The following is a 418,231-nucleotide window of genomic DNA, read 5'->3' as shown; positions in this document are numbered from 1 at the left end:
TAATCGTAAAATAACTTTTGATTATATAGAAAAAAAAGTTTGCAGCGGCTTAAAAGACTTTTCTTAAAGTAAATAAATAAATTTAATTATTTCTATTATTTGTATATAATAAGCCTTATTATATACTATTAATAATAAAAACTTTTTTAAATAATGTTTAAAGATAAAGTGCAAAAGATAGTTTTGTTTTGCGATAATGCAAACTTAATAGACAAAAAGAAAATGTAGATTAGAATAGCAAATAAAATATTGAAAAATGTATAGTTTAAGCCAAAGAATATCTAATAACTGCCGAATAATAGAAATTTTTCACGAAAAAAAGAATTTTTAATTACCAAAATAATTTTTTCTTTTACTAATTTTTTTGTTTTTTTTATAAAAAATAATAATTTATAAAAATATTATCTAAATATAGCAGAAAACTTGAGAAAAATAATTTAATTATTTGTATAATTGTTTTGCTAATGAAAATATAAATATTAAATTTATAAATCTATGTAAAAAAAAAATTTCTCACATTAAAAATTATAAATCATTCCTCGTATAAAAATGATTTTCATGGAAATCAACATTTTCATGTATAAAAGAAATATGTATATAAATTATACTGGATTTTTAACAAACGAAAAGTATTTTACATTTTTTTTTTCAACAAGAAAAAAATTGTATGAAAATAACTTATTAAATTATTAACAAATAAAAATAATGATTAAAAATTCAATAATCTTTTAATATCATTTTTTTATTTTATGAAATTTAATAATTAGTCATTATTAAATGCAGTCGGGTTTTAGTAATATTTTTTTTAAATATTGTTATAAAAAGTTTAAAACTTAGTAACTAAAATATATATAATCTATATAAAATTATGTTACACTTTTAATATATTATAAAACTAATATTATATATTATTATTAAAAAAAAGTACTTGTGCGCAGCTTCCGAGGCACTTGACGGTATTTGTAGAATTAAAGCACCACAATAATAATATTATTATATGAAAACTGCTCCCAGGGGAGAAATTTATCTTTAACGTTTCATTTTATCAAGAATTGGTACAACCATATCGAATGATGGTCGTTTACCTGGATCTTCATTCATACAAATTCTTATCAATTTTGCTAGATGAGGAGAAATTCCAGGTGGAATACTAACACGTAAATCTTCTAGTGCAATCTGGAAAATTTGTTTTTTTTTTCAGTGTAAATTAGTAATTAAATTATAAATATGCATTTTTTACCTTCATTCCACATTCCATTGGAGAAAGATCAGCAAATGGCACCTCTCTTGTTGCCAATTCCCATAATAATACAGCAAAACTCCACATATCACTTGCCTCAAGATTTATATCATTTGGATTTTTACTCAATGATTCAGGTGACATCCAAGCTGGTTCATAAATACGACCAATTTCTTGAAAAGAGAATTTAAAGTCTGCCATATTTACACGAGCTGTTAAATCTTCGTCAATCTATTAAAAAAAGAAATAATAGTAAACTTAATAATTTTAACTAATTAAATCTTTACAAAAAAAAAAATGTCTTAGTTACCATTATGTGTTTACTATTCAAATAAAATCGACATCGATTTTGTCTTTCTAAACCATGAAGAAATGCCATTGCACGTGCAACATCAAGTGCCAATCTTAATGCTCTTGCTGTATCAACAACAACACCTGTTCCACCATGTAAAAGACGATGTAAACTACCACGTGGCATATATTGTGATACTGTCGCTAATCTTGGTGGATGATTAACGCATGCTAATACCGGCAATACATTTGGATGTGAAAATATTCTCAATTTTGGAAATTCATCATTAAAATCTCTCGATATACGTGCAGAGCATTCACGTAAATTTAAAAATTTTACAACAATATCATTATTTTGCCAACGACCACGCCATGTTTCACCGCTGGGTGTATTTGATAATTCCGTGTGAAGCGATAAATCAGACATACTAATTCCCTTGTGTCTCGATAAAGTAGCATCGCCTAAAAATTATTATATACAATTTAAAAACAAATTTTAATTAAATTAGAAAATTATTTTACTTACGACTTCTTGTTTTCAGACCAAGCCAACTTTGATCTTTAAATTGAATTTTTTTCAAATCCTGACCAAATTCAACAGCTAAATCTAAAAAATAAAGGAAAAAATTAATTTTAAACGAAGAAAAGAAATGAAAAATATATTTCATATTTACCATGTAATCTTTTGGCCATGGGACCTCTTGCCTTATCCAAAGGTGTATCACCATCTTTATTGGCAATTGAAACTAAAGCTCCAGCTGCTACCAATTCTTCTGCAATTCCCTGATCTCCCCAAAAGCAAGCATAATGCAACGCTGTGTTACCATGTTCATTAGTCACATTAACATCTGCCCGATTTTTTAACAACTGAAAATAAAAAAAATATACAATTTTTTTTATAAAAATTTGTTTCTTTAAATTTTTCAAAAAATTATAAAATACAATTAAAATTATTTTAAAATAAACCCCTTACCAATTGTACAATATCTCTGTGTCCATGCGCTGATGCAAGATGTAATGGTGTATCATCTCCTCTATTTGTAGCATTAATACGCGCTCCTCGACAAACAAGTAATTCTGCCAGCTTTGCGTGACCTTCTTTACTACACCAATGAAGAGGACTAAATCCATGATCATCTCTAAATCAAAATATTTAATTTTTTTTTTTTAAATAAATTTAAAAAAAGAAAAACAAATTACTGAATTAAAATTACCCTTGATTCATATCATGTTCAGTATCATCTAACCAAACACGAATTTGCATTGCATTTCCCTCTCGACACCATTGAAATATATCTTCCATTTTGATGAAATTGAGACGAAGGTTATAAATAAAAAAAAACACCTTTGTCTCCAATATACACTTTAGCACAATCAATAATTTAAACAATCACTCACAGTAAAATTTATTCCCGTTTCTCAGATTTACTTTTAGATATATGTTACATTTGTTTTAAAATTAATTCTACGGATTGTGTAATATGTGTGGGAGCAATGGGAGCCTCCCTTTAACACATTGCGCCATAATAACACACATATACATGCATATTGTCATACATATATATACTTTCATAAAACAGTTTGTAATCCGCGAGCCTTATAAGTATACACGTTTTTAATTATGTAAAAACAATTTATTTTGCTTTCAAAGTATATTTATATTTCAAAATCTGTCATATTTTAATATGACAGTTTAATGTTTAATGTTTATATAAATAAAATAAATTTTTAAATTCTACCAAATATTAAATATACACGTTTGTTGTCAAAATTCACGTAAATATTACCTAATAAATAAACAAATTAAACATTGTTTGTTTATTTATTATTTGACATTTGACAGCATAACCTATAACAAACAGAGTTGCCAACTTGACAATGACCACCAAATGCAACTGCGCCTTGCACTCTCTCATTGGTAGAAAAAGGCCTCTTTTATTTAAAATACTTTATTATAAAAAGTAGTCCAACAATTTATTTAAGTTTTAATAATAATATTTTTATTATTTCAATATTGTAATTATTTTAAATTTTATTTTAAATTTTCCCATTTCAAATCAATTTGTGTTACGTAACATCCGTAAGATTTGGACAAAAAAGCCGACTCAACCCTGTTTAGTCCCATTCATTAAAGGCTGATACACAATAATTTTGTGAGAGTGAGTCATAAAAGAGAAAAGGAAGCAAATATAATTTGTCTTTTTCTAACTAATACATAGCGTTCAAGAAGACTTTCACGAAATCATTTTGCGTTGGCCCTTAACTTTCATATAACAATTTATTAGTCTAACTTTTTCTAATCAATACGTTAAGAAAAAGACAGAGTATCATTTTATGTATCCAAAAAATTTTTTGAAGGAACAAGAATTTCATTCTATACATTTCTATGTAAAATGGTTGCCGTGTTTTGGCAAAGTATTGTGGGAAATTTTGTGTGTTTTATGACTTTATTTAAAGAAATTAAAACTAATGGAATTTGAGTGATTTTGATGGTTTTTTTTAATTAGACAGATTTTTAAAATATAATTCAAATGATATATTTGTGATGTTGCAATTCAATTTTTATAAATTGTTTTGTTGTTATCCAATTTGTCAATACAGCTTAAATTGTCAACAAGTTTCTTTTAACATAAACCGGTTGGATCTTTACATTTAATGTTAACGATATGAATTGTTATCATCTGGATTCATAATTAAGTATTAAAAATATAAAATGACGTCCTAAATTGAATTCAATGTCTTTAAGTGACATGTGATAAAATTTTTGTGGTAATTTTTTTTTTTTTTTTTTTTGCTAAAAGAAGTGAAAAGGAATTTTACAAAAAGGAAACGATTGAATTATATGAATTACTGAAATGGAGAAACAGCAGGAAAGACTACCTCCCTTTTCATCTGGTATGTATATTATATTTTTTTCTCTACTGAAATATTTAGTATATATGTATATATACCTAATTCTTCCCAAATAGGCAAATGACCGTTTCACTATATTTTGACTAGATAATATGATTTTTTTTAAAACAATATTGCAAAGGTTTTACTTACAATAATTAACGTTCTATTGTCGTAACAATTGAAGAAAAAATTTTAAATTATTATTTTTGTAAAATATTATTTTCTGTAAACGTAGGCAAATTTTTTTGTAAATTGAATTTCTTTTTCTTTAATTTTTTTATTTTTCTAGTAGTAACTAAGTATTTATTATTGCTTTCATTAGTAAAGTATTTTAAAATTATTAAATTCAATTTTTTAACATTATATTATTTTTCCGTTTTTTAATGAATAAAATAAACTCAACTTTGTAAACAATAAAAAATTAAACATTAAAAGAAACAAAATTTTCTAAACATTAATTTTTAAACATTTAAAAAGAAAGAAAATGTATATATTTTTTATAACAAGAATGTAATAACGCTAACATATGGACAAATCTCAGGAATCTTTAATATTTACTTAAAATTTTTTTCTTTTTTATTTGTATGCAATATTGCATCTAAAAAAAAATTATACTTAATTTTACACTGTAGTAAAAGAACTTTTTTTATGCCCTCTATCTTAAGATATCAATTTTGAAAATTGCAAGAATTATGATTATGTGAAATTTTTATTTTCTTTTATTAATGTTAAAATTGATTGTTATTCTTTTATTTTTTTAATTTTTTTTTCATTTGCTTTTTTTTATTATTTATTCGCTCATTTTGTAAATTTCTTATTGGTTATTTCGAAATAATTGTCATAAAATACGAAACGTTAACAATTTTTTATTTAACATGATAATTGATTTTTATATTTATTTACATTTTAATAAATTTTGTTTTTTTGCAGATGAATTTCCAAATAGCGGAGAAGACAGTGAGGAAGACGAAGTAATAGATTACAGTGATAATTCAATTATGAATGAAAATTCAATGAATTTAAATATTCAAGGGACTACGGATACAGACATCAAATATACCAAAGATAATTCTGTACTTGTGATGTCTGAAACAATGAATGATAAACATGCATTAATTCCTGATTCTAACATTCATAATCAACCTCATCATCCACTTGTACCAATCATCAGTGTTACACCTCATTCACCTGGTGTTGTGTCCAAATATTATCCAGTATTGGGTAAGCAAATTTCTGAATTTTTTTTTTTTTTACATATAAGTATAAACTTATTACGAAATTATTGACTTTAAAAATCACCAATTTTCAAAAAAAACATGACTTTTTGAACAGTTAATTTTTAATTATACTTTCCTTGTAAAAAAATAAATATTTACCGATGCTTGTAATTTTTAATTTACCATTTAAGTACTAATTAAAAACAAAGTAGTTAAAAATCGGATTTATTGATTTAAAAAGCAAAATCATTTTTATCAGATCGACTTCTTTGAACATCTAATCTAATCTAATCTTATAAATTTTTTGTCCTGGAAGCAAATCTGATGTTAAAATTGCTCAAACATGACGGATTTTTTTTTTGGTATTTTTATCTTGAATGAAGAAAATTCTTATTTTTTCAACCTGTTATTTAACAGAATTTACATTTCAGCAAATTTTCTTTTAAGCGGATTTTTGTGACCAAATTTACTTAGAGTCTAGAAATGATGGAATTTTAAAATTAAAAAATTTATAGAGAACCTTTTTATAATAATTCGTGATTTAAGTAAAAATATATATTTTTTTTTGTTGTAGAAGAAAATTTACAACATCTTCATGAAATCTATGACAGTGTTCAGCGTATACGAATGCAAGATCCTGTTTTGGGCTCATTGGGATATAATAATCGTTTTTTGCATGATGAGCAAATACAAAGACTCAGTTGGTCTTGTCCTTCTCTTCAAAATTTAATGTCACTAGATCCAGCAGCAAGACTTCAACATCAAGATTGTGGATCTGAACCAGATCTTCTTACAAATTGTTCTAATAACAGTTCACCAACTTATTTTTCAGGTTCAGGCCCTAATAATGCTCAAATAAATCAATGTATAGATAGACGAAGAAGTTGGACTGATTTAGAAACTACAAAACAAAGTTATCGTAGACGCTCTGCACAGAATTTTCTTCAAGCACAGAATATGGTGAGTTTTCAAAAATCTAGGTAATCAAAAAATTATTATTTTTTTTTTTTATAAAACAGTAATGTCTGAAGAGAAACATTGCACATTGAAAACTAATTTTTGATAATTTAATATTATTGCAGTTTTTTTTATTAAAGAAAATCTTTCAGAAACAACGCAGTATAAGTTTAAATAGTCTCGATGGTGAAATTGATTTAGTATTGGGTGCTAAGCCTCGAAAACAATCTACTTGCGACAAGGAACGTCCCTCTAGATCTCCAGCAAGTACTCACTCACTGAATGAGGCCGATTTTATTCAGGTAAATTATTATTATTTATTAAAAAATTAAAAATAATTCAACTTTGATTTTTTAATAAAATTTGTATGTATTTTTATTTTTAAATGAAAAAAATATTTTTATTTTGCAGAGTGGTTTTAGTAAAAGAACATCAAAAGGTGAAAATCAAGAATTACCTGATAGAATTTCATTAATACCAGGAGTAGTTGGATCGCGACTTACTCTTCAAAAGTCAGTTTCAACACCTTCAATTGTCACACCACCAGGTCCAATTCATCCGACTGATTCTGGAACATTAACAGCTTCGTCAATTAATACGTAAGTTATTAAAAAAATCAATAATATGTATGTTAATTTAGATTCAAAGTGCTTTTCTTTGTTTTATATAAATATGCGGTAAAAATATTTTTTTTTTTTGAATGTTAAAAATATTTTAAATTTGACATACGCCATCACTGGAACATAATGTGAAAAATGTCTGAAATGCGTGGATTTTTAATCTTCTTCTTTAATTTCGTCATTTTTTATCTTAGAGTAGAATGCTTTACTCATTCTTTAAAATAACATGTCTTTCTAATTTTTAATTTATCATCTAAATTTCTATTAACAGATTTTCAAACAAATCCTTGCTTTGGTTATAGTTATACTTTTATTTAGATGTAGAAAAATTTCGATTTTATTTCTATAAAACTTTGTTCCTTATGACTGAGTAGTTAGATTTTCAATTGATAAAAATTTAGGAGGATCTAAAATCGATTTTCAATACGAAAACAAGGAATTGATTTTACTTGAGGAAATTTTTGGTGGTCCTGTTAAAAATTTGTTTACATCATTTTAGTTATTGTGTAGAAAGTTAGATTTTCGTTTAGTTTTTTTTCTGGATTGTTTTCGTAGATTTTTTTTTATTATTCTAAAATCTTGATTATAAAGAATTTGGTTTTAGAGAATCTCATGGTGATGGGGCAGTGTTCGATGTAAGGAAGGAGTTCTTGTGCACCAAGCCAAATCTATTTCTTCGACGCAGTAGTGCTACTATTGAACGGTTCGTGTTAATTATTTTCAATGTATTTTTTTTACATTTAATAATTATCAAAAATTAGTTCAAATGATTTTTTCAATTGTTACTAATTTTCTTTTATTCTTCTTAGAAGAAAAAAGAAACAAATTTTAGTTTCATCATTTCATTGAAATTGATAATTTTCATTGAACATTAATTTGGGATTTATGCTAATTGCAAAAAAATAAAAGATTTTGACTATAAATTCTGAGGTTTATATTTTGGTTAAGTGAATTTTTTTAACAATTAAAAAAAGTCCCGAATTTAGTGGATCATTGAAAATTATTTATATTTATATAAAAGAATGCCTCGTTCTTCGCTGTTTGTTTCTTATTCGACGTTAAGGTTATTTGTCCTTTTGTAGAGAGATACTGTGTGCCTGAGTAAGCATTCTCTATAGTCAAGATTTCAGTGTTAATATTTTGATAATATTTTAAGAATTGTTTTTAGTATTTAAATATTCTTCAACTTAGTATTGCTTTCATTTCTCAATTATCATTAAAATATCAACTTTATTTCTCTTTAGATTTATTGATAATTTTCATCTTTTTCGCGTATGTTTAAATTTTTGTTTGAAAGTATCATTAATAGTAATTTTATAGCTTTCTAGTGAGACTAGAATTTTGTTCCTTTGAATTATTATTATTATCTGAATGTTAAAATTTTTAACTATTTTACATTTCTAAAAGCGTTTTTTTTTCTCATTAGAAGAGAGGGAGTTAATTTCGAAATCCGAAGTCGATTTAAGGTTTGAATCGTTCAATTCAACGTTGTTATTTAGATCCGAAGGTACAAAGATTAAATTATCAGATATTATTTTCCAAAAAAAAAGTAGGATTTGAAAAAAATTTAGAAAAACGTAGGATGATGATAATTTATAGAAGATATTTCCCTTGGTGATAGCAGCTCTTGACAATTTTGATTAGAAACAAGTTATATGCAAGAATTATTAAAAATCAATAACGTTCCTTTGATGACTAAAAATTATATACTATAAAAAGGAAACAATTTTTTTATTAATTATTTTTTAATTTTTTTAATACTTTTTCTAATTGAATATTAAATATTTTATGAGATGAGTTGTTATTTTATTTTTGCATTTGATTGTTTGCTACTATTTTGCACGACAGCAATCGGCATGAGAGACATGAGAAAGGTAGCGGCAGTGAAACTGAAACTGAAGATCTTCACATTCCCCGTAGACATGAATCCCATGAAGATTTAATAGGAGGAGGTGTGCGAAATGTCCAAACATCTCTTGATGAACTCTCAACTGAGTGAGTAAATTATGCTTGAAAACGGTAAAAATCTTAACAATCTATAAGAAGACATTCTCTATTGTAATATACAATAATTTAGAGTAAGGGATTTTCGACACTAACTGCTTATCCTTAATGATAGCATAATTTATTTTGTTAAAAAAAAAAAATTAAACAAAAAATTCAGTTTCTTATTGAGTGTCTATCACTTAGTACGAATATTAGCTAGACTTTTGTTTGAAAATTCAAATGTATTCCAATCAACTGGTTTTTCTTTTTAGGCAAAAAAAAAAAAATTTTTGATTAGGTTCGCAGGATCAAAAAAATCTTCCAAAGATTTCAACTATTTCTTTAACCAAATTAGGCTTAGACAGCAAAATTAATACTAACAAAATATTGCCTTTGCCCCTTCTACTTTGGAAATTCTTCAATTTAAAAATGATTCTCGAAAGATTGTGGAAAACTATATTTTTTGTGAAGTAACATAGTTTCAACAAAAAAAAAAAAATGTAGCAGGGACCATTATTTTTAAGTTAGCCAATTTCGTTCCAAATGAATTAATAGTAATTAGTAATTTTTGATGAATATTAGTAAAAATAATTATTTATAATAATTGAAAAGTTGAATCAGCACTGTTGAATTAATCAAAAGTAACTGTGATTTCAAATTTAGGTTGAAAATAAATTTTAATTATTAAAAAAGAGATTTTTAATATGAAAGTTGAAATTATTATCATTTAACAGAAAATTCTCATTGTCTGTTGTGTTCATGTTTTTCCTCTATTTTTTCTGTGTTTTATTATTTCAACTTGTAAACTATAAGTGAAAATTCTAGAATTTTTTTTTCTAATTCCATGCTATTTCCAGATTTTCAGTACCTGCTTTTAAAATTCCATGCTATTTAAGTTTACTCATACCTGCTTTATAAAATTTCATATATTTTCCAGCTAGTATTTAAATAAGTGCATCTTTTGAAAAAATTTGAGTGCTTCTAAGGGAATCTGGATATTTTTGAAGATATTTAATCATTTTTTAGTTTTCTAAATTTTTGAAGAAAATTGAGTCCTTTTTTTATTTATTTCAATATAATTTGTAATTAATTTAAACAAATTAAATTAAATTCATTTATTAAATTAAATTAAATAAATTTAATTTCAACAAATTAAACACTTTTGAAATTAATTTTTATCAATTTATTTCCAATTTTGGAAAAAGTTTTTTTTTTATTTTTCTTTTTATGGATAAACATTTTTATTGTCAAAAATGGAATATACAATAGAGAATGTCCTCTGGTTATTTAAAAAATTTAAAAATTACGATTAAAAATGCCAGAAGATAGCTTGCCATTTTTCAAGAAATATGTAAAGATTTTGTAACATTTTGAAAGCATGCTTTACTTTTTTTTTTTCTTTGTAGCTAGTTTATAAAAGCAAATTTTTCATAAAAAATATTGTGCTATCTGCAAGTTTATCGTTGCTTGACAGAAATCTTTTTTTTTTTCAACGTCAATCCACACGATCATAATATTTTTAATGGACAATGGTTTGTATAAAAAATTTTCTAAACTTCTCTATAATTTATATTGTTTCGTATTTTTATACTCCATTTCAATGGGAATAAAACAATTTCCGCATTTTTATTTCTTTAATAATTTTTATTGGAGAATTTTTTATGATAATAAAATTAAATCAAGTGTAAAATAAAATAAATTATTTAAATATTAATTATTTTATCATTAGATAAATTGACAATTAGCGGAAATAATATTTTTGGGAAATAATTTGCCTCACAAAAAAAATTAAAGTAATAATTTTTTATTTCAGTGGAACAGCTTATGATGATCAGCATTCTGAAAAAACTAGAAGAAAACGTGGTTCACTATTCTTTCGTAAGAAAAAGGTAAATAATAAACAATTTTTTTATATAATTTTTAAAAAAATAATTTAACTGAGAATTTTTATTTTTCATTACAGGATAAAAATGTAAAGAAATCCACTTTGCAACATAATCATCAATGGATGACTTTAATTGCAGGCTCTCAGGCAAATACAGTTTGCGATTCCTGCATGAAGCTTCTTTCAAGTAAATTCATTCTACAATGTGAAAGTAATTATTATTTTATAAATATAAATAAAATAATTTTTTTTATTTTATAAATTAAATAATAATAATAATTAAATTAATATTAATAATGTATTAAAGATTGTGGATCAATGGTTCATCAAAATCAGACTTGTAAAGATCAATTACAATTGGATTGCATTAAATCAAAACATCAGCCTGGAAAAGGTGTCACAAAATCGTTGTCAAGCGTATCTTCAATTACAAATAATAATATAACAAAACGTGTTTCTACAGTGTCTTTGCCACTATCATCATCAATTGGAAGCGGAAGGTAATTAAAATTATTTTATTTACAACTAATTGCATTGATTCTTTGTTTTTATATGGTTTACAAAATCGCACGCTGTTAGCATATTCAGACTAAAGCTCGGAGTGAAATTTATTTGAATATGTATTTATTTTTTTTTTTTTTCAATGACTGACAATAATATGGGTAATAGAAAATTGCAAAGTACAAAGAAGCAGAGAAAGAGAAAAAGCATTTCTCCGAGTCTTTGGCTGATTTAAAAAGCTTTTTATTTACAAGTAAAATTGTAAATTACCTTGACATTGTTAGAGCAATGAGCCTTGGCATTTTTAACATCTGCCTTTTGTTATAGCAAATTTTTTATCAATGGCGCTTATAATATTTTTTTTTTTTAGAAAATGCTACACATATAAAGGTCATTGTTTTTTTTTTTTGGAAAATTCTGATTAGCAGAATTGCGCACAAGGAAAGAATTTTATTTTGGAAAATTGTCAGTATTTGCTACACATAATTAGAATTATTTTCATGTAGCTTCTTCCGTTATATCTGCGCTCATACGAATATATAAATATCCCGTGAATTAAAAAGAAAATTAGAGGAATCCAAATTAATTTCAAAATATAATATATAAATATCAGGACTACTATCGGTTTCCTTTGATAAAAATAAAATTGCGCTAATTTAGTTTCTGCTTTTTCCTTCCCTCTTGCATTCCTTGTGCAACAACAACATTGATTGTTCGTCAATAAAATGGAAAATTATCAGCAAGAAAGCAGTTTCAAGCTACAGTCCTTGGCGGCGTGTTGCCACCAAGCTAGGAGTCAAGTAAGTCTCTGATGTGATGTGCCTCTCTTCTGTCAAGACATTTCTTTATTGTTTAATTTTTTATTTCGCTATTAGTATCGAATTAATAGCTGAAATCATAAAAAAAAACAACCAAAAATTGCTTTTTATTTTCTTCAAATGTTTATTACCTTCCTTACGTATTTAATATTTTACATTTTACTCTATTATACCTTTAGACCCAAAATGATTGAACGTGTTTTTAATAAATTCTTGAATGCAGAGATTTAAAAAAAAATCGGTGCCTACAAAATAATAGTGATTTCAAAATAATAAATTTATTAGAAATAACGAATACTTTATTAAAACTAAATTCAATCATTAAAGCACCAAATATAACATTTTTCAATCTACTATACTTCGAATTTTCCGAAATAACAATTCTATTAAATTAAAATAGAAACACTTTTTTTTCAATTCATTGAAATTGATTTCAGAAACTTTTAAATAAAATATTACGATAATTGCTGTATAAGACAGATTATTAAAAATTAAAATTTAGAATAGTTATCTTTTTCAAATACTATATATGTGTGTACTATGTAGAATTGTATATTAGGTGTCATATATTTTTTTTTCTCTAAAAAAGAAACTGCAAGCAAGCCTAAAACACACGATTTCAGTTTGGTTCTATATGTCTTGAAGAGTTGCGTTTACGAAGATTGATCTAAAATTTTGTATTTTTTTTTTTTTTTTAGAAAGAATGCAATTATTTATTTTCAAAATCTCAATCTCTTGATAAAATGCTTCATGCAATTCCAATTGTATTCAACATTCGATAACGACGCTGAAACGAAAATCCTAGAAAACGTTTGCTAATTAAATTCACATACAAGTTTAGGTTGAAAAAAATATTAGTCCTGAGGAAGAAAAAAAAGGCCAATGTACAACTTGTCTCAATTTAATTAATCTATATATGACCTTTCAGATTTGATGTATATACAACACTGTATTTTGAAATTTAATTTCGCTTTGTTATGAATTTTTTGTGTTTTCGAATTTTTCAAATATTCCAATTTTTTTTTCTTTCAAAATGTTTTGACATTTTGTGCATGTATGTTTTTTTTTATATTTATATCAATAAATGAGAGCGATTTATATAATAAAATAATTCCAAATTCGAACGAGAAATAAAGAATTAGAATTCAAGAAAAAGATTAGATATTAAGGCAAAATATTCGACAATAATTCATGAAATATTCGTAACGGAAGTCAGTTGAAAATTTTTTCTTATATCGTTTTCACTCACAGTTTTAGCCTAAAAAAAAACCTAAAAGCTACAATTTTAATAGAATAGATTATGGATAATGTATTTCTGATTTAGTATTTATTTTTATTGAATAGAATCCTAATAAATCACAATAAAAAAAAATTATTTGCAAATTATTTGCAAACATCCCATTAGAATCACAATAGAGCCTATTAGAAAATCGCCAAAATTTTTTTTGAATGTAAATCCTATTTGAAACCTAATCATAAGGATTATAGATTTCATAAATAAAAATGGAATCCAATTAGAAGCCTGATCCTTTTTATTGAAATCTCATTTATCACATTAGGATTTAGTGATTTTCTATTAATTTCTATTAGGCATTTTTATTCAGGTGGATATATTATCTGGTGGAAATAAAATAAAAGTGATTTTAATATTACGAAGTTTATATACAAAATATTTTATACAAATTTAATTTTAAAAAAACGGAAAAAAATGGATAACAAAAATTAAAATAGTTTCTACTACTTTTCAAAATAAATCCTAAACCGGAATTTCTGGCAAATTTTATTTTTGAACTTTACTATTTCAGGAGTAATTTTTTTTTCTATTTTCGGACCAAAATTCCAGGTTTTATTTTGTAAATAGTAAAAATTACATTATAATTTTTTTTTCCGTACACTTTTTAGTTAAAATAGGCTTTTTGATGTTTGCATGAATACACATTAATCAAAATTGTATTGTATTCTTGCGATTTTAATTAATGGTTTAAGTAAGTAATGTTTCAATTTACATTATTCTATTTATTATTATTCTGATTACTTTTATTATATATTTCTGTTTATTTTTTAAATAAAAATATAATAACAGAAATTTTTATAATGTAATGTATCAACATAAAAATTCTCATTTCAATTTTATTAGATAAAAAATTATTATTAATTAGATAATTAATTCCATAAACTGAATTTTAAATATCAAAAATTCTATTTAGTTTTAAATTATTTCTCTTAATGTGTAGTTAGTAGCTTCCTTTAAATGTTAATATTTTCATTGAATTTTATAGTGTGGCTTTTTCAAAAATCAAACTTTTGAATAAAATAAAAATTATTTTATTTTTTTATGATATTTTATATAATTATTTAATTATAACTAATAAAAAAGACAAATAATTACCATAAAAAAAAGAAATTTATTCAAATTTTATTGTTTAATATTCAGCCAAGTAAAATATTTAATTAATTTATAATAGAGATAATTTTACAATAAAATTTATGTTCTGTAGAAAAATATATATAAAAAAAATATAAAAAAATATAAAAATAATATAAAACAATTTATATATAATTAAAATACAAAAATAATTTTTTTAATTAATGCCTATAATTTTCAATGAATATATTTATCATTTTAAAAGTTTAAAAAGAGGTACTTGTCTGAATACACCGAGGCCTGAATCCTCGCAGTAAGTTTCACCAATAAAATTCCAAATAACATTGTATCCTCGAGTCTTAATGTTATAAATTGTAAATATTTGTTCTAAAATGTAAAATCTTGACCTTTTGTGAAAACTCAATTAAATCAATTTTATGTTTCATATTCATCGTATTAAAAATTTTATATATTTTTTTTTTTAGCCAAACTATTAATGAAGAAAAGGATGGTGATAATGCTGCTCATCGTGATAGTTCCAGGTGAGTTTAATTTACATTTTTTTTTGAATATGAAAATTTTATGCAAAATTATAAATTATTTATTATTATTTACAGTGCCTACGAAGAATTTGATTTTGGTGATGATGCACATCAATTTTCAGCTGATAGTTTGGAAGATTTTGATCCTGAATTAGGTTTAGGTAAAGAGGAACCAGATTCATGGAGTGCAGCTGTAGGACGACATATAACATTACGACAAAGTGGTAATTCAGAACGTGAAGTGAAAAGACAAGAGCATTTATATGAATTTGTACTTACTGAAAAACATCATTGTTTGGTGCTTCTTGCAATGGATAAAATATTTGTCGATGGTCTTCGTCATCATTTTCAAATGACAACACCAGCTATTGATCGCATGTTTCCAAGATTACGTGATCTCATTGATATTCATATACGTTTTTTGATGAAATTACGTAGACGACAAAATATTAATGTTGTTGTATCAACAATTGCTGATATTCTCATTGAACAATTTTCCGGTGAAAATGCTGTTCGTATGAAAAATGCTTATGGAGATTTCTGCAGTCGTCACAGAGATGCTGTTGAAGCCTACAAATATTATCTGAGGGAGGATACACGTTTTGCTCGATTTGTTCGTCATTGTCAGGTAAAAAATTAATTTTACCATTCCTTTTATTTTTAGTCGAAAAAAAGTATTTTTATTAATTAATATTACACCTTTTTTCAGACTAATCCTTTACTTAAGAAAAAAGGCATTCCTGAATGTATTCTTTTTGTAACACAACGACTTACAAAATATCCATTACTAGTTGAACCTTTAATTAAGACTGGTGTTTCTCAAGAAGAAGTAGATAATTTAAAGAAAGCCTTGAGTTTAGTTAAAGAAATATTAGCTGATGTAGATGCCTGTGTCGCTAATAAGGAACGTGAGGATAGAAAATTAGAAATTTATAATAGGTACATAAATTATTTTATTTCTCAATAATTTTCCAAATGAAAAATGAAAAAATATTTATTTTTTTTTTTAAACTTTTACAGGATTGATGCCAAATCATATGCCGTTTATCGTGAGCATAAATTTAAAAAATCTGATATATTGTCATCAAATCGAAATTTAAAATTTGAAGGTACATCATATTTAATGCAGGGAAGAGGAAAAATGGCTCAAGTTGTTGTTGTCGTACTTTCTGATGTTCTATTTTTCTTAGCTGAAACAAGAGATCAAAAATATGCATTTTTTGTACCTGATAATAAAGCAGGTGTTGTTTCATTACAAAGATTACTTGTTCGCGAAAAAGCTGGACAAGATTCAAGAGGAATTTATCTTATAAGTAGCAATCCATCAGAACCTGAAATGTTTGAATTAAAAGTACAAAAGCCAAAGGATAAACAAGTTTGGATACAAGCAATTAGAGCTGCTGTGGAAACATGTCCTCAAGATCAAGATAATAGAACAGATATTTTAGTTGAAAATTATAATTGTAATGAAATGAAAATTGTACGTTCTTCTTCAATATCACTATTACCATTTGAGGAAAGACGATTTACTAAAAATGTGGAATCTGATATTAAAAAAATTATTGGTAAGTGTTTATATATTTTTTTTCAATAATGATTATGAAAATTAAAATAAATAATTCTGTTTAGATGAATTACGAAAGAAGGATACAGAACAAGCTTTATTATTAGAAGAAAAAATGGGACTTCAAATGCAATTATTGCATACTACAAATGTTTATAGTGGAAATAATTTCGATGGAAGTAAAATGGAAAAATATAAAGAAATTCCAGATTATACAAGATTTGTTCGCAATGAAGAAGTTAATTCAATTCATCTTTGGAAAGAAGTAAATTTAATTTTTTTAATAGATGTAATTTAATGGAAAAATGAAAAACATTTTTTTTAGGTCGTGATAGCAGTACAGGAAGCAACACGACTTGCTAGTTCTTTATCGTTCGCAGCAGGTGGAGCAACACTTTCAAGAAGTCTAAGCTCTGCTGGAGAACGTCATAGCGAGGCTTATGTTCCACCTTCATTATGTGTACCACGAAGAGCTGAAACTTTTGCTGGCTTTGATCACAATAAGGTTTATAAATTAAAAATTATTATTCTTTAACTATTAATCTTTAACTAATTTAATTTTTCGTTTTGTTTTTAATTTAGGATCGCTCACCATGGAGAGATACGGCAACATTACAATCAGTTCTTATGCCCTCAAAGGAAAATGAATTATTACCGAAAAAAGTTGATATAAAAGGAACCGATGAAACAGAAGGAAATAAAGTTCAACAAGAAATAGCCGTTCAATTATCGCATTATGTTTATACACTTCTTTGCATTATTAGCAATCAAATGACAACAATTGAAAGTTTACACGCTCAATTAGCTGCATATGGAGGTGTAAATAAACCATCAAATAGTAGACCGAATCCAAATAGACAACTTGAGGAGTTGCGAAATTTACAAGATCAATTGAGTCAAGAGAAATCGATGTTCCGCACAGCGACGCAACAAGAAAAAAGAATGCTAGATGAAGAACGTGCAGAATTAACAAGATTACGAGCACAATTGGTTGATGAACAACGTGACGTTACACAACAACGTGATCAATTGTATAGACGTCTTGAAGCACTTGAAAGACAAGGTGTTTCATTGGTTACACCATCGGCGGCAGGTTCTGCTCCCGTACATGTTTCACATCCAATACAAGGAGATCAGGTGCAATGCAGAAAGCCATCGCAAACAGACGATAGAAGAATTCCATTGAATTTGGTGAGTGCAACAAATCAGACAAAGGTACAAAAAAGTCTGCCACCTGTTAAACAACAACTGCCACTTAAGCTCGCCAGTGGAAGCAACAATAACAATACCAGGTAATTTTCCAATTAAAATATTCATGAGGAATTTTATTTTTAATTTATAAAATTTAATTCGAAATCATTTCAGAATCAGTTTGAAATTTTTAATGGGAAAGTAAAGTTTATTTCTATATTGTAAATATTTTTTGATTTTATAGGTAAAGTTTCGTAGATGAAAAATTGGAAGAACTGAAAAGAATAAAAGAGGGACAACCTTACATAATTTATTTGAAAAAAATGAAATTTACAAAAATTGAAAAGTAATTGAAAATTGCAAATTTAGTATAGTAATCAAAATTATCTCGTCACTTTAAAATTTAATATTAGAATATTTCTCTCTTCGCTGCAAAACGATTCTTAATAATAATAAAAAAAAATTTACAATGTTGATGGATTAAACATATATAAGAGAAAGAAACTAAAAAAAATATATATAACCTAAATTAGTGGTTTAAAGAAACGAAAAAGAGAAAAATTATTTAAAATTATTTAATGTAAAACGCGATTCTATTAGGAATTATAATGCTGAAGATTCTTTGCAAATTTTAGAAATTCGGACTAGCAAAATGACGAAAGCAATCGTGTAATTATCATGAAATTTGCAAGAAGTTTCAGTGTAATTGTAGATTTCTAATTTTTCTGTTATAAATTACGCATTTTAAATATTTTTAATTGACTACTCTAAAAATGCAAATATAAGTTTCACTTTTATAAAGTTGGACCTCTGAAATCACATTATTTGTATTTTTAGATAGAAGACTTAAAACATAATTTATATAATTTCTTTATTAATTTGAGGAATGTCTTAAATAAGTGGGACATTATTTGAAATTTTTTTTGGTCATAATCATCGCTTTGAATAATATTTTTTCTCTTGATGCCAGAAAAGATTCTAGTTAAAATTTTTCTATTTAGAAATTGTTTATAAAAAAAAAAAAAATTTATGGCCTACCATCAAAAATGTGTCCCACTAATTGTAACATTCCATTTTTAATTTTCTTTTGTACTTTATGAAGCTTTTAAGCAAAATAGATTACAATAATAATGAGAAAAGGATATAAATTGGATATCCACCATGGAAAATTCTATAAAAAAAAAAAAAATGAATAACACTACCTAACGTGTTACTGTTTCTTTATAATTATATAAATGTTCTGTTCCATGGACAATTTTCTATCCAACTATTAGTTTAACAAAACTGTTAAATCTATAATATTATAAAAAAAAGTTCTACAACAATGTGATGTAACTGTTATATCCCGATATGGTGTGAATTGAAATAAATTGAAAATATTCCATAAAAAGGACAAAAAATAATATTCATTCGGTTTTTTATTTTAGCTCTTATTTTAAATAATTTACTAATTTCAATAAATAAATAAATGAATATATAATTAATTTAGACTCATTTCATTAAATAAATATTCAATAAATAAAATGCTATCAATAAAAACGTGGAGATACAAATTGAATTTAATTCACACTATCGGGATAGTAATATGTATAAGACTCATGTATAAATTTCGATATGTTCATTCTCTGTTGCAATTCTGTAATCATTTTACTTTGACAACATAGATAATAGCAATTAGTAATATTTCTGTAATAATGAAACAGAATTGCCATATGACAAGAATGTAACTCTCGCTCTGTACAATGTTCAACAATAATTATCAACTTTTTATATTAATGGATGTTATTTCTTACAGGTTTAAAAAAAAAATTATATTACTTTTTTTTTTAATTTGAAAAAAATAACTTGTATTTTATCTTTATGCAGTACTTAATTCAGTTGTACAGGAAAAAAACAGAACAGTTTGCAAAAAAAAAATTTTTTCTAAAAATCAGAGTTAATCGTAGTTCTGTTTAGTAAATTTAGAAATATTGCTAGGTCTGATCATGCGTTCGATTCCTTCTTGATGTCAAGAAATTTAATTCATACGATAGAGTTAACTCTATATTTGTAAATCTGTAATAATTGTACATAAATAGCATTTGTAAATAATAATGAGGGAAAAACAAAAATTTTGCGTAAGAATTTTTGCACGATGGAGACATATATTTTTTAAAAAAAAGACTGTATTTTAAAAAATAATATACTGATTTTTAGCGTTGACAAATATAAATTTTTTATCTTTTTTTTTTATGAATTGACAAGGCGTTGGTGATAATTGTTAATTGTAACAGGAAGTGTCTCCTTATTAAAATTTTAATATTGCAATTTAACAAGTATTATTTAAATTAATAGAACATCTGATTTTGATGATGTATCTCTTTTAAAATATTTTAATAAAATTATATTAATTTTTATGAATTAAATTACTTTTTTATATTTTTTAATTAATGAATTAATAATATTAATTCATTCATTAATTAATCATATCAATTCTAAAAATTAAGAGAAATCTATTTAGATCAAAAATGTTTTAGTAAAGTGTTTGATTGTTTTTCGTTAGCGGATAAATTCTGATCTGCCTTCGAAAGAAAGCGATTTTTTTTTAGTATTATTACTTAAAAACTTTTTATTTAAAAAAAGATAGTGCAATCAAAATTTTTGAATGAAAAAAAGTATAACGGGTAAGATTGCATATAATTAAAAAATAGAAAATACGTAATACAAATGCTATATATAAAAGTCTCTGGGTGATTGGAGATTTTAAATTTTGTTATGAGTATACTTGTTGACTAAAATTAACACTATCTTATGAATTAAATTATTGTTATGTATGATTAAAAATCAATCATACGAAACTACGCTTTTATAACCAAACGCATTACTCCTTTGAAAAAAGAAACTTAAATGTAACATACGAAATATGGTAAAATTTCGAATTTTTCTGAACTTAAAATTTTCTTTCGTCTTTAATCGAAAAGTTCATTTCATTTTAAATAAAAATACACGATTCATCTAGAATCTAATTATCTAAATATAAAAAAAAGCTGTTGCTAATTTATTATCTAAATTAGTAAATAATTACTTGTTTTAAATATTATAAATTACTTTTTTAGAAAACGATAATTAATAATTTAATTTTTATGAGTTAAATTGTTACATTACGTATTAATAAAAAAAAAGTATTTATCAAAAAATAATATTGGCAAATATAATTTTTATCACTCTCTGTATATTGAAGTAATTAGATTCTAAAAGAATAGAATAATAAAATCTTGAAATTTTGCTAATAATACGTAATTAAAAATTGCATTTATTGTACGATATTTGTCAAACGAGTTGCAAATAAAGTAATGTAAATTATTCATCTATAAAAATATTTAAAAAAAATAAATTAATAATTTTCTCAATTTATCGTGATGACAATAAAATTATTTATATTATATGATATATATATATAATACAATATATTTGTCAAGAATGAAAGTTAATGAAAAATGTGAATCTCAATGTTATTAGTTGTTAAAAACTTGTTATTGTATTAATTCTGGGCATGAATGTGAAGAAATGATGCATTTAATTGTTATAAGGTGAAAGTTATTCAATGTACAATTCACCTTTAAGGTAACTATATAGTATTATTGCACTATGTACCCATTGCATTTAAAAACAAGTTATTTTAAACCAAATTACTTTTAGTTACTAAGATAAAGTTGATTTAAAAAAAAAAATAATTTTTCTTGTAATATTGATACCTTAAAGTGAAATATTTTTCTTTGAATAAAAAACACACTAAAACTAATATTAAATTTTGCAGTTTATTAAATTAAAAAAAATAATAATAATAAGTTAGAATGCTTGTAATGTAAAAATTTTTATATTTAAAACTTTAAATCCTACAATTTGATCATAGTGTATGCTATTTAATTATATAATTATATAATTTTAGACATTTCTCAAATATTTGAAATATGCACGCAACTAAATATTTTTAATTGAATCACATTTTGTTTCTTATAAATCGCTACACTAATGAATTAAAATCTCTTATTTATATTATTTTTTTTTGTAAAATAAAATATAACAATTTTTCACCTATATAAATATTGTAAAAAATATTTAAATTCTACATTAAAAATTTAATTTACATACTAAAATTAAATAGATTTTAGATTTTAAAATAAATTCGATTTGGATGTATAGATTTGCGATATCTCTGAAAAGTGTGTTTATCTCTAGATAAAAATAGAGGTTCTTTATTAAATTTCAAATAAGCGATTGGCTGATACGACGGATCAATTTTTGTAAAAAAAAAATTTAGAATTTTAAAGACTAGACATGATCAATTTGCCAACAATCGTTAGCTGTTCTATTAGGTGGTTTTTCTCTTATATCATTCATAAATGTTAATATTTGTTGAAAATATTCTGCCCTACGCCATGTTTCATTATGTGAGCCTGCCGGTATTGGAATTAATTTTTTACAAGGACTTCTGCAGGCTTTATATAATTTTTTCATCATTTTCGGTGGTACTAATTTATCAGCTAGTCCAGAAATAAATAATGTTGGTATTACAAGTGTTCTCATTTTTTGTAGAGACAAATACTGTAAAAAAAAAAAAAAATGTAAAATTTTACATATTCTATCAAAATTGTATTGTAATTTTTTAAAATTTAGATTCTTACTTTATTTTTGTAAAATGTTAATGGAAGGTATCGTAATTTCGGTCCAATAAGAATGGTAGACATATCGGGAATACTGGTAAATGTGTTTTCTAAAATAAGAAACCAAATTCGTTGTGCATACTCGGGTTTACTAGCTAAATCTATAGCGACGGCTCCACCTAAAATATAGAAAAAAAAATTTAATAATAATTAGTGAATATTAAAATAAAATTTAAACAATACCTAAAGATCTTCCGAAGACAATTATTTCATTAGAATTAATGTCACTACGAGTTGCTAGATACTCGATTCCCGCTCGAGCATCCATATACAATCCTTCTTCAGACGGTGATCCTTGAGATAATCCAAAACCCCTATATTCTAACATTAGAATATTACACTCAAGTTTTTCATAGAGGCCAACTACATTTTGAAGCCTAAAGACAATGAAATTAAATATAATAAATTAATATTTATACTAGCAATATTAAACGCGCGCAAGCGCGCCAAATTGAGTATTCAATTGATTGTTATAAAGAAATTAAAGATTAATATTATCAATAATAATTTAAATTTATTAGAATATTATTTCATATTAAATGATAATAATGAAAATTATTATTATATGTGACCTGGACAGTTAAAAGGGACCTTTTGTCCGAAAAAATTAATTTTTTATTGATTGGTGATTCTGATAGAAAAAAGTTTTCTCTATCAGAATCACCAAACAATAAAAAATCGATTTTTTCGGACAAAAGGTCCCATTTAACTGTCCAGGTCACATATGTTATTAAATTATATATAAAATTGAATTATTTTCCAAATTTTCAATTTAAAATTCAATTATTTACCAAGTTTTCAATTTAAAATTAAATAAAATTCAATTATTACCCGAAATTTTAATCCAAAATCAACTTAAATTAAATTATTATCCAAAATTTCAATTAAAATTTTATTATTTTCCAAAATTTCGAGTCAAAATTAATTATTATCAAAATTTTCAATCAGCAATCAACTAAAATTAATTATTTTCAAATTTTCAATCAACAATCAACTAAAATTAAATTATTTTCAAATTTTCAATTTAAAATTCAATTATTTACCAAGTTTTCAATTTAAAATAAAATAAAATTCAACTATTTTTTAAAATTTCTATTCAAAATTAATTATCGAAATTTTCAATTAAAAATGAACTTAAATTAAATTATTATCCAAAATTTCAATTAAAATTTTATTATTTTCCAAAATTTCGAGTCAAAATTAATTATTATCAAAATTTTCAATCAGCAATCAACTAAAATTAATTATTTTCAAATTTTCAATCAACCATCAACTAAAATTAAATTATTTCCAAATTTTCAATTTAAAATTCAATTATTTACCAAGTTTTCAATTTAAAATAAAATAAAATTTAATTATTTTTTAAAATTTCTATTCAAAATTAATTATCGAAACAATGCCAAAAAAACATTGAAAAATTTTAACCAACACAAAATAATGTCAAACAATACATTTAAAAAAAACAAAAGACCTATAACAAATACTAACTTCAGGTGTGGACAGAATGAACGAAAGATATTCACGATTATTATATGTAAAGATTTAAGTTTAAATTTAAAAAAAAAAATAAAAACCTGTGTCCCATATTTCCGGCATTTCCATGAAGAAAAAGTATTGTTGGTGCTCTTTTAATTTTATCCTCTTTTTGAGGAATAAAAAACATGTGTAACATTATACCGTCTTTTGATCGAATGAATAAACTTTGATAAGGCAAATTACACGTTGATGGAGCAGGAACATAAACTCGTGAATGTTTTGGAATTTCTGGATAATATAAAAGTTCATCTTCCATATGATAAAGTACTCCTGTAAAAGAAATTTTTTTCTTTTATGAAAGAAAAACGATTTCGACAAAGTGTTTTTTTATTTTAGTTAGAATTTAATTTACCAGTTGTGGCAAAGCAAAGGAGAAAAAATGTAAATATTCCTCCATAGAGCCAATACAAAATTATACAACCAAAAAGATAAATGCCAGAAAGTGCCCAACATCTTACGGCAAAGCCACTTAATGCTCGAATAGGACGGCTACGAGTCAAATTTAGACGAATAGTCATTATTGACTTTTGATTATACAAATCATTCAATTTGAATTAATTTCAAATGTCAATAATTTTAATCAAGAAAATATATCTCTTGACATTGTTATACACTTTTATAATATTGATATTTTGTTTTAGGCACACATTTTAATTTTATTGAAACACAACTTATGGGCTATATATCACTGATTAAACAAACAAATAATTTTTTTTAAGTCTTAATTCAAGTTAGAATTATTTGATTAGAATCGTGTAAAGTTAAATGATAATTAGGTAAATAAATCATTTTTATGTTTTGTCACTGTATAAAATTTTTATTTTTTATATTATTTTTTTTTTGTTTGTAAATTTCAAACATTAGCAGACTATACAGACCGCTCGAGCAACTACCATAGCAAAGTGAGGCAGGTGGGGTAAATGAAATTTCGAGAATTTGTAAAGCCGTTTCTACAATAGTTTCGCTCAAGATGTGAATGCTCCTTAAATTATCCATCAAAAATGTAACATTTGGGACGTTCCACTTTATGTTCTCACTCTGTCGTTTTTTATAAGAAACCAACTTTTCTTAAGAATGAGTTACCATTATATGTACATTACTTCGTGGTTGTTAGTATCAATCTTCTCTTTTTTCTATTTTTTTCTCATTGTATTGACTGCAATTAGGTGACTGACAAGTAGTGGTAGAGAATAGAATCTAGAAACGTCAAGTGTTCCGTCTAACCAACAAAAACACGTCAAGTTTTGAAAAAAATTGTGATTTTTTAAAAGTGTTTATTAAATTATTCGGTGAAAATTCTTTTAGCGAATGATTTTATTTATTGTAATCAATAATAAATAAAAGTTTTATAAGAAAGATACCGCTTAAAATAGTTAAAATGTCTTGATATCTCTGATATCGATTGAGTACGTGATTGGTTAAATTAGAATCCATGCAAGTATGGCCGCCCTGCCATCACCCACTCAGGTATATTTTTTTATTTTATTTTTCTTAAATCTGGACAATATTATATTTTTAAATAACATTTAAAATAGATTATATTAATAATATATTGTCTTTCTATTTTTTTTCCTTAACAACTATTCAAAATTTTATTAAATTTTACAAAAGTTATTTCATTTTGAGACTTGTCGAGAAATGAAAATTTTCTCGAAAAAATCGAAGTAGTAATTCTTTATTTATTATTAAATTTATTCATTTAGACAATTATTCATTTTTTTATTTTAATTGATTTATTTCTTAAAAATAAAGTGGAAGTGAAAAGTGGGCGTTTAACATTTAGTTAGTTTTATCAATATCTTCGCTTTTTATCTGTATATTTTTTTAATGAGTTTATCCTATTTAAGGAACAATTGAGAAATTAATAAGATAATTTTTTTGACTGTTTCAGGTAGCTGGAAGCCATCCAGATATTTATGAGGCCTATTACAAACAGGTATGTAATACACATGTGTGTGTTTTTTTTTCTCACCTTTAGCTAGTTATTATTTCAATCAATAACTGTCATCTGGCCTATTTTTTTAGTAAGTCTTTATTAAATTTTAACGTTTAAAAATATACAATGAAAAAGGATACGAGTTAAATTGAAAATCCATTATAATTGGAGATTGAAAATTATATTAAAACTCCATTTTGCTTTTTTTTAATCATATAAAAATGAAATTAAAATTTTATTTAAGTTTCGGTATTTAAAATTATTTTCATAAAATATATAAATTCAATGTTGACAGTAGAATTAAAAAGAGGAACTGTCACTGAATTTAAATTTCAAATTTAATAAGCTTTACAAATCTTTTAGAATTTCAACTCTTACTATCGAATTTTAATTTAACAAAATTTCAATTTAATTTTTCTTTTCGAGCCAATTTTAAATTTAATTGAATTTTCTTTTTTAAAAAAATGTTTATTTAACCAAATTTGCAATTAATAGAATTAAATTAAAAATTTTACAATCGATAATATTATTTATATTTAATATTAACTATATTATTTATTTATAACATATATAACATTTAAATGTAATTGTGAAGGTTGATCAAAATGGAGTCGGAAGAATTGAGGCAATGGATGCTGCGAGGTTTCTTATGAAATCCAAATTAAGTGATGTTATTCTCAGTAAAATATGGGATATGGCAGATCCTCAATCACGAGGATATTTGGATAAACCTGGATTTTTTGTTGCCCTTAAACTTTGTGCATTGGCACAACAAGCATATGAATTAAATATGATTAATATAAATTTGGAAATTCTTCCTCCAAAAATGGTAAATTTTTTGAATTAACAGATTTTTGTTTATATATTTAAAAAAAAATATATAAAATTTTGTTTCTAAATTTAAAAAAAATTTTAAGGGTGATCTTCCCAAAATTCAACCAATTCCACAAAAGCCTGTGGTAACAACACAGCCTTTAATAACAGCTGTTAGCAGTGGCGATTGGACTATTAAATCAACAGAAAGAGTTAAATATGATCAACTTTTCGATAGTCTACAACCAACGAATGGCTATATTCCTGGCAATAAAGTTAAAGGTGTTTTAATGGACAGCAAATTGCCACTTGAAACACTTGGAAAAATTTGGGATCTCGCTGATATGGATAAAGATGGCATGCTCGATAGGCATGAATTTACTGTGGTATGTAGAAAATATAGAAAATTAGAAAAATATTTATAACAGTTTCTAAATAGTAAAAAAAAAAAAAAATATCTTGGAAGCAATTTTTACTTAATTTTTAACATATAAAAATTCACGCAGGCAATGCATTTGGTATACAAAGCATTGGAAAAATATGCGATTCCACACGTTTTGCCACCAGAATTAATGCCACCAGGAAAAAGGAAAGATGTTTCTGAATCAAAATCGCCTGCCTTACCAGTAGTTGGAGCTCCTCCACCAATTCCTCCACTTCCAAATGTATCTTCTGTTAATAGTCTTGCGGGTTTGGATATTAAGGTTATTATAATTATGTAACTAATATTACTATAATTTACAATAATTTCAAATTTCAATTTTTTTCAAATTCTCTAAACATTGAAAAATTTGAATATAAAATTAGTTAATTTTAAAATTAAATTCCATAGCCCGTTGTTCAAAAGTGGGTTGTATCTGCTGAAGATCAAACAGCAGCCGATAAATTATTTTTGCAAGCGGATATGGATATGGATGGTTTTGTCTCTGGAGGAGAGATTAAAGATATCTTTCTTCAAAGTGGACTTCCTTCCCACAAACTCGCACATATTTGGTACAATTTTTTTTAAAAATATATTTTGTATAAATTTTTTTTTTTATAAAAATAATTTTATTTAGTTAAATTATAAATTAAAATATGTTAATGAATGCAAAATTTCTTGATAGGACTTTATGCGACATCTGTCAGAGTGGTAAATTAAATAAGGAACAATTTGCTCTGGCTATGTGGCTGATTAAACAAAAACTCCATGGAGTTGAACCACCAAATGTTCTTCCTCTAGAAATGGTACCTCCATCTTTAAGGAAACCTATGGAGAGTATTGTGGTAAGTTGATAAAATTCTTTTCTTTTATCATTATTTTAAAATCTTACCATTTGCATCTCTGTTATATAACTTTAACGTCTGTTCTTTTTTTTTTTTAATAATCTGAATAATTAAATAAATTATTTGCGATTACGAAAAATTTTCCAGAATACTTTTAGAAAAGTCGCCATAATAGCAACTCCACCAATTATTATAATATGATAATCAAATTTTATTTCTATATTATTTGTAACTTCAAGTTTAATAATTCCAGTTAGTTGATTGTCTTGCCAACAGCTAATAATAGATAAAATTTGATAATTTGAATTATTTTTTATTTCTCTAATGTTAAAATTTCTTTTAATTTTACCTATAAATATTTTTATCGCTGAGTTGTAAATTTTTAAATACTATTTCTTGCTTTGAATTTATTTTTATTCTTCCTGTAGATTGTTCTTCTATTATTTCGGGAATTAAAATTTTTTCTCCAACTTTCCACGTAAAAGGGGAATTTGAATTTAGATTTCTAAATATTTTATTATTATTTTATTATTATTATTATTATTATTTATATATTTTTTATATTTTATTATTATTAATTTATATAATTAGAAAAAAAATTGTTTAATACCCAGGACATTGTAATAAATAATTCTTGTTATTTTTTTCATAAAGAGTTATTCTGGGTACTGAGGGTATATTGTCAGGTATTTTTTGTAAAAACGAATATATACCGGCACTATTGTTTGCTTCTTCAAGAATTTTTCCATATTTATCACGCACTTGAAAAACTTTATTCTTTTTACAATTTTTCTGTAAATAATATTTATTGAAGATTATTGAACTTTCAATCTATTTTTTTTTTTTTTTAATTAAAAAACATTTTTTAAATTCATCTTATAACAAAATTTTACCTTACAATACTGTTGCATTATTTCACTTTTTCTATTTTTTACATCTGATATATTTTGAATTTTTAGAGGTGTATTATCTGATCTACATGGTATTTTATTTCCAAACATATTTAGAAATTTATTTAACAAAAATTGTAATTCTTTTTTTTGTGTCTTCTCTTCTTGATTAATTTGTTTTTTAATTACTAAAAATTTGTAATTAATTTGGAAATTAAATAATAAACAAAAGTAAGATTTTTAAAAATATACCATTGGTATTTTTGATAAATGAAGAATTCAATTGTGAAATAGTACAATAGCCGTATCTAATTTTTTTCCCCACTTTATCACAGGTTGAACATTCAGACCAATCAGTCCATGATGAATATATTTTTAAATTATATTCTGATATAATTTTAAATTCTTGAGTTGTTATATTTGTCATTTGTTTATTTGAGGGTTTTAAATTTTTATTTGAAAGAACATCTATAGTTAATTCTGATCCATTATCAACGTGCAAATAATATGGACTTGAAATAGTATCTCCCAATCGACACCAATATTTACCTGCTTGATTTAACTAAATTATAATTATGTTTTTTTTAAAAATATTTTCTTTGCATAATAGTAAAAATTAATTTTGAAAATAATTTACATACTTGAATTTTGTAAATAGATAAACTTCCGTTTTGTGAAATTAACACGTGCTCTGATTCATAAACTTCCGTAATTGATGAATTATTATTATTATTTATACTTTTAAAATACCATTTTAGATCTTTTATCGTATGCATTTTTTGTGGTGATAGGCAAATCTGGCATTTTAAACTTAAGATGCAAAGATTATATATTTTTATAATAATAATGAATATTAAAAAATAATAACGAATAATAATAAATAATAAAGAACATATTTTTTATTCCTTAGATTTTTATTTGTCATTGTTTCTATTTTAGTTTTATTATTCTAAGAATTTTTATTTCTCACATTACTAATGTTTCTTTAAAAGCCATTAATGAAATCGCAGATAAAGTTTTTGATCCAATTTTTAAGTGTTGCTCATCTAAACATTGATAGTATTTATTCCAATTATTCATGTGTAATTTCTTTAAAGTTTTATTTATTCTTGGATATTCTATCATGATTGAATCACTTATTGTATTCACAGAATTGATGCATAATTTTATTTCTATTATAATTGTGATGAACATGAACCAAAATTTTATTTTTAACATTCTTTATCTTTTTTTTTCTAGTTTTGCTAGAAAATATAATGATAATAATTCCTGTAAGCTCTTTTGATTATTTTTGAATAATAAATTCAACTGTCACGAAAAACAAAAGCAAATCTTCATTCTTTCATTAAGAAAAAAAAAGAATAATTTTTCGTCTACAATTAATTTTTTTTTGTTAATTTTATAATTTGAAAAATTCTAACTGTTGGATTTTTTTTTTTGCAGGAAAATAATAATATATCCGGATATTCAAATCCGGAATTGGATATGATTAGTAAGGACATTGCTGAACTTGTTCGTGAACGGCAAATAATGGAACAAGATATTGCACAAAAGGAAGCTGATATAAAAATAAAGAATGGTGAAATCAAAAGTTTACAAAGTGAACTTGATACTTTAGCGGCGACTTTAAAACAGTTAGAAAATCAAAGAGGAGAAGCTCAAAAAAGATTAAATGATCTGAAGGCGCAGGTAAAGTAAAAATAATTTAATTTTTGTTTTTTTAATGTGCATATTAGTTGTGCAGCTTGGCTTTTGCATTGAAATATTAGCCAATATTATAAAAATCCTATTGTTTTATTTTTATTTATTAAAATTATTGAGTTTTATTTAATTTTGATTTAGTAGGTACTTTTTAATTTGTATGTTCTTTTTTTTCGCACCATTTTATTTCTTTTTGTTTGTTATATTTGATTTGTAGAAAGCAGATGTAGATAAAGAGTTGAGTGAAATCGAAATCGAGATACAAGATGAGCAGCAAAAGGTATTGAAATATTTTTGATTTTTGAACATTTTATTATTTTTTTTTAAATTATTTTTTTACAATGTTGAGCAAAGTAACATCGCTAATGCACTTATTGCTTTTATTTGTACAAAAAGAGGTTTAAAAAAAAGTTTTTAATTTGCTAATTTTTAAAAGATCTTATAAATACTTCAATTTTCTCTTTTCTAGTTATTGTTATCTAAATTCATCAAAGGAAATATTTATTATTAAATTGACATATTTTTATAAATTAATAATATTCCGCCATTAATTTCTCTAAAGGTGGACAAATTGAGACAACAAGCGGAAGATCAAGAAACAGTGTTACGATCACAAGAGGAAGAATTAAATTCTAAACGTCAAGAATTAGAAGGACTGAAACATGAAGAACAACAATTGGAATTACAACAAACAAAAAGTAGGGACCAATTAAATGAATTGACAAAGAAACTTCAGGAAGCACAACTTCAAATAAGTCAAGCTAAAGTGAAAATAACTCATCTTGAAGAACAACAAAGACAAATGAGTGATGCAATTGCACTTTATGATTCTGCACTTGCCACTGGTGATGCAAATGTTGTACCAGACACAAGTCTTCATTATAAACCAGAAATAGAAGATTTAATAAGGTTAGTATTCTCATTTTTTTTCAAATTAGGAAAAAATTTATTCCTGTGGAGATTTTTTAAATATTTACAATATTTTGATAAATGAAATGAGATTTAATTAATCGTATTTTTTAATAGAACTGAACAAGATAATTTTGCACAATTAAATGGAGTAAAAACTGAAGGACAATCGTTCTCAAATGTTAATGGTATTGGAGGCGCGTTTAATGAAGATCCTTTCTCGTCGAATAGAGCTAAGGATGCTTTTGGAGATAATGATCTCTTTGATAATCCTCCGTCAGCTCATGGAGCCACTGTAAGTGACTTTTGTTAAATTTTATTATATAAATTTTCTATTTAAAATTCTTTGAAGCTGTTTTTGCATCTTTAAATTGATTTTTTTTTCTTGTGTTTAGGGTGGATTTACCAATGATCCCTTCATGGCTTTTAATAAACAAGGTTCAACGAAGCAAGAGCCTTTTGATCTCTTTGGAGATAAAGTAAAACCAGTTGGTGTAAGTAAAATGAATATTAAATTAATATTTCACTAGAAATTTTTCAATTAAATTAATAAAAAATTAAATTTTTTATAATTTGTCCTTTCAGATATCTAAAGATCCATTTGGTGATGATCCATTTGCTAATCTTCATGCACCAACACGTTCAGAAAGTCCTAGTCCTGCTCTTCCACCGAAAAAAGCAAAACAACCACCTCCAAGACCTGCTCCACCACGTTCTAATCAAGGAAACACTGGAGTTATTGGTCCATTGCGAGCTGCACCTGCGCCACCAATTCCTTCACCATCACCTGATTTATTTGCAAATTCAAGTCATGATCCATTTGCAAGTCAAGATACCAAGAATGGAAACAATTTTAATGCTGGATTTGCTGATTTTGCAAATTTTGATTCCAAGGTAAGATGATCTTAATATTATTTAATTAAATGTAATTATGTTCTTTTTTTTTGTAATTTACGTGGCTTTATTTATTTATTTTTTTATTATGCTTTTTATAATGACAATGTGATGTTATTTAAAAATTGAAAAGTAAACTCTTAATATTGCGAATAATAAATTAAATAAATAATAATTATTAAACACAAATAATTGTTTACTTTTCAATTAATGTTCAGTATTGTTGTTAAGAGATTAGATACATTTGTTATATGATTTGTAATTTAAAAGATGTAGTTATTTTAGTAATTCTAGCAAACGTTTCGAATTTATATATTCAATAAGATTTATTCAATATTATTTTAAAGTATTCTAAAATTATTTTTTCAATCACTTTCTATCCAATTTTTTTTTATTTATCTTAATCGATTGAAATAGATAAAAATTAATTGTTCTGATTGCAATTGATTTGTTTTGTAAATTAATTTCTAAATAGTTCAAAGTAATGTTGAAATTTTTTTTTTGATTCATTAATATAAAACTTTTGCCTGCGATACACGCAATGAATTTTACAATTGTGTGTTCAGATTGCATGCTCACTAATTGAAATGTCACAATTAAATGTAGTATTATGTGTTACACATTTGTGAAATAGCACTATATGTATTGAAAATTAGTAAGCATTTTATTTCGAGAAAAAAAACAGTAATTTTTTTTTAATCATCTTATAACACTCTACCCAATCTCTTAACACATATTTTTGAGTGTATGAATTTCCCATAAAAATAAATGGTTAGAATTTTTTATTTTCAAGAATTTTATTAGACATATTATTATTTTTTTTTGATAAATTTTCATTTTTCGATTTTTTTTAAAATAAAAAGTTGTGTTAAAAGAAATTCTTTCAAAAATGCAATATATAAAAATGTTTTTGAGTAAAAATTCGTTTGAAAAAAAAAAAATTCTATCAAATTCTAATTCGAAAAATGAAAATTTGTCTAAAAAATAATTATGTATTAAAATTCTTCAAAATGAAAATTCTAACTAATAATTTTTGTGGTTAATTCTTGCAATAATTTCATTTATTCATGCATATTATTATTATTATTATTATTATTATTAATTTTAATTTTACTATTATTACAGTATTATTATTACTATTATTATTGTTATTATTTCTTTGATTTATTATTATTATTATTTCAGTATACGATTTTTTTTACACTTTGGTTTTATTATTAACTTAATTTAATGCATTGGAATATTTGTATTTGTAAAAAAAAAAATTAAGCCGAATCTCAAATAAAAATAAAAAATTTCTGGAATACATTTGACGATAAATTTTATAATTTACCGAAATTACTACAACATTAAAAAACATGAAATTTAATTTTTATTTAATTTCTACTTCTTTCTTCCAATGTTTTAAATAAGTAAATAATTTTAAATAAATTATACATCAAGACAAAATATTTTGAGAATTTGTCGACTTTACAAGTATAAGATATAAAAAATATATTATTAAAATAAATAAATTTAAATTATTTAAAATTTAAATTAACTAAGTTTCAGTTATATTTGCTTATTTAATAATAATTGCCGGTAAAAAATATATTTGCATATTGATGTATAATTTTAATTTCAATTCCATCGATTTTAAATGACATTATTTTTTTTTTTTATAATTTGTTATCAGTATTCATTGTTTTACATTTAGGTAGATGCAGTACGATTTTCAATTTTCCCACTGATTTGACTTGTGGAGCATGCAGTCAACATTTTGAATTGATTTCTTAGTGTGTTTGGTATTTTTCCGTAATTTATGTTTCATTGTTTACACCTTGTTAGCTTTGCAATAAAATTCAGTATACAAGATGTTCAAAAAAAAAGAAAAATTTCAAATCCTCTGAATATTAATTATAATAATTTAAAACAATTTTATTCTAAAGAATTAAGAAATTTTTTTTGAACTCTGTAATTGAATTTTAATTCAATATAAACATGATTCGATGTCGTTCTAAAAATAATACAAAATTATTAAAAATAAAAAAATTTGCAAAAAAAAATAATAAATAAAAGATGCATAACAATTAAAACGAAAATAATTGGATTTTAAAATTAATTGAAAATAGTAATTGATTTTTAAAAAGGATTTTGGTTTTTTGAAAAATATTTATTTGAATTGAAATAAAAATGATGAACGACTCTGATGATTGTTAATAAGTAGGTACATAGATAAATTTACAGCATTTAACAGATCAGTAAGCAGACCTGAGGACGAGATCATAATAAGCGGTTATTTGCCGCGTTTCTCTTAAATTTACAGTAAACAAAAATACTGACTCGTGACAAAAAAAAAAAAAAATACTGCTTCAGCCGGAACCTGTTTCAAACCGAATAGAACAACAGAGAATAGTGAGCAGACCACGCACCACACCAACTCCAAAACTGCCGGACTTCACCGAGGATCCATTTAAAGACTATCGCTATGAAGATCCATTCAATATTGATCCTTTTAGCGACGAATTCCATCAGACCGAAGATTCCAATGCCAATAAAACATCATCCACCAACAATGCAAGTAGATTAGATGCATTTGGTTTTGATGAAAATTCATTTAGTTCAAATAATTCATTTGTTAAAGCTTTTGATTCTGACTTTTCAAAAACATTACCCCTTTTAAAAAACAAAAACGATTCTCCTAAATTCAATGTTGATTTTAATAAAGCATTCTCCAATAATAATAAACATCAAGGTTCAAATACAATGCGAACAAAGTCAAATGCATTTGGTTCTAAAAATGATAAATCAGATAAGAGATCTCCATTTAAAGATAAATCAATGTTTGGTGATAAGAGAAATAAAAATAATTCTCATAAAAGCAGTGATAAAAGGGGTTTAAATGTAATGGAGGAAGAACAATTAGCATGGGCTTCTAGAGAAAGTTTAAAAGATGAGAATGAGAGGCGTAGACTTCAAGATCAAGAGGAAAAAGAATTGGCATTAGCTTTAGAGAGAAGTAAACTTGAAGCTGGAAAGTCCGGGAACAATTAAAAAAAAAATTTTTTTCGCATCCCCGAATACATCATAGATGATGTATTTTTACATATAGACCATCATTTTTTGTGCTTCATTTAAAAAAAACAAAACAAATGCTTTAATTAAACTGCCGTGGTACAAGTGCTACTGTGACTTAGTTAGCTCTCATTAGTTTTATTGCTTTATAAATAATTTAAAAGTGCAAGCACATTGAACATAGATTTAAAAATAAAAAATATATATATATACTCAGTACACAAGCTCTACATAAAAAAAGAGTTGTACATGCCATGTAAAACTGTATAATCCAATCGATAATTTTATTTTCAAGTTAAACGAAACTTAAACCTCAATTCTTTATATGAATTCTTAGGAAAAAAAGTTTTGGAAAATAATTTCCAAAGACGTTGAAATCCATTTTTAAAACAATGGTTTATATATATATATATATATTAAGATAGTTATTAAAAACACTGTTAATTATTTAACATTAAACATTATATTTTAAGACAAATTCCAGTTTAAAAAGTAAATATTAATCATTTTCATTAAAAATATTCATTCCTATAATTCAAATGTTTTTTGAATAAAAAAAAATAACTTTAAATGTTGTACAAATTATGAAATGATAACATTAGTTTTATTTTATTTTCTGAACTGGAATTCATCTTTATTCGTGATTTCTAGATTATATAGAATTTTATTTTGTTTAAAAAAAAAAAAGAAGAAGAAGCTTAAAGAGCTGTTAAAAATTATTTTTTTTTCCTTTTATTTTTTCATTTTATAATTTCATAATAATAAACATTTCATAATTATTCTAAAATTTCGAAAATAAAAAATCGAATTATCTTTTTTCTGTATACAAAATTGTAGATGCTGTAAGTTAATCAACAACATTGCATGTCTTAGTCAATCTAATGTAACAAATAAACAAAAAGAGAGTATAATGTTCATTATTAGTAATTATTTAGTTTTTTCAACGATTAGACAATAAAAGTTGACGATTGTATGTACCTAAAATGACTCCTACACTATCGTGAAGATTATTGTTACATGTAAGATTCACTATATATGTAAACGTTAAAGAATTATTCTAAGGCTTTATACATACTGTGTAATTGATAAATCTTATTCGATAGACAGATAAACTTGTTCTTAATGATGTTGTAAACTATTGACTATTAATAGTACTTGTTTATTCATCCTTGTGTGATTAGTTCATTTTTACCAACATTATTTATCATTAACATACAGCGAAACTTTTTTTTTTTCTTTTTTTCGTACAAAAAAAATATTAATTTGAGAATTTTTGTGGCTTTTAGTTCATTAAAATTCTCAACCAATTAAAAGGTAATGGAAAATAATTTCGATTAATTTCTATTGTTTTTTTTAAGTAATAGAGAATATTATTTTGCATCTCGATTCTATTTTCTGCTACAACTATTTTATGAAAACCTTTTCTTTTTTTTGGGGGGACGTCTAAAAAAAACTAATATTTTTGTTTAAATTAAATTTTTATTTTAAAATGGAAAATTTAAAAAAAATTTAAACATTTACTTACTATTTATAAATATAATAAAATTTACATATTATTTTTTATCTGCTGGCGGCAATCGCTTTTTACGAAAAATATTGCTGAATCGTCTTGGCGATCCCATGGAATTCTGAAAAAAAATAGTAAAATTAATTAAATTAAATTAATTAAATCATCAAAATTATATTTAATTTTAGAAAATAATTTATTTTAAATTAAAATCTTACTTCATCTTGCTGTCTCGAGTTACTAAAAAGATCTTTTAATCGGCGTGGAGTACCAGTATTTCGTTTATCAACTGCATTTCGTTCTTTTAAAATTCGTGACGGAGATTTTGCTTCACTGCCCTGAAATTAAATTAAAAATTTTCAATTTTAATTAGAAATTAACTAGTTTCTATCGAATAAAGGAAAATATCTTGCGTAACTCAATTTTAAACTTTGTTACAATTTTAATTTAATTTTACAAATCGTTGAATTTTCATAAAATTTGATATCAAGGATTAGATACCTGGGGTCGATGATTAGGAATTTTAATTTTAAAAAATATAAATTTTTGAAAATAGATTAGAATTAAAATATTAATAAATATTTTACTAAATAAAAATTTTATCTTTATTCAGTAAAGAAAGGTTTATTAGTCCGGCAAATAATTATTTGAATTAAAAAAAAAAAATGTTTAAAAGCGTTACAAGTTCATGCCAAGCTTCAGTTTTAAAACAAATAATTTAATTCACCTGTAACGATAATCGTCTACCGTTTTTACTTGGTGTGGGAGGTCCAGGTTTTTTATAGGATGTCTAAAAGAAGCCACAATATAAATTATCAAATAATTATGGATTCTGTTAAAAAAAGGACAAATCCAAAAATTACCTGTGTTCTTTCTCTTCTTTTTCCTTTTTGATTTGGAAGTAAACTTTGACTAAGACTATCGTTAAAAACATCTTCTGCACCATTCTGTAATATAAATTTTAATTTTCAAGCAATTCGAAAGGGAATTTCATTTCTTTATCACCTAAGATATACAAATTTAATAATGTAAAAAAACTTACTTTTATATCCTCTTCTGTTAATCCCAGAGGTTGAAATTGCGTTTCAGCAGGATAGGAAGACTTTAAATGAGGTTTACAGAGAGAATTTCTCATTTGCAAAACTGAGAGTCGATTAAAATCTGAATTAATGGAACTAGTACGTCCTTCCTTCATATCAGCTGAAAAATATTTTTAAAAAAATTATTAAAATAACTCACATGAAAAGTTGTGCATTATTTAATTTATTTCAATTGTTAAATAAATTATATAATCAATTTTTCCTTCTATATTTTGAATATCTAGAATTTTAATCTAAATAAAATGTACCTACCTAGATAAACATTGTTAAAAATTTCTCCCTCTTCATCCTCGGCATTAAATGCATTTCCCATTACTTGTAAACCTTGAAAACTTCGTCTTCTTGTAAATGATTCCTCTTCAATAATTTGAAAAGTTTGTAGACCCTTTCGAACGTCCATCATTGGGAAATCCCTTCTATCTAAACTAAAAAGAAAAAAAAATAATTTCATTTATTTCCAATATTCGACTTTTATAGTAAAAATCATTAGGGGAAAAAAAAGTACCTTGCAGTTTTGTTCAATGAAGTTAACACTTGCTTTTGATGCAAATCTTTAATATCATTGTTAAATTTCAAACTCATTTCCTTCATTTGTTTGAAAGCGCCTTCTTTCTCTTGTTTTTCAGCCAAAAGTTTATCACAAACCTCCCAATGTCGAGTTGTTAATTCAGTTACATGTTCTTTATATTTATTTATTTCTTCCGTATGTTTTCGACATTGTTGTTCTATTTTTCCTTGTAAACTTTTAACTTTCTCTTGAATTGTTTGTTCTTGCTTCATGGACAATTTCTGCATTTGCTCATTATAAGCATGTTTCTGAAAAAAAATATAATTATTTGTTATTTTTTTAATAATTAAAAAAAAAATTATGTTTCCATACAAACAATAAAATCTGATTTCAATTTTTAATTTCTTTAAATTTTTTTTAACGAAAACGATTGATATTTTAAAGAAAAGTTCTAATTACAATTTTTTAAAATAAATATTAATACCATTTTTTCTTTAAGTTTCTCTAATTTGACCTCGTACTCGTCATGAATCTCTTTTAAACGACTGTCCATTTTAGAAACAGAAATTTGAACCTCATCACCTTTATCTGATATTTTACTTCTCAATGAATCAATTTCTGCCTTTAGACAACGATTTTCCTCCCCTAAATGTGCGGTTTCCATTTTTAAATTACTATTCTCCTCCTCAGAGCACTTGAATTTTTCCAAATATTCTTTTTCCAATTCCGAACTTCCACTTTGAATACTCTTTAAATTTGTTAATTCACTTCTCAATTCATCCATATTTCTTTCTAATTTCGCATTTCTTATTCGAATATTATCCAATTTTTCTTTAATATCTTTCTTTTCTTTATTAACATTTTGCATTTGTAATTCCATTTTTTTGAAATTTTCCGCTGAATATTTAACATGATTAGCATCAGGATTATTATTGTATTTATTGACCATTGCAAAAAATGATTCAACTCTTTTTTCCATTGTTTCCATTTCATTGATTGATGCTTCAGTTTTTTTAATTTCAGATAATAAAATTTCTTTTTCATTATTTAATTGTAATTCATTGTTTTCATTGTTTTTAATTTTATTCTCAATCCATAAAAATTTCATTACCGAAACATCAGTTAATGATGTTAATGATTGTAAATTATTTTGTGCGTATGTTGATAAAATATTTTGTAAAATTGTTTTTTCTTTATGAAGATTTTTTAATTCATCACAATCTGATTGATGTTTAAAGAATGTATCATAAAATTTATTTAAACTCATATTCCAATTTTCATCAAGTTTTGATAATTTTCCATGAAAATTTTGTTGAATTTTTATTGCCTTCAATAATATTTCGTGAATAATAATTTTTTCTTCAATTAATTTATCAATATAAACTTTGTGTTCTTCTTTCTCGACATTTAATTCTTTTATTTTATTTTCTAAAGTGATATTTTGTTTTTGAATTTCTGAAAATTTATCAATTAATTGTTGTTTGTTCATGATACATTCTTCCAAATTTTTGTATTGTTTGTCAGAATTTTCTAATAATTGATTTTCAATAAAAGACATATTTTGTAATTCTTCAAAGTTGGGTTCAGTTTGTAAAGAAATTTCCTCATTTGTATCAATAATTTCTATTTCATCTTTTTTAATTGAACTTTCGCCAATAGTAGATTCATAATCGATTTTAAGTTTCTTTATCAAATCATCTTTGAATTTATTTCGATCAATTAATCGAGAAATTTTGCATTGTGTTTTATCTAATTTATTACTCAAGAATGTGTTACGTTCTTTTAATTCCAAAATTTCAGAATTAAGAATTTCCAATTCCTTTTCTACTTCATGTAATTTAATTTGATTTGATGAATTTTCTTTTTGTAGTTCTGCTTTCTCTTGATTAATATCTATCATGGAATTTTCAACCTGAGACAATTTTTCGTTGCATAGTTGTAAATTGGATTTTAAAGAATTATTTATTTCCAATAATTCTTGTAACGATTCTTCCAAGTTTTTAATAATTTTATTTTTTGTAAATGATTCTTCAGAATTATCTTCTGTAATTTTATCCTGAGATGAGTTTTTGTAAATTTTAACAAAATTCGAAATAACTGCATTTAATTCACATTCAAAGGTGATTTTTTCATTTTTCAATATATTTAATTCTTCTTCTAAAACTTTTATGAATGTATCTTTTTCAATTAGTTTCTGTTTAATATTATCAAAATTCTCGGTTAGTGTTTTTAATTCTTCAATAAGTAATAATTTTTCTTCTTTTATATTGGAAAGTTTTGCATCAAAAGATTGATTATTTTCTTTTAAATTTTCTTCGAGTGAAATATTCGTTTTTGTAATTAAAGATAATTCCTCGTTTAAATGAACATTATCACTTTGTAATTTTTTAATATTTTCTTCTAAAATATCAATTGAATTTTTCTTATCTATTAATTCGATTTGATTCTGTGTGAAAAGATTTTCGGTAGAATTTAATTTTTCTTCTAGAGAAATTTCTTTTAGCATTAATTTTTTAATCTCGTCTATTAAAGTATTTAGAAATTTAATTTTCAAAGTTAATTCCTCATTAGGATGCAATGTTTCATCAATTAATTTATCATTTTCACGTAGTTCTAATAAATTTTTAAATTCATTTAAATTCTTTGTAATTTCATCCAAAGGCAACGTAGATTTATTAGTGTCAGTTAATATAATTTGTAATTTAGAAACTTCATCTAGTATCAAATTTCTGTATTTTATTGAGACTTCAAGCTTTAGAATTTTATTGTTATTCTCCTCAAGGGTGTTTTTGAGTTTAATTACTTCAGAATTTGTTTCATTTATCGTAACTTCAAGATTCAATTTCTCAGTTTCGTGTTTTTTAATTTGCTCATTAAGATCCAAAATTACAGTATTAAATTGTAATAACTGCTCTTCCTTTTCATTGGCTTCATAATTTAATTTTTTAATTGTACCTTCAAATTCTTTATTTAAAACTTCCAATTTAGAAACAAATTTATCTTTTTCTTCAATTTCAACTCGAAATTCGGAAACTGACGTCTCAAAATCTGTACATTTTTTAATTTCTTGATTTAAAGAATCTTCTAAAGACATTAATTTATTGTTTAAATTAATTTCGTTAATATTATATTTTTCTAATTTTTCATTCAATTGATGAATTTCATCTTGTAAGTTTGTATTTTCTTTATTTAGATTTTCAATTTTTTCGCAGGACAATTGCAAATCTGATTTTACTGTATAAAAATTCTCCTCTACAACTTTCAGTAATTCTATTTGTTGACAATAATCATTGTTAGAATTTTTCAAAATATTTATTTCAGAATTTGCTTTCTCTATTGTATCCTCCAAATTTATTTTCTCGACATTCTTGTTTTCAATTTGATCGTTTAGTTTTAAATTTTCAGATTCTAATTGCAACAAATTCTGTTCCTTTTCTTCGATTTCTCGATTCAAAGTTTTAATTATATTTTCAAAATCTGTATTTGAATCTTCTAATTTAGAAATTAATTTAATTTTTTCCTCAATTTCACCTCGAAGTTCAGAATTTGATAATTCAAATTCGGCAATCCTTTGAATTTCTTGATTTAATGTATCTTCAATGGCTAATAATTTATTTTTCAAAATATTTTCATTGACATCACATTTTTCTAATTGATTTTTCATTAGCTGAGTTTCTTCCAATAAATGCTTATTTTCTTCACTTTGTTTTTCTATTTTTTCACAGGAAAGTTGAAATTCTAATTTAACTGTTTCAAAATTCTTTTCCATTATTTTCAATTCTTCGATTTGTAAATGAAGATCTTTATTTGAGTCTTTTAATACAACTATTTCAAAATTAGCTTCCTTTATCGTATCCTCCAGATTTATTTTCTCAACGTCCTTGTTTTTAATTTGATCGTTTAGTTTTAAAATTTCAGATTCTAATTGCAATAATTTCTGTTCCTTTTCTTCCGTCTCACAATTTAGATTTTTAATTGTATTTTCAAACATTTTATTTAAATCTTCTAATTTAGAAATCAATTTACTTTTTTCCTCAATTTCACCTCGAAGTTCAGAATTTGACAATTCGAACTCAATACACTTTTTAATTTCTTGATTTAAAGAATCTTCTAGAGACATTAGTTTATTGTTTAAATTGTTTTCATTTACATCACACGTTTCTAATTGATTTTTCATTAGTTGAATTTCTTCTTGTAACTTTTGTTTTTCTTCGTTTAGATTCTCAATTTTTTCGCAGGAAACTTGAAACTCCAATTTAACTCCATGAAATTCTTGTTCCATTATTTTCATTAATTCCATTTGATGACAATAATTATTATTAGAATTTTTCAAAATATTTATTTCAAAATTAGCTTGCTTTATTGTATCCTCCAAATTTATTTTCTCGATATCCTTGTTTTTAATTTGATCGTTAAGTTTCAAAACTTCGGATTCTAATTGCAAGTACTGTTGATTGTTTTCTTCGATTTCTCGATTTAGATTTTTAATTATATTTTCAAAATCTGTATTTGAATCTTTCAAAGTAGAAATCGATTTATCTTTTTCTGCAATTTTCACCCAAAGTTCAGAAACTATTACCTCGAACTCGGCACTTCTTTTAATTTCTTGATTTAATGAATCTTCCGTGACTTGCAATTTATTGTTTAAATTTATTTCGTTAAGACAATAATTTTCTAATTGACTTTTTATTAATTGATTTTCTTCCAGAATTTTCGTATTTTCTTCGCTTAGATTTTCTAACTTTTCGCAGGAAAATTGAAATTCTTTTTTAACTCTCTGATATTCTTGCTCCATTATTTTCATTAATTCCATTTGTTGACAATAATCATTATTAGAATTTTTCAAAATATTTATTTCAGAATTAGCTTCCTTTATCGTATCCTCCAGATTTATTTTCTCGATGTTCTTGTTTTTAATTTGATCGTTTAATTTCAAAATTTCAGATTCTAATTGCAACAAATTCTGTTGCTTTTCTTCGGCTTCGCTATTTAAATTTTTAATTGTATCTTCAAAATCAGTATTTGAGTTTTCCAACTTAGAAATCGATTTATCTTTTTCTGCAATTTGTTCCCGATGTTCAGAAACTAACGTCTCAAAATTAGAACTTCTTTTAATTTCTTGATTTAAAGATTCTTCGGTAGATAATAATTTATTGTTTAAATTTATTTCATTAAGACAATAAATTTCCAATTGATTTTTCATTAACTGAGTTTCTTCCAATAAATGCTTATTTTCTTCACTTTGTTTTTCTATTTTTTCACAAGAAAGACGAAAATCTAATTTAACTGTTTCAAAATTCTTCTCTATTATTTTCAATTCTTCAATTTGTAGATGAAGATCTTTATTTGAGTCTTTTAATACAACTATTTCAGAATTAGCTTCCTTTATCGTATCCTCCAGATTTATTTTCTCGATGTCCTTGTTTTTAATTTGATCGGTTAATTTTAAAATTTCGGATTCTAATTGCAAAAATTGTTTATTCTTTTCTTCCGCTTCGCAATTTAAATTTTTAATTGTACCTTCAAAACTAGTATTTAAATTCTCCAATTTTGATATTAATTTACCTTTTTCTGCAATTTGTTCTCGAAATTCAGAAACTGATAACTCAAATTCAGCAATTCTTTTAAGTTCTTGATTTAAAGATTCTTCCATGGCTGATAATTTACTATTTAAAATGTTTTCATTGACACTATAGTTTTCTAATTGATTTTTCATTTCTTGAGTTTCATCTAATAAATTATTATTTTCTTCACTGAGTTTTTTAACATTTTCATTAGAAAGTTGAAATTCTTTATTAACTTCTTGGTATTTCTCTTCAATTATTTTCAATTGTTCAATTTGCTGATGAAGATTTTGATTTTGATTTTTTAATTTTTCACATTCATTATCAAGTGATTTTGAAAATTTAGTGACAGAATCGAGTTCAATTTTTATTTTAATTGTTTCTTCTTTTGCTTCTTGTAACTGAATTTCAATAACTGAACTAAGAGCTTCACTGGAATTTAAAAAAGAAGGAGCATTAGCAATGTTAATATTGTCATATTCAAAGCTCTCTTCATTAAATGATTGTCTATTAATTTCTTTAACGTGACATCGTAGTTCTTCGTTTTCTTTTTTTAATTCAAATAAAATTTTATCACTTTGCTCAACTTTAGTACATAAAGATTCGAAATTTTTTTTATAACTTTCATTTTCTTCCAAAATCTCTCTGGTTTGATTTTCAATTATAAACAATTTCTTTGTTAAATCTTCTTTTTCATCTTGAAGCTTATCATTTTCTTTTTGAATATCAAGAATATATTTTTCTAAATTTTTTATTTCATCCCTATAAACAAAATGTATTATATTAGAAAAATTTTTTTTAAAAGTAAAATTGTTTTTTTGATCTAATACTTACTTATAAACGTCTGGTTTTAATGTATATGTTTTCTTGCACGATTTTGGAGTCAATGGTTTTGTTAATTCATCTTTTAAAAATTTAATCTCCTTCTCTTTATTTTGTAAAGTTTCTTGAAGAATTAAATTTTTCTCCTGTTGAATTCTTAAGTCTTCATTGATATCACTTTTTTCACAACGTTCCATTTCTAGTTCTGCTTTTAATTTTCGTAATTCAAAAGCTTTTTGTGATACTTCATGATATTTTTGAACTGAACGAACTGCAGGTGAACTAAAAAAATCTTTAAGTGGTTTCCCTTTTGGTGTCATAAAAAGTGTTTTTGGACATGTAGTGTTATCAGCATCATTAAGTTCAGAAATCGTTGATTCCAATAATTCTTTTGTTATATTATTTCCATAGGAAAGTGTATTTTCAAGGAACATTTTAATTTTAACTTGAATTTCATTATCAAGTTTTGCACACATTTGTTTGTGAAAAATTGGTTCTTGTGATGTTCGTAATAATAAAAGAGAAGTAATAAGTAAATTGTCGGAGAACAATTCTTTGTCGTTCCATTGAAATTTAAAAAAGGGATATTCATCTGTAAAAATAAATTTAAATCATTTTATTTCACACTAAAAATTTAGATTTCTTCCTTAATAAAGTTTAAATCTACTATAATTAAAGAAAAAAAAAAAACCTTGAAATTTAATTACCGTGTATAAAATGTAAAAGTAATTCTTTTTCTGTTCTATTATTTTCCTGATCTTTCCACAAACTGAAACATAAATTTATCTAAATTAGTTTTTTTAAAAAAGTTTTTATATTAAATCTCCAAACTTTTTTTTTTCCATACGAAAAAATTTTGATATTATTTAAAATAAACACCAAAATATATTTATTATATAAGTTCAAAAATATATTCACCTTATTGACGTAACAATTTTATTAAAAATGTTTTTTTCACGCAATTCTTTAAGATCTTTGACAGGGGAGTCCAATAATTCTAGACAATTCACCTATAAATAAATAATAAATAAATAATAAATAAATAATTAGTAAAAATAATTTTTTATGAACGGATTTTTCAAGCAAAGTAAAAAAAAATTAATTTATGTTATTTATTTACAAAAATATCAAGTTTAAAAAACTGATTATTTATTTTAAAAATTAATAAATTTTAAATTGTTAAAAATAAAAATTTGATTTTTAAATCAATTATCGAACTAATTGAAAACAAGTTTTAGAAGTTACAAAAAGCAGCTTCTGGACCATGTAAATGCAACAATAATTAAAGTAAGTACTTTAATAATACTAAGTACTTGTAAACAATAGGAAATTATTGGATGTAAATAAAAATAAACTCCTAACCATAAAATAAAATTATGAAAATCAATAAGCTTGTAAAAAAATACTTGAAAAATAATATAATAAAAATTGGGTTAATTTTTCTTTTATAAATTTATACTATTGCCAAGATGTTTGTGACAAAACTTACCCATTCTAAAATAACTTGAGACCATGACATGATGTAAAGAAAATAAATATATTGACACTAACACAAAATAAATAAGCAATACATATCACATATTCATAAATGTACGCTTCACTTAAAATGCAATTTTTAATTTATATTCAATATTTAATACACAACTGCTTATGCATCATAAAAACAAATACAATCGTCTGCAACCGTTAAAGCATCAAAATTCAAAATTACGGCATAGTTTAAGGGTGACAGTCACACCGTTTTCCAAGCGTAATCAACTGGCCATAGAATATAAAAAACAATATGGAACGTCCGAAATATAACAATTTGATGTATTGAAGAGTGGGGGCTCCTCCAATCACGTTCGTGAACTATTGTGTATAGGGCTTAATCTCCTACATGTAAGTTACCGAACCCTGATAAACATTTCATATTTCCGATCTTCTACTTTCGAATATTAATATCACGTGGTTAGTTGTGTATATTGGTTATAATTGCACGTGCAATTTATATAAGTTTATTTTTAATTTTACGTGAATTTTAATAATATAAATGTTTTAACGTGTCTTATTAATCTAAGGATTTAATAAGTGGTGAGTACATTTTTTAAATGATGTGATTTTTCAAAACGTTAAATTTTGCGATAAAATAATTGAAACATAACCTACAATTTTCTTTCCGAAAAAACGAATTCGTAACTGCATAAAAACGGAATGCAGCGTTAAAACAAATTGTCCCCGAATCGGTATTTACCTTTTACCCAACTTTTACCTAAAAATATATGTTTTTAACCTAAATGTCATAAAAAGTTTCCCAGTAAAATTAATAGTAGTGTATTGACACTATGAATATTTTTATATTTAATTGTACTTTTAATATACTGTGGTACATTAATTTTAAGATAAAATAAGTTTAGGTAATTTACTTATTTATTAATAATTTAAATATAAATTAACAGTAATTTAAGTAGATTTAAACGATAGTTTTATTTTATTATTATCGCATCTACCTATTTATTTTTTTTCAATTATTTTATTTTAAGGAACAATTTAACATTGAAAGGAATTAAATAAATTTAAGTAAAATTTAATTAGTATAAGAGATCTCATTCTTTTATTTATTGAATATATACATTTTTATTTTAATATTTTTTTTTTAAATCATTGACAAATGAGTTTGACATATATACCAAATTTTAGTATCAAGGTATATTATATTTATGCCATTCATAATATTAAATTTTAAATTATGAGCAAACTCTGGCTCCTGTAACAGAAAAAAAATTATTAGTAAATAACAATTTTTCTACAAAGTATAAAATGCAAAAATTTCACAAATTTTATTTTTTTGAAGAATAATTTTTAGAATATTAAAGACTTACTTATTACTGTTATACACTGATTACTGCAACATTGACTATTTAGAGTACAACCTGATCCTCGACCTCTACATTGACCGACAATTTCAGGTATGAGTAAACTCACACACAAAAGTGCAAAAATGACAATTACTGAAAGATGCATTTTTTTCAATTGATAAAATTTCTTACAAATTAACGTTATTATATACTGAATAAGTGCGCTGTAAATCTGTTTATATTTTAATAGGGAAATTTTTTTTTTTGAATAATAAGACCATCAAAATTTAAATTTAATAATATGTGGCATAATAATAATGTTTGTGGATTAAACAAGTTTTTTTTTATCGATGTAAATACAAATAAAAAACGTATTATCAGCAAACAGTGAGAAATAAGGAAATATTTTTTTAATTCAATTTTTAGGTACAACAATGATTTTAATAAATATTGTTTTTTTTTTAGTTAAATAAAAGAGGAATTTTTTGGGGAAAGTTTACAAATTACGTCACGCTTATCAAATTATAAATAGATTGCGTAATGTTTGATAAAAAATAAAAAAAAAACAGATTGTAACGTCATTTTTGTAAACATTCCCTCGGTGTGACGACATATTACAAATAAGCGAATCTAATAAAATCGCGTCGCGTTTTAATTATTTATTTTACATAATTAACATTGTTTTATCAATCACAATGTTTGGATTATTCATTAATCCCGTTTGGTCTGTTTAGAACTAATTTTATTTTCATGATGCAAATCCAAATATTTTTCGATTAGAAATTTTTCTAGTAAATTTATTTAAAAAAAAAAATAAATAAGGCGCAAATCACTCTAAATAGGGCAAAAAATTGAAAATTCTTTCAATCGATTTTTGAAAAAATTTTCTATAATTTTAATCTTTGGTTTCGGTTTAAAATTTTTTGTAATTAGATCTGAATTTTTTTTTGCAAATCACGGTTGCTTGATTAATTAATTATAATTACAATTTTGTAATTATAATGTTTATTTTTTATAGTTCTGGTGCTTTTATATAAAAAAAAGTATTTGTACTTTTTTTGAACGATAAAATGGAACAAATTATTGTGCCACGAATTGGTCCATCAATATTAAATGCAGATCTTTCTGAATTGCATATGGAATCACAACGATTATTAGATAATGGTGCTGATTATCTTCATTTAGACGTTATGGATGGACATTTTGTTCCAAATATTAGTTTTGGCCATCCAGTTGTTAAGTGTTTACGTAATAAAATTAAGGATGCATTTTTTGAAACTCATATGATGGTTTCAAAACCCGAACAGGTAATTGTATTTTTTCTATATATTTTTTTTTATTTATTTAATCTAAATATCCAATTCAGTGGATAGAACCAATGGCTGATGCAGGTGTAAATCAATATACATTCCATATTGAACCGGTAGACAATGTTTCTTCAATTTGCAGAAAAATTAGAGATGCTGGAATGAAGGTACATAATAAATTTTTTAAAATGTAAAATAAATCGAAAATTTTAGTTTAACAGGGTGTCTACTAGTCCTGGAAGTCCTGGAAATGTCCTGGAATTTGAAAAAATGTCCTGGAATTTTAATTTTTGTCCTTGAATTTTTTATATTTTGCTTTTAAATTTTCAAAAATTTCTAAAAAAATTCACGAAGCTGAAGTACACAACGTTTATGATAAACGATTTTTAAAGAAATAATTTTTTAAAATGTAAAATTCTATAATGTTTTGCCTAAAAAATATTTTTTTATAATTTGTTAATTAATGAAAACTACAAGAAATATTTTTTAGGCGAAAAATTATAGAATTTTTCATTTTAAAAAATTAATTCTTTAAAATCGTTTATCATAAACGTTGCGTACTTCAGCTCGGAAAAATTCATTAAATAAGTAAAATGAAAATTTACTTAATTAATTAATTTTTTAATAATTTTTGAAAACAATAGTTAAACTAAAATTTTTTTATATTCCTGAAAGTCATCCAATTTAATGTCCTGGAAAAATAAGAAATTTGTCCTGGAAAAGTCCTGGAATTTTTAATTCAGATTTTTAGTAGACACCCTGATTTAAAAAATCTATAATAATTGTAGATAAATAAATTTTATTTTAATATTTCTCAATTAGGTTGGTATTGCTTTAAAACCAGGAACTCTTGTGGACGTAGTAGAAAAATATGTAGATGAAGTTGACGTTATTCTTGTAATGACAGTAGAACCAGGATTTGGAGGACAAAAATTTATGGAGCCAATGATGAAAAAAGTTGAATGGATAAGAAAAAATTTTCCCACAATGAACATTGAAGTTGATGGTGGTGTTGGACCAAGTAACATTAACGTTTGTGCGAAGGTAATAAATAATATTTTTTTTATTTTTAACATTTTTTGAAATAAAAAGTAAATGTTGACACTGGAAATAATTTATTTGATTCAAATAATCGTTTGATTATTATCAAATAAATATTTATTTGTATAAAAAAATTTTCTGAATTCACTTTAATTTCTCCTTTAAAGGCTGGAGCAAATATGATAGTATCTGGAACTGCAGTGATTAAATCCAATGATCAGGCTAAAGTTATAAAAAGTTTAAGAGATGCCGTCAATGATGAGCTGGGAAAAAAATGAAATTGAGAAAATTAAATATATTTTAAAATACTGTATAAAATACACGTAAATTCATAAAAAGAATTAAAAATATTTTTTTGGGATAAATATTAATTTTTTAATTCTAAATTCCTAAATTCCAGTAAAGGCTAATTTTTATTTTTTTTACACGATTTATAATGACGTTTCATTACATGATTACTGATAAATTTAGTAGAGCATTTTTCACAAGCCACGCCTCTACAGATTTTAAAATGATTTTTATACGTTGCATTTTTTATCTTCTTCTCACAAGTTGGACACAATGTTTTATAAATATCTAAAATTTGATAAACCTTCTTCTGTTTTATTCCAGAACATCGAACATCATTTCGATTTCTTATTGGTTGTTTTGTTTGATAATTTTCTTCTTCAATTTCATAATTTACTTCTTCATTAAAAAATTGTGATTTTTTTGATGCTTCATTTAAAATTTCACTCTCCATTGTTTTTTGCATTAATTTTTTTATTTTTAACGCACCACTTCCTGGAGAAAGAAAAAAGGAAATTAAATTGCAAAACATAAAATTTGAAAAATAGAAAAACTTACCTTTATTGTAAAAATTGTTGTCTTCATTATTATTTATATTTGCAATCGATTGTGTAATAATCCAAACTTCACGTTCAATTTCAGCAGAGGACATATTTGCAGCTTGATGATTGTTGAAACGTTTATGATACATGTCAAACCATTGTTGAGTGTAGAAAATCTTTGGATTTATTGTCAAACCATGTTTTCGTTCAAGATGAACAAGTAAATGAACAGATTTAAATGTATCATTGTAATCACAAAAATGACAAGAGTACATTGTATTTGTCACTTCATTTTTTCGACGTAAAATTTCTTCACGTTGTTGTATTTCATCAACGACACGTTGCATCATTTCACCTGTGAAAATTTTTCATCAGTATAAAAGAGAAAAAGAATTTTTAACAAAGAAAAAAAACTTGCCCATATATTGTTTCCAATTTTCTGGAACAATATCCTTATTGTAAAATGTTTCTTTAAATTCTCTTTGCCAAATTTCGTCGTTAAAAATTTTCAACGGTACATGCAATTGATGATAAACAATGAGATGACGTCGTAGACTTTCAATTTTCAGATACATACCACTATTTCGATAACGACACAAATAGCATAATTGTTTTTCTCTATGTTTTGCTCGTAAATGTTTACGAAATTCAATTAAACTAGTTGTTTCAAATTTACATTTATCATTACATTGATAAATTTTTTCTTGTGACAAATGATGAGCAACAAAATGATATCGCAATTCAGCTGGATTAAAATTTTTCCCACTAGAACATATGGAGCATTTTAATTGACGTGTACACGATTTTACAATACGAAAATTTGAAAACATTTTTTCAACATCCACTGGAGCAATTACACTATCATTTGTAGAGCAACAATTAATTTTAAATGATTCAAGTATTTGATCAAATATACCAGAATAATTAATTGACTCTGATAAATTAACGCCCAGATCTATTGTTTGAAAATAAACATTTTCACGTAATAAAACACATGTACCTGGTTGTTGAATAAAAATATCATGCTTAATACCATTGTCTTTTAACCACGATGGTAAAATAATAAAACGACCATGTCTCAATGGCATTGAACAATTTATTGAAATTGTATCATCGTGAAAATTGCGATTATTTTTGAATATTTCACCAAAAAGATTTGTTAATCGTTGAACGTGTGCACGTTTAATAATTAGCCAAAGACGTGGTGCACCACCATAAAGAATATTAATAAGTGCATTAAAATTTGTTACAATTTGAATGGGATCTATTTTTTCTTCATTACCAATAATAAATTGAGAATAATTGATACCGGCCATTACTAAAGTTTGTGAGGAAAGATATTTTGGATGTATCATTGAACCAGAATCACCAGTTATTTTTGTCAATAATCCTATTTCATCATAGGAATTCTTATGTAGATAAATAGGCATAATTGTTTGAAATTCAGCATCATTTCGATTAAAAATATCAAGTAATAAATTTTCATAAATTTCAAAAAATTCCTGACGACACGCAATAACGTGATTGATATCATTACATGATTTTAAAATTGGCCAAATATTATTTAATTTCTTTTCTTTCAATTGCTCATTGTATTTATTTAACAATGATGATGATGATGTGGTTTGTTGTAATAGTATTTGCAAATATTTGCCAAATTGTTTTTGTTGTTTTAAAAAATTGTGATTTTCGTTAATATTTATTAAATTTTCATCGATATTGTAGATTTGAAAAATGTCCATTTTATTGTAAAGTGACGAGCATTTATATTTAATAATTTGCAAATTAATTTCTCGATTAATAATTCCGTCGAATAATTCATTTAATGTGATATTTATTCGTTTTAAATCTTGTAAATTAATATACATGGTTTCAATTATAAAAGCATCCATATCATTTATAGAAACATTCATATTGCTCTTGGTACAATTTAAAAATGTAGAAATTGCTTCGTCAAGTTGAATTGATTGAATTGTTTCACAACACACTAGACTCGAACGTGTCGAACGTATGGATTTTGGTTTTGACTCTTTTGTTTTTAATTTCAATAAATAGTCGATCCATTCTATATAATTTTCTTCACAATCTGATAAAAATGAAGAATTTTCTCTCGACATGATTTTTATTTATACAATAAATAATCTAGAGAAAATGTGAATTTAAAACGATATAATAAAATAACATTCTCGAGTGACAATAATGCGGGTACTATTTTCTGGTTGTAAAAACAAATATATTTTTTCTTATTTTCACGCCTAAAAAAATATAAAATTTTTTTTGATAAAATTTTTAAATTTTGGAATTTTAGATGTTAATTGCAAAAGGTCATTTGTGTTTAAAAAATTATTTAACACTTTATATAGAGCGTCATTGAACGTTTAGCATCTTCTCGTCTGACGTCAATATTATGTATAAAAACATTAAGAGTTCGCTTGTGTCGTTAAAGTATATTGTTTAAAAGTCACCTGAAGAACAACTATAATAGAAAAAACCAAAAATTGTGCTTCACATTTTTTTTTCAACTATAAAATGATGGTGAGAAAAATTTTAATATGAAAATTATTCTATAATTTTATAAAATATTTTTTTTTGCCTCAGAAAAAAATATTCGATTTAAATAATCGATTACTTGACATCAAATAAATTTTTATTTGATAATAGCCAATCGATTATTTGAAAAGAATATTTTTTTTTTCAATAAACCCATTTTAATTTTTGAAAAATGTTTCATTTAAACAGAATAATAAATAATTCTCAATATTCTTTTGTTGCAGATTAATAAAATTGTAGCTTTAGCAATTTTCTTTCTAACAATGATTGAAATATATGCCAATCCTTTGGAAAGAAAAATTATTTCTGAAACAAAAGCTGCAAGTCCTTTAGAAATAATTCAAAATAAAACAAAAGAAACGCCATTATTGTGTTTATTGGAATGTGAAAATAATATTAATAAACGGCATACAATTATTAGTAAAAGAAATCATATTTTTTCAACATCTGACAATGGAAAATTTATAAAAAGATCTTTAAAAGAATATAAAGATCTTGATACTGCTGCTGGTACAAATATTCTTCGTCCTCTTTTTGTATATCGTCAACAAGTTGAATATAGAAAGCGTATAAAAAAAAATAACAATCGAGGTATTTAGTGAAAAAAAAAATTTATAATAATTTAATTTAATTGCCCTATAACAATATGTTACACGTGTATGTCATTTACGTGTTTTTACATTGTAGGGCAATAAAACTAGAACAATATTTTTACTAATAAAAACTAACGCAAAAATTTTTTGTACTCGAACTAAAAATTATTAATTAACACTGAAAAAAAAAATTTTTTGATTCAAATAATCGGTTATCAAATAAATATTTACTTGAACCAAATAATATTTATTTGAACCAAATAATATTTGATTCAAATAAAAATTATTTGGTTCAAGTAAATATTTTTTTCAAATAAATATTTATTCGGTTAAAATAAATATTTATTTGGTTCAAGTAACCGATTATTTGAATGAAATAATTTTTTTCTTTCAGTGTAGAATTAATTTAGAAAAATGAAGATCAAATTTTTCTAATTTATAATTGTAGTTATCCGATTGTAATTAAATAAAAGGGGGGGATAAATTTAAACGCTTAAAAGGCGAGGCAAAAAAATTAATTGCAAACAACGCTACTAAGAACAAGAAGAGAGTAGTAACGTTACAAAACAAAAGAACTTGGTTTTTTTTTTTTGTAACAAAAAGAAGATTAATAATTAATTAAAAAATTATTTAGTTATCAATTAAGGTTAATAATAACCACTTACAAGTCATTTTGTATAAACTCTGTTAAAATTCTATTTTTTTACTTGCATGTGTAAAATAATTTGTAATTTTTAATAAAAAAAAGAAATTGTTTCTTAAACACTATCATTCTTGATATGTATTTTTTAAAAAAAAGTACCTTTAAAAAAAACTATCGCAAATGATAAAATATGAAAACATAATTATTATGAAATCGTACACATAATGACATCATAAATATAGGGAACTAAAAGAAAAATTATGTAAATTCTGACGCATGATAATATTATTATTATAATGATGATGATGACTTGCCCAAGACGACATATATTTCCAAAACTCTAAATTATGCTATTAACGCTTATAATAAAAATAATATAGAGTATACGTGTCAACCTAGTAGTTATTTACAACGCAGTTCTTTCAGTTCAATTTTCTATCTATACGACACACGTGGTTAATAAGAAAATCAAACATTTTCGTATCGGTGACCTGTTTTTTTTTGACACAATGTGTGTAAGTGTTTTTTTCCCTTATTTTTAATGAATACGAAGAGTTTTAAAAATTTAACTATTAATGTGATATTTTTTACATTTATTATTAATTAATTAATTTGCAATCTGTTGTAAATTAATTAATTAATAAAATACGTTATAAAATATTACTAAAAAAAATTAATTTTTTAATTTATTAATTTTTTAATTAATTAATTTTCAATTAATTAATAATTTTAAAAAATACAGTATCTGAATTTCAATATTTGCAACATTGTCACAATATTCTAATATTGCCAGGAATAAATTTAATATTAGTAATTTTGTAGCAATTTCAAAATAATGTGAGTGATTACTGATAATATCATGAAATTGGTTTATCCCCTTAAACAAATATATTTGAAAATAAAATATGTGTCAAATGAAAACGCATACGTGTCAATAGAATCAAATATACAACGCAGTTCTTTCAGTTCAGTTTTTCTATCCATAAGGAATATCTGTTCAATAAAAATTTTTTTTCTAATTTTTTTTTTTTTGTGTAGACGATAAGTATAGTGTTTCTTATAAATGGAATCCATTGTTCGGAGTTCAATTTTTTTCATCAAATCTCTTTCAAATTTTTATTAATTACAATTTGTTTCATCTATTTAATTTTCATGATATAAATAAATTTATTTATTTATTATTATATTATGTAATTTTAGAACGTATAGGTAATTAAATTAATTTTTTTATTAAAACCGATCTTTGTCTTTGACAAGGAAAATATTTTTCTTGATTTGAAAATAATAATTGATTTTCCACAATAAATTTTTTTTTTTCTTTTTAAATATTGAATTAACTTTTTAGTCTCTGAATATTCTTATTTTTAAAAATTGTTTCCTTTTTTGATTTTACATTAACAAAAAAAAAAAAAAAAAAAAAAAAAAACTCTTTTTATAAGTACTACCTCTTTAACTCCATCATTTCATTTGCGCAGGTTCAACATGAAATAAGATTTATATCTTTTATATTCTTCATATATGTAACGTGTCTTGAAGTTTAATAAGTTTTCATCAATTTTTAAAATTAATATTAATTGAAAATTAAAAAAAAAACAAAGAAACAATTTTTAAAATATTAAATTCGTATTTTTAGTAAATTTTTATAATACATAAACCTTCCGAGTATACGAATCAGCTTGGGTCGATAGAGCTGCCTCATCTACAATCTTCTCTCGACCTCTCTTTCTCACACGCATTTACGGTTTAGTTTTTTCTCTCCGTTTTTATAATATATCAATTTTCTTATCCTTTAACGACATATATATCCATATCTCTCTCTATATATAATTATCAGTATTTAGCTCAAGTTCTTTCAGTGATTTATTGATGAAAAAAAATTCAGAAATTTTTTGTGATTTTTTTTTTAAATTTACTTTTTGTATATATAATTTCAAATTAATAAAACTGTAAAGTGTTAGAAATAAAGTGTTTTATGTATTTCTATGAATAAATAGAAATGACAAAGTCTAGAAATTTTTTTTTTATAAAGTGATTATTAATTTTTTGCCAAAAAAAATTGTTACAAATCTTCTAATTGGATATTTTAAAGAGATGCACTTTAAAAAACAGTGAATGACCTCTGATGACCTTTATCCCTTAGGTAAATATTAGAATATGTAAATTAATTTTAGTAGGTTATGTGCAAAAAAATTTTATCGCAAAAAAATTAAATTTTTTATTTTATAGTCGTTAAAAATTTTGCAGTTGGTTTATTTTACCTGAATTCTAAAATTATTTGAGAAATTGTTGAATTTTTTTTTAGCGAAAAAAATGAGATTTGATTCAAAAAAATTTTAATTTTACAGGTCTGAACAATTATACAAGGTCATGTTATCATCAAACACCATCGTAATTTTTCAAATACTAAATATTCATCAAGAGAAGTATCATAGAACAATTCTCCTATTGGGAGGATAAAATGAGTAAAAGTGTTGAATTTCTATCAATGGCTGAGGACAACGAACAAGCATGTAAGTTTTCTTTTTTAATTTTTTTTCAAAAAAAAATAAAAAAATAATTGCAAATTTTAACAAGAATTCTTTTTTAAGGTGAACCAAATATAGAAGATAAATCTAGACTTAATTTTAATGGAAGTAGACAAATATCAAAGAGTGCAACCGAATTGAGAAATAATGAATCAGATAGTTCAAATAAATCGCCAATTCACCGAATACAAAATGAAAAAGAAATAACGACAAGTCATCAACATCGACATGCATCAGTGGCTCAAAAAACTCATATCTTTTTTGCCACCCTGAAAAATCGTTGGACACGAAGTAAAAGTAAAGAAAGAAAAAAATCGAAAGAATCATCAATTTTTCTTAGTCAAGATTCAAAAAATATTGGCGTCGAATCTGATTATGCTGCTGATTATTCATCGGAACATAGTCATAGTTCTTCTGCCACTCAAAGTCCAGCTAAACATTATTTACATCATCCAGGTAATTTTTCTTTTTTTTTCTTTTTACAAATTCTTGAGAAAAAAATTATAATTGATATTTTATTTTTAGAATCACCTCTTACAAATCGCAAAAAGGATCAAACAAATCTTAAAGAAGATGGATTAGATGATTGCACAGAAGCATCTTGTAAACAAAGACAAAAGGATGAGGGTTTTGAAGATGGAAAAACAAATGGAATTGTTGATATTAATTTATCGGAACAAACTCGACGAAGGGAATTAGCATTGAGGCAACATGCATTTTTTCAATTACGACTTCATATAAAAAGAGGCGCCAATCTCGTTGCAATGGATAGATGTGGTAAATTTTTCTTAAAAATTTATTTCACTGAGTAAATTATCGTGCGTACATGCATTGTATTTGCATGTTTGGAGTGTTACTAAAAAAAAGCGAATGTGTTCCTTAGGTGTTTATTGGAATACTAAAATATTAAAAAGAATATAAAGCGATTTTAAAAAAAAATTACAATTTATTTGAATTGTATTTGATATCGGTTAGGCTAGGTACAAGCTTGCAAATTCGGATTTTATTTAGAATCAAAATCTTGCTCAAAGGGAATTCAAACTATCGCAATAACTAAATTTATCTTTTTAGTTTTTGTCTTTGGAAATGATATTAAATTCCCAAATTCTAAAACACTGGAAAAATAGCAAAAAAAAGGATAATTTTTGTCAAAAAAAATTTTATATACCCGATAAAAATTTTTTACTTTCTAGATTTCAATAATGATACTGAGATAACCTATCTACTGTGAAACAAATTTTTCATGAACTTCCGTGAAATCTTTTTTTGTGCAAGGTATGCTCTTAACTTTTGTGCAATAAATTTGAGCTCTCTTGCTTTTATTTAGCCTTAAATTTACAGTAATATTTAGTTCGCAACACTTTGATTCACAATGCGCAGTTCATCTGAGCTTCTTTAAACGCTGTTAATCACTGGTAAAATCATTCTATATCCATTTATTAGATAGACTAAAAATTAAATTATATAAAAAGAAAATATTAATAAGCATGGTATTATCCAGCAAAAAATTTTTCGTCTTTCTCAAAAATCTAATAATAATTGATAGCACGTAAAATTGCAGCTGGCTTGTTTAAAAAATTCCGCCTTTTGGCAAATTTAATATAATACCATAAGCTTGTCATGAAATTTTGTCACAAGCTTGCGTTTAGAGGTTTAAAAATTCAAAAAGCATGAAAAATATTTGATTTTTTTTTTCTATAAATTGAAAAAGGAAACGATAGGTCAGAAAACGAAAATAATTTTACCTAGGAACATTTGCAAAAAAATAATAGGGAATTCGAAACGAAAAAATTGTTAAAGAACAAAATTTTAGTTTTTGTTCATAGACGAGAGAAAAATAAGGTTAAATTTTAAAAAATTTCTGCATGACTCCTCTAATTTTAGGAAAAATATTTTCTGAGACAATATTAACTGAAATATTCATAATTGAGTAATTTTTGTAGCAAACTTTATTTTTCTCTCATAGACACAAAAAAAACAAATATTTAACGATTATCAAATTTTCAGGTGCTAGTGATCCGTATGTTAAGATAAAATCTGCTGGACGACTTTTGCACAAGACACGAACAGTTCACAGGGATTTAAATCCAACATGGGATGAAAGTATTACCTTACCAATAGAGGATCCATTTCAAACAATTAATATTAAGGTGCGTTACTATAAAAATTAAAAAATTATAAAATAAAAAAAAAATTATAAATTATAAAATTAACGAAATTGATTTAATAATTTAGGTTTTTGATTACGATTGGGGTCTCCAAGATGATTTTATGGGTGCAGCAATATTAGATTTAACACAATTAGATTTATGCCAATCCCAAGATATAATATTGGAGCTAAAGGATCCCGCAAGACCGCAACAGTATTTAGGTGAAATTTTTTTAACAGCTTCACTTTGGCCGAAAAATCAACAAGAAAAAGAGCAGGTATTTATTTATATATAAAAAATTTATAATTTTTATTTATTTACAAATAAAAATCCTTTCTTTAGTATTTTCAGAAGAGTAACAGACTGGCAGACGTAAATCGCAAACTAAAATCCCAAATATGGAGTTCAGTGGTGACAATTGTTTTAGTTGAAGCGAAAAATTTATTACCAATGGACGTTGATGGTTTATCAGATCCATTCGTAAAATTTCGGTAATTTTTCTATTTTTGCAAAAAACAAAAATTAAGGCAATTTTTTTTTGAAAAATAATTTTTTCTAGATTGGGTGCAGAAAAATATAAATCGAAAGTGGTTAATAAAAATTTAAATCCAGTATGGTTGGAACAATTTGATCTTCATCTTTATGATGATCCACACATAGGTCAAGAATTAGAAGTGACAGTTTGGGATCGTGATAAAAGTCATCAAGATGATTTAATGGGAAAATGTATAATAAATTTAGATACCTTGGAACGTGAAACAACACATAGATTATGGCGTGAACTTGAAGATGGAGCTGGAAGTATTTTTTTGTTATTAACAATTAGTGGTACAACTGCTAGTGAAACAATTAGTGATTTAGCTGCTCATGAAGAAACACCACGAGAAAGAGCACAACTTTTATTAAAATATTCATTAATGAATACATTACGAAGACCAAAAGATGTTGGACATTTAATTGTCAAGGTATTTTAATAATTTTAAAGTAAAGAAATCACTTAGAGGAAGGTGAATTAATTTTTTAATTTACAGGTTTATAGAGCACATGGCCTTGCAGCTGCTGATTTAGGTGGTAAAAGTGATCCATTTTGTGTTTTAGAATTAGTCAACGCTAGATTGCAAACACAAACGGAATACAAAACACTAACACCAAATTGGCAGAAAATTTTTACATTGTAATTATGGAATTTTTTTTTAAATAGAATTTTGTTTAAACAAATTGTTTGAACAATTTTTTTTTTTCAGCAATGTGAAAGATATTAATTCTGTATTGGAAGTAACTGTATACGATGAGGATAGGGATCATAAAGTTGAATTTCTCGGTAAAGTAGCAATTCCGCTATTAAAAATAAAAAATGGTGAAAAAAGATGGTACGCTTTGAAGGATAAAAAATTAAGAGGTCGAGCTAAGGGAAATTCACCTCAAATTCTGTTAGAAATGACGGTAATATGGAATATAATAAGAGCTTATATAAGAACTATTAATCCCAAGGAAAAAAAATATATGGAACCGGAAATGAAATTTAAAAGACAAGTTTTTTTACGAAATGTTCTTAGGCTCAAGGCTATTATTGTTATTTTCATCGATTTGGGAAAATACATTCAGTAAGTTATATATTCTTTGACAATTTTCTCAAAATTTGTGAAATAATTTTGAATTTAATTTTTAGGAGCTGTTTTGAGTGGGAAAATAAAATGAGAAGTGCCATTGCTCTTATTCTCTTTGTACTTGGCTGTTACTATTTTCAACCGTACATGGTACCCACTGCAGCGTTACTTATTCTCTTAAAATATTATGTGGTAAGTTTAAAGGAAAAATTTTTCATTTCCCAACGGAGTTTGTAAGGAAGATGTTTTATTTTACTTAAGCAAAAGGCGAAAAAAATTTGTTTTGTTACTTTTTTTTTTGGTAACATTTATTTCTAATGATGAAAATTTAAGAACCAGTCTAACAAGCAGCGCCACAAATTCTATTTTTTATCACTTAAAAAAAAAAGTGCCGCATTATTTTCTTTTTTTTTTACTTAGTATCCATTGCTGCGGCGCTGCTTGGCTTGGCGTTTTCTTTTTTACTCATTTCTCTTGTTTTATTTCGTCGCTGGCAAAAGAGAGAGATTATTGCTTGAATCGCTTCGCTCTGCGGACAGGTTGCTGTACTGACAGGAGCACCCGTTTCTCATCAGGTGGGGCACAACTTAGCAAATTCGAATGAATCGGTAACGGATGATGGTCCTCCTACTCCAGGTGATGACGACGATGACGACGACGACAAGGATAAGGTTTGTAGAAAATTATTAGTAATTTTTTTTTTCCCCCAACAAATTTTATTTTTCTTTTTTTTAGGAGGAAAAAAGAAGTCTCAAAGAACGTCTTCAGGCTATACAGGAAGTAACACAAACTGTGCAAAATTCAATTGGCTATTTAGCTAGCCTTTGTGAAAGAGTCAAAAATCTATTCAACTTCACAGTTCCCTATTTGAGTTATCTCGCTATAATAATGACAATTTTTGGAGTAATTGTACTTTATTTAATACCAGTGAGATTTCTAATTTTGGCATTGGGTGTGAATAAATTTTCAAGAAAGATCTTTCGACCACATACGGTGCCTAACAATGAAGTTCTTGATCTTATATGCAGAGTTCCAGATGATGAGGAAATTCTTAATTACAGGTTTGTATTTTCCGTCATAGAATAATTAATATAATTTTCCAAAAAAAGAAAGAATTATTTATTCTATTTATTTGAATTCAGAGAATTAAAGCCTTTACCTACTGCCGACTGTGATAAAAGTGGTACATCAGGAACATCTCAAGGTAGCTTATCAAGGAGAGAATTAAGACGAAGACAAAAAATGGCGTAACAGATTATCCCGCGGCAAGAAGTCGCGGGTCTACGGCCGTCCGATCTCTTTAAAACTGTTTTGATGCGTAAAAAACTTTTAAGAAACAGAAAAAATTCTAATGAAAAATTGGAAATTTTAGAAATTGACTGATCCAAAAAAAAAAAAAAATCTTAGATTTTTCTAATTAAAATTAATATTTTTGTTTAATAGATACCCTTATTATTAAATTTGAAAAAAAAAGAAAATTTTAGGGTAGAAATAATTGTTCCCAATCGTTAAAAAAAATTGATTTTGATGTAAAGTTTTTTAAACTTATTCCGCTGTGTGTGATATTGATATTTTTATTCCTTTTTTTAATCTACAATCACAATATTTGTCTTTCCATTCGCTTCCTTGAATACACAGAACTTCCAAATAAATAGTCAAATCTTTAATCTATTTAAAAAAATTTTCCAAGCGCACCTAAAATATTATAAAAATCTCTACCGCAGGTTAGTGAATTTCAATCTGTTGTTAATTAAAAACTTTTTATATTTATAAGACTAAAAATATTGAATTTCAATCATTAAATAGCACAGAAAAGTATTTAAAATGTCAATTTCTACTTTTTTACATTCCATAAATCATTTTTTTGTTAGGGTTTACTTGCTCGCTAGTTAAAAAAAAAAAAAAAAAATTTCAACCCAAAAGAGCCTAAAGTTGGAAACAATTGTTTCAATTCAAAATATCTCTTTCCATAAAAATAAATGTGTTTGCATAAAGAGCGCTTTATCTTTAAACTTTTGAAACTATAATAGTTAGATTCTACAAAGCAATAACTTTTTAGAAAGTAAAGCATTTCTAATTCACCTATCTTCTCTAATACACTAACATATAGAGTGTAATAATCATATCTGCAAAAAATGAGCTGGCTTACACTAATTTTCTTAATTAATGAAAATTAATTAAAAAGAAGAACGTTCAATAAAACAAAAAAAAAAATCTATGTAAATCAGCTCAATGTCAAGTTTCTGCTAGAATCGAAATAGCTTTTTAGATATATAATAGCATATGCCACAATATATCAAACATCTAAAAAGCTAAAGGCAGATACCTTTAATTAATTTTTTTTCATTCGTTATTTTAAAAATACACATAAAAAAAAAGTTAGTCTTTTTTTAATAGTTTCTTTAGTACAAAAAAATACAATTAAAAGAATTATAAAGAATAATACTGGTTGTGTCTAGTACATTAATTAATTATTAATTTGTTAATAATGTAAAATAATAAAATTTTTCACATACCTCAAAAAAAAAATGTGTGTGAATTACGAAAACTAGCGCCAAATCACTCAAAATGTCAATAAATTTCAAATTAAAATAATTTCATTGTAAAATTTTCAAGTTTTAGAATAATTATTCATATTCTTTAGCTCCAAAAAAAAAAAAAAAATGTTAGAACAACGATCACAGACCACGTAACATTAACAAAAAAAAAACCTACTTATCAATTGTTAATATAATATAGGATTTATATAAATTTTGTCAAATAGCGAAACACTTTTATCACTCGATGTATAATTGTTTCAATGTTTGGCGCACTATTGTAAAAAATAACTTGTTTGTATATTACCATTATTTCTATAAAATACTCTCGCAGCATTTAAAACAACAAAAATATTGTTTCAATATTTCTGGAAATTTAATTGCTGTATGGGTTTTTTTTTACTTTAAAAATATTTAATAATGTTATCTAATTTACCGATATTAATATCTATATTTATATAGTGCAGTTTTTAAAAGTACGAGGTCAATTAATTTTATAACTTCAAAAAAAAATGTTATTCATATAAAAGTTACGAAAAAGTTCTTCGTTACAAATAGAAAAACTGGTTAAAAGCTGCCGTTACGTTTGTTCAAAGAAATAATGCAACATTTTTCATAAGGTAAATTAGAGTTATTTAATAATTAAAAATTGTTAAAAAAAATGTCATTTTGATTGTTTACTAGATGTAAGTCAATGTCCAAAAGCATAAAGCCTCAACAAAACAAAAAATTTTGTCTTCATCAAACATTAATTAATTCAATGTCAACACGAACAATTATTATAGTTATTATACATTCATTGTTTCTAATGACTAATGTAATAATTTGTATAAAAACCTATTTCCTATTTATTTTTTTAAACATTTCTGAATCGTAAATATTTAACATTTAAAAATCTGTCATTGTTTTAAACTTCTTGAAGTTTCTTTTTGATAAATATATAATTGCTTATGGTTAATAAAACAGTCTACCAATTTTTTTTATCTAGAAAATTAATCACCAAACTAAATTTATTATTTATTAAAAAACAAACAGTTGAATCAAATTCAATTTGTATTCAGGGATGGGTAGGTAGCATACTTCATGACCTTAAGGCCGACGCACAATAGTTACGCGAACGAATACATGAGATAGAAAAAGATAGAGATATTTTTTTTCTTTTCATGTGAATTCACCTTTACGATTTTCATTTTGCAATTTCACTGTGCATCAACCCATAAAATATCATCCACCCTCACACGAACAATAACAATATTTTATTTTTTTTAATTTATTCGATAAATTTTTATAGTTTTAGAAATAAAAGTGAGTGAAAAGTAGTTTTCAATGACAGTAATAATCCAGAAATATCAGTTTGGTCGTGCAAAACTTACATTATTCCTATTTTGACGTGTGTTATTTACATTTGATTAAGTGTATATTGTTTTATAATAGTTTATATTATTTTTTTAAATCTTAATTATAGAAAAAAGTAGTTCTACTTTATATTTGTGAACGCTAACGGACTGTATAATGTCAAAATTAAAAAGATTTAACTCATATAACATGTTATTGTGTTAAAGAGGTTAGTTGAGGTTAGGTTTTGTTAATATCTTGATATATATTTTACATCGCGTTTAATATTATTGTAAAAAAAAGTAATGTTACATATTTTGAACATGTGAGAGAATTCACTTGTGTATAGTAAATTCTAACCTAAAAAACGATTATTTATTATATTGAGGGCAATGTTCCTACAATTTTTTAATGAAATTTGATAATCACGTTATTTTACAATTTAAATTGATAAATTCATTACCTTTTTTACAGTGATATGCTCTTTTATTTTATGTAAATTTTTTTTATAATTTATTTATTTTTATTTATATATTGTATATTTATTATTAATTTTAATTATTTTCTATATTAATTTTTAATTTTTTCTTGTTTTTTCAGTTATTTTTTAACAATTCTTGTAGAATAATTAATATCAATAATTTTACAGGAGATAGTTAGGGATAATTAAAAAAAAAAAAAAAAAAAAATGGAGCGTGGCAAGACAGGAACCGGACGAGGAGCGAAAAATAAAATCGCTCAACTTCCATCGGATTTATTTGCTCTTGGCTCCAAAGGCGGTCGAAATGAAAGTTCTGACTCCAAAAGACCTGGTGTTATTCATGGAAAATCCGTTCCAAGTAGTTCAAGTTCCAGTAAGATTCTTGAATTTATTATTAATTATAAATTTTTTTAAAAAGAAAATTCTATTTGTAAAATAAAAATTTCGTTACATTAACTATAATTTATATTAAAACTAAAATTTCAATAATAATAATTATTATTATTAATAAGCAAGGGTTAATAATAATTGTTATTGAAAGATAAATGAATAAAAAATATTTTATTTACCAAAAAAAAGGTTCAGATCGTAAAAAAGAAGCACCATCAGGCTCCTTACAATCAATGATACCAGCAAAAAAGGCAAAATTATCAACACACGTTACACATTCACGACCACCAACTTCAAGTGCAGAAGCATGGGAGGTTGTTGCAATTGAATGTGATCCACCGGATTTAGTGCCAATGGTACTTGAAGCAAATGACAATGATGAAGGCGACAAAGTTATTGGCTTAATTTGCGGTGCAATTAGAACTTTAAAAAATCAACGATGGAAACCAGATACATTACTCTATATGGGATTGATGTATTTAGCAAAAATACGTTCCTCCATTTTTTCCAACGATTGTATATTACACGCACTATCGTCATTATTAAAACGAGATCAAAGTCTTAATTTTAAAAGTAAAGGCAATCCACTTGTTTCTGTGCTTGCTGCCAATTTATTAATGCGTGGATTTTATGATAAAAAAAATTGGCCCGAAGTCTTTGTGAAGGTAAATATTCACTTTTTTTTTCAAATCACAGAAAATTAATTAAATTAAATTTTCAGCTCTACATTGATGATGCACTTGGCGATCGAGTTTGGATAGACAATGAAGAATGTAAAGGATTTGTTGATAATATTTTAACTGGTTTTAATACGAGAATTCCACCAAAAAGTGCATTGCAACTTGAATTAAATTTATTAAATCCAAGAGATAGTCACAGTCCAACTGCAACTGAGGATGACGATAATGGAATATCGTCCCTTCATTTACCGGGTGATAAAGAGAAAAATGAATTTTCAGTAAGTCCAAGATATGCTCATTGTATTGATAATATTGAACAAATTGTTCTCGATGTTGTTAAAGAACAATTAAATCGTCGACAATTAGATTCAATAACAAGAAATTTTCTCAAACTACTCTCATCAACTTGTGGTTTTGTTGAAATTCGTAATATTGTTGTCTCAAGACTCGAAATGTGGATGCATAATCCAAAAATATTGAAACCAGCACAAGAATTATTGGTTTATGTTTGTTACAATTGTATTTCACATACGCAACGTGATGTTGAAATTATTAGTCAACTGGTAAAAATGAGACTGAAAAGTAAAAGTGTAATTAATCTTTATCTAAATGGTGTGAAAGAAATGATTGGTTTACATCCAGAGAATTTATCAACAATAATGAAACACACAATTTATAATGAATTATCAACATCAAGAAATCCAAATAATATGCCAGTTTTGGGTGTAATGTTTCAATCGACGCCAGAAGCATCGGCAAAATTACTTGCCGAAATATTTCAAGATTTATTAATGAATCGTGATGATTATTTACGTCCATTACGATCATTATTGAGAGAAATAATGCGTGTATGTCGACAAGATTTAAATCTTATTCCATTTGCCAAACAACTTATGATTGAGAGACAGGATTTGGTACAGCAAATAAGAGTTTTTGAATTTAAAGATCGTGTTTTTATGTCAATAATGGATTTACTTTGTGTTTGTATGCTATTGGGAATTAGTCCTCAAGTAAAAGAAGTTGCCGTTCAAGTTCAAAGGGGCGATAAAAAAGATATTGCAGTACTTCATCAATTTCATAAACTTGTTGCAACTATTCAACATGAGGCTGTTGTTTGGCTTCACACAACAGCGCCAAAAATGTTTGGAATTGGTAAAGAAAGTTTATTGCATTCTCTTCAAAAAATTTTACTACTTGAATCTCCCGAACAATATTATAAATTGGACAACTGGCCACCAGAAACGGACAGAATATTTTATATGAGACTCGTTTCTGAGATTCCTCTAATGCAGTGTACTTTATTGAAACTTTTATTAATTGGACTCTCAAAAGTAAGTTTTAGAAAAATTTTCAAATTCTTTTTTTATTTTTAAATAATTTAATAAATTATTTAATTTAAATAATTGTCATAGGAGAATGGAAACATTCATATGGAGACATTGGATTTGGTTGATCAACTTGTTCGCCGAGCAGCTGCAAATTCAAACGAAAGTCTTCCAACTTTAGAAGCAGATAATATTAATATTATTGATTTGATTTTTAATCACTGTACATATCAAGCACCAGAATCGATCAGTATTCCCGTTGGGTATGTGTTTTTTTGAAAATTATTAAAAGTAATTTTTTCTTTTTTTTAATTTTTTTTTTTTGAAAATAGATATCAGCCACCATCATTAGCGATATCAAATCTTTACTGGAAAGGATGGACAATTCTTTTAATACTCGCAGCTCATAATCCTCAATCAATTGGAGGAGAAGCATGGAACGAATATCCGATTCTTCGTATTTTAATGGAAATGTGCATTACTAAGTGAGTATATTTTATTTAAATTTAATAAATATTATATAAAATTAATAAATTACTAGCAATATTAAACGCGCGCAAGCGCGCCAATTGAGTATTTAATTGTTTGTTATAAAGAAATTAAAGATTAATATTATCAATAATAATTTAAATTTATTAGAATATTATTTCATATTAAATGATAATAATGAAAATTATTATTATATGTTATTAAATTATATATAAAATTGAATTATTTTCCAAATTTTCAATTTAAAATTCAATTATTTACCAAGTTTTCAATTTAAAATTAAATAAAATTCAAATATTACCCGAAATTTTAATTCAACATCAACTTAAATTAAATTATTATCCAAAATTTCAATTAAAATTCAATTATTTTCCAAAATTTCGAGTCAAAATTAATTATTATCAAAATTTTCAATCAACAATCAACTAAAATTAATTATTATCAAAATTTTCAATCAACTAAGATTAAATTATTTTCAATTTAAAATTCAATTATTTACCAAGTTTTCAATTTAAAATGAAATAAAATTCAATTATTTTTTAAAATTTTTATTCAAAATTAATTATCGAAATTTTCAATTAAAAATGAACTTAACTTAAATTATTATCGAAAATTTCAATTAAAATTCAATTATTACCTGAAATTTTAATCCAAAATCAACTTAAATTAAATTATTATCCAAAATTTCAATTAAAATTCAATTATTTTCCAAAATTTCGAGTCAAAATTAATTATTATCAAAATTTTCAATCAACAATCAACTAAAATTAATTATTATCAAAATTTTCAATCAACTAAGATTAAATTATTTTCAATTTAAAATTCAATTATTTACCAAGTTTTCAATTTAAAATAAAATAAAATTCAATTAGTTTTTAAAATTTCTATTCAAAATTAATTATCGAAATTTTAATTCAACATCAACTTAAATTAAATTATTATCCAAAATTTCAATTAAAATTTAATTATTTTCCAAAATTTCGAGTCAAAATTAATTATTATCAAAATTTTCAATCAGCAATCAACTAAAATTAATTATTTTCAAATTTTCAATCAACAATCAACTAAAATTAAATTATTTTCAAATTTTCAATTTAAAATTCAATTATTTACCAAGTTTTCAATTTAAAATAAAATAAAATTCAATTATTTTTTAAAATTTCTTATCAAAATTAATTATCGAAATTTTCAATTAAAAATGAACTTAAATTAAATTATTATCCAAAATTTCAATTAAAATTTTATTATTTTCCAAAATTTCGAGTCAAAATTAATTATTATCAAAATTTTCAATCAGCAATCAACTAAAATTAATTATTTTCAAATTTTCAATCAACAATAAACTAAAATTAAATTATTTTCAAATTTTCAATTTAAAATTCAATTATTTACCAAGTTTTCAATTTAAAATAAAATAAAATTCAATTATTTTTTAAAATTTCGATTCAAAATTAATTATCGAAACAATGCCAAAAAAACATTGAAAAATTTTAACCAACACAAAATAATGTGAAACAATACATTTAAAAAAAAAACAAAAGACCTATAACAAATACTAACTTCAGGTGTGGACAGAATGAACGAAAGATATTCACGATTATTATATGTAATTTTTACAGTCACTTTTCGTATCCACCACCAACAATGGCTCTACCGGAAGTAATAGAGCAAGAACGATCAAAAGAATTGCAAGTGGAAGCACTGGAGAAGCAAGAAATTCTTGAATATGAAGCACATTTGGCAGCGGCAACAAATAGAATGCAAATATCGGAACAAACAAGTTTACTTCTTCCACAATTAATAACAATGGATCCAAAAGGTATTGCAAGAAAGCCACCACCAATTGTTCTTGAACAAATTCAAACATTAAACACAACACATCGTCTTGGACATTTATTGTGTCGTTCAAGAAAGCCAGATTTTCTTTTGGATATTATTCAACGACAACAGCAAAGTTCTTCTCAAAGTATGCCATGGCTTGCTGATTTAGTTCAAAATAGTGAAGGTTCATTAAGTCAATTACCAGTTCAATGTCTTTGTGAATTTCTTTTATCATCGAGTACACAAAATGTGGAAAAACAAGCACGACAACAACAATTACTTGCACATCTTCAAACACTTTTAACTGATGTTAATGAAGATCAACAACATGCTTACGAAGTTTTGGAATACTTTCTAAGAAGATTGAGCAGTCAACAAACCAGTAGTCGAATTCAAGCGATTACTGGCTTAAAAATGGTATTGGACTCGATTCCATTGGATGAGGAGCAAATGGACATTGACGGAAGATCCGATAATGAAGTTTGGCTTCTCAGAAAATTGCCATCGATTCCACATTTTACGGCAGTTCGATCTCTTGTATCAACAGCATTACGAGGTGCATGTCAAGTGGAAAATAATCCTGAACTTGTGAGAGTTTACATTCTCTATTTAGCGGGACATACCGTTGAAGATGAACTTCCTGAATTAATAAATTTAGCGAATGAAATTTCTCAACTTGTTGTTGAACGAAGTACAATTGTTGCTGCAATTCTTCCACAATTTGATAATGATAACGCTCAAACCAGGCAAACGCTTCACGCATTTATGGATATATTTTGTAATTATTTACAAAAAGCTAGAGAACCAAGAGGTGAGGATTCACGTGGTTTTACCTGGTGTGAGAGTCAAGATTTAATTTTAGTTCAATGGAACAATCGTGAACAATGTACAATGCATATTCTTGTTGTTCATGCAATGATTATTCTTTTGACCTACGATTCGACTGATGAGGATTTATTATTTGCTGAACTATTGGAAACTTGGTTTCCACTTAATGAAGAACCACCGCGAGCATTTCTTGTTGATACAAGTGAAGAGGCATTATTAATTCCCGATTGGTTAAAATTAAGAATGATTAGAAGCAATATTCCAAGATTGGTGAATGCTGCACTTGAGGAATTGGAACCACAACAACTTGTATTATTTATTCAAAGTTTTGGAATTCCCGTCACTGCAATGACAAGATTATTGCATATTTTAGATCAAACTGTGCAAGTTAATCCTGATTCTGTTGGTGAAGTTGTTCTTGATAAAATTTACATGGCACAGTTAGTGAATATTCTTCATAAACGTGGGGCTTCTGGTGGTCTTGTTTTTATGCAAGTTTTAGAATTACAAGTGCCAGAACTTCCGGAAGAACATTCACTTTCGGTGGGAAAACTTGTGGAGCCATTGCCTCCAAGTGCAATGATTCAAAAGCAATCTGTCATTCAATGCTCTGTTAAGACTGATGTTCCTCATCTAATTAATAGGTAAGAATAATTATTTATGAGACACATAATTAAATTCTAAAAATTTTTCGTATTTTCTTCTTTCCGACAGAATTTTTATTGAACCCGTACCATCGAATCAAAAAATGGATGCATTTAGAAGATTGCACAAAACACTTGTTAAAGATTTACAAAAATCAGCTAAAGAAAGTGGATCAGTTATTTTAGCGATACAACATATTCTCAGTGTTTTGAGTTCAATGCAAGTGAAACAATTTTTATCATCTTTGGTTAATTTACCAAAATTTTCTTGCACTTTAATGAGAGTTTTATTATTGCCATTAAAAAAACCATCGACAATGAAACAAATTGTTGATCTTGCAAGGACAATGTGTTTAAATTTAATTTCATTAATTGGAGATGTAAAAGCGCCAATTCTTTTGATATTACGTGATTTTGCTAATCTTCAATTGTCAAAAGTACCAAATAAAAAAGAATTAATCACATTGACACAAACAAGAGATCCTGCTTCTATTTTGGAAAATACCGATGATCTTAATTTAGAGGAAGTTGGACGTAAATTATTGGATGTTTGTTTAAGGCAACAGAAAAATGATGCATTAGTTGAGGCAATGGTAAAACTTTTGATATCAGATAGTAATGAAAAAAATGTTAAACCACGAACGGGATTATTGCTTGATTGGTTGGCGTCAGTTGAACCTGAATTAATAGGAACTTGTCGTAATTTACAAATGACACTTCTTTTTGGAAAAATTAATATTAATATTAAAATAAATGAAAATATTGTTAATGTTCATTCATGTAGGCCATATTTATTGACACTTCTCACGCATAGAGCAAGTTGGACAACATTGTATAAATGCGTGAGTCATCTTTTGGAAAAATGTGACAAAGCGTGAGTAAAGAAAATTTTAACTTTGGAATTTTTTTTAAATATTTTAATTATCAATTTGAATTTTTAGATATGATCCAACTGCTGTATTAGATTTTCTCTGGGCATTGACTTGTAATCCAAAATTATGGCGTGGTCGTGATAAATTCACTCCTAAGCATTATATACCTGAAAATGTTTTATTATTGACGGAACAACAACTTTTGAATCTTGTGGCATATCTCGTTGAAGAGGGTGTTAATATTTGTAATCAAGGAAATAGAAATTCAGCACTTAATCAAATGGAATCGAGACTCACTTTACTTTTACATTGTGTTTCAACTGAGGACCAACTCACTTGCAGTGTTGTCAATTATTTGGCAGAACAAATGATGGCAACTGACAAAATGTATGTATTAATTGCTATAGTTAAAAATCTAATTAAATTAATTTTATTTACTTTACAGAGAACATTCCGATATGGCGCATCAATTTTTACTTCATTTATATATGAAAATTCCAAAAGTCATTTGTTTCCTTGATACATATCAAACAAAGAAATTTGTCGATGGAGCAAGAATAACAGAGTGGACTGGTTCAGTTTTGGATTGTATGAGTCATTCTCTTTTAACAGCATTGGCAGCGACGCCACGACAAAAATCATGGAATTCAAAATCACAAGAATTTGAACTTTGTTCAAGAAAAATGGCAACTGTTCATCCTATTCTTGTATTACGACAACTTCCAATGTTGGCATCTTCACTCACTGGCAGAACATATTTGTCCTTTTCACAATTTAGATCTGGTCATCATTTAAATCTCTTTAATCAAGTTATGGGTTTATTGGAATTATTGCAACCACATTTATTTAATGAAGATCATAGACCTGCTTTGGAAAATACATTGGAAAATTATTTTCAATGTTTCCAGGTAAATTATTTTCTTTTTATTATTAGTTGATTAATATAGGATTTAAGCAATTATATATTTTTTAAAATATAATTTATATTTTCAATTTTTTTAAAAACTAATTCTAATAGGAATATCCGAGATTAAAATATTTATTGTGCAAATAATAATTAGTTTTTAATTTTCAGAATTACATGCCAGTTAAAGATTTAGATCAGTTGTTTAATCGATTTGTAACTTTGCTGCAAGCTTACATTTCTCAAGGTGGTCAAAGAGCGTTGAAATATCTTCAAAAACATGCACATGTTCTCTAGTAAGTTTAATTAATTTAATTGTTATTAAGTATCTAAATAATAAATTATTTTATAACATTTTATTATAATTACAACTACTGTAATTTTTGTAATTTACAAAAAAAAAATCGTTGATTTCAGCGAATTACAAAGTCGTCCTGGATTAAATAGTTTACGGACTTTAATGTCAGGAATTCCAGTTCCAAGAGAAGGCGAAGATGACGACGATGCTTTGGTTATAGTTGCACCTGTTCTTCCTCCTCCTGAGCCACTGTTTACACAACAGTTTTCAGCTTCGCTACCGACACTTAAGAAACTTTATGGGGATGGTAATTAATTTCATTTATTTTGAAAATTGAAATAATTAATTACGGTAATTTAGAAATAAAAGTTTTACTTAATTTTTAAATTTCTTTACAATTTTAGTTTTATTAATTAAATGACGAAATTTAAAAATATTTCAGATGTACTTGACGTTCTTCATGAAATTGAAAGTTCATCTTCTCGTAAACCAGCGATTTTAGAGCCAATAATTGACAATATTGCAGATCTGTTGGTTTCGCCGCAAGGCAACATCAGAGCGATGGCACATAATTTAATAGCAAAAGTTCTGAAACATCGGCCTAGTCCAAATTTAAATATACTGGCTGCCTTTCAAAGGTGCTTGGACAGTCCTCGAGCAGATGTGCTCATGTCGGCTTTAGATAGGTTACCAGATATTGTCTTGTGTATGCAAGGTAAGAAAATTAATATTACAAATTAATCCTTTTTTTAACAACTATTTTTTTTACACATTTTGTTAAATAAAAATTGTTTGAAAAGCAAATTTTGATAAATGGAAATTAAAGAAATTTTAAAAATGTTGAAAATGAACAATATTTTGATAATTAATTATTACTACTATATTTTAATTATTATTTATTTTTTCAGAACACGCACTACCTCTAATGCAAAAAGTTTTTGAACTTGGTGTAAATTCCAATGTAAATACTGTTCCTTATATTAATAAGAGCATAGCTCTTTTGAATACGCAACAAGGCTGTTAATTGTAAAGGTAAAAATTATGTTTTCATAAAAGATTATTTAAAATAAAATTCAGTGACTGATATATACGTTAACAATTAAATTTTAAATTACATTCTTTTTTTTTCCTTCCATATAGATTGATTTTTCTTTATTGAGTTTTTAAATCCTATTTTTTTCAATTCATTAAAAACTGAGAGTTAATATCTCATCAAAAAAAAAATTTAATTTGTTTCCAAATTATTTTTCTTTTAAATATTATTCCTTTATTATTAACATTGTAAGATATTTTCTATTTATGTAATTTTGTAATCAATTCTGAGATTGTAGGATTTATTGAATAAATAAATTATAAAATTGGAAGGTCATTTAATAAAATCAAAACTTTGAAAATACAAAATTTAATACATTTGTGCGATTCATACAAATATATGTAAAAATGCTTTCAATTACATTCTTAAAATAAAAATAATACATACTTTTGTTCTTTCTTCGCAATTTACAATTTACATTATTTTTAATCTAAATTTATCTCATTATAATTTATAAAATTAAAATAATTTAACCATCACTATTGGACATTAAAAAAAACCAAAATTTAATAAAAAATATTTAAAAAGTTGAATTATTTTTTTTACATTAATAAAGAAGTTTTTTGATTTTTTCTTGTACAATTGTAATAGTTATTAATATTTATTTGATATCTTGTTTTTTTAGTTTTTCGAAACTTAATTTATTAAAAAAAAATTGTATTTTACAAAAGTATTTCAAATGCTTTCGTTATTTATTAAAACTATCGAAATGCTTCAAAAGGTACTTCATTTAATGTATAAGCTTGCATGAAATTTTTAATAGTTACTCTAATATTCCAATTATTTTTTTCTAAATTTTTTACACAATATTCACGATTCATTCCCGTTAATTCATGTAAAAAACGTAAAAGTTGCTCTTTTTCTGTACTACTCAATGGTACCGTTTCATAACGTGGTGGTAATTTAATTTCACGATATTCATTATTTTGAAGTACTTTTGAATCGGGTAAAACACTTTCAATATGATATTGATCATTACAAATACAAAATTCATTATCCTCTTTGGAAATAATAATAAATGTTCGTGTAAACGCTAATGGCGGATATGGACAATCACGAAATAAAAAATGTCCCTGAATAGCAATTGAAAAACAATTATTCGATTGATAAATTAAATCAATATGAAATGTTTTAACATTATGACTTGTCTTTGGTTGTCGTATAAGAGTACAAATAATATCCTCTGGACCGTGTAATAAAAATTCATGACATTTCGCATAATCGACAAATTTTAATAAATTTCGATTCACTGCAAATGACTTAATCATTTGCATATGATTAAAATTTGTTATTGATCCCAATGTCATTGATAGCATTGCGCCCGTATCATAAAGTCCATTTAATACTGATCGATCATTTTGATCATATAAACTAAAATAATGTTTTACAAATTGTTTAACTAGAAGAAGTTTTGTCCCATCACCCAAAAAATGTTTTTGTATCGTTGGTACAAATTTTTTCTCCACACCAATCATCACACCGTCAAGTACTTGAAGATGTGGAAATACTGTTTTTGCTGCTTTTACATAATCATCAGGTCGACTATATTTTGTACAAACTGGATTTCCATCCATCCACAATTCAAGAATATTAAATTCCGAAAAATAAGCCAATTGACGAAAATCCGTTAATTTATTATTACGAAAATCAATTTTTGTCAAATGAAAATTAAAGAATTTCTCTTGTGGTAAAAAAATCATAAATTCATTTGATCTCATTGATAATTCACGAACGGGAAGTTTCATTTCACGTGAATTACTTAATAATGCACTTCTAAGACAACGTAGAGCAAGATTTAAACATTTTGGAGTTGAAATTGAACAATAAACCGATCCAAGTTGTTTGTCATTACGAAAATTATCAAAATTTAATAATTTTCGATTAGCATCATATCTTTGTTGACCGACACGACAAATAATATTTTGTGGATTTAAAATTAATTCATTCACTGATTGATATCCAAGAATAATGTCTATTCGTAAATATTCACCTGTTGTTAAAACAGGTATTTGTAAATTATATTTTACAAGACTGTCAATCAATTGTACACCGCATTTTGTTAGAAATGAAATTTTTGTTTTTGTTTCTTCATTATAATAAACTGGAATAAGAACTTCCAATGAACCGGCCGATATTATTGAATCAAGAATATCAGATTTCGAAGATATTCCTGAATGAAAAATAATGAATTTATGCCAGATATCCTTTCGATTTGCGAGGGCAATTACATCGGAAGATGTAAATGAAGGATTCAAATATGTCAATCTTATTGGTTCAATGATTATTTTTGAATTTTGTAATTGATTATTACTTACGGAATTCGTTACAGTTGTCGACATAATTTAAAAATTTTTTTTAAATTTTTTAAAAAATGTTTATTTAATAATTAACTCTTCTTTTTCTTCTTTAGCATCGAAAAAAAAGTGAGGTTAGGATACTTTCAATCATGTTTTTTGATTAAACACAGGCTGGAAAATAGTTTTCTTTGTTAATAATGATGAAAATTAAACATTAAATTATTCTAAGAGGTTTTTTTTACCTTTTTCATACAATTTAACAGTTATTTTATTAATTTTCCAAATTTTTGTTTCACACTTCCAATTTTGTTGCTGTTTACCACACAGGATAGCCAACACTAAAAAAAAACTTACAAAAAAAAAATTTTAATTGTCCAATTATAATTCAAATTTTTGAAAATAATTTAAATAAAAAGGATATTAATAAAAAATAAAAAATAACAAATATCATTTTACAAAATTTATTTATATATTACAATCTCAAATCGATTTTTACTTGTGGAAAAACATGAAAAAACTTTATAATTATTATATAATAGAGAAATTAGTTTTATTTAATAAAAGCTTCTTTTGGAACACATCCATTTTTATATAAATATATAAAATCTTGAATTGCTTTACGAATATCCCATCCAATATCTTCTAAATGTCTTTGACAATATTTCACATTCATTGTAGTAACATCACAAAACATATCGATGAGTTCTTCTTTTTCTTTTTCACTGAGACACGTTGTTTGAATATCAAAAATTTCTTCAACCTCATTAAATTGACCATAATTTGGCAAAACACTTCCCGGTTGTAAATAATAAATATGTAATTGATCATTTAAAATATTATATTCATTTTCATCACCAGGAACAATGGTAAATGTTCTATTAAAACCATGTAATAAATCAACATTTTTAAATAAGCCCTCGACGCAAATTATAAAAAAATTCGAATCTTCATACATTAAATCAATGGAAAATGTTTTTCTCAAATGTTGTGATGGCGGATAACTTGATATTGTATCAATTATATAATCGTGTCCTTGTATTAGTCGTTTTCTGCATGCATCAATATTTGATAATTTTAATAAATTACGATTATCATCGATAAAATTGTTATATTCTTTATTTTCAGCCAATGAAAATGGAATGTCAATAGTCATTGAAAAAATTGCATCCTCATGATAAATACCACGTAAAATATTTCTATTTCTTTGATCGTATAATGTAAAAAAATGTGTTATAAATTGTTCCACAATTAATTTTGTCTTTGAATTTTTCATATATGATAAATATAAAATTGGTGCTGTTGGTAAATTTGTTTGTATCATTATTCCATCTAATTTCACCAAATTTGGACAATATTTTTTTATTGCCTCAATATATTTTTCTGAATTTGAATAATTTTCACATAATGGATTTCCATCTAACCATAATTCAGTGAGTGGAATATTTTTTAATGGCGCAAGTGCATCGATCATTAGGAAAAAATTATTTCTCAAATCAAGTGAATTTAATGAATTTAAATTTACACTTTCCATTGGTGTTAAATTAGTTAATTCATTTTCACGTAAACTAAGACCAGTTATTTGTGGTAATGATGATTTTATAAGTTTCAAAACATGTGAAAATGTGCGAATTTGTGTTAATGGACAATAAACAGTTTTTGATAATTCCATATCTTTATGAAATGAATCAAGATAAACGGATTTTCTTGATGAATCATGACGTTTTGTTAATAAAGAAACTAAAAGTGGTTGAATATTAATTTTAATATCATGAATCGATGCAAATCCTAATGTTATTGTTAATATTAATGGTTGTCCTTGTAAATCATTCACTATTAAACTAGTTTGACACATTTTTTCAAGTGCCGCACAACAATTTCTAGCAAGAAAAAATGAATCATCACCAAGAATTTGATATCTCACGGGAATTAAATCAGCAGGATAAACGGCATTTAAAATACTTTTAAGAATAAATTCAGCTTCAAATTTACCACCGCGTGTTATTTGTATTTTATGCCAAATATCATTACGACCCATTAATGAACGTTCATGAAACATTCCCGTGCTATTAATTACTTTTAATGCTGTTGATGAATCCAATAATTTCGGTGTAATTGGTGAATGCATTTGTTGTTGTTGTTGTTGTTGAACTTTCTTTTGTTGTTGTGCTTTTAATTGTGCTTCACGTTCAATTCTTAATTGATGCTCCTGTTGAACTTTTAATTGTTGTTGTTGTTGAATTTTCTTCTGTTGTTGTTCAATAATATTTTGCTTTTCACGAATTTTTATTAACTGCTGAGCTTGCATAATTGCTGGAATTTTACCTTTAGAATTCATTTTTCAAATTTCTATTCCAACAATTGTATTACACAAACATTATTCGCTTTGTTTCATTTGAGGTTAGATTCGTTTAAAACTCCACGAATTATATTTAATTATCATCACTGAACACTGAATTAAGTATTTATAAACTTTTTATATTTAAATAATAATAGAAGAAGTTATTTGTCTTTGCTATTGTGTATAAATTGCTCTGTCAGTAGCAGACGATGTAGAAAACAAAACATTATGGTACTTTGACAATTGTACGACGTATGGGTTAATTCACAATGTAAAACGTCCCAAATGTGTCTTGAACTCACCTTTACATTATTTGTTTGTGTAAAATTATTTTTCGATTTAAAACAATTTAAAAGCAAAATTATGTTAAAATAACACAAAAAAATGACTGAATTTTTAAAAGAACCTATATTATTTGCAGGTGAAATTGATGAAGATATTAATCTCTCGTTACCTGCAACTTCAGCCGAAGAATACATCAATCAAGTAATGTACGATTCATTTTTTTTGTTCTTTAAAACAAAAATATAAACTGACAATTGTTTTTTTGTTTTAATTATTAAGAAAATTAAAATTAAAATCTAGAAAATAATTTTAAATAATTCTTAACGTTATTTAGAAGTAAAAATAAATATATTAATAGGTTAGAATTGTTAGGTTAATAGGTTAGAATATTTTCTTGTATAGCGTGATAATTGAAATTTATTTATTAGAGTTGAAGCACGAAGATGTGAAAGTGTTGTTGTGTCTGAAATCGATGAGACAAAATTGAAGAAACCGACAGTAAATATAAAAACAGTAAGTTAATTTAGAAAAGAAATTTGTTTTTTCAAAAACTTAATTTCAAAATTAAAAGTTAGCAGGATGTACTGAAGCTCCGGCATTCTTAGGACCGTCATTAGAATGGCAAAAATGTCAAGTAGATGATTTTTCAAAAATCAGACTTTATATCGCAAGGATAAGAGACGAAATTCAGACTTGTAAACGAAAATGGAAACCTCCAGCAATGAAATTGGTAAAACATTCTATTTTTATATAAATTAACAATAGTTATAGTAGATTCTATTTTTTTTCTTTCTATTTTAGCCGAATGTTGGAGAAGAAAAAGAATGGATTAAATTTCTATGTGATAATAATGATGAAGGACGTGAAATTCTTTTGCCAACTTTAAATGTTGTCCTAGCAATAAATCAACCAACAATTGAAAATGTTTTGGAATATCTTGTTGATTTAGTTGTCGAAGAAAAAATAATTCAATTTAATGTTGGACGATGGATTTATGTTTTTCTAGTTGCTCTCGAATTACCAGTGAATCCCGATATATGTTCTTGTTTACGTTCCCTAGCTAGAATTTGTTCTATAATTAGAGCAAATAAGGTAAATCATTAAAAAAAATTTTAAAGAAATTATTTTTTAAATAATAAAATAAAAAAAAGAAATTCATAATATTTTATTTCATTTCAGAAAACGCCCGATGAGTCTGAAGTGAATACTTTAAATTTAATGATTTGTTTGGTGGCAAGATATTTTCGACAATTGGATTTAGCAGATCAGTGATTTATTTATTGTCGTGTAAAAGCTTATGTTATTTCTATTTTGTACAATAAAATATAAATCTATTTCTACTTTTTTTTTGTTGAAAATTTGTTACTGCACTTAATGTCTAAACACAGACAATTAACTTAATGATACATATTTTAAATGAAATTATTTTTGTGATTTCAAAGAAAATTTTTTATCGCTAAATTAACTCGATTGGAAAAAATGACAATATCGAAGTATAGTAACAAGTTGGAGGGGGAAAAAAATGATTTATTTGATGATCATACTTTATTTTATGTCCTGATCTTGCATTAGTGCTGTTGCAAGTCTTTCCAAATCATCGTAACTGCAATTCTTCACTTTTGTTTTTAAATCTTTTATTATATCGTCTGCTATCGATTCCGATTCCGATTCTGTATAATAACGTCGGAGAACCCTTGTCATTTCGGTTTTTAAAAGTTGCATACTTTTTAAAAGTTCTGGCACTGGATAACTTTTCTTTATTATTAAATTCAATTTACTGCCATCTTTAATTCCAGGGTAAAAACTCAGTGGATTATCGTCTGAAATAGTTTTTTTTTTTTGTATTAATGAATTTTAATTAATTCAGTGATATTTCGAATACAAAAAAAATAGTAAATTAGAAAAATACCATCTAATGTTTTGCCAGTGAGAAGTAATTTTTGTTGAGGCACATCGATTCCCAAAAGAGCGCTAACTTTGTGCTTTAGTTCCAAAACAGTCTCAGAAGGCAAAATCTACATTGTAATTAATAAAATTAATTATTATAATTTGGTTTAATTTTTTTGCCATAAAATATTTTTATTCTAATCAATAAATTCCAATTGCGGAATTTTGTTATTTTACAAAATATAATAAAAAGATAATGAAACTTCACTTAAAATGAAATTAACAATTAGAAATTGAAATTAATTTTTCAAAATATGTAAATTAAATCTATTGATCACTTACGTCAACCACGCACTGTTTTCCTTGAAGAATTTTTACCGTGACTTTCATGTTGTCGATTATATTCACGTACAAGAATTATAATAAAATTTTGAAAATCACCGTTATTTAGTAAGCGATAATTCTGATGAAAACAATAAGATTTTAATCATTTTATAGTTAAAAGAAAATCTAAGGTTAAAATGGTTTTGACAGTTTGACAGCTATACTAAACATATATATGTAGAATATACTCTTGTTATTTGAAATAAAAAATAAATAGAAAGTATAAAAGAAATCTTTATCACAAATGCTTTTTTATAAACGATTTAAATTTCATTAGGAAAATTTTGGAATAATTTTTATAAAAATGTATACGGAAAATTAATTTTGGAGCACAAAGTTAATAAATTAAAATGGTTTAGATGATTAAGTCACATTCATTTTTAAAAGGTTGCCACCTGTGAACTGCTCAGAAGGTTAAAAGAATTTATCTGATTGGTGGAATCTTACATTGTCCAATTCGATTTATTTTGGACAAGTTGAAGCTTTTGAATATTTTTAAAAAATTAAAATGAAAGAAAACAAAAATTTATTATTCTTTATAAACAAATTTTTTTTTGAGGAAAAAGTAGACTGATTTAGTTTTAAATACCGGTTTAATTGAATTGTATCGAATAATTATAAATAATGATTTTGCTGATGCAGTTTTTTTTTTAAACTGCAAAAATGTTGGTCGTTTATTGTTTTATAATTATAGATACGAAGAAACGAATTTTTTTTTCTACACAAATGTAATTAAATATTGCAATACACAATAAATACGATGTAAGTACTTAATTTTTGCCAATTTATTAATCTTGGGGTATTTGTTTTGAAATATTTAAATAATTTATTTCTTCATTAGAAAATTAATTTTCAATTACACAAATATTAAACAAAATGAAAGTGATTCAATTGAATCATAAAACGAAAATGTCTTTATCGAATACTGCAATAAGAAATTAATATTGTCAACGTGACAGTATAAATTTATCACAGATTTTCAACATGTCCAGGAGCTTTAATTTAACTAGGATTAAAATACATCTATATACATTTGTATTTAGAGAAAAAAATGTGTTGTAAAATGAAATTATTTTTGAACACACATCTCTCTGTTTTTTTCTGAATTAGTAACTTTCTCAAACCAACTGTTTTTTTTTAATATTTTGTAGATAAATAGGAATTAAATTAGAAATGAAAGCTCAAGAGTATAAAAATGTAATTCCCGTGAAATAAAAATGAACGTAGATCTTAAACACCATAATACACAAAATTGATAAGAACGTGGGTATTATAAATCTATTAGAATACATCGCACTTAACGAATTTATTAGTAATTTGATTTCATAAATTTAATAAACTGAATTAAAATTATTTAATCGATTAAAATTAAGAAATCAAATTGAGTTTAAAGAAAATTCTATCTACGTGAATGTTGTTTAAGAAAGATACCAAGTATATAATTTATGAATATAACGAACACTTGCAAGTTGACTATAAAAAGCATTTCCACCTCAATACTGTCGAAAGTTTTTTTTTTCAAAAATCGTCGATTGACCTAATCGAAAAAACACAAATGTGTTTTAAAAATATTCATTTTTAAAAAAAAAATTTTTTCCGTTTGGTGAATATTTTTTCGAGATAGAAAATCCAGTTCAGTTTCTAAATGTTATTTCACTACACTTTCAAGTTTTAAACACGTATTAGCGTTTTCAGATTTGAAAATTGCATTATAAAAAACGATTTAACAAAATTTGACACTTTTTTCAGTACACACAGATTTTTTCTTTTTTGGAAGTGAATAATAAATAATATTAAATTTTACCCAACAATTCACATTTTAAATATATATACTGTTTCGAAAAAACAAAAATGTCCTGATTTGTCGAATTGCATTCACTGGCGATGAAAATGCAAAATATCAATCAAATCCTCTTGAAAGTAATTGCTGGATAAAATAATTCTTTGAATATTAATATATTGTCCTTTAACATAGATAATTATTCGACGGCAATTTCATTGGACCACGACAAGTGCTAGACGGTGAATTATCATCATCGGAATTATCGTGTCGACTTATCGAAAAACTAGTTCTCTTTCTATCATCCTGATATCGCGATTCATTTAACAATGATTTTGTATCATTTTCAACAATATCCTGTAAATGTTTTCTAAGTGTTGACAATTCCTGTTTATCCTCCTGAAATGTACGTATCGATGTTGATTTCTCATAAAAAAGAATATAAGGCGTATCAGGTGGTTCGAGTCTTTTAAAATCATCAATTGTCGTACATGAAACATAATTGTCATTAAAACGATACCACTTTTGTTTTGAGTCACATGCATAGGTAAAATAATGTCCATAATCAACACTATAACCCGAATGAACAACAGCGGCATATAAACGATATGTTTCAGGCATTGAATCTAAAACTGGTAATTGAATTATTTCATCGTATGCAACTTTATGTCGTAATTTTGCCCTTAAACGACTATCTGAATCGTAGCGAAAATGTTTTAATGTTAAAATAAGATGTGCAGGCGCTTGAAGAATTTTTATTATCCTCTGTGCATCGCATAGATTCATACATTTGTCACAACGATATTTATTGTCACCGGTCAATTTTTCTGGCGCAAGATAACAATTAATGAGACTCTGAACACTGACCTCGTCATTTTCTGATATCTCTTCGGGGAAGCACAATTGTAGATCGCGAAATTTGTCAGTATTGTCAGAACTATTATCACATTGTTGACAGTGATAGGTAATTTTTGATTCGCCACCAAATACACGATGAACAAGAATTGAGGGTGATGTCGTTACGTCTTCGCCTCCAACCGATTGAATTCCACTGTCTGTCGAGTCCGAATGACTGTCACTCAAATGTTGTGTTTGCGCCAAATCTTCACCTTTGAAAAACATACAAAAATTATTTTCTTATCCAGATCTTAAAAAGTTATTTAAACAATAAACTAGTTTCAATTTTTTTTTTTTTGAATTTAATTTCGTATTTAATTATATGAAACAATTTTTTTTTTTAATTATTAATAATAATTAGAAAATAATGTTTTAATCAATTAAAAAAAATTGGAATAAAAATTATGGAATTTTGTTTGTTTGAATCAATACGAAAGGAAAAAAAATTGTTTAATAGTTTTTTTTTGGAAATTATTTTACCTTGTGTAAAATCAGCCAACGACTGTGTTTTTCTTTGTAAAGCAGCACCTTCGGTTAAATCCTCCTCTGTTGGCCAACGAACATTGAACCCTGGTTCATCGCCCATAATATCGTCCATAGGTTCATCGGAACTTGGCTTTAAATCGACCATCGTTTCTGCATTACCACTAATTGCAATTGCCGATTTCTCTTGCTCATAAAGTACATCTAATAAGTGGCTGAAATCAAATAATCAACAATAAAGAAAACATTTTTTTTATTCTATGAGTAATTTTCAAATTATTAATTTAATTTAAATCAAATCAAATATAAATATTCAAAAAAAAGTGATTTACAAATTTTTATTGAATAACAAATTTATGTTTTATAATGTATTTAAAATGTAAATTTAAAAATGTTTTACAAATTCCAACATAAGAATTAATAATTTTGTCATCTGCTAAAAACACATTTTTAATTAATTTTAATTTTAGATTTTAATCTCTTTCTGCAAAATTTTGAATTATATTTTGAATATTGTTTTGAAATTCGTTATAAGAAAATATTTTGATATTCTACTATAATATACAAAAATTCGTAATACTTTTTCTAATTTAAAAAATTAATTTGATCTTAGACAAACAAATTCATAAATTTCAACTAGAAAACATAATTTAATTTTCTCATATTTTACAGAAAACAAGTGAAACCTTGTTTTTGATATTTTAAAAATAAACGCAAAACAAAAAAAAATTTCATGTTTACGAATTTTCCATTTGCAATATTGGAACATTTCCAAAATGTGGAAAATCCTTTGTTTTTCTTTTTTTTTTTAAAAAAAAGCTGCAGAATTATTTTTGTTAGAATTTTTTTAACAGAATTTTATTAGCTAAAAATTTACTATTAACAAAAATTTTAGAAACTTTTTTAACTGTTGATTAAAAAAAAATAAATTCCTTGAGTAAAAATATCTGAAATTAAATACAAATTTAATTAATTTTGATGAAATATTGTGAAATTCATACCAAAGAAATTCAGAACTATCTTGTTGTTGTCCTGGCATAAAATAAGCGGGTCTTGATACTTGAAAAATTTCATTTGGCGATAAAGAATTTCTTTTTGAATGCATCAATAATGCAAACAAATTTTGTAATTTACTAAGCAAAACTTGACTACCAAGATCATTGACTTTATAATTCAAGACCTCATAACGAAATTGTCTAGTCATAGCTAATGCTTGTAAAACACTATTCATATAACAAGTATTTCCCAAATTAGCGAGGCCAACTTTACTGTCAACATTTCGTATACTATCAATACTGACAATATTAATTCTACTTCTTTCCGGTAAATAACTTAATTGAAATTTATTATCCCTCTCATTATTCCAAAATGGTTCCTCCAATATTTTTTCAACAACATCATGTCGTGGACTTATGGGAAAATTATGTTCAATTTCATCACGTTCTTTTACATCAAATCTTATTAATAATGCTTGAATTACATCAATCATTGTTTGTAAACATTCATTAGCGTAATCTTCATTTTGAGCTTTTAAACATTTTAAAACTGATTTTTTTTGAATAGTCTCGACAAATTTAAAAAATACATCTGGATTATTTTGCATTTTTAACATATAGAGAAATATTTTTCCCACCGATTGACTTTGATTTTCAAAGAGAAATGCTGTTGGCATATTTTTTAAATTTAACGTACCCTCTGCAACTTTCATTAATATATCATATTTTCCATTTCTTTCTAAACCATTGATAAAAGTCATAAGCCATTCGGATAGTAGTTCAATATCTTTAGATATAAGGGACCATTGGAAAATAACAATTAATGCTTGCATTAAATCAGAATCCTTATACGGTGTATCGAGATGTGAATCAACACCTTCTTTAATATGTAATTTATCAACGAGTAAAAGAATAATACACAATGCAGTACCTGGCACTTTTTCACGTTGAGTATCTGATATAATTTTATAAAGTTTTTGCAAACAAAATGAAAGATGATTTTTGTCAATTAAATTATGAAGATAATCATGAATTTTTCGTATGCATGATTGATAATTTTTAATATCCTCAGCTTTAATAGGCGTATGACATCGAGCAAGACAATTAACAACAGCTTTCCATAGTTTCATATCTTTTGTATCGCCATAAAGAAATAATCTCTTATATTCATTGACAACATTAAGAATCAACATTAAAATTGAAATGTCATCTAAATTTGTATTAATGAGAATATTTGATAAATCATGACCAAGGCATAGATCAGGTTCATTGTGTAAATATTTAGCGAACCAATTTAAAAGTTTTGGTAATTGTTCCATATTATGTACACGTCCATGAAGAAGTTCTTTAAGGGAATCAATCAAAATTTCCATATAATTGCAATGTGTTTTGTCAAGCATGAAATTTGTCTCAAGTTTGACGAGATTTTTCCATCCTTCAATTATTTGTTCATTATCACCCGATGTAATAAATTGCAAAAGAGCTTGAAACTCGTTTAAACTATCATGATTTAACTCCATTGTGACGAGCACTTAATTTAATATGAACACTGGTTAAAACACTATTTTTTTTTTAACCTCTAACGATGAGAAATAAAAATGATTTTCTGATAACCGGAACAAAGTGACATATTCGCGTAGACACTAGAGCAACATGATTAGATGTTATATTATTTGCACTCATTTGACGACGAATGACGACAAAGAACAACAAAACGTGACAAAGAGAGTACCTTAGTCATGCAAAAAAAAAAAAAATACAAATTGCACCACGAAAAGCTTCTTCACGAGCGCCGCCACTTGTCACTAAATCCGGGAAAACTTGGAAAATTCACTGGATTTTTAATTGATGGCAATTTGACGTTTTCCTTGGATTCACCTCTCACATTACATATGTATAGTAAAGCACTTTATACACTACATAAAGTGTAGTGAAAATAAAAAAAGAAGTCAAGACTTGAATTTTAAATTTTCCGCTCACTTTAACTTAATAACTTTTTTTTTGTGGGAAAAAATATGCTGATAATTGTAGTACTAATGACATTTTTCGTTGATATTTTACTTTTTAATTCACACGAAAAAAAATTAGAAAAAATTGTATTGTAATAAACGACTTGAGAGAAATGAAAGTGGAAAGTGACGTTCTCTGATTGGCCAAGGATTTCCTGTCGATAAAGAAGAATTATTTATTATCGATTCAAACGAGTTCAACTGGCGCGAAATTTTAAATTTCTAAAAAAGACTTTTTTTAATAATCTAGTTTTTGAAATTACTTTTTTTTACCACTGATGGGGCATAAAATGTTTAATTACTTTCTTCAAATATTATCACTTTTAAAAAAATAAAATAGTCTAAAAAAACATTTTTAGATTTCTTTTTTCTTAAAAAAAAAAAAAATTGGCTTTTAAATCAACGAGAAAGGGAAAAAAATTATTTCATTTACTTTTAGAAAATTTAAATAGGCTATATTTATTTACAAAGTAACATTTTGTTATCTGTATTTATATAAACTTTTTGTTTTTTTTTTTGTATTAGATTAACATAATTACTGCACTAATAAACATTACGAATAAAAACTGTCACGGTGATCTCGATGGGTTTTCGAACAATGTGCTCGTCGTTCTGTAAATGCTGCCATTCGAGAAGAGGAAATTGTAGCACCTTTAGAAACCTGACAGAAAACAAAATTTTATGTTACAAAAAAAAAAAAATTCTACAAGTTTTCAAAATTATTTAGAATTTTTATTTAGAATTAAAATTAAAATACCTTGAACCATGGTGAAGCTAGAGATGTTTCTGCACTCGCTCGTTCTTCACCCCTTAAGCATAATAATCTACCAAGTAAATCCTTCGCCTCATTGGAAATTGTCTCAAAATACTCGTCAGGAAAACAAAAATCACATTTTAAAATATTTGCAGTTGTTTCTTCCACTGAATCGTCGAGAAAGGGTGAAAGACCACTGTGAAAAAAATAATCACAATTTAAAAAAAAAAAATGGAATTATTCACTTGAAATATTATTTAAATTTTTATATATTTACAATTAAAATTCCTACGAGGAAGCAAAATTAGAAATTTATGCTAACTTTTTATTGAAAAATATTATAATTTTGAATTGCAAACTAATTGGGGAAAAAAAATTTACCTAAGAAGTACGTAAATAAATACTCCGGCAGCCCACATATCGGTATAAAGTCCAGTGGGTCTACCTAAAACAGATTCTGGTGCTGCAAATTCTAAATCAGCTGGTGGCACAACCTCATCAACTGGTCCTCTAACAGATTCCCCTAAATCAATGAGCTTTACAATTCCAGTCTCTTGATCAACCAGAACATTTTCCGGTTTCAAATCTAAATGAGAATTATTGCGACGATGTAACCATTGCAACGCTGAGAGAAGCTGATTTGCAAATTTACTCGCCATACTCTCGGTGAATTCAGTCTTTTTACTCAAATATGAAAAGAGCGTTGGTCCTCGAACTCTGAAACAATTTAGAAATTTACAAAACGTAAAATTAAAAAAAAATGATTAATTTTAATTTAATTACTAAACAAAAGAAACTCACAATTCTAGAACGATTGTATCGATTCCAGGCTGAGGGGCATTTTCAAAAAGCGCAAAAGCTCGTACAATATTTCCATGATGAGTGGAAGCGAGTAAATCATATTCGGCGCGTGTCAACGAACGCGATTGTTTTCTTCTTGGAGTTTGTTTGAGAGCAACTTCCTGTCCCGTTCCACGATCACGAGCTCGTCGTACAATTGCAAATCTTCCCTTGCCAAGTTCATCTAATTCCAAATATCTAGCAACAAATTGTTCAGCCTCCCAAGCTGTTCCATCGCCAAGCGTAAGATTAACAATTGGCGATGCCGATGTTGTTATTCCATTTTTACCCACCACTCGAAAACTATACGAAGTTCCAGGTAATAAATCCAACATCACCGGAGGACTCTCAACCTCCTCAATTGCCAACGTCCAATTAAACGAGGGCAAAGATCTATATTCAACGCTACATTTTCCCACTTCTCGATCCTCCCAATCAATCTCAATTCTCGTTGAGTCCAAAACTCGTGCCCATGTTGTTCCACTTCCTCCTGATGAAAAAAAATAAAAGAAAAATGAAAAATAGATTTTTTTTTTTGCCAAACAATAAAATATACTAACCAGTGATTCGAAGAGCAATTGAACTGGAACAAGATCCATTTTCACATTGAATATTGCACTGATAAACGCCAGAGTCAGATGGCCGGCATCTTGAAATTTCTAAATAATAAAATCCAGCGCTATGTCCCAATCGAAGACGATCGTCCTGTTCAAAACATAATTCCTCGCCCTCTCGTTTCCATGAGACAATTGCATTTTCAACAGCACCCGAAATTTGAACAGCGAGTCTTGCAATTTCACCGGCATTTGCTTTTATTGGCGATGGTGCACTCGATATGCATGGTGGTGTTTTGCCAATATTACCTTTTGTTTCAATGAGGGAATTTTTATCGGAATTTTGTTTTCTCGGTCGAAATGACCAGGCACGACTCATTGATGAATTTGGAATGAGACTAGCTGGAATCCATGATTCTTCCTTTGCACCTTCAGTGGGCGAAACAACGAGACCATTACCATCGAGTCGTGTCACGATAAATTCTTCACCAGCGCGAAGTGCACCCCAATCAGCTGCTAATCGTACTCGTGCACCTGGTGCGACCTGTGAAAATTTATTTTTAAAAAATTCTATAAGATTATTTAAATACAGAAAAAAAGTATAGTTGTTTGTATTTTTATTCAATGTAGTCTAATTTTATTTTCTCTTTTTTAATTATAGGGTAATTAGAATTGTAAGAAATTATCATAGAATTTTTAGTTGATTATTTTATTTGTTTTATCAAATTTTAATTAAGATATTATCAATTCTTGAATTGGTAAAATTTTCTAAAAATTAAATTCTTTTTTAATAGACGAATAAAATTGACTCTGACAAAAATTTTTATCATTTTTTTTCATTTTTATTTTTTTTTTATCATTTTTTTAATTAATTAAAATTTTTAAATAGTATTTTTTAATTAATTAATTATAATTATTTTAATTCACAAACTTTTAATTTCGTTTTTGATTTCAAATTCCAAATAGAGTTAAGTTAAAAAAAAAACAAAGTTAAAAATTCAATTGCTTTATTTTAATTAAATTTAAAACACAATTCAATTATAAACACTGAAAAAAAATTTTTTTTATCTGTTTCTAATAATCAGTTACTTGACTATTATCAAAATAAATATTTACCGAATTTTTATTTCAATTCAATAATTAATAATTTCTATATTTGAAACAAATATTTAATTAACTCAATAATTTATTTAATTGAAGAATTTTTTTTGAAGAAAATATAATTATTTAAATAATAGTCAAGATTAAAATTTTTTTTCAGTTAGATTTTGAATTCCTCTTTAGATTTTTGTGATTTTGATTCCTGTTTGGAAAAAAATATTTTTTTGGTTGAAATAAATGAAAATCGTAAATGTTACCTGAAAGTAAAGACCCATTTGACCCTTCCCTGATGAACGAGGAAAACATGCTTCTTCTCATGCGTTGACATCGCATGCTATCACCAACACCTGATTATTTTTTTCTTAAAAGTAGAGATAGTGGTAGTATTCAAAGCACAAGAGTAGAGCAATAGTAGAAGTAGTAATAATAATAGTAATAGTAGAAATAGTAGTAATCCAAGAAGTAATTCTCTTTTTTTTAAATAACAGCAGTTTTTTTTTTTAATTATAATACTATTAATAGTGAAAATAATGAAAGTAGAAGATGAACCTCCACCGAAACGTGCTAGTTAGTGTTGACTAATAAAAACTCGTCCTCCTAAATTTTTTCTGCAAAGCGCAGGCCATTTTTTTTTTTTTTTTAGTGAGCAAAAAATGATTACAAGATAATTCTCTCGCCACTCCATTTATCGTGTCGATAATAGAGATACGCGGGTTTATTGTCGCAACAACAGAAGGCAATGCAATAGAGAGCAGTTAGCGACAGGCATCAAGAAGTGGAAGCAGAAGAGTTTCCTTGCTGTAATCAAGAATAATTTGAGAAATCCACGCAGGGGAATTTTTTTTTTTTTTTTGTTTCAAACTCTCACCGGAACGGACGTTGATCGAACTGGTGAACGTGCTCGTAGTGTATTTCTGAATCCCTCCAGGAAGTTAAGTTTGCTTTTGGTTGGACTTGGCGTTCTTGGTGATTCAAAGTTGTCGAGACCACCGGTTCGTGATCGTTGCATTACTTGGGCCTTTCGTTGATTGTCCCTCTCCTTGTTAGCCGCTCCAGACACCGTCAATGTCGGTGGTACTGATGTGACCGCACGGGTCAATGGTTCTGGTGTTGCGCTGCGGCTGTACGCCAGCAAATAATAAATGAATGCCTAACACAGTACCACTTTGGAAAGAGAGAGAAAAAAAAACCCTCTCTCTCTCTCTTTCTCTCGTACATTCAAGTTTCAATTGATCAAAAAAATTATTAAAAAATCTCAAAAAAATAATATTAATTTCCATGCAAAATATCTCAACCTGCATGTACGAGTTCTTTTTTTTAGTAATTTTTCCAAATTCTCATATTCTATTTTGTTAAGGATCAATTAACTGTAAAAATTTAAATTTAAAATTCTATTCTAATTTAAAAATTACTATTTTAATTAACTTTTCCATTTAGGAAAATTAAAAAAGAAACAGTTAAATGGTCCAAAATTCAAAATGAATATTTGAAGAAATATTTGTTAGTAAGTTTTTTTGAAGCAAAAAACGGGGTGAAAAAAAAACTACAGGACAAAACGTAGTACTGTGTTTTTGGTAAATAATAAAAAAAGAAGCAAGTGCAAATATGGAGGAGAATAAAAAAAAAAAGTGATTGGTGCTAAAGGGGGTTAAGGAATGATGCATCACAATCACAGTCTTGGTCAATTTACGATTTATTCTAAACAAAGTGTTAGCTTACGAGTCCATTATATTTTTTTTTTTTTTGTTTTTTTTTTCATCCGAGAGTAATACGTAATTTTTATGTACATTACACTGCCGACATACCGCTTCAGTGTCGCGTTTATAAACGTTATTAAAATTATTATAAATATAATATCGTACATTTTCATCGTCACAGTACTAGGATAACACGTGCATTTCTCAACCGAGTTATGCGCTTCCATTTATATATATATATATATATATATAATATATAATTTATTTATATATCAATTACATTTCTATATGCGTACATACACGTTATGTATATATGCACATTGGAACGGATTACCACGCGTTAAAGGCTCTGGGAGCTAAAGTGAATTTATTTCGTAAAGAGAATTTAACGACGAAGAAGATATTGAATTCGGAAGAAGCCAAGAGCACGTAGGCAATTATCAATGTTATTATTATTAGTAATTTTGTTTTTTTTTTTCTAAGAGGAAGGATTCTGGGGTAACGAGAATCCGATTGTGTGTGGGGGGGGGGGGATGGGATGCCGCCGTCTATAGCTTACAGCGTTTGGTATTTTTATATAAAATATACAAAAATATGTCAGAACGACTATTCACATATTATCGAGTGTTAGAGACTAGAGTCAGTGAGTTTCATTATTTAGGGTAGATAGACGCTTACAGTGGGTCTTTGGTAAGTTCCTTTTGGTAGGCAATCGGCGACTGTATCGCCTTAAGGAAGTCACGTTGGGTCTGCAAAATGGCATTGATTGTGTCCACCCATTCTTGTTTGCTTGGCCCAGTCTCTTCCGCTACAATGCACACAAATCCCAAACCTGGCTTTCTTGGATCCGTCGAGCGGATCACAAATTTTTCAGGATCATCCACTGTTTCTTCTAAACTCAATTTATTTACCTGTACAAATTAAATATAATTCAAAATTTCAAATACATTTTTTTTTATTCAATCAATATTTCGAAAGAAAATTCGTATTATTTTACAATTTAAAAATCTAATTTGAATTTTATATCTAATTGTTTGCATTTCGTAAATAATTTGCAATGAGAAAGTTAGTTTCTTCAAATCTGTTTTTATAAATTAATTAATAATAATAGTAAATATTCGTCAAAACAAAGTTTTCTCTTCGAAGAAAAATTAAAGAACTCATTACAAAAAAAAGTGGTATTAAGTTTAAAAAAAAAAAAACTTGTTCACATACCTGAATGTGAGCTTTGTAGTAGTAGCCAGGATTAGTAAACTGAGCTTTCTTGCCAACTGCCTCGCTAAAGATTATGTTCTGCTCAAAAAGAAATACCTGCCACTCTCTTCCGCGAGACGGCATCGCCGACAGCTCAGCAACCATTAATGGACCGTGGAGTAAAAGTTTACCCTGTGCTGTTATTTTACCCTAAAAAAAAAATAGGATAATTATTTTTCTTTCTAAATTAATGAATAAATAAATTAAATAAGAATAAATTTTATAAAACTTTAAAATAAATTGAAAAATAAAATTCCTACATCAAAATTTTGTAATCTTCCAACATCCATCATATCGTTAGCAGCTTTAGGAATGATTCGCATAACGTGTGTCGCTGCTCTAAGTCCCTCAATTTCCGATAAACGTCTCGTTCCTTCCGTTAAACGAAGCGCCTCACGTAGTAAAAGTTGATATTTTGTAATCCTCTGTACTGGTTTGATTAATAAATCACAAAGCTTAAGCCGATGACCAAGCTTTTGTCTGAGTTCCTAAAAACAAGGAGAGAAAATAAATTTAAGTGTCACAAAAAAAAAAAAAATTACTATAAATAACGAATTTCAAAGGAAAATTTACTTCAAAGTATTCGTCGATGTGCTCAGAAACGATGTACTCGGACTTTGGTTTGTTTTGACAGTACACAACGTACATGTGCAACTTCCTCTCGTAACGTTTGAATAGGGGACCAAGTTCTTCTGGCCTTTCAAGACAGTGTTCCAAAGCTTTCAAAAAACAACTGTAAAACAAAGATATGTCAATATTTATTTGATTTCATTCTTTATTCACGTTCAATTTTTATCTAAATTGAAACAATTTATCTACAAAAATTGTAACGAATTTTTAATTCTTTAAAAAATTACTCAATTTTAAAAAACTAAATTCGTAACAATGTAAATTTAAAATTCTACAACTACAATCGCCTAATAATTATTTAAATGCTAAAAAATTAATTAATTATAAATTTAATTAAACGTAATTATTCGATTTATTTAAAAACTTGAGACTCACTCTCGATGAAATTCATAAATCGCTTCAATATTTCCAAAGACCATTTTGTCCTTGCCACCTTTAAGATCATCGGGAAGGGGAATGTCAGTTTCTGGATCTTGCATGAGAGCAATATAGCCTTCGACGATTTGCCGCAAATCGTTAACATAATCCCTCTCTGTATCAGCCAATTCTCTAATGACGAATTGTCTCTTTGCCAAAATTGTACATTCAGGATCATCACTTCCTTCAGTTAACGAGACACTACCTGCCATTCCTCCGCTGTAACCACCATCGGTTGACGTTGCTGCGTTTGATGATAATGTCGGCGATCCAGTCGATGTCGACGATCTAATTGGAGTTCGAATTTGCGAGCTGTGTTGTCTTTCTCGATTTTCTGTATGTTGCTCCTATGATTTAAAAAATATTTTCAATATTTCATCTTTTGATCGATACAAATTTTTTTTTTCTTATTTCAACTCTTATGGTTATTTTAATATTATTTAATTAATTATTAATTAAAAATAAATAATTTTCCAAAGGAATAAAATTTATGTTTTTTTTTTAGTATTTTTTTAAACTTGGAACAATTCTCTTTAAATTAGAATTATCTTTTTTGAACAATATGGAAAAATAACGGAGGAACAAATTTAATAAAAAAATCTCTTATTCAAATTACAATGTTGTAATTAAAAATTTCAGTTTATTTATAATGAAAGAGCCATTTTCATTGTTTAACTTTCAATTAAAATTCTATTTTTCTATAAAATAATTCATTTTGCATAAGAAAATACAGGAAAAAAAAAATTTTTTTTTTTATACAAAGACGGAAAAGTGAGAAAAATATGAAAAGACTGTGAAACCTTTAAAGAAACATCTTGTATTATGCATTTTTCCCTCCAGCAAAAAAGATTCATATCAACAAAACAAGTTTTATATTTATTTTGCCATTTAAATATATAAGTATAAGTCAAGTATTTTTTATTATTTTTGAAAATTGTTGCAGAAAAAAATTGATTTTTAAAATAAAACAATTTTGTTTAGAGAAACATTTGGAAATTTTTTAAAAACTACAAAAAAAATTAAATCTGTAATATAAAAATACTGTTTTTAAAGAAGCGATATTCGAATAGAATATCTTAAATTAAACTTTTTATTACCAAATTATTCCAAGTAGTAAATTTAATAAAAGCTTATTTAGGACAAAAATTTAATTTCCTGTAAGAAATTATTATTTAACCACAAGAGTAGAATAATCTAATTTATAATTTTTTTTTTTCTAAAAATAAAATCTAAAAATGAGGTTAAAAGAGATGAAAATGAAACGATTAATGTAAAAAATGAAAATTATTTTTTTAAGCGTATTTCTTAAAATTTTGAAATACATTATATCTTTTTAACATCTTAAATTTTCACGATCAAAACCTCATGCTCAGAACAGTTTTGCCATCATCATGATAATCAAATTCATTTTATATTCAAGCGATATCATTCTTCTAATGAAAAACCGTACACGTAAGTCGCCTTGCTTATTGTAATTAAAATATCGCGTGCAATAAAGTTGCCTTACGAATAAGTTTATGCAAGCGCCACTTGAATGCAACTTGCTCATTTGCATGCAAACCTTCAATCGTTGTTGAAAATTCACTCTCGCACCACTACTGAGAATTGACTTACATCTTAAATTAACGTTTAAAAGCAGATTAAAAAAATAATAATAATTTTTTTGGCACAGAAATAATTTTTCAAAAAAAAAAATTACCATTCGTTCCTTAACGATTTGTTCAATTTCGGCGATATCCGCCGGCGTGGCACCGTCTAAAGATTTTATGGTGCGCTCCGTATTCTGTAAATATTACAAATTATATATTCGACTTCAAAAAAAAAAAAAAAAATTATTTTTAAACCACCTTATCTTCTCCGGCTATTTTCGATTTTTTTTCAAATAAAAATTCTTTTTTTTTGGTAATACAAAAAAAAAGGAGTGAAAAATTAATTTCACTAAACACGATTTGTTAAGAAATATTTAAAAATTGAAATTCTGATTTAATGCAGAAATACTTTTTTTAAAGGAATTATTAAGTGTATGACGAAAAATCAAAATGATTGTAAGATAAGAGATAAAAAGAGGATAAACATGAAAGCTATTTTCAATGTAAATTTATCAGCTCTTTATACATTCTCCTTTCCTTTCTCGTACCTAGAATCTGAATAAGTTCTTTGTGTACCTAAAGCTAAAGTTTGCAATGTTCACAAAACCCAAAAAAAATTATTATATTTGAAAATATCAATGATATATTTTTTAAAAGTAGAAAAAGAAACGAAAAATTTTGTTTAAATTTTTGCATATTATTAAAATAAATATTTCAACTATATAGTTAAAATTTCAAATTGGTATTGATTTTCAAAAATTGAGATTTAAAAATATTTATTTACTTTTCGTTTTTACTTGCTTCTAAACTGATGAAGTTTTTAGTGTTCAAAATTTCGAATTTTCTGAATTGTTTACTTTTGAAAAATAGTTTAAGAAACAAAAGACAAGTAAATATTTATTTAAATTCAGTTTGACAATTTTTTTTTCATTTTTTTAAAAGAGATACAACCTCTTTCAAAAATATGTGAATTTTATTTTTTTTAAGTCGAGTAATAAAAATAATTTTGATAAATTGAGGCTTCAGATAAAAAAAATATAAATTTTCTAATTTTTTGTTGAAAATAAAATTTGATTATTCAGATAGGTAAAAAAATCTTTCGTTTTTTGAACATTGCAAAGTTCAGCTGAAATTGTATGAATTCGTAAACTATATAGATACGTTGGATAATAGTGAAACTACGAGGAAAATTGTTTTTGAAAAAAAATTTTTCCTAAAAACTCACTAAGGAAGTGCCTCGTTTTCCAGGCAATTCGTCGGGGGCAGTTGAACCTGGAGGGCCGTTTCCAGTTGCCACGAGAATTGGTTCTGTAATTGGTTTCATAGGAGGTGGCAATTCAAGATCATCCTCAGCGTCTTCACCGCCGTTTTGCTCGAGGAATGCCGGTGTTTCACCGTCCTCGTAGCCCAATTCCTCTTCCTCTTCACCCTCAGACGTTGCTCGAGCAGCCGATTTATCTCCACTTGGAAGCTTGAATCTTTTATCCGAACTAGTTTTCTTGAGCAAAGGAGGTGGCGGAGGTGGAGGCGGTGGTCTATCCGCCGTTGACGACGACTTTTCAACTTTTCCTTGACTGAGTTTACGTAATGGAGGCGGAAGCCATTTTCTCCTGTAAAAAACAAAAAATTAATAACTTTTTCTTGAAAAAAAAAAATTATCGAAAATAATTTAAAAAAATTAAATTTGTTTTAAAAAACGTATGCTAATAAAATAAAGTGAATTAGCAATGTATAATAATAAAATTTATATTTACTTGTAAATAAAAAGAAAAATAAGAAATATTATATAAATAAATATTGGAAAGCGTAAAAACCATAGGTGAAATACACGTGTCATTTCTCTTTTTTCTTTTACTATTAAAACATAAATAGTTTTCTGACTTATAAGTTTGTATAAAAATACTTTGATATAAAAATAATCGTGTAATTAAAAAATTTATAAGTTTTCATTTGACGTCAGTGAAAAGAAAATTAAATCGATATTAACTCGAATTGATTAAAAATAACGACAGCCACTTCTTTCGAGATTTAAAATTCATCAATAAATATTAAAAGAAAAAAAATTATAAAATATTAATTTTAAAAATTTTTTAGGAATTTTATATTGGAAAACAACAAAAAATATTAATAGATTAATCTGAAAAATACCTTAATTTCATTGCAAATTCCATATGGATAAATAAAAATTTGCCAATAGAGATAATTAAAAAAAAAAGAAATTTAAATTCGATTATCACTTTTTTTTTCTCAATATTGAAAATTATTAAAAGAGTGTTACTAGAACGTTAAAAAAAACACGTGTGTCGCCTTTCGCATACGAAAAAAATGATGGGGCCCCCCAATGAGTATAGTAGAGTGGGAGCAAACTTTTTTTTATGGACTCTAAACTTGTATGATTTGCCTATCGACAAAAGTAATGTAGAAGAGCGAGGACGCAATATAATTTCCTAGAATCAACTAGTCATGATTAACGGTTTCTTTTTTAAAAACATATGTCTCGAAATTTTAAACTATTTTTTCAAACAAAAAAAATAAATTTTCTGTTACATAAAATAATTGTTATCATAACTAAAATTGAAATAATTCCAAATTATGAACAATGAAAAGTTTTATTTTGACCTTTTGGAGAATAAAATTCAAATATCAGGTTTAAAGAAGAATTAATTATTAGAGAAACCGTCAAAGAAAATTAAATTATCTTTTCTTATTTTCCAAGATACCTTGAAATTACCGCCTACATTATGAAAAATCTGATTAGCTTGAGGGTTTTTTTTTCTCTCTCTGTAAATATATAATATTATTTTTTAATGAAAATTAAATTGACTCAACATTTTATTCTCGTTTTTTATGTACCAAACTTGTCCTGACGAAAGGTTAATTAAGAAAAATTGTTGAGACGTGAAATAATGTAAATCTTCGAAAAGGTTGAGTTACCCCAGGTAAATTGAATTATTAAATTAAATTATTTTAATTAAAGCTCATTCTTGTGGTATTATTTTTTTTTCTCCTTTCTCCTTTATAGTTTGTTTAATTAAATTTTCTTATAATCCGATTCTACTTTATCGTTAAAATTAAAAACTTGTGGAAAGTAATTTTTAATTCTATAGTGCTGCGTTAAAAAAAAAAAAAATTCTTACACATTTACAATTTTAAAAAAAAAATTTAAAAATCTTTTGCAAAGATGAATAAAATGTTTTGTTGTGAGAGTTAAATATTTTTTTTGATAAATATTATTACTAGATTTAATTAAACATAAAAAAGAGAAAAATTCCTATTATTTCTTAATAAGAATTCTTTTTCATAAAGAACTCTATTTTCTGAAACGTATTTATAACTCCGTCAATAATCCTTACAATGAGGGGTTACTAACAATCTCATTCAGCCTTCCTTGAAAAAAAAAAAAAAAAGATACAATAGACTTCGCTCTGTCTCGTTTATTTAAACAAAGCAGCATTCCCCATTTCCCAATAATAAAAAAAAATATATAAAAATAAAACAATCCCGTCGTTGAAAAGGAGGCCAAACTTACGAATTGAAACCCCGTCTCTTGTTTCCTGGTGAGCTTGTGTTGGCTGGTCCACTTCCGTCACTTCCAATGATTTCTGGAACAGACAGAACAAGAACATTACCTTCTTGACTGACAAGTCATCAATTTGCTTATTTGAAAATTTCAAGTCTCTCTTTGAGCAAAAAAAAAAAAAAAAAAAATTTTTGGCAATTTTTCAAAAAAAAAAAAAATCTTTCACTTGGCTATTTTATTTTTCATCATGAGATTTTTAAACAAAAAAAAAACCTGTCTTTTTTGAAAAAAGGAAACTTATTTTATTTTGAAACTAAAAATTTTGAAATAGAAAAAAAAATTGAATCATTTGCGAAATAATAAAATAAATTATTAGGGCAGTCCACTCGGAAATAGACAAAGATGCGCGTCTCTTCTAGTATCTTTTTCTCTCGAATTCTCGATCTTTGATTCGATTCCAACATCAGCAATATACAATAATACTAAGGCTAAGGCTGCTATTAGAGCGAGAGTCTCGGGGATGCTTCTGACGTCAGGGAATGGTAGGCTCTTATTTTTAGATAGTACGCGGGTACTAAAGGCTAAAAAGGAGGTGAGAGGTCGTCCAGGTGTGAAAATCATCCTTAAAAATCCCTTGCCATTCTCATTAACTCGTATTAATATTAAACTTTTAAATTGTCATTATTTTCTAATTAATTAATTCAATTTCAAAATAATATAATTAAATAAAAAAAAATAATTTCGGTCTATCATAATATATAATTGTATAACACAGAAACTCGATACATTTTACTCTTTATGTCACGTAAGCTAATAAATTATTTATGATTAAAAAATAAATCTAAAAAAAAAAATTCTCAACATAATTTCAATAAAATGCTAAAAATACTTTTACAACAAAAAAAAAAAATCTTTATATAAAATAATAAAGGTGAAAAATACAAATAAGCAAAAAAAAAAAATAATTTTAATATATTTTCCTCGAAAAGAAAAAATTAAAAAATATTTATTAAATAAAATATTTAGAGGATTTGAAAAAAAATAAAAATAAGTAAATAATTTTAGAAAAGAATAATAAAAAGAGAAGCTTATAAAACTGACCTCACGATGATTCTAAATTTGAGTGGTAGGAAATAGAAAAAAGAGTTGGAAGTGATTCAAACGATTTTTGAGATACACTTTTGTTAAAGAAATAATAATATTAAAACTTTAAAAGATCATCCTTACGATGTGAATTAATAAAATTCAATTCATATTTGGAAATAGAAAATAGAAAAATGAACCTATCATACAAAAAAGAAAAATCGAAAAATACCAAAATTTAATTACAAAAAAGGAATAAAAAAAAAATTTGAAGAAAAAATAACTTCAATTTAATTTATCGTGGCAAAATGAAACTATATTTTTCATGTGCGTGTCAATGCAATTAATAACGATGGCAACGCGTTACCATACAAGGCGATCAAACTAAAGGTCGAGATTGCGAATGTTAGTCACTTTCACACACACACACAATTTAAACGAATGGTCAACTACATATTATAATAAATATGTAACTGATAGAGAATTTTTTTTTTTGGAAATATAATTTCAAAAACGATTTATTTTTTAATCGAAATATTTGCAATATTCCCTGTTGGTTTGAAAATTGACTTATATTTCAACTTAATTAATCTTATTACTTTGTTATCATTTTAATGGAGCTCATTTTTACATGACCTACTAAAACCTCTTGAAAATGTACTAATTAAATAAAGAACCTCTATCATTATTAAACCAATTATACGAAGAGCTTTCTCTTATTTGGAAAAACTAAAAAAAAAAAGAAAAAAAAACTGAGAGATAAAAAATGAAGAGCTGTCACATTAAAAAATTACAAACTTGAAAAATAAAGACTATTTTTCATTTTCCTTTCTAAAATTTAACATACACTGCCCTACGCAATGGAAAAATGTTTTCAAAACTAAAATTCTTCATAAAAAAAAGAAAATATGCAACTTTCGTTAATTTTTGCAACTTGAAACGAAAATTAAAAAGAAAATTTTTTTTTTACCAAATTGAGACGAAAAAGTTTAAAAATAAGAATTACTCTGAACAGAAATATACTTTATTAAAGAGATTTAAAACAGTCTTGAAATTAAGATTCAAAACACGTGCCATTGGGAGAGGAAGTAAGAGCTCTCTTTCTCATTTTTAAAGAACTGTACCTTGAATTTTCATATTTAAAAAAGAATTTATTTTTTAAAAGTAATTTTAACCTTGGCAAATAATAAAAAAAAAATTTTAATATTTCCATTTGTTTTTATATTTCTCAAAAAAGCGAACTAAATCCGATAAAATACTACAATTATTGACAATAAAATTATCACCTTAGAAAAAAAATTATTCCCACGAGAATGTATTTTTACTCAATGAAAACAAAAGATAAGAAAATTGACTTTATTGAGAAGATCTAAATTTAAAAAAAAAAAATTTCAAATCTTATCTCAAATTTGTTAGCAAACATAAAGAATCGAAAAAAAAGTTAATAAACTTTTTGTGATATTCGATTTGAAATATATATTATTATAATTGAGAATAATATTGAAATTTTCAATTTTTTCTTTTTTCTCTTAATGTGACATCCGTTGAAAAATACTTATTCTTTGAAAAGGAACAAAATGAAAATTCTGAAGCGGAAAAGGTTTCATCCCTGCGGGAAATCAAATCCTACTTTGTCTTTGACAACTGAAACCAGTCGGCGAAAAAGGACTTAAGTTACATTTTCAAACCACGTAACATAAATCTTTGTTCCTGGCTTGGATTTAAATTGTTGTATCAAAATGAGAATATACGTGACACTTGCAGTTTGTAATCTTATCTAATTTGTCGTATCACGACATTAGACAAGTATATGAGTCAAGTTTACCTCATTTCCTCTATTTTTTTTTTTTTCTTGAACCCTATCTCTGAATTTTATATCCCAATAATTAAAAATGTAGAATTTTAAATTACGATTTAAAATCAAATTTGCGAAAAATTAATTTCACTATTTAAATGGCTGCTCGCAAGATGACTCTTTTTTAGTTTCGCGAGCACAAAAAATTAAATTTCCAGAATCTGCAAAAAAAGAAAGAAAATTTTTCAACAAAAAATTAATTATAAATTAAAAATATAGAAATAAATATAAAAAAAATATATAAAAGAAAAATTATAAATAATAAAAATAAATTAAAAATATCAAATGTAATTTTGATATCGATTCAAAATTTTTCAAATATTCAACACTTTTCGTTGAATTCGTCTTTATGTGTGAATTTAAACAAAAAATATTATTTCTAAAATAATATTCTACCCACGTTGATGAATATCGATATAAAAAAAAAGATTTTTAGAGAAATAGAATAAATTTTTTGTTTGGGCGTTTTAAAAGCAATTTCTCATTATCACGCTATTATTAGTGTCTATTATTTGCGGTTGTTTACTGTCGCTCTATTTCCGGATGTCAGGGACTAAATTCGAATCACTTTCTCGCAGTGTCATTTGTCCATCTTTACTGTTTTTTTTCCCCATCGTCATCAAAATCCTATATCCATAAATGTGTGTGTTTTTTTTTTTCCTTTTTTCAACAATTTTACCATGAAAATGCATTTCACGTGATGTTACATTGTGCCAATGTAATGGTTATAAGAGCTAACGCAGCGGAACTATTAAAAGCGCGCTAACAATTTCAAAGACACTTCTTATTTCGCATTTGGCATCCGAGCTTCGAATATAATAAAGGGCAGAGAACCAGGAAATTCAATTCATCTGTAAAATTCGAAAATAAAAATGAGAATACAGTTATAAATGTGAAAAAAGAATATTCTTACATTAATCTAATTAAATTTTAATTAAATAGTAAAAAAAAAAATGTAATTGTTAGAATATATTCACGAAAATTCCATCAAGTTAATTAAATTGTTTCTTTGAATTTCTCTCGAGGGATCATAAATATTACTTCAACGAGCGTAATAAAAGTCAAAACAAGTCTTTAAAAAATTAAATAAATAATTTTTGGTGTTTTTTTTTCGAATTTTGTCACTTTTTCAAATTCGTATTTTATTTTTTTAAATTGAGATAGATTCTTCATTTTTTCTCCTTTTCTAGAACAAAGGTATATTTTTTAATTTCCGGAATGAAGAATCGGAAATTAAAAATCGTAGTTGGTGGTATTAATTATTCTATTTTATTCTACTGTGTTATCATTTTTTTAAAAAATAGAATACAGAAAAAAAATTAGTTCCAATGAGAAAATAAATGAATCAGAAAAAAAGGTGAATTTTTTTTTTTTGAAAATAATTCCGAGAAAAAAAAAACCTGCTATTGAAGGCAAAGGAAAGAAGATTAAAGCTAGAGAAAGAAATGAAAAAATAATTCTGAATGCATCAAGTTTTGAAGGAATTGGATTTGAAAATTATATCGCGTCTCAGTTCATCATTGTTAGTGAAATAAAGAAAAACGTCAAGAAGCTTTGATGAATCGCGTTGAAAGCGATAAAACTGATTTTTTTGAAATCGAATCACAATACCTGAATCTCGAGGAAGGGAACGATTTCTTCTCGAAGAGGACGAAAATCGTGTACCTAAACGTGCCTGAGGCATAATAATGCACAATAATAATTTATTCACTTTCACCCTTTCACTCCAAAAATTTTTTATAAAATTCACTTAGTCTTCCATTTGAATGTCAAAAATCAATTCTAATTAACACAACTCACAGGAATAATGAAATTAATTTTTCTCAATTTTATTCTATATAATTAAAATTCGAGTAATTATTTTTCGATAACTTTACATTTCCAATTATTGCTCAAATTTCCAAAACGATAAACATTAGTAATACAATTTTTTTTTTTTAATTTAAACACTGAAAAAAAAATTATTTTAAAATTTTTTAATTTTCTAAATTAATAATAAATATTTGTATAAATTTTTAAATAATTACATTTAGATTAATAATTTTTGATTTTCTTGTAAAGGATTTTTTTCAGATTTTACTGATTTCCATTTGTCAAATGTCTTTTTGGAATAATATAAGAAAGCTGAGATATTATTTTTGATTTGTCACATTTCCGAAAATTCGATCGTATATTCGTTTTTTTGGCTGAGTGTCACAAAGATTCGAGCTCGACCGCGATAAAATCTCAACTGTTAATATGAAGTGCGAAAACGTCGTCGGCGCCCTCAGACGTCTTCGAGGTGAAGAGAGAAAAAAGAAAAAAAAAAGATAGAAGTGCGTCGCACGGTTATAAATATTATTAAATAATTCAAGTACCCGCTGAACATCTGACGCATACCGGAAGAGGATGTCTGTTTTTTTTTTATCACATACTAGAAACTCCAAGTATATATATAATTGTAAAATCCATCTTTTGTTCAGAAAAAATAAATCTACAACAAAAAATTAAAATTTAATAGAAAAAAAAATTATAATTGGAATTAATATCGAATTTCTCGTCAAAAATTAGAAAATTTTTTTTTTTTTTTTTTAATAGAAATTTTGAGAATATTTTAATTTTCATGTTTTAAAAAATATTTAATTATTAATTTAAAAGACGACAAAGAAATATAGTCAAATCCCTGAGCACTTTTATTCAAACTTTTTAATCAAGATAATTAATTTAAAGAAGTTCATTTGACAAATTTGCAAGTTTTCAAAAGCAGAAGAAATCTAAATTTAAAATTGGAACTGCAATGAAATATTTAACAACAATCACGTTCTATTATTTATTTATTCAAAATTGAAATTTGAAACTTAGACTTGTGAATTAATTCAGAGTTATGAATAATACCAAATTACTTGTAAAAAAAATTTTCAAAAATTGAATTTTTATCTTCTTTTTCTTAGGTTTTCTATTAATGAAATCAATAATTTATTATTATTATTATTATTATTATTAATTAAAAAGAAATTTAATTTTGAAAAAAAATTCTTGAACAATTTCAAAAGAGGAAAGTTCATTAAATAAATTTGCAACATTTTTAAAATGCAAAATGAAATCAGGAATTTCAGAGAAAATCGGAATTAAAATAGAATCTATAAAAAGATTTTGTTTTAGTACTCAACAATGGAACTGAGTCATTTGTATTAATTGAGATTTATTATACAAGAAGAAAAAAAAATTAATTAAATTTCCCTGAATGAAATTTCGATAAAACTATTTTATTCAAACATTTTTTTTTTTTTTTGAGCACTTAATAAAAGCAGCATGTAATGAAGACAAGGGAAATATTGTAAAGGCGAAACGCATAATCCCTGAGCTTTCAAGAGCTTCAGCCGCTACACTGAATTCCCTAAACTAATTATGTTGAAAAGTTGGAGTGAATCGAATAAAGTACGAAAGAGCTACGAGAGGTTCACGAGAGAGTCATAAAAATTGTGCAGCGAACGTATTTTCTCTTTAGTAACAAAAAAAAAAAAAAAAAATACATTCTAAAATCGATGAGACCTAATTTTTGCATTTGCTTGATAAAAAATGATAGATTATTGAATTTTTAGTTACATCTTTATATGGTGCATTCTTCCTCAAAAGATTCCTCAAAAATTAATTTAATTGTTGCCCAATAAACTGAAAATTTTTTTTCAATTCAAATAATATTTATTTTTATCAAATAATTATCCAAAAAAAATATTTATTTGATAATAGCAAAGATTATTTGAACCAAATAATAAATTTTCTTTTCAGTGTAGGAGTATTAAAATATTAATTCATTTCAAAAAAAGTTTGTTGAAAATTGTAAAAGTTTTTTAACATTTTAAGTGACAATCACATTTTTAAATTAGTACCTACTTTTAATATACAAAAAATAAAACAATTTTTTTCGGTGTCTTTTTTTTTATATGAAACTGGAATTGAACGGAAATGAGAAAAAGTTATGCGCGGTGCATTTGTTTCGTTTATTTTCGTTTTTGCGTATGAAACTTTTTTAACCTGCGAGTTTTTATTAGAAAAAAATTTTTATTTAAATGAATCGTTAAAAGTTTTTCAGTTGACTGAGATAAATTGTAATTGTTTATGAATATTTTATGATATTACTTTATAAGAATATATATATTTTTTTTTTAATTTAAATTCGGGGAAAAAAAATTTCTTTAATTTACTTTTAAATGTAAATTATCATTTTTGAAAAATTTTCGATAATTTTGAAAAATAAAAAATATCAATTAACAATGTGTAATGAAATTGATCAATGAGAGTTATTAATAATAATTGTAAAGAGAAACATTGGAAATAATTGATGTACATTTGATGAATTTATTTGATAATTAATTCCAGCCGATGATAGTAACCGCAAATTAGATCTGAAGAGTAATAACAACATCCAATCAAGAATTTCCAGTGCTAACGGATCAATTTGCAAAGGGGTGAATTTGTCGAGTATTTGAATTAATTCAACGACTAATTGAGTCGTGTTACGGAAGTTCTTGAACTCATTTTCCTTTGCTTATTAGGTTCGAGTTCGAATTTCTTAGTTAACTGAGTTCAGAAGTGGAAAATTCATTCTACATTGTGTTCTCAATCTTGAAAATGATTCAAATTTGGAAAATATTTATTTTTTTAGACTTCAATTCAATTTGAATTTATTTTATCCTAAGAAAACCAAGACAATGTAAAATAAAAATAAAGTATTTTAATATTTATCAATTCATTAAAAAAAAAAAGAAATTTGATCATTTACTGCTTAATGAGAAGATTGATTTTCATTTTCTAATTAAAACTTTAGATATAAACGATAAAGAGTTTTCAGTTTGTATAACTATCGACTTCCAAAAAGCTTTTGCTTGTACTAAATTTAAATTATTCGAAATTTAAATTTACATTAAAAATTTACCTTTAGATTAAATTAAATTCAAACATAATTTGACTAAAAATTTTTCAAACTTTGCAATTTAAAAAACGCAGGTAAAAAAATGTTTCATATACGAAAACGAAAACAAGTGTACGAAATAAAAAAAAAAACGAGAAATAAAAATATAAAATAAATAATAAAGATAAACAAATGTAATTTAAAAAAATAAAATAAAAAATGAAATAAAAAAATAGTACAACTACAAAAAATTAATAGAACTCTCCATAAAGATAAAAAAAAAGAATAAAATAAAAAGTACAGGTAAATAAAAAACAATATTTAAATTGAGTCAAAATTAAATCCAAAAAAAAAAAAAAAAAAATTTTCCCGATTTTTAATTTTTTTTCTCGTCTTTGAATCAAATCGTATATAATAAAAACAAATCGCTTGTGACTTGAAGTAAAACAAATTAAAAAAACTTTTTTCAAAAAACAGAAATTTGTCTTTAAAATGGAAATGAAAAAAAGTTAATTCAAAAAAGGAAAAATAAATGAAAAAGACAAAAAAAAATAGACGAAAAAAAGATGAATACATTATCAAAGATTTCCATGACCATTGACCATATTTTATAATTATAATGTTTAATAATTTAAATTTAAATAATTTAAATTTAAAAGCAATTTAAAATTATATTTTATAATATATGTCAAGAATTATTCATAAACAATTAGAAACTATTTTTATCCACTGAAAAGCCTCTTAACGATCCATTTCATTCGAAAAATAAAATTTCCCAATATATTTAAAAACAAAGGTAAAAAAAAAACGAGAGTTTCATGAAAAAACGACAAGACAAACGAACGTTTTTTTTTCATTTCCATCCGATTTCAGTTTCCCGCAAAAAAAAGGTAGAAAAAAACCATTCACTCAAATAAAAAAAAAAAAAAAAAAGAGTTACTCGCCAGGATTAAATAAAGATAAAATTTTACAAAAAAGAGAAAAAAAAAATTGTGAAAACAAATCAGAATGATTGGTACGTGAAAGAGAGTGAGGGCAATGTTTTTATAAGAGTGAGGATTTTGTTATTTGTCGCGATAAAGTTATTCCTGTTGACGGGCGATGACCCATAAATATTCAAAGAAAGTACAAAGGTGAATAGTTGTTAAAGTATTTTTCAAAGCACACCATCGATACTCATCGTATATCAATTTGCAGGTGACAAAGGTCATAGCCACCAATGATTGTATGTGGTGGACACTAGAAATAGGTGTGTATGTGTCAAAGGTGTGTCAAGTGTCGTGCGTACCGAGAGCGAATTGCCATAGGTCGCGCAATGGCCGGACGACCGTTCGGAGGCTGCGAACTGGTCAAGGACACACGTTCCTACTGCTGGTGCGTATTGATCGAGTGCAGACTTGGGGCACACGTACGAGAACCAATTGCCGGATCCTGCCGTATCCGGTAGCGCAAGTGCCGACGTTTTTCTTTTTTTTTTTTTTTTCACCCTCTGAAGATTTTTCGCCATTTTTCCAAAGGTGGGATTTTATTTTTCTCTTCTCAAAATTCAAAAATATCGAGAAGGAGTTTAATTTTAAAATCCTCTCTTCCCTCCTACATAATTAACACGGTTGCCACGCTATCTGGAAATTCGGGAAAACTCACGAAATCCTATAAATCCTGCAAAGTTCAATTTTCCTTCAAATCCTGGAAAAAACAACTTTATAAAATATAAACCAAAATTATTTTTACTAAATTTTAAATTTTCTTGAAAAGTCAAAAAAAAAAATTGTGGCAACCCTATAATATTTTTGGAGTTAGTAGACATTTTCGAAAAAATCAAATAACAAAAAATGGCACAGTTTATAAAAACTAGCCTTTGAAAATGAGAAAAAAAAACAAATTAGCCTTGGGCGAAAAATGAAAGCCCTTTCTTATATCCTCAAAAGAATTGTCTACAACTTTTTCAAGGTTTTAAATATCATTGCTTAAATTACTTGACACTGCAAAAACTTAGAAGTGTTAACATTTTTTTTTTTTAAATGCTAAAACTTAGTTTAACATTTTTATGACTTCAATTTATAACTCTTTAAGTTTTAACGAGATATGAAAACTGAATCCCAATTCCGAGAGTTAAAAATTTTTAAAATTTTATTTTACCTAGTATCTTGTTAGTTAATAATAATAATAATTTATATTGTCAAATTAATTAGTTATTGAATAAGAAATAAAAAAAAAAAATTTACTTGAATTGCAATGAGATTGAATATCAACGTTTTCGAATTTCAAACATCTGGAGTTCATATTTCTATGTTCAATCGATCGTTCCGAAAATTGGAGTATCTACTTTGATAATTTAATGCAAATATGATTTTATGTTATATGATCGACAAATATCATACGATATTCAAGACATCGAGAAGCTTGGTATAAAATATAAGAGAGAGAGAGAGAGAGATCCGAAAACCCCTCTTTGATTATAAAGTTGGAAAAAAAGGAGAAGAAAACAAAAAGGTATAAAGACGCTTTATGTGAGAAAGAGGATAAAAGCTCGAGATTGCTTTTTCCGTAATCCATCAGAGAAAATCGTATTGTCGGTATAGTATCGCAGTAATACTGTTATCAGCTCTTTCTTCTAGTTTCAAATACCCATTTATAGAATAGCCGTCACTGTCTACATTTTACTCGTCGATTGTGTTTAATCTAATTTTCTCTCCTCCATTTCTGTTATCACTAAATGTCGAAGGATAAAAATCATCAAAATTAACAACAAACATATGCCTATAACAATTAATTTTTTTTACAATTTTCATTTAATAAAAAATTATCTAAAATTCAGTCGATTTTTTATTATTTTGAATTATATTATTTAGTCAATTTAATCTAATTTCTATATTACAGAATTAATTTTCCTTTTGTTCATCGAATTTGTCACAATTATTTTATTTACTCGAAATTTTCATTTTTTCATTCATTTCGAATATTTTTTACAAAATTATTAAATTCTTTTCATAGACAAATTTTCATTTGTTCTACAAAAAAAAATTCTTTTATGTAAAATAAATAAATTCTTACAAATTGAAATAAAAAATCTGTAAAATGAAATTTTTTCATTAACAAATTCTCTAATATTGTATTAAATGGAATTTCTGTAATTCGAAAAAATTAAAATAAAATCGTCTAAATTAATAAAATTCTGTTTAATAAAAATTCGAATATTTTACAGCTTATTCATTAATCTGAAAAATGTAAAACAATCGTATCGAGAATCTCAATTATAAGTAGAACTAATTAAACTTTTAATTATCTATCACATTCGTTTTTTCAACGAATCGATATTGGACAAATATTTTCAAAAATTTTAAAATATGATATTAAATTTGCAAATTTCATACTTTTTATAATTATTTGAAATAAATATTTTCACATACAAAACTAAATAATAAGATAAAAGATAATTTATTTAAATTTTATTTGACTCATTTTGAAATAAATTTCACTTGTCCTAATTCTCACTTGCCATAAACTCTACATTGTCGACGTTTGTCTTATGCACTAGGTTCGCGTGTATAAGACAAGTGCAGATAATGTGAGGTTTATGGCAAGTGAGAATTAGCGCAAGTAAAATTTATGTCAAATTAAAGTTTCATGTAAAATAAAATTTATCACGAATTTTACGCCAAATGTAATTAATATCAAATTAAATTCAAAAAATTCTGCTTCAAAATTTAGAACATTTTTTTTTCCAAACTTTAAATTTTTAAAAGAATGGAGTTTTTTTTCCTTTCTTCCGCGTAGGAAAAAAAAGAAAGAAATAAAAACCTCATGCATTATTTAACAGTCTTATCTTTGTTGTTTTTTTTTCTTTTTTCTTTCTTTCTTCAGTTGGCAAATAAACGAAAAGAAAATGTAAAAAAAAAAAAAAAAAATCAATACTCACCGGCATCTTCAGCAGTAACGGAGGTTTGTTGAGCGATTTGAACGCTGGTCTGCGCGGGCGGTGGTTTCCTGGACGGCGATGTTTTACAAGACGCTGTGGGCGGTTGTTTAAGGGCGCTAGTTGGTACAAGACCTTCAGCAGGAGGTTCAACTTGACCTGGTGTTGAAGCCAATCTCACGAGGGTCCATTCAGCTCCAATGCTGCCTGTACTTCCGCTTCCGTTTTCGAGGACCTCGACTTGTTGACCTTTTGTGACAGTCAACTCCCGGGTACCAGGTGTCGCCGAATGATCTGCGACAACCCATGTCATTTCTGCTACTCCAGTCTGAAAAAAAAAAAATTCAATTTCTCATATTATACTCAAAATCTTTCGTTATAGTTTGAAAATTCCATGAAAATCATTGTGTTATAATAATTTTAAAGAATTTTTATTCGAATTTTATTTTAGGAAAATTTTCATTTTTCAAATTAACAAATAAATTTTATCTAATCAAACTTTAATTTAATAGAATTTTCAATTTAAATTTTGAAAAAATAAAAATTCGGTGCGAATTCCTAAAAAAAAAAATAAAAGTCGTCGTAAAAATACCCTCCAATTTGTACAACTTTTAGTGGCAATTTCACCAAATGTCAAAAATATTTTCAATAGATAAAGTTCGAAACTAGAAAAAAATAAAACCCACGTAAAATTTTTTCAAGTGTTTTTAAATGTTTTCTTTTCGAAAAATAAAAAAAAATCCCTATATTTTAATTATTAATTTCCTACAAAAAAAAGGAAGGAAAGTTTATCCTTTTATATTGTGATTAATGAACTCAGAACATGACCGAGTTTAACATATTTAAAAGTTAGATTTTAAAAAAAAAATATGTCAGCAACCCTTAGAAATTCAATGAATTGACCCCAAATTTAAATAGTTTGTTTCCAATTTTGTAAATCAGTTTAATTAAAACTGTCGGAATAAACTAACTTTTTTTTTCATCAAGTTTTTAATTAATTTTATTTTAAATTTTGAAAAAAATGATTCTCTCGAATCAAAGAAAAATTAATTTTATTTAATAACTAATATTAATTTTTATTATTAAAAAAATTTAATTTTTTCTACTCTGAATTTGTAAACTGGTACTTTGTCTAATGAATAATAAAGATATGTCATCTGAACATGAAAATAGAAGTCTTTTCTCACTTGAATACCCTTCTTTTTCTATTGTATCAGTTAATCTCTCATCTGAATGTTATGTTCCGTTTTCTTTTCAATTTGAAATATTTATGAAGGTGAAAAGGTGATCTAATTTTAAAATATCATCGCAGAAAAAGTATAAGGAAATATCTATAATTTTTTTTTCTTTTACAAGTATTTTTATAACATCAATGTGGAAAAGCATACACACACTCTCTCTCTCTCTCTCTTTACAATTTATTCGCGAATTATTATCGAAATATTTGAAAATTTTTCAATAAAGAAAATAAAAGAAAAAGAAAAACGAGTACCAGTGTGTTCAATTTCACACTCGAAGCACCAGGAGAAAAATTGAGCACACTTGACAAAACTTAAGTATTACGCGTTAAGGGGTTAATAGACTGGAAGTACCAAATATTGATTAAAATTTTGATACAGCGAGACTGTTGAAATACGGTTTTTTTTTTCGCTGAATTTGAAATTTCAAGACGAGCCTTTTATTAATTCTCATAGAGAATATTACTTACACGTCACTCACATCTTTAACTGACTTTCTATTAATTACTTTTTCCCCTGCAGAAACAAAAAGAGGGATTTAAAAAGATAATAGAGAATAAATGGAAAATCTTTTGAATTTGACTTTTCATTGTATTAAAAAAATATTTTAAAAATTTGTAATTTTTTATATATTTATCTAATTTTAATTTAGTCAAAAATAATATTTCATTAATTTGTTTTTCGAAAATATTAAATTGATAAATAATTATTATTATTTAAAGTAAAATAAATTTATTTAGTTCTGAGGCAAAAAATAATTATTTGTTTCAAATAATCAGTTACTTGACTATTATTATCAAATAAATATTTCCTTGCGGCAGAATAATTTTAGTTAATTAAATTTTATTTCTTTCAAATAGAGAAATTATTTGTTTAAATATTTGATTCAAATAAAAATTATTTGATATAAATAAAAATTATTTTTTACAAATTAAAGATTATTTGTTGCAAATAAAAATTATTTGTTACAAATAAAAAACTAGTTAAAATAAAAAATAAAAAAAAGAGTACAAATATCAAAAAAAAAAAATGGGAATATAAAATATGTTGAAAGTTTTTAAGGTAGAAAAAGACCCTCTAAGAAAAAAAAAACCATCATCTGTCGATTAATCAACGAGTTACCTATCGATCTTAATAATTCAGTGGAACAAATAAACGAGAGCTAATCAGACTGAATAAGGAGAGAAAGAGAGAGAGAGCGAATTACAGAAGATAAATGATTATTAGCATAAAGCATTTACTCGAGGGAAATGGAAAATAAAAAAAACAGATATATTACCCGTCGGAAGATTGGAAAAAACATGTGAAACAAGAAATTGTGACAAACGAATATTGTATACAACTCGCGGAGACTCACATTCCATTCGACAAATGGAAGTGAACTGTTAAACTTTGTTTGTTTAACAGCTTTTATAATGGTACGAGCCACTGATTTTGCCTGTTGGTGGCGCCCGAAATGCATCACAATCAATCATAAAATACCAAAGAAAAGAGGAGAGAGAGAGAGAGAAAAAAAAAAGGGATATCGACGTATCCAGAGGCCTCGAAATAAGGGAATTGAATGTGGAAGCATGCATCCGAGGCTGAGCGAACAACACAACAACTGCGGTCGATATAGAGAGCAGGCCAGGCAACTATGGTGTTACCACGAGCGAGAGATAGTCTCTTTGAATTTGCAGACCGTCGGAGCGAGTAATACGTTACTTTTGCCCCTTTTGGCTCTCTGGCGATCTCGAAACCTTCATTTCAATAGAGCCCGAAAGCCACCACAGAATACATATAAAACAAGCAACGACCACACACGAACCCTTATATCATTTTGCTTTTCGAAAATCGGCCAAGATCGAGAGGACATCGATCCATCGACGTCCTTCGATTGAGAACAGCATTCAGAATAGAAAATTCACATTCTAAAACTCCCCTTGTCTCCTATGGCTTCTTGACATACAAAAAACTTCCCAACTTAAGGTCAATTGTTTAGAATCTAAAAAAAAGAACACACAATTAATTTTATTTTCATTACTCAATAAAAAAATAAATAATTCAAATAATCTCTAATTTTCCAAATCTTTTTTTTTTTCTTTTGATTCAAATGAAAACTATTTTTATTAAATAAATATTTATTTGATAATAAAGTACCACAATTGAAAAATAATTGTATTTTTAAAAAAATGACAAAAATTCTACATGAATTTATTTTTTAATGGATTAATATTAAATTAATTAATTAACATATTTCTTCGAATTTGACAAAATTTCCTTTGACATAAATTAACTGAATTATTATTGAACTGAATTATCATCTAATTGAATTTGTGTTTGACCAAATTTTCAAGACAATATTGTGATTAATTAATTTTGAAATTTGTAATAAAATATAGATAATTTAGAAATTATATTTTCAAAAAAATTGAAATTAAATAAATTTAAATAAAAATAAGGAAACAATGTTTTTTTTTAAAAAATTTTTAAAAAATATAGTTGAGCTTGATGGATTGGATTCAAAGACATATATGATTTTATATCATCCTGAGAGACTTACAAATAAAAAAAAAAATCATCCCTGTAGCTCTCATGGGATTCGAGATATTTATGAGAATTGTAATGTTATATACACGATATAAACACAACTTTCTAGAAAATATTATTTTTTGATTCAAAAATCGAAATTAAATTTTTTTTACTACATAAAAATGTTTAAGAAAAAAAATTAAAACTATTATTGCCAAAATTAATGTATTTTAAAAAATTTCAACTTTTAGTTTAGATAATTTTCCAAAAAGAAATGTTTCAATTTTTTCAAAATTTCCATAATAAAATGAAAACTTAAATGCTTTTTTAATTTTTTTTAAAGAACACGTGTATTATAAATAGCTATATTACTTTCTTAACACTTGAGTATTACTTTTACTTTCTCATAATCTGGAATCCCAAAAGGTAAATATTTTTTAATGTTCCATTTTATCCTCTTTTTTTATTGAAACTTAAATAATAAATTTTTATCTTCCATATAATAGATTATTCGCAATTTATTTAAGTTTAATTGTCTCAAAAATGGTTTAAATAACAAAAATAGAGAATTAAAAAATAAATTTTTCTTTGAATCTAATTTAAAAAATTATGACAAAAAATTGTTTTGGAAAACCAAACATTAATGTAATATTAGAATAATAATTTATTATAATAATAATAAAAATTCAATATTTTTTAATTCATTATAAACGATTTGTTTCAATTTTACGAAATAAAAAAAAAAAAAAATAAATAAATATAAAATTAACATTAACAAAATAAAAATGTTAATAATTCATTTTTTTCACTATTAAAAATTACGAATTATAAATTCGTAATTTTATAAATTACAAATTATAAATTCGTAATTTTATAAATTACAAATTATAAATTCATAATTTTATAAATTACAAATTATAAATTCGTAATTTTATAAACTACTTTCAAGAATAAATATTTTTTGATTGAAAAAAAAAATAATAATAATCAATAAATTGACCACTCATAGAGGAAAATTGTTCAACATTAAAAAATCAACAAGGTTGACTGTCAATAAAATTTACTATGGCATTCGAATTAATCTAATCTCGATTCGAATAATGGTCTCTTTGTATTCGTGTACCTCTTTCTCTTCAAAATAAATGCTTTATGTAAGAATGTAAGCGATGCAAATGATTCATAATCGAACCAAAAAAAATGTAAAAGTGAATGATTTATAGAAGAAGTAAAAAAAAAAAAAAAGAGGGAAACGATGGTCCAAAATTGGAACCTATTATGAAATAACGAGGGTGCGAGATATTGGGGAGGTTAAAATGAGGAAAAGAAATGAATACATAGAGAGTTAGGGTTCTCCGCAGATTCTAAACCGATGAACCAAAGTCAAAAGCAAAAAAAGGACACACTTAAGATGACCTTCGAAGTTATTTCTTTTTATTTCATTACTTGTAGCCACCAAACTTAAGGATACTTCTGAAATTATTATTAAAAAAAAAAAAAAAAAAAAAAAATATCTAGAGAAATGTCCCTTGAGATTCTCTCAAAATTTAGTTCTTGATTTTACTTTTTATAAAGCTCTATTAATTTTTTTTTAGTATTTTTTTTTTGGTAATTTTATTTTTTTAAGTTTTTTTTTTGTTTAGTATTTTTTTGTTAAATATTTTTATTCGTTAACTAAAACTAAAATTTTCTTAAACTTGATATAATTATTCAGTTTTATTTTGTCTTTTCAATTTTGGAATTTTTTTTCTCAATTTTATTACTAGAATTTTATTTTACGAAATTCTATTTTTTTTCGTATCAAGCTTAATTTATTATTATTTTTTTTTTTTAATTAATAAGTGAAAAATATTCCAATTATTTGTTTCAAGTTTTTCAATTTTTTTTTTCAAGTTCAATAATTTAGTTTTTTTTTGCAAAAATTGTATTATTAATTTTTTTTCAATTCGTTCAATCGATTTTATATCATTTTTACAGCGACAATCTCATAATGGTACAATGACACACATTTAGCAAAAATTTTCTCAAGTTTTTTCTGAAATGTCAATTGATTCTTATCGCGGTTGTTTGAACCGCGTGTGACAAATTACACCTGCGGTGAATGTAGGCGATACATAATATATTAATTAAAGTTCTCTTTCCGTGAAAAGGTCGATATATTATAAAGCAAGAGAGAAAAAAGAATTATATAAAAAAAAACAAACAAAAATGATAAAATTTTGCAAATTTTTAAAAATTCGATTAAAAATTGTATCTTAAAATTGTCAATAACAAAATCATACAATTATTTTTTTACTTTTAATTTTTGAAATCCTAAATAATTTAATTTCAATGACTTCATGATACTCTAGATTCGGAATATTTTAAAACATTTATTATTATTAATTATTAATTATAGTTATAGTTATAATTATAATTATAATAATAGAATTTATAATACTTCAAAATACTGGAATACTAATTACTGATTAATAATTAATAATTACTAATTTTATAATAATTCAAAAAAATAAGAATTGATTAATAATTAATTCAGAAGATACAGAGTAATTTTTATGTTCCGGACCCTCTAAAAATTTTTTTTTTTTTTTAATTTAATCACAATTTCAAGAGTTTATCGAGAAAAAAAGAGCCCTAGGCAATGACTTCCCTGGAAGCGACAAACCATCAGAATTTTGAAATGAAAAGAAAAATTAGACTTATTAAGACAAGATATGAATATAAAGAAGATGATTTGAAAGGCAACTAATTTCTCCTATTCATCCGTTAATATTTACAAAGAGTTCTCTCAGCTGTTGGGTCGATCGATAGAGGATAATCATCTGCATTTTGGATCCTGGGCAATATTCCCAGGCATCGACCTGACTATAATAAAAGTGAACAATGATGATGATGATAATGATGATGAAAGAGAGGAGCACCTGGTACCTGGGTGAGGGAGGGTTGTCGGCGTAGGTGTCGAGCGTGAAATGATCCCGGAGTATCGATGGTGTGTTGCCGGGCCAGCCCAGGATGTGGCGGTGCCACCGAGCCCTGTCGGAACCATGGCAAGGATATTTTTCGTTTCGCTTTTTGGACGATCGTCGCCGACTTCTCGGACGGTGAAGTCATCTCCGGCGACGTTGATTTACATCAATGAACGGCCAGGACGATGACATCCAATTTTCGAGACGTTCATTTTTTTTTTTTTTTTTTTTTTTAAATCACAACACTATTTTAATATCAATTTCTAATTATTCAATGATCGTTGTCCTTGGTCAATGTTCTTGTCTTGAACCTGGAGTTCAGACTCGACAAAATCAATTCTCTCTCTGGACTCGCCACCGGCGACGGCGAGACTGCGGCTCTCAAATCGAGGACTCGCATCCAGCGTCCTCGTCCCCACCGCTCCTCTGCAACGAGGACGACGTTGGGATCGGCGCTGGTAATACGGAGAAGTCGTTGCGGTGCGTGCACTCCACTCACAGGGAGGAAACACGACGCCTGCGCTTCTCAAAATTCGCAGGGATGTTTTTTTTCTTCTTTTTTCCTTCAAGGGTAGAAGACGCTTGATCCTGTTCTTATATATATATCTCTCTCTCTTTTTTTTTCCTCTAAGACGACATAACAAATGATATCCAGAAAAAATAAAAGAACATCTTTTTTTTTTTCGCCGACCTTTTCAAAAGCTCGAGGAGAAGGAAATAATTAGTGACAATAAATCAATCTGCAAAATAAATTAACAGTAAATTAAATGAAAAAAAAGCTATTTATCGAGTACATCGTTTTATCTATTTACAAGTATGTTAAACGAGTATTTTAAAAGAAATTCAAATTCCACTTGACCCATTTTAAATGGACCAATTTCAAAATGAGTTTAAAATTCAATTCCTCGAAAAATTGGAATAATTCGAAATATTCTAAATAGAGAAAAATATCGAGGAAAGAAAATTCGAATATTCAATATCTTGAAATAGTCCTTTTTATGAGTCAATTCAATCGAATTTTGATAAAAAAAAAAATTATCTGCGTTTACAAAAGGGACAAGCTGCAAACGATCGATTTTGAACCAGACTGGTAAGGTATCGTAATCCAAAGCACGTGCCCCCATCTAACTTGTTATCTACTCGACAGGAATGTCTGATATCGAGTTTCAACGTGAACAATCTACGACTTTAATCATCCTGTAGAGACTAGGATTTTTTTTTTTTTTTCAAATAAAAGACGGTCCAATCTGCAATGCGGAACAATAAAAGTACCTTTCGAAAAAAAAACTTGCACTACTTTCGTAACTGACAATTTACAAACACGAAAAATTCTATCAATAGATCAATTAATTCACTAATTAATCAAATTTAATTCAATCAGTCAATCGATCTGATCATTAAATCAATAAAGCGAGAATTTTTGGAAATTAATATTCAAAAAGGATTAAAAAGCGAGTCTCAATTTAACGAAATTTGACGTAAACTCGCACTAAAATTAAACCATTGTCAATAAACGTGAATAGTTTTTCATCGAAAGACATATTCTGTGATTTGAAATCCTGAAACAACAAACAAATCATCTGCGAATGCAATTCTATTGAATATATAACGAAGCTTTGGATCAATTAATCCATTAACGCCAACCACTCTTATTTCTATTGCATACGCATAAATTGAGCAAAACTTTCCGCTATTTACACTTCAAGTATTTCAAACATACAAAAATATAGTAAATTAAATTATATATTGAAGTAAAATTCAATTATTAATTAAAACCATAAAGAAAAAATAATTAAATTAATTAATTAATAATAATTAATTAAATAATAAAATAAAATCGTACCTTGTCGGAATCGGTGGTGTTCGTTGATCCAAAAGATGCCAAGGAATTTCTATCGAGATTCTCAACACTGTCGTCAAGCGATGCACATTCCTCTAGATCTCTGCTGGATCGTTGACTGGAACTCTTTTTAGCGGGGCTCTTCGGCATGCTGAGACTGAAGTACGTCTCCTGAATAACCTCGCGAAGTCTCTTGACCCACAGTTGTTTTGCCTCCAGTGAATTGGCCCTCAGGACCACGCGAGTATCGCTCGTCGGTGCTCGTCCTGTCCAGACGGCGAATTTACACTCATCGCCTTCTATGTGTTCAGTGACACCCAACTCCGATGTCATTAGTCTACTTTTATAAATATATTTCACCTGTTGACACAAAAAAAAAGAAATAATAAAACACTCCTTTAGCAAGCAATTCAATGTTTAAGAAATACAATTTTAATTACATCATTAATTTAATATAATTAATTAAAGGTTCGTTTATTTTTTAAATTAAATTATTAATTAATTATAAATTTTACGGTTTTTCAATTAAAATTAGTAAATTTAAAAAGAGTACAAACCTTGCCGGCAGAATCTTTCACTTCTTTGCTAAATAGAAGATAAAGCTCAAAGAGAAAAATGTGTCGATCTCTGCCCTTTCTGATTAGTTGCTTAGGATCCCAAACTGTGAATGCGTCTTGAAGGACTACGTCTCCGAGAGTATCTAATCTGACGTCGCATCCCTCTAGTAGGCTTAAATGTAAGGCATCGTTTGCTTTTTTAGGCACATTCAGCATCACTTCGAGGCCATCTTTGATTTCTCCTTGACCTTCTTGGCAACAGGCCTGAAGAATATAGTTTTTAATTTCCAAAATCAGATAAATAAAATTATAAATCATAATTGAATTTTCAATTTAGAATTTGAAAATTTGGAAAATTACCTGAAGGTCTTTTAAAAGTAATTGATATTTTGTAATCCTCTGCACTGGTTTGATTAAGTACGCAGCAATTGGATGTTCTACTTTGTATTTTCGTTGCAAATCTTCAAACCAATTGCCGCCATGTGCAACCAATAATTGATTGCTTTCGGGTTTATTTTTGCAGTACATCACGTACATGTCAAACTTTGCAGCCTAAAAATGTCATTATTATTAGTACAATATTAAAAAAAAAATCAATTTTGTTTATAATTATATATTTTTCAATAATCAAAGAAAAATTATTTTTGAAAAATATTATTTACCCAAGTAACGAAACAGTGCCCAACGTCCTCGGGCATAGTTTCATATTTTTCAAGTTCTCTCAAAAATATATCACAGTGAAAACGGTGAATCTCTTCCATATTACTGAAAATAATAGACTCCCGTCCTTGCAGGCCATGCGGAACATTTCCTTTTCCATTTCTAGTTTCCTCCAAAAAGCATCGTATACAAGTCTCTAAATCTTTCACATAAGTACGCTCCGTTTGTAAGAGTTCGGCCATTATAAATCTAGAGAAACAATTACATTTATTAAACGAAATCTCTATCGAGAAACCAATAACAAAATAAATATAAATAAAAATACAAGGAGATAAAAATAAATAATAGCAATAATAGATAAATATAATAAAAAAAAACAATAAACTAAGGTAAAAAAAAAAATTAAATTAAAAAGATAAAAAATAATTACTCTTTTCGTCGAGCTGATCTCCTTTTTTCCTCATTCAGTTCCTTTAAATCTTTTCCTTTGATTTTTTCCTCTAACAATGGATCAGAATTTCTGTCAATAGACAAATCTTTATGACTCTCATCAGATTGAATTCCCAAATCGTCTTCAATCTGAGTTTTATAACAATCCATTCGCATGCTAAAATCCCTAAATATTTGATCAACTTCCGCGACAGATTGCTTGATAGCGGCAGTGTGAATATGACCTTCCTCAACAAAATTATCCACGAATTGAATCAATAGCTTCACTCTTTCCCTCTTTTCCTGAAACAATGAAAAAAAAAAAATACCAATGTAAAATCACAAACGATTCTGAATTGTGTGTGCCACTTGGCAAACTGTCTATTCTATTTTACGTGTTGTGCCAGATAATGACGCCATCAATTTTCTTTACAAAATTCACAAAATATGCTAATTTTCCCATTAAATTATTTAGCAATTTAATTACATTTACTTATTAGAAATCTTAATTTGTGGATTTAATTTTTAAATATTTAAGATTTTTTTCAAATTATTTCATAATGATTTGAATTAATAAAAGATCACTGAGTGCTAATTTAAAAATGAAATATTCTACCTTAACTTCCCCTTTGAATTTGTTGTGCTCGTGAAGTAGCTGTTCATTCTCGACACGATTTTTGCCAACATTGGAGTGCGATGCAAGATAGACTTCTCCCTTATCCCTGATCCATTCAAGAGTTTGCTTCACGCTTTGCTCCAAAAGCACGTACTGATGGCATTGGTCCAAGCGCTTTTTCCTTTGCGTCCAATATTCAAGAACTTTATTCTCTTTACTCAGCAATTCTTCCAGAATACCTGAAATTCAGTGACACGTTTATGTCAACAGGTCGTCAATTTAATAAACAAAACAAAAAAAAAAAATTGTACAATTTTCTTTCATCGCATAACAATTTTATCAAACAAATAAATATATTAAGAAAATTTTTTTAATTTTTAAATATTTTTTACTAATTTTGAAAACTAATTCACTAAATATAATAACTAATTCTTAATTTAGAAAAATACGTACTTTTAACTTTGCTCTCAGAACCAGTCGCTTGATAACTATATAGTTGAAGACTTCGATTTGTGTACTTAAGAAAAGTTTCAGCATTGCGACGAAGTAAAGTGCAAGCTTTCAAGAATCCTTCTTTTTGCTCTTGATGTTTTGTAACAAATGTGGTTACTTGAACACTTTTCTCACCGCCAGAACACCAATCCTCGTCTCTTCTATATTCCCTTTCCAAACTATCTAATACAGATCGCACCTGTTCTGTTGTTTTATAAAAACTTATACTCGCTGCGACAAGTTTATGTCTTTCCTCTGCGCAAGTAACGAGCTGTTGCCATCTTTTAGTCACGTCTTCGGCAACTTCTCGAATACTTTTTGGATCGTAATGATTTGCGCTGAGTAAGGCATCCGCCCTGTGCTTCACCTAGGTAATAATACATTTTTTTAAAATCATTTCGAGGTGGATAAAAAATTTTCGACTTAAAAGAAAATCAAAAAGCAATTAAGTGAAAAAAAATAAAATTAATACGGACCTGAACAGCAGAGGTGTGAGTTTTCTCAATAGCCACTTGAAATTGTTCGTGCTCGAGTCTGAGTTGTTCTGCATCTTGAAGATTTTCCGGTACTCTCAAAGAAGCAAGAAGCATTGCCTCGCCATTTCGAATCCAATTGGCAACATGCAAAGCGTCCGCTTGTAATTGCACCAATTGAGCAGTTTGTTCCAATCGAACACGCCGCATTTCAGCAAGATCCTCGGCATCCATTTCACGTTCATTGAGAAATTCGAGAAGAACTTGAACCCTCGCCGCAGCTGTATGCTGTCCATCGGCCATGATGCAAACACCCGCTTGATCCAACACCTGAGCTAGTTCCTGTCCCTGTTGTAACACTTGAAACGCTGTATTTTGCATATGTGCCACTCCATCATTATGAACACGCAACAATTGCTCCGGTGAACCCTCCCTTGGTGGTCCATGAAGTTCCTGAGTCCACATCTCGAGTTGACCACTCGCTTCCAATGCGTCCCTCTCAAACACCCGAAGACGAAGACAAAGATCTAATCTCAATTTTTTCGTTGCCCACAATTCCTCCAATTCTTGACGTAATCCTGAAAGTCTATCCAATGCAGTCTCCACAGCAGTTACAGAGCCTGTTGTATCAGGTGCTTCATTTGAATCGCGTAACTCCTGAAGGAGTGCTTCACCCTGAGCTATTGTTGAAGTACAAGCTTCAAGACACGAGGCTCTATGCTGCGCACACTGATCCAATAATCTCTCAGCAGTATCCAAACTTTCAGCAACTTCATCCTGTTGTAATTCTTGTCGCAATTCGTCAACCCAACCAGCGAGCTACATTTGTTTTTTAAAAATATCAATTATATTAAATAAATTTGAAAAATAATATTCTTTACATACCTCTTTCTCATGCGTATAAAATACAACAGCTAAATCTAATCTTCTTCGTCGTTGTTCAACTCTTGCTGCAAAACTACTGACGTGATCTTCAAGTTCTTGAGCAACTGCATAAATTTCATCCGGAGCACATTCTCCAGTATGTGCAAGTTCCTCAGCGGCAGTTAACAATTTCGTCGCATTCGTATAAGTATTCTGCAAAGAAAAAGGTCCAATTAAATAATAATATATAAAATAAAATAATTTATAATAATTTGTATGTCAATACGAATTTCTAAAGAATCAAAAATTTACCTGAGCAACATTTTCAAAGTGTTCATGGCTCTTTTGATAAACTCTTGCTTTTTGAAGATTTCGTCCAACACCTGTATTTTTTCTAATGAAAACTTCACCATGATTTGTTAACCAGTCCAAAACTTGTTTAACGTCTTCTTGAAAAAGTCTATTAAATAATTAATTAACAAGATTATTATTTTGAAAAAAATTTCAGTGAAATAAGAAATGTCAAAGTCCATGTAAAATCATCTCAAAAATTTTTACGATGCAATTGGATTTAAAATTTTGTTGCAATTAGTCGTTAACTAATGCAATAAAAAAAAATAATAATTAGATATAAAAATATTTAATTCGGTATCATTTTTCACTAAAAATATTTTGACTTTTCTTATTCACATTTTGAAAGCATTGTATATTTATTTATTCAATATACGAACTATAAAAAGAAAGCAATTGAATATTAGATTCAAATATTTGGACATATGGAAAATTGGATAAACTTGGAAATTGAATACACAATAAAAAAATGTAAATTACTTTTAGAAATATTAAATTTAAGTTTTAGTGTTATTTTTTTGGAAAAATAGTGATAAATCGAAAATAGGTGAAATAGAAAGTGAAAGTGTAAAAAAAAGTATGCAAAATTGGATGAAAAAAGTGAAATGAGTACCAAAATTAAAAAGCAAATAAATGATAAAAATAAGCGGTGCCGGAATAAAAAAAAAGAATACTAATTGCATTATGGAAAATTTTCGTGATGATTTCAAATAGACGTGACCAGCTACGAGATTACTTAGTAGAATCTTGCCTTAAAGCAAGACGTTGATGAAGTTTTATTTTGCGAGCATGCCAACGAGCCTCAAGTGCTCGGTGATGACCCAAGATTTGATGAATCACGGCAAGAACGTGAGATGCTCCCTCACTGTAATCGGCAGCGGGATTTCCACTCATTCCACCTCGGCCATCCATTCCATGACCATCCTGATTCTATTCAAAATTTCAATATCAAGGAGCATTAGAATAATTTGAACTTTATTCACATTTTATAATAAAAAAAAAAAAAACAAATCCAGACAACTCCATGCACTACATTCCAAATAAAATGGTAACACCATTATTTTATAAAAATAATTTTACTTACTAATGTGCATACTGTGCAATAAAATAAGTGATACCCTATTAAGATTCTATTCTCTGGAAAATATTAATCACAGGTAAAAATACAGAAAATTTGTACCAATTATTTTAAAGGGCAAAAAACATTATTTGAAAATTATTTTTTTTTTAATTTAGAAATATAAAAACATTTTTATTATAAAGAGTTTCTATTAAAAAAATTCAAATTGAAAAGTTTTTTTAATTTTACAAATAAACAATTTTACTTTTTGCCCTTAAATAATTTTTTCTTTTCAATTATTCTTTTGATTTTAAAACTTAATTTCACTCTTTCTAGTGTAAACCATCTACAGTAAATGTTATTTATAAATTAACTAAAATATTTTGTAATTTCAATGGAAATTGTTTTTTTTCTTATTAGAAAAGATTAATTAGTGCAGATGAAAGGAACATGCGAAAGAACTAAATTAGTGAAACAACTAAATTTTCATGCAGAAATGGATAGACGTACATGTTTTCTTGTAGCATGGTCAATCCCCTGAGGTTGATTACAGACTTGAACAAGATGATCCAGTTGGTAAAGAAGCTTCTTACTGGTGCTATGAACCTAAACAATTCCACCCAGATGCATATGATTGATTAATTTTTTTTTTTTCACATTATACAATGAGGCCTACACCATCGCCTTAACAATACAATCAAGCGATTTGTTATTACACTGGTTGAACTGCACCATTAGATGAAAATAGATATTAATAATTAATTAATAATGATTAAGATGTAGTAAACGTTAGCGTTTATTCCCCCATAACTCTAAAGAAAAATTATTTTTTTTTAGAGTGAGTTATCTTGCCCAGTAGCAGAGTGATAGTAATTCCAGTAGCCCAGACACCAAGTTAGCGTTAAGAATCCATCAGCTAAAAAAAAATCTATTATAAAAATTGTTCTCGTACATAATCATCGTGAAAGACATCGGAGCCTGCAAGACCGACTGTGCTTGCGCTATGACATACTTGTAGCATTGAACCCAGTCCACTCAAAAGTGCTTGGTAGGCATTGTAGACCTATTAAAAGGCATATTTTTTTGCTAACAATACATTTCTTGTAATAAAAACATTTTTTTTGTTTTGTTTGAAAAAGAAATTAAAGCAGTTTTAAAAAAAACGTCTATCCCTCGCCATAATGATTTGAACAGTATCCAATATCCTCTCTGCTTTACAATGAAAGCTCGAAACACTTCTATGTGACAAAAGCTGAGATTGGCTAAGATTAAAGTGAGAAGAAAACTATTTCAATAAAAAAACTGGATTTTTATTAACAAATTTAGTTCTTTGATATTTAACGAAAACACTTTTTTTTTCCTAATTTCTCTGATTTGTGGCAATACTAATTTTTGTTTTGAAATAGAGAAAAATTTCTAATATAAATAGAAATTTGAAAAATTACTCACCTCAGTGTAAGCTTGACACATTGCCTCATAGAGAGTCTGATGCTGTCGAATATGAGATTCAAGAACTGGTATTTCATTTGGCAAATTTGGAGTGTCACATGCTTTACTCCAACCGGTGACACTGTCAACGTACTGTTCTGCCTTGTGATGAAAAACAACACTCAATCCAAGAACGGCAGTTCTTTCATCGAGTCCAGCGGCAAATTCTTTCCATGCACGATCCAATCTACCAGCGACGGCACGTACGTGACCAGCAGCATAATGCTGAGTCTCTAAAAGTCTACCGGCCATTGTCAAGATTTTATTGATATTGACATAGACATTCATTGAACTCATGGTAAAATGTTTATGTTCTTCTTGGAGATTTTTAGCAAGCTGATAAGATCTACCAATTTCAACGTAATTGCCAAGAAAACTCTCTCTATTGTGGCAAATCCAATCAAACATTTTTTCACAGTCCTGTTCAAATAAACGAAGTTGAAAGCACTGATCCAATTTTATTTTTTTAATGTGCCACAATTTCAAGAGGTGTTGCTGCGCCGCGTGCACCGAATTTAGATGTTGAATCACCATTGATGCTAAGGCTCGACCATCCGAATCAGAACCACCTGTGGCTCCTGATTCTATGCTTCCGCCTTCGCCACCGTTTCCCGTTACACCTAAAAGTCATTAAATTTCTTTCAAATGCAAAAGTCATTTTTATTTTAGATTATGTAAAAAATAATATCAGATTAATTTAAAGTATTTTAAATATAAAGAAAAAGTTTAACCATTATTAAATCGTTGTAATAATCTTTGTCCAACGACTTCCACCTCTTCAACTGGAACTTTCATTATTTTTTTCTTCATCTCGTTGTGTAGATCGATACCATGCTTTGCACCACCGACATCATCGGCAAAATCATTACGGCTGAGATCTTCTTGTAAATCATCTAATCTATCTAAAAGATCAGCAGCCTGCCATGTAAAATCTTCTACGGCAAGTCTAGTGTCTATCCACTGAGCGTGATCATATTGTAAGGAACCATCTAAATCCGCAGTGAGTTGAGAGGGATCTATTACTTTGGCTAATGCCTCTAAACTAATTGTATTAATCTGAAAAACAAAAATATTTATATTATTTTACATTAAAATATTAATTTAGAATAAAATATAATTATTATTATTAATTAGAAATATTTATATTTATAGTAAAATATTATTTAAGAATAAAATTAGAAATACTCTGCTAAGAATTTAAAATATTATCAGGATTGCCACAAAAAAATTAATTTTTTCCCTAATTTTCAGACGAAATTTTGTCTTATTCAGTAAAAAAAATATTCTTTTGTTTAAAGTTTTATTTCTCCCTGACATGTGGCAATCCTAATTATATTATCAATTTTTTTTTTTTAAATCTAAAACTTTTTTTCAAATCAATTAAAAACGGACAGAATGTTTTATGGAATAAATTTGGAATTATGGAAGAAAATGTGAATTTTTTTTTTCTCAAAGTAGTTTACAATAAATTTTGACTATTTCTGGTGAAGAATTTTTTTTTATTTCGATATTTTATTATTCCGTTTTATGATAATGCTTACTTCTAAAAAGTAGGTTGAAAAAATTGTAAAATATTGACTTTTTATTTTCTTTTTAGATTTCCGACTTTTAGTAAGAATTTCAATTTAAGTTGTTTAAAAACTTAATAGTTTGAATTTTGATATTTACAAAAAAAGGAATATCTAATGTGATTTTATTATTTTTATTTCGATTTTTAATAGATAGTTTTTTGAATTTTATTATTCCCTTTTTTAAATTTTTGCTATTGTTTGTAATTTTAAAAAAATATTATCTAAAAATAAAAAAGTATCGAGTTTTTTAATTAAAGTTATTTACCTTTTTTAGAACTAATTTTTCTGTTCAGGATATTAAATTAAAAAATTAATTTATAATTTTAATTTCTATAAACAATTTTTAAATACAAACTCAAATAATTTTTTATAATTTTCTTTCTACTATGAAAATTTCTAAGTAATTTTGGAATATTTTAATTTTTTTGATATCTAGAAGAGATATTCTAAGAGAACCGAAATATTTTCAATTTTTTTCCTGTATTTTGATTCTCAAAGATTTAAAATTAAAAATTTATAAAGTGCGCTTTTTTAAAATAATGAATTTGAGTGAAGCTTTAACAAGTTGGATTTCCTATTTGCTTTGACAATAAAAATTGTTTAACAAGAATAGAGGAAATGGATGAAAAATTCATCGAGTCTGTGCAGTCTGGCTTAAGAGAGGAAAGGCAATACGTCAAGTGAATATGGACTTCAATAAAGGATTATTGATAGTTAAAGGTCATCTTTTGTGACAACTAGCGGTTACTAATGATCACAGGTAAAAGCGGCTACCACACAAACTTGAAGCTTTAACATCTCCAGTACAATGGGTTAGGCTTGCATTTTGTGCTCCAATGGATGCAATAAGCCATACAGACTTGATGTCAAAGTAGGCCAGAGAGGCTATTCAGTAGACGTGCACTATTACTCTAACAAGTCTTTGCATTCAACCCCCCTTGTCCCTTCTCCTCATCCCCTAACACATCTATTGATTGCTCTATTTTACCTCAAAGTTGTACTTCTTCTGTTTGGCCAGCGAAGTCCTCTGCTTCTGCCAGAAATTTTCTGGCTTGATGATAAATGCAACGTGGACCGATCGATGAAAGTGTTCGTGTAATACCTAAATCAGTGAATACTTGAATTATTTACTAAACGACTTGCACTTGAAACAAGTCACGTCTTAAATCCAAGATAAAATCGTGTCTTTCATGTTAAAAAAGAATTTCATTTTTTTGGCATAAACAAAATTTTATTTGGTATTTTTTATTTTCAATTTGGTAAAATTTAATTTTAAAAAATCGCACTATAATAATTTAGAAAATTAAATTGAAATACTATAAATACTTGTAAATGTTATTTTAAAAAATTAATTAGTTATCTTATTTATGTATAAAAAAATTTGAATAATATCAAATATTGTATAATCAAATAATTAAAAATATTTCAATTACTTTATATTTCAATGAAAGATATTTAATATGATTTAAATTTTTTAATATTTGTTGCTTTAAAAAAATATTTAAAAATATTTTACAACAATGTTTCAAGATAATATAAGAACACTTTTAGAATCTAGAATATTCATCCACTTTCGAAATATAGTTCAGAACATTTCAAGAGTTTTAAAATTTCAAAACACACTTCAAGATAATTTTAAGTATTTTAAGAAGCATTTAAATATACCATAAGATACTTTTTAATATTTCAATATAATTCTATTTCAAATTAATTAAATTTGAACGATTAAATTATAAATACAATTTTTTTTTTAAACTTCTATTTTATAAAAATATCAAATAAAAGTTTAAGAAAATAAAATAGTATTAAAAAAAAAAAAGAGGAAATTAAAATTCTCATTTGGTTAGATAGGAAAAATAGAGAAATATACAAACCTTGAGAATTGGTTTCACAGAATCCCAAGTAGCACCTCGCATATCCACTACGACTGTAAAACGTAATCCTCTTGTTTCATCGTTTGGAATGGTTAGAAGATACTGTAAAAGACGTCGATAGTCCTCAGGTTTTGCACGTTCACGTCTTGGTGTTGTTGGAAACACCAAAACAGGACCTCCTCGACGATCTCGACTTCCAGGAAGTATAGCAAGGCGTTCTTGAAGAAGAGGAAGAACCTCGGCGGCCCTTGTACCATCCATTTTTTTTTTTGATTATAGTCTGTACTTATTCTAATCTGAAATAATTATTTCATTTATCATCACGGTACAAAATTCATTTTCATTAATTAATCACAAATATAATTATGATTAAATATAATTATTAATTACAAAAAAATACAAAAATTAATATTAAAAAAAGATTTTAATTAACAAAAAAACAAATTAGTAAACCTAATTTAAAATCTACTATTGTAAAATAAGATTTTAATTGTAAAGAAACAAAAAAAAGTTTTCTTTATAAAAAAATCGCATTCAATTGAATGCTTCGAATATATAAAGGGTATCAATTTTTAAATCAATTTCAATAATAAAGATGCAGAAAATTCCATATTGAATTATATTAAAGAGGAAATAAGATTACATCCAAATCCAATATAAAAATCTTGACTTGCTGTCATATCAAAGTATCTTTAAATATTGAATATCGGGAAATTCTATCAGCGAATTACAATGGTATTCATGAATCTTTCAGTGTATAAATGCATGCTTTGCCCGATATCGCTACAATCAAATCAAAAGAATAGTACATATACACTAATTTATTTTAAAAAACAACAAATTGTAAACAAAGGTATTATTAAAATCATGCAACATTTTTTTTTCTCAATTATTTTAAATCTAAAAAGAATTTTGTTTATCTATGTGAAAATTATAGAAATATACGAAAAATAAAATCTATTTGAAATGCTTTCTAATTTTTTACCATTTCAATGATATAACTGAAATATTTATCAATAAGAAAAAAATTTTTAAAAAAAGTGTTAGTAACACTTATTTAAGTAGAAGAAATATATTATGTAAAATGTCAAAAAGGTGTCTAGTTTTTTTTTTGCACATATTACTTAATACTTAATCGAAAGAAAAATGAATGACAGCAATGATACATCATTTATATTTTGACCTGATGACGAAAGGACGCCAATACGTAAAATAGAATAAAATTCTTAAAAATTCAGTGTAAAAACTAATCAACCCTGACACAGAAATGCATTAAAACATGAAGACACTAGTTTGTAAAAGTGAAAATTCCCACGAAAATATATTTCCTCTAACCGTGGGAAAAACGGTACTTTGACATTGCGTAAAATGTCAGAATTGCAAAGAAAATCAAGGTTGAAAAATATACAATTAGCAAATATTAAGTGAAATTGTAAAATAGAGGAAATATTTTATGACTAAATAGCGCGCGTGACACAATAATTGAGAACAAGCAACATTTTGAAACAAATCAATTTTTCTGTCTAAGTATAAATGACTGACGAGCGTGTACATGCCAACAATGTCTAAATTTCTTTTTCTTTTTTAAAAAAAAACTCGTCTACACACTCGAAAGCGACTCACGAATCGTCCTCTGGACATTGGAGAACCACTCTCTACGTTCCGGAGTCGTGGGCATTGTTGACCGGTTCGAGGAGGGGGCTTATAAATAGACGCGAGAAGCCGATTGTCAAATCCACCCCCAACGAACAACAAATATTACGAAAGTTATAGGAAAAGAAAAACTGTTTCTCTCTTACCTGAGCGTACTCGTCTCCGAGAATTTGAAATTGTCCTGCTTCCACTGCAGGTACACAGCACTTGTTTCGTCACGGCTCATATTGTCGAGCACAAAATTACGCGTTATAAAGCGAGAAAGTCGCTATCGTCCATGTTCTTCGCCATTCTTCGCATTCTGCACCGTTTTGCTGCACTTGTAAATTCACTTCCAGCCATGAAATATAACAAATATTACCCTGTAATATTTCAATAGTTTCCAGAAATATTCCCTTATTTTTGTGTAAAATTTCAAAATTACATGGTAAAATTGCAATATTTTCCAAGAAATAATTCTAAGAATGAGGAAAGTTTTGAAAAATTTTCTCAACTAGTTGTTAAGGTTAGGTTAGATAAATGTACACATGCGCAAATCACTGTCTCATGATTGGTTGATTTTTTTGTACACGAAATTTAAAGTGAAAAAAAAAAAAAAAATTAAAACAATAAGCTTAGTTGGTCACTAATTTCTTAATTATCTTTAATTTGAATAATTTTTACAAACAATGGTACTTTTTTTCTGTGCGTGCAAGATAATTTGAAAATAGAAAAAAAACAGCGGAAAAGAAAGATAATTATAATAATTTTATTTTTATAGTAGCGCCCCTGGTGAGAAAAATGAAATTTTTTTGATAAAAATGACAACCCTGACAATTGTTTAACCCCACGTTTTTTATTTATATTTAAAAGTTAAGTGGCATTAATTAAAGCTTGTTTATAATTCTTGAATTCAAAGAGAAAATTATTAGCTGCAAAAATGACAAGTACAATGACTACAAATCAATCTACTTTGCTTCCTTTGGGTAAGAAAACAGAAAAAATACTATTTTTTTTGTAAACAATTATTAAATTTATAATTGTTTTTTATTATACAAATTTTTGTCAATGTGTACTTTAACGAACATTAATTTTATTTAAATTTGTTATAATTAATAATTAAAACGTACTTAAAACATTTTTGTTTACTGTCAAACATAACCTTAAAATTTTCAAAAATGTTCAATTTTTTCCATATTATTTTATCGAAATTACTTGTTAAATTGTAAATTAGAATTCTTTTTTATTACATTTCAAATTAATTAGTTTAATATTAGTTATTTACTAAAATTTTTGTGTATTTTCCGATAAAAACTTAACTAATTTATTCAAAAGAAAATGTTTTTTGAAATACGAATTTTATTAATAGAGTATTATTTTTGAATCTAATTTTAAACTCTTGATAAGAATAAATAAATTATAAATTTAATAAATTTACCTGTTTATTTATTTATAATTTGCAGAATTGGTAGACAAATGTATTGGTTCCCGGATACATATCATTATGAAAAATGATAAAGAAATTGTTGGAACTCTTCAGGGTTTCGACGATTTTGTAAATATGCTTCTCGAGGATGTTACCGAAAGTGAAGCAACACCGGAGGGACGTAGAGTTACAAAATTGGACCAAATTCTCCTTAATGGAAACAATATTACGATGGTAATTATTCAAAATAAAAATTTCCACTTTAAAATTGTAAAAAAAAAAAAAAGTTTTACCATAAAAATTTTTCATTTCTTTTTTTTCTAGCTCGTTCCTGGTGGAGAAATGCCAGATACGTAGAAATTCTTTTCTTATTTGTAAACAAAAAAAAAAAAAAAAGACTTAATTATTTTCATTTCTTAATAAATACTTTTTTAAAAATATTATTAAATATTAGCGAAATAATTTGACCTTTAATTTGTAAATGAATAATTATCCTGTATTAACTTATTTAATTCGGTGATTATCACAATTAAAGCAGGTCTACGTCTCTTGTTTTCTGACCACATTTCAACATACAATTCTTTGTATTTTCCATTGAAACCATCGTCATATTTTCCGCTAAGCGGTCTCGCTCCACAGCCAGTAAGATATAAAATTGTATGTGTATGAAGTCCTTGAAATGGTGATTTTCTTGAAAGCATTTGCCAAGCAACAATTCCTAAGGAATAAATATCTGATGATGGGGTTGGAATTTCTCCTCGTACTACTTCGGGTGCTGTATATCCTGGAGTTCCCTAGAAATAAGGAATTAAAATAAATTACATTTATTTTTTTAACGCGAAATAGAATTTTTTTAATGTAATTTTAATTATTAATTATATGAAACGCACATGAAAAGTATATTCTACACATGATTCATTAATAAGAACAGAACTTCCAAAATCTGCGAGTTTTGCTTGTCCATCAATGCCAAGAAGAATATTTTTTGGTTTAACATCACCATGAACAATACCAGAATTATGACAAAATCTAAGAGCACTGGCAATTCCTTTCCAAATAAAAATTCTCTCCTCAGGAATAAGAGATGTTTTTTCAAGTTTTTCCTGTAGTGAATTCATGCATAATTCCATTGTTATTACAGAGAGAATATCACCTTCCTCGATTGCAAACACTTTTACAATATTTATATGCATCAATGATGCTGCATGTTTTTCTGCTTTAATAATTGAATCTCCATGTTTATTACGATCGATTAATTTTACAGCCACCTTATCTCCTATTATTAATTAATAATTAAAAATTTTTCAAACTTTATTCGAAAAATAAAATACAAAAAATTACCCTTATACGATGCTTTGTAAACTTTTCCAAAACCTCCGGTACCTAAAATAATTGGATGTTGATTTTGAAGACCTTCGTTTATTAATATTTTTCTATTTGGAGTATCGACTTTGAATGGTGAGAGAAATTTTTCTTTATTCCATTCGGGTTCATTTAGAAGATTTCGTCTCACTGGCGAGGAAACTGGAGATAATCTACATATATATTTTTTTCATTTTTACATAATTTTTTTTCATATATTTGTGTTTAATATAATTATTTATAAATTTAATTAATATTGAAGAATTATTTTAATATTTAAAAAGAAAGACACTTACTTGAGAGTGTTAATAGTTCTTGACGATGGCGACAATCGTTTTATACCTGAAGTTAAAGCTCGAGGAGATGCCATTTTTTTTGTCTTTTATAATAAAAATAATAACATCCATTGAGAATTTTCTTGAAAGTGTAAAACGATTTATTGTCAAAATTGAAAAGCACTTTGAAACGTGCGAGTGGCATAATTGTCACTACAAGACTAATTCAAATATATTGTTTATTATTTTCCATTTCACAAATCAAAATATTTAGTTCTTCAGCTTCTTTTTATTTTTCATTTTACCGCAACTGGAATTTTCGCTAATGGAAATAATAAAATTTTTAATTACATTAGAAAAATAATGTCATGTGAATTTTTAAAATAATAAATTATGTTTTATATTAAATTTTTTTTAATTATTTCAATTTTTTTAAAATATTAAAATTAAAAAAAAAATTACGTATGGGAAATGAAAATACGATTGGCAATTAAAATATATGTTTATTTCTTTGCTCTCTAATAATCCTAAAGCGTAAACGATTTTTCTAAGAGGCTCTTAATATTTATTATTTTTAATACTGTGAATTAACTAGATTATGTACAATAGTTCTATCATCTCGTAACAATAATCGTCATAGTCTCTTAATATGAGGAATCTATATATATATATATTTATATTTCACGATTTCAATAACTGTGGATTCTATAATAATAAATGATTTTTGTTTCAATTAAAATTTCTTAATTAATTGTGTGTCATAGACATTGTAGAGCCGTAACTAATATATTCAGATCTATTAGAATAAAACAGATAAGTCTCAATTATACTTCTATCACAATTATTTAGGATTTAGAACTCTTTACCAATATTTTATAACTTATTCTGCATTTTTTCTTGCACCGGTTACAATTGTACGGTTTATTTATAATATATTTAAAATATTAACATTAAAATTGATTTCTTTTTTTTTCATAACAATTTAATTAGTAAAATACTCTTGAATTTTAAAATAGAATATATCTTCTTTCTTTTGTATAATCAAGTCTCTTTACAATATAAAATTAGTTTATTATATATATATATTTCTTTTTTTCTGTTTCTTACATTCAGTAGCAATACAAGATTAAAATCAGTTATCACTTGGTCTTTTCTTTTAAATAGTAAACTCGCGATTTTATTTACCAAAAAGTAAGAGGTAGAGTTTGTCAAAAGAAAAAAGAATTTATTTTTATTATATAAGAAAATTATTAAATATAAACAATTTTTTTTTATTAATTTTCAAAATTTAGATTAACTTTTTGGTATAGAAATTTACGTAAATTATTTTTGAAAATTATATTTAGTAAATTTTGAAAATAATTTCATTAATTTACATTATGAATTGAAATATTTAAAAATGCAATGTTTCTAAATTTAATAATGGATAAAAATTTTCTTTTTTTTGTTAAAATTTAATAATCGCTACTTTCTGAGTATTTTACTGCTATAAAGTTACATTGAGTTGAGTTCTAAGTTTTTTGCTTTATTTGCAAAATAAAAATAAATTCAACTTTGAACTCTACTCCAATTCCGTTGACTTCTGAACATCAATGTGCTTCCGATATATACATAGGTATATGCGAAAAAAAAAAAAATGCACATTCCCATGGACACACATCACCTGAGCGCATTTCGATAAAAAGTACTAAATTATGAAAGTACAATATATATATAGTATATATATATATTGTTACAATTTTCTAAGTATTGCCGCGTATTAAAGTATCACGTGCGTTCTATTAGTCCCGGTAAAGTTTCGCCTAAGAAAATATTTTCTTTTTAACTTGACATTTTTTTCTTCATATTTTTGCAACAAAATTCTATTGTCATGTAAATCAATTATTTTTTTTTAGAGAGAAAATTTTAATATTAAAAAATACCTTTTTTTTAATAATTTAATGTTAAAAAACAAATGTGTTGCATAAATATCAATAAAAATGTCAAGCTGACAAATATTTTTCTTCAACTTTTAAAGTACAAGATAAGTACAGAAATTTTCTAGTATTAAGTTCGAAAATTACATTTTCTACTCGCACCAGACATTAAAAAAAGTGATCCTTCTGATTTTCATTTTTTGTTTGATTTCACGTTTAACGCCACAAAATTTGAGCACACCATCTATACAAACTGTTTATTTTTAATCATAATGCTCTGGTCTTACAGAGGTAGTATTGATAAGGTACATATGTAAAGTATGGGTGGAATCACGATTTTACAAATTCAAAATCACTTAATTGTTTAACAAAACTATTTTTGCTAAGGTCATTGAAAAGAAAATAATTTCTTTTTTTCAAAAAATAAAATTATCTATTTTATATTTCGATGATCTTTCTCAAAAATCATTTCTATTAAACAATTAAATTAATCGTGGAAGGGATTAAAACCTATTTATCTGGTTAAATTCAGAAAAATGTCGAAAAAATATCTAATCTTTCATTAAATCTACATTATATGTAAAAAAGTATGTAAACTTTGACAAAAGTTTCAAGTGCCGAGAAAAGTTCGTAATTCACTACTATTGACATATTATTTTGTTAATCTAAGTTTGGCACCATTTTTCTTTTGATATAGCATTTTTTTTTTTTTTTTTTTTTTTTTTTTTTTGTTAAAATTTTCATTGAAAAACAACTAATATTTAAAGGTTTAAAAAAGTTAATTCGATAAATGATTTCTAAAAAAAATGGATCAATAAAAAATATATCTGAAAAAAAACAAGGGATTGTATATTAAAATAAAGACGATAAAAAATCTATTTTAGAAAAATAAAAATTTGTTTTTTCGAAATTATTTAGGATTTGGATGTTAATTTTTTGAAATTATTTGTAAGAAAAAAAAAAATACCGTAATACTACATTTTTTTCTAAGATAAAATAAAAAGGAAAATTTAAATTATAAAAATATTTTTAAAAATATTTTTCACAAAGATTAAGAAATTAATTTGTGAAAAATATATTTTTTCAATGATCGAATAATTTTAAAGAGAATTTTCTGATTTAAGCTCAACACGTATATAAATAGTATTAGATTAAAAATTAACGAGATTAGTTACCGCAATTTGATAAAAATTCTTTAACTAGTTACTATACTATCGTTAATTCACGTGTGACAATTTTTTTAATTACTAAAAAATAGATTTTTTCAAAAGAATTAATTTTTAATTATAATTTATCTAAATTGAGATAGAATATCCAGCGAGGATTTTAATTTTTCTCTCACATAATTTTTAAAACTATAAACAAAATAATTAATGAAAATTGTTAAATGTTCTTTTTTTAAATGATTAAAATAATAATAATAATAATAATAATTTTCAAATATCCGCTGGATCCTCTAGGAGGTATTAAAGTTTGAAAAATCGATAGTTAAAAAAATTTAGCGAAATAAGTTTTTAGGTCATAATAATAAGATTTGAATTTTAAATCTCTGCAAAATAAAATTCAATTCCAATATCGCAAATCTAAATAAATATTGCAAAACAAACCATTCTTCTGATTATTCGCGTGAGAGTTGTTGTCTTCATTTTTCCATTTTGTATTTACAAATATAACGAAAAATTAGAAGTAAGGCACAATCTAACCAGGTAAGGGAGCTTCCTCATAAAAGTCAGGCTCGTCTTCATTGGCAGGCGCTTTACTGTCGAGAGCTCGTAATTCAGTAGCAGTGAAAAAGTGAATCATTTGTGATCGAAGTGGTACCATTAGAATGAGGAAAAATGGTAGAGCCAATGCTGCGTCGGTACTTTTTACAATCCACAATGTTGTCAAGCAAAGAATTTGTATCATTGTGAATATATGAATTTTATAGGTTTGCACACGTCTTACATAATTTGCAGTGCCATGATGCTTGACGGGCATAAAGAATAATTTGATTCGATCAAAAAGTTGAACACCATTTGTTGACGAGATGCCCATATAGAGGAAGACACCAATTAACACGGCCATTGGAACTTGACGAAGTAAAGGTGACATTAGTACGCTAACGCCAACGAGAATTGCAACAAGAAGTGCACTGACTCTTTGTTCCTTGACCTCGACCACATACGGTTTATCACCAGGTGCGTGGGTTCGTGACATCACTGTCACCGCTGAGACGTGCGTCAATGAACGAACCGAAGCAGCGGAACACCAAGGTGCACCAATAAATCCACAACCTACATTTAATAAACACACCACCACAATGTCCATGTGATAGCCGTTACCTTTTCTCAATTTTCGCTCTTTTTTGTCAATTATCAGCCTGGAAGGGAAAAATTTTATAAATACAAAAAAAATAATTTTCTAAATAAAAAAAAAAAAGTAACTCACTCTGATATTTGTGTTTCCATAAAGACGAGAATATAAACCAAAAGAGCAGGAACACAACTAGCGAGAGCAATCCAAAGTGGAATAGGTTTTTCTGTACCCGCTGGTGAGACAATCCAACTGCGTTCGGTATTTGTTGGTGTAAATCCTTCAGGTACAATTAATTTTTCAGTTTTCACACCTGACATATAATCAATAAATACAAAAAGAACAATACTGATTGGCACACCAAAATCTCCAAAAGCTCTTCTTGCACTTCTTCCTAAATAGTGACTATTTCTAAAAATTCTCAAATAATAAGCTCCTAAAAATGTTCCCAGGCACAATATTGTACACATCAATGCCGTATTCGGTTGATTAATCAATTTTTCAAATTTATCATATTTTGGAATAAAATTATAACTTTCTTCACTTTGAATCACAGTTCCCGTTTCATTTCCATAAATTGTATTGTACAATGTAATATTCTGTGAAATTGTTTCGTTGCCTTCATTAAAACAATAATCCAATAATAGAGGATTAGCGACAAAATAATCATAAATTTTTTTAAACGCCTCAACAATATAAATAATTGAAATGAGACCAGTGAAAATTTCCTCTGAAAAACGAGTGAATAGTCTCACGAGTACAGAACCTTCAACACAAGCCACGGCCAATGCAATAATTCCCATCCATGCTCCAATATAAACGCGCATTGTTAAAAATTCAAGTTCATTACTTTTACAAAAATCAAAAAGACTTTGATCAAATAAAAGTAGAGGTCCAGTTGTTCCAATAATGACAAGTGGTTGAGTTGCAACAAGTGCCATAACAATTCCAGTGAAGCAACAGGAAATTAATGTTTCAGAAATTCCAATCATATTTGATGTTTTACTGCTCATTAAACCTCCAAATGTAATGGCTGTACAGAGAGCAGCGAAATACATAAAAATTGCCGCGGCAATGCACGATGAACTCAAACCATCGGTAAAATCAGACAGATAATGAGGATAACGTCTCTTTATGTCATTTATAAGACCTCCAAAAGGCCTTTTTGTTCTTTTTAAAGGATCATCGTCATCTGGCGGTTTTTTCTCATCCTCTCCAGCCATTATTGCTGAAAAAAAATTTCAATTATTTTAATAATACAAAAGAATTTAATTTTTTAAAACAAATTAACAATTTTCATATTTAAATAAATATTTATACCTTTTTTAATAGCAACATCGCTTATTGTTGTCTTTTGTTTTTTTGCTTCGATTGCATTTGCTTTTCTTTTTCTAATTGCTTCACTTTTCGCTCGAAGTTCATCGAAAGGCAATAATGCCTGTCTCTCCCAATCTCCGGGTGGCAGTACGATGGAATCATCCAAAAACTCGTTGATCGCCGAAAGTAATTCTCGTCTTTCATTAGCTTTATAAGCAACTTTATGAAAGGACGTATTTGACATTAATGTTGATATGGAACGACCAATTTCATGATAATCAAGATCAGCATTACGAGGACCCAATAATGTAAACATAAATCTCACTGGTATATTAACTTCAGTTATATTAGGCATTAAAACACCTTCTGCCAATCTGACAAAGGCTATTGTTGGTTGATCAAGAAAATCAACAGCACCAACAAGTACAACTGTTGCCTCGGCTCCAACGGGAATTCTCTTTAAAATATAGTCATTTTGCACTTTTTTTAAATCATCATTACTACTGGTGAAGGTCAATTCTTCTTTCATATCAACTGCAGTGTGATTGTTGTCGAGGGCCGAGTTTGATACAACTTTTGACTTGGCATCGTTCAAATTCTACAAAAAAAATATTCACAAATTATAGAAAAATAAACAAAATTTAAAATAACATTTTAAATTAAAAATAAACAATTTCTTTCAAGAAATTTAAATATCCCAAAAAGCTGTGTTTTGGTGAAGCACAATTTTTACGTTTAATAAACGAAATAAAAAGAAAATTATATACTGATTGAATTTCATTAAAAAAAAACTAGGGAATATTCTGCTTTAGAATAAATTAAATTAACAAAACATTTTTTTGGTAGTTGTTAATTTTTAAAAATTAGACAATTATTTTGTAAGTCGAAATTTCGAAAATACAAATTTTTGTCAAAATGATTTGACAGATTCTTCTATAGATTTGGAATTTAGTAAATATGAAAACTCAAATAATTAAAAGAAATCAAAAATCGAAAAGAATTTATAATTAGTCAAAGTATTCAGGACTAATTTGTATGTAGAAAAATGGTTAAAAATCGTAAATTGCAAATGTAGAAAAATGTGCGATTTCTAATATCCATGCACCAAGGATTATTGAATGCTACCCTATAAATAAAAGTAGCTGATTTTGTTAGTTTTTTTTTTGTTGTCTCATAAAATATAAAAAAGAAATCGATAACGAAGATACAAAGATGAAACTGCAAACTAAAAAAAAAAATTGTCGATCTTAAAAACTTAAGGGAAAAAATTTTTTTTATATATTTTCTTTATCCCTAAAATCGAGGATAAAGTTTTTCCCCTAAATTAAAAAATAAACACATCTATATATAGTCCAATAAATGTCATACATGAAGTATTAAAAATAGAACGCGATGTAAAAACTAGCGAGATGAAAATACTAAAAAAATTGGGGGATACTTGAATGTGATTTACATTTTTAATTACATGACTGAGAACAGCTTCCCGCGTAGCATCTTCCTCCTCAACCCAGACAGACTGAAAACAATATTAGGGTATACCATCAGTCTTCAAAATTTTTTTTTTCAAAATTATTTTTTCCAGGAAAAAAAATTAATTTTTTCTATAGCTTACGAATCTTGAATCGCCTTAAATGGAAAGGAAGCTTGCGGAATTTATGGACTTTTGTTGAAAATCAGGAATTTGAAATTTTTTGCTGTGTGAAGAGATAAGTAATTTTTTAAAAATGTAAAAAATCAATTCATTTGAAATTTTTTTAAATTAATTTCTACTTTACATATTTTTTTTTGAAACTAATTTTGACTTTATTGAGAGTGATTATAATTTTTCAAATTTTTATGACTAATTTTTTATTACTGAATATTAAAGTTGTAACGCGTGCGAGGGATATTTTGGTTAATATGCTATTTAAGGAGATAATAAAAAAAAATGGATAATTTTTAATTTACCTGAAAATGCATTTAAAAATCAATTAATTATCACAGCCTTACATAATTCAACTAATTTAAAGATTTTTTCTAAAAGAAACTAATAATTATATATAATTATCTATTTATGTTCTTATTAAAAAAAAATATCGAGTAATTAAAAATAAATATTATTTTTTGAATTGAATTTAGAAACTGATTTTTAAGTTAAAACTTGAAAATAGATTTTAATTTCACGTTCTTTGTATTTACAAATATAAAATTTTTATTAAAGTTTTGGTTTAAAAGAGCTACCTTTATTTCACGACTAATTTAATTTAATGTTTCAAAATGAGATTTTGTTTTTTTCACTTTTTTAGAAAATTTTTATTAAAAACGTTCTTAAATTTTAATTTCTCGAATTTAAATTTATTTTTTTTTTCAACTATAAATTAGTTTATTAGTGACGAAATAAATATTTTTCACTATACTTTCTCTCGAGATTTGTGAAAATAATAAATCTAGTTGGGATTATTATTATTATTTTTTTATTTATATTCAAAAAGAAAATAATCACCTGTAAACTTGTGTAACTCGAATAATTCCTCTTGAATCTAAATCCCCTATCGTGTTCATTAACGTGCCTGTGCCTCAAGAGAAGAGCTCGCATCACCACAGGTCGATCCTCCGGCAAAATAAGTTCCTCAATAACCATTTGCTCAACGACTCGATAGGCCAATCCGGGTAGATCCTTTTCCTCGAGATCAAGCAAAACAACGCCAGTCTCGAGACATCGTCGTAGATTTAAAAGCGAATGAAAACTTAGTGAGGCGACATGTGGTCTACCCCATCGATCGGCACCTTCCTCAACGTCCTCCTCGTATTTAATCCATCTCGCCGTCTCTCGCCATTCACGTTCCTCACCAAATCCATGGAGTTCGTCCAATTGAACGAAAACCTCGTGCGGCGAGTGATCGTACATTTTTTTAAATGTCTCATGTGGAATTCCACCCTCTTTTCTTCGACCAATTTGCACCGTTGGATGTGCCTTGTGTCTTCTCATTCCACGGGAATCATCGCTCCTATGCGATTCAAGATCGTCGATGTCAAGTTCCTGGAGGGTTCGTGCCTCTTCCGGTTGGACACTCACCCGTCGACCCATAAGACCAGCGACGTCTGGAAGACCTGCACCCGATCGTTTTCTCCATTGTGGATCTTCTTGTAGCGAATACTTTCGTGATTTATGATGATGATGATGATGATGTCGTCTGTAAAAAGAAAATTTAAAATTAGACAAGATACTTTGAAAAAAATTTTTCTTTCTTTTTTGTTTAACACAAACAATTGACAGGAAAATTCGAAAATTGTTATAGAATTGTAAAAAAATATAACTCAAAAATAATAATTTTAGAAATTAGCAACAAATTACAAATTTTGGCAAAGTTTACCAATTTTGTCGACAGTTCTTTTTATTTGATTCATAAGCCAAATTAAGTTGATAGAAAATTTTTTTAATGAAAAAAGGCTTAATTATATGTAATTTTATATATTTGTTTTTAATTTTTTCTCTCAATCGATTTCAATAAACGTGAACTTGCACTCACTGCGTGTACTTTCAAAGCGATTTGCAACAAAGTGTGTGCTAATCATGGCTCTTTGGCACGCGACCCCGGTAATGAAATTCGTGTCTGGCTCGACTCATCAAATTCAAGTTCACGTCCCTAGACTGAAGAACTTGTCGACAAAACCCGACGTAAGCCATCGATATCAAAAGTAGAAAAAAAATATGAGTTTAAATATTGTTACTTTTACATTCGATGTTTTAATTATTTACAATGATTAAATTTTTTCTTTTAAATATTAAAAATTTGTTTTACTTCCTTATTTTTTACACCAAATTTTTTTTTCTTCAAATTGTTAGTTATTAATATGAAATTTTTTTTGAAATATTATTATTTTGAAATGTTTAGTGATTTTTCAATTATTATTTCTTGGTGGTTTTTTTTTGAGTAATTACACTAAATGAAAATAGAAAAGCGGGGATAATCCGATCGTCCGATGGTCACGACACAATCACAAACCGTCTAATGTCACCAATGCGATCCTGAGAACGATCGTAGTTGACGGACATGGATGCAAAAGATTGTCTGGCCGAACTAGATGGAAAAGCAAGTCAGTCAGGCTAAATAACACAAGTTTCCTGACAATTGGTTGACAGAGCTTGGCACCCACCTTTGAAACTCAAATACGACCCGGTCGATCCAATTAAATTCAAAACAATGACAGCAAGAGCTTTTTCACCCTTTGCCTCTCTGCTTCATTCTAATTCAACGACACGAGAGAGAGAGAGCTAAAAATCTGGCCAAAGGCCATGACACCGCATCATTTCTGCCACCATTACTTTTTTCAAGGTCTAGATTCCGAGGGGTATGTGAAAACTTTCCAAATACAATTTATCAGAATTGAAAAATTTTTATTTGGATTTTTCTCCAATTTTCATTAAAATTATTGTCTCCACGAGTGCCTCGTGCCATAATTCTGTATTGTAAGTCAGAATTTATCAAAGAATCATCTAAAATTAAAATGAAAAATTAATTTCCAAGGAAAAATTATACATTACAAATTAACGAATTAAAATAGTTGATAAATTCAAATATTTTAGAAAATGGAAAGAAAATTTGAAATACCAAATTATAAACAACAATAATTTAAAAAATTCGCCAAAAGGTGAATTAAAAAATAAATATATTTTCCAAAGAAGAATTTGAAAAATCACTTTTAGAAACGAATATTTTGAAAATGAAAAGAAAATCGATTTAAGGAAATAGAAAGTCATCATGGTAAAGAAGAAATTGGAAGAAAAATTGACAAAAAAGATAATCAATCAGAAATTCCACAAAATTTAAAAAATTCCCTCATGCTTCTTTTGAGAAATTTTGACCCTTAAGTTACAAATTGAGATTTTTTCTAAACATTTTTTCCGAACAAATAAAAAGGGCATGGAAATTTTTTTCCGAATTAATCGAAAATTTTTATCTAATATGAAGTTAGAAACTTTTCTAAATCTGTCAAGAGTTTTTTTCAATTTTTTTTTTTGAAAAATAAAATTAACAATTAAAATAATTTAGAAACATTTTATTATCTTTTGAAAATTTTCCGTCATTTTAGATTATATACGTTTAGACCTGGGTTTGAGTCTTTCGTTTTATTATTGTCTAAAATTAGATTACATATTTGTTACACAATATTTTGTATTCTATATATTTTAAATTATGGATTTACTCATTTATTTAAATAAAGAATTTGAAATGTGCGTTTGTAAATTTAAATTATTTATAAATAAAATGGAAAATTTAAAAAACAGTTTGAATATACAAATGAAAAATTGAATTGTTAATAATTTTAGAATTTTTAAATAGGTATAGATTGAAAATTTTTAGTTTTTTGCATAACTTGTCTTTTTTTTTAAAAGTGTGCCAAAAATTACGTTTTTAATATATTGTTGTCTCTCATTGTATTTTAGCTAAAAACTTGCATTTTTCATATTTTTCATATTGACGGTAATTAATTTTCAAAAGTAAATAAAAACTTAATTCTTCACAGAAAATAAAACCCCCTGGACTGTATCTGACATTGGTTTTTGTTTTTTCTTTTTTGTGAACCATTTTTTCAATAAAAAATAATTAGGTCAAAGATACACGAAAAACTGAAAATATAAAAAAAAAATCTGTTTTTTGCTGAGGCCAATCAAAATAGTGTAATTATTGGTTGGGCGTGATTAATTTTGTCTGTGTGTTTGTATTGTTAAGACAGTTTTTTTTCTTGTTTTTTTAAAATGTTAATCTTTCATTGACGTTGATTATAATAAATTATTTTGGATATTCACTGTCATTTATCAGAATTATTATTATTTTGTTTAAAATTTATTTTTATTTGATTTTGTCTGTAGTTTTTTTTTTTTGTTTGAAAATTATGTCAAATAATTAACTTGTAGCATTTACATGCGTCCCATCTAATAAGTCGTTCTCAGGATATTTTTTCAAAACACGGAAACAATTTTTTCTATATCTATGCCGTGACAATCGTAATAGGAATTTAATTCAAGGACAGGGTTTATTGATTTCCAAGTTAGAAACAATTTATAGTTTTTTAAATTGCAGGGAGAAATTCCATTAATGCTTTCTCTTTCTTTCGAGATTGGTACGAAGTCAATAAATTTTTTTCGGTTATTAAAACAAATTTCAGGAGAGTTTAAAATTTTTATATTATACACAAGTCGATCTTTTCTTCAGAAACTATAAATTGTCACTATCCTCAAAAAAAAAAAAATTTGTTTTTTTTTATCTATTTTCAATATGAAGAAATAATCCAAATTTATTTATGGATTTGTAAGAAAAATACCTTAATTTTTAGGATAAAAAAAAATCGAAACGAACATGCGTGAAACGAAAATGAATTTCGATAACGAAAAAATTATCCTTGGATAAATTATTTCAGTTTCTCTTTGTATAGAATTAAAAAAATTTTAATATAAACAGACATGAACTATAGAGAGTGAACTCTGAGAATGGAGATAAATATACTCTGCTGGGTTGCATATATATATAGCAAGCATGAAAATAAATTGATCCTATTTAAAAGTATAGTGGATTAAATAAACTTCTTCGAGTAATTCATACCTGTGTAGAAAACTGTTGCACTCGTAATTAGCCAGACTAGTAAGAACAACGAGATTTTAAATGGTTAAATATAGGAAACTACAAAATTTTTTTTTTTTTAATATTATTTCATATTAAATACTTCAAAAATAATATTGAAATCACTGAAGAGAAAAAATATCAAATATTCGCACTATTAAGTCAAAATTTTTAATTAGAAAAATGACGTTAAAATATTCTAATTAAATTTAATTAATTTATAAAAAGGAGATAAATAAGTGACGCCCTTACTTGTGTTCGCGATGTCTGCGTCCTTTTCGATCTTCCTCAGCTGGTTCCTCGTGATTTGGCGAAGTACTTTCTTCTTCTTTAATATTTTCAAATTGTACTCTTGGACTTCCAAATGGACTTTCGTTGAATCCAGAAGCGGCTCTTTCTGAAGTTGGCGCTTCACTCTCACTGCTTTGTTGTTGATCTTTTTTTTCTATTATTTTTTCCGCTACATTTGCATTTGTCTCCTTATTATTATCATCATTTTCATCTTCTTGTTGATCATCTTTGGATATTGAACTTTCGCTGTTATCCGGAACATCCAATTCTTGTAAATTACTCGTTACACTCGGATCGCTTCCTAATTGTTCCTCTTCAGGACTTGCCTCTGTAGTAGAACCTTCACTGAAACATTAATTCCAAATCTTTAATCATATTTCAATTTATTTTATCAAAACTCTTTAATTAACTTATTTCACAAAATATAAAAATCTTATGAGATTAATTTTGAATCATTTTTTTTCATTTTTATCGAGGAAAAATTGTAATGAACAAAATCCTTGAAGAATTTTCCTCAAGAAAAATGAAGAATATTTATTTTATGACAAAATAAAAATGCGATATTACTAATTTTATATAATTTATAAGAATAGAGCGAATAGAATTTAGATAATATTCTAAGGATTTTTTTTTCATTCTATTTCTTATAAAAAAAATAAATAAATAAAAGGTACAATTTTTTCTAAGATCTCCAAGAAATTCCAAAGTACTTATTTCATGCTTCTTGATTAAATAAGGTCGACAATAATTAGTAAGTAAATTTTTCAAGGACGACTATAAAAATTAACAAATCTAAGCAAATAATATCTACTAACAATGAATTAACATTTTCTAAAAATCATTACACATTCTTTGAATTCGTTAAAAAAAAACATGTAAATAACAAATTTTTTTATTTTAAAATACTCTTTTCAAGTATATATAATTAAAAAAAATAGTTTATAAGTTTAAGAATTAGAAATATAAATTAAAATTTTTAAAATAATTAATAAACATTTTTCGTGATTTAATTTTTTTTCTGATTCAATTGAAATTAAAAAATTATTAAGTTAATTAATATAAAACTTTTAGTAAAAAAAGTTTTTCAACTCAAATATTAAATACATAGTGAAATGTAATTTCCATAAACGAAAATCAATTATTCAAAAATTGAAATTTGTCGAGAATATATTTTCTAAAGGAATCTTTTAGTGAATCAGAAAAAAGTAATTTTTCAAAATGAATATCAAGCTTCCTGCTCTAGATCCACATGTTTTACAAAAGTGAAAATAGATATCCGGATAGTAAAGTGCTTCATGAAAATTCTAAGGACTTACGGTGATAAATGACGTCTCATAGATCTTGAATGAAGACTCTTCAATGGCATGTGAGGGTGAGGATAACTTCGTTTTCTGTATTCTGAAAAAAAAATACGAAACAATTTTTCAAATTTTCCCAAGACTAAATGAATTCTTTTATCAAACAAAATCAATATTCACACATCTATTGTAGTTTAATATTCTTATATAGAAGATTTAATATTTCATTTTTTAAATGAAGGTCAGAGAAAAAAAAATGATAAGAGAAAAAAAAAAAAGTAAAGAAAAACAGGAAAAAAAAATTAATTGTAACTTCATTATTGGCAAAATCATAAAATGACGAGTCGCTAGAATATTAAATCTTAATGAGAAATGAAATAAGTATAATTAAAATATAAATAAAATCTTTTTTTTCAAGCAATCCTAATGTAAGAAAAATTCTTACTCATAGGTATAGTAAAAAGTATAATAGTAGTAGAATTTCGAAAGAAGAAAACAGTGCCAAAATTTCGTCACATCATAAATATTGAACATGTCAAATGCTAAAGTTTGCGATTATGAAATAAAAATCATAATTTAGTGATAATTGTATTAAAATTTATTATTACGAAGAAATTAAAAAAATTATTAGATTTTCACTTTCTGGAGAATAAAAATTTATTTCAATGAAATTCCTCTCTAATTTGAAAATAAATTTTGATCTCCCTTTCACTATAGTTTCAACAACTCCAATTTATTACTTTTTGAAAATAATTTCTCAATTACCATAAAAGCATTCTAAAATTTTCAACAATCGATTCCTTTAAATATTAAATTAACAACGAAACTTTTTTAAATGAAACTCTACTTTTGACGTGTACTTTCAATTTTATAGAATTTTTCATTAAAAGATTTCATTTTTAAGCGCATGTCATATATATGTCATGAGAAATTTTTATGAAATTTCAATCTAGCTTTTAAAGTGACAAAGTGTTTAATTGAATTTTTTTTTAATTAAAATTTTACTAATTTAATGTTTAACAATTATTAAATGAAAATATAATAATAAATTACAATTAAACTTTTATTAAAATGGAAATTTTCTTTTTTTTAATATCTTTATCATTTAACAAATTTTTTTTCCAAAACACGACTAAAATATTTTAGTAACGAAATTTTTCATCTTTAATTAAAATTAAAACTTCTCGTCATTTTCTAAAACTTGAATTTAAAAATTAGATTGTTTTGCATTCGCTGAATATTTATAGAGTTTATTAGACAGAATTTAAATTTTGACCGAAATCTTAATTTAGCATCTAAAAAATTATTTGTTAAGTAAAAATTCGTTTTGAAAATGAAATTTTGTCAAATACTAAATACTAAAAATGAAAATTTGTCTATGAAATAATTAAATATCTAAATAATATTCTAAAAAATGAAAATTTTCACTATTTGCAAATATCAGCTTACGATTAATATCGTGATCGCCATGACGCGATGATGGAACACGATCGCGTTCACGACCAGATCCAACCGATTCAGAAGGGGATCCAAATCGGGCTACGTCGAATTTGTCTCCAGCATCCATCGCGAAGACCTTCTCCATCTCCTCATCGAGTTCTTGTACCGTTTCCGTGCCATGACCGTCAACCTGAAAAATAAAATTTTTATTACAAAAAATGAAAATCGAAAGCAAATTAATCAATAAAAAAAAAATAATTAATTCAAAATTCAATTTTTAAAAATGTATTGAAATAATTTATAATAATAATTATTATAAATTTAATAAATACATTTTTTAAATTTACTAGAAAATTTTTTAAAATATAAATCTAAATAAACAGATGATTTTTTTTTATAAAATTTCAAAATTTATAAACATTTATGAAATAAACACAATATTTCTTTTTCTTTTCAAATTGAAAAAAAAAAATTTTGCAAAAAAAAAACGCGAATTTGAAAATCCCAATTCCCGCGACACAATTCCTCTTGTTTTGTCAGGACCGCAGCATTCGCCCGACTGGGACCGGAACCGGAAAGTATCCGAAGGCCGGGTCGATGCGGGAATCAACCTTGAACTTGAGCTTTCGTGACTGACCGCGAGTTGCGTCAGGTCGAGACACAGAAGTGCAATGTGTAAAATGTAAATCAAATCTCATGACTCACATCATTTTTATTCTAATCACGAATTGACATGACTTTTTAATTATTCATTAATCTCCCTTCCAAGTCATATAAAATCAATATAGTATTCTTCCTATTAACATCCCGCTTTTATCAAAATCAGTTTCCTCGCGATAGATCATTTTTTTTTTAATCAAATTTAATTTAAAAATTAAAAATAAAAATTGTGCCATTAAAATTAATATTTAATTAATTATTATTTAATAATTAATTAAGAAATTATTAACAATATTTTTAATAAAAAAAAACTTTTTTGATATCATTATAAATAGAATATCTGGTTTTGATTTGTTCAAAGAGATGAATATTAAAAAAGAGGAGAAAAAAAACGATTTAAAAGCGGAATAATGTGTGGAGAAAAGTGAAACTCCTATGTCAAAATATAGACAAAGTAAAGCAATATATAAAGTGACATAAAAATAATAAAATACTTGGTCTGAAGTGACTTTTTCAATGGAAAATTGACTTTTAGAGCAAGTCTATGGTAAAGGTCGAGAGTTATTTCAAGACATAAAGTGCATCAAGTCATTGATTTCTCATAGGAAGCGCGTAGAGGAAATTGAATTTCATAGTTATCTTTCTCTTCCATAACTCACTTTTAAATGAATTCGTTGAATGTAAATTTATTATTGTTTCATCTATCCTATTTGAAATGTTTTCATTCCGACTATAAATAATCTTTGATATTAAAATTTTCTACTTTTAGGATTTTACATTCTATTTATTTTAATCCAATTTTTTTTTTTATTTTAAATAATTAAATTCACTTTTTAGTTCTTTGGATAAAAATAATAATTTAAATATTAAATTCCAAATAAATAATAAAAAGAAATAAAAAAATAAATTAGATTTATTTTTTTGTTTTAAAATCATAAATAACAAAATTTGTTATTTATGATTTTTTGAAACATATATTTTTTTTTAATTAATAAATTTCTATTTTTTTAAATTAATAAGTTTCTATTTTTTTTTAATTAATAAATTTCTGTTTATTTTATTTTTTCGCAAAAAATAATAAACAAAATTATTGAGGGACAAAATTTGAAGCTGGAGAATTTAATAAAAAAAAAAAGCAATTAATTATAGATGTTACATTATTACAATAAAAGAATATTTTTTTTTACCAAAAGATAAACATTCGAAATTAAATTTCTATATAGAAAGTTTTGTAGCTGCCGGAAAAGTCAACATGAAGAAATAAGGGGTTTCCGGAAGAAAACTCATTTTTATATCATTTTCCCAAAACCTAATAAATCTATTTATCAAATTTTTTTTCTAAACATAATTTCTATTAATAAAAATAATGTTTAATTTTTCTTTTGAATTTTTCAAAATAGATTTATCAAAATTTTTTGAAAAAATTCCTCAATATATAATTGCAATAAAAGATGCGGGAATAAATTCTTTTTATTATTTCAAAAAAAAGAAACACTTTCCTGGATTTTGTTTATCACAGAAAAAAAAATCGAAACTTGAATGAAAATTAATTTTTGAATGAAGAAGAAAAACACATAGAAAATTTTTTTGGACACACACCTGGTGCGTACCGAGAGATCGTCGAAGCCAAAATAGAACTTTGCCTCGTGCACGTTTCAAAAACGATTTCCTAGATGAACTAGTACCTACCTCGGGCATGGTATCCCGGGCTGGAGTGAAATTTTCAACTCAAACAAATCGGGACAAGTCGGTAGGGGTCGGAACTAATCGCGTCGACGCTACCACAGATCAGCTGCGCCTGGTCGATATTAAACCACCTCTATACCAGGGTAACTTTACCAGGTAACGAACCCTCATCCACCTTATCGGTTTTATTAAATATAATAATAATAATAATAATAATGACAGCCACTTTAATCGAATTCTATACGCTTCTTAATATTATCTCCATTATCTATTTCTTTAGTCGATGATGAAAAATTGCGTGTTTCGAAAAAAATTCCCATAAATGATTCAAATGATGAGAGGCTACAAATGAAAAATTATTTAATTACTTCAATTTATTGTATTATAATTTCACTTATTTTTAATTGTTAATTATAATATAAATAAACAATTAATATAGTATAATAATAAGAAGGATAAATTAGTTTTAATTTCTTTGAAATTTGTTACTCTCGAGGATTTTTGGAGATTACGAATTTAGTCAGATTTCAAAAATTCAAAATATAAAAATATTTTTTTTTAAATTATGATAATTTTAATTTACGGTAATATGTTAAGGCAGCTTAAAGTTGAACATGTTCAATGCAACAAGTGTCACTTGCCCCTGAAAGTATCAACTGATGAATCATAAAAATTGAATTTGATGGGAAAAAAAAAATAATGCATTCAATGAAAAAGAGGCTGGATGAAATTCGAAAAAATTGTATAGATAAAATTATATTCTACAGAAATATAGAAAATAAAAGAGAACAATAATTCTATTGTACATAAAATTATTTTAGTTTTCTATTTTTATTATTTCTATTTTTATTATTTTTATTATTATTATTATTATTATTATTATTATTATTATTGGAAATAATTTTTATATGAATGTAAACATATTTTGATGTATGAGTGAGGGAGAAAAAAGTGAGGAAAGTGGAAACTCGCGAGCTTTCAACCCTTTTGGAGCCAGCAACCACTCCCTCTTCTCGACCTCCTCTTCCCCCACACAATCAACACTTCCTACTTGGATTCTTCTAGAGACCTTGAACCTGAAAAAAGCTGCAGAGTATTTCCACGTGTGCAAGGCTTCTTCTAAATTTGTCAACTAAAGAACCAATTTTTTTTTAAATTATTTTTAAAAAAATTAATATCCTCAGATGGTGTATTTAAAAAAATAGTTTTCCTCAAAGAAAAAAATTTATAAATCACGTCAGAATTCTAACAATAAGAAAATAGCTAACAAATAATCTTTTTAAGCTGAGGTTTTTTTTTTTCACCTTCAAAATCAATCAATCAATTCTCAATAATTCTCCAGCTTCATTTTTGTTTCCCTTACCTAAATATTGTATATATACACAATATAGCCTTGATCGGAAATTTAAAATAGAATTTTTCTACTTATTCGATAATCAAAAAATTTTTATTAATAAACTCCAAATTTTTTAATATTGTAAAAATATTCCGATGATTTAGAGATAAAATAATTTAAAAATTGATAAGTGACAATTTTTTTTTTTTAGTAAATAATTACAATTTAAATTATTTATAATTGAAATTAATTATAATTATTTAGATATTTGAAATTAATTATAATTTTAACTATTTTATAATTGATATTAATTTACAATTGAAAATTTAAAATTATAAAGAAAAATATAATTTCTTTATTATCAATAAGAACGTAATAATAAAAACTGTTATTAGTTGAACGTATTACTTTAATGTAAAATCCAATAAACTAAGTAGTTAAATCAATTAATAAAATTTGTTTACCGACAAAAAAAAAAAATTATTATTGTAACTTATTTTATTAATCCCAAAATGTCCATTAAAATATTATTCATATTCACAATTAAGTCGAAACATTTATACGTAATTGTTTGCGACATTTTGGAACTCGCATAATAACACTAATCGACAATAATAAAATTACTAAGTTCCTTTATTACCATACTATTAACTCTTATTAAAAAATTAAAAATAGATAATAGACTTTAGAAATTAGTTACACAATTATTGATTAAAGCGTGCGAAAAAAAGCATAAACTAATAATAATTATAGTCTATAAACAAAATGAAAAAAAAAAAAAAATTAAAAATATTATAAGCTTTTTAAAAATAAATTTAAATTTTTAAATTGACTCAAATAATAATTATTTGATACAAATAAATATTTATTTGATAATAGTCAAGTAACCTATTTAAATCAAATAAATTATTTTTTTTGGAATTTTTTAAAAAATTTTAAAAATTAAATTTTAATATTAAAGAGGTAAACAATTTTCTCTATTACTAAAATGAAAAAACTTCACTAATAAAAAATTTTTGAATTCACCTGATTTCCCCTTGTGGCAGCAATTATGTTGGGACGAATTTTGTAACGCATGAATAAATTTAATTGAACGACAAATAAAAAAAAGAAAATCTGCAGTTGAACTTCAAACAAGGTGGACTTGCTGACTAATATATAATCCTAACTATAACAATACTAAAGCACGATTGACACCGGTCTTGTAATCGAATTTACAGGAAGGCTTCCGGCCTTGCGTAAGTGCAGTAAGGTCAGTAGTGGCCAACGACTGCATCGATTATTCCTTTTCTACTTCATTTGTAAATTACTTCGATTACGTCAAGTACTCGTTAGAGAGTTGACAATAGTAAATATATCAAGTTAAATAAACGTTAATTGTAAACAAATGTTTGCCTTCGAAACATCTCTCTGAATTTAGAAACATGGAACCTATTAACACTCCTATTTTTGATCTATACGTATATTTGGATTACAAATTGTCAATAAAAAAAAAAATATTACTGAATTTTTTTTTTATCGAGAAAATTGTTAAAATCAAATTCAAGATTTATTTATATTTCTAATTTAATTGGATGATAAAATTGTTTGGAATGCTGTATTTGATTAATATTGAAGAATTAAGTACCAACTTCCTGAATTGAAGATACAAAATTTAGCAATAAATCTTGAAGACTGACAATTATCTAAACTATTAATGCTTCTGAATTTTTAAAAAATCCCTAATAAATCTCCGAGAATCTAAATAATTTAAAATTGTTATTAATTTTAATAAAGGAATTTTCCAAACGAAATGAAAATTTACTAACGAAATTCGATCAAAAAATAATCCAAAATGAATTCCGAATAATTAGGAAATTTTTTTTTGTAAACTATTCGGATTCAGTACAAATTATTGCGTAACACGCAATAATTTGAAATCTTTATGTGAAAAATAACAAATCCATATTAATCCGAATTTATGCCGCCCAAAAAATCTAATCCAAAATGAGTTGAGAAAATTTTAATGGAATTTTTATGTTTAAACTATTTTGCAAAAAAATCTGGAATACAAAATGAGTCTGGAATTTGTATTTATATCCACAAACAGTAATCAATAATTTGAATTTAGTAGTGATGAAAAATTCGAACCAAAATCAGACCAGAATTTGAATCTGCAAACAATAGGAAAAAATGAAATAAAATAAATAATAATATATAAAATGATAAAGTAATACATTCAAAAGATGTGAGACACGACCTCGCAAACCGATTTGCTTTGATTGCTGTCGGACACGAGTCAATAGCCATTTAACATTCGGCAGACATTCAATATGAAATAACTTGTAAATATCCTATCATATAATATAGAAATCACTAGATACATTCTATTTTCAAGATTTCTGTTTTTTAATAAATATATATCGACAGTCGTGGAAATCATAAATTATTAAAAAAAAAAAAAAAAAAAAAAGGTTTAATTTTCATTAAATTTTCTCCTTTGTTTTATTATGGTGGAACGTTGGAAAAATATAAAACAAAAATTTTACATTGTTTATTAAAAATAATATTCAAATATCAAGTTGCAAAAAAAAAAAAACCAAAACCACAAACGGCAGGCTGTTGTCAGATTCGTGGTTAAGAGACTCAATTTTAATTTAAATTTCACCACTGACTTAATTAAATAAATGAATCTTAATTATTTTATCTGATTAAAAAGGAGATTTTATAAAATTATTTTTCATATTACATATACGTAAAATAAATAATAATTTTAATAATTGAAGATTATTTAAAATTTTTGGCATAATAATAATAATAATAATTTAAAAAAATATTTTTTCTTAAAACTGAGTGGACTTCAACCTTGCACTAAATTTCATCTTTTGCAACCTTTTTAGCAGATTTATCAAAAGGATTTAAATGTTTACTGAGAGTCGACTCTTTTTCCACAGTATTTGCAAGGCAAATAAAATGTGAGTCAAAATTTGTTTTTTTCTCAGTACATTTTTTTCTCCCATTTGTATTAAATTTTATAAAGAGAAACTGTTTTTTTTATCGTTACGTTTTGAAATTTGGACTTTTTGAATTTTATGCATTGGATATTTTAGGATAACTTATGGACGTTCTAAGGATATTAAGATGGTTTATGTGGAAATATTTTATAAAATATAAAAAATATACGGAATATATTTTACGGAATATTAAAAATATATGGAAAATATTTTACGCAATATTAAAAAAAAACGTAAAATATTTTACGAAATTTTGAAAATATACGGAAAATATTTTACGGAAGTTTTGAAAATATTTTACGAAATTTTGAAAATATACGGAAAATATTTTACGAAATTTTGAAAATATACGGAAAATATTTTACAAAATTTTGAAAATATACGGAAAATATTTTACGGAATTCAAAAATAGTTTACGGAAAATATCGTTTTTTTTGTTTCATCTAAAAAGAAATTTCAACGTAAAAATATTAGTTTTTAGTGTATAATAATTTTTTTTTTTATAACTCACCGAACTTCTGGTTCCAAAACCAAGGAAGGAGAGCTTCCTCCGGTTACCAAGTGTTTTCTCTTCAGGTTTATTGTTCATTGCAGCGGTTCTTTTTTTTTAATTTTACTGGCAACCGGCTTACTTTTTCCTAGGAGCTCGGCCGATTCTGAGTCGGGATGGCGATGTCCACATGTGGAGGAAACACTGCGATTGCAGTTCCGCCGTTCTGTTTGCTACTGTAATTAAAGAGAAAGAAAATAATTAGAATTTTAATTAAATTGTATTTAATTAATTTTTCTTAATCTAAATATTGTATTTAAATTTTTTTTTCTTAATAATCAATTTCTAATTATTTTATTCTTTTTTCCAAACAAAAATTATAAATAATTCACACTCATGGCGTGAATTATCTTCAACTGATCACCACAATTTGCGAACTTAAGACGAATCAAGAAATTTGATATTCAGTGGTTTATTAAAATCGAGTAAATTTACTCCTTTTAAAATCAAAATGTGGGTTTTTTATTCAGACTCGGAACAAAAGTAGTTGTTTTTTTTGGTATTTAAAAAAATTGTAAATTCGTAAAAAAAATGATATTTTTATAAATAAATTGTTTGCTCTATAAATTAAGTTTTGTGTAAATAACATGATTAATTATACTAATAAAATACCAGTCAAGTGTGTAGAAAAAAAAAATATTTGACGAATTTATCAGAGCAAAAGCTCCCTTAATATAAGATTATTACTCGATTTCACTGAAAGTGTCTCTTGATCCAGATGAATGCGTCGACCTCCTAATATAAACACTTGATTAAAACTCCATGGGATCTTTTCAACAGCTAGAAAATCCACCCTCATGATTATAAATTGTTACACATTGTATACTTGTTTACCAAGTATCAACACTTTCAAGCCAAAGAAACAATTTATATTATTTAAATGAAAATTTTTTTAGAGAATATATTTTCTATAAAACTGAAAAAAAAATTTATTTGATTCAAATAATCGATTACTTGACTATTAACAAATAAATATTTCTATCAAATAATTATTACTTCAATTAATATTTATTTCAAAATAAAAAATTTAATTTATCACAAATAAAATTTTTATTTAAACCAAATAAAATTTATTTTTGAATATTTGTTGTGATAAAAATAATTATTACTTTTTTATATTAGTTTTTCGTTTCTCAGGTTACGAAATTTATGAATTTTTTATATATATTGTCATTATACTCCGCAGTTGACTAAAGTTATAGTTATAACTAATTTTATAATCTTGTAAGCTGTTTAAAAGCTTAAGAGTCATAAATAGTACAAGAATTCAATTTTTATTTGAAAAATAGGAAAATTACAATCTAATTATATGCAGGCCTCGTTATGATTATCGCAAAAAAAAAAGTCTGGTTTCCAATAAAAGCAACAATAAAAGTTTTCATTAAAGAACCATCTGTTATAAAAATGGGTTAAAGTATAAAAAAAAAAAATGTTTTTTTATTATTGAGATCGAAAATAATATTTATTTCAAGAATAGAATTTTTCAAGTAAAATTTCAAAGTATCAAATTGATATAAAAATTTTTTTATCAATTTGATACACTGAAAAAAAATTTCGGTTTCAAATATTTATTTAATAAATTTAATATTTTAATTAATTAATTAATTCTAGAAAATTAATAAAAAATATAAATACAAAATTAATGTAATTTATATACGCGAGTTTCGTGACAATTTTTTTTTTACTGTTTTTTAATCATGATTTGAAAAACGATCTCAAAAACGTAATTTGTGTGGCCCGTGTGCCCTTGTGCCAGAAATTCAATGGGTCCATAAAAAGAAATCAGAACACGCCTTTCTCTCAAATATACTTCTATCTACTTCAGTAGATTTAACATAATAAATATTCGCAATTAAATCTACAACAATCTCGGAAACAGTGAAATATTGTTGGAAACTGAACTTTTTATATAATTAGTTCTGAAATTTTTTTTAATTTTTAAAAAAATTTGAAAAAAAACAATTATTTTCTAGAAAAAACTTTAATAATTAATTTTTTTATAAATTTATTAATAATTTTTTAATAAATTATTAATAAATTATTAATAATAATAATTTAATAATGTGATAAAATAAATTTTTGGTTCTCGCCAACAGGCTCTATACATGTTTTGCCACATCATATTAATTGAAGACAATTAAAAGTCACATCTATTGGGATTATTTTTTCAATTAAAAAAGCTCAAGATAATTGTATCCGTGGGAACAAATAAATGAAACTTTTAAAATAATTAATAAATTATGGATTTTAATTATATTTTTGAATACGTTTAATAAATTGTAAAAAATAAAAATGTATAATTCAAAATTTTTAAATTATCATTTTTATTAAAAGAAATATTATTTTTTTATAAATTTAAATTTGCAAATAAGTTAATAAATAAAATAAATATAAAATGAAATGAAAATTCTATATTTATTTTCATTATTCATAATTAAATTATTCACCTTTAAACTCTAGATTATTATTTCGTGGAATGTTGAGTCTGCAAGTTTATTATAATTCACTCGTGAGCAAGATTTACAAAAATCTCACTGATTAATCACAATTTTTTTTTTTAAATTCAAGTTAAGAATCTTTTTATTCGCAATGTTATATAGAAATTAAAATTAAAAATTGAAAAAAAAATATGTAAATTTTGTAAAATAAATAAAAATAGTTTTAAATTTATTTACCTAATTATTTATTCTTCTTTATCTTATATTATTGAAATAGTAAACAAAAATGATTTTTCAAAAATTTATTTCGCGTTTTGGAACCGATTATTAAACTTTTCAATTGTTTTTTTTTTTATAACCAAGCGAATAACCAGTAGCGACTGGTACTAACTGGACTGTAAAATTCTTTAAGACCACAATGGAAAATAGTAAAATAGATTTACTAATTTAAATTAATTTTAAACGTCTAAAATTAATTTTGCTCGAATTTTTTTATTTGATAAAATTTCATTAGATAGAATTTTTGTTTGAATTAATGAGAATTTTTATAATAAACGAAAATTTACAAATAAAAATTCGAAAAAAAGAAAATTCTATTAAATAAAAATTCTAATAAATTAATTTTCCATTAAAAATTTAATATAGACTATTTAAATACTATTTAAAATTTTATGTGTAACTATCACAATATCAGTGAAATTTCAAAATTTATTTAAAATAAATTTAGAAAATTTCTTCAAAAAGAACTGAAAAGTAATTATGTTGTCCCATTTATAAAAAATTAAATTCTCATTCCAATTAAATGAAGAAAGTGAATTTTTTTTTTTGTACACTCTCTAAATTCTACAATTTCAAAAAAAAAAATTAAAAAAAAATTTTTTTTGAAAATAACCCTGCTGATGTGATTCATAAGAAAAATTTTTGTATTTTTTACTCTATTTACGAGATGAACTGAAACTTAAATGTTGCGTAAAGAAAGGAATTCAAGATCAACATCCAGTTCTGTGAATCATTGTCACGGGATGTTGCGTGTTAATGGTCAGCAAATATAACCAATTAAACTAATTGAAAAGTGAGAGACAATTGCGTGATATTAGGAACACTGAACCAATATATACATATATACTAACAAATCACCTTGAAGGTTAATAACTTAGAAAGTGTTAAAAAAAATTGTATATGAACAAAATTACTCAAATTAAAAATAATTTTTAAATAAAATAAAAATAAAATAAAAAAAAATTGTATCTAATTTGAGTTAAATTATAAGAATTATAATTAATATAACAGCAAGGTTTAACAGAGGTTTCTACCCTTAAGACTTTATGAACATGAGTAAATTGCATGTTCAACGCTAATGAAAATTTCCTTTTTCTTTGCTTGTACTTTTATAGCCTAGTGTATTATTCATGAGATGTGAATAAAGATAACATTGAATTCTTTATTATTCTACTTTTTTTGCCATTTGAAAATTTTTGATATTTTTTTTTAAAGCAATATTCTGCTTTCAATTAAAAAAGTGCATCAATTATTTTTTGATATTTCCGATTATCGTTGTCATTATTTATATTATTATTATTATTAATAATTTTTTTTATTAATTTATATTTATCATACAAAAATATGAAAAAAAAGATTTATCAAAAAAAAGCAAAATAAATTACTAATTTTGAAATTTTAAAGAGAAAATATAATAATAATAATAATAATTTTAGCAACAAAGCAGAAGGTATTTTAATGTCTGTAACTGAATATATAGATCAATTTCCATGGTTGATTAACTGTTAAATTCTGTTCTCAATTACTGAATATGACGAATTAAACGAATAAAATATTTCTTTCTATTCTAATTGTTTTAGCAAATTTAAAAGAAAAAAGTTTTAGAATTATTTTTAATAATTAACTAATTAACAATTTTTAATTATATATAAAATATTATTTTTTAATTAATAAAAAAAATTAAAATATTTATTAAAAAAATTGTAATTGTAAAAAATCTACTGCCCTATAAAAATAATTTTTAAATTAAATTTCATCTTTCATTATCAATTTTTATTGTTTATCGGAAACAATAATAATAGAGATATATATATAATAATATAACTTTATTTGCTTCCGTATATATCTATTTTTTGCCTGTGTCGTAATATTAATTTTAAAACATTTTTGTTTGAATTATTCTTCAAGATTGATATTTTATTATTAATTCCAATGAAAACACACGAGAAACGAAATAAAAATGACAAATGTTCTTTAGACGAACAGAATGTGAAACAATAAAGAAATTCTTGGCTTCAATATTCAGAGAAAATTATTTTCAAATACTAAAAATTTTAAAAACCAAATTTAATAATAATAAATTATTTACAATACTAAAAATTTTAAAAACCAAATTTAATAATAATAAATTATTTATTATAACAAATTTTTTTATCTAAACAAATGTTTTTTTTTATAATTTTTATTTTATTAATAAATGCAATTTTTTTGTAACGAAAAGAATTTTCATTGTAAAAAAAAATGTATTTCTTTAAAAATAGTTGATCATAAACGTCGTTTGAGACGCTTATAATCATTTATATAAATAATTCAAGCTCATGCATACAAGTCAAAAGCAACTCTTTGTCTTTGTAGTCAACATTGATAATAAAGCTAACAACCTAAGCCTTCACCTTATGCATTGAATACTAATTAACAATTTGCTAACTATATATATGAAAATTAATTATAATTAGAGAAATTCAAAGATTTATTAAATAAATTCAAATTTATCTAATAGTATAGTTTTTTTTTAAATATTATTAATGTTTCGCGAATATTCAAAATTTTTTTTTTTAATAAAACTATCGTTATTTGTAACGTTGATAAATTTTACTTGTTGCCTTCGTGATTATAAAGGTGCTGTCACGTAGTGTCAAGGAAAATATCGATTCAACATGCAGTCTACACTAACCCTTATTTGAAGTTCCACCCCCTTTGATAATAAAGCTACCCAACTAAATTATAAAACCAAAAAATTCTAATAGCATAAAATTAAAATAACTAATTTTTTTTATATAAATAAATTTTGCAAAACAATTTTTCCTTGAGTCGTTATAAATAATAAAAAAAAAAAAAAAAAACAATCCTCTCAAAATTAATAAACGAAGAGATAAAAGTTTTTAATTATTTACAACTTGGTAAATTTGCATATGAAACACGAAAAGTTATTTTTTCTAATATTTGTAGAATATTTGAGTAAATATTTGTAAAATAAATATTTGTATAGTAAATATTTGTAAAATAAATATTTATATAGTAAATATTTGTAAAATAAATATTTATATAGTAAATACTTGCGATATATTAAATATTTATAAATATTTTTAAAAAACATGAATAAAAAAATATGAAATTGCAATATTATGTAATTATCAATTTAAAAAAATAAAAGTTAAACATTTAACGTTTCAAAAACGTTTATAAAATAATTTACCAAAAACATTATATTGTCATTTCATTCTAATTAAATCATTAAAATGAGAAAATAAATCTAATCTAAAAAAAATAATTAAATTCTCATTATTTGTTTTCCTATAATCTTTAAAGTTCAATTATTCAAATATTTTGTAAACGTGTTTTGATGTATTTACCTTCTCCAAATTTCAATATTTATATATATTCGCTTTCTTTCAATCAATTTTAAAAATATGCCATCACTTGAATAAATTACCTGGTACACCTAAAAAATAAAAAAAAGAAATTGTTAAAACAATTTTTTATAATTTTGATTAACTTTCGAATAATAATAATGAATAATTAATTAATATCAATGCAATGAAAAATGAGCGAATACGATAAGAACTTGATGCAGAAATAATTATCTTATCTTAAATCAATTAGTGGTAATTACTAATCTCAACGATTAAACCCTCCATATTAGATAATAATTTCGTTTTAATTTCGTTTATACCTTTTTTTTATCAACTCATTCTGAATGATAACATTTTTTTTAAACCGGAAGTTCCTTTCAAATAAATAATCACTATAATTTATAATCCTTTTGATTTTAAAATAATATTAGAGTATTTAACTTCCGGTTACGCCGTGAATAATTCAAGGACATTTTTTTTTTTGCGATAATCAATTTTTTTAAATACATATCAGAAAAAGTTTCAATTACAGTAAAAATTTTAATGGAAAATCATTTCCGATAAAATAAATTCAAAGAATAAAAATTAAATTTTGTGTTTTAAAAATAAGTATATTGCAATACGTAATCTTTACGTTATGAACTGATTTTTTTTTTTTTTCTATTATATTAATCTCATAAATGATTTAATGTTGGCAGAAAGATTGACAATGCGGAACTAATGCCGTGTCACTTTAAATTTAAATATAGCCTAAATCAAGAGAGACTGGGGAGATTTAAATGAGCGTTCTGTATTTTAAAATGCGTATATGTTTTGGTTCTCTAAAGAGAGAAGTCAAGATTGTCTCTCCCCGGGAGGTATCTGACTCTCAATGTATACAGCAGAAGAAAACGAGATCCAATCTTTCTCTCTCTCTCTCTCTCTCTTTTTTTTTTTTTTTTTTAAATTTCGAAGAGCTCTCATGAATTACGTATTGTACGTCACAAACTGGTTTCAGCCCTTGAAATATTTTCTTCCAAGTTTTCCACACATATTTGACGACTCCAACTATTCAATTATTTTACAATTCATAAACAATTTAAAATTATTGCAAAATTTTTTAATTAAATAATTTTTAGTCTTTCTATATTTGAAGAAAAAATATATTTTTAAAAAAACAATTTTTAGTCTCCTCTTTGAAATTGAAAATTGATTTGAATTAATTGTAATAATTACACCTAAGTGCAAAATGTATATATATATTCATATCACTGGTTTTTACGATAAGGACTGTTAAAACACATGGACGGTTCCCATCAGTAAGTTTTAAAATAGAATTCACTTTGAAACGACTCACTTCCTTTAAAAAAAAAAAAAAAAACTGTAACCTTTCAGCTTTATTGATACAAAAATAGCAAAAAATTTTTGTCAATAATATAGTTGAAAGCCGAATTCTAAAAAATCCCTTATTCAAGAAAAAAGCAAAAATTTAAATAAAAAGTTTTCTTTTTGAAAACAATTAAAGAGATCGATTATTGTTGATTAAAACAACGTTATAATATTGAACTTGAAACTATATGACTTTCTCTTAACGATTCGTGTTTACAATACAATGAAATTATAAAAATAAAATTTACAAAAAATATTTGTTTTCAAATTTTAATTATTTACATTCACTATACGTATTTTCTAAAGAATGCCCTCGAATTCTTAATTTTCGTTACAAAAATACAAATATTTATCAAGAACCGAAATTTTGCAAAAAAAAATTATGTCAAAATTAGTACGTTTATTCAACACGGTAATTAGAAATTAAAAATGTATTATTGATTGTATATGAAAAAAATTAGATTTGTTTACAATTAGAAATGTCAAATACACGTGAACTTACTTGTGTTTAAAGTTCCGGTTAACTTCCTCGAGATGAGCAGAACGCTTTTTTTTTGCAAGAAGGGAAGCGTCAGTATATTATATCGATGTGTCAACAATTTCTACAACAGCGACGATGAATGGGTTGTAGGAAACAGGAGAACATTTTTTTGCTGATATGTAAATATCCGGTTATAAATGCACTCAATTGAAAAGCACACCCCGGAATACTTGAAATTTGTTATAGGTTATGAAAATTTTCAACTGTTAAGCAAAATCACTCCCTCATGCCTCGATAGACGGCTAAAGACTGGGTTTACACTTTGCTTTTACTGGACACAGAACAGAATGCTGACAATATGTATTGTACTCTCTACATACACAACTATACCGGCTTGGCTTGGTAACTTTCGAGCCTCTTCTTCGCGTTTGACTTGATTTGACTTGACTTCGTCGTTTTACATGCACTTGACTCTTGAGAGTTAAATTTACAGGCTTGCCAATGATTCTTTTTTTTCATCACTATTTTTAAATAAATAGAATCAATTTTTTACTAATAAAGTTTTTTTTCTTCTTTTTAATTAATTAACATGATAACAGAAGTCTAGATCAGATAATATGGAATTGAAAGTTATATAGTATTTATTTAAAACAATTTCTATTTTTGCTGATTGGAAAGTGGCACACCTGACGGGCAGGTCACGTGGTCGTATTGATTTGAATTTTCGAATTATGTATTTATAAATCATCATAATAAGCACTTTACAGACTGTATTTTTATTTATTTATTTTTTTCTGTAATTTAGAAAGATAATAAAGAAAGATGACATTGAAATAATAAATAAAATCTAATGACAATTATGGAAAAATAGAAAATTTTCATAACCTAGAAACAATTCTCATTAATTTTAATATATAGTGTGTGATAACCGTATTAATATTGGCAATCAATTTATTACATGAAACCTTCTATACAAAGCAAATATCGTAATTAATGTTATGCTCCCTTTAATTAGCTACAAATATTTTTCAAATGAAATTATTTACGCTTTCCAAAAATTTTTAATTAACTTTTAATAATATTATTATTATCAAAATTATATATTACATTAATAATTAAAACAATATTTAATTTTTTTTTTTTACAATAGAAAGTAAATATTAAAATTATTCTACAAATAATATTTGTTAATAAATAATTTAATTGATTGTTAAAATTGTTTAAAAACAAATTTTTCTTTTTTTTATCATTTATAAGCAACTTTGCAGAAAAAAATAATATCAATTGTTTCATTGGAAAAATTAAAATTATCTTGTTAAAAAAAATCAGAGAAATGAAAAAGTTTTGAAATTATTTCAACAGAATTCATAAATCAAATTGATTAGGGAATTTTTCGAAAATAAAAGAAATTTAAAAAAAATACAAAAAGAACAAATTAACATAGAAATTCGGTAAAAAAAAGGATTATTTTATGATTATTTTATTTTTATTCCAAAAAATAGTTTAGAAATTAATTTCCTTTTTAGAAAATTATACTTTTGAAAAACAGAAAACTTTTTCAAAAAGAATTTTTTTTTTTTCAAACAATGAATAGGATTTGAAATAAATAATAAAAATCGTCTCTCGTAAAAAATGTACATTACGTTTATTGATAACTGTCTCGATCTGTGCGACTTTTTTTTTTTTTTTTTTTTTTTTTTTTTTTTCCTCGTAAATATCAAGTTGATTACAAACGTGTGTCTATTTATATGCATGTATGATTGTATATGTATATGTATGTATGTAAGTATGCGTACGTACATATGAAAAAATGGATTGTATGCGGTGTTAATATAGTCGAGAATGTAACTCGAGGCGACAATAAAATATTATATTAGAAAAAGCGAAACGGTAAACTGTATAAGAAACAGTTTTTATTTGGATGTTACCTCGATTTCATTCTCGTGAGATTTTCCAATATAGGATACAAAGAATTGAACGATATACGTTCTTAAAATTAATTATTAGTCTGGCGATATTAACACCATATTGGCTGTGACAGTAATAATAATCATAACGATGAAATTTTTATTAAATCCTTGTGAGTATCGTTTTCAAACTAAACTCACTTGAATTTCATATTGGAATTGTATCACGAGTTGATGAAAACAAAGGTATAGTTTAATATAAAGATAATGTATGGAAATTTTTTCACAAAAATAGTCGAAAATGATTTTTGAATTCTGTAGTAGAAGTTGGAGATAAATTACTGGCCTCTAAAGATAATCATTCATAGTATATGATAGACTGAGCGGTTTTTTGTATATGTGCGAAAATTCATTTTTTTTTACTTCAATTTCAATAGTATACTTAACGTACAATACAAACTATTTTAAAATCTCTGATAATGGAGATTTTTAATTTTTTTTTTTGTTTTTGTTTTTATTTTATTATTACTGTATATATACACGGCACTAGACTCTCCTCGAATTCTAGTCGTTGGAACAAAAAAAAAAAAACTCAAGATTTTTTCAATCTTGGGATTTGACGATTTTACAATCAATAATCAATATTCCACATTCCTACTACTAATATCAACATTTATACATTATACAACCAAATATCCCCGACACTAATATTCAAAACAATAACAATTTCTTTTCTATTTTAAATTTCGTGTCACACAAAAATTTTATCTATTTTTTTTTTGAATTATTTTGCTAAATATTTTTTTGTTATACATATAATGTAAATAGTTTAATTGTAATAAACAAATTATTTTCCTTTTTTTTGTCAGAAAATAATTTATATATAATTATTTTATAAAATATTTCCTCTTAATGAGAAAGTAATGTAAAAATTTATTTAAAAAGAAAACTAAAAAAATTTTCAGTTAAAAACAATTTGAAAATGTTTGAATTAAAAAAGTGTCAAATTGGAAAAATTAAAAATTATTAATATAATATAAATTATAAATATAAATTGTTATGTAAATAGTTAATATATATATGTGTATATATAAATATCATTAAGTATAGATCATATAAATGATTTAAAGTCTAAAATTTTAGCTGCCTGTTTTGTAAAAGTCTCTTTAAGCTGCAACAATTGGAAGAGATATAAAATAGAAAAGTAATTTTTATCGTAAGCTCCCTTTAACATTCACAATCAGCCCCACGGGTAGGTTTGTGCAAAAAGGTGAAAAATGAGGCAGAGTCTTGTGTCACGTTTTAAACTACAAAAGAGACCCTGATTTATAATTAGCAGCCGTTTTTTTAAAAAATTTTTTTTTAATATATATTTTTTTTCAAATACTGTCTTTTATTAATTACTAAGAGCTGTCATGATTAAATATTACTTTCACTCGTCCCTTTACATTAGACGATCGCCATCCTTTTTTTATAAATTTGAATTTCATCAATCTCAATCTCTACCAAAAATATTGTTTTTTTTATATTTTCTTTAAAGAACTGTCTACTCAAAATGGAAAAAAAATCCCCTGAGGATGTCAGGTACTTTCTACCTCTCCTTTATGTCAACATTTTATAAGTAGTTTTTAAAAAAAATTTTCGTGAAATTTAAAAAAAATATTTTTTGTTTGTAATTTCAAAATATTTAAATATTATTATTATTCATATTTTTTTTTATATATTTGAAAAAAATTAAGTGAAATAGAAAAGTGCTTTTTGAATTTCAGACCTAGAAGTTACTAACATTTAAGATAATTTCCCACTGAGCAGACATTCTCTTCGAAATCGTTAGAGTTTGAAAAAATTTAGAGATTGATGAAATGAGATGGAGTTTACATGAAGGTTTTAAGGGGAATAACAGTTCTCTGTAAAATGATGCATTTCAAAGAATAGTTTAGCATTCGAGAATTTCTCGCAACCAACAATCAGAGATGAAATGCACATCAGTATTAACCCTGGGGTCGCAGGATAAGGGTCATGCTACTATTTTTTTATTCCTTTCTTTTTTTTTCTTTTTTCCTCTTTGCAGGGATGTTCTACCGTGTAATTACTATCGTACGAGCTATGAGATCAACGTGATCTTGCGTAGGGTAACGCTCGAATTTTCCTACATTGCACAAGCCTACATTTTTCAAGTTGGGGGGGCACTAAAAAAAAAAAAAAAACAAAATTGCTTTTTAACGCAAAACAAATTAAAAAAGAAAACTTGCTGAACGGAATGGCACGGTTCCTTAAAAACGACGAGAGAGGAGACAATTGTGCAGACTACCAAAAACAAAATCAGTTAAAAGAACAAGGGATCCTAGTCACTCTTAAATTATTATTTTCTTTTTTTCTTATTTACAAACGTCTACTAGTGGCGATTCGGAGATTTTTGTTTCATAATAATCACAATTTCTCTAAACCACCACTATTATAATGGCCGCCTTAAAATCGTTCGATCACGAGAGTCGTACAAAATCGATGATGATAATGATGATCGCACGATCACATCATCGTGCCGTGTCTCAATTTAACGCTTAAAATAATTTGGGATGTATATATCTATATATATCTCTATATATATATAAAATTATAAAAGTATTAACAAATGTACATATTATGGGTTAAAAACAAATTGAGATTGAAATAACTGATTGCCATCGGAAACAATCAAAAAAAATTGATTGAATCGATAATTGAGCGGTTTTCTCACGATTTTTCTAGATTTGATTTTTTTTTTTTATCTTGTAAAAGATAAAAATGTTGTTTCTTATTTTAAAAAAAAGCTGTGCGTGATGCGTAAAACGCTCAAAAAAAAGTTTCTTTAAAATTCAAGAGCATTTGGTTTTTGTAAAAAAAAAAACAAAAATCAACGACAGCAGTCAATTGGATCGCGTCCATGAATCGTCGATCATAAATTCGAGCCATTATTATCACAAATATACTTAAAGAACGCGACTCGTTTACATAAAAGGAATATCTAATATTCAAATCGCTAATGGACTAACGTATCTCGAATAACGAAAAACAAAAGAAATATTTCAAAAAAAATAAACAAAATCTTGAAAATAAAATGAATTTCGGTTTCGAATACAAAAAAAAAAACAAACAATTTGACGAAAATTAAAATTCGCGACAATAAAAAAATAATAATAAAAATCTTTATTTTTGAAAAACAATTCAATTAGATACTATTACGTAAGCTATACGTAAAAGTATAGATTAAATAGGAAACGCGTTTAGTTATCGCTTCGTAATTATTTCTGGAGAAAAACCCTGATTTCCTCAAGATACGTTTTCTCATGCGATAATAGAAGAGAAATAAAGAATGAGAGAAAAGAGAGAAAGAGAGAGAGAGCAGGGTTAGAGTAATTATATTGTCACGAAGCGACGAGAAACGAGAGTGACTTGTATAGAAAAAACTTGTGCGACGATACTCGAGGGATGATGGGAATATTTTCGAATTGAAAGGGCATTTTACATATTGTACGCTACGTAAATTGGATCGAGTTGATCAGCGAGAAAACCATCGCGCAAGTGCATTCGTTGTTTTTCACCACGTGAATTGATGGGAACTACACCTGGATCGACGACGACGACCACACCGACCACAAGATGATGTTCCTCCAATACGGCGCTTGTCACAAGAGCCACCAAATCCAATGCCTCGCTTTCACTTCCATCCAATTCCACGACCACAACAAGAAGATTGGTCCAGGTGAAAACGGCACTGAAAATTTTTATCATTACATTAATTTCTAAAAAAAAAAACAATAGTTTTCGCCAACAAAATCTTTTCATGTCACGTACTTTTAAAAATACCTGAAAGTCTTATTTTAATTTATTACTCTCCATTTATTTCGAACCTCAAATAAATGTAAAAAAAAAATTGTAACAATTAATTATTTAAAAAAATACCAAAGACAATATCAAAACATAAATAGTTAATTTTGTTTCATTAACTAAGTCCTTATTTGTTTCTTTTCGATTACATAAAATTTTTATTGTCTATAAAATTTTCTTATACTATTTTCGTTGAAATAATTAAGTTTTTTTTTAAAAACGATTCTATGAAAAAATATCTTTATTATTTATAATGTTAAAAAATGTAAATTGCTTCTGTAATTAAATTTTTTCAAATAAAAAATTGAAGAAAAATCAATGTTTAGAAATTTTATTTCAATTTTTCAATGAATATTCATTATTATTCAAGTAGTATTAAAAAATTTATTAACTAATAAACAATTATTTCTATTTTTTTAATCGCGTAACAAAATATAAAATTCTCAATAATGTAGAAAAATAAGTTGGTAAATTTCAATATCCCATCGTTTAAAAATTCAACTAATTTAATTTTTTATTTTGAATAAAGAATGTGTAAAACGTGAAGAAAAATGATTAAAATTCAACTCACCATTCGGCAATTTTCTTATGGCACCTCATCACACTATTCTCAATATCAATGGGATGATATCTCATGCCTCTGAGTAAAATTGCTTCATCGAGTGCTCCAACAACAAAAACGGCATCATGAAGTTCCGCATCTCCAGTTGGTGCATCAGCCTCAGATGCTGAACTTTCGTTTATTGGATCGCCAGGAACTGATTGCTGTACCGATTCAGTGCGTCTTAAAAATCCAAGATATCCAGTTCTAGCGTAAACTTCATTTGTATTTCCAGTAACGAGCCGCGCATTAAAATGATCAGCATAATCACTCTCATCGCCATAAATAGTAAAATAACCACTCGCATTATGTGATGATTGAACCCAAATTTCACCCAAATGTGAATCACCACATTGTCCTTTTGTCTCGGGATTGGCAATTATAACCTTTACACCTGGCAACAATTTTCCCGATTCCATCAAACATAATGAATGTGGACTTCCTCGTTCAACCAATGACACACGATCATTTCTCAATGCTCGAAGATCAACGTAAACTGTTGACGGTTCTGGACTGGAAGCACCCTGAAATTTATTTCATACAATCAGATTTGTTTTTAATTAAAAATGCAAAAAAAAAATTTTGCACAAAATCTACCTGTAAACAAATGGCGGTATTAACTCTACAACCAAAAGACGTAGACACAGCACGAGGACTTAATCCAAGGGCGGAAAATAGTTTGCTAAAACTAGTTGTGAGAGCGATTCGCGGCCTTTCTTCAGCAACAACAACGCATGTTCTAACACACGCTAAACTAACTCCCCTGGCTTTTAGAGCATGAACCGATGAGCCCAATCCTTTCGTGCAAAGTTCCATCACTCCATAAGAGCAAAAAGTATCTCTCACTCGCGAATGACTCACGGCAGACAACCATAGTGCCGGATTTGCTTCAACCTAAAAGAATTTTTTTTTCAATTATTTTTTCTCATCTAGAAATTTAGAAAAAAAATTCATTCAAATTATAAAAATTCAACGAACCTCTGACGGTGGTATAAGAATAGAATGATGCCCGCTGTAAATACTGCTAAGGCACCAGAGAGCGAATCCCAATCCTGAATAGGGATCCAAACAGAGAGCGATATGACGAGAGGGATAAAGTTCGCAAGACAATTTCATCGCACGACATAGAGACGTAACAGCTGCATGTGACATTTTAATTCCAGCCAGCATTCCCGTTGTTGATACACTAAAATCAAGATAGGCCAACATTTCAGCTGTCGGTGCGCGATACATAACTGGCAATTTTTTCTTTGGCATGTCATCCATGTCGAGGATCGTCGGCCAACTTTTGATCTCCACGACATTGTTAGCTTCCTAAAATAATTAAAATCTTTTTTCTTATATTCCATTTATTGACAAAAATATCCTGTAATTATTTTTTTCAAAAAAAAATATTAATATTTACCTTAGACTTGAGTAATTTTAATAGATTTTGATTAGTTAGTATCAGCACGGATTTACTGACGTCAACAATCATTTTAACAGTTGGAAGCGTTGTCTGAAGATTTTGTGGATGTGGAGGCCTAATTGTAACGGGAACAGCGCCAACGTATAGACAGCCATAGAATGCACAAATTAAATCAGTGCCAGGTGGAAAAATAAGAGCCACATGATCTCCAGTATTGATTCTCCCGCGATCAAGAAGTAGATTTCCAATTCGTTCAGCTTTCTTGTGCAACTGTGAACAAGAGAGTGAAGCAGCGACCGCTCCTTTTGAATTCAGAGACGTAAATATCACATGATCTGAGGTGCCAACAGCTCGCCATCGCAAAATTTCCGAAATAAATTGGTACTGAAAAAAAAAGAGATCGTCAAATTAATTCCATTAAAAATTATAAATAAAAAAAAACTTACCTTTTTGGCACTGTCACTATCCTCATCGAGGACACCCATGTCTCTTCCTTGCGCTGAAGCCAGTCTATTCCCTTGGACAATGTTTCCGACCATGACGCTGGCTGGACCCACGTCTGCAACAGAATCCCCCGCTACACGCCCCCGTACATATCGTTAGTAAACCAACGCAAAAGCTCAACTCAGAAATGAGTAACTTTCTCGAACTCTCCCCTGACTGAGACCGGAAAGCATAATTGAGACTGTCCAACGTATTTTTTTAATTTTTCCTTTTTTTTTTTGCCGTCGAACAAAGGAAAATACGATTCAACAACAAGGTATATACAAAAACACGAGGAATTACAAAACGTTCTGAACTCAGCCAAAAGAAAGAAAGGAAAACCGAAAGGGGGGGAAAAAAAAGGGGGTGGAGAATTAAAAAACTACATTATTCAGGGGGGTAAGACAACAATTTACAGAGATAATTAAAAAAAAGAGCCAAAAAAATTGGATTGGATTAGTATTAGGTGATTTTTTTTTTTTTTTTTACTCACGATTTATAAAAATTCAAGCGACGGGCCTTTAGGAGTGACCGCGCGGCTCTCAATTTCTCTATTTTCTCCCTATGGTCCCCCTTTATTTTCCAACTATTATATCTATTAAATCTACTCATCTAATGCTGAATCGAGCCAAGCCTTGATAATCACTTACCGGAATGTATTTCACGTGGTTTTGGTAAATTTGTCACGCATGTGTGTGGACAGAGAAGAACATTTGCAGGATGTAGTGTACCCTCTAGAAAACGTCTCTTTGTTTCGGAGAGATGAATTCCACCCAATGGTGTTTTAGGCAAGTAATTTGGTGGCACCAATGCAAGACAATAAATTCCAACTGCATGAATTGAATCCACGGCTTGTAATACTCTCGACATCCATTGGAAACTCTAAAAACAAAAAATTTTATTAATACTCTAAAAAGAATTTTTTTTATTACCTAAATCATTTTTTTTTGTTAACTAAAAAAAAGAAATTTCCAAATAAAAATTAAACTAATACCTCTTCTTCGCTGCAATCGGGACGTTGTTCAGCAACAACGCATATTCTTTCGTCACGTAAAACTCGAACACTAAAAACTGCAATTCTACCTCGATAAATAAACTTAGTTGGTTCAACAGCTAAAACAGTGGCAATTATATCATCAGCATTGTGCTTTCTTCCTGTTACAGTCATAAGACCATCACGTGAACCACAAACAAAAACTAATCCTCCAGGTCCCAAAAATCCGAGTAGACCAGAGCGTGTATATTCTTCATTGCCAAGAGTTGTTCCATCTGCTTGTAATGGTGACACTTTAAAAGTATTATTTGTTAATCCCTGTAATCCCCAATATTGATTTCCAGTTGTTTGACTATGCACACAAATCTCTCCGACCTCGTCTGTTTTGCAAATATTTGCCGGTCCTTCCATTTTTATTACGATAACAATACCTGGAAAAAAAAATTATTAATATTATTTTCAATTAATCTTCGATAATTTTTGAATAAAACTAAATAAATTATACACTTTTGAGTTTTTATAACAAAATAAATAATACTTTTTAAATTTTGCAAATTTACAATTATTAACAAATTATATTTAGTACTTTTAGTAAAAAAAAATGTAATTTTTGTTCTATTTTTTATAAATCCGTTTATAAATAAATTAAATAATTATTTATTTCTGACAAACATTTTAAGTATCGCTACATAAAAAAATACACAAAAAATACATAAAGAAATACTATCTAAAAGAAATTGTTCTTTATTATAAATGCGTTGAAAAATAAAATTGTTTTGCTTCTATGACTAACCTAAATATTTCTTTATGTAAAATAGTTAAATTTGTATATTGCATTATGTTAAATAAATAGAATAATAATAAATAAATTAAAATAGAAAATACGCATATAAAATATAATTATTCATAAATATTACATGAAAGAAAAAATAATAAAATTCAAAAGTGAAAATGGTATAATAAAAAAAGTAAAAACAATAATAGTAATCATTATACAAAATGAAAAATAAATAAAATAATAAAAATTATATAAACTAACAATAAAAAATTTAATTCTAATAAATTTTTTAAATTAAATAATTAAATTTGTTGTTAAGTTTAAATATTGAAATTTAAAAAATAAAAGTTTATTGTTGTTTTACAACTAGAAGCAAAACTTTTCAAGTAGTTATCAGTGCAATTCAAGTACAATGCACACAAGATTCAGTTTCACGTGCTTGAATTACATTACATGGTATTTGTCAACTTTCCGCTCGCAGTTTCACTGAGGTTTATTCTTAAACCTAGATGTGCAGTGAAATGCATAAAATGCAAGAATAAATCGAGTACTTAACTCTTTATGTCGGTACTTTATTCTTAACGTTTCATAAAATTATATTTACAAATTTCCAGAAAAAAAAATATATATATTAAAAAATATTCCAAATGATCTTCTTTAAATTTTAAAAACTCATTCAATAATATTATTTTAAAATATTTTTTAATATTTTAAACTTTGAAAAAAAAATTTTTTATAGAAATAAATTCAAAATTGTTACTTACTGCCGGGCATGACTTGACCGCAATCTTGGAGAGTCAATGAAGTGAGTGAATTTTCCTGATCAACACGTACAACACCATAGCTGAGTCCTGACATTGACAAGACACCTCTGCCCGTGGCGTTGACACCGGCACGACCCGGTCGCCTAATAGAGACCGTGAGAGCTTCACTCGAAGAAGCGCAAGGACACACAGCATCCGGACGTAGTCCCTTCGATTGGAACACCGAGAGAAATTGATCACACGATGAAAGTGACCATGGATTCGCTCCATCGGCAACGAGCAAAAGTCTCAACGACGACAGTGTTATATCCTTGTGATCCTTTGTGGCCAGGAGACCCCAATGAAGATCCCTCGATTTCACCACGGCAACGCTCGCTCGATGTTTGGTGATCATTTGCATCCAACTTGCCGGATTGACTTTCATCAATGCATAGGGTATGAAAATAACGTGCATTCCATTGAGAATACTCGTAAGTGTTGCGTGCCAAAGGCCAACTTCTCGTTTAAAATCGAGAACACAAACGGCAATTTCACCCTCAGTGTAACCGCATGCTTGCGTCAATGCGCGACAATGTGAGAGCATCGCCGCTCGAGTCACCGTGACTCCCATCACGGATCCATCCTTATCGGTGGTATATTCAATGTAAGCCGGAGTGTCATCCGTTAGACGTGGCGGTGGCAGCCAATCTTTCGGTGTCTTTGCCAGATGCTCGGTAACGAACCAATGGAGTTTTGGCCATCCTTTAAATGCCACCACTTCACCCGCCGTTGTCTTCGGCAGGCCTTTCAGGCAAGTTTCACTTGTCAATGCCACCTGTTGAATATAATATTCGTTATTAAACAATTTAAAAAAAATTCATTATTCAAAAAAAAATTTTTTTAATTGAAATTAAATACCTGAATTCCACAGCTGCCTAATAAAAAGCCAATTTGCTGAGATCCAGCATCCCTGCGAGTTAGAGGAACCTCTATTGGAACAGGAACGATGCCAGCTTGAAGACATCCGTAAAAAGCGCAAAGAAAACTAATTGGATCATTGTTTGGATAAACTAAAGCAATTCTATCACCCGGTTTTAGACAGCAATCGCCAGCACGACTTAATGTTTTGTTTAATAATGTATAGGCTATTTTATGGGAGCGGCTTAGAAGTTTTCCATATGTCAAGGTTATACAGAGTTTGCCATTCGGATCCAAAACTGTCGCAGCTGGTGCCTTATATGTTGCTGAGCCGTACCTAAAACAAAAACAAAATTTTATAAAACATCTTTTTATAAAATAATAATTTACAAAACAAAAATTAAATTTTAGCTTATAATTTTATTTTCCAAAATTTTAATTTCAATTTACAATAAAATTACCGGTGTAAAACGAAAAACTACAAAAATAATTGTAATTTTAAAAAATATAGATTCGATTATTTCAACATTTTAAATAAAGAATTAAATAATATTAAAAAAAAGAATTTTAAACTACATGTAACCATGTACAATTTACAAACAAAGGGAACAATTTAATAATTTTTCCATTGTTTTCAAAATTGAACAATTATTATGTCAAAAAATAAATGCATTCATTGTCAAAATAATTATTTCAAAATTTGAAAGTCATTCAGAATTCCTAAAGAAAACTGAAAAATTCCAAAGGAAATTAAAAACTCTCTTTTATAAACTAAAAATTCTGAATAATTAGTAAAAAATTGTTTAAAATTTTTTAGGAAAAATTAATAATTTCATCCTTGCAAATCAAATTGATTAACACTTCCTAAATATTGAATAAACTAAATACATCATAGAACAAATTTTTTTTTTTTTTTTGAAAATATATATTTTTAGTCGCATGAATTTTCTGAAAACTTTGCAATACACCAATGTTACATCATTCAAAACAAGATTTCATCTCGAATCTTTACTTTCACCGTCTTATAACCATATTTGGATAAAAGGTTCGGAATGAAAGATGATAAAATATTCACGTTTTATAAATATATACGTGGGTGTTTGACTTTTCTATTCTACTTGTGACTGTTATATTATAAAGCAGCGAGTGTGTGTGCTTTATCTAAACTCGTTATGAAAACAATTTGTGCCCATAAGCATTATTATACACACGTTAAGTTTTGTACTTGTATATATATATCTGTGCTGAACGTGCTGAGAAATGTGGACAATCCAGTTTCTGCCTATCATGATGCACGATGAACTTAAGTAAATTAGGGGGATCAAATTACTCAGACTGTTCTAGCATCAGCTTATGCCTCTTAAACTATATATACTCTAAAAATATTTTCATTCAAGTTCAATCATTCGATATTTTTTTCAATTTTTATATTTTTAAATAACTATCTCTTTAAATTCCATTTTATAATTATTATTCTTTTTGGATTAAAACTAATTTGAATATTTGTCCGAGGGATTAACTTTTTCCTTCAATTTCCGTTTCGGTTACTTTGATATTTACATTTTTTTACATTTATTATTTATTATTATAATTATTTTTATCTACTTTTTTAAAATTTTTATTCTGTCAGGGATAGAAATCTTTTTGTTATCAAATAAAAATTTAAAAACACAAATTAAAAAACAAACGTTAATTAAAATTGAATTTTATATTAAAATTTTTTTTTAATTTTCATTTGTTTTTCATTTCATTTCAAATTTTTCTTTAATTGGAATTTTCTTTCAATGCAACATTCACTTTCTATTTCAACGAAATTAATTTAATTATTTAATATTTCCGAATTTTTATTTAATCAAATTTTAATTTAGCAACGTTTTCACAATTTTAATTTTGAACGAATAATAATTTAAGCAAATATAAAAATTCGGTTAATTAGAAATTTTCCATAAGCTCCAATAATTTGACAGAATTTAATTACTTTGAATTTACTTTTAGACAAATTTTTATTTTTTCGAACATTATTATTTAATGGAATTTCTATTTAAACGAAATTCTGTATTACAGAATTGTCAATTAAAAAAAATTTCATTTTACATATTTTTTATTTCAACGAAATTTCTTTTTAGTAAAATAAAATTTAACTCAAATTTTGTATTTTCTTCAATATACGGAACATTATTTTACTAAAAAAAAAATTAATAAAAATTTCTACTAATTTGAACGAATTCGAATTTAGATTTATGATAAATTAATTTGAAAATTTAATTTTTCCGCCATACATTTATTCGGAAAATTAGAAATTTTGTAAAATAAAAAAATTCCTCGTTTCAAGAATTTTTGGGAAAATTACGTACAAATAAAAATTCGACTAGAAAAAAACTATTTCTTATATTCTTTTTTGTAAAATAAAAATTGTTTTAAATATCAACGAAAATACAAACAAATTAATTCTACCAAATTCGATGAAATAAAAATTTTCTAAATCTATAAATTATTTCTAATATTCTTTTTGTATAATAAAATTCTTTTAATTCACTATTCTGTCTACAAAAATGAAAATTCGAAATTCTGTCAAATTCGATGAAAGAAAAATGAAAATTCCATAACAATTCTCTAATATAGAAATTCGATTAAATGGAATTTTAATTAGAGGAAATAAAAATTCGGATAAAATATAATAAAATTCCGTTAAATAAAAATTTTGTGAAAATTAATAAAAATTCGGCTACAAAAAATTATTTTTTTAATAAAATTGTTAACTAAAAATTTCATAAAAATCTCGAAAATTCGTATAGAATAAATAAAATAAAAATTCCCCATTAATTTGGAAATATAATTTTTGTCTAATTTTCTTTTCGATCTTTGTTGGAAATCAAAAGGGTATTTTTTGGAGAAAGTTTTTTTTTTTTTGGAAAACTAATCTCACCTTAGAATCGCGGCCTCGAGTGACCTTGGCAAACCAGAGGCAACGGACATCTGCTCACCAATAGCCGAGGTCATCGAACCACCTTCTGGTTTAGGTGCATTGGGATCTTTTGGATTTGCTGCAATTTCCAATTCAATATCATCGTCCTCATAAAATTCAGGCAGTGGTCGTCTTTTTGGTCGTTTTAATGTATTTAAAAGTTGTTGAATTTTAGCTGACACCTTCCATCTACCCGTGGTACCTGTATTATTATCCTCAACGGCATGATAACGATTTACATGATCGGCAATAACTGGCCGACGATTTTGCGTTGTATGTGTGACATCAGGTGGTTGCACCAAATTACAATAGGCGTGCGGTGAATATTCGGCAATATCAGTTATATCGGCTGGTGGCCGTCTCGCTGGTGGTCTTGGTGGTGGCGGTGTATCGCGAGCCGATCCAGTGCTACTCGTGTCAGAGAGTCCAGTACCACTTGGACCACCAGCTCCAGGACTCTCTTCCGTTACAACGCTGTCCTCGTCGCTGCTTGAATCGCCAACACCACCACCGTCGCGTCTCTCTCGTTCCGGACTTCTTGCCATCACAGACGTTCTTTTCGACGGCATTGGCAACGAGGGTTTTGGTCGACTCTGCATCGCCGCCAACGCCTGTTGAACCGCCTCCTGACGCACCTCTGCGAAAATAAAATTAATTTCAGTAAAGAAAAAAAATTTTTTTTTCACTCAGAAATATTCTCAACCGATTTGATTTTAAAAAAATAAGAATTTAATTTCATGTAATTATTTTTTTTTTCAAACGGTTTAGATTATAGAAACTGAGTGACAAGAATGCAACGCTCACACACCAAGATTATGTAGCATAAACTATAAAACGAGCACACCTCTGACCTTTCTCTTGCATTCCGGCTTTCGCTGATATACCTACGTGCAGCTTTGTTCTATTTCATCAAAAAAAAAAAAACTATTCTTATCAAAACGTTACGCACATATTGCGTCAATAATCTCTATTGTTCAATATATTCGGTTTTTTTTTTGCTGTCAACAATGATTTCTAAATCAAATATTTTTTTTTTAAATTAATGCACATTTAGGATTAAATTAGAAAAAAAAAATTCGTGCAACATCGAAATGCAATGCAGATAAAAAAAAATTGAGCATGCTAGTGTATATGAAAAATTAAAATTGAGAGTAGGAGGTAAAAGGAAGAAAGAGGTTCAGTATTTTTTTTGCTTCCGTCCCTATCAAATCTTTTTCTCTCTAAATTTGAAACCACGATTTGCAATTTATTTCTTGAAATTTTTTTTCCCCTCGATGAAAAAAAACACATGGACGTGATCGTATTGATCTAATTTCACCATATAAAGGTCTCATAATTCAAATTTAATGACACTGACACAATTTTTTTTTTAACCTTCCTTTTTTTTTTTTTAGTAAAATAAGTCCAGGTGTTTTTTCTCCTAATAAAAAATTTGTATTTTTTTTTTTTAAATTCTTTCTAGAATGAAAAATATGGAAAGAAAATTTCTATTCAAAAATTGAAAATTGCTAGAATTTGTGATAAAAGAATTAATATTTTTTTTTTTCACTGATTGAACGGAGAGCAATTTTCTTTTCATATAACCAGTTTTATCATTATACTCACCAGAGTGATATCGGCTTTCATTTCGCGTGAGTCTGCGGTTTCCACGTCTGATGGCTGCCGAATTTGTGTTCCCGATGTTCCCCGTGGAGCCGCCAGATCCTGGGGGACTGACGATCCCTCCAGGAATCATCCGGCCTCCTGCATGCAACAACAACACAACGACACATAGACAACAGCTATTTTTTTTTTTTTTTTTTTTTTTTTTAGTGTGGCAAAACAAAATTCAAGCAATTTTATTCCATTTTTTTTTCTCAATTATTATCAGAGAAAATACCGAATCACCTGTTGAAAATTGCAAACAAATTATTATATTGGAAAAAAAAAGAAAATTCATAGCTTATTTTTTAGAACCAATTTTAATCCCTTCATGCAAAACCCTATTAAATATTAGTGAATTTTTTTTTATCAAAAAATAATTATAATTATTATAACATCTAAACGTCGATAAAATAAAAAATAAATTGAGCTCTAAAATTAAGTTGGAATTTTTATTTCTTTTCATTACAAAAAAAATTTTATTTATAAATAAATTATTATTTAACCGAAATTTCTATTTTTAAAACGAATTTCTATAATTTTTACAAAATTTTCATTTTATTTATTTCTTTATTATCATCGAATTTAAATTATTATTTATTCAAATTTTCATATAGTAGAAAGAATTTTTTTATTTTACAAAAAAGAATAATATTAGAAATATAAATTTTATTTTCGTAAGCTTCCTTCGAATAAATATTAAAAATTTGAGGCTTTAATTTTTAAATTAATTTATAATTTACTATTTAAATTTAAATTAGTATTTGTAAATAAAAAATTTGTAAAATAAAAATTTATTTAATAAAAAAAAATTCTTATAAAAATTTGATTAAATTGAATTTACATTAAAAATAATAATTCGAAAAAATAAAAATTCGGCTTATAGTAAATTCTATTTAATAAAATTCTGTTTAATAAAATTCCATTTAATAAAATTCTATTTAATAAAATTCCATTTAATAAAATTTTATTTTAATAAAATTTTATCAAATAATAATTTTTAAAAATTAATTGTAGAGCTTTCAATATTAAAAAGAGCAAAAAAAAAAATTACCCCTTCCTTCACCGTTCGAGAGTTAAAATTAATAAATTATAAAAAAAAAAAATAAAAAAAAGAACCCGAGGACAAGGTGAGACGTTAACGACCACTGTAAAGTATTTAACAATCAACACTGCTCATTGTCAGACTGCTCTCATATTAAGCTTCATATTTTGTTCCTGGAAAATTTCCTCATAAATTCCAAACTGAGGAAGAGTTATTCAAACTTCAGCAAAATTATTGGATAAATTGGGTAACGAGAAACATTGAAAAAAAACAAATAGGATTAAAGTGGATCAATTTTAAACAAAAAAGAAAAAACTAAATAAATAAAAAAAATAAAAAAAACAAGACAAAGACTAGATACATAAACAGATTTCAAAAACAAATAATACGATTATTTTTTATAGAAATTTATCGGTTAAATTCATAATATTTTAATCTTAAACAAATTATGATAAGGATAAGGATGTAACGAAATTTTTATGTTTTTTTTTTCTAAATAACAAAAATTGTGGGTTAAAGGTTGTTTTTTTTCTACTAATTAAAGCAAATACCAAAATCTAAAGCATATGTAAGCGATTTTCAAAAATTTTTCATTTGATAGGAAAAAAAAAAAAGAAATAAATAGAAAACACGAAAAAAATTCTACACACTAACACATATCACAAAGGGCAAACAGAAAAAGACATTTTCCTAAAATTCTTTTCGGGACAAAATAATATGAGTCATATTTTTTATCATATATCAATTTTTCGAAGGAAATATTTTTATTAAGAATTTTAAATATTAAAACAAAAAAATTCTTTTCCTTTTTTCTCCCCTTGAAAATAAAAAAAAATTATTAAATGAGTTTTAAAAATATTGCAAATACATAAAAAAAAAAATCTCAAGAACACTTCTATTTGAAATTGATATAAGAATAAATTTAAAAAAATTTGTATAAAATAAAAGAAGTTATTCTTCGAAAGTCACGTTTTTGATACAAATGAAATGAGAACAAAAAGCAGCGAACAATACCTTTTTTTCTAATCTGCTAATTTATATTAATAACAATGAAATAATTTTTTTATCTTAAAAAAAAAGTACGAAGAAATAAGAAAATCGTCAATTTCAATTTATATTTTTAATTATATTATTATTGCTATTATTTCTTTTATTTGCAATATTTATTTAATAATAAAAAATAAAAAAATTAAAAAAAAAAATTTGTTTATAAAAAATTTTAATTGTAATATTTATATTGAAAAAATTTTATTAAAAAAACATTTTATTATAAAAATTAAAAAAAATTAATAATTTTTAATATTTCAAATTTAGGGAAAATTATTTATTTTTATTTTTTTTTTGTTGACTCATAAAATTTTGCTTTGATTAAACCCGAAAAGTAAACTCGAAACACGCTACCTGAGTGATAGCGTTTCTCGGAGTGAGTGACACGACGTTGCGTACGCCGTGCACGTGGTTGCGGGCGTCCAGCACCACCACCTCCACCGCTCCCGAAACCCGTTCTATCAGCCTCACAACTTCCACCACTTCCAACGTTTCCACTCCCTGTGGGTGGCATGCATGCACAGCCAGAATAAAAAAAATATATATATATTATTTTTATTTTTTTTTTTTAAACTCTTTTTTGTCACGTAAACATCCCTCTCATTACAAAATGAAAGAAACAAAAAAAAAAACATTAGGTAGAGTGCTTATGGATATTAATAAAAAAAAAAATAAAAGGGTGAAAAAAAAACTTCCGGCTCATTATACGCACAGCACTCAACAATATTTTGTACTTGCTCGCAGGCACATTAAATCAAGTCTCTCTTTTTTTTAAAGCCTTATAAATTTAAGAAAAAAAAAAGAAATAAGCAGCAAAAGTCATTTTGCATATTTCAGAGGCCACTGTATGTTATTGTTTTTGCATTTACTATTTTTTCAATTCGAAATTAACATAAATTTATGTAATTAAATATTATTTTTTGAATCTATTTGAAATTGAAATTTTCTTTTCTCGCAGAGAAATATTTTATTAACATTTATTTGAAACAAATATTTATTATTTATTTTAAATAAATTTTATTAAACCAAATAAATATTTACTATTTGTTTTAAATAAATTTTATTTAAACCAAATAAAATTTATTTTCTAAATTATTTTTATCTAAAAATTGTATTTGTATCTAAAAATATTTATACATGGTTCGAATGAAAAACTAGACTAGAATTTCGTGCAAGGAAAGTAACATTTTTTTTTTTTATAGAATTAACCGAAATTGGATATGTTACTCAAGAATCTTATGGTAATCCAATTTAAATACTTCGTAGACTAATGAACTTTTAAAGAGATTAATTAGAGAAGTTAAAAAAAAGATTCTTTGTCCTTACATGACAAAAATTTAGATTCTTTAATTTAACTTTCTTTTAATTTGATGCAATTTTTCTAATTTAAAAGAATGTCTTCTAAAAATCCTAAAAATATACAATGATTCAAAGAACTATTTTATTTTGCAATTTAATTATTTTTATTTTCTCTTACAAATTTATTTGATTTAAATATTCGGTTACTTGACTATTATTAAATAAATATTTAATTATTATAGTTTATAAAAAATAAATATTTATTTGTATTAAATAATTATTATAGTTTATAAAAAAAAATATTTATTTGTATTAAATAATTATTATAGTTTATAAAAAATAAATATTTACTTGTATTAAATAATTATTATAGTTTATAATCAAATAATAAAATGTTTCAAAACATTATATTTGTTTCAAATACAAAAATTATTGGTTCAGATACAATTTATTACAGAGAAAAAAATCTTTATTTGAAACAACGATATGTTTCTCTAGAATAACAAAAAAAAACTTTCGCTATTTTAATGAAATATATCGCTGTTTCAGTGAAACTTATCAATGTTCCAGGTGAAAAAATTTTTCCATGTAGATTCAAATAAATATATTTATTTGATAATAGTCAAGTAAAAGATTATTTGAATCAAAAAAATATTTTTTCAAGTGTAAAAAATATTGAATTTCCCTAAATGAAGGAGAGCGTTAAATCTAATTGAATTTTGAAGTCTAGAACATAATATTGGACTTTGATAAATATATCGGTCGATATTATTAACGCCTGTTTTCCTGCATTTGTAACAAGAAACCACACGCACGCTTTGGCGGGAAGGAAAAAAATTATGTGTGCTTTTGCATGGTGCGTAGGTATACACGAGGTCGTATTCAAGAAAACCCCGTTACGCTTCAGAGAGCATCTGCCGTAAGCAATTCACAAACCATGGAAAAATTTTTGCATTAACGTTATCGGGTACCTATATACGGTAAAATAACATTAGCAGAGTGTCGACGAAGTCATTTTTTTTTTTGTTTTATCGGAAAATTCATTGATTGACCTACCTTAAAACTGAACTAACTGACGGAAAATCAGCCACGCGTAAAACAAACCTAACTTAGCACTTTGCTTTTGCAAAATATCCATCTCAAATTACCCACAATGCCTCTTACAAAAATTAATGATGTAAATTGAAACATGTGTGCGGTTTCCATTTTACTAATACTCTCTAGCTTCTATTTTTTAATGGAAGTATACGCGATTCGGAACTCACTGAACACATGTCACAACATACTAAGTATATTATTTCCTAGAATAATATAAATTATAAAATAGGCTTTAAAAAAAATTTAAAAAAAAAAAGAAACATGAAATATTCATCTTGAATAATATTTCAAGTCATAATTCAATTATTCAAAATTAAAAAATATATATAAAGAAAATCATATACTTCGTAATATGATTTCATTTCGACTACAATTCACTTTCTAAAACATTAATTTTCATAAAATTCAAGAAACTTGAGCGGAAGACGTGCATCGAATAAAATTGAGAAGCGAACGAAGCTGAAGTACGCAACGTTTATGATAAACAATTTTTAAAGAAATAATTATTAAAATGAAAATTTTTATAATTTTTTGCCTAAAAAATATTTTTGTATAATTTCTTGATTATTGAAAACTACCAGAAATATTTTTTAGATAAAAAATTATAAAATTTTTCATTTTTTTAAATTATTTCTTTAAATATCGTTTATCATAAACGTTGAGTACTTCAGCTTCATAATAGCGACTTGATGTAGAGACTCTACTTCATAAAAATAAATAAAAAAAAGGAAGAGAAAAAAATGTAGGGCGCACTCTTTAATTGATCCAGCGGATGCTGAGCTACACAAGAAAACAAATTTGGAAAAAATTTAGAAAAATTAAATTTGCGAGATAATCGTTCGGGAATACCGCCATAGTGATTAGAAGAAAGTTCTGAACAAAAAATGTATGGCGCACTTTTTGATTGGTCCAGCGGATACTGAGCTACACTCAAAAATAATTTGGAAAAATTTTCAAAAAATTAAATTTGCAAGATAATCGTTCGGGAATACAGCCAAAAAAATAGTCAAAATGTTCTGAACAAAAACTGTATGGCGCACTTTTTGATTGGTCCAGCGGATGCTGAGCTACAATAGAAAACAAATTTGGAAAAAATTTAGAAAAATTAAATTTGCGAGATAATCGCTCCGGAATACCGCCAATAAAATAGGGAAAAAGTTTCGAACAAAAAATGTATGGCGCACTTTTAGATTGGTCCAGCGGATGCTGAGCTACACTCAAATAAATTTATGAAAAATTTTCGAAAAATTAAATTTTCGAGATAATGGTTCGGGAATACCGCCATAGTGATTAGAAGAAAGTTCTGAACAAAAAATGTATGGCGCACTTTTTGATTGGTCCAGCGGATGCTGAGCTACACTCAAATAAATTTATGAAAAATTTTCGAAAAATTAAATTTTCGTGATAATGGTTCGGGAATACCGCCATAGTGATTAGAAGAAAGTTCTGAACAAAAAATGTATGGCGCACTTTTTGATTGGTCCAGCGGATGCTGAGCTACACTCAAATAAATTTATGAAAAATTTTCGAAAAATTAAATTTTCGTGATAATGGTTCGGGAATACCGCCATAGTGATTAGAAGAAAGTTCTGAACAAAAAATGTATGGCGCACTTTTTGATTGGTCCAGCGGATGCTGAGCTACACTCAAATAAATTTATGAAAAATTTTCGAAATATTAAATTTTCGAGATAATCGTTCGGGAATACCGCCAAAGTCTTTAGCAAAAAGTAGCGAACAAAAAATGTATGGCGCACTTTTTGATTGGTCCAGCGGATGCTGAGCTACACTAGAAAACAAATTTGGAAAAAATTTAGAAAAATTAAATTTGCGAGATAATCGCTCCGGAATACCGCCAATAAAATAGGGAAAAAGTTTCGAACAAAAAATGTATGGCGCACTTTTAGATTGGTCCAGCGGATGCTGAGCTACACTCAAATAAATTTATGAAAAATTTTCGAAATATTAAATTTTCGAGATAATCGTTCGGGAATACCGCCAAAGTCTTTAGCAAAAAGTAGCGAACAAAAAATGTATGGCGCACTTTTTGATTGGTCCAGCGGATGCTGAGCTACACTAGAAAACAAATTTATGAAAAATTTCCAAAATATTAAATTTTCGAGATAATCGTTCGGGAATACCGCCAAAGTCTTTAGCAAAAAGTAGCGAACAAAAAATGTATGGCGCACTTTTTGATTGGTCCAGCGGATGCTGAGCTACACTAGAAAACAAATTTGGAAAAAATTTAGAAAAATTAAATTTGCGAGATAATCGCTCCGGAATACCGCCAATAAAATAGGGAAAAAGTTTCGAACAAAAAATGTATGGCGCACTTTTAGATTGGTCCAGCGGATGCTGAGCTACACTCAAATAAATTTATGAAAAATTTTCGAAATATTAAATTTTCGAGATAATCGTTCGGGAATACCGCCAAAGTCTTTAGCAAAAAGTAGCGAACAAAAAATGTATGGCGCACTTTTTGATTGGTCCAGCGGATGCTGAGCTACACTAGAAAACAAATTTGGAAAAAATTTAGAAAAATTAAATTTGCAAGATAATCGTTCGGGAATACCGCCATAGTGATTAGAAGAAAGTTCTGAACAAAAAATGTATGGCGCACTTTTTGATTGGTCCAGCGGATGCTGAGCTACACTCAAATAAATTTATGAAAAATTTCCAAAATATTAAATTTTCGAGATAATCGTTCGGGAATACCGCCAAAGTCTTTAGCAAAAAGTAGCGAACAAAAAATGTATGGCGCACTTTTTGATTGGTCCAGCGGATGCTGAGCTACACTAGAAAACAAATTTGGAAAAAATTTAGAAAAATTAAATTTGCAAGATAATCGTTCGGGAATACCGCCATAGTGATTAGAAGAAAGTTCTGAACAAAAAATGTATGGAGCACTTTTTGATTGGTCCAGCGGATGCTGAGCTACACTCAGATAAATTTTTTAAAAAATTTCGAAAATTTAAATTTGGGAAAAAATTGATCGGGAATACCGCCAAAGTCTTAACCCGGGAGTCTCGAACAAAAAATGTATGGCGCACTTTTTGATTGGTCCAGCGGATGCTGAGCTACACTCAGATAAATTTTTAAAAAAATTTCGAAAAATTAAATTTGCGAGATAATCGTTCGGGAATACCGCCATAGTGATTAGAAGAAAGTTCTGAACAAAAAATGTATGGCGCACTTTTTGATTGGTCCAGCGGATGCTGAGCTACACTCAAATAAATTTATGAAAAATTTCCAAAATATTAAATTTTCGAGATAATCGTTCGGGAATACCGCCAAAGTCTTTAGCAAAAAGTAGCGAACAAAAAATGTATGGCGCACTTTTTGATTGGTCCAGCGGATGCTGAGCTACACTAGAAAACAAATTTGGAAAAAATTTAGAAAAATTAAATTTGCAAGATAATCGTTCGGGAATACCGCCATAGTGATTAGAAGAAAGTTCTGAACAAAAAATGTATGGAGCACTTTTTGATTGGTCCAGCGGATGCTGAGCTACACTCAGATAAATTTTTTAAAAAATTTCGAAAATTTAAATTTGGGAAAAAATTGATCGGGAATACCGCCAAAGTCTTAACCCGGGAGTCTCGAACAAAAAATGTATGGCGCACTTTTTGATTGGTCCAGCGGATGCTGAGCTACACTCAGATAAATTTTTAAAAAAATTTCGAAAAATTAAATTTGCGAGATAATCGCTCCGGAATACCGCTAATAAAATAGGGAAAAAGTTTCGAACAAAAAATGTATGGCGCACTTTTAGATTGGTCCAGCGGATGCTGAGCTACACTCAAATAAATTTATGAAAAATTTTCGAAAAATTAAATTTTCGAGATAATGGTTCGGGAATACCGCCATAGTGATTAGAAGAAAGTTCTGAACAAAAAATGTATGGCGCACTTTTTGATTGGTCCAGCGGATGCTGAGCTACACTCAAATAAATTTATGAAAAATTTTCGAAAAATTAAATTTTCGAGATAATGGTTCGGGAATACCGCCATAGTGATTAGAAGAAAGTTCTGAACAAAAAATGTATGGCGCACTTTTTGATTGGTCCAGCGGATGCTGAGCTACACTCAAATAAATTTATGAAAAATTTCCAAAATATTAAATTTTCGAGATAATCGTTCGGGAATACCGCCAAAGTCTTTAGCAAAAAGTAGCGAACAAAAAATGTATGGCGCACTTTTTGATTGGTCCAGCGGATGCTGAGCTACACTAGAAAACAAATTTGGAAAAAATTTAGAAAAATTAAATTTTCAAGATAATCGTTCGGGAATACCGCCAAAGTCTTTAGCAAAAAGTAGCGAACAAAAAATGTATGGCGCACTTTTTGATTGGTCCAGCGGATGCTGAGCTACACTAGAAAACAAATTTGGAAAAAATTTAGAAAAATTAAATTTGCGAGATAATCGCTCCGGAATACCGCCAATAAAGTAGGGAAAAAGTTTCGAACAAAAAATGTATGGCGCACTTTTAGATTGGTACAGCGGATGCTGAGCTACACTCAAATAAATTTATGAAAAATTTTCGAAATATTAAATTTTCGAGATAATCGTTCGGGAATACCGCCAAAGTCTTTAGCAAAAAGTAGCGAACAAAAAATGTATGGCGCACTTTTTGATTGGTCCAGCGGATGCTGAGCTACACTAGAAAACAAATTTGGAAAAAATTTAGAAAAATTAAATTTGCAAGATAATCGTTCGGGAATACCGCCATAGTGATTAGAAGAAAGTTCTGAACAAAAAATGTATGGAGCACTTTTTGATTGGTCCAGCGGATGCTGAGCTACACTCAGATAAATTTTTTAAAAAATTTCGAAAATTTAAATTTGGGAAAAAATTGATCGGGAATACCGCCAAAGTCTTAACCCGGGAGTCTCGAACAAAAAATGTATGGCGCACTTTTTGATTGGTCCAGCGGATGCTGAGCTACACTCAGATAAATTTTTAAAAAAATTTCGAAAAATTAAATTTGCGAGATAATCGATCGGGAATACCGCCAAAGTCTTAACCCGGGAGTCTCGAACAAAAAATGTATGGCGCACTTTTTGATTGGTCCAGCGGATGCTGAGCTACACTCAGATAAATTTTTAAAAAAATTTCGAAAAATTAAATTTGCGAGATAATCGATCGGGAATACCGCCAAAGTCTTAACCCGGGAGTCTCGAACAAAAAATGTATGGCGCACTTTTTGATTGGTCCAGCGGATGCTGAGCTACACTCAGATAAATTTTTAAAAAAATTTCGAAAAATTAAATTTGCGAGATAATCGATCGGGAATACCGCCAAAGTCTTAACCCGGGAGTCTCGAACAAAAAATGTATGACGCACTTTTTGATTGGTCCAGCGGATGCTGAGCTACACTCAGATAAATTTTTTAAAAAATTTCGAAAAATTAAATTTGGGAGATAATTGATCGGGAATACCGCCAAAGTCTTAACCCGGGAGTCTCGAACAAAAAATGTATGGCGCACTTTTAGATTGGTCCAGCGGATGCTGAGCTACACTAGAAAACAAATTTGGAAAAAATTTAGAAAAATTAAATTTTCAAGATAATCGTTCGGGAATACCGCCAAAGTCTTTAGCAAAAAGTAGCGAACAAAAAATGTATGGCGCACTTTTTGATTGGTCCAGCGGATGCTGAGCTACACTAGAAAACAAATTTGGAAAAAATTTAGAAAAATTAAATTTTCAAGATAATCGTTCGGGAATACCGCCAAAGTCTTTAGCAAAAAGTAGCGAACAAAAAATGTATGGCGCACTTTTTGATTGGTCCAGCGGATGCTGAGCTACACTAGAAAACAAATTTGGAAAAAATTTAGAAAAATTAAATTTGCGAGATAATCGCTCCGGAATACCGCCAATAAAGTAGGGAAAAAGTTTCGAACAAAAGATGTATGGCGCACTTTTAGATTGGTCCAGCGGATGCTGAGCTACACTCAAATAAATTTATGAAAAATTTTCGAAATATTAAATTTTCGAGATAATCGTTCGGGAATACCGCCAAAGTCTTTAGCAAAAAGTAGCGAACAAAAAATGTATGGCGCACTTTTTGATTGGTCCAGCGGATGCTGAGCTACACTAGAAAACAAATTTGGAAAAAATTTAGAAAAATTAAATTTGCAAGATAATCGTTCGGGAATACCGCCATAGTGATTAGAAGAAAGTTCTGAACAAAAAATGTATGGAGCACTTTTTGATTGGTCCAGCGGATGCTGAGCTACACTCAGATAAATTTTTTAAAAAATTTCGAAAATTTAAATTTGGGAAAAAATTGATCGGGAATACCGCCAAAGTCTTAACCCGGGAGTCTCGAACAAAAAATGTATGGCGCACTTTTTGATTGGTCCAGCGGATGCTGAGCTACACTCAGATAAATTTTTAAAAAAATTTCGAAAAATTAAATTTGCGAGATAATCGATCGGGAATACCGCCAAAGTCTTAACCCGGGAGTCTCGAACAAAAAATGTATGGCGCACTTTTTGATTGGTCCAGCGGATGCTGAGCTACACTCAAATAAATTTATGAAAAATTTTCGAAATATTAAATTTTCGAGATAATCGTTCGGGAATACCGCCAAAGTCTTTAGCAAAAAGTAGCGAACAAAAAATGTATGGCGCACTTTTTGATTGGTCCAGCGGATGCTGAGCTACACTAGAAAACAAATTTGGAAAAAATTTAGAAAAATTAAATTTTCAAGATAATCGTTCGGGAATACCGCCAAAGTCTTTAGCAAAAAGTAGCGAACAAAAAATGTATGGCGCACTTTTTGATTGGTCCAGCGGATGCTGAGCTACACTAGAAAACATATTTGGAAAAAATCTAGAAAAATTAAATTTGCAATATAATCGTTCGGGAATACTGCCAATGAAATAAGAAAAAAAATCTGGAACAAAAAATGTTTGGTGCACTTTTTTATTGGTGCAGCGGATGATGAAATAGGTCAAAATAAATTTTAGTATTTTTTGAAGTTTCGAGATAATCGTTCCTTAATACTAGTCTGAAAAATTTAAATTCTTTTTAGAGTTCTGACTGTCTTCGTAGAATAGTTTTATAGATTTCCCTGACAGAATTTTGCAATTCCTGTGATTATTTTTCAATAAGAAATCAATATTTTAAAATTAAAACTAGCTCTAGCAGAATTTAGTGGAAAAATTTTAAATTCATCAATTCTATTTTCCCCTCTTTGTGGTCTACCATAAAGCAATAATAAATTCCTAAGCATGATTTTAATTCCTTTCAAAAAAATATTTCTCATATTGATTATATTAATAATCACATTAAACGATCTTAATCCGATAACGGTAAACAACAATTTAAATTTGTGAAAAATGGAGAAACATATTGTTTTCTCCCAAGAATACTGTGTCCCGAGGGTGATCATTTGGATTATGTGAATAGTGAATAGAAGCTGATATCAGGCAAATAATATCAGAAATATATATATATTGGCTTCTAAAGGTGCATATGCAGAATGCTTTATGAAACCGGTCAGTATACACGTTTGCATATAGCTATAGAAGTTGAGACTGACTCAAATGCAGCATGTATATAGTAGTACCTGACGGCAGGTAACTGCACATCGACGCGGAAGAGTTGCTTCCGGGTATCCTAGAGCTAGAGAGACTCACTCTATCCCTCGTTACTTTGCTGCATCTGCCATTGTCCAAGAAGCGAGTCGAATGAGACAATTTTCTGGGTGGCTCGACACGAAACCTTCTCGACGCTTACTTCAGCTTGCTTTTGCTGAGAAACGGAAATCGCGATCAAGTTAAATTGTTTGTTGCTGGCCTCTTTTATTATTGTCCTTCTTGGATTTTTCAATCCGCAAAAGAAGATCATTAAATCATTCAGAAAACAATTTTCTCAAACCTATAAACTTTTTCCTCTACTTTTCAAAAATCGATGAAAAAAAATTGTGATTGTATTAAAAAAAATTAATCTAAAATTAATTTCATAGAATTTCTTTCCAAATTCTTTTTTAGCAGAATTTCTAATTGTTCGAACAAATGAAAATTTGGCTAAAAGAAAATTCTATTAAATCCAATTTCTAACAAATTAATATAATAATTAAAAATCATGCTCAGCGAGTCTATGAATGATAAAACTCTGCAATAATTAAACTAACGTTCTGAATCCTATAATTATATATAAGAATTAATAATCAGATTATTGCAGTACAAAAAAAAATATACATAAAATTATTGCAATTCTGAATTAATATAAAAAAAACTTTTTCCCCCTGACCTAAATTATCTAATGACAATGTTCCGAATTATAAAGGAGAATAATTAAATTACAATTACATCAAAGTAATTCTCGGCAACGTCATTTTTGCCTTAAGAAGATAATTAAGTGACATTGCATTACTTATTATGGTCCTATATTTATAAAGAAAAACGGTTAATAATATAATTATTTGACTAACGATACTTTTAAAAAAATTGCACGGCAATTAGTTTTGAATCCACTCATTATAATTGTAATTTAATTGCACTTTACACATCGTTGATCTTCAGGTGAGTACATAATATACAGACCGTTTTCTTCTGTATTTTGCGCGCGCGCGCGATGATATCGTCAAAAATAATCCGCGCGATTTACAGTTAGTGTGGCAAGTGAGTGTGTTTTTTTTTCTCTCTCTTTCCCGGCATATAATAATAGTGCAAAAAAAAAGTAAGAAAATACACGCCTTGAAAATTCTGTTAGATGATTTCATGGTTCACAGACAAGATAAATCTCACTGAGAGACTCTTTAGTGTCCATAAAGTTCAGTCACGCTATGCATGCATTAAATTGGAAACTCCACTATGCACTTCTTTTTTTTTTTCGACGAATACTCGAAACTGTTGTGTACTTTCCTTATTTTTTTTTTTTTAAGTAAATGCAATTCTAATTTTTAAGAAAAATTATTTTAGAAACTGATTTAAAAATTAGAAATACTTGGAAATTAACAAGGTGAGAAAATTTCTCATCGGAAACTACAAATTTTATTATATGAAACAATTTTCAAGAAAACCTTTGAAAAATTCTACCCAGTAATTAAATTTCTGATTTTTATAATGATATTGAATTTTGATTTCTCTTAATACTGTAATCAACTTTCGAGAGAGATACAAAAGAGGCTTGTCAACTTGTTAGAATTTCAAAAGTAAAAGAGTGTCTTCTTTCCCATTTAGATTGAATCTACCATTGTTTAGGAGGACTTCCGCTGAGAATCGGAACGCGACTTGCGATTGATATTAGCGTTGAAAGTGTTGTGTGAGTAACGATTGCATAATTTTTAATGCGTACAACCTTATGTTGTTTCCAAAAGCAGTTAACTACGTACTCAACGTGATGGCATGAAAGAAAATATATTTGCAAAGAGCAGTGAATGCGCGGCAAGCACAAGATTTATACTGGACCCACATTCCATATCCTTTCACGCAACGCATTTTCCAATCGCTTGATTTTGACGAAATACTTTCAATTTCAAAACAATTATTCATCAAATCTCAACAAAAAATATATACATAAATCCGTAACTGTTTTTTGAGGGTATCAGAATTTTAAACATACAGTGGCATTTGAAAAAAAAAATTCATCCCTGACGTAAGCTAGAATCGATCGGTACATGAGGCAAAGTAAGAAATGATAAGAGAAAAGAGGAACAAAACAAAAAAAAAAAAAATGCTCACCCAACTGCTTCGACGCATATTGCTGCAGCAGACGCGTCCGTTTCTTCTCATAACCCTTTTGCGTTATGTCCCCTGAAACACATAAAGGCAAAAATGAAAACGTGTTTACACTCATAGAATCATCAAGAAACTTTGCATACTCAGCATCATGACAGAAATTAAAAAACTTTTCCATGTGTGAAATTAATGAGGTCGTGATAGAAAACAAGGCTACTTCTTTTACATATATATAAATAAGCTGCTATTTCAAGGCAATCAAGGAATTCACACCCAGAAATTAGTATTTCGATTTTAATTATTGAAATTAGAAAAATAAAAAGGAATTTATCAAAATATTTAAGAATTAAGATAACTCGGAGCTTAAAGTGTTGAAACTGTAATTTCATTTGATTTGATGAACAAGTATTAACAAGGAATGTTCCCTATAGGAGCGATAAATCCAATGAGAGAGGGTCACTTATCATTTTCTTTTTTTTTCACATATAGTTTGCCTTCCAATCTCACGATCGGTTCATCCTTATATACCCTCATACGTCGGTTTGTAAGATTGTAACAACCAGCATTGATTCGAGACACTGCCAGAGTTACCAACCATAACTCAAACACGCGATCATTTACAAGTTACAGTTACAGTTACCTACCTCTCATATATTTATCTATATATATACAAGCAGAGGAATATTCTAGCATATATATAGGGATTCATCGATCCATCTATTGATAAACTTTAAGTGGCAGTTACGTGCGCAAGTAGTAATGAATTCTAATCAAGGTTTGTCCAATCTCAAATTTCTTCTGAAAAACGTAATTCTAAATTTTATCTTATTTAAAAATAATTCCCGCATGAATTTTGTTTTAAACTACTTAAATTAATATACTTTTCTATTTTAATAATATTATATTCTAACTTAATAAAATGCATGCGGGAAATATGATTTCGTTTTTTTCAGGGTATAAATCATCGTACTGATAAAATTTAAACATTCGATATACTTTCCCGTCAATTGGAGGCATCAATCTTTGGGAGAGGCTTAAGTGAAATCTAGATTTTGCTCTACATTCAAGGCTATTCTTATTTTCCTTTTATTATGTTTCTAATACATATTTAATAAAATTAAGACGTCTGCAAGTGAAAACCACGGTTTTAAACAAAAAAAGAAAGATTTCTCTTTGATTATCAAATTCATCTTTATAAGGTAATGAAACATTGGAAAATGAATAATTTATACCGAATAGAAATCAATAGAGATCATAAATTATTTTTAAAATAAGACAATTGGTGTATGTAACAACAAAATCTAAGTGTTTGCTTCAAATATGTACCTTAGCTCCCAAAAAGTTGGTTATGTTTATAGTGATAGTTTTACCTCATAATATGTTTTTTAGGCAAAATCAAAAATAGATTTGGTAATTAAGTCTAAAATATTCAATAAAATATTTTGATTTTGCCAGAATTAAAAAAGAACTTTTTATTCAGGTAAAATTATCACTAAACATAACCTAAATTTTTTGGGATCTAAGGTGCCTTTTGTTTGTTGCATATAGAATTAAGAGAACTTAAAATATATGATTTTTAAAGGTCAATTTTGTTCGGTTTTTATATATTTAAAACATAATTATAAAATTACTGAACATATTGGCATTTTATAAAATATCGAGATGAATTACAAAAGTTTATAAATACGTTTAATATTGTTCATAGGGGGAACGATAGCAAAAATTCAATAAACCAATATACAGCACAAAAATAGAATTGATTTCTTTTTATAAATTATTATTTAAATTTCTAATAAGGCATAGCAGAACGTGTTTACCTATTCAACCTTCAAGAAATAAGATTTCTTTTTCACTATATATTTTTGTTATAAAAACAATATATAAAATTATTTTTATAAAAAGAATGTAAACTACTTTATATAAAATATTCATATTTTATATAGAAGTAGAACATTATTTAATAGTCATTATATATAGAATAAAAATTGGAGGACGAAACGAAATTGTATTTTAAAGACTGGTATTATATAAGCAATGCATTCAAAAGTTGAGCAATTATTTTTATTTGCTCCTTTTATATAGAGAAGGTTTGCTATCAAGGTCAAAAACTTTTTTTTTAATGTTCAATTTTGCAATAATTTCTGAATATATTTTATGACAAAGTTAATTCTATTTCTACTAAAGTATTATAGTAGAAAAAAAAATCAGCAGTAATTTAAAATTCGAGAAAAGTTTAAAAAAAATATTCTTACTACAAGGTCGTCTTCTAAGAGAAGAACGTTTTCTCGCCAGATAAACAGGTTGGCCTCTACAGTTGGCCCTTCTCAACTGGGATTTTCTTCTCAATGGTCGTCTCCTGGGTCCAGCAACTCCCTCCGACCTTCTAACACTCGACCTCTGTCCCTCCAATATCAAAACAACAGAACGACTCCTATCACTTTCGCTACTCTCACAATCCACATCCCTCGAGTTTTCTTTTTTATCCACAAAAAGCACCACTTCGGTTTCGCTCTCACTTGATGACAAACATCGATACCTTGAACCCGCACTATTTTTAAATGGAACTTCAACATTGGCAGCATCTTTTTTTGAAAGAAATCCCAAAAATTGACTACTCGCAAAATAATTCCCATCTCTAGTACCCTTTGCCACTGATAATTCACCACGAAATTCTTCGCAAAAAATTTTATCTTCATTAAAATCACTTATTTTCGGTGCAATTTTTTGACCCTCGTCAAATCTTGAACTTGCACTCGATATCAATGATGTTGTCGATGAATCAATTGTCAATGTATCAACATTTTTACTATTCAATTCATTTCTTTGATTTTCCTTTTGATAATTTGTTTTTCCACTATCTTCATTTCTTACACGCTCATCAAAATCACCGGACAGAAGTAACTTCCGGTCGTCGAACTCATCGGAAAGATTCGATGACCAGTCATTGGATCTCTCCTCGAGGTCACGTCTCTTGAGATCCTCCCCCTGTACGTGATCCTCGGGAAAATATCTGACCTCTCGCCAAACCCTGCCTTTCTGCCTCGCTGAGCGACGCCTCTCTGGAGGCACGAACCACACTGGACTCCCAGGAACTTTAGGCTTGGCGGGACTGGTTAAAATTTTTCTTCTTCTCGAGCAATAGGCCCGTCTTCTTGAACCATTCGTCTTACCAGAACGTCTCATTGACGATGCCGCAGCAGTGCGTTCAAAATAACCCTCAGCACTAACACTCGGCGATGGTTTTGATCCTTTTTTCCGTCTGAATAATCCATTCCTGGTAGTTACAGCAGCAGCTCGCAAGTCAGTTGTCAATCTCGAGATGGATAGAGAAAAACTAAAACCAGATCTACTACCATCTCGGGACGAATCGCTCTTTGATACTTGATTCTTCTCTGGAGCGGAAACAGTTCTGCTAATCGAATTTCGAGATTTCTCATCCCTTGAGGAAACCTCTGTTCCATGACCGGATGAAAATGATTGATTTGGTATGGCAGCATCCCTCCAAACACGTCCCAAAGTAACACTAACATTGCAATTATTATCATTCTCTGCAACAAGTATCACTTCTTCTTCTTCTTCTTCCTCCTCCTTCTCTTTTTGTTTTTGTCTCTGTGTCGTAGGCGAGTGGGGAAGATCTATCAACACAGGAGAGAGTTCAATATTTCTCGCTGGAGGAGGTGGGGCAGGAGCTTTTCTTCTCTCAACATTGTTTCTCTTCGGAAGCACTCGCTTTTTCCTTGGCTCCAATTGTTTCCTTGAATCAGATTCCTTCCTCGAATTAAATTCCTTTCTTGTATCGAATTCCCTCGACGAATGAATGGAATCTATTTTCTTCGAATAGGACGAGTCCTGATGAATCCAATCATCATAAACAATTGTCCCATCGGGGGAATCAATTCTTTTTTCATCTTCAGTGTTGTCAATTTCCTCACTGCAACGCAGAAGAATCTTAGGACTAGTGGAAATGTTCGATCTCAATCTTGGCTCAAGGGAATTATCCGGTTCGATCACCTTCTGAAGTCTATGTCGCCTTTTGCCACGATCCAAGTAACTCTTTCTAATTGAAATTCGCTTGAAGGACTCACTACGTTCAAAGGATGGCTCGTCGCGGTCCTTCCTCCGGCCGACGAGCCTCCTAAGGTTCTCGAACGAAAGGGCTCTCATACCTCGCAAATAATAATTCTCGTTTACCTCGGTTCTGTTTTTTTCTTTATTTCTTTCGAAACGGGAGCTTTGGGCGATTAAGACTCTTGAGACCTCTCTTGTCCTTCGATTCGCGACCCTGAAGACTCTCGCCTCAAATTATCCTCGTTCATCCTTAAACGCTTCGTGCCAGCTACTCGAACCAGCGCTCTCCTCCTCCTCTTCTTCTTCTTCTTCTTCAACGCAACTCTTCTTCCTCCTTTTCTCCCGCATATCTCGCACGACCTGCTCTTTTTCCAGGCAAGGTCTCTCGAGATTCAAATCGACTCCGGTTTCCGCGTCCTCAGCAGGAATCCAAGAATCTCTTCCCTTTCGTTTTATATTCCTTCTGCCTCTAAAAACTCTCTATGACAGTGGGTGGAGAAGAAATTTCACAATACCACATTCCAATATCACTTTGTTACATATTTACACTATAATTTTGGGGTGGGGAATATAAACAAGAGGACGCCTATGAATTTCGCGAACACGCACTGCAAGTTTCGTTCTGAGTTTATACGTAGCTACCAGGCAGGTTCGAAACACCGACTGCAACCAGGGCCGACTGTGCAGGTCGATCGCGGGTAAGGCGGCCTGCGGCAAATAAAAGTCGTGACACGGGAGTAAAGGAGCTCTCAAAGGAGTGGTGGCATGCCGTCCGTCCACTCTCGCTCGCGAGTCTCTTGGCTCCGCTCTCAGCATCCCACTCTCGCTCTCCTCGCGCCTCTCCTCGCCCCACCCTAGACCTCCTCATCGCACACGTCTACCTGTCCTTTTTACTCTTTTACGGGTTTATTATTTTCCTCTCCTACTTCAACTCGTTTGCTTGCATCGCTAACTCTTTTCTCTCCTGGCTATAAGGTTCTCGCTCGCGCGCTTCATTCGATGAGAAGTTGATTCTCAAATTCTTTAACAAACTCGAATTCAGGAAATGTTACCAGATTTTTGTCTCTATATCATTTTTACCACGATTTTTAATTTATCCTTTTTTTTCAATGTAAATTTAAACGAAATAGTAGGTTACTCTGGAAGTATAGTATTTTCTATTTTCGAAGCAGAAATTCCGAAAAATTTAGGTAAAGTAACTTTTACTACTTCGAAAGTAAATTAATTGTCCGAATTTCTAGCAATTTTTACTCCTGAAATAGTAAAAAGTTTATAGAGTAAGGATTTTCCCTTCCTTTTATGTTATTTTATTCCTTCCAAGGATCGAATTTTTCTCAACTTTTTAGTAAAAAGTTTACTTCCAGAGTAAACTTTACCATTTCAGAAGTAATTTTTCCTATTTTTGAAGCAAAAGTTGCCAGGTATAGTTTACTCTGAAAGTATAGTATTTTTTACTATTTCAGGAGCAAAAATTGCTACAAATTCCCGTATAGTTCAGAATTTACTTTCGAAGTAGTATTCCTTTTATTTAATTCTTTCTTAGCATCAAAAATTCAGCTTCACAATAATAACTTCGTGATAATTCAAAAAGAGATATTCTATTTTCGGATTTTATTTCTAGACTGAGTGTGCTTTCAAGTGAATCAATTTGATAGATTTTAAATTGAAAGATATTAAACCTCGTTTAAAATTTGCACTTAAATCATACTTGTGCGGAATTTCAAGCAGAAAGCGTAACGTATTTATTATGATTTAAATTTAAAAATGACAATTTTTATTATAATTTCCTTTTTTGAATTCTTGTATAAAAAAAAGCAAATTTTCTCAAAAATAAGCAAATTGATTTCATAATCTTTTTTACTTCACAATCATACTAAAATTTTTTAAGTGCTAAAAGCAGATTTCTAAAGAATATATACCACATTTACAAATATTTACCGAAAAAAAGATTTCAAAAGATATATAATAGTTAAAGATTATATTCAATAGATAAATAATTAATTTTTTTAAATCTTAAAATTTTTCACAAAAATGGTAATTATTATTTTTGTATAATAATAATAGCACCATAAATGGTAATAATTTTTTTTTGAATTTAGAAAAAGTGAATCAAAAAAAGGATTAGGCAATAATTGGTTGTAGTATATAAATTCTGGAAACTTTCTCGTTTCTCAGTGATGTTGCAGTGGTAATGTTACTTGTTTAAAAGTCGACAGGGACTTAACTATATACTCTCTCACTGAGAATCAGTATATAATCTTCCTTCTCACTCCGGTTCTTTTGCAACGAAGCAAATTCTCGCTTCATTATCTTTTATTCTCACAAAACTGATACGCTATATCAAAGGAATTGAGAAATTTGAACCCTCCAATCAAGAGGGGATTTCATTAAAATCATTCATTGATTTTTTAAATTAGGAGAAGAGTAAACATTTTTTTTTTTTTTCCCCCGCGGAAAAAGAAATAGGATTCAGTGTCCTTCTCTCTTTTGCCGGCAGACAGGGTCCCGTAAAGGTCATTCGTGAAGGCGTGCTCCGGATGAGAGGAATTCCACCATGGGAAACATCGACGGTTCGAGATTGGAGAGAGTACTGATGTTTAGTTTTCTTGTTTGATCCAGCGTTCATAATTCGTTTGTACGCTTTATACTCTCAACTAAATCTACAACACTGATTTCTTATATGTTCGCGCAAAACATCTTTATATATAATAAATAATTCAGTAATTAAAATTTTCATTTTAAAGAATTTTATTAGAAATAATTATTTTTTAAACGAATTTGCATTCCATTTTTATACGATTCTAATTTTTAAATGACAGAAATTTCAATTCACCGAATTTTAATTCGTCCGAATTCTTAAGACGCCGAATTTTCATTTGTCCAAAATTGCAAATGACCGAATCGTGATTGGTTAATTTTAAAAATTGCGCCCAAATCTTTTTTGTTTGTTCGGTGATTTGCAATTTCAGACAAATAAAAATTCGGCGTTTTATAAATTCTATCAATTAAAAATTCGGACGAATTGGAATTTCTGTTAAAATTTCAATTGACCGAATTCGGTCAAAGTTCGGACAAATAAAGAATTTTTTTTACAAATTAAAAAGAATAAAAAATTACTGATTTTTAAATAATAAAAAAAAAAAAAAGAAATTGATTTAAATTTTTCTCGGCAGCAAATTTTGTGTGTAAACATTAATATTTATACAATGGATTATCTATATCTATTTTAGCTACTCATGAAATGTATAAGAATAATGTTAAAGTAATTCCTTTCTCCAATTTCCTCTTCCTTAGTTAATTTTATTCGTTTCCTCAAGTTACTAAAGCGAAACCTAAGCTGAATTATTATCATCTTTGCAAACTTCATGATATGGATTTACAGTTATATATATATATATATATATATATTACAAATACGATTTTGCCACCTTTTTTTATAAATTTTCTTTTTTCATTAATTTAATTTTTCTAATCTAAAATGTAGATGTACTCACAATTGTCGCGATTTTTATAGACTTTTTTTTGAAATTAGAAAGCTTGACAGAAATAAGTTATTTATTTATAACTGATGAACCTTCTATTTTCCCTTCCTCAATATATTTTTTTTTTTTCAATTTTCTGCAGTTTCTAATTCTAAATTTCGTTTTCAAGATTATTTACACAAATTCTGAATTAAATGGAATTTAAATTATTTTCAAATTGAAACAAGTTTCAAATAATATGAGAAATAATGTCGTTTTCACAATAAATGTTTGTTTGGTCCATTAAAAAAAAAAAAAAAAAAAGACTTCGCATAAAAAAAAATGCTTCGTTGTGCTCTTTAAATATAAAATTGCATCGAAAGCATACTTGGAAAATTTTTCTTGAACAAGATTTTCGCCACAAAGTCGAAGGCAATATATATATATGTATATACAACCACAAAAGGTGGCAACTTGAGTTTATAGGAACCTCACACCTCAAGGTAACTCGAGGACGTTTGCTCACGAAACACGTGACCTTGATATTAATCTGTTCAACGTCAGAGTGGCTCGTGTCACGATGGTCATAGCCATTTCTAACTAGTTAGTCAATAGATGCCAATCGGCAGATTCAATATTCAAATTTACTGATTTCTAAAAATGTCCCGATAATTTTTTTAATAATTGCTATCTAAATTAAAAATTTTTTATTTATAAAATTTATTATTATTATTTATATTATTTTATATAATATTTATTATATTAATTAATAATAATAATATAATAATAATAATAATAATAATATAATAATAATAATAATAATCTAATTCAATTTAATAAACCGTTAAATATGTTAAAAGATAATTTCACAGTATTTTGAATTATGTAAAATTGATCTTCATATTATATAAAATATTTGGCAAAATTTCAAAAATGTTAAATGAAAACTCTCAATGTCCCTAGTGTTATTATTTTTAAGTTTTTGTTACATAAGAAAGGAAGACCGTTATACTTCCGGTCCACCTGGGACTTGAATGAAATCTATACACCTTCACAACCACGAGACCCTGAATTTTATGAACCCCATAAGAACTCATTTGTCTCGGATATAAATTGGGGTACAGATTTATTTTTTTTGTTATATGTTAATTAACGACATTATTTCCATGATCAATTAGCATGTAAACAGCAAAAAAACAACATTTTAAAATATTCAAGAAATTAACATTTCAGAATTCATAAAAATATATCTTTGGAATAATTAATAATTTTTATTTAATAAAAATGTAGTTTGAAAAAAAAACCGATATTGGAATTTATTCATCGACTATGCGGTATATAATATATTGTTTTATATAAACAGAATTAATGTTGTATTATATAATTTTTTTTTCATACCATACACCTACGATAATATATTTAAAATTTAAAAAAATATTTCTAATGAAATATTAAAATTTTTAGTTATAATCGAATGAAAGAATTATTTAGTAAGAAAATTTTAATATATGAGACTCAAATTTAACAACAATCAAGCAATAAAATAAGTTAAACAATTAATAATAAAAAAATACTTTAGGTAAACGGAATAATAAAATATTAAATTACAAAATATTAATATTAATAATTATAATAAATAAATAATAGCAGCAATAATAATAATAATAATAATAATAATAATAGTAATGAAATAATATTTAAATATTAATTAAAATAAATACTAAATAAATAATCGAGATACCAAATAAATTCCGTGCATTATGATAAAAAACCAAATATTTATTTTCACATTCAAAAATTTTTTTTTATTTTATCAAACAAAGTAGGTTAACTCAATTATTTGTTTAAGTTAAATAAACTTTTTCTCTGAGCGCATAAGAATAGATTGTATTATACTCTTCTCTTCGTGTTCTTAAAATAAACAAATTGAATTTTTAGAGATAAATTGAAATTGGACTTTTTAAATTGATATAAAAAAAAATTTAATTTAAAAAATTTGTTATTATAAATAAATAAATTCTCAGATTATTGCTTGATTGCATAAATTGTGTTACTTAACATTTTCCATTACATCAGAAGCATCGTGATCAAATGGAAAATAATAGACTCTGACAGAATATAATTGAAAAAAAAAAATGCAGTGGAACGAAAGAATGTCTTGGGATCGTTGAATATATTTTTACAAGATACAATAAAAGCGATTTAACATCTTTTTTGTCATGTTAACGAAACCATTCACTATTTACGATTGATCATTTATAAATGAACCCCAAAAAAAAAAAAAATGACTCAAACATCGTTCCATAATAATATATATATAGTGTAATTCTTTTTTAATACTTCTTTTCAAAAAAAAGAAATTAGATTTACATAATTTAATCTCGAAAAAAAATTCTATAATTCAAGGAAGATCAATTTTATTCCAATGAAGAATATTAATTTTAAAATATAGAAATAGATTTATGTGATCATCAATAAAATAACGTTATAACTTTAACACAAAGAACATTAATTTTATATCCATATGTAAAAAAAAATAATAATTTTTCTTTTCTATAATAAAATTTTTCTAATAATATAATTTAAGAGAAAATTTCAATTAATATTTTATAAAATCAAAAATTCGTTAATTTTTTTTAAACAAATAAAATATATTCAAATTGCAAACAATTTTTTTATTTGAGTATAATAATTATTTGAATCAAATAAATATTTATTTAAATACTTGGATTAATTAAATATTTATTTGGTTCAATTCAATATTTATTTATTTGTATAAATTAAATATTTATTTAATTATTCGGATCAATTAAATATTTACTTGGTTCAATTAAATATTTATTTAAATAGTTGGATAAATTAAATATTTATGTAATATTTATTTAGTTCAATTAAATATTTAACTAATTATTTGGATTAATTAAATATTTATTTAAAAATTATTTGGATCAATTAAATATTTAATTAATTATTTAATTAATTATTTGGATTAATTAAATATTTATTTAAAAATTATTTGGATCAATTAAATATTTAATTAATTATTTGGATTAATTAAATATTTATTTATTTGTATAAATTAAATATTTATTTAATTGTTCAGATCAATTATATATTTATTTGGTTCAATTAAATATTTATTTAAATAGTTGGATAAATTAAATATTTATGTAATATTATTTGGTTCAATTAAATATTTAATTAATTATTTGGATCAATTAAATATTTAATTAATTATTTGGATTAATTAAATATTTATTTAAAAATTATTTGATTCAATTAAATATTTATTTGTATAAATTAAATATTTATTTAATTATTCAGATCAATTAAATATTTATTTAAATTTTTGGATTAATTAAATATTTTATTTAATAAATAAATAGTATTTAGTCGATTATTTGTGATAAATAATTTTTTCAGTTTTTTTGTTTGACAATCTTGTTCAAGTCACTCTATTATGAAAACTTGTTCATTATTATATTTAGTTTACCGAGGGTGTGGACTTTTTCTTTTGTCGATCATTTCGATAAGAAGAAGATAATTTCTCTGTAATGCAGTATAAATGGCGCGAGAAAATTGGTTTTACTAAATGACGACATTTACAGATGCCTTATTAAGTAATTGCTCCAGTGACATCCAAGGGAATTAATGCCACGACCTGTACTTACAGTCAAGTGTCATTTCTCTCTTTGTAATATATATTATATTGCTAAAAGTCACATCACATCTTTATAGCAAATGACGTCATAACAACCGGTAACACTCATCTTTAAATTCAAATTAGCATAATCGATAATAATCTCTATTATTTTTTAAAAATAGTTTTCATTTAATTTAATTATTAGTTTTTTTTAATTGTCGAAAATATTACGTCAATCTTGATTCGAAATATTGATTGGGATTAATTCTATTGTAAACAAAAAACTATTTTTTTTTTTTTTTGAGGACGGAAATAAAATATTTAACGAAAGAAAGTTACTAAATATATATTGAACTAGATTGCAATATGTATTGAGTCGAAAAAGCGAGATTGATTATTTTCGTGGTCTAGAGAGAAGTTGCATTCCTTTCCTCCCACGACAAATTGAGGCAGTGACCGTCTGAGTCGATTATTTTTACTTAGCCACCTGCCAACCTAGTTCTGTCAACGCACAAAATAGTGCATTTAAATCCCCGGATATTTAACTTGACGTTGAGCATGAAAACGATCGACACCTCCAAAGAACTCGTCACTATTATTATATATATACATGTAGAAACTCGATTACAGCTTGAGAGACAGAATAGGGATATATATATATAGGGGGTAGGGAATCTACTGCAATCACGACATTTGTCTAATCCTTTCATAACCTCAAAATCAATACTGGGTAAAAAGCGCGTCGCTTTCGCAATAAACACTCGAGTTGAAATATGTTTAAAGGCAGGTGGTACATTTACTCAAAAGAATGACAGCAGGTGGATGTTGGAAAAGTAAAAGAAAAAAAAAAACAAGAAAGAAACAATCGTCTTGCAACAAAGGAGATGAGCCATTGACTTTACTTTTTGTCATGGTTTTCAGGAAAAACATTTTTCTCCACTTCCAAAGTGCAAATGCCCTGGAGGTGAGAAATCACGAAAAAGAGGTCTCCGGAACACTTTGGAATTGGTGACAAGAGAGGCATAGAGGCGCGGTCAAAGAGGACCTGTTAGGAGTTGAGAAAATCGGTATTGTTATACGTATGATAATGACAAAAGAAAATTTGCAATTGTCAATTATTGTCGCCCACGCGAAAGCGTGCCGGCGTCAATTCGCGCGAATTATAAAAACGGCAACAGTGAGAAATTATCGATTAACAACTGCCCGTGACAGGATTCGTTCAATGGGGTGAGTCAGAAAGGAGGTGAGTGAACACTAGGAACAAAAGTTTTTTTTTGACTAACCTTCGAAAAGCTCAAGAGCTAGCTCCGTAAGTTTCTCCCTCACGTCCTCCGGAAGCTTGTCGATGTCGATGTCGTTGAGCTCGGCCATCGCTAAGCCATCCGCGATGCACTAAAATCACAATTTTCACAGCCGGACATTCCACCACTAACCGTCACTGTCCAGCCATCTTGTCTGCCACTGTACTTATGGTTCCATAACTCGCCACCAGATGTCAGTAGCGAACTGTGAAAAAGAAACAAAGTGGGGGGGAAAAATCGACCGGAAGTTCTATACATAACCGGTTTTATATCCTGATGCGGGTTTTTTAAATACTATCCCTTTAACTTTGTTATGTATAAGGTTTCTCGAGAGACAAAGGACTGTTTTATCTTTTCACTTTTATTTTATATTTACACAACTCTTTTTATTTTAATTTTTCTTTATAATTACAGTTTTTATATTAGTTTCTTTTATTTTTAAATTAAAAATAGAATAATACAAATTAAAAAATTGTTTATAATTTTTTAAATACATGTCAGTAGTTCTTTTAAATTTTCGCGCAACTTAGTTGTTACCAACCGAATAAAAAAAATTCACTATTTCAAAAGAGAGGAACTTTTATTTTTATTTTACTAAATTTATTCAATTCAAGACAAAGTCTATTAAAAAAATAAATGTTTGAATACGTTTTATATTAATAAATTTTGTTCAATTGTTAATAATTATAAAGAAGAAAATTGTTTAGTCCAGGGTTTTTACTGTTAACACTAATAAACACTAATTTGACCATTGTGACAGATGCTGAGATAATTGCGCAAGCGTCTAAAAAGGAGCAAAAGAGAGAGAGAAAATATATTTTTATTTTCTTTTGCTCTTATACAAAAAGTATATATGTATATATACAAAATGACGTAAGTCGCATATGCGCAGTAAGGAATGTCAATTTTAGGCGGGATTTCATCTTAGCAGACGATGCGATCTCAGCGACTATACGATCAGTCTTAACGGGCATAAGGAAAGTAATTTGTTGTCAGATTTACTTTTCTGTTTATTTCTAATATTATGTTTTAATATTAGAAAATTTTTATTATTTATAATTAATTGTTTGACGTATTTAATACTTTGAAAGAAGTTTAAATTAATTTCAATCTAATAATGAAAAACTTGTGACTAGCGTGACGAATTATCTTCTGTAATCAATAATTATGGAGCTTTTTGATGATCCAAAAATTAAACGAACTTATCTTAAAAGTAAAATTCGAGTGAAACAATGGGAGAGTACTTTTATGGAAAAATATGGACGAAAACCAAATAAGGTATTTGTAAATTTTTTTTCATGTTTATATTCCTTGAATTTCTCATTATCAATTTTGACGCTTGTAACAAATGTTAATTTTTAAAACTTTTTTTTTTTTATTTTATCCACTTAGATAATTAAAGGTGTTTTTTTTTTAAATCTCTGCATTCTTCATTGTTACTGGAAACTTGCAAATTTCATTTCATTGTACTTATTGAATACGCATTGTTTTCACGAGTCGGTCAGAGTCAACTTACGCAATTGTTTATTATTTTTTAAGTTTATGAAATAAATTTATAAAATTGGTTTTATAAAATTAAATTTCTTTCAATAGAAATATGGGTTTATTTTAAACAAAATAAATAAAAATTTTTATTTAATGCATTTAATTTACACATAACCTAAATGTTGACAATCTTTGAAGAATGTCAAAAAAAAAATGATTTTTTGTGTTAAATCTTTGAAAAGCAATAAAAAAATAATTAACTTATATTTGAATAGATATGCTCTTGATTTAATTTTTTGTTTTAAACGGTCTCGTTCACATTGAGTAATATTTTATTTATTATCAAATTGCAATATTTCGATTTTATTATATATATTGTTGACTGATGAGGCAATTTAATTGAATTAAGAAATTGATAATCGTTATTAAACAATTCTTTATATTAAAACATTTTAGTGAAACGGCCATGACCTTATAAATTTATTATTGTGCTAAAAAACAAATATGAATATTAATTTTAAAAATCGTGAACATAAAATTTTTATTTAATTTTAATACATTTTTTACGATATATATTGTTAATAATTTTCTCATAAATTTAAGTTAGAAAATTATTAATTTGAAAATTTATTATCTAAAATATAAATTATAATTGTAATGTAATTTTTAGAAATTTTTCCAAATGTGTAACTTAATTTAAAAAAAAAATATATTTAGAAAAGAATCAATTTAATAAAAATGTAATTAAATAATAGTTAATTTATAAAAATTTTTGAAATGAGTTTTTTTAAATTTTAGAACGATATAAAGGAAGCGGATATTAAAATTCGACATGCTTACAAAACGTATTGGAATTTAAAAACTCAAGCTCTAGACGAAACTCTAACTGACATTACATTTGATGAGGAATCAAATACTTCAATGACTTCAGTTTTTAGTTCTCCAAATACAAGAGCAGTTGCCAATGATATAACAAATTTGACTCTTAATTCATCAACACAAGATGTAGAAAATACTATTTTAGAAAATTCCATTGCAGAAAGTACATTCTCTGAAATATCTCTTCCAGAAAAAATCGAAACAGAATCACCACCAGCTGATAATGTTAATGTCAAAGGAGTTTGGGGTGATCATCTTTCAAATAAAAATATTCCTAAACATGGCAAAGGTCTTGCAATTGGTAAATTTCCCTCATTTCAATTGTCACAAAAAATGTTTAAAAGTTCAAGTTTTTCAAAGAAAAATCCACGTAAATCATTGTCAATGTCAAAAATAAAATCAAAAACAGATTTAAATTCAAGTAATAATACAATAGTTGAACAAAACAATGGTTTTGAAACACCGGAAATAACAGAATCACTTTATGGTGAAAAAGTGAAAATTATTTATGAAGAAACAAAAACTACAACACAATCTTTAAATACAATTCAACAATTAATTGAGGGACGTACAATGACAAGTAGAACAATTAATCAAGGCTGGTTAGAGAGATGTGGAATGAAAAGTACACCAGATGTATCGCCAATTGAACCACGTCGATTATCTGGAGTAAGTGATTCGGGTGTAGAATCAATGGAAAGCAGTATTCATTCATTGAAAGAATCAATTCAAAGTAATTCAACGAATGTTGATAATAAATCAACACACGATTCCGATGAAGATTTTGTATTGAACAGTGATTCAGAGGAGGAGAGACGAAGTAAACGAATTCGAAATTTAAATAAACTTTCCTGTGATGTAGATAATTTAGCTAAACGACCGTGTTTCACAAATTTCAGTCTTTCATATAATCAACCTGCGTTATCGCAAACTCTTTTTGATTGTAATCCTCAAGAAATTAAAGTAAATGAAAAATTAAATCAACAGAATTTAATTGCTCAGGAAAAAATTGTCGATACTGTGATTGAGAATGAAGAGACTGATGAATTACCAAAAATGAAACGTACTCATACGAAACGAAAGGGACGTCGAAGAATGAAAAATGATGAAGATAGTGATGAAGAATATTCGGAAGATTCAAAGAAGAAAAAGCCTAAACGAATTGCAAAAGTTTCACGAGCAAAGAAAAATGAGAATTCATCGCCAAAGACTCGAACAACAAGACGATCAGTGAAACAAATTGAGAATATTGAAAAAGAAGCTGTAATCGATGAAAATGATATTAAATTTGGAATAGAATCATTGGATGTAATTCCACGTTTACCAATGAAAGGTTATGGTACAGGTGATTTAATTACCGATTTCACAAAAGTATTGTCAGGGGAAAAAGAAAGTGACTCGGGTGTAAATGATTTGAAATTGAAAAAGACGATGACTGCTAAAGAGAAACTTGAACAGAAAATGAAAAGAGGAGAATTGAATGATAATTATGTTCGTGTGAATTTAAAAAAGAAAGTATTTGTACGTGGAAAGAAAGCATTTAATTTTTCAAAATTCAAGAAAGGTCAGTGGAAACAGAGAAAAAAGGAATTATCATCGAGTGCAGCGAGTTTGGATGCTGCTGATTTTGCTGAGAAAACAGGAGGCGCTTGTCATCTTTGCGGTGAAATGGGACATTTTGCAAGATTTTGCAAAAATCGTAAAGGAGAGGAATTACTTCCTCTTGAAGATGTTAATGATTGTTCAGAATTTCCAACATTGGAGGAAGCTGAAGAAATGGCGAGAAAAAATGCTCTTCTCGCTCATTCATCAAGAATCGATCGTCTTCCAAAAACTTTGCCCAAAACGGAGGGAGAAATTGATGAAGAACTCGAATTTTCAGATTGGGAGGACGAAGCACCAGAAGATGAGGTTAATTTTTTTTTTAATCCATTTTTTCCTCTAAAGTAAATCTACTAATATTTATTTTGTTTCATTTTTCAGCAAATTCAAACTGGATGCAGAATTCCAAAGGAATTAATGGCAAAACTTTTGCCACCAGAAATTTGTGATGTCGAACCAGTTTATCATCTTGAATCAGACAATTCACTTATAAGTATGTTTAAAATATATTAATTATATTAAATGATAAAAAAAATTACTATTTTTAAATTTTTTTCAGAAACTCCGGATGAAGTATTTCGAGCATTAAAAGATTTCGGCTACGATTCATTTCGTCCGGGTCAAGAAAAAGCTGTGATGAGAATACTTTCTGGACAATCGACACTTGTGACATTATCAACAGGTTCGGGAAAATCACTTTGCTATCAACTTCCTGCCTATATTTATTCGAAAAAATCGAATTGTATAACATTGGTTATTTCACCACTTGTATCATTGATGGATGATCAAATCACTGGGATTCCATCGTTTTTGTCAGCGGCATGTTTACATACAAATCAATCGGAGAAAGTACGTGAAAAAATAATGGATTCAGTGAAAAATGGAAAATTAAGTATACTTCTTGTTTCACCGGAAGCTGTTGTGGCTGGTGAAAAATCAACTGGATTTGGTGCACTTTTTAGACAATTACCACCAATTGCATTTGCCTGTATCGATGAGGCTCATTGTATTTCACAATGGTCGCATAATTTTAGACCATCTTATCTTATGGTGTGTCGTGTATTAAAAGAAAAATTGGGAGTAAAAACAATTCTTGGTTTAACAGCAACAGCGACTAATTCAACAGCCGAGAGTATTGTAAATCATTTGAATATTCATGATAAATTAGAAGGAATTATTAGCGATATTCCAATGCCGTCAAATTTAATGTTGACTATATCGAAAGATGAAAATAGAGATTTAGCACTTGTTGATCTTGTGAAAAGTAAACGATTTGAAAAATGTAATTCAATTATTGTTTATTGTACAAGACGTGAGGAATGTGTGAGAATCGCTGGACTTTTGAGAGTTTCACTTCAGGTACATATTTTTGTTTTAAATTTTTCTCTTATCTTAATTTTCAAAAATTAGATAAGGTTTTTAATTTTTTTTTCTGTTCAGACCCCTGGAATTGGAAATCGAGAGAGTGGAAATGTAAAAGTATCAAAAATTGCCGAAGCTTATCATGCAGGTTTATCTGCTCATCGTCGAAAAGTCGTTCAAAAGGCCTTTATGAGTGGAGAAACACGAATAGTTGTTGCCACCGTCGCTTTTGGAATGGGAATCAATAAATCAAATTTGCGATCAGTAATTCATTACAATATGCCACCGAGTTTTGAGAATTATGTTCAAGAAATTGGAAGAGCTGGACGAGATGGACTTCCTGCTCATTGTCATCTCTTTATTGATCCAGGGGTAAAATTAATTCAATTTATTTAAAAATACATTTAAAAATTAAACTTTCAATTTTATAAAATTAAACAATTATCTTTTTTTTATCTACAGAATAATGCTGATAAATGGGAACTTCGACGACATGTATTTTCAAATGGTGTCGATAGACGAACGATAAGACTTTTGCTACAGAAAATATTTATCCCATGTTCTTGTGTAACAAAAAACGCCCGAGAAAATGGTCTACGATGTCCAGGACACGAAGTTGCGATTCCAATTGAGGAAACTGTTCAATCTCTTGATATTACCGAGGAAACAATTTCAACTCTATTGTGTTACTTGGAGCTACATCCGAAAAGATTTATTACAGTTTTATCCTCCGCTTATTGTACAGCTCGAGTTTCAAGTTACGGTGGTTCCAAAGATTTGAAAATTGCTGCTCAATCTGTAAGTTTTTTTTTAAAAAATAATATTGTTATTAGTATTTTTATACATTGTTTGAATTTTTTAGTCACCACCTCTTGCAATGGCAATAGCTAAAGATATGAAGAAAGGAAAAAATCACGAGAAGAGTGGATTTATTGAATTTCCTGTTATTGATGTAGCGGCAACAATTGGATGGGACAGTGGAGTTGTTAAGAATCATTTGAAAAATTTAGAATGGACAACAATTGAAGGAAAATCGAAACGTTCGTCAATATCTGTTCGATTCTCAACTCTGGGATTGAGAGTCAGAACACCAGGTGATTTAACTGATGAGGAACAAGATGCAGCACTCAATGCACTTGTTGAAAGAACTCAATCTCAGGAAACTATGTGTCTTAAGCAAATCGAAGCAATTTATACGGCTGTGCATAAATTTAGCGTTCAATCAATTAAAAAGTGTCTTGTACTTGATGAAGAAATTGAAAAGAAATCAGAGGATCTTAAAGAAATAATACGAGCATACTTTAAATCCGAATCGTCTTTAGATAATATTGACGTGAATCCTAAGGTATTTTTCTTTTTTCTTAACAACTTTCGTCTATTTTATTTATCAATATTGTTAATTGTAATCAAAATTTTTCAAATTTTTTCCAGACAAAATTGCCCAACGAAACGGAAATAATGAACGATATAAGAATATTGATTTCAAGTTATCGGGACACGAATTTTTCAGCGAGGGCAGTGGCAAGAATCTTTCATGGAATACAAAGTCCAAATTATCCAGCTATTGCTTGGGGTCGTTGTCGATTTTGGCGTTCGCATTTAAATTGTGATTTCAATTTAATTTGCCAATTAGCAGCTAAAGAAATTATCGCAATGCATGTGGGAAGTTAGCCACGGTAATATATATATTTTTTTTTCTTTTATTACAAAATGTTTCTTGAAACTATTTTTACCGGTATTCTCAGTGTTCATATTTTTATACTTAAAGAGAGATAAAATAGCGAATAAAAGTAATTTAGAAAATTTAATACGAGAGTTAAAATTCTCTAAATTAAATTTTTCATATTAAAATCGCTATTCAATATTTTTTATTAAAAAAAAAAAAAAAAAACGAAAAGAAAAATAATAGTTATTTTTTAATATTAATTATATGTGGTGTAACAAACAGATTTTAATAATAGTCAATTTATTTACACTCTGAAATAAGAAAAATTAACAAAAAAATTTTTTGACTTAAAATAATAATTTTGATTTGTCGTTTTTTAAAATATCTACGAAAATTAATTTTTATTTGTTGTTAATTTTTAATTGTCAACTTCTAATAATAGAGGAATTGTGATCACTACGATTGTAAATTTGAGCTTCGTTTCTTAAATTAAGTAGTTAATTTCATTTTTTTTGTGTCATCGTTGCTTCTAATATTTCAAGATTATAATATAAAATAAATCACAATGTTTTGTTAATTTGAAACCTTGTGAATAAAAAAAAAAAAAAATTAAAGATCTCGTGAAAAATAGTTTTTAATTAAAATAGAAAAGAAATTCAATAATTTTCGCATTAAATTTTACGAGATCTTTGAATTTATAAGAGAAATAAACGTGAAATTTTAATCACGTGACAATTCTTTTCATGTAATTGCATTGTTTTAAAAATCGATGCATTCTTGCTTGTTGCATTTTATCAACTCGATTCATGCATGTTTCACTTTGACAGAGAGCGCAAAATTCTGATGAAATTCCATGAAATGGAGATTGATAATAAACATTGGAATTCTTTAAAATTTTGTTTTTACGATGTGAATAAACGTGAAGAATCACTTCCATTAAAAACAATGCAGTAACAAACCATCTGAAGTAAATTATTGCTGGTAAAAAAAGACAAACAGGATTTATCCTGCAAAATGTTTCACCATCCGGAATTGAATCGATATCCATGAATTTATCATATTTTTTCTTCTTTGAAATTGATTTTTGAATATCTTTAGGAATCTGAAAAATTTCAATTTTTTTTTTTATCCTGAAAAATCAGCTTTTTGATTCTTTAAGCCGATAATATAATAATTATTTTTGCTTCACTTAAAAAGTAATAATAAATAAATGTAAATAAAGTAAAGGAGGTTAGGTACTTAAAAACAAAAGTTATAATTAACTTGAAAAAAAACAGATTTGAAAAATGAATTCTCAGGAAATTAAATAAATTTACTTGGAAAGGCACTTTTCGACGTATACGTCTTGTGTGAACGTCGATCTCAGGTTCACCAGTTTCCACGTTGTTTGACACCTGTAGATGACGTTCATCAATATCGAAGCATTCTCCAGTTTCTTCGTCAATGAAAATTGATCCCTTCATATTTGTTGAAAGACAACCACAATCGTCACTACTGACTGTTCGGGTCAGTTGGGTCACTTCCCGGATGCTAAAGTCCTGCACTTGAAAAAAAAAAAAAACATTAAATTAAATCAAAATGTAATTTTAAATTGTCAAAGGTTTGTAATTTTACTAATACACACTTAATAATTTAAAATACTAACAATATTCGTATTTTTGATATTCTGATAGTAATATTTTAACGTTATGTAAAAAGAAAAATTTCCAACGTTATTACGTTGTAAATTAACATTTGGGTTTTTTTTTGGTGTGTTTGACTTTAATGAGATGCAGCGGATGCAAGTAAAGTTAGAGGTTATATGCTAGAGAGAGAAACAGAGATAGTCACAATTTTTATTGTAATTCAAGTAACGACAAATTATTGACATCTATAGTGATCTCATTTTTTTTAAATTACAATTTTTATTATTAATTAAACATATATTATAAATCTGATTTTAAATTTTCCGCCATAAATTAAATTCTACTATATACATTAATTCTATTGGTTGACACACTAAATGTAAGAAAATTTTTTCATTGGCTGATTTGATTCATTCCCATCAGTTTATAACCTCAATTTTAGATAAGTGTCAATTTTAACGATGATAATGTTAACGTAAAACGTAATTTAATTTACCTGTCATTTTATTGTATATTTTACAACATTTTGTTGAAGAATCTAGAAGAAAAGTGTTAATTATTTAAAGTGTTTCATTATAATTGTCAAATATAAACGTTTTCACATTAAAGTCACCTTGATTTTTATACCGGTCACGTAGTTAGCAAAAATCTTGTTTTTCCATAAACAATTCATACCGGTAATATTATAAATTGCGCTTCAATGCAAAGAACTTACTGTAAAAGTTGATTTTTCTATAAAAAAAAAAAAAAAAAATGGGACAACATGTTTCGAGAAGTGATTTTGAATGGGTTTACACAGAGGAACCACACGCAAGTCGTCGAAAATTAATTCTAGGTAAAACACTTGAATTAGTCATTTTTCTTATCTTTATTGAGTACCTGGTTAGAATTTGTTAAAAGATAAGAGTAACATTATCAAACTATTTTTTAAACTTAGCATTTTTAGCTTCTTATTTCTCATTTTTATTTTTTATATTTATAATTTCTTATAAAATTATATTTTTTTATGACAGCGTTTAATTTAGAACAAATTTTTTTACAGAAAAATATCCACAAATTAAAAAATTATTTGGCTATGATCCTAATTTTAAATGGGTAGTCACAGGAATGGTTTTAGTGCAATTTGCTTCAATGTTTATAGTAAAAGATTTAAGTTATCCAATGCTTTTTTTAATGGCATATTGCTTTGGAGGAGTGATTAATCATTCATTAATGCTGGGTAATTATGAATTTAAAAAATATATATTAATTATGTTAAATTTTCAACTATAATAATTAATTTTAATTAAAAATAAGTTTTATTAATACAATTTTTTTTCAGCTGTTCATGAAATTGCACACAATCTTGCCTTTGGACACACAAGACCTATGGCAAATAAATTATTTGGTTTTTTCGCTAACTTGCCGATTGGAATTCCAATTTCTATTAGTTTTAAAAAATATCATTTAGAACACCATCGTGTATGTATTTTAATTAAAAATTTTAATTATTTCGAATATTATTCTATTATTATTTGTCAATATAATTTTTTTTTTTAATAGTATCAAGGTGATGAGAAATTAGACACGGATTTACCGACTTTAATTGAAGCGAAATTATTTTGTACAACTTTGGGTAAATTTTTCTGGATTTGTTTACAACCATTTTTCTATGCATTTCGTCCATTAGTCACTTATCCAAAAGTGCCAACAACATTAGAATATGTAAATTTGATTATTCAACTTATTTTTGATGCTCTCGTTTGGTATTTCTTAGGTAAGGGGAAAATATTTAAAATTTTTGTTAAAAATTAGATATTATAATTTCTTTTTTTTTTTTTGTTCAAGGTGGTAAAATTTTAGTTTATTTTATTTTTGGCTCGGTTATGGCAATGGGTGTTCATCCAGTTGCTGGTCATTTTATATCTGAACATTATATGTATAAAAAAGGATACGAAACATATAGTTATTATGGTCCTCTTAATTATATCACATTCAATGTTGGTTATCACAATGAACATCATGATTTTCCTGCTGTTCCAGGATCACGATTGCCAGAGGTAAAATTTTTAATTATACTTCATTTTTATCTATAAATATATTAATTTAATTTTCCATATTAGGTAAAGAGAATAGCTTCAGAATTTTATGACAATTTACCGCATCATGATTCTTGGGTTTCTGTTTTATACGATTTTGTAATGGACCCGGATATTGGACCATACGCTCGAATTAAACGAAAACATCGAGGTTTAAAATCATAGGGGATTTAAATTTTTTTGAAAATATTGACAAAAATTACAATAATTTATTTATAGCAGTGAAAAAAAATCGACATTGTCAGCCATTTAAATAATATTTTTCTACGACTCGTGCCTAATATGTGATCAATTAATTTTTGATCAGGTCACTTGAGCTCCAAATATAGAATATTTTAAGAAGCCTTCTGTAATTAGACGTACAATTTTGTGTATAAATAATTGTATTTTTATTACTTAAGATTGCAGTATATGAAATCACTTTACTATTCATAAGAAGCAATAGTGAGAGCATTTTTTGTAAATTATTATTTTTTAAACAGTATTCAGTGAGAGTTGTAAAATTGATTTTTTTTTCAACTTTTTGTTTATATTCATTAAAAGTATTTGATTTAATAATAATGATAAAATTTTGACCAACTTTAACTGAATATAAAATTTAGTGAAATAGAGGCTATAGTCAAATGTAAATACATTTTCATTACGAAATAATTTTTTTGACTTTTTTTTTTTTTACACAAACTAACATTTTTTAATGTCAGTCAATATGCAATTGTAAAAATTTATTTTAAAAAATGTATTATAATAAAATTAGTTATAAATAATTTTATAATAAATTTCTAGTCAATTTTTTTTTCTTATTGAAATTCAATTTTAAACTAAATTTAGGTAAAATTTTGCAAATTGGATTTTTTTTTTAAAAGAAAAACTCAAAATTTCGTGTCTTGGAAAACTATTTATTTGAAATTAAACAGTTTCATTTGGTCTTGATCCCTGAATAGGACGATGAGCTTTCGATAGATAGTCAGCGAATTCCTGATATGGTGGCTTTGACAATGCAACATCTTTCCAAAGATCTGGTGTTAAATATGCATAAGTTTTTGCAATTGCGGCATAAGTTGCTTTAGCAAAATTTCCAAGTGTACAAGTTGAACCTCTTGCTGATGTGTAACAATCTTCAATTCCAGCCATTTGCAAAAGTTTCTTGGGAACTGGTGCTGAAACAATTCCAGTACCACGTGGCGCTGGTATTAAACGCACCTGAACTGAACCACATTTTCCAGTTACTTTACATGGCACCGTGTGGGGTTTACCAATTTTATTACCCCAATAACCAAGACGCACTGGAACAACGGACAATTTAGCGAGAATAATTGCACCGCGAATTGCAGTTGCAACTTCCTTTGAGCATTTTACACCCAAGCCAATGTGACCGTTGCTGTCTCCAATAGCAACAAAAGCCTAAAATAAATTTCACAAAAACATTATGAGAACGAGAGAAACAAAACAGAAAATAAATTATTTTTTTTAAATTACAAAATAATATTCAATGAATTTGAAATTACATACCTTGAAACGGGTACGTTGACCGGCTCGTGTTTGCTTCTGAACGGGCATGATTTTTAAAACTTCATCCTTAAGAGATGGTCCAAGGAAGAAATCAATGATTTCGAATTCTTTGATTGGCAAAGAGAAATGATAGATTTCCTCGAGACTTCGGATTTTGCCATCTCTTACGAGACGACCCAATTTGGTAACTGGAATCCATTCCTTGGCGTCTTCTTTACCACGTCCACGACCACGGCCACGACCTCTTCCTCTACCTCCTCTACCTCTATCACCACGAGATCCAAAACCTCCACGAAAACCACCACGTGCGGCTGGAGCAGCGTCCGCCATTCTATTTTAATATATTTAATTTTTATCGACTCTAGTATACAAACATAACCTAAATCTGCACGTGGTTCAGATTTTCACAATATCCACGTCAGTTTTAAACTTTACAAAAAAAGATTAAATTTACGCCTACTGAACGGAATAGTTAAATTTTCAATATTTCCACTTTTTATCAATAAATTTTACACATAGAAATATAAAAAATAAGAAAAAGTTACTTACGCTAATTTTTCAGGGAGAAGAAAAAAAATTAACTGGACAAACGTCACTTCCGAATCTTCCGAAATAAAAAATGGCTCCACCGGATGTGAGTCAATGTGGCGCAAAAATTTAAAATCAATGAGATTTTGTCGTCTGTGAAAAAGTAATTAACATCTTTTGTTTTTTTCTGTTTACATTGTTAAAATATAACAAAGAAACAAGGATAAACAATTAAATTAAATTCTAATTAATAGAGTTGTAATTGTTTTGACATATGTGCCAATAGTACACATCACAGCATGAGAAATAACATAATGCGATTGGTCGGTTCTATTAAATCCACGTGTGACGTTTTATAGGTTAAAAATTTAATGGCGTTGAAACAGCTGGTGAAATAAAATTTATTTGTGGTGTGGCAAAAAAATTAAAATTCAGGATTAAAAAAAAGTTAATTATGGCTAGTCCACGAACACGTCGTGTTTTAGCTGAATTAAAACCAAGTGATGAAAATAATGTAAGTATCAAAATATTTCGTGAAATAATAATAACTTTCACCATACTACCAATTGTCAAACGTAAAATTAAAAATAAAATAAATTCTAATTATTTTTTTAATTTGTAGAATAATTTGTTAATTGTTAGAATTTAAAAAAAAAAATCTAATTTCCCTTTTTTACAGAGGTGCTTTGAATGTGGAGCACATAATCCACAATGGGTTTCTGTCACATATGGTATATGGATTTGTCTTGAATGCTCAGGAAAGCATCGAGGACTTGGAGTTCATTTATCATTTGTTCGTTCAATTTCAATGGACAGATGGAAAGATATTGAATTAGAAAAAATGAAAGTCGGTGGCAATAGAAAAGCACGTGAATTCTTTGAATTACAATCTGATTGGGATGATTCAATGACTATTTCTCAGAAATATAATACAAAAGCTGCTGCACTTTATAGAGATAAAGTATGTATACATTTATATATATATATATATTTAAAAAAGAATTGTAAATTAAAAAAAAAAAATTTGTAAAATTAGATTGCTACAACTGCCAAAGGTGAACAATGGAATTCATCTACATCGAGTGCAAAGGATTTTGTCAGCAGTACTGTTTATGAGAATAAAGAATATAATTCATACCAAAATGAACAAGGAGATTCTTATGAAAATTTCAATACACCAGCAATGAAATCACAAACAGAATCATTCTTTGCCAAAAAACAACATGAAAATTCTTTTCGTCCAGAGTAATTTTTTTTTTTTAATATTTATTTACTATTGAAAATTTTTTGCTTAGTACAAAATTTAAATTTTAAGAAATGTTTATTAATTGATATTAAATTTAATTGAATTAAAAATATAAATTATTTTCTAGAGGCAGTAATTATATTTTTTTTTTGGTAAATTATTAATCAAAGTGATTTATTAAATTACAGTAATCTACCACCAAATCAGGGGGGAAAATACGGAGGTTTTGGATATCAAATGGAAGCACCGCCAAAAAGTTCTTCTCAAGAATTTTTCGATACTGCAGTTTCTTCTCTAGCGAGCGTAAGAATTATAAAATTTTATTTTATAATTAGAAAAAAGAAAGAATTAATATTTAATATTTTTTTTATAGGGCTGGTCCGTTTTTTCTTCGTCAGCATCAAAAATTGCTACAAAAGCCACAGAAAATGCTATTAAAATTGGAGGATACGCCACTCAAAAGGTATCAGAGATTTCAGAAACTGTAGGTGATAAGGTATGTTTTATTTTTTTATTTTGCAAAATTTTTTATAATTTCCAATTTCTCGCTTCTTTGTTTTTTTTTAAACTATTTTCCTTTTTTTTTAATTATTCAATAATTATTAATTATTATTTTTCTTTTCGTTTTTAATTAAAATTTCTTATTAATTTTAAATTCAATCTGAATTAAAAAAACAAAAATTCCCTTTTATTTTTTATCATATTTCTTTTAATTAAAATTGATTTTCAGTTGTTTTTGTTTTATTTTTGGTTTATTATTTTTGATTTTGTTAGGTACGAGAAGGTACTCTATTGGGAGACGTTGGTTCTCAAGTTAATACTTTAGCTGCTAAGGTAGTTACGCTAGATTGTTTTTTTTTTAATTTTTTCCCTCTTCAAATTTTTATTACAACTAATTTCAAATTATTCACAGGTTGGAGATTTGGGTAGACGAGGATGGGGCGATATTAGCGGAACCAATTCCTCCGAACAGAGTCGCTATAATTCCCAAGGAAATTATCAAAATTCAAATAGCTATGAGGATAATTTGAATAGAAATGATTACACAAATGAGAAATCATCGCTGGTTTCTGATTCTAATCTCAAGTAATTTAATTTTTATAAAAGTTTTTAAAGAAATGAAATTATCGAAAAAAATATTCAAAAAAAAATTTTTTTTTTTCTAAAGATCGAGCGCATCAACGACAAATACATCTTCGCACGATTGGAATTGGGAATCAAAACCACGATCAATGTCGGAGGCATCGATGGAAAGTCGATCATCATCAACAACAACAACAACATCAACAAAACGAATTAAAGAAAAACAAACAAAACAAGAATCATTAATGAGCTTTGATAAAGAAACTCCTGGTTATAATTCAAAATTAGAAGATGACGCTTGGGAAATATTGAAGGATTAGTGAAAAATACATTTATTTCTCCACTGGGGGAAATTATTATTTCAGACTCTTCGTGTTTCAACGGGGGTTTAAAAAAAAAAAAATTTGCAATTATTTGCATTTATAACGTATTATTTAATAGAGAGAGAAAAGTAACAAAAATTAAAAAAAAAAAATGTACATAAAATTTGCCGAACATCGACTATAAATGATTTAATTTTCAAATGAAATCTCTAACTAAATGTTTAATGATGAAAAAACAAAGTAAAGGCTGACGTTATATTGGATGTTGTTAGATGTGAAAAATATCTTTAATGTTGGATTTTTAAAGTGACGAATATTTTTCCTCTATTGGAGGGGAATTTTGTTTTTATCATAAAAATGTGTTAGCAAATTTTATTATTATACTCGACCATGTATATGTTTATCTCATCCTTATTGTTTTCTTTTTTATTAATGAAATATTTAAATATCAACTACAAGTATTGCAGTTGAAAATATAAGAAGACAAATAAAACAAAAAAAAATATATATTACAAATATTGGATGATTTATAAAGTAATGCTTGAATATTGAAGTATTAAATTTTAGATAGAGAAGTAAAGAATGGTGTAGTGCATTAGTATAAATAAATTTAACTTGTATTTAGATATAAGTAGATAAAATTGTGTGTGAATGACAGTTTTATGTTAGAAACAAATTTTTAATTCATATAAAAAAATTTGACATTATTATTAATTTCATTCATACATATTATGGTATAGATAATTTTATTTCTGTATAATAATTGTTTAAGATTTTAATTCAAATACTCCAAGAAACTCGGTATACAATAGTTGACAATAGTTTCACGAGTTATTCCTATCAAGTTTTAAATAATTGTAAATTTAAAACTTTATTGTATAAAAAAAAAAAATAATTCTAAATATATAGTTCGAGAAGTTTTGTATTTATACAGTGCATTCCACATATAATTTTTTAAAATTTATTCTGTAAAGAAAAAAAAGGGAGAGGCACAAATAAATGTCAAGTACTATAGAATTACTTATTGTCTTATTTTTATTTAAAAATTTATTATATTAATATTATTAATATTATTTTAATTATATTTATTTATTATTTACGTATTTTTATATTTGTAATTACTTATTTTAAAAAAGGGAGTTAAATAAATAATATGCCTGTTTAAATGTAGGTAATAACATGAGAGTATGTGAGGTTGCATGCGTAAAGGGGCGTGAGAGCCAATCCCGTTTTTTTTATTGAATTTCTATTAAATGTTGACATGTGAAAGAAAATTTTGATAAAACTCGTGATAATTAAATTAATAATTAGTAAATTTAGTGAAATATTTATTCTCAGGAAATATGTGTTGTGAGTTGAAAATAATCCTTTGCCTAATGGAGATAATTCTGACAGTTTGACAGATTTGACAGTTCTTCAATTTTGAGGTTAGAATTTTATTATAATATTTTTAAATATAATTACAAACCTTGTATTTGTTCATAGATTTCGAATGATAAATTTAATTCTTTTTGTATTTTAACATTAACAAATCTATTTGTATGTTAATTAAATTTTCTTTAATTAAAATTCATTTAAATGACCTTATAGCACGTCAGATAGTGTAATTGAATTAATTATTTCTAGGCTTTTTGATTTACAAGAAAAACATAAATGTTGTTATTGTTTTTTTTTTTTACTTAAAACAATAATATATTAACAGTAGACGAAGTTTATAAATTCTTAGAATTGAATTTTTTTTTGTATTTGTTCACAGATTAAGTGATGACAATGAAATTAGTATCAATAATTACATTTAAATTATAATTTATTAAATAAACTAGATGTGCGTAAACGTTAAAGGACCATGGATTACGAATATATGCCCTTCAGGGAAAAGGATATCCATAATCGATGCTGTGGTGGAAAATTTTGGTGTATTAAGGTTTGATTTTTTTTTTCAATTTCAGTGAATTAAATTAATTGTTGATTTCAAATGAATTATCATTTGAATTAAATTAAATAAAAATTTTCTATGTTTCAGGATATATGTGGAATTATTTGCGCTGTACTTACATGGCTGTTAATAATTTACGCAGAATTTGTAGTTATGGCAGTTATTCTTATTCCTACGATAAATACATTTTACTCAAGTATCAATATGGCAATTTTTCAAGGCTTAGCATTTTTAGCATTTACTGCTCATCTTAGAACAATGTTTACAGATCCGGTAAGAATTTTATGATTTTATTTTTAGTATTTTATTTTTATTTTATAAATCTTCAATTTTATTGATTAGAAACTCTAAAATATTTGATTATTTTCAATTGTTTATTTATTTAATTTAATATTGATTATGATTTATTAAATAATAAATTTTTAATTTATTTTTGAATAAAAAAAAATGATTTAAATTGTCTATTCAGGGAGCAGTGCCAAAAGGAAATGCAACCAAGGAGATGATTCAGCAAATGGGCTTCAGGGAAGGACAAGTAATATTTAAATGTCCAAAATGTTGTTCCATTAAACCCGACAGAGCACATCATTGTTCTGTTTGCCAAAGATGTATTAAAAAAATGGATCATCATTGTCCATGGGTCAACAATTGCGTAGGAGAAAACAACCAAAAATATTTTGTACTTTTTACGGTAAGAGCGATTAATTTTCTATGTTTTTTTTTTCATTTTCTCTAATTTTCAAAATTAAATTTTATCTTTTATCTTTGTGAAAGATAAAATTTTTAATTTTCAAAACTGCAAATAATGAAATTTTTCAACTATATAAATTTAGTTTTATATTGCGGGAATCTCATTGCAATCGTTGCTTCTCTGTATTCATCAATTTACAACATGCGTGAGACAAGAATGGAGAGATTGCACGACATTCAGTCCTCCAGCAACAGTGGTGTTACTTTTATTTTTGTCAATTGAAGCTCTACTGTTTGCCATTTTTACTGCTGTAATGTTGGGAACTCAATTGCAAGCTATTTGGAATGACGAGACGGTAGTTATATAAATTTAAAAAAAAAATTGTGGAATTTTTTTTTCATGATCTATTTTTACAGGGCATAGAACAATTAAAAAAAGAAGAAGCACGATGGGTACGAAATAGTCGATGGAAATCGATACAAGCAGTTTTTGGAAGATTTTCAATAGCATGGTTCTCACCGTTTACATCGCCGCCAAATAAATCGAAAACGGATGCTTATTTGTATTCCGTTTAAATATATATATATATATTTAACGAAAATTCATGGAAACGAATATTTCAAATTCGCATAATATCGAAATAATGTGAGATTTTTTTATGAATGAGTGCAATAGATTTTCTTTTTCTTTATATAAAATGGCAAAGACTGTTTTTTTTTAAAGTTTCGATAGTTTTGTCTTCTTGAATGCGGTGATTTTTTTTTATTGTTTCTATCAAATGGGACAAAAACAACAACAAAAAAGTACAAAATAATTCGTAATTTGTTTTACGACTCCAAAAATTTTTGGGGGAATTTTACAGTTTATGATTCAATATAGTTGATGATATTCAAAGGCTCTCAATTTCCTTTTGGTTCGGAATTTTTAAATTCGAATTTTTTACATAATTCTAAACTAATATTTGAAAATCTAAACGGAATTTTTTAAATGTTATTTAAAAATTACATTGATATAATATTTAATAAAAAAGGAAAAATTTCGTTGGTGGAAAAAAAAATTCTTTTTTAAATTATAATAAATATATATGATAGTCAGTACTTAACTTTGTGAAATCGTAGAATTTTTATACAAAGAATTATGATAATTTACATAGTGCAGTAAAAGAAAGTGATAAAGGTACTGTAGCTTAAATAGTAGTAAGAAACTTTTCAGGAATAAAAAATACAAATTCAATAAAATATAATTCTAAAATATTTTTTAATTAAAAAAAAAAAAATGATTAAATACTTAAAAAATATTTTGGAGAATTTCATCAACATTTTCAAATCAAGTTAATAATACTAAATTAAAAAATATAAAAGTTATATGACGAATAATTATCTCCCAGTGTATTTGACGTATATTTTATTAAATGTAATTTATAATATAAATATTTGAACTAGTGCCGATTTTTATGAATGTGACGACGAATGTTTCTATTTCTGATAAACATGATCAAAGAAAAACTGTAATTACGCTAAATTAATTACAATCATTATTGTTTAATTAGTACTTTTATTAATTATGATATTAATTAATTTTAATTATTATTATAAATTACACAATTTATATTATATTTAAATTAATTATAATTTCTTAATTAATTAAAGGTACATCAATTGATGACAATAATAATTAATTAATTGCGAAAAAATGAAAAAAAAAAATTGTGTTTTTTGTATGAATCTATATATATAATAGAGAGTCTCACTTTTATAAAAAAAAAAAAATTGTCAAGTTTAATTAGTGCAGAAAAAAAATTATAATTTTCTATATATAAAAAAAGTTGTGATATTTTCTCAGTGAAATGGAGAAAAATTTAAATTCTCACATTTGTTTTAAGAAAATTTAGAATACGAATTTTTCTAATTATGAAAATTTTTTAAAATATACTCGCGAGTTTCTTTTCTTTTTTCTACTCATGTTAATTAACACAACGAGTTTGTAATGCATTTAAAAATGGATTATTTTTCATTTATTGAATCGATGTTTATTGCTCGTGTAAATACGAATAAATTCAACAACGACATATTTCATGAAATTTATATTATTTTTATTAAGATTAATTTGTAATATGATTTCTGAGTCTTAGCTAATTTTGCGTTTTGTGGTAAATTAATTTTGTAGTTCTAATTTTAATTTAATTGATAGTTTAAAAGAAAGCGAAAACTGTTGAGAAATTCAAGAATACTTTTAATTTATTAAAACTATTTTTAAGTTAATTATGATTTTAGATTTGAATTTATTATCGTAATTTATAAATCAATTATAATATTAACGAATATAAATTCACGTATAGGTAAGCTTCTTTCGTATTTATTAATTATTAAATTTGTTAATTAGTTCACTAATAGATTAGTTAACTATAATTGAATTTACAATATCTACATTCTTTTGCTACATTATTCTAACGTGACTTTTTTCATTCTTATAGCAATGCAGAATAACGGAACAAAGTTCATTAACATATTTCTTGGAGTTTTGCAAATAAGAAAAGAAAAGGAAAAATTGAAAAAGGGATTGGATATGCAATGATCCTTGGAATTGAAAAGTGAATATTGGAGAATTAAAACTTGCCCGTAGATATATATTTTTTTTTTTTGATCCAGGAAAAAAAAGAATTATTAAAGAGCTTTTGATTGTGAGAGCAATACTTTCATACTTGAAGTCTAAGCAAGACATATATGAATCTTGAAGAACGACTTAGGCAATGCCTTGTATAAAGGCAAAACGGCTCAGTAATTTATTGCGATTGGGCACACGAACGGCTTTCACTTTTACTTTGCTTCGCTCTTGGTAAGTTTTTAAGATATATTCATCACTTCGTTATCTTTTTCTCTTTTATTTTTTTGTCATTCCTTAAAAAGATCACGCACACATACATATACCTCAATATTATCCATGACATGCACGCAATGAATTCTTTATAATTTGTTTATATATATAAAATATTTTCCATTCGTTGCTTTTTTCCTCATATGACTTCCAAAGTTTTTTTTTTATGAATTTTTATAAAGAGCGGAAGTCATTTTCGAATAATTAAAAGATAAACTTGTTTTTCGAATTTTTATTTTAAAAAAATGTGATTTAAATAGAATAATTAAATAAAAAATTATTGTAATTATTTATTAAATTAATTATAGTAATTACTTTTATATTACACTTAATTATATTAATTTATTTTGATATCTATATGCCATTTTTCTATATGACGCTGAAGTTAACAACGTTGATTCAACGAAACAACGAACGAATTTTTCGCTTTCAGATTAGTTTAAAAGCCAAGAACCAATATTTTTTAATTGAAACTTCTTTATTTTGGTCCCAAATACATCCTTAAACACTAAAAATTCACAACCAAGGCGGGGAAATATTCAATCTTAGGAAAACAAAAATTCTTTTCGTCGATTCAACGTTGGTAACTTCAGTGTCATTTTTCTATTTTATGAAAGAAATTTTCCAATTTTTTTTCTATTTTTATTTGTCAAATAAAAAAAAAAAATTAATATTTGTTCTTTCTGTTTATAATTTATTTTCTTTTTAAAGGCATAAAAAAAACGAGAACTGAAAGGAAGAAACCTTCAACAATGTCTATAGTAAGTAAATAATGTAAATAAAATTCAATTGAATTTTATTTTGAAAATTTAGAAAAAATTAGAAATTAATTTGAATATTAATATTTTTCTTCTTTTAGATAATTTTGGTGTTGTGTTTGATTGCAACAACATTTGGATACGATCCAAATGATAAAACGCTAAAAGATATTTTATTGCCGGAAGGAAAATTCGAAGCATTTTATGTAAAAGGAGATGAACAAAATGTCGTGAGGCCACCACATCTTCATGGATCATTTCATACTTATAAAAATCCAGCTCTCGTTGGTGCTCCAAATAGTGCAGCTTATGGTTTTCGCTTCGATGGAAAACGAAGATTCAATTTTGATTAAAAATTGTAAGATATTTTAATAATTATTTTTATGATTTCTTAAATATTTAACGAAAATTCAAATTTCTTACTCAATTTTTTGCAAATTAAATTTCAATTTGATAAATTTACTCTTTCGTTACACAGCTATTTTAAATTTGCAAAACTCATAAATAAATAATAGATTAATAAAATAAAGATGCGGTATTGCGTGTTGAGACGCGGAAATGTATTTTTGTACCGTGTAATTTTTATCTTAAACAAACACGAAAGAATTGACTATTAATTTACTTGAAATTAAATTTATTTACTGAAGGGAAATCAAAATTTATTTTTATTGTCAGTAGTAATTAAAAAATGTTATTTATAATTTGTCTTTTATTAATAATTTATTTTTCTTTTTTTCATTAATCTCAATTAGTAATTTGGAGTGATTCTCAGTTATTGATAGTTTTTGAAATTTTGCTTTTATTTATTTATTTAAAGAACAGATTTTTATTCTAAAAAAAAAATATGTGATTTCATAAGCTATCTAAAAATTTTACAGAGACTACACATGATTTCATGCATGAAATTATCATTGCAATTAGAAATTTACAAATGAAGATATGTACCAATTTCGAAACTAATATACTTCTGTTTGTCTCATTTAATTAGTAAAAAAATTTATAATTTTTATATTTTAAATTAATGCAATAAAATTTAATAACTTTTTTTTATTAATTAGAATTTCTTTCTTTATTTTTATCATTATTACTTTTTATTTATTAATTTTTGTGATAAAGAAAATTAATTATATTTTTATTAATTGTCTAGAAAAATAAATTCTTTTTTAGACTAAATAAACATTTTAGATAAAAAAAATTCTTTTTTTTAAATAATTATATTACAGTAATGAAATTTTATCATGAAAAAAGTAGAGAAATATGAATAAATAATTTTAGTGAACGCGTGTTTTTAAAAATGTGAAAGGCCTTTAAACTTGATATTTATAAATCTAAATGTTGCTATTAACAATATATTTTAAATGTTGATATTGAGGCTTTCCATCTTTAACAAACACGCACAGATGTTACGTTTGCAGAATGCATCAAATCTGACAATTAACAAGAGAATCTATCAGGAAAGGGAAATTTACTTTCTTCGGGTTAATGATCTATTTAGTAGAAAATTTTTTTTTAATAATTTGCTGATAAATTTCAAATAAAATTCAAATTTTCAATACACTGACGAATTAATTTAAAAATTCTTTTCTATTTCGAATTAAAAAATTTCTAATTAAATAATATTGCAAATTTAAAATAACATTTGCTACTATTTTCCATTGCATTTTATTAACAATTTTCTATGATTGTCAAAAAAAATTGTTATTATAATTCTTTTTTTTATTTTGTTATTTAGAAAAATTTATCCAGAGCCAATTTCATCGAAATGATCGTCAAGGAAAATTATTTCCCTTCAAGAAGAAGTTGAAAACGACAAAGGAAAATAATACTTAAATCTTCAACTCATCTTACACAAAGTTAATAATTTTTTTCAATTTAATTTTAAATTAAAATTATTTAATTTTTTCAATGAGAAGAAATTAATTCTAATTAAAAAATTGAATTTTCAATTTAAATTATATTTTCAGATAAAAAAATTAAAAATTTTGATTTAAAATTTTTTTAATTGCAGAATTATATTAAGAAAATAGTATTTTATTTAGAATTGTTGTAAATTGTTTATAACGTTCGTTTTTTGTATTAATTTTAATAAAAAAAAAAAAATAAATTTTGAATTAAAAAAAATTTTTTCTACTATAAATCTAAAAATGAAAACTATTTAGAAAACATTTTTTTGAAAATCTAATTTGTAATCTAATAAGAATTGGCTTTTAAAAAGAAAATCTTCTAACAAATTGAAAAATTCCTTTTTATTATTATTAAAAAAAATATATATAAAAATAAGGAAAATGAGCAAATTAGGAAATAAATATTCGATCATGTCTGTAATGAAAGTGAAGATATACACCTCTCATGTTAGATTCATTTAACATTCATTATTATTCCGTAATGAAATCGCATCACTCATCAGCATTTGAGCAGAACGCATATAATAATAATTTATTCTTGATGAACAAGAGAATATATACTTTCTCATAACATGTTCGAGTATAATCTCACAAAAGAATCCGGTGAAGATTGAACAGTAATCATAGATTCCAAAGGAATTAAATAGAAAGGCCAAAGAAATAATTTCACGCTATTGTTATTTTCCACGCAAGTCGACAAACTCGTTCATTAACTTGAAATAGTCGCACCTCCATTGGAATCATCACAGTCAAAATGTAGACTTCACGATAACAACAGCATCATTTGTTTTTTTATTATTAAAAACTATAAACTCTGTGATTTGTGTTTCTATAATAATCAAGTGACTAAGACAATATTTATTTAAAAAAAAAAAATAGACAATTTGTGTCCGTTTTATTTTTTGTTACAAGAATTTTTTCTTTTTTATTCAGTGAAACGTAAAAACTTTTTTGACGTTACTTGAATCTCAAAATGAGATTTTGTAAAGTGTTTTTAGTGATTGTGATTTTTTAGTCAATTTCAGATCAAATATTCGACAAAATGAGGATCTCTTGGTTTATAGCGGTGAGTGATTAAAAAAAAATTAATTTAATTTCGATTGATTATAAAATATTGAATATAAATATTAAACATAAAAAATGGAATTTTGAATAAATTTTTATTTTTAAACTATTTTTAAAATTATGTTTATATTTTCCAATAGTTTAAAAATTTACAAATTTATATGACTATTTGTAATTTTATACTAATTCGAATGTAAAATTAAAATTTTTATTTCAGATCGAAGCCTTTCTGCTTTCCATTGTTTTTGCCAAAACTGAGGATCCAAATAGGTTCATATTTTTTAATATTAAATTTCTATTTTTCAAATTCATTTTTAAAAAAAAATTTCGTTTTAATTTTCAGACTCGAGGATTTAACAACTCAAGAATCGATTTCAATTGCAAATGTCAATTCCTCAGTGGAAGAAAATTTTCAACAATCCAAGGAGAAAGAAAAACCTCGAAATGTTCGACATACAGAAAATATTATCTCGCCAATTTTCACTGACAATCATTGGTCATCAATTGAAAATCCAATTTTTTTTGAACCCACACAACAGGATAAAGAAAAAACTAAACTCGTTCTCATTGAACCATTTTTTCGTGCAAAAAAAATGGAAAAAGGTTTTTGGGGTTGGTTAAAGAAAATTTTTGGTAACAACAATGATAAAAATGATAAAATTGGTCAAGGTCCTCTAATTGGTCCAGTTAAAGTACCAGGAATGAGTGATAATGTTTATATTCGTGCAGCTGATACAGAAAATGAAGCAAATCATGTTGTTATTCATTTAATGATGAAAAAACCATTGGAGAAAGAAATTAAATTTGAAAATCATTTGCCACTCGTTCAATTTGATACTGTTCATCAATTACCAGTGGAAAATTCAAATTTTCAAAGTGAAATTATTTCACCACATTTTTCACATGAGGGACTATTTGATAAATCAGCTCATTATCCAGTTGATAATTCATGGTCGTCCATTATTCCATCATCATCAATTCATATACCAACGGTGAAGGAAAATTTTTACGCTAATCCCAGTTTTTTTAGAAAACATTCAACTGATAATGAGGGAACTGAATTTTCTTCTACTTTAACGAAAGATATCGAAGAACCACAACAATTTACAGCCTGGGTGAGAGATTTTATTTTATTTTAATTTCAATTATTTTCTTTATAATTGTTAAATTTTCCAGATTTTAAAAATTTAATTTTTTAATAATTAATAATTAAAATTGAAATTTGAATTTAAATTTTAATACTTTTTTTTAGAAAATTTTTTCACGTTTCAGTCTCAACAATACGATCCGCCAGTGGAAAGTTATAATCAAGAAGATCCAGGACAATTGCTTTTCTATAGATCAGAAGAAAATCGTCAATTCTCATCAGCTCGAGAGGATATTAATAATCTTCAAAGATCGCAAACTTCAGAATTGGAAATATCGGAAAATAAAGAATCGTTACCACTTTATCCACCTCTTTTTAATTCTTCATTCGGTCAAAATATTTCAAATAACAGAAATAATCAAATTTACGTGACAAATGGAAATAATTTAAAATCATCATCTGGACCAAAAAGAGAATCACAACCATATCCAGGACTTGGTGCTTATAAAACAGAATTAAAAATTGTCAATTTACCATTAAACATTAGTCACGCAAATATTGAGGAAGAATATATTTCCAATGTAGGAATTCAAGAAGTCGAGGCACCAAATCTTTCACAAGCTGAAAATAGAGGAATTTATCAATTTTCCGAAATTGACAATATCGAGGAATCTAAAGGGAATAAAAAAATTGAAAATTCAAAAAAAATTCGCAACAGTCAAAATTATGATTCAATAGATTCTAATAAAAATTTTAATTCAAATGATTCAATTTCGAACGTAACGGAAATTGATGAATCATTAAAAACAATATCAGCATCCTATCCCTGGGATTATCGATCCACGAATAATAAATTCAATATTTCAATAGCTGAAGATGATAAAATAAAGGTTTCCGATTCGCAAAGTGTTTCCAAATCTGAATCCGAAGAGAAAAAAAATGTGCGAAATGAATCAAGACTGAGAACAAACAGAATAAGAACCCGAAATCGTGAGATTAAAAATAAAAATTTAAATCCAATCGTAGAGGAGAAAAATTCCCAACAGGAAAATAAATCAAAAGATATTACGGAGAATAAAAAAATCGAAGAACTTAAAGTTACAGAAGAAACAGAAGAAAAAGACAACAAAATGGAAAAACCATTGACAGCCGAGAAAGTTAAAGAATTTTTCCTAAAAGAATCGAAACGATTTGAACAAGTATTAAAAACAGTTGAAGAAGAATCAGAAGCTATCAAAGAAGAAACTGCGAAAGTAAATTCACAAAATAATGAAGACCTTTCATCTAAAGATACAAAAGAAGAATTGAAAATTAATCCCGAGGAAAAATTAAAAATTAACACCAAAGAAATTAAAGACAACGAAGAAAATTCAAAGAATCAAGAAACGAAAATTAAAAATCAAACAGAAGAATCAGAAAAATTAACTATCAAAAAAGAATTAAAACCCACTATAGAAATTCCGTCAAAAATTGAAAAAATAACAATTGAAGATAATTCAAAGGCCATTAAAGATGCTTTAGAAGCCGTAAAAGAAGACCTCAAGGCCGTCAAAGAAGAATTAAAAGTATCAAGAGAAAAATCAAAATTACAAAAAGAAATAAAATCTGAAGAAACGCCAAAATCCGAAGATTCGAAATTTATCAATGAAAATGCAAAGAAAGAAAGAATAATAAAACCTGTAAGAAAATTAACAAAATCACAAATTGAAGAAAAATTGAAAACAAAGGAAATAATATCTGATGAAAAATTAAAATCATTCGAAGATGATATACCATTAAAAATGTTATTTAACACAAGAGAAAATTCTCAAGAAAAATTAACAACAGAAATAAAAAATTCCGAGGAAAATGAAAAATTACAACCAAAAATTTCCATAGTTAGTGATAGTCGAATTATTAATAAATCAAGATCAAGAAAACCATTAAATAAAGAAATAAAAAAATCAAATTCAACTAGATTTGAATTAAAAAAACCAAAAATCTCCATTCTTGACGGACGTTTTAGAAGTAAATTAAAAAATACTACTTCTAATAATTTAAAATCAAATTCCACTGTAAAAAATGAAGCAACAACAATTATTACTACACCACCGTCGCATATTACAAGAATTTATGGAAAAAATCGTTCTGTCGATAAATTAAAATATAATGCAATTAAAGAGAAAATTGTCAAATCTGAGGAAAATAAGAAAATTGATCAAGCGTCCATGGAAAAACCAAAAGTAGTACGATTAAATAAATTTTCACCAAGAACAAGAAATTTCAAACCAAAATTTGATAAGAAAATTGTAAATGGTTCGGAAGAAATAAAATCTGATTAAAAAATTAATGAAAGAAGCGTAAAAAAATAGTTTAAAAATATTTTGTAAGAAAATAATGTTAAATATTAATAATTTTTTTTTTAATATTAAATTAAATTAAAATTAAGTTACAAAAATATAATGGAATATATTATAAATTATATATATAATAATATAAATATTATTCATTGATTGAAAATTACTATATAAGTAAATATTGATAAATATTAATTGTTCCGTTACGCGTAATAATAATTTATTATATATAAATATTGTATTTATCAAATTTTATTATTTTTAAATAAATTATATTGTTATTGTTATTATTGTTAAAGGAAAGAATTTATAAATAATGTTCTGTTAATACAAAATAATTTAAGAAAATATATTGTAAAAGTCATTAAAATAGATAAATAAAAAAATAAAAAACAGATTTTTTATTTATCCTATTATATATAAATTATATAAATACTAAATACTTTTTTGTGTTTTTAAAAATCAATTAAACGAAGTAACCGACAAATATTTACCTATAATTAAATTAATAGTTTCATCAAACCATAAATTATTTCATTAATTAATTTAACATTTTTATAACGTAAAATAATAATAAAAAAAACTGAAATTATAAAATTTAAAAATCCTAATAAATTAAATGAATAAAAAAAGAAAATAAAAATAATTACAATACCTCTAATTATCGGAGAAATACATTTTTTCTTTTCGTCGTTCAATATTGAAACTCGTGTTCTTTTTTTCAACAAATTTTTTTGATCTACAAAACTTGCGTCCTCCACATTAAAACTGAAATAAAAAAAAAAAATTTTTACTCAAATTTTACAATTAAATATATATTTATTGCTATTGGAAATTTGGAAGTAAAAATAATTTAACTACAATAATAAAACGTGGATGTATACAAAACAATACTTAATTTTATTAAATTTGTTTATACATTATACAAAAAGAAATTAATTACTTTTATGATTTAATAAGCGATGACATTATTTTACAATGAACAATGTGAATAAAAATTAACTTTAATATGGCTTAATCTTAACAGTAGAAAAATGATGCAATGAAACAATATATACAAATAATCTAAAAATACAAAAAAATCACGTTGACAATCTCAACACATAAGAGATGATCGCAGCCACTAAAATAAAAAAAAAAGAAATTTCAGTTAATTTAAAAAAAAAGTATTTTTTACAAAAAATGCAAAATCACTTACTTCTGACAAACTAAGTTTGATACTTCCATTTTGCAATGGATCTTTGCTTTCAAATATTCCTAAAATAGAGTAATTAATAAAAATTAGTCCTTAATTAGTTAGTTACTTGAAAATAATTTCAAGTATTTTTAAAGTTCCATTAATAAATATTGAAATATATTTTTTAAATAACACAAAATTTTTAACTTTTGATTAATTTTGGACTTTTTTAAAAAAAAAAATTTGTTGAATTGTTACCAAAAGCATCACTCAAGTGTAAAATTGTTGAAACAAAATCGCCAAATCTTAAAGTTCCATCCTTCCTCATATATCGAAGGATAAGAATTGACAGAACATCTGTATTTAATTGAAAACCAACTTCAAGTAAAGCGTCACGAAGCCTTTCCGCTTTTAAAATACCAGTTTTTTCTTTCGTATGATTCTTAAATGCAGTTTGCCAATATTTTAAACTGCACATTAAATCTTTAAAGTCGCTAAATTTTAATCTACCACTACTCGTGCTCTATTATTTTTCATATTAAGGAATTAATCCCCATTATAAAATTTACTTCAACAAAAATCATTTCAAAAAATTTCAAAAGGATACATCCATTGTTAGGACGACTTGTCGACAAACTTCCATGCAAGCACAACTTTTAATATAATCTAAAAAAAAAAGAAAAATATAGAAAAATTTTTAATTTTTCAATAATTAAAAAAAAAAACAGTACCATTTGGTAAACAAGCATCTAAAAGTTCTTGAAGCTCGAAAGCATTAACAGTTTTGTGTTCATCTGCAAGTTGAAGAAATACAGCTTCATATTGGGAAAATCCTTTGCCTTCAAGAATAGGAGCTTTGACAATCGCTGATTTCATCAAAGAGGGTGGCGTATCTAGTAATCTAAAAAAAAAATTTGTTTTAAAATACTAATTCGTAATTATTTTATTCCGAATAAAAATAAATTTATTTGCTTACTTCAATTTTAAGGGTTTACTACTGTAAACTCGTAGTGTAAAACTTGTTTCCTGAGTGGGCTCAAAAGTTGTTGGTACAAGTAAATAACCACCTTGCTCCAATTGACATCGATGACTGACTTGTCGACTATTTGTATACTGTGAATTTACGAGCGATTTATTTTTCTTGAAAAATTGCTTATTTATTGATTCGGTACTATTTTTTGGCAGCGTGTAAGCTGTAAATCCAATCACCTGAATAGAAAAAAAAATTCAGTTCAAATAAAAACGAAATAAAAAAACGGTTTACAATAATTAATATAAATAATCACTTTTGGCTCCATAATCGAATGTTGATTGAGAGATACAATGACTTCCTCCATTTCACTGAGAATGAGATGTAACTGAGGATTTATGTGAAATGTTTCTGGAAAAGGAAAAAATTTTTTTTCATAAAATAAAAATTCAATAGAAAAGTGTTTATCTTACTGAAAAAAAAAAAATACCTTGATTATTTCGACATCCCCCAGCGGTGACGCCTCTTCTCCAGCTTCCTTGATACAATTTCATCTGCCAAGTGTGCTTACTGTGCAAAGAAGGCTCGTCCCTTGAAGTTTCAGCGTCAAGATGCACGACTTCAAGATGAGTGAACGTTTTTACAAAATCCGAATACGATATCCTAATTGCCAAAGGAAAATTAGTTTCAAATTTTCCCTTTTTTCTTTAAACTTAAACATATTCGAAATATAAAAATAAAGAAATTCAAATATTTAAAAATTAATTCTATATTGCAAAATAAAATCTAAAATTCTGTTTTAAAAATAAAATAAAATACAAAACTCGAACGAACTCTTGGTACTTAAATTTAGTAAGAGATAAAATACTTTTAAAAAATTTTTTTTTCTCTTTTCCCTTATTATTAATTGGATAATATTTTAGAATTTTTTTTTGTTTTTGTTTCTGCACGCGAAAACGATGGGCGTGAAAAGTCATGACTTTAAATTTATTACCAGAATTCTCCTTCAGCCATATTTCGAACAGTCAGTCGTTCTCTTTCTGCAGGAGGAATTTCATCCCATTCGAGGCCTCCACGGGCCCAAGCACCAACATATTCTCCTCCAAGTCCAAGGGGATTTCTTAATTTTACTAACTGCACAGCCTCGCCACTAAATGTTTCTACCTGTTAACATAAATTATCGTAAAAAAAATATATTTTACAATATTATAAATCATTCATTTTTAAAATACTAATTTTTTTCAAATATTTTCTGTTAAAAATATCAATTTTTAATTTAGTTACATATTTATTTTTAAATTTATTTAACAAACCCTTTCGATAGCGTAGAGCCTGTAATTAATTCCCATTTGTATTCCATTTGCCAATTTTTCTGTACTTGTACGAATCTAGAAAAATTATTTATAATTAATATTTAAAAAATAATATCTTAAATTAAATTCATTATTATAAAATTAATTTTTCTTATTTTTAAATTATTTTCTAATTTTCCATTGGTTATACTTTGATTGTTAATTTTTTTTTTTTATCCTTACTTGTTGTTGTTGCTGATTATTATTAACAGTGCAGGTAATTAAGGAAGTCATATCTAAAAGTTTTGTTAAAGCACGACCACATGCCGTGGGATCTTGACGAATTGTAATACTTTCAGTAATTCCACCTGTCAAATCTGATAAACCATCCAATAAAGTTCCGTACTTTAAAGCTTCATATGAACCATGTAATCTGAAATTTCAAAAAAAAACCTTATTTTAATAATAATTTTATATTCCTTCAATTCAAATTTGAAAGAAAAAGAAATTTTGCAAACTTCTTTTTTTAAAATTATAGTTTCTTACGAAAAAAAAAATTGTCTTAAAAATTACTAATCATTATGAAAATCATAACACTGTATATAATAGAGGATTAGAAAGAAAATTTCCTCTGATGATAATGAAAGTATCAGTAATATGCACTTCCGTCTGATATTGAAGGAGTTTCCCACAGACATTCGAAATAAAAATATTAACTCGTACTTTCTTTAATGGATAAGCACAACTCAAGATCTTATATATATATATAAAGGGGGGAAAGCAAATCGGAATTTTCTCACCTTCAACCTTATGAGATTATATAGAATGCTTTATGAAGAACGCAACTCGCACTTTATATGCTCAGAGTCAATGCCAAACCTACACAACAATATTACAGACAATTGAAATTCCGTTACATTTTACACTTATAGTGAGAAAAAAATTTAATTCTAAACGATTTTCAAAATAAAAAAAAAAATCCTACCTAATTTTGTCATTAAAAAATTATTTTTTACCATATTAAAAGGTAAAATTACAATTTTTTGAAAATAATTTTCTGTATTTACATTTAGACGTTGAATAAATTGAGATTTATGGAGGCGACATATCTTCTTTATCGAAACAATGCATCATTTTGTAAGGCATGATACACGAGACTATATCTTAACGATACGATAGAGAACCCCCTTTATTTTCTCCTTCGTCTTCTTCTTCTTCGTTCTTCTTTCCATGGTCACTTTGCCTTCCTTTTCAATTTTGTTTACACTATCTTTGGCGATGTTAAGTGTATAATAATCATTTTCACAGATTCCTAACTTCAAATGTCCGCAATTTAAACGTGCGCGTTCACATTATAAATTATTCCAGAATTAATCTGATATGTTTTTATCTTTCAAGGAAGTTTATATGTTAATTTATTGTATTTCCTATTTATTTATTACTACGCCAAAAAAAAAATTGAATTATAAATAAAAAATTATGTAAATAAAATTAAAACAAAAAAATATTCTAAATTATAAAAATTGAATCAAATAGAAAATAAAAATAAGAGAAAATATAATTAAACTGAAATTAAAATTATTTTCAATGATTAATATTTAAAATTATAAATGAAAATAATTTCTGAATCGCAAAAAAATTCGGAGAATCTACAAGAAACTAAAATTCCGCGACTTGGTAATATTTTCACGAGTCAGACATTTATTATATAAATACCGTAACTATAATTTCCGTGTAATAATTTTTATTGCTGTGTAATAAATTTTGCATAATCATGATATTGTTATTTGCTCCATCGTATTTACAAAATTATTCCTTGTTTGATTGTATAAGAAAATCTGTCACACTTGTGCGTACGTCATTTATAATGTCATGAGATGAAAGGCATCTAAGGCGTGACCAACGCATTCTTCGTCTTGAAGAAAATTACATTTTAAACACCATTGTCCTTGATTATCCTCGAGTTCCAATTATTACATTTTTTTCCCCTCTTTCTAATTGTAACTTAAATTTTAATTTACAATTTCTGTTATACATTATAGAATTTTATAAATAAAATGAAATGATGAATTAAAATTTTTGAATGAATTTTAATCGTCATGTTTAATAATTTATCAAACGAGATTAAGAGTATGTTCATTCATCAAAAATTTTATTTCAATATACGAAACGACGAATATAATCTGGATAAATTATTATCCATGAGTGCATATTTTGTAAGAAGAAATTTTATAATCTCATTCTATCTTCATCTCAATGCGATATTATGTAAGATATTAAAAGAGAATTTCAAAAAAAAAAATTTCAAATTAAAATAATTATTAATATAAAAATAATTTTTCTTTTGAAAAAATTTAGAAACGATTTCAATTTCATGTAAAATAAATATTGTAAAATTAACAAATATTGTTTCAAATGAAATAAATATAGAAAATGTTTATTAAATACCGGTCTTTTGCGATTGGAATCAAATAGAAAGCTTGATAGCATGACACGCGCGCGCAATAGGATATGCGAAACGCACCACCGATTTCCATTAGAAACCAAGTATATATACACACATGTGGTTTTGATTCGTTCTTTCGGACTACAATATATTTATTCTTGATTCGCACATGTAGCTTCAAAGAAATTGTTTTCCATTTTCACCTTTATTAACGATGCGTCAAGAATTATGTGGACAATATAATTTTCTCTCAATTCTATTTTTATGTGTTCAAATTAATAAATTCTATTAGAATAATTTTTAAATTAACAAACGTGTTAGTCTTTTTTTTTGAAAAATTATTTTCGAATCAAAAAAAAATTGAATTATGATCGAGCTTAAAATTATTGTATTCAAACAAATATAAAACACACATGGGGGCAATACTTTCACTTGCTAAGTAGTCTTGCAATAAAGGATCGAAGGTCAGTGCTCCATTGGTTCCACAATTTCTTGTCTCCAAACATATCCATTTTCTATTCTCTCTTTCTCAAACTTCTGTTTCTTATAAGATCAAATAAAATTCTTTCCATTTTCATTTTAAAATCTTTTCCAAAAAATCCTGCCTTGAAGAAGAGTGTATTTATTTTTAATTTTTTTAGTTTCGTAAACAATTAATTTAAATACAATTTAATTATTTCAATTTCCTCACGAGTCATTTCTGCAATTTTATTTTCGCATATACAAGAAATATAATTGCAGTATTCTTTGTATAAATTTAATTGCCTCGGATTAGAAAGTTAAAATAAAATTAGAGATTTAGAAATATTAATTTAGATGAAAAAAATTAAATCAAATTCCCAAATTGCGTCTTGTTATTTATAGTTATTATAAAACGGAAGAAGATAATGAGCCTCATAGATAAATATTTTCACATGTTAAGTGGATGTTGAAGAAGTTTACATTTCTACGCCCTTGGAAAATACTCAAACAGTCACGATTTTATACGCTTCCTACTTGACATTTCACCTCTTTTAATGTCCATTGACTAAAGGTAAATCTTTTCTCGATAATATCTGCGTGTGTTTTAAAACATTTTGATGCTTATAATCTAAGCTTGATGATGATGATGATGACAACAACAAAGGTATTATATGACTACTAAATTGTTCCGTTATAATTTTTTTTTACTCCTCTATTAAGTTCCACTATTATAAAGTCGATTAGCTAAACTTTCTTCAAAGTCGGTGTTAATTTTCCTTTTTTTTTCATATAATTTTCTTGACAGAAAAGTTTTTACTTTTTTCATGAATTGGATCTGTATTTGTAAAATGCGAAGACTTTTTTTCAGTTCTGTTTGAATTGTTTTTCAATACACGATTTCACCATTAAAAAGTGCATTTGGGACAATGTTTCGAATATTCAATGTGTTTCAAGATTTTGTCTTGTCCGTCACAAAAGTTATGGACTTTCAACAAGAAGACATTATAAAAAATGTTGCCTTTGTGTTCGTTGGTATATCTTACATTCTTGATGTTCCACTTCCTGGTATGTCTCTGTTTTCATGAAAGTAGAGTATCTATGTGCATTCTGTACAACTTTATATGGAAGCTCCTTATTGCACTTATCGCTTTTCTTTTTTTTTTTTCGCCAATAAATGTCCACCATTTGCTACTTAAATAAAAATTCAGTCATTAATTATTTTTCTTTTTTTTATCAAATTAAATCTTTACAAATTCGAAAAAAAACAATATTGCTGAGTAAAATTATTTTTAATATAATTTCAAAAAAAATGATAAAATATTATTTGGAAAAGTCTATGAGGATCTTATGTCTTCCCTGAGAAAATACTCACGGTATAATCACTTTCGTGAGATTAAAAACGAATACTTCGAAAACTGGAAGTGCGTAAGTAATGGGGAGAGCATAAGCAAGCATTGCACATTTGGGAAATGTATTCCGTAAACTTTTACGAGAATCCTTATCTTTAGGGTTTTTTCTGTTCGCAGAAAAACTGTAACAATACCAATTCTTTACAAGATAACTGAATTTTTCCTTTGTGCGAATGTCTTTATAGATTTCCTTGCGAAACATAGAAAGTACAATTCCTTATTTATATTCATTACACAATGAAAATACGAAACTTTTATTTATCTTTGAAAATATAACAAAAAAATTATCTACAAAAATTTTTCCAACCAAATTTTCTACAAAGAATATATTTTTTTGGGGGGGATAAATTATCAAATCGAAAAATAAAAATAAGATGAATTATGAAGCAGTAATCGGAGGAATTACATATAGGAAAAAAATATTAATAAAAGAGTATTCGAGAAAGAAGAAGAAGAATTGCCTTTTTCTCTCGCCTTCTTTCTCTAGATGACCTCTTTCTCCTCCTCTCGACAAATTTTTTTTTTTTTCTCTCTTCACTTCTCATAATCCACCGTTACTTGTTCGGCAAGGACGTACACCGCATCTTACAGTGAGATGGCAACTGCGCGACTTTTCAGAATCAAAAGTAGATGAATAAAAGATGATAAATAACAAAAAGAGACTAAAAAAAGAAAAAAACACAGAATAAAATTATAATCACTAAAGAAAATCTAATATTCAAAAGAATTAAATGAAAATTCATTTAATTCGATTACACAACAAATGAAACAGAGAGTCAATTAACAAACCTGAGAAATTTTGAAGAGAAATCTCTATACTGAACAATATGTGAAAAAAAATGTAACTCTTTCACTCTTCATTTCTATGAACACATAGAAAATTAGAAGAATTACTCATTAATTTCAAGATATAATCAAAAAAGAATGAATATAAAATTCCACAACTAGGAAAATCTTTTTAGATTCGAATCATTGAAAATCAGTGATCACGTCTTTGTAAAAATTACAAAATTGTGATCAACCATCTGAAGAACGCCTTTGGTATATTTGATACAGTATTAAACTCGTTCGATTCATTGATTCTCGCGAGGATGTTTCCAATCAACACCTACGCTTTCTAAAGAAAAATCTTCTCGACTTTCAAAATATCTTGAATTTCGTTTACAGTCGAGTAATTTGAAAAATTAATTAACGGTTTTTTTTAAGGCAAAAATTAAATAACCTTGAGCTTGAAAAATTCAAACGTCACCTTGAATTAATAAAAGGAAAGGTATGTAGAAAAAAAAAAGGATGAAAATAATTGGCTCACTTTGCGTAAGCTTTCTCCAGAAGTGCTGGCCAGAATTGATCGCTGTGACGGCTTTGAACGAAGGCCAGACGTCCATGAACGGCAGGAAGTCGGTCATCGACGAGGACCTCGACCCAGGCGCCGCACCACCAAAGTCTAAAGCGAAATACACCAGCGTATTCCGATGTCGGTGATCCTGATGGTTCGCCAGTGTTACCAAAGCCTTGATCAGCAGGTACAACACGATAAAAAAGACCCTTACTCAAATGAAGAACACCAAGGCACGAGACCAACCATTTGTCACCTAAAAATAACAAAACATCGAATCAATTCTAAAAATAGAAAAATTAAATATTACATAAAGTTATAATAAAAAAGCTAAAATTGTGAATTACGATTAGACCTTCGAAATCGAAAGTATAGACTGTTTCGAATTACAAAACAGTTTTTTTTTTGCTTCCTCGTTTACCGTTTTTCTCACGGCCTATCACACACTGAAAAAAATGTATTTGATTCAAGTAATGTTATTTTATTATCAAATAAATATTTATTTGTAACAAATACATTTTTTTTCTTTTTTGCTATATCAGAACAAAAAAATAATTTTGAATTCGGGAGAATTTTTTAATTTTTTAAAAATTCTATTTTACTCTAATTAGAAATATTGAGAAATCAGAAATATACCAAAAAAATCAAATTTGAAAAAGTGTTTTTTTTTTAAAGAATTTTTTTTCTCCTCTTTTTTTGTGATCAATTATTCAGCAACAAACGAAAGTAGCAAAGTCATCATTTGATGAGTTTCCGGTCATCAGAGAATGGTTTAGATGAGATGAGATTTTAGATCATCAAATAGGTAGCTGTAATTTGTTCTCAAGTTCAATTTAATTAGTTTCAATATCCAGAAGCTGCGTGAAAACTGTTTTTTTGGAATAAAAAAAATAAGAACGATAATAAAATATATCATTATTGTATATAATATACCTTTCTTATATTCTTAACAGACTTTACAATTTTACTTTCACCATTTAATCCTTCTCCAAGGGATTAAATAAGATTGATTATTTTGAGGATTACTTACAAAACAATCAAATTTAATTACATTGTATTTTCATTCCAATATTGAAAATTAACTACCGAAAAAAAATTACTTTTTATTATATTACATAATGATGACTATTAATTATTAATATTGAAAAAATTAGTAATTAATAATATTTTGCAATTATCATTTACTTTCACTACAAAATTTCGACTATTTTTGAATAAAATGAAAAAAAACAAAGCTAATCAAGCATCACAAAACGTTCAGGATATTTAAAAATACACTGAAAAACGGCTCTGCTCATCCTGAACAGTGAAGAAATTTTTGCAATGCAAAATAAACGTCAAGGTCTTGATTTCATAAGAGTAGGAAAAAAAAACAAATTCTTTTTGCAAATAAGGAATGCAGAATTCCAAGAGTTTTGTTTACGCTTCAGAGAGATTCGTTTGAAATTCATATTTTGTAAAAAAAAATTGCTACATCAAATTTCTCCAGTAAAAACCAATTATAGATTAAATTAAGTAATTCAAACATTTTTTTTTGGCATGAAAATGTTTCTTTAAATTTATAAGATATACCATTGAGCGATCGAAAAAAAAAATAAAGAATTGAATACGCATATTTTTCGTATCATCCAGACATAGCCTCAGGTAAAAACAGAGAAGAATTTCGAGTTTCGAATGATGTTAATAAAGCAATTGGTTTTGATCTAGGTCAAATGAAATACAACAAAAGTAGTCGGGGAATATAATGTATTATTACGTGTCATCATTCTGGAAGTATGTGATTCACGTGTGATGATGATGATGATGATGGTGGTATCATTAAAGACACAGGAAAATTCCGTTATAAGAGCACACAGGTCCGGAATACATCCGTTTGTCGCACGTCACGCATTTAGGAATGTGACAACTATTCAACTTGAGTACCTCATCGCGACTTTCGTTTTACGATTGGCATTTTCATTAAAATCTTATGAGTCGAGTTTTCTCATTAATTCTAAATAAGAGAAAATTTTACTCTTCTTATATAATATTTTTAACTAAAAAAAATTTTCATTTTTTATTTCAATATTTGTTATTTAATTAGAATTTCTCCAAATCACATAATCAGCAAAAAAAAATAATTAATATTCAATGTGTTAAATTTTTTTTTATTTCTACTGATTATTTTATTTATTTGAATTTATTTATTAAAATTTATTTAACAGAATTTCTTTTTAAACAAATTTTTACTTTGCAAAATTTTTAAGTGTTGAATTTTTTATCAAAATTTTTATTTTACAAAATTTCTCTTCGCATAAATTTTTATTAAAAATAATTCTAATTTAAATCGAATTTTATATTTAGAATTCTCAGAATTTAATTAGAATTTTTAAATGTCAAAATTCACCAAATTTTCATTTGTTCGAATTTTTGTTTGTATATACGAATTTGTTATATGATTTTTTAAGACGTCGAATTTTCATTTGTCCGAAATTGCAAATTTGCCGAACAAAAAAATTGCGCCAAAATATTTCTGTCGATTTTTTTTTTATTTGTAATTTCGGAAAAAAGAAAATTCGTCAGAATTCGAATAAAAATTCGAACAATTGAAGATTTAGTAAATTTGATTCGAATTACAGAAAAAAAATTCGCAGTTGTATATATATATATATGAGAATTATAATAAATTAAAATTAAAAAATTTAAAAACAGCTAATAATTTCAATTGTTTATAATGAACAAACAATTTTTTTTGTTCTAATATTTTTAGAAATTTATTTAAAAAAAAAAAACCATTTAACATTAACTATAATAATTTCCGTATTCATTCATTCATTCCGTCTGTCCACACTTGAAGTTAGTCGTATTTTGTTCCTTTTGTTTTTCTAAAATTTTGACAATTCTTGATTTCGTAATATTTTATGGTTAACACGACGGATATTTTTAATATATTGTAAGTGACAGTTTAAAGTAAAAAAAAATATTGTTCATTGTGTGCAGCACCAGTATATTTCCTACTTGGTATTTATAGAAAAAAAAGTTTCAATTATAATATAATTTTTATTATTATTTATAAATTTATTATATTATATATACATTTTTTTAAATGTAATGATTATTACAGATAATTAGAACATTTTAACTTATAATTATTATTTATCTTTCATTATTTTTTCATTATTCATTATTATTTATTATAAATTATTATTCATAAATTTATTATTATTAATTTGTTTTTATTATTAATTATTAAATTGTTATATTTTTTTATCTATAAACAATATAAAAATAGTTTGCTTTTTTAAAAAATTTTCAATTTGATTTTAATTTTTAATTTAAGTTTAAAGTTTAAAACATTACAAATTTTTTTTAGGTTTTATTTTTTCAAAATTTTTAAATATTTTTTAATTGCTTAATACTTTTAAAAATATAATTAATAATTTTCTGTTAATTTAAATTTCTTTTTGATTATATAATTTTTTAATATTTATTAATTATCAGTTAATTAAATTTTTTTAATAAAAAACATTTTAAAATTTTCATTTGCAACGAAATATTTATAGAAAATACAAAAAAATATTTAGCATAACTAATTTTTTGTAATTTGAAAGATTATAAAAAATTCATCGAACATTGACTTTATCAAAAATATTTATTTCTAATATTTTAATATTTATATTTTAAAATTTTTACTTAAATTTATTTATTTATATAACATCAAACTCATTTTTTTCTGTGTATAAATAAATGATAACGTGAAAATTAGAAATATACCTATTATTAATTTATTACTCCATTGATGCAGAATTATTATTATTATTATTATTATTATTATTATTATTATTAATATTATTATTATTTTAAAATAACCATCGCAATGAAAGTTGGAGGCGCGCTTGCGCGCGTGTAATTTTGCTAGTTGAATATTAAATTTTGTAATTTTCTGTTTGAAAAATTATGATCCTATAACAATAATAATAATAATAATAAAAATTGCAATTGAAGAAATAATCGAATCATATTTGTTTCTAGATCACGTCTATATATATTGACATTGATTATGATCTTGACTCTCGTGCAATATCTCTTTGGGAAGATCGCTATTGGTCACTGAACATTTCTCTTGTATTTAAATTGAATGTCCTATAGGAAGAACAATGTTTCACGAACAAATATTCATGAAGAGATTGAGAATGGAAGTTTGAGAAAAGCTTTTATGGAACGCCAAGACAAAAGTGTATGAAAGATTCTAAAAGACCTTTTGCGCTTATATATATATATATATATATATATGCTTTCGTGTAGAGGAATATCCACAGAAGAGATTGGGAGCTCTCTCTCCCACGTTCTCGAAAGGTTGCAGGTCGATTTCAGAGTTCGGACAATTTTGAGGTCGCTCGACCGTAAAGAGAGTGTATAATATAAACACACTCTCTATATCGTTCGATTATCTTCTCGTCGACAATATATGTATATGAAAAGGATAAATGTATTTCATTCATTTACTAAAGTCCATAGTCACTATACCAAGATCACAATATTTTCTGTAAAAAAAAAAAAACACTGATATTATACACTCAATCAAGATTAACAGTGGATTTCTATATTCAATAGTCTCTAACGGGAAATATTTTGAATTATGCTTCATCAGATTAGAATCAAAAACCCAATCAAATAATGAACACACATTGCGGAAAAAAAATTTCACTATACATAGTGGGATAAAGATAAGAATATGAATTTCATTACAGGGATGAGTTGTTTTTATTATAAAGGAAACAAAAGAGAATTTGATTTTTTCTTTTTTGAAAAGAAGAAGAAGAAGAACTTAATTTTGTCCAAGCAGAAAATATATTTGATCCTCATAAAATAGTTAATAGAAATAACTATTGTTTGTATAAAAAAGCTTCTCACGATCTACATTAATTTCCATTATAAGGAAAAAATTATAAAAGACATTTTTTTCACGCTTTTAATTCTCTATAAATTTATTTCGAATAAAGTAAATTTTTTTAAAATTCTTTTTCAACTTTCATTGATAGAATTTTCTTTTTCTGTGCAAATTTGGAAATTCTTTTCAAATTGTCGAAAAATATTCTAATTTTTTTTTTTGCTATTTTTTAATGGTAATTAAATGGAAAAAAAATGATATAGAAAATTATTGTTGTTTCGAATTGAAAAAAATCACATACATGCGGTTCATAATTAACATTGTAATGCGTGACGCGAGACGTAAATGGATGTTTATGGTTAGCGTTTCCGGTGGCCATACAATACACTTGTATACTGATATCTAAATAATTTCATAAATATAATTTTTAAACTCAATCATTCAATAAATTTAATTTTTATTTGCAAATTATTCTTCCTATTATTTATTTAAAAAATACAGGAAAATCAATTTATTTGGAATGATAATTTTAGTTTAAAATAAAAAAAAAAAATATTTAACAGAATAAAATAACTTTTTGCACATATAAAAATAAGATCCCAAAATTTTTAAAATAAATCTCACAAGGATCAATTTAGAATTTAAAAATAAAAAATTACAATCCATAATAGGATTTTACATTAAATAATTTAAAATTCTTTGACGCGATTCTTTTTTAAATAAAAAGAGAACATAAAGAATTTTACATTAAATAATAAATTAAAATTCTTTGACGCGATTCTTTTTGAAATAAAAAGAGAAATTGAAAAAAAAAAATTCAAAAATTCTGCTTGCAATTGAAAATGTAGTAAAAAATAAATTGATGATATTTAAAAGGATATTTTTAACACTTTCCTGTTGGGGGGGTTTTTTTCTAATTTATTTTTGTTTTTTTTTTTTTTTTTTTTGGCTTAATCATGGGTCGTTGTACGAACGATGAGTATCTACTGAGGAAAGAGCTGAAGGCTAGTTTCCAACTCGTATCATTACGCACTATCGCTGGCATTTTGCGAAGCACGCTTGCTTCAATGCTCCCGCGTGTAAAAAAGAGGAAACCGGAACGACCCGTTCTGCAGCCATCTTATACTTTTTCCCCTCTCTTTTATGTTTTCTCCTTGATAACATGTATAGTAAAAGTTCATAATTTCACCATAAAATTCAATGATAAAATGATATGAAATTATTAAAGACTCGATTTCGTATAATATTGAGAATATTTAATTCCTACGCGGTATAGAATAAGAAAATTGCAGTCTCCTCAAATATGCTCCTTTCCGACAAAATTATTATTATTATTTATATTATTATTATTATAAAATAGTACTAGCTACTTATATAGCAGTAATAATTTATTTTTCGTTTTATGATTAGCAAATAGTTGCATTTTTCCCACATGGAACAAACCGCATATGGATATCAAGATGCTCTGAATACGTTTTATATATATATGCGGGCTGGTCATAATAGATCAATTCAAAGAACATGTATCAAGTTCTATATATCGAGATCGTGTTACGTATGAAAAAATTTATCATTCAAGTAAATTCAAAAGATTACCCATTTTCCCAGGAATGACGTCGAATTGCGTTGGTGCATCGCTGACAAAAATTGGTCGATTGCATAATTCCTGAAAAAAAAAGAAAACAAAATTAATAAATTATTTAAATTAGAAATAAAATTATTTATAACAAAAAAATATTTATACAGATTTTATAATCACTTTTATTTTATTTTTTACCGAGAAATATGAAAACTATAATATATTCTGACACATATTTGTAGAGAAATTCTTTTTTCTCTTCCAATTAAAATATTTTAAAAATTAGTTAACGATCTACTTTCCTTAATTTCATGTACAAAATTTTTAAATATTTGCACGCGATGTGTTCGCAAAAAAAAAAATCATAATATCGTAACATTTTAATTGTCATTAATTAATTTTACATATCTTCTCAATTTAAATGGGTTTTTATAAATTTTTTGAATTACGGAAATGTTAATATATTTTTTTTTTTCTAATCTTACTTTCCATTTTTAAAAAGTTGTTTGTTATATCAAACTGTCGATTTGAAAACTCACCAACCGTATCATTACCATGTTCACTTTTATTCGAGCAATAAAATTTTTATCATTAAAAACCAGAATTACGATTTGATAATAAAAAAAAAAACTACGAATTAGATTTAAATGTTTCATTTTTCGAAAATTTTTCCGCAAATCTTCAATTTAATCAAAAGCATTTTTTTTTGATGGGGAAAAGATAAAAAAAAAAAAAAAAGTGAAATAGGTGGCGATTGTGATGAAAAACAATCTTTTGTAAGATTTTTTATGTGAATTAGCACTCGTAGGCGTTGGAATATTGTTTCCGGCCCCAGGAATATTTCACAAAAATCAGTTTGCAAGATATATAATGACAATAGACAAAAGTACACATATATTAAATAAAATATATATTACGTTCGCAAAACTGATTATGAAATCAAGAACAATGTGTAATGCTGTAAATTGCGAGATTTCAGGGTGACTGCAATCATTGGCATCTCAGTTAATTTGTTATACTTGTTGTAAACTCGTAACATAAGCCTATAAAGTACAATAATGCAAAGGGAATGCAATGATGCAGTCACTCTGCTGTTTGTATGACCTTGCGAAATGCATTGAGTTCATTGCAATTATTATTGTATATCGTCCACACTCTTAATATACGACCAACCGCAAGAGAAGATCCAGTTACGAGACTGATTATTGTTCCTTAACCGATTTGTCATCACGTACAATGAATCTTGTATATATATAATAATAAATGAGATTCTTGAACTTTTACGCGTAATGTGACATTTTATTTCCTGTTGCCACTTTTTTTTTTATTTTATTTACAAAAAAAAATTATCAACAAAAAAAAAATTCTTTAAATAATTTTTGTAAAGAAATTAAATTGATTTTTTCAATTATAAAACGAAATTAATAAATCGATAAAAATGAATGAAAAGAAAATTTATAGGCGAAAGGAAGTTTTAGTAAAAAATGATAATTTAAAAATATTTCTTCCTTCACAATTTGTAAATTGAAAAGTTACAGTTCATATAATTCTGAATTAGAGACAAAATTTTTTTATTTCAAAAAATAATAATTTTCTTTTTAAGTTTTATAACTTCCTTGTTAAAACCGTTTTTACTTTCTTCTATTAAACTCTATTGTCATAGTATAATTGTTTATAAATAGAATTAGTAATTTTTTTTGTTTCTATTTTTACCTTCGGTCTCTTCCACTGAAATTGAAATGGTGGTGTTTGATGATAAAATACTGAAGTCTGGGTAGCTGGAAATTCAGGATCCTCCCAGAGTTCACCACGTTTTAAGCACGAACGCTTGATTCGTTCGTACTCGCTCATCACGTCCTGAAAAAAAAAAATTCTGATTTAGTTTCTCCTTGTTGCTTTGAATTTTAAGAGGAAATTAATTCCAAAAATCGCTCTTTTTGTTAAACATTCCAGAATATAGTGAAATTTCTTTTTTTATAAAAAAAATTATTATTTTATCTAATAGTAAATAAAAAATTAAATTAATAGATAAAAATAATAAATTTCCCTAAATTAAAAAAAAAATGAGGACAAAGACCTCCAGGTTATTTTAGCACGAAAAAAAAAATTATTTTCAGCGTCGGCGTTATATTACGCAACTGTGATTAGTATCGTTTGTATTATTAACTGTTTAATATATATTGCCCACGCAGGAGAATCGTCAATTGACAGGACATCGACACCCTCTCAGGGTGGGCGTCGACGAGGTGTTTTGACGATGTCGTCATTTTTTTTTTCTATTTACGAAACCTATTGCAAAAAAAAAAAAATTTCAATTTTGTCTTAATTGTTTACAATTCTATATATGTTTGCGTGAGATAGGCGCGGCCATATAACCATGACATATTTATTGAACCATTATACTAATCCCAGGGATAGAGAAATTAAGATCTCAATTATGTATCTAATTTAAAATTTCCGTTTTTTTAATTATATACAAAGAAAAACAAAAATAAAAATGAAAATATTCTAATAAAGGAAGAGTAAAGAATAAAAAAGAGATTAAATTTAAAAAATATTGAAACTAAATTCAAAAAAAAAACGGTGATTTGATTTCTGATTCAGTAATAGAATTGAAAGAAAGTGGAACGTGAAATGGGACGATATTGCGAATGTTTTACGAATAATTAGGCGACTAATAAGTCATTGCCTCCTCTCGTTGCTAATTAGAGTTCCAGTTAATTCAGCTATCTTCTTCCTGCCAGTCAAGCCTACGTAATATGAACTCGTTATTGGCATACCAAGTCAAGGCGTGTTATAATAAATAATTTCCATGGCAATTAAAAAAAATTCCCTCTCAAGAAAGACCTGAAATCATTTTTATCATAACTTATTAAAATATTTGAACGAAAGAAGAAAATTGAAATCAAAAATAAAGAAAATAGAATTATCAATTGAGATATTGTTTTACACAAACAAAAAAAAAAAAAAGTATATGTAGAATGAATCAATCATGTGTCCTCATTCTGCCTCTCCAAACTGTCAACAAAGTCAGCGAATAAGTTGAATACAATGTCGACTTTTACCAGCAATTTGCAAAGCCTATTTATTTTGAGTTCTAGTTTCCAAGATGACCGCACAGTTTAAAACCAATTTGAAATTGGTTTCGGTGAAACAATAACGAAAATGAGCCCAAATGAGGGACGCAAACAAAACTTGGTGGCTTGCACCATTTCCTGCGATAAACGAACTATCTTCTTTTCTTTTCTTTTTTTTTTTCCAATGCATTTCATGGAAATACATCTTCTTTGCCCTCCTTCTTTGCTTTAACTCTTCTATATTCGCAGAAAAACTTTCCACATTTTCCTTTAATTACTAATTAGAATAAAAAATAATTTTACTATATTTGAAATTATTCAGAAAAATTATAATACAAAATAACAAGAATTACTTGAGGTAACAATTTTGCAAAAGAGAATAAAAATCTGCAAAAAAAAAAAAGCTGCTTATTTTGTAACGCAATGAATCAATTTTGCAATTTTAAATTCCACTTAAAGGGATTCTTTTTTAAGAATTTCATCTTTTGCAACTAATAGTTAATCTTCACTTGTTTATAAACGACAAAATATATAGAACTTGTCGGACTAGTTTTACGCTTGGTTTGTCAACGTCCTTGGGAATTGTACGGGCACTTATAAACACACAAAACCGGTAGCATAAGAGAGAACTATGCCACCTTGTCATTGTCGGTTAAAATGGTAACGAACTGTCGACAATACATATAAAAATACACAATTCACCTACTACACAACTTTCAAGCAACATTGAAATCATTTAACTTACATTTTAAAGAGACACCAGAAGGAATATTTTTTTTTTTTTTTTCAAGTAGAAAGTGACGAGACTTGACTTACATTGAGAAATTATTTAATTTTGCATTTTACTATAATATTAAATTTTCAACTCACATGATTTTAGAAACCGAAATTAAAGTGAAACTGCGCCAATGAACGAGAAAGTAAAAGTAATCGAAAAAAAAAAAACAAATTCACTTTTACCAGAATTATCTTTTTGTGTAAGTTAATTAGGAGCTAATATATAAATAATTAATGAGTATTTAAATGACTAATTTTGAAATTACTTTCTTATTTAAATATTAAAATAAAATAATTCCATTAGAAATTTATATTTTCATTTAATTTTCATAAAAAAATATATTTTTATTTAATAAAAAATTATCATTTCATTTTGAGAAAAATTTACTTATTTTTTTTAAATAATTAAAAAAAATGAAAATTAGTTGAAAAAAAATATATTTTGTATTAATTAAATTTCGATTCATAAAATTGAAGAGAATCTTGAACACTTTATGTGTAGGAAGTAAGTTCGCGGTACATCACCGTTCGACCTGAAGGCAAAGTTTATATCATGTCTAAAAGGATGCTGCAGGCGATTTACGAAATGGCTTTAAACTACAACGTTTTCAGCAAAATTCATCTTAAAGAAAGTAATATTTTTTCTTAACAGAAAAATAATAAATTAAACAAAAAAATTAATTTCATTATTAGAAAAATTAATATTAAAATTAAATGACAAAGAATTTCTCTTATTTCCTAATTTTTTCGAAATAATAAAAATTTTAATATTTAAAAAAAATTTTATGAAAGTTAATTACAAATCTTGAATTTCAATGAAAATAATTGAAAGTTTGAGACAATATATATTCATCATCACAATTCCACTTTTATAGATGAGAATTAAAAGTTTTCACTTATTCTCATTGTTCATCATGGGAAAATGTTTTTTGAATATATTCTGAAAATTGTTTCTTTTATCTATATGTTCTAAATTTTCAAACGTTAATTATTTATTTAAAAAAAAAAAATTCGACGATACGATAGAAAATTACGAAAAATTAAATAATATAGATATACTTTCAAGGAACTGAATACCGTTTCATAGAAAATAATTCCTTTAAATATATATATATATGAAACGCTGAAAGGAAGTCTGAAATAAAATGCGAATTATTTTCTCATACAATTTGCATTTTATGCTTCTTCTTTATCACTGCTACAGAATAGAAATAACAGCAACAAATATTGAGATAATAAATTATGAAGTGAATGTTAATTTTTTCTTTTAAAATTAATTTTACAAAATGAAAAAAAAAAATTTATTCAGCAAAAAAATTGATAACTGATCGGAATAAAATAAAGATGACAGGAAATGAAGAGATCAAAAAGTTGAGAATTTTTTAAAAAAAATAAGAAGCCAAAGAGCGCGACGAGAAAATGAGGGTAATTTGGATTTATAAATTATTCGCGAACTCAGGCGCGTTCCACTCGTTAACGACACTTTCTCTCCCTACTATAAATAATTCTCCTCAACCGTCTATATTCCAAAACCTTTTTTTTTATAACTATTATAAAATAAAAAATTTTTTTCATCTTCTATTATCTAAGAATTATTTTGATTCTCTTCCGCTATTGTATTTTACCAAGAATCAGGGCACATTAACGAATAACATGAAAAAATGAGAATAGAATTATGTAATTTTTCGAGCACCTTTCTAAATGTATATATGGCATTGAGTAATCTTATTACCGTTAAAATTTTTGCCGTAAATTGTAAATAAAAACTACATTCTTTGAATTGTTTTTCATAGAATAAATTCGATAATTCGCAAAAATACGTTTTGGTATAAAAAAAAAAAAATTTATTTATTTACTTCATTTAATATTAATTATTAAAATTTAATTTATAATTTCTTAAAATTCAAATTCAAATTCAAATTTCATTATCATTGATTTAATTTAAAATTTACTATATATTTAACATAGTATATATAATGAATGCCATATTGTAAATCAGATCAGCATATTGTGCTCGTTATGATTTGTTGCATTCGTCTACAAAGGCCTTGAATAGTGATATTAATGAATAATGAAACACCTCCTAAACTGTTTCAACGTTATCCTGAAGGCAATCACAAAACGTGACTCTCAAATGCTTCCGTATGCTTTTATAAACATTTCAAGCAAGAGAGGAAAACAATTTTCCAATTTTCTGCCTTTTTCATGAAATAATTCTTAAAAAAACCGATAACGGAAATTTAATTTTTAAACAAACTAAATTCTTCGATAATTTGTATTCAATTAATTTTAATTATCAAAAATTATTTTTTCAATTAGTTTCTTTAAATTAAAAATTATGTTTAAATAACGAAAAGCAGAATTCGAGTTTTTGTTACAATTTAACATCCCAGTGGAAAAAAAAAATGAAAAGGGTGTAACTGGTGGCAATAAACCTAATGAACGTTAATGATTTTATTACAGAGAAAATTATCATAAAATTAAATAAATTACTCTTTTTCAAGAAAATAACCGCACCCACTGTGTAAAAGAGCTTGCCTTCGGGAAGGAAGAATATAAACTTTAAACGTCCTTGAACCTGTACACATCCCTACCCTGAAGACATCTCAAACCACTATACGTAGTTCTTCAGAGTTCTTATTCTCGTTATATATTTATAGTTTCTCTTCAAGCAAGTGCACTTTAGAATGCAAGACTACTTTTCCACGTCATCAACTTATGAATTTATTTTTTCTCAATCCATCAATCATCAAAATCGAAAAAAAAACTAAATTTTTCAAATTGTAAAATAAATTTTTTTTTTTTTTGAAATATTTTCCGAAAAGTCTAATTTCTTAACAAATCAGAATCAAATTGGAAAAAATAATTCGAAGAAATTGAATTTTCTTTTCTAAAATATTTTCGAATTCAAGCTTCTCTATAAGGAACAAAACCTCAACTCCGATCCTGACGAGGATATTGAACTCCTTCAACCGACATTAATTTCACCCTGAAGCTATCCTGGCCTTGCTCACCAAGACTGCCGAGCAAAACCAGGTATTTCCTTGAAAGGGAATCCTTAAGGGTCTTTTTAGGTAGGTATTTTATAAACGATGTACGTTTACACTTTGGTACATTATAGGCGTGTAGTCGCCTCCACGTTCAAGCTAAGGTACTAAAGTTACTCATCGAAATTGCTTCCTTCATCCGCGAACTACTTGTAAGAACTGTGTTCAGAATTCATGTAAAAATTACAATATACGAGTTGTAAAGAGACAAAAAAAAACAACGACCCCGACCTTGAATACAACATTTCTTAGAAACTATCAACAATTTTTTTTTACAAAAATATTTTACAAAAATAAATTTTTTTTTTTAGAAAAAAATTAATTTTCTAAATTTTTATTTTAGAAAAAATATTTTCGAAAGTAATTTCTACTTTCCAATTATAGAAATTTTTTTTTATACTTTTCAACCAAAAAAAGAATTAAAATGAAAAAATACATGTTGCAACTGAAAATTTAAAAAAAAAACCACAGACTTTCTAAAATGATTCGAAACAAAAATATTGTGGAATGTAAAGTGTAAAGATTGATGAATTCTTATTAGTTTCTACTAGTTTAAAATTTTCTCCACATACTTTGAGGTCATTGAATGTTAAGAAATGCCAAGCAAATGACAAATGTAAACCGAAAAAAGAATGCTTAAATTATACTTTCGTCTTCTATTTTTCTCCCCCCGAAAAAATATATCTTTTTTTTCTAAACACATTTCCTTAACGTGAAGAAATTAGTTTATTTTTTATTTTATGCTCACGAAGCAACTTCCGTTATAGTAATTATTACGTTTTCATTTATCAGATCTATATATCTGCATATATGCCGTCGACACCGGAATGAAACCGGTTTTACACTGATTTATTCAACTTCCCTGTTCGTTGAATCTATCTTACTAATAAAATATATTTTTTTTTTCTTAATATGTTGACCGATTCCATCAACTTTTCACAATGGAATGTCGAGAAAAAAAAATAAATAATGTGATAATCACACTTGATAATAAAAATTAATTTTCATCGAAATGACAAAATTATTGTGCATCGAGGGAAGTTGCAAGATCCAAAGTCAATGCCACATATAAAAGAAACGATTAATCGTTAATGATATATCGAGAAAATTGTACATTTTCCACTTTCTTAGTCATCGTATTTGCAAAAAATAAAAAATAATGACTTTCGCAAGAAAATATGCATTCGCAAACAATGAGACAACGTGGGCGAAACCCTATCGAAAGTAAAAATACCGTCCATGGCCATACATCATATTGTCTTTATATAGTAAAACCCGCCTATCGAAATTGCTATTAACATAATGATTTACCGAGTTGCGTCAATTACTAAACATCATAAAAAGTACTTTTCAATCATACAATTCAAAGATGACAAATTATTGAATATTGAAAATCAATTTTCAATTAAAAATTAGATAATTTTTAAATTGTTCCTAAAAACTCGATCTATTTAGAAAATAATTGTAATTAAAGGTAATAAACGATAAATAGAAGATAATTTTCAAGATCAAAAATCAAATTTTCAAATTCAAATATTGTAAATTGTCTCTACCTTCTTTTATAACTAAATTCTTTTACAACTGTCCTGATTTTCACTTTTCAAATAATAAATACTTCGTTAATTAAATGTATATATATTTTTATAATAATACAAATATTCATCATCACTTTCCATTCTCGATAAGGTGAAAATTATCATCGAATTCTTTTAAATTTAATAATCAAAATTCATGACCATATATTATTTAGAGTGTAAAAATTAGAAAGCCGAAACAAAAGTTTAATTGTTTTATAAAAGGATAATTAACTACTGCCAATTATAATCAACCAATTATTATTAATAAGAAAAGAAATAGAAACTTATGAACTAATTTTTTTTTCTTATAAAACGAAATTTCAGTTTATTAAAATCAAAGACAAAAGTTATTAAAAATTTAATCCTTGACATATATTCTAATGTGCATATTTGTCAGCAAAAATTTTAAAAGCAATGTCACTCTATCGCGTGTAATATGAACAGTATTTTAAAATAAGTCAGCATTATTATTTTTGTACGAAAAAAAAAGTGAAAGTGATACGAAATAAAAATAAAAATTATTTTACTATTTAAAATTTGTTTCAAATTAGGAGAAAGAAACGTTTTTTTTTTGCCGTTTCGAAAAAAAAAACATCGTTATTACCTTTAAATACATAGAAATAGATAATTGTGTATTGAACTCACTTTGACCATCCGTCAGAACTAAAATATCTGCAAAAATGCTTTAAAAAAAACCACTATTTTTTTTTCCTTATTTGTACCACCAAATTGTAAAAAATTTCACTCTTTTTCTCAACACTATTTTGAAGTATTATTTTTTGAATTGGAAAATAAATCACTATAATCACAATTTGAAAAAGTTGACTAACCAAAATAATAAAGAATTTTTTTTCAAATTCAATAGTTAAAAGAAATTTAAAACACACACACACACATATTGCAGTTGAAACGTCGCGGAAACGCGACGATTTTCTTGCGCACCAAACTGTCTTACTGAATACGAGACTGACTACTACTACACACTACCAGGTAAATCCTGTTGGTACCCGCGGTTACCACTATCCTCTAGCCTTCCTACTCCTTCTTTAACACTCACCATTACAACGACGATTCTCTCTCATATTGGTCGTGTTGTCCCTTCTCTCCCAGGTCCAGCTACAGATATAGATACAGTTCTCTTCTCTCAGCATTAAATGTCTCTCTCTCTCCCTTGATATCACAAGTCTCTCAGCTTTGACCTATCGAATTAAAATGTCATAAATAAATTGTTTTCATGGGTATATTTTTATAATTACAAATTCGACTTCTTAATATTAAAAAAGATTAGAAAAAAATTTTCGTCCTTGAAATAAAAGAATAAAATTAAATTTTACAAAATTTTTTAGTACAAAAATAAAAGTATATTTAATTATTGAGAAATTATTTTTGAAAATAATAAAAATTTAGAGATAAAAATAAATATATCTACATACTAGAGGGCAGAATCAGGCATCATCGATAACTAAGATTTCTATAGCAGTTTTTTTTTAAAATTACAATAAACTTTTGATTGAATTTCTTATAATTTACAAAATATATTTTTTGACGAACAAAATTACCTTGTATAATTAATAATCTTCGAAGTCCTCTTGGTTCAACATTGTAAAATTAAAATTGGACGATGATCGACTTGAAGTAAACGAAACTAATTTTTTCCATTTGCCAAAATAATAGGTCCATTTTTATTTTTTTCAGTTGTCGACTTGAAGTAAACGAAACTAATTTTTTCCATTTGCCAAAATAATAGGTCCATTTTTATTTTTTTCAGTTACCGGCTTGAAGTAAACGAAACTAATTTTTTCCATTTGCCAAAATAATAGATCCATTTTTATTTTTCTCAGCGAAAATGATATTCCTCAATTTCCTTTTTTTACAAACGTGATTTAATTTTCCAATTGTCTTCATAAAAGTCAAAAATAATCCTTACCTGACAAAAAAACGACTACTTAGTAAGGAAATAATTGAAAATCAATTTAATTAACAAAAATTAAAAACTTACCTAGAAAACTTCTCTTCTTTATTATGAAAATAGATTAACAATCCTGTCTTGCGATAGAAAATTAACACAACACAAACACAATAAAAATAGCGTGTTTAAAAAAAAATAATTGAAAAAATATATTTTTAAAACCGCGAAAAAGAAAAAAAAAGACTTGCTCATTATTTTCAATTTAAAAATTAAAAATTTCTGTATTAATTTCAATTGTGTATAATAAAATTCCGATTTTTTGAGGTTAGGTAAAATTGGAGCAAGTCTAACATTCCTGTTTTATATTAAAATTAAAGAAAAAAAAACCGGATAAAATAGGAAAAATAATAAAAAAAAATTAGAAATTGTCAATTAGGAATATAACCTCAAAATTACTTTTGACAGCTTTTGACAATAAGCGAATTAAACATACCTGTTTTATATTAAAATTAAAGAAAAAAACCCGGATAAAATATATAAAAATAATTTTAAAAAATAGAAATTGTCAATTAGGAATATAACCTCAAAATTACTTTTGACAGCTTTTGACAATAAGCGAATTAAACATACCTGTTTTATATTAAAATTAAAGAAAAAAAACCCGGATAAAATATATAAAATTAAAAAAAAAAATAGAAATTATCAATTAGGAATATAACCTCAAAATTACTTTTGACAGCTTTTGACAAGCAAATTAAACATGTAATAAAAATCAGATCAAAAGATGGTCCAAACATAATTATACACAACTTTTTAATTTATGCAAACTTACCAATTAACAGCAAATTTCCTCCAGTGCAGATACAGTTTCAATAGCCCATTAGCTTTCAGAGATCCCTCTTCTGGATTAGGAACCAATTTTGAGAAATTTGGCACCTAACCTTACAAAGAGACCGAAAACTAAAAGGCCCGAAACAAAACTTCCCTTTGTTTCACTAATTAACACCATTTAAGCTGCAAAACAAATACGTTCTATTATTTAGCAATTATCACCAAGTGTGGCGACAAGACGCCATTTTGGAAAAATGTCGCAAATTGTTGTTGATTGGCTAAATATGTCGTCAATTGTCTCGACAAACAACTTTAAACAAAAAAAATTATAATGTTATATTTACCTGTATTTCTTTAAAAAAAATTCCTGTAAATAAGAGAAATGTGCAAGGAAAATTATTCAAAGGTACAAACAAGTACCAACAGCAGCGACGTGAGTACGCAATGGCGAACGAACAGGAAATGACCTCGGTGGTTGGAGGGGGATACACAATTAATTTTCTTGACGATTTATATACAAATAATTTACTAATAAATATCATTAAAAATTACATAAATATGATAAAAATCTAATTAAATAATTATCTTCTTTTAAAACTTCTCTAAAATAATTAAAATTGACAATAAATAAAAGCGGAAGTTCATCCATTGCATGATGGGAAATTTCTCTATGTTCTTTTGAGACTTTCTATTGGTCGATTATTCAACCAATAGAAATTTAGTATTCAAATTCAAATTTTCTAATTATTACATACAAAAAACTTATATTCATAAAAAATTAGTGAAAAAGAATAATTATTAATAAAATAATTAAATAATTATTTTTCAGAAAAAACATTTTATATCGTATTTATTATTAAACAAAAAACTAACACAATTAACAAAGAAATGTCAAAAAAAAACTGAATAAAAACAACCTATAAATATGTTTAATTAAAATATCTAATTAAATTAATAAAATCAAAAATAGAAGAATGTAAAAACTAATAAATTAGAAAGTTTTTTTTAAAAAAGGCAAATAAAAATGGGACAGAAAAATATTTGTGATTGTCAGCAAATTGTTCAATATCAGAGAATTTCAGGAAGACTTCAACGAATAGAAGGAATTTCAATTAAAAGAAAAATTAAAAAATATAATTTATTAAAATTTTGTCACCTATATTTTATTCTTAGTTTGATTATAATTCCTCCTTGTATATTCTTTGCTTATTCTATTTTTCCCTATCCACTTCCTGCCTCTTGTACCGTAAAATGGTAGTATAATTTATCACCCTTTTATAAATTTTAATAAATAAATAATAATTTTAAAAAAAAGATAATAATTTATAATTATTCTAAAAATTGTTTTCAAATAAAAATTTAATCAAAATTTTTTTAATTTATTTAATCTGAAAATTAAAATAAAAAAAAACCCTTTTACAATTGATTTTGAATATATAATTTTTATTTGAAATCATTTTATTTGAAAATAAATTTTTTAGGATATTTAAAGAACCTTGTATTCATGTGATTCAACGATTAAGATGGCAGATACTGAAAAAATCATCTCACGATTGTGGTACAAATGGACGAAGATGTTCATATTCTGTAATAATATAAAATTTTATCAAAAAAAAAAAAATTATAATTAATTTTGTTATTTAATAATCTTATTACATTAATGTTTATCAAATAAAACAATTTTAGTTGAAAAAATCCGATGACAATGTAATAATAGCAAATAGAATTTCACCTATTTATACAATTAATATAATTAAAATATTATTTGAAGAAGGAACCGATAAAAGTTGTACAGCCATCGTGAGTCTTATTTTATTTAACAAAAAAAAAAATTTTAATTTAAATTTAAAAAAAAATTTTTTTATATCTTTAGGGAAAATCTGAATCAAATGAATTTTTACTGTTTGATCACGGTGATAATTATTGTAATCTTCGAACTTTAATCAAGGAAGCAAATTTTGTCAGAGATCGTGAATTTAAAGAAATAACAACTAATTCAATTTGTACTCAAGTTAATATGGTTGTTTGTCAATTATTATAATTAATAATTAGATAAATAAAATTAATTTCAAACTAGAAATCCTTTACTTTTAGTTTACTTAATAAAATTTCTTTAAAAATACTATTTAGAAAAAAAATTACAAAATAGTAAATTTAAATTCAATTTAAGGCGTAAAAAAATAAAAAAAAAATTTCTTAATTATTTTTTGTAGAAAAATATTAATTTTTCTAAATTTATCAATTCTTTCGTTCTTAAATTTCTTGTTATATCCTTTCGAATATTGTGATCACACTTTCCCTTCCAAGCAATGCTTTTTTTTTTTCTTTCCTTATTTGCATAAGAAACACATACTCCAGTCAAGAATTTCCAGTATCGTCCGAGGCATTCTGAAATAAGAAACATCTCATGTTAAGTAAATGTAATTAATTAAAAAGTACATTTAAATAAAAAGATAACATCTTCTAAATATTTGTTTAATTTAATTTTTGTAATTTATAAATTAAAAAATTTTTAAGATTTTTATTTATAAAAAATGAAAAATCATTTGAATATTCATTAATTAAAGAATACTTTTAAAATAATTGTGCAAATTTTCTAAAACATTTAAATTTAAAACAAAGAACTAGTGTTAAAAAAAAATATGTGTGATCCTGACAATGCTGATAAAAAACAATCATCAAATGGAGGGACATTACTTCAATATACAGCTGCAATTAGTGGTAATTTATTTAATTATCAATTAAATCTATATTAAATTAAAAAATAATTTAATGGAAATTCATAAAAAAAAAAAATTTTATTTTTATAAAAAAAAAATTGTGACTTATTAAATATTTTTATTTTACAAAACTTTCACATGGAACAAGTGTTTTCCGATTGATAATGAGAAAGCGAAATACTCAGGAAACGGGTACAATTTTATAAATAGAAACAAAGTGAAAACTCAATATTTTTTAATCATTTTAACTTCAATGTTATTTTCATTGAATTAATTTGTTAGATAATAATAATTAAAAATTAACTGAATTAGAAAGAAATTTTTTTTTATTTTTCAAAATAAAACCTTTTTTTTTATTAGTTTTCAAAAAAATTTAAATTAAAAATAAATTTTCTCTTAATTATTAATTTTAGTCAAATTTATTCCTGATGTTGAAAAAAAAAGATACGAAAAAAAGAACTAGAATTCTAATTTTAAAAATGAAAAGGTCACAACTATTCGAGTTTAAAATCGTACGATTATTCTTATTGTTAGTTCAATTGTATATAAAATTTAAAAAAAAAATTGTATATTTACAGTAATAAAAATTAATTTTCTTCTTAGCATCATTGACAATGGCGGGTACTGCAACGTGTATAGCATGGTCAACATCAGCAATTCCACATCTCAAGAGTGAAAATTCCAAAATACAAATCACCGAAATGCAAGGATCTTTAATTGCATCATTAAATTATATTGGAATGATTGTTGGCTTTGCATCAAGTCCATTTTTGATGGATCGTCTTGGTCGTAAATTGAGTCTTATTTTAGTTGGCCTCTCACAAATAGTTGGTTGGCTATTAATTAATCAATCACAATCGGTTCATGCTCTCTATATTGCTCGTATAATATCGGGAATTAGTGATTTTAGTTTTATAGTTTCAATGATTTATGCTGGCGAGATAGCTGATAAAAAAATTCGTGGAACACTTTCGTCAATACAAATACTTTCATTTTCCCTTGGTATTTTTTATATGATCACAATTGGCGCTTTTCTTTCATATGAAACAGTTAATAAATTAGGTTTTTTAATTCCAATTATTTTTCTCATTACATTTGCATTTATGCCTGAAACACCATATTATTTATTGATTCGTGGACGTGATGATGAGGCAATAAATACATTGATGAAATTAAAAAATACTGACAATAAAGATGATATAAAACTTGATTTAGAAAGAATGAAAGCGGCAATTGTTGAGAGTCGAGAAAATTGTAAAAGTAGTTTTCATGAACTTTACAGTACAAGTGGATGTCGACGAAGTTTTCTTGCTTTATTATTTCTCAAAGTGACAAAACAACTTTCGGGAATAACTGCAATTGTTGTTTATGGTCAAGAAATATTGAATCAATCGGGATTTTCTTTGGAATCAAAATATTTAATAGTTATTCTCTGTGCGGGAAAAGTATTTTCCGGAATTATAACAACAAGTCTTATCGATATATTGGGAAGGAAAATAATTCTTTTGATCTCAGCTTTTGGAACTTGTTTAGCATTAACTGTGGTTGGTTTCTTTTTTTTTCTTCAAAATTATCTGAAAATTGATTGCACTACATTTAATTGGTTGCCATTTGTTGGTCTAATGATTCATGTAATTACATTTAATATTGGACTTGCTCACGTACCTGCTGTATTTGTTGGTGAAGTATTTTCAATTAAAGTCAAAGTTCTCGCTGCTTCATTTGCATTAACAGCTGAGGCATTCGTTGGTTTTCTCATCATTGTCAATTTTATACCAATGACCGAAACTATTGGAATTTATGGAACTTTTTGGTTCTTTGCTGTTATGTGTCTTATTGGTCCAATTATCAGTAATTTAATTGTTCCAGAAACAAAAGGAAAATATTTGGAGGATATTCAAATTCAAATTCAAAGAAGAAGCTCGCGACTTGCCATGAAACCATTGTTGTTCAAGTGAATTATCTGAAATAAATATAAATTTTAGTGTCTTAAAATTTTTAATATAATTACAATTTTTATTTACCTGGAAAATATATTTTCAATGTTTTATAAACTTTTTATTTGTAGTAAAGTATATAAAATAATTTTCCTAAACGCTAGGAATTATCACAGTCATCAGGTACTGGTTTTCTCATTGTCTGAAAATATAAAAACAAAATTGTATTATTTCATGAAAAATTAATTTAATAAAAAAAAAAAATAAATAGAAAAAATTTGTTTGAAAATTCTTTTATACCAAATAAGTAAGTAAAAGTCCTTGTTAAATTTTGAGTTCATAATTGTGTATATATTTGAATGCAGTGTCTGTTACAGTCACCTGAGACCACTCGCTGTATACAGTCACAAAAAAGTAAATGTCTATATCGCATTTTTTTTTTTTTTTTATTTTTTTTATTAATATATAGCAAAAATGGGTCCATCACAGATTGTTGACATCGCAAATATATTTCGAAATTTTTTTTCGTAAATTAACACAATACAAACTATATCATACTTCAGATTGTGTCGAAAACAAAAATTGTACATTTTTTTTTTTCAAGTGTAAAATAACGTTCATTGATGTACCTATATATGTGAATGAATATCATATCAATAATGTATATTGATCGCGTTTTATCCGAAATAAAAGCAAAATTATAATATATATTTATACAGATATTTTTGGAAATATATATATATATATTTTTTTTTTAATATGTCGCTTGCATTTAATTATCTTATTTGTTTCTTCGCGAAATATACTTGACAAGTACAAAGAAACGAATCTATTTACAAATTAAACATTAAAAAAAGTGTGCGGATCTCAAGAGCATGATATATTTCCAAAAAAAAAAAAAAAAATAAATAAAATTTCCTGTGGAAAATATGATGCAATCAAGAGGAGGTATAAATGTGTAAATCAATTCATTTTGTTAATTCAAATCCTTCGCAATATTATTGAAAAATAAACAAAAAAAATTTTGCCCAAAAATTGTCGATTCAATAAAATAATTTTGATCATATTTCGATACAATAGTATGTGATTCTTTTTTTTAAAGATCAAAATTCACATCAAGTTTGAAATATTCAAAAAAAAGAAGTATTAATAAAATTGCCAATCACATAATAACGTATCTGCGTGGGATGAAATTTTATAATGTCATCAATTTGAATTTGAAATTTGAACAGTGAGTCACTGTGGATTTTTTTAAAATAAATCCTTGCTTTCATAATATTAAGAAAAAAACTAATTCTAAAGGTATATTTTATTTCTTAAAAGTTTGTGCTAAAAAATTTTTTGTTTTAAAACAAAAATTAAAAATAAGAAAACAATTTCCTTTATTTTCAAAATGATAATTTACCATTAAAATTATGATTTTGTAAATATTTAATTTAATAATTTACATTTTATAAATGTAGAATTATATCGCACACACTTTTGAGAATTATACCATTTAAAAAAAAAAAAGAAAAAAAAAGTGGGGGGGTCCAGTGAAGAGTGTAAAAAGACAAGGTTTAAAGTAATGTAACGTAAAGGTTTTCAGTGATGGAGATGTAACAAACTATGAATGACTGTTAAATTAGGTAGTTGGAGTAGTTTTCCTTGGTTCCAGGCCCAACGAAGTCAAGTGTCTTTATAATTCGTCTCAATTATTTTTTGTTGCGTGCGTCCAGCTTGTGTATACCAGTCAGTCTGTGAAGACAAATAGAAAAATTACATTTTTCCTTAATTTCCATTGAGAAAAAAGAAACAAACGTCGAAGATATTAAAAAAAAAAAAATAGTCTTGACATAAATATTAATTTTTTTTTTCAGTTTTCGTTCGTCATCTCTCGGAATTTACTTACGTTACATGAAAAAAAATAGCAAGACATTTAGTGTTCATCCTCATCCATTCTCAATCGCTTCCTTCGATCCTCGCCCACATTTCTCTCCTCGGCCTCCAATACTTTCCATCTAGAGCCACATATTTCCTGTCCATGAAGATTCTGAAAATAGTTAAATTTTAAGAAATAATTTTTATTTATTAAATTTTTTTAAGGGGTTAGGGGTAGTCAGAATTTTCAAAAAATCAAATTTTTTTTTTTTGCATTTTCGTTAAGTAAAATATCTTAAAAATAATCTCTGAAAATTTCAAGTTAATCCGATAATTCGTTTTTAAGTTATTCGACAAATAACAAAGAGAGCTCGGGCCTTTTAAAGCGCTCGGGAGCGCTTGCAGCTAGTGTCAGCTGCAAGAAATCGGCTTTTAGGGTTCTATTGTCATCGATGAACTTAGACTTGGGTATATGTAGTAGTACCTAAATTAATATGGCCCAGGAATAGATGACTCGGTGTAAGTAATTTAATAATTCGTTTTTTTGTACGTAAATCTAGTGTGAAACTAAACGCGTTTTTCTCAAAACTATGTTTTTTGAACTGGTGACAACTATAACTCGAAAACCGCTCAGTCGATTTTAATGAAATTTATACAGCTTTTAGAATACATAATAAACTCGGGCCTGATCGAAGGATTTTTTTTTTTTTGAAAAATTTCGATTTTTTAAGACCAATTAACTGTTGATTTTTTCCCAAAAATCTAGACAAAAATTTCCTGAGGCCGCCATTTTGTTAATTTTTGAAAAAAAAAAAAATCCTTCGATCAGGCCCAGGATTATTTATTTATAAAACTAATTTTTTTTATCCGATTGATTTCTGATTAATCTCCAAGGACTTATGATTGTCACCGCAAGGACCTTTTTTTGGAACTGGGTTAACACAAACAGCTGTAACTTCGGAAATAAAAATTTTTTTTTTTTTAAATTTTCGTGACTTCAAGTCAAAACATTGTTTAATAATACCATATTACTACTTTTGTAAAATAAAATTATTTAATAGCAAAAAAAAATACTGAAAATTCTCATTTTTTCGTGCCTCTGACTACCCCTAACCCCTTAAACCAAAATAATAGATATACCTCTATTGCTTTATTAGCACTTTCAACGCTTGCATATTTTGCATAGCCACAATTTTTTCCCGGCAACATATAAACATCGATTAGATTTCCAAATCTACAGAATGCATCTTTCATTGCATGAATCGGAGGAATTGGTGGACCACAAACGATGAAACATCTTTTTGCCACATCAGCATCGATACTTGCCATTGCTTGCGGAGGAGGCAATTTCAATAGCGATGAATCGAAAGCTGTAAAAAATTTAATACTTTAAATATTTATTAAAATAAAATGTTTATTAAAAGAAATAATACATACAAGGAGCAGTTAATCCAGCTGCTTGAATTAATGAGGTAGCTTGTGCAATTGTTTCTGCCAAATGAACTAAATCTGTTCTTGCATTTGCGAGACCACCAAGATTTGAGCCACCGGGTTTTAATTGATTTTTTGACGATGGAGCACTACTCATATCGGGTTTAACAATCATTCTATGTCCCGGTGGATATTCGAAACCATGAAACTTTTCTCGCGCATATGCCGCCGCGTTGGGATTTAAATAGGCAACAGTTACTTGACCCCTTGGCATTCTATACCTCATGTCTGTTTTCAAGCTACAATAATCTAAACCCGGTACAATGTCAAATAATTTCCACAATTGATCTTGATTTAATGCCGGATGTGCAATTACTTGTAATCTTGTGTAACCTTCATTATTTGGATAATTGGCAGCAATTTCAAGGCTAATGCTACTTTTACCAAAATTTGATGAACCATAACCACCACCACCACCACCTCCACCCATATTATCATATGATACTGAGAGACCATTACTATATTTTGAATCGTTATGATCGGGTTTTGGTTTTTTTGGCTCAGCAAAAACAGCTTTATATTTTCGATCACATTCCTCAAATGCTTTAGCGGCACTCGATACCTTTCTAAATTTCACGTAACCAAAACCTTTTGATTCATTTGTATTTCTATCCTTTACCACTGTTGCATATTCAATTGCTCCAAATTTTGAAAATTCTTGCTGTAATTCAGTGTCGGTCATTGATTTCGGTAAAACACAAAATAATCGTACCCATCGTTCCTCTTCGTTTGTCTCACGTACCGATCCTTGATCTCGACTGAAAGAAAGAAAATTAATTTTTTTCTACGAAACAAATATTCGTAAAAATATATTTTTTTTTTGTAAACCTACTTGGAGGCAATCATGACTTTTATTGGACGTCCCACGGAACCCAACATTTTACCGTTCATCTCCTCAAGGGCACAGGCAGCTTCCGATGTTTTCGAAAATTTAATATAAGTCACGCCTGTAAAAAAAAAAATTATCAGATCATATAATTTATTCCTTTTTCGCAAATTATAAATAAAATTCATTTTTCCAATAGGGAAAAAAATCAACTAAAATATAATAAAAAAAAGGAATAAAAAAATTTTAATTATTTTTTTATCAAATAAAGCCTAAAAATGTTTGTTATGACTTAAGGATATATTTATAGAAACCAAAGATGATTTTAGCACAAGTACCAAACACGTGGAAGTTGAAAATCATGTGTAGAGACACGATATATATTAATAGCTTTTTTGAAGAAAGTTCAAATCAAAGCATGTGGTACGTATTCAGTTTTCAAACTTTAAAATATTAATTTTTAAAATCAATTGCAAAATTTTGAAAATAAAATTTTACTTTTAAGTTAAATAATAATTTTTTAAACACAAAAAAGTAACTAAATAGATTAGTACTAGAAAAAAAAATCTATCCGGATAATAAATTATTCCATTCTAATACAGTTAAACTAATAAGATTATATCTCTATAATATTTCAGCTCGCGATTTGTTATTTTTGAAAATATTATTTCAGATCTAAATAAATTAACAGAAGAATAAAATTACCTCTACCTAAAAATAATGAAACATTAATTTATAATTAATAATGCCTCACAGAAATTAGAAATCGTGCAAAATTTTCGATCTTTTTTATTTAAATCGCTAAAAAAGAGAAATCTCAATATTCAAAAGATTAAAATTCTTCACTTTAAAAAAATAGGGTAAAAATTTATGCGAACGTGATCAGTAATAATAATTCTTTTTTCTTCACAATCAGCCGGTGAAACTTTTGTTATCTTCAATTTTATCTACCATACTAAAAAAAAAAAAAAAAAACACGAATACAATTGTGAGAGTTATCGAATATATGATTAAAAAGAGAAGCGCGTAACAGCAACAATCAATTATGTAATGAGAAAGAAGTAATTAATTATTTACAATAGAATGAAAATGAATAAAACGAAGAGAAAATATTTATCGATTAGGAGTTTAAGGGTAAAGACAAGTTTTTTTTTTTATATGTTGTATATATATATACCTTTATTTTCTCCTGTATTCCGATCCTTAACCACCCAAATATCTTCAATTTTGCCAAATTTCTCAAATGCCTTTCGAAGATCATCTTCCTCGAGACTTTTATGGCAAATAACAAATAAACGTGAATTAGGTGGATCATCATTTTTTGATCTTGGATCAGACGAATAATATGAATCTCTTTCCCTGTGATCGGCCATTTTGCAACTGAAGACGAGAAACCGAAAAGAGGCACACTGCGCCGGCGACTATATGTGGGAAACTTGAAGCGAAAACTACAATCTTATTTAACAGGACCGTATGAATATTTTCTCCTTTCTTTTTATTATTGAACTTCTTTTGCGTAATGTAAAACACACTTTATCTGATAAGATTGCGTATACCAACTTCTTTTTTTTTTTTTCGGAACAATTTCTAGGTTATGTTATATTTCTAATCCTTAAAACAAATGCATTTCTAAGTCATTCTCTTCATTATTATTGTTTTTTTCATTTGTTTAAATTATCTACACTAATTTCCAACTTTCTGTGATGCAAATTTTTCTCTTTATATTGTATATAAATTAAATAAACACCATTAAACACGAGAGTAAACAATCTGATTATTATTTTTGTGTAAAAAAAAATCAATAGAATGAGTATAGATACCGAATAGCATTTATGTAGAAAAAATAGCCTATAAACAGGGGCTAAATTTTAAAAAAAGGGGTGGAAAAATTTTTTTGAATTTTTTAAAATAAATATAATTGCAATTTAAATAGGAGGGAAATATTTGTAAAATTATATTCTATTTATTGCATCTTAAAAAAATATAGCGTTAATAAATTATTAAAATTTATAATATATAAAATGGTTTTTTTCAATAAAAATTTTATTTTCAATTAAAGATTTATGAAATACTAGTTTATAAAAATGTCATGCTCCAATATACGTCTTATGGTTCTGTGACTTTTCCTGTTACTTGAAAGAGAAAATGTGAATTTAATAATATGTTATAACAATATAATGATACTTTTCATATTCATCCATGTAAATCGTTTATTTTAGTTTCATTTTTTTTTTTATTAGGTATATTGTGACACAATTATTTTTCTACATAAAACATTTTTCAATTATATTAATTAATTTTTAAATTTATATATTATTAATTAATATTTTTTATTGATATGAATAATTTTTCATTGTTATTATTATTAAATTCTAATAATTTATAAAAAAAAAGAAAGCGTACGTAACTATAACAAAAAATTTTTAAAAGTAATTTTCCAGCACTTACCTGAAATAATGGTATCACAATTAAACACCGTTAGATTTAAGATCTCGACATTATTTGCCTCCAACCTTAATAAACAATAATCTCTAAAGTAAGAGGAGAAAAAGTTGTTCTACTTTTTTAAGATGACTGTAATTTTCATTAAAAAAAATATATAAAAATAAATTAACTATATAATTTCATACTTTTGTTAAAATTAACAATTTTTTCACCTAAAAAAAAGAGATTCAGGTGTGTCCGTTCCTGAAGAATATTTAATAATACCACAAAACAGGTTTCCACGTAACACGAATACCGTTTAATTTTTAAAAATATTATATTCATCATATATCCGCTCGCGATTTCCTAAACAAATCAAAAAACTAGAGAATTAAAATTAAATTAAATTAAAAACTTGTTTGAAAAAAAAAAATGTATCTCTTTTTGAATTCAATCAGTTACAGTTATTCATCTGTGAAGTAAACTTTCTCTTTTGCTTTTACTTTCAACGAAATATTCAAATAAACAGGAATTATAATTGAAAAATATTTTCAAAAATAATTTTATAAATTATTTCCATATAGTTCTTTTTTTTGAATTTTGTTTATTTTTAGTAAAAAATGAAATTTACCGAAAAACGAACAAAATCTTTGTACATTGCATAATATCTACATCTTATTCTATGTCATATCTTAATGAACGAATGGGATATGAAAATATTTTCTAGTTTTTTGAAAATTAAAATAGAATTTCCCTTGGGAATGTGGTAGAAAAAAAAAAACAAATTTCTCTCTATTGCAAATTTCATGCATCATATGTAGATGCAGAAACATTACCCCCATGACCTGTCCAATTGGTGTGAACAAATTTACCTTCCTCACCGAGAAGTTCATAAGTGTGCGCTCCAAAATAGTCACGTTGTGCTTGCAATAAATTTGCCGGAAGTTGAGCTGTTCGAAAACCATCATAGAAGGCTAAAGCAGTCGACAATGCAGGAGTTGGAATTCCAAGAGCGACGGCATTCGAGACAATAACTCTAACACTTCCTTGACAACGTTTCATGGCCTTTGCAAAGAAATCATCCAACAGCAAATTCGTTAATTTTGGATTTTTGTCAAAGGCTTGTTTAATATTTCCAAGAAAGGCACTGGAAAATAAAAAAAAAAACAATATAACAATGTAAAATTTAATATGAGAAAAAAAAAATAAATTACCTTCTGATGATACAACCACCTCGCCACATAAGAGCAATTCCACCGTAATTAAGATTCCAATTATGAATTTTCGCTGCCTCTCTGAGAAGCATAAAACCTTGAGCGTAGGAAATAATTTTCGCCGCATAAAGAGCATTTCCCAAATGTTCGAGAAAAACTTTTTTATCACCCTCATAGACATTATTTGGTCCAGCCAATACTGAACTTGCTTCAACTCTCTCGCTCTTTAATGCCGAAAGACATCTTCCAAATACTGATTCACCAATTAGAGTTACTGGAATTCCATAATCCAATGCAGCAATTGCTGTCCATTTTCCCGTTCCTTTTTGTCCAGCAGTATCACGAATTCTCTCCAAAAGATAACCTTTATCATCTTTATATTTAAGTATATCCCTTGTTATTTCAATGAGAAATGAATCCAAATCGCCTTTATTCCATTCGTCGAATGTTTTACTCATTTCCGCAGGTGTTAAACGAAGTCCATTTCTCATAATATGATAAGCCTCACAAATTATTTGCATATCACCATATTCAATTCCATTGTGTACCATTTTAACAAAATGTCCAGCACCAGTTTCTCCAACCCAATCACAACAAGGCTCCCCATCAGCTTTTGCACAAATTGCCTGAAAAAAAAGAAGATCGTTTCAAATTTTCCAAAAAAATTCTCCATTCTTTTGCGAGATTTTCTTACTTGAAAAATTGGTTTAATATGTGGCCATGCTTTTGGATTTCCTCCAGGCATCAATGATGGTCCATAACGTGCTCCATCTTCTCCGCCACTAACTCCACTTCCAACAAATAAAATACCCTTTTTTTCCAAATCCTGAGTTCGTCTCTGTGTGTCCTGATATTCGGAATTACCTCCATCGATTATAATATCTCCTTTAGATAAAAGTGGCACCAATTTCCCAATGAAATCATCAACAGCTGAACCGGCTGAAAATAAAATTTACAATTAATATATGAAATTGTTATAAAATCTTTAATTTTATAGAAAATAAAATTACCTTTAACAAGTAACATTACTCGTCGGGGTTTTTTCAATTTGCTGACCATTTCCTCTAAACTATAAGCGCCAACAATTTTTGTTCCCTTGGCTTCATTTTGAAGAAACGATGTAACTTTTTCTGTTGTACGATTGTAGGCACAAACAACAAATCCATGATCGTTCATGTTTAGAATTAAATTCTGGCCCATGACAGCCAAACCAATTAAGGCGATATCTGCTACTCTGAAAAGATATCATTTTTAATATTCAAATATAAAAATTTCTTTAAATAATTTAAATATTAATATAAATATTAATTAATATTAATATCAAACAAAATATCATATTTGAAAAATGTATTTAAAAAAAAGGGACGGAATTTTTTTAAAATTAAGTAATTTAAATGTTAGGATATAAAAAGATGATTAAAAAACAATTTTTCTTAGATTAGAACTAAAATTACTTTGAAATATTAAAATTTTCAATTACATAATAATAATAGCTTATAATGTATAAAATTCTTGAAAAGGCAGTAATAATAAAAAAAATGAATGTTTTTCATTATTACAAAGTGTTGAGATAAACTCTTTTGACGTCACTGTTTTAATAAATATATATATTAAACAAATCTAACTTGTTATAAAAAAATAAGTAGATAACTGTTTTCAATTCGTTTAAAATTGTCTTCAGAATTTTCTTTTTTAGAAATTATAAAAATCATCAAGAATTTTTTTAAAAAAAAACTATTCCTGAATATTATTGTCTATTGCTAATATTATTAAATCATTAATTAATACTATTAGATAAATTTATTATTAATAAATTAATTAAAATAATTAATAATAATAATTAACAATAATTAACAATAATAAATTTTACAGTAACATTAAATACAAAAATGTTATTTAAAAAAAAAAATCTAAAGGATTTAAAGTTTATAGGTTATATTAAAAAATTTATTTAAATTTTGAAAATTACTTATAGTCAACAAAAATATCAATTATTATGTAAATTTAAAAGTAAGAATGACTTGACATTTGATGAAAAGTTTGTTTCTTGGAGTAAGAAAATTTTTTGAATTATAACCTAAAAATTAATATTGAAATATTATTAATACAATTTGTTTATTTATTACTCACGGTTCTGTCATGATATTAAATAATTTGTGATAAATTTATAAATAAAATTTTCAAGTGACTTCCACAATATCAGAGCAACAAGTGTCCAACAACTTTAAATTGATGTTCACGTTCAAATGAATTTCGTCATTGTAATGAAGTTCCGTCATTAAATGTCTTCGGTCAGCAGACCTCAAATCAACCAATCGGAAACTATGCAAGGTCATTATTGCTTTCCATTTTCCGTTATATTTCATTATCTAGTCATGTTATCATACATACTATATACAAATTGATAACATCAAAGATTTTTTTTTGTTGTTTATCACTTCCTAACCTATTATAATGCAATATATGCATCATTTATTTTTTTTTGGCTTGCCTTCACTTCTTTTGAGTCAATATGTTTTAAATCTATTCTTGTTTTATCTATAAAATAAAAAGAAGTTATTGTACTTATTTATTTTATATATTTTAAAGAACTTGATTTATAAATAATAAATAAAAATATATATTGTTTAAAAATGGTAGAAATTGTTTATTAAAATTTCCATGTACACATTCGAAGGAAATGTAAACTAAACTAAAATACTGAGATTAATTATTATTATTATTAATTATTTATTTTATTTTTTAATTAATTTTTTATTTAATATCAAATTTTTTAATTTCAAAATGACGCGCCAATGCGCAAAAGATCTTTGCGCATGTGGAAGAAGAAATCAGAATTGACCAATGAGGTGAAGGGAATAAAAGAAAGTGATGTATGTGATCTAATTGGTTGCTGGGGTATTTAATAAGAAAAGTGCAACATGTCGCGATTCACTTCATTAAATTAGAGCAAAACTGCATATTTTTTCTTGTTTATCATTGTCTTAGTGCATTTTTTGTTTATCTAATCAGTCAGTTCATTTCCAGCATCCATTGTGTGATTACGTAAATCTTTGAAAATTGTATATTATTTTGACAGTATTGTATATATAAATGGATCGTTGAACATAACCCTTTGATTACGAGATGTTCCAAATCGAAAGTCAAGTACAATTTGCTGTCGCAAGCAAAATTGCGCTGTGATAGTTTTTTTAAAGTAAACAATTAGTAATCATTTACGTTCTCAGCATTGACGTCAAGTATGGGACTTTTATTTTCTAAACTTTGGAGCCTCTTTGGAAATGAAGGTATTATTATGATTTCATTGTTCAATGATTAACATTTTTATCAAAGAATTTCAAATTTCCTTAATTATTTTTCTTTTTTTCTTTGTAAAATAGACATATGGCTTTTAATTTAAATAATTCGAAAATTTTCATTTCTATTACAAAATATGAATTTAAAATCTTTTATGTAATTCAGGTACTGATACCCTTGACTATAGTAGAAAGTTATTTTTTTTTCGATAGAAAAGTATCGCAATCTTGTAGAATTCATATAGGTGAAAGTTTCTCTACGATTTCATTTTTTGTTATACAATTAACAGTAAAATTTAACAAATAACTAATTAAATATTTGTTAAAAGAATTTTTTTTTTTTATTATAAGTAGATAAAGAAAAAATGTTAATTTATAGAGCATAAGATTGTGATGGTGGGATTGGACAATGCGGGAAAAACAACAATTCTTTATCAATTTTTAATGAATGAAGTTGTACACACGTCTCCAACAATTGGATCAAATGTTGAGGAGGTTGTGTGGAAAAATATTCATTTTATAATGTGGGACTTGGGTGGACAACAAAGTTTACGAGCTGCATGGTCGACATATTATACAAATACTGAATTTATTATAATGGTAATTGACAGTACTGATAGAGAAAGATTGAATGTAATAAAAGAAGAATTACATTCAATGTTAAATCATGAGGAACTAAGTAAAGCAAAAGTTCTAGTCTATGCAAATAAGCAGGATTTAAAAGGTAGCATGACAGCTGCTGAAATTTCCAAGGAACTTGGTTTAACATCTATCAAAAGGCATCCTTGGCATATACAAAGTTGTTGTGCCTTAACTGGCGAAGGGTAAATTTATTAAATTAATTAAAAAAAAAAAAAGAAATTTTTTCAAATTAAAAATTTTTATAATTTAATTACAGATTGTATCAGGGATTAGAGTGGATTGCGGGAAAATTGAAAAAAACATGACGTACAATATGAAAACAAGAACTTTTGTGAAACATTGAAAAGAGAGAAAAAAAAAGATGTAAAATAGTGAGTTACGAAGATGGTGTCACTTTCATGATTGTACAAATAATTTGGTAACATTTCACGAGATAAGATTATTCTCAGTTGAAGTTTTATCTTCAATATCAATGTAATTAATTTCTTTAAGCTGGAAAATAATCAGCTGTGGATGGGAAATTCATTTTTTTTTCTACCCTCCTTTCATAACGTTCATAAAATTCATATTTTTTTTTTCTTAAAATCATTTGTTTTTTTTTTTTTGCTTAGTGTTTACATAATAAGTGTTTTTGTGTGTTTTGTAAATTCCCATCCACTTTCAACGTGATTAGGAAAATTAAAACAAAACGATTGTATTCGGTTGATGTTACAATCAAGTGAATTGTTTGGCTTGTAGCGGGGAAACGATATATTTTTTATACTGCCCTCAATAATTCAAAAAAAAAGAAAAATTCCGTGAAAAATATGAATACACCGATGAAAATATTATTGTATATTTTCAAACGTCCCTGGTTAAAAATAGGAAAAGATTTGTGTAAATGCTTATAAGACTTCATAACAAGGTTACTCTCAACAAGCCAAACAAAGAAACTTGAAATCAGTATACTCTGAATACTTTGTGATAAGAGGCTCTAAAAAATGAGACAGTTGTCCGTTGGAGCTTAAATCAAAAAAAAAGAAAACAATGATATTTTTTTATTTTTAATAGTAAAATTAATATTTTTCCATAGAGCACAAATCCAATAAGTGTTCATTTAATAATATTTTAGTTTTTAAATCGTAGAATTTATTTAAAATCTAATTTCTTTGAATTAGTTTTAGTTTTACATGACGCTAATGTAAAGGAATTTTTATAACTTTAAACTTATGGCAGCTTTTTTTTACGAAAATGGATTTTTTCCTTTTTGAATTAATAATGCATGAATTAAAAAAATAATCCGACTGACAGCTGTCTTTAATTCCTTTTTTTTTTATTAAACGTAATCAATTTTTAATTATGTATGTAATTTTTAAAAAAAATACTCCCTCTATTTAGATTAATTTAATTATATATATATTATATTATATAAACAATTTAGTTATTGTACCAATGGTGACACAATTAACCATCGAAGACTAATTATATAAAAATTGTTGATTGTACTGTATGAAAGGTTGGATTGACAGACATACATTTATAATATTCTATGGAAAAAGAAAAAATGATAATAGTTTTTTCTCATATTGAGAAATTTTCTCAGAACGAGTGATAGTTCAAAAAAGTATTCTTTTTTTTTTTTTTTTTGTTCTTTTTACAGCAATTATTTTTTATTCCTTTTTTTCAAATCTACATCACATATCGCGAACAGGGAGAAAAAATAATTTTATTTTAAACAATTTTTTGTGGGTCTGATGTAAGAATATATTCTTTAATGGCACAGAGACATCGATATTGAGAGAAAAAGTTAGATAAAATGAAAAAAAAACAAAATTTAGTGATTTATTCTATAGTTTAGAATATTTTTATAATTATCTGGTGGAAAATAAATAATTATTGCTATAAATAAAAAATTATTCTCTACCGGAAATTGAATTGTTTATTGTAGAAATTAGTTAATTTTTCAATTCAATTTTTTTTTTATTGCAGTTTTCGATAAAAAAAAAAAATTATTGCAATAATCGATTCAATTTTAAATAAATTGATCAACGTTTTTACGTAATTAGAAAAATTTGTTTTATGTATTAAGTTCTAAAAAAAATGCAAATTTATAAGAAGAAAACGAGCGCAAAGATTTGTTGTCCAATTGGAGTATTAAAATCTGAAAAAAAGAGAAATAAAAATCTTAATATACAATAAATGGTTATTTTTTTTTATACCTAAAATTTGTTAATCAAATTTCTTTTTAGAGTGAATAAATTTTTAGAAAACAAATGGTAAAAATAAGCGAAAAAATTGAATTCTGATTTCTATTTATTTTCGATTTTCATTATAAATAAAGCGCAGCACACACACATTCATACTCGCAGCCGTGGATCTACCACGGCTCATTCTCCCTAATTAACAATAAACGTGTTGAGCCGACTTGTCACATCGAATTGCTTCGTTAGTTATTTATCGGGTTTATTTTTTTTTATCTAAAAACATGTGCATCAGGCACTTTCTAATATTTTGTCAATTTATATTTCTAAATAAAAAAAAAAAAGACGCTTTGACACAATTTTAATGATTACAGGCTTTCAGTGGATGAAGAGGAATTAATAAGGGTAGGATTTTTTTTTTTTTCAATTTCAGTGCTATTAGCACCAAAATATTATTCAATTTGGCTTCAGTGCTGATCACTGTCTTCCTTTTGTTTCACCAAAAAGACAAGAGCCTTTTTCTTTTTTGAAATCTATAATATTTATTCTAGACAACAAGTGTTAGGGTTTTTTTTTTTTTTTTGCATCAACGGATTAAGTTCTCACTAATACTTATATGCAATATATTGTCTATCTGTTCTCTCTTTTCATCACATGCTAAATAACATTTCGTTAAATAATTTATAATTTTATACGATTTTGTCGTATTTTTCGTACTACATAAAAAGTTTAGCAGTGTTGAAGAGAAAAATTTTTTTTTTTTTTTTCTTTAATTACTGATACGAATGAATACTCGTCTTGTGAGCAATGTTTGTTTTTGAACACAAACAATGCTTTTTGTGTGTTTTTTTTTTTCTAGTTTCGCTATTTTTTTCGAACACGTGGTGATACAATAATTTCTACTATGCCAGGTGTTTCAATTTTTCTACATTTTTTTTTTTTTCGTCTAGGTTTTTGTTTTCTTTTCTTCGGCAAAAAGAATCCTTCCGATGACGTGATCTTCGATGATTTACAATGACTTCGAGTGGAGATAAATTATTTTTTTTTTTTTTTCTTGGAGGGGGATGATGATATTTGCTGTTGTTGTTGTTTTTTTTTTTTTTAAGCCTTAACGGCCTTCATGAGGAGATCAGTGCTAAGAGATTTTGGCCTTTCAATTGGTAGACCGAGAGCTCGGGACCAAACAAGAGAGGCAAGTACACCTAGAGCGCGGGATACACCAAAGAGAACAGTGTAATAATTCATTTCCTTCATTCCGTAGTATTGCAAAAGTACTCCTGAATGAGCATCAACATTTGGCCAGGGATTCTTTACTTTTCCGGTTTCCAATAGAATTGGAGGTACAACCTTGTAGACTTGCGATACCAACTAAAAAAGAAAAAAGAAAAGAATAATTAAATTTAAAATCAAATTATATAAAAATAATTATTTATTGAAAAAAATAAAATACCTTGAATAAACTATCGTTGGGTAAATGTTTCAAGGCGAATTCCCTCTGGCAGGTATATCTTGGATCGGTTTTTCTAAGTACAGCATGTCCATAACCAGGAACAACTTGTCCACTCTTTAATGTATTCCAAATAAATTCCTTGAGTTTCTCGTCACTTGGATTTTCGCCTACCTGGCCACGAAGTTTTTGTAGCCAAACAAGTACCTCCTGATTGGCAAGTCCATGAAGTGGTCCAGCCAAACCATTCATACCGGCAGCAAACGATAAATAAGGATCCGATAATGCCGAACCCACCAAATGTGTTGTATGCGCCGAAACATTGCCACCCTCATGATCCGAATGAATTGTCAAATAAAGACGCATCAATTCAATGAATTCGGGATTATCGAAACCCAACATTGTCGAGAAATTCCATGACCAATCACGACTCGAATCAACTGAGCCAATACCCTTTCCACCCTTGTACATATTACGATAAATTGTTGCCGCTACAACTGGCAATTTAGCAATTAAATTCATTGAATCCTCAAGTACAGTTTCCCAATATTTACTTTTATGTACACCATTCGTATAGGCTTTGACAAATTCACTTTCGCTATTTAATAAAGTGATTGCCGCTGAAAATTGTGTCATTGGATGAAGGGATTTTGGAAAATCATTGAGTGCTTTTGTCACATGACTTGGTAATGCACTTCTTGTTGCCCATTCTTTTGACAGTGCTTTAACTTGAGCATCAGTTGGTATATCGCCTGTAATTAATAGCCAAAATAGACCCTCGGGCAGTGGTTCTGCACCATTAGCAGCTTTTGGTAATAATTTTTGACATTCAGGAATTGATTTGCCACGGAAACGAATTCCTTCATCGGCGTCCAATACCGATGGCTCCCAAACTAGACCTTTGATTCCTCTCATTCCACCATACATCTATTGTGAAAATTAAAAAAAATTTTAATATTATACACAAAAAGGAAAATTATTAAAAATTAAAAAATACTCGAAAAAAGAACAAAAAAAAATCCAAAAGGCAGGATTAAAAAAAAATTTTTAAATGAGATTTTAGATAAGAAATGAGACACATTTACGATAAATAAATATCGCAAATCAGTCATCATTGCATGAAGACGCAATTTATCGGCTGCGTAAAAAAAAAGCTCGAGATCATCACACGTGTGTGTTCAAAGAAAAAAAAAATTTTTTTTAAGAGGAAATAAATTGTAAACATTGTTAGTGGAAAATTTTAACATTCTTTTTCTTTTTATATTAAAAAAAAAAAGTTATTTATATACGAAATAGAAAAAATTTCGAAAATTTAATTAAAATATACAAAATAAAATAAAAAAATTAATAATGAGAAAATTTACCATATCGACAGTAACTTCGCCAACTTTTGTCGCACCAAATTGTTTACGGAAGGATTTAATTCGTTCTTGTTCGACAGGAATTTTTTCAGCCATCACTTTTCTTAAATCCGTTGATTCTGCAGATAATGAACGCAGAGCTATCGCAGTGGACAATTTCTGAAAAACAACAGAAAAATACAATTAATAATTACACGCTATATTTTTCTTTTTTTTTCAAATGCAAAAATGACGGAAAAATTTATGTAACTGTTACAAAAGAGATAATTTTGTAATTAAAATTTTGTCACGTTATTCTTTAAAATTAAAAGAAAATTTTAAAAACAATAAATATAAAATAACAGAAATAAATGCGAAACTAAAAATTTTTTTTTTGTTATGTAAAGTTAACTCATTTTATTACTCATTAAATGATCATTAGGAAATTACGTTCATCTCGTGCCTAAGATTATTTTAACCACTTCCGCAAAAAAAAAAAATAGTCCTTGATTTTCATTGACTTACAAACATTAGTTTCACACATTTATAGTGAAAGTGGAATTTTTTTAATTTGATTCAAAAATAAGGAATTTTTTTTTTTTTTTATTAATTTTCAAACAAAAACAACTTTATTAGCACTCAAATACAATAAAGAAATGCAAATAGATAAGGAATTTAAAATTAGAATTAAACAATTATATTTTGTAAAATAGAAAAATAATTTTTTAATTAATTCTTTTTTAATTTTTGTAAAAATTGGATAATATTTTAATTTTCTTGTAATTATAAGTTACAAGAAAATTAATTAGATGTTTGAAAAAAAATAAATAAAGTTATTGATAAATTAAATCATAATATGGCAATATTTATGTATTTGAAATTAAATTTACTTTAGAAAAAAAAGAGATGATATCACTCGTCACTTTTGACAAATTAATATATCACATTGCAACTGTAAAGGGAATCCAATACAATCAGACAAACAATGATAAAGTTAATAAGGATTCTTGCTATATAAAGAGAAGATCAAAAGAAGATCAGACACTAAAGTTCATTATCATTTTGCGCTTTAAGAAAATCTATTTTTCTTTTTATTTTATTTTGGGGCTGTTTCACAATAAATACAAAAATTTTCAATTCATTTTCTTTTTTTTTTTTTTTTGAAATAAATTTTTTGATTCAAAATAAAAAATAGATTTTTATAGTCAAACTTTCAATTTGCAATTGGTATTTTAAATTAATATTTCAGGTTCCCTTGTTGACTGGTTACAAATGTCAATTCAATAATTCAATTGTCAAAGTAGACTTTATCGATTGATATATCATTTATCGATTAGCGAATTTAGTAGCAGCAGCAGCGGACATGACTAAACGATATTTAAAAGCGAATTTTAATTTTTATGAACAGGAAATAACATCTGCTAAATTTTTTTCAAAAAAAAGAAATTTAAATTTTTAAAATCAAGAAAAATCAAAATTGAAGGTAAAAAACTAAAATTAGTGAGGAAAAATATTAAAATTAATTAACAAAAAGTAAATTAAAATATATAATTATGGTAAAATTAATTTTATTGTATGGTGAGAAAAAGAAAATTGAAAACTCGTTTTTTTTTACCCAAAAAAAAAAATAAAAACATGAATGTTAATAAAATAATCAAATTGTGTTATATAGAACCAATCTATCTTTTAAACTTTAGATCCAATTAACACTGCACTAAATTTGCAAAGCAGAGTCCGAAGGTTACTTACACGATTGTCTTTAACAATGTTATCGCTCTTATCGTCTGTCTCGCTTAGCCATGTTACGTCTTATATTATTTATATATCTAACAAAAGTTTATATCCGTCATAATTACAATTAATTTTCATCTTAATTAATTAGTGACAATTTTTCATCTAATTTCAAAATTAAAAATTAAATTTTCAAAATTGAATATAAAGAAAAAAATTATCATTACTCCGCGATTTTTAAAAAGTGAAAAAAAACGAAATATATCGTTTATTTTCTAATTAATTGTTTATTAATTATGTATGTATTTTTAAAAATAGATTCTATTATTAATATTAGAATAGAAAGTTCTGCAATTCTCAACAGAAACCTGATTCTAATTGGCATATAGAAATTCTTTTTTTTTTTTTTTTTTTTCTCACCAGATTTAATTACAACCGACTTGTATATTAACATTGACGGTCACTAGACTTATCAAGTGGTCAGTATAATATTGTATCATTTGCATACTAGGAATTATGTAACGCTATTCAGTAACGTTAGATTCAACGACCCCTTCATAATAATTTGACCTTTACAAAAAGGGTCGTCGAAGGTGAATAAGAAAAGTAGAAAAATTGCAATTTATTTCCCGCGCAGTGAATATATAAATTCTTTAATAAGAAAAACGAAAAATTTATCATTTTTCAATGCTAAATATTTCCAAATTTTTTTATTGTCACCAAATCATGAGAAAAATTCCAAAACAGAAGAATCACTAGAATTTGAAAAAAAAAATTAATAATTAGACAAAAATAATAATTGAATATCCTAAACAAAATCACAAAAAAAAAATTCCAGCTCTTTCGACTAAATTATACATTCGAATGATTATAAATGTGGTAAATACTGATGTTCGATTATAATGGAAATTGAAAACTCATCGCAAGTTGAATTGACATTACAAAATGTTACGTATTAGTAGAAAGGATACTACGTCATTGAATATCACGTGACGTGGCAACGACACGTGCTAACTATGTCCACGTGAAATCATTAGAGCATGAAAAAAATATATATTTTCCCATTTCATAATGAAAAAATATTCAAAAAATTTTTTTAAGCAATAATTGTATTAGGTGTGATAAATTTATCCACCGAGATTAAAACACAATCAATCTTGACGTGTGTGAAAAAAAAAAAATTAGCAGGCTCGTCCAATGATAAAATCGTCATTTCGCGTATATTTGCCTTTGACGTCATTCACTTACATCAGTATAATGACAAGCACAATAAAGTAAGTTGTGTATATATACTCAAATCTACTCCGTTAATGCATTATTGAGTCTATGCGCGATAACTGTGAAATTGTATAGTAATTAACAGCTAATCAATATTGGCAATTTTTGAAAAAATGTCAACAGACAATTTCTCCTCGTCAATTAAAATTAAAAATTTTTTTTTTATTAATTATTTTTAATAAATAAATTAGATATTTTATTAATCGAATTTTTGAAATCAAGTAAATAAGAGCAGTTTTTTGTAAATTAACAATTTTAAAAATAAATAATTTATTTTCCAAGGAGTTTGAAAGGATATATAAATTTCAATGTCGTCTGATTAAATGGACCCTTAATGTTTTAGAAACGACCAATCAAATATTAGGTATGTGTTGGCGTTCTCACATTTACCCTTGAGGGACGAGGTAATAAATCGTTTCTTTCCTGGACCAGTTTGCACTGGAACAGTTATACTTCATTAGATCAGATTTTTTTCCTCCTCTCCTTTTTTTTCTCTCTCTACATCGATTTTTTTTTTTTTTTCTTTTTAAATTCTTACGAAGAATTTTCCTCAATATCGAATAATAATTTAGTGAAAAAAATAAAAATTCTAATTCTTAATCCTGTTTTTCAACAGAGAAAATGTGTAAAGTGAAAGGCCATGGAAAATTTGTTAGAATATCCTAACAACGAAAAAAATTCCCCAACAGAAAAAAAAACCGGTTTTCAAATTCTTTTCACCTGAAGAAAGATTCTAAAAATATCCAAACAAAAATTCTCCTCCATAAAAATTGGGAAAATATAATTTTTTCCAAATCATTAATTTTTTAAATATTATTCATGAAAGATAATCAATTTCCGAATGCGTTACAATAGAAAATAATTCGAATCGATGAAAGATCGTTTTGATAACCTTGATCGATAGGAAATATTATCAATAATTATCCATAAACATCAATTAAAAATATTTCTTTATCATTGTCAAAAAGCAAAAAGAAACATTAAAATAAAGAAAAGAGAGAAAAAAAAATTCCCACTAATATGTTAATTTTTCTCAAAGAAATACAAGAAAATTAATTTTTGACCTTTTTGCTTTATGCAAATATATTGTCGTGAACTTGAATTCGCTCGAGCAAAGTTACACGCCTGTCAATCTTCATAAAATGTGCACGAGGCTCAATATCGTAATTACTGACAATCAAATTTATCCATCAAATCAACACTTGTGAATTATTGTAACTTTTATTTTTTTTTTACTAAAATCCAAAAAAATTAAAATTTTTCATAAAATTGAATTTTAATTTATTTTTTATTTTAATGAAAATTACTTTTCCTTAATTTACAAAACGAGGGGAAAAAAAAGTATAACTAATATTTTGCATAAAGTATAAAAAGGATTTCAGTCGATGCTCAGGAAAAACAGGTAACTAAAATAATGTATTACGAGATATAAGAGCGAACAAGGTCAAACGGCTGTTAGATAATAAGTCGAACAAGAAAAAAAAAAACTACACGAATGTCTGCCAAACTTCAACGATACAGATTAAAAGTTTATTCTTAGATTTAATAATTATAGATCAATATATATGGAATTTTTTTTCGATTAAAAACATTATCGTATATATATTTAATAAGGAAAGTCTGTGACAACGGTTATTTCCCCCATACAATAAAATATAATTACTCTTATCAATTTCTATTTTACTCAAAATTTTACTATTCAAAAATGAAAAAACCAATTTTTATTTCTAAATTAATATATTTTAGAGAATTGTCAAGAATTGATTTTTAAAAAATTTAATTAAATATTGAAGTAGAAGGAAAAAATGAAAAGAAAAGTACAATAACAAGATGAGGTAACTGAGCGAGAGTTTTAAATTGAATTATTGAGAGGGAAGCAGGTGACCCTGCAGGTGACACCTGATCAAATCTGGATCACCGGAGCAGAGCAGTTTTTTGACCTCGATGGTCTCTAAACATAGCTTTGCAAAATTCAAGTGCCAACTCTTCAATGAACAACGAAAACACTATTCTCACAATCAGGATAAATTAAGATTTTCTTTCAAGTCAAGGTGAACATCTCAAGAATGTTATTCAGATTGTAAAAAAAAAAATATATATTTTTTTTTCTAATTTCTTGAAAAAAAAATCCACGAATTGTTCACATTTAATTCTATATTTTTAAAAAAACTAATTTTAAATTCAATTTCTTTCTTTCTAATAAATATAAAAATCGAACAAATTCTAGCATTTTTTTGAACTCTAAAAAAAAAACATCGACTAAACATAATATTTATTTTTAGAACCGATAAAATTGTATGCCAATGTTCTAAATTTCTGGTCCTCTATCAAAAAGAAAAAATTCAAATGGAATTTTTCTACCCTACTACAAAGTATACAATGAAATTTTGCAATTACATAACAACTTGCGCGCCTTATCGATTATAACCGCGTGAGAAATGACAAGAAAAAAAAATTTCTCTTCTTTAAAATACAATTATGTCTTACAACAATAATAATAATAAAATAAAAAAAATAACGATAAACAATCAGATATTTATTATAAAAAAAAAATTAAACAAATACGAATTTCAAAAAATTAAATCTTCACCGCTCTCTCAAACGGAGATTCGTATTGTATAAAGTTCACTGAGATATGACAACTGAAATCGCATTAGTCATTATTGGAGTAAAAAAAAAAAAATATATTCATAATTTAATTGAAAATATTGCAATTATTTTAAATCAGACTCCGCCCTTTGGGAAATAAAATAGCAATAAAATGACGTGTTTGTGTCGATAATGTAGAAAACATAGAAAAATCATTTTTTTTTACTTTCATTATTTATGCAAATTCCCTTTCCCCCTTCCAATCATTAATTCAAATGAGTAAATTTTTTTTCCAATTTTCCTTAAACATTACAAGAAAAACGTTACTCAATGAAGCCTCAAAAAAAAATTCCATTACATAAGATTGAAAATTGGAATTTCAAAGAAAATGAATGAGACATATTTTCTATATTTGAAAAATTGGAGCAATTGACATTCTAAACTTTACGACCTTCGGGAAATATTGATAAAAATCATATTATAAATGAATTATATCAAATGACATACGTTACAAAATAATTTTTTTTTTTTCTAAATTTAATTAGAAAAAAATTGGAGTAGAATCGGATTTTTCCAAAATCAGACTTGAAAATCTAGCATCGTGGAAGGTTTGATCACCTTAAGATAAAACGAAGCGTAAACGAGCCACGCTGAAAGGTTTTTACGGTCGATAACATGTATATATAATTCCAGAATATGGGAAAAATTATTCTTTTTTTTCTCTAATTGGAAATTAAAAAAAAAATTTCGAATTTTTAATATAAAATTGATGATTTTTAATAAATTTTCAAAAAAATCTAATAAAAATTTTCTAACGGAACCATTTTTCTATTATAATAGAATAGACGCGTTCGAATTTCGCCACCGGAAGAGAGCTTTTTTTTCTTTTCTTCCATAGAACCACGAGGATTCAAAAATTGATGATTTTGAAAATTGTAGGGTGAGAATTTGATGAATTTTTTTTTTCTTTTTCCATTCACACGTACCTGCAGCTCCAAGCATCGCCTCGTGCTGTAACGGAAAAGTGCCATTGTCCTTAATAATCCTGTGTGTGTGTCCTGTTCTGATTCTTCTTCACCAACTAAACCGACCCGAATACGCGGAGCTCTGGCGCCCAACTCGATCGGTGAAATCTCTTTTTGCCCCGCTGCTCACTCACGTTTCAACGCATGCGCTTCAATTCCCAAAAAGGTCGAGCAAGCGCAACGAGTAATTAAAATACACAATTCTCATTGGAGAAACAACCTTTGACGTGTCCATCACAATACCTAAATAAAAAAGAAATTCAATTTTAAAATTTAATTATTTTTTTTAAAACTATTTGATAATTATTTATTTACCCTTTTTGGAGCACAAATATTCTAGGTATTCTTCGGAAAAAACAGATTTAAAAACATAATATAAAGTAAATATTTTAATTAACAAAAAAAATTAATCTTTTTTTATTATAAATTTTTAATAAAGGATTTTAACAAATGCTAATAAAGCTTTTTGATTTAAATTATAAAATTATTTCCCATTATTCGACTCACCATACAATGTAGATAATATTTCTAATGCAATAGCATATTTTTTGTATAAAAGTAAAATTAATAATTAAAAACATGACATTTAACTGTAAGTTTCAAATTCTATAACCTTAATTTTCATTTAGAGTGAAAAACAAAAACAAAACATTTTTTTTCGAAGACTTGTTTCCATTTGATTCACATTTCTAAAATATCGGCTATTGTTGAAAGTCTGAAAAATTCAGTTTTTAAACATTATTTTTAATAGTAAAAAAAACATTACATACCTCAAAAAAATTCTTTACCGATTAAATGTAAATAAATGAAATCCATTTGCAAATCCACTTTGTAGAACTTCATTGATTAATTCTTTAGTAAATTGTTTTCCAAATTTTTCAACTTTCTCATCATTATCCTTTATTATTTCTAAAGTACTCAATAAATTTTGCGGTATCTCCACATGGCAAATTGTCGATATTTTTTTCAATGATTTATAATTTGTGATTGGAAATATTCCCGGAATTATGGGAACAGTAATGTTCAGTAATCTGCAATCTTTCACAAATTTAATAAAAATTTGAGCATCAAAAAATATTTGAGATATTATAAAATCGGCTCCTGCATCAATCTGTAAAATTATGAATTATAAATTTTATTTTTATTAATTGTAAGAAATAATTTATATTAATTTAATTTATTAGAATTTTTGTTTTCTCATAATACATACTTTTGCCTTGAGCCAAAATAAATCCTGTTCTTTAGTTTGAGATTTTGGATGCATTTCTGGATATCCAGCAACACAAATACAAAATGAATTAAATTCTTGTCGAATGAATGTAACTAAATCAGAGGCATGTGAAAATTCGCCAGGTTCTTCTAATTCCACAAAAGAATCTGTTGTGAATCAATAATTTGAAATAATTTCTAAATTATTATCATTTTTTTAATAATTGACCTCACCTCCTTGTAAAGCGAAAATATTTTTCACATTCAATTCATTGGCACGATTTAAAATTGTTTTAACGGTTTCTTTTGTTAAACCTCTCGCTGCAAGATGTAATAAAGTATTACTGGGTAATTTTTCAATAATTTTCAATGGTTCAATATTTTTAATATCCAATTTGTTTGCATTTTCTTTGCAATGCCATGTTACTGATTGAAATAATGGAAATAATTTTCTCTTCTCGTCAAAAAATCTGGAAATATAAAATTTTTTAATTCTTTTCTTTTTAAATAATAATTCATTTAATCTGATTAAAATGTTTAAATGAAATTAGTTACCTTTGATAATTTTCAAAATCTTTTTCAGAAACGAGTTCGATACTGTAGAATTTTTCTTTTTTCAAAATTGTTTCCTCAATTAATTTAATTAAATGAGTATTTTTATTTGCCATTTTCGAATAATTTTCCCAATTAAATATATTTGTATCTTTAGAAATGTCTTCTACTTTCAGTACGTTCATTATATCAAAGTAGAGAATAAACTGCGAGTTCCTTCAGATCACTCTTTATTGAATTTTGATTACTTAATCACTGAACTTTCGCAATAATGCGAATAACTGTTTTTTTTATCTAACTTTATAATAAAATTTAAATAACCAGAAAATTTTAAACTAAAAATCAGATTCCTTTAACCAAAAAAAAAACACATTAAATTTAAAATTAAATTTAAAAAAATCAAATTATTCTACCGACTTTTTTTTACTAAAATTTTTTTAATTCTCATTATCATCAGGCAAGTACAAAGTTCTACAAACTTGAGATATCGGAATGTCAAAAATTGGCGGAATGCCACCAGTAACCGTTACACATTCCGAAATTGAATATTTATCAGTAATAGTTCTTATATCATCAATATTTGGAGTAAGTAGCATATTAATTGCAGGATAAATAATAAAACCAAATAATAAAATTGCAGTTATTGCCCAAACGGGAATAGCTACTGCCCAATATTTTGAGGGCCAATAAGATAAACTTAAATAATCATTCAAAAATTCTTCGGGAATAAATGCCCATATTAAATAAAGTAAAATTAATAAATTTGATCCTATATATAATGCATAACCATAAACTGATCTTGGTGCATAAGGAGCTGGTGTATGTTCAGCCATTTTTTAAAAAAATTAATTATAAATTGCAATTATTTTTTTTTGACATTGTTAATAATTATCTGGTTTAAATTCTATTATTGTATCTAAAACAAGAAGTAAACTATCAAAATATGACGTTAGAGCTGTTCGCAATTTGCTTGCTTTCTGTCCAGTAAATGTTCTGTAAATAATTATTTGTTCCAATAAAATTTTTAAATGATTTTTTTCCTTAATTTTGGTTTAAATTTTATAATTTGTGTTTATGAAATCATTTTAGAGTTTTATCATTTTTAAATAAAATTATAATACTCACGCTTCAAGGGAATTGTTGTTGACACTTAAAAATCTTGTAGCACCACTTCTTCGTGGTCCTTTATCAACACTAATAACATCGTAGACTATTTGTGCATCTTTAACCGATGGAAATGATGTCGATACTTTTCTAACGAATTAATTTAATAATTATTCAATGACTATTTAATGAATGATTAAAATTTAAATTAAAATTCATACATTTGATAATCTTCACTCATGTCGTTTGTTGGTTGCGGTCTCAAGTGTGAAAAATCGTTGTGTCACTGCAATTAACATTCAATATTCTTATTAATGTTAATCACTTTTATTAATTTTATAAAATAAAGCACAAAAATAGATAAAAACTTGATAAAATCAACAATAGAACACTGAAAAACAGAGAAAATTATCACGCACCGTACATGTTAAATAGGTTATGTTTTTCTGCTAATTGGCGGTAATGAAAGGACAAATCTAATTGGTCAATGAGCAGACGACAAAATATTGAAAAAATATAACAAAAAATAAAGACTAATTAATTTAATTACAGTAATGAAATTAGAATGAAAAAATAAATCTTTATATAATTTAAAAATTAATTATAGTAAATTAATAATGTGAAAAGTAAATAATTAAAAAGATTAAAATTCCTTCAAGTTCATTGGATTAAGATTAACCAATGAGAATTTCGCGGTAATTTCAAACTAGATTTATAACAATTATTCATTTAACCAATTATTATTATTTAACAATTGTTAAATACAATTGTGTTTAAAAATCAGTATTAGTTTATGCAAAACATTTTTAAAAAGTAAAAGATACTTTAAAATCATTATTATATTGTTTTTTTAAATTTTGTAAATTTAAACTAGATTTTTAATAGAGTTTTTTTTATGCAAATCTTTTGTTTTAATTATTTAATTACACAAAAACTTGGATTGTATAATAAAAAGAAAATAAATTAAATATTTTTCAGTGACATCTTACAGTGAAAGTACAAACCTCAAGCTTAATGTTTTGTTGCCATGTGAGAAAGTGAAATAATAACAACGCTAGAAGACGCTTTTTGCACTCATTGTGTCATTTAAGTAATAAAGTGATTAGTTTTTTTTTAAAGAATAACAGTATTTCATAAAAAATGGGTCGTAGGAAAAGTAAAAGAAAGCCACCACCAAAAAGAAAAGCAATTGAACCATTAGATACACAATTTAACTGCCCATTTTGTAATCATGAAAAATCTTGCGAAGTAAAAATGTAAGTTTCGATTTATATTTTTGCATTTTTAATTTGACATTACTATTTTATGTTTTACTTGTATTTAACTAATTGTTTTCATGGATTTTTACTATTTTACTAATTTGATTTTTTATGTTTCAGGGATAAATCACGGAATACTGCTCGAATATCATGTCGAGTTTGTTCAGAGGATTTTCAAACAACTATAAATTTATTATCAGAACCATTAGATGTTTATAATGATTGGATAGATGCATGTGAATCAGCGAATTGACGATTTTTATTTTGAAAATGAAATAAAAATTAAAAATAATTAATGTGAATGTATTGTTGAACCTGTCACTATACAAATGGGTTATATTTAACAATAATCAATGTTTTTGTTTATTTTTTAGTGTTTTTTTTTGAAAAAATAAATGGCCAATTCTTTAATAATTTGTTTTTACTCCAATAATCCTTTTTTTATTGTTTAAGATATATAAAAAAATAGTAATTATTCATGAAATGACAACTTAACCTCAAACTGTCAATTATAGAGAAAAATTTTAAAAACCATACCTTATGTTGTCATTTGTATTAAATTAAATAAATTAATTCTCCTTCTTTATATTTATTGATTCACTTAAAGATTTATTAATTTCAGTGGTAAAATTTAAAAATAAATAAAATAAACTCATTTCATGTTAAACCCAACCGGATAGCGGAAGTGCGTAATCCTTGGTATATAAAGAAAAACAAAATGGCGAGCGTCTGTATGGCGGTACACTCAGTAGTAAAAGTTCGACTAAAAAAATGCCGCGGAAAGTGAGAATTACCTAGTCGTTCATGCAATTATTCAAGTATTTTGACTGTGTTTCAATTATACAATAGTGTTAAATAATATCAAGAATAAAGGAGAATGCCATGGAGGAAATAAAACTTTTCTCATAATTCTCGGGACGAGAGTCATTTGTGATTTTTCAGACATTGGTGGGTCGGTGATCGTCGCGGCGAACAACGACGCTATGGCGTCCGTCGTGTATGCGTGTCATTATATTTAATTTCTAATTAACAAATAATAAAATCAAAATTCTCGTCATTAATTCATTTGTATACATTGTCAAATTTTTCAAAAAATAATACAGTCAATTATCGTGAATCATTGTGCTTCTCATCGCCGGATGTGATTGATGAAAAACAAACTTTGTGTCTGCTTCTACCCTGTTCTATCCCCAATTGACAGATCCCACCCCAATTCAAGTAAAGGACGATGTACTCGATATCACTAATTGGAGTTGAATTTTTAACATTAAACTCATCTTCAAGAGATGAAAAGTATTCTCGAAGTGATCCTTGAAATACAATTACACTCAGTGTGTTTGGTGCTTCTCAAGAATCAAGACATTTGTGTTTCGACAATTACAATAGAATCGTCTCGTTCACTGAAAGATTTCTCGTGAATTGTTTTTTGCTTCATTGTTGTTTGTTCTTTTTTGACTTTATGGAATTGAGATAAATAATTTAACAACAATTTTAACAGGTATGAAAATTTCTAATTTTTCTAATTTATGTTTCATGTGTTAGTGATGTAAAGAAGTAGTAGTTAGAAAATAATTTTTATTTACTGATATTTACAATTTTTTTTTTTAATATTTTTAATTGCATTAATTAACTGTAGTTGTTGACAATTGATGAATGACATTTGTAATTTTGATACTGATTTTTTTTTTTGATTACAAAGAAAATTTGTATAATTTGACTATTTTATACTGTTTACAGAAGGATAATTACAATGAATGTTTATTTCGTAATGAAAACATATAATGAAAAATTTCTAGTTGCATTTGAATCAATATTAATAATTTTTAAAAATTAAAACTAAAAATGTTTTCGATTCGTTTGGCTATAGTTTCATCAGCGTTTTAATCAACGATTATGTCATTCACCTCAGGACCGAGTAATAACACAAAAGAAAATCTGTGAATATTTATCTAAATTTTTAACCTTGATATACAAGATTTGAATCTACTAAAGAAATAATTATTTTTAAAAAATTTTAATCGAAATTTTTTTTTTTTTTTTTCATTGTAAAATTTTTGTTTCAGCTGATAATTAGAAAAACACATGGAATTCAGATGAAAGAATAGACGATTTAAAATATAGTCAGAATGTCAAATAGTTTGGATAGTTTTTTAACACGAATTGGAGATGTGACAATTGAAAGAGTCACACCCCGTGGTACAGCTCGTGTTCCTGAGCAAAATGTTATTCCATCTGATGCATCAATGAGTGTTAATTTAACGCCAATTTGTCCACCACGTCGGCTTCATGATCAAAGTTCAGATGATTCGAGTGGCGAATTATCGGATGGTGATTTAGAGAAAAAAAATCGAGCACTTCATCTTGACGAAATGGATGATATTCATGCGGAATGTTCAGCTGACGATATGGATTTAGATGAAACTATTGATTCGCAAATTGGCGTCAGAATGGATTCAGAAAGGCAGCACAGAGGTTCATCGTTATTAGATGAGGATGAAATCGACGACGATGACGATGATGATGTTGAGGGTGTGAATATTTTGGACACTCTTCCTTTGGAAGGTTTGTGGGAAATTTAGTTATTTTTTTGTAATTTAATTTGAAAATGATTAATTGGTATTTTTTTTGTAGGTGCGCCAATTGAGGGTCAAGAGGTGACTGAGGCGGATCTTTTAGGAAAGCCATTGTTAAAGGAAATGGACGATGAGGATGAGATTGAAAAAAGTGAGACACAGTCGGGAGATGAGGAAGGACACAAAAGACATGCAGATTCCGATGGTTCAGAGTCAGCGATGAAGAAGCAAAAAATTGATGACGATGATGACGATTCAACATCGGAGTGTGAGACAAAAATGGAAAAAAAGTTGGCGAACATGAGGCGAAATATTCGTGAGGTAATGGACGAGACACAACTTGATGAGGCGACACTATCGGCCCAACGACAGGAAATGGAACGTCTTCGTCGTGTTCAGGAACAGCAGAAAATAATACGTGAGGTACAACGTCAAATAGCAATTAATCGACAAAATAGTAAAACCCAAACACGCGTTATCAGTCTCTTGCAAGGTAAAAATCAAGCAGGCACTACAATTTCACAAACTTCACCTTCATCATCTCAGGTTCGTGTTCCTAGCACCGTTCTTCTCAAAGTGAATTCTGGCTCTGGCGCTGGCTCACAATGTTCAAGTCAAAATCAATCGGGACAGATGAGAAGGCCCATGGAGGGAATGAAGTGGCAGAAAGGACGCGGTGCTTTTCAAGGTGCACAGACATCAATTTCAAAAGTACAGAGCAAACAATCGAGCAGTGGGCCAAGTATGCTGCAACAACGAATCCGAATGATGACACCATCCGTAAGTATTTCTCCAGTTGTTCCCAAGAAGGAGCCAACTGATAGATCAGAGTATTATTCAGATTCCGATTTTTCGGATGCCGAAGTGGATGAACAATTGCAGGAGAAACAAATGCACACGATCAAAAAAATGTCAAATGTACCAAAAATGCCAAAACCACCGAAAGGTAAGGACGTAGTGACAATATCGAGTTCAAGTGAAAGCTCAGACGATGATTGTATAGTATTGAGCGATCCAAGTGGAGGTGAAGAAACTGACAACGATGATGATCCTGCAAATTCGGGTATGCATACAAATGATCGTTACAATATTCCCGATGAACATGGTCGTGTATTGATCAACGTCGGTCATCCAGACACCGAGCCTGATGTATTTCTAGCGCCTCAAGTTGCAAGAATCATCAAACCCCATCAGGTCGGTGGGATTCGATTTCTTTTCGATAATATCGTTGAAAGTATCGAGAGATATCAAACAAGTTCCGGTTTTGGTTGTATTCTCGCTCACAGCATGGGTTTAGGTAAAACACTTCAAGTCGCCAGTTTTTGTGACATTTTTTTTCGATGCACCACTGCAAAAACGGTCCTCTGTATTATGCCAATAAATACTCTACAAAATTGGTTAGCCGAATTTAATATGTGGTTGCCGTATGAGGATCCAAATGCACCAAAACCAGAACCAATCGTTAAAACGGAACCCAGCGTTGATGTTAAATCAGAAATCAAGGAAGAAGGAAATCACAGTGAATTAAATACATCTGAAAGTACAAATCAAGAGAATCCGAATATTTTGCATGAAAATGCATTTCAAAATCAATATAATGCTCATAATGTGATGACTGGATTTGGACCCGATGGTCTAATAAACAAAGGTATCGAACAAAATTCTCTAAATTCAAATTTCCATGGTAATATGAATCCAAATTCAGTTTATGGATCAAATGTCAATTCAATGCCAAATTATACTTCAATGAATCCACCAAATATTCCGGGTAATAATTTTGGAATGAACAATCCAGGTAATATGTATCCCAATCAAATGCAACCGCAAATTTATCCAGGAATGGAGAATCGTCCTGGACAAGTTTATCCTGAAATGAATCCATCAGCAGCTAATCCAATGAATCCTCCCGTGAATCCTATAAATAATTCCACAAATCCATCGGTGAATTCTTCAATGAATCCTCCAAATAATCCAGGAATGAATCCAACGATCTATAATTATGGAAATCAAGCCCAAACATACAACTTTGATCCGGCTAAAGAATCGAAAAATGAAGCTGATCAAAATAAAAAAGAATTGGATGAATCGATTAAAAAAAATGAGACAGATGTGAAAGGGGAAAAAGTAAAAACTCCCTATATGGTGGATGCTCCTGCAGGTTTAGAAATAAGACCCCGTCATTTTCGACTTCATATTCTCAATGATTCGCACAAAACAATGACTGCCAGATCAAAGGTGATTAAAGACTGGCAAAAAAATGGAGGTGTACTACTAATTGGTTATGAATTGTATCGACAATTATCGTTGAAAAAAACAAATAAAGCAAAACGAAAACGTGGCCAACCTGTCAAGGATTTAGACGTTGAGGAAGATGATAAAAATAAAGGATTATTGGAAGAGATGCATTCTGCATTAGTGAATCCTGGACCGGATTTAGTAATTTGTGACGAAGGTCATAGGATTAAAAATTCACATGCAAGCATTAGTTTAGCTTTAAAACAAATGAGAACAAAACGTAGAATTGTCTTAACTGGTTATCCATTGCAAAATAATTTATTGGAATATTGGTGTATGGTCGATTTTGTAAGACCAAATTATTTAGGTACAAAAGCTGAATTTTGCAATATGTTTGAAAGACCAATTCAAAATGGTCAATGTATTGATTCAACACCTCAAGACATTCGATTAATGAGATATCGTGCTCACGTTTTACATGCACTACTCGAAGGATTCGTTCAAAGAAGATCACATTCCGTTTTGCAGATATCACTGCCAAGAAAAGAAGAATACATTCTCCTTGTAAGAATGACACCACATCAACGTAAACTCTACGATACATTTATGAATCAAGTGGTAAAAACCCGTGCCGTTCCAAATCCACTAAAAGCATTTGCTGTTTGTTGCAAAATTTGGAATCATCCCGATGTTCTCTATCATTTTCTTCGCAAACGACAAGCCAATGAAGAGGACGATCTTGATTTAGAAGAGACAATCGGTGAAAAAACACCTCCAGGTGGTGCTAAACGAACAAAAGCACGTCAAACAAAAGGCGAAGGTAAAAAGGGAAAGAAAACAATGAAAAATAAACCCGCAGCCAGTGTACAACCAAATTCATCATCAACAACAACAAATAACGATAATATCGAAGGCGATAATAATTCCACAAAATCAGGAAATTTACCAAATTTCCCAACACAACAAAAAAATCCCCAATTTCCAAATGTTGGCTCATCAAATTATCCCTATCAAAATTATCAACAAAATGAAAATTATTTTCGAAATGACAATTCACAGGGTGAATTTGGCGATTTTTATCCTAATCAAGATCAACAAAGATTTGGTAATCAAAATTTTCAACAATATCCACCGGGCTATAATAATAATTCAAATCAAACTTATCCAAATCAACAGAATTACATTCAAGGTGGCAATGATCAATCATCAAATCGAAATCAACGATTTCCAACGCCAACAAATCCTGAATTTCGTTCCGAACAAAATCAGAATAATTTTGAATCTGGTATTTATCCAAGACAACAAAATTATCCCTATCAAGATCAAGCTCGCAATTATTCAAATATAAATCAAGAGCAAAATTATCCAAATCAAAATTCCAATTTCCCACCACATCAGACGCCAATTTCTGATTATTCCACATTTCCGAATAATCAGAATCAAAATTATCCCACTGGAACTCAACCAAATGCAAATTATCCACGAAATGAAAATCAATCAACTCCACTTAATTATGGACCCAATCAACAAAATAATACATCCAATAATCAAGGATTTAATCAAAATCAAAGTGGAATTGTACCAAATCAACGTCCTTATCAACAAAATCAGAATATTCCTATTCAAAATCAAGGTCACTATACACAAAATCAAATTGTTTCAAATTCACCCTCGGTTAATTTCCCCGGCAATCAAAGTGGCAATTTTCCATCATCAACGAATCAAATTCATTATGGACAAAATTCAAATCAAGAAATTCCAAATCAGAGAATGGGACAAAATCAAGCAATTGCCACCAATCAGGGATTAAATTCAAATCAAGGACATCAGGGAATGTCTCAAAATTCGAATTTACAACAAAATCCTTATTCTGGCAATCAAACGAATCCCACTTCACAAAATCATGGTTATCAAAATCATATGTCACAAAATAGACCATCATCGTCATCATCATCATCATCGAATCATGGATATTCAGGACAACCGGGACAATCGGGTTCTGTTCCAGGACAAATACAGGGTCATAGATATCCTCTTAATCAACCGAATCAAGGAACAAATATCTATCCACCGTCGCAGGGTCAAAATCCCTCAATTGCGCAAAATAATCAAATTTATCCAAATTCCGATAGTCAAAATCAGAATTTTGTCTCAACATCCACATCAACATCGAATGCTAATCCAAATGAAAATTATCAAACACAAAATCCACGACCATCATCGTCATCAGTAATGTCAAATTATTCCAACGATGGTAATCATTCAACACAAGGATCACAATTTAAGGATCCAAATGATCCATTTTGGCAGCAAAATTATTCACAAATAAGACAAGATGATACATATTTCCGTGAGCCAAATACTGTAAATCGATTTCAAAATAATTATTTCCCACAGCAAAATTATCAAAATCAATCGTTTGAATATTCTGGAAATCGTGTTGGTGATGTGAATCAAAGAACAGATGATACAAAAGCACCACGTGGGAATACTGCTATTCATATGCAGAGTGGAAAAGATGTCAATAGTATTGGAGTTCAAAGTCAACCATTGATGCCAAACAATGCTGCCGGCAGAGGTGGTTACAGTGGAACGGATTCAATGCCACGTCCAATGAATCCATGCATTGGAAATAATAATCCAATGAATCAAATGGATTCATTGAAGGACGATGAGAAGGAAAAAGATGAGACTGCCGAGAAGGAGAAGGAGGAAAAATCCGATGATGAAAATCTTACCAAAGACGAGGAGAAGGATCTTAAATGTTCTCCAAGTGGAAAAGAAGATCCTGGAATACCATATGATTGGGTAAGTTGATTTAAATTTTATTATTAATATTTTTATTATTATTTTTATAATTATTTTTATAATTATTACAACAATAATTTTTTTCAGGCCACTGAATTAATGAAAGGCTACGTCCCAGGATTGATTGATGCATCAGCGAAAATGACACTCTTCTTTTGTATCCTGGAAGAAGCGATACGCCTTGAAGATCGTGTTCTCGCATTTTCTCAATCGCTATTCACATTGAATCTCATAGAAGACTTTTTAGCTAGAAATAATTTTAAATATCCCGATGGCACAACGGACGCTTGGGTAAAAAATGTGAATTATTATCGATTAGATGGGAGTACAAGTGCATTGGAAAGAGAGAAATTAATAAATGAATTTAATATTAATCCAAAAATACATCTCTTTCTTGTATCAACGCGAGCTGGCTCATTGGGAATTAATCTCGTTGGAGCTAATCGTGCAATTGTATTTGATGCCTCATGGAATCCATGTCACGATACACAAGCTGTTTGTCGTGTTTATCGATATGGTCAAAAGAAACCATGTTTTGTATATCGATTAGTAACTGACAATTGTTTAGAGAGAAAAATTTACGATAGACAAATTAGTAAACAAGGAATGGCTGATCGTGTTGTTGATCAATGTAATCCGGATGCTCATCTTTCATTGAAAGAAGCAACCACGCTCTCTTGGGAATGGGAGGAAGACAGTCAAGTACAAGATTTTTCACAAACAAAAGATAGTTATACTGATGAAGTGATGCATACAGTTTTAGATAAACATTCATCATTATTGACAAAACAACCATTTCATCATGAGAGTCTTCTTGTTGATCGTAAGGACAAGAAACTTAGTCAAGCTGAAAAACGTTTGGCACGACGTGGTTATGAATTAGAGAAAATGGCAGCTAATTGCTCACGTCCTAGTTATAATTATGTTCCTGGAAACACTGCCACAAGAGGTGAGATTGAATTAAATTTTTGGAAATTTATTTTTTATTAATAAAAAATAATTAATTTTTAGCCGGAGGACTGCAAATTAGAGCAATTCGTGGTGCAGGTGCTGGAGGAAATGGAGGTGGTGTAATTGCCCCAGGGGCAATGAGTCCAGCAGCTGGCGATATGGGACCAACGCCAAAACCTGTCGCTTCTGTGAGACCAATGCAACAACGAGGAGTCGAAGGTGTTGGACCAAGAAGTGTTACTGGAAGTCGATGGATTCCCGCTGAAGTCTGGCAGAGACAAGGCATGAGTGCTCAAGAAATGACACTTCCATTGGATGTTGTTATTCCCACAAATTCACCAGACAAAGGCAGCATTGTTCTAAAAGCCGGACAACGAGTTATGGTCCTTAAGAGTCCAAAGGGTATTTACATGCAACTTGAGTCCGGCAAAATTATTGCGATTCGAACAGCCCTTAAATTAAATCAACAAAAACGGGAAGACGAACCCAAAAAAGGTATGAATTAAAAGTCAAAATTAATTCATTATTCAAATATTTATTAAACCGATTTATTTTCAGGCTTGGCCTCAATGATTCAAAGAAATTCCAAAGCCGAAGTTGGTTTTCCATTGCGTAACAATGCGGCGATTTCAATAATACCAAAATCATCATCGAGTGCCCAAGGTACACGACCACCGCCAAAATCAAATCCCGCTCCAGGATATAGACCGTTCGCCGATAAAGAAACATCGAAAAAAATAAAACCAATTGCTACAGCGACTGCAAAACCATATACAAGTCAAATGAATCTCACAAATCAAGTTTCCCTCTCGAGGCTACCGAGAGTTAAACAAGAACCCCTTGATCAAGCATCGCTTGGCGAAAATTCAAATTCCTCCGACGGATCATTAAGATCCGATCAAAGAGTCGAGGAAGTTAGACTCGAAGATGTTGTTGCCGAAGTGAGTTCCAACGAATACAGCCGTCCCACTCGTCCCATTCATTCCACAAATCAAAAATCCTCACTAATTAAATCACAACATTATCCAACTGACAATGTTTCATGTGTCCAAAATGTACAACAACCAGAATTACCGCCAAAAATTGATAAACCACCACAACCATCATCATTATCCGAATCGAAAGAAATCAATCCTCCCGCTAATCAATTCCAACCAAATTTTCCCAAACAAATGAAGATCAATGAGGAGGCATCGATTTCAGCCCCCCCTCCATCCATTCAATCATCAGTTCCATCGCAAGCAATTCCAATTGAAGCGGCAAATACAAGTAAAAGTTCCGATTCACCAACAACAGCAACAGAGCAAGATATTCCTCAACCTGATATTCATGGTGGTTATCCATACGCACAATATCCAAGGTATTATGATTATGCAGATCCAAGATCGAGATCATTGGGAACGCCGTATGGAAATTATTTTCCTGGACCACCACCTCAATCTGGTAATCCAAGACAAGATGGTACAAAGACAACACAGTCTGATTTACCAAAGCCAGCTGATGAGACACAAGTGACGACGAATAAAGTAGCAAATACATTTGTTCCACCTTCGAATTTAAATTCAACGCCAATAGAGACAAAGGAGGCAAAATCAATTGAAAGTACTGGCAGTCCGTCAACAAATACAACGGCAAATAGAGATGAAAATCTTCCATCAACTACTGCCTTTACACATCCAACAGCTACTAGATATCCGGCACCATATCCTCCAGCTCCATATGATCCCTACGCTCAACATTATCCACCGGCTCCTGGATCATCGGCCGCTTATCCTCCTGGCAGTGAGTAGTTTATAAAAATTTACAGTTACATAGCCTTGGCTTATGACTTTTTATCCGACATATTTTAATAGAATTCAATTTTTTCGAGTTTTTTTCTTTTTTTACAAAATTCTATTTCCAATAATTTTAATGAAATTTTTTCACAAATTCTATTATTTTAAACTATTTTTCAATTAAAAATTTTAATGAAATTCAATAATTGTTTGGAAGTATTTGGAATTTGGATTCCAATGAATTTGGAAAATTTTAATTATAAATCACTTGAAATTCAATTATTTTATTTATTTATTTATTTATTTATGTGGGTAGTAATAGTAATTTTATTTATTTCTAAAATTTTTAACCACAATTTATTCTCTACTTTTTGAAAATAATTCTAAAATTCTTCAATTTTTAATAGATTTAATAAGATTTTTTCACAAATTCAAATATCTTAAACTATTTTTCAATTAAAAATTTTAATGAAATTCAATAATTGTTTGAAAATTTAAAAAAAGTCATCAAATAAAATTAACAAAAATTTTAATTATAAATCACTTGAAATTCAATTATTTTATTTATTTATTTATTTATGTAGGTAGTAATAGTAATTTTATTTATTTCTAAAATTTTTAACCACAATTATTCTCTATTTTTTGAAAATAATTCTATAATTCTTGAATTTTTAATAGATTTAATGAAATTTTTTCAAAAATTCAATAATTATCTTAAACTATTTTTCAATTAAAAATTTTAATGAAATTCAATAATTGTTTGGAAATTTAAAAAAAGAATCGTCCTAAAAATTACCAAAAATTTTAATTATAAATCACTTGAAATTCAATTATTTTATTTATTTAGTAATGAAATAATATATAATTATCTAAAATTTCAATTTCAAAATCTAAAATTTATTCAATTAAATTATTATAAATAAGGGAAAATTGATGGGGAAAATTATATTGTAAAACAGAGAAAGTGTACAATGAAGAAAAATAAATCTATTTAAAATTTATTTATTTCTAAAATTTTCCATCTAAAACTTTTTGAAATTTAATAATTTTAACTGTATACCTAATTCTTCCAAAATTCAATTATTTTTAATGATTTTTATAATATTCTTCGAAAATTCAATTATCTAAAAGCATTTTACAATTAAATTATTTTAAATTTTATTTTTTTTCTATAATTTCTAATAAATTCTCCAGCAACATGAATCACTAAAAATTTCAATTAAAAATTACTTCAAGTTGAAAATTAATTTTAGGGTTTGGAATTTGTTTTTATAGTTTTGTGTAATTAAAATAATTTTAAATAAATTTTTTTAGTTAATTTAAAAAAAAAAAAAGTAATAATTATAATTATTGTAAATAAAAAAATAAATAATAATAAATAATAATAATAAATATAAATAATATAATAATAAATAATATTTTTTTTATTATTGTAAATTTCAAAAATTCAATTATTTTTTAAAAAATGTTAAAATTATTTAATAAATTATTTTTAATTCTGTAAAATTTAATTTATTTTAATTGAACAAAATATTTTTTAAAATTCAATTATTTAAAAAAGATTCAAATAAAAACTCTAAAAATGAATTGTTTTCAGAAAATTTTAAAAAATGCAACAGTTTTTAATTACAGATGAAAAAAATCATTAATTAAATTAATTATGGGTATTATTATCATTAATTTATTAATTATCATTAACTATGGTTAAGAAAAAAATACAAATTAACGCCTTGTTCATCAGGTGCTCCGGGCTATCCAGCCTATGGTGGACCAGCTTACAATGCAGATTACGCTCGTATGTATTCACCATTCCATGGACCACCGCCAGCTGCGGATCCCTATATGCATAGAAGTTATGCTCCACCACCTTCTGCACATCCCCCTGGATATTATCCCCCATTCCCACATCCTCCACCTCCTTATCCTAATTATTCCTTCCTACCACCATATCCAAATCCCAATATGCCCTCTGAACCTCAACCACCCCCTCAGTAAAAATCGAACAAATTGATAGAAATGAAAGAAAAAAAAAAGGAGAAAAACGAATATCCAATGGCTGTTGAAGTTCGAAGATTAATAGACTGAAATGTGTAAGAAGCGTCGAAAAAATGAGCAATCAGTCGCAATTATCGCATCGAGGATCATCATCATCATCATCATAATCATCATCAACTTCGTTGTCAAGTAAGAATAAAAAAAAAAACCCCCTGTGCAATCGTGTGTGTTTTTAAAAAAAAATTTTTTTCTCGGTTCGTTCATCGCGACTGACTCTCTATTAATATATATATACATAAATGCATATATATAAATATATTAGAAATATATTAATTATGACGTTAGAGACTCTTCGATTTGATCTTCTAAAGAAATCGAGAGTATATTTTTTTCTTTATATATATTTTTTTTTAAAATAGAAAATTTTAGTTAAATTAAAAATCAGAATTTATATTATTTAAAAACTTTTTATCATGAAACAATTTATACTAATTGAAATAATTTATATTAATTATAAACAATTTTGTATATTTATTGAAAAAGAAAATAGTTGACATTAAATCAAAGTAAATTTTTAATAATTTAAGGACGTGATTTAATTCATTTGCGAACTGGAAGTACAGTATGTATTTTGTTGTACTTGAAAAGAAAAATTTACACGTGACACTTAATTTTAGGATGTCAGTCGAGGAGTAACTAAAGTCATTCGTAAAAAAAAAAAAAAAAAAAAATAATGTGAGACACAAGAAATAATATTACAAAATAATGCTTCGAATATTTGCAGCTAAAATCATTTTTTTATACATCTCTTCTATAGAAAATATAAAAAGTTGTCAAAACTTGATATATTGAAACTTCATAGCTGTGCACAATTTACTCCAATATATGTATAATCCGTAGACAAAATGAAACAATTATGTGTCACAAAAAAAAAAAAAATCTCAAACTGAATGAAAATTAACGATTAGTTTTTTTTCGTTATTTTTTTTTTAAATCTTTTAACGCTCCTTTATTAAAATTTATTGGTGCTTGATGAACTTTTTTTTTTTTTTTTTTATTTAGAATGCTTGCTAATTTTTAGCAAAAAAAAAAGAAAAGAATTATATTTAGTCGGTGTTGTGATGACAAATTTAATGTTATTCTTCGATATTTTTGTTCTTCTGATTGAAATATTTCATTCAGTTATTCAGATTATTATTTTTTATTTTATTTTAACGGTCAATGGAAAGATATAAAGTTATGATATTTTTTTTATTATTATTATTATTATTAATATTATTATTAATTATTAGATAAACATTGTAAATATTTTTGAAAATATCGATATTTTTTATTCGTTTCTATTGATACGAATAATGAGACAATTTAGTTTAATGATGACTAGAATTTTAGATTATTTTTTATTTAAATTTTCTTCTTTGAATCTTGCCTTCTTTAGTAAAAGCAAACGTAAAATGAAATATTTCTTTCATTTATTATCATTTTTCTTTTTTTTTGAGTCGCATGTTTATTCTCAAATAATTGAATTTTCTCAAATATAAAATGTTGAATAATTTTTTATTTCACTGGAGTTTAGTAAATTAAATAATTTTCACTAAACCAAATGATAATGAATTGAAATAAAAATGGAATTTAATTTCATATAACTGAAAAATATTTTTTATTAATTTAATAAAAATTAATTAATATTAAACTGAAAAAAATTATTTATTTTTTATTTCGATTTGAGGGAATTTAATTATTTGAAGAATATAAAATTTGGAAAAATAAATTTTTTTTTTTTTTTTTTTTTTCGTAAAATCATGTAGGCCAGAATTCATTGTACACGCATTAATTATTCAGTATTCACACTCTTTGAGACATTTAGCAGCCAGTAAAGAAATTACAGCCTCTTTGTCGAGTTGTATATGACTAGGTATTACTATACTAAACGTTACGATTTCTTAAAATAAAATTAAAAAAAAAAAAAATTTAGATAATCTTTTGGTAGTTTGTAGGATTGTTGTTAATTAGGAGTGTCCTACAATTTATTATTAGTAATTGTCGTGGGACTTAACTAAAAAGAAACAAAAAAAAAAAAGGTAAAATGGACAAAAAAAAGAAAACACAAAAAACAAACATTTTAATGAGAGGGGCCACGATATTCAATATTAAATTTCTCTTCGACTCCTACTGTGATATTTTTATCTCAATCTCGTGCCTATTAATTTTCAACTTGTATTTTGCCTTAGAGCAATAATTTATTATTTTTTTTTATTAACTGTGATTTTTGTAATAACGCACTCTTGAAAAAAAAACAAGATAAGACGAAAATGTTAGATTTATTTATTTATTCTTTTTTTTTTTGCATTTAATTTTTGTTGGAATAATATGTGGAGAGGGGGGAGAGGGAAAAAAAACGAGTGAAAAGACACGAGATTTTTTTATCGACTTTATAAAATGGAAAATGCAGAGCAAAAATGTCTGAATGTCGTGGCACTCCCTTAAAATATTATTAACGATTAATTAATGATAGAGCAGTATATTCACGCTGGTACATTATTATTTGCGTGTCTTCCTATGAATCTTTTGCTTGTTCGAAAAAAAATAATTTTTTTAAAATACCATTTTTTAAAAAATACAAAAAGGGTATTTTTCTCCTTTTTACAATAAAAAAATTCTCCCCGAAAAATAAAAAGAAAGGAAAAAAATTAGGAAAAATTATGATGACGCTGCATTTCATCAACTATTATAGAAATTGTTGTGACACAATTTTATATAAGTTTTAATTGTAAATGTACAGGTATTAAGTGTCAAATGGCAGCGTTTTATGATTAAATGAAAATAATATTTGAAAAAAAACAAGCAAAAGAATCCATTGGTGTAATTTACGATAATGATGAGAAAGAACTCTGTCTCTGTTATAGCTTTTTGCCATTTACAAAACTTGTAAATATCCATTATTTACATTTCGTACTTTATTTATTTACATTTAAAAATATCAATTTATTACATTTTTTTTTTTTCGATAAGTCGAAATATCACTTTTCTGTAAAATAAATTGTTCGCATTATGATTGATTGATGATTGTTTTTCATCATATTATTGTTATGAATGAGGAAATCGAAGCTATACATAAAAAAAAAAATATATATATAAATATAAATATATATATATTAAATATATTATACATATTATCTTGTTTTTAAGTCGTTTACCTTTGTATGAAACAAAAATGAGAAAAAAAAAAAACAGTAACATCACGTTACGAAAAACTGCCTAGGATCTATTTGAATGTCACTACGATGTGAAAATTTAGGGCTGTAATTAAAAAAAAATATATATACCCTAATAATACAAGTTCAAAGATATATTTCAGGTTGTATTTATTATCCTTCCAAAATTCCGAATAATTTATTAATCCTTTTTTATGTTTTTTTTTAATTTAAGGAGTTATTGGAGGATTTTATTTTTATTTTCAATCGAGAGAAGTTTTTTTTGTCAAACTACAACCAATTTAGTAAGTATTGATGATGAAAAATTTATTTTTTGTTTGTTAATTGAAATAAAAAATTTTAATATCGTTTTTTTTTGGTGACTGATATTATTTAGAATCGTCATTGAAAGAAGAAAAAGAAACTGCAGTGATTAGAAAATAAACTACAATCAACTACGTTTAAGACCACAATTGATTGAAAATATTTGTATTGGAAATGATTTAAGAATCGATTAGAAACTAGGAGAAAAAGAAGATGGAAATTAAAATTATTGTGAATTAAAACTACAGGATAACATTTGAAATTATGGATTGGAAAAATTATTCCGATAAAGGAATTCATTTTTGGAAAAAAATATTAATTGAAACTACAAAAAATTATAATTACTACTGCTACCATAAATTGAGATAACGATATCTGGAAAATAAAATTGTAAGTATTGTAATATATTTTTTACTTTTGAAATTAATTCCTTGGAATTTATAATTTTGATAAATTGTTTTTTTTCTGTTATAAAAATAGAAGAAATAGAAATTAGTGAAAAGATATATCTTTTATTGAAAATTGAACATAAATGAAAACGCTGCGTTTACTCTTGTCTTCAACAATAACATAATTAGTCGATTGTGACAGTAATTTACTGTCAAGTGGTAGTCTTCCGCTTTTCATTATGATCATCCACAATAACTCGATTCTATATTTAGACAATTCTCTTTATTTTTTTTTTTGTTTCAAAAATTTTCGATTATTTTACGTTTATAAAAAAAAAAAACATTTTACATTTGCGATACTAATAAAGTAATCGGGCGCCTTTTTTTTTAAATCTTCATCGGCGGTCGATTATATCACGTTTTCTTTGCAAATATTAGTCTTTTATAGTAATTTCATTGAGTGCCTATTGTTCAACTTGGAAAACATGTTTACATTCTTTCTTTTTTAAAATGATCATCATGATCTATTTTGAAATTTCGATTTCTTCCTCTCAAAGTAATTATGTTTGTTTAAAAAAAAAATGTAAACTTATTTTTTAGAATAATTTTTGAAAATTTTTATTCATTTTAGTAATAATTTTAATTTGTGTTTCAAATCGGAGAAAATTGAATTTATATTTGTAATTTGAAAAAAAATTTAATTATAATGAAATTAATATTATTCGTGTTTGATAAGAAACATAATGTAATTTTGAGGGGAAAAAAAAGAATTAGTAATGAAAGGAGAAATGGGGATGATTTTAAGTTTATAGTTTCGAAGATCGATGGAATAACAATTATAGTGATTGATGGTATCATGAAGGTGTTTGCCGCAAATATCAAACAATTCATTTCTCATTGTGTATTTTACTTTGCATTTCCTTCAAGTATATAATGAGATTAATGAAAGATATTTCCTTTTTAAAACATTTTTGTCAATTTTAATTTAAACATTTTTTTTTCACATTTTTCGAAATTAAATTTATAGATTAATGGAAAGGAAAAATAAATATAAAATTACAATTTTATTATTTTAATACTTTCTAGATTAAAAGCTAATTAAAAATTTTTGCCTATCGCTTTTTTTTTATTAGTCATTATTGTGTTTAATTAAAATAATCTTTCGAATATTGTTATATAGATCTTTTTTATACTCGAACATTATATTTTTCATAATGAATAGGTGTTTTCTATTTAATTTTAGAAAAAGATGAAGGCTTTTATTTTGGGAATAGAAAATTTATTAAAGGAAATGCGTTAAAAAGGAGAAATACGAGAAAAAAAAGGTGGTTTTTTATTACGAGATAAGAAATTAAAAGGAAAGTAGGAATATATTCTGAATAGGCAGGCGCACTACTCCTTGCTGTTTAATACCATCAGTTTTTCACTATTCAGTTCAGTCAGAACTTCGGTGCCGCGAAATACATAAAATATATTCATAATAAATAAACAAAACATATCAAATTTATTAATTTTTCGAATTAAATTTAAAAAAAAAAATAAATTAACAAAATTCTTTCTTTTTCAACAAAAAAATAAAAAAAGTTTTTTTTATTTAAATTTAACATAATAAAAAAATTATTTATTATTATTAATTATGATAATATTAAATTATTATTAAGATTGAAGTAAAAAAAGAAATTTTAATGAAAACAAACTTTTTAAATAAAAGGAATTTCAATATTTTTTTTTTTACATAAAAAATATATTTAAAAATAGATCGAAATTATAAAAAGGAAATCGTTTTTATAAAACAATAACAATGTTTACATACATATTTTATAAAGTGACGGATATATCTCTCAACGGCTTGTGCGCTTTATGAAAATTTAAAGTGACAGTTAAATATTTTTAAATTATTTAGAATAAAAATTAAAATAAGTGATTATAATTATTTTTGACTTTCAAGACCAATATAGAAGACTGCTTTTAATGTGAGTTATTACATTATCAAGAATTTATTATTGTAAATTGTATTTTTTATTATGAAGAATTTTGTTTAATTTTATAATATATAACATTGAAAATGATAATTCCAAAAAATATAAATACTGAGGAACTAATTTGAAAGATTAACAAATTTTTGTTTATAATTTTTGAATTTTCTAAACGAATTACATTTTTAAAAATTTATATTTTTCTATTGTGTAATTTTTTTCAAATTAATATTTTTTAATTAATATATTTTAATTTAATATCAATAATCATTTGAATAAAGGGAAAATATTTCTTCTTTAAAAAAAAAATAAATAATTTTTTCAAATTCAACTCCATTTCCTCATGTAAGACAGAGGGTTTATTGCGCGAAATGGGATATAAAAGTGGTCCATGACATTTTATACAATTCAGAGGAGTTCACAGAGGTATTTTGCAACTGACATTCCTCCAAAGAGGAAAAAAAAAAGAAAACAGAAAAATTGTAGACTGTATAAACTTGAAGGAATCGATAGGATATGGAAATGAAAGCTCTATCTCTCTCTCTTATTTTTTTTCTCGATAAAAAAGAAATTGAAATGGAAATTTTTGTAGATATCAAGCAAATAGGTACCTGTATTTGACTGACAATTTCATTCGATTTTGCCAACGTCAGAAATACCAGAATTTTTTCTTTGTGCAATTTTTCGTGATTCGCTTTTAATTTTTTTCTCAAAAGCAATTTTGCATAATGAATCCGATTTTTTTTTCTTTAAAAAAAAATTATTAATAAAATAAAAAAAAATAAATAAAATAAATTAAAATAAATTTTTAAAAATTTTATTTTATGATTTAATTTTAATTAATATTTTCTCTATTTAAATTAATTGCAAATTAAAATTTTATTAATTAAATTTTTTTCGCAATTAAAACTAGTTGAACGTTCTGAAGTATTATTTTTTCTTGAAAACAAAAATAGATCGGAAAAAGCTGAAATATAATTGATCAATTTAGACCTCCCCTAAGAAAAAGAAGAAGTAACTTAATAAACTCACCTAATTCTTTAACATAGTTTTTACTATAATTTTTTTTTTACTAGAAAAATAAATTAAATAATTTTAATAATTAAATATTTTTATAAAAATTTTCAATTTCAGGAATTTTTTTTCTTTTTTTTTAAAAAAAAAAAGTTTTCTTCCGACAAACTATATATGGAAGAAATATTATCACCTGTCTATATAGAAAATCTGATTCACAGCTTTTGTAATTTTCTTGTTTGACAAGTACCTACATAGGTACTGGAATCACAAAGCTTTGGAGTTTGCACATTCAATGGATCGATATAAAGCGGCACTCTAGTTTCTGAAACTAGTTTCGTTGTCTTTAGCAAGACAACCAGAAATAATGAATGAACAAAACACAAAAAAAAAAAATAATAATTGAAGTACTTTTCAGATAAAAAAAAAACTCTAGCTATTTTAATTACAATCCACAAATTTTGCTATAGGTATATATACAATTTGAGAAAAACGTCACACCTGTTCCTGACACTAAATTAAATTTTCAATGAACTGTAATTAACAACTTTTAATTACTTAACAATTTTTATTTATTTTTTTTTTATATTTTGAAACTGTTTTACTAGTGAATACTATAAATTTTTTTTTATTACGTGCGTTATAATTTGGGACAATAAATGAAAATTAATTAATTAATTGAATTGTCGTGAAATAGTTTCAATTAATTATCACAATAATAATGAAATTTAATTTATAATAATAATTTATAATCCATTAATTGGGAATTATTTTTATTATTTAATATTTCAATTTTTTTGAAATTATCAAAGTTTTAGAATTTGAAAACTCTTTTATTTTCCTTATTCTTCTAAAGTTTGCAAAAAAAATTTGTTTAATGAAGTTTTCAGAAGTTTTGTTTTCTCTTTTCATTTCATTCCACTTCTTGGCTAGAAAGTTTTTGAAGCGAATAATTCCTACCGCCTATGAATGTTTACTTTACATGACTTTGCCTACTTAGAGAACTCCCACAAATGTCCAACCCCAACTAAAATTTACTACTAATTCAACATGAATTAATAAAGGAATATTTTCCTTAAAATTTATATTACAAAAAAAAAATGTAATAAACATTTTTTTTTAAATTTTATAAAAAAATTAATATTATATAAACATTTTTTTTAATTTTATAAAAAAATTAATATTATATAAACATTTTTTTTTAAATTTAATAATAAAAAATTTTAATACAAATAATATTTTATTTAACAGGATAAAATGCTAGTGGGATTACTGTTTGTTGCCTTAACATCCATTGTGGATGCAAAAATGTACGTGAACATTTCCGGGGACATTGTCTTGGGAGCATTATTTCCGGTACACCGGAAGGGTTTAATGGGTCAAAATTGTGGAAAAATTCAAGTAAGTTGAAATAATTTCAATTTGAAAAATTAATAAAGAGAAAGAAAATAAATTTTTACATGATGATTTTTTTTTTATTTTACAAAAAAAATATATATATATATTTAATGAGAGAAGACAACAAGTCCTTCAAGACTTGAATTTCGAAATCTAATAATTCTCAAAGTGATCCTTTTGGCACTTGAAATTGGCTCGGAGCCAGTTGGCGAACAACACTTAGAATATATCTTGCCTTTTGCTACTTTCGTATAATTGTCATTAATTGTAATTTTCTCTCTCTTGAAAATTACCCTAAAAGCTTTCCTTTACCTCTTGACAATATTATTACAATATTGTAAGAGGAATATCTTCAAAAAAAAAAAAATTGTCGATAATCACAAATTTTTTACAATTATTTATTAATGTTGATCTCTTATTAATTTTTAAATTATTTAATAATTAATAATTTACATAAATATGGAATAATAAGTATACAAAAAAAAAAATAATTTAATGAATTTTTTTACAGCCAGAAGATGGATTACAACCTTTAGAGGCAATGCTCTATACAATTGAACAAATTAATCGGGATCCAACAATTTTGCCTGGAATTCGGTTGGGTGCAATTATTTTCGATTCATGTGACAATTCAAACTATGCATTAGAACAAACGTTATATTTTATCAAAGGTATGATTATATTTCACAATAATTATCACGGATAAATTATTATCAATTTAAAAAAAAATAATTTTACTTTACTTTTTTGTTATTAATTAAATTGATTTAATATTTTTTAAAATGTAATTTAAATTAATAATCAATGAAATTTAATTATCAACTATAATTTAATTAAAAATCAAATTAATAATCAATTAATTTCTATTTAGGTTTTATTGCTCATTTTAATGAGTATCATATAACACAATATGAATGCATCGATGGTAGTGTACCAAAATTTTTTAATGGAGGATTTGATAAAGTTGTAGCAGTTTTAGCAGCTGCATCGAGTTCCGTTACTTTACAGGTAATAAAATGAAACACTAATTTGATAATTATTTTGAGAGAGAAGACGGTAAATTAATTTAATTGAAAATAAACTAATTCCTTTCTTATTGTAATTGATTTTATAAATCTAGATTGCATTTTAATTAAAAACTGAAGTATTTCAGTTTTTCTATAAATTACATATAATTTTATAATTCCAATATTTGTCTTGGTATATTTTTCAATTTTCATTAATTATAAAAAATACATTCTTAGAATTTTATTTTCAATTTATTAAAATATTTAAATAAATAAAATTTCTAATTTTACTTACAAATAAAACAATTTCTTTTAGATTGCTTCGATATTGAGATTATTTTCAGTGCCACAAATTTCTTATATGGCGACATCGCCGTCTTTAAGTAATAAGGAAAAATTTCCACATTTTTTTCGCACAGTTCCCTCCGATGTAAATCAAGCACACGCAATGCTGGAAATTTTAAAGTAATAATTATATTCTACTGAAAAAAAAATTAATAATACAATCATTTTAAAATATTTTTATTTTTATAGACAATTCGAGTGGACTTACGTTTCCGTTGTTTATTCAGACACCGAATACGGAAATCGTGGTTTTGAAACATTAATTTCATTAGCGAGTAAATATTCAATATGCTTTAGTGCCCCACAAAAAATTGATAAAGAACGATTTACAACTGAAGATTATGATAATGTGATAAGAATTATTTCCAGTAAAACAGAAGTCAGAGGTAAATTATTTTTCGATTAATTTTGAATATTTATAAAATATATATTGAATTATTTATTTTTTTTTTGTATTTATAGTTGTAGTTCTGTTTGCTGAAAAGGTTACGACTCTAAAAGTTCTTGATTCAGCAAAAAGACTCGATGTTGGTGAGAGATATGTTTGGATTGGAAGTGACGCCTGGTCCAATTCAAATCATCGAGAATTTTTAAATCCTGATGACAGTCAAGATGAAGAGCAAATTGTTCTTGAAGGTGCTCTCGCTGTTTTACCACTTAATAGACAATTGTACGGATTTGATGAATATTTCATGAATTTAACTCTCGAGCATGAAGAAATTAATCCTTGGTTTCGTGAATTTTGGTGGGAATTTCACAAGTGTGGAAAAAAAGTCAATGTAACTAATCAAATTTTAAATCAAGTAAGCAATTATTATAAAATATTTTATAAATTTTTTCATAATTAATTATTTTTTAAACTAATTTAATAATTTTATTTCTATTAGCATAAAATTGAGAAAAATTGTGAAAATCCGGAATTAAAAATTAATCCTCAAAATGGATATAAACAACAAAGATTTTTACATTTTGTACGAGATGCTGTTTATTCTGTTGCATATGCGTTACACGATTTACATATTGAAAAATGTGGAAAGAATTTTAGAGGATTATGTTCATCGCATATTGATGGAGAGACTTTGTTAACATATTTAAACAATGTTTCATTTAAAGGTATTTTTTATACCTTTTTTGACATTACTTTAAAAAAGTATATTTTTTTAAAAAAAAAAATTATATACATTTTTAAGATGAAGCTGGAAATAATTTTCGATTTATAAATAATGTCGATGGTCCACCAAGATATTCAATATTAAATTATCAAAAGGATTCGAATGGCTCACATCGTTGGCTCGTTGTTGGAAATTATACTCGTAAGTTTTTTTTTTTTTTCTAAAAATAGAATTATTAAAAAAAAAAAATTATTACAGAAAGTGATAAGGGTGAACCAATTTTGCATTTGGATAGAAAAATAATGAAATATCGATATCAAGAACGTGGTGGACGAAGATATTTTCCAAATTCAACATGTTCACGGCCATGTTTACCAAATGAAGTTAAAGTTCGTGTGAAACAGGATATTTGTTGTTGGAGATGTAGAAATTGTGGTCGTTATCAATTTAAATTGGATGATCACAGATGTGAGGATTGTGAGCCAGGTACACGTCCAACGAATGATAAAATGTATTGCGTTGAAATCCCAGTTGAATATGTTGATTATTCAAGTCCATGGGCTGTTGCAACTATGGCTGTTGCTAGTTGTGGTAAATAATTTTGTTTCATTTTCAGTTTTCCATAAATCAAATTAATTTCTAATGAAAAACATTTACAGGTATTCTTTTGAATATTTTCATTTTTCGAATCTTCTGGATTTATAGAGAAACGCCAATAATTAAAGCCTCGGGAAGAGAACTTTCTTCTCTTCTATTAATTGGAACATTAATTTCATTTTTAATGACTTTTGTCGTTGTCGCAAAACCAAGTGAAGAAACATGTGCACTCACAAGATTTGGTATTGGCTTTTGTTACAGTTTATGCTATGGAGCTCTTGTTACAAAAACAAATAGAATTCATCGAATTTTCAATAGTACTACTCATAATCCTCACAACAAGCCAAGGTGAAACATTAAATAAATAATATAAATTATCTTTTTTTGTATAATTAATACGAAAAAAATTTATTTAGATACACAAGTCCAAATTCGCAATTAATTATCACAGGACTTTTCACACTTGTCGAGGTAATTATTAATAGTGTTTGGTTGATAAAATTACCGCCAACTGTAACGCACGTATTTCCAACGAGAGAAACTAGACTGAGAATTTGCCAAGGTTTAGATGATAGCTCCTACATGGTGGGTTTAATTTACCCCTTCATTTTAATTGGTGAGAAATTTTGTCTTTAATGAAATTTCAAAATTTATATTAAAAAATTGTATAAGGGAATTTTTTTTCAGTTCTGTGTACATTTTACGCTGTGAAAACAAGAAAATGTCCAGAAGGATTTAATGAAACTCGACTCATTGGCTTTACAAATTATACAACCATGATTTTATGGTTGGCCTTTGTACCTCTTTATCTCGCATCAACAAGTAATGCTCTCAGAGTTATCACTTTAGCGATTTCTATATCCTTAAGTGGATTAGTTCAACTCGCGTGTTTCTTCTTCCCCAAGGTTTATATTGTTCTCATGAAACCGGAAAAAAATACTAAGGAACTCGTTATGTCACAGCACAGAAGTTCCCCTTATTTACAAACATCATCGGCGCCAATTGTTATCACAACCGGTAATCCTCATAAATTTAAAAATTCCTCTTAAATAATTTTTATTACTGTAAAAAAAAAAAATTCTACTCTTATAGAAAGAACGAAAACTGCGTCCAAGGATTTGGAAATTTCTTCTACTGAACCAACTTAATAAAAATTAATAAAACAATGTGAAAATTGTTTTAAAAAAAAATAGTGAATTTCAACTACAGCAAACCAAAGAATGTGTAAATAAATTATTATTACATAAACGTAAGTTGATAAATGACAAATTAAAGGAGAAGCATTAAAAATGCAGTTTTTTTTTTTTTGATAAAACATTAGATTTCTTTTTATATTCCATTCAAGAATAAACACTAAGACATCAGTATTTTACAGGTCTATAGAGTAACTATCAGATAAAATCGATAAATTCGAAATACTCGTACAAGAACGAATTTATTAATGACTGATTAAAATTATTTTATTTGGAAACGGCGAAAATAGATTATATTAGAAAAAAAAAAAGAAACACTTAAAATTTTTTTTAAAAAATATCTCTTAACAAATTTTTTGTTTTATTATTAAAGCTAATAATTTATTAAATAGTAAATTTGAAAAATAAAGTTTTCTAGAAAAAACTTGTTAATTCTCATTCGATTATATTTTAATATGTTTATATATATATATATATATATATATATATATATATATATATATATATATATATATATATATATATATATATATATATTGTAAATAATAATATATATAAATATAATAAAAAATTTCAAACTTTTTTTTTTCTCATTCAAAAAAAAAAGAATTACTAACAATCTTTTATACAAGAACATCGAGTATCAAAAATTATTATTATATTTGATAAAAACGAAAAAAAAGAATATTTTTACAAAAAAAAAAAATTCCATCCGTTTAATCGGAAATGCATTGATTAATTACACAGTCCATTGTCTGTCCCGCTAGTAATACAAAAAACATATCAATGAAGAATTTTGAATTTCTCTCTCACAAAATAAAATCGAATTCGTATTTTTATCCAATTCAATATCAGGGTATTGTTACGAAAATTTTAATATATTTTCGTAATTTTCCCTGAGACATGCAAATTTTATTTAAAAATTTCCCTTTTATTATTTTTTCTTTAAAATTACGAAAAATTTGAAATTAATAAGTACATATTTTTTCAGTGTAATTTAATATGATTATCTGCCAAGTCACTGATTATTTTTGGAAAAATTATTGAAGAATGAGAAAACTTATTAACAAACGCTAACTTAACTGACTAATGTTATCCGCAGCTACTTCCTCAATAGTAGCACGACACATTGGACACTCGACCAATTGTTTAGAACATATTTCGCAAAATCCACTGAAATATTAAATTTAAAAATTTAATTTATTTTTTACAAATATCAATGAATTCTTATTAAAAAATAAATTGAAATTATTAATCTTACCGATGATCACACGGTAGCAATCTGACAGAAGCTTTTTGATCGAAACATAAGGTACATGAGTCTTCCCTGACGCTCATCTTCCTTAATTGTTCCAAATAAATGTGCCTAGGCAGAACAACTTTATCTTCAGGATCAAGTGTTGCAAAATCATTAAATGTCTGATATTCTCGATCCTGTGGTGGATGTTTAAACGGAATATTACCGAAATTAAACGAACATTGTTGGAATGACATGAAACTTGCTGCAGCAAAAAATCCTGATCTGTAAAAAAAAAATAATGTAAAAATGCTTTGTAAAAATTTTTTTCAATAAAATGAGAAAAAAGGAATTATTATTTTTTTTTATTTACCGGGCAGTCTTAAAAACTTGAGTGCAAGCTTTCAATGGAACGCCATTAATGGAGAATATAATCTCTAGTCTATTTAAATCTAAAAGACAGCCTAATATGTCCCCAGCTTTCCATGTTTTATCGTGATATTTTTCACTTCGAGCATTGTGCCAAATAAGTCTTCTACAACCATCGTAAGCTAAAGAATACTGATCATCCCCGATGCCATAACCTTCCTGTAAATAAATTTTCATTTTATTTTTCTGTGAGAATTAAAATTTTCTAATTTTTATTTTTTTTTTTTTTTATTCTCACATGATTGAGAAATGTACTGTCCTTTGTGGCCCAACCAATTTGCATAACTCCAGTTGTTACGATAAGAGTTTCATAATACCAAACTCCAGTATCAACTTGAAATGTGCATCTTACACTTTCAAATGAATAAGCATCGCATCGTGCCTGGAGGATAATTATCAAATAAAATTATTAAGGCGCAAAAAAAGGTGAAAATTAAAAAAAATTTAAGATACTTACTTCTAAACCATTAGGTGAAATTTTCAGGTACTCGCTTACATCTTTTGTATTTAGCATTACATTTATACCAGTCATATCAACTGTGTCATGGGAATATTTCCGACCTTCCATTAAAACTAAAAAACAAAATCAAAAATACAATACAAAATACAAAAAAAATTTTTAAAAACATAATAAATACATACATAAATTATCTAAACACCATTGAGCACAGAAACCAACTTGGCGTTTAACGTAATTAGTTTCATTAACCCATTTTTCTAGTTCCAATAAGGGATTTAATTTTTCCATTAAAAGTCGTTTCTTAATTGTTATTTTGTTTTCACCTACAAAAAAAAAGAGAAGAGATTTTTGTTAATACTAAAAATAAAGTATTATTTATATTTAATTTCACATAAACTCACTTGTTTGTGCAAATTTTTCCAATCCTATTAAGGAATGAAGCACCACACAAGGTTCAACATCGTTTCGCTGAAAATAAAAAGAAAACAAAAATTTATTTAATTTTTCAGAGAAGAAAATGTTAAAAAAAATTTTAATTTGTAATTACACAAATTACTAACAAGATTTGACACCAAATAATCTAATGTTGCATCAGACAAAATTGCTATACTACTGGGTCCTGCTAATTTTTCAGCAATGCATCCAAGTACCACGCATATATTTCTTTGTTGAGTGGCACTAATTTTCGATTTTCCAGAATTTTGTGACAATTGAAACAATTGCGATAGTCGCATTACCGAGTCCTATAAATACAATGAACAAAATTTAATCGTAAAAAAAATTTATTAATTAATTCAAAAGTCGAAAAAATCAATTTTTTATTTCTAATAAATTGAATTAGTTAATAAATATTTTATTTCAATTAATTATTGTTATTAGATTATTAAATTTTATTAATTCCTTAATAGAATTAATTATAGAGGAATATTGTCAATAAAATTTCAAACAATTGGGATTTTTAAAAATATTTAATTGAAAAATATTTTCAGATAATTAAATCCTAATTATGTAGAAAATTTACGAAAAAAAGAAAATTTACCTTTGAAGGTAATGGACAGTCATCGATTAATAGTGTCATTACTGAAGGACCTAGAGAATTGTGCATTGGTATAACGTTCACCATTGAGCTAACAACTTGTATCCAACCATCTTCTTTGTCAGCAATCGAGTGTAATTTTAACATTGCCGGTGGTGGTTCTTGTTCACTAGGAATAATATTTCAAAAATATAAAAATTATCAAAAGAATTTAATTTTAAAAAAAATTAACGCTGTGTCTATTTAGCCCGCTAACGGGAGGAATGCAAGATTTTGGCTATTTAGCCCGCTTATTTTTAAAAAATCATCAAAATGAGAACTATTTAGTTTGCAGTAAGTAGGATTTAAAATATTTTTTATTTTTATTTATTTATTCTAGAATAATAAAATATATTTTATTATATAAAATGTATATTAAGTGCAATTAAAAATAAGGCAATCGTTTATTTAAATATATTAATGTGATTTAATACAAAGTTTATTTGCTCCAAAATGAATTGTTTTAGTAGGGTTGTTTATTTAAAATATATTATATTATTTAATTTAATTAATTATTTAATTAAAGTTGTGGTAAAGAAACAATTTTTTGTTTAAACCAAATTTATTGTAAGAAAACTGTTTAACTACAGGTATATTTATAAATTATTAGAGAATAGTTTATGGAGGGTTGAAAATAAATAAATTTCTTTGATGGGAATTAGAATCCTTAACTTTTATTTTTTTCGTTGAATCAACGTTGGTAACTTCAGTTTTATCCTTTTATCCTTCATTTTCATCAAATAAAAAAATTAAAAAATACGTATTTTCTTATTTTTCATATAGATTACGAAAAAAATTATTCGGACAAAAAAAATTTTGAATGAAAATTTCCCGTGGAATGCCCCATACGTATTTATAAAATATATAAGAATTTTAATTGTATTTCAAAATTTAATTTTTATTTGGAAATTTAAATTTTCAATAGAAAATAATTCCATAAACTATTTTCTAATAATTTATTAGAAAATAAATGTACCTGTAGTTAAATAGTTTTCTTACAATAAATTTGGTTTAAACAAAAAATTGTTTTTTTACCACAACTTTAATTAAATAATTAAGTAAATTAAACAACCCTAACCAAAACAATTTATTTTGGAGCAAATAAACTTTGTATTAAATCACATTACTATATTTAAATAAACAATTGTCTTATTTTTAATTGCACTTAATATACATTTTATATAATAAAATATATTTTATTATTCTTGAATAAATAAATAAGAAAAATAAAAAATATTTTAAATCCTACTTACTGCAAACTAAATAGTTCTCATTTTGATGATTTTTTTAAAATAAGCGGGCTAAATAGCCAAAATCTTGCATTTCTCCCGCTAGCGGGCTAAATAGACACAGCGAAAAATTAAATGACCTTCAAATAAATAAATTTTAAACTTACTTGTCCACCAAGAGACCAATTACTCCAAGTGTTTCAAGAACCAATTTATCTATGTTGGCAGAAGTTGGAAATTTAAAACCTGTGCCCTCATCTGCATTTGAGATGAGGTCAATATTGTTATCGGGTAAAATTGTATTAGCTGAAATTGCATGATTACTACTTGTATAAGGCTGATGATCGTCAGGACTATCTTTGCACAAACAATTGCCCATGCCAATGGTTTTCAAAATCGTCTATTCTTTTAAATCGATTAATTTTTTCTTTCATGGCACTTGAATTTATTCATATCGCCCCGATATTCCCGGGTCAATATGCACTTTTTTTTTTTAAATTTCACTATTTTTCTGAAAAATTACATTTTCAAAAAATTCAATAACAATAATAAATATACACAAGTTTTTTTTTTTTTTATTCAAAGTAAAAATATTAACTATAACCTCAATTGTTTATATAAAATTAAAATACTTTTTTTTTGATCACCTTTTCTAATTTTATTGTTAACAAAAATTTGTATTATTTTACAAACTGTTTATAGATCCATATAATTGTTATACGCATATGATTCATATTAATGACAAGAGGGTATATAATTATTGACAGATTTAATGATGAGGTGTCAAAACAGAAACAATGATTATGATAAGAATATCAAAAATTTAGACCATGAACATTTTATTTTCTTAATTCAATTTTTTATGGGAACTGTCAAAAATTATAATAATACTTACGTTATCAATTGAAGTACTTTTATATCAAGAAAAAAAATGACGTGAAAAATAAATTTTATTCAACTTGTTTTTAGGTTATGTTTCCTTGATATCGATAATATCGCTAAATAGAAATATGTATTATAATTATTTTGACTTTTTTGACACACATTTAATCATAATGAACATTTTTAATTATTGTTTAAGGGTAAAATACTCGTTCTCTTGTTTGTTTTTTTTTTTTTTTTATTATTTGACAGCATAACCTATAACACTTGTCAATGACTGGCACAAAACGCAACTGCGCTTGCGGTACTATAACTCTCTTATTGGTAGAAAAAGGCGCTATTATTTAAAATACTTTTGTTATAAAAAATATTTAAATAAAAGCGCCTTTTTCTACCAATAAAAGAATTGTAGTAGCGCAAACGCAGTTACGTTTTGTGCCGGTCATTGGCTTGTATTTAATAAAGTGGTTGTATATCAGTATTGATGGGGTTGAAAAAATATATAAAAATATATAATTAAATAATATGTTTTTCAGTAAAGAAGAAACTACATGGTCCAGTGCTACATGGTCCAGTGCCGCGTGTCGTTTAATAGTAAATGCAGCTTCACATCCAATAGAATATGCAAAAGTTTTAATACAGGTAATAATAATTTGCAAGGTTATGTTAATAATTTCATATTTTTCTTTAATTAAAATATAATTTTTAAATTATTTTTATAGATTGGACATGAGCCTATTGCGCCTTATCCGTCAAGAACTCTTTTTGGAAGACCTGCATTAGCTTTACCAAATGTTTATAAATATAGTAAGTTTTTGTTTTTTAAATTTTCTCTGCGAAAAGATTCTTTTTTTTTTTTCATAAAAATTTATTTTCTTAATAAGAAAATTTGCAAGTTATATTATATAGTATGAATTTTAGTTGTTTGTAAATAAATATTTAATTACAGTCAAATATATTAAAAGTGTCGATGGATTCACTGGGTGTTATCGTGGTTTAGTACCAAAACTTTGTTCATCTACTGTTAGTACAATGGTATATGAAAAAACTGCCGAATATATACGTTTTAAACAGGGAACACGTCAAGTATATTCAGAAGAGGAAGATGAAAGGTAAACATTTTTTTTTTATTTAAATAAAATTTTTATTGTAAAATAATTTATAATTTTCTAGAGCTGAGAAATATATTCAAGATTTTATAAGAGCTTTAATTAGTACAACAGTGGGAATTATTGTCAGTCATCCTCTTGATGTTATTGCAATACGAATGATGGCTCAATTTGTAGGTGGCGAAACAAAATATATGTAAGGAAAAAGATTTTTGAAAAAATTCACCTTTAAAATAATGAATAATTGTTCAATTTTATTTATTTCTTATAGAGGTTTAATGCAATCGTTAATAGAAATTTACAAGGAAAATGGAATCGCAGGATATTTTTCGGGTCTTATGCCACGTTTGATTGCAGGTGCAGCGATATTAACAATAGTTAGTTCGTCAACTTATGTCATCAACAAATATATTATAACAGATCGTGAAATGAAAGGTTTCACATCATCAACTATGATGGTAAGCTTTTTTTTTTTATTTTATTTTGAAAAAATTTAATATTATTTTACAAAAATTGTTTTTCTTTTTCAGTTCTTGGCTGCAACTGTTGCTTATCCATTTATTGTCGTTTCTAATTGCATGGCTGTTAATGATTGTGGGTAAGTAATAATTAAATACAATATTGAAATTTAATTTTCTAATTAAATTTAATAACTGAAGTAGTAGGGCGATTTTTTTTTTTATGTAAGAAAACAATTTTTTATTAAATAATTATCAATTTTAAAAGATTGGTAGCTGGAATGCCACCTCAAATGCCAATTTATGGCAATTGGCTCGACTGTTGGTCTCATTTGTCAGCGACAAATCAATTAAAACGTGGAAGCAGCTTACTGTGGCGTTACTATACAGGACCAATAACTGTTTTAAATGGCAAACCATTTCCAATAAGTACAGCAAATCTATACATGAAAAGTGTTCATTAATAATATAATTGTATTTAAAGAACTCTTTTAAACAAAAAAATAATTCCATACTATAAATTAAAGAATTTTGTTGTATTATAAATCAAAATATTAACCAGTATTTTCAAGTGTGTACAGAATGTTAAAAAACTTGAAAAAAGATTTTTTTTTAAATATTTTACAAACAATTATTTAACACCTTCGTTCAAGTGTTATAATTACAGAATTTTCAAGTAATAATTATTATAAAAGAAATATATTTTTGAAATTATATTCTAAATTATCGTTTTAAATTCAAAGAAAGGAAATAATTCGATAATCCACCAGAATGAAAACTTTTATTGTATTTTATTTGCAATAATTCTACTCTTTTTATTTTAGGACAATACATATAATATATATATATATATATTTATTTATATATATATCTTTCTATATAGACTTTTTTTTCATTCATAAAATATCTTCTATCGAAGTATGTAAAGACGCATAGATTATTTTTCACTTAAAAAAGTAATTCAGCCAGCCACGGAAGATTCAATGCTCTTTTTTTTTCTTGTTTTCTCCATAAGTCAGAAATTGATTTCACAATTATTATTTTGCTTAACACATTTTTTTTAGCAATACTAACTTAATGTTACGTTTCGTGTATACAATTCATGGTCCGCAAAGTGCACTGTAAAACTATTCTGACTTTCTCATTCCTTTTTTTTTTAAAGACAGGAATATTATTTTTTTTTAAATATCTTAAAAAATCTGTTGTGTTAATTTAAGCCGTGTCATAAAGGAAAAATCAAACCTATGTAAATCTCTCTCCTAAAAATTACAATTTTCTTTTTGTAGATTAATTTTTTGTTCATTTTCCATTTTTAAAAAATAGAATAATAATAAAAAATACAATTTTTAAGAATAAAATTTTTAAAATAAACTTTCCTTGATGAATCAAAATTTTTTTTCTGATTAATAACAAGATAAATTGCTTTTGTTAGAAATAAATTTTCTCTGATAATGAGAATGTAAAAATTACATCAATCTCTTTGAAGATTGTAATTTGTTTTACACGCATTTATAAATATATAGTGAAAATCAAAAAAACCGAGAATATTTAGATTTTTTTTTTGCATTGACTTGAGTTAGGTTTTTGTTAAAAGGAATCTTTTTTTTTTTTACAATCCTTTAATTATCTTTCGCACTGGCTTGACCGAGCTAACGACCAGCGCCCTCGATCTAGGCAACTCTTTTTCTTATTTTTTAATTAGACTAGCAAATAGAAAATAGATTTAATAAAAAATAAACTTTCGAAATTTATATCGTAAAATTATTATTTTGAACGATAAAAATATTCGAAACACTTTTAAAAAAGTCTGTGAATAATAAGCGTAACACTTAAAAGCTAAGAGAACATCGCAAAATAAAATTCTATGTCATAAAATTATTTTTTAAACTTGAGATACATTTTTTTTTTCATTTACATAAAAAAAAAAAATGTTTTCAAAATCAGAAAATTCAAATACCAAAGTTATTTACAGATTCTAATTTTTTTTTGGTTTTTGCATTTTCTAATTAATTTCTTGTAAATTAATTATTAATATACTTTTTTTTTTTTATAATACATTATGAGAAAGTAAATATAAATTAATACCTCCTCTATTATGAGAATGAAATAATAAAAATAAAACTGAGATAAGCGGAGGAAACGACTAATCGTTGAACAGTCAATTCATCGACTCTTTGGCACTTTTACGGACTATTATCTCAACCCTCTTTGGAATGTGTGTGTGTGTCTTAAAATATGTATTTTGAATTATAATAACGTAAAATTTTTATGAAGATTATAGAGAGAAAAAATTGTACATTTGAAATAATGTTGACGTCATAAATGGACATTGGGTGTCAACTTTTTTTTTTTTTTTTTTTTTGCTAAAGCTCATCTATAGGTGTGTTAATTTTTTTTTTCTCTAAGTTCTGTGATAGGCCTCTTAGTAAAATTTGCGTGTTTTTGAGGTACAATTTCGAGGCAGGATTTGCTTGAAATCAATATTATCGTACGTTAACACATCAATCAACTGACATTTACAAATCAATTTCACACAGCTTTTTTTTTTTTTCTTTTTTTCTTGATTATTTTTCTTTTTTGATTTAACAAATTTAAAACTTAATATTCTACAATCTTTTACTTTCATATGCAATACAAACTGCGTTATGTATAAAGAATTAAAATTCAGTTTTTTTAGTGTTATTTTTTTTTTTTTAAACGGCAAAAATTGTGTAGGTGTAATTGTATATTGATGATAAAAAATTGTGAATTTTTTTTTTTTTCGTCATCAGTCTGACAAAATAGAACAACGATATTTTCATTGAAAAATATCGTTGTCATCTTTGTAATTTTTATGTTTACGATAATATACGTTGTATTTCATATAAATGGTAAAATTGTAAATATTCAGTATAAGGATAAAGATCTTCGATATGACAAGTAAAAGTGAGCTAAACACCAGGATGGGATTTAGATCATGATCTAAAAACATACATGGAAGTTACTGGTCCTCTTCTTTTTTTGCTTGGGCTGGCGTCGCAGGCGTTGCCGGTGTTGGATCGTCGTGAAAGAGTGGATTTTTCACTTCCATCTCGCCAGTCTACAAAAGAAAACAAAAAAAAAATAATGGTACATACTTTAAGAGAACCAAAATACTAAAAAAAAATATTATTATTACTAAAAAAAATAATTAGTAAATTTAAAAAAAATTATTAAAAAATTTTCCTAATTAGTGAATTTTATTAATCGTTATAATTATATTTTGCAGGAAAACTTACTGGTGCCAGACCGGGACATTCGTAAACTGTATAATCTCCTTCTTCATTTTCTTCATCACTCTCTGCCTCGGAAACAGAACCTGGATCTCGATTTGCCGATGCTCGACTGTAAAAATTTTGATTATTTCAAATTAAAAGTGAAAAAAATTGTTACAAAAAAAAAAAAAATGATGAACTAACTTTTCCATTGCAATTATCTGTTGCTTCTGATGCTGAAAATGATACATTTGGGCAGACTGCGCTAATCTTTGATCACCCGATGGTGATACATCCTTATTTGGACCTGTTACACCATAAGCTGGATATTCAATATCAGCTGCTGCTTTTGCAACTCGTTGAAGTCTGGAAATTTATTTATTCGAATATGGTAACTATTGAAATATTCTTTTTTATTTATTGATAATAATTTTTACCTGCACCATGTTAAACTGATTAAAACCACAGCAAACATTGCAGCTGCACTGCAACCAGCAACAACAGCTGAAAATAATTAAAATATAATTAAAATTCTCCTTTTCAATTAATAATTTTTCAATTAATTCAAATTAAATTAATTAATAATTAATTCTGTTACCAATAAAATAAATATCATCATTATTTGCTTTTTCAACAGATAAAATCAAAGGATTATTATCGGCTCTTCTATGCGGTTCTGGTAAATCAATTAAATTAATATTATCATTATTTTCATTGTCGTCATCATGGGGAATTTGTTTTTCCTTCACTTTTACTATCACTTTCTTTGGTTCTTGAATTATTTGAAAATTTTGGTGTTCACTTTTATTATCTTCGTCATCATCAGTGACTGGAAAAAAATTTCAATTATATATACTTTTAATTTTCTATTTTTTTTTATATTTAGATAACTTACAAAGCGAGAAAGGCGTTTCTTGATAGTAGCGAGGATCATTTGGTCCAACTGCAAATGGATGATCATCACTCAAATTTGGTTCGCCAAAGGCATAGGTGAATTCAGGCATATTTTCATATTGCTCTCTTATTTCATCTGATTCTTGTCCCTCGTGCATTTTTGCCAATTTCCCTTGATAATCAATTAATCGTTCTTCCATTTCTTTTTCAAATATTGATTTCTATTCAAAATGATTTTCAAATTAATTAATTATAAATGAATTTTTAGAAATTAGGAAAAAAATAAATTTACCTTGAAAGGATCGTACTCGGGATAACGATCTAGGCTCGGAATATATCTGACGGGCGATAAATCATTGCGATGAATTTGCTGAATGTAGTCTAAGGGATTTAAATTTTGCTTCTGCAATAAATCAATCAAATTTGGTACTTCTCGAGTTTCAAAATTTCTTCGCTTATGAAGCAAATAATCCAATTGATGATCTCGTTGAGATCTTTGATTCAAATGTGAAGGCAAATGAATTCTACGTTGATGATTAGGAGTATCAAAGTATCTCGCTATATCCTCTAACGTGATGTCTTTGATATTTTGTGGCAACTTTGGTACAGCATCTGTAAAAAAAAAAAATCACAGATTTTTAAATTTAATTTAAATTTTCTTTTTATTTTACAATTATTTAATAAGTAAATAAACTAATTGAATTATTCTCCTATACTTAGATCTTTAAAAAAAAAAAATAACAAAATATTAATATTCTTTTTTTTAAAAACAATGAATTGTTTTATCTAATCTATTCAAAAGCTATTCTTATGATTTTTCAATAATCACTTTTTTATTTCAACTTATTCAAAATTTTAAATAATTTTACAAACTATATAAAAAAAATTATATTAAAAAATATAATTCAGAACATTGAAACTAGTTTCAACAATATGCTACTCAAATCAATATATAAATACACCAATAATAATGAAAAAAAATGGAATAATGATTAACAAATAAATTGTCACTAGCCACTGTCGATATAAAATAGTAATAAAAAATTCAATAATTCCATAATTTAAATATGGAACATTAATAAATAATTTATAAATTTATCTGGTTCAAATTTAATTTTGATAAATTATCAAAATAATTTTTGTCAATGCAAATGTATATGAATTTACTAATTATAAAATTTACTATTAAATGTTTATATGCCAAGAATAATAAATTAAAATATTTTTCAGGTACATTTTTGGTGATAAAAGTATATATATTGGAACCTAAAGGGTCAACGATCTGTCAAAAGCTGAATGACCGAAACTTTTTACATAAAGATTGACAGTATTCTCCAACAAAAAATTGAAAATGAAATAAAAATTGAATTTAAAATAGACAAAAATATCTCATTAAAATTGAAGGCGTATTTCTGATGTTGTGAATAGGGAAATTGAGAGGGAGGATAGTAAAAGATAAGGGGAAAAAAAAAAATTCAGTTACTGACCTTGATAAAATTCAAGTTCTCCGGTTGTTAGGCAAATGAGCATTCCAAATGATAGCAAGAATGTCGAGCGAAAGAGTTTGAATTTCATTTTCGTCATTTTTTCCTTTGAACAGCATACAGCTGATATATTCACAGCTTTATCCACACTTGTATCGTTTATAAATTGTTGGTGCCATATGTATGCGCGTCATTCATTCAGCGGCAAGAGTTTGCGCGGTTATTTTGCTTATAATCAATACTCCACGTCAAATTTACAGCCGACCTTTTAAATTTGGCTAAATATTATTATTTTTTCATTCTTTATAGAAAAAAAAAGTTACTAATGTATCAAGTATCGAAATTTTTCCAAAAATTTTATTTTTACAATGTTTAAAAGTAAAATTTAGCAAATTTAGCATTTTTATAAACAAATTAATTTTTTACAAATCATATTTGAATAAACTTTTTTCTTTTTAAAAATTTGGCAAAAAGTTTTCTATTGGGCCTAATAAATTTTTTTAATTAAATAATTAAATTAAAACAATAAAATTGTCATGAAATTAATTTGAATAATAAAACTATTATTATGTGAATAATATAATTATTATTGAATTAATTTTTGAAATAAAATAATAGAACAAATTACGTTTTCTATACACATAGGCGTAATTTAATAAAAGAAAAAATTCAGAAGCAATACAAAAACTGATAATACACGCTAGTCTAATTATTTTTATCAAATTTATTTACAACGCCAGAATCAATTATAATACTCGCAATAAAAAGCAATAGAAAAATTAAGGCTCTTTGATTTCAACTAATTTACGCTTAGAATTAAAGGAATGTACATTTATATTCTTTTTATTATTATTATTATTATGGTATTATAACGAATGAACATTACGGCATTCGTTGCGATTGGAAAACAATATTTTTCTGCTTGAGGGAAATTTTTTTTATTTTTTCTTAATAATATGTTTAAAAAAAAAAAATAATAATAATTCAGTTTATATAAACTTAAAAAATATTTCTCACATTTTCGCATACCTAAATGCAATTTCTTGAAATAACTCAGTACAATGAATAAACGCACTTTATCTACAATTGTCAGCAATAAATATCAGTACATTGGGAAAACTGACTAAATTCCTCAACAAAATTAAATATATATATATATGAAAAAAAAAAATCACTATTTGGCAAATTTTTTTAAATTTAGTTTTTTTTCCCTAATCTACTTATAAACTCCAAGAAGACTAAGACTTTTTTTTTTTTATTTCCGTTTTAATACTATATATCAATTACGGCAGTAAAATATATCTTCGAATGAGAAACTAGTAACAATTTTAACTAATTTAAATTGTTAAATAATTTGACTTTTTGATATGAATTATAACTCTTAGCAAAAAGTCAGTTAGTTAAAAAATATACTAATTCAAATTTAGAGAATAAAAAGTATTATAAAGTAATTGTTATAATCTACTATTTCGAAGATAGTTAATTATATATTTTTTTTTTATATATATATAATATGACAAAATTAATTCTAGTGCAATGAAATTGAAAAAATATTCTTTTATCTTATTTTCTTTTTTTTCAATTAAGACTTTTCACTGAGAGATTGAAAACAAATTTCTGGACTATATTATAATCGTTACGTTTTTCTTAAAAGAATAATAACAAGAATTCGTCTTTTCTATAATTCTCAGCTCTACTTGTACACAATGACATGTTTCAAAAACAAATTATTAACAAAATAAATTTATAGACACGTACATATTTGAAGAGCCCGGACCTTTGGCCTCGTTACTCTTCATTTATATATATATACATATACGCTATATGTACATATGAATATACACGCATATGTGCATATTTTATAAATGAGTATTGTAGGCGATGTTGTTCTTTAAATTTGTGCCATTGCTTAAAGCAAAGGACAATAAACGAATAAAATTGTCTATTTAATTTTCAATTGTCGCAATTTTTCCATTAAAGATTACAAAATGTTTTTTTTTTAATTAAATAAATTACAAAAAAAAATTGTTGACAAACTAATTTAAAAATTTTTTCAATTGAAAATTATAAACAAACAACTTTATGAGTTTTATTTTTTAACTTCTTAGAGTTCTTGAGTTAGTTGATACTGAATTCAAATCTAACTTTTTGTGTACTATCTCAAGAATAAGTTAACAATAATACATGTCAAATCTTTCAGGCAGATATATTACAAGTGTTGTCTGGCAAATTTTCCTAATTGACGTCATGAGTAAATGGAGCAATTTTTTAGAAATTCTTTGTAATTAAAAAAAAATTAGAAATAGAAAACAAAAATTGTATAAAAAATTATTTTAAAAATTAATTAACATTTTTGATAATAACTAAATAAAAAATATTTTAATTACTTTTTTTTAATATTCAGTTATTGCTCCATTAATACAATCGGTCTAAAATATTCAATTTTTATTTATCGGTTTTTGAAGCCAGAGATTCATGATTTTTCAGACAAAAAAACATTAAAATTGTGAAATTTAATTCAAATAAATAAAATGTCAAAATATTTGTTCTAAAGTGAACATTGTCGGGTTATTCATGAAAAATGGAGAAAGAAATAAAATACAAAAAAAATAAGAGAAAATTAGAAGAAACAAGTTGAAAGGATTTAAGCGAAGAATAATTTTTTTTTTAAAAACTTGAAAATAAAAGGGATTTATTTTAAGTCAAGTTCAAGTTCAGGACTTTCCAAAGCGAATGGCTTGATACTTTCCACGACGGGCGTTTGATCTGGATCGACACGTATGCGAATTTTGTTGGTCTCTAACGAACGAGGTAGAGTACGAGGAAGATCATCCTTAAATGAAGTTGGAGTGGGAGACGTGTAGGGTACGTATATTCTAACGACGTCAGGACTTGGCTGATGTGATGTTGCACGTGGAGTTGGCAAACCACCGCTACCTGAACTACCATCCGAGACATTACTCTGAGTATCGAGACTATTGTCATGGGCCTGTGAACGTGTCGCTGAACTGAATACAGAGAGATCGGCCGTCGATGTAACGGATGTATCTGCTAATGATCGACGTGACCCATTGGGTGATGCCCCATCGTCTAGACTTGGATCGAAGGAGAACTTGCTTCCTGCACACACACACAGAAATTTACATTATACCTTGACATTACACTTTTTTTCAAAAAAAAAAAAAGAAAGAAAATATAATTCTATAACTATTGCTACTATACATTTTTTTTTTATCTAAAAGAGTTACAACCATTTGATGTAATTTAATCAATCAAATGTTATTTTGAAACAAAAATTTTTCACGTTAATTAAAAATTATTTTTAAATTTAGTTTTAATTTTCATTTATATTATATAAAATTATTAATGTAAATAATGTAAAAACCGAAAGTTTGTCCAAATGTATGGACTATTAATAAATAATAAAAAAATATATAAAAATTGGTTTTATGTCCCAATTAATAATAAATTATAATTTCTATAATAAAAATTAATTTTAATATTCATTTATAAATTAATAAATTCTAATAACCAGTTTCGAAACGTTAAAAATCTTTCCTATCATAAAAAATCAAAATTCTATAGAAAAAAAAGAAAACAATATAAAAAATATAAGAACAAAAATTATTAGTTCTTAAAATAAAATAAAATTGAAAAACAAATATAAATTTTTATTAAAATAAAAACCATGAGTAAAATTTTTTAAATTATCAAAACAAACTAAAACTAGAAAATTACTAATTACCAAAGTGAAATTTTACAAAAAATTATTTCTTTCATTATTTTTTTTTAAATTATTTGAATTTTATACCTCACATTAAATTATGCAAAGTATATATAAAAAAAATAATACTAAAAACTAATATAGAAAAAAGTTTTTTAATTACAAAAAAATATCTTATTAGTTTTGTTAACACAGGGACAAACAAAAAAAACATGTAAAATGTAATGTCGAGTGTTACGTGTTTGCAGATCGAGTTAAGTAATTAAAAACACCACATACATGCAGCACGTGAAAGGGAAGCAAGTTCTGTTAAACAAGGCTACGATTGAATTCCGGAACAGGAGGACTATAATGCGAAAAATGGAAGCATTCACGATGGATGCCAAGATTAATTGGAATTGTTGAGTCGAGTAGTTCTAATATTTTCTCCATTCTCAATTACACGAGAAGCAAATTATTTTTTTTTATTATTAATTATAATTTAAATACATGTCTAATTTCTAGAAAAGGTAAAAAAAAATTAAATCTATGGCAAGGGAAATCAAAATATAAATCTAGAAAATTATCAAAAAAATAAATTGGTAATTAATTTTAGCTATTGATTAATAGTAATAATAAGATAATAATTAACTTTATTATTAATAATCTCATTTTCCGTTTTGTATTTAAAGAGATTCATATTTGAGAATCTTGTTTTCATTAATTACTAAATATTTTTTTTTTGTAAATATTCAGTGGAATATTGTCATTCGCGATTTTTGAGCAATCTCATATTATCTCTAATTTTTAAATTCCGATCACCAATTTAAAGCCTTGTATTGTAAATAAATACATTGATGTTGGAATCAGAACTATGACTTTCAGAACTTGAACTCTCGCTACTGAATGCATCGCTAGTTCTAGCACTAGTATTAGCATGAATTTCACGAGTGCGAGTGGTAAACTCACCACCAAGACTACCGCAATTTGCCGGCTCCACTGGCGTTGAGCTTTCTCGATTTTCCTCAATTACAGCCATATCTCTTCGATTCACCACTGTCTCACGTGTCACTTGCTGAGCTTCGCTAAATTCCTCAGCGCGTCTTCCCACCTTTAAAAGCATTTTTATTAGAAAAAGATGTCATTAAATAAAAAAAAAATTGGTGAAATTTGGAAAATATACCTTGCTAGTAAATGTAGGTTCTTTAAATGTACCAAATGGATGACGTGGTAATTCATGTGGCAAGGGCGGACCGGAATAATCCAACTTGGCCCGTTTAAGTTCCTCCATACTTCGTTCCATGGCAGAAATTACAACATCGTCATCGTACGAAAAATCTTTTTCTAATTTAATTTGTAAATAATTGCAAAACTCATCTAAACTATCCATTCCAAGTAATTGTCGTTTATGTAATTTCATCACTGTATAAGCCATCGCTGGCAAAATACGATCACCGTCCAAAAGAAAAATATCCCAAATTCTAAGTCCTAGACTCACTGGCGTCTAAAAAAAAAATACAATTTTATTTTTTTATATTTATTTAAAAAGAAAATTTTTTTTTGGTAAATATTTACTCTTTCTTGAAACACAACGAAGAACCATTTCAAAGCATATAGAATTGAATCGCAACCACTTTTGTCTAATTTTCGTTTCAACTTTGGAAGAAACTTTGTCATTATTTTGTCATGGTGTTCTATAAAACGATTTAACTTTGGAAAGCCATCTACGTAGAATCCTGTCAAGTTTCATTATTAATTTAAATATTTGATTTTTAATTAAATTGTAAAAACAATTTTTATTAGAAAAAATAAAATGCAAACCATGCATGCTGTATTTCTTGTCTGTGAGTAAAACAGAAAGTCCCCAAAATGCATCCTCTTCATCCATATAAAGTAAAAGTAAACCGGCTAAGACGGACATACCTTGGCAATAGCCAACTTCCATATTATACATACTATAGGCCGCCAATACATAGAACATGGACTTTTGTTTAATACTATATCTCTCTCTAAAAAAATATAAATCAATCAACATTTTACAAATTGATTACATATTATTAAACTATTGAAAATTAAATTTTTGAAAATTTACCTATAATTAATATGATCCCTATATTGTCTAGCGACATCAGCATCAATTTGTCTTATTTCCGTGGACCATTTGCGTGCCAATTTTAACATTTCCTCATATTTACCAGCCTGTTCCATTTTTAAATTCGCTATTCCTAACAAATTACTCCAAATTTGTCCTCGAAATCTATCTGGAATTCCTTTATATATCCTACGTCGTAATTTTTCTTTAGTAGCGGGACTATCCCATTTTCTTGTCATTTTCTCCCATTTCTTTAGCCTCTCCATTTCCGTTTGCTTTATTTTAATTTCATTTTTATCCACTTTCGGTAATTCCGCGTCACTGAAAAAAATTCATTATTTTAAATTCTTAAAATTTAGGAATTAAATTAAATTTTACGATACTTAAAAATTTGTTGTTTTTTTTAACGGATGTAAATAAAGTACTTACTGTATAAATCCGTATCTGTCAGTTGTGTGATAAACTGGAAGACTCGGGTCTTCCCAAGGATCGATGTGTGCACCATTTTCTCTACCACGATCGTAACAACTGAATATTCTGTCCCTTTCAGCAGCCGATCGCTTCAACAGTTCTTCCTCATTCATCCCACGTGCGAAATTGTAACCAGATTATTATACATGCCGTTTCCTGATAATGAATTAGTCATTCAATTATAAATCACCATCTAATAAAAAAAAATTAATTTCAATTATTATATTCAAATATTTTCAAAATAATGCGGTAAAAATATTACAAAGTTTTAAAAAATAAAAAAAAAATTACTTATAAACAAAATAATCAAGAATCTAGAACTAATGAACTTCAACAAAAATTACAAAACTATTTTGAATTATAATGAACCGTTATTTACAACTTGAAATGACACATATGGTACATACTAATAACTTATAGAAATATTTTTCTAATAAAAACCGTAACATTACAATTTATTTCCATTTTAATTGCAAGCAATTGTTAATAAGTGAATTTAAAAAAAACATTAAATTTTCAATAATAATAAAGCAGCAAGTGTTTCAACCATTTTTCTTTCAAACAAAAATTAAATAAGTAAATTTGGAAAAAATTTTTTAAAAAAAGAAATTGATTAATACATTTTAAAAGTGAATTAATTGCTGAATTGGCAGATAAATGACGAAATAAATAAAAGAGGCGTAAGTATAATGATAAGGTTACTGACTTCTGTGAGAAACTGCAATCTTGAAACGAATACATGTAGTTCGCAAGGCTACATTATTCATTTAAAAAAAATTATTGTTTCTGTAATAAGCACTGAATTACGTTTACTTTTTAATCACTTAAATTAACAAAGTGAAATACGATTATATACTTTTGGCTTTTTTTTTTGCTGATGGAGCTCATTCCTTCTTCTTCTTGTTAACTGACACGTCATAGACTATTAGTTCCATAGAAGGAGTTTCCGCCTTTTTTTTTTTAATTTATTAACGACGACAGAGCTTCTTTTGGACAAAATATAGAAACATTGAAAGCGCGGTCTTTTTCAAATTTTTTAAAAAAATTTTCAATTCACTAAATTGTTTTAAATGAATAACAAATTTTATTTTAAAAACATTTATTAAATCTACTTATCTTTTAAAATGTAACAAATTAATTAAATATTACAATGTAGGCAATTTGAGTTGTTTTTTCAGCAAAAAAATTGGAATAGACTAGAAATCCTCTCAAGTTGACTTTTAAAGAAATTTACTAACATCAATAAAAGATTTATCTTCTTTTGTTGGTTTCACTTTTTGAGAATCAGGCGAAGTATCATACATTGAAACAAATCTTTCTCTTGCTTTAACATAGAGTTCAGATTCCGGGATTCCCTCCTGAAAATTAAAATTTTTAATTTCTTCATCATTTTCGAAAAAAAAAAATTAAATATTTATACTTTTTCTAATTTTTGATACTCCTGTAAGAATTGTTGACATTTCGATGGATTATCGGATGTCAACTCTGGAATTGTCAAGTTTGGAAAGTCCTGATAAAATTTTCTAAAAAAAATGAAAAATTGATGCGATATCAAAATTAAATTCACATTTTCCTTTTTATAACCTATTAAAGTAAATATGTCAATAAAATTACTTACATTCTAATAAGATCTTCGGTATAGTATATATTTCGTAAAGGAGCTTGAGATCCTGGTCTATCGTATCTTGGTTCATATTTTGGAGGAAATGCTTTATAAATAGAGTACCACATTGGAAGTTCATCCTGTTTTAAAACACCTCCTTTCATGAGATTCGTTAGTCTAAAGGAAATTTATTTATAATTTTGCATTAAAAATAGTTTACTGGTCTTTATCAATTTTTCGATTATTATTATGTCCAAATGATCAAAGAAGAAAAAATACAGTATCAAACACAAAATCAATTATTACAAATAAATTCTCAAATCAATTACATAATTAAAAAAAATTACCTGGAGAAAATAGTTCCTATTTTTTCTAATCTACTTTGTGCCATGTTTTTTTAAAAATTACTCGTTTTCAAAAACTTAACCTCAAATCAACAACAAAAAAAAAATCATCAGCTGATGAACTGAAAGTAACAAATACATATAGATAATAAATTCAAAAAGAAATGTCACGTGGCGCCATCATTTCACAATTGCCAACAAAATAATTCTTTTTTTTTTTTTTTATTAAATTTCAATCAATAAATAATAAAAATATATTTTACTATTTTCTATTATCATTGTCTTTAATTTTAGTGTTTAATAAATATAATAACCAATTTAGAGGAATTTGAAAAACAATTTAAAGAAAAATAAACTGGAAAATTAAAAAAAAAAAAGACAATTTCTTTTTGCAAATTAGATAGATGGCAGTGTAAGACGGAGTCTGTCTGTCTGTTTTATAGAAAAATGGCCGATTGTAAGGGTGCGTTTTGCCGAAATATTTCTTTTATTATATTGTTTATAAGTTTGTTTCTAGTGTTGTGAAATGTTGATAAATAATTTCTAGTATTTTTATAATTTATTTTCATTTATACATTTATAAAATATTGTAATTTTTAAAATAATTTTGTACAATTTCTAACCTAAATTTTGTACATTTTTTTTTTGATACTCATTTCAATAATATAGTTATTTTATTTCTTATTTTATTGTATACAGATAGTATCGAAAAAACCAATGGACCTGAATCAACAACCAATATGAAATATGACACTCCCGAGGAATCGAGTGAAAATTCCGCTAATGGTAAATATAAGAGAGAATTAACGTGTGTTATAGATTTTCACTTTTTCCCTTATGTGTATATTGTTTGAACAATAATAATCCACTTTTTACAATTTTATTTATTAAAATCAATTACATGAATTTTATTAAATTTACAAATTTCTCTATGCATCGTAATTTATTTTTTATGTTTTTTTCCCCCCAGAAAGGTATTATTTAGATTATAAGAAATTTTGAAAATTCTTAATTTTCAGAGGAAGTTGAGAGTCAGTCAACGGATAATGATTCAGAAGCACCTTTAAGTCAAACATTTAATAAAGGAGTGATTAAAGGTGAGTGAATAAGTATTTTAATTTACAGTTTAAAAAAAATGGACAGAATATATTAAATTAATTTTTGCTCAATTTTATTAATTAAATTAAATAATTTGATTATTGGTAATTAGGTAATTTATTAGCGTCGTCAAAATTGGGAAGTTCCTTTGCATCATGCGACGTTCCAAACTATATAAAAACCAAATCTTCTCTATTAAGACCATCACAATTAAATTCCGTGGCTAATAATCCAGGACCATCGACGAAAATTGTCCTACAACCGGCAAAATTTCACAATCCATTCGCAAAATTAACTGATAGTGTAATAGAAGGTGAAACGGAAATATCAACAGACACTTGTAATGAGAAAAATAATGAAAAACCATTAGTGGATGTGAAACCAACATTTTTACCATTAGGTGCAAGTTCAAAGGAAAATGAAAATAGTTTAAATAGCACAGTAACAGCAAGTTCATCGGCTTCCAGCTTTGTTTTTGGACAAAATTTAAAAGAACGAGTAACAGTTGTACACGATGGTGAAACATCTGATCAATCAGTAAATGAAGAAATTGAAGAAACAAATGAAAATGGTTCTTCTGAATTATTATTTTCAAATGTTACTGCAGTATCGCGAAGTACAAGTCGTCCTGGTTTAACATTAACTCAAGCAGCACAGGAATTGGAAGAGGCAACAAGAGCAAATAAACGAAAATATAATGAAGTTGCATTACTCACTGGCGAAGAAGGGGAGACAAATGTATTACAGATAAATTGCAAACTTTTTGCATTCGACAAGGTTTTTATTTTTATTTTTTAATCAAATGAAAATGAAAATTTTTGAATTATTTTTAAATATTTATTTTTTTTAGGTGAGTAGTAGTTATAAAGAAAGAGGGAGAGGGACACTTAGATTGAACGATCGAGATGATGAATCTCGTTTAGTTAGTCGCACGGCTGGTACGCAGCGATTAATTCTCAATACAAAAGTATGGCCCGGTATGACTGCTGAGCGAGCTGGTCCAAAATCATTGAGGCTAACAGCAATGGACATTCATGGTGATCTTCGAATTTTCATTGTACAAGCATCGCCGAAGGAAATTGATTTACTTGAAGATCATTTAACGCAACGGCTAAAACGAGCCAAGGAACGTCAACCAAAACGACAAGCGACAGATCAGTGACAATTGTTCGACATTCATTGTGAAATAACAAATTTTAAAATCATGTACTCTTCTACTTACACAATTAGCCGTGAATTGGACGCATTTATGCGTTAAAGCTCATTTGACCTATGGCTTTATTTAATTTAAAGAACGTTTATTTACATCGTTTAAGTCATCGATTGCTATTCAGGTATATTATACTTTTTTTTTTTGAAATAATTTTTTCGTCATTTTTTTTTTTTTCTTTCTTTTATATATATTTTTTTTCAAATCTTTCTATTTTTTACTTAAGAAATCGGAGGGCTCGTAAAGTAATTTTTTTTTTGTGAGATAGGAATACAAATAGAATAAAGATTTTGAATTGTAGCATAATAATATAAATTATAAAATAGCTTGTATGAGGATCAACGTAGAAACTTGGATCTCTCGTTATTGTATTTGTGAATTTTTCTGACGGCTAGAAATTTCAATTAAAAACATACGTTAAATACATCTTTATATTGTATAATAATAATAATAATAATAATAATCTCGCATTATCGTTTACGAAATTTTGCAGAATTGAATTTTAAAAAGAAAAAAAAAAAAACATCTAAATGCAATTAGACTGAAATAATTTTCTAATAATTTTCTAAATTAGAGCATGATTGACAAATTAATTTGTTTCATTTATATTAAATCGACTCTCAAAAATCTCTTTAATTTAGTAAAAAAAAAAAAAGTTGCCAATTATTTTTTACTTCAATTACTGAATAATTAGCAAATTAAAATTAAATAAAGAAAAATCTTATTAAACTAATATTCGTAAAGAGGAAAAGAAAGGAAACTTTCTTTTTTTAATATTCAATTTCATTATATCAATTAATCATCGACTGTAAATACAGTTAAATATTAAAACACATTTTTATCTATGAATTTTCTATTCTATCTTTTGTCTTTGAAAAAAAAAAATTTAATTTAACGTATTGTTGATTAAAAATAAAATAGTTTAGAGTAATATTTTTTATTATTATTTGCGAGATAAAAATAATTGACTACAGTTTGATTTTCAGAATTTTTTTTTGAAAAAAGCATTATGTCAAATGCATTATTAATTTTTTTTTTAGCTGTACATAAAAATATAGATATAGTAATAATAAATACATATGGTGATACTTCTTTATTAGCTGGAGAGATTCATTTTTGCGAGTCATTACCGTATAACGAATGATTTAGTATAATTTAGTTATTATTTAGTAAGATGATCATTCTTCACCCGTGTAATAAATTATATGAACGTGTAAGTGCTGCTGTGATTTCGATTCACAATATAGTACTTTGGTTGCATAAATATACAATTATTTGCATAAAAGTTATATTGCCAATATATTTAATTCCATATTTAATTTTAGGTTTAATTGATTTTTTCAATTTTTTGTTCGAATTCTTGAATTCGAATTTTCAGAATAAAAAATTTATTTAACTATTTTTATACGATTTTATTTTATGTTAATGAATGGAAATTTCATAAAATTCATTGAATATTTGAATTCTAAAAAAATTTATTATAAATTTTGATTTTGTAGAAATTGTACTGAATTTTAGGAAAACTTTTATGAGTCTCATATTTATTAATATACGTTATCAATTTTATTTTCAGAGTAGAAGGAGATGAAAAAAAAAGGAAGTTAATTCTATTTCACTTTCTTTTCTTTTATTTAATTTATTTGCAAGGTTTAATAGAGTTTTCTTTTGTTTTAGATTTTTATTTTAGTAATTGAAATAAAAATTGAATTATCTATTGGAAGCTTTTTTCGGAACGGAATCGTTCCTTTGAGATGTCGCTTCTTTCGTTATTATATCCTATGGCGCACTGTATTCAACAGGATGATATTTATAGACACGGGAGTCTCGTGCATACCTACAAGAACGATTCAGGCGTCAAAATTTTATTTCCAAGTTTTTATTCAAAAAAAAAAAAAAAAGTTATAGTTAAGTTATTTGAAATTTCAAATTATCACTCAATTCTCTAAATTGTCGTAGAGAATTATTATTTATAATTCAAAAATTTGATTCATGAAACCGTTGAAATCTCTTCTTATAAATTTGTAATGCATCGAATTTTGTTCATCTCAGCGACATTTCAAAAATATGCAATTGCACAAAGTGAATTTCCCTTGTGTTAAGTGACAATGTTTTTGATAAAATATTTTTCTATCATTTGTGTTTTTTTAACAAGTCATGTTCTTTGATTGGATGTCTAAAATTGATATTAATAATATTGAATTGGAAAAATTTTTTTTTCCTATTTACGGATTCATTTTTTGGATTAAAAAAAAAAAATTTTTGAATTTGACCTATTTGTTTAATGTCCTTCGATACTGAAGGAATATGTCGAATCATACGCAGACTTTGTTGTGCTCGGTGCCAAATGTTTTTCTGTCAAACTTTAATATTTCGTTCTTGGAAAATGTTGAAAATTTTTCGAATTTTCTTGCTGGAATTTCAAAATTAGTATTATAATTGATAATTTAATAAGCTTTCAAATCAATTATTTTACATTTAAATTTTTGAAATTATTCAGTGTATTGAGAATGTTTAAAAATTAAAGGTTTGAAGAGTTTTGTATTTAAATAATTATCAAAAATTTGAAATATTCAAGATAAAATTGGAATGAAAAAAAAAATTGAGGATTTATTGTTTTTGGTATCAGCGATATTGTAAAAATAAAAGTTAATAAAACTGATTCGGCATATAGTGGTCCAAGTGGATGATATTAATAGACTCGACAGATTCACGTAAACTTTCAACGTATCGGACATCTTGGAGATGAGAGCACATCTCTCTTATTTGAGACAAGTATAAGTAAAAATCGAATCCGTCTCTGGAGAGAGAGAGAGAGAGTGATATTAAGCGAAAATCAGATGCCAAAGAGATGACTTGGATCGATTACCTCGTGCTCCGAGGTAAACGTAAGACTTTATTTTGAGGTGAACCTTAACATGCGAATGAGTCAGTTCATTTCAGTTTGTGAAACATGAATTTGTTACACATGTTGTGATAGTAACACAACTAGACGAAAAAAAAAACATAAAAACAAGAGTGGGGAAAAAAATAGAAGAAAAGATGACGACAACGTGAGATGTGAAGAAAGAAAGGAGGATATTGTCTATTTATTTCTACTCTTCATTCAAAAAAAATCAATTGAGACAAGATGATGTTCACTGGCGGTTCACATGCTAAGAGAAGAAATGCCGGCGATGGATCTGCAAGAAAATCATCTGTGGAACATCGAAATATCACACAATCTCGTATGGGACCAGAGGGATACACTTACAGGTGAGAAATATTTTTTTCATAAAAAATATTCCTTATTTAACAATTCATAATGCAAAATATTTGAAAATAAACTATTTCTATTTAATTTTTCCATTTTTTTGAAAAAAAAAAATTAAATTTGCCTCTTAAAAAAAATATTTTAAATTCTACAAATTTGAAAATAATGAACAATTCTAAGGTTTCTTTTTTTTTTAATTTTCTGAAATTAGAAATAATAAAATTCTAATTAACTTATTCTGAGATAATAAAAAAAAATAATGATGTGGAAAAATGTAAAAAAAAAAAATTCCAACTATTTGTCTTCGTCTTGTTTATTATCTGTCCTTCGTTTTTAAATTAATGAGATCTTTAATTCAACGCGTCTGACTAAAATCTAACGTAACTACTTGTGTGAGTAATACAAGTCCGGCTGAGATTCTCTTTATAATTATATAGTCATTATAATTGAATAACATTCTTATTACATCCTTTCCAGTAATTTATCTATAAATGTAACTTTTATTCAATATTCTCTTACGCGGCAAATTATCCTTGATAATTATATAATAATGAAAATGTTAAATAATTAAATTTAAAAAAAAATTAATATTTCTTCTCTTTTTGCAGAACAAGAACACCAACTCCATTTAATCCTGCGGATCTTCCACCGAGTTCATCGACAAATACTTATGTATATAAAACTCGTGTTCCACGAAGGGTTGCGGAGGCTTCAGCTTTATCTTCACCTGCAGAAAATATTGGTGGAGGATTTCCAATCACTAGAAGACGAGGAGCTGTGAAACAAAATAAAGTTCATATTATTCGAGGCCACAAATTAGTCGCTAAATTCTTCAGACAATTTACATTTTGTACATTTTGTAAGGAATTTTTATGGTAAGATTTTTTTAATTTCACAATATAATTCATAAATAAAAATGAATTAATTTTTTTTTTATAGTTATTTTTGATAAATTAATTTTTAGTTAAAATAAATAAAAAATTGTGATTTAATGGAGAAATTATATGTAAATGTGGTATATTAATTTTACACGTTATAACATCGTTTTAGTATATATACCTGAGTATTTTCAAACATTCATTCTCCGCACTGATGCATTTAATGAGATTTTCTCTACCTCGATCGTCAAAGCGAATCAAAATTTATCGCTTTTTCTCCTATAAATTTATACCAACTCTGCCCACGTATACCTCAACTTACAAACTTTAATTCATAAATTCGACACATAGGTGGAAATAAACTTAAATTGATTTTCTTTCCGTCGAATTTTATTTTATAATTTTCAATTAAATAGAAAACTTGACATTGATTAATTAGAAATTTAATTTCTCTATTTAAGCAAATTTTGATTTAATAAAAATTAATTTAATGTGATTTAAAGATTTAATATTTTTATCAATCTATTGGAGAATTTCAAATAAAATTGGAATATATTTCTTTTACAGGGGATTTGGAAAACAGGGTTATCAATGCCAAGGTAAAAATTTTTAATTCAGTAAAATTACATTCGGAATTGGAAATTATTAATATGAAAATAAATATTAAAATGATAATTTTAAGAGACATTTTTTTTAATTTACAGCTTGTCAAACTGCGGTTCATAAAAAATGTCACGACAAATTATTAACAAAATGTCCTGGAAGCGGAAGAGAGTCAGAAAGTACCATTGTAAGTACTGGAGGTAATATTGTATAGCAAATTTTACAGAGGTACAAATTGTAACTAATATATTTATTTTTTACGCATGCTATTAATTAGACTCATTTTATTTGCAGTGCACTTACATTAAAATATCATTTGCGTATAGTCAATCTTCTTTTTAGAAGTAAAAAAATATCTAAATTTAAAAAAAAAAACAGGTCTTAGTAATAAACAATTAATTTATCAAACTACCGCTATTTTAAATAAAAAATTGAAATTAATTTTATGGAATTTTATCAAAGCAAATCTTATTTGATTGACTGTACGCATTCAGTAATGCCACTTGTTGCAGACAATTAAGAGAAGAATTCCAACTAACCAAGGATATTAATAAGAGAAAAGCTTTATATCTAAAACTCAATTTTCATCTAAAAGTCATTCTTAAAATGTAAACAAATTCAACATTTTATGAGACAAAAAAAAAATTATTGCTTTTAAAGAAAATATTTTGTACCATATCAAATACAACATTTTGAATATTGATTTATTATAAAATAATTAACGGATTGATAAATCTATAAATATTCCAATTTCAAATATTAAATAAAATCAATTTGTAATTAGATATTTAAATATTAATTCTTTGAAATATTAAAAATAATGGTGATGGAAGAAGGCTTTTTGATAAAATTATGATGGAAAAAAAATTAATTCGATTTGAGTTATTATTGTTAAAAATTTAGAAGATGCTTCAAAGTCGTTGCTTATACGTGGATTGCTACTTTGTCTTTTTAGAAACCTAATGCGTCTTTTACCATGTTTAATGGCAGTACTTGAGGGAGCGATTCAAGGTGGACGTACCACACAGATTTCGACCTCATACCTTCATGTCTCTAACTTTCTGCGATCATTGTGGATCCATGCTTTATGGATTTTATCGTCAGGGCTTGAAATGTGCCGGTAAGTCAAAATAAAACTTTTTAAAAAATCTAACAAAAAAAAAAAAAAAGATAAATTATTTTTACAACGCAAGAGCTCGCGTATAATTATTATTTTTAAATATTAACTCTATCCATAATGTTTTTTATCAAAATATTTTTAAAAACTAAAAATTAATTTCTAGTGAGAATTTGAAAAAATTTAATAATTATTTATATTTTTCAATTTGTTGAAAAAATGTTGGACTTTAAACTATTTTTGAAAAGGAATCTCACTTTCCTTTTTAATCTCTTAGTTCCGAAAAAATGAAAAATTCGTAAAAACCGGAAATTTTTATTAAACTAGTTGTTTATATTTAGTATTTTATTTCAAAGATACATTCGAAGTAGGTCAATAATTTAATAACAACTTTTGTTTCGACAAGCAAATTGTTTTCGTCATCAGGGATTAATAAAAAAGAAAAAATTTGTTTCTTGAAACGTGGGCCGTTATTGAATATATTGACGTAATCTAAATACGTCTACAGAATTATTTTTATTTTGCTTTTAGGAAAGAAGTGAGACTGTAAATGACTATCATCATGTTAAATAATAATTTATTGTTTTACAAATTTAGATGCATAAAAAAGTATTTAAAAATTGAATCGTAAAATTTCTAAAGTAAATTTCTAAATCAAAAATATATAAAAAATCTTAATTCGTAAAATCGAATAGAAAAAATCCAAAATAACTTGGAATAGAACGAATTATTTAATTTATTTATTATAATTAATTTCTATAGACTGAAATTTTAATGGTCCCTTAGATTTAAATTCTATTAAATTAAAATTTATTCTTATGGAATTTCATTTAGTCGAACTAAATTAGTACCGAAATTTCATTTGATAGAATTAAATATATTTAATCGAATTTTCATTTAATTGAATAATTAAATGAAAATTACGTTTTTAAAAAAGAATATTATAAATAATACCAGGGGAAGAAGTGAAGAAAGAATGTATTTTAAGAATGCCAAAACGCACGCAAATTCTACACACGATCAACACTGTGTATGCCATAAATAAAAAAGTTGTTTAAAAAAAAAGAGATTTTTAAAAAAATACAGTTTCTCGATCGACTTTACATCTGTTGATTCTCGTGCACCTATAAGTTTGGTTTGGTGTCGATTTTATTTATGAACATCACAGAAGGAGTAGGGTAAAGGCATACTAGTGACAGTAGCATTAAGTTCGAACGCGCATGAAGAATTGTTACGGCATGCAAAGAAGTTTGTCCGCATGATGCATATTTGACTAGTAGATTTTCCCTGTTGCAATTATTTGTAGTCGTTAGTATATTAGAGAGACTAGGAGTATAGTTAGAGATGCTAGAAGCCTCATATACTAGAATTCTATTATTACACTGGGTCGGTGGCTTAAACTCAGTCTGTGGTGGCTCCCTGAACCGTGAGAACGTTTTTTACACCTGACTCCTGAGATCGTCCTCGTGCCATTGATTATAATCAATTTTTTTTTTCCTCCATTAAAAAAAAAAAAACAAGCGCCGGAAAATTGAACAATCTACAAAATGCCTTATTACGGAGACGGAAGCTCATATTATTATGGGACCTTCGCCAATCACAGCTCCCTGATGACAGGCACCGGGCGGTAAGCCTTTAAACCTGAAAATTAATTTTTCTTCAATTAATAATTATTATAAAATTAAATATTTTCAATTTATTTGACAATTTTTCATTAATATTTTGGTGTGAAAATGACGATTTATGGATTTTTAAAAATATTTCAATTAAAATTGAAAATAAAAAGTAATTATTGAAAAAAGTAATTTTGAATGTTAAATTAAATTTGTTTATTAAGTTTCAATTTTAATTTCAATTTGGATCGTTTTTTATTTGAATTTTACTTAATTTGAATTTTAAATTGAAAAATAAAATCTGAATTTAAATTAAATTTTTAATTTTTGGTAAAATGAAACTACTTTTTTTTTTTATTTAAAAGCTTGTTTCTGTAACAGATTTTACTTTTGGAATGTTTATATATAAATTTTTATTTAATATTACTGATACACGTGCCTATTTTATTTCGTGAAAATCCATAAATGGTCACACATTTTACTCAAAAATTACAAATTCAATTTTCATAAAAAAAAATCTTTCTGAACAAATATTATTTTATTAATATTAAAAACAAATAATAAATTAATTATTAGAATATACCATTTTTTAATTTATAAAATTAAAATTTTATAAAGGTGTAAAATAAATATTGATAAATTGATTATCGATCGAGAAAGAAAATTAATCAGAACTTGGATTATCAAAAAAAAATTTCAAATTTCAAATATGAAATCTCAAATAAACTAAAAATGAAATAAAATTTTCCTTCTCAGTAATGAAATCACGGTTAAAAATAATTTTTTAAAGAAAATTCCTAAAAAAAATATATGATAAATGTCATCAGTTTTGTGCAATAGGTTTACTGAATTTTTGAGTAAAAATTTACTTATTCAAATTCTTTTGTTAAATTATTGAAGAGTAATATGACGATAAGGTTCAAAGTTAAAAATTTAAAGCGGCCATGTGCCAAAATAAGAGGCATTTATTTTCCCTCGATAAACAGAGAAACTGGCTTAATTTTGACAACTTTATTATTTAAATCTGAAATTGGATGCATTTGTTTCTTTTGTAAGAAACAAAAAAAATTGCAAAAATAAAATTCATAAGGAACTTGAAATAATTTCCCGAAAAAAAGAAAATGGTCACTTTTCTCAATATTGGCAATTTGTCAAAATTCTCTTAAATTTCGCATCCTCAGGGACATCCTTCAAAGCCACTGCCACGGACATTATTTTCTTAAAATCAAATTCATTGGTGGAAAATCAGAATGACGGTTTTCACGTCGTCATTTTTCTATTTGCAAATTTTTGTTCTATACCCATTAGCAATTAAGAAATAAATTATCGTGATAATAATTTATTTGAATAAATTATATTTGGATACTCATTTATTATTCTAATTGGATTAGGAGAAATGAATTCAATAGACTGGAAGCCAATTAAGCTTAATTTTAATGCGGAATATATACTTAATTAGGAAAATTATTTTTTAAAAATGATTCACATTTTTTTTGAATACATATATTTAATTCAAATTTTTATTTTTAAAATAATATTTAAAAAATATTTTTTATTCACGCATTAAATAATTTTTATTAAATTAAAATTCTCGTTTTTTAAAGAGGGAAAAAAAATATCCTTTTGGGGGGGAAATTGATTGAGAAATAAAAACGCCGAAATGGAGTATCTTAACAAGTGTTGAAATGTTTTTAGACTGAGTGAAAATAACGTGTTAAAATTAAGCTTCTGGTGTCTAATGGTGTACTGAACAGATCACAATCCGATAGAAGGGCACTTAAACCATTCAATGAGAATATAGTGAAATATTTATTTTGAAAATGCAATTTTAAAAAAATCCTTTTCGAAACTAGAACGTTGAAAATTATTTTTGTGTGAATTTTCATGTAGTAAAAATAATATACTTTCCAAGAATGAGTGAAATGTCCTAAAAGCTGCCAAAAGCCTTCGGAGTAAGTGCAAGATACCGTGGACTTTCTCTGAATCTAAAATAGAAAATTCATTTCCTGAGTTTAAACCCCGAAATAACTATATTTATATAAGATAAAAAGAAAAACGATAACACGAAGGAGGACAACGACTCGAAATAACTATTAAAAACGTATAGGTATGCACGAAGATGAAAAGTGTCTTCGTTTAAAAATATTTCAACCCAAAAAAAAAAAAATGTTTTCTTTTTTAAAGAAATTTTTTTTTAGCCTGATAATCCAAGATTCGTTTTTTTTAAAAAATATTTTGTTTTCAAAAAAATTACAAAAATAAATATTAATTTCTGTAATTAATCGAAATGATATTTGTTTAGAAAAAAATGAAAATTACTAAATAATTTTTAAATTAAAAATATTTTAGTCCCTTTAACGTCTCATTGGCGAGATTTTCTCCTCATCTATCGACAATATCAGAATCGCCATTAAGTAATTTACGAAGATATTCACCTGTTACAATAACCCGACGACCTCGACGAACCATTGACACGGCCGATATTGATGTGTCAACGCCAAGAACATTAACTCACGAGAGTTCTCGACACAATCTTCGTAGAGACAGGCCAACAATAAAAATTAGATCCCAAGCATTAAAGGATAATCCAGCATTGCGTGAGCATTATGAGAAACATGAAAAAAATGTTGGCGAAATGTTGGTTGAAAAATTTCTCATCAAGGAGAAAAAATATGATCGTGACAATAATATTGGTAATCTTCATTTAAATCAACAACAAACAATTATCAATAATGATTCAACAAAAAATGATCTCACTGAAGCTATACAAAGAAGAGTTACACGAAGATTCACTCGAAGAAGATCATCAGCTGATGTGCAATTAAATTCCGAACAATTGGAACGTGAACTTGCTTATGCTCAGGTACAAGCTGAAGTTTTGGATACTTTGGTTGCTGAGGAGCAAGCCGAAATGGAAGTTGAGGCACGAAAAGCATTCGCCAAGAAGAAAACCCATCGATCAACTCATAATCTTCCCCAAGTGGAGGTGTGCACTAAAATCATAAAAATTAAATTACTTTTTTTTAATTTAATTTCGTTTATACAATTTTTTTTTTTAATTATTTTTTATTATTAATATTAGTAAATTAATTAATTTCTACAGATTATTCAAACCAATGAAATGGTTTTCGACAACGACGACGAAGAGCTGTCTCGAATTCGAAAGAAAGTGAAGAAGAAGAAAAAGCACTTACCAACGAGTCAGGATCAACAAGTTTTCGTTCAATCATTAACAGAGGACTCGGATTGTAAATCAGAGAACAAGGATGATGACGATAAGCCAATACAAAAATTCAAAGTCGAAGCATGTAATAGTGTTGGTGATTTTTCGACACTTTGGATTAAAACATCATCGGAAGTTGAAGCAAAATCAATTGAACAATTTAGAGAAAGTGTTCGACTTCCAGCACCTACAAGACTACCAGTCAGCAATTTAGAAACCGAGACCAAAATTGTCTTGCCGATTCCAAAGACTTATGTTAAAGACAATTCCAGAAACAGCGTTTATTTAACGGTGAAAAAAACTGATGAGAATTCATCACGAGGATTTAATCAGTCCAAGATGTCGAACGATACTGGCGTAACGATCGATGAACTTGCCAAGATTGATTCTAAAGATATCGTCGATGATACTTCACTAGAGGTCAAAAACATTTCTGATACCTTGGCCGTCAGTCTTACTCCTAAGGTGCGGAAGTCTCTTAATGCGGATGCAAAAAATGATTTCCTCAATAATGACGTTCAAGAAATGAAAAATAATTTTGATAAAACATGTCTTGTGATCATTGATAAGACTGATAATTCTCAATCAGAGAAAAAAATTGAAACTGAAAATATCAAAGAAGAAATAATTGTTGACGAACAGAAATCAAAAACAATTAAAAAATCAAAATTGGGGAAAAAAATCGAAAAGAATGAAAAATCATTAGAATTAGAAGTTTCATCGAAAGATAAATTATTCTCTAAAGAGAACACACCTAGATTAGAGTCGCCAATTAGGGCGAAGCTCGCCTCTAAAGATAGCTCATTAAAAAGTCACCCAGAGGGGGTGTCATCACTATCGAACGAAATACCAACCGATGGAATAAAATCACCAGAGCTTTCAACGAATGACACATCATTCTCAAATGAGAAGACACAAGTATTGGAGTCATTAATTACAATAAATCTCGAAACACCGGAAAAATTCAGTCCATTGGCTTCTAATGAAATTTCATCAAAATCGTCCGATCGAGTGAAAAAATACAAATCCAAGGAGAAAGTATCAAAAAAAGAAATTGAAAAAATTTTACCAAAAAAAATCGAGGAAGTGACATCAACAAATGAATTTTCAATTAATCATGAAAATTCCCAAGACAGTGAAGTGAATTCGGAAATTGATTTCTGGAGTGAAATCAAATCCGAAAAAAAAATGGCAGAAAAGTCTGAAGCAAAAGTAGCAGTGAAAAAAGAAGAAATTATGAATAATATCGAGGAAAATGGAATAAAATTAAATGGTATTGATAAAAAATTAGAACCATTGGATTTAAGTCGTATTCGTGAATCAATGAAATCATTTGAAAGTCCATCGCTTCCCACCTCTGGTATCTCAACACCATTATCGGAGATATCGCAAACAAATTTTTCCTCTGAAGGATTGAGCCTCTTGTCAACGGACACGTCAATTATTGATGAGGACGATGGCTTGGCAACGCCAACAAATGAATCCATCACTACAATGAGTAAGTGGAACAAACAAGATAATCTTTCAAATTTAACAGATTTGGAAAAAGATTTATCAACTTTACCAATGAAAAAAATAATTAACAGTACAACAAGCAGTCCTGCCGATTCAAAGAAGAAGAAGAAAAAAATTATTAAACGTAAAAAATCCAAATCTGATAAAAATGATGTTGACAGTGTTAAAAGTTCAACGAAATTATCAAAGAAAAAAGGATTCACACCTGATTCAACGATGAAAATGTCAAATGCACGTTCATCGCCTCGTGATGCACCATGTCGTCCATCGGATTTAATGAGAATATTTTATACAACACCAAGACAATTAATGACAGCAACACCAAGAGATTTGCGTAAAGTGAGACGAGCTAAAGTTAAAAAACGAAAACCACCACCGAGAAATGCTTCACTTAGCAGTGATAGTACTGGAAGTACAACAAGTACACAAAGTACAAATACAAGTACAGAAGAGGGATGCAATTCAATGGATGAATTGGAACAAAAAAGAATGGCTTCAACACGAAGCAATGATTCTGGATTTGACGGCTCGCCAAGACTCTCGAGTACTTATATTTCTATTTCTAACTTTTATTTTTTTTTCTTTCATCCTTTTTGTGTTTCAATTTTGCATCAGCATGAGAATTTAATGATTGCTGTTTTTAAAATTCTTCTTTAACATAGTTTTCGAGAAAAAAAAAAAATTAACAACTTTACGGAAAATCCGACTGAAACCAGTTTTGGAATTTGTATTTTTAAATTTTTTCAATTTCTTAAAACAAAGACGAAAATTGTTATTTTTTTTGTTCTAATTAAAAATTAAATTTTCTCAATTTTGAAAAACAAAAATTAAATTCGTAAAAAAAATTTTTTTAATTTGGAAATATAAATTATCGAAATATGGAATTTCCCCCTCAAACTACAAAGATTCATTTTCTCCTGTTGAGTAAATATGCGAGGAATAAATTTTCCCAATTATTAAAAGTCTACTTTGAAATTAATTATTTCGTTATGACAGAAATTTGGCACTGAATTTTAGGAATATTCCTAAAATTATAATTTTTTTTTTTTAATCCATTTTTTTTTCAAAGAAACGTATATATCTTTATAGAGAGTTATATATTTGAAAATTTTTAACTCTTACAATAGAAATTTTTTTTTCTCTCCTTACTGGTAAATGATAAAAAAAATTTTTTTTTTTAAATTTTTCATTTTGGATGGTGCTTTTAGTTTGCAACAATTAAACTTATACAAAAATACGACAAAATTTTAACTCTATCGTTCTAGATAATCTCTATATGAACACTGTCTGGTGGGTGTCTTACGAAATGTTTCTGAAAATTGTCCAAGGACGTTAAATTATATACTTTTAAAACTGCTGACCGCGACAATCTCATAAATGATTAAAATTTAAAATATTTATTTAAATATTTAGCGAAACATTAATTTTGACACAGTCATTCTATTTCTTATATTTAAAATTCGAAATAATTCAATTTATTGATAATTCAATCAATAGTAGAGGAAAATATTTGTTACAATTAAATTTACATAAAAGAAATCCAAAAAAATGTTTTTATTAAGAAAATAGAGTCTATTTTAAAATAAGAATAAAAAATTCTATTCTAAAAAAAAACAAAAATTACAAATTAAAAAGGAAATTTTAATTTATTTTTTTCAATAACTTTCATAAAATTCAAATTTTTATTCCAATTGATTAATTTTGTTCTAGTTAATTTTATATTTTAAAAATATTTCGAAAAATTTTGATTTTTTTTAAACACGGCAAAATTTAAACAGCCAAAATACATTTGTCTGCTTTCTAAACAAACAAAATACCGAGCTCCTGCGAAATTTTTCAATTTAAAAATAAAAAAAAAAATGTTTTTACATTTTTTTTCTCGCAAAAATATATCTTTACAATATTTCTGAATTAAAAAAAAAAAAAAATTAACTAGATTGCGACATGGCCTGCCATAAGAAGTGTGAAAAATTAACAGGAAATCTTTGTGGATTAAATCAAAAGCTTGTTGCCGAAGCTTTACTATCTTTGAAAAAAGGTGAGTTTTTTTTTTTTTTTTTAATTTTCAAATTAGTAAGGAAGAAAGAAAATAATGGGAAGTTCATGTTTCAAATCGTAATCGGAGATAGAACTGACGTATTGCTTACATCAATTCAATAGCAGTGGCTTGTGCCAATTTCCTTTTTATTTGTCGCCTATTTTTGATTCTTTATTTACTCTCTGTTGTAACGAGAAACTTGCGGGCAAATAAAGATTGTTTCTTTGTTACAATTTTTTTTTCACTATTTAACTCGTTATTATAATTAATTTAGAGCCAAATTGTTTGAAAAGTTAATTTATTTTTTTTTAACTAAAATTTTTTGTATTTCACATCAAATTGAAATTAATAATGTATGAAAAATTTATTTAGTTAATTAATTATTAATTTTTTAATTAATGTTAAAAAAAAAAAAAATTGAAAATGAGTTGTAATAAGTAGTTGGGAAAGAGATCAGGAAAATGGCAAAGATTTGTTAAACAGCAGAGAAAACTGCCAATGCTACGATTCACTAACAATTTCAAATTCAACTAATCTCACTCAGTATTTTCGCAGACTCTGTGAAGCTCGAGAGGTTTTTTCAAAAATTCGAAAATTGTTTTATTAAAAAAAAAAAAAGTGTCATTATGGAGAATTTAGTAAAAAAAGAAACAGGTATACATAATTTTAACTACTTGGAATAATAATAAAAAAGATTTCATCAATAAATTTAAAATGTAATTCAAATTTTTTAAATTTATAAATTAAAATTAATTTAAAAATTTATTATTATTTAAATTAAATGAGAATTTTTTTTATTTTTAGAAAAAAAAGTGAACAAAATTATAAATTAAAAGAATTATTCTAGTAGTTAAAATTTCATACAGATGGTCCCTGTTATGTCAAGGTCGGAAGGCGACCCTTTTTGAGAAGACGTCTACGAGCTTTCGGTGATCCTTTCCCACTAAGTGAGCATTCACTTTATTTTCATTTTTCAAAAAGCCAAAAATAAATCCTCATTACTAAATTTGTGAAAATAATTTTCAATAAAAAAAAAATCGAAACAAAAATAATTTTCAAAAATAATTTCAGTATCAAAGAGAAAGTGAAAAACTCTCGCAATGATAATAGTTTCATGCAACGTCGGAATTTAAATTTAGATTCAAATTTTCAATTGGCTATTAGAAATTTATAAGAGTTTAAAGGAGAATATGACTCATTTCCAAAAATAAAAAAAAGAAAAAAAAAGAGGGGAATTGCATTTTTGTGGATGAAAGTATGAGCATGGTGCTAAATTGACCTTGAAAGTGTGATAATCTTCCGCATTCACTTTATGATAACACCTGCCATTAATCAATCAATTATGCCACGTGTCTGAAACCCATCGTTTGGTTTGTTCGTATACTTACGTATATGTCAATGGACGCCAAGTCTATTTTTGAAAAATGTCACAGGGCCAAAAGTACTCTCTATAGGTATACACATCAACCAGCTTGAAAACGAATCTTTCTGGCAATTAACACACAATTGCAAGCAATAGAATTATCGAGATTTCAAACTTTCCTAAACGTTCATCGCATCCATTTCCATTGATCAAAATCATATCTGAAATAATTAATCAAATTTTTAATAAGAAACTTTCAAATTATAATTTTTTTTTGGTAATATTCCAAATATGTCAATTTAAATTATCATTACAAGTAAAAAAGTAATTTCACACTAATTATTGGATGATTAAATAATTTTAATCACTTTTAATTTCTTAATTATTTCAATTAATAAAAAAATTATAATTTTTTCTATAAAATATAATTACGATTTCCATTTGAGTTGCATTCAAAAAAAAAAAAGAGAAGTTGTTTTATGCTCGATTATTTTTGCTATTGTTAAAAAAAAAATTTCTGTAAATTGTTGTATTTTGAGTTACTATTGCATTCAACTCTCACCGCCTCATTTAATAAAGTGTTCAACACAAAATATTTTTAGAACCGGCAATGCTCCATCTTGCGTTTGAAGCAATGCAATTACTCACATGTCACTCTATTCCTCTTCTCTCAGACTTGTGATTGTAGTTTAGTACTTCCTCATGGTCCTATCCATTCTCTCGAGTACAATGACTTGACTTTCGTACACACGCAGCCTTTAAAATCGAGAATTCATTTTCTAGGTCAAATCACATCATTGGTACGCTGCAATTATTCTACCTCTGAATGAAACAAATGTGATGATGAAGTCAATCTCACACCTCTCATTGTTTACATTATCTAGAAGAAACATATTTTTCAATTAAAATCATAACTTTTTATAAATGAGCAAAAAAAATTTATTTCACACATAAATTAATTACAATAACACAAATTTTTTTTCTAATAATAATAAATCATAATTAATTATTAATATTAATTATATTATTAAAAATTATTATTTTATAAAAATTAGCTAAATTAATTATCAATTTTTTTCTGTCTTATAAAAAATTAACTTTTTTGTGTGAATTAACTAAATTTGCATGTATTTTAATTTTCTTAAAACAATTATTTTTCAGTCTATAGGTGGTATAATTAAATTATAAAACTATTAAAATAATTTAATTTCTTTTTAATAGTCCCATCACAATCGTTAGAAAATCATACTTCTGATAATTTTCACACGAGTGGACGAATTACACCGCCAGCTACAAATTTGCCAAGGTTTAAAAAATACGCGGTAACAGATTTCAATTTCTTAAAGGTGAGAAAATTAAGAATTTAAAAAAAAAAAAATAATAATATAATAATAATAATAAATAAATAATAAATAAATCTAAAGGAAAACATATAAAAATTAAATATTTTCAGGTTTTAGGGAAAGGAAGTTTTGGAAAAGTATTGTTGGCGGAATTACGTGGAACCGAATGTATCTACGCGGTAAAATGTTTAAAAAAGGATGTGGTCCTTGAGGATGACGACGTGGAATGTACTCTAATTGAGAGAAAAGTACTGACATTAGCAACAAGGCATCCATATTTATGTCATTTATTCTGTACCTTTCAAACAGAATCACATCTTTTTTTTGTTATGGAATATCTTAATGGTGGCGATTTAATGTTTCACATTCAAAAATCAGGTAGATTCTCAGAAGCGAGAGCACGATTTTATGCAGCTGAAATTTGGTCAGGACTTAATTTTTTGCACAAAAAAGGAATTGTATATCGAGATTTAAAACTCGATAATGTTTTACTTGATTTTGAAGGTCACATAAGAATTGCCGATTTTGGAATGTGTAAACTTCAAATTTTCTTGGACAGAACTGCCGATACATTCTGTGGAACACCTGACTACATGGCGCCTGAAGTAAATATTTACATAATTAAAATAATAAATTTTTAAAATTCATTTTCAAAAATAAGAGATCATAATGAAATTAATTAATTTAGTAAAATAAAAAATTTTTTTTTTACCTTTGCAGATAATAAAGGGTTTAAAGTACAATCAAGCCGTGGACTGGTGGTCATTTGGTGTTCTTCTTTATGAAATGCTTACGGGACAATCGCCTTTTTCTGGCTGTGATGAAGAAGAATTATTTTGGAGTATATGTAATGAGAGGCCTTTTATTCCTCGATATTTGTCACAAGATTCAACGAGCATGTTAATATGCTTATTAGAAAAAGATTCCGGTAAACGATTACCAGCTCATGAAATTGCCGTTCATCCATTCTTTCAGGTATTATTCTTTCTCTTATTTGACAGCTTTACCTAGAAAAATAGAAAAATCCAAAATTAGTTTTTTCCATTTTTTGAAATTTTGTAAAATTTAATTTAATTTTTAAAAAAATAATTTTTCGATATTTAGAGCATAGTATGGGATAAATTGGAACGAAGACAATTGGAAGCACCTTTTAAACCAGCGGTGGAGCATACTCTTGATACGAGATACTTTGACACAGCGTTCACGGCAGAACGACCGCGACTCACAGCTGTTCCAGAGGACATCCTGACTTCGATGGATCAGAATGTGTTCAGAGGATTTTCTTACACAAATCCAAACGCCACAGACTGAAAATCGAATTTAACAAATTATTAAAAAAAAACATATATATATTTAAATTATTGATTGTATAGTTTCGGATATTTTATATCTTGATTTCTATTGAATTCAAGAAATTCATTTTATAAAAAAAAGAGACTATTATAATTGTAAAACGAAAATTTCTCTATTTAATAATATTTAGCATTGATTATAATTTAATTCAAAAGGAGTACAAGGATTTTTCAAAATTAAACCAATTATATCAAATTTTTTAAAAAGGAATTTAAAAAATCAAATTTAAAACTACATTTGTTAATATAATTTTTCTAGTTGATAGAAAATTTTCTGAATTAATTTGGTAAATATATAATTTTGTTTCATATACAGAGTTTCTAAACAAAGAAAAGTCGCAATAAGATTCGGTAAAAAAAATTTTCGAAAAATTTACTTTACCCGAATTCTAATAAATTTGAAAAGATCTTTGAACTCAAATAGAAATCATTTTCTAACGAATTTCCAATGTTAAAATCTATTTATTTATATTCTTCCGAATGGAAAATAAATTTGAAATCAAATGAATGAATGGACTGGCAACTTTTATACAATGTTATTTTTTATAAAATTGTTGCTTTTTCGTTCAGCCTCGAACGTGATCGAAATTTCACGTTGTTTTTTTTTTTCAAGTATGTATGCCGCGATTTTTGAATGAATGAATTTAGAACTATTAATATAAGTTTTATGATGCGATAGTTTTTCGAAGAATAATTGTACAGAATTTTGTATTCAAAATAAATCGTTGAATATAGTAAATGAGTGTTGGTATAATTTTTTTGTACCTTCTTTTTTGGACTGATAAAAAATTCGAATTAAATATTGTGATTACTAATTTATAAATTTTTAATTATAATTTTTTATTAAAATTTCTTTTCTTCATTTATTTTCAATTGATTAAATAAATAAATTTTAATATTCATATTTAATTTAATTAGTTTATTTAAAAAAAGCGGTATTTGGAAAAAATTCGAATAAATACAATAACAAAAAAATATATTTAAATAAATAGAATATTTTCGGATTTTATCAAATTTAGCTTGAAAAGAGTTCGATATGGGAAAATTACAATTACAAAAATCTAATCTTTAGTGCAAATATAATTGCAAATTTGCCACTAAAACCGCGTTCGTCTAACCATCTTTCTCTTCGTTTATCAAATTTTTTTTTTCTTTTACATTTGGCTCCACACAACACTCTAAGTTTAGATTCGTAAAGGCGTCGGTGAATTACGTTCCTATATTCAAACCACTACAGTTAAATTTTGAGTAACTTGATTTTTCCAAAGTGCTCTTAAAAATCTCGGAAAAAAAATTTAAAAAACTTGAAATTTGCCAAATTTTCAAAGTAAAAGAAAAAAAATAATTTTTAAATTAGAAAAATATTATTAGATAGCAGAAAATAATATTTAATTTGATTAAATCTAATGCCTAAATAATTAAATGATATAAAAAAAAAATATTAAGGGCACAGTTAAATTTTTTCTTGGCGACAATTTGATTTCTTACATTTGTTCGTTGACCTATTAATTAACTTAACCTGATCTACTTGGCGTCTTAATTAACAGCTCTTAATTAATTCTACTTGCTTCATTATGATAGAATAATTAAAATTTTTTATTTTCGAAATAGAGTACTTGATCAGATATATATTCAACTAAAACTTGAAAATCATGATTCTATTTTAAGTGCAGTCTCCTCCACGGCACATTATGAGCTGTGGATAATTTTCATTTTTCTCTTTGCAACGAAAGGCGAATCAAAAAGGAAATAAAAAAAAGTCAACTCGCGGAGTGGACGTTTATTAATAATGATGTCGACAAAATAAGCGACAAATATTAATATGAATTTTAATTTTACTTTAATTATAGTTTTTATTTTTAATTCTTATAGAGAACTTGAAATTTTAAAGAAATAAATAATTTTCCTGTAAAAATGTGTGTTCGTTTTTTTAAGAACAAAAAAAGAAAGAAGAGGAATTATTCTCGTTCAGGAATAAAAAAGAGAAAAGTCGAAATAAATCTTGATGTAAGAATAAAATTAGCTCCACTTGTCGGCTTGGAAACTTTAATAAAATAGATTACTACGAATAGAAGTGATTTCTTTACAAGAACTGCCATATCCTTCAACAGCGATATATTAATTCAAAAAGAGTCATCGTTCAAACTAATAGAATGTAAGACATTAAAAGTAAAGTCATAATGTTTCATTTTCAACACGCCTTTATACTTAGCCTTTTGGATTAAATGTTTTAATGAAGAATACAGACATATTTGACGTTAAAGCGACTGCGGGCGCCCGCAGGGCCGCACAATATAACCGCGATTCAGGAAATTAAAAATTATATCCTGTCTATTAATAGAAAATCTCGTCTGTCTCGCGATCCGACCCTATAGGATGAGGAGTTATTTTCAAACCTCATCTCGCGAGTCGCTACAGTTCAGTTCAGTGCTTTCCAAGTTTCGTCGAGTAAGTGCGCGGTTACCGATTTTAGTGATCAAACAAAAGATGCAATAAATATAAATGACACTTGAAAAATGCCTCGACCTTGTTCTAAATAATTTTCATTCATTGAAAACAAATCCTTTTTGAAATTCAAAAAAAAATTATTCTTATCAAATTTTTTTCCAAAAATTATGATTTTTTTTTATAATTAAAAAAATGAATGATAAAATAAAATGAATTGTTCTGGATTGTGAGTTGTTTTTTAAATTAACAATGGCAAAAATGTTCAGTTCATTGCGTTTGGCGACGATGCGTTCGCATAAAAATCGTCAACGTCCAGGTAGTGTTGCAACTTCAGCAAGTTCGGATTCGGTGCGACAGGAAGAAATTGCCGGTCAACAATATTATCCCTCGGGATATCTCACTTTTGATGAGGTGGAAAACAATGGACCATGTCCAATCAGTGTCTCATCAAAGGTGGCACAGGTGAGAATTGAGCGAGAAGGTGGTAGCCTTGGTGTCACCTTACGTGGTGGAGTTGCAAGAGCATTGATAGTGACGAGTGTTAAATCCGATGGACCAGCAGCAAGAGAAGGAAGAGTAAGACCCGGTGATCGTTTACTTGCAGTCGATGAGACAGAATTGCGTGGACTCACCTTGGCGGAAGCACAACGAGCTCTTCGAAGAAGTTCTGATTCTCCAGTTGCATCCCTCACAATCGAATACGATATTGCCAATATGGATGAGGCTCGAGCCGCTACTTCCGGTCCACTACTCGTTCAACTCGAGCGAGGACCTTCCGGTGATTTTAATTATTTTCTAAAATAAAAAAAAAAAATTTATTTTAATTTAAATAAAATTTATTTCAATAGGAGAATTAGGACTCACTGTAAGGGAAACTCCAAATGGCGTCTATATTGAGAGTCTTCGTCCAGCGAGTATAGCTGATCGTTGCGGTGCTCTTCAACCAGGAGATCGTCTTCTTGCCGTTGATGACACTCAAGTGCAAGATGCAATTACAGCCGCAAAACTTGTTCGTAATTCAGCTGATAATTCTCGAATAGCGAGACTTCAAATTTTACCCCGTCCACCAAGTTCTTCAAATAGGACAATTAAACGAAGGGCTCAGGCTCAAAAAATTTTACATCAAACCCTCTATATGAAGGAGAATTTAACAATTGTCCTAAGGCCCGATCACAAAGGTTTGGGACTTGTTTTGAAACTCTCCGAAGATCATTTGAATTATATTGTTGATCTTCTTGAACCCGGTGGACCAGCTGAGAGAAGCGGTGTTCTTCTACCTGGTGACAAAGTAATTGCAATTAATCGTAGAATTTTACGTGATCTTCCACCATCGGAAGTTGCTATTTTACTCGAATCCTCACAGGTGAGGATTTTTAATTTATTATCTAAAAATCATTAAATGATGGATATTAATAAAAAAAAAATGGGCCAATAAATTTTTTCTAGGTTGAATTAGTAACGGAATATAAAGTTGGAGGTGCAGTGGTACCAAGCTCGGGGATATTCACGGTAAGAGTTGCGAGACCATCTGGATGTCAGCCAGATTTGGGTCTCACAGTAAATGAGGATTTGGAAATATCAGAAGTACGTCGTGGTTCCTTATCATATAGAACTGGAAGTTTATCGCCAGGTGATCGACTTTTGGCAATTGATGGTCAAAAATTGGATCCTGGCGATCTTCGCGAAGCAGCTCAATTACTTCATCAACCTGGAAATTCCGTTGTTGGCCTCACTGTTCGAAAACCGGATCTAGTATTAGATACAAGGTAATTCCAAAATTTTCATGTACCTTTTCTCCTAAAAGAAAAAGGTAAAAAAAAGATTAATTTCGCATCCAAAAAAAAAATTTCAATTTCAGGGAATCGAATATAACCGGAGATTCAATACAACAATATCCAAGTGGTATTTTACGATCAGCAAGAGAAAGTTTGCCAAGTGTCGATAGCGCTGTAGACTCGTGGGGAGAAATTGGAGAAGTTTGTGGACCAGAAATATTGAGGCTCTGGGATACAGCATCCATTGACAGCGGTCAATTAGAATTGCCAATTCCTCCTTTTATCAGGTAAATTTCTTTTTCCATTACAAAAATTCAACAATTATTAAATTTAAATTCAGTTCCAGTCCTCAAGAGCGCATCAGTCCTGATACACGTGATCAACAGATAGTTCATGTTTCTCTACACAAGGATCCGGTTTACGAAGATTTTGGATTTTCAGTTTCCGATGGTCTCTATGAGCGTGGAGTCTATATTAATCGTTTAAGACCAGGTGGCCCTTGCGATGGAATTTTAAGGCCCTATGATCGAATTCTCCGTGTAAATGATTCAAGTACCGAAGATTACGATTGCTGTCTGGCAGTTCCACTAATTGCGGCAGCTGGTTCACGTTTGGATCTTACAGTAGCGCGACCATTATCTGATAAATAAAATAAAAAAATGTATTATTTATTTTTTAATTGAATAACGAGTCTCCTGGTTATATTTTTGTACACGTGGGTTTATTTATAAAAATATATGTATAATACATTATTTTTACCTAAAACACTTTCTCCCGCATACATATCCTAGAAAAAAAAAAAATTGCATACTTTCAATCTGTACAATATTGCTAATTTTCTCTAATGCACGAGAAAATAAAAGTCATTATAATTAAAATGATGTTAATTTTCACCTAACTTTTCTGCAATTACATTTTACAGTCTATAACTTTTTTTCTATAAATATTTATTTCCGTCAGTTTTTCTAAATCTTCAATTTTATAAAATTCAAATGACTGTAAAATGAAATGCAAAAAAAAAATGATCGAACCAGCGATCAGTCTTTATTTGACAATCAATATTTAGAAAATAGTTTCTTAAAATACATCGTCAAAAAGAGGAACTATGGTATCATAAAAAATATATTATAATTTAAATACGCTAAACTGCATAAAGTCTATGTAATTCTTTGGCCGTTCCATTAATCATAAAATTATTGTGGCCATTCTGATTTAATTTTTGATATTGAGGAAGTGTCTTTGAATTTTTTTCAACTTTTCGCTGATCATATTTGGCTTTATTGTAACAAAGAACACCCAATATAGCCAATGTCATTCCAAAGACATTTAATCCTGTTACAGGATTTCCCAATACAAGTAGAGTCACAGCAATAACGAATATTCGTTTACTTGCACTTGCCACAGCATATGTTAATGGCGAAACAATTGATAATACCGAAAAGGCAACAATATTTTGTAACCAATTTAAAACACCGTCAAGTGCAAGAAGTCCTAAAATTCTCGAATTCACATCAACTGCTGTACCTGTCTCTGGATTATGCAGCAAACTTCGAAAATCTGACATTAACCACACTGGAAGAAACATAAATAATGCTAAGCGACCTAAAACGAGAAGAAGCCTCAAATGATGAATTCCCGTTTCATGTAGAACCTAAAAAAAAAATTCCAATTAATTTAAATTTAAAAAAAAATTGTGTTTGTAATCAATATATTTTATTGTTTTCTATACCTTTTTTGAATAAATATTTTGTAATGAAAACGCCAACGTTGAAACTAAGGCGCTGATAAGTCCCAACATGTTGAAACTTAATTCGGTTAAAGTTGCTATTGCAACTCCTCCAACAATTGGCATCAGACTCAAGTAAACAGACCATGTTTGCTTTTCACGTAGAATTATCCTCGAGAGCAGCACTGAGAAGAAAGGCATTGTCGCCTTTACTGGGACAAAGCCAAATTTCGTTTAAAACTTCTCAGAAGAAAATGCGTATTAAAAAAAAAATGTATATTAAAAAATACTATATTTAAAAAAAAATTCCAATTATTGTTAAAATTTTTTTTCTATTTAAGTAATTTTATTTTATAATGCAAAAATGAATTTAAATTTTTTCGAAAAAGAATAGAAAATTAATTTTTTTCACAGAACGAAATAAGTACATAATTATGAAAAAAAAGTATGAATTTTTTTTCACTTATTGTTACGATAAGATAAGAATCTAAAAAGCAATTTAAACGAACATTAAAAAATTATTTTTATTTACAAATGTTTCAATTGTTTGCATATGAAACATTATCCTGATATTGATATTGTTTTGTAATAGCTTATATTAGTTTAAAAAAAATACAGATATTTTATCGATAACTGATTTTAATTTTAAAATACATAAAATATAAAAAAGAAAGGAAAATTTTAAGTTTTTAAGGTAAATGTAATATATTTTTTTTTTTTTAAATACTTACCAGTATGAGCATAAGAAACAGGCACCTTCCAAATGCTGACGTGGCCGAATACGCTGGCGAGGAATTTGCCTAGTGCTAAAGGTACAATTAAACGAAAATAATAACCCCAGGTTATGTCATTTGAATATTTTCGTACTCCCCAAAGGTTAAAAAATGGACCTGAATAAAGTGTGATTGAGGTTAGTTGAATCATTGTGGCTGTCATTGGATATGGAAACTCCGATAACAACATCTTCCCCACAACATTGTTCGAACTAGAAATAATGTACCACAATATACAGAGAAATAATATTGTTAAAACTTGACGATTTTCTCTTGAATCCTTCATGACTATTTAATATAATGTATATTATTGTTAAGAAGGCCCAAATGTCACACATTCACAATTTTTTTAATTTCAAACTATCTCCACTTCATTTACAATTCTTTTTCCTCCGAATATTTCGTGTATATTATTTAAATTAACTTCATTAAATTCCACGTAATCAATTTTATTTCTTGTTTGTAAAATTGAGGAAATATTGTAGGAGGAAAGTAGTACAGTTTAACTGAGTTTGACATTCATTATCGGTTTTCTTTTCTGTTTTCGCTCGCGAAGTCATTGCCTCCTAGTGCCCTCTGACGGGCGTTCGTATTACTAATGTTAGATATTTTTCTTACCGATTGTTGCGAACAGTAGAAAACGAAAGGTTAGGTTGTAGTAAATCATTTAATGCACCAGAAAACAGTAAAACTCTTGGTAAAGAGATGAAAAGTCATTTTACCGAACTTGTAGTGTGTTATACAATCCGTGAGATGGAATTATGTGTTCCTTTAGTAAGGAAATTAAAAATTTACCAATTGATACAAAAAAAAAGGAAAATTAAATTTAAACACTGTTTATAACCTAAAATTCGTGAGTACAATTTCTTTCTTTTTACACAAAAAAGTGATAATTCAAATTAAAATAATTCAAATGTAAATTGATTCTTAGTACAAAATAATCAATTTCGTTTATATTTACGAATTCGATTAATGATTATTTTCTTCTTGTCCTCATGACAATAATTACTTATTTGTTATTCAAAAGGATACTTGTATTTATTTTTGTTATCATCTAAATAATTTTCTTTCTTTATATATCAAATTATACTGAAAAAATTTGTTTTGGAATTAATTTCTTATTTACTTTTCGATGACAATATTATAATCATAATAGTAATAATATATGCTTAATTAGCTCCATTTTTGCTATATTGGAGAATTTATATTTTCGTTTAAAATTTAATCATATAACGTCTATTTTAAATTAATAATCTAACATTTTTGTCGATTAATCCAATTTTCTAGAAATACACTTTTGAAAAATAATTAAATTCAATCAAATATTGAATTTATTAATTAATATTTAAAAAAATTTCTATTCACCTCAAATCAATATTTCTCTCTCTCTAATTTAAATAAAATTCTTTTAAATTATTTCAATTTCAATTATTCGTTTGAATAACAAATTTATTTGAATTAATCATTTGATTTAATTATTTATTTGAATTAATCATTTGTTTTGTAAGTATTAGATGTTGAATATATATTTTTTAATCAACTATTCTTTTAAATCGATTATTTATCTTTTTATTTAATATTATACCAAATTATAATTAATTTTTTCAGATTACATTTTAAAGTTAATTTTTAAAATGAATTATTTAGTAAATATTAAGAAACAAAAAAATAAGATTTAAAAAAAAAAGAAAATTGATTCCCGGATGATTTCATTATAAATTTGACCTACTGACCCAAGTGGCGCCTAGTAGATCATTATAGCAGAATCTATTGTACCTTCCCCCTCTCTCCTCTTTACCGAAAACTCACAACGACCCTTCCCTTTTCACCCAAATATGTGTCACCACTTATATCTGAAAATAAAGAGGTCACCTTTTCTATCTCGCGGGTTGCTCTCAACAAAGATTTATCTCTAAAAATGCATTTAATCCGTAAAGTATATATATATATATATATATATATATATAATCCGCGGAAAGTTTCATCATAAAAATTCTGTAGCATTTCCGCAACACACATTTATTGAAAAATGTGTTTTTTTTTTTTGAATTTGAAAATTCAATGCAAAAACAAGAACGCGACTTTGTGTATGTATGAAGCGGCTAACAAATCCTGAGAATAATTTTCGCTAGTGGGGTCGAATCAATAAAAGGGTTGACCCAGAGACCTAGATATATACGAAGCTTCCAAACTCTCAAGACCTCCATTGAAAATTATAAAATGGTGCACTGGTTTTTTTAGAAACAAATGACCTTGTTTTAATCTTAATTTTCACGCTTTCGTTATAAGGTGAAATATATTTTTTTTAATAATAAATCATTTGTCGTTTTATTTTAGATCGCCTTAAAATTGTGACTTTTAAAAAATTCGTGTTATTTTCAAAATAGAAATTTTATTTCCATATTCATGTTTGATGATAATGTCGCAAAATCTATTCCTAAAATATATACAAGTGTACTTAATTAATGATTGTTCCAAATATGGTAATTTCCATTAATATATCTAGTTTCAATTAATCGATTGGCCCATATAAATTTCCAATTTAATGGTTGCTCCAAATAAATATTCATAAATACATTTATTATAATAATTAAATAATTAATCAATTAATTATTTATTAATTTTCAGCTTCGATTGAAAAGCGTTCAAAATAAAAGAAAGTTTTGTAGAGGGGGATTACCACTCTTAAATCAACCCCCGTCATAGAAAAATTGACAAAAAAATCCATTTTTTCATAGACAGACTTTTTCATTGCAATTTCTTGCACAAAATACACCGAAAAGTGTAGAAAAAAATTGACAGCCAAAAACGAGTAGAGGAAGACACCTATTACCACCAAAAAGTCATCCAACCCAAAAATCCAAAAACATAAAAAAGTTCCAAAAAAAATTCAATTTTCCTTAGGCACAAGATTTTAATGCAATTTCTTGCACAAAATACTCCTAAAAGTGTAGAAAAAAATTGACAGCCAAAAACGAGTAGAGGAAGACACCTATTACCACCAAAAAGTCATCCAACCCAAAAATCCAAAAACATAAAAAAGTTCCCAAAAAAATTCAATTTTCCTTAGGCACAAGATTTTAATGCAATTTCTTGCACAAAATACTCCTAAAAGTGTAGAAAAAAATTGACAGCCAAAAACGAGTAGAGGAAGACACCTATTACCACCAAAAAGTCATCCAACCCAAAAATCCAAAAACATAAAAAAGTTCCAAAAAAATTCAATTTTCCTTAGGCACAAGATTTTAATGCAATTTCTTGCACAAAATACTCCTAAAAGTGTAGAAAAAAATTGACAGCCAAAAACGAGTAGAGGAAGACACCTATTACCACCAAAAAGTCATCCAACCCAAAAATCCAAAAACATAAAAAAGTTCCCAAAAAAATTCAATTTTCCTTAGGCACAAGATTTTAATGCAATTTCTTGCACAAAATACTCCTAAAAGTGTAGAAAAAAATTGACAGCCAAAAACGAGTAGAGGAAGACACCTATTACCACCAAAAAGTCATCCAACCCAAAAATCCAAAAACATAAAAAAGTTCCCAAAAAAATTCAATTTTCCTTAGGCACAAGATTTTAATGCAATTTCTTGCACAAAATACTCCTAAAAGTGTAGAAAAAAATTGACAGCCAAAAACGAGTAGAGGAAGACACCTATTACCACCAAAAAGTCATCCAACCCAAAAATCCAAAAACATAAAAAAGTTCCCAAAAAAATTCAATTTTCCTTAGGCACAAGATTTTAATGCAATTTCTTGCACAAAATACTCCTAAAAGTGTAGAAAAAAATTGACAGCCAAAAACGAGTAGAGGAAGACACCTATTACCACCAAAAAGTCGTCCAACCCAAAAATCCAAAAACATAAAAAAGTTCCCAAAAAAATTCAATTTTCCTTAGGCACAAGATTTTAATGCAATTTCTTGCACAAAATACTCCTAAAAGTGTAGAAAAAAATTGACAGCCAAAAACGAGCAGAGGAAGACACCTATTACCACCAAAAAGTCATCCAACCCAAAAATCCAAAAACATAAAAAAGTTCCAAAAAAAATTCAATTTTCCTTAGGCACAAGATTTTAATGCAATTTCTTGCACAAAATACTCCTAAAAGTGTAGAAAAAAATTGACAGCCAAAAACGAGTAGAGGAAGACACTTATTACCACCAAAAAGTCATCCAACCCAAAAATCCAAAAACATAAAAAAGTTCCAAAAAAAATTCAATTTTCCTTAGGCACAAGATTTTAATGCAATTTCTTGCACAAAATACTCCTAAAAGTGTAGAAAAAAATTGACAGCCAAAAACGAGTAGAGGAAGACACCTATTACCACCAAAAAGTCATCCAACCCAAAAATCCAAAAACATAAAAAAGTTCCCAAAAAAATTCAATTTTCCTTAGGCACAAGATTTTAATGCAATTTCTTGCACAAAATACTCCTAAAAGTGTAGAAAAAAATTGACAGCCAAAAACGAGTAGAGGAAGACACCTATTACCACCAAAAAGTCATCCAACCCAAAAATCCAAAAACATAAAAAAGTTCCCAAAAAAATTCAATTTTCCTTAGGCACAAGATTTTAATGCAATTTCTTGCACAAAATACTCCTAAAAGTGTAGAAAAAAATTGACAGCCAAAAACGAGTAGAGGAAGACACCTATTACTACCAAAAAGTCATCCAACCCAAAAATCCAAAAACATAAAAAAGTTCCCAAAAAAATTCAATTTTCCTTAGGCACAAGATTTTAATGCAATTTCTTGCACAAAATACTCCTAAAAGTGTAGAAAAAAATTGACAGCCAAAAACGAGTAGAGGAAGACACCTATTACCACCAAAAAGTCATCCAACCCAAAAATCCAAAAACATAAAAAAGTTCCCAAAAAAATTCAATTTTCCTTAGGCACAAGATTTTAATGCAATTTCTTGCACAAAATACTCCTAAAAGTGTAGAAAAAAATTGACAGCCAAAAACGAGTAGAGGAAGACACCTATTACCACCAAAAAGTCATCCAACCCAAAAATCCAAAAACATAAAAAAGTTCCCAAAAAAATTCAATTTTCCTTAGGCACAAGATTTTAATGCAATTTCTTGCACAAAATACTCCTAAAAGTGTAGAAAAAAATTGACAGCCAAAAACGAGTAGAGGAAGACACCTATTACCACCAAAAAGTCATCCAACCCAAAAATCCAAAAACATAAAAAAGTTCCCAAAAAAATTCAATTTTCCTTAGGCACAAGATTTTAATGAAATTTCTTGCACAAAATACTCCTAAAAGTGTAGAAAAAAATTGACAGCCAAAAACGAGTAGAGGAAGACACCTATTACCACCAAAAAGTCATCCAACCCAAAAATCCAAAAACATAAAAAAGTTCCCAAAAAAATTCAATTTTCCTTAGGCACAAGATTTTAATGCAATTTCTTGCACAAAATACTCCTAAAAGTGTAGAAAAAAATTGACAGCCAAAAACGAGTAGAGGAAGACACCTATTACCACCAAAAAGTCATCCAACCCAAAAATCCAAAAACATAAAAAAGTTCCCAAAAAAATTCAATTTTCCTTAGGCACAAGATTTTAATGCAATTTCTTGCACAAAATACTCCTAAAAGTGTAGAAAAAAATTGACAGCCAAAAACGAGTAGAGGAAGACACCTATTACCACCAAAAAGTCATCCAACCCAAAAATCCAAAAACATAAAAAAGTTCCCAAAAAAATTCAATTTTCCTTAGGCACAAGATTTTAATGCAATTTCTTGCACAAAATACTCCTAAAAGTGTAGAAAAAAATTGACAGCCAAAAACGAGTAGAGGAAGACACCTATTACCACCAAAAAGTCATCCAACCCAAAAATCCAAAAACATAAAAAAGTTCCAAAAAAAATTCAATTTTCCTTAGGCACAAGATTTTAATGCAATTTCTTGCACAAAATACTCCTAAAAGTGTAGAAAAAAATTGACAGCCAAAAACGAGTAGAGGAAGACACCTATTACCACCAAAAAGTCATCCAACCCAAAAATCCAAAAACATAAAAAAGTTCCCAAAAAAATTCAATTTTCCTTAGGCACAAGATTTTAATGCAATTTCTTGCACAAAATACTCCTAAAAGTGTAGAAAAAAATTGACAGCCAAAAACGAGTAGAGGAAGACACCTATTACCACCAAAAAGTCATCCAACCCAAAAATCCAAAAACATAAAAAAGTTCCAAAAAAAATTCAATTTTCCTTAGGCACAAGATTTTAATGCAATTTCTTGCACAAAATACTCCTAAAAGTGTAGAAAAAAATTGACAGCCAAAAACGAGTAGAGGAAGACACCTATTACCACCAAAAAGTCATCCAACCCAAAAATCCAAAAACATAAAAAAGTTCCAAAAAAAATTCAATTTTCCTTAGGCACAAGATTTTAATGCAATTTCTTGCACAAAATACTCCTAAAAGTGTAGAAAAAAATTGACAGCCAAAAACGAGTAGAGGAAGACACCTATTACCACCAAAAAGTCATCCAACCCAAAAATCCAAAAACATAAAAAAGTTCCCAAAAAAATTCAATTTTCCTTAGGCACAAGATTTTAATGCAATTTCTTGCACAAAATACTCCTAAAAGTGTAGAAAAAAATTGACAGCCAAAAACGAGTAGAGGAAGACACCTATTACCACCAAAAAGTCATCCAACCCAAAAATCCAAAAACATAAAAAAGTTCCCAAAAAAATTCAATTTTCCTTAGGCACAAGATTTTAATGCAATTTCTTGCACAAAATACTCCTAAAAGTGTAGAAAAAAATTGACAGCCAAAAACGAGTAGAGGAAGACACCTATTACCACCAAAAAGTCATCCAACCCAAAAATCCAAAAACATAAAAAAGTTCCCAAAAAAATTCAATTTTCCTTAGGCACAAGATTTTAATGCAATTTCTTGCACAAAATACTCCTAAAAGTGTAGAAAAAAATTGACAGCCAAAAACGAGTAGAGGAAGACACCTATTACCACCAAAAAGTCATCCAACCCAAAAATCCAAAAACATAAAAAAGTTCCAAAAAAAATTCAATTTTCCTTAGGCACAAGATTTTAATGCAATTTCTTGCACAAAATACTCCTAAAAGTGTAGAAAAAAATTGACAGCCAAAAACGAGTAGAGGAAGACACCTATTACCACCAAAAAGTCATCCAACCCAAAAATCCAAAAACATAAAAAAGTTCCCAAAAAAATTCAATTTTCCTTAGGCACAAGATTTTAATGCAATTTCTTGCACAAAATACTCCTAAAAGTGTAGAAAAAAATTGACAGCCAAAAACGAGTAGAGGAAGACACCTATTACCACCAAAAAGTCATCCAACCCAAAAATCCAAAAACATAAAAAAGTTCCCAAAAAAATTCAATTTTCCTTAGGCACAAGATTTTAATGCAATTTCTTGCACAAAATACTCCTAAAAGTGTAGAAAAAAATTGACAGCCAAAAACGAGTAGAGGAAGACACCTATTACCACCAAAAAGTCATCCAACCCAAAAATCCAAAAACATAAAAAAGTTCCAAAAAAAATTCAATTTTCCTTAGGCACAAGATTTTAATGCAATTTCTTGCACAAAATACTCCTAAAAGTGTAGAAAAAAATTGACAGCCAAAAACGAGTAGAGGAAGACACCTATTACCACCAAAAAGTCGTCCAACCCAAAAATCCAAAAACATAAAAAAGTTCCCAAAAAAATTCAATTTTCCTTAGGCACAAGATTTTAATGCAATTTCTTGCACAAAATACTCCTAAAAGTGTAGAAAAAAATTGACAGCCAAAAACGAGCAGAGGAAGACACCTATTACCACCAAAAAGTCATCCAACCCAAAAATCCAAAAACATAAAAAAGTTCCAAAAAAAATTCAATTTTCCTTAGGCACAAGATTTTAATGCAATTTCTTGCACAAAATACTCCTAAAAGTGTAGAAAAAAATTGACAGCCAAAAACGAGTAGAGGAAGACACTTATTACCACCAAAAAGTCATCCAACCCAAAAATCCAAAAACATAAAAAAGTTCCAAAAAAAATTCAATTTTCCTTAGGCACAAGATTTTAATGCAATTTCTTGCACAAAATACTCCTAAAAGTGTAGAAAAAAATTGACAGCCAAAAACGAGTAGAGGAAGACACCTATTACCACCAAAAAGTCATCCAACCCAAAAATCCAAAAACATAAAAAAGTTCCAAAAAAAATTCAATTTTCCTTAGGCACAAGATTTTAATGCAATTTCTTGCACAAAATACTCCTAAAAGTGTAGAAAAAAATTGACAGCCAAAAACGAGTAGAGGAAGACACCTATTACCACCAAAAAGTCATCCAACCCAAAAATCCAAAAACATAAAAAAGTTCCAAAAAAAATTCAATTTTCCTTAGGCACAAGATTTTAATGCAATTTCTTGCACAAAATACTCCTAAAAGTGTAGAAAAAAATTGACAGCCAAAAACGAGTAGAGGAAGACACCTATTACCACCAAAAAGTCATCCAACCCAAAAATCCAAAAACATAAAAAAGTTCCCAAAAAAATTCAATTTTCCTTAGGCACAAGATTTTAATGCAATTTCTTGCACAAAATACTCCTAAAAGTGTAGAAAAAAATTGACAGCCAAAAACGAGTAGAGGAAGACACCTATTACCACCAAAAAGTCATCCAACCCAAAAATCCAAAAACATAAAAAAGTTCCAAAAAAAATTCAATTTTCCTTAGGCACAAGATTTTAATGCAATTTCTTGCACAAAATACTCCTAAAAGTGTAGAAAAAAATTGACAGCCAAAAACGAGTAGAGGAAGACACCTATTACCACCAAAAAGTCATCCAACCCAAAAATCCAAAAACATAAAAAAGTTCCCAAAAAAATTCAATTTTCCTTAGGCACAAGATTTTAATGCAATTTCTTGCACAAAATACTCCTAAAAGTGTAGAAAAAAATTGACAGCCAAAAACGAGTAGAGGAAGACACCTATTACCACCAAAAAGTCATCCAACCCAAAAATCCAAAAACATAAAAAAGTTCCCAAAAAAATTCAATTTTCCTTAGGCACAAGATTTTAATGCAATTTCTTGCACAAAATACTCCTAAAAGTGTAGAAAAAAATTGACAGCCAAAAACGAGTAGAGGAAGACACCTATTACCACCAAAAAGTCATCCAACCCAAAAATCCAAAAACATAAAAAAGTTCCCAAAAAAATTCAATTTTCCTTAGGCACAAGATTTTAATGAAATTTCTTGCACAAAATACTCCTAAAAGTGTAGAAAAAAATTGACAGCCAAAAACGAGTAGAGGAAGACACCTATTACCACCAAAAAGTCATCCAACCCAAAAATCCAAAAACATAAAAAAGTTCCCAAAAAAATTCAATTTTCCTTAGGCACAAGATTTTAATGCAATTTCTTGCACAAAATACTCCTAAAAGTGTAGAAAAAAATTGACAGCCAAAAACGAGTAGAGGAAGACACCTATTACCACCAAAAAGTCATCCAACCCAAAAATCCAAAAACATAAAAAAGTTCCCAAAAAAATTCAATTTTCCTTAGGCACAAGATTTTAATGCAATTTCTTGCACAAAATACTCCTAAAAGTGTAGAAAAAAATTGACAGCCAAAAACGAGTAGAGGAAGACACCTATTACCACCAAAAAGTCATCCAACCCAAAAATCCAAAAACATAAAAAAGTTCCCAAAAAAATTCAATTTTCCTTAGGCACAAGATTTTAATGCAATTTCTTGCACAAAATACTCCTAAAAGTGTAGAAAAAAATTGACAGCCAAAAACGAGTAGAGGAAGACACCTATTACCACCAAAAAGTCATCCAACCCAAAAATCCAAAAACATAAAAAAGTTCCAAAAAAATTCAATTTTCCTTAGGCACAAGATTTTAATGCAATTTCTTGCACAAAATACTCCTAAAAGTGTAGAAAAAAATTGACAGCCAAAAACGAGTAGAGGAAGACACCTATTACCACCAAAAAGTCATCCAACCCAAAAATCCAAAAACATAAAAAAGTTCCCAAAAAAATTCAATTTTCCTTAGGCACAAGATTTTAATGCAATTTCTTGCACAAAATACTCCTAAAAGTGTAGAAAAAAATTGACAGCCAAAAACGAGTAGAGGAAGACACCTATTACCACCAAAAAGTCATCCAACCCAAAAATCCAAAAACATAAAAAAGTTCCCAAAAAAATTCAATTTTCCTTAGGCACAAGATTTTAATGCAATTTCTTGCACAAAATACTCCTAAAAGTGTAGAAAAAAATTGACAGCCAAAAACGAGTAGAGGAAGACACCTATTACCACCAAAAAGTCATCCAACCCAAAAATCCAAAAACATAAAAAAGTACCAAAAAAAATTCAATTTTCCTTAGGCACAAGATTTTAATGCAATTTCTTGCACAAAATACTCCTAAAAGTGTAGAAAAAAATTGACAGCCAAAAACGAGTAGAGGAAGACACCTATTACCACCAAAAAGTCATCCAACCCAAAAATCCAAAAACATAAAAAAGTACCAAAAAAAATTCAATTTTCCTTAGGCACAAGATTTTAATGCAATTTCTTGCACAAAATACTCCTAAAAGTGTAGAAAAAAATTGACAGCCAAAAACGAGTAGAGGAAGACACCTATTACCACCAAAAAGTCATCCAACCCAAAAATCCAAAAACATAAAAAAGTTCCCAAAAAAATTCAATTTTCCTTAGGCACAAGATTTTAATGCAATTTCTTGCACAAAATACTCCTAAAAGTGTAGAAAAAAATTGACAGCCAAAAACGAGTAGAGGAAGACACCTATTACCACCAAAAAGTCATCCAACCCAAAAATCCAAAAACATAAAAAAGTACCAAAAAAAATTCAATTTTCCTTAGGCACAAGATTTTAATGCAATTTCTTGCACAAAATACTCCTAAAAGTGTAGAAAAAAATTGACAGCCAAAAACGAGTAGAGGAAGACACCTATTACCACCAAAAAGTCATCCAACCCAAAAATCCAAAAACATAAAAAAGTTCCAAAAAAAATTCAATTTTCCTTAGGCACAAGATTTTAATGCAATTTCTTGCACAAAATACTCCTAAAAGTGTAGAAAAAAATTGACAGCCAAAAACGAGTAGAGGAAGTCCCATATTACTTAAATTCTTTACCAGCAACTGAAAATACATCTAAAATGATTATGCAAAAAATTTGAAAGCACTTAATATTTGCGCAGGAGCTTGAATAGACAAAAAAATGCCTTGTACTTTATTGTTGTTAATAATTTATAATAATTATTATTTACCAAAATTTTTTTTAATGGTAATAATTTGCGAATAATTTTTTGTTAAATAGTATTAGTTTTCATAACTAAATGAAAATAATTCAAATAAACATCAATACAGGAAGTAAATATTTAGTTTCTCTTGAAAGAAATTCCAAACAACTGTATTTTTCCTTATTTCGAAACAATATAATTCTTAAACTTCAAAGTAACGGAAGTTTTCGTTTCTCAAACATGTATATATTTCTTTTCTTAAATTTTTCAAAAAGCCTCTGAAAGAAAAATGAAAAACTTTTTTTTCCTAATTATATATATTTTCCGTATTTAGAAATCGGATATTTCTAAAGGAAATAATCTTGCTTTTGATTTGGTTATTTCAAAAGAGAGATATATATTTTTTTGTTGTTGTTATTGAATACATATTTTAGTAAAATGTCTTTTTTTAACTTTTTATCTTGATGTTGTATTCGCTTATATTATAAGAAAAGCCCTGGTCGTTACGGGTAAATGAATTCTAATAATTGGTCAGGCGTAGATTATATATTTAAAGCTTGAGTTTGCTTTAAGCTATATAAGCATACTTTTCAGCTTCCACGTCGCTAAGCTATAAGGTAAATTTACCTGAAACACCGATATTTTAAAAAAATCACTGAAAAAGTCTAAAAATATATTTTAGCCGCAGGACCGAATATTTTTTTTTTTAGCATTTATAAAAGCGTGAAAATGAAAAAAAAATTATTTTCCATCACCTCTTTATAAATAAATATATAGGGTGCATTATTTTTCCATAAAAAATAATTAATTATAATTTTTATTTTAAAGTGTATTTTTTTTAGAAATAATTATTTTTTAGACAAATTTTCATTTTTTGAATTAAAATTTGTCAGATTTTCTTTTCATACGAATTTTTACTTAACAAATTTTTGGTTTGGTAGAATTTTTATTTTATAGTCATTTAATTTACAATACTTTTTATTTGAGAGAATTTTAATTTAACAGAATTTCTCATACATCATTAAATGATTTTTTTTTTCATTTTGATATAATATATAAAATGCCCCATTGATATTTGTGATAAGACAAAAGTATCGACAAAGATGGTCGGGAGTGGCGTAACCCGGTTTTCATTCCATACACATGTTCTCTCCCTGCGGATGCCTGGAAAACTAGAGTAAAACGCATGCGCGTCCATATTCGGATCAGGCCAGAATAATCCGATTCGCGCCCCATAGCTAAGGCTTTTGATATACATATAACACTATCACTGTATTAGCAATCAGGGTCGATTTAAAAATTTTTCAATTTCTATAAAGTCTGTTTTTTTATTTTTTATTTTAACATCATTCTTATATAAATGTATGATTGTTCAATGAAAAAATTGTTCTTCTATTTTTATCTGAATTGCAAAATTATTACATTGTTTTAATTTTTTTTCTTCTATATGGTAAAATGACGCAGACTGTGTCAAGCAGCGGTTATAAATGTAACTATTTAATTTTAGAATCTTTGAAAATCTATATGTTTTCCTTAGATACATATATATATATATATATATGTGTGTGTGTGTGTGTGTGTGTATAATGATAATAATTTCATATTAAACCAATAATTATAGTTCAGCATTAAAATAATACGAAAATAATAAATTTTGAAAATACATATATTCTCTTTTTATAGAACTTTTTAAAATATATTTATTGAAAAAGTAAAAAATATATTTTTTAAATCTACCTTACCGACTGATGGTAAAAAATTTTTGCGAAAAAATGAAAATATAAAAATTACCGACATAGGAATCTACCTTACCTACTGATGGTAAAACAGTTTTTGGAAAAGTATATAAATTACCGACATAGAAATCTACCTTGCCGACTGATGGTAAAGAAATTTTGCAGATATTTCCCCCCCCCCAAAATCAAAACTGTTTACCATCGGTCGGTAAGGTAGATTTCTATGTCGGTAATTTTTATTTTCAAAAAACCTGCTTTACCATCAGTTGGTAAGGTAGAATCCTTTGTCGGTAAGGTAGATTTCTATGTAATTTTTATTTGTATCAAATAATTTTTATTCGAATCAAATAAACTAGTAGTTAAACCAATAATTTTTCTATTTAAAATGAAATAAAATGTATAATTGACTCAAATAAAAATTATTTTTGTTCAAAGAAATATTTATTTGATAATATATATATAGTTAAACAATTGATTATATTTGAATTAAATAATTTTTTTTGCAGTATATCAATTAATTTAAAATATTTTTTTTAAAAATACAGCAAAAAAAAATGTTTTTCTAAATTTACATTTTATTTTTCAATTTAATTAGTGGAATTACGTGTGACTGAATAAAAAGAGATTTTTTTTAGGCTCGTGTATACTTCTTTTTCGTATATATCATTCTAAGTGTGGTAGCACTGTTCCACACCCCTTAGCTCGACCCCAATGCCCACTTACACAGTGCTCACCTTCTCTTCTATGTTCTATCGACGAAACTCAACGTCTCTTTTCCTAGTGTTAGAATATACACGCGATTATACACATACACAAGTCTGGTTTTTAGGTCATGGAATCTGGTACTCCAGAGAGCATACCGCACACTTATATATATACATATACATATATATATATGACACCTAACATTCACCAAGTGCACTATAAAGGGTAATAATTGACCCTTATTGTAGACCTAATATGTGTATAGTAATATTTAAGCCATGATTATTTAGCCAGTGTAAGATGAATAATATTTTATATTACAAAAAAAGAAATATTCTGAATTTTTAAATATATGAGACCTAGTTTAAAATATTTTTTACTTAAATTCAGTATTTATTATTCTTAAAATTAGAATATATTCTTGGTACTTAGTAAATATTGTAATTTTAATAATATATTACATACTGAATTTAAGTATAAAATATATTCTAAATTTCAGAATATTTTTTTTCGGTGATATATATGCCATTCTATTCTTTATTTTCATATAATGAAAAAAAAATTATTTGATTCAAATAATCGTTTATCCTGATTATTATCATATAAATATTTTTTTTTAGCAAATAATTATTTCATTTGAGATGATATTTGTTTCAAATACAGAAATTATTGATTTAAATACAATTTATTTAATTGAAATATAAAAATTATTTGCTTCAAGTAAATATTTATTTAATAATATTAAAGTAATCGAGTAAGTATTTGAATCAAATAAATTTTTTTTCAGTATATATAAAGAAATAAAAATTTGTATTTAAAATGAATAAAAATATCAAGTATAAATTAATGTAATTAGCAATTTAATATTGCTGTTTAGATAACTTGCATATTTTCTGGCATTTACTGTTTAGAACGTAATAAATTATATATATATATATATATATATATAAATGTAGTGTGCAGGGAATTGTTCGATTGGAAATATTTTAATTGAAATGTCAAGAGAATGCAGCCGGAATTATTTTTTTTAGATATATATTTATTTATTTATATATATATATATATATATATATATAGTATAAATTAAAACATTTTTGGTGTCTAATATTAATTAAAAATAAGACACTTCTTCTAATTCAGAATATTTTATAATAATAAAAAATAGTAAAAAAAATTAAAATGATATATTATAAAAAAATTACATCAAGAATTTAACAATTCTTAATAATAATTTGAATTATTGTAATTTCTGACGATTTAAAAATATCTATGAAAATTGACACAATTTAAAAAATTTATTTGTATTTTTTCCTTTTTCAACACATTGGTAAATATTTGTCAAGATTAAAATTTAAAAATTCTTATCTGGTTAAAATATTTAAAAAGAATTATTTTACTGTTATAAAATTACTCACACATATCGTATATATATATATATATATATATATATATAATAATTTTAAAATATTCTGAATTTTAAAAAGTGTCCTATTTTTATGTTATATAGACGCACCAAAAAGTGTCTTAATTTGAGAGATACTAAATTTAAGACATATTTGTCCGCAAAGACACTAGAAAATTAATGAATAATTTTTATATTATTTTTCTTATAATTAATAAAATAATATATAAGAGTAATAATTAAAAAAAAAAAATTAATGAAACATTTTTGTAGTAATGAATAAAGAAAAATGTTTTCTTTTTTTTTTAAGAATATAGAAATGAAAGAAAGAAAGCAAAAGTCAACTAAGGATCTTATTAAGTATATATAAAAGCAGAAAAGGAGATGCAACTAAATTGAGTGTCGCGGAACAAAAGTAGGACATACGGCAAAAGTTATAAACTAATAGTGAGACAGAAGAGTGGAGTCTGTATAATGAGAGAAATAAAGACCAAGAGGAGCCAATAGAGAAAGAGGATAGGTATAGAAGTAGAGAGGAGGTAGTGGAACGTGTAGCAACGAGGGCGCGAGTATTGATCCCTCAATGTTGGGTTGACACATTTACGAAAAAGCTTCCCATGCTCTAGTTCCAGATAAAAAGACTTTTTAACCATATATAATAACCAGACCTAAAAATTTAGTCATTTGTCCTAAAAAAAATTAAATGAAAAAAAAGGTTACTTTTTTAGTACCTCCTTTTCCTTATTTTGTTCTCTTAAATTATTATACCTATATTTTGAAAAGTATATGAAGAAAAAAAATTCTCTCGATAACTTTGACTTTTCTTTTATATATACGAGAAAGTGACAGTGTTTTAGTTTTTTATTTTCTTTTTCAACTCTCTCTCTCTCTCTCTAAACTTTTTGTATTATATTTTCAAATTAATAATATATGGGAAAAAATTCAAAAGCAGAAAATTTTTTCCGATAAATAACGTAACAAAGAATTAAATAAAATTATTTACAACAAAATTGTTGGTATGGAATAATGAAAAGTTGTTAGGAAAAATACGATTACAATGAATGAGTGTATGTATGCTCTATATTTTTTGAAAGTAATTCTTTTTCATTTATTTAATCTCTTGACTCCCAGTTTTCTTTCTCCCTTTTACTCTTTGCTCGTTTCACAATTTGCTTTAATCAAAGTAATTGCACGATACTAAGCTTCACGAACTAACTTTTACTGAGAATATAAATATGTGTGTTTCATACTTCCGGAATAGTTTTTTGAAAAACGTATAATAATGTATACAATTCACCGAATTTTTAAAATTATTTTTACATAATTTATTTGGTTCAAATAATCGGTTATGACTATATTTAAAATAATTATTATTAGGATCATTTAAATTGTATTTGTTTCAAATACAGGAATTATTGGTCCAATTATTTCTAAAATTATTTTTATAAGTAAAGAAATCTGTTAGAGTCTTCTCAAAGGGTATACTCTTTTGAAGATGGAAATTAAAGATTAATATAGAGTTTCAGACTCCCTGGAACACTTTATATATTTCCAAATGCATGTAGAAAGGGAAGGGGTCAGATGACATTTAATAATTAATAAAGAAGTTAACAGAGTTTGCAAAGAGCATATATAACCCTTTTGAAACTTTCTCATAATTATTGGTTACTATCCTCGTGACCTCAATGTAATTTAGTAAAAGCTAAAATCCCCGCCTCGAATTCACTCTCCATATATATATATATAGTTTTTAGCCAAGTGTATATATAATATAATTGAACATCAAATATAATACCAAATTGGTTATATATTTTAATAGTTTTTGTTATATAGTTAATAAATCACGTCACTTCGATTAGAAGTGTTCGTATATTCATTTAAATAAAACAAAACAAAAATGTATATTGAATAGAAAACAAAAACTGTCGCGACAAACAAGTTTTGTTGTTTGATTAAAACAAATTGTTTTGCCAGAATAATGAATAGTCTGGAAAGTTTATTATGAGTTAAACTTCGAAAAAGGAATATAGATAAAATGTACTCTCTCCCTCTCCCTCTACACTTTGTTTAATAGAAGTTGCATTTCATGGATTAATTATTCTAATACATACCATATAATGAATTATTCTCTGGAGAATATAATTGTTTAAATATTTATATAAAAATAAGGGCGCATGAATTTCTCCTAAAAATCATTAATTAGACTTTTTATTTTAATGTATTTTATTAGAAATATATAATTATATTTTAAACAAATTTTCATTTTTTAAATTAGCATTTCATATAATTTCTATGTATACGAATTTTTAACGAACTAAATTTTTGGCTTCCGAACTTTTTTTTGACAGTATTCTCTTTAATTCGAATTTTTAAACGACAGAAATTCCAATTCACCGGATTTCAATTTGTCCGAAATTACAAATGGCCAAACAAAACACAATCGACAGAAAGATTTTGCCGCAATGTTTAAAATTTAACCAATTAGAAATTATCAAAAAAAAATCGTGATTGGTCATAATTCTAAAAATTTTGCTCCAAAATCTTTCTGTCGATTGTTTTGTTCGGCTATTTGTAATTTCGGACAAATAAAATTTCGTCGTATTAAAAAATCATATCAATTAAAAATTTGGACAATACGGACAAATAAAAGTTGGGTGAATTAGAATTTCTGTCATTTAAAAATTCGAATCAGATAAAATTCTGATATTAAATCTAGGGCAATTTGTACATAAGCGGGGTAGAAGATTCAGCAACGATATCAATAATAAACGGTTTTGTGAGATGCGGTATACATTTTCCGCATAATCCGTATAGCGCTACTCTCGAAAACTAATCGGATAAATTTTAAAAGAGTATTTTCCTCACGATAATGATATTAATAGTATCAACTGTTGTGGGTATTAGCGTCGCGCAATGTATATATATATATTTATATATATATATAAATATATATGTAGGCATATTCATTCATACATGAATGCATATACATAGGCGGAATGATTATCGTTGGCCGCACAGGCAGGCGGAACCCCAATGTAAGCTCGGGAATTCTGCCAAATGGGTCAAAGCTCGAGCTGGGGTCTCTTGTTGGCTCGATGGTAGCAACGGGGGGTGGCTGCTCCTGTTTTGCTTCGGTGGAGTATGTATGTATGTGTGTGTGTGAGAGAGAGAGAGAGGTCACCATAATGGGAGAAACGTGCGGAGCCAGGGGGCAAAAGGGGTAGGGTCTGTCGAGTGAGAGTTGGAAGGCGAGGGTGAAATAGGTGGAAGGAAAAGAGGGTGGTTTGATCAATACTCGACGTTGTCACCGACGCGACGCCGCCGCCCTGAGAACCGCATGGTAACAGTAATAACCAAAAGGCCTACATTTCGCCACTGGACATCAACGAGTTGACAACATTCAATCTCTTCTTTGTCCATTGTGTGTCCGCCTTTTGTCCATCCCTCCAAGGTCGTTTCATCGTATATATATATATATATTATATAATGTCTGCGATTCAGGAAAAAGGGATTTAGTTGTGCTAAAAGATATTTATCGATAATTTTCGATATTAATCGTTAATTTTTCTATAAAAAAAAAAATTATATTTTCCTACATAGCTAGAAATTTTATATTTTGTCGTGATATTAAGTTTCAATGCGCATGCGTGGCTGTGGTAAAAAGTAGTGCACACTACTTACCGACTATACCATGCCCTTAAGTTGCACTTTCATTAAGATTAATATGTATATATATATCTTAAAAGTTAATAAATAATTATTCATTTATATCATCACGTCCGCAAAAAAATCTATAAATAGTAGTTAATTTATTTCTAAGAATTTTCCTCCAATTTTATTGTTTTTTTTTTCATAAATTATAATACAGGTCGACAAAATTTTGACCTACTTTAGAACAAAGAACAAGACTATATTCGAATCTGACTTCAGGTTTTCAAGATATTTTAACCAAAAAGTGCAAAAAAGATGTTTTTTTTCACCATATTTGAAGTTATGTAACATCAAGAGATAATTATTGTTTTTTCAAAAAAGTTATTACAGAATCTGACAGTATTATTCTTAATCTTTAAAATGAATTTTGTATAAAAATTCTTTATTTGACTCTAAGTTATCGTCATTTGAATTTTTAAATGACAATAACTAAGAGCCAATAAAGATTTTTAAAGTTTCAAAATGCATAAAAAAAATTATCACGATCATTAGGGTTATTTCACGTTATTCAGAATTTAAACATCTGTTTCTTAAATACCAAGTCGCATAAGTCTGTTTTTCCGCCAGTTTACAAGTAGATCTTTGAAAAAAATTAACAATATGATAAAAAAAATTTGAAAAATAAAAATATAAAAAATTATCGACCTAGAAATCTACCTTACCGACTGATGGTAAAACAGTTTTTTGAAAAATGATAATATAAAAAATTACTGACAGAAATCTACATTACCGACTGATGGTAAAACAGATTTTTTGAAAAATGAAAATATAAAAAATTACCGACATAGAAATCTACCTTACCGACTGATGGTAAAACAGTTTTTTGAAAAATGATAATATAAAAAATTACTGACAGAAATCTACATTACCGACTGATGGTAAAACAGATTTTTTGAAAAATGAAAATATATAAAATTACCGACATAGAAATCTACCTTACCGACTGATGGTAAAACAGTTTTTTTGGAAAATGAAAATATATAAAATTACCGACATAGAAATCTACCTTACCGACTGATGGTAAAACAGTTTTTTTTTGGAAAATTAAAATATAAAAAATTACATACGTAGGAATCTACCTTACCGGCTGATGGTAAGGCAGTTTTTTGATAAATTAAAATATAAAAAATTGCCGACATAGAAATCTACCTTACCGACTGATGGTAAAACAGGTTTTTTGAAAAATGAAAATATAAAAAATTACCGACATAGAAATCTACCTCACCGACTGACGGTAAGGCAGTTTTTTGAAAAATTAAAATATAAAAACTTACCGACTTAGAAATCTACCTTATCGACTGATGGTAAAACAGTTTTCAATTTGCCATAAAAGTTTTTAAACTGTTTTACCATCAGCCGATAAGGTAGATTCCTATATCGGTAATTTTTATATTATCATTTTTCAAAAAAAACTGCCTTACCATCAGTCGGTAAAGTAGATTCCTACGTTGGTAATTTTTTATATTTTAATTTTCCAAAAAACCTGTTTTACCATCAGTCGGTAAGGTAGATTTCTATGTCGGTAATTTTTTATATCTTCATTTTTCAAAATTTTCTTTACCATCAGTCGGTAAGGTAGATTTCTAGGTCGGTAATTTTTTATAATTTTATTTTAAAAAAATTTTTATACGTGAAATAACCGTCTAATAATCGCGTAGCGCTTACAAATATAATTATATTTTGCAAACACGCATTACAAAGAAAAATAATTATCTCAATATTATAATACTGATACAATTATAAGAGAAAGTTTTTTTATTACTTGGTGAAAATTTTTATTTAAAGGATTAAAATCTAATTTAATATTTAATGCTCTATATTTGAATTAGTAAAATTTTTAACTAATTAGAATTACTAAAATTTAACTAATTGAAAAGCAGAAAGTTAATTTCTTATTATAATTAGATAAAACTTTTACTAATTCAAATTTAGAGAGTATAAAAAATAATAATAAAAAAAATTTTCTGCACATTTATATATATATATATATATATATATATATATTGAATCTGGCATATTAGACCACCTGCCTTTTATGAGAGTCTGCGGCTAAATCGAAACATTGCTTAATCAGAAGAGAGCTAGTTCTGTGCTGCCGTTATCCGATTTAGTGATGTTAATCGTTCGGTCAATATTGAGCAACAAAGCTATATATATATGCATACAGTTAGTGATTAGTCTCTTATAAACCCTCGTGCGTATATATACAGTACCAGGGACGTAGTTGTTCATTTTACTATTGTTCAATTATTATTATTATTACTTTTTTTAAATATAGAAAATAGAAGCAAATAAGAAATCGAAAAAAAAATGATTCCTTATATATTAAGTGTTTTTGAAACTTTCTAAAATATATATTTTGCTTTCAGTGTATATAATAATTTCATGATTTTCCAGTAATTTCAACTATCATTGTGTTATGTAAGTTTATTTAACAAGCTAGATGCAGTGAGACTTTTTCCATTAAAATCAAGTTGTGGAACTTTCTCTTTACAAGTTGGCAGGCGCATGTGTAGTACGTTATGCGTACAAACTGCGCTAGACTTTTTGGCGTATATATATATGAACATTTATTTTTAGATTTCAAACTCCTGCAAAATGATTGTAAAACTCGAGCGATTAGTAAAAGTCAATTTAAAAGAGAGATTTCGAAAAAATTTATGTAAAATTTGAAATATTTCATATTAAAATATAGTAAATTTTTCTCTTGCTTATAATATTCTACCGCAGTTAAAATGTAATATAAAAAAAAACATTCATATAGTATCAGTTAAAAACACAGAAAATTAAAAGGCATTAAAATAAGCTGCAACGCTTATTATTTTAATCCAATTTGGCTTATTTTAATCCATTTTGGTATTAAACTAAGCAAAATTGGATTAAAATAATAAGCGTTGCAGCTTATTTTAATGCCTTTTAATTTTTTGTGAAGTCGTTTATTTAACAAAATTTTTCCATTATAGAATCTATTTATAGTTTAATAAATTACTGGAAAATTATTAATTATACATTTTACACCGAAAAAAATATTCTGTTAGAATATGGATTTTATAATATTTTAATAAATTCAGTAGGTTTATATTCTAATTTTAAGCATATCACCCCTACTAAATTTCAGTATAAAATATTCTAAAATCCCATATATTTTCCGAATATTTTTTTTTTTTAATTAAAATTCAAAAACCGTTTTTGTTTATATATATATACTTAAAATAAAATTTTTATATTATCATTTTTATAAGATAAATTTTCTAAATTTATAATCTATCCGTGTCTTAAAATACATGTATATGTGTGTGCGGGTGATAAAAGCACCTGGCCTCTATATGTAAAATGTTACATGTTATGTAAAATTTCTTGAGAGCTGCATTACGATATACATGAAAAATCGAGAGTGAGAAGCGTTATATACCTATAGAAGAAGAAGAAAAAAAAACCCCAGGTGCGTTTATAGGTGAGGTTATAAAACTTACTCTCCTATATAGAAAGGGCTCTTTAGTGAAACGCTTTCATATACATATATATATATCTATACGTTTTTCTTTGTCACATTTTCCCCACGCCTTGGAAGGAGGGAAAAAAAAAAAAAAGTGAGACAGAGTTAGTGAGAAAGAGAAAGGAAACGATACACATTGGTGCGTCTCGTGCAGCACGTGGCAATAGACACGTGTCTAAAAGGTCAATGCTCCCTTTACGCCCGATTTTATTCTATATCCCCCTCTACGATTTTCCACTTCTTTTTCCCACATATATATATATAAATTCTGTTTTTTTTTCCTCAAACTAAAATTCTCGTATCACCAAGGGCAGATACTGTATATAGAAATAATTCAATGAAATTGAAAACAGAAAGAATCACCTGGATACAATGTACCAATTTTAGATATTTTATAATTAGTTTTTCAATTTAGAATTTGAAAATTTTAAGACACTGACTTTTTTTGCCAGTAGTTTGAATAAAATATATTTGTTGAATTTTTTAAGACGATATTTCTTGGCGAATGCAAGAACAAATTAGATGTAAATTTATTATCTAATTAGAAGTATTTGGAGTGCAAAAAAAGAAAATTGGACATACGCCGGTTCGTATACTGGTTGAGAAAAGTAGATTCGGCTGCAAAGCATCAAGCAAGTTGAACCCTCGGATGTAGGTTGCCCATGGCAACTGCATCGACCGATCGCATCTATTTCGACCCCATAATGTATAACGACCCTCAGAAAACGTATATATATATATATGCTATGGGGTGCTGGAACCTATATATACAGGAATTCAACCGATGATTCAACTTGTACTTTTGATCCACTATGTGTATAAACTGTAGACAAAGAAAAGAGGCCTTTACGATCCTCTCCTAAAACGGAAAAACGAATAAAGTTTTACTACTTTGAAAGCAAAACCGGAACTGTCCGCAGTTTCTACACATTTCAAAATTTTTAGCTACCGAATTTTTGTTATATTATCGAGATAAAAAAGACCTGATTTTTCGTAAGATCATATTGTTATTTCCTTATCTAGTTCTGAAGTTGATTATTTCCATCTCGTGATGAAATATAAAAAAAAAAACTTTTGTTACACTTTTCAGATAATCATCCCGAGAGCGTAACTTAGATATATCTTTATTTCTTAAAAAAAAACCTCCCATTGAAAAGATTTTCTTTTTTGATGTTCTGGTCCAATAAATTTTATAAAAGGAATAATTTAAACAAAAATTGTACCGTTCAAAATGTTTAAAAAGATTTAATGAGAAAAAAAAAATATAGTTCAGCGACCTGATGATATGGTCATTCAATGAACCAAGTCTATCGAAGTTTATTGACTGATTTCTAATAGTATATAGATATCGTGTTATAATTATACTAAAAATGAATGATAGTTCCGTAATTCCTGACGTAAATTAGTTTCGGTATATATATGGTATTAATGACTATATGTTTTTTTTTCTAATTTTAATTAGATCTCTCTATATAAACGAATGAAGCAAGTTTTTCATTTCTCTTCAAAGTTTCCACGATATATTTAAATATGCACTTTAAAAAAAAACAGAATAATTTAACAAATGATTAAGAAACGTTTTACAAGTATTTTCAATCAATAATGATTAATTGATTTAAGGAATGATTAATTTTCCAAATGAAATATTATTATAAAAATATCTATATAAGAAACGATATATATGATTCTTAGCTCCACGAAAGAAGGGACAGGTCAAAATAATTTTAGGTTATGTTTGCGATTTCTGAAGTGAAAAATACCTAAACATTTATGTTTTAATTCTCAATTCGGAAAATTCAACAAAAATTTTGATTTTACCTATTATTAAAACGAAACTTTTTATCAAGGTAAAACTATTTCTAAACATAACCTAAAATTAAGCTCAAATAAAAAAAAACCGAGAAAGTGAATATATAGGTATATAAAGCTGCAAAATGTGTGCGGCATATGTCTCGCGGTTGTCGAGGAAAAACCTGAGGTGAAACGTCAACTATTATTAGATACTGGTTGTGCTTATTTATCTATACAGACGAAAGCCAACCAGCTTTGAATCGAGGTTAGCTTGCCCAATCTTCATAGATCAAGGAGAAGCGCGCCTATATGCTCGTACACACACAAATACAAAAACCGATGAGCGCATCGCGTCGTTAGCTCTAATAAAATGACGTTCATCGCGCGCTTCTTCGAATAACTCTAAAAAAAAGAAATTCAAACACAAAATTGGAGGCTCCAACAAATACCATATTATTCGTGGAATTTGAAAACAATCTGTGACTTTCAAAATTATTCTACCATGAATTTATTTTAAAAAAACGTTTCACTATTTAGAAAATAGAAATTTAAATAAAAATTTATTTGATTGAAACAAACATTTATTTGATTCACACAGAAAATTAAAAGGCATTAAAATAAGCTGCAACGCTTATTATTTTAATCCAAATTTGCTTATTTTAATCCATTTTGGTATTAAAATAAGCAAAATTGGATTAAAATAATAAGCGTTGCAGTTTATTTTAATCCCTTATAACTTTCTGTGCAAACAAATATTTATTGAGCACTGAAACAATTTTGGTGCAGCAGCTGCCCCAAATGAAAAATTTCTATATTCAATTAACTTCATACTTAATATTTGCCATGTGTTTTTATATGAGTGAAGTTAACTGAATGTAGAAATTTTTCGTTTGGGACAGCTGCTGAACCAAAAGTTTTTCAGTGAGTAACCGATTATTTGAATCAAATTTTGTTTTTCACAAAATAATTAAAATTATGAAATCTAAGTCGAAAAAAAGTGGAATTCCACTTCAGTTAAGTATGTAGGATAAGTTTTATATATATATATATACAAAAGAGAGGAATCAATCCAAAGGATAAAAAAGCATTCACTTTAGGATCATAAAAACATTCTCTAAAGGAGTTTCGTAAGGAGCAAAGGGGGGCGCAAACGCGCATATATAACAATAAAAGCGCGGCATAGACTTGAAGGTTACAAATTTTGATTACACTTTCATTGTTAGTAAAGTATCAGTCATTATATATGACAAAATAGCAGTGCAATATCGTTTGATCTGCCGCTAAACGTTGTTGGCAACGATAATTAAAGACAAGTACCTTTTATTTACTCTCCCCGAAGTACTTATCTCGCAAATTATGTTATTGTGTATATATTTGTATTTTTGCGCTTGCGCTCACTGTGAAGGTGCTTCTACAACAACTTGTAATTTCTATTGTAGAAGCACCTTGAATTTTGACACAAACTTCATTGGCGGTATGATTAAAGGTTTTAGGCGCGACAATGCACTGTATTGAAAAAACAAGAGTACTCGTATATTCGGTTACTTTTATGTATTATATAAGCTCTCACACAGCATCTGCTGACAATAGTAGATTTAAGAAACAATAGCTTTAATATTAAATATTAATATATTTAATTAATATAAATATTAATTTAATATTATCAAAAATGGAATACTGGCGCATACCGCATTTAATTTGCAGATATAAAAATTATTTGGTTTACGTAAATATTTATTTGATCACAGAAAATTAAAAGGCATTAAAATAAGTTATTATTTTAATCCAATTTTGCTTGTTTTAATACCAAAATGGATTAAAATAAGCAAAATTGGATTAAAATAATAAGCGCGGTTGCAGCTTATTTTAATGCCTTTTTTAATTTTCTGTGATAATCAATCAAGTATAAAAGATTATTTGAATCAAATATATAGATTAATGCTGAATGAATTTATACATTTTAAAAGAAAAAAGTATATAATGTGCTGCATTATATATATATAGTTTTCCTCTCACTTATAATATAAGTACAACGTGGCCCTGAAATCAGGAAGTATAAGATTGATAAACGGTAGCTGTGTGCTTGAAAAATGCTACTTATTCAACAACCGGTTGTGTAAGAAATTCCTGTTTACTAACATTTTTTTAAAAAAGTCCTTGTAGACTAGAAATAAAAGCAAATAAGATATATAAAATGTTTTTGAAAAAAAAAATTATATATCTCTCTGAATTGATTCGTATTTAACAGAATTCTCATTCAATCGAATTTTTAAATGACAGAAAGTCCAATGCACCGAATTTTGTACGAATCTTAATAGAATTTTTAAGACGTCAAATTTTCATTTGTCCAAAATTACAAATGCCCGAACAAACAATTTGACAGAAAGATTTCGGCGCCATTTTTCAAATTGGCAAATTAGAAATCACAAAGAGAATTGTGATTGTTTGAAAAATTGCTCCGAAATCTTTCTGTCGATTGTTTGTTCAGTTATTTGTAATTTCGGACAAGAAAATTCGGTGCCTTAAAAATTCGTACAAATTAAACTTCGGTGAGAATTTGACTTTCTGTTAATTAAAAATTCGATTCAATGAGAATTCCGCTAAATTAAAATTCGCTTAATATCTAATTGTTTAAAATATAAATTAAAATACCCATAAAAATTCTGTCAAAGAAAAATTTGGCGCAGCTATTAAAATTTTTGTGTTAAGTAAAAATTCGTGTAAAAAGTAATTCTATGAAATGCTAATTCAAAAAATAAATATTCGTTTAAAAAAATAGGTATTTCTAATAAAATTCTAATTAACGATTTTTATATACCAAAATGAAGAATTTAATTTCTATAATAGAAAACTAGAAATATTATCAAATTTCGAAATAAGAAGAGAAATGCAGTATTGTCCCTTTGGAAAATAAATTTTTTATCGATTGTTTTTCAAGTTTGGATATGTGTTTCATATATATATACATGATCCTTAATATATACGAGGACAACGTTTGCGCAGAAGCAAAGCTCGAAAGTAGGAAACGTTCCTCGTGTTTCAAGTTGGCCGCAGTTATGAGTCAGTTACTTAGTGGAATAGTTCTCGTGACGAAGAGAAATATACTCTTTTTCAATATAATAATAATAATAATGTGAAGATTGAACAAAGAAAAGTGATTTCTCTCTTTCTCTTTATCTATATCTATCTCTTTCTCTCAATCAAAATAATAATAGTCACTTTAAGGAAAATCAACTTTTCCACAAATCATCATCATCATCACTATCGCTCCTAGACAGTATAGTATATATTACAATCCAGGAAAAGGTAACAAATTTCAAATATATATGTATACATATATTTGAATTATTTCGTCACTCTTTGAAAACAAAGAAAATAATAATGTTGCACTCTTCCTATTATGAATATATATTAATTTTAATATTAACTAATATTTTTATTTCCCGCTATGAAATAATTTTTGTTAATATTTTCTTTCAAATATTGTATTGATAAATAACATAACTATTTTTAAATATAAAATCCCTCTGGTGTTTGATAATTTTTTCTATATATATATGCCTCATTAAACTTTATAGACAATTCTTGGAAAATTGTTTATATGTCTATATATATCAAAGAATTCATTGTTCGTCTTTTTTAAATTTCACTTTTTGTATATACTTGTATTAATATGTGATTGCCCTTTGTTTTAATCCTCTGACTTGGAATATATATATAACAGATTACAGATTAGAAACAAATAGCCTTTCGTTTTTGCCAATCGTGATCCGCAAAAAATACAAAAATCAACAAACACATTATATATACCATTTCCATAATTCATGTTTACATAAACAATGCAGGTATATATATATAGATGCTACTTTATGTATCCTGTTTATACATATAGATTACATTTTATCAATAATCCTTTATTCTTATTATTATATTTTTTATAATATAATATTAGATAATTAATAATTAGTCAAAAGGAAGTAATAATATTGCTAGTTTTTTTACAAAACGTCAGTTAACAATATTAAAATTGATTTTTATGTTCCAGACCCCCTAAAAAAATTTTTTTTATTCTCATTATTTTCGTTTTCTTAAAAAATAAAAGAAATTTTTTTTAGGAGATGCGGAACATAAAAATCATTTTTTGCAAATGAAAAATGTAAATGTATATTTTTCTTATGGAAGTTATATACTTATATATTAAGTATATATGTATATATACTTTTGATAAATGAAGTTTCTTGGAAAATGATGAAGAAATCTATATACTTATAAATGAAATAAAATTTGCATCTCGCGCTATTTGAGATGAGTTAAAGTCGAACTCGCGCTTATGCTTGATGTTAAAACTCGCGGGTTACATAATATTACGATTACAAGTAGATAAGAGGTGGGAGGTGCTTATCTTTGCTTGCGGCTGTCACAGCAATTACGCAGCACTAATAATGTCCCATCAATCTGTGCCATGAATGTCTCCATAATGTGGTGTGTATTATGGAACACGTAACAACTTGAGAAATTCACTTTACACACAATTACTAATATATATTAATAAATACTGAAACTAATACTGAATCACTGAAAAAAATGTATTTCATTCAAATAAATCCGTTAATTGACTTATTAAATAAATATTTATTTGAATTAAATAAACTGTATATTTGAATCAATAATTAACTATATTTGAAAAAAATAAAATTTAATTATAACTATTTAGTTGAATTAAATAATTTTTATTTAAATCAATTAAATTTATTTCAAATACAGAAATTATTGGTTCAAATACGCAATTTATTTAATTCAAATAAAAATTATTTGGTTCAAGTATAAATATTTATTTGATATATATAATAGTCAAGTAATCGAGTATATTTGAATCAAATAAATTTTTTTCAGTGATACAAAATTTGAAACATTTTTTACTACAAAAAAAATTTGTAACATTTATTACTAAAAAAAAAATTTGTAAAATTTATTGCTTCTTTCATTATGTACTTTTTCTTCAATATTATCATAAAATTAGTATCATATATACACATTATAAATCTGCATTGTTCATGTCTCTATATTATAAAAAAGTTTTTAAATATAGACAAGGACACAAAAGAATAATAGATGACTATTAATTCTCTCGATCGAAAAGCTCAAGACGATATATTAAAATTATATATCTATATATAATGACGGCATATAATATATATATATGAATTATTATCATATAGAATGGGGCAAATTTATTATTCATTTATTTTTAATTCAAACTGATTGGAGCAATCCTATTGTGATTTCTTTTTGACAATATTAAACTATACTCTCTAAATCTGAATAAGTGAAATTTCACTTAGAATGTGTCAAAAGTCTTTCACGTAAAAAAATAAATGCACTTAAAAATAAGTGGTTTTCACTCAAATATATAAGTGAAGTTTCACTTATTTTTAAGTGCATATACACACTTATTTTTCTATACATGGAAAACTTTTGACACATTCAAAGTGAAATTTCACTTATTCAAATTTAGAGAGTATATTTAATAATAATAATAAAAATCCTATATGTTAGTTATTTTTTAATTATAATTGAATGTAAAGTGAAACTTCCCTATTTTGAAACAAAGTGCATCTCAATATTATTATTATATAAGGTTTCTGTGTATCTATTCAATATTATAATTAAATAAAAAAAAAACTGTTATATTTTTTTTGTAAACGTCCATTATACTAATATTATGGACTATATATATACATATTATGAAACCATAAAATTACTCGCGTACTACAGGTGTATTATATCGTTTTGTGAGTTTATTAATATTTTTAATAACTAGCTGATTATATGAATTTATGTAAATAGCCAGTCTCCCCCCCCCTCCTCTTATATACTTGTTTTTTGTCTCTCCTTTTTTTTTTGAATGGAAAAACAATCTCTGGGTTTTATTGAAAATAATCGCTATATATATATTATATACATATATATGTAATTTCTTGGGGAAATTTGTGATTTATAACGAGTCGTTATTCCGCACGATCATTTTATACAAAAAAAAATATATATATATATATAAAATGATGCTTATATATAGTGATAGCTCGTTATTTCTGTCCTTCTATAAAATTGACTGGTATGAAATAACGGATCTCTTGCGACCTCTGGCATAGCAAGCGTTACGACACATACTGCTTCCATGCGTGCACGCGTTCACGTTTGTACTTTATTTTATATATATATATATATTTATATGTGTATATGACCAACCCACTTCAACCAACAATGTCCCCATTACATATCTACATCTACTCAAGTGTGTTAATTATTAACGAAACGAGATATTTATTCTAAATTCTTATGTAAAATTCCATTTTTAGTTTTTTATATTACTATTATAAATTTTATTTAGAAATTTATATATTTAGAAAAGTAAAATATAGAAAATGTTTTTTTTTTTTTTATATGGAATCGATTTTGTGATATTCCGCGCTTTTTTCGAGTTAGCTTACTTCCGCTGATAGTAAAACCCTTTCCTGTGCATATATATATGTATTTACCCAAGGTTACGTCACTTTTAAAATAAGCGGTAAATTTTTGGAAAAAAAAGTCATACGACAATATTTATATATTTTGCAAAAAAAAATTTCTCTTTTTTCAAGAATCGTTGAAAAATACATATTTTCAAGAATGTTCAAAAATTCTTCATTACTTTTATTAATAAATTAGTAAAAATTTCGAATTAGTGACTCACATTTTGCTTTTAAATTAGTATTTAACTATTATTATTTTTATTTTTATTTTCCCATTATGTTTTATATAAAGTTATATAGTTAAATTTTACGCAAAAGCAAAAAGTGAGTCTAATTCGTTAAAATTTGAAAATCCAAATTTAGAAAGATTTTGTTATTGTATTTTCTAATTGTAATGTATTTTCTATAAATTTCAAAGTGATTATATTGAGTACAACAAATTTTGAAAAATATAATATAAATATTTTCACATTTCTATAAATCACACATTAAATCAGTAAAAGTTTGAAAGTAAATATATCTATTTGGCTTTGACATTAATAACGATACGAAAGTTCAAGAATATATATATAAATATAAATATATCAAAGTTAGTCCTCTCTTTTCTTATTTGAATTATGTTTACATTAGATGACAATAGAATATAATAGACAAAGAGTGTAAATATATTTTATAATATATTTTTCATATAGCTTTCAATATTCAAATAACAGAAATCTTAAGAAATTTCAATGTACAAAAAGAAAATGTGTGATCTAATTTTATATGTGTATAAAGATTTCGTGTTTTAAGTCAATATAAGAGAAAAAAGGTATTATTATTTAAATTTGAATTATATCTCACAATCATATATTTTGATCATTAATAGAATTTCCAAAAATCGACAAATATAAAATACAATATATCAATTTTGCTTTATAAAACAAAAAAAAAAAAAAAATTTCTTATCTAAGACTGATAAAAGAAATGATAAGATGCAGGTAGTTATAATGACAAACAGATAAAACTTTCGTTTATAAAATCCACGTGGTTCTCGCGATTCGGAAAATTCACAATAAAATTTCATTGGATTTTAAAAATTTCTCTCTTTTTACTGAATGAATAAAATTATTTTTTTATTTTCAACATTATTGTTAGTATTGCCATTATAATTATTATTAATTGCATTATGTTTTTTACTTGAACCCTTAAATTTATAAATACATTATTATTAATATTATTATTTAAATATTAATATTAAAATATATATATATATATATATATATATATATATATTAATAGAAAAATGATACTTTTAAAATTGAACATTCAATGAAATATTTTTTTCATGATTGCTTGGAGTTTCGTTAAATTATACGTTAACGAGAAATGCAAACGTTTCAAACATATATGTATATAATCAGCATTTTCTTGCATCAGCATTTTAACCTTTTCTATGTGTATATATACGCTTTTTTACACTCTAAAAATGTCGGTTTCACATTTACGTAATAGGTTCTTAAATGAAAAATTGTCGTTATTAAAGTGATTTTTTTTTTAAATTTTGTTATTAATTTTAGAATTTTGCACAAAATTTCTACTCTAAATTTAAATCAGTGAAATTTCTCCTGATGAAATAGTTGAAATTTATAGAAACTTAATCAATTCAGTTATTATTTCCACTGAAAATTCAGTTATACATTTCACTGAAAATCAGTAGAATAATAATTCTGCATTATCATTAATCGGCAAAACAGTAAAAAAAAAATATCTGCATTACCGTTAATCGGTAAAACAGACTTTAATTAAGTTTCTAAATTCCCACTATTTCATTACTAATTCTTTAGAACATTTTTCTCTACTTAAGTACAGAGTAAAAAAAAAAAATAATAGTGAACCTAAAACAAAGAATAGATTCAATTGTTCAGTCCCCCAATAAGTTATATAAAATACAATATCGTTTTTTAATTTAAATATTGATAAAAGAGACAAGTTTCTAAACATGTGATTATACACGCACGCATATATATGTATAATTAAAAGAAAATTACGATTAACATGATTTGAAATATGTCAAGAACGAACGAACGAAAAAAAAAATGATGATGGCATTTCCTTAATAATATACGAATATGTATATAAGGGTTGCGTGCCTAATATGTATGTGTATATAATGCATAAATACATACATGGAATATATTTGTATGTGTTTGTTCATCCGCAGTCTGTAGAGCCACTTGGGCACGGATACTAACACACACACAAGAGACTCTCCTAAGTTTTTTTTAAGAGAACAAAGAAAAAGAGAGCCCTAGCGACCAGCAATGCGGCACGACGCAAAGCGCAAAGCGCTTGCGCGGCTCAATTCTATGTGAGTCAAGGACGACACGTGCGGCTCTGAACGACCTACTTATTTTCTTGTGCCTCGGTTACAATCGCCTCACAATCCGAACATTGCCGAACCTAGAATAGGACGCTAGCTTAGGTTTGAGGTTCCCCAACGCCCACCGACGACGATGGCTCCTCCCTTCTTTTTTTGACTCTATTCCATCTATCTATCTCTCTCTCTCTTATAATACCAAAAAATTTATCTATATGCGATCAAAAATTGATTGCCGCATCAGAACCCCTCTCTTAATTCTCCTATAACCCCTCTGCTTTAGGTATACATGGGAACAACGATCTAAATTTGGAATTTTATTTTTTTACGTTTACTCATTTTTTTAAAATTCTATTTATAAGTATTATTTTCATACTCTCTAAATCTGAATTAGTAAAAAAGTTTACTAATTTGAATTAGTGACTTACTTTTTGCTTCTGAATTAGTAAAATTTTAGTAATTGTTAGTAAAAGTTACTAATAATTAGTAAAAAAGTTTACTAATTGAGAAGCAAAAAGTGAGTCACTTTAGTAAACTTTTTTACTAATTCAGATTTAGAGAGTATTAATAAAATATTCAGAAAAATGTTTATGGAGAATTTTCTATAATTTGTAATTTACTTCCTGTTATCAATGTCTTCTTTTTAAGAATGATAAAAATGTCATAAACAAATTCGTAATACACTTACTTTTGTTATCTTATTTTTTTAATATACTTCACCGCGAGGGGGTTATTAACCTTTTTTCGTATCGCTAAACTGATTATTAAAATATCCTTATATTAACGGAAGCAATTAATATATATATCTTATTTTGACGCTCAAAAATTATTTAGAAAATCGTTATCGTATATTCAAATTATTTATTTTCTTTATATATACTTGAAAATTTTCTGCTCTCTAAATCTGAATTAGTAAAAAAGTTTACTAATTTGAATTAGTAACTCACTTTTTGCTTCTCAATTAGTAAAATTTTACTAATTATTAGTAACTTTTACTAACAATTAGTAAAATTTTACTAATTCTAAAGCAAAAAGTGAGTCACTACTTTAAATTAGTAAACATTTTTACTAATTCAGATTTAGAGAGTGTGTATTAGAATTTTAAAAAGTACACGAAACTTTATGCGGAAAACAAAAATAAAGTAATTTTTACTATTTCCATAGTAAATTCTCTGGCAATTCTGTCAACTTTTACTCCATAAGTAGTAAACTTTACTATTTCAGGAGTAATTATTTCCATTTCCGGAGTAAAAGTTGACAGAGTTCCGTACAGTTACAGTAACAATTCTACATTTAATTGGCAATGCATTTTGAATATATTGCCCCCTTTTCAAAAATTTATAAAAAATATACTAATTTTAGAAGCATCTTTTGTTTATTGTAAAAAAAGAAAAAAAAATCTCTTTTCCATATAGAAAAATTAGACTCATTTAAACCACTTTATAAAATCCACAATATACTATACTATGCATACCATTTACATAATGTATATCGCCATTTTCAAGCTTCGTGTGTACACCTCATTATTTTTTCTCAGTCAACATGTATACATATATATATATAGAATGAGTGCTGTTCAGTATATGCAATATGAATATTTTATTTTGCCATATTTTATACCATATGCTAGGAATTTCAATTTTCATGACATCAATGTTGGAATTTTGAATAAAAAAATTTTCAATTTTTATTGTTCATTATTTCTGTGTCTTTCGAAACACAAATCAACAGTTAATGAAATTTTCACGAACGGAACAATTTTAAATAACTTAATTTTTAATCAAATTAGAAATTGTATTTAAATTGAAATTAAAAGTTTTTAGAAAACGATTTAGGTAACATAAATATTTTTATATGTTACCTAAATCGTTTCCCATATACGGAATATGGGGGTCATCCTAAAATAGGTAACGTATATAGTTTATTGTCCCCTAACTTTTGTACCGATTCTTCATTTGCGATTAGAAAAAAAAAATTTAATTTGAAAACCTTTTTGATTCAATGAAACTTTTAACAGTTGATTTGTGTAATTTAACCGGAATTTCTTTTCCAAGGGTACAATATTATAATTATCAAAAATTTATGCACATTTTTTTATGAGAACATAAATATGTATATACAATGATTCAATTGAGAAAAAAAGAGAATAAAAACAGTTTCTTTGTTTACAATATGTTTTTTTTTTAAAATATTCAATTTTTAAAAAAAATAAGTATGCCATTTGAAATGAGTATTTCTACAACAATTTTCCATAAATTGACGCGCGCGCGATATAATAATGAAAAGCGCAACATCCGTTCACCAGACATTACTATATATATATATGAAATTATCCAAGTGTGAAAAAGAGATAAAAATCAAAGCTACACTGATCATCACCCATCCGATGTCCTCGAGTTTCGAACAAGCACACGTTTTCGTAATTACTCTATACACCGATAATATTCTATTGCCACTCAACTATATATATATGTATATTAAAAGAAAATAATGCTGTGTATGTGGAATGGAGGTTGCATATAAAATTGTATATGACAATTACACGCACATTACTCATACACATGTATATGCAATAACTATATATGTATATATGTAAGTAAAAATATATATATATATATATTCCTCGAGGTCGATGTGAGTTACGGAAATCGTTGTGGCGGCCACTGCGGCGTCCTAGATACGGGCCATACAGGAAATCGATAGAAAAATGGGTCAAAGTTTAGCTGCCACAAAATGCGGAACCAAGGAGAAGAGAAAGAGAGAGAAAAAAGGGAGGGATATAAGAAATTTTTTTTTTTTTATTTCAAAAACCTAAAGACAAGATTCCCTTAAAGATGCTTTGGTATAGGAAATTTAGATATATAACTAAATATATCAAAAAGAGAGTGGGAAAATGCGCGAGCACTAACCTTCCAAGAGTGGGGGAACGCTGAAGTGGGATACAATACTAAGACTTTATCTAGTTGTACGCTCCCTGGCTTTATCTGTTCTCGCTCATTGCCTCGTACACACGCGCGCTGCTCCTCGGGTTAAAAAAAAAAGAAAAATTTCCTCAACTCTCTCGGTGAAAGTGTAAAAGTGATCACGTTCTCTTTTTGTCGCGTTTTTTTAAAATTTTCGTTCAAATAAAACTAATTTTCATTAAAAAAAAACTATTTTCAAAAATGGTCACTTCTCGAAAAAAAAAAAAATTGTGAAGAAGAAAATTTTTCAATATACTCTTTAAAATTTGAATTCGTAATTTTACACCCAGAGAAAAGTAACAATAAATTTTTATTTAAAATCAAATTTATTTGCAATTAAAAAAAAATATTAGGCTCTGAGACAAATATACGTTTATTTAATTTAAATATATTTGTTTCGAATAAAACGTTTCACTGGGTGTAACTAATAAGTGACTCACTTTTTGCTTTTCAATTAGTATTTTCTTTTTTTACTAATTCAAAAAGCAAAAAGTGAATCAATTCAGTTAAATTACTAATTCAAATTTAGAGAGTATAACATTTTATAGTAATAAAATATATGTTTTATAATAGTACTTTTTCTTCATTTCTAAATTATTAGTTTTTTTACTAAATTTACAGTGAAAATATTATTAATCAATTTATTCGCAAAGACTAATTTTATAAACAAATAAATATAAATTCATTTTAAAAATTATTATATAAATTTTTCATTTTATCGAATAGGGAAAATTTCCTTCATCACAAAAAAAGAAATATCTATTTAATCGCGTTTCGTGAAAAAAAAAAAAAAAATTCAATGAGAAGTGTTTATGCTTCTTCGTGGTCGCTGGCCATTCCTTTTTTTTCCATTTTCTCTCTCTCTTTCTCTCTCTCTCTCCATATAGTAATTCCAGTAATTCATTTCCGCGCGTGGTACGACCAGTTTTCATCGGTATGCGCGATTGCCGCGCTGGCGCTCCTGTTATGCGCAAGACAATCACGTGGTACTTGCGGGTGTTAACCAATGGTAACCTGCGCCAAAGTGAATCGACCAATCGGACCGCATGTGATACTGCGATTGCGCTTTAAAATCGGGGTGTTTTTGAGGGGACGAAATGAGTGGGGGTCACCGAGAGTGCGGCGCGAACTACGCGCTCGCATGCATTCTCGTTCGTCGCAGCCCGCTATCGAAGTCAGTTGTGTTCCGCGTTTTGTTCTCCACACCCCCCCTTCTCCCTATTAACTCCCCCCTTGTCGATGATGACTATTTGTTACGGTAATTTTTAGTCTCGTGAATAAATTCACTTTTTAAGTGTTTTTAAAAAAAATTTTTTTTAAAAATTAATACAAAAAGATAAAAAAAAAACGGGCTAGTGTGTCGCGTGCACTTGGCGCGCTTCCGTGTTGTAATTATCTCGGTCGACGCCATCTTGAATCCCAACTGGGTCACCAATTGAAGAAATCGTGTCGCCTTTTTATTTTGCAAATTTTACCGTTTTTTTTTGTTTTTTAGACAAAGGGTGGAAATTTTCATAGGCGGTTTCCGTTCTAGGACTATTCTATTCTTGTCTCGTTTTTGTGCAGTGAAGAATAGACCTGCGGTTCAACGGCTCTTTTGTTCCCTTTGTCCCCCCCTCTTTGAGAGGATGTTTCTTAAATCGTCCCACAGTCCCACGGTTTATAAAAACAATTTTTGTCAAATTCAAATTTTTTAAGGTAAGTTTTTTTTTTCTAAACGAAAAGTGTAACGGAATATTTCGTGCAGCAAAACAAAAAAAAAAAGGGGGAGAAAAAGACGATTTTTTTTTTTAAAGTGGTTCTGATTTTTCAAAAGATGGCTGCCTCGACTCTCGTGGTGTGGGGTACTGTGACGCAACCATCACGTGACTGGACCGTGGCTAGCAGTGTCTAGCTGGGCCAGTGTGTGATCTAACGTTTATTACGCCAGTTGGAGCTCGCGGAGCAGCTGGACTTGGGGTTTTTTTTTTTTTTCTTTTCTTTTCTGATCTCTACTTTACGGGTCGCAGGGTTAGTGGGGGAGAGAAACTGGCTTGGCTCAGCTTAAACGATTAGTCAGTCTTTTTCTCTCTCCTATTGACCCCGGTGACATGTCATCTTTTTGCCAACGAGGATGAAGAAGTGTGAAGAGAGAGAGAATTTGCAAAAAAAAGAACGTTCAGACTCAGCAGTGAAAGCCGTGTTCCCTTAGCTGTGTTCAAGAAGGCTCTGGGTTCATGGAAAACACTGCAGCGAGTTAAGAACTATCAACTTTCTCCTCGCAAATTTTCGGATTTTTTTTTTGTGATATATTCGAGTGTTAATTATTAAAAATATTTTCAAAAAAATTTTCAAACAATTATTAGAGAATGGTATATATATATAAAATTTCTAGGAATTAGTGGTGAAATATTTGTAGGAATTTTCCATTGTCGCATTAAAACACTGTAGGTGTATTTATATGTACATTAAACTTATGTCGAGGGCACCGTTCACTTGAGCTGTTTTATACTTTCTAAATCCGCTTACTTTCGTAACCGTCAGGTACCAGCACTGTGCTATACGCTATATATATATGTATACGCGCCCAATACGTTTATAACATATACATGGCACGTACTTTTTTAAAAAATAGTTAAATGTACGCGATTGTGTTACTAAAATATGTAATTTTTAAAAAAATTTCTTAATTTTTCAAAACATTTTTCTTTTATCCTTATCCAGAAACAGAAACACATTTTACTTTTTATCTACTATATACATTTTCCTCATTAGTTCTTATCAAGCGTTCTATTATAAACTTTAAAAAAGGAAACAAGTCATTTTCATAATTGTCATATTTCACAATTTTATTACCGTAACAAAACCTCGATAAATTGGAATTATCGAGGTTCTTGTATTTAGTTATAATTTGAAAGTATAGAAAAATTAGTTTTAAAAGAAATTTTTTTTTTTCTTATTTTAGAGAAAGGGAATTTTTTTTTTTCTAAGAGCATTCGAGATTCTAATAACGTGTTACAGTCATCGTTCCTTTTTCTTAATTTAGTTTGAAATGAAAAAGGAAACGTGAAAGTTCACTGGTTTCATTTACGCGTTATATATGTTTCGACATAATCGCGCACAACGGCTGACGATTGCATGCGCGCATGTGATAGGAGTTGTGCACACGTGTAAGCAATGAAAATTATATATTAACTCGAATGTATTGCAATATATACAGGGTGATTTTTATGTTCCAGAACCTCTAAAATTTACCATTTTTTCTTTTTAATTGAAAAAATATGACAAAACAATTTTTTAAGGAGTCCAAAACAAAAATTATTATATTTTTTTAAAGTTCGATGGCAAAAATTACTAAATTCTAATTTTACGATTTGTTTCTCAGGCGATTTATAATTTACGATTTATAATTGTAATATTTTACGATTAGTTCTTCATAATTATTATACTATTTAGGAAATAAATTCCATTTTTTCTGTAGTAGAATGTAAAACATACCTGTAGTGTATATATAACGATGATTAATTGTAGGAAAAAAAAAATGCAACCCTCAGATGTTTTTTTCCGTTTCATCCTTTTTTTTTTCTTCTTCTTCTTCTACTTTTGCAGCTTGTGTACGTGCACATTGAAACGACGGTATAATAAATACGTGAGCAGACACGCATATACCACCATTTTTTCGCTTCGTGCCTCTCTATAGTTCAGTACAGCGATCACGTATGCATATTCACCAGTGAGCTGAATATTTTCATGATAATTCAGCTAAAATTACGAATTCTCTGCACAAGAACTCAGAGGGACTTGCCAGAGAGAGAGAAAGATATAGAGAGTGAGGGGTACAAAGATTTCATTTTGACTTTATTACTATCATTCACAATATATACGTCTCTTATACCTTTTTTTTCACTTCATTTCCTCTTCTCTCTTTTCTCTCCTCTCTCTATTAATATAAACAGATGAGCAACTCCAACCTGGAACAAATTAATAAAATTTTCTATAAAATCAAAATTTACTTAATGTAAATAAAATTATTTTTTTCCCCAAAAGAATATTTACTCTTTTGTATTTGCCAATAAATCAATTTTTCATTTTTCTAAATTTGAATTAAAAAAATATAAAAAAGCCAGTTTAAATAGTAATATTTTAGTTAAAAATAAGTATATTATTTAAATTCACTTTTAGGTTATGTTAAAATAACAATTTTATAATATAAAACAAAAAAAATCCATGCGCGACAAAAGTTATATAGATAAACTTTTTTTTTAAATTTAAAAACTTGTGAATTTCTTCATAATCTTTATATACACACTTTTCATGCTGTTTGAGCATATATACATAAATGTTATACATATATAATAAAGTTCTTATACAGAATTCTGTCTTATCACTTTTGTACTTTTTTTTCGTTATAGTCAGCTGCTGATATGTCTCTCTTTATCGTTATAAAAATTCTCAACAGCTTTCAAGTCATCATTTATAAGCGAGAAATTCACTCGATTATTATCTGTATATCCGCAATAATTTTCACTAAATTTAATTATACACCCGCAGAGAAATGATTAGAGTAAATATTTATTTGAAATAAATAAACATTTGTTGCAAATAAATGCCAAATATACATTTATTTAACTGAAATATATTTATATATTAAATTTGGTTCAAATAAAACATTTCTCTGGATGTACTATTAAAAATTTTTATAATATATAAATATTTTCAATTATTTTATGGTTCCTTTCTCAAATTTTGTTTTTTTGATTAATAAAAAATTAATTCAAAAAAAATGATTTATCCAAATAATTTTTTTATTACTAAATTTATTCCAGAATAGTATATATCAATAAGAATGAGACATGCATTTTTTTTGTGTTGTCTTTTGATTAGCGAGAGTTCTTAGCACGTGTACATTCAATTAATCGATTGAGGCCATTGATCGCTTATGAAATGAAAAGAATGAGTGCGAGAAAAAGAGGGATAGAGAAAAATAAAATATACTTTCATCTATATCCGAATACAAAAACTTCTTGTACATATATATATATATATATATTAAATAAAAATTTTATAAACTTAGTAAAAATTAATTTTTCTTTAATTTAAAAATTTATTAAAGTATATATATCTTGAGAGTTTCTGATTATCGTCAAATCAAAGACAAGGATCGAATTTCGTCAACTTGCATTTTGACATATATATATATAAGTCTAATGGAGAATAGTTGAGGACTTTGGGTTCGGTTTCATCATTACATGTAAAATGAGGAAATTGCTCATTTCGCACCGGACAATGACGCCGAGAGCGACATTGTTCATTAACTAAACTGACATTATACCATAATTGGGAGTAAGGGAATTCCTTGAAATCGAGAAGAAAAAACTGGAATTGTCTAAAAAAATATATATATAATTTTTTTTATAGATAATTCCACTTTTTTCTAAAATTTAAAATAATTTTTTTTTATTCTAAACTTTTGAAAAGACTTTTTTTAATTAAATAAAAAAAAATCGACTGTTATTTGTTTATATTTATATTTTTTTTATATTTTTTTATTTTTTTTTTATATTTTTATAAGGTGTAAAAATCACTCATTAATACATACTTTGGCCATTATTTATGGATATTGAAAAGTTTTCGCGCAAACTTTGAAAAATCGAGTAAATTGAGGTTAATATCGAGAAATGGATGTTATAAATCAAAAAACGATCTCTATTTAATGATTCTTTCATCTCGAAAGGGGAGCTTTCAATCCACTTGTTATATATATATATTCTGAAAAATGAGTATGTAATATTCCACGAAACTTTGTTTAAAAAAACTTCCCTAATTCTGACACGAAAATACGCTTTTAACTTTTCTAACTAATCAAACTTTCATATTTCATCCCTAACATTCCAAATATGTCAAAAAATTTTGAAATTCTATAACTTTTTTTTTTAAATTTAATTTTCATATATTTATTTTCTATTCTGAAGCGAACCCCGATTTTTGTTTTTAACTACAATTTTATTAAAAAAATCCTTTAAACGAAAATATGAATGTTGTAGTATAAATTTACACTGTAAAAAAAGGAGTTAAATTTCAACTCCCTATAGGGGATGCTATAAAAGTCCCACCCTTTTGGAGTTGAAGCAAAGGGAGTTAATTTTATGCTTAGGGAGTTGGTTTTAAGGAGTTAATTTAATTATTAACTCCCTTTTTGAGTTGATTTTCAACTCGAAAATTTTAACTCCTAACTCCCGCAGTAACGTTAACTCCTTAATTTTTTTATAATGTCGTTTTTTTTAAATATTTTAATATTTAAAAGTAATATGGAAAGACAATTAAAGATCGGGGTTTTCCGCTTTACGTAGAATGCCCCATATCACTTGTGTGTGATAAAAAAAAGAGAAAAATCCCTCGAGCAACTTTACGTACATATATATAAAAAAAAAGTTTTCTAAAACACGATCTTCTTTATGTACCTATATACTTCGAATCCCCCCCTTCCCTTTCTCTCTCGCGTTGATTCTCAACAGGAAAAAATGCAGATAGTCGACAAAGCCTTTTTGACGTTCCGCGAATGACATCACTCTAGGGATATATAGAAGGAGTGAGCAAGCGAAACAGTCCATAAAAAAAATAACACGAGACAGAGATATAGGAATTCTAGAATAGAGAAAAAGATAAATTCAGCCACTGCAGAGGAGGAAACGGAGTGCGAGAGAAAAAGAAACTTTTATGGGAGCAACAGCTAAAGAGGAGAACAAGAATGAAAGAGAAGAGAAGAGAAAAGGAGACGACGGAGGACAAAGAAGGAGAGAAAGCTGCCAATAAGAGAAGAAAGAGAGAAGCCAATAGGAGAAGAAAGAGAAACCGATTAAAACAGAGAGAGAGAGAGACAGCAAAATTCCGTACGGTGGAGAGTGAGGAGGGACAGAGAGAGAATAAGAAGGGAGAAGGAATGAAAAACATGGCGAGATGGTGAAATCACTATACAGAAGAGAGAGAGAGAGAGAGAGAGAAATAGTACAAAGTGTATGCATGGATATATGTTGCATACATATATGTTTGTGCGTGTATATATTATGTGGGATGGGTTAGCCTTGAGTATCTGAAAAAAGAAAAAACCATGCCTATATCTCTCTGGTCCCCTGTTCACTTTATGAACGAATCAAACGAACGTATATAACGTATACTGGCGGAACACGTTTTTTTTTCTCTCTTTTTTCGTCCCTCATTATACATATCCTACCGTTAGGTACTCTCGTGGGTACTCATATATATATATACATATGTACACCTGTAAAACACCAGTTGATATCAATGCTTTTTTCCCCCTCATCATCATTGAGCACAATATTATATACAAAAGACATTCATTGCGCTTTTTAAAGAAAATATCATATTTCCTCCGCTGATTAAATAATCATTATATATTGCAGGGGAAAATACAACAAATACCTTCATTATTTATTCAATTTGTTATTCTGAATTCAGAATTTTTTTTCTAAATTTGACCCAGTGAGAAGGGAACTGGTTCAACTATTATTAAAGAAATTTTTATATAAAAGACGCTAAAATGAAGACGAATTAGCATGGGAAGTGTTTCTTTGCGTATTTCATATTTTTTTTTTTCATACACAGCTGCTAATTAATATTACAGTCGTAAACTATCATATATACTATTATATTATTGCAAACTTCCCACACTAAAATTAAGGTAATTTAAAAGCCGCACACTGCTTATAAAAAGAGGGCAAAAATATAGAAAAAAAAAAAAAAAATCTGTTTTCTAAAAAGGAGAATTATTTAGATTTTCCATACGGTTGAAAATGGTATAGTTTTGAAATCGTAATATATCGAAAAGGAAAGAATTGCCAAAGCGAAAGAAAACTCAAGAGTCCAATTGCAATGTACAACTTACGCAACTGTATATTCCATTCGTTACGTATTGCGAAGCTAAGGTCGTTTCCAGCATATAGAGAATTAAAACTAGAAAGAATTAACTTGTTTTGTTATATAGTCTCAATGCAGGAGCGTATATAGAAATTTTTTTTTTAATGGGAACAAAAATTTCTAATTTTTTTAATTATCCGAAATATACACTTTTTTTAAAAATATTTCATAAGGAGAATGTCATGTCATTTTTAAAAAGAAGTTCCCTCTCTTTCTCTTTCCAAAGTAAAAAGAAGGGTAAGATTTTTGTTTTTAGGGGGTGTGAGGGAATGCCTACTTTTAGGACGACCCAGCCCTATAACTTTCACCCTCGGTCGGTTCAAATATTCAAGATGGCGTTTCACGAAAAGCCTGCGGGGGTGCGTAGGCCACGCCTTAAACGCAGGGTGGGTGAAATCATCATCTTCGCACAACGCTATTGTTAGAATGGCGCTGCAACTCGTCAAGGGCGCATCAAGGACGACTAATTCATTCTCCAATATATATATATATGTATACACTAATGGCGATTTAATCCTTTTCTGTACTTTGCCCGAGAGTCACGAACTCGAGGGTGGTGGAAAAAGAAACAAAATATTTCTTAGAATACAAAAAAATTTGTTCTAATTATTTCCTTATATGTGAAATAGAAAAAATTAGATGAATTTTTAATACCTATATAATAATATGCTGCACTGAAAAAAAATTCTAGTTAGAATAACAAGAATTCTAGTTAGAATAACCAGAATTCTGGTTAGGGTATATTTAACATTTTGATTCTGGTTAGGTTAACCAGAATTCTGGTTATTTTAACGAGAATTCTAGTTAATTCAACTAGAATTCTGGTTAACATAACTAGAAAGTAATGTTAAATACAGCCTAACCAGAATTTTTTTTCAATATTTATAGCAGAATTTTGGCCTTTGTGTAGAAATTGCCATATTTGGCGCAAAAATTGCTCGAAACGTGACCAGTAGCGTCAAAATGTGTGTCTTAGTGTTGAAATTTTGCCATATGACACGAATCGGGGCAAAATCTGCAGACGCGTTTTTTGATCTGGACCACAAGATGAAGCCACATTTCGACCCTTTCCAGGTTTGATCCACATCGAGTGAAGTATTTCGAGCCAATTTCGGGCCAAATATGCGGCAATTTCTACACGGAAACTAAAGCATCCAGGGTAGAAATTGCTATATATTTTGTCCAAAAATGGCTTAAAACGCCTAACCCGTTATGAACCAAACCTAAAAAGCATCGAAATGTGGCATCATCTTCTGGCCCAGATCGGATAAGCCATATTTTTCGGAAATATTGCAATTTTTAGCCAGGTAAGACCATCTTCCACTAAGGCCTTACCCGATTTAACACTGCAAAAAGAAAGGTATTAATTTAATACCGACTTCTGGTACTAAATTGTCATTTGGTTCTATTTTAGTACCTAAAATCAGTACTGTTATTTTAGTACTTTCTTTTTACAGTGAATCCACCGCGTGTAGAAATTGTCGCATATCTTGCCCAAAAATGGCACAAAACGCCATATTTGGCCCCGGTTCAGGCCATAGCATTTCTACAACCCTTTTTTCATTTCATCAGAATGTCTTATCGATAAATCCTTTGCATTTCAATTATATATATTATAAAAAACAGTTTCATTGAAGAACAACGATTATATATTAAAAAGCAGTCTGCAAAGTCCGCGCTGCTACTTATATATCGTTTCGCATTCGAGTTCTCATATGTGTGCGACGAAAATTCCCATGCAGTCAAAGTTTGGAAGAGGGCAAAGAGGCGCGAAGAACGTTGAAATTTTGGCTTGATGGGTCCGCATCGGTGGCAGCTGCGGAGGTGGTTGTAGTATGCATATACATATATAGATATATATATAGTGGCAATGAGGTGCGGGGGCGGGGTGAGTGAAAAAAAACAACGAAAAAGGTGGGGCAGTGGTTGTGAAGCGCAGAGGTCGACGAGAGATGGAGGAAGAAGAAGAGGAGGGTCGACGTGAAGCGGGGGTTTGGCGTTTCCGGCCTGGCACTAGGCAGTTTGGCAGGCCTGGTTAAAAAGAGGGGCCTTGCGACATGTGTGTCAGTGCTAGTAGTATATACCTAACCAGTAACCACCTACCGGTTCGCCTTGATCCCTTGAATAGACGGGAGGTATATATACACACACACACATATAGATATATACATATACATACGTCTCTTACGTAAGCATTCACGAGAAAACGACTTATCACTGCACACGCGCCAGAAAAAGAGGCGCATATGCTTCCTCTTTTCCTTTACCCTAACCCTTTTTATCTTCTTCTTTTTCTTCTCCCTCTTTTAGTCCTTGTATATAGGGACTGGGCCTTAATGGCCCTTCTATAACAAATTCAAAACTCCTCCCCTTGTCTAAACCAACTGCAGACCTGATCTTTCCACATGAAATGACGCCAAATATATATACTTTTTGTACGCAGGTAAAAGATGTCTTTTCAAAAAGAAAATTTTTGAAATAATCATATCCTTTTGTTTTAAGTCATATATGATTTATGATATAATACTAATTATGTGTTTCTAATAGATTTATTTCAAATTTTCATAAATCTAAATTTATGATTTGTTTTTCCTTAGCGCCGCGCGTTTACGAATGAATACAATGTTGAGAAAATAAATTATCACAAATCTGATAATGAAAAGTAGTAAAAATAATTTTCGACTAGAATTACAAATATATCTTTGACAAGCGTGAAATATGGTTTTAAAATGTAGTTGTTTGGAAAATATAAAGTCCTTGAGAGTTTACTTTGCGTTCTCCAACTTCCGGAAACAGAATGAAAAAATAAATATAAGGGTTTGAATTGAGCCTGCTTTGTCTTTCTCTGTTAAGAATAAAGGTGAGTGCAAACGATTCATAAGAGATGTGTCTGTATAAAGAAGAATAGGAGAGAAGGGGGTTTATTCCATGGGAACGTTTGCATATCCGAACGGTCAAGTATTAAATGTCGGTATAGAGGTTGTTAGGTATACACAATTTTCATGTATATTATAATCGATGCTGTTCAGAATCATAATTTTTAAAATTGATATCTAATTCTGATCCAATTATTCTATGAAAAGACTTTTTATTTCAAAAATTATAATTTTGGAAATAAAAAGATTTAATAAGACGATAAATATATGTGCAAACGCTACCGCAATTAATTACTCAACGTATACGCAATTATTTATATAAAGTGTAAATTAAGCAATATATTTGAATATATAGTCCAATCATATCTCCCCCTTTCGATAAAGGGAAATTTGAATATATATATATATATATAACACTATTGATTCAATGATGATGAAGGTATGGGCTTATCTGTCAAATAAATTGCTTTAGGATCTGTCGTGAATTATCTGTTTAGGCTTGTCATTAAGAGCCAGTAATCTGCTGTGTATTAACGACCTATCTATATAGACATATGATATAGGTATTAAATTCTCGCACATAGAATTTGTAGAGAAGTAATAATCATCTTATATAGTATACGAATATGTGGTTTTCTTTTTGTTTGTGTATAAATTTAAATGAAACTAATTACTTATATTATATATATTCTTTATAATCACAAAGCAGGTTATTAATTTGTAATTATTCCTTTGAAGGTGAAGGGACACGCTATATAAATTCATAACCATGATTTAGTATTAACAGAAGGATAATCTGGTATTCCATACTTGGCTGCTAATTACACTATTGATTGATTGATCGAATCTCTATACAAGTGATTAAGGTTCTACTATATATTTTATCATCATCCGATTTTTAGTTTTCAATAGAAAAGCAGAATTTTTGAATTAAAAAGTCTTTCAGTCTGCGAGGATTTAGAACTTCGGTATATATATCTAGTTTAAAAATTATTGTACTTTTGATAATATCGTCGAGACGAATGTATATGTATATATCTTTCCAAGAGGTATATAGTGCATTTCTGCTTCTTTGCACAGCATAACAAGGAAGATAAGTAATCAACCGTGCGTGTCTGGTCGACTCTTGCTGCTATTATATCGGGGTCTTGAAGATTAGTACCGTTTCGTACATTACATATATAAAATATATATAGTTTACCTCAAATCGGCCTCCATTCTCAAGGACGGTATTACTATTATTTTCAAAGGAAAAAAAAATCACTCGAAATAAAAAAAAATATCACATTTTACCTATATACATATATATATATAATTACCCTTTTTAGCGAGAACAATGCATATACGTTTTCTTAAATGCCATTTAGACGAATATATTGTCTGGTAAATTGCTCAACTGTGTGTTTTACTGTTATTACTATTATCATGATTATTCCTTTCTCCGCGCATGGAACTTTGGCCTTATCAGCGTAAATTACAGATATATTATATGTCACTGCGTGCGTGTGTATATTATAAAACAAATTTTCCAATTTTTATGCAGTCATATATTATATACATTATTCATTAATGGAAGTTTCATCATATAAACGATTTTGAAACAACTATAACATATATATATATCTAATCTAAAACAAGTGTTTCTTCTAATTTTCTCTGTTATCGAATTAGAGCATCGAAATATCATCTTTGCTCCAGACAAAAAGTATATTAGAAAACACTTATGTATAAGATAAGGGACACTTTTTTTGTTATATCAGCGCGTGATTTTGTAATTTTGGGTTTTATCTATTCTGAGATACATTTCCTATTAGAAAAGTTTACCTACGGTAAATTCTGTATATTGCGACAATAGAATTTACCTAACTTTTCTAGTTTTGTTTTGACATCCAAGGTAATTAAAATCTGGTTGTACTCCCAAAATCTATATATGACTTTAGTCACTTTTGATCAAAACGGTTACTAATTCATTTAAACAAATCGGCACAGTTGAATAAGTCAAAAGCAACTAATTCAGATTTAGAGAATTAGAAAATAATTTACAATATTTTCTATATCAGAAGAATCTAAAGAAAATTATGAATTTGTGCAACTTTAGGATTATTCTTTTATCGAATTCTTTTCTATTTTATAGCGGACGCAGTGTGATTCCGTAATCATTGAATCTTCCCACATGTACAATACTATTACTAGGTTTTAGTATAAATGGTAGATATATATATATATATATA

General features: G+C 26.9%; 50 protein-coding genes and 5 long non-coding RNA genes across 113 annotated transcripts; 25 read left to right on the top strand and 30 right to left on the bottom strand.

The window, feature by feature from the left end:
• Window positions 1-721: 721 nt before the first annotated feature.
• Window positions 722-3,374, bottom strand: LOC127282677 (integrin-linked protein kinase homolog pat-4). Its single transcript, XM_051307077.1, has 7 exons — window positions 2,746-3,374; window positions 2,505-2,670; window positions 2,206-2,398; window positions 2,058-2,138; window positions 1,551-1,993; window positions 1,241-1,471; window positions 722-1,176 (listed from the first exon to the last, which is right to left on the bottom strand). The coding sequence occupies exons 1-7, from the start codon at window positions 2,832-2,834 to the stop codon at window positions 1,030-1,032; spliced, it is 1,350 nt and encodes a 449-aa protein (XP_051163034.1). The 5' UTR covers window positions 2,835-3,374; the 3' UTR covers window positions 722-1,029.
• Window positions 3,375-3,802: 428 nt separating this feature from the next.
• Window positions 3,803-19,268, top strand: LOC127282675 (rho guanine nucleotide exchange factor 28). Of its 5 annotated transcripts, XM_051307073.1 has the most exons (19): window positions 3,803-4,228; window positions 4,333-4,426; window positions 5,357-5,647; window positions 6,218-6,603; window positions 6,753-6,902; window positions 7,012-7,199; window positions 7,825-7,923; window positions 9,069-9,215; window positions 11,020-11,095; window positions 11,170-11,302; window positions 11,399-11,591; window positions 15,261-15,317; window positions 15,393-15,945; window positions 16,027-16,256; window positions 16,338-16,882; window positions 16,947-17,146; window positions 17,207-17,386; window positions 17,464-18,173; window positions 18,317-19,268. In XM_051307073.1, the coding sequence occupies exons 2-19, from the start codon at window positions 4,387-4,389 to the stop codon at window positions 18,318-18,320; spliced, it is 4,182 nt and encodes a 1,393-aa protein (XP_051163030.1). In that variant the 5' UTR covers window positions 3,803-4,228; window positions 4,333-4,386; the 3' UTR covers window positions 18,321-19,268. The 5 variants fall into 5 exon arrangements, with proteins under 5 accessions (XP_051163030.1, XP_051163029.1, XP_051163032.1 ...); XM_051307072.1 differs by having other exon boundaries at window positions 3,803-4,426; XM_051307075.1 differs by lacking the exon at window positions 9,069-9,215 and having other exon boundaries at window positions 3,803-4,426.
• Window positions 5,273-5,854, bottom strand: LOC127282676 (uncharacterized). Its single transcript, XR_007843234.1, has 2 exons — window positions 5,615-5,854; window positions 5,273-5,512 (listed from the first exon to the last, which is right to left on the bottom strand). It is a non-coding gene; the product is annotated as an uncharacterized LOC127282676 (long non-coding RNA).
• Window positions 19,269-22,206: 2,938 nt separating the features above from the next.
• On the bottom strand, window positions 22,207-25,206 carry LOC127282933 (protein ABHD13). The gene is made up of 6 exons (XM_051307534.1): window positions 25,076-25,206; window positions 24,664-24,941; window positions 24,350-24,581; window positions 22,959-23,152; window positions 22,737-22,894; window positions 22,207-22,656 (listed from the first exon to the last, which is right to left on the bottom strand). Exons 2-6 carry the CDS (start codon window positions 24,827-24,829, stop codon window positions 22,384-22,386), a joined length of 1,023 nt encoding a protein of 340 aa, XP_051163491.1. The 5' UTR covers window positions 24,830-24,941; window positions 25,076-25,206; the 3' UTR covers window positions 22,207-22,383.
• Window positions 25,207-25,449: 243 nt separating this feature from the next.
• Window positions 25,450-36,942, top strand: LOC127282932 (epidermal growth factor receptor substrate 15-like 1). 3 transcript variants are annotated; one of them, XM_051307532.1, is made up of 14 exons: window positions 25,450-25,778; window positions 26,203-26,247; window positions 26,843-27,076; window positions 27,165-27,446; window positions 27,567-27,764; window positions 27,893-28,053; window positions 28,167-28,326; window positions 30,660-30,905; window positions 31,135-31,197; window positions 31,480-31,826; window positions 31,944-32,121; window positions 32,222-32,320; window positions 32,412-32,720; window positions 35,026-35,171. In XM_051307532.1, exons 1-14 carry the CDS (start codon window positions 25,752-25,754, stop codon window positions 35,026-35,028), a joined length of 2,352 nt encoding a protein of 783 aa, XP_051163489.1. In that variant the 5' UTR covers window positions 25,450-25,751; the 3' UTR covers window positions 35,029-35,171. The 3 variants fall into 3 exon arrangements, with proteins under 3 accessions (XP_051163489.1, XP_051163488.1, XP_051163487.1); XM_051307530.1 differs by having other exon boundaries at window positions 25,451-25,778; window positions 35,076-36,942; XM_051307531.1 differs by lacking the exon at window positions 31,135-31,197 and having other exon boundaries at window positions 35,076-36,942.
• Window positions 36,943-37,233: 291 nt separating this feature from the next.
• On the bottom strand, window positions 37,234-47,006 carry LOC127282930 (putative leucine-rich repeat-containing protein DDB_G0290503). 2 transcript variants are annotated; one of them, XM_051307528.1, is made up of 12 exons: window positions 46,765-47,006; window positions 46,194-46,285; window positions 45,983-46,044; window positions 45,288-45,867; window positions 39,374-45,215; window positions 38,887-39,197; window positions 38,634-38,806; window positions 38,324-38,481; window positions 38,145-38,228; window positions 38,009-38,071; window positions 37,500-37,619; window positions 37,234-37,402 (listed from the first exon to the last, which is right to left on the bottom strand). In XM_051307528.1, the coding sequence occupies exons 1-12, from the start codon at window positions 46,792-46,794 to the stop codon at window positions 37,328-37,330; spliced, it is 7,590 nt and encodes a 2,529-aa protein (XP_051163485.1). In that variant the 5' UTR covers window positions 46,795-47,006; the 3' UTR covers window positions 37,234-37,327. The 2 variants fall into 2 exon arrangements, with proteins under 2 accessions (XP_051163485.1, XP_051163486.1); XM_051307529.1 differs by lacking the exon at window positions 38,009-38,071.
• Window positions 47,007-47,199: 193 nt separating this feature from the next.
• Window positions 47,200-50,825, top strand: LOC127282648 (ribulose-phosphate 3-epimerase). 3 transcript variants are annotated; one of them, XM_051307025.1, is made up of 5 exons: window positions 47,200-47,348; window positions 49,131-49,419; window positions 49,479-49,586; window positions 50,242-50,463; window positions 50,628-50,825. In XM_051307025.1, the coding sequence occupies exons 2-5, from the start codon at window positions 49,183-49,185 to the stop codon at window positions 50,736-50,738; spliced, it is 678 nt and encodes a 225-aa protein (XP_051162982.1). In that variant the 5' UTR covers window positions 47,200-47,348; window positions 49,131-49,182; the 3' UTR covers window positions 50,739-50,825. The 3 variants fall into 3 exon arrangements, with proteins under 3 accessions (XP_051162982.1, XP_051162981.1, XP_051162983.1); XM_051307024.1 differs by lacking the exon at window positions 47,200-47,348 and adding an exon at window positions 47,523-47,671; XM_051307026.1 differs by lacking the exon at window positions 47,200-47,348 and adding an exon at window positions 48,707-48,836.
• Window positions 47,841-48,593, bottom strand: LOC127282650 (uncharacterized). Its single transcript, XR_007843231.1, has 2 exons — window positions 48,137-48,593; window positions 47,841-48,021 (listed from the first exon to the last, which is right to left on the bottom strand). It is a non-coding gene; the product is annotated as an uncharacterized LOC127282650 (long non-coding RNA).
• Window positions 50,826-50,849: 24 nt separating the features above from the next.
• LOC127282647 (uncharacterized) lies at window positions 50,850-53,491 on the bottom strand. 2 transcript variants are annotated; one of them, XM_051307023.1, is made up of 2 exons: window positions 51,307-53,491; window positions 50,850-51,243 (listed from the first exon to the last, which is right to left on the bottom strand). In XM_051307023.1, exons 1-2 carry the CDS (start codon window positions 51,638-51,640, stop codon window positions 50,867-50,869), a joined length of 711 nt encoding a protein of 236 aa, XP_051162980.1. In that variant the 5' UTR covers window positions 51,641-53,491; the 3' UTR covers window positions 50,850-50,866. Both variants share the same exon structure in this region; 1 of them encodes a protein (XP_051162980.1).
• A 171-nt stretch (window positions 53,492-53,662) lies between these two features.
• On the top strand, window positions 53,663-55,206 carry LOC127282649 (uncharacterized). Its single transcript, XM_051307027.1, has 2 exons — window positions 53,663-53,825; window positions 54,065-55,206. The coding sequence occupies exons 1-2, from the start codon at window positions 53,820-53,822 to the stop codon at window positions 54,437-54,439; spliced, it is 381 nt and encodes a 126-aa protein (XP_051162984.1). The 5' UTR covers window positions 53,663-53,819; the 3' UTR covers window positions 54,440-55,206.
• Window positions 55,207-55,421: 215 nt separating this feature from the next.
• On the top strand, window positions 55,422-64,704 carry LOC127282646 (multiple C2 and transmembrane domain-containing protein). 4 transcript variants are annotated; one of them, XM_051307021.1, is made up of 15 exons: window positions 55,430-55,591; window positions 57,166-57,216; window positions 57,422-57,586; window positions 57,665-58,057; window positions 58,127-58,378; window positions 59,609-59,751; window positions 59,837-60,028; window positions 60,094-60,242; window positions 60,311-60,716; window positions 60,783-60,925; window positions 60,996-61,355; window positions 61,421-61,550; window positions 61,898-62,029; window positions 62,094-62,419; window positions 62,501-64,704. In XM_051307021.1, the coding sequence occupies exons 3-15, from the start codon at window positions 57,535-57,537 to the stop codon at window positions 62,607-62,609; spliced, it is 2,787 nt and encodes a 928-aa protein (XP_051162978.1). In that variant the 5' UTR covers window positions 55,430-55,591; window positions 57,166-57,216; window positions 57,422-57,534; the 3' UTR covers window positions 62,610-64,704. The 4 variants fall into 4 exon arrangements, 3 of the variants coding, with proteins under 3 accessions (XP_051162979.1, XP_051162976.1, XP_051162978.1); XM_051307019.1 differs by lacking the exon at window positions 57,166-57,216 and having other exon boundaries at window positions 55,427-55,591; XR_007843229.1 differs by lacking the exons at window positions 57,166-57,216; window positions 62,501-64,704 and having other exon boundaries at window positions 55,422-55,591; window positions 61,779-62,029; window positions 62,094-62,239.
• Window positions 64,705-65,094: 390 nt separating this feature from the next.
• On the top strand, window positions 65,095-75,066 carry LOC127282898 (integrator complex subunit 1). Its single transcript, XM_051307478.1, has 14 exons — window positions 65,095-65,459; window positions 65,880-66,084; window positions 66,291-66,766; window positions 66,823-68,112; window positions 68,194-68,369; window positions 68,439-68,591; window positions 70,215-71,888; window positions 71,959-72,762; window positions 72,830-73,147; window positions 73,206-73,668; window positions 73,836-73,960; window positions 74,082-74,269; window positions 74,405-74,677; window positions 74,871-75,066. The coding sequence occupies exons 2-14, from the start codon at window positions 65,919-65,921 to the stop codon at window positions 74,984-74,986; spliced, it is 6,222 nt and encodes a 2,073-aa protein (XP_051163435.1). The 5' UTR covers window positions 65,095-65,459; window positions 65,880-65,918; the 3' UTR covers window positions 74,987-75,066.
• A 284-nt stretch (window positions 75,067-75,350) lies between these two features.
• On the bottom strand, window positions 75,351-77,716 carry LOC127282894 (nuclear RNA export factor 1-like). The gene is made up of 2 exons (XM_051307475.1): window positions 77,595-77,716; window positions 75,351-77,523 (listed from the first exon to the last, which is right to left on the bottom strand). Exon 2 carries the CDS (start codon window positions 77,392-77,394, stop codon window positions 75,757-75,759), a length of 1,638 nt encoding a protein of 545 aa, XP_051163432.1. The 5' UTR covers window positions 77,395-77,523; window positions 77,595-77,716; the 3' UTR covers window positions 75,351-75,756.
• Window positions 77,717-77,797: 81 nt separating this feature from the next.
• Window positions 77,798-79,894, bottom strand: LOC127282893 (nuclear RNA export factor 1-like). The gene has a single exon (XM_051307474.1). It carries the CDS (start codon window positions 79,685-79,687, stop codon window positions 77,903-77,905), a length of 1,785 nt encoding a protein of 594 aa, XP_051163431.1. The 5' UTR covers window positions 79,688-79,894; the 3' UTR covers window positions 77,798-77,902.
• Window positions 79,895-79,965: 71 nt separating this feature from the next.
• LOC127282895 (gem-associated protein 2) lies at window positions 79,966-81,315 on the top strand. Its single transcript, XM_051307476.1, has 5 exons — window positions 79,966-80,181; window positions 80,404-80,488; window positions 80,547-80,705; window positions 80,777-81,067; window positions 81,155-81,315. Exons 1-5 carry the CDS (start codon window positions 80,075-80,077, stop codon window positions 81,245-81,247), a joined length of 735 nt encoding a protein of 244 aa, XP_051163433.1. The 5' UTR covers window positions 79,966-80,074; the 3' UTR covers window positions 81,248-81,315.
• Window positions 81,232-82,509, bottom strand: LOC127282897 (ubiquitin-like protein 4A). The gene is made up of 3 exons (XM_051307477.1): window positions 82,205-82,509; window positions 81,885-81,990; window positions 81,232-81,795 (listed from the first exon to the last, which is right to left on the bottom strand). Exons 1-3 carry the CDS (start codon window positions 82,250-82,252, stop codon window positions 81,521-81,523), a joined length of 429 nt encoding a protein of 142 aa, XP_051163434.1. The 5' UTR covers window positions 82,253-82,509; the 3' UTR covers window positions 81,232-81,520.
• A 920-nt stretch (window positions 82,510-83,429) lies between these two features.
• LOC127282892 (ubiquitin carboxyl-terminal hydrolase 35) lies at window positions 83,430-88,525 on the bottom strand. The gene is made up of 3 exons (XM_051307473.1): window positions 86,408-88,525; window positions 85,404-85,621; window positions 83,430-85,135 (listed from the first exon to the last, which is right to left on the bottom strand). Exons 1-3 carry the CDS (start codon window positions 87,919-87,921, stop codon window positions 84,213-84,215), a joined length of 2,655 nt encoding a protein of 884 aa, XP_051163430.1. The 5' UTR covers window positions 87,922-88,525; the 3' UTR covers window positions 83,430-84,212.
• A 313-nt stretch (window positions 88,526-88,838) lies between these two features.
• On the bottom strand, window positions 88,839-133,498 carry LOC127282914 (triple functional domain protein). Of its 8 annotated transcripts, none has more exons than XM_051307495.1 (33): window positions 133,298-133,497; window positions 131,499-131,794; window positions 130,613-130,726; window positions 128,785-129,109; window positions 128,015-128,673; window positions 127,518-127,628; window positions 127,076-127,171; window positions 126,242-126,435; window positions 125,467-125,614; window positions 125,176-125,367; window positions 124,294-125,109; window positions 123,779-124,184; window positions 123,326-123,564; window positions 122,711-123,012; window positions 122,283-122,529; window positions 121,981-122,172; window positions 121,621-121,884; window positions 121,067-121,423; window positions 112,515-112,839; window positions 100,776-100,848; window positions 98,472-98,856; window positions 97,357-97,440; window positions 95,616-96,004; window positions 95,184-95,343; window positions 94,871-95,098; window positions 94,572-94,760; window positions 94,035-94,267; window positions 92,528-92,780; window positions 90,565-91,102; window positions 89,966-90,494; window positions 89,546-89,881; window positions 89,168-89,360; window positions 88,839-89,071 (listed from the first exon to the last, which is right to left on the bottom strand). In XM_051307495.1, exons 2-33 carry the CDS (start codon window positions 131,757-131,759, stop codon window positions 88,964-88,966), a joined length of 8,946 nt encoding a protein of 2,981 aa, XP_051163452.1. In that variant the 5' UTR covers window positions 131,760-131,794; window positions 133,298-133,497; the 3' UTR covers window positions 88,839-88,963. The 8 variants fall into 8 exon arrangements, with proteins under 8 accessions (XP_051163452.1, XP_051163453.1, XP_051163454.1 ...); XM_051307496.1 differs by having other exon boundaries at window positions 126,257-126,435; window positions 133,298-133,496; XM_051307497.1 differs by lacking the exon at window positions 97,357-97,440.
• A 427-nt stretch (window positions 133,499-133,925) lies between these two features.
• LOC127282840 (U6 snRNA-associated Sm-like protein LSm5) lies at window positions 133,926-134,996 on the top strand. The gene is made up of 3 exons (XM_051307374.1): window positions 133,926-134,116; window positions 134,594-134,790; window positions 134,881-134,996. The coding sequence occupies exons 1-3, from the start codon at window positions 134,071-134,073 to the stop codon at window positions 134,911-134,913; spliced, it is 276 nt and encodes a 91-aa protein (XP_051163331.1). The 5' UTR covers window positions 133,926-134,070; the 3' UTR covers window positions 134,914-134,996.
• Window positions 134,937-136,482, bottom strand: LOC127282835 (serine/threonine-protein kinase mos). Its single transcript, XM_051307363.1, has 4 exons — window positions 136,215-136,482; window positions 135,898-136,091; window positions 135,447-135,832; window positions 134,937-135,350 (listed from the first exon to the last, which is right to left on the bottom strand). Exons 1-4 carry the CDS (start codon window positions 136,286-136,288, stop codon window positions 135,027-135,029), a joined length of 978 nt encoding a protein of 325 aa, XP_051163320.1. The 5' UTR covers window positions 136,289-136,482; the 3' UTR covers window positions 134,937-135,026.
• Window positions 136,483-136,676: 194 nt separating this feature from the next.
• Window positions 136,677-166,942, bottom strand: LOC127282830 (band 3 anion transport protein). Of its 8 annotated transcripts, XM_051307351.1 has the most exons (12): window positions 166,518-166,942; window positions 164,648-164,736; window positions 158,539-158,753; window positions 151,362-151,542; window positions 149,931-150,012; window positions 148,576-148,959; window positions 148,306-148,341; window positions 144,204-144,894; window positions 143,175-143,237; window positions 141,725-142,319; window positions 140,540-141,632; window positions 136,677-140,471 (listed from the first exon to the last, which is right to left on the bottom strand). In XM_051307351.1, exons 3-12 carry the CDS (start codon window positions 158,614-158,616, stop codon window positions 139,808-139,810), a joined length of 3,867 nt encoding a protein of 1,288 aa, XP_051163308.1. In that variant the 5' UTR covers window positions 158,617-158,753; window positions 164,648-164,736; window positions 166,518-166,942; the 3' UTR covers window positions 136,677-139,807. The 8 variants fall into 8 exon arrangements, with proteins under 8 accessions (XP_051163308.1, XP_051163310.1, XP_051163306.1 ...); XM_051307353.1 differs by lacking the exons at window positions 158,539-158,753; window positions 164,648-164,736; window positions 166,518-166,942 and adding an exon at window positions 156,061-156,182; XM_051307349.1 differs by lacking the exons at window positions 158,539-158,753; window positions 164,648-164,736; window positions 166,518-166,942 and adding an exon at window positions 153,612-153,737.
• Window positions 166,943-168,117: 1,175 nt separating this feature from the next.
• On the bottom strand, window positions 168,118-209,630 carry LOC127282827 (disco-interacting protein 2). 8 transcript variants are annotated; one of them, XM_051307345.1, is made up of 15 exons: window positions 209,433-209,630; window positions 196,981-197,052; window positions 185,248-185,394; window positions 182,766-182,903; window positions 181,122-181,797; window positions 178,196-178,532; window positions 177,299-178,112; window positions 175,757-176,187; window positions 175,413-175,644; window positions 174,726-174,856; window positions 174,277-174,663; window positions 173,850-174,185; window positions 173,469-173,765; window positions 172,842-173,395; window positions 168,118-172,157 (listed from the first exon to the last, which is right to left on the bottom strand). In XM_051307345.1, the coding sequence occupies exons 1-15, from the start codon at window positions 209,518-209,520 to the stop codon at window positions 171,905-171,907; spliced, it is 4,893 nt and encodes a 1,630-aa protein (XP_051163302.1). In that variant the 5' UTR covers window positions 209,521-209,630; the 3' UTR covers window positions 168,118-171,904. The 8 variants fall into 8 exon arrangements, with proteins under 8 accessions (XP_051163302.1, XP_051163298.1, XP_051163297.1 ...); XM_051307341.1 differs by lacking the exon at window positions 209,433-209,630 and adding an exon at window positions 199,230-201,808 and having other exon boundaries at window positions 174,726-174,838; XM_051307340.1 differs by lacking the exon at window positions 209,433-209,630 and adding an exon at window positions 199,230-201,807.
• Window positions 209,631-210,381: 751 nt separating this feature from the next.
• Window positions 210,382-216,545, top strand: LOC127282828 (ATP-dependent DNA helicase Q4). The gene is made up of 8 exons (XM_051307348.1): window positions 210,382-210,728; window positions 211,734-213,725; window positions 213,798-213,909; window positions 213,976-214,775; window positions 214,857-215,150; window positions 215,241-215,576; window positions 215,641-216,123; window positions 216,210-216,545. The coding sequence occupies exons 1-8, from the start codon at window positions 210,618-210,620 to the stop codon at window positions 216,447-216,449; spliced, it is 4,368 nt and encodes a 1,455-aa protein (XP_051163305.1). The 5' UTR covers window positions 210,382-210,617; the 3' UTR covers window positions 216,450-216,545.
• A 182-nt stretch (window positions 216,546-216,727) lies between these two features.
• LOC127282839 (uncharacterized) lies at window positions 216,728-218,832 on the bottom strand. 6 transcript variants are annotated; one of them, XM_051307368.1, is made up of 4 exons: window positions 218,683-218,832; window positions 218,566-218,607; window positions 217,761-217,987; window positions 216,728-217,546 (listed from the first exon to the last, which is right to left on the bottom strand). In XM_051307368.1, the coding sequence occupies exons 2-4, from the start codon at window positions 218,570-218,572 to the stop codon at window positions 217,169-217,171; spliced, it is 612 nt and encodes a 203-aa protein (XP_051163325.1). In that variant the 5' UTR covers window positions 218,573-218,607; window positions 218,683-218,832; the 3' UTR covers window positions 216,728-217,168. The 6 variants fall into 6 exon arrangements, with proteins under 6 accessions (XP_051163325.1, XP_051163330.1, XP_051163326.1 ...); XM_051307373.1 differs by having other exon boundaries at window positions 217,761-217,982; XM_051307369.1 differs by lacking the exons at window positions 218,566-218,607; window positions 218,683-218,832 and adding an exon at window positions 218,069-218,307.
• Window positions 218,758-220,794, top strand: LOC127282836 (sphingolipid delta(4)-desaturase DES1). Its single transcript, XM_051307364.1, has 6 exons — window positions 218,758-218,904; window positions 219,112-219,288; window positions 219,391-219,530; window positions 219,612-219,825; window positions 219,897-220,108; window positions 220,172-220,794. Exons 1-6 carry the CDS (start codon window positions 218,823-218,825, stop codon window positions 220,310-220,312), a joined length of 966 nt encoding a protein of 321 aa, XP_051163321.1. The 5' UTR covers window positions 218,758-218,822; the 3' UTR covers window positions 220,313-220,794.
• A 228-nt stretch (window positions 220,795-221,022) lies between these two features.
• On the bottom strand, window positions 221,023-222,360 carry LOC127282838 (40S ribosomal protein S2). Its single transcript, XM_051307367.1, has 3 exons — window positions 222,206-222,360; window positions 221,657-221,987; window positions 221,023-221,548 (listed from the first exon to the last, which is right to left on the bottom strand). The coding sequence occupies exons 2-3, from the start codon at window positions 221,984-221,986 to the stop codon at window positions 221,054-221,056; spliced, it is 825 nt and encodes a 274-aa protein (XP_051163324.1). The 5' UTR covers window position 221,987; window positions 222,206-222,360; the 3' UTR covers window positions 221,023-221,053.
• A 167-nt stretch (window positions 222,361-222,527) lies between these two features.
• On the top strand, window positions 222,528-225,853 carry LOC127282833 (ADP-ribosylation factor GTPase-activating protein 1). 3 transcript variants are annotated; one of them, XM_051307361.1, is made up of 8 exons: window positions 222,528-222,698; window positions 222,864-223,145; window positions 223,221-223,429; window positions 223,619-223,733; window positions 223,804-223,893; window positions 224,205-224,264; window positions 224,344-224,516; window positions 224,599-225,853. In XM_051307361.1, exons 1-8 carry the CDS (start codon window positions 222,639-222,641, stop codon window positions 224,831-224,833), a joined length of 1,224 nt encoding a protein of 407 aa, XP_051163318.1. In that variant the 5' UTR covers window positions 222,528-222,638; the 3' UTR covers window positions 224,834-225,853. The 3 variants fall into 3 exon arrangements, with proteins under 3 accessions (XP_051163318.1, XP_051163319.1, XP_051163317.1); XM_051307360.1 differs by having other exon boundaries at window positions 222,529-222,698; window positions 223,804-223,926; XM_051307362.1 differs by lacking the exon at window positions 224,205-224,264.
• A 182-nt stretch (window positions 225,854-226,035) lies between these two features.
• On the top strand, window positions 226,036-230,299 carry LOC127282837 (palmitoyltransferase ZDHHC3). 2 transcript variants are annotated; one of them, XR_007843256.1, is made up of 7 exons: window positions 226,036-226,263; window positions 226,593-226,760; window positions 226,860-227,045; window positions 227,242-227,463; window positions 227,606-227,818; window positions 227,880-229,801; window positions 229,937-230,299. XR_007843256.1 is itself a non-coding variant. In XM_051307365.1 (6 exons), exons 2-6 carry the CDS (start codon window positions 226,683-226,685, stop codon window positions 228,036-228,038), a joined length of 858 nt encoding a protein of 285 aa, XP_051163322.1. In that variant the 5' UTR covers window positions 226,036-226,263; window positions 226,660-226,682; the 3' UTR covers window positions 228,039-229,543. The 2 variants fall into 2 exon arrangements, 1 of the variants encoding a protein (XP_051163322.1); XM_051307365.1 differs by lacking the exon at window positions 229,937-230,299 and having other exon boundaries at window positions 226,660-226,760; window positions 227,880-229,543.
• LOC127282841 (uncharacterized) lies at window positions 230,150-231,453 on the top strand. Its single transcript, XM_051307375.1, has 3 exons — window positions 230,150-230,298; window positions 231,049-231,098; window positions 231,197-231,453. Exons 2-3 carry the CDS (start codon window positions 231,090-231,092, stop codon window positions 231,446-231,448), a joined length of 261 nt encoding a protein of 86 aa, XP_051163332.1. The 5' UTR covers window positions 230,150-230,298; window positions 231,049-231,089; the 3' UTR covers window positions 231,449-231,453.
• Window positions 231,454-233,561: 2,108 nt separating this feature from the next.
• On the top strand, window positions 233,562-237,686 carry LOC127282831 (putative uncharacterized protein DDB_G0267840). The gene is made up of 4 exons (XM_051307358.1): window positions 233,562-234,065; window positions 234,282-234,334; window positions 234,408-235,179; window positions 235,337-237,686. Exons 1-4 carry the CDS (start codon window positions 234,042-234,044, stop codon window positions 237,470-237,472), a joined length of 2,985 nt encoding a protein of 994 aa, XP_051163315.1. The 5' UTR covers window positions 233,562-234,041; the 3' UTR covers window positions 237,473-237,686.
• A 680-nt stretch (window positions 237,687-238,366) lies between these two features.
• LOC127282832 (calpain-C) lies at window positions 238,367-262,519 on the bottom strand. Its single transcript, XM_051307359.1, has 15 exons — window positions 262,152-262,519; window positions 254,742-254,885; window positions 253,046-253,115; window positions 246,553-246,835; window positions 241,170-241,359; window positions 240,948-241,022; window positions 240,629-240,798; window positions 240,125-240,297; window positions 239,951-240,045; window positions 239,641-239,873; window positions 239,396-239,565; window positions 239,272-239,330; window positions 238,923-239,187; window positions 238,686-238,744; window positions 238,367-238,610 (listed from the first exon to the last, which is right to left on the bottom strand). Exons 1-15 carry the CDS (start codon window positions 262,158-262,160, stop codon window positions 238,584-238,586), a joined length of 2,022 nt encoding a protein of 673 aa, XP_051163316.1. The 5' UTR covers window positions 262,161-262,519; the 3' UTR covers window positions 238,367-238,583.
• Window positions 262,520-265,160: 2,641 nt separating this feature from the next.
• LOC127282697 (uncharacterized) lies at window positions 265,161-266,326 on the top strand. Its single transcript, XM_051307123.1, has 4 exons — window positions 265,161-265,500; window positions 265,728-265,833; window positions 265,933-266,046; window positions 266,120-266,326. The coding sequence occupies exons 1-4, from the start codon at window positions 265,271-265,273 to the stop codon at window positions 266,285-266,287; spliced, it is 618 nt and encodes a 205-aa protein (XP_051163080.1). The 5' UTR covers window positions 265,161-265,270; the 3' UTR covers window positions 266,288-266,326.
• A 330-nt stretch (window positions 266,327-266,656) lies between these two features.
• Window positions 266,657-268,924, top strand: LOC127282696 (facilitated trehalose transporter Tret1-like). Its single transcript, XM_051307122.1, has 2 exons — window positions 266,657-266,967; window positions 267,570-268,924. Exons 1-2 carry the CDS (start codon window positions 266,889-266,891, stop codon window positions 268,922-268,924), a joined length of 1,434 nt encoding a protein of 477 aa, XP_051163079.1. The 5' UTR covers window positions 266,657-266,888.
• On the bottom strand, window positions 268,783-274,869 carry LOC127282695 (RNA-binding protein 45). Of its 2 annotated transcripts, XR_007843236.1 has the most exons (7): window positions 274,258-274,869; window positions 273,087-273,201; window positions 272,201-273,012; window positions 271,904-272,133; window positions 270,795-270,935; window positions 268,991-269,105; window positions 268,783-268,929 (listed from the first exon to the last, which is right to left on the bottom strand). XR_007843236.1 is itself a non-coding variant. In XM_051307121.1 (6 exons), exons 1-5 carry the CDS (start codon window positions 274,451-274,453, stop codon window positions 270,822-270,824), a joined length of 1,467 nt encoding a protein of 488 aa, XP_051163078.1. In that variant the 5' UTR covers window positions 274,454-274,869; the 3' UTR covers window positions 269,336-270,640; window positions 270,795-270,821. The 2 variants fall into 2 exon arrangements, 1 of the variants encoding a protein (XP_051163078.1); XM_051307121.1 differs by lacking the exons at window positions 268,783-268,929; window positions 268,991-269,105 and adding an exon at window positions 269,336-270,640.
• A 1,219-nt stretch (window positions 274,870-276,088) lies between these two features.
• Window positions 276,089-279,020, bottom strand: LOC127282826 (6-phosphogluconate dehydrogenase, decarboxylating). The gene is made up of 5 exons (XM_051307337.1): window positions 278,849-279,020; window positions 277,729-277,952; window positions 277,413-277,657; window positions 276,719-277,344; window positions 276,089-276,651 (listed from the first exon to the last, which is right to left on the bottom strand). The coding sequence occupies exons 1-5, from the start codon at window positions 278,857-278,859 to the stop codon at window positions 276,309-276,311; spliced, it is 1,449 nt and encodes a 482-aa protein (XP_051163294.1). The 5' UTR covers window positions 278,860-279,020; the 3' UTR covers window positions 276,089-276,308.
• A 588-nt stretch (window positions 279,021-279,608) lies between these two features.
• LOC127282822 (ADP-ribosylation factor-like protein 5B) lies at window positions 279,609-281,449 on the top strand. Its single transcript, XM_051307334.1, has 3 exons — window positions 279,609-280,005; window positions 280,394-280,838; window positions 280,913-281,449. Exons 1-3 carry the CDS (start codon window positions 279,960-279,962, stop codon window positions 280,959-280,961), a joined length of 540 nt encoding a protein of 179 aa, XP_051163291.1. The 5' UTR covers window positions 279,609-279,959; the 3' UTR covers window positions 280,962-281,449.
• A 1,481-nt stretch (window positions 281,450-282,930) lies between these two features.
• LOC127282820 (probable citrate synthase 2, mitochondrial) lies at window positions 282,931-292,374 on the bottom strand. Its single transcript, XM_051307327.1, has 4 exons — window positions 292,208-292,374; window positions 285,648-285,803; window positions 284,287-285,210; window positions 282,931-284,204 (listed from the first exon to the last, which is right to left on the bottom strand). Exons 1-4 carry the CDS (start codon window positions 292,250-292,252, stop codon window positions 283,938-283,940), a joined length of 1,392 nt encoding a protein of 463 aa, XP_051163284.1. The 5' UTR covers window positions 292,253-292,374; the 3' UTR covers window positions 282,931-283,937.
• Window positions 292,289-297,065, bottom strand: LOC127282821 (methylenetetrahydrofolate reductase). Of its 6 annotated transcripts, none has more exons than XM_051307332.1 (7): window positions 296,908-297,065; window positions 295,333-295,397; window positions 295,133-295,261; window positions 293,690-293,925; window positions 293,457-293,623; window positions 293,035-293,357; window positions 292,623-292,961 (listed from the first exon to the last, which is right to left on the bottom strand). In XM_051307332.1, the coding sequence occupies exons 2-7, from the start codon at window positions 295,350-295,352 to the stop codon at window positions 292,928-292,930; spliced, it is 909 nt and encodes a 302-aa protein (XP_051163289.1). In that variant the 5' UTR covers window positions 295,353-295,397; window positions 296,908-297,065; the 3' UTR covers window positions 292,623-292,927. The 6 variants fall into 6 exon arrangements, with proteins under 6 accessions (XP_051163288.1, XP_051163289.1, XP_051163290.1 ...); XM_051307333.1 differs by lacking the exon at window positions 296,908-297,065 and adding an exon at window positions 295,531-295,611; XM_051307331.1 differs by lacking the exons at window positions 292,623-292,961; window positions 295,333-295,397; window positions 296,908-297,065 and adding exons at window positions 292,289-292,489; window positions 294,011-294,357 and having other exon boundaries at window positions 293,017-293,357; window positions 295,133-295,267.
• LOC127282824 (phosphatidylinositol N-acetylglucosaminyltransferase subunit P) lies at window positions 294,412-294,989 on the bottom strand. The gene has a single exon (XM_051307335.1). It carries the CDS (start codon window positions 294,838-294,840, stop codon window positions 294,445-294,447), a length of 396 nt encoding a protein of 131 aa, XP_051163292.1. The 5' UTR covers window positions 294,841-294,989; the 3' UTR covers window positions 294,412-294,444.
• Window positions 296,128-296,784, top strand: LOC127282825 (transcription elongation factor 1 homolog). Its single transcript, XM_051307336.1, has 2 exons — window positions 296,128-296,367; window positions 296,491-296,784. Exons 1-2 carry the CDS (start codon window positions 296,252-296,254, stop codon window positions 296,621-296,623), a joined length of 249 nt encoding a protein of 82 aa, XP_051163293.1. The 5' UTR covers window positions 296,128-296,251; the 3' UTR covers window positions 296,624-296,784.
• A 44-nt stretch (window positions 297,066-297,109) lies between the features above and the next one.
• Window positions 297,110-312,057, top strand: LOC127282816 (uncharacterized). 2 transcript variants are annotated; one of them, XM_051307322.1, is made up of 8 exons: window positions 297,110-297,868; window positions 298,434-298,932; window positions 299,002-299,366; window positions 299,490-303,986; window positions 304,074-304,935; window positions 304,998-305,432; window positions 305,496-306,719; window positions 308,454-312,057. In XM_051307322.1, exons 2-8 carry the CDS (start codon window positions 298,497-298,499, stop codon window positions 308,705-308,707), a joined length of 8,073 nt encoding a protein of 2,690 aa, XP_051163279.1. In that variant the 5' UTR covers window positions 297,110-297,868; window positions 298,434-298,496; the 3' UTR covers window positions 308,708-312,057. The 2 variants fall into 2 exon arrangements, with proteins under 2 accessions (XP_051163279.1, XP_051163278.1); XM_051307321.1 differs by having other exon boundaries at window positions 299,002-303,986.
• A 45-nt stretch (window positions 312,058-312,102) lies between these two features.
• On the top strand, window positions 312,103-321,680 carry LOC127282818 (metabotropic glutamate receptor 3-like). 2 transcript variants are annotated; one of them, XM_051307323.1, is made up of 15 exons: window positions 312,103-312,206; window positions 312,299-312,615; window positions 316,856-317,005; window positions 317,514-317,673; window positions 317,874-318,010; window positions 318,326-318,474; window positions 318,544-318,740; window positions 318,817-319,157; window positions 319,242-319,467; window positions 319,545-319,667; window positions 319,725-320,057; window positions 320,126-320,411; window positions 320,480-320,679; window positions 320,751-321,080; window positions 321,156-321,680. In XM_051307323.1, the coding sequence occupies exons 3-15, from the start codon at window positions 316,862-316,864 to the stop codon at window positions 321,209-321,211; spliced, it is 2,682 nt and encodes an 893-aa protein (XP_051163280.1). In that variant the 5' UTR covers window positions 312,103-312,206; window positions 312,299-312,615; window positions 316,856-316,861; the 3' UTR covers window positions 321,212-321,680. The 2 variants fall into 2 exon arrangements, with proteins under 2 accessions (XP_051163280.1, XP_051163281.1); XM_051307324.1 differs by lacking the exons at window positions 312,103-312,206; window positions 312,299-312,615 and adding an exon at window positions 314,372-314,587.
• Window positions 321,681-321,892: 212 nt separating this feature from the next.
• LOC127282819 (RING finger and SPRY domain-containing protein 1-like) lies at window positions 321,893-326,853 on the bottom strand. Its single transcript, XM_051307326.1, has 11 exons — window positions 326,582-326,853; window positions 325,854-326,197; window positions 324,422-324,587; window positions 323,943-324,125; window positions 323,784-323,850; window positions 323,565-323,705; window positions 323,380-323,495; window positions 323,161-323,304; window positions 322,867-323,081; window positions 322,518-322,778; window positions 321,893-322,429 (listed from the first exon to the last, which is right to left on the bottom strand). Exons 2-11 carry the CDS (start codon window positions 326,063-326,065, stop codon window positions 322,330-322,332), a joined length of 1,605 nt encoding a protein of 534 aa, XP_051163283.1. The 5' UTR covers window positions 326,066-326,197; window positions 326,582-326,853; the 3' UTR covers window positions 321,893-322,329.
• Window positions 326,854-327,026: 173 nt separating this feature from the next.
• On the top strand, window positions 327,027-328,858 carry LOC127282815 (mitochondrial carrier homolog 2-like). The gene is made up of 7 exons (XM_051307320.1): window positions 327,027-327,210; window positions 327,291-327,375; window positions 327,518-327,680; window positions 327,742-327,873; window positions 327,949-328,135; window positions 328,208-328,275; window positions 328,404-328,858. The coding sequence occupies exons 1-7, from the start codon at window positions 327,094-327,096 to the stop codon at window positions 328,597-328,599; spliced, it is 948 nt and encodes a 315-aa protein (XP_051163277.1). The 5' UTR covers window positions 327,027-327,093; the 3' UTR covers window positions 328,600-328,858.
• A 52-nt stretch (window positions 328,859-328,910) lies between these two features.
• LOC127282814 (uncharacterized) lies at window positions 328,911-333,963 on the bottom strand. Its single transcript, XM_051307319.1, has 8 exons — window positions 333,750-333,963; window positions 332,555-332,874; window positions 332,264-332,483; window positions 331,967-332,197; window positions 331,806-331,872; window positions 331,573-331,734; window positions 331,393-331,498; window positions 328,911-331,214 (listed from the first exon to the last, which is right to left on the bottom strand). The coding sequence occupies exons 1-8, from the start codon at window positions 333,844-333,846 to the stop codon at window positions 331,116-331,118; spliced, it is 1,302 nt and encodes a 433-aa protein (XP_051163276.1). The 5' UTR covers window positions 333,847-333,963; the 3' UTR covers window positions 328,911-331,115.
• A 2,320-nt stretch (window positions 333,964-336,283) lies between these two features.
• LOC127282813 (USP6 N-terminal-like protein) lies at window positions 336,284-340,932 on the bottom strand. 4 transcript variants are annotated; one of them, XM_051307315.1, is made up of 8 exons: window positions 340,719-340,932; window positions 339,971-340,205; window positions 339,542-339,862; window positions 339,271-339,458; window positions 339,025-339,185; window positions 338,633-338,953; window positions 338,419-338,560; window positions 336,284-336,866 (listed from the first exon to the last, which is right to left on the bottom strand). In XM_051307315.1, exons 2-8 carry the CDS (start codon window positions 340,123-340,125, stop codon window positions 336,439-336,441), a joined length of 1,716 nt encoding a protein of 571 aa, XP_051163272.1. In that variant the 5' UTR covers window positions 340,126-340,205; window positions 340,719-340,932; the 3' UTR covers window positions 336,284-336,438. The 4 variants fall into 4 exon arrangements, with proteins under 4 accessions (XP_051163272.1, XP_051163273.1, XP_051163274.1 ...); XM_051307316.1 differs by having other exon boundaries at window positions 339,971-340,168; window positions 340,719-340,926; XM_051307317.1 differs by having other exon boundaries at window positions 340,869-340,900.
• A 162-nt stretch (window positions 340,933-341,094) lies between these two features.
• On the bottom strand, window positions 341,095-342,092 carry LOC127282904 (28S ribosomal protein S23, mitochondrial). Its single transcript, XM_051307487.1, has 4 exons — window positions 341,963-342,092; window positions 341,631-341,792; window positions 341,433-341,535; window positions 341,095-341,370 (listed from the first exon to the last, which is right to left on the bottom strand). The coding sequence occupies exons 1-4, from the start codon at window positions 342,004-342,006 to the stop codon at window positions 341,233-341,235; spliced, it is 447 nt and encodes a 148-aa protein (XP_051163444.1). The 5' UTR covers window positions 342,007-342,092; the 3' UTR covers window positions 341,095-341,232.
• Window positions 342,093-342,260: 168 nt separating this feature from the next.
• On the top strand, window positions 342,261-345,556 carry LOC127282901 (ran-binding protein 3). The gene is made up of 5 exons (XM_051307482.1): window positions 342,261-342,422; window positions 342,659-342,745; window positions 342,979-343,056; window positions 343,170-343,834; window positions 343,908-345,556. The coding sequence occupies exons 1-5, from the start codon at window positions 342,407-342,409 to the stop codon at window positions 344,217-344,219; spliced, it is 1,158 nt and encodes a 385-aa protein (XP_051163439.1). The 5' UTR covers window positions 342,261-342,406; the 3' UTR covers window positions 344,220-345,556.
• A 300-nt stretch (window positions 345,557-345,856) lies between these two features.
• On the top strand, window positions 345,857-358,418 carry LOC127282903 (putative protein kinase C delta type homolog). Of its 2 annotated transcripts, XM_051307485.1 has the most exons (6): window positions 345,858-347,519; window positions 348,126-348,392; window positions 348,963-348,994; window positions 349,100-349,185; window positions 349,954-350,118; window positions 358,403-358,418. In XM_051307485.1, exons 1-5 carry the CDS (start codon window positions 347,395-347,397, stop codon window positions 349,993-349,995), a joined length of 552 nt encoding a protein of 183 aa, XP_051163442.1. In that variant the 5' UTR covers window positions 345,858-347,394; the 3' UTR covers window positions 349,996-350,118; window positions 358,403-358,418. The 2 variants fall into 2 exon arrangements, with proteins under 2 accessions (XP_051163443.1, XP_051163442.1); XM_051307486.1 differs by lacking the exon at window positions 358,403-358,418 and having other exon boundaries at window positions 345,857-347,519; window positions 349,100-349,198; window positions 349,954-350,026.
• Window positions 348,154-362,067, bottom strand: LOC127282907 (uncharacterized). Its single transcript, XR_007843268.1, has 5 exons — window positions 361,923-362,067; window positions 360,516-360,747; window positions 359,893-360,088; window positions 351,497-351,756; window positions 348,154-348,292 (listed from the first exon to the last, which is right to left on the bottom strand). It is a non-coding gene; the product is annotated as an uncharacterized LOC127282907 (long non-coding RNA).
• Window positions 351,592-363,301, top strand: LOC127282899 (uncharacterized). Its single transcript, XM_051307479.1, has 7 exons — window positions 351,592-351,742; window positions 354,078-354,714; window positions 354,832-357,010; window positions 361,089-361,213; window positions 361,321-361,815; window positions 361,931-362,185; window positions 362,315-363,301. Exons 1-7 carry the CDS (start codon window positions 351,663-351,665, stop codon window positions 362,519-362,521), a joined length of 3,978 nt encoding a protein of 1,325 aa, XP_051163436.1. The 5' UTR covers window positions 351,592-351,662; the 3' UTR covers window positions 362,522-363,301.
• LOC127282908 (uncharacterized) lies at window positions 362,337-366,017 on the bottom strand. The gene is made up of 3 exons (XR_007843269.1): window positions 365,875-366,017; window positions 365,643-365,805; window positions 362,337-362,517 (listed from the first exon to the last, which is right to left on the bottom strand). It is a non-coding gene; the product is annotated as an uncharacterized LOC127282908 (long non-coding RNA).
• Window positions 364,568-367,537, top strand: LOC127282900 (glutamate receptor-interacting protein 2). Its single transcript, XM_051307481.1, has 5 exons — window positions 364,568-365,788; window positions 365,859-366,373; window positions 366,457-366,776; window positions 366,869-367,072; window positions 367,126-367,537. The coding sequence occupies exons 1-5, from the start codon at window positions 365,260-365,262 to the stop codon at window positions 367,433-367,435; spliced, it is 1,878 nt and encodes a 625-aa protein (XP_051163438.1). The 5' UTR covers window positions 364,568-365,259; the 3' UTR covers window positions 367,436-367,537.
• On the bottom strand, window positions 367,485-369,925 carry LOC127282902 (solute carrier family 35 member E1 homolog). 2 transcript variants are annotated; one of them, XM_051307483.1, is made up of 3 exons: window positions 369,243-369,925; window positions 368,515-368,723; window positions 367,485-368,436 (listed from the first exon to the last, which is right to left on the bottom strand). In XM_051307483.1, exons 1-3 carry the CDS (start codon window positions 369,568-369,570, stop codon window positions 367,927-367,929), a joined length of 1,047 nt encoding a protein of 348 aa, XP_051163440.1. In that variant the 5' UTR covers window positions 369,571-369,925; the 3' UTR covers window positions 367,485-367,926. The 2 variants fall into 2 exon arrangements, with proteins under 2 accessions (XP_051163440.1, XP_051163441.1); XM_051307484.1 differs by having other exon boundaries at window positions 368,515-368,718; window positions 369,243-369,390.
• A 2,575-nt stretch (window positions 369,926-372,500) lies between these two features.
• Window positions 372,501-379,148, bottom strand: LOC127282906 (uncharacterized). 4 transcript variants are annotated; one of them, XR_007843264.1, is made up of 5 exons: window positions 378,584-379,148; window positions 377,090-377,421; window positions 375,596-376,923; window positions 373,272-373,935; window positions 372,501-373,105 (listed from the first exon to the last, which is right to left on the bottom strand). It is a non-coding gene; the product is annotated as an uncharacterized LOC127282906 (long non-coding RNA). The 4 variants fall into 4 exon arrangements; XR_007843265.1 differs by lacking the exon at window positions 377,090-377,421; XR_007843267.1 differs by lacking the exon at window positions 377,090-377,421 and having other exon boundaries at window positions 375,596-376,757.
• Between the last annotated feature and the right edge of the window lie 39,083 nt (window positions 379,149-418,231).

Source organism: Leptopilina boulardi, unplaced genomic scaffold (genome assembly GCF_019393585.1).
Source record: "Leptopilina boulardi isolate dan_hultmark-lab unplaced genomic scaffold, ZJU_Lbou_2.1 LbouV2_302, whole genome shotgun sequence".
Lineage (NCBI taxonomy): Eukaryota > Metazoa > Arthropoda > Insecta > Hymenoptera > Figitidae > Leptopilina > Leptopilina boulardi.
This window is presented reverse-complemented; position numbering and strand designations above follow the sequence as displayed.

Bases quoted from the DNA above. Each gene is read 5' to 3' on its own strand.
- LOC127282933 (XM_051307534.1), bottom strand. From the start codon at position 24,829: ATGACTATTCGTCTAAATTTGACTCGTAGCCGTCCTATTCGAGCATTA. The intron at 22,895-22,958 runs GTATTGTTTAAA...TCTATATTTTAG, and splicing joins TGTCTTCGGAAGATCTTTAG to GTGGAGCCGTCGCTATAGAT. The intron at 22,657-22,736 runs GTAAGAATCTAA...TTTTTTTTACAG, and splicing joins TAACATTTTACAAAAATAAA to TATTTGTCTCTACAAAAAAT.
- LOC127282813 (XM_051307315.1), bottom strand. From the start codon at position 340,125: ATGAATGAGGAAGAACTGTTGAAGCGATCGGCTGCTGAAAGGGACAGA. The intron at 339,186-339,270 runs GTTTGCATTTTA...GAAACTTGACAG, and splicing joins CAAGAAATACAGCATGCATG to GATTCTACGTAGATGGCTTT. The intron at 336,867-338,418 runs GTGAGTTTACCA...GTGTGTGTGCAG, and splicing joins AAATTGCGGTAGTCTTGGTG to GAAGCAAGTTCTCCTTCGAT.
- LOC127282839 (XM_051307368.1), bottom strand. The intron at 217,547-217,760 runs GTAAATTTATTT...GAAATTTTTCAG, and splicing joins GTCGAAAAGTGCCTTTCCAA to ATTCCTAAAGATATTCAAAA.
- LOC127282824 (XM_051307335.1), bottom strand. From the start codon at position 294,840: ATGGCTGAACATACACCAGCTCCTTATGCACCAAGATCAGTTTATGGT.
- LOC127282836 (XM_051307364.1), top strand. From the start codon at position 218,823: ATGGGACAACATGTTTCGAGAAGTGATTTTGAATGGGTTTACACAGAG. The intron at 219,289-219,390 runs GTAATTATGAAT...ATTTTTTTTCAG, and splicing joins TAATCATTCATTAATGCTGG to CTGTTCATGAAATTGCACAC. The intron at 219,531-219,611 runs GTATGTATTTTA...TTTTTTTAATAG, and splicing joins ATCATTTAGAACACCATCGT to TATCAAGGTGATGAGAAATT.
- LOC127282914 (XM_051307495.1), bottom strand. From the start codon at position 131,759: ATGGATGGTACAAGGGCCGCCGAGGTTCTTCCTCTTCTTCAAGAACGC. The intron at 123,013-123,325 runs GTAGAATATTTC...TCATTGTTTCAG, and splicing joins AATTCAAAGGGGAAGTTAAG to GAAAAGAGGGAAAGAGTGAA. The intron at 98,857-100,775 runs GTAAGTTTGGCC...TGTTTTTTACAG, and splicing joins AAGAGACGGGGTTTCAATTC to GAGAAAATGGCTTCCGCCTC.
- LOC127282820 (XM_051307327.1), bottom strand. From the start codon at position 292,252: ATGGCACTTTTCCGTTACAGCACGAGGCGATGCTTGGAGCTGCAG. The intron at 285,211-285,647 runs GTAAATTTTCTC...TTTTCACAATAG, and splicing joins GCGAAGTTACTGTCGATATG to ATGTATGGTGGAATGAGAGG. The intron at 284,205-284,286 runs GTATTTTATTTT...TTTCTTTTTTAG, and splicing joins CCAACGATAGTTTATTCAAG to TTGGTATCGCAAGTCTACAA.
- LOC127282835 (XM_051307363.1), bottom strand. From the start codon at position 136,288: ATGGCATCTCCTCGAGCTTTAACTTCAGGTATAAAACGATTGTCGCCA. The intron at 136,092-136,214 runs GTAAGTGTCTTT...ATATATATGTAG, and splicing joins AGAACTATTAACACTCTCAA to ATTATCTCCAGTTTCCTCGC. The intron at 135,351-135,446 runs GTGCGTTTCATA...CCTTATTTCTAG, and splicing joins GTGTAGAATATACTTTTCAT to GGAACTCCAGGATATACAGC.
- LOC127282818 (XM_051307323.1), top strand. From the start codon at position 316,862: ATGCTAGTGGGATTACTGTTTGTTGCCTTAACATCCATTGTGGATGCA. The intron at 319,158-319,241 runs GTAAGCAATTAT...TATTTCTATTAG, and splicing joins CTAATCAAATTTTAAATCAA to CATAAAATTGAGAAAAATTG. The intron at 320,412-320,479 runs GTGAAACATTAA...AAATTTATTTAG, and splicing joins AATCCTCACAACAAGCCAAG to ATACACAAGTCCAAATTCGC.
- LOC127282898 (XM_051307478.1), top strand. From the start codon at position 65,919: ATGGAGCGTGGCAAGACAGGAACCGGACGAGGAGCGAAAAATAAAATC. The intron at 66,767-66,822 runs GTAAATATTCAC...TTAAATTTTCAG, and splicing joins GGCCCGAAGTCTTTGTGAAG to CTCTACATTGATGATGCACT. The intron at 74,678-74,870 runs GTAAGAAAATTA...TTATTTTTTCAG, and splicing joins TATTGTCTTGTGTATGCAAG to AACACGCACTACCTCTAATG.
- LOC127282899 (XM_051307479.1), top strand. From the start codon at position 351,663: ATGCCTTATTACGGAGACGGAAGCTCATATTATTATGGGACCTTCGCC. The intron at 361,214-361,320 runs GTGAGAAAATTA...AAATATTTTCAG, and splicing joins CAGATTTCAATTTCTTAAAG to GTTTTAGGGAAAGGAAGTTT. The intron at 361,816-361,930 runs GTAAATATTTAC...TTACCTTTGCAG, and splicing joins CTGACTACATGGCGCCTGAA to ATAATAAAGGGTTTAAAGTA.
- LOC127282893 (XM_051307474.1), bottom strand. From the start codon at position 79,687: ATGAATTCTAAAGGTAAAATTCCAGCAATTATGCAAGCTCAGCAGTTA.
- LOC127282821 (XM_051307328.1), bottom strand. From the start codon at position 294,192: ATGAACGTACTGAAAGTAGAAGACATTTCTAAAGATACAAATATATTT. The intron at 293,926-294,010 runs GTAACTAATTTC...TTATATTTCCAG, and splicing joins GATTTTGAAAATTATCAAAG to ATTTTTTGACGAGAAGAGAA. The intron at 293,358-293,456 runs GTATGTATTATG...ATAATTTTACAG, and splicing joins TATTTTGGCTCAAGGCAAAA to ATTGATGCAGGAGCCGATTT.
- LOC127282647 (XM_051307023.1), bottom strand. From the start codon at position 51,640: ATGATGCAACGTGTCGTTGATGAAATACAACAACGTGAAGAAATTTTA. The intron at 51,244-51,306 runs GTAAGTTTTTCT...TTCTTTCTCCAG, and splicing joins CAACAATTTTTACAATAAAG to GAAGTGGTGCGTTAAAAATA.
- LOC127282826 (XM_051307337.1), bottom strand. The intron at 277,658-277,728 runs GTAATTTTATTT...TTTTATTTTCAG, and splicing joins AGTAATGTTACTTGTTAAAG to CCGGTTCAGCTGTTGATGAT. The intron at 277,345-277,412 runs GTAAGAAAATCT...CTTTTTTTTCAG, and splicing joins ATATTAAACCAATTTTTCAA to GCAATTTGTGCAAAAGCTGA.
- LOC127282837 (XM_051307365.1), top strand. From the start codon at position 226,683: ATGGATTACGAATATATGCCCTTCAGGGAAAAGGATATCCATAATCGA. The intron at 226,761-226,859 runs GTTTGATTTTTT...TCTATGTTTCAG, and splicing joins GAAAATTTTGGTGTATTAAG to GATATATGTGGAATTATTTG. The intron at 227,046-227,241 runs GTAAGAATTTTA...TTGTCTATTCAG, and splicing joins GAACAATGTTTACAGATCCG to GGAGCAGTGCCAAAAGGAAA.
- LOC127282833 (XM_051307360.1), top strand. From the start codon at position 222,639: ATGGCTAGTCCACGAACACGTCGTGTTTTAGCTGAATTAAAACCAAGT. The intron at 223,430-223,618 runs GTAATTTTTTTT...ATTAAATTACAG, and splicing joins GAAAATTCTTTTCGTCCAGA to TAATCTACCACCAAATCAGG. The intron at 224,265-224,343 runs GTAGTTACGCTA...AATTATTCACAG, and splicing joins TTAATACTTTAGCTGCTAAG to GTTGGAGATTTGGGTAGACG.
- LOC127282814 (XM_051307319.1), bottom strand. From the start codon at position 333,846: ATGACGAAAATGAAATTCAAACTCTTTCGCTCGACATTCTTGCTATCA. The intron at 331,873-331,966 runs GTAACAGAATTA...AATTATTTTCAG, and splicing joins TGATGATATTTATTTTATTG to CTGTTGTTGCTGGTTGCAGT. The intron at 331,499-331,572 runs GTTAGTTCATCA...AAATTTTTACAG, and splicing joins CAGATAATTGCAATGGAAAA to TCGAGCATCGGCAAATCGAG.
- LOC127282815 (XM_051307320.1), top strand. From the start codon at position 327,094: ATGTTTTTCAGTAAAGAAGAAACTACATGGTCCAGTGCTACATGGTCC. The intron at 327,681-327,741 runs GTAAACATTTTT...ATAATTTTCTAG, and splicing joins TCAGAAGAGGAAGATGAAAG to AGCTGAGAAATATATTCAAG. The intron at 328,276-328,403 runs GTAAGTAATAAT...CAATTTTAAAAG, and splicing joins ATGGCTGTTAATGATTGTGG to ATTGGTAGCTGGAATGCCAC.
- LOC127282696 (XM_051307122.1), top strand. From the start codon at position 266,889: ATGTGTGATCCTGACAATGCTGATAAAAAACAATCATCAAATGGAGGG. The intron at 266,968-267,569 runs GTAATTTATTTA...TTTTCTTCTTAG, and splicing joins ATATACAGCTGCAATTAGTG to CATCATTGACAATGGCGGGT.
- LOC127282819 (XM_051307326.1), bottom strand. From the start codon at position 326,065: ATGGGCAATTGTTTGTGCAAAGATAGTCCTGACGATCATCAGCCTTAT. The intron at 324,588-325,853 runs GTAAGTTTAAAA...TATTATTCCTAG, and splicing joins ATTGGTCTCTTGGTGGACAA to TGAACAAGAACCACCACCGG. The intron at 323,851-323,942 runs GTTAGTAATTTG...TTTTATTTTCAG, and splicing joins ATTATTTGGTGTCAAATCTT to CGAAACGATGTTGAACCTTG.
- LOC127282902 (XM_051307483.1), bottom strand. From the start codon at position 369,570: ATGAAGGATTCAAGAGAAAATCGTCAAGTTTTAACAATATTATTTCTC. The intron at 368,724-369,242 runs GTAAGTATTTAA...GCTTTGTCCCAG, and splicing joins TGTTTCTTATGCTCATACTG to TAAAGGCGACAATGCCTTTC. The intron at 368,437-368,514 runs GTATAGAAAACA...TTTTTTTTTTAG, and splicing joins AAAATATTTATTCAAAAAAG to GTTCTACATGAAACGGGAAT.
- LOC127282930 (XM_051307528.1), bottom strand. From the start codon at position 46,794: ATGTCATGGTCTCAAGTTATTTTAGAATGG. The intron at 45,868-45,982 runs GTAATTAAATTT...TTATTTTTACAG, and splicing joins ACTTTTACATTTTATACACG to ATGAATATCCCTTTTTTAAA. The intron at 38,807-38,886 runs GTACTTTTTTTT...TTTTCTTTTTAG, and splicing joins TCATTGAACAAAACTGCAAG to TTTAGATAGAAGGGATTTCC.
- LOC127282695 (XM_051307121.1), bottom strand. From the start codon at position 274,453: ATGGCCGATCACAGGGAAAGAGATTCATATTATTCGTCTGATCCAAGA. The intron at 273,013-273,086 runs GTAGGTTTACAA...TCTTTCTTTCAG, and splicing joins AAAGTCATGATTGCCTCCAA to TCGAGATCAAGGATCGGTAC. The intron at 272,134-272,200 runs GTATGTATTATT...AATTTTTTACAG, and splicing joins AGCTGGATTAACTGCTCCTT to CTTTCGATTCATCGCTATTG.
- LOC127282901 (XM_051307482.1), top strand. The intron at 342,746-342,978 runs GTAAATATAAGA...CTTAATTTTCAG, and splicing joins GAGTGAAAATTCCGCTAATG to AGGAAGTTGAGAGTCAGTCA. The intron at 343,835-343,907 runs GTTTTTATTTTT...TATTTTTTTTAG, and splicing joins AACTTTTTGCATTCGACAAG to GTGAGTAGTAGTTATAAAGA.
- LOC127282697 (XM_051307123.1), top strand. From the start codon at position 265,271: ATGGGACAGAAAAATATTTGTGATTGTCAGCAAATTGTTCAATATCAG. The intron at 265,501-265,727 runs GTAGTATAATTT...TAAATTTTTTAG, and splicing joins GCCTCTTGTACCGTAAAATG to GATATTTAAAGAACCTTGTA. The intron at 265,834-265,932 runs GTAATAATATAA...AAACAATTTTAG, and splicing joins GACGAAGATGTTCATATTCT to TTGAAAAAATCCGATGACAA.
- LOC127282830 (XM_051307349.1), bottom strand. From the start codon at position 153,710: ATGCCCGAGGTAGGTACTAGTTCATCTAGGAAATCGTTTTTGAAACGT. The intron at 144,895-148,305 runs GTATGAATTACT...TTCTTTTTACAG, and splicing joins TGCAACAGTTTTCTACACAG to ACGACATCATCATCATCATC. The intron at 141,633-141,724 runs GTATAAATATTT...ATTTTTTTTCAG, and splicing joins CGATGTTGCTATTAAAAAAG to CAATAATGGCTGGAGAGGAT.
- LOC127282838 (XM_051307367.1), bottom strand. From the start codon at position 221,986: ATGGCGGACGCTGCTCCAGCCGCACGTGGTGGTTTTCGTGGAGGTTTT. The intron at 221,549-221,656 runs GTATGTAATTTC...AATTTATTTTAG, and splicing joins GTCAACGTACCCGTTTCAAG to GCTTTTGTTGCTATTGGAGA.
- LOC127282903 (XM_051307485.1), top strand. From the start codon at position 347,395: ATGATGTTCACTGGCGGTTCACATGCTAAGAGAAGAAATGCCGGCGAT. The intron at 347,520-348,125 runs GTGAGAAATATT...CTCTTTTTGCAG, and splicing joins CCAGAGGGATACACTTACAG to AACAAGAACACCAACTCCAT. The intron at 348,995-349,099 runs GTAAAAATTTTT...TTTAATTTACAG, and splicing joins ACAGGGTTATCAATGCCAAG to CTTGTCAAACTGCGGTTCAT.
- LOC127282675 (XM_051307073.1), top strand. From the start codon at position 4,387: ATGGAGAAACAGCAGGAAAGACTACCTCCCTTTTCATCTG. The intron at 4,427-5,356 runs GTATGTATATTA...GTTTTTTTGCAG, and splicing joins ACTACCTCCCTTTTCATCTG to ATGAATTTCCAAATAGCGGA. The intron at 16,257-16,337 runs GTACATAAATTA...AAACTTTTACAG, and splicing joins AAATTAGAAATTTATAATAG to GATTGATGCCAAATCATATG.
- LOC127282932 (XM_051307530.1), top strand. From the start codon at position 25,752: ATGGCCGCCCTGCCATCACCCACTCAG. The intron at 32,321-32,411 runs GTAAGTAAAATG...TTGTCCTTTCAG, and splicing joins ATAAAGTAAAACCAGTTGGT to ATATCTAAAGATCCATTTGG. The intron at 32,721-35,075 runs GTAAGATGATCT...ATACTGCTTCAG, and splicing joins TTGCAAATTTTGATTCCAAG to CCGGAACCTGTTTCAAACCG.
- LOC127282895 (XM_051307476.1), top strand. From the start codon at position 80,075: ATGACTGAATTTTTAAAAGAACCTATATTATTTGCAGGTGAAATTGAT. The intron at 80,489-80,546 runs GTAAGTTAATTT...CAAAATTAAAAG, and splicing joins CGACAGTAAATATAAAAACA to TTAGCAGGATGTACTGAAGC. The intron at 81,068-81,154 runs GTAAATCATTAA...ATTTCATTTCAG, and splicing joins CTATAATTAGAGCAAATAAG to AAAACGCCCGATGAGTCTGA.
- LOC127282825 (XM_051307336.1), top strand. From the start codon at position 296,252: ATGGGTCGTAGGAAAAGTAAAAGAAAGCCACCACCAAAAAGAAAAGCA. The intron at 296,368-296,490 runs GTAAGTTTCGAT...TTTATGTTTCAG, and splicing joins AAATCTTGCGAAGTAAAAAT to GGATAAATCACGGAATACTG.
- LOC127282832 (XM_051307359.1), bottom strand. The intron at 241,360-246,552 runs GTGAGCCAATTA...TTGAAATTTCAG, and splicing joins CTGGAGAAAGCTTACGCAAA to ATTACATGGTTCATATGAAG. The intron at 240,799-240,947 runs GTTTGTTAAATA...TTATGTTAACAG, and splicing joins GGCTCTACGCTATCGAAAGG to GTAGAAACATTTAGTGGCGA.
- LOC127282894 (XM_051307475.1), bottom strand. From the start codon at position 77,394: ATGTCGACAACTGTAACGAATTCCGTAAGTAATAATCAATTACAAAAT.
- LOC127282897 (XM_051307477.1), bottom strand. From the start codon at position 82,252: ATGAAAGTCACGGTAAAAATTCTTCAAGGAAAACAGTGCGTGGTTGAC. The intron at 81,991-82,204 runs GTAAGTGATCAA...ATTACAATGTAG, and splicing joins GAAAACAGTGCGTGGTTGAC to ATTTTGCCTTCTGAGACTGT. The intron at 81,796-81,884 runs GTATTTTTCTAA...AAACTATTTCAG, and splicing joins CACTGGCAAAACATTAGATG to ACGATAATCCACTGAGTTTT.
- LOC127282816 (XM_051307321.1), top strand. From the start codon at position 298,497: ATGTCAAATAGTTTGGATAGTTTTTTAACACGAATTGGAGATGTGACA. The intron at 298,933-299,001 runs GTTTGTGGGAAA...TTTTTTTTGTAG, and splicing joins GGACACTCTTCCTTTGGAAG to GTGCGCCAATTGAGGGTCAA. The intron at 305,433-305,495 runs GTATGAATTAAA...ATTTATTTTCAG, and splicing joins GGAAGACGAACCCAAAAAAG to GCTTGGCCTCAATGATTCAA.
- LOC127282828 (XM_051307348.1), top strand. From the start codon at position 210,618: ATGGAGCTTTTTGATGATCCAAAAATTAAACGAACTTATCTTAAAAGT. The intron at 210,729-211,733 runs GTATTTGTAAAT...TTTAAATTTTAG, and splicing joins ATGGACGAAAACCAAATAAG to AACGATATAAAGGAAGCGGA. The intron at 214,776-214,856 runs GTACATATTTTT...TTTTCTGTTCAG, and splicing joins TTTTGAGAGTTTCACTTCAG to ACCCCTGGAATTGGAAATCG.
- LOC127282822 (XM_051307334.1), top strand. From the start codon at position 279,960: ATGGGACTTTTATTTTCTAAACTTTGGAGCCTCTTTGGAAATGAAG. The intron at 280,006-280,393 runs GTATTATTATGA...GTTAATTTATAG, and splicing joins GAGCCTCTTTGGAAATGAAG to AGCATAAGATTGTGATGGTG. The intron at 280,839-280,912 runs GTAAATTTATTA...ATTTAATTACAG, and splicing joins TGTGCCTTAACTGGCGAAGG to ATTGTATCAGGGATTAGAGT.
- LOC127282892 (XM_051307473.1), bottom strand. From the start codon at position 87,921: ATGGAGTTAAATCATGATAGTTTAAACGAGTTTCAAGCTCTTTTGCAA. The intron at 85,622-86,407 runs GTATGAATTTCA...ATTTGATTTCAG, and splicing joins GATAGTTCTGAATTTCTTTG to CCACTTATTAGATGTACTTT. The intron at 85,136-85,403 runs GTAAAATAATTT...TGTTTTTCAAAG, and splicing joins GTTGGCTGATTTTACACAAG to GTGAAGATTTGGCGCAAACA.
- LOC127282831 (XM_051307358.1), top strand. From the start codon at position 234,042: ATGAGGATCTCTTGGTTTATAGCG. The intron at 234,066-234,281 runs GTGAGTGATTAA...TTTTTATTTCAG, and splicing joins GGATCTCTTGGTTTATAGCG to ATCGAAGCCTTTCTGCTTTC. The intron at 234,335-234,407 runs GTTCATATTTTT...TTTAATTTTCAG, and splicing joins AAAACTGAGGATCCAAATAG to ACTCGAGGATTTAACAACTC.
- LOC127282646 (XM_051307019.1), top strand. From the start codon at position 57,535: ATGAGTAAAAGTGTTGAATTTCTATCAATGGCTGAGGACAACGAACAA. The intron at 57,587-57,664 runs GTAAGTTTTCTT...TTCTTTTTTAAG, and splicing joins TGAGGACAACGAACAAGCAT to GTGAACCAAATATAGAAGAT. The intron at 60,926-60,995 runs GTAATTATGGAA...TTTTTTTTTCAG, and splicing joins TGGCAGAAAATTTTTACATT to CAATGTGAAAGATATTAATT.
- LOC127282900 (XM_051307481.1), top strand. From the start codon at position 365,260: ATGGCAAAAATGTTCAGTTCATTGCGTTTGGCGACGATGCGTTCGCAT. The intron at 365,789-365,858 runs GTGATTTTAATT...TTATTTCAATAG, and splicing joins ACTCGAGCGAGGACCTTCCG to GAGAATTAGGACTCACTGTA. The intron at 366,374-366,456 runs GTGAGGATTTTT...AATTTTTTCTAG, and splicing joins TTTTACTCGAATCCTCACAG to GTTGAATTAGTAACGGAATA.
- LOC127282648 (XM_051307025.1), top strand. From the start codon at position 49,183: ATGGAACAAATTATTGTGCCACGAATTGGTCCATCAATATTAAATGCA. The intron at 49,420-49,478 runs GTAATTGTATTT...TATCCAATTCAG, and splicing joins TGGTTTCAAAACCCGAACAG to TGGATAGAACCAATGGCTGA. The intron at 50,464-50,627 runs GTAATAAATAAT...TCTCCTTTAAAG, and splicing joins ACATTAACGTTTGTGCGAAG to GCTGGAGCAAATATGATAGT.
- LOC127282904 (XM_051307487.1), bottom strand. From the start codon at position 342,006: ATGGCACAAAGTAGATTAGAAAAAATAGGAACTATTTTCTCCAG. The intron at 341,793-341,962 runs GTAATTTTTTTT...AATTTCCTTTAG, and splicing joins ATAGGAACTATTTTCTCCAG to ACTAACGAATCTCATGAAAG. The intron at 341,371-341,432 runs GTATAAATATTT...TTTAATTTTCAG, and splicing joins AGTATCAAAAATTAGAAAAA to GAGGGAATCCCGGAATCTGA.
- LOC127282677 (XM_051307077.1), bottom strand. From the start codon at position 2,834: ATGGAAGATATATTTCAATGGTGTCGAGAGGGAAATGCAATGCAAATT. The intron at 2,399-2,504 runs GTAAGGGGTTTA...TTTTATTTTCAG, and splicing joins ACAGAGATATTGTACAATTG to TTGTTAAAAAATCGGGCAGA. The intron at 1,994-2,057 runs GTAAGTAAAATA...AATAATTTTTAG, and splicing joins TGGTCTGAAAACAAGAAGTC to GCGATGCTACTTTATCGAGA.
- LOC127282840 (XM_051307374.1), top strand. From the start codon at position 134,071: ATGACAAGTACAATGACTACAAATCAATCTACTTTGCTTCCTTTGG. The intron at 134,117-134,593 runs GTAAGAAAACAG...TATAATTTGCAG, and splicing joins ATCTACTTTGCTTCCTTTGG to AATTGGTAGACAAATGTATT. The intron at 134,791-134,880 runs GTAATTATTCAA...TTTTTTTTCTAG, and splicing joins ATGGAAACAATATTACGATG to CTCGTTCCTGGTGGAGAAAT.
- LOC127282827 (XM_051307340.1), bottom strand. From the start codon at position 201,141: ATGAGAGCCCTTTCGTTCGAGAACCTTAGGAGGCTCGTCGGCCGGAGG. The intron at 181,798-182,765 runs GTGAGTATAATG...TTATTTTCGCAG, and splicing joins TGAAAGCCGATATCACTCTG to AGGTGCGTCAGGAGGCGGTT. The intron at 174,857-175,412 runs GTAAGTGATTAT...GGGGGCGTGTAG, and splicing joins ACCACGTGAAATACATTCCG to CGGGGGATTCTGTTGCAGAC.